Below are 456,096 nucleotides of genomic sequence, written 5' to 3' on the forward strand. Positions count from 1 at the left end.
AGGGACACGCGCTTGGCTGGGAGTCAGAATCGTGCAGAGGAAGATCATGAGGATGACCAGGCAGGCACAGTGAGACGTGCGCCGCCTTACATAGAAGAGTTGTAAGACTGCGTTCGTTACATACAACTCATTGCATGATGCAGTTGTGCACTAAAGCTGCCTGCTGGCACTGCCTACCCTGTGACGTCATCTCCACAGCACGTGGCAGCATGCAAAGCACACTGACAAGTCATTAACAGCTGAGTGCTCTCTGTGCAGGCAATTGATTGAATGTTAACCTATTTCTTACAAATGTGTGCTGAAATGATATTTCAAAATCATCGATCTCTGTCCTGGCTACAACATTTGCTGGTTTCGGGAAAGGAGTGCGTCTTTGCGTAATCACACTCGTGATTTTGTAGAAGTGCAATGCTGTGGGTTGATAAGGTGATTCCAAGAGCCGAACTACTCATAAAGACATATCAAATTTAGAAGTTCTTCCTTGCCGTGCTTTTAATTGTCTTGTTATGAATGCATGTCGTTCATCATCTGTCACAGTTCTCGACTGTTGTTTGCATGCGCACAGTACCGCCCTCGGACGCTAGATGACTTGATCATCCACCAGGATATTGGCGAAAGTCTTAAAAAGCTGGTATCCTCTCCTCCTATTCTGCCTTGCACAATGATGAAAGCTGCTGACGATGCTTCACTGTCCTCATCTTGTGGCTCATTGTGGTCGAAATTTGAGTGTCAAACCATCTTCTGCCTTGTGAATGCAGGTCACTACAGGCGATTGTCCCCATCTCCTTTTTTATGGACCACCTGGGGCTGGCAAGAAGACTCTGATCCTTGGCCTTTTGCGAGAAATATATGGAACAGCTGTCGAGAAGGTAGAGAGGCCCGGATCGAAATGCGTGGATAGGCAGTGCCCAACCAATGCAGCGACCGGATTCTTCCCCAACTACCACCTTGCATGTCTGATGTGTTTGCCATGCCAATGGTGCAGATCAAAGTTGAGACGAAGCCATGGAAGATTGAGCTGCCCAGCCGTAAGCTAGAGATAGAGCTGACCACGGTGCAAAGCAACTACCATGTGGAGCTGAACCCCAGTGATGTCGGCAACCAGGACCGCTATGTGGTGCAGGAAGTCATCAAAGTAGAACTCCACTGCCCATCTTCCTTTTCATGATACCAATGACTGACTGTCACGCTGATGCCCTTGTTCCTTTTGTCCTGCTGCGTGTCATAAGTAGCATATATCTAGGGGATATTGTACTCTGCACAATTGGATGTTTGGTCATGTGCATACCCAGCAAGTGTGAGGGTTGCATGCGCAGGACATGTGCAAGAACCGGCCGTTGGAGCTAAAGGGGCAGCGCGGCTACAAGGTGCTGCTGCTGAATGAGGTGGACAGGTTGTCGCGCGAGGCCCAGCACAGCCTCAGGCGCACCATGGAGAAGTACTCTGCCACTTGCAGGCTCATCTTCTCCTGCTCCAATGTGTCCAAGGTGTGACCTCATGCATGTCTCAAGGGTGTAATCTTCACAAATTGTTACTTCATGCCTGGCCCTGACCTTGGCCCTGCCTTGTCCTCCTGCAGAGGTCATTTGGCGCATGATGTGCACGTCACATGCATGGACTTAATTTGAATTCCAAGTAAATCGATTTGGTCCTGCTGCAGGTGATCGACCCCCTGCGCAGCAGATGCTTGTGTGTGAGAGTGCCAGGCCCGACAGGCTCGGAGATACAGCACGTCCTGCAGCATGTAGCGCAGAAGGAGAACGTGCAGCTGCCAGATGCACTCTGTCAACGCATTGTCCAGGTAAGAATCCCGGACTCTGGCAGAGGATGTGCTGGGGGCATGTCCCTTGCTGACATGCATGCGCTCGTAATTGTGACTTCTGTTCGGCTGTGCATGCTCAAGAGCACAGTCTTGATTCAGCCTGTGTGCATTGCAGATGTCTGACCGCAACCTCAGGAGGGCGTTGCTGACTCTTGAGACTTGCCGTGTGACTCAGTACCCCTTCACTGAGGCCCAGTCTGTGCAGCTGCCGGACTGGGAAATGTACATCCAGGTCTGCACTACTGGGCCTGACCCTGCTGTCCAGTAGTACACATCCCTTTGTGTTCTCCCATGTGGTGTTGCATCAGACAATGCCCACTATATCACTACTGCATGCAAGGCATTTTTTCCGTTCGCATGAATGGTTGAGTGAAGAAGCAGATTGTGGGTGCTCCGTGCAGGAGATAGCGGCATTCATTCTGCAGGAGCAATCGCCCAAGAGGCTGTACGAGGTCAGGGGGAAGCTGTATGAGCTGCTGGTGAACTGCCTCCCGGCTGAGCTCATCTTGCGCACTTTAGCTATGCAGCTCTCTCGCAAACTTGACGACGAACTGCGCCACAAAACCATCGAGCTCGCCGCCTTCTATGAGCATCGCTTGCAGGTAAAAATTTGCTCTTATAACCCCTTTTATGAGGTGTTCTCCTGTGCATGCATGAGTTGGCCCGCGATGTCTGCCACTGCATGCAGAATGCTTGGACACCAGCTGGTGCATTTATCAAGGTGTTGGAGGGTGGATGGTGAGGAACAGTATTTTCTGACTGCTGCATCGCCCATTAATGATTGCAGGAGGGCCAGAAGGCCATCTATCACTTGGAGGCGTTTGTTGCAAAGTTCATGAGCGAGTACAAGTCATGGAGCATTGCTGTGCTGGGCTAGACGCTGGCTCATTGGCATCTTTAATACTGATTTTTCCAGAATAAAATACGCTATTACATTCTTTGCGCGCGATTGCAAGCAGCAAACAGTAAGTTGTGATTGTTGCCACCATTCTGGGCACACTGAAATAGACATTATGAAACGGCCTATTTACAGAAGCAATTCTGCTTGTTCTCAAAGTCCAAATTAAAGCTTCACAATGTTGTCTTGGACCTGACAGTAGGCAAACCCATACCTTTGGGCCAGCATCAGCACCTAGACCAACATGGATCACACGTCCAAATCCAATAAACTTAGCTAATAGTCGGAGGCACCCTGAAGCGTGAAAAATTGGAGTCGAAGGATGAGCTGCGGCTGATGGAGGCCCTTTGGCTGCCAGGGAAGCTGCTGATGGGCATAAGCTTGCTGCTGCCCATGAACTGGGAGTGCAGGTTGTAGAAGACGCTGAGCAGGGACAGCAGCATGGGGCCCACAATGGCCCCCTGCAGCGGGTTGTCAAACGTGTACATGCCCCCAATGATGCCCAAGCCCGTCAGGTATGGGTGGGAACCTGCAAAATAAGTCCAGATCAAATATGCTGATGCAGAAATCAAATCTAACTAGTCAGGATCCCGTCAGACAGCTTATGCTCACGAGCGCAACACTGTCTTTACACTTTATGTAAAAATTTCTTAAAAAATGGTTACCTGGGATCTCTGAAAGGATGATTTCATCGGCCAGGAACCACGCCCCAAAGTGGGCACCAAGCAGCAGGACAGCAGCCAACACACGATCCTGCACAAAGGACACATTCCTTCCTCTTAATGAGACAAGCTCATTTCAAAGTCTCTGAGCATGGACGTCTCAAGATTGGGCCGACAGGAGTGTCATGCATTGCATGCAAAGAGATGAGCACCTGGATGACGAGCTGCAGAGCAGCAGGCACTGCCACGAGCCAGGATGGGATCAGAGGGAGCATTGCAGTCGCCGCTGCCGCCACTGTCGTGGCATACACGAAGTGCACGCGGAATATGCGCAATGTCAGCCAGGTGAAGCCGGCATGAAAGAGCGCCAGCTGCACAAACCAAGCAAGCAGTCAGCGCTCAAGCTTTCATATGTTCAGATAAAATCTTGACCCTTGTCACCTGACTCGGCAAACTTGGCAAATTTTTAGCAGGATCATGCAAATTTTTATAACTGAGAGAAAGGCCACAAATTCAACCATATGATTGTGTGGAGCTCCAAGTGATAAAGTGGCAGAAGGGCCTTGAGAGGAAGGCCACAATCTCTCCGATTTTGTGAAGTATCTAAAGATAGAGTGGCAGAAGGGCACCTTCAGCGCGCAGAGAAAAACGCCGCGCAGGGCATCAGAGAGCGCTGTAGCAGCCTGCTGGCGCCCGTTGTCCGACAGCGGCAGCAGCCGCACCGCGTACAGCAGCGGGTCCGCCTCGGCCGCGAGCAGGTAGTACAGCAGCGCAAAAAAAAGCGTGAACTGCACGCCCGCTTGCACCACCCCTGCACAACACATTTCCCTGCAGTCACTGAAGGCGGCCCCTGCCACAGCTACCCAGCAACAAGAGACAATGCAATGCATTCCCATTCAGGTCACATGCAACAAATATTGCTTCTTCTAGGAGTCAAGGTAGCCCTCTCTTCAGACAGAGCTGACCCATCATGATTCATCATAGGATGAGCATGATAAACACTCACAGGGGACTTGTGGAGGAGAAAAGCGTGTTGAAGGAAACACTTGCCTAGTGAGTACCACAAGGGGCAACACCCACCAGATGTCGGTGACATCCTTCTGACATCAACCAAAATTCCATGGCTCACAGAGCAAATGTGAGGGCGCACCAACGCCCAGGCGGAGAATGCCGAGGCCGCTCGTGAAAGCGACAGCAGTGGTGCTGCCGAGGCCGCTGAAGATCACCGCTCCGGCGGAGCGGCCGAGCGCCAGCAGCGGCTCCGAGGCGGCCGCCGCAATGCGCTGCAGCGCGTTCAGCTCCCCCGACGACGCCTGCCCCTTGCCCGACATCACCTCCCTTGCCAGTAATATCGCATCCCTCGCCACCGCCTGGTGCATCGCCCAGTCAGTCTCAGCAATGTCTTGTGAGAGGTGCTGCGATGAGCACAATTGTAGCCTAGTCGCGAGAACAAAACAGAATCTGAACAGCTGCCTCTCCACTGGCTCTCCCTTATATCCAACGCCTGCATGTGATCCGCCTGCCAGATTCCCTTGTGCCGTCAAATCACAAATTCCAAATGATCTGTCAAAATCACTGGTCTCTGCAATGGCTGTGCTTCAAATTTTGCAGAATAGAGGAACCTGAAGGAGCAGCACTGACCAGGAGCTCGTGGAGGCCCTCCCTCAGCTGCAGCTGCCACATGTCGGCGTAGGCTGCCTGAAGCCGCTGCATCAGCTGGCGCGCAGCTCCGCTCTGCACCTGCGCCGCTCCCGAGCTATCAACCCCAGAGCAGCGGCTCAGCAGCCGCTCTGCTGTCTCCAGCTCCTGCTGGGCCACCTCATCCTCCCTGTGCCATGACTAATGCCGGTAATTCAGACACTAATTGGAGAGCAGCACCAGGCAATGAAGCAGTGGGATACGGGTATAGGAACCTGTTCTGCAGTGGGCCAGCCTCAAGCAATCATGGACTGAGGTGCTTTGCTTAGAGCAGGATGGCTGGTTGGGGCGGGTGTTGCGCACCTGACAGCATCTGCAAGGGCTGCCTTTGCCATCTGCTGTTCTGCATCAGCTGCAGCGACTGCTTCCTCCATTTCCATGGTCCTTTCACTGCCTGCCTCCTTGTCTTTAGGTGTGATGGCTTCAGCAGATGAGTTGCTGGGTGGTCTGCTCATTGGTTGCTCATACACCTGCAAAGCTGCTGCTAAGCTCTCTTTCTTCCTTCTCACCTGCAAGCACCAAAGCACCAGTTTTTTGTCAGCATCCCTGGTTCATGGCCTAGTAAAACTACCTTTCGGAAGAGGCGATCTAAAGAAGGGAAAATATGTGGTACCTCCTCTGACAGGTACTGCAAGCGGGCATCTGTGCTGCGTGCATGCAGCTTGGCCTTCACCCTGGCCACCACCAGAGCTCGCCTCTCTCCTGCGCTGCAGGGCTTTGGCGACCGGAGTGTTGCAGAGACCACCTTCAAGTCCTGCATCACCTGTACCACAGCACACATCCCTGCTACAGCCCAGAAGAGCATGCATTATGCACTAGCTTTGCAGCAAGCTGGAATGTGAATCACGGAGTGAGTATTGAGCGTTCATTACCAAAAAGGTACTCACCTGAGTGAGGTTGTTTGCTCGCACAATCTCATCCACTTGGGCCTCAAGCCAGGAGTAGACAGATGGCACGTTGCGTTCTGTCGCTGTCATGAGAGTCCCTTGCCATTCTCGCAGCCACACTTGCCAGTGCCTGTGCCCCTGTAACCCACCATTTGTCGCTCTTGCAGGCCCACAAACTACTACACTCTCATGACAAACACACCCATTGCCTGCATTGTTGCACAGCGTCAAACACAGAGGTTGCACAGTGCTGCTACCTGTCGTGCCAGCGCCGTGTGCTGCTCACTGCTGCTGGACTTCAAGGACCATGTGGGCAGCGCCTCAGTGACAGCCAGCACGGCTGTCCTGCCCTCCTGCGCAATCTGCAGGCCCACAAAGGTGCCAGCTCCAACCGTCCCGACAAGCAGGCCCACAATGAGCCCCACCTGCCCATACCCCAGCAGCACGTGAGCCACTGGATATTTTAATCTGCAAATTCATTTGTTGCAGGCCTCATAATCTGTTTGATGGGAGACATTGTGTGTCTTTGCCGTTTATATGAGAGCACAGTGGCCACAAGGGCGTCACCGCTACCATGTCCTACATGACAGAGTTCCACTATTCTGGTGGCATATAAGCATGCATGGGAGGTGGTGGCTCTTCACCGTGACCAGGGTGTGCATGCTATTGTGAAGGCTGCGCCTCACAGCAGCATCCACAGCATAGTACATCCTTTTCAACGAGTCCCAGCCAGTCAACAGCAGAGTCTGTGCAAACAATAAAATGTCAGCTGCCAAACCTTTGAGAATAATGCAGGCACAAGCACCCTTGCAACTGCTGTCTGCACAGAAGGATGCATCAAAGGGCAAGTGTGCAAGGGCAAAGCCGGGGGGGGGGTCATTGCCTTTGAAGAGGAGCATCTCTGCTTCAGAGTGTTGCTCAAGCTGCTGCGTCTCCTATCTGGATGTAAGCTGACCTCTTCCTCTGCCCCTCTGGTCACATCCATCTGCTTTCTGCTTTCACTCGCCTCCTGCACGCTGTCCAACTCCTGAAAGGAAATGGACCTTCCTTGCTTCCCATCAGCTTTTGGCTCATCCGGCAGGCTTTCCTTGGGAGACTTCTCAGGCTGCTGAGATGGGGACTGCACCCCTCTGTTGCCGTCACTGGCCAAGGGCTTTCCCCGCTCGCCTCTGGAGCTCAGGCGCCTGATGAGGCTCCTGGGGGGGGAGTCCCATGTCTCAAGGGGCGAGCCCTGCATCAGGTACCAGTGGGCGACAAAGTACAGGAAAGGCACCAGCCCCAGTGCCATCAGCAGTGTGCCGCACACCAGCACCACCTGAAGCGCCGCCATCCAGGACCGCACAAACCTGTCCCAAGGCACACACTCCACATGAGATATGCTCCCATATCCCGATCCACAGACTACTACATTGTTTCCCAGCGGATCCCGCCAGGCTCAGCTGTCCGCATTTGCCAGCGAGGCACTTTCCGTGCATCTATATCTGCAAGAGGAGTGCAGATAGTGAACCGGAATATTGTTGTTCACTACCACAGTAGCTTTTTTTTTCAATTCCTCTATCGTTCACATACATCCTGCATGCGTTCTTATCCAGGCAGCATGGAGGCAGTGGCCTGCACATGGGGAGGGAATGGACCACACCAGCTGGACAGCTCATAGAGCAGGCAGGCGCGCAGAAGCCACCGGAAGAGGGCCTGAGCTCGCTGGTGCGCCCTGTCCCGCTGGCGCGTGGCCGGCAGTGGCTGAACACGCCGCGAACCCCGCCGCTCTGTGCTCCTGAGCGCCTTGAATCCCAACCTGGCGATGGCTGACAGCGCCCCCAACGCCTGCAGACAGACGATGTTACATTGCCAAATACGAGCACATCTAGGGAGAAACACGCTGTTGAAAGCACTAGAAGCATACGCTGTATATCAAGAGCACAGCATCGAGCACCTTGCAAGCGGTGATTCCAAGGGACAGTGAAACATTGCTGTGCTGCAAACAGACAGCTTGAGCTGTTCCATGAGCTTCGTTCTCAATGAGGTAAGCGCCAGTGTGCTTGGTCAGTATTGGATGGTACTGGAGGGCGAGCTGAAGGTCGTGCCTGGGCTGAGCTGGATGTCTGGGACGCAAGCTTGCGCCGGCTGCGGCCGCGCTTGGTTGAGGCTCGCCGCGGGTCTGGGCTGAGGCCCCCAAATGCGCTCCTCCTGTGCAGCCGCGGCTGCTCGCCGGCCTGGAGACCTGATGCGGGCTTTGTGTCCACGGTGGGAGACGCAGGGGGCTCATCGGAATCTTTGGCTGCTTGCCTTGCAGCTCGCGAGCTTTCAGCCTGCACGGAAAGGTCCTGTCAGGGCAAGACCTGCTAGGCCATTCAGCACAGTTGGCGACATGCTTGTGTAAAGCATGGCACCTTCTCTCGGCGGGAGTCTGCCTCAAACTCCAAGGCATATTGCTTCCACCTCTTCAGGATGTCCACAATGTCTGCGGCTGTATCAGTAATCACGCGCAAGGGTAGGAGCAGCAATCCGACGCTGAGAGTCAGCAGCGTCCTGTGAACAAGAAGGACATTCTGAGCGGGGTAAAGGTAATCTGACTAGCACCTTCTCCAATTGTGATGACATATTTGGTAGACATGTCTGAAGTTTCCCTTCCCTCATTAAGGGAAGGTAAAGGTTGTGAGAGGCAAGGTGGATGAAGGGCACCTCTCTTGCACCAGCCGCTCTTGCCAGAACTGCACAAGCCATCCCTTCAAGTCCCTCAGTGCCACACTGCAGAGAAGGGCCCAGAGCCCAGCATCCCTGAAGCCACTGAGGACTCCCCAAGCGCACACCAGTGTAGCTGAGAGTCCGTTTGCGAGACACACGCCCAGGGCGTACAGCAGCAGTTGCGTATACAATGTGTTCTGGGAGTCGTTTTCATCGTCGCTGGTCTCCCCAGCAGCCTCAGGTTCAGGTGTGCATGACCTCCTCATTTTGCGTTCGGCATGCCGGAGTATTGCTCATCATCACATGCTCTGATACACAAACAGAAGCGCATTGTGAATTGCTTGATGAAGAAAATAGTAGGCTGTAATCATAGCAGAGGCTGCACTTCAGCTTAAAGCGACGGTGATGCTTGCAAATGTGCCAAACAAGGACTTGTGCCCAGGTGCGGCAAAAGAACACCGTAGTCAAGCAGTGATTATGTCAATAAGCCAGGACGTGCTTGGATGAGCACCTCTCGCCTTCCTTGCTCCGCACAATTCCGAGAAGGAGCCTAATCAATGTCGCGGGAGAAGCTTCCTGACGTGGCAGGGAAGCTCCAAGAGGTCTCGATCTGTTCAACCTTGCATGCAAAGCAATGACGCCTCAAATCTGGTCTCGACGTAAAATCAATTTGCAAGAGAATTCTTGGTGCAGCCTGCATCAGGTGCAGGTGTGACGGCTCGGTGTCAGTGCTTCGATTTCACCGTTGGACATCGCATCACTGATGCTTGACGATGGACGCCGAGCCTGATGCAGAGACTGGGCTCCTGGTATCCAAAACAGAGCCAAAGAAGTCTGCTTTGTCCACCATCAGAGCCTTGCACCTTGTTTCCTTGAAGGACTTTGACCATGAAAGGGCGTGGGCGAGGTACTGCAATGCTATCTTTCGGGGTGCTGCCACCGGTTTCTGCCTTCGCGGTGGATTGCACCTCCTCAAATTCATTTTCTCCATCATCTTGAGTCGTAAGAAGAATGCCAGGACACAGCCAGTGTCGGACATGATCGCAGACACTCTGCGCTACACTGGCTTCTTGGGAGCATTTGCAGGCATCTTCGTGTCTGTGGACGAAGGCATAGCCGCTTTGTTCGGGAAGGAGCGGTGCGTGGATGTGTCTGTGGCTGTCAATGTATGTATATGAGTTATTAGAAGCCCTAGCAAAGGACTCCATCCTCTGAGGACGTTCACACTTGCTGGATCTTGTAACCGCTGCAATGTGCTGTAGAACTGCACGATGGAGAGCATTTCTCGCCGGAGCTCTGGCAGGACCATCACTTCTATTGACAGGGTAATTTTTCATGCAAGATGGCAACAATGGCCTCTCCCCGACCTCGAGGAGTCCATTTTGGCACCTTTCAGCTTGGGAATAGACTGACAAGACTGCATGCTTTAAACGTGCCTCATTATTCCTTCCCATTGGCCATACAGACCATGTTTGCTGTCACTGAACTGATGCTGCATGCAGGCCCAAGACGCGGCACAACAGCCTGGCCATCTACATCCTGCTGCGTGGCCTAACACTCCTAGTGCGCTGCGGCAACAAGCCGGACGCACCGAAGCCTGTGCAGCGGCTGCTCACCCCGACCCGGTGGCGCCACGGAGACACAGCGCTCATGTGCGCATGCACGAGCCAGATCGGCTACTCCTGGATCTGCAAGCCCCAGACGCTGCCAGCCACCTTTGTGCACTTCCTCAATCACCACGGCGGCAAGGAGCTCTGGTTCTACAAAGCTGCAAGGGTGCGCTGCCACTAGCAGCAGTTTACCAGCACCAACATGCATGATGTGACCTCATTCCAGCCCAGCCGATTATGTTTGGGAGCATTAGCAGTAGATTGACCGGTGTGCGCTTGCTCAGGAACTGTCGGAGCGCAACTGGCGAGGCATCCCGCCTGGCCCACTAGAATCACTGAAAGGCACAGGTGGGCACTTGGGTGCAAATTCTGATACCATTTCGCTGCTTGTCCGATTAGTATCTGCCTATCACTTGTTTGCAGTCACCAGTGCAAACACAAGTTCTTTTATGCAGAGCATGAGGGCACAGTCGCCACTCATCCTTGTGAGTGGGCCCATGAGGGCGAGACCTGCTCATACTCCGCCGCCAAATTCTTTCCTGGAGCGTATCTGCGAGCCCTGCCAGTCTACCTGCCGGTCTACGTTCTGCCAGCCATCCTTGTGCACAGGTGCTGCTCAGATCTCCCCCATTGCCACTCTCGTGTAACATGTGCCCATGCAGTCCAGCAGACTCAAGTGAAGTTATATCAAGAGCTCTAGATGAGCATGCTTGAATGATGTGGGGTTGCTTGACAGGAAAGCGCTGTTTGAGAAGGATGGGCTGGCAATATGGGCCAAGGTGTTCAAGGGCGCTCTGCGCAGCAGCGCCTTCCTGGGCCTGTACTGCACGCTGTGCTGGCGCGGCGCCTGCGTGGGCTTCCAGGCCACCCGATCCGCATCCCCTCCTGTCATCGCCGCCTCCTGCTGGACAGGTGGCTCTCTACCTGCTGACTTTTGCTGACAGCAGTAACTCCACGTGTCAATATCCATGATGCACTGTGTCTAGGAGTGCACAAGACCCTTTTGACCCAGAAAATGGGTGCAAGTGGCAATACGGTATATTGCAATTCTACTGAGCATGCACACAATGGCATCAGCACAGGTTGCCAGCATGCAAGGATCCAAGCCCATCCATCTTCTCGTCCGGTGATCAGTTGTCTAAGTTGCCTGCCTGTAAATGTGCCATGATTTTGGAAGTGAACATTGCCATGCATCATGATAGCGGCGTTCCCATGCGCAGGCGGGCTGGCGACACTGGTGGAGAAGAAGTCGCGGCGCATGGAGCTGGCGATCTACTGCGCGTCGCGAGCGCTGGAGTCGTTCGCGCTGTGCCTGGTGGAGTGGGGCCTGGCGCGCCGGCGTGACGTGCCCAAGCGCATCGATGTGCTCATGTTCTCCGCCGCGGCCGCCGCCATCATGCACTGCTACAGCGACGGCCGCGGCCGACACCGCGACGTCTTCCGCTCCAAGTACCTCAACGTCCTCGACTTTATCTTCGGCAACACCGGTGCGCGCGCGCGCGGCCCGGCCGCCCCTCATGACCCTGCAGCAAATTTTTTGGAGCCATGGGAGCAAGCACGATGTCATCTGGCTGAGTGACAAGGACCTGGTTTGTGGCAGTGAGAAGTTGGAGCCCAGTTCGCAGTGGCAAGGAAGCATTGCCTGTGACATGATGCTGTAGTGTGATCAGGCATGTGGGGCAGCTGATTGGTGTTGCCTGCCTTGTGATGTGTACATCAATTGAGATTTTGCAATGTCTTGCAGGTGTGGAAGAGGGCAGGATCTCACACCGGCCCTCCACCCAGGACCTGCTGGCTCAGGCACGCCTCCTCATCCTTGCTGCATCCCTGCCGTGCATCGAGCATTGACACCTTGATGCTCGTCAAGATTTTCAGCATGAGATCTTTCTGCTAATTTGGATTTATGCCGGGCAGGTGCCGATGGTGGATGCTGCGGCGTGGCGGCAGCGTGCGCACAGCATGGGCGGGTCCCTGGTCAGCAACCTGGAGGTCCTGGCCGGCAAGGACATCGGCAGCGCCGACTCCCCGCGCGCCGGCGACGGCGACCACGCCGGCTCCATGCTGCACTTTGTCTCCGGCTCGCTCGACCTCGAGGTATGCGGCTCGCTCCTGCCTTCATTTTCCTCTGTGATGCCCCTCCCCTGGGATGCCCGCACAGCAGTGCGGATATTGCCCCTCCCCCATCACTGTGGATACCTTGCTCAGGGCTGAGGCATGATGTATCAGCTCTTGCGGGCATGCGCATAAACAGGGTTCTTTTATTGGTGGCTTTTTCCGGGCATCTCTGGAGGGGAAGGGGTTGTGGAATTGTTCTGCCTGCCAAATGAAGCTGTGATTGCACAGCAATAGCTGAAGTGAGGACGTGGGCAATGCAGGTGGGCAGTCACTCAGGGGACGGTCACTGGCGCAGCTCGCTGGATGGGAAGGACTTCCGGGAATCAACACCGGGCCCCAGCGAGCGCTCAGAGGAGACCGACAACTCCTTCACCTTCAATCGCCTGCTGCAGGGGCCCATATCCATGCACCCGCCGCCGCTGCTGGAGGCGCAGAGCTCCGACTCCGATGCGACGCCAACGTTCGGCGGTGGCCGCACCTGGCAGCTGCGCGGCAGCTCCCGTCAGCCACAGCCGCGCACGGCGCAGGCATCCGACGGCGTGCACTCTCAGCGCATTGTGGAGGGGGATGAGACCCAGGACGATCCGCAGGAGTCGCCCTTTGCAAGCGCCAAACAGCAGGGCCCCTGAGATGGCTGGTCCTTCAGGAGAAGCTTTGCAGCAAAAGAAGACCCTGTCAAGTGGACTGGAGTGACAAAATCTTGAGAGAATGCAGCGGTGCGGGACTGGTGATAGTGAGGGCATTGTAATCTTGGCGGAAAGCAAAGTCATACAGCATAGTGGACAATGCAAAGGCATTTCTTCTCCATGCTGTTGGAAGTGCGGGAGTGAGAAGTGCTGCTCAGTTCTCTGAAATGTCTGCCAGAATTGGAAGCTTGCGTACTGCTTGAGCATGCCGGAAAAGCTTGCAAGAAGTCGTGTGTGAGAAGGACTGCGAACAGAAATTTCAGAGAATCCTGACTGCGCAGAGGGTCTTGAGCAATGTAGATATCTTGTACAATAGGGTCTTGCTTGAGACTGGTCCAATGAATGCATTTAGCGTGTCTTGCCTGGTGAAAAAGGCATTTGCAGCCAATCATATAAAGCCTGTGAAGTGCCAGTATTTGAATGTAAAAGTCGGATGCTGCTTGTAATGCAGGTATGGCAGATAGAACGCTTGCAAGATTTAAGTTTGCGCATCCATTACAACAGCATCACATAGTGCCTGCTGCAAATCCCTCAATCAGAGCTTTCTCTGTAGAAGGATTATACGACGCTGATCAGAAACCTAATTTAAAGAATCGAGACAGGAACGCAAGACATAGCTAGATACCTAGCTGATGACCTTCAGACCTACACGGCAAATAAGGCAACATCTACAAAGGAGACCCGGTCTGAATGTACAAGGGGTGAGCACTGATATATGCCCACAGTAGCCCAGATGGGAACAGGTACACTGACGCTTTTCAAGGTACAGTCCACAGACTGTCTCTAATAGGGTCTAAAATTACCCACCAGCGCTTCATGCCATTCCTGCCAGGTTTGTCTTCTCATCTTAGGTCCAAATCATGAATATTGTAAGATTCAATGCACCAACTGCGGTACATCTTATTGCTGCATCACTCTGGATAATCCCATGGCACCACCATGTCAAATCTCAATCTGCAGCCATCCTTCCACTCTCTTGCAAACATGTGACCAATATTGGTCAAGAATGGCAGCGAGCCTGCTTCACCCCACTAGAACAGTACTGAAACCCATAGAAGCAAGGTGCTAAGCTATACAGAGCACTTCACTCCAACAGGATCCTAGACTGCGTGGTGCTACACACAGAGCAAGCCTGCCTTGTAGTGCAAATCTGTCTGCATCAGAAGATCCTGTCTACCGTGGCCACTCGGCCATTTCTTGCAACCTTCAGTTGCTCCCACTGAAGGCGCGAGCCTCTACTTGGCATCAGGAATGATGCCCAACCCAAACCTCAAGCAACGCTCATCTCCCGGCAGCGATCACTGGCTTTGGCGAGAGGGCCCTTGCCAACAAGAGGAGTCCAACAACCGAATATAGCACCCAGCAGCAGCGTCAGCTTGCTCAAGACACAATCCAGGCACATGCGATGCCCACTGTCTCACAAGACAGCATACGCCAGCAAACCAGCATTGCCGCTCGACCCAACAGGGGGGCGGTGTCTGAGCCCACAGAAGATAGAACGAAACGCTACTTCAAATATTAATCCTGTGCGTCCTCAGATTCCTCCTCAGTCCCAGTTGTCCATCCACAAAGACTCAGGGAACACTCGGGTCGGTGACACCTTGATGCTGCTGGGCAGCTTCAGCTTCGACAGGTCAGTCCCCTGCACAACAAACACTCCTCTTCAGAATATGACACCAGAAAGGAAAGAGCGCTTTCATTGTAATCAAGAATAGCAGGGATCAATGTGCATGCAGTGAGCTCGCACGAGCAATAAAGCGGGTAGAGCTAGGCAGCAGAAATAGACAAAACTTATGGTTAACTTTACTGTGAGCCTCGAACTGCGTCGTGTCTGCAGGACAAAAATTGCCTTTTGGCAGGAAAAGCGTGTGGTAATAATAAAAATGAAAAAGTGTGCAGCCAAGGGTGACTGATCTGCTCACCATGGGCAGCTTCAGGGAGTCGGCAAACTCTGCAGCCCGCTCGTGCAGCGGCAGGCTCGTCTTGTAGATGCTGTCTACAAACTCGGCCGCGCGCTCGTGCAGCGGCTGCGGCAGATTGTCAGCGTACTGCTGGAACGAGTCCATGAACGAGGTGGGCTCGATGGTCGGCGCATGCGACAGCGTAGACAGAAACGCATTCCAGAAGATGCTCACCACATTGTTGTACAGGATGCGGTGCTGCACAGCAGAGAGCGCATATGTTAGACAGTGCACTTCAAAAATCTGTGGCCACCGTGACTCATTACAGACCACTTCGAGTGCTTCAAGCAGTCTGACACGCAGGTCATGAAGCCAAGGATGGCATTGATAGAGACAGGGGAGAAAAAGGATAGAGAGAGGGAAAGGGAGCAGCATACAAACCTGTGTTGGCACAAATTTAAAGTTGATGTAGTGTGCGGCAGGCCACAGCACATAGTTGGCCACCACAGTCTGGACTAGCTTTGCCTGTAATCAGAGCACACATTTGTCACAGAAGTATGGTATACGTTCAATGCCATGCAAGATAGATTCAAATCGTCACTGTGGACAAAGTCATAGATATTATATCTTTGCAGCATACCTGGATGGTGGATGTGATGAGCTCTGGATGGCCCTCGACAGTGCGCAGGAAAGCAAAGTAGACGCATGTCATGACGGGCGCCCACAGCAGCTGGTCGGCCGCTGTCTTCAGCAGCACTGCTGCATTGCACTGAGGGTCGTTGGGGTACACAAATTTGTCCAGCAGCTTGTACCACATGTGGCCGATCGGCCCGTCGACAGTCAGTCCGTAACTCCCAAGACGCAAACACCTGAGGCACAGATGTTTGCTCAAAAATTCTGAAAGAGCTCCAGGACTCAATATGTACAAAGAATCACTATTTTTCCAGCACAAGGTATATGACATGACTTCAGGGCGCATGTTAGGGCAGACAGCATGTCTTCACAGCGTGTAGGAAGTTGAAAAGCAGTCACACACCTGAGAGGGTTAAAGGGCCTGCCCTCCATCCTCTGCGCCAGGAAATCACCGAGCATGAACCCAAACAGGCTGGTCAAGGCCTTGGTGGGAACGGGGTCTGTCTCAACTTTGCGGGAGTAGTTCCTCCAGACCTCCCCAACCTGCATCAGCATGGCCACTTCAACGGCTGCACTGGAGAACATGAGCATTTCAGGACAGAAAGGGCATAGCAACACTGGCAAATAACAGGTAGATGACACTGTTGCATGTTGCTGATATTTAAACAGTGCATCGAGGGTATATGCGCCTGACCCACAACGGGCTAACAACCCATAGGACACCGCGGCAACACAATGCAGGCCTCGGCGCTGCATGCGCTATGTCAAGTGTGGACGAGAACGCACCGCATCTGTAGCAGCATGCAAGGAGATTCCTCTGTGGCCGTCAGGTTTTGCCCGAACAGCATCAGCGCTGGTACTTGCGCCCTGAACAAAGTGCGACGGTGCCATGGAGTGCTCCAGGCCTTGTCGTTCCGGTGACATGTGTCTGTGTCTGGAAGGGGCAGCCAGAGCCTGGACAGGACCCCTGGCGGCCAGGCGACTCGCGCGCGCAGGGCGCGCCTGGACCGAGCATTGCTTCTGGACACGGTCAGACGGCCCGCTCTGCAACAGACCGCTCCGTCCGAGAGCAGTCATGGTGCAATGCAGGGGAAGGACTAGGCTGGGACTGTGAAAGAAAAGTGGTAGCAGCCCAGATCGAAAATCAAGATATATGAGAAAGCGGACGCATTCGTTGCAGCTTCTTGGGGCCACAGAAGGCCTTTGTTGCCGAGGCGAAATATCTAAGGTCAGGGTCCATGTCATTCCACTGGCCACGCTCGAGTGGCCCAAAATTCCCGAAATGAATCTGATCCCCCTGTCCGGGATGTCCGTGAAAACGGCTGACCTGGCCATGTTTCATATGGTCCAAGTCCAGATGTGGGCAACGTTGCCTGAGATCATTGTTGAGGTCATGACTGCGGCGCTACACCGTGCACATGTGTACACCAAGCACCGCTGGCAGAGGCATGCAAGCGCGCATCTGACAGGTCATTACATGCACATGTGCACACTGTGGCAACCAACTGATGCATTCAATGTTGTATTGCAAGTTGCGCAATGTCAAACATGGGACCGACCCACCAAGGCCTCGCAATTCCTTACAACGGCCTCAGCCACAAGTTGTGTTCGCATATCAAGAACCTCTGGGACCTAATGCACAAGATTACGCTGGTCACCAGTACTGCTAAGTGCCACTGCATGTACATGTATACACCACTGCACTTTGCCAATTTGGCTCTACAAAACTTATGAAAAGCTGGCAGCTGCTCGCAGGTTGAAATATCAATAGTGGAACTACAACAAGCTTCCAGCAAACTTGAAGTGCGTCAGGATCCTGCTACTAATCTACAACTCAAAGCCATTGATGCCTGCGCACACTCTCTTTTGCGTGCACTAAATCAAACTGGTGGGATCCAAAAACACAGGGGTTTGCAAGGACGGCAGCAAGCTTTTTAAAGACACTTTTACCAGTCCGCCCTGTTTGGGAAACAATTATCACATTAGAGTTCCTTCTATTTCCTGCTCTAGTTATGCTGCGTCAACCAAGCTCAGGGCATGACCGTCCCCGTACATGATGTCCAAACAACCCCTGTCCAACATGCCCGCAAGGAACACATTCCTCAGCCTTCTGCAGCAAGGGCCTGATGGCCCGCGTGCACTTTTGCAATGCCACCTGCATCAGCCAACTACTTCTATCCCTGTGCATTGAGGCCCAGGTGTACAGCCCCCTCACAGCCATCCAAGCTGTCCGCTACGCCCGTCCGACACCCTCCCACTGCCACCTCTTGCCACAGCATTCCTCACTTCCACTTGCTCGCATTTCCGCCGCGGCCCTCACTTGGGCTTGCCTGCTGCGCTGCCGGCCGCATCATCGGGGCTGGACTGGGCTGCATTCGTCGGCGAGTACTGCGGCGAAGTGGGGCTGTACTGCGGGGAAGTTGGGCTGTACTGCGGCGATGTTGGCGAGTACTTGGGCGAGCTCGGGCTGTACTGGGGAGACGTAGGTGAGTACTGCGGGGACGTCGGCGAATACTGGGGGGACGTCGGGGAGTATTGTGGCGACGTGGGGCTGTACTGCGGCGATGTGGGCGAGTACTGGGGAGACGTGGGCGAGTACTGCGGAGAGGTTGGCGAGTACTGCGGCGATGTGGGGCTGTATGCCGGCGAGGTTGGGGAGTAACCTGTTGACAAAACAACACCACTCATTAGATCAATAAGTCACATCAGCAACATGAGTGACCTTCCGCGCTCCATAATGAATAGACCTAGCCGCTCAAAGCCAAGCTCGCACCCAAGAGAGGTGCAGAGGAAGGCCTGACTCTTCGACTAGCTGCCAAACACGCATGCTGTGGAGGGCAAGGCACAAAGGAGACAAGAGCAGGGACAGCACAGGGTGATCGGGGAGTTGGCTTACTTGGGCTGGTGGGCGAGTATTTGGGCGAGGTTGGGCTGTAAGCCGGGCTGGTGGGTGAGTACTTGGGAGACGTGGGGCTATAGGAGGGGCTGGTTGGGCTGTATGCCGGCGAGGTTGGCGAGTACGCCGGACTTGTGGGCGAGTAGGCCGGGCTCGTCGGTGAGTATGCCGGGCTCGTCGGAGAGTAGGCCGGGCTCGTCGGGGAGTAGGCGGGGCTTGTGGGTGAATATGCTGGGCTCGTGGGAGAGTAAGCCGGCGATGTGGGCGAGTAGGCCGGGCTTGTTGGCGAGTAGGCCGGAGACGTTGGGCTGTATGCCGGCGATGTGGGCGAATAGCCTGTGGCACACACATGCAATTCTCAGAGAAAACGCCCCACAACGACAACTAATAACACTACCATCTACAGCAGTCACCAGTGCAAGAGGAGCATTGTGTCACAAGTTATCAGCAGCATACACACCTGGGGAGGTTGGCGAGTAGGCGGGGCTGGTGGGGCTGTAGCCAGGGGAGGTCGGCGAGTAAGCAGGGGAGGTGGGCGAATAGCCCGGGGACGTGGGCGAATATCCCGGGCTGGTGGGCGAGTAGCCAGGCGACGCACTGGGGCCCGGGGAGAACATGTTATTGCCCATGGGCGAAAACAGCGCCGCGCCTGCCATCGGGGACATCGCATTGGGAGACATGAAACCTGCAAGCAGGCACAGATTGTTCAGTACCCCCAGAAGTAAAGGGAGCACATTAAGGAAGTGTAAATGTGCTCTGAGCAGAATGCATGCAAGGGGAGAAGGAGGAAAGAGACGCACTGGATGGCGACATGCGACTGGGGGTCATCCTGCCAGGTGTCATCATGCCGGGCGTGCGCCCCAGCGCGTCAAACTCCAGCTCCGGCGCATACTGGACCTGCAAACGGATTCAAAGTAACAGTGTCAGAGCTGTGTAAGAGCCCTGCCAAGCTGGCGTCCACAATGCAAGCCACGATGTGTTCCACTAGGATGATCAGCCCTGAAGCTTGGATGGTGGCAATCTTTTCGTGATCAGGCAGACTACTCAGGGGGTGAAAGGAAGTGCCCCTTTGAACCGAGCCAGGCCTGTCTTTCACAAATCCCTGCTATGCATGCTGTGATAGGGTGCCATCTAGAGGTCATCGGGTCACTAATGACCAGAGGAATACAAAAGGAAGGTTGTAAGGGGCGGCAGCACAGTGAAGTGCGGCTGATGGGCTCACCTCGATGGCGTCTGCCAGCTTGGACTCGTCCAGCATGAGGCCAAAGCTGCCCGTGCCCAGCGGCGCCAGCTGGCCCAGCATGATGTTCTCGCTCACCCCCGTCATGTGGTCCTTCTCAGAGAAGGCCGCCGCCCTGTGTGTACACCCAACTATATCAAACCTCCAGACTCCTGCCATTGTGAACTTCACCAGCCTGAACGTTCCTCGTTGTAAGGATCACCCCCACACGACTGAACTCCTGAAGAACGCAGGTGATTCTACCAGATGATGGGCCAACCTGCAGGCTTCATGCCCTGATGCACATGCACGCAAAGAGTGAGGGATGGCACCATACCGTCGGCCAACAATGCGGCCCATGCCCAGATGAGGTGAAGCATGGGATGAGATTGCTGAAACTTGTATGCTCCACTACTGCGTGCATGCATGCATGCACAGAGGTAGAGGATCTGAGAGTGGCGCCGTGCCTGAACAGGATGTCGACGGTCTCCTCGAAGGAGCACTGTGCGAGGGGCCCGTTCTCCTGTCGGTTGATGCCGTGGCGGGTGATGGCCATGAAGTGGCCGCGACTGGTCATGGAGTCCACGAGCGCTGCCAGGTGGCGGTAGTTGACGTAGGAGCCGTCAAACTCGATGACGCCGCGCATCTCCTTGAGCAGCGCATTGCGCGCGGCCTCAATGCCCAGCACCTCTATGATCTCCACCAGGTGGTTGCTGATCGTGCGCCGGTAGTCCACGTCCGGGTGGCACATCACCTGCGCACGCGCAGCAGCACCACAGCTCTCAGCACGACTGAGTTCTGTGGACCCCCACGAACGCAGCTGGACCTGGAAATATTGTACTTGACATGAAAGACAGGAGGGCTACCACCAGCCTGGCTTGGTACATTAGCCCACCATTAACAGTTCAGAGAAAAGTGCGACTGACTTGAAGTCTGTTCAGGCTGCCAGCAATGCTCTAAAACCGCTTTTCCGGCTCATGCAGCCCATGTGGGTGAAGCATCTTCACATCAGAGTTTATGGATAGCTGGAGAGCATAGGACAGCAGAGTGGAGTGGATGGCTCACCTCTGACAGGTTGACGCCCTCCGTGTCGAGCACCCACTCGCTATCGTTGGTGTAGCCGTCTGGGGCATCGGAGCTCGGCACGATGCGCTTGGACTCGCGCAGGGACACCTTGTGGATGTCCGGTATGCCTTGCAACGCAACCTGCATGGTGCGCACCATCATGACATTGAAAACAGAGATCAAACTTCTCTTAAATCTGTGAACTTTGACTTTGCAGTCACAGGGAACATTTTGGCCAAGGTATGCATAGTAGAGCTATTGCCAGGGACGTGTGTCTCAGGATGTGCCTAGTTGGGGAGCTGTAGCAGGCGCACCTGGGACAGCATCGTGGCCTCGATCTTCCTCAGGAACACATCGTCCGTCTCCGACTGCGCCTCTGCCTCCTTGCCGCCCTCATCGTTCAGCACGCGGATCTGCATCAACCCAAACACACTGCTGAAAACCCCTGTCCAAGACTGATCAGCTGTTTACAATGACACACTTGATCCTGCAATTGGGCAGGCCACAACCCAAAAACACCCAAGACAAGGGGACGTTCATGGACACAGACTGCGTGACTGCCATGAAGTGGACGATCAAGAGAGCAACTACGCACCCGCAGGATGAGCTTGGGGGCATTGTCGTCGTTGAAGATGCAGGTGAGCTCGTCTTCAAACTCGGAGTTGATGCGCTCGGCGATGTCAGACATGGACAGCTTCTTGTCCACCATCATGTCGCGGTTGAGCTCGATGCGCAGCAGCCAGGGCGACATGCGGTTCACGTCCATGTCCTCATCCGGCATCTCAAAGTAATTCTCCACAAACTCCCGGTCCTCGTCGATCACCGTCGTCTGCGCACACCACGCCCCTCGGCTCAGGCACACATCGCATGCATGCACGGCGCCTTGCTCACATGACGAGGCACATGCGCCATAGAGCACACTTGTTCTTTGATACTCTGAAAATTGCCGGCAGAACGGTCCTCGTCGAGGAGAAGTGCGCATTACGGCACGGGTGATGCAGGACTGCACTTTCCCAGGAAAAGGCTGAACTGCTAATATGCGTCACAAGATACAGGAGCAAAGTGGTAAGATGGCACACAGCCGCACGTACCGTAGGATCAGGATCATAGTAGATCTCTGTTGCACCAGTGACCTTGCGGAGCGTGGTGTACTCCAGGCTGCACTGCACCTGCTTGGCAGCCTGCATGGCATCGGAGACACAACAGCTCAGCATCGCCATTTCCCACAGCCCCTACCCAGCAACAATGAAACAGAGCAGCAGCATCGGCAGCTCTCAGACACACGCCAGGAGCAATGAAACAAACAGGTGAAGCAGATTGGAGCATCCACAACCCACAGAAAAGAGCAAGCCATGTGTGATGCTCATAGGAAGGCTGCATGCATGGGCAGGCTCCAACCTCACGGTCGCGCGAGGCCTCCCCGAGCAGGAACACGGTGAGCGAGGGCGTCTTGATGTTCTTGGCGATGTTGATGATCTCGGTCAGCCGCGGCACGCCCAGCGTGACGTTCTTGGCGGACACACCGGCAAAGTGGAACGTATTGAGCGTCATCTGCGTCGTGGGCTCGCCGATGGACTGCGCCGCCACCGTGCCGATCATCTCCCCCGGGTACGCAAGCGCCTGCACAGCCAATGCAGGCTCGGCCACTGGATAAGACGCCCCAGCATCTTGATGACAGCTGCATCGCAACCTCCTCAATGATATAATGAGGGCAGTGCCCTCACAAAGACTAGATATTGAGGCGTCCCTCCAGCGGTGGCGCAAAGCCTCAGGGCTCCATCAGCGCTGGCATCCAGCGCGTGGCAGGACACATAATTTGTCTGCAGTCTTGACGTCCTAGCATCCTTGTAACCGGCAAAAGAAAGCTCTATTATGATTCGTCCAAAGGCAGGGGTGACTGGCGTTAATTGCTCACTGCATGGAAGCGGGTCTCGATCTCGCCCAGGATCCAGTCAAAGGCCTCGCGATTGAACTTGTAGTCGCGGATGACGCGCTTGGAGGCGAAGGTGGCGCGCAGGAAGGAGAGGAACAGCAGCGTGGCGTTGCGCTGCGCCTCCTGCGATAGCTCGTCCGGGCCGTCCACCACTATCAGCTTCTGCTGAAGCTCCCGAACACGCATGACCACCTCCACCGGGTTCAGGCCTGCGCCAAGGTCAGCGCTGCGTCAGCTGGGGCTACAACAATTTATTTGAGAGTATGAGATAGGTACGGGACCAAGCCAGCAGCTTTCTGCAGAGCCTGTATGCCCGAATGCCAATTAGAGAAAGAACACAATGTGACGACTCTGTACTTCTCTGTGGAGTCAAAGACATCAGCACAGACCCAGAAGGTACAGAGATACTGTGGATAGTACGCCAAGGGTGCATTGTCTGGTGGTGCACCGCATTGATGCAAAGTGCAAAACTCCCAATGCCCAGGCAGAACATCCGCCAAGTAGTACACTAAGTCCCTCTGAAGCGAGCAACTGAATCAGCAGAGACATTGCAAGATTGTGGAGTTGCTCTGACCTGAGGATCCTGGGCGGTGCGGGTGGCAGTGGAACATCTGCTGCGCGTTCCAGATCAGGCGCTTGAAGTTGACAGGCAGCTGCACGCCGGCATCCCCCGTGCGCATGACCTCTGTGCGCAGCGTCTTCAGATCTGTCTCCAGCTGCACAAAGACACACACACACACACAAATGCGTAGGTATACAATCAAAATCAGTGCTGAGCTGCCAATACTTTCTTTGCATCCACAGCCTTGCACACGTCCGGAGAAAAGAGCGCAAGCTCGCAAAGCCACCAAGTCCCAGTGTTTTGGGTAAGCAAGCTTGATTGAAGAGATCTGGAGCACACCTGCTCATACTCTGCATCCAGAAGCTGCCTGGCCTCCACGCTATGGCGCAGCTGCTCAGCCGTCTCAGGGTCCAGCCAGTCGGGCGTGCCCCTGCCAGGAGACACGTCCAGGTAGAACTTGTTCTACACGCCCACACATAATGTCAAATTTGGAGCCCCACGTGTTCCCACAGAACATATCTTCAAGCACTACCTCTGGCAAGAGAGCCAGTGACACCCTTTCCAGCACGAGGGGCAATTACAATTGCAAGGCAATGCATACATGTGTGCAAATCTCAGAAGCATGTGTGCGCTGGGTGTCCGATGCCTTCAAGCCAAGCTCCAACTGAGCAGGGGTTGTGTCTCACCCTGAACTTCTCCTCGGTCATGCGCAGGTGTTCCAGCTTCTGGCTTTCGATGGCAGTGCCGTCCATGCCGTCCTCACCGTACAGGAACTGCACCACGCTCCCATTCGCTGTGCGCACCGTGCCATCATACCTGCACGCATCAGCATATTCTTTTATTAGCACCTCCCATCTTGAGCAGAACCCCGTTGCATTGGTTCCCTTTCCAAACCTGCCAACTTGCAATGGACAGCAAGATTGTGTCCGCATATGCCCACTTTCTAGTAGCAAGCCTACTTTTGCCAGCCCATTTGTGCCTATTCCATGGAGTGTTGGATGGCACAATGAAGGATCAAAGGTTTTTATGAGGTGGTGAGCGGGGCTCACTTGATCATAAGGTCCTCCATGGCCTTGACCAGGCGGCGCTGGATGTAGCCAGTTGAGGAGGTCTTGACAGCCGTGTCAATCAGCCCCTCGCGGCCGCCCATGGCATGGAAGAACAGCTCCTGCGGGGTCAGGCCGCGCAGGTAGGAGTTCTCCACAAAGCCGCGCGACTCAGGGCCCAGGTCGTCCTTCGTGAAGTGCGGCAGCGTGCGTCTCTGGAAGCCGAAGGGTATCCGTTTGCCCTCCACGTTCTGCTGCCCCACGCAGGCAATCATCTGCACAGCACACGCACTGTCAGCACCTCAAACAGAACATCCATGCTTACATCTCTCGCTGGCTACGCGAGGCAATGGAATAGAATAGCAGAAGTTACTCACAGCACCAAGGAAGGGCCTAGTGCCAAACAATTATATTCCTTACCAGGATTGTCAGACAATCTTGGCGCATCACAGTGTACAAATGTAAGGAGAGCTCACTGACTTCACCGGCGGCCGCATAGCAAACCTTCACCTTGAACAAGTTTACTCTGGCAATATGTATCACATGCTGATCATGCAGATGGGGCATGGCCATTCAAAGCTAAGAGGTCCAGTCAAGCACATGCCAAGGGGAGGGGCCCACCTGGGAGATGTTGATGAAGGAGCCCTTGGAGCCAGCGGTCACCATGCGCACGACGTTGTTGGTGTCATCCAGTGAGCTCTGCGCGAGCTTCCCGGCGTCGTCACGCGCAGTGTTGAGCACCTGGTTCACCTGCTGCTCAAAGGACTCCATCATGGTCATGCCCGGCCGCGCCTCCAGGTCCCGGTTCTGCAGCTTCTCCGTCAACAGCTTCACCTTCTCTTTTGCCTGCAAGTGAAATAAAAAAAATTATGCAATTATTACATGACATTACACAGTAACCAACCAGAAGAGCAGATGCAGCAACGCAAACCTAGGCAACCTCTGACCGGATTAAGATTTGCATGAAGCCATTCACAGGATCATCCGTCAGACGCTCTCCTACCCAGTCAGATGCGCTGCATGCAAGGCTGCATGAGCAAAAGAAGGCAAAATGCCATTTATTGCACGCCCACGATTTTAGCACGCTCTCGGTAAGAACAGGTTGCATTGCAAGGATGATGGTGCTTGCAAGAGCAGAAGAGGGCAGTGGAGAGAAGGGGAGCACCCCACCTCAGCGATGGTCTCGCTGATGATGTTCATGGTCTTGGCGTCGGCCACGGTGTCGCCGATGCCGATGGAGAAGCCGTGCTGCAGCAGCCAGTGGTTGGTGGTGTACTGGCTCTGCGACAGGAACGCACGCGCGGCCTCGGGGCCCTCCTCCATCCAGATGACATGGATCAGCGATCCAGCGCTCGCTCCCAGTGTCTTCTTGCACAGTGTCCCCGTCAGCAGCTCCCCGTTCTGAATCAGGACCTGCCGCCACAACGTATTAAGCTCAATGACTCAGCTCGTTGAATTGGCTCGTTGCATCAGTCCACCAGAAGAATCTACATATCGTTTCAGCACCTCCCGCCAGAACATATTAAGCTCAATGGAGCAGCTTGTTGAATCAGCCAACCAAAAGAATCTATGTATCGTGTTGTCCAAGCAACGTACGAGCTGCAGAGACTTAGTTGGCCGATGCGCAAGTGGTCGGCGATTAAACATGGTGGAGGCTGAAAGATGCGGGTGAGAGCAGGAGCTTACCTGGGAGTCTGAGGGAGAAAAGTCGAGGGGCTCATTGTCCTTGTACCAGGCTGATTGGCGGCGGATGTTCACCCGCGGCATGAACAGGTTGTACACCTGCAGATTTAGCCAGAACACCGCTCATAAATCAATCTTCACCCGCAAAAGCAAAAGTGAAGACCTAGCATTGCCCTTAACCCATGCGCTTCAAATTCTCCAATTGCAAGAGAGCCCGGCGAAAGTGTGGAGCAGGAGATTACCTGCTTGCCGGTCCAGAGGGGCTTGGGCTTGAGGATGGCTGGCATGGGGATCTTGCCGTCCCAATCCTCCAGCCACATCAGGATGTTCATGAAGAGGTCCTTTTCGATGAAGGTGTCGCGCTTAGTCATCAGCCGGCATCCCAGCAGCGTGTCTTGCACGATGCCAATGACCGGCTTGTTCGCCTGCAACGCCACACACCAGTCAGGCGCCATGCATAGAGGGCCAGAACATGCCCACCGGAGCCATGTATTTCACTTCAACGTGGAAGCAAAGGAATAATGCATGCGCAAGCATCAGCTGCCTCATAGAGCAAATCATGGCATTTTCGCATCAGCAGAGCAAGCATGAGAGGCCCCTAATTGCACGCGTTGGATTCCTTCAGCGCATGCTGGCGTCTTTAAATTAGCGGAAGGCTTGAAAGACAGCAGGAAAGATGGGGGCATACCTGAGGGGACACGATGTTGCGCGGCACCATCATGATCTCGCGGGTCTCAGTGCGCGTCTCGGGGGTCTGGGGCACGTGCATGTTCATCTCGTCCCCGTCAAAGTCGGCGTTGTAGGGCGACGTCACTGACAGATTCAGGCGGAACGTGGAGTACGGCAGGATCCTGACTTTGTGCCCCTGCATGATGAACAGCACACAGCAGCCATCAGAACATCGCCTTACCCTCACAAGTGCGCAGATGAGTCATCCTTCACATGCAACCCTTCCTGACCTCTTGCTCAGTGCAGGACGGCAAGATGAGGCGGCAAACACATTACTGCAATTGACGACAAGCTCATTGCAGGATGCCACAAGATCGCAGCAACTCAGGTCTCTGTATGAGTAATAAGCAGGTCTGGGGACCACTAAGTTGGTGGTGTACAGCAAGGTCCGCACCATCATGGACATCTTGTGCAGGCTGGGCTGGCGGTTGAATAGCACGTAATCGCCGTTGACCAGGTGGCGCTCCACCTTGTAGCCAAACTCCAGGTGGCGGTCAGAGTCCTTGCGCAGGAAGCGCAGGTCCAGCCGCTGGCCGTCCTCCCGGATGATGTACTTGGCGCCTGTCTGCCCCGCTGGCGGGTGCGGCCCGTTCTCCACCAGCTGCTGCAGCCTACACATGCAATCCAGCTCGTTTTGAGCACAGCCTTTGCGCAACTTTCGAATGGAGACTTAATTTCACAATGCTCCTCCTATGAGCAAAGCCTCTATGCAGCTTGATAGATCTGGCATTCAGGCTCTCGACGAAAGCCTTACAGGGGGTTTCCGCATCTCGGTCACACCACTCCTGCATATTGCTGATGTACATCAAGCCTCCATACGTAAGCCTTACAAACACTCTTCACAGACTCAAATCAGCACCCCCAGTAGGACTGATGTGACCCTGTAAGACCCACGTGCAGCAGAGCATTATGCCAAGCCACAGTGGAAATATGAAAGGTATTGAAGCGTGGGGCACACCACTTGTAGTTGTGGGGAGTGACCGTTTCGGGATAGGTGAGGTTGAGAGCGATGGACCAGGGGACGCCCAGCTCATCAATGGAGATGTTGGGGTCTCCTGAGATGACTGTGCGCGCTGAGAAGTCCACACGTTTGCCCATGAGATTCCCGCGCACTCTCCCCTCCTTGCCCTGCACACAATGACGCTCTCTTGAACACATTTCCGGCTAAATACATTTCTGCACTACTCCTCTATAACAGGATGTCAACGGCACTCAGGTGACTACGTTGTGACTTCTGGAGTTGCGATTATTCTCCCATTTCTTGTTTGTCAGAAAGACAGGCAAAGCAAGTCATGTATAAGATGAAAAGCAGCCCACCTTGAGCCGCTGGCTGATGGATTTGATGGCGCGGCCGCTGCGCTGCTGGGACACCGGGATGCCGGGCTTGGTGTTGTCGATGTAGGTGGCAACATCATGCTGCAGGACCTCCACGTACTGCCGGATGATGTGCTGCGGCGCCCCATTCTCCTCCGCCTTCCTCAGCGTGTTGTTGTGCCTGATGATCTCCGCCAGCTTGTGGGTCAAGTCATCCTCACATCTGCACAAAACAATGACAGCCATCGCAATTAGACCTTCTGTCTTTTCTCTACCAGCAAGAATTCCCTGCAGTTCTCTCGAGAGGCATGGACTTTGTGTCCTGCATGACCATGCCTCAGACTGATGGCGCTTCAACATCGGGGCGGTAGAGCTGTATGATCATTTTCTCGCATGGTGTGCCTGAGATCTCTGCCACTTGCTAGTGAATCCAGACTCTCTGGAACGCGAGGGACGGGGACCTGCCTGGCAGAGGAGTCCATCATGACGCTGGGCCGGACAGGGGGCGGGGGCACCGGAAACACGGTCATGACGAGCCAGTCCGGCCGCGCGTATTTGGGGTTGTAGCCCAGCGCGATGCAGTCCTCGTCGGAGATGCGCTTGAGGATCTCATGCGCCTTCTCTGCCGTTATCTCCTGCCGCCGCTCCACCTCTGCCCCCATGTCAATATCCTCGTCGTCCTCCTGATACATATCCGACAATGCCTTCAGCACCTGCCCCACTAGTTAGAAAGTAGAGCGCAGGAAGTACACAGTACAGCTGAGGAGAATATGCGCCTGCAAGAGATGTGGCCGTCAGCAATGCTCAGTCTGGGGATGTGCGGTGTCAAGGAGCGTGCCTTAGGCCGAGGGAACTCCGCCATGATGCGCAGCAGGCCCTCGAACTTGTAGGCCGGCTGCGGCGCCCCCGTCTCCTCGTCGAAGCGCTTGCTGCCGCACACTGCCACCAGGGCTCGGCTGCGCGCCTCTCCATTTTTGATGCGCATGACCTGCTTAAACTTGGGATCATCCTGGAATCCACAACACAATATTCTGTTATTGCAGCAGGTGGCAATATTGTTGAGTTGAGTGTCCGGTTGTCGCAGTCAATATCAAAGCCTCAACAGCGCCCATCGAGAGAACGTGCATCAAAGAAGCGTCAAGCACAATTATGCAGCCTAGAAGGTGCCTTGCCGCGCACCTTGTCCACCAAAAGCTTGGAGGAGTGGTAGCTGACGCAGCGCAGGACCCTCATCAGCTCTTTCGTCCAACCGATGTGGAACACTGGCTTGGCCAGCTCGATGTGGCCAAAGTATCCAGGCGAGTCCTGCTGGTTTGCGCCGTCTGTTGTGCACTTGATGGCCCTGTCCATCGTGCCCAGCCTGGGATCTGATAGGCCATTAAGCTTCGGCCTGCCCTGCTCATATGCTTGAGGCACATCGATCTTGGCCACCGAGTAACGTCTCTGCACCGCATAAGAAGAAATTGATGTCCACGCACAAGACGCAGCTCCTAAAGAAAAACACAGAAAACCAAAACTATGACTGCCGCTGGAATAGCCACAAAGGCTGGTGAAGCTAACAGAAGTGATTGTGAAAAGCTGTACAAAAATCGATTTCTCGTCAAGGCCACTTCAAAGCAATCGCATCAGGCGAGAGCGATCTGAGGACTGGAAGTGCCAACCAGTATTAGCAAGGCGCATGATGATGGGAGTGGCGCAGGAAGCAAGATGTATCGCACCAGGTAATCAGGATCAAGGATCCCAAATTGGATACCCTTCACTCGTCGCAGAGGTGCGGAGGAGTAGCTGAACCTGTCCATCTTTGCAGGTAACCTGCAACGAGACCCTCAGCCAAGGTTCTCACTTCATCTGCTTCAGACAAGCTCCGGATCCATCTCCTGAAACATGGCTCGTGCGTAGTCCTTCTGGTAGGACCAGCACGGGCTCGTGGAATTTCAATGAAGCTGCCTTGAGTAAATGCCTACAAACCCTCATCATGCCCCTGAAAGATGGGGGTCAAATGTGAAAATGCCCTACCGGAAGTTTCGGCACCAAAACAGGCTTACTTCGCTGCAAACTTCATAAAATGTTTCGGAGCGCGTATTTTGGCTGCGATTGCGTGTGTTGCACCCTTTATTGGGTGTTTCCACATTGTGCGCTTGCATTCAAGCTATTGTGGAACGTGAGTAGTATGATCGGGGGTGCGGGCCCGGGGTGTTCTGGTTGGGTTTGAGTCTCGCAAGCGTGCACAGGAACGACCGAAGGCAGCCCTTCCCTAGAAACTTGTTTTATCAGGAAATTTTCAGCTTCAAGTTGACGACTTAAAAATGATTGCTGGCAGTCCGCAACCTCAACGTCGACGGAGTTTCCGTTCCGATGGCTAGCAATGGCATTCATACTCTGACTGACACGATGCACATCTGAAGGAATGAATCAGGACGTCAGTAATCTTTTCGGGTTGGAACAATAATGGGAAAGCGTCATGAGCGAGCTCTGTCCTTTGACGCTGCTCGGAGTTTGGAATCCCAGAGCAGCTTCAGCACTGTCAATAGTTTGGACTCGCCTTCACAAGTGTCCAGCAAGCGGTCATCGCGAGATCTTCATATAAATTTACGGTACGTCGTTCCAAAGGTGTTCTCTTGTCGTTTACTGCATTCTGGTAAACTTAGGAGCTTGCTCGTACCAGCCCTTCTAGCTTGATTTCTCTGACTTGCATCACGTGGTCTGTTCAACCCTCCAGATCTGGGCCACGGCCGCCAAGGTCGGGTTTCGAGACAGCATCATCTCTGACTTATGGGCGGTTGGGTACTCTGCCCCTGTACTCGAGCAACAGCCTTCGCACAACCAACAGCTGCTCTGTGGATGACCTATGCCAATCACCCCCTCCAACACCAAAGGTACGCCTACATGCGGCAGAGAAGAATGGCCCAGAGGAGGCAGCTTTAGATGATAGGGGACCGTGCACAAAGGGAAGGCTGTGATCGCCTGCCTGATGGCAGGGCACTGCGGCTGTCAGGGGCATTTGTGTCCCAGCACAGGTCCTCGATTTACATGGCTGAGGGGTGAATGGGCCGGCAGGTAAAGGAGGGGCACAAGGAGAGTCTGAGTGCAGCGCAGCGCTTGAAGGTGCTCAGGTCGTGGCCTGTGCGGCACTGGCCAGCCCTTCTGCTGTGCCTGTTGCTCCTGCTCCTGCTGGGCACTGGCATGCTCAACCTCGTCCGGTCACCAAAGGGCAAAAGCTCATTTACATTCTCGCCGGTCATCCTATCCGGCAGGTGCAGCCTTGCGTACTCCCCCCCTCTGCAGCCCTTGTGCTTTCTTCATTGTTGGGGCCTCTCAGTTATTATCCCCAAGTCCGACGCTAGCACTATTACACCGACCTTTTTACCGCAGCGCCTGTGTCTTCTTGAGTGAATTGCTGTAAGCATGAGAGATATTCCTTGAAGATACTAGCTAGAGATCACCAGAAGAAGCACATAGCGCTCTGCGGTGCATGACTAACATACGCGGCATGCCTGGCATGCTTCAAGTCGAGTGCGAGCACGTGGGTGATTTTGAATGTGGCAGGAGGAGAATGCTGAGAGCAGTGAACGCAGGGCCCCTGTTGATTGACTGATATGGGGCATGCAGGGGCCCGTTTAAGGCGCAATTGGTGCCGCGGCCGATGCGGGAGGAGGCATCGAGGTGGCTGAAGGACCGGGGGATGTCGCTGCGGCCGCGGGGGGCGCCGCTGGGGGTCTGCATCATGACGGCCGACTTCTGGGGCCTGAAGACCGCTGGGGGGACCGCCACCGCCTACCACCTCCTTGCGCAGGTCCCCCCTCCCCCCTCTGCCTCACCATGCATTCTGCTTGACGCAGTGGAAAAGCCATCTTGGTGTCCTCATCATTGCCTTGCAAAGGTTTGTACAGCAGTGCTTCTGCAGATTAATCTCAGATCTCTGCAGAGCCAAAATTTTCTGCAGCAGATTTTCTGAAGTATTCACTGCTGGAGCGCACGTAGCAGTCTGCTGGTGGCCTTGCCTGCAAAGTTGTATGGGCCCACAGCACGCATGAGGTGGAGCCAGGATGACAAGGGTTGAACAATAGAATTTGGAATCTTGAGGTAAGGTATGAGTAGGCACATAGACCCAGCACCGATCTGGCACAGGCTCCTACCACCGCGTGTGTACCAGAGAGGTGCTGGGTCCAAGGATCCTTCACCATAAGATGATAATGCATGCATGTGCATGGTGCAGGCTCTGTCGGCGTTGCCGGGGCTCCAGGTGACGTTTCTGGCGGTCACGAGGCACCTGCAGGTGTGCCAGGAGGGGATGAGGGCGCAGATAGACTCCCAGTTGCGCGTGGACTACCGCTGCCTGGATCCTCAGCACCTGTCACCTCCGGAGGTGTAGCTCTTGGCCCATGTTTTGCACTCTTCCCATGTCAGTGAGGGGCCTTATGGCTTCCAAGTAAGCTTGTAGTGAGAAGTAGGCAATTCAGCTGAGCCGATCCCAGACCTGCATGACGGCCCAGTACTGAGCTGGTAACTGGGGACATTGAGTGAGTCTCGCGCATTGCCGCATCATATCTGCCTCGGCCCGACTTACAGTATCTTGAAATTCACCACCAGTACGCGGCAGGGGTAGTCCCTGGAACATCCTCAATGGCAGACTTGGATCCGATGCACAGAGCACAGGAGCTCTCAGGCGGCACCGTCTGCGTGGGCTGAAACATTGGGGTGACTGCATGCAGATAGTGGAGACGCATCCCTATGAGGCGCTGAGCCACGGAGTGCTGGCGTGGCTGGAAAAGAACTTGGACCGCTGCGATCTTGTGCATGTGCATGAGTGGGGCGGCGTGTTTGTGGACGTCATCACTGCTGCCGCTTACAGGCAGCTCAAGCCGGGTGCGCATGCTTTGCCCATTGCCCCTTCCTGAACCGACATTCTCAGTTCTCACATTGCAAACTGCAAAGTGTTTGCAGTCACTGTGAACAAGAGATTTCTCCAAGCATGCTTTAAAAAAGGCTCATGGCAAGCAAAGACTGGGCATCTGGTTGCCTGGCAAGCACAGGTTGTGCCGGTCGAGCACCCAGAGAGATCTGCATGTTCTACCATTTCAGTGCTGGCGGGAAGCATGCATGTGCTGGGTGCATACCAAGGAATCTGCAGGACACTGCCGTGATACCTCAATCAGTGGGTAGCAAGACCAAGTGGTGTGGCCTGTGGATGGGCTGAGTGGGCACTTTCACCTGTGTGATTACACATGCTTACACATGCGTACGGCGTGGCATGTACAGGGCTGCGGGTGGTTGTGGAGACGCACGGGGGCCACTTCTGGAGCACGCAGGGGTCGGTGCAGCGCCCGCTGGACATCACCAGCCTGCGCATCGACCAGGCTGAGCGCATGAGCCTGCAGCTGGCCGACGCGCTCATCTCACCCACCGCCTACATGACCGCCTTCCTCAAGCAGCGCGCCTGGCGCCTGCCCAAGACCTCCTTAGTCATCCCCAACGTCGTGCCCGCTGCAGAGGCCGACGCCAACGCCGCGCCGCAGGCACGCACCCTCCTTAGATCTGAGCACTGTCTACGTCCATTGCAGGTTATAAAAGAGGGTTGCAACAGCTACCCTCCTCAGATCTGGCAAACACTTTTCTCAAATGTGTTTCAAAGCAAAATGGTCATCTTGTGGACCTGAACATCACGGTGTATGGCGGCTGGAGGGTGTGCGATCCCAAGCAACTCACTGATAGACCAAGCCCCTCAACGTGTGGTGCCTTCAGAAGCCAATTGGCGCAAGCCAACAGTGCACCATGTGTGTCTGTGCTATGCGTCGGAACCTTGTCACTGCATCAGTGTCTGAAATTGAAGTCTGCAAGAAAAAGGGCAGAAAGACATTACACCAAAATTGCTACACAGGGTCATGCCTCACCCTTTGCATGCCTTCCCTGTGCTTGTCTGCAACCGGTTAAATAAGCTGACAGTAGACCATTACAACTGATGGAGGTTGTCCTACGGTCATGCTCCCCCTCAAATGATCTCTGTTTTGCAACAGGGACCCGTGGAGAAGCCGGTGTGGCGGCTGGCGTTCTTCAGCCGGCTGGAGGAGCGCAAAGGGCTGAAGCTATTCGTCACTGCAGTGGAGGCTCTGCAGGAGGCGGCGCTTCTGGCAGACGCGCGATTTGAGGTCTTTTTCATCGGCTCTGACGCGCGCATCGACATGCAGCCCAGCAGCCAGTGGCTGCGCGCAGTGACCGCCTCCTGGAAGTGAGGCTCCTTTCCCTCCTCATCGATATTTGCATCCCTGTGGACCGCAATGCCTCAAATATCCTCTTTTTGGAGGAATAATTTAGAATATTCTGAGCGACATGCAAAGCAGGGATGCTTGAAGACAGTCCTGGCTTGAGCAATACTTGTCGCACGCTGACCTGCGCGCAGGAAAGTCAAGCAACATGCACCCAGGGAACAATCTTAGCATAGCCATGCTGGTGATGCATTGATGATTCTCTGTGCAATGTCGAATTGCATGTACACGAGGTTGTGCGCAGTGCTATAATGGACTTCTCTAAGCTTCTCAGCTTCTCAGAGCTTCTCTGAGATGTGGGGCTGATTGTGGCAGGGCGCCGGTGCACATAATGGCAAATGTGCCGCGGTCGGAGGCGCTAAAGGTGCTGAATCAGGAGGGGCTGCTCCTGGTGCTGTGCTCACTTGTGGACAACATGCCCTACGTCCTTGCCGAAGCTGCGGTAAGCCTCTTTGTTGAAGAACATTGATGCATTTTTGGGCCAGAACAGTATTGGAATTGCCAAATATTTGACGGAATGCAAACACATCAGGAATTTGTGATGTGAAGACGGGCAGTGGAAGACTGCCCACAAGACCAATGAGCCTCAGGTCTCTCCCAACAGGTCTTGAATATATTAACAATATAATCCTATTTGATCTTTCCTCCTTGCCATGCACATGCCGTCCATGCATTGCTGCAGGGATGCATGCATGCGTGCAGCCAGAAGTTCAAGTGCAAATTGAAAGAAGCATTTGCTGTGGGGTGACCCATGCAGGTGAAGCAAATACCGCTAGTGGTATTCGATGTGGGAGGCATCTATGAGATGATGGACTTTGTATCAAACCCGGATGCCGTCGTGCTGGATCCCACCATAATTGGCTTGGCTGCAAAGCTCACAGGTCTGTGTTCCCTAAGCCTTTTGTCAGTCCATGACATGTGATTTGTCAAGTTGGAAGTGTGCTCATACATTTGACGTGGACGGATCAATGCTTGCCATGTCTTCAGTCTTCCTGCAGGCCCTTCAAGTGTCTCTTCCAGGAGAATAGCAGCAAATTTGTGATGTGGGCACAGATACACTGAAGAGGGGCAAGATCAGGACGGTGCAGCTGAGCAAGCACATGATGACTGGGCGGGACCAGTGGCTGAAGTGGCATGAGCGCTACTCCAACATCCTCTCCCCACAGCTGGAGCAGGTAAGACACATGTCACACTCTCCTTTACATCTAGTCATGCATGCTCCTTCTGGAAGCAGTACAGCTTAAATCACGTAATTGCAATAAACAGAGCGTGCCTTGTTGCAAGAAAATGGTAGTAGTGCATCACACGCCGCCGCAGATTGCTGAAGCTAAGACTGACTGCAAGATATTCAAGGCAGTGCGAGCGCCATGAAGGGAGAAAGGGCTGCCTTGCAATTTATATGCCATACATGCAACATGCAAGACGTCTCTGGTCCAGGAGCACGATCGACCTCACTGCATACTCTTCATACAGTCTGGCTTCGGGTGGGGCCAGGACCACCATTCAAGCATACGATGCCAGCATCAGAAGCTTGTGATGATGTGGCGGCCTGCTGATCTGGCAGGAGGACATCCAGATTCCCATTTACATGCTTGTGACGGTAGCTGCCCGCGATCTAGCCAGTCGACGCTACGGCGGACCCCAGGGGAAGCATGAGTCCTTGATCACGCCACGGGCTACTCAGGGGTTCAAATGTAATTTTTTTTTTGTTTTTTGCAGGAGGACCTGGCGGTGGTGGTGGCGGTGGAACGCGCGAACGGGCGCACAGTGCAGGTGGTCCGGCTGAAGGCGGCGCAGTCGTCGCTGGAGCTGCAGCAGGCGGTGTGCGGCGACGGGGACGCCCCAGCACGGCCGGCCGCCGATGACGCCAATCTTCCGCTGCTGCTGCTGCCGCCCGGATACGCGCTTATCGACGAGGAGCAGACTCCTGCGCTCCTCGCCGAGCTGCTGCTGGTAAACTTTGACTTCCCTCTTTTGTAAGTTTCTTTAGAGTTCTGCACAGCGTGTTGCATGCCAAGTGTTGCATGCCATTTTTCATGGAACCATGCTAATTTAGAAGTGCCGAGCCAGGATGGACACATATCACCAGACTTGACCATGTCCACATCATTTAGAAGGGTGTAGATATGCTGACCATGGAGGCAAATGAGCACCAGTGGAAGGACATCTGTATACGCAGCCAGTGGGATTTGCTCATTTTGAGTAAATGCAACACACCAGTGTGCTAGAAGTGGGACAGCGTGTGTAACAGGGTGTTGGCTGGCGCAGGTCGGGGCGGCGATGGACAATGGGGTGGGGGCGTTGACATTCGGGGTGGAACTGGCGGGTGGGCGGGTGACGTGGCCGTCGGGGCCGACGTGGCTGCTGTACAGCGGCGATGACTCGCACTGCATGGAGAGCGTGCCCGTGCTGCTGCGCAAGGGCACCTTCTGCTCCGCCTTTGCCGCGCAGGCGCGCGTGTTTCGCACCTACCACTCCTGGGTCCTCTCCCTGATGCTCCGCCGGGTAAGCCACGTGCATCTTAATCCCTGCTGTGGATGCTGTGATACGGTGTCCTCCATAGAGGTCAATTGGTTACTTGAGAGTATCTTTGCTGTGGGCCCCAAGGGGTAGAGAACATGTGGCCTGGGTCCCCTCCAAGATGCTACGCCGGGTAAGCGCAAGCATGTTTGCTCTGGTCCACTATATGTTGCCTGGTGTCATGTGCCTTCCATACTCTCAGACACCCACTCAGGAACACCACGTGACTCACAGCGCCACTCAATGACAAAGGGTTCCTTTCAGCACTTCCAGCGGGTTGCATTCATGGACTCCTCGTTCGTGGACTCCTCACTCCTCACTCCTCCCCAGTTCATATGCTTCCTGCCAGTAAGCCACCTAGCATTGGTGTTCACAGTTCCATTGCCAAGCAGGGCTTCTTGCTTGGGCAAATCATGGCGCTCGGAATTATGACATAAAGTGGTGTGGAAATAATAGGCGGGGCTGCGCATGCACACGTTCCCGCGGGCGTTGTTCCGCGCGAGCAATCTGACGGCGGGCGGCGCCAGCTGTAACCCGGACAAGGCGCCCGCAGAGCGCCACATCTCCTTCGGCTCCGCCTCCAACACCCTGGGAGACCCCGAAGAGGTGGGTTTCTCATGTCTAACTCACCCGCACCGCTCTGTTTCTGCGTTTGTATATGTGGCCTTTCCTAAAATAAAAGTAATGCTCGACGAGTGGGCAGTCAAGTGGGTCCAATTCTCATGGCTGTGTTGATACTGCGGCATGCACGAATTCATGGGCAGATCTCCTGCAGTCAAAGCAATACCAGATTTTTATATTACAATGGATGGTGGATAAGAGGTGCATGGAGGGTGTGAGAGGGGTTGCTGGCGCGGTGCAGGTGATGATGAATCTGCACCTGGCGCCGTTCCCGCGGCCGGTGTCTTCGCTGGTGGCTGACTACCCTCTGGAGCAGGGGCACAAGGGCTGGCAGGTGCGTTGTCATGCGCACACCAGCACATCTAAATCTGCTGCTCTGACTGCCGGGATCCTCTCAGTCACCCCATAACAAGCGCCGCGCACCTGCTTGGCTTAATTTGTTGAGCGGCATGCCATGAGCAGCAAAGCATTGCATGCGGCACTTTGCGGCAGTGGGAAAGATAGTATGCACAGTGGCCACTCTCTGAGGCTTGCTGACTTGTTTGTATGAGAATATCTGAGACCATCAAATGCGTCAGACAAATGCAATGTCAGTGTTCGATCAACCCCGGCTACGCTGTGTTTCTGGAGGTTAAAAAGTAGAAGAAAGGGATCTCAAATCCGTTGTGGCGGCTGCGGCAGGTGGGGTACAGGGCGGCGAACTCGAGCGAGTTCCGGCCCCTGGTGTGGCGGCCGAGCCAGGAGAGGGACGCGAAGCGAACGGACGGCTCCTGGGGTTGCCCGGACGCGTCAAACCCCTACCCGACCATGCTCCACTCGCTCATCCACCCCTGCGCATCCACCACGGGCCCCTCCTGCTGTGGCCTGCCCTACGCCGCCTTCAACCTGCGCTTCCAGTCCTTCGTCACCGCTCCCAAGGGCATGCTGCTCATGGCTTACGAGGTGGGACCCCTCTGTTACAAATCAGTGAATATATAGGTCAGACTAGTACAGATCGGTCATCGGATGATCCTTTTGGGATCAAAACCAGTCATCTTGACCGATCTGTAACACCCTGTATACCTCTGTCCTCCTAAACGCTCAAGAGAGGGCGTGAGCTGGCCTGGTCAGCTTCTGTCTTACATCACCTTCCCAGCTTGCTCATGCATGCTGCACAGCGACACCGGCCACGCGTAACCACAGGCACATGAGGCATTGCGTACAGGAGCTCTTGCAGCTGTGAATGGCACTTCCCACATAAGATGTAGTGCAACGGCAGCAACCTGGCAGTACATGACTTTAAGAGGCCAGCACTGGGTATCACGGCTGAGGGGATGACAATATGTGCCAGGTGTGGCCGATTTGTGGGGACGGCCTGGATCTGGAGATTCGGCAGACACCCAGCGGAGGCGGCCAGTCCACGCAGCTGATGTGGCGCGAAATCACCCCCAACGCGAAGGACAAGCCGCAGCGCCAAAAGGTGAGTAATTCCTGCTCAGCCACTGTATGACAGTGCCTTTGCTGTGCTGTGATTCCAGTATGTCGATATATTGCCCTGATCGCTCTAAAATGTGTTATTGTCATGCACAAATCCTCAGAGAAGGCAGTGAATTTCACTGGCCTGGCTGGCAGACACACCGTCTGTTGCTCAACCAGGCTTGGGGCAATGCACCACCATGCAAGCCCTAGAGTTGCACTGTAAGCAGCTTTGAATGTAGCACAGTGGCAATTCTAAAAGGGCCTGACTTGGCTGTGAGGCACGGTAGTGGAGTTTGCTTGTGCCTGTGCAGGTGGAGATGAAGCTGGCGCTGCATGCTGGGGACTTGGTGGACTTTATAGTCCATCCGCACGCCAACATGGACTGCGATGGCATCTACATCGTGGATGTGCAGATCTGGCAGGACTCCGGTGATGCGCGCACGTGGGAGACGCGCCGCCGAAGGCTCCTGTCTGCAGAGGGTAGCATGGGTGGAGGGTTTAAGCAATTAGGCTACAGGTAGAAGGGGCAGCAGCGGCAGAGTAGGGGCTCAATTAATTGCGGCAGCAGCAGGGGGTTTTGTGCAGGGAGCTGCAAGAATTGCGTTTCTGATCTTCCGGCAGTCCAAATGTCGGGAATGTGCTTTGGAGGGTTGTGTGGCCCTGCAGGGCGGCGAGGTAGCAAATGCTGGGTTTTTTACTTTGCAGAAAAGAGGGGCAGCCTGATTTGGCAGGGAGTGAGGACTGTAGCATGAGATGCCATGGACAATTTCGATCATGCGTAGGTAAGGGTATGGCATTGATGGGGGGTGCAGAGACCCATGATTGTGTCCCTGGGTTTGGCAATCCGCAGCAAACAACTGGGCATTTATTTGAAAGCGCGGAAAGGAGCATTTCAGCTTGGGTGAGCTGAGTGCACATTGAGGTGACAGGGCCTTTGCACGTGCATTGCCTGAGGCTGGCTGAGTTGTTGGGCCAGTTGCGACAACTACTGAGCCAGGCAATGCATGTGCAGAGGCCCCAGGGGCTTGGTGTGTGGGAAGTATCAATGGACAAAGTTGCCTCGGAAAGTGGGTCTTCTAAGTACGCCTCTTACGGTGTTCTGCTGCGCTGCTGCTGTTGTTGCCACGTACAGGCAGTTCCCACCATTAGTGTATGCATGCGCGCATGCAGACATCATGATGATCGGTCGATCGCACTTTGCCAAATAGAGATTGTCTCTAGGCTTCCTTGGCTGGTGTCTGCCGCAGTTGGCATGTCCTCACGTGCGTGAGCTCAAAGCATTATCACCAGTGTGTTGAGACTCTCGGAGTCTTTGTCTTATCGGTATCATGATGATCAGAGTCAATTACTTAACATGTGTGCTGTGCACTCAGTGGCTGTGGCATGATCGTCCATGCTGGTGCAGACACATGCGCTCGCTGAAGAGACACTGGCAATCACGATTGACACGTACCGAGTGACTAGGGATGTTGGACAAACAAGTGTATTGTAAGAATCACTTTGGACTCTGTGGAAAGGTCAGCTCCCTTGGTGAAAGGGATAAAGGACATAAAGTCGTACGGCCATCTGAATCAGATGATCTGATGGATCATTTCATACCTTCATTGATCAACGCGACGGCTCCATTGATACAGCACTAGCCTGTCGTTGAGATTGTGTGCATGGAGAAACGTGACATAATTTTAAATTGTATTCCGGGAAGAAACAAAAAGGACAAGTGAACATTCACTGTTGAATTGTGTTCACCTGCCCGTGAATATCTTCGACCTGCTGATTCAATTTACATCAAAGCTTCTGTATCACTGATCAGTGCCCAAAAATGCCTCTCCTGCCGGAAAAGCTGAGCAGTCGAGGGGAGGTCCGAGGAAGCATTGCATCTCAATTCTGGGATCAGCCTGCGCAGTCTGCCAAATCCTTGGACGGTCTGGTCCGTACACTTCCCTGCGAACCGCCCCCTCTTCTACAATGCAGCCCTTCGGGGCTGTCGAGGACACAGCAGCTCGTGGCAGCACAAGCGCTGGATGTCCCCTTCTTTCCATCCTACGTGGCCAGTGAAGGCGGGCTGGTGGGTGGAACGGCTACCTTTATGTTACAATTGTGGACCTGCTGTTACTTTCAGATCTTGAGTGCCCTAATATAGGCGGATTTGAATACTCTATATACTCCCATGCCAGTCGATCCTAGTCAGATGTACTTTGGTGCAGGTATTTGATCGCGCTTATGCTCGCATTGGAGGGAAGAGCTGGTGGACCACTGTTTCAGGCAGGGCTCGGCTACAGCGCATGCTCAAACACCATAGAGCAGGGGCTGGAGCGGTGAGGGTCATCAAACTGTGGGCTTCTCTGGCGACACTCTGTATGGCAGTGAGATCAAATGAATGTACCTATGCTCCATCAGGCTTATTCTTGGTGTCAAGATGCTCACGCCTGACCTTGGACAATTGCTTCGCAGAAAGAAATATTCAAGGACCTGAACAATTATGGGCTATGCGCGAGGACACACCACAGCCTGGGAAGGCAAGCTTCTTCTTCTGGATCCTGAACTTATGGAGTCCTTACCTTGCTCTCTCCAATTACTTGCATGTATGACGGTCACTGATTGGCTTGCGCATGTGAGCAGGAACACGGCATGGAATGCCATCGTGGAAATGCCAAATGTGGAGAATGCCCGCACACTCTTTCACCGATACGAGCCGCAGCAGCAAAGCACAGAGACAGAGCCAACAGCCACCACTGAGGCGGCTCACAGTGAGCGCATCACTGCAATGCTTACAGCAAGCTCGTCATCAGATAAATTAGCCAAATTGAACCTGCAGCCAGACACAAGCAGCAGCAGCACAGCTTTTCAAGGGGGCCAAGGAGAAAGAACCATCAACACAGGGACCTCATCTGGCTCCAGTGGGGACATCTCCAAGGCCAGGGCACCTTCTGAGGGAGTGGGGCCACAGCGGCGGGTGCATACAGGGGGACACGGTCGCCCCCCGGCAGAGCTGTGCCCATTTGGGCCCCCATTGAGGGGGAGGACCTGGCTGAAGCACCAGGTGGCGGGGCACGACATGCTGGCGTCCCTGGCCTGGAATGAGGAATACCTGGACAGCGCTGCTGCGTACTGCAGAGTGCCGCTGTCCAGCTCCCTGGATGTGGCCAGCCAGGATCGGCAGGACGGCATCCAGTACCGCGTGGGCGTCCACCATGTGAGTCCCCATTCCACCATTAAAATTACCACCTTGTGCGTGCGTTTTGCCATGGCCACACAGCAGAGTAACAATTACATTACTGAGGATTGACGCCAGCTGCATGTGAATGCATGAGGGGCTGGTTGAGCCACTGGCCACATTGAGACATTTGGAAGCAAACACTTTAGGATCGGCAGTGCTGTCACTGTACTGTCATACAGTTCACCTGAGCAGGCGACCCTGATTTCTGTGCAGGTGGCTACGCCGCAGACAGAGTCGGATGACAGCGGCGGCCCATGGCGCTCTTCCCTACACTTCCAGGTGCCATGAGTTCCTTGCAGATTGCGCTGTACTGTATTTTGTTATGGGCAGCTGTGCACGATCCACCTGGACCTGAGCATGTGTGTATGTCTCTTTTGTTGACAGGGAGCAGTAGCAGTGGAGGGTGAGGCGCTGGTGTGGAAGCCGGCAGTACAGCAGTCTCTGTGGGACTCCACGCGCCTGCCAGACCAGCTGGACACGCGGCGAGACCTCGACGACCCCTTGCCAAAACCCCCAGCCCCTCAACAGTCCTCGGCCTCCCCTGCCGAGCCAGAGGGCCAATCTGACGACTCTCTGCCCACCGCTGCCCTTAAGGCGGCGGCCGGCGCCGCCGCCGACACCACGAACGCGGCTGAGCAGCCGGCATCTATGCCCGAGAAGGCAAGTATGGGGCCGAGCGGCGGTGCAGGGGGCGCTGTGTCCATCCCTTACGACTGGGCGGTGTCGATCGGCCCGGACGGCGCTGCGAATCTTGACGGTGGGGCCGGCAGCCTGACGATTCCCGGGTCGGCTGCTGAGAAGCGGCCGGCGCCAGCGGGCGTGCAGGCGTCTGGAGCGAGCGGCGCAGGCCAGCCTCAGGCGCCTCCTGCATCCAGCAAAGGCGGCAGCAGCGGCGGTAACGGTGCGTTTCTCACATGTCTTCCCTTATCTGCAGCGTGCATATTCATATGGAAATCATCTCTGCTGTAATATTTCACAGCTTACAGGGAGACGTAGCATCTGTAAGGGAGTTTGCAGAGTTGTCTTGTCTATACTTGAGGGATCGCCTCAACACATGGACTTGTTTTTAGCATTTCAAGCATTGCTGAGTGATTGCTTTGCAAATGGGTGCAGGGCAGCTGCGCGGTGGGCGGACGAGCATGGATGCCAAGAATGCAGAGGTGCTGGCAGCCATCAGGCAGGCCAAGGACATGCTGGGGCAGGGGCCCATGCTGGCTGGCGTCCAAGCCAGCTCCATCAACTCAGGTAATCTCTTTCCCTATACAATCTCGTACAACTGAAGATGGCATGCTGCGTGGGATATTCTTGCTTTGTCTCACATTGCTCCTGTAAGTTAGTTTACTGCTGTGCCAGAGCCAGGGAGGCACTAGCAGCATTCGGGAAGTTGTACAGTTTCTTCAAATATGACCAGTGCGTTGCTCTTTGTGCAGGCTTGCAGAAGGCGTCAAAGCAGCTGAGCGGGGTGAGCAAGGGGATTGGGGCGCTGACGAGTGACCTGGCGCATGGCGGCCTGGTCAGGCGCTTGAACGGCAACGGCCCCTCGCGCGACAGCGCCCGCCGCACCCCCTACAGCCCCTGGCTTGCCCAGCCCTTCCTCAAGGTCTCCCCTGGCCACTTAATCAGACAGACATAATCAGCTGTAGTATATCAATGGCAGTCTGGAGCACTGAAGGCTCATGGGTGCTTATGTTCATGGGCCCTGTTGGGTGTCTGTCCCTTTTAGGCCGTCTGTCCAGGAGGTTCCAATCCACTGGTTGATCTGAAGAGGGTGCCATGCTGCAATTGCTGCTGGATGGCATGATCTATGAAGCTGAAACCTCTTCAATCAGATGCTGAGCTGGTGCCTCGCTGGCACAGGTGAATGCGGCAGTGGGGTGCCTGGCACGCATGCCGCTGCCGCACGGGGGCCTGCGGCCCACCCAGGCCACTCCCAGCACCCCGTCCCGCCCCAGGAGCGGCCGCGGCAACGCCCAACGCCAGAAGAACGCCATGCCTGCAAGTATGCTGTCCAACACGCCCGACTCCCCACCATCACTCTGTGGATGGGATGCCACACTCAATTATTCTGTGATCCGGTTGCCTAACTTTTTAATGCAGACCCTTGCGCCCTGATGCTTGGTCCACCCTGTGTGCCTGTAAATTTGTCCACCTCGGCCACTGAAGCGTGCTTTGTGCAGTGTCAAGCACGCTGATGCCGCAGGTTGGGAAGTTCGAACTTCACTTAGATTATGGAATATATAAATTTTGGTCGTGGGCGGCTCTGGATAAAATAGTCTGCTGACAGGGCGCTGTGCACTCGCAGGCGGCGGCAGGGGTCGGCTGGGGCCGGTGTCGGCGGGGCGCGGCCGAGCAGAGCGGCTGCGCAGCTTCGGCCGCGAGACGTGGGCGCCGTACCTGGCCGACACGCTGCTGCGCGTGTTTGCGTCCGCCAGCGTCTCCGGCCAGCTCGGCCGCTTCACGCGCCCCTTCCTCGACTACACCGCCGGATCGGTGCGCGCCTCCATCACTCTATATCCCCCTCCTTTGTTATATTTTTGGGACACGCACTGCAGGCTGGCAATAATTAGTGGGGATGTGAACTGTGGATGTTTAGCTGATCAGTAAAAGGTACGCTACATGGCCTTGTCTTTCTCATTGAGGGCATCACATGTACAGCTGGCATCCGAATGGCAAATATGGGTGGCGATTACACCAAGGAAGAGGTTTTCAAACTTTGATTGCCTGCTTAAAGCTAGTATACATGTGGTGTCCAGGATTTTGGGATCGGATGACTGAGGCACATCTTGCAGTCATGCGCTGATAAGGCAATGTCACTTACCATATGAGCTCATGCTCTGGGAGAGTAAGAATAAGGGGAAGCAGCATGTTGAAGCTCTTTGGAGGGTGCCGGCAGGTGCGGGTGGACTTGGGCCTGACCTCACCGCAGGCGCAGTGGCTCAGCCGCGGCGGCAGCAGCATGAGCGCTCAGGGCTCTGAAGCCGGCAGCGCAGACCCGGCAGGCCTCGGCCTCCTGGACAGCCCCTTCAAGCACAGGTCTGCATGCCACCCCATTTGAATGGATGCCACCCCATTGCAACCCTCCTCTGGCAAACTCCAATCTCAAGGCATCATTTCCACAATTTTCCCTCCTGTGATGTGTGTCTTGGCCAGCCTAGGCATCTGCTTGTGTCTGGCGTGGACTCTTTTGGGTGTGGCTGCTTGTGTCTGACCATCTTTCTCTGCCCATTACTACACTGGACGCAAATTTTACACATGGGAGCAAACCCATCAACCCCCATATGCTTGATTAGCTTACCCAGTGCTTGTGTAGTGGAATCAACCTGTAATTCTGGGGTAAAACTTAGGTTTGGATGTGTGGCAGGGCGTTTGCGCTGGAGGGGAGGGGTATTTGGCATGCGCTGTCGGTGTCGGCGGCGCAGCAGGTGTACGGCCCCGTGCGCGCGCGAGCCGACCTGCGATTCGCGCTCGAGTCGCCGCCGGCCGCGCCGTCTGAGGACCCCGGCCGCGCCACCCTGGAGGGCGCCTGGAAGGTGTGCTCCCCTTCCATCCCTGTCTCAAACTCCTCTTCTAAGGTTCCTGCACTTCCGGCAATTATTGAGAAGACCTGGAATAGGGATCTTTTAGACTAGATGAGAGGAGCAATTCTCCATGCCTCTGTAGAGCCAGCCTGGGTGTTCCTTGATGACCACCAAAGCTTGCTTGAGGTCCGCAGAAAATCTCCCATCTTGAACATTGCCCATCGAAAGACCTCTGCTTGTCCAAGTGGAGGCGCTTACTTGGCGTCGAAGGGGCACGATAGACTGGGTATCTGAACATTCTAAAATTGTGCACTGACATTGGAGACTTGTGCATGTGCAGGCCATCTGCACGCTGCGTGCCACGAAGCTGGAGTCTGTGTTTGGGCTGGACTGCGTGGTGCCCGGCAGCCAGGGGGCAGCACGCATCGCTGCCTGGTGGTCGCCCTTGCGCAGGGAAGCCATGATGGAACTGCGCCTGTTTTAGGGCCTAAAAGACATGTCCTATGTTTTCTTTGCCAACAACGTATTTATTTGCGACTTATGGAACACGGATTATGTATTTTGGAATTCTGACAACTTGAGATGTGTCTTATGCCCCGAGCGCTGCATTGACCCTGACTGCTAGATGATGCACATGGATGCATTGTGCACTGATTGTTCCGAAGCAGACTCGAAGAGGGCTTTTCCCTGTTGTCAACGGCGAAGACCATATTTCATGCCATGTGACGGATTCTTTGAAAAGAATGTTGTCCGCCTGACCTGTGTGTTGTCTTGAAAACAGGGAACTGTTTGCAAAAGATGCCCCAGTCATTGGCATTGTAAACACGATGAATACAGTCTTTCTAACATTCAATAGCCACTGTTGAATCACAGACACCTGCACTGCAGAACACCAATTTCCACCAAACCAGCAGAGGACAGTTTCTCTCAAGTCCCACAGCTGCACCTCACGCTTCCTAGATAAAATTCCTTGTCACAAACAGCACATTGGCTGGACAGACACAGTGCTGCAGTCAGGTGATGACGGTGGGCTTCTCGCGGCCGGTGAGCTCGCGCATCTTTGACAGGGTGAGCGCCACATTGACCAGGGGCTCCAGGGCCTTTGCTGCGTCCGCGTGCAGCTTCTCTGGGCCGGCATCTGGCGCCACATACTGCTCCACGTACATGCGGATGGTCGCCCCCGATGAGCCAGTGCCTGCGCGCATGATTTGCCCAGCTCAATCTCCTTTACATTTTCTTTGGTCCTTCACAACCTGTGCCTTGGATGTCAAGCATGGACCTGCCTCCTCCTGATTTTTCTGCCGTTAGAAAAACCTCCGCCTCCATGGGCAGACATGGCATTCACTCAGCCCTCCAAGCCTGCACGCATGGTATTATGCCCAGGTGAACATACAGAGTGCAGAGGAAGCACCACAAGTTAAGCCCTTGTGGTTTCCTAGGAGAATGCAAGGGGGGAGCGCACCGGAGAGGCGGAAGATGACGCGTGAGCCGTCGGAGAAGAGGAAGCGGATGCCCTGGTTGGCGCTCACGCTGCCATCCACCGGATCCGTGTAGCTGAACTCGTCCGATTTGTCAATCACGAAATTGCGCACCTGCAAGCGCCCCCACTCCTTGCCTCAGCACACGCAGAATACCGCATGTGCCACACATTAGCGACCATGCAAGCTGGGCAGAATGCACATTGGGAGCTCCTGGGTACTGCAAATCATGTCCTGCCTGCAGTTGGCAGACAGAGGAGCTGTTTCCCTGCAACTGCAGTGTTGAAACAAGGAGATTACATAATGGAACTCAAAAGCACCGTTGCTTGAAGTGCAGGCTAGAGGACTGATCACGGTCAATTCTAGCGCACCTGAGTGATCTCGCCGATCTTGGCCTTGAGAGTGCTGATGACCTTGTCGGCTTTGGCGCTGTCCACGTTTTCGTAGTCGTAGCGCGTGTAGAAGTTGCGCCCGTACTTGGCCCAGTGCTCCTTCACAATCTCCTCCACCGTCACCAGCGGCCCGCTGCTGCTGTGCCCCTTCCCGCCCGCATGGAGGCCTGTAATGCAAAATTCAATTCAAAGCCAACATGCTTCATGCTGCTGCATATGCCAAGCTGTTATGCCGGCTGTCAACATCTCTTGTGGCGATTCTGGGTCTGCGGACCCACAGTTCACAGATCTCTGCAGCCCAGACTGCATGAAAGAAATTGCTATCCTGATAATCACATGTTCTCAAGCCCCTCAGGACTAGGTACATCCATGAATGGAATCTCAATCACCAAATACAGAGAATGGCCCTATCAGCAGGTTGATAGTGACGTGGGGGGCTGCCAGGAAATACCTGGTGCGATCTTGGCCAGCTTGTCGCCGAGGTTCTCCTTCTTGGCGCCGTTGCGGTAGGCCAGGATGGAAAGCCACGCCAGCACCGCCCATAGCCCATCCTTCTCCCTGTTAGAATACAACAACCACCACAGCTTGAATTCACTGCCGTCCATGCAATATATGGCCCAAAAAGTCGCAGAAAGCACCTTCTGAAATTGCTGGCACACACCCTCGACAGCATTTCTGTGCAGCTCTTAGAGACATGGAAAAGAGATGACCAAGCGCAAAAGTTTCTTGATTGCACTCTCTGAACTTCAAATTGGTGTTATCAAGTTATCAGTAAGGAGCGCACCTGACGTGGTCTGAGCCGGTGCCGAAGCTCTCCTCGCCGCAGAGGGAGCAGCGTCCGTCGTCCATGAGGTTGCCAAAGAACTTCCAGCCCGTCGGCACCTCGTAGCACTTGATGCCCTTCGCCTCCGCCACCCTGCACAGACACACCTGTGGTGTTACGGCTTTGAACCACATGCAAATCTATGCTAGAGTGTCTCTTGAAACGCCTTGCTTTCAGCAATCAACTGCCAGCCAGAGCATGTTTGGCCAGGCCTGCATCAGGACAAGTTGCTCTTGCGAGGCTCTGCCTCAATGATATGGACAAGCTAGGTCACCGTTTTGGCAGTTCATGGGAGTTTCCACTATTCGACTCTGAAGGCAATGCTCGTAAGAAGGCAGCTATGGCCAAGGGAGGCGTAAGGCGGCACCTGTCGAGGGCGGCTGAGGTGGGCATGGAGCGCGCAACGCCCTTCAGCCCAGAGTGGAAGTAGGGCACAGCCTCCTTGGCGTTGGCCGCAATGATCGCAACGCTGTCGCTGGGCGTCACAAAGAACCGCGCTCCCAATATCATGTTGCGGTCCGCATCGCCGTCGCACGCCGCCCCGAACGCCGGCACCTCTGCACATGACAGAAGCGTCAACCCCTCTACTTGTCATGTGCTTGCATGCATGCAGCAGAAGGTCAAAATGACTATACTACGATGATATGTCTCTAGAGTACAAACCTCTAATAACTGTCTCTGCGAGGCGATTAAGCTTGAGGGCCAACTGCACAAGACAATATCCCCGGCTCCTGCGCACTTATATGGTTCCATTGAGCGCGCAGGAGCCGAAGTAGCTGCTCTGCACAATAGGTCTTCAAGCTCCTTTTACATACTTCAGTGTCAACAGTCTCTATGAGACATCTTGGGGGAGAGGTGCAAGTGCAGGCGCACCGGCAGCGGCGGAGGAGTGTTCGCCGAGGCCCATGGTGTCGACGAGGTGGTGGGCGTAGGTCAGGTTGGGGTCCGGGTGGCCCCCGCCAAAGTCCTCCTTGGGGTCGCAGTTCAGGCAGCTCGACTCCGGCGCTCCCAGCTCCTGCAGCATTTCACACGTTTCCCTTTCAGACAATAATTGTAGTACTGCAGGAAGCCTGTTAAGCGCCAACCCATTGGTGTGCTATTCTTTAGTGTGTCTACCAAGGACATGGCTGCAATGGACTCTTCACCTGCATGCTGTCTGTGATCCCTCTTTGGACACCTGCTTCAGGATACTCTTGAAGACATGCTGCCTGCTTGTGATGGGGTCGATGCTGAGATTCCCATTCTAAAAATGCAACAAAAATGCAGGAAGATGAGGTGAAGAGATGACCTGAACAAAGATGCGTTTGGCGTAGGGGCCGGCCACGCCGTGCATGCCATCAAAGGCAAACTTGAAGTCCGGGCGGCGCAGCAGCGCTGACAGCGCGTTGAAGTCATAGATCTTCCTCAGCAGCTTCAGGTAATCCTCCACTTCATCAATCACCTGCCACAGCAGCACAGCTCCCAACGTCACTTTTTCAGCCGATTTGACCTCACGCATGCAGCATCACTCGCAGAGTTCTTACAGTCTCAAGAATGACCTTGTTGTCTTACAAGCCAAGATCAGCGCCTGACCAAAAGAATGATTTGCATCAGACTAGCGTAAGAGTGATGGAACCACTGCAGGAGGGACTAAACTTCTGCAAGCTGCTTGCGACAGCTTGAGTCTGGAAGGGCTTACCTCGACAGTGAACTCTCCAAACTTGCCAGAGTCCTTGTGCTGGACCAGGAAGGTGGATCTGCCCAGCTTGTCAATGTCCACCTTCAGGGACTCATCCGCAATGTAGTACTCCGAGATCTTTGTGGTGTTCTGGTAGATCTGATTTGTCAGCTTCTCCGGTGCAGGGCCGCCGTTCTCACAGTTGTACCTGTGACACATTTGTCAACTTTAATCTAATTGGGCAATACGGTGCATTGTGAAATTAGCTACATTTGAGGCGAGCAAGAGGCAAGGATTTGTCATGGGGATGGAAGCTGGGGATGACTTGATGCCAAAGTCTTCCTTGGGTCCGCCAGGGTTGTGGCTGGCAGTCAGGATGAAGCCGCCATAGGCCTCTCCCCCGTGGCGGTTGCGGATCACCGCTGAGACTGCCGGGGTGGACATCAGGCCTCCTCTGCCCACCCACACCTGGGAATTACCAGGCACCCCTCCTCACTCGTCATGAATGCTCTGTTGGACTGAGAGATTGCATTCACAGAGTTGAAGCAATCGAAGGGGGTCTTACACACAGATGTGCAGCGTGACAAATGCAATGAGGGAACTGTGGATGCTGGTCAATAGTGGCTTGTGTGGCAGTGCTCAATGACGCAGAGTGATGCATTAAGAGGCACCTTTCCGACCCCATTTGCAGCGGCCATGCGTACAATTGTGGCAACAGAGGGCTTCGTCAGGTAACGCCCATCGCCAGACACCACAAGCGTGCTACCTGCCGTGCATAGGGTCGCAAGCAATCAGACACGAATAACGGCAGTTTTTATTCCTTTGGGGCGTTTCGTGTTCAACATGACTGAAACCAATTACAGACAGCGCTTGGTAGGCGAAAAATAGTGCGCAGAAGTCTTCACCAGATGACATTAGCATGTCAAGTGTCATCTTGACTCACCAGAGAGGCTTTCCGCTGGAAGGGCATCGAAGGTTGACTGCACGAAATTTTCCAGATAATGCTCCGACTGAAACACAGTTACCTGCGATGCAATCAGTAGCATCATCAACAATTTGCACTAGAACAGGTCAAGTCGCTTATTGCCAATATGAGCTCAGATTGAATGGCAGATCACTTCCCAGATATCTCCTTTTTGAGTCTGTACCAGAGTAAGTCAGGCAGGAATTAGAAGCAATACATTAGAGATAAGTTTTGCATCCCTGCACCTTCTTTCTGAGGCCACTTGTGCCTGGCTTCTGTCCATCAATTGGCTTCGTGGGTACAACTTTCACCGAGATACCAGACTTGTCCGACATGTTGTACACCTCTGCAAGTGAGAATATTACAGATCAACACAAATCAGACAGAAGGGTACAATTAACGCCAATATCCCCGGAATCTAGATTCTCGAACCTCGAACATTCCGGTCAGCTTCCCGACCCTCCCTTCCCTTTGCCCCTTCTCTATAGCGTTGACCTAGAATCCTGGCTTGACGTGCTACACATGAAGGTACACCCAGTGTTTGGCTGCGTCTGCATGCATATGGCAACTCCTGGATGGCCATGGTCTTGCATTGCCAGCTGCTCTCTGACCGCAGTAGCAGTGTGGCAGCGGCCGGGCAGGTGAAATGGGGCCCACCTGGGACCGTGTGCACTCAGTCACTGCACGGTGCTGGCCCAGGGGACCGAGGCCGGCACCGAGTGCAACTAGTTCTCGCAACATTGAATGCATGCATGAGGCTGTCACTGAGACAATATCGTGAAAATATTGAACTAGAGGCAGCAGTACCCACTTCTGCGATTTCATTTTCATAACTCATGGAGCCTCGTGAGATCATGGATTCCATGCACCATTGCCTTTAAGGTACCAAGCTTGCAACTCTCATATGATCATGATCATCATGCAATGACTGCGTTGCTATTGCCATGTGTGCCAGTGGCAGCCATGCCACGGGTCACAACTGAATGACCTTCTCCGGACCATATCAGCGTTTGAAAAAATCCATTACCACTGTTGCCTCCAACGCCATTTTGTGTCGGTGATTAATGCGCTGGCTGCTTGGTATCAACATCAACTGGAAGCCAGGTGCACTGCATTCAAAGTTGGCAATGAATACATTCGCCTTTCAGGTAGCACTAATGCCATTGGGCACTTCTTAATCAGCAAGCAAGAAAATTGTGTGCTCCGTCATTGCAATCATATGACATGCCCTGGCCAATCAATCTACAAAAATGTCCAACGCAGCACCCTCACAAGCTTCCTGGCCTGTCAACCTCTGGCTTGCGTGACACCTGGATGACCATCTGCTGACAAGGCCAGTCCCCCACAACCCTGTGCAATGCAACAAAATTATTAATCAACCAAGAAAGCGCACTTGCAGCGGGCATGCATGGCAGAAACATTCGCCTGCATTTAGGAAAATGGCGTGTGAATCAAGTGTCGAGCCGTACCCGGACCAGTGGCCGGGCGACTTCTTGGCTGGGCTGTTCTTGACATCATCCTGGAAGAGCACATCTCCCGGGCCCATGATCTTCACAGAACCATCTGTAGCTTTCACATACCACTTTCCTGCCACAGCATCCAGAGATTCACTTGGTGGCCAACGACAACTTTCAAGGATGATATTTGTCGATACTGCAAGTTAGTATTGCCAGCAGAAACAGCATACTTTGCTGGCCCCTTTTCAGCATGCGCCATGTCAACATAATGGTTCGTTGCTAAGCAAAGATAGTGTGTTCCCACCTGAGAGAGTCACAACAAATTGGACCTGCACCGGTACATTTTACATCAGCATCCTAAAGAGAGTGTAGATTCTGCTTAAGCTGTCAAATTAGAGTGTAATGTAACATGCATTGTGCAGAGACAAATGGCAGACACACACCTGAGGGCAGGGGTGGAAGTCCTGTTCGAGGCCAGCATTCAGCTGTGTGAACACTGTTTTGCTGGGAGAAGGCCCCTCTTTCACATACTGCGGATCCTCAGCGTACTTCTTCAGCTCAAACCCACTCATCTTGGCCTCAGTGATGTGGGTCTCCCCATCAGCACTCACCCACAGGTGGGTGTAAGGAAAGTCCGGGTCCTTTTCCCCTGCTTTGCTCATGTTAAAGAGGCCTGCAAGTAAATGAAGAAGGCTTACAGACACTCAACTGTACCAGGCTAGCCACTCTAGCCAGTGATTTAATTTCCGACAAGGTTGCACACTTTGATAGCACAACACATGGCTATTAAAAGCCAGGAGCATTGTGCACACCTATCCCAGAAAGACCAGCAACACTGCTGATGAGGTGTCTTCGCAGCAGGCAAAAACCGGGACGCGCTTTCAATTGACTTGAAAGGTGCTTGAGTCCGGGGGAAGGTCGAAAAGAAACCTGGCAGGGCTGAATGGCTAGGCACCGTGCACTGCGTGGCCCAGGAGTCATTCACCGTCTTGACAGAGCAATTTCGTTGCCCATAGTATGCCAGTACAATTATTACCAGCGTCAATGGCAAGGTGTACAGCCACATCGTGCTAATTGGGCGACCTTCACGGGGCATTGGTTTCTAATCACATCGCCCTTGAGGCAGGTCAGGAAATGCGAGTAAAACGTGATGCATGAGGCAATCTAGAGATCCCATGCAGTAACAACAAGCAGTACATATATAAATGGAGAGTTGCAGGTTTCAAAACTGGGTGTACTTCCTTGAAAAGCTAACATCGGCATTCACGCGTTCAGCAAGCAGCAGCGGGATACCTTACCTGGCCAGGTTGCTTGCTTTGATCGATAAGAGTTTCTATATGAGGATGAACAATAATTTCTCAAGTGAATGTTTTGCGATTAGTGCTTTGCGAAGTGACAGAGACAGAGGGCGAATTATCACCGGCATACGCAGCTTCCCGTTCCTCGCTTGTAGCTTCCATCGCTTCCTTCCTTCATGTTTCCTAGCCAGGAACTCAAGGTTGTACATGGGGGAGTAGAGGAAAGGAAGGAAGCCACGTATCATGATGGGACGCCAAAGTGCTTGACCTCTAAGCAAATATTACTCTCTTTGACTCAAAATTGGATTGAGCTAGCCTTAAGGTACCTCGGGGCTAGCTAAAAAAAGGTTAACATTTCTTAACATTAATGCTTGCTAAGTTCTTCCCCATGTTCCTCATTTGGAGATGCACATCATGAGATCCTTTACAGCGTCGACTGGATATTGCAGGACTAATTAGAGACAAGCAGATCTGCTGCATAATGTCACTAGTTGGAGACAGGGTCTGGCACGGATGACATGATGGGGATGTAATTTCTTTCTCTCTCCCAGGCCACCTGGGCCAGCATCGTTAGAGTGCTCTGCGCATCCCTCTCATCAGTCACCTCCCGAGCAAATGTCACACGGACGACCTGCACACCACATGCACTTTGCTCCATCAACATCTGATCCCTTTGCAGGTCAAAACTGTCACATCATTTTCTGTAGACAGTAACCAAGGTCGACACACCCGTGACACTTCAATCTACTGCAATACAGCATGACGCTTCTGCAAGCTAGAGGAAATAGCAGCTGCCTACACATATATCAGGGCTAGAAAGCTTGAGGTGCAGGACGCGAAGTTGAGATGATTAATAGCGCCAGGATGGGAATGAGACAGCATTTGGCCTGACACGGGCGCCCGCTTCTCACAAATTGAAGCTGAGCTCTCTCTGAAAGTTGCTTGATCAAACACAGTCTCTTGCAGGCGCAGGCAAATCAGCAGCCACAGCAGGAAGCAGTCGCTGGGGCTATATATGGCAGGTCTCCCCACCTGTGCGCCGGCGCCGCCGACAGTGGCAGCAAAGAGGTAGATGCCGAGGCGGTCCACCCACAGCAGCTGCGCGCCCTCCAGCTTCTCCAGGGGGACTCCCAGCGCAAAGCTGGCAATGCGCAGTACATCCTCTGTGCGCTCCTTGTTCTGGTAGTCCACCAGCGCTGATGCATGCTCCCTCAACGGATCCGCCTCTGCCGCCTGCGCGCAAGGAAAGCTCGCAGCATCAGCACAGCAGCGTTGTCATCTTACAGAAAGGGACGCACTGAGAGTTGATCAGTGAGATCCGGAGCATGATAATGTTTTCATCAGCAAGCACATGTGATCAGTGCAGTGGCGAGAAGGATTGGAGGGGCAATATGCTGCGCAGATTCAGTGTGCACTCGTTGCCAATCTTGGCAAATCAATTATAACAAGATGAACAGAGACGCCTGCTCACCTTGTATTCTTCGGCGCTGAGGTCCTCTGCTTTGCAGGCAGAGCCCATGCCGCCCACATAGAAGCAGCGCTCGATGACTAGTCGGTAGAACAAGTCAGTCGGCTGGGGTGCATCCACTCCCACGCCACCAAAGTGCAGCTGTGCATGCCTCCTGCATGCCTCCTCAGCAGCGGCCTCTTCGACCTTTTCAACCTGTTTCAAACACACCCCTGAGTATGTGCGTGCTGCACAGTGCGATGGCACAACAAAGCAAGTTTACACTTTATGGACAGGAGCAGTGAAGAGCATCCAGGATTGAGAGAAATAAATACAGGGAGAAGCTTTCATACCCGGCCGATGAGTGTCACTCTGGCTAAGAGCCTGGCAGGCATGTCCTCTGGCTGTACAAAGAGACTGCAGCGGGGATTCCTCAAGATGTTGGCAGTGTGCACAGCCTGCTCTCTCAAGCGCAGGATGGGCTGGCCATCTTGATCTAGCACATAGCTTGCGTAGGTTCCGAGTGGGATATTGTCCTCCCCCACTGTTGCAAGTGTGCCATGTGTCACAAGGTCCACGATGGTCCGAGCACTCTCTGTCGGAGCAGACAACTGCCTTAAATGACTCATCTTCATGAGTATAAATAGAACATCGTCAAGGATGTAGAGCTGACAGTGAGCATGGAATAACACCTGCGGATGTAGGAACCGCTTGTGCTGTAGACGTCTCGGCATCCAAAGTCGTCATAGCCCTAAGCGAAGACTCTAGAGGTCGCTGCATGCTTTTACTTATGTTGTTGGAGCTGAGAAATTCTGAGGTGGACGTCGATGTGGAAATACCGTTCCTGAGGCCCACTGTTGACAGTTTGTGTTGTTGCAATTTCTGGGATGAAATTTGCCTCTTTGGATGGCAATGATCTGCATCTTTCTTGAGGAAAGAAGACGGTTGCGAAAAAGCCTGACTTTGCATCTTTAGATCAGATATACTATACCCTTTTTACTGATTTAGCCAAGAACTGGACCAGAGCTTAGATTCTCGTGTAATTACTTTGGTTTATATTTGAATTTCGCATCAAAGAAATGATCGCAGAGACGACGCAAGATCAGCATGTTGAGCTGTATCTTATCTCGAATGTTGCCTAATCTGGCCAAACCCTTGCCTGCCATGTTCAGGCTCTTGAGGAGGAAGTTTGTTGCAGCTCTGCACGTATCGACACAGGATGGGCATTGCTTGAAGACTGATCAATCCACCATTTGCTGTCACTCATTGGCAATTACAATACTTTCCTCAACAATGCAGGAGGTGCGCGCATTTTCTTCCACCGGGGAGCTTTTGCAACCTTTTCCACAACTGAAAACACCGATCGTTAGCCACTCCCAGCTCAAGGGCGCAGTCAAGAACCCGGTGGCCCTGGAAGGCCCTGCGCAGCCATCCCTCAGCCACTCTGCAGCCTCATTCAGCATGTGCACGAGAGGCGCCATCAGCTGTGCCTCCAAGACGAGCTCCTGACCGCAAGAGCAGCTGCATTGTGCACCACAGACTGCTCAATGAGCAGTGCTCATGAGCTCGTCCCAGTGTGATCACGGTCAGACACTGAAGACCCTTTGGAATTGCAGACATATAGCAGTCCTCCGCCTGGGTGCATGGACGAGTGGAATGCACATCAAACCATGTGATCTAGAGCACTCCTGCAGTCCCGCACCGGTCAAGCTGCGGAGGCTGCTCCTTGGGCCACAGCAGCGAGCCGCCATGCGCGCATCTGATGCACTGGTCCGGCTGCCGCTGCATGCGCTTGACATATCTGTGGAACGCCAAGTCTGCGCTGGCTGCTGACGGCTTCTCATAAATCTCCCCACCCCAGCCAGCCCCTCCTTGCCCAGAGGACGATGGCTGCTCAACCTGTTCACATGTAATACGGTAATTGGCATGATTGCGTCATGTCACCTTAGTTGGTGGTGCTAGAGTGGGACTTGCAAGGATGTCATGGTTACCTCATCTTATCACGCTAGCATGAGAATCCAAAATTGAGTTGTGCTTCATCAGGGTGTGGAAGAGTACCTCTGGAGCGCCCTCCTCTCGCTGATACTGTGCAAGCAAGGCCTTGACGTGCTCCTGCTCTGAGCTCTTGAGCTGCCCATCAGCATCCGGCTCTGGCGCAAGCACCAGGTGGAACTCTGGCAGTGCGGGAACGTCGTTAAAAGCGCGAATGCATCCTTTGGTATCTCTTGATGCGGCATGGCGCTGTTTCTTTTGGGGCGCTTTTCTGGTTGTGATCGATGCCTGGTGAAAGGGCACAGCCGGGCAGTCAATTGCGACCGCAACAAGTAAGTACTGAAATGTGCTTGAAATGGAATGCTTGTGTACACGCAAGGAAAATCTGAGACTGTACTTTGCGCGTAGAGACACCCGTCAGTGTGATTTTCAGCACCTTGCTTGAAGAGGTTGTCAGTCCTTCCAATGCGGCGCTGAGTTCTTCAAGACTCATTGAAGCACCTTCCTTTGCTGGTGACGTCTCAAGCCTGCCCTGGCTCTGATCAAAACCCCAGTCGTCTGAGCTATCTGCTACCCAAGGCTGCCCCCTTGTGCTGTTCCCCTCCAAACTTTCTTTCTGGTCTGGTGCATCCCATTCCCAATGAGTGCCATCACCTTCCGCATTTGAAGCCCCCTCCTTTGGAGTTGCATCAGAGATCGCTTGGAGAGTGGATGATTCTGTGGTCTGGCCACGCATATGATGTGACAATGCGCGCCAGCTGCCCTCTTCCTGGCCACATCCCTCAAGGGTGCACCCAAAAACATATAAAATTCTGTCCCCATCTGCATGCTGTGCTTGAGGGCTCCGCTGTGGAATTTTTACCTGAAAATACATGCAGTAGTCACCGATCTTGGGCTGTTTCTTTTTGTATAGGAGATCACATGAGTATGCAGCCCTGGCAACAGTTTCTGGCTTCGAAGGATCAAATGACTGGCAAACCTGCACTACTAGTGAGAGCAGGCCTCTGCACACGCGACACACGAGATCAGAAGGCTGCAACGGCGGCACGCTGCCCGCAAAGATGGGGCATCCACCCGCTTTGTTGTGCTTCTGAGTCACCTTTTCACCGTCCACAATTAGGTCTCCAGCTAGACCCAGCATACACTTCATCTTGCCGCTAGATCCCATCAGGAAGGTAAGTTCAAGCTACAGATACGCTACTACTATTTATCTCCCGAGAATAACAGTGTCTGCTAAGATTGCCGCAGCCAACTCAGGATTTTTTTGACATTTCGCTGGCGATCCCCAGCTGATTACCACCTTAGTCATCGTATAGTATTCTAACGTGCACCCTATGTTGAGCAGTAGATTTCAAGGTCGGGCAGCAACAGTCAAAATTTGCCGTTCCGGAACACAGAGTGCCCAGTGGCAGCGACAACTGCCCAATCCTGGGCAGAATTTCCGACATCAGAATGTAGATTGGCACTGCAGCACCTTCAGCTTCTAAGCTGCAGCAAATATGTCCTACAATTGCCTTGCTGCCTTGAAAGATTCTACCAGCCTGTAAGTGCAATTACAGTCCGCTGAAAAGGACGTTGATCTAAGCACGTAATAATGGCCACAAAGCTTCTGCGCGTCTGCAACGCGCTAGGAAAGCCTTGGAATTATCCTTCTGCTCTAAAGTGCCAGGCAAGCTTTTATGTGAATGTGTTGCCTTCTGCGTTATGCCTATTACTCCGAAAAGGTGTCATGGGTGAGTACCTAATGCAGGAGCACCTGGCCTCCCTTGCTGCACAAGGAGACGCTGCAGACACACTTATAATCTTGGAGGTTCGGACAAACTTTTCGATCCTTTGTGCGACCCCAAGCGTGTGGTGTGAAAAGATCAAGCGCAGTCTCTTCTTCACCTGAGGTCACGCTGTTTGCCTCTTCACAGCATCCATCAACGTATACAGTGGGCAAGCGGGGCACTTTTGCTGACTTCAAAAAGAGCGAGGAGGAGCTTTCAAGGCTTGGTGCAGGAATAGAGCACATCAATCGAGGAGGAGAAACCACTTTTCATGGACCAGGCCAGGTGCAGTTCAATGACCATCATCAATCCCTGCCATTGCCCTGACTCAGGCAAATGGCAGTTCGCATTCCATAGCTTCTGAGTTGGCTGCTTTGACGAGACAGGTAGTCTTGTATCCCATCATCAATCTACGTAGACTAAAATGTGGAGCAAGGGCTTATGTGGAGGGATTAGAAGACTCCCTGATCGCCACCCTCTCTACTTACGGTGTGCAAGCAAGGGTGCGTATGAGCAGACACACATGCAGCGTGCATGCCCCTGTCCATGATTCTTTCTTCCCATGCACATGCAAAATCTGGAGCTTCTGCAAGTCTCACCTGTGCTATTTGCAGGGGAGAGTCCGATGTAGGACTGGTGTGTGGGTGGAGGACCGCAAAATAGCTGCCATTGGAGTGCAGATATCACATGGTGTCACGCGGCATGGCGCTGCCCTGAATGTGACAACGGATCTGTCCTATTTCTCGCACATTGTGCCCTGCGGCATTGCCGACAAGGAGATGACCACCCTCCAGAAGGAATTGGGAGTGCCACATGTCAGCACTGCTGAAGTGGCCTCCAGATTCACCACAGCATTTGCTGAGCAATTTGGATACCATGATTCTGTAGAGATCAGCAGGGAGAAGCTTGAAGAACAAGCAATGTGAAGTTTGGGTTGTAAGTCTGAGATATTGCAACTGATCATGATCTAGAGGCCCTAGAGCAGAAGCGGCTGCTGCGTCCGACTTGGAGGCTCCAGGCATACCTGGCAGCCTGAGGCACGGGGTCGGACAACTGGCCATGGTCCCTGACCAAATCTTTTGGGGACTATTGCAATTGTGATGCGCATGATGCTGATTGTAAGCTCGGCACTTGATGTTGATCTTGAAGTTTCTTGAAGAATCATCATGGCAGCCATAACCATCATTCCATGCATCAGTGATCACTCGTGCATGATTCCGATTGAGTCAAAATTTGACTGACAGTGTCAAGTGACTCATCCATGGCCAATCCTATCCAATCCATTGATCAAGTGTCCTGACAGCGCGGATAGGTTGGATCCATCTGCGCAGACCTTGCTTAAAGAAGGTATTAGTGCACTGTGCTGATAGAGGGGCAGCACGTAGCAATCTTTTTGCAAGAAACCTAGCATGCAACCCTGTGTACCCTTCCCTCTTGACATCGACCCCATCCCGGCATCTGACAGGTCTCTGTGTTGGAAACTGCCCCGATCTGACACCCAACGTCACATGTTTGATGCTTAGCCCGGGATTCTCGTTTGCAAAGTGAAGAATCAACATAGGATTGACCGAGCAAAGAGTGGAGGGCGTAAATCGCGTTTGACCCTGTCAAACAAATCGAGAGAGACATCTGCTCAAACCTTCCACGTGTCTTAAGACCTCCTCGCTGATCGAATCATATAACAGAGATGGCTGCACAGCGAAGAAGCCTCTAGTTGCAAAGAGGCAAACGAAGCTCGTGGACGAAAATGTATAGTAACTTCAAGGAGAAAGCCATAGGTGAAAGGACCTTCTTGCAGATTACTCTGCGTGCCAGCTGACATGTATCGCAAGATTAACTTGAAAAATAAAGAGGCCTCTTCATTTGCACGGAGGACCACGATCTTCATGGGAGAGTTTTGTACCCTGCTTGTTGTCTGATGCGGACTTTTCTTGCTAAGTGATTGCTGTTTTGATGTGATTGCAGAGTATGTCAAGGAAGCAGTTGCTGAGGACAATGCTGGAAACTACCAAAAGGCTTTTGACCTGTACAAAATAGCTTTGGAATATTTCAGCACTCACCTGAAATATGAGAAGAACCCACGCGCAAAAGAGGCCATCACTGCAAAGGTATGCACACACACCTCTTTTCTTCTTTTTCATGGATGTACAAAGGACACAGCATGTTTCTTGCCTGGACTGCAGATCCTTAGGTGACTCATATTACTCTGCGCTGTCTTGTTGGAATTCTCATGGTGATGTCTCCTGGGGAAGGCAATCTATAACCATTGAGTTTGGGATGGTTGTGGTGGAGTGCAGTTCAAAGAGTATCTTGATCGTGCCGAGTTCATCAAGGGTCTTCTGGATGGGCAGCAGACAGTAGAGCCATCAGCTGCAAATGGGACAGTGGGGCAGAAATCGCGGCCACCAGGGGGCGGCGGAGGCGAAAAGGATGTGAGTCACTGCAGTGCATCCAATTGACACCTTGGGCAGGCGCTTGCAGTGGAGAATTTTTCTGTAGGCCAGTGCCGAAGCAGACCATATAACATGCTGCAATGGTTGCAATCGCAGGAGTCTGAGAAGGACAAGCTCAGGTCATCCCTAGGCAATGCCATCATGGTGGAGCGACCAAATGTCAAGGTATGTGCAGGTGGAATTAATTGTCCGCCTTATTATTACCTACTTCACTCATGCCAGCTCAATGCGATGAGCGTTAAAATGCACAATCTTTAGCATTTCTTTGATAATGGTTTGTTGCATGCATGCAGTGGGATGACGTGGCGGGGCTGGAGGGTGCAAAAGACTCCCTGAAGGAAGCTGTCATCCTGCCTGTCAAATTCCCGCAATTCTTCACAGGTACATGCGCATGCACTCACAGCGATCTGTTCCTGCTAACCCTTGCTTCCTGCTGCATTGGCCTGTTTATGATGAGCACACCCATGACTGGGCTATGGCATTGACCCCGCATGTGTGAAGTGCAGGCAAGAGGAAGCCTTGGAGCGGCATTCTGCTGTACGGCCCGCCAGGAACGGGAAAGTCATATCTGGCAAAGGCGGTGGCCACAGAGGCGGAGTCCACCTTCTTCAATGTGTCCTCCTCCGATCTGGTCTCCAAGTGGCTGGGAGAGAGCGAGAAGCTTGTCAGCCAGCTGTTCTCACTTGCGCGCGAAAAGGCACCCTCCATCGTCTTCATCGACGAGGTGTGACCCTCTCACCCTGGTCACACCCTGTACGGCCACATCGGCCCTGCCACTCTCTAATTTGCACATGTCAAGCTGCTCGCCTAAATCGTGGCAGTCTGCGGCAATCAGGGTCCACCCTTGTGTCTCCAGTTCTTGCCATGTGGCTGCATTCCGCAAAGTGCTTTGTCCATCAGGGGATGTCCATTAATGTGTGGTGCTTAATTTGTTGTTGCTGATGCTTGCTGTATAAGGCGCTATAGGCAAAATCTAAGGATCATTTAGACCGCGGCCGGTGTGCGCATTCCACTGTCAACGGCAGGGGGCTGCTTTCCAGAGAGGATTTTGTGGCTGATGCGTGTGTGGCTGTCGGCGTGTGCAGATTGATGCGCTGTGCAGCACGAGGGGCGATGGGGAGAGCGAGGCTTCGCGGCGCATAAAGACGGAGTTCCTGGTGCAGATGCAGGGCGTCAACACCAACGACAGCCGCGTCCTCGTCCTGGGCGCCACCAACCTCCCCTACGCCCTCGACCAGGCCGTCCGCCGCAGATTCGACCGGGTGCGCTCCCTCACTGCAAGTGAATGCTTCTGTGCAATGTAATCTACTATTCCGAGGCCGTCTGCCGCCGCTTTGACCGGGTGCCCTTATTTGTTACAATGAAATGCTTGTGTGCAACACATTAATTGTGCTCCTGGCCCAGAGATGTCTTGTATGGCTGGATGCTGCCGCCAACCATGGCAATCATCTGCTCGATGTGCCATCATGACATGCATGCGCTTGCTGCATTCAGGCTCAGAGCATTCAGTCCTGATTAGGACAATCTTGATGTGCAGAATCTCCAAGCTTTTTGTGAGACAGTCTGCAATCTTATTTCATGGTGTGGACCAGTGAGTGTTGATAACACAGGCCTTGAATTGAAAGCTTGTTCTTGCCTGTGGTTGATAACGTAATTGATGAATCGGTCATGCGTGCTGTCCTCTGCACAGATGATGTGCCTTGCCTGTGTGGTGGATGCTGCTGAGTGTATCCCTGATGAACATTTGCATGCGCTGGTGCAGAGGGTGTACATTCCGCTGCCGGAGCTGGCGGCGCGCGCGCACATGTTCAAGGTGCACCTAGGGGACACGCCCAACGCGCTGACGCAGGCCGACTTTGAGGCGCTGGCCGCGCACACCGATGGCTTCTCCGGCTCGGATGTCAACGTCGTGGTCAAGGATGTGCTCATGGAGCCCGTGCGCAAGACCCAGGAGGCCACCCACTTCAGGTGTGTGTTCAGCTGCACTGCATGCTATTGGCACCCATGGCAGTATGCTCATGGCTGTCTGTTTGCAAGTTTGAATTTGAATTTTCTCTCCTTCGGTGTTGATTTCATGATGCTGCTTTCTCTGCTATGTGGAACAGCAAGACAGTGCATATAAACCCGAAGCTCAAACTGCAAATGGCTGACATGCGAGTTCTGTGTCGCTGTCTGCGACAGGGAGAAGAAGGGGCCTGATGGAAAGGCAATGTTTGAGCCGTGCTCACCAAGCGAGCCGGGTGCAATTGAGACCACCCTGACAGAGCTTGCAGAGAAGGGCCTTGCCCCACAGGTATGCGCGGTATTCTTGTCTGTTTGAAGACATATTGCCTGTGCCAATTTTCAAGCAATCGCCAGCTGAAGTGTGCTGATTCACTGAGCTGCCCGAGTCAAATGGCCAGCCAATGCATATCAATGTCCTGTAAGGTGTGAAGAATGGTAATTTTGCTGCGCAGGTGCACCCACCGCTGATTTCCATGCGTGACTTTGAGAAGGTGCTGCTCAGAGCGCGGCCGACCGTGTCGCAAAAGGATCTCAAGGTGTTTGAGGACTTCACCACTGAGTTTGGGGAGGAGGGTGAGCTCCGGGACTCCTTTCCCTTTCCTGCCTACTTTGTTGCAGGGAATATATGTATTCAGCCTTGTGCGCTCCTACACAGATCCCTTGCGGACATCTTTGGTCCCTCCCCGCCGCATGTCATTCTGCTCTTTTGTGCGTATCACATGCAAGTGGAGGTTTATTATTTTTATTTTGCCATCTGCATCTGCAAGCTGGCTTATGGCCACATTTGATCAAAGAAACCGTGCAAAGAGCAAGAGCTTCACATTATGCCAGTTTCCAAGCGAACGAAGGTAGACTCACGGGGTGGGCATGCGCGCAGGCTGAAAGCAAAGGGGAGAGTGTACGGGGTGCATCAGAGGGGCGAGAGGGCATGGAAGATTAGCAAGGGTTAGCTCTTGCAACTCAGAGTTGGGCTCAAACCAGCGATCCTCTGTTGTCTTCTGCTGCTGACTGCAGCATTCCTCGAGGGGTAGCATGTCTCTATTTGTGCCATGAGATCCATTTGACATATGCCATGTCTCCTCACTATGATTCTATGTAACGCTGAGGATTTTCGGACGACATTATTACACAGCACGGCATATCGTCAATAGAGACTAGTAATGGGATCTCTGGCGTCGTGGTGTAACAAATGCTGATCACTATCTTTCGCGCACACATTTGATCTGGGGCAGAATTTTTACTTTTGATGTATATCACGTTCTGTATTGTTACCAATTGTCTCCCCAAATGTAATCATCTTGTGATTTTTAAAACAAATTCCACCTCGCAGCAGTTTACTGTCCCTGCGACCATGCACGTGCCATCATTGCAGCGCATCTCATGCAATCTTGATGCTGGAGGCATGCTCAGTCGAGTAGAACTCCCTCGCAGTCGCCATGCGCCGGCCCTGCAGCCCACTGGCCATCTCCGGCGGCTTGCTCCAGCTAGGAGTGGATGCATAGCTCTTCAGACCGGCAGCCTGGACCGCTGCACCGGCCCTTGGGGGCGCCCAGGCATGCACCGGCCCGGTAGCATTGCTGAAGGTGGCTGCCGTCACAGTCCTGACAGGTCCTGTCTCCTGGCTATGGGAGATGCCTGTGCTGAGAGTCTTGCTGACCTGCGCCTGGAATGACTGCTGCTGCTGGGCTGTGACGGAGCGCGCTGAGTCGTACAGGCCGTCATTCCCGCCCGTTCCTGCATTCCAGGCATTGCAGAACATGAGCAGATCTGGTACTGTGCCAGAGATGGAGCTTGGGCATTCATGCAGGGTATTTTGGTTTGTATGCACACCCAACCTGCTGGACCCTAAAGCACCGGCTTGACCTTAAGCTGCACAGTCTAGTACTGGACAATTTAAAGCGGGGGCGCAGAGACTCGGCGTATGATGCTGAGCTTGCAGTGCAATAAGCGAGCACTGCTGCAGCTGCAACGCCATGAGTATTTTCCAATCATTCCGTGAGTGACAATGAGTACACACACCATGCTTGATGCTCACAGCACACAGCATCAACTAAAGTCAGGATTGAGGCTGAGGCTATACCATCCCAGTGCGTACCTGGGAAGCGGGCGGAGCCGTTTGAGAGATCGTGGCGGAGGCCGGACCCGCTCTCCTCCATGCGCAGCCGCGCAGTGCGCACGCCCTCATAGACCGGGTTTGGCTCATACTTGACCGGCGGCTGAGAAGCCACGGAGCTGTACGGGCGCAGGTCATGCGCATGTGAGCAAGTTGCTTGCTGACTCAAATTAGTATTAGATGGGAGACTCGCGCTTGTGATGGGCCTGCGAGAAACAGAGGCCTCCTGGGTATTGTAATTGCCTTCCTCTTGATGGTCGCCTCCCCATTCCCTGCCGTTTGCTGTGGGCCCCTCGGTGCCATCACCCCTGTCATGACAGTCAAGTCAGCCATTCAGTGCCTCCAAGCGCAATAAGTATGGCACTAGTCCTTAGACACACGGCATGTAAATGGGTATGCAATTCTGCCTCCCATTTACATATGCGAAGTTTGAAATGCATACCATCTACACATGCTAATCACTCTGAAACTTGACAAGATACTTACAAACTATGAAACTGGGATGGAAGTGGGTATGCAACACTACCTCCCACTTACATATGCAAGTTTCCAAATACACACTACTTACATAGGCTGATTACTTTGAAACTTGAAAATTTACTTACACACTGTGTAAGTGGTATGTAAGTGGGTGTGCAACTCTGCCTCCTACTTACATATGCACGACTCAACATATTCACCCCTTACAGAGGCTGTGTAACTCGCCTCGAAGCTTTGCAGTGGGGAGATCTCCCCTTTCAACTTGCTAATAATGGGCGGCTTCAAAAAGGAAAATGGATGGTAACGAAGAACTGTGACACGTGGACACTGTCTGTGATGGCGGGAGAATCCAGAAAGGAATAGGCACTCACCCGGGAATTTTGTACACGCGCACAGACACGTTTCGCAGGCGGCTGGTGGTCCTGGCAGCAGCATTCTTGGCGCTGTACTCGGATGTCTGTGATGCCAGGGCCTGTGCCAGGGCGGGGCTGGAGGCTCCCATTGGCGAGTATGCCGCCCCGTACCGCATGTCCTGTCAATAGCAAAGCGCCCAGCTCAGGTCAGTCCAACAAGCAATTTTAAATTTCTGGATGTCTTCGCTGCATGCATGCGCAGGCGAGAGAAAAAAACAATGAGTTGATCTCTGATGCACACTGAGAACGTCCATAGTCTTTTTAAGTCGAAATGCCTAGCCTCAGCTTTGGCATGGAGATGTGCAAATTGGCCGAGTGGCCAGCACCTGTTGTGACTTCTGGCGTTGGAGGAGCGACTGGAAGGAGGGCAGCTCTACCTCCGGTGCATCAGCCTCCCTCTCAACCTGCATCCTTGCCTCTTCCTCTTGTTCCTCCTCACCCACTGCCTCGTTGCCATAGTCTTCTGCACTCACTTTGGCGCCAGACCTCTGCCTTGCATCCTGGCTTGGCCCGTCCTCGAAGATTTCTTCCTCTTGTTCCTCGTCGTCGTAGTGCACCCGGCCCTGCCGGGGGGCGGACCGGCTGCGGCGCAGTTCGGCATCGCCGTCGTAAGGGCGCCCCTGCGGCATGCTCGAGGCCGCGCGGCGCACTCCGCCGCCGGCGCGCTTGCTGCCCCATTGTCGGCTCGTCTCCCGGGGCGCACCCTCCGCCAGAAACTCATCCGCTTCTGCCTCAAATCTCCCACTGGCCGCGCGCGCCGAGAAGGTTCGAGCCGCCTCCAGGCCTGCCTTGTAGCCCTCTGTGAAGGACTTCTCTGACCGCAGAACAAATTCTTTCTCAGCGCGGCTGCTCCCGCGCGGCAGCTGCTCGGCGTCGTCCTGGTACTCTTCCCGCTGCGTGCGCACCTCAACTGTTCTTGTCCGCTGCGGCCGGGGGTTATAGGAATAGTCTGTTGCCATACTGCTTCCGCGCAACGGCGGTGTATATCCGGCAGGCTCCGCTGCGTATCTGCCGCTGCCGCCGCCGCGGGCCGGCGCGTCGAAGAAATCGTCGGCCGGGCCCGCGGTGCGCGCGCGGGCCGGTGCGCGGTGATACGGGGGGGCGTCAGTTACGGCCATTACGGGCACGAAGGCGGCGGCGCCGGCAGTGCGGGCTCGCGGCAGGGGCATGTCATACTGCTCTAGCACGCTGCGCTGGCGGCTGAAGTCGCCGGGCGCACTGTCAAACTTTGCCAGTCGCGTCGGGGAGCGCCGCGTTACCGCCTCGGCGGACGACGGCCGCGCCGCCGCGCTGGCCGGCACCCACGACTCCCTTGGTGCTGCAATGCAAATCGCTATCCTCAACCGCTTATTTTGACAGCTCTGATATTTAAGATGCATATCACACCTATCTTCTACAGTTCAAAAATATAAATCACATGCCTGCAGTCACCAATGGCGTTGGCTGGCTGGGAGTGTTCAAAGCACTGAGAACTATGCCCACTGTTGACTGGTTATTGCTTGGAGTTGGAGTCCATCGAGACGTAAGATATGTGGCAGCCTTTTTATTCAGCTTGGTTGCATACGCATCTTGCCTCTGGCAGGAAAAGCATTGGACAAAATTGATAATAATCATCATCATCACTACATGTTGAGTGCAGAATGAGAATGTGCTGACCATCTTGGGCGCTCTTGAAGGTGTATGAGCCGGGTCGGATAGCGGAGCGCAGCGGCGAGTATGCTTCGCCAAAATTTCCTCTCAGGGGTGGCGGGGCGAGCGACTGCGACAGCGTGCGGCCAAAACGCGTGGTTCCCTCGTCATCGCTGTCATAGCCCCTCTCCCAGTAGCTGCTGCTGCCTTGCCGCACCGGGCTGCTGGATCGCGCGCGCCGGGCCGCGCCGGTGGACGCCCTCTGTTGCCTGTTCAGGCAGGCAACATGGGTATTTTGATTATTTGTTTCTACAAGATATCTCTCAAAATGTTCAAAGATGACATTTTACGATAACAATGCTAAGGTGCACCAAATATTATAATTTGCATAGTTGAATAGGCTTCACATGCATGCCTGGATCCAGCGTGTCAATCCGACTTCCAGAGGTTCATGAAGTAATTTCTTCTAGTCGTCTAGTCAGATGCAGGGATGATCATATGTTGTACGTAAGGTGGTGGAAGCTTATGGAAGCTGGGGCCATAAAGACGGTGAAAGCTGGTGGAAGCTGGTGCAAAAGTCAAGTTTCTGGCAAGTTCGGGCCGTGTGGGCAGTGTTAACAGTGTAATGCGATGGTGGAAATACTGAGCGCACCTGCCAGTCCAGGTGGCTTGAGGGTCGAGGCTGAGGCGCTGGGAGGCCCTGGTCTGGAGCGTGGCTGGCCCCACAGCACCATCCTCCCGCAGCTGCCCCTTCCTCCTGATCTTGCTGGCCACCTGCAAATGAACAAATCGACGCCACTGAGGTTCTGGTGTGCATCCTGCTCCTCTGCTCTGGCTGCACACTGCCTGATTTACCTGCTATCCGATAAATCAACCCCTTTGGTGCCCTTGTCCAAGTGTCCTGGTGTGAAAGGACTTTGGTGGTTTCTCAATTACACAATGTGCAAGGGGTATGCAACGTTGCCTTCTACTTACATATGCAAATCTCCACATATACACTACTTACACAGGTGATACTTTGACATGGACTTACACACCGTGCAAGGGGTATGTAACGCTGCCTCCTACTTACATATGCAAGTCTCCACATACACACCACTTACACAAATGATACTTTGAAATTGCCTTACACACCGTGCAAGGGGTATGTAACGCTGCCTCCTACTTACACATACGCAATACCACATACACACCACTTACACAGGCTCTGTAACTGCCATGATTGTGTCACCACCATCGAGGGGATTAATGTGACGCTCTTGCAATGCAAAGCTATCCTCCGCATTGCAAGCTGAGCCTCTCTGACCCCGAACAAAGCCTGGCTTGGTGTCTTCTGGTCAGAGGGGCAGCACTGCTGGCCCCTGTGCTATGAGGTTCTTCAGAAACACAGAGAACGTTTCAGAGAGTGGGGCTTACCCGGTGGATGTGCCAGAGGATGGTGGAGTGAAGGTGCGCGGCGCGTTCCCGGTGGCTGCGCGGCCGCGCAGCCAGCGCCTTGGACCGCCGGGCCTGCAGCTGCGCGGCAGCCGCCGTGTACGCCGCGTCGCTCAGCCGCCCGGATGCAGGATCGACGCCGAACGAGCGCAGACTCTTGTTCAATTCCTCCTCCATCTCTCCCTGGCCACAGTGGAACGCCCTCGTTAGCTGCAGACTATACCTGAGGAATTGTGCTGCCTTTTATGAAGCACACAGCTCATTCAGTTGTGCATGTCTGTTTCTTCTTATAAACGACTTGAGCGCTTCGTTGAACGGGCCCTCCATACTAAGGCATTGCACGTCAGCTTCAGTATAAGGGCAAAAGTTGGACAGGACCCATGCCCTGTATTTATGCAGGAAATAGGTGCGTCCAAGGCTCTGAGCTGCATTACAATTTACTCCTGCTACTGTAGGTAGATGCATGCATGACAAGGAGCGCAGAAAATGCATGGCAAAACACCGGCTCCTCACTGCAATCACACGGACCTCGAGCTGCGCGCGCGTGTGCTCAAAGGCGGGCAGCGGCTGCGGGAAGCGCGAGCGCACGCCGGGCCGCGCGGAGCCGGCCAGCTCATGCGCCATCTCCACGTTGAATCGCTCGAGGTCCTCCGGCGACGGCTGCGGCGGCGCGCCCTCCGAATCGAACTCGTATTCGAATGCGGGTGCCTGGTCAGGCTTGCGCGCGGCTGCGGCGGCTGCCGGCGCCGCAGAAGCCGAGCGGCGCATGGCGGGGATGTGACCTTTGTCCTGAATAGGCTCATTCCCTTGATTGCGGTCCATTGAGGCCGTCTTGCGCAGCCGCTCGCCCGGTCGCGCCGATGCCGCCCTCGCCAGACCCAGCTCCTGTGTAACGAGGCGAGAGTTCGCTCAAAAGTTTTGACAGGCTTAAAATATAGTTACTAGATTGCAAAGAGCCTGAGGGTGACCATCACAAAACTGTGTGGCTGCAGCCAAACCACTGACTAAGCGACTCTTGAAACGTATGGTACTGTATGTAGATTATTTTTTTGAATTGAAGTAACATGCTGCACTGGTTTGAAGTTCATCCATATCAATGCCCACGGGGATGTGCATGTGCTTGCACATGTTTGCACTGGTTCACTTCTCAAGTTGGCATGTGTGTGGTTGAGAGTGGGTGGGTGTCAGGGGCTGCGCACGTGTTCCAAGAAGTGGATGCTCTTGATGAGCTCCTCCTGCTGGGGCTGCTGGCTGACCAGCATGCTCTGCAGCCGCTTCACCTTGGCCTCCAGTAGTGTCCGCTGCTTCCTTGCCTCCTCCACCTGTAGCGTTTTTTGCTTTCAACGCTGCAGTACACCCTCTATTCGCTTCTCGACTTCCCAACATCTGTCTAGTACCCAAACCTTGTGAAAGCCATTGCATGCAATGAGGACGGGCCACACATGTGTCAGTGGTAGACAAGACCTGCCCATCTGTTCAGCAAAACGGCTTGCTCTCTGTTGATCTCGCTGTATCGCACCCAGAGACGAGGAAGGGCGTGAAAACCAACAAAGTTCTATGAGGCTTTGAATATGGCACAGACGCAGTATGAAGATGCAGCACAGAAAAGCACACTGCTGGCATGGTGAGATTTGCAATACCTCCTCTCTGAGCTGTTCATTTTCCTCCCAGGCCTCGTGGTCCCCCCGGTCCCCGGCTGGCGGCGCCTGATCTGGCGGCTGGGAGGACAGCTGGCGGCTGAGGGAGTGTATCTGCGTGCGCATCGCCTGCGCCTCCCGCTCCAGGTCCTGCCTGGTCTGCGCCAGGCGTTCCCTCTCCGCGAGCTCAGCCTCCAGCCGCGCCTTCAGCTGCTCCACCTGTGATGGAGACAGTAACAACTCGTCACCCCTGACTCCTAAAGGGCGATAATGCATCAATTTCCTGAAGCCTATACGTGTTGCATCATGCACATGTATGGACGATTGTGGGTCTCAACAGGATGAGTGCAAAACAAATTTGTCGCCAAGTGGCTGAGCGCATTGACAGGCATGCCTCAAATTGTTTGAGGCTAAGAAATTTACTGCATCCAAGCGTAGATGTCCCAAGAGGAAAGATGGTATCACCTCAGCAGTAGCCTCGCTTCTTTCATCCAGCTTGGCAGCCGCCTTCTGCTGCCGCAGCTGCTCCTAAAGATTTGGCCAAGCGAGTGACTCAGCATGTGACCCAATTGCGCAAAGATCCAGAATTTGCATCACACTGCTGTGTCATGGACGGGCGAGCAAGACAGGAATGCTGGTGCTGCCTCCTTGGCCACGATTTACAATGTGTATTGTTCTCTCTTCTTTGCTCTTTGATCTTTGCTGGGACCTGGCGACTATTCAAGGGGAAGGATATGTGGCAGCCTTCACATGCAGCTTGTCTGCAGACGCACCTTGCCTCCGGCAGGAAAGGCGTGTAATAATAATAATTGTTCCCTCACCTGGTCCCTGAGCACAGCCCTCAGCCGCGCAGCTTCGTCCTCAGCGCTGCGCAGCCGTTGGGCCAGGCGCTCCAATTCCTCCTTGTCCTCAGACGCCGCCACCACCGTTGTCCGGGACTCCCCCAGAATTGATGACAGCTTCTGCCGCGTCTCCAGCTCCTGCTGCCTGCGCATGAAGAGATGCCATGCTGATGAGCGCTGCGTCTCTTGTGATGTCTGCTTGATTCATGTGTCAGATTAAGCAAAGGAGAATATTCCCAAAATAGAGGTGCGAGTGTCAACAACGTAGGTGCAGGCCTTGGCCTATCCACGTTGCCTTGAAGAAGTGCTTGCCACTTGTGTCTATGCTGCCTGCCTTACATGAAAAAGAAAAGCAAAAAAGAATTTCCAACTAGGGGAATTTGTGCCAGCATATAAGTGCAGGGATGGGTGTGTATTTTGTGCTTTGGGTGTATTGGATGAAGCACCTGGTCAGAGAGTCGGCCAGCCGCTGACGCAGCGAGCGCATCTCGTCACTGGCTGCAGTGATCTGGGCATCGACGCTCCTGCACACACAGCCCAATCTGCCCACCTGTGTTCTCTTCTTATTTTTTACAGGCATGCATCTTGCATGTGGGTGAGATTCCATTGCTTGAGACAGGCATGCATCACACACACACACGAGGGCATGTCATCCCGCTACATGATGTCATGTGATTGTAAAAACCATGATAAATCGTGAATGACTTGGATTTATACCCTTGGGAGACTTGCAGGGCCTCCTCCTTGGCTGCGAGCACTCTCCTGTCCGCCTCAGCCTGCTCCCTTCGGCGTGCTGCATCCACTGCTGCCTCCAGCTCCTGCTGCCCTGTCGCCCCGCCAAACTCACAGGATCATCCTCACGCTCATACACCGCATCTTTGCACTCTAAAGAGTATGGTCCTTTGTGTCCCACCACATCTCCAGACAGGCTGCTGGCGTTCAATCACAGCTGTTTGCCTGAGCACATGCATGCAAACAAGAAGGATGTTCTATGGTACAAAGTGATTCTGCAATCCAACAGGAGTGCCAAACAGGGTTATCAACTTCAAGAGCTCTTGCATTTCTCTGCTATTTATGTGGTCCTGATGTAAGTATATGCTCATCCGCGATGTCACAGACCTGAAGAAAATCAGTGAGTTCCCTCCATGATTGCCATGCTTCAATGGGGGGCAGTACCTCTTTCCTTGGTCTTTTCCAGGGCGTCCTTCAGCAGGTCAATGTCCCTGAGAAGCCCTTCGCGTTCCTCCCTCAGCTCATCAGACTGCCGCTGCAGTCGCTCCAGCTGCCATTGCAGCTCTGCCTCCTGCTTGCCATCTGTATTGGCCGCCTTCGCCTCTGCATTCTCCCTCTCTGTCATCAGCGCCGCCTGACACCACCAAACCCAGAGTCTGCATATCGTCATGCGGACAATAAATACGAGCCCTCTCTTGCTGCAGACAATGCGGTGCAGTCACAACTCCCCTGAAGCAGCTTGCATCATATCAATGGACTGTTAATCTAATTCATAAGCAACACTGTATGCACTGCATCACAGGGACGCCAGTCACTCACTCAACACACACTTGCTTTGGACTTGATGCTGTACTACACTGAGCACAGGAAGTACAGCAGCTCAGGTGCCGCATGCGTACCTCGGCAGACTTGAGGATTTTCTTGGACCGCTTGGCCTCCAGCTTGGTGAGTGCCAGCTCCTCCTTGTGCTCCTTCACGCGCAGGTGCAAAGCTTCCACGTGCTTCGCCGACCTGGCTTTGTCCTCCTGCAGACACCACAGGGCCTAGAGTTGCATGCTCTAAAATGGACACACTCGGGCCGAATGCCGGCCATAGGATATGTGAGTTCACTCCTGTCAGTTTTTGTCCTCCTGCCAACAGCGCAAGGCATTGCAGTGGTGGGCAAAGTGGCATATATGTACAGGGTGAAGAGATCTACTGCAACATGTGCCGACAATACCTGGATCATAGATCTCTAGAGATTGAACACTTGAAACAACATTAACAACACAGCACCAGGCATACAATGCCAAACTTTTGGATGACCAAACTTGGGGCACAGTCATAAGAGACTGTGGCCTCCCTACAACCTTTGATCCATGACCCAGAGAACTGAATGGATGTCTACTGAGACTGTGAAGATTTAACTTTCAATTTCTTGATGGGGACAGGGCACCTTGAGGAGGCCATTTTCCCAGACGAGCCGGTCTTGGATGTGGAGCAGGTACTCCACAGTGAGCTGGGCCAGCCTGAACAGGCGCAGGAAGTTTGTCTCTGACAGGCTGCCTGATTCCTCTGCCTGCAAGTCGCCGTACGCCATCGCAGCACAGCACCTCTCCAGAGTGTCTATGTCCGTCTCCCGCACCTGCAGCAGCAAGCAGAGAGACTCACGCAGACATAGTAATAATGCACCTCAATGCTTGCCCATAGCAGCCAGCCCAAGGCAAGCAATTGCTGCAATTCAGTGGTTTCTTCTTAACAGCAGTCCAAGGGAGGAGCTACGGCACCCCCCCTGAACATGGCAATCGTGATGGCCACGAGACTCTCTGCTGTTTTCTCAGCCAGCAGGATGCAAGCAATCTTCTGGCAATTAAGGCGGTGAGGAGGTTTGTTGCGAATGATGGTTGGATCATTGTAAAGGGTCCTCACAAGTTTGTCAATGTCCACTCCGTGCAGAATCTGCCAGTTGATGCGTGTCTGGTGAGCGCTGAACCGGAAGGGCGCTGGCGCAGGGGACATGGCTGGCCCATAGAAGGCAGGAATGGTCGGCATCGGTGATTTCCTGCCTGAGTTGGTGTCCTGCAATTTTTCCTCTGCCAGAAGGCCCATAGTGCTTCCCTGTGGTTATTGCCCTGCGTGAGCAAGCACACATCCTGGGGATGTTTTCTGTAATAGCAACTAATTTTCGGAATCATACTCTCAGAAGGATACAAATCTGTTTGGAGATTGAGCAGGGTATTGGACGCACTTTCTATTGGCTGCTTTCGTTTGCAGCTCGTCACAATCATGTCGACGTGAGATGTTTCCAAGAATAGCCACAGGTCACCACCGTATTGAAGTGGTTACTGCTCGATGCTGTATAAACCAAATTGAATACTCGGTAAGTTCAGAGCTTAGTGCCCCAGAGTTCTGTTTCCGTTCTGTCAGGCCGAGCACCTACATCCGCTTTTGGTCACAAGGGCCGCCATGGTCAAATTCATCCATTCTGGAGCATGCTCTGACTCCAGAAGAGTTCCAATATGTATGGATCCTGTTGTAGCCCAGTTTCACAGACATGTAGTGACAGGAAAGTAGCTCGCAGTCGGTCAACAGAGTTCCAAGGTGTCGGTCTCGGAAAGTGTACCTCATTATCACCATTTCAATTCATTCAATGGTAGCCTCCCAACCTGTCAATTTGCTTTCTATGAAGGGACCTGGATGACTTACATGTAGGTATTTTGCTTCAAATGTGACAATACTGTTTCCTGCGCTGCAAGACAAGGACCTAGCGAGGGATGCTACTTTTGGGCTCCACCATTGGAACTCTCTAACGAGCATTTGCAGTGGAGTATGACATGACTGGGTTCTCCAATTTTCTTAGAAAAATTTGCTGTCTGCCTCCAAAGCAAGATCATTGGGAGGAGGCGAGAAAATCGAAGAATTCACTGCTGATACCAGCAAAGATCAAGGTCGCTGTCAGAAATGAAAGGCAAATAGGTGAGGGCTTGATCTCAAAATATATTTCAACCTCATAGCTTCCTGAATGGTGCCTTGATATTCAGCATGTATATAGGCGCGCAGCTGTACAGATGACTGGCTGACAGTTGATCTGTGCTGGGTGCAGAGTACAAAATCGATTACTTGGTGAGCCCCGGACTGGCCAAGCAGGTCTATGACGTCAGGCTGTACCTGTTCTTCTCATCAGAGCTGGATGCTGCCGAAGTCTCCTTCTTCAGATCCCTGTATGGGGCAGTGCGCCTGCATACGCCAAAGGTTGGGTAATTACTTCGATGTCCTGGTGTGTCCTGCACAACATATTTGCACGTTATCATCTGATGGTGCTGCATCTCGCAGGCGCATGTCCGGGATTTGGCAATTGAGGATGGAGCCGACTCCAGCATTGGGGCTTTGGCAGCAAGCTTCCAGGTGTGCTTGGCAAGCTTCTCTTCCCTGCTTGTCTACCAGTCTCAACTGTGAAGATGTGCTGTGAGTGCTGCATTGTATGACTGCAGGCGGTCAAGGGAAAGCTCGCAACAGGGCAGGACATAGACAGCGATGCTACACATCTAGTGTACCTGCTGCAGCTGTATGCTTGCACCTTCAGGCGAGCAATCCGCAGGACAGCCAAGGACATCCTGCAAAGGCTGGTGGGCTCTGGAGAGGGCCTGCCCTCACAGCCTGCCGAGTGCAGAGCGGCAGCGGCCATCTGTGAGCTGCTTGATGCTAGCGAGGCAGCCATTCATACCCTTAAGAAGGTACCCGCCTTTGACTCAGTATGCTCTTTACTTGCAGCCCTCTTTGGTTAGGGTTCTAAGCTTGCATGGCCCTTTCTTGATCATTGCAGAAAAATATCTGCGGTCACATCCCATGAGCTTCCGGATCAACAAATGCTACTGGGCACCACTCTCCTTCACCTAGTATTCGCTTGAACATCCTGTGAATCAGATTCTGGATGGTGCATCTCTGCAGGTGTGTGGGGAGTGCGAGGATGCAAAGATGCCGGATTGGCTGAGGGAGGCGTGGCATCTGGTGGAGGAGGTTGTGCTGCTGGAGGAGCACATCTCCCTGCTCAAGCTGGCAGTCAAGCTGGACGCCGTCTACCAGCCTCAACCTGAACCACAACTTGAGCACCCATCACAGGTCGCGCACAACATTTGTTTTGCTCATTACAGCCTTAACCCAGGTGTTGCACGACTTACCTAATCCTTCAGGACTTTAGTGAATGTCGCCAGCCTCTGTCCTGCCTTTTGCAAGTAGGTTTTGCTTAGCCATGCTTGCATCATTGTGCATCTGATCTGACCCTGCAGGGATCATGTGTGCAGGGTGGCCTCCCGGAAATTGAGGAGTACCAGAATTGCTCAGACTTTGGCGAGAGACGGAGGCTCTGCGAAGCACTCCGGGCACAGGCGCTTGAGTGCCTTGCACACTGCTCGAGTTGTGCAGGACTGGATGGGCCAGCCACTGCCCCGTCAGCCAGCAATGCACAGCAGCCATCAGCACTGCGCCAGCCAAGCTCTGTGCCAGCAGCACAGGAGCCCAGCAGCTTTGACATTGAGCAGGGGGCTCCTGTCTCCTCAGGCAGTGGGCAGCCGGATGAGTCAACCGCCGAGCACAGCGAGTGGCAGCTGTCGGCAGAGAGCAGGAGCAGCAGTGCGCGAGGGGCCAGCACCCTGGTCTTCGTCAACCCCAGAGCGCTCTTCAAAGCCCTGAATAAGTACAGCATGGCGGTGACTGATCGATTCACCGGCACAGCGCAGCACACCCACAGCAGTGACAGCCCTCATTGCATGCCGGGTTCTGCGCAGCGATCAATAGAGCAGGATGGAGGTTCTCAGGAAGAGGGAGGGAACGCGCAGCAGATGCGCAGGAGCACGCAGCTGCTGGCCTCTGCTCGGTGCCTGCTGCTGCAGCAGGTGCAGGCGCTTGAGGCGCTGGCGACGGAGCACGGCTACACTGAGAGCCTGCTGCATAGCGACAGCCTCACAGAGAACGAAGAGTACACCAACAGGCATGCTTCCCCTCGCCTTCCTGCAGGGCACTCTGAACATCTTGTGATGCCCATTGATGCCCCAACCAAAGGTGTCACTCGGAAAAGCATGCTATCAGCCTCATGATGGTTGTGACCTTTGTGTACAGACTCTTCATGTAATTGCAATTTTCTGCAGCCCTTAATGGAGCCACTGAGCGTCTGAACCCAACAGGAGTGTGAATCTCTGCAGCCTCCGCTGGAGCTTCGGTGACCAACAGGACTTATACTTTCAGGTTGTGAGGGTAGTGCTTGATTGATGTGCAGGCTGATAGGACATATTATTTTAGGTTTGAGTATTGTGCTTGAATGACAATGTGCAGGGTGAAGGTGCTGAAGCGGCATGCACAGCTGGCGATAACGCTGGCGCCGCGCATGCTGAGGCGTTCCATGCTGGTGGATGACATTGTGGGCATGACCATCGCGGGCCTGGCCATGGCATTCGCGCTGCTGACCATGTACTGGGCCTTCCGCTCCAGCGCCCAGTTCGGCATCCTCTACATTGCCATCTATATCATCGGCTACATGTTCAAGGTGTGCCAATAGGAGCTCTGCTCACTCTTCCGCTTGAAGGACAATTGCTCCTCGCTGGTGGCTTGTTGCCTGTGGTGAGAGCATTGCCTGTTGAAGCTGTGTGGTGGCAGCATGGCTCTATCCTTATTATTGGCTTTGCTGTTTCCCGTTGGCTTGCATGGTGGGTAACTTGCTGTAAGAAATTCCGTATCCTTATTTACTAATAATGCTGTTACCCGTAAGCTTGCATGGTGGAAACTTTGGTGTTTAAATAGGGCCGGCCTCAAAGAGAAGCTTGCATGAGATGGAAATTGATGTTTGCAGGACCGCATAAAGGAGTGGGGCAAGCGGTACCTGCAACCCATTGCAGAGTGGTTTGGCATCGAGTTTCCCGACAGAGTTCAGAAGGTGGGTGAAAGTTTAAACACTCATATCATCTGGGACCCTGCAAGGTGGGACACACCAAGATGTGGAAGGGGGGCTACGCAGGGGGTTTGAGACTGTGACCATGTGGTGCAGTTCAGGGACTACTTTGGGAAGGCAGTCGGGTCTTGCAGTGAGAGGGTGCGCATCAAAGATGGCTTGGATGTCCCTGCGCGTGTGCTGCGCCTGCGATATGCCGGCCACAAATCGGTGCGTGACCGCCAAACGTTATGGTTGACCACAATCTGGCCCTATTGATGCTGGTCTATTTTTTTAGACAAGCACAGCCACTTGGTAGGCTTGTGCTGGGCTCACGCTGACAGCGATCCTGAGGGCCATTCTGCATGTGAGGTTTGTGGTGATAATGACACACTGCATGGCACCAGATACAGCCTCACATCATGCATGCTAGGCACAAGTGCTGGACACACTCGAAGGCATTTCAAGCCTACAGGATTGACACTGATTAAGGGATGTGTTTAGTCCGCCAAATACTGGGGAGGTGCTCGCCATGGATGCCCAGTGGGTTGCAGCCTGCCCAAATTCAAATCGAAAGGGGTTGAACAATTCAGAGCACCAGCAAATTCAGACTCCAATAACTACAGATCCAAGTTGTGTCTGAACGTGCCACACCTCCATGAGTCGACCATCTCTCGGTTTGCGAGTGACGTGGTGCATGCTGCGCTGTGCAGGGGCCTCCCAGCAAGGGGCACATGGTGAAGCCGGAGCGGGTGCTGATCTACACCAAGAAGATGGAGGTGCGCTGGAGGGCTCTGGAGGAGGGCCTGCAGGGAGTGCGCAGCCTGGATGACATCATCCGCATCGATCTTGACTTCCTTTGCAGGCATGCTACTCCTCTTGCCCACTCATTCCCAGAGCTTCGAATGCAGATTTGTCTGATGCTGGGTCGCGCATGCTTCCTGTTCTGCATGCGTAACCCCCACTCAAAAGCCCCCCATGCCCACTGGTCCCAGATCTTAGAGAGCAAATTTGTCTGATGTGCAAATGTCCTGTGTGCTGTTTAAATAGCCTGACTCCAGACATGAGTTAACAGATTTGCAGGCCACCCTGTCCTCACAGCTGTGCCTGAATATCTGTTTGCTATTAGTTGTAGCCGTCCATTGTCTGCTGCTCTCAAGATACTTGGTCAAGGGCGAGTGCATGTATGCAATGTGATTATCAGTGCTCCTGGGCCGGCAGGTATTCTTTTGTTGATGCACTATGCTTGCACCGCTATTCAGCCCTGCCTCCCTTCTTGGCGCTTGCACCGCATTTTCTATTTTGCTTCCTGTCTTGGTTAGACATTGCTGGCTGTGCTGCAGAGCGATGCAGCCGCCACACGAGACCCACTACGCGCTGGCCAGGGACGGCTGCGGCCGGCTGGGGGTCAATGAAGCGCAGACTGCGCGCGTGTACCATGTCAACAGCATCCTGGAGCTGCGCACCCAGGCACGCCCCTGCTGACCAGATGTGTCTAGTGCAGATTCTACATCTGTAGTGCAGTGCAGCACAGATGCAGTGCAGACTCACATCTTTCTGTGTGTGGGTGAAGTGTTGTGGCTTCACTCTGTGGCACCTGGGTTCTCTGTCAGCTGTTAGACAACTACCCATGTGTGCTGTGGGCTCAATTTTTTGGCATGGCTACAAAACGCGCTTAGGGCTGCGGAACTCTAGGGGATTGCAGGCAGCCAGTGGGGCTTGCAAGGGATTAAATGGGTCGAACGGCATATGCAGGGGCCGAACCCTGAGAAGGCGATGCAGCTGGAGAAGATGCGAATTGTGATGGACCGCAGCGGCATCAAGCGCCTGGAGCCATGCGGCGACGATGCCCTCCTGGCAAAGACCAAGCGCTTGCCCGCGCCCTTTGCCCACCGCGGCCATCGCCGCTAGGCGGCATCAGGCGTTAGCAGCAGAGGAAATAGCATCCCGAAGGAGCATGCGCGAGGTTGAAGCAATCATGCGGCCCCAGGAACAGCATTACTAGAAGTATGTGGGCTGCAGTCGAGCAGCAGAAAGTGCTGATTTATCTGATTATTCGTCTTGACTGTCCAGAAGAAGTGCAGGTCATGACCTCCGGTGGCGGACGTTGATCACTGATGGCACCCGGTGGGCCAGTGCTGCATCATGATCATGATCTGTGCCGCACTGGCGTCTCGTTTAGAAATGTTTCAGCTGTTTGAGGAACCTTGTTCCAGTCTTAGCTAGATACTGTGCTGGAGGAAGTCTGACATTGGCGCAAATTAGATTGAAGGAAGGAAGGAAGGAAGATTACATCACTCCAGCCGCCTAGGGCTGATTGGATGAACTGGCAGCATCCAAATAATCAAAACAATCCATCACAAAATGTGCAACACCAACAATGTCCAACTGCCACATGAATTGCTGCATCGTCACAATGGCTGCACCAAACAGCCCAGGATATCTGTCCCGAACAGATTGCAAGGCAGGGCACTCAAACACAAGGTGGCGCTCATCCCCAATAACCTGCTGGGCACAACGCATGCACAAACGCTGGGGCCGGGGAATCCTTGCCCAGCGGCCCGAGACATTGGGCAGACTATGACAACCCATCCTGAACTTCAACAGTATACGCAAGCAACGGGCACTCAAAGGCTGCTGTAAGAGCTGGCAAGGGTGGCGCACACAAGCTGGCCTAGCAAACCATCTGTGATATGTACACAAGGTGGCATTGCTGGACGGGCAGGTCCTAGGGCAAATGTCAATGTCATCCCAAACCTGCAGTGCTTGCGCATCTAGCAGCTGCATCACAGCATCAACTTCCACAGGAACAAGGGTGTCAAACCGAATAACAAACTCATACCCAATCCGGCGCAAGCCCCGCATGAAGGCCCAAGCCCAATTCTTAACATTACGGGTTATGGCATCCCAACAATCATCAAGGGCCACTTGCCTGTGAAAATTATTTGCAGGCAAGGCAGCCAAATTGTTCCAGAACTTGATAATGCGCCGCCACCACACACAATCAAGGGTCTGCTGATTCAACTCCTTAAGCAAGATGGCACCATGCACAGAGGTGGGGACGCCAGCAATGTCTCTCAGAATTTTCAGGTGAGAGGAGGCCAAGGCAGCCCGGCCCCGCCGGCTGTCGCCACCAGGAAGGCTGCGCAGGCCCCACACCTCACAACCGTAGGAGGCAGTCGGCGGCACACATGCATCATATAGGCGCAACAACAGGCCAGCTGACATGCTGCAATGCAACTTCCCATATTGCTGCCTGAGCTGTGCCCACGCACCCCACATGTTCCTGTGAAGCTTGCCAAAGGTGAGATTAATGCCTTGGGCACCGTCAAAAAGGGCACCCAGGTACTCAAACTGCTGAACCCAATGTAAAGGCGCACCACCACAAAGCCATTGAAAAGGTCCTGGCAAACTTGAAGAGAACACCACAATCTTTGTTTTGTCAACACTGATGACCATTCCCGTTTGTTCACAAAACTCAGCAGCTGCATCAATCAAGCGTTGCAAATGAGCAGGTGTGGTGGCGAGCAAAGCAAAGTCATCGGCATAGCCTAGATCTGGTACACAACTGCCAGGACGCAACTGCGGGCCAACCCCAGGGCACCTCTGCAGCAAGTGCCTGTGCAGGCCATCTGCAAACAAGCCAAACAGCGTTGGGCTAAGGGGGCAACCCTGCTTCAATCCTGTCTCAGAGGGCAAACTAGGACCCTTCCTGCTCCCAATCTTAATGGCAACCGTAGAATTGGCATACAAAGACTGAATGGCAGAGAGCAGGCGGCCATCAATGCCCAGGCGACGCAGACTCTCCCAGAGCAACACCCGATTCACTCTGTCATAAGCACCCTTCAGATCAAGAAAGCAACAATACAAGGGCTGCTTAGCATGGTTTTGCCGGTCGATAAAATGCTGCAAGGTGAATAGCTGGTGGGCCGTAGACAGTTTTGGCCTAAAGCCAGCCTGTGTGGCTGCACGCAATCCAGCCCCCTCTGTGTACTTCAGAATACGAGAATTCAATATGCCAGCATACAAGCGCATGATGGGCTCAGTAACGGCAATGGGTCTATAATTGAGCATGTCAAGCTTGCTGCCTTTCTTGTGCACAGGGGTGATCAGGCTACCATTCACAGAGGGTGGCACTTGCCCAGCCACAAATGCAGAGTTCAGCACAGCCACCAAAGCAGGCGCCAGGACATTTTCCGGAGGAGGCATGCCTGGCGCCCGCTCATCTTTTGCATACCGAAACAGCTCAGCTGGTAAACCTTGCACTCCGGTGGCACGACCATTGTGTAAACTTTTGAGCCCAGCAAGCACCTCCCCAAGAGAGATGGGTGCATTGAGAGCATCAACATGGGCAACAGGAGCACTGGGCTGGACAGGGAAAGACAAGTGGGGCAGCTCAGCAATGAGTGGCAACTGCAAGTTTGCAACCCGCTTGAGATAGCCAGCCCACAATTGCACTGGCTTGAGCTGCTCAGGTATATCAGACTGCTGAGACTTGAGCCGCTTCCAGAAGGCTCGGGGGTCACTGTGCAAATCATCAAGCAGGCGGCGCAGTTGCGCGAGCCGGTGAGCGCGCCGTTTGTGGCGGACGGCGTTGTGGTAGGCACGCTCCAGCGCGCGCACTTCGGCTGGATCGCCCCCGCACCGCGCGCGGGCGCGGACGTCCCCTTTAAGCTGGCGGCACTCCGAATCGAAGAAGGGCGCGTCGGCACGCGCCTTGCGCTGATGGCGCCCGGTGCGGGCCGGCATGCTGTTTGCGGCTGCGGCCTCCCGGATCCCCGCCTCCAGGGTCTGAAAGGCTGCATCAAGTTCCCCAGCCACAGCATGGCCTGTGCAGGCGTCAAAACTTGCACTGGCAACATTGCGCAAAGCAGCAGCATACGCATTCCTAGCACTGGGCTGCCATTTCACTCGTGACAATGGCGCCCCAATACATGGTAAGGGAACACTGGCAGCCACATTCACTTGCAACGTCATCTCAATAGGATGATGATCAGAGTCTTTTCTACCAGTTTTCACAACAAGATGAGAAATCAAGGGGAGCGCATCAGCGGAAACGAGAACATGATCAGGTCTAGTTGCCTGAGTATGGGTTCTGGCCTTAAAGGTAGGCACTGCTTCAAGGTCTCCTAGCACTCTGCCAGAGCATATGAGCATGTCAGTTTCCTTGCAAAAATCTAACAGGCGCAGCCCATGAGCATTGACACCTTCATCAGTGCAGCCTCGAGTATTGCTGTCATCAGCGTCAGGCAAATTTGACACACGAGCATTGAAGTCTCCTGCCAGGATCACATTGCCCTGAGCACGAGCGGCAACAACTTCTGCACATAAGCCCGTAAATCGACTGGTCAGGTCCACAGTCTGCAATTGCCGGGAACCCGCTGGAGGCACATAGCTGGAGCCAATCAGCAGCGGTGTAGAGTCCCCCTCAAACTGCACTTTCACCCATAAGGCACTGTCAGTGTCTGACACCCAGTCTTGTGCGTGGTAATCACGGTGCTTCCGAACCGCAACAACAATGCCTTCACCCGCCTTGCCCTCTTCACTAGCAGCCGTGAAAGTCACAGAGTGGTGAGGCAAGATCGAGTCATCCCAGGTCAAGCAACGGGCCTCAGTCAGAAGTACAATATCGAACTGGTCAAGATAGGCTGCCGTGTCCCACAAGGATATTTTGCTAGCATGTAAGCCATTGACATTCCAGGACAATATACGCAGCGATAGGCGGCTGGAGACTTCCTAGCGGCGCACTGCTTCGGCGTAGGAGTCGGCGCGGCCGGGGGAGGAAGGCGCGGCCTGAGAGGGCCCGGCAGTGGCAGCACCCGGGGCGGCAGCGGCGCCCGGCGCGGCAGCCGGGGGAGGCCCAGGCACAGGCATGTGCTCACGCACGCGGTCGCCCTCCCGGACGAAGAGGCGCTCCTCGCGCCAGAAGGGCTGCTTGCCGGCTGTCTTCAGGGCGACATAGTGTGGGCGCATGCTGACGCGGATGCGCTGCTGCTGCGGGGTGAGGTCGGGATCCAGGAAAATCTGGCGCTGGCGCAGGGCTTTGCTGTGCTTGAGGGCAGCGTGCTTGGCTGCCACGCCGCTGAAGCTGATGAGCACGGGGCGCGGCTTGGTGCGCGTGGCGCTGGGGGCACCGAGGCGGCGAGCTTCGCTGACAACAGCAGGGGGGCCGCTGTTGCTGTCAAACAGCGCTGCCACGCGGGCTGAGACATTCTCTGTGTTGTCCTCTGCCAGACCATGGCAGATCAGGTTGGCACTCCTGGCTTGGCGGGCCTGAGACTCCACCACAGACTCCAGATGGTGCACTTTGTTCACCACTGCTTCATCGTTGGAGGCGGCTCTGGTCTGCGTGTCCTTGGCCAGCTCAGCGCGCAGGAGAGGCAGCAGCTCTGCCTTCAGCTCAGCCACCACCTCATCCTTCAGCTCGGTTTTCAGCTCTGCCTTGAGCTCTGCCTTCAGCTGAGGGAAGAGGGCCCCAAATTTCTCGTCCAGCTTACTGTCAAGCTTGCTTTCCAGGCCGTGGATCATAGACTCGACCTTTGCAAGAAGGAGATCGTGGAGGGGCGGCTCCATCTCCTCATCTGACTGCCCTGGGCTGCCCTGCGCTGGGCGCTTCGACTGACTTCTGGTTCCCTGACTCATCGCAGCAAGATCGCAGATCAAGATGCCTGCATGCCAGCCAGATGACAGAATTAGGGGTCAGCTTAGACAATTGATTGAAGATCAGCAGTTATGGCATGCAACATTGGGCTGAGCAGGGGTGAATCCAATGCTGGGTAGATAGCGTGGCACGAAGCCACGTGCTTAAAGGATGGAATTTGGATCTGGGAACAGCCAATGCGTCGAGGAGTAAATTTCGAAGCTGCTGAGACACCATGGCAGCTATGATCAATTCCAAAACCATTGCAAGTGGGTCGTCTTGTGCAAGGTTTGCGCAAATTCCGCTGCCTCACTCACTCAGACCCGTTCACCTCCCGAGCAGAGATTGCTTTGTCAGCAACCGTCCATGGCGTGCATCTTCTCCCAGGCTTGAGCGTCGGACTGTTATTACATCAGCAGCTGCTTCAGCGGGTGCAAAGTTCGTGGCTCCTGCAATCAAAGGAAGCACAACAGGGGAGGTCTTTCTGGCAGGTGATCACACCACTGTTGCAGTGAAAGATTTTAGAATTCGGCGCACATTCGATTCTTTAGTACATTCTTCTGCAAATTTAATCGCATTTTTTTTATTAACGAGACAGATCCCTTCACAAAACTGAATCTCGAGTTTTTCATGCCGAAATAGGATCTGGAGCCCTCAGTGCACGGATAGCCCAGGAGCTGCTACAAGCTGGCTTCAAGGTCACTGCAGGTATCATCATTCTCTTTTCAAATTGTAGTTATTCTGGCAGTGGCGGACAATCACTTTGGAATGCAGTCGTGCTGACCACCGCTTTTGGAGCAGGTGTTTCTGATTTGGAGGAAGCAGAGGCGCTCCTCGACTTTGCCAAGCGTTTTGAGATCATTCGAAAGGCCGAAATTTCGAGTCTAAGCCTCTCAGAGGTGGACTTTGCGGATGAGGAGTCAATTGCAGCTGGCCTCCCCAAGTAAGTACTTGATGCAGTGGATTCCTGCAATATCTGGTCAGCAGTCCAATGAAAGGCACCGTACATCTTGCACAGCAGTCAAAGACTTTGTGTCTGCCTCACAGGAGAGGAGCAAGAGTCGTGGTGGCTTTGGGAGACACTGTTGGAAGACAGCGTGTCGATGCCAGGGTGCGTGTATGCATGCATGCAATATCTCAAAATGCCAGCATTTCAGCTCATCCAGTACTTTGCATGCACACTCCAGGATCCACAATTGCATTGTGCTGCGCACCCCCCATAGCGCTCCCCAAATGACATCCCACATGCCGTCGTGCACAGGTGGCCCTACGGATCCTGGAAGCAGCCAAAGTGGTCGACGCTGCACAATTTGTGCTGGTGTCACCCTCTGGAGGCGGCGGCGGGGCCGGCTTCCTTGGTGGCCTCTTTGGCGGTGGTGCCCCAAACTCCTCCAAAGTCGAGCAGGCGAATCCTTCAACCTTTCCTGTTGACACACACACTTGTGGCCGTAGACCGTGCCCTCTCCGCACCAATAACAAGCAGGCATGCAAGCATTTGCGCGAGTTGCTGACGAAGGGTTGTTGCTTGGGGGCAGGATGTGGTGAACAGTGGGATCTCCTGCGTGGTCCTGAGGGTGGGCAAGACAGAAGGAGTGGATGAGATATTGGCCAGCGAGTCATCTGTGGTGGTTGGAGCTCAGCAGTCGCTCCCGCCTGGCTCCGTCATCACAAAGGGCCAGGCAACTTCAGTATCCTCAAGGCATGCATGCTATTTGCCCATAAAGAGAGCAGAAGGTTTGGGGGCCTTAATTGTTTTTTTGTGTTGTTTGCAGGTTGCCCAAGTTGTGGCCCAGGTGTTGAGGCAGGCTCAGGATGATGTGGCGGTGGAGGCATGGGCAGACAAGAATGCCGAGCCCAGGGATCTGGCATCTCTTGTTGCCGAGGTATCAAATCTCACGTGCTGCCAAACTTCCTTTCAACTGATTCTTACTTGTTGATCACCTCATCCAGTACCTCTGCCCTCTTTGAGTGGAAACGCATTGCAAAAGAATAAAGAATAAATAGTTTCCCGCCTTATCACTGTATACCAACGACACAATGTGGACAGGTCCTTTAGAGAAGGATCTGGATGTAAATCACTTAATGAATTGTATAAACGCTCTTGCATTGGCGTAAAATTTTGTTCGGTCGATGGCTGCCAGGTGCTTCCAAGTGCAATTATTCAGGACGCGGGAGGAGCTGCTGAGGAGCCAGAGGTAGCTCCTGCAGAAGAAGAGGAAGAGAGCGAAGATGCAGCGCCGTTCAAGCTGCCGTTCAGTTTTGGCGGCCAGGGCACGCAGCGGGTGAAGGCACAGGCCGCAGCAGCGCCCATCCGGCCGCCGGCACAGGGCACTGCGCGCATCAAAGCAGCCGTGCAGGTGGGCTCTCTTTCAAGAAGCTCGCAATTGGCGGTATCATGCAAATTCGTGCAATGCAGGGATTGGTCGTCCACCCCGTATGTCGGAGAAATCTGACTGTCTGAATCAGTCGATTGATGCACTTGATGCTGCTTGAAGGAACACTGTCTTGATTTGAAAAACAGGAATGGGTTGACTAATTTTCTTTATTCAGAGGCATGCAGCTGCTACTCAACCAGCTGCTTCTGTACACGGATATCGATCGGCCTTAAGAGTGTTGAAGGGGTGTCTTGGTATACAACATCAAGAGTTGGTGGGCTTGCTGGCCAGCTCATGTGCCCAGGTTATGCTATTTGCAGAAATGCCAAGTTCTTGGGGATGCTGTGCAGGAGGAGGCTCAGAAGGGGACTCGGAGAGTGGGCGGCTTCTTTGGCAGGGCTAAGGAGGCAGTGGAGGAGGCAGCTGAGGAGGAGCAGCCCCAGAAAAAGGCATCCCCATTTGCAAATCTGCTGGGTGGAGGCACCCAGAAGGTGGCAGCCAAGGCGGAGGCAGCTGCACAGAAGGCGGAGGCGGCTGCCGGGAAGCAGGCCAAGCAGACGGCGGCTGCGGTGAGCCGGGGCGGCAAGCGCGCGGCGGCCGCCGCCGAGGCCCCCGCAAAGCAGAGCAGGGGCCTGTTCGGTGGTGGCAAGGCTGCAGCTCCTGTTGGTGCGCATCATGTCCTTGCCAGTGCACAATTGCTACGCATACACCCAGTGTGTCTGCAGATGCACCTTACCTCTTAGCAGGAAAAGTGTTAAATACCAGAGACGTCAGTTTGTGTCAGGCAGCCTGACCGGCAGTGGACAGGATTGCACAGTCAAGCAAATGTCACTGTAGAGAAGTGAAATTTGCTTGACTAGCGAGCTAGACGACTGACAGAGTTGTATTTGGTTTGGGGCTGACAGAGCAAGAAGCAGAGGCCGACTCCAACCCATTTGCACGCCTGCTTGGAGGCGGCAAGAAGGCAGCACAGGAGGCGCAGCAGGCTGCAAGCAAGGCACCTGCCAAGGCCCAGCAGGGAGCCAGAAAGGCAGCCGGACGCGCCAAAGCCGCTGCGGCCAAGGCGGCTCCCTCAACTTCGGAGCAGCCTGCCTCAAAGAAGAAGGGCGGATTCTTGCAGTCCCTTGGCATTGGGCAGGAGACGTTCTACTCTGAGGACTGATTGCTACACAAGCTAGCATACCGTCTGCCATCCTGATGAAATTCCGCGTGATTTTACCCGAATGGTCTGCTGATACAACACAATAAGGTGCTGTGTCGACGTGTGCAGTAAGAGCCGGTCAGAGGCTTCAACAGAACCCAACCCCATATTTTACATCGACAAGCTTAATTGTCAGCTTTAACCGTTATGCAAGAACATTCAACTACATGATGATGTGATCCATTTGATCAACTGCTACAGAAAGTAAGTCAATTTGCAAGGTCAACTGAAGCCCATTTGATGCTCAAGTCTATAGCGGCTGAGCAGATCTTTTTGATGCCCTCAAACAACAGCAATGGCAACTTAAGGCAACAAAAATTGAATACTATACAAATGGATGAAAACACTGCGCGGTGTCTGCTATCCCCAGTGATGCTTGCAACTTGACCATGCGTTGATCCCCTGCTTTTTCAGCATATGGACCCTCCACAATAAGGCCGATTGTCCAAATTTGAGCAACAGCGCATTACCAGGTCGGCACTATACATCTGCAGCGGGCGGCGCGTGCCACTATCAATAGCTTTGGAGCTAGGCAATCTTACAGTACGTACTCAACAGCTTCACAATGCTTCTGCAGAGCAGTCCCTTCGTCAGTGTCTATGGTACAAACTGGTAAAGCTGAGCGCAGAGCGGCGTCACCAATTCCCTTCCTGCAATTCACACAAGTGTGCCTCTTGGAGATTTCCACATCCTGCAGGTACCATTCAAAATGGCAGACAAATTCATCAACATGCGCAGAGGTTGCCGCCCAGTACCTTCATCAGTTTGGCCTTCTCAAGGATGTACTTTCCTTCCTTGTATTTCTGGCTTTCCTCAAAAGCCCTCTCCTGCATTGTAGGGCTCTCATCAGCTGCATGGTTGATGGGTGCTGGTGATGAGACAGTGAGTCCTTGTCAGAAGCTCAGAGATAAGGTGACAGGGAAGTAAGGTGTCCGCACATATTTCCAGCCCAGGACAGTGTTGCAGCAGGTGCAGTAGATGTCAGCCACAGTGTGCAAGCCTGTCATGAGCAATCTCTCTTCCTTGGGCCCCAAAGTTATGTTCACCCTGCAAGACTCCCCGTTCCACAGCATCAGTATCCAAAGCACATATCAAGATTGTCAGAGCAGCAGGAGGATCACAAACGCAAGCTTTGCGGACTTACACATGGTTGAAGAGGAATGCGCGGCCGTGTCGCCCTTGAAATGACTGCACAGGCAAGACAGCATGCTGAATTCCCACCGGACTGTTCAGGCTCACAAGGACTTTCGCAAGGTCCCCCGGCCTCTGACGATCCAAAGGTACATCACAAACTACTTAGCTGAAGCTCTGATCCCCACATAGTGCAGAGGAATGAGGCATTTGCAAGTCAAAGACCCACGAAGTCCGCAAAGAATTGCAGGTGCGGATATTCACCTTGGATTCCACATCCTCCGCGTCAGCGCTGTGGCATTGGCAGGTGTTGCAGCTATAGATCCTAGTTCCTGAAAGAGTGCGAGAGGGTCTTGACGAGGGCTCTGCGCGATGTCCAGCTGGAGGAGTGTTACGTGACAAGAACCAGAACACAGGGCGTAGAAATTGGCTTACCGTTCAAATACTGTCTAAATGGCCGTCCCATAATATTCTAATCTCAATGTACTCCTCTACAATCGCCAATCGCTCAGAGCTGGGGAACTTGCCATTGAGTTCAAACGGAGCCAAACACCATCAAAGCTCGAACGAACGGGCTACTTTGCCTTCGCCTTCACCAAGCCAAGAATGGTTTAACGGTTCTTTACACGTTGCGCGCTCTTGACTGATCGCCTCCACCTCGCAGAATTGATCCTATTCTCGAGCTCGAAATGAAGAAGGCAATTCTCCCCATTTGTCGATTCACGAAAATTCAAAGGCGGGGCCGAGTGCTGTTGACCCAAGTCACATTTGTAAGTTCCACTAGCTTTCCTAAAAGGTGTGGAGCAGTACGTTCACATCAACATCACGGACTTGAAATTAGTTGGAAGTTTTCCTCTGGCAACGCTGTAGAAGAGCTCAACATTTAGCGGCCGCAGATCAGTCTGTCCATCAAGACAAAAGAGGAGAGTTGAGACGATTGCTTCTAGTTTTACTATTGTTCCTAACGGCAAGATTTAGTCTTTTGTGTGATTAGCACTACTGGTTCTTGCCTTTGCAGTGCCATATCAATCCGAATGGGTGAGAAAATACTCAAGACAGAACAGGCGATCATCAATAGGTTTCAAGAGCTCAGGCAGGAGTTGAGCGTGCTTTCTGGACGTGCAAATGAGCTGGCATCCGAATCCCATGAGCACGATCTTGTGCTGAAGGCTCTGGAGCCTATGGATGGGGACAGAAAGTGCTATCGTGTGGTGGGTTGCCCTGATCCTTGCCTGATAGCAAAGATCGCGCAAAATAGTCTCTCTCGTGTATATCAGCTGTGCGCAACTCAGGAAGAATGCATGGTAAAAGTTTCCTTATGTGCATGAGATCCGTGGACACATGAGATCAGCTATGGCTTGCTTTTGCAGGTAGGGGAAATTCTGGTCGAGCGGACAGTTGCAGAGGTCAAGCCAGCAGTGAAAGGCAACAAAGAACAGCTTGATGCGGTGAGTGCACGCCACAGCAGAATTGTGTGCTGCAGTGCTTCCCTTGCATGCAATGATGGCCCTGCCTGTCAGCTGCGAGAAGTGCTCAGCATCAGCTAGATTGGTCACAAATGGCATTTTTGTGCATCTCCAGGTTGTCGAGCGCTTGCTCAAGCAGCTGGAGGTAAAGAAGAAGGACCTCTCAGATTTTCAAGAGAGGTACAAGATCAGGATAAAGGTGAGCGCTAAGATCACGCGGCCACAGGAGGGCTGTTGAAAGTGGCAAACTCATATGGCAGTGCATGTGCATGCTGACACAATTATCATATCCTCTGGATGGTGCTCTTCAAGTCTGAGTTGTTTCCCTATGCAGGGGGAGGATGAGTTGCCGATGCAGCAGAAGGAGAAGAGCACAAGTCAAGGAATCCTTGCCTGATGTTACCCGCACGCATGATAGCAATCGGCACTTGTCATCAGCATCCAAATTGAAACAAATGCTGACCGACATGCCAAAAACATTGTCGTTGCTTTGCTGCAGCAGTATTCATGAGGAAGAGCTGGATGCAGCTGTGAGAAACATTATGTCCGGTGCAAACTCTGCCTTGCGTGCAATGCAAAGAGTAGGAAATGTCTCATTCAAAGTATGATCATCAAGGAATGCTTTTACAACAACAACCGTCATTTGTGTCACCGGTTGAAAAACATAGACATGCATTCATATGTACCTTTGTAAGCGACTTGCAATTACAGTTTCTATTGTACAGCAAACTTGAAGAGATCAAATACCAGATCTTCCAATCCATACCAAAAAATCCTTGTCAGCCTCCTTGTCAGCCTCCTCCATTGTTAGAGAATGATCCAGACCAATGACTGTTGCTTTCTCTATCAGTGACCAGGAACCAATCCAGTAAGCATTGCAGCAAACCAGTGAATCAGCAGCCAGTACTCTGAACCTACAGGCCGTTGATGATCTCTGCCAGGATGCTGACTGCAATGTCCACATCAGCCTCTGTAATGATGAGAGGTGGCACAAGCCTGACCACATCTCCCTTCCCAGCTGTGATCACTATGAGCCCCTGGTCCCTCGCCTTCTGCACCACATCTCCTGCCATCTGGAGCACAATGACATGCTCAGTTGATCATCCCAAGAGATGAGCACAAATAGAGCTGACACCAAGCATACAAATGCAAAAGTCAGGGCATGCCCCGATCCACCTCATTGTACCATGCACATTAGAAAGCATCAAAGCAAAGATATTGGGCTACGAAAATAACTTGAATGGAGCCTCGCCGTTCACAAGGCACAGGCACACCACTGGCATGTGATCGCGAGGCAGCCGTTTGGCACTCGCACAGCCAAATACGTCTCGCATTTATCTTTAATTGCCAATGATCGCAAAAATGAAAGCAGGCGCTCACCACGTCGAGCTGGATGCCGGTGATGAGACCGAGGCCGCGGACCTCCTTTACATGCGCGTTGCCGGCCAGCGCCTGCCGCAGCTGCGACCGCAGCCGCTCCCCCAGAGACAGCACGCGCTCCAGGAAGGCCGGCTGCGCAATGATGTCCAGAACGACGTCAGCAGCCGCGGTGACTAACGGGTTGCCGGCAAAGGTTGAGCCGTGGTCGCCCGGCGCCATCGCGTCCGCCACGCGCTGCTTCACCAGCGCCGCCCCTATCGGCAGCCCGCCTGGGGACACACACATCGATTTCATAAGAAGCAGCACCATGAGCGAGGAGCTTCTGGCGTTTCCTTGTTTGCAGACACACCAGATGGGTCACACGACAATATTGTTGTGAGGCCAGAGACGGACTGATCCCATTCTGGCCAAGGAGCAATCACTGGCAAGCCCCCCTGAATCCACACTGGGGGTTGCCATAACAGCAGGATTGTGGGTCAGCAGAGGCGGAAGGGCCCTCTTCTGGCAAGTGCACAACCCATTGGAAGACGGAAACAGTTCCCAACCATTTGTCTATGGGGATGACAGTCAAGACGCATGCCAAAGACAGTGAGAGCAACAGGGCAATGTCACGACCATGCACGAAATGTAAGGTCTTTCAGTGGAAGGAAGTCCCATGCATTTGCAGCAAGAGGCACAAAAGGCGCCAGATTGGGCAGATCGAACACATTCAGCATTGAACAGCGCCGGCGCACCTGCGAGGGGCTTGGCGAGGGTGAGGATGTCGGGCTCAACGCCAAAGTTCTGGTAGCCAAAGAGCTTGCCGGTGCGCCCCAGGCCGCACTGCACCTCGTCAAAGACCAGCAGCGCGCCGGCCTCGTCACACAGCTCGCGCAGGCCCCCCAGGAAGGCCGTGCTGGCCGGGAAGATCCCCCCCTCCCCCTGCACCGGCTCCACTATCACCCCCGCCGTCTTCCCCTGCACCCCACACCAGCCCCTGTCACCCTCGTTTGCTGCAACAGGTTTCTCATTGGGGATCTAGTGCCCCGTTGTGATTGCAGTCATAGCGGTGTTTGATGGTACTCTGAAATACTTCTCATGCATACTACACACATGCTCTCAATATCCTCAGTGCTGCAAGTACACGTGTTGCCCAACATCAACACAGGGCAGCCGCTTTGAGCTTGATCACGTCTTCATCACCGACATCCTTTTGTATCCTACCATACACCCTTGCTCAGAAGTTACGCAACCCACTGGAGCATCAAAGAATAAGGTAACCAAGCACCGCCCTGCTAATGTCCCACCACAGTGATCAGGAAAGCCAAGCTTTCACCAATGGGGGGTGTGCAACCCTCTCACGAAACAGGCTGAAGCAGTGACAGCGATAGCGCACCTTCTTGATGACGGCAGCGGCGGCGTCCAGGTCCATGTAGGGCACCATGAGGGCGCCGGGCATGATGGGAGAAAAGGGCGTCTTGTACTGGTCCTTGTAGGTGAGCGCCAGCGCGCCCAGCGTGCGCCCGTGGAAGCTGTTGCTGAAGCTGACCATCTCGTACGGCGCCTCCGCCGCCTTGTCATACGGGTCAATGCCGGCTGCACCCGCAGCAACAAGGATGTGAGCAGATTCTGTTTCTGTGAAACTTTTCATTTCAGCGCCCTCCACAGCACCAGTTCAGAAGCATTCTCTTTCACAGGACTCAACAATTGCTTGCCCATGAAAGTTCACAAGGGTTCCATGATTTGGTTGACCACCCTTACTGGCAGTGCTAGGCACGCATGGGCCGAGCAGGCTGACCTTGCACGCGCGCAAATTTCCGGCAGAACTTGATGGCGGCCTCGTTGGCCTCTGTGCCGGAGTTGGCATAGAAGACCTTGTCTGCAAAGGACAGCTCCACCAGCTTCTTTGCCAGCCTCACCTGTCCAACAGGCAGGACAGCAGCAGCTCAAATGCTGGTTGCTTCTGCTCTGCATGCCCAGCAGATGACGCTGCACAGCTTCACAAATAAATTGTTGACAAGATGGGAACCAGATTACTCTGATCCTGATTGGTTGGTTTGTGACAGAATTTCCTCACCTGTGGAACGCTGTGGAACAGGTTGGACGTGTGTGCCAGGGTCTCTGCCTGCTCGACAACCGCCTGGAGCCACTGGGGATGAGTGTGACCTGTACAGCCAATTCTCTGAATCAAGCTGTGTGAGCGCCTGGAAGGCATCAATGTGACAGCACTGCAGAACAGCCATGATGTGCCGATAATGATATATCCGAAAATAGGTAAATGTATAAGAGGAAGCACCAAGTGCGTTGACCGCGATTCCTGCTGCAAAGTCCAGGTACTCCTTCCCATGGGCATCATACAGGCGAGCTCCTTCACCGCGGGTGAACACTAGCTCTGGCCTCACATATGTCTGCATGATGTACCTGCAATGAGGTTCAGAATCTTTACAGGGCAGCTATGCTCGGGAGGGAGAGCCCTGAGCTCCCCAAAAGGATATTGCATTGCAACGTTCTTGATACCTCTGACCAAACCATATACATTTTACCAACATTTAGAACACTCCTGATGAGAGAAAGGCTCTGCAGTCCAGCTGGGTGAAGCTGTCTAGATGCACTAGGGCAGGGCTGCTCACTGTTTCTCATCGGCGATGATGTCGTTTGTGAACTGGGTTGCATTTGGAATTGATTCGACACTCGAGCGTGCTGGGGCCGCTGTGGCTGAAGGTCTTGGTGCCTGCTGCAAGAAAGCAAGTGCTGCGAACGTCACTTGTGGGCACGTTGTGGCAACGCTGGCTTACGATAATTCGGTGTTCAAAGCAAAATACAAGTGAAAGAAACTGCAAAAGCTGATTCTTTCTGCCAGACCTGTCTGTGCCGGCACCGCTGGCAGGGTGCGCTCGGGATGTGCAGTGCCGTGCCTTGCAAGAATCCTGCTGTGACTTGCATTGCGGCACTCCAGATAAGTCTCAAGCTTTATTTATGCTTCCGATCAGATTCTTCTTTCTTTTGGGATTGCAGAGATGGAAGTTTTCTTAGGACCTCGTTTCCACGTGAATTGTCCCGTGCGAGATTTGACTCCCGGGCGATATTAGTATCGTATTCGATTCGCCAGTGATAAATCCCAATTAAATTGCATGGCAATTAAAACCACAACAGGAAGGACACTTCCCTCCTCGTGTGTGATCAGCAAAGCAGAATACTTCACGCGCCCCGTCCCTTGGCCTTGATGCAGTCCACTAAATAGAGCTCACTCTGCTACTGATACATGCACTCCATCTGAATTTATGCAAACGAAGGGCACAGAGAAGACTGTCTTCTCACAGGGAGACAGTGCCGTCACCAAACTGACATATGTTCTCAAGAGTCGCCGCGCTCCAGCAGGTCATACTTGACTCCCGTCTCAAAACCCAGCAGGCCCGCCTCCATTTTGCGCCCCTTGTCCTTCTTCTTCTTGCCCTTGGCCGGCAGCTTCTGCCAGCCTGTAGCGGATGGCACGCCGCCGCCCGCGCCAGCCGCTGTCACTCCTGGATGCGCCTTGGGCGCTGCGGATGCCGCCTCACTTCCCTTCTTCACCTGCGAATTTTTTCAAATATTGGTCTTAAAAACCTGTCGAGCGCTTCGGCAATGCATCAACCTCCGAACCTTTTCCATTTGCTAGCCCCTAAAAGGCCCAGATGTCAGGTGTTCATAAACCTTGCATTTCCGTTTCATGCACTTGCAAGCAGCCCTTTCTACATCTCTGGCGCTCGCTTTGCCTTGATGTCTGCATTCCTTGTTCTCTAAGACTTGCCAATACTCAATGTGTACGAAGGTCAGACATGATGGGGCAGGAGACAGGTTCACGGACGGCTGCAGGGCGCACCTTCTTGCCGGCGGCCTCGGCGTACTTGCGGCGCAGGAACTCCGAGGTGAACTTGGAGACGTCGGCGGACTTGCCCAGGTAGGCAGTGATGTACTCGGCCACCTCGCCCGTGGATGAGCAGCTCAGCAGGAAGCGCACCAGCGTCAGGTCGTCCTGCCCCTGCAGCCTCACCATCTGCTCCTTGCACCAAGCCTGCAGCACAGCGGACCGCCAGCACAGGGGCACTTACATCTCCATAAAAGAATAAGAGTTACACCTCAGTATTTGCTCCTAACAAAACCCAAATTGATCTGTCTACTTGCATCTACGGCCCCCTGATAAGCAGACCTCCCACAGCGTCTATGGAGGGCCCCTGCTGATCTCACGCCAGAGACACTGCTTGCAACAGTCTGTATACTCTGCGCCCTAGGGAATGGAGTTCAAGAAGGTCTGAATGAGTGTTGGAGGATCACTGGCGCACCTCAAACTCCGGGCTCATGGGAGTGCCGGCAAAGGGCTCATCCTCGGCAGGCTTGCTCTGCTGGCGGCTGGCCGATGCCTGCTTCTCCTTGGCTGACCCTGAGCCGGAAGAGCCGCCTGCTGAGCCATTGCTCCTCTGACCTGCAGAGGCAGTGCTGCCATTCTGCTTGGCTGCGCTGCTGCCGCCAGCGGATGGGTTACCGTAGTCCCAGAACATGACTTCATCCTCGTCAGCCGCCTGCACTCAGCATTGCCTCCAATGTCAGGCTCAAATCATTGTTATTAATTAAACGCTCTCCTGCCAACAAGCAAGGTACATCCTGCAGACAAGCTGCAGTTGAAGGCTCATATACAGTAAGTAAAAAGGAGAGGGGGTGTCTCTGCTGTATGTGACCCAGTGACACTGGTCATAGCGAATGCTGGGACAAGATTGTGTGTAGCAGCACGCACCTGCTTCTTCTGCTGCGTTTGGGCGGCCGGCTTCTGCTGCGCTGAAGCCTTCCTCTGCTGCTCCAGCGCCTTTGCCTGAGCCTCCTGCACAAGTACAGGAGCACTCTTTGGGCGATTGACCAACTGACAAGATTTACTGCTCTATGCCTAAACAAGGGCCTCAAAGTGCCACCAAGATGCATATTTACAGCCTCTTCTTCTGTCCTTGATATAACTCAGTCTGCTTGAGACACACCTTGACTCCGGGCGCCTTGGGCAGCTTGGCAGCAGCATGGTTGGCCCAGCTGGCCTGCTTTGGCGCCAGCAGCCCCTTCTCCCTGAATGCATCCCTGCCACACACACATCTCGTTTGTCCCATGAACCCAATCCCCAACAGACTACTATATTATGCAGTGCTTTTCCTAGTTGTAATAACAGGACACAACTTTCATCCAGCATCCCACATGAGATGGTTGCAGGCACACATGCACGGCCCAGGGGAAGCAGGCAAATCACAGTCAGGAAGTCAAGGGCATGGGACGCACGCAAAAGTGCCGCCCTGCGGCTGGGCAGGATCGCCGTTGGCTCCCAGGGTGTCGCGCTGCGCCTGCTGCGCCTGCCTGCGCACGCGCTCCTCATGCTCCTGGATGTCCTTCAGCGAAGCCGCCATTGCCCGCTGCATTGCCACGTCCGTCCCATTGCCTGCACCCCGAACCCCAGCCGGTTAATTGCTCAGACCATGAACCCACTCGCCACCAGATTGCATCGCATGCCTGTTGTGCAGCAGGAGATCTGAGGGTCCCAGTGGATGCTAAAAGCCAGGAGTAGCAACACAGTGGCCAGAGCTTCATGACTGCATGCATGGGCATGGCGGCTCTCAAGCAGTGCACTATAACGGTTGAGAAGTACAGAATTAGTCAACAGATGTCGTTCTGTTGGGACACATGTCCACTACCAGGGCTCACCCTGGTATGTGGGGGGCACATTGGCGCCAGCCATCTTGGCCCAGCCGCCAGGAGCGGCTGTGAAGGTAGGGCCGCGGCTGGCAGCCGCCTCGGCAGCCTCCGCCGCCTGAGCAGCCGCCGCCGCAACTGCGCGCTCGGCCTCCTCACGCTGAATTTCCAGCAGATTTTTTGGTCCTGCACTCACCCCGAGAGTCAGTTGCGCATCTACCCCACACATATTCCCACCCATGGATTTTCAAAACAGCATACATTGCTGCACTGACGAGACACTGCGCCAGTACAGTTGCATGTTTACCTGGCTTTGCAGAGGGGGCAGCTTTGGCCCAGGGTGCCGGCTTGGTTTCCACATGGCGCGGTTCCTCCAGAGCGGCCGGCTGAGGCAGCGGCGGCGTGATGTGGCTGGGCTGCTGCTGCTCTGCAGGCCGCTCATAAGACTCGTACACCTGGGTCTTTGGCAAATCCTCCCCGATGGGCTTTGCCCTGCGCTGCTTGTGCTTCACCTGCATGATGCGTCACCACTGAATCATTCCCCAGCATGGCAAACACCCTCACCATCACATGCCATCCTGCACTCCCTTGAATACAAACACCATTCAGCGGTCGTCCAGGACTTCACCTTTTCGAAGGGCACTGGTGCAGTCTGCGGTTCCGGCTGAGCGTTGTGGGGGTCAGAGGCAGGGGCCTGGGACCAGGCAGCCAGCCGCGAGCCGGCAGCTTCTGCCTCGGACACTGGGCGCGATGAGGGTGCAGCGGCGCCCAGGAACACATCTGGCAGTGGCTGGGGAATAGCCTGCAAACATGGCGCAGGTAAAACAAAGTACGGTATTCATTGTGCAGCCGTGCACGGTTATGTAGCATGTTGGAGATGCAAGCAAGGGCATGCATTGGAAGAATTCTTGCTCTTGTGGAGAGATGCTGAATCACTGTAAGCCCGCCAGCAGGTGTGAAGTAGAGCAGCACACCTGCACAGACCTCTGGGGTTCCATAGAGGAAGCGGAGGAGCCCTGCAGAAATGGGAACAGATCTCCAACGTTCGGCACCTGACCCGACGATGCCTGCCCGCCACACACAATCGCCAACCGTCAGCAGTCGTTCATTGCTCAAATGCCAACCATTACCTCTGTCCTCTGTTCCAAAAATTATACATGTCGAAAACAGTTCTGTGAGGGCGGCCACCAAAGGCCTACCTGCTGCAGGTTGCTGCCTGCAGATCCGTGAGACTCTAGACCCTGGCCAATGGGCAGCAAGGAGCTAGAGGGCACGCGGGCGGGCGGCAGCAGGCTTGCAGGGTTGATGATGGGATCTGTGACAACCCTGTGCTGCTGCTGCTGCTGCTGCTGCTGCTGCTGCTGCTGCTGTGGGGGCTGCTGCTGGGACACAGGCTGCTGCATGTGGTGCTGGGTTGGCTGCTGTCCGTGCATGGGAGGCTGCCCAACCTGCGCCAGGAACTGATGCAGCTGGTGAGGCGGGGGCTGCTGCTGCTGCTGCTGATGCTGCTGCTGCAAGTCATGCTGCCAGGGGTTGAAGGGCGCCTCGTAGGAGCCCGGCTGCAGCAGTGGCTGGGGCATCTGGCGCTGCTGCTGCTGGGTGAGCAGCTGCTGCGGCAGATGCGGCTGCTGCTGCAGCCACAGGCCGTCTTGCGGCTGGGGAGCATAGGTGTGCGGCAGACCGTGTCCCGGCTGCGGGTTCAGCGCATTCATCAGCTGGCGGCCCTGCTGCAGGCCCTGCATAAAGAGGTGGTCCTGGACACATGCAGCACTCTCAATGAGACACTGTAACAACTCATTGCTTGGAAAGACACTATTTGAATAACGAGATTGAGTGTGTAGGACAACATAGAAGAGCTTCATTCACCTGGCCAGGGAAATGCTGCTGCTGTTGCTCGTGCATGGCTGGCTGCTGCTGTTGCTGCCCACCAAAGCCAACAATGCTCGGGAAGTCTTGCTGCTGGTGTTGAGGCACGCTGAAGATGTGTTCAGGCTGGCCCGGATAGCTGTTCTGCCCCGCAGCCCTCCCGTCCAGGCCCAATCCTTGCAGCTGTGCCAACAGCTGACGCCCCTGCTCGGGGAGAGGGACACCGGGCTGACCAATTCGTGCATTGCCAAACCTGTCATGCAAGGGTGCCAGCTGTGGCTGTCCCTGGAAGTCCTGCTGCCATGGCACTTGATGATCTGTAGGCGCCTTCTCTGGCTGACCCTGCTTCTCAATCACTTTGTGCCCCTGATCCAGCGCCGTCCCCTGTAGGAGCACACATTTTCAGCAGAGTGAGCTTATTCAATTTTCATATCAACCTACCCTAAAGATAACTACACAGGGTCAAGCGCGGAAGAAATGGCAGGCTCAGATACAATAAAGCTTAGCATGGCACCAACCTGTGATGTCTGGGAGGCTGCGCTCTCCGCAAAAACATGCTGGAATCTGCTGGTCTCAGGACGTGAAGGCTGCGGAGGCTGCTCAGGCTCAGTCAAGGCTGTTGGCTGCGGGGCCACGCCAGCAAGTGCCTGTGACTGTGGCTTTGCGGAAGAATCACTGGGAGCCTCTAGCTTTGTCTCCCTCTTGTCCGGCTGCAACACAATTCAATCCGATGAGCAACACATAAGCCGCAACAATACATGTACTATTGCTGTCTTGGCCCACAGATTTCAGGAAATTGATACAGCTTTTCAGAAAAGCACTAGAGATGGAACAAAATGCACATGGCTTGAGAGACACGTCAGCGCACCGTTGCAATGAAACCAGGTGGGCCAGTGGGCGCTCCACCCCAGATCTTGAGCATGGCAGAGAGCGGCCTGAAGGGAACAGTGGAGGGGTCCTTGGCTGAGCGGATGGGCAGGGTGGGCGGAAAGAAATTGCCCTCAAACCACTCCAGGATATCCGCTCGGGTGAAGGGGCCCTGCAACCCCAGAACAACAGCATTTGGTCAAGGAAGCTTGTTTTCCAGGAGCCATTCCAGACCTCAAGAATTGGCAGACTGACACAGCAAGCTTTCCTTCATTTTGCAAACACAAAGGACAGGATATGAAGTAGCACGTGTGCACGGTAAGTGTACGCGCCTGCGTGACACCCTGGGGGTCTTGGTAGACCCATTGGTCCTGGGGATCCGCGCCGGCTGGCTTGTCGTCCGGCTGGCTCTCTTTGTCACCAGGCTTGGCCTCGGCAGTCCCAGTACCCTGCGCCTCTCCCTGCTTGCCATCCGCCGCCGCTCCCTGCGCCTGTGCTTGAGCCCCCTCCACAGCTGCACGAGGCGGCAAACGCTTCACTTCTTGCTCCTTCCGCTTCAGACCCCATAACAATAAGTGACTTCCGAGGCAGGAACATCTCATCCCAATGGATTGCCAGGGTCCACTACATGGAGGTGTCAACATGAGGCAAGAGAAGCCGCACGCACCTGGGGCAGGAGCGGTCGCAGAAGGAGAAGGCTCGCCCCCGGTGCCGGGCTGGTGGATGCCCAGGAGCACCTCCAGGACGTCCGGCTGGCCGCTCTCAGCAAACAGCGAGGGGTCCTCCCGGTCGACCTGCGGGGGGAGCACGAGCGCTTTGGCAGCCGCCAGGCGCTTGTAGATGGCCACTGACTCCGCCTTCCTGTACGGGTGCTTGGCTGTGCGCGAGCCCAGCGCCTGCGTAGTGCCGGGCGCAGCGCTGACGTCGGCGGGTGGCGCGGGGCGGCCGATGCCCGGCGCGGCCGGCCCCCACTTGTCAGCTGGAGGGAACGCCCCCGGCGAGCCCATGACTCCCGGTCCTGACATTGCGAACACCGCAGAAGTCAGAATATGCTGCATGGAAGTGTGGTAATCACCCCAGCGGCCTGTTTCTTGGACTTGGAACTATCAGTGCGAGCGCCAGAGCACAAGAAAGGGCTACAAGGCTCGTACCAGGTCCAGTCTGCACCAGCAAGAGTTAGCAGGCCGAACGAGAGATGGCGCCAAAGGCAAACCTTTCGGGTGCAGACCACGCCCGCGGCCAGGTGCAAAGCCGCGGCCGCGCCCGGGCTCCATGGGATGATGCGGCGGCTCACCAAAGCCTGGGCCACCCCCAAAACCTGGTGCCCCTCTCCCCATCGGCGGACCTGGCCAGGCCCCAACCCCATAAGTGCCTAAGCAATGGCGTGCATTGAAGCTCAAGCTTTCTCATGCTGCCTGGGCATTATTTTACTATCCAGATTATGTCGTTTGCAAGGGCAATGTTGCTGTAGCTCACCATTGGGTCGGTGGCCCCAGCGGGGGTCATGATGCTCACCTGCATGACATGTGGTATTTAAGCGACCTTGAAAAGGAAAACAAGAACCAAATAAAGTGCCAGAGCAGAAGCCATGCCGTTGCAGGACAGCAATTTGTCTGTATGAGCATGCTTACCCTCGGCAGGTCCCCACTTGTCCCCTCTCGGGCGCACTGCATCAGCAGGGTTCACCCAGCGGTCAGGATAGCCCTCCTGTGGGCCATGCCTGACAGGTTCAGGGCCGCCCCGACCCCGGCCCTTCGGCTCCCATCGATCAGCACCTGTCAGCAACAGGCCATCTTCATTTGCTAGATGTCTCACATGCAGTGCCCAAGTCATCCCAAACGCTGTGAGCGAAGGGAAGCACTCATCACAAGCAAGTCATGTTTCATTATCATGCATTCAGAAAGCCCATGCATTGAGAGTGACAGATGGGTTCTGTGCACCCACCATAGTTGTCGGGCACTTGAGGGGCCATCAACCAGCGTGCATCGTCATTCGCTGCCCATCTGCAAGAAGGATTTGTATCAGGTCCCAGGAGCTGAGAGAGCAGGTGGGAACATGAGTACAAGAGATTTGCTGCTCTGCCTGGATGCTGAAAGCAGGGAAAGCAACTCCTCCTTCGATTCACCTAGAGGAATCGAAGTGATCAATAGACATCGAGGACCGTGCATGCAATGATGGATGGCAGTGCTGACCTGGGAACAGGTTCACGACGAGGTAGCACACGATCACCGTCCTCTCTCCACTTGCCACCCATCGGCGGCCCAACTGGAGGTCCACCGACATGATGATGATCATCGACAGCACCGAAAGGCTTGGCACGATCCACGTAGGGACCGCCGCCCGGCTTGTCCCAGCGATTCTCGTTTACACGGGGTTTCTCCTCCACCCAGCCAGGCTTGGCCGGCCTGAACTCATTGCCCCATCCTCCATTGATCTGATTGTTCTGATTGCGCTCGCCCTGCAAGAGTAATGCGCAGACGAATAATGAGGACAGCCTGCCCTTTCTGGGTAGTCGCAAGACAATCTCATGAAGTCTTTGCAAAAATTTTCAAACTAGCATTAGCGTCTATCCTCCTAAATTGAATTATTTCAATATGATTCAGCTTTTGCGGCACATGTCAGCACGCACCTGATTGTGAGCTGCTGGAGTAGGCTTGTCAACCTTGTCCTGGGCCATCCAGCCAGGGACAAAAGCTGGGGCATGATCGTCCAGTAGATCACTAGGGAGAGTAGCCAAGCGAGTTGTGCCTACAAGAAACACAAGCAAAGTCAGCTCAGGCTGTAACAGCAACAGAAGCTTGGGCAAAAGGGGCATGCAGGTGAGACGCCTACCTTTGTTTTCTGACCCTGCCATAGCGTTTGCAGCCGTTTGCTCTTCGACGCTTTGCTCTTAATGCAGATCAAAGTTGCATAGGCTTTATGATACACGAAAGGGTACACCTGAGAAGCTGCAGATATGATAAGTGCGCAAACCCACTTCCAGGCCTGCATTGGCCTTCATGTCCTGTATAGGCTCCTCATGTGATGCATCGTGCAACTGCACAACAGAGTCACAGGACTTCCATCTGGGTCTTGATCAAGCAGCATTGTACATGTCAAGATACCTCGAAGACATCACCTCGTCCTGTACATCTGTTGCTCGGATTTTGAAAACCTCCATCAAGCTGATCAGCAAGTATTCAGAAGATCTTCGTCCTTGGATACATTTCAAATCTGATCAGTCATTTTAGGTAATCAAATAACTGCTTCATTATTTCTTCGATCTTATCTGGCGTCTGATAGAGGCAGAGATCACCACATAAGGAGGCGCACAGAGCCATCTTGTTGACTAGAAAGTGATTGCAGAGCGGTGCAAGGCGATCGATGGCAGCCACTATGCTTACCCGTGCAGACATCCAGGCACTGAAGGACTATGTGGCTGGTCCTGGGAATTTTGGACAGAATCAGGCTGAAACCACAGTTCGCCTGCACGTTACCCACTCCAACCTGAAAGCGGAGTTCATAGAGCTGCGGATGGATTTGCATGTGCGCACTGCTTTCTCCATCATTTTGCACTCCTTGTCTACTGGTTGAGCACACACTGCTTGATACACTTGGTTTGCTTCACCTCCATTTCTCTCAGACTTTACAGGGTCTCAGGAAAGAATATCGCCATCATCACATTGTGAGTGGGTATCTCATCTGGATACAGCTAAACTTTTTGAGCCAATGCTAATCTTACTGAGTTCTTTGCAGATGACAACCGAGGCAGTCAAGTTCAAGTTGGCTTCGCACTGCGGCACACTGGCCTCTGAAATGATCCTGCACCTGAAAGACAGCTCAGGAAAGGTTGTGGCAGTCCTCGCAGAGCCACACAGAAAACTTGGCTACTATTCTCCTGAGGATGGGTGCGCGCTTCATCTGAAGCAACCTGCACGTAGTAGAAGCATGCATGTGGGATGCAGTCACGTTCTGCAGCAATTTTGTCAGACACTCGCTGGCAGGGTGCTCACCTGCTCTCCTGTGCAGGTGGGTGTTGCATGTCATCGACACCAACCCAAACTCGCTGTCAGCAAGGGGCTGGCTTGAGGATACTTCAAAGGTGCAGAAGTATGTCATGTCAGACGCGGACTACGATGCCAGGGAGAACACGTACCGGAGACACAAAGCACAGAAAGTCAAGGTGCTCACCAATCAAGCCCGAGTGATCCACAGGAGCATGCTATTTTTGCTGACGCTCTCAGGCACTTAAATACACCAGCAATGAGTTTTGCAGATTGTTCTTGGCAATGACACACGCCACTCTGGACAACTGTATGAAGGAGTCCTGTGGGGAGGGACAGAAAGAGGCACTCACATTGAGGGGCAATGGTGACTTCTGCAGGAAGATCCAGAATGGACCGCAGAGAAGGAGCTGTGCATGAGGCGGGGGATCCCTTATGTGACCCCCACTCAGAAGGAAGCAGTGGAGGATGAGGATTACCAGGCAGCAGAAGCCAGCAGGCTGACCGTGGGGTCCCGCTGCGAAGTGAACCCTGGTGGCAAGAGGGGTTGCATCAGGCATGCTCATCACTTGTCGAGTCCTTTCTGGGTGTTTCAATAATGGGCATGGCAATGGAAAGCCTGGTTCAACGAGAGTAGAAGACCAGTATTATTGCCAAACATGCTATCCTGCTCTGAGTACAGCATCTATAATGCTGGTACCTTTATACATAATGTTGTCCTGCAGGTATGTTGGCAAGTGCGCGGGTCTGCCACTAGGCTACTGGGCGGGCGTGCAGCTGGATGAGCCAGTTGGCAGGAATGATGGCAGCGTGAAGGGCAAGCGCTACTTTGAGTGCCCACTGGGCTATGGCAGCTTCCTGCGCCCTGACAAGGTCAATGCTGGGGATTTCCCGGAGATAGACGAGTTCCGATTTTCAGATGAGGACGAGATTTGACATACTTTTTTGAATCAGGAGATGCAGCGAGTAAGAGGCCGATATGAGACTGTGTTGCTCACATCAGACAAGTGAGGTCTGCAAGTGAACAATTGCGATCTTGTCTTGCAAAATGTGGATGACTGATGGGCAGCGGGCATACTTGCATGCGTGGTAAAGAAGAGCAGATGCATGAATGATTAATTTGGTTCTAAAACTTCACAAATATTACAACATGTTACCACGAAGTCTTCCGGCACAATACTGCCATACTGCACAAAATGGTCTGTCTCATGCTATGTATATATATACGCCTGTCTTCAAGAGTGTTGCTTGATTTACATCTCGCTTGGGCCCCTGTTGCCTTCTTCACCACACGCCTGAGGTCTCAGTACTGCTCTGTCAAGGGGAGTCCTGAGTCAGACGGCAGCTGGCTTTGTTGCACCACGTGACTGTTCGCCGTCCAATTCAAGCGTCTAACAATCTGCAGTGCACACGGCGTCATCCTGGAATTCAGCCCTTACTTTATTAAAGCACTGAGACTAAATGACTTCCTGCAAAACATTCTCTTGAAGCGACAGATTCAACCACTGGCATGGTCAGTGACTCTTTTTGTAACCATTTTATACAACAAGAACCAGCCAGTCAGGAATCCTTACGTTCAGGCAGTCAGGCTAACTTGCTGATAACCGCTCTGCGCATTGTCTCCCTCTTAAACGCGCCAATCCTGGTATAGAACGCCTGCACGTCCTTATACGCCACCAGGATCGCCCACTTGAGCCACGGATGCCTCGCCGCCAACACATTGCTGGAGATCTTGTCTTGCTTGTCGGAGAAGCTGCCATCTGACACAAAGATATACAGCAGTCGTTCGGCTGGCAGCAGCTGCTCGCTGGCGGCATCTGGATGCGGCGGACCAACGCTTCCTGACAGCTGCTGGCACGGCCCCGTGGGGAGGGGAGTATCTCGTCCCGACCGATGCCAGCTGGCCCATTCTGGCGTCAAGACGGGCAGCTGAAAAATGGCCTGCAGATCTGCCTCCAGGTTGCACAGGATCGTCTTTACTGTCACTGGCGTTGCGGCTGTAGTCTGCTTGCTCTGCATTACCACAGTCCATGCGCTCCCCTGCTCATCGACCAAGACGACCATGCTGTCGTTTGCGTAGTTTCCCACGCCGATGAAGCCGATGACAATATTGTCCTGCCAGTCCTTCGCAGCCGTGCTGTCTCTGCTCTGCACAATCGCCTTGCGGCAGCTCTCGACCTTCTCCCTGATCTGTGGGAGGCTGAGGCGGTGCGCTTGGCGCTGGCCATCCTGGGCAACTGTCAGGTGCCCGCGAGGCAGCAGGAATCGCTTTGTGGCATGCTCCGCGGGCACCTTCAGCCCTGTGAAGAGCTCCTGCAGGCTGACGGTGGCTGCGCCCTTGACCGCATGGGCTTCAAGCTTGATCGCAAGCATCTGCGCGTCCACCACCTCTTTGTCCATTGCCGATTCGCGGTCCGCAAGCAGGCTGAACACTGAGAGCTCCTTGTCTTGCATGAGGTTCAACTCGCGCATCATGTACTGCACAGCAATTGGCGACGCTGACAGCCGCACAATCTCAGAGCCAGGTGACGACGATGGTGAAGCACAGCTGACATCATCGTCAAGCAAAGCTGCTTTGCTGGGCGAGTCAGCCTTGCTAGGCTCCACCTCCACGGTGATTCCTGTCGCCCCTCTGCTGACCGTTTTTGTCATCTCTGCGAGCGACAGCATCCCCCCTGGTGTGGAGGGCTCACTGCTGGTGCCTGACGGTGCTTTGCTGGGAAGCGACGTTGGTGCAGAGGCCCTGCTGCTGTTGCCGCTGGGTGCGCTCTCAACGCTCATCCCAGCTCTCCTTTGGTTGCTGGTAGACTTTGATAGTAAATCCACCCCCTGCACATTCATCCAAGCAATAAGGCCTGGGCTCGAACACTCCTGGCAAGACCATGCAGCCTGTTATCGATGCACATGCATGAAAGAGCCACAACTGCACATCGGAACGCCTCCTGACATACCAGATGCAATGGAGATGGGGCTGCACCACAGAGCAAATGTTGCTGTCACTACAAGAGGAAATTATGAATAGATACATACCTGCACCTCACAATGCACCAGCCCCGTTGCCTCCATATCACCGACAGTTGGGCCAGCCAAGCTGGGTCCCATCAGGCGATGCTCGCGCCGCAATGGCGTGTCTGTCAGCATATGCGCCACAACCATCCGAAGAAGAGCCTTCTTGGAGGCTGGGTCGCCCTCGCCCAAGAAGCGTGACCAGAATACTTCCTGGTGAGCCCTGTTTCTGACTTTGATCAGGATTTGCGGCACATCTGCAGCTGTCACACCGGCGACCACCTGGTCAAAACCTGCGAACAGTAATATTGCCATAAGCACTTTGTGAATAATCTGCAAAATGAGGCAGCCATCCTGCGCAGCATTCTATTGACACCCAGCTTTGCTCAGTCAATGTGCACATGGGGCATTGTTGAGCTTATGTTGGCATGCAAGCTGGTCATTATAACAGCAGCCTAGGGTGGAATAAATAACACATACCTTTCTTCCAATCTAGTCCTCCAATCGTCTCCATAAGGAATGACACCAGCCGCGGAGATCCCCCGACCATGTCCAAAGCATCCTTCATGGGCTCTGAGAGGGCCTCTGGCTCCGGGCGCTCATTGAAAGCCGCGACCCGTGCAGCGAGAGTCTGCACCACGGATATGCGCTGCGTGGTGGACAGCACCGGCATAACTAACTGCACCGCCAGGGACTGGCCTGTGAGAGAGAACTGCCCGAGGCGCGTCATGTTCACTGTTGTGTAGTGGGTAGAAGCAGTCAGCGGCAGCACCAGTGCCGCAGGAACGCCTTCCTCACGCTTGTTCATCTCTTCAATGATTTCACTGATAAATTCTAACAACCAGGTGATCTGCAGAAGATACACAGCCTCAGCACATATTGCCATTGAACAGGACAGCGAAAATTCATGCAAACTGTACTGTGTATCCCAAGTCAAAGCTGCAAAACACAAAGCCGCCACTTTGCAAATGGTCATGGAGGATTGTCAGTCACCTCCGGGTTTGACCGCGGCTGAATTGTGCCTTCGGCAGCATTGCCCTCATCAATCATCGGCACGATGAGCAGAGGTACCTCTTTTGGCAAGGAAGATGCCTGCCTCACAAAGTCCAGCACATGCAGGACCATCAACTGCTGCCGCACATTGTCGTCCATGTCTGCCAAATACTGCTCATAGTTGAGACGAGCAGCGCTGGGGTTGAGCGGTGTTAGGGCCGCATACAGCAGCCGCAAAGCAGATGCGGTTGTGGAGTCCAGACCATACTCCCTCTCAAGCTTCGCTGTTTTCACGTCTGATACCCTGGCAAACAACACAAATTCTGTCGCCTTGACACCTTTCAGGATGCACTATGGTCGGGTTTTCAACAGTCACACAGAAGCAACACAAGTAGCTCTCCAACACCTCCCACGTCTTACCTGAGCAAAAAGAACAGATGGCATGAAGTGCCACAATTCCCTGATAAGGCCTTGAGAGCTAGAAGAAGCAGCTTGGGAACCTCCTGCTGCTGAGGAGAGAGGGCCACACTGACATACAGGGCATCCTGTAAAAATGACAGGCACTCTTCGTCCCCTCTCTCCAGCCATTGCCGCAGCAAGCTGGGCAGCATCAGTAGGAAGGTCGTCTTCCCTGTGGTTCAAAGGCCAGCCTCGATTTAGCCCTCCGCACACAGAAGCTCATTTGGAAAGAGCGCCGTCAGACATTAGGGCATGCAGCATATGACATCACCTGCCCCTGGAAAGCTGAGCAGCAAGAGCTGTGCAAGGCCTCTGCGGTATTCATCTGATTGCTGAACCCCTCGAAAGTACCACCTATTGAAGGTCACAGCTGACCAGTAGATGAACTGCTTCAGAGTTGCATCTCTGCCCTCGAGTGTCATAAATTCTGGTAGTCCAGCGCTGCCTTCGAGCGTAGCGCCAGGCTGCCTCTGAGCCCCGGGCACCGGGTCGGAGTGAACAGAGTGGAAGCGGGCGCCAAACTGGTCCATAAGACTCTGCACAATGTCTCCTGCCACAGCAACCAGGCAGTCATAATTTCTATCTTTCTATCCGCCACATCTTACAACAAGCCTGTAGGGTTGCACAAGCACATCACCAGTTGCCTTCATGCTAAAGGGTACAGCACCGGAATTTCAGATGAAAAATGATATATTATGCTGATTGCGGACTGGCACCATACATTTGAAGGAAGGTATAAGGAAGGAAGTTACGTGGCTTCATCCTCTTCCTTCCCCCCGCACCTCTACCAAACTCCTCTCCATCACGATCGCGTTTGCCTGCATTGTAGATTATCAAATGTACAGGTATCTCACATCTGCACCAAAAATTCAACAAAAATGCCAAAAGACTCTAAGCATGTTGATCCATTGCGCCCACAACTCCCTGAGCCCAAAAGGCATCAGCCGACTGACACACCCATCAATGTTGAATGCCACCCAGCACTGCCGGATTAGGCCAAAGATTTGTCTGATCTACGCTGTGCTACTGCCAAGCATTAATGACACCATACATATAATTGCTTAAAGTGGCAGGATGGTACATGCAAAAAAAGCCCTTCACCACATCAGCACATGTCTAGACACATGCAGTCAGAAGTCATTGAGCTCACCTCACAAAGTACACAATAGCTGCATGGCCACTCGTGCTGAAGTCCCATTAGGCTATACGACTCGGACAGATTTTGCCAGAATCTAAGCGTGTGGCGTGCCTCTTAAATTGATTGGGGGCAACAGCAGGTATCGCACCAATTGCACCGGCCAGTTTGGTGCGCAGGTCGCTAATCTGCTGCTGCAGGTCTGCCTCCTTTCCTGATGACATGCGCTCCTCTCCCTGATGGAGAATTCTTTCGCCTTCTCGGCCTCCTGTAGCACCCTGTGCTGGTTCCTCAGATCATCCACCGTTCGCTGCAGGTCTTGGCTCCCCAATACCTGCTGCCACCGTGCAAGCCCTTCGTTCACAGCAATGAATACAGTGTTGGTTCTGGTTCCAAAAATCAGCCACCTTTGGGATGTTAGCAAGTGTGCCTCAAAAGCCTCCTGGCTGTACAGGGAGGAAGCCAGGGCTGCTCAACCTGACGTGTCGTTGAAAGTGGAGAGTCAGGCGCGCTTTGACTTCGCAGGACAATGAGCAAGACACGCCTAGTCTTCGGAAAAGTGAAGCAGAGCACTGTGTATGTAGTTATGTGATCGAGGAATCTCAGGGATGTATTGGGGCACCAAAGCGGAGAGCTTTGTCCTCCAGTGCTTCTCAGTCTGCAAAAATTCAAGGACTTCGTTCGTATATCGCAGTCCAGCTTGCCAGGTCCAGCAGCTGCCAGCCAGATTCTCAGTGAGAATACCTCACCCACCCTTCATCCAAGTACCCTAGTGGGGTTCTGGGGTGTGATTGTATCGGAGGTCCCAAGCCTAAAGGATTTCCCTTTCGATATATCAATCGAAGGGACTCCACAGTAATGTTAACATTACACTTTTCTGTCGAGACGCTGGGGACTGCGTCCAAAGTTGTTGCTGCATCATGCATGATGTGTGCCTCATTATAAGCGCGACTTTGATTGTCCATGTGGCCCACCGTGGTAGCCCAGTGACTGGGCTATCGCTGCAGCTGGCATCCCATGGCAGCCTCCCGCCCGACAAGTTCAAGTTGAGGTCAATGCTGGGGACTTCCCAGGCCCAGAGCCTCCTGACTTCACATCTTCAGATGACTAATTAGAGGACATGACACGTCGGAGGACGAGAAATTGAACACATTCTAAAACGGCTGTGTGCCAAGAGCCGTGGTCTCCCATTCATGCACATGCATACATATTGCGACAGTATCATAGGCAACTCCCAGCTTCGCATGCTCAAAAGGACGCTACGGCATCCGAGCTTCATTATAGTTTTACAAGCAAGGCCACTACATGCATGTCGCAGTAATGCCCAAAGAAAAAGTGTGTGAGCATACAATAAAGAATAACATTGGTGGGAACATACAAAATACAAGCTGCTGCAGCTTCGTCTGCATCAGGATTATCGCAGTGGTCATCCTATTGATAATCACGTCAAATATTCAGCAACAGTGCAAAAATTAATACACCTCAATGGCAGAGAGATATTATACACAGCAAAACAGGTTTGAGACCTACCGCGTCCTTCATATGGCACAATCTCTTGATGCTGCAGCCTTTCTTCACTGCACCTTCACAGGCCATGAACGCTCTTTTGAGCACAGTCTCGGAATTGAAGCAGTGTCTTCAGAGCTCCTCGTCAGCATGTGCCTGCCAGCCCATCGTCTGACTGGCTCAAGCAGCGGGCGCAGCAGGGGTGCAAGCCGAGGCGGCGGCTGAGGCGAGGGTGTCGACAGGGATGCCGGCGTTGCACAGGTTGGAGAAGGTGCGGGTGTGCTGCATGCCATACTGGTCCAACTGGCCGCACTGCCCCTCCCACGCACCCACCATCGCCTGCCAGACAACACCCCGAATCAGCCTCACACTCCGACCTCTCCTCCTCCAACTCACAAGGGGTCCTCCAACAGCAGGACTGGTACCAATCGATAACAATGATGCCTGTATGCTCTGTTCCATGCATTACATGCATGCACATGCAGGAAAGAGTAGATAGCAGTTTCCATCCTGATCTGATCCAGGCAAAAAAATTCGCTGGTGGGAAGACACGAGCAGAAACATCAGGAATCCTTCTAAAACTCACGGACTGCCACTAAAGAAATTGAGTTGTGGGGCAGAGGGAACGCACGCGGAGGCAGTCCCAGTCGTCCACAAGGGCCAGGCCGGGCTCGCGCGGCAGAGGGGCGCTTACAAACTGCTCCACGATGAGCGCCTGCAGCTGCGCAGCATCGGCCGAGTTGCCGAGCAGCTGTTGAGTCGGCAGCAGCAGGTTCGCCGCCGCGTACTTGGTCTGCGGGCAGCCACATCAAGCTTCAGGACGTACAAACTGTACCCCACCTCAGGGCCAGGCAATTGTGTGATGTAGAAGCACCTTGTTACCAAACAAGCAAAGCACGAGTGCATGCCAAAACAGGACCATTCCTTCATCCAGCAATCATGGCAGGGGCGGGAGTCTCTAGCCCAAGTCAGGGTTTGAAGCGTCGATCCTAACGTGAATTGAAGAAGATCAGATATCAACGTCAGGATCCCAGCCTCCAGAACCACCGGCGACCGTGCATGCCCCGGGGCAGCACAGGCGCATGCCAGAAGTCTGACAGAAGTCTACCTGCAGCTGGGCGAGCACGGCAGGCTGCTGCAGGAGGCCCCAGACGGCAGATCGGACGCTGTCGTCCACCGCGCGGCGGCGGTCGATCTCCGCGTCGAGCACGGCGAGCGCGGCGGCCTTGTCGGCCGGCGTGGCTGCGCGCTGGTACGCGGTGTACAGGTGCAGCAGATCTGCGTCGCGCTGCGGCACTGATCCCATCCCTCCGTCAGCGAATAGCTCGTTGCTGGCCGAGAGACCTCCGCTGCCGTCGCCTGCAGCAGAGGGTCCCACTTAAGACTAGCCTCGACAACAACAATGGGAAAGCACAAGATCGAGATCAAGGTCTTGGATTGACACGCGGGTAGCTTGCGCCGAAGTGTCATTGCCAGGTGCAATCCTGACGGCAGAACTTCTAACACTTGGCTGACAAGAGCCTCACTTGTCTCCTGCAACACACTACAGATGCACTCAAGATGTCCTGCCAGTGAGCCAAGCAGCATTATGCAAATATCAGAAGGGTTGGCAGGGTGCTATGGTATTGAGGATGCGCGCCCGCACCGGTGTTGAGCTCGCCCAGGTAGTCGGCGACGGGCTCCTCATCGATGCTGAGGCTGCCAAACTGCAGGACGTGGCTGCCCATGTTGTAGGTGTAGTTGTTGCTCGTGCGCCGCTTCACGAGCTCGTACTGCTTCAGCAGCGTCTCCTCCGTCAGGTCGTTCTTGTCGCTGCAATATGCATCACCATGACATCACTGCACTGACCCCCACAACACCTCCATCTCTTGCATGCACAGAAAAGCATGCATAAAAAAAGCATGCTCTGATACAGAGACCTACGATTATGAGCTGGGCAGGTATGCTGAGCATAGCATTAGAGGCATGTGTCAGTCACTGGACGTAGCAGAGCATGCATCAATATGCTCTAATAAAGAAATCTACATTTTCATTTGGTTCATCCGGCATCCAGCAATGCAAACAGCACAGCTGAGTGATGCGCAATGTTTCTGGCTTGCACCATTTTCGCAATGCATGCAGCTTTATGGAGCTGCAGGCTGTGCAAGAGAGTCAGAGGGCCGCACCTGTTTTCGAGGAATGCAACGGAGTACAGGTCACCGAGGCAGGTGTTGAACTCGGGCGGCGGTGATGGCGCCATGCCTGGGCAGTAGGTGCCCCAGGAGGACTCCACAGCATTGGACGCTGTCGTGGCATAGATGTTGAGGGAGTCTGACAGTAGGCCCTGGAAGATGCTCCCCGACTCGCAAGCCTCCTGCAGCAGACCCAGGTGACAATTGTATTGGCAGGCAGCGCGTGCATGCATGCACTTGGAGCCGGAGTGGAGTACGGCTCCTGCTCAGACTCACACATTTTTATGTCAGGACCTGGAATGTGAAACACCTCATACATTATTAGCGCCATTTCATCTTACAACATGCGAGGTGGAGAACAAAAGCAAGGACGAGGGAATGTACCACATAGATGACGAGGTCCTTGAAGCCGCCCTGCTCGCTCTTGGCGGTCAGCACTGACAGAAGCTGATCCGCGTACAGGAAAGCGCCGTTGGGCATGCCCAAGATGCCTGTGTGATGCAGTGAAGCCCTTTGCACAAGAGGTCTGACTAGCTGCAAAGCTGGATTGTCATGCAGTAGCAAGCTAGATTATGTAAACAAAGAGAGGCTATCTTTACCTGGAGCGCCGTGGTCGGCATAGTATACAAAGACCCTGTCATTGGGGCCAGACTTCAGAATCTTCCCGGATGATCCAATCACCTTGGGCGCCTGCGCAATATGCCATTAACATTGAAAACAGCATGAACATCCCACATTTTGCATGCAAGCACTCCATCTGAGTGCTGCCTCAGCGCCTGAAAAGACAAGCATAAGCCTGGCCTGTCAAACTTGTGATCCTCACCTTCTTTCCGGCAAGAACCTGGAGGAAGTTCCTTGCGTTGACAGCATCGCCAGTGTAGTCCTGCAGCGCAGCATGAATCAATGCTGTAATTTCTCATTACCAGAAAATGTAAAGAGTTGATGGTTGTCTGATAATTATACAGGGATCATGAGGACACACCAGGGGGACTCCCTCGTACACATCCTGCCCATTGGGCTTGTTGTAGACCTTGCCAGGGTGGGGGTTCATGTAGTTGTGGGCAATGTCATCCTGCATCATGACGATGATGTTCTCCTCCTTCACACCGCCACGTTTCAACACCTGGTACGCCTGCAGCACATCCAAGACACTCAGGTGTGCGGTCGTGCAAATGGTACTGGCACTCAAGCGGCCACCTTCGGGTCAGGTCAGCTGAGCGACACAAGTTGCAGGCGCAGAAGGCCAGGAAAACTAAAAAAGTTACAGAGATGTTCATGGCATCATGGAGGCTTCCAGCATCAAGAAGAGGGCGCACGTGGAGGACATCTGCCTGATGACGATAGTTGCCCCATCCCGCAGATCCCGCAATCAGCAGAGCCCAGACATCTCCTGTGGTAACAGAAGTCTCATTTCCCGTAGAACCGAAGGCATCACAACCTCGACATATTGCTAAAGCACAGAAGATAACGTCAAGTCATACCTGAAAAGTCCTCTCCAAGTGGGGGTCCTGGCAACCTCAGAATGTCTGAGTTAATCGTCGATGGTATCCTAGCGCAATGCACGGTCAGGACAAGAAGCCCCAGGAGCAACACAGGAGCCCCAACACCTACTCCCATCATTGCGTTCGTACTGTGCTTCTCTGCGATGCTGACCCTCAAGTGCTGCAGCAAGATGTCACAGCTGCTGTCGCCGTTCACTCTATGTGTCTCTTCGCTTTGCAGGGCTCCTTTGTCCCAGGATCCCTGTCACGTAGGTGAAATGGTAGCACGTGCGACAGAGTCGTTGACACGTGCTCGGCGTGGAGCTTAAACAGTTCTCGCTCTGCAGCCTGCCTGGAATAGTGCATTATAGCATCTTCATCGTGATTTGTACTTCACTTGTAAGAAGATCTGGCCGAATCTGCCATCTATCTAAACTCAATGGCAAGAGTTGGGGTCTGTGATCTGCTGTTGTCTAGACCGCAGTGCACCGTTGCACATCCAAAGCCTTTTAAGACCTTCAATTGTCGCGTCAAAAGCCGCTCTCTGGCAGTACGGGTCGCTGCTGAGAAGTCCGGGGGAGCCTTCCCAGAGAACATCATCAATCAGATCTCAGTTGCTGTGACCAACTTCTCCCCAGCCAACGCTGTCAAGAAAGCTATTGCATCAGCACAGGCAGGTCAGTACGATGAGGCAGCAATCAGTGGAAAGGTGGATGCATATATCAGAGACAACCCGGTATGTCGCGGTCCACTGTTGCCTGGTCCCGCAGGCTTTCGGCCTTAATTGATATCCCTGGGAATAAATTTCAGTCACACAAGGAGTTCAATGCATTCAAGGTCCAAGTCCAGGAGTGCCTGAGCAGTGATCCCATTCCTTCAGGTTGTAGTGTTCAGCTGGACTCGCTGCCCCTTTTGTGTTAAAGCAAAAAGGGAACTTGACAGCATGAATGCAAAATACCTGGCTGTCGAGCTTGATACAATGGGCGATGGTAATGCAATCCGATCAGAGCTTGCAAAGGTGCGCATGGATGACTGTTGTCTCTTACATTTGTCTCAAGCTTACACTACTATATAGAGAAACTCTCCAGTGATGCATAAGCCTTGGTGATCATGTGATTGGCCTGAGCATGGCTGAAAGTGATAATCGTCCTGGATGTGCAGAGGACGAACAGGACATCCATGCCCAACATCTTCATTGGAGGGAAAGGTACAGGATTTGTATTCCTATTTCACGCTTGATAGAGGAGTGCACTGGTGCCGGGGACAATTTCCTTGTTTCCATGCATGCCTCAGATCTGCATGACGGAATTTGGATGTCGACCAGGTATTGGAGGTTGCAATGACGGCCCTGGACTTCTGACACTGCAGCGCAATGGCGAGCTAGAGCCCCTGCTGAAATCCGCAGGAGCGCTTTGAGTGGTTGACTTAGTTAGCTCTTGCAATATTTTTGAGTACTTTTGGCAATCGTCAAAGCCTTTTGGTGGTCATCTTTGAATGTTCATTCTGTCTGGTCTCTTTTTCAGACTGAAAGAGGACGGTGTGCGAAAAGAAGCCTTGCTTGGCCTTGCAGTGCATGCTTGGCTTCTCCAGAGAGTTTTGATAGGTTTGAAGGCAGAGGCTATGAGTTTATAAGGGTGTGACTGCCGAGGCTAGTTCAAGTGTTTGCATGGACTTGGCATTGGAAATACAAGCTGTACAGTTGTTGCAAAGCTTGAAGCAAGCAACTGATGTCAACACCCTTTGAAAATCTGCTGCTAAGCTCACAGCTCTTGAGTTTTCACTTCAGCCTTCCATTGGGACGCTGATACAATATTGCTGCACATTACTGTATGTACGATTGCATTGTGTTTGCAAACGTCTCACATTGCTGTTATGCATCTCCCCACCAATCGATCCATAGTCTAAATCCACACAGCTGCAGGGTGCAACAAACTCGAGTTGAGCTCAAAGGCTGATGTCTCAACAGGGTACATCACATTTGCATTGAGGCACACGCTCCACACTCACTGCATTCAGAGCACAATTCTACAAGAAGACATCCTCCTCGATTGTTCCGGTGGCAGCAGCATCAAAAGCTTGGGCCTGCAATGTCTCTGCTTCTGCCCTCAAAGCCTTCTCCTCTTCCTTCAGCGCCATGAGATCAGTGCGTGCTTGCCTGCTCACACACAGGGAATACCTCTCAGCCCTGTTGGCATCTCAGGACCTAATGATGCCAAGCATGTTGATCAGAGGAATCTCCTGGACCTGCTGAGAACTGCTTACACACAGCCCAGGAACAACTCTGGTGGCAGTAGCTCTCTTGCGCATCCCTTTTGTACAATCTTAAAAGGTCCTTCATGCGCTGGCCTGCTATTTAGGATATCCCATAACTGGTAATGGATACCAAATTGAAAGAGTAGGCCGTCAGCTCAATCTTGAGAGCAATCTACCCCCAAATAGCCCCTTGCGCACCCTTCTACCCCTTGTAAACATTCTACAGTAAATTGAAGCCGCAGACGCAGCAACGCACCTGTTCTTGGGTTCCAGCGCGAGGACTTGTTTGAAGTCTGCGCGCGCGCCATCCAGATCGTGCTTGCCTCGCCGAGCCGTGCCGCGCCGCAGCAGCGTCTTCACGCTGATCTCACGTTTCAATGCACGGTCGCAGTCAGCCTCCGCCTCTGCAAACTGCATGATCTGCACAACCACACAACAAACTCCTTGAGATTTTCATCCTTGTAAGCATCACAAGAATCTGCATGATCTGCACACATGCATTTCTACCCTCCCTTTGCTTTCTCGTGATGGATCAAGTTAGATTTTCAGCCAAACGGAACTCTAGCGCCTCAGTGTACGTAAGTGTGACATACGCATACCCCAGATCTGCAGGACAGCTTTAGCTGATAGGCAAACAATCCCATGAAAAGTCAAATAAGAGCGGATCACAGAACTGCAGCCAGCATTGAAGCTGTGACTCTACATGCACAGCTAAGAGCTGCCAGTACATATTCCTGACAGCAAAACTGAAGAAGCCCTACCTGCAGGTACGCCATGGCGCGGTTGGAGTAATACACTGGGCTGTCAGGGTTGAGCTCTATGGCGCTGCTGTACTCCTTCACAGCTTCTTCGAAGCTGCCAGCCTTGAACAGCTCGTTTCCTGCCGCCTTGTGCGTCTCCGCCTCTGCCGCGGAGGCCGCACTCCTCGCCGCCTTGCTCCCTGCGCCACAGGTGATATCTTTGTGAAGCTCCCCCACCCTCCAAACTAAAGTCAACTCTGTTCCCATGATGACAAACCACAACTGGATAATTTCAACACACAATTTCCTCCTACCCCACTGCAGAAACAAGACTGTGATAGTGGAAGGTGGTAAGTGGAGTGCGCGCACCAGCTGCTGCTTTCTTGGCTGTTCCATTGGCCGTCGGCCGCTTCGGAGAAGGCGCAGCCGTGGCCGAGCCGCCGTTGGTAGCAACAGCGGCATCGTGCTGCTGCGCAGCGGCCAGCTTCACCGCGGCATCCGTAACCAGCGGCCCCAGCTTCTCGGCAGCCGTCAGCAGCCGCATGTCCGACCTCTGCAGGCCCACCAATGCCACGCTGGCCGGCGGCTGCCCCGGCACTATCACTGGTATGCACACCTGCACCCATAGAACTCATTAAGTCAGGACTGTCCTCACTTTTAGTGTCTCAATTGTTGACCACCTTGATGGGCAAATTAAAATGCTTTCTTCATGAGAATCCGTCCCGTCTGCTGTCCCTTCTGGAGACTTGGGGCCTTTACTCCAGATTTGGGGGCACAATTCGCTAAAAGAAGCTGTGCAAGGGGTGCTTGAAATGACAAGCCAGAAGGGGCACGAACCTGTGGCAGGCCTGCCAAGGCGGCAATGGAGCACAGCTGCAGGGCGGCGCGCTCAAACGCGGCCAGCTCCTCCGGAGGAGCCGTCCTGTCCGGCGGCGCGCTCGGCAACACTGGCAGCATCAGTAAGTTGCCGTCCCGAAGGATCTCCTTCAGCTGATCTGCCGCCTGCTCCATCACGCGCCTGCCCTGTGCAACTGCCTCCTCCGACACCTGCGTGCTTTCTGAGCTCAGCCTGTCTTGCTTAAAGTCATCATTATTGCTGTCCTAAATGCCCAACACATCTCACTGCACCAGAGTACACCACCTTTGTTGCATTTCTAAGTTGAGAATGGGCATCCTGGACTGTCCAGGAAAGTTATGCAGGATGACAGTATTCATCGGTGAATGTAATCTTCATCAGTAGAAAGTTCACGAGTATTCATGACACTTCAGCCCACCTCTTGAGCCCTCTTCAGCTGGTCCAGGATTTCAGGTGATGCTGACTGGGGTTCCTGGGAGAGGTGGCCATATGCTTTTCTGAACTCAGCTGCCTGCACGGCGGCTGCTGCCGCCCTCAAGCCCTCCATGATGTTGTGCACATCCGCTCTGTCCTTCTCATCCTGCAAGATGCACAGCACGCCATCGGCCAGAGAATAAACTACATAATGCCCCTGGTTCCAACGATCTAAGCACCGAAGTTGGCTCACAAGTGGATTGCAAGGTCCTCAGAAACGGCTGAGAACTCGTGCCTGAATGAAGTAGTGGGCAGCGGGGCAGGCATCGAACAGGAAGTTCATCATGAGGCCCCTGGCCACCTCCTCGTGGCCTGCCCAAGCCCGGGCAGCCTTGTACGAGGCTCGCAGCAACAGATGGTGCGGATCCTGCACTACTGCTTTGAACAGGTCCTCTGCCACGATCACTTGCAGCAAATCCCCCTTTGAGACCACTGCGCGCCACACAAATGCATTCACAAAGGGTGATTAGATCTTCAGCAGCAAACATGATGCATGCATGCTGAGCCATTTGAGCCTCCGTTTTCATCAATAAAGGGCAGTGTGCAGGTGTCGCACCTCCAGGCAGCTGCAGGGCTATGCCCACTTTTGTGAGCAGGGCAGGGTCCTTGGTCATCCACCCCAAGGCGTCCAATGGTCCCGCAATGGTGCCAGCCCCGTCCTTGGGGCCTGCATTTGTGGACGCTCGGTAACCCCACAGGCCGTTGCAGGCTGCTTGGACCTGAAGGCATCCAGACCCAATTAAATTTACATCTTGAAACAAAAAATGTCTGCACCCATTAAAACCAGTATGTTTAAGAGTCAATTCATACAAATAAGTACCAAGCTGCAGCTTACCCTGACGCCAGACAAGTGGTCAATGCCAATGCCAATGGTGGCAGAATCTGCAGCCACAGCCAGCGCTGCACCACTTGCAGTGCCACTGGCAATGCTCTCGGGAGACTCAATATTCAGCGCAGCTCCCCCCCGCCCCAGCAGCCTGCAGTGCGACGTCAATGATGTTTTACAACATGCTGCAGAAGCATGAGGATGGAAGCATGGACATGAAGTGTCCTGGGAGGCGATGCCCACCCAAAATGAAGCTCTTCGGTCCTTGTGCGGCCTTTGACTGCAGCGCCAGCGTCCTGCAGCAGCCTCAATGCCTGCGCAGTCACTCTCGCAACCCCAGCCTCACCTGGGGTGGCCCTCGTGCGTGCAGCTTTGCCACCAATGGCAAACCTGCAAATGCACATCCAGAGCTGGTGTCACCACGACATCACACCTAGAGGCATTCATCTGGGCAAAATGAAACCTTCACGACAAATAGAGAGTCAGGAAGCTATGAAAGTCACGCACAGGTCTGAGGCCGCCACAGTGGCGCCTATCAAAGAAGTGCCAGCGCCCTCAGCTGGCCTGATGTCAAGCGGGTCTATGAAGGCCCTGAGGTTGGGCAGCTGCCTTCCCTTGCCTCTGCCACGCTTCCTGAAAGCCTTGTGGAGGAGGGCAGCACCAAGAGCCATGGCCACTGCCACCAGGGCTGCTGTGATCGGTGCGGTCAAGCTCCTACCCCTCTGCTCAGACACACAGCGGGAGAGAGTGAGGCCCAGACATAGTGCATGGATTCCAATGCAATCTTCGCTTACTTATTTTCCAGAATCTGACCCGTGTATGGTTGAACGCTCTCAGAGGGCCAGATGCAGAAAAAAGCAAGGGGGTGTTGTACTAGGAGGCTTGTTCTACCTCGGATCGTAGAGACAGCCGCTCTTCCGGCACATGAGAATGTTTTCTAATCACAATCGTCTTCGTTGCGCTCTCTTCGTCGTAATGGCCAGCACTGGTTTCATCGAAAGGCATGCTCTCTTCTTCCGAGGCATCAGCAACGTGGGCAACCTCATTCAATCTGGATCCAACATTTGATGGTGATGCATCAACATATTCATCGAGAGGAGCTGCATGCGCTGAGATTCCCATTGCAATTGGGAAGTATGGTTACAGAACGCCGACAGGCACACAACTCCCTCTTCGCGTCTGACAACCTCCCCAGTCCAACCTTGGTTCAAGAACAACTTCTTGATAATTAGACCACTTAAAAGTTTATAAAGGCCCAGGAGTCTTTGCTGCAACGGACGGATTGAGAAGTTTTGATTGACTATTATGAAGGACAGCGTCTCAAGGAGGGAACACCGTGGTATAGCATATATATACTGGTGCCGTCGACGAGGTTGGCCAATGAATGCCAATGTCAATTGATGAAGACAATGCATTGACCTGGGTAATTACAATTTGCATCTCATTCATAAAGGTAGCAATATTTATTCCAGGACATTTGTGCCACTGCTGTCCGATAATTCTTCTACCTGCAGTTCGGGATGTGTGCATCGAAAGCTTCTACAACTCTGATGGGAGTCATTCCACGTGCCGCTCTTGCTTAGAATGGAAGATCAGTCGTCTCAAATAGGGCGTGTGCTCAGTGCAGCGCTCGATGCAAATCCAGAAGTCCGTCAGAAAGGAGAAGCTCTCATCAAGTCGTTGTCACTGCACCCTGGTTTCGGCCATGCGCTTGTCCAAGCGTCCCTACGACAGGTGAAAAGGCGCACATCTATCAAAATTGATGCAGAATGTTCTCCCTCTGCCCAAACGGCACTCTTGAAACATATTAAGATGTGACCCATTGAGTGGTTATAATCGACTTGATTGTCATATCGATTCATCCTTTTACATCTACATATCCATTCGTGGAGTTGCAATTTATTTTGCAAGTTGCATGCCACCAAGATACGATGAAGTCTTCGAAATCAAGGTCACCTCCGTTCGTATCCGAACACCTGGATTATGCAAGTAACGGACCGATAGAAATTCAATGCACCGCAGGAATTTCCCATCGGTTTGCGCCAGATGGCAGCCGTGTTGCTGAAGCAATTCATCAAAGCTCACTGGACGCCAGAAGCCAAGCACTTTGAGGAGCCAGTGGTGGGGGATGAAGAGAAGGCAGCCATCAGGCGAGACCTGGTGGCAGGATTGGGGGACTCTGACAGCCGGATGAGGGCTGCAGTGGGCATGGCAGTAGCAGGCATCGCAAAGTGGGACGTTCCCGCAGCCTGGCCGCAGTTACTAGGTCAGCTGGTCACGGTGATCAGCGAGCGGAAGGACCAGCGCGCTGTGCATGGTGCTGTAAGGTGCCTGTCGATGTTTGTGGACGAGCTAGAAGACAAGCAGGTCCTGCAGGCGAGTACATCAGTCACTCCATTCAACCTGCATTCCAGGAGGGTCATCTGAATGTTGGCATCCATGTCTCACTCAGTCTGTCAACATTTCAATGAGCCTGCTAAGACTCGAGGATTTCATGTGTTGCATGCAGGTTGCGCAAGCGCTGTTCCCTGCCCTGCTTGCGATTGTTAATAGCCCGTCAGAGTATGGGGCCAGCGTGCGGAGGCGTGCCCTCCAGATAGTGCACAGCATGGCAGTCATGCTGGCGGGTGTGCAGAGTAGCGCTGACAAGGAGAGCAGCAAGGCAATCGGCGCCCTGCTGGACGCCTGGTTCCAACCCTTCTGCGTCATGCTCAGCCAGCCCACCACCGCGCATGTGAGCCCTAAGCTTCCACCTCAGCCATGAGCATAGCCATTTCCACCCCTGCACTGGTGGCGCAACACCACATGATCAGGCCGATTCATAATTTGAGAATCTAAGCACTGCACTGCATATGTTTCTCCTCCATGCCTCTTGGATGGAGCACTGGCAGGCCAACATCTGTGCGGTAAGGAGCAATGTGTTGTGCAGGATGTGGGCGGTTGGGGAGTGAAGCTGGAGGTTCTGCGGCTGCTGGTTGCGCTGACCACGAACTGGCGCAGGGTGGTGCAACCGCACATGCCCGCGCTGCTGCAGCACTGCTGGACTCTGATGCACAGCTGCTTCCCCATCTACCTCACTGCTGTTGTCCTGCACCAGGATGATATCGATGAAGGCCTGGTGAGGCACCTGAAGATATACCGCACTCTCTGCGTTCCAGAGATTGCCTTTGCAAGGAGCCCAGGAGATGATGCATTGCTTGCATGACCATGACCTGCAACTCTGTTGTCCTATGTAGTGAGCTATAAGTCAGGAACGTGCCTTCATGAGCTTGAGGAGGTCGTGCTGTGCGCAGGCAGACTCAGATGGGGATGTGGTGGAGTTTGAGGTGCTCATTTCACAGATGTTCGAATTCATACTCACGCTCGTGGGCAACAGCAAGTTCCTGCCGCTGCTGGAACCCGTGCTGCCAGAGCTGGCCTACATGACAATAGGTGCCGCACTGTCCCCTCCAAACAGCCATGCCATCCTGTGCCTCTTGCTGACTCATCTGCCATCCAATTCACTCCTTCTTCTTGCATATCCACGCGGGAAACGTGCATGAAACTCTCATCTTTAAGGGTCCGGCCTTTCAGCTGCGCGCTCTGCTGCGCACAATGTAGCCATTGAACACAGCCTCTCTACCCCAGATTGCATTGCTTTCCTCTTCAGCCTGCAATTTCAGTGGCGGTAGGGCATCTTTTCTATCGATGTAATGGGAAGTAGTCGCGGTGATTGGTGGCACGCAGGCTACATGCAGATGACGACGGACCAGGAGGAGAACTGGGCAGAGGACCCCAATGTCTACGTGGCGGACGAGGAAGATGACATCTTCAGCGTGCGCACCAGCGGCGAGCTTGTGTTGGAGGAGGTTCTGCGCCAGGCAGACGGGGCGGCTGGGACGCTCGCCGGTGCCGTGCGGCGGCGGCTGGACGAGGCCGCCGCGGCCCAGGTACACGACCACACTGCTGCTCCCTGCTCGCTCATGCCAAGATGCTGTGCTTGGTCAAGGAGACTTATCCGGCAGCTTCCTTCTTGGTGTGTACAATCTACATGCAGATCCAGGTGCCCACAATGACAGGGAAATTCTCTGACGACCTTGCAACCAATCAATGCACTGAGAACTGCAGCAGTGCCATGTGTCTTCCGAGGCCCCGGCTTCAAACGTAGGCAGCTTTCTGCTTCTTTAGGGAACACGCGTTGTGCCATCGAGTGGCATGCAATGCGTGGCAAGTGCGCGCCATGGTGTCCATAGGAAAGTAACAGGAGCGGATGGAGTGAACTGAACACCACACGCGCCATGCGTAGGCGGCGGGCGATGCCGGGTGGTGGCGGCTGCGAGAGGCGGCGCTGCTGGCGGTGGGGGCGGTGTCGGATGCGCTGCTGGAGGCCCCAGGAGCCAGCGACGCCGACTTTGACCTGGGCAGCTTCCTGCAGAACGTGCTCGCGCAGGACCTGCAGGCGCCCGACCCACCGCCCTTCCTCGTCGGCCGCGCCCTCTGGGTCGCCTCCCGGTGTGTATAATACTGTTGTAACAAACAATAATGTAGGGAGTTGTGGAAGAGAAAACGACAGGAAGGGGCTGGGGTTGGCTACAAGGTTCCACTTCGCGCCAAAACCTCCCCCACGTTGGGATAGTCCCGACAAGAAACGCAAGATTGAGATTCTAGATATTGCAAACGCTCGGTGAGCCCTGCGCATCCTGCCTTCCGGCCCCTGCCTTGATTTAGCTGCATAGAAAAGAAATGCTCTAATCTAAATTGTTAAGGAATGGGAATCCAATCGTGCTATTCAACCACCTCTGCCCGATCATGACACCCTTTTCCCTTGATTGGTTCTTTGTGAGCAAGTGACAGCAGGATGATGTGAGAAATCCAAGGCGCTTACTCTGTAGCAGGTTGCCTGCTGCCTGCCTGTCCATGCGTCTGCCAGAAAAACAGCCCAGGCGCCTAAAACAACAGCCTTGCTCGCCCTAAATTTCCAATAAGTCTCTGCAATGGCTGTTCCGTTGTATCATAGAAAGATAGTCTGCATGAGAATGAATGGGGGGTGATCATAAGGGCTGATGTGTAATTGCAGCCTGGCCCCAGCGCTTGGAGGGGAGCGGCTGGTGCAGTACCTGCAGGCGGCTGTGGACGTTCTGAAGAGCAGCAGCTTTGGAGCGGTGCAGGTCGGCGCATGTCGAGCCATCGTGTCACTGGTGCCCCGGGCGCCCGCGCCGGCGCTGCAGCCGCTGCTAGATCCCATTTATGAAGGCACGGCTCCTTCCTCTCCCTGCGTCCATTGCTGCAATCACGACTGCTTTCATGTTTATACTCATTTCAGAGGTCTTGCACTTCTGCTCATGCTCTTTGTCGGCGTGGGCAGAAGCTTTAGGCATTTGCAACTGTGCACTGTTTGCTTCTCCTGTGGAAATGAGCATAGCAAAGACAAGCAGTGCGAGACGCGGCTATGGATGTCTTTGACAGGACCCCAAGAAATGTCTCCGGATTTCATTTGTGACTGCTCAGCGGATGGGCGACCGTGCAGGGCTGGGGCGGCTACTGCAGTTCTTGATGTTTGACACGACCGGAGAGAACTCTCGACTTCAATAACAATGTGTGCCGGTGAGCGGGTGGCGAATGCGCAGGGCTGGGGCGGCTGCTGGGGGAATTCAGCGAGGAGACGCTGCACATGGTGCTGGAGGCGCTGGCGGCCGTGGTGGGCGCGGACGGGGGCGCGGGCGCGCGGTGGGAGCCGCGCCTGTCACCAGCCGTGCTGCAGCTGTGGGCGCAGCACGTCAAGGATCCCCTGCTGTCCATGGACGCCGTCGCCGTCATCGAGGGCCTTGCCTCCATCCCCGCCGCCCTCCCCAGCCTCCAGGTGCCTGCATTTCCTTTACTTGATCCCCATCAGTTGTTGAACTATCCCGCTTGTCAACAGAACACAATTCCAGGAAGAAATATTATGCCTTCCTGGACGACCTGTGCAAAGCTCATGCAGGATGGTACCACTCTCCAGCGGCTGCACCTCACAACATGCATAGAGCTGCTTTGTGCACCTGGCAGAAGGCATTCTGCACAGCTCCTGTATGTGGCTGTAATTGAGCGCCGGGCAATGACCAAAGCTCTGCGCGAGGCAGGCCTGTCCTGCCACCCCTGCTTTATTAAACTCGGGTGTCTCCGTGTCTAAGTGGTCAAGCTGGCACCTTGAAGTCCAGTGGACCACACATTTTGCAGGAGCGCGCGAGAAAAGGAAGGCCGCAATCGTTACTGAATGCCGGGCAATTTGCAGGAGCGGGCGCTGCCGCACCTGGTGGGCATTCTGGGCGCGCCGGAGGCGGGCAACCCGACGCTAACAGAGGGCGCGCTCGACGTCACCTGCGCGCTGCTACGGCCGGCCGCGCCCGAGCAGGCGGCGCGCGTGCACTCGGCCGCGTCCGGGACCGTCATGGCGCTCGTGCTGCGCGCAGACGACCCTGGCATTCTGCAGTCCGCCTCCGAGTACCTCAGGCACGCGCACACTACACTGACTCACTCATTGAGGAGATTTGTTGTTGCTGTTATGATTAACATCATTTGCATTGCGTGCTTTCCCTGTCAAGAGGCAAGGTGTGCCGGCAGAGCAAGGTGCACTCGATGCTTGCAATATAGCATTGTGAATGCAGTATGGAACTTGCCCTCTCTGATATGCGTGACTCCGACAAACAGCGCTGTGCCTCTCGGGGTGACAGCGCAAGCCCAGGCGCACTGCTGTTCACTTGGGTGACGCAGGTCACATGGGGCAGGGGCAGTCTGCAGTGGCCTGGCAATTTGGTGCAATCGATTGATGGTGATCTGCTGATGTGGCGCTGACGTATGTGTGCAGGATCTTGGTGCGTATCGGCGGTGAGGACCTGTTGAGCTGGGGCGGCGCGGATCCCGCGCAGACGCTGCACGCGCTGCTACAGGCCGTCGCGCGGCTGCTGCACCCGGACGTCGGCGACTCACCCTCCCTCGGTGTTGGAGAGGTGCGCCTTGTTCAGATGATTCTGGAAATTGCAGCGGTGCCAGCCACCTGGACTGGACTGGTGCTCGGGAAGACCGCCAAATTGCTTGCAAGCGGGATGTCCGGGTGCATGCTGATGGCGCGTCAGACGTCGCAGGCATCAATGTAGTCTGGCTGGCAGGCGGCCATTCTGTTTTCTGGAGGCTTTCTGCTGCTGGCAACCTTCGACAGGACCTGGTCCCTTTGTTTTCTCTAAGCACTGTGGATCATAACAAGGCTGCTTGGCCGCCTACAAGCTTGACAAGGCTGGCGAACTGTCACACAACAATCATGCTGGATCAATGCTTGTCTGATGTGCGCGGCGTGCTGCGGCAGGTGATAAGCACGATGCTGCGCAAGATGCCGGGGCGGCTGGCGGGCGCGATGCCGGAGGTGCTGGCGGCTGTCGTAGCCAAGCTGGCGGCCGCACAATCGTCGCCGCTCATCACCTCGCTGCTCATCGTCCTCGCGCAGCTCGCCCACGCCGACGCGCGCCAGCTCCTCGACTTCCTCGCCTCCCAGCCAGCTCCCGGTATATCTGTCGATTCTGAAACTAAATTTTCACAAACCGCACTAAGCTGCTTGTTACCCCTCTTGAGGGTTACTACACGCCTGTCTTATGCAAGGGACTTTTCACAGGTGGTGGGAGTTGATTGTGGCAATTGCTTCTTGTACGTACTTGCTCTCTGCACCAGTGACTGTTGCTGAGGCTACTTGTGCAAATGCAGCTTTGATAGTGCACATGATGATCGTCAATACATATCATGTAAGGAACAGGTAGCAACACTTTTGAGGGGTGGTGCGCAGGTGGGCAGGCAGGGAACGCGCTGGAGATGGTGATGCGCATTTGGACGGAGCGCCAGATAGAGCTGCGCGGCGTGTACGAGATCAACCTCACCTCCACCGCCCTGGCTGCCCTCCTCGCCTCAGGCCACCCTGCCCTGGCCGAAGCCAAGGCGCGCCGGACTCATCCTGGCACCAACCTTCATGTGGGCTTGTTAGGCGCTTCTGATTGGGTGTTGTTCATCAGCAGGGTAACGCCATCAAATGATTGCAACCCATTTCATTTTATTCAAGGAATAGTTTGGTGTTGCCAGAGGGGCAAGATTGTTGCTGGGCAAATGGTGTATGGTGTTTTGCATGCTTGTGAAGGCTGTGCATGGCAGTCGCAGCGCAGGTACTGACACATGTGTATCTTTTTAATTGCAGGTGAAGGGGCGGCGGCTGGACGTGGAGGGCGCCATCCGGACGCGGTCGCGCGCGGCGACGCAGGCGGAGCAGTGGCAGGTCGTCAGCGCGCGAGTCAAGATCTTCGCTCTGCTGGCCGACATGCTCATAGAAGCCCGGGAAGGTGCGCATGTCCGTCACAGCCTGCTTAACTTTGGTTTTGGCACAGCATGCCCCACAGTGCATCTCTTCCCAGCTGGCATTTTCATGGTACTTTACCCCTGCGAAGGCCCATGAACATGTACTTTGTCTCTAGCTTACAGATAGGCAGTTTATAATTCTATAGAAGAGATTCACCGGCCGTCAGGTCCAGCGATGTTCAAACAAGCAAATATTATGAGGGCATGACCTTTGGGGAACGCCAGTGTTCAGGATTGCAGAAGTGCAGGTAGCTGAGGCTTCAAAGTACTCGTAGTGGTCACTTTAAACCCCGCACCCCCGGCGGTGCGGGAAACATTTTAAGGCAACATTCAGGAATCTTCCTGGCATAATTTTCACCAGGAGCTTGCTCCACTGGATCTATCTTGTCAAGAGCTTTCCGAATATGGTCTCAAGATTGTCACACGGTTTTTGAGAGATAGATTGTTATATATCAACCCCTTTTGGCCAAAATCAGGGGGTACTGAAGACTACCAGGTACTACTAGGTACTGCTGGGTAGTTTTAGTAACCCCTGCAGAATAATTATTTTCTGCGGGGTTTGGAGTGACCAGTACGATATGTGCAAAAGGGGCGGGTGGCGGGGCGGGCGGGGACGACAGCAGCGACTGGGAGGAGGTGTCGGAGGAGGGGGAGGCGGACGATGGCGAGGAGGCGCTGTCGGTGCCGGGGCTGCTGGGCCAGGACCTGCTGGACATCACCGCCGCGCAGGCAGCCGCCGGCGACGACCTCGGAAACCTGCTGCGGGTGCGCACTGTGCCACGGGCCGTCCCTGCACGCTGGTGCCGTTTGAGCTGTGCAAGGTTGATGCAGACAGCGAATCAGCTTAGCTGCTGCCAGTCCCTGGCCTGCCTGCTCGCTTGCCAGGACAATGTAGATTTGTGGTGTTGACACGATGAAACCTTGAAAGGCTCTGCCATCATGGAGAATGCCCAGGCATGCTCTGTTGAGAAATGGTGATTTTTGTTGTGAAGGCATCCCACTTAGTCAGTCTGCTGTGCCTGACGGTGTCGTGCAAAGCCATTCTCCTGCCCATTGCCGTGGAAAACTCCCAGATCTGTGATGACTAGACATTCAGAAGGGTGCTGAGCGTGAGATGGGTCGATGTGCAGACGGACCCGGAGCTGAGGAATGACCCCATGGCCAAGCTGGACCTGGCAGCGTTTGTGGGAGAGCAGCTGAGGGCCCTAGCGCAGAGGGACAGCGCCTTCTTCAATGAGTGCTGCAGCCAAGTGGCTCCTGCGCAGCTGGCAGCCGTGAAGCAATGTTTCCAGTAGATTACTGTAGACGTACAGAGAAGGGAATTTGGCATCTGGCCCAAAACGATGACCAAATGTCTTGCTAACACATGAATTGCAAGGCATGGGCTCTCTCCACACTGATGTTGTCTGACTTGTCCTGCAAATGATCCAATGAACAATTTATTGCAGTGACTGCATCTGTCCGAACAAATGTGGGAGTGTTTAAAGAATATAGGACATGCTGCTGAGCTCCCCGTGAGGACCATTTATGCGTACTGTGCTCGAATGACACCTTGGAGGCCCTGAATGTGAAATTACCAATGGGGCTCATCTGCCAGTTGCAATGTGCAGATATTCCAGCATGTGCAGCTGTGCAACAAGCAATTTATGGTACTTTTACAGGGCACTTCTCATCAAATTTACTGGCCATTGCAACAGTAAAATAAGCAATCCACAGGACACATTGATGCCAATATGCACTCTCAATCGCACAACACCGAACAGCAGTGCACAAAAGAAAGCAGGAAGGCTTCTGAAGACTACAGTACCCACAATTAGCATTGCTGGAATGGTGTATGGCTTCAACAAATGTACAACAGTGCCATCAAAAGTAGGATCAAAAAGCTCACTCACACTCTAATCACAATTGCCAGACTTCCTTTGCCCTTCTTGGAAATGTGCATGCACCCAGTCTTGTTCCCAGCACAGATCAATATATTTGCAACCACGTACTTCTTTGCAATCAAGTCTAGGTTTTCTCATCTTCTCTAATCAAGTCTAGAGAGGCAAGACTTCCAGTGTGAGCCACCATGCAGGCGGCACCATCCAGTACTTGTGGCTGTCACAAATGCAACTAACTTCCTGAGACCCTCAATTCAATGCAGACGACAATCTGGGCAGACAGTGAAGGAACCTTGTGATGTATTGCTGAAAGGAGTACTGTCGCACGGCTTGTCACCGCGGATAGATGGCCCTAGAAATGGCAGCTCACTTTCAAACCCAAAAATCGCAGGACGCATTAGGACGTTGACATTGCCTGACATCTGTGCTCTGTGCCTACAAACCTTCCACTCCTGAAGTTCTGGGTTCTCCAAATATCTTCAACATTTCCAAGACGCTGGCAGTGCATCCACCCAACACACAGAAATAATTCCATAAGCCGCACTGCGCAGCGTGCGGACAAAACAGGTCATAGCCTTACTGTGAATGCACCCTCCTCGATGCCACTGAGCCAGATATATGTTGAGGCAGGGCTTCAAGGTTTCAATCCTGCTTGCTCACCGCTGCCTCGCCAGCAGGGGACCTGAGGAAAGTGCGGCGGGCGTGGACTTCGAATGCCCACAGGGCGGACATGGGCAGCAGGCACCCGACACAAACCAGTAGGAGAAGGCCCCAAGCAAAGCAGGTGCGGAACGGCTGCATGGCCCCGGGTGTGCTGCACACAAATGGCAGCGAGCGACCCACAGCCAAGAGTAAAAGCACCATGTGATTTAATGCCAGCCTCCAGGAGCGCACCTGCAACAGGGCCAAGCATGGCACTCAGTGTTGCATGGCACACGACAACACCCTTAAAGTGATTTTGTCTGCCATGCATGCACCGGAACCTCCCACTTCCAACCTCGCACACTTGATACTGGAGATGTAGTTAACATGGTGTGTGCCGAGACAAAGGAGAGACAGGCGCTCACCACGAACATGATGGGCATGACTGCCATGGCTTCGGCATAGATGAGGCGTGCAAACCAAATGGGGTCAGAAAGCTTTGAAGGGGGCAGCCTGACGGCCACGCAGGGGGTGAATGCTGCAGCTGACTGGACTGCCATTGCGATCAGCAGCGCGCTGATGTAAGCCTCTCGCCTGTACCGCCACCTGGCGGCATCACATCTGCATGTCATGCAAATACCCAGTGTTCCCACGCCGCCTTTCTTGCCACCGACAAGCCATACCTGACCATTTCGACAGGACTGCACTGGCCTTTCCGCACTTTTATTGTCAGCAGGGGCCAACAGAGATATGAATTTTCCATGCACTGCCTGGGTAGGTGTGCATGAGAGGGATCCTGTTGTGGGGCGCACCAGTGTGGCCGGAAGAGCATCACGTTGAGAATGCAGAAGAGGCTCAGAGTTGCAACAAATGGCCGCCCAGAGGCCATCACGCCTTTCTTCACCATTGGATCTTTCATGGCCGCCAGCTCCACAAAGAAAGCCAGGAAGCCTCCCACAAGATCACCCTGCAGATGTCAGAAACTGCTTTCCTAAATTTGAAGCTCCCCTGCTACCACCCCAAAGCCTCCAGACAGAGGATTTGATTCAAAGGAAATATTGGCGTATATGTCAGGCCCACCTTGGCCTGTTGGGTGGCCTGCCACCCAATGAATGCCTGCTCCAACCCACCGTGCTTGAAGGTGAGCCAGAAGGGGTGCTGCTTGGCAGCCCGCCCACCCCTGCCCTTGCCTTCTCCCTTGCCGCCCCCCTCCTGCTGCTCTGTGCCCCTGCCGCTGGAGCAGGGCTCATCAGGCGGTTTCTGGCGTGGCTCACTTGCAGTGCCAGGATCGGCCAAGCCCCCTGACGCCATTGCTCCACTGCCAAGAAGCCCCCCAGCTGTGGCATCACTGACCCCTGTAGCGCCTCCCTGCGCCGGCGCAGCGCTGCTGCCAGGCTCCTCACCAGCTGTCCGGTCTTCAGGTGCGGCTGGGGTGTCACTCGGCGTGACTGGCTCGCCAGGAGGCTGCACATGGCCTGCTCTCTGCCTGTGCACCTCTGCGTGTGGTGACAGGGGGTCGGGGAGCGAGTTTGGCTGTGCAGGCGGCCTGCCGGGCCGCTCATGGAAGGCTGTGGTGCCAGCTGCGCGCACAGGCTGCCCCTCTCCACAAGCATCTGCATCTGCGCTGCTGTCCGAGGAGCTGGCGTCTTCTGAGGAGTAGGAAGCTTCCCCGGCTGATCTGGCAGCTGCCGGCTCTTCGGCTTCCTCTGCTGGGTCGACAAGCAAGTAGTAGGCTCGCATGTGCGCGGCGACCTTTGAGAATGCAGAGGCAAACCGGCTCGACAGCACATAGGCGAGGGCCGTCAGATTGCCCGACACCGCCCTGCGCACATCCAGCAAGGGCATCAGATTTCCACAGCGAGGTCACAGCGCTACATGCCAAAAAAAATTGAACGTCTGATGAGGGTACGGTGGGAGAATCTCTGGCTTTACCGCAATTAGTACCTGCTCAGGGGTGCAGACTAGAGCAACAAGTCACACAGGGGTCAAAGCAGAGGTAAAGGACGTACGAGTTGTCGCCCCTCTTTATCCCCATCAGGACTGCCCCCAGGCACTGAGTATTCATCCCCCCAACCGTGTGCCCTGGTTTGGGGATTGCAATGCACAGCGCTGCAATGCTCTCCGGCTTGTCTTTCCATAGCTGCCTGAGATCGTGCTTTGCAGCGGATCCATAACTGTAGAAGCTGCACTGCCCGCTGGCATAAGCTTCCCCAGCTGCTGAATTCTCGCAGGGTATCAAGGAGAGCTCCAAGTCCAGAGACTTAGGAAATATGAGGGAGCTTGAAAGCACCAGTAGATCATCTGTGACGGGCCCTGCCACCCTGCATATCGATGACTGTCAGCAACGTTCTCGAGAAATGCAACCACTGCGGTCTAGCAAGGCCTTAGGAACTAAAAACACACCAGAGTAGAGCCTCCTTACCTGATGCAGGATGCTGATGGGAAGTAGGCGGCCAGCATACTGGACAGATCCACGTGAGCCTTGCCATCCACAAGAGCTTGCGCAATCAGTTTGCAAACAATCGAGAGGTCACTCTCCCTTGCCATGGCCTGGCCTACACCTGCGTGCTATCACGGGCAAGCTCACCATCAAATGGCAAGACTAAATCCTTCCCGTTAAGCACTATTTTAGCAATTTCTTTTCCTCGCCATCTTTTTGCTTCATCGTGAAACAGCGAGAAGAACCCCAACACGCCTTCCCATCATGAAACCTTGTCACAACCCCTGAATTAGAATCGCCTCCAGGATTCACGGATATCGAGAATGCATGACAAGCTCTCACGTCAGGCCGTGGGAAAGCTCGTGAATACCACACGCACTCAGGATTGGAGTCCAAGAGCGATCCATCCATGTGATGTTAGTGAAGACGGATGATGTTTATCCTGGAGACTGGTAGCAAGGGCCACCCTGTGCAGAGCCCTTTGACAAGTAGAGGTTCTAGTACTGCGCATTTTGTTCCTGCTGTTACAAGGCGACGAGGCCTTAATAAACCCCCGAAACACAATCTGCTAGACACTTCCCTTACTTCCGTTTGTACTAGAATCGCTAGAAAAACGGAAAGAGGAACTCGACAGGTAGAGCCTGACGAGAGCAACAGAGTGGTTTACATTGCCTCGCTTGCGATAACCTTTGCAAAGGTCATTATTTGTGATTCGAATACATTACATGGTTAGTGCTGTGACACAGGCGCCCCGGGCGAGCCTGAACGGGCGCAGTCAAGGAGGAGGCATTGCAGGTGAGTCTGAGCAGGCGATCATACTGATTACTAAACAAGTATCTTTTATATGATATTCGATGATTGATTGACGTACATGTGTGTCCATCAGATGAAGATCTCTCATTCCTGCTCCAAGCAGCAGCACAGGCGGACAAGTCAGCAGGTCTGTGACCTTCATCGTCTTCAACATGCAACTGCTTGAAACATCGTACACCAGACTTGCTGCATCTTTGACAGCCAAACTAGCAACATGCGGTGGCAATGGAAGGAATGCAATTGTATTTTTGTTTGACCTGCAGGTTTGACCCAGCCACATCCCAATGCTGGCTGCGTGCTAGTTGGACCTGATGGCCGCGTGCTTGCCGAGACGTTTCAGCGGGCGCAGGTGTGACTCACATAATTGCCCTGCCTACATTAGGCCACAAAATCATCAATCACTGTGCATGTGCTTGAGTTTGCGCCATACTTTTGCAGGGCACAGAGTCAGCGGAGGTGCAGGCATTGCAGCAGGCAGGCCCCTCAGCACGGAGGGCAACGGTGTACACCAACCTTGAGACGGGGGACTGCCACGGTGATGACACATCGGTGGCAGCCCTCATTCATGCTGGCGTCAGGCGAGTGGTGCTAGGAATCAGACACCCATTGGCGCACCTCCGGGGCAAGGCTGTGCGCGCGCTCAGGAGCAGCGGTGTCACAGTTGACATCCTGGAGGACGCCGGATCCTCTGCGGATCCTGACCGCCTCGAGGAGTGCCTGCGTGCCTGCCTGCAAGTCAATGAGGTCCCCCTTCAACATGGCCATGCCAAATGATCTAGCCTGTACTGTATTTGTGTCGATTGCTTTCCCCTTGCTGTAAGACATTGCTGCGCTAGGGCATGCCCTTGCAGATGCAGAGTGTGAGCAATGCTGTCTAGCACGCATGTAATTCGGACATATTAGAGTGCCGCAAAGATGGGGGATGAAGTGGTGATATTGCTGTGCGCAGGCGCTGCTGCATAGAGCGGTGACCGGGCGGCCCTTCTCAGTCCTGAAGTATGCCATGACGGCAGATGGGAAGATTGCCACGTCCATGGGGCACTCTGCGTGGGTGTCGTCCCCGGCGTCTAGGCAGCTGGTCTTTGAAGCCCGTGCGCGATCAGACGCCGTCATTGTCGGTGGCAACACGGTGCGCCGCAATCCAATATACCCCCCCCCAAGTATAGGGAGACTGAAGCCTACTAGGTAGGATTCAAAAAAGTTCATGGGAGGGTCGTGCACGATAAGGGTCACCTAAACTTCAGACCCACGTGATGTTATGGGAAACTGCTCATGTGCTGCGCTGTCAATGGTGCAGGTGCGGCGAGACAACCCTCGGCTGACCACTAGGCGAGAAGGGGGCCACGCACCTGTCAGGATTGTCATGTCCAGAACACTCGACCTGCCTCAGGTACGCACGCATGCATTGTTCTTCATCATTACTCACATTACATTGTCAAGCCGGGTATTGCATCCAAACTTGGCGCGCTGTCCTCACCAGGGCGCCCATTAGACAGGCAGCACACGACTCAATGATGATGCCAGATTGGAATTTGAAACATTAAGCTGACGTGTGGGCTGCAGGATGCTAACCTGTGGGATGTCTCGTCTGCGCCCACCATAGTCATGACACAGAGGGGCGCCCGGAAAGACTTCCAGGAAATGCTGCAGTCCAGGGGAGTGGAGGTGGTGCAGTTTGACTTCCTCACGCCCGAGGCAGTCGCTGCATACTGCCAGGAGCGTGGTTTCCTGCAGGTGAGGCTGCACTTTGTTGCGTATGTAGTATGAGACAGTTCGAAATCTGTCTCTATATTATCAGCTGTGCAATGTGTGGTGAGTTTGTAGTGTCTTGGAGACAAGAATTGCATGTCTGTGGCAGGTATTGTGGGAGTGCGGTGGTACGCTGGCAGCGCCAGCCATTGCAGCAGGGGTGGTTCACAAGGCACTGGCCTTCATTGCTCCCAAACTGGTGGGTACATTGCCCTGTGCTGTGTAGATTGCCACCTAATACAGCTTCAGCAGGAGCTTGCACATGTTGTCTTGTGCACTAGCGTGCTCATGTCTTTGTGTGGCTACAGATCGGTGGTGTGCGCGCGCCGTCTCCAGTGGGGGAGCTTGGCAATGTAGAAATGACCCAGGCGCTGACTCTTGCCGACACTCAGTGGCAGGCAGTCGGCCCAGACATGCTCCTCACAGGTGCCCTGCTGTGCTCTGCTCCCTATTGCCCATCCCAGTGGCTCCTGATTCATCCCTTTCAGTAGCAACTGGGTGCCTTTTCTTCGGCTTGCATGGCTGAAAGTAAAGTAAGAGAGGAGCTATATACTGTCAAGAGCTGTCGAACTGAGTAGTATTTGTGGCTGGCTGAATAGGGTATCTGCCGTCCTCGGGGGGTCTCGCTTCATTGGCGGCAAAGCTGAAGGCTGGCGGGCAGCTGTCGGGCACGCTGGACGCCGGCCGAGCTTCCAGCTCTGCAGGCGCGTCTACGCTCCCATCTGCTGCGCAGAACGGCGCCCACCTCGGCAGCGGCCCCTCCAACGGCGCCATCCACCGCCGGTGGCTCCGCTGCAGCGAGGGCAAGGTATGTTCCTTCTTGTGTATTCCAAATACCGCGAAAGTGCTCGCAGAGGCTTGCCGCCACTTGAGCCGCTGTAGCCCAGCAGTGCTCCACTGTTGTATATACCTTTCAAGAGCAGCCCGAGGTGCTAAAGAGGGATAGACATGCACACATGTGACGTTTGATCAGGGAAGACGCAAAGATTCTGTGCTGACAGCGGTGTTTGCTCATTCGTGGTTGCAGTGTGCGGAGTTCTACAAGTCTTGGGACCGGTACGGGTCGCTGTCGAACTTCTCGGCGCACCCCGTGAGCCTGCCCGATGGCCCTGTCAGCGCCAGTGGGTCCCTGCCTGACGAGCCTCTCAGGGAGTGGCCCAGCGTGGAGCACTTCTACCAGGCCCAGAAGTTTGCAGGTGCGCCCTCTGCACTCCTCCAGCCCCCCTGGTGACAATGTATGTCAGGATTTGTGGGATTGGCGCCCCGTATGGCGCCATGCAGCATGCAGGTCAACGTGGTCATTGACTTTTGATGACAGCGCACTTTGTCGTTTTGTACTGTATCTAACAGATGACACCGAGATACAGTACCCACCCACTTTGTCTCATTGAATTACATTGCAAGGGGCAGCAAGTGACAGTGTGCGTGCAAGTCTCAAGGGGTTGATCCTGACGGCGAGGCATGGGTCCCTGCAGGTGTGCAGCATGCGGAGGCGCTGGCAGTTGTGGAGCGGATAGCGGCGGCAGGGAGCCCGGAGGAGGCTGCGCGCATCGGCCGGGGCACCGAGCGCGGGGAGCCGACCCTGCTGCGCCCCGACTGGGTCACCGCCAAGCTGGCCGTCATGTACGCTGGCCTTCGCGCCAAGGTGACCAATGCTTACTCAGCAGTCCCTGCACTTCAATGGGCGCTGGCCCCTCGTCAAGCAGGCCGCCTGCGTGTCATCACCTTCCATAGCTTCCCTTTGGAAGGTTTTGTTTGTTTGAACTGTCCTTTTGGGGCATGCCCGTCCTGCTGGCAGAACACTGCATGCCATATGTGAAGACTTATTTGCTTTTGGCTTCTTAGAAGTTTGCAGGACAGAATATCCTATGTCAGTGTCTTATGCTGCAAGTGTCAGGTCACGTATGATGAAAATGCTTGTGTTGCTGTGGCGCGCAGTTTGTGGCGCATTCCGGTCCGCGCGCGCTGCTGCTGGAGACGGCCGAGGAGGGGTCGGCAGGGGGACCCCTGGATCTGGTGGAGGCATCGCCTCATGATTTCTTTTGGGGGCGCGGCGTCGACGGCTCCGGCGCAAATCACCTAGGCACTTTACTCATGAGCATCCGCGACGAGCTCATCGCAGCGCAGCGCGCAAAACATGCACAGCGTAACAGCGAGTTTGAGCACAGTGAGCCCACTGCAACCAGATGAGAAGAGGCCGCTCCCATGAAAGGAGCATGAGCTTCCCTGCAGGGCACCAGAGCTTTGCTGGCTCGATTCCTTGTGGGCTTCATATGCAGCATGCAAGCAGGTCTTGCCAGAATTGAAAAAACCTTCCCAAACAACGAGAATCAGGAAACAGACTGCTTGCAGCAGATTCTTGGACTCTTTGCATGCTGCTGTGGACAGCATACTTTCAACATTGTCATGTGAAGCGCTTGAACATGCAGCGTGGAGAAATAATTTAATTCCAAGGCATGCCAGCCCTGATCCAATGTGTGCTGTTATGCAATGTATGCGCCCTGCATCTGGATGAAGTCAATATTACATCAATGCCATAAAGCCTGCTTTGGCTAGTGCTCCGGCAGCTTTCTCTTCCAAAGGGTTCCAAGTTTCGGAATCAATATGACAAATTTTAATGCAGTTGCACTCTTATTAGTCAGTCATCCTCCTTAGATTCAGCATCCTCTGTGTTCAGTTTCCTCTGCACTGCACTGGCAGTGAAGACGCGCGAAGCACATACATGTACACTTCTCGACTGCATTTTTCAGAGAATTCTGCCTTCAAAGCTTCTTGTTGACATTAATAATTAAACCAAAGGGACCAGTCCCATATGGATGTGATTCTCTTCAAGTTGATTTCGTGAAACTGTTCGAAGTACTTCTAATTTCATCCCCAGGACTCCAACAATTTAAATGGTCTCTAGCGCACTTCACAGAGTCAGCAATCTTATGCCACAATATATGTTTCTCCACAAGTGAAAGGGAGCAGTGTTGCCAGCAAGACACGCATGTCTCGTGTACACTTTTCTGGTGCACCTCAGCACACAGGCCACAAGTGAGAGAATGACTGAGGTAAAGCTCTGAGCAAACAGCAACATCATTGATGTGAACAGTACATTATTTCCCAGCTTATTGAAGCGGGATATCTGAACAGCAAAATTGAAGACGGCGCAGTTTGTGTGCTGCCAAAATTCAATACCACAGACTGTATAAGTCATTCTGAGATTGATATTTGAATTCATTTGAACTCCGTTCATTTGTATCTCATCCCTGCTCTTCACAGCGATCAGGAGCTTCTGTACTGGCCAGTGATGTTGAACATCTGCGCGAGGCGCTCAGTCACATAGTTAGTCATGTCTGCTCCGGTCGCCTTGCATGCACTGGGCTCCAGGCTGATGGGGCTGCCATTCTGGGTAGAGCGCACGGAGCACGTGCCATTGGCGCCCGAGGGGATTATGGGGTTGCTGTTGCTGAAAAAGAGCACCGCGTCTGACTTGCTGGGATCAGCCTCGTTCAGCCAGTACTCGATGTGAGTTAGGAATCCCCAGATGCCTCCAGTGTACAGCAGCTGCGCGGTGCAGCCACAAAAAAATATCAATGGGTGCCCACATGATCATCTGTAGTGCACGGCTGCAATGCTCTCAAAGAATGATGCATGGACACATCAAAGGCCTGCGCCCCACTGTTGAGAAAAACAAAGCAATGCAAGCTCATGGTGGAAAGCCATGCCAGATTGGAGCAGTCTCTGGCAATGTGGAGACAAAAAGGCAGCAACGCACCTTCTTTCCCTTTCCTGGGGCAGGCTCCACAACAATGCCCTGAGCGAATGAGGCTTTTACCAGTAGGCCAGGGACGTTCACTGGCTCCAGCGGCTCTGTCAGGGCGGCCAGGGACTGCTTGGTCAGGCCCACAAGCTCTGGCTGGGTCAGAAACGTGTTGTACCACTTCAGAAGATCATACATATCGCTGCAAAAACACAGACCACTATGTAAGTCACACCCAATCATGACAGCTTACAGGTGTCCTTACAAGTATGAGTGACTGGACAAACGAGAGAGGTGCCGATGGTAGGTATCCTGGAGATATTCAAGTGCTGCACATGTTGTTAGTAGGCTAGCAATTGCTTGTACAAGATGCACAGCCGTTGGTGACAGCTGTCACAAAAGGCTGCTGCAAAAATGGTGACCGGGCAGGATGTAGGAGGGGCAGCGTACCTGAACATGGCTCCTGCACCCCCGGCAAATGCTGAGAGGTCCATTTCAAGCCAAGAGACCCTGCTTGCAAAATTGAAGGCCGGTGCACCTACAAGCAGCGCATCTCAATATTTGAGGGCGATTTCCTTGATGCGACTGGGTCTCAGATCATCCTCCAGGCTTCCCCTGCACTGGCCCATTTCCGAGATGCGATTATAGCAAGGGTGGCAACGTATGACTTTGAGATGCGAGGCATCAGATCACCTGAAGCACCCTGAAGCCCAAAGGTGGTGGTGTACCCAGGAATGGACACCACATTCTTGCGGATGCCCTGTGGCTCCATGCCCTGGCCTCCGATCCAGTAGTAGGTGTTGCTGAGGTTTGTTGGCTTCAAGATGAACTCGGTCAGGTAGTTGGTGAATGTCATGTTTGTCAGCTGCACAGAGAACACCTCGAATCAGCCAAGGAAATTGCTCATTGAGGCCAGAATACTCTCACAATGAGAGCTGTGCATTGATTCTGAGGAAAAATGGATCACCGCGGCATTGATTTTGCTGGACAGAACTGCATTAGAGAGCGTTTTGACCACTGCATCACGTTGTGAAATGGCCGGACTAGCGTCACTCACCCTCTCAACAACGTAGGCAGCAATGTTGAAATTGGTGTTGACATAGCAGTACTGGGCCCCAGGAGCATGAAGCATTGGGTGTGTCATGGACCCCTGAAACCTCAAAAGGTCAGCTGCACTGGCATTGCCAGTCAGCCAGTTGCCGGTGTCACCGCTGGCATCCCCGTATGTTGAGTTCACAGCAAAGAGCCTGCACCATGCCAACATATATCAGCATCCTTCAGCAGATGTCTAGGGCACTCTGTCCCAACTGCTGCGGAGTGTCTCCACTTGCACAGCACGCAGAGCTTTGGTGTGCCTTGCTAACATGCCTGTAAGGCCAGAACCAGTCGGAAGGCGTCCATGAGGTGTTGGGAGTGCCACAGCCCAAGTTGTCAGAGGGAAGCAGCCCAGAGGTCATCTGGAGCAGCTGCTTGAAGGTGGGCTCCTGGCATCCCAGCTGCTCCTGGCCATGGACCTTGGGGCACCAAGCTCCATCCAGTCCAAAATCTGCAGGATCTATGTACCCGTTCACCTGCGGAGAAGCAAAGAAGGATCAGGTGTCCGGATGTGTGTGAATTCCCAATACAGAGAGATGGATGAGGGGCGATTTGATGGAACTGCTCATCAGGGAGCCAAGCACGCTCGTAATTTACCGCATCAGAGACATTAAGGAGCCCCTTCTCTTGTAGCTGGTAAATGGCTACTGCAGTGAAGAACTTCGTGTTGGAGCCGATGGGGAAGATGTGGTTGTCTTGTAGGGGCACTCCAAGCTCCTGGAAGAGCAGAATGTATTGTCAGCTTGTTTCGTGGGCAATTTGCTGCTCTTTCCGCCTCAACCAAAGCAGAAGAGTTCTGCATAGCTTGCAACTTGACAACCCTCACGATATTCCCAGCACCGCAACTAGACACTTTGGGACAACGAGATGAACCGCGAGTCGACGGCATCATACATCTCAACTGAACGAACTGTACATTCACCTCGCTTGCGTAGCCAAATCCATTTGTCCAGACAAGCTGACCAGCCTTTTGCACGGCAACGGTGCCTCCTATCACTCGAGATTCTGCAAGCTCGGTCATGAATTGGAGTGCTGCATTCGCTTCGTTGCCATACTGGGCAGGAGTCGAAGCTGCGAGGGCAACCTTGACCAGCACAACAGCGACGAACAGCCGAACAATCTTAAGCATGTTTTCTCGCAAGTAATACCTCCGATCCCTGTCAAGCACAGACAATGAACGAATAACGTGGTTCACGCACTTCAAGATCGGGCTGTCGCACGCATAAATATAACCTTGGCACCAGTTTCCGCCAGATAGCTCTGGATGTGTCAGATCCGCGTTACAAATCTTGTGACATCAGGCTGTAATATTACTGATCGTCTGCGTCAGCAGCCAGCATGCAAGTACTGGAGCTGGAGCAAGTACTACTCTCGCAGCCGAGCTAAGGTAGCTGCATGCGTGAGATGACACCCCAGGCATGTCAGATGAGGTGCATGCACATGTCAGAATCTGGCAGAGCTTCAGCTGCAGCCAGCTGGCGCCGCCGGCGGCTGCCGCGCCGCGGCTGCACCGCCTCGGCCTGCCTCAGTGAAGCTCGAGCCAGGAGCTCCTGCCACTGAGTCCGCAGCTGCATCCATCTGCCGTCAAACAGATTTATGGAACGCATATGCCCATGCCCATGCATGCACATTTGCATGCGCATCCACAACGTGACATGAGAATTCTAGATCTAGATCTCGAGTAGATGTATTCAATAGAAGTTCCCTACGTGTTCCCTTGTCCTGGACATTGATGGGCCTTGTACTCCAAGCCCAGTAGATCTTTCTTTATAGCATTAGCTGGCAGTCAGCCGCTATATGCGGCATGTGTTACAGTTTGAACCTTGAAACTGCACTTTGGCTCGCAATAATAATTAATCCAGGAACCTTGCTTATTAAAGCCCAGTCATCAGGCCAGTGTTGCTCCGGCATGCGCATGCATAGCACACATGCTAACTATCTACTTGTCCGCGTATTTCCAACGCAGAATGAACTAAACTGTCCCAAACGCTGTTCCAACCACTCCAATGGAGTGGCAGCACTTGCATCTGGCAGCTGCAGGGGCAAACATGCAATATGCACTGTCTACCAAAATCCCCACTCAGCAATACTGACCAGTGATGAGCACAACTTGCTCCAGATGCACAGAGGGCCACAGACCAGAGTCAAAGACCACATGCTGGATAACTATATCATCCGGACAAACTCAAGTCAGAACGTTCTACTTTTTGCAGCCAACATTTGCGCAGGTCCTCTCTTGTTCTCTAGAGTGACCATTGGAGGCACCGCTCACGCTGCATGATCTTGATCTAGCATCATAAAGTTGTTGCTCCATCAATTTGTCAGATCCCCAATACTGGCAAGGCTCAACTTCCATATGGCAGGAGCATGTGCCGCAGGTCTGGCAAAATGGGCTTACGCTGACTGTATTCTATCGTGCGTCCAGATTCAAGCACTGTCAAACTCTGCACCGAGGTCTCGCTGTCTCAATCAAAAAAGTAAAAAGCCATGTCAGCATCCAAAGGCGTCTTCATTCACTTTTCAGTGGTTTAAAAAAATGGCAATGTTCAATTGTTGGTCAAGTTGCCACGCACTTCTGCATGGCCGGAAAAGGGATCTCTCCTTTGCGAGGGAGCCCTTTCCCACGCAGGTAATACCACATCTTCGTTGACTTCATCAGGAGATAAGAAAGAGTCAGCACTTCATGGGCTGCCGGTGTCATGATCACACGCGTATGAGTCAGCAATGAAATCTAATGAACAGGCACAGGTGCGCAGCAGCTACATCCTCTGGAGCGCCAGGCTGCATGCACCGACCACTTATTGACAGGTCATCGCATTTTAGGACCCCTTCAGGCGCTGACAAAACTGCCGTAGATGCTCCAGATTTTGGCGAGCTGATCCGTTATTATACTAGTCATGCCGGCGCCCATGTCGTTGCCACATGCGCGCGGATCAAGGTCTATCCGGCTGCCGTCTCGGGAAGAAAGCACAGAGCAGGAGCCGTCCGCGCCAAACGGGATGGCCGGGCTGAGGTTGCTGAAGAAAACAACTGCATCTGACTTGGTGGGGTCGTCGGGGTTCACCCACAGGGTGATCTGCGCCTCAAAGCCCCAGATCTCTCCTATGTATGTGAGCTGCAGGGCACAACACAGGTGCATGAATACATGTCTTTCATAGGAACAGACATTCCAGATATCAAGCTCCTGACTGCAGTAATGTGAAGTGAATCTTCACTGTTTTTGGCCAAGCCGTCTACACTGTAGTACACTACTCCAGCTCAGAACGCAGCTGGGAGTCTTTGTGGGTAGCTAGAAGGAGTGTACCTTCTTCTGTTTGCCGGGGCCATCAGAGACTGTAATGCCCTGTGCAAAGGATGCGTTCAAGCCGGGTATCGGCTGCAGCGGCTCTGTCAGATTCGCAACCGACTCCTTGGACAGCCCAATGACCTCCGGCTGTGTGATGATCAAGTTGTAGAACTTGAGCAGATCATGGGCATTGCTGCAATGCAGAACAACCCCGTCAGCAACATCGTGTTCCTGTGCTTAATAAGGTGTGGATACAGCTGTTGCACCAACCGCAATGAAAATTTTGAGACAAAAATATTGCTGAGCTCCAGAATATTGGAACAGTGCTGCGAGGGAGTATATTATTGCACCTGGACAAGGATCCTGCTGCCTGAGCCGCAGTAGAGGACTGCCCAGGAAACCATGGGTATCTGTTTATCTTCTTGTACGCAGCAGGGCCTACATATGTGCAAAGTCACCATCACATAGAGTGGCCCCTATACCTCAGAAATCAAGCTTATGGATCCAAGCTTTTTGCAAACATCTGCTGTGTCTGTGGACATTGACATAGCACCATGCGCCATTCAAGAACATAGGACATCAGCAGCATGCGAACAAGCAGACGTTGCTGATGCTTACCTTGGCCCCCCTCAAAAGTTGTCCGGTAGGCAGGCACAGTGATCACGCGCTTGTGCAGGCCTTCAGGCTCCCAACCCAATGCGCCCGTCCAGTAAAAAGTACTGCTCAGATTGGCTGGCTTGATCACATTCTCCGTCAAGTAGTCTCTGAAGGTCATGTTGGTGAGCTGCACCCACATGCCAGCTATTTCAGTGGGTGCTCTTGAGAAGCATACACTAGCATTTGAACTTGCAGCTGCATTTTGCAGCTGCTAGCAATGGGTGCAAGGCAGTGCATTGCTCAGGATGGAAGCTGCACACCTTCTCCACGATGTAGCCAGCAAGCTGAAAGTTTGAGTTGACATAGCAGTACTGCGAGCCTGGGGCATGGAGCAGCGGCTGATCAAAGAGCTTCTGGAACTTGAGCAAATCCGCATGCGTGGCATTGCCGGACAGCCAATTGCCGGTGTAGCCCATAGCTTCTCCCCACTTGAGGTCCCACTCAAAACTCCTGCAGGAAGTCTTGCTCTGTCAAGTGATCCAATTCTACTGTGAATCATAACATGCCTGAGATGGGTAAATTGGGAGAAGATACAATGCCTGATTCATGGCAGATGCATGCATGCTAGAATATTTCAAGTATGATTCTCGCAAGCCTAGTCAGGCACAGAGGAGATCGTTCAAGAACACACAGTCTGTGAGGATGTCTTGCCTGTACTCCCAGAACCAGTCTGAATCAGACCAAGTCGAGTTTGGAGTGCCGCAGCCGAGATTGTCAACGGGTAGCAATCCAGAGGACATCTCCAGCAACTGCTTGATGGTGGGCTCTTGGCAGCCAAGCTGCTCCTTGTCATGGATCTTGGGGCACCAAGGCAGCGCCAGGCCAAAGTCTGCAGGCTCAATATAGCTATTCACCTGCGTGCAGGGAAACCTCTTACTCTAAATTAATAGATACAGATTTCGGCATGCTGCTCGAGAGATTTCCAGTGATGCATTCGCTGTCGCGCACCGAATCGGTCACATTGAGAAGTCCCTTCTCTTGTAATTGGTAAATCGCGACAGCTGTGAAGAACCTGCGCATGCCAGTTGCATATTGAATATCATAGATTTACGAAAGGAAAAGCAGATGCACTTGAATGTATCACTTGCACATAAGAAGAGGTTAGCCGAATGAGGAGGTGGAAACGCACTTGGTATTGGAGCCGATGGGGAAAATAAAGTCATCCTGTAGCTTCACATCCAATTCCTGCAACGCAGTAATTATGTTATCACAGGCTGAAATTCTGACAACGTCCGTTCATCTGACTCAACACGGCAGACGATGCGCTATTTTTGACGTTTTGCACCCAGAACGTGCGCTTGAGGCCAGATCAATCGGTCACCGATAGTACAGACCAGGAGCGAGGACGACTCTGGTGCCGCTATTATTTCAGATGGGCTGTCATAGCAGCATGGTCAATGATATAGGACTCGCACCTCGCTTGCAGAGCCGTAGCCTTTGGCGAACGCGATCTTGCCGTCCTTTTGCACGACGACTGCGCCACCAATCACTCTGGATTCGGCCAAGCGGCCCAGAACATCATCTGTGTCCTTTCTAGCTCTATCGTTGCCTGTGTTGACAGAAACACTCTCTGCTCTGGTACTGTGCAACAGCAGGCCCACGACCACAAGCCCAAACCATCCAGACGCGGCGACAACAGAGGTCTTCATCGAGACAAAGTGATCTTTGAGACTTTATGCATTGAATCTTCGGCTCGAAGACCAGGACTGTTACCAGGACAAGGAGAAGAGCGCATCAGAGGCATCTTTGATCACGCTGCAATTGCAAATTTGGGTCACGGCATCGCTGAGTCATTGGGAGGGTTTTTGCTGGGAGCACGGGCACAGTTTGCAGAAGCTGAAGCAGTGACTCCTGCTCGGCTTTGGCGTTCTCTAGCAGTGAAATAGAAGGCAAAATGGCGGGCAGGACGAAGAGAACCCTTTTGAAAGTCATCATTCTGGGGGACTCAGGCGTTGGTAAAACATCACTGATGAACCAGTATGTCAACAAGAAGTTTTCCAGCCAGTACAAGGCTACCATCGGGGCCGACTTCCTTACTAAAGAGGTCCAGGTCGACGATCGGCTGGTGACCATGCAGGTGTGCTGCTTAGAACTCGTAGTGGAGGTTCTCCTAATGATCTAGCTCCCAAGCAGAGGATCGTTGCAAGCTTGCACTCTTAGTAAGCAGATCAGAGGACATGATCTGGCTTTCCGTTGTTTGCAGATATGGGATACGGCTGGACAGGAACGCTTCCAGAGCCTGGGTGTGGCATTCTACCGTGGAGCTGACTGCTGCGTGCTGGTGTACGATGTGAACTCGCAGAAGACCTTCGAGAACTTGGATAACTGGAGGGATGAGTTTCTGATACAGGTGCGCCCTGGGATACCAGCCAAGAGGAATTTTTTTATTAGGTTGTATGTCAGTGTCTGGCAATTTAAGCTATTGAGCAGAATTTACGGTGAATGTCATTAAGGCCATGTGGAATGTCGTTGACATTTGCTGGGTGACGTACGCAGGCGAGTCCATCCAACCCAGACAACTTCCCTTTTGTGGTCTTGGGCAACAAGGTGGACATGGATGAAGGTCGCAGTCGGGTGGTGCGTTGTCCCTGAGTCCTCTGTTGTCTCAATTGCTTTTGCAGGTAAACACATCGATGCATCATATGTGCTTGTGACTATACACAGTCATCTGAGAACAAGTGTCATGCAGGTGACAGAGAAGAAGGCCAAGCAGTGGTGCACAGCCAAGGGCGGCATTCCCTACTTTGAGACATCTGCAAAGGAGGACCTGAACGTGGACAGCGCGTTCCAGTGCATAGCCCGCAACGCCCTTAAAAACGAGACCGAGGAAGAGCTGTGCGTTCATATGCCCATGCCTTTGAGCTTCAGAGCATCACCCAGCTGAGCATGACATATAGTGATGACCTGGAGGGTGTGCGGGAGGTGTATTGTGTTGCTGATGCACATTGTTCCACCTGCGAGGCAGCCCTTTCTCCCTTCATGGGCGCTCGCTCTCTCTGCTTGTCTGCATCCTCTCCTGGCTTGACAGGCTCCTGTCCTTCTTTTCCCATCAGAAAATATGCCAGAGTACAGCAGGCTGATTTTTGTTGTTTCCTGCACAGGTACATGCCAGACACAGTCGACATGAATGCACAGGCCATCCCCAAGCGGAACAGCTCCTGCTGCTGAATGCTGTACTCAAAGTCTCAGCAGAAATTCCACACATTCTATTATTTGCTATCTGGTGCAGCAATCAGCCTCTTACTGTATCCTTGTAGAGATTAGCCTGCATGACCATGCATGTATTTGTAGCATATCTGTCTGGGTGGCCGCCTTAGTTGTGATTGAGATGTCATAGCAGGCATTGCTGCCCTGTTGAATGCTCTTGAAAGTACTCTGACGCCTGCCCCTGAATTTGTTGGGTGTCAGTTGGGTGCTTGTGGGAAACTGGCCTGGTTGTTTGTATTGGCCTAGGTTGTGCCTGCAATAGGCTGTACACTGCCACACAAGCTGCAGTCAACTGTGATGTCAACAAGATTGTGCCTGTCTGTTGGACAAAGGCAGCCCTCCAATGTGTACTTGGGAGGCTGATATCTCCCAAAAGTTTTTATGTAATCGGACCTGCCAGGAATGCAAATTCTTCAATGGTGACTTGATTGATCAGCGAGTCTTTTATATTAAAACGCATTCCCATATGGGAGGTGGAGCTTAGTAACGAGTTCAAGGTGCCAGATAAATCTGTTGACTTCCAGTCTTTGACCATCACGGATGCAAAATGCTCAAAAATTCTCTTACAGCTTGCTGTTGGTGTCTAATTACGGCCCTTTCTCTGGTTTCTTAATTGACAGTGCACGTGCTAAAACTCTCGTACCATACATGTGACATAGAATTCTGACCGGTCCTGTTTTGAAATTTAAATACTCTGACACAGTCACTCTCCCCACATCATGTTCTCGATGTGCCAGCTGGTGGGAGTGCTCTGCAGAGCACTTGTCCATCACGATCACAGAAAAAGAACCACTCTAATAATTCTCAAGGATTAAAGAAAGCCATCTCAAAGTATAGAACGGCAAAATTCATTTGAAGTTGAATATATCCCTCATACAAAGCCGCTTTTCTGTGACCTTACAAACATGTGGGAACCTAGGAGCCCTAGTATGGCTAAAAAAAACATGCAGCACGTGCTACTCAGGCTTCACTCCCCAACATTTGAAGCAACTCTGTGTATCCCTATAATGGTCTCAAAACAGTGGCTACAGCCTCTGCATGGTGGCAATTAAGCGCGCACAAAAACCACCCAAAAGGGATGAATGGATGAGAAGGGATTGGACACTGCTCTTTGTTACCAAATTCTCAAATGCTGAAAGCATGCACAACACCCACAAAATGGGTGATGCACTATATCATCAACACAGACAGTTCTCAATACCTGGTCTTTGTACACCTATGCAGCTCAGCTCTCTGGCTGAGCTAAATTTGATTGCAGTGACAAATTTCCACTCCCGCATGCGCCACCCATCAATATTTATTTGGTAAAGGTCTGCTCACATGGTGAGAACCAATGAGCAAATAGATCTCACATGCAGTAATGATGCACGCCATGTGAGCAAAGGAGACTCCTACAAACCACCTCTTCACGCGAAATCTCAGAATGTATTCTCTGCTCTTTCTTAAATCACCGAAACAATTCTGCTCTTCTCCAGGAACAAGTTCTCTCGCACCATTGTCACTCGTCTCTCACATATGGCCCAGCCACGCATGCCATTTGGCATGGTGATATACAGCTGTGGCACCTCTTAAACAAATACCTCGATAGCTCGGCTCTGCTGGGCTGCAAAGGCCAGGGCAGAGACTGCTAGTAGCAAATTCAGGTCGCGGGCTCGACATGCGTGAGAAAAGTGTCCTTCAGCCGCGACAGTGGTACTAAGAATGGAGTCTGTGAGCGCTGCCAAATAGCCTGGAAGGGTAGACTGAAGTGGGCTGCGCTCAAGATGACCAGACGTGAGGAGTGTCTGGCCTGGAGGGCACCACGCGCTCAAAGCAGGGCAGCTTGCTCAGAGGAGCATCAAGGTTCTCTATCCAGCAGGGACCCTCCCATGTTTGGCTCCCCTGCAGCACCACCATGTCCACTATCAACCAAAGCCCAGCACCGGGACTTACCAATGTCACATGGTGGCTCTGAATAAGGACTAAGCATCACATCAGCAATAGCCATATGGTTGCGCATCTCCAAGGCCACGGGACAAGGCTCGTTTGGAGGCGCAAGGTGCATCCAGCCTGCTGCTTATATTGGGTGAGGAAACTCGGAAGACAAGCACTTCCAAGGCGAGCAAGATTGAGTAGATAGGAATGCTGCACCTTGTCAAAAGCGTCGCGCCACAGGCCGGCAGTCAAGTAGACATTGCGAGTGACGGCGCCCTGCTCGACCACAGGGGCCACGATCATGTCCTGGCCGAGCGCAAACTGGTCGTGGATGGTGAATGTGGCCTCATCTGCGGGGTCCAGCCACCACATCGGCCGCGCAATCGGCGCCAGCGTTGCTGCCGCCTCGTCCGCCAGTGTGTGCAGCCGCTCTATCACCTGCAGACACGCATGACAGTCCATCACCACACAAATATTCGATGTATCCTTGCATTGCATGCACATTAGTTTGCTATGGAACATGACGTTGCCACACTTCGAACCACTGGAACCTTGGCTAACATGCACTGCAGACGGTTTTTGGGCATGACAAGGCAGAAGATTACCCAATGGCACAGGCTACAGAGAGGATGAAGGAGTGACAGAGGTGGCGCTTTAGGGAGAAGGAAATGAGAATGGCGAGCAGCGCACCTGCTTGCGCAGCTGCAGGGCGGCAGCGCAGAGACGGGCGGTCTCGGGGGAGAGGTCCCAGGGCGCGATGCTGAACTGCATGGCCGGCATCAGCGCGTTCACCTGGGTCCAGCGCACCATCAGCTCATGGCTCGGCCGCTGCCCAAAGTAGGCGTTGCCCCCGATCATCTGCACACAAACCTCTTGTCAGCAATGCTTGAATTTATAAACATAGACCCAAATTCAAATTCTAGTGGAAACTACTTTTCCTGATCGCCCAATGCGTGCATGCGCCCACCAAGCAATTTCACGCACCAGCACAGGACGCCAGCACGCAGTCATGATGCAAGACCCCCGTCACTTGCAAACTCTTCTTTACTTGGACTACGGGTCCCCTGCCCCTCACTAGACATGGGGTGTATGAATGGGGGCGGGCGGGAGCGCGCACGTCTGGGAGGCAGAAGGGGTATCCGAGGACGCCGGAGGTGAGGAGGGTGGGGATGATGGACTGGAGGCCGTTGGAGACGTCCCAGGTCGAGAAGCGGTCCCCCATGCGCGTGAACAACGCCACGCCCTGCGTCTTGTGCCCCGTCCGCACCTGCGCGCACATGCCTCCCGTCAGCTATTACAACTTGAAACAAAGGAACATGCATTTCTTTTTCAAAAACAGCTCTGTTGAGCCTGAGGATGCGCTGCAAGAGGGATGAAAAACAGGCAGGGGTTGGGCAAAGGGTGCCCGTACATTCCTCACGTCAGGAGGCATCAATTACCAAACATTACTTTAAAAGTGCCCCAACCTTCTGCCAGTGCTCTTGGCTGTCTCGATCACAGCCAGGGCTTCAAGGCCAGCCGCCAGACAACAAGTCACGCATCGATGACCACACCATGTTGGCCGACTTCATCAACACTGGCTCAACCAACACTGGTATCATGAACAAAACCACAGCGTAAGCCTGAACATCTCTGAGGAACAAAAGCAGCATCTGAAGGTGAGGGTTTAGAAGGGGTTGATCACCTCGCAGACGCCGCCTTGAAACTGGCCGGCAACCTCAGAGACCCACAGGCGCGTGTACTCTGTGGGGTTGCTGATGGGCCGCTGCGTGCGGAACTGCTGCGGCAAAAAGCATGGCTCCCCTGCGTATATAATTCACCCATCAGTCACCCTCAAATCCCCAACATCAACCAGAACTCCTGGCTCAGGGCAAGGAATCTGCATTTCAAGTCTGCGCAGACACCAGCCGCAACTCTTGGCTCCCGCGACAATAAATCTGCATCTCCAGTCAGCATGTACTTCTCTTGGCATGACATGCAGGGGCATGGGGCATATGTCTGGATTGCAGCGCTGCTGAAAAATGACAATGGATTTGTGGCCCCGTCAACAGCAGCGGTGGGCGAAAGGAAGCCTAAATACTGCATACAATGTTTACAAACCTAGAACCCAAAAGCACCCAAAGAACATGGACGCGCCCGTCAGACTTGAGGCAGGCTAAAGGAGGGAAAGACTTGAGGGAATGGACGCGCCTGCATCAAACTTGAAGCCGTCGATGCCGGTGGCGGCCTGCAGGGCGCGCAGGCGGTGTACAAACCAGGCGACGGCCTCGGGGTTAGTCAGATCAAGCGCAACGACCGGGGCGGTGTTCCACCAGCGGAAGAAGCCCTTCTTCATGAACAGGCCCGGCGCATCGCTGGTGATGAAGTACCCCTTCTCCACGCCATCCCTAGGAAAAGAACACGGGATATTGCTACTGGTTCATCAGCTTCTAGGGCAACTAAGTGACAACACCAGCAGGAGCACTGTCTGATGCATGGAGTCCTTCGATGCCAACATCTTGCCATTATAGATGTCAGCCAGTGCACTTCTAGAGCATACTGCAGAGCATGCTGCATGCATGCCATTTTCCTCTGGCTTTGCATTCGCCCATTCTGTAAAAAGTGCAGTAAACGCAGGGGCAACCAGGGGTGTTCTGTTCATTACCCCCTGGCAGTACAGAACTATTTGAAACGCCTCGGGCAGTAGGATACGGGGGCTACGAGGGCAGAGTTGTCACCTGTAGGCGGCGGAGTTCTCTTCGACGAAGGGCATGACCCATACGGTGACCTTGAAGCCCATGGCGTGCAGCTGGCGAACCATGCCGGGCGCGTCCGGGAACTTGAAAGTGTCGAACTCCAGGTCCCCGTACGCCGACTGCCACCTGTCGTCAATCTCCATCACTGACCTCTGCGCAGCCACACAAAGTATGTGACATTCCTGTCTCCACCAAAGCTGGAACGAGAGCCAAAACCTTTCAAACCCACCGCCGCCCTCCTGTGAGCGTCTTGAACCAACTCTCAGCAGCCAAGGCCGCTAAAGGTCAAACTCAATACAAAAGCCCTTGGTAGTAGAGTTGCACAGACAACGTGTTGCTGTGGAGCACCCGGATGACTTGCGAAAATTTTGCAATCATCACTTGATCAAGTGATGATTGCGAAATTGTGAAAAAAGCGTGCCGGATGCCCACTGCATCTGCAGGCGAGGTCCGCAACAGGTCATTGCTTGCTGGCAGAGGGTGGTGGCCTTCAAGCAGGCAAATTTGACACTGCACAATCAGGGAGAGTGACCTCGATCAGAGGTGGTAACTCGCCTGGAGGCCGCGGGAGACGATCTCGTGGGCGTATTTGAGAACCTTGGCCTGGGTCACGCGGGAGAAGTAGCGCGCCCATGTGGTCCAGATTGGCGCCTCCAGCAAGTCCTTGCTGGGCGACAGCCGCGGCGGCGTCAGGCTGCGGTGCGCCAGCTGGCATGCCGCGCGCGCGTCCGTCGTCGCGCACACCGCCACGCGCATCGCAACCCAGTCGCTCTCCGGCTCGGGCTCCGCGCTCACTGCCGACCACGTACCCACGTTCAGCAGCTTCCCAGAAGAAAAACCCACTTTGCTTGCTGGGCATACAAAAAATACAGATGACACGCAACATACAGATGTGCCCGTCAACCTATGAAATTGTCTGCGTCTCTGCAATTGGCATCACAGTCCTGCCATGCGAGATACAGTAAGAGAGGCATCGCTTGGGGGGCAGCATGCTTGAACTACATTTAAGATTTGTGTGGTACCTGGTGGAGGGAACGCTGTGGGCATCCAGTCGTGGAGCGGGTGCTGCATGAGGTGGCACTTGTAGTTGGACCTCGCCTGTGTCAGAGAAAGAGGGATCCTTATTAAAGCTGCATAGACTGCTATGTGAGTTCAACAACATCCTGCTCCCTTGCACGGCTTCACCGATGCGCTGGATCCAGCTCCAGGCTCACAGGCAAATCAATCACCAGCGGTGCCATGCAGCTGCATGAAGTGCGCACCTGCAGGCGGAGGAGGCCGTCGCCGGAGGCGCGGCGGGCGACGCTGCGGGGCAGGTACTCGCGCGCCATGTTCTGTACGCCCACACCCCAGCTGCGCTGGATCCAGCCCCCCTCGCGCTCCTCTCGCGGCGCGTTCATGCCCACGTGCAGGAACGGCGTGTCCGGGTCCGTCGTCACCAGCAGTCCCTGACTGCAGCCCCGGCACATGCACCCCTCAGCCGACAGTTACACCCTGAACTGACAACCCCCTCGAAATCCACAGCTACCACAAATATGCAGCCCCCGTCACAGGGATGAGTAACATCAGCTGCAGAACTTCTACTGCTAATGTCTGTCTAATCCACTGAACACTATAAGGTGCCAGGTTGACGTGCTAAACCTGAGAACACCTGACAGAAGAGCGCTGCTAAACCCCTGAATGGGAAACCGACAAATACACAGCTGCTCCGAGTTTGCAGCCCCATCACGAAGGAACCTCAGCTGCAGATGCCCCTTTCTGGTGTTATCCAGCCAACACAACAGAGGGTGCAAAGCCCTTTCAAGGATACCGTGCTCCTGGTCCTGCATGCTGTTCATAGTGAAGATGCAATGTGGCAGGCATGCAGGAAGGTCACCTGGTGAGCCACTGGGGTGCGACAAGGGTGTTGACGCCGTTGGGGCCATTGTCAAAGGGGTAGTACGGGCCTGTCTCCAGCGAGGCGCGGTTCAGTGGCCACAGCTGGCGCATGAGGTGGCCTGATGTACACATAGGGTCGTCATCAGATCCAATTGAAACAGTAAAACATCGCGGAACACAGCTACGAAAATCTCCAGGGCAAGAGAATGTGGCAAGTTACCTCCGCCAAACCAGTGCCCGGCTGATGCTATGTCCACCTTGATCTCCGCCAGCGATGCTGCCTCCTTCTTTACTTTGTACTCAAGCACGTATCCCAGGTCCAGGTTCTGCAGGAAAAGAGAATATCTGAGTTTTATAGCATTATCCAACACCTCAGTGCATTTTGCCATTATAATAAACATGACAAATACTAGGTCAGGTCCAACAAAGGCAAACTCCCGAGACAGATCTTGACCATTGCTGAGCTCGCTGACTGTCAATTCTCAGGCGTTCTAGGCTGTTGACGGAATCTAAATGCTTACGAACTTACCTTACACCAGGAAAAGTTTGACGCTGCCACAGAAGAGCACATGATTCTCAACCTTGCCAGAGGTTGGGAGGGTGGCCCCCATGTGACCTCTGCCTCCAACACTTTATCCCCGTCAAACAGCTGCCTGGTGATACAGAAGCTCTCATCTGATGCTCCAGTGGGAAGACCGACACTGCCATGACCAGCGATGTTCTCTCTGTTCCTGCTGCCAGACTTGCTCTTCAACAAGAAGAACTCTCCAGCAGCTGTCACAACACAGCTGACGTGCTCCCCAGCTAGGGTGAGCCGTGCCGCCTTCTTTGTTGTGCTGTCCGAAGCTGCTGAAGTGCTCGCTTGCTCCGCATCCTGACCAACATCTAGGAAGGAAGGTGGAAGGGGAAGCCTCAGTACAGCTGGGGCGTCTGCTCCAGGGGGCTCGAGGCGGTGCGATACTGGGCTGACGGGAGCATTTGGAGCATATGCACAGCAAATAAGTCTCCGATGTGACAGGCGGGATGCGCAAGGCGGTGCTGAGGTCAAACGCGTGCTGTATTGACTCAGCATCTGAAGGTGTTCTTTCAACTTTCACCTTTACCTGCCCTAAAACACACACAAGCAACTCTGACCAGCACACACACTAGAACAGCTCTCTCTGACTTCCCTAAACGCTCAAGAATCTAGCAGTTTCTAATTCTATTGAGACGACTGTCTCCCCCAACCTATCTTTCAGAGTCAGCATGAGTGAACACGTGGGTCTGTCCAAGAAGAGACCGACCGCACTTTTGCGGTCGGCGATCAATGAGCGCGCGTGATGCCCGATACCGAGCAAATTAATAGCAATCGTTGAGTGCGCATTGTATATTAGGAATTTATTCCTGCATTTAACTTTACTGGACACAGTCAGGTATCGGAAGTATTGTAAGATCCAAGATATATTGACCTTCAGCGGTGTATACTCATAAATATTTCTGTACCAAAGGAGTCTGGCGATGGATTTTCTGGGTCATAAGATGCAGAATAGGCTTCTGAATGGCAGTCACACAGTGGACAGAAGTCCGCATCGTCAGATCTCCCCCACGAACTCATACAGCAATGGGAAGGTTGCAAATGTCAAGCGCCCTCCTGCAGAGACAAGGATGCGTGAACTGATCCTTCCTGGGCAGCATGCGGCGACGCCTGATCCTGAACAGCCACGTGAGCACCTCTTCAGCTGCAGCATCCTTTCTTTCTGAAATTTGCTGGGCTGCGTGCTGACTGGATGCAGATGTGAGCCCGAAAGAGTACAGCTTTCTAATGAAATTGCCTTGCATCCAACAGGATTCGTAGATCTGGCAGTACAGTCAAAAGCTGAAAGAGCTCTCACCAACGGCACGGCCTCATCATCCAAAGCACTGGTTTTCGAGAATGGTGCAGATTGGAGGGTCAGCGCAGCGGCTCTGCAGAACGATGCTGCAGTGCTACAGCCTGGATTCTCTGATAACGATGCAGTCATGCAAGGTGTGCCTTGCTTTCTTCGTGCGCATGGAAACATCTCACAACCTTTAAATGTGCACCAATGAGAGACGTGCTGATGAGCTAATGATGTTCAAACTGCAGTGTCATTACCTACCTCAGCAGTGGAAGTGAGCGAATTTGCGTGGGCAAAGGATGACTACTCAGCCACATGGCGCACTATAGCCATCTGGGCATTCATCATTGAGCTCAGAACTCGGCTATTTTTCATCGACCAAGCCTGGAGCTACCCTGGTGGCATGACGCCTGAAAAGTGCGTCCACATCTTTGTCCCCCTCCGATGCAGTATGTCGAGGACTATTTGAGGAGACAATGATCAGAATTGTCCCTTGTCGCCTTGGCATGCAGGTTTATATATCACCTAACTCTGTTCAAGGCAGCTGAAGTGGTACGTGATTGCTGTGCAGGAAGAGTGCAGCACAACGGCGGTTAGCTGCGTGGACGAGGGAGAACCTTCTAGCCTTGGGCCCAACGTTCATCAAGCTGGGTCAGCTCTTTTCGACAAGATCGGACCTCTTTCCTGCAGAGGTCACTGAGGTGCGCTGAATCTCGTCTGCTCTGCCTGAGGAGCCTTTGAAGTGTTTTGGGAAGCATTCCAGTGGCGTCATCAAATAGACTTTTGCTGGAAGTTGCTCATTGCAGCATCATTGTGCAGGAGCTTTCCTTGCTGCAAGACCGTGTTCCAGCCTTCAGCCCAGAGAGGGCCGTCAGCACAATAGAGCAGGAGCTGGGCGCTCCTGTGACCCAATTGTTCCGCTCCTTTGACCGGGATCCCATCGCAGCCGCCAGCTTGGGACAGGTCAGCGACCAGACCTCCATAGATTTCTAGCTCAAGTGGTTGCTTCTGCAGCAAATGCAATGCATGCATGGAGGCTTACCTGTATTCATCATTCCCTATTATGCAACTGTAGCTTCACAGGGAAGATTTGATGCTCTATCTTGAGTGGATACATCGAACAGCCTCCCTTCTGAATTCCCTTCTGAAAGCCCACCTGCTTGCTGCTTTCCTGCAGGTGCACAGAGCAGTCTCGCACAGCGGGGAGCAGGTTGTGGTGAAGGTGCAGCGGCCGGGCCTGCAGCGCCTTTTTGACATCGATCTGGCGCAGCTGCGCACTGTGGCAACCCAGCTGGACGCGGGGGAGGACGGCCGGGACTTCTCTGGCATCTACGCGGAGTGCGAGACTATCCTGCGACAGGAGATCGACTACATTGCCGAGGGGCGCAACGCCAACAGGTGCATTTGTCTTATCATCCACAGATCACATTTAATGGTATGAAATCAATATGTTGGCATGCAAGGGGCGGGCTGCATATGCCAAAGGGCACAGGGCCTGGAACAGCTGCGTGCAATCAGATAATGGCAAGGGGTGATCAAGTTCGGCTGGTTGGCGGCTTCGTGCAGGTTCAGGCGCAACTTCCGGGGGTTGCCGTGGGTGAAGTCCCCCAAGATTTACTGGGGGCTCACCACAGCCAAGGTGCTGACGATGGAGTACCTGCCCGGCATCAAGATCTCGGCTGCCGCGGCGCTGCGCTCGGCCGGCATTGACACGGCGCTCGTAGCGCGGCGAGCGACGGAGTCCTATCTCATGCAAGTACTGCGTCACTCCTTCCTGCACAGCGATCCGCATCCTGGCAACGTCATGGTCGACACAGACGGTGAGACTCCAACTCATGCTCTCCCCTTAATGAGATGCACAGATATATTCCTCGTGCTTGTCAAAGCGGATGTGTCCCCATCGGATGGTCTGCATTGCTCGGCATGGAGCTGCCTCAGGTCTTCATGCTATTGAATGCATGAGGTGGCTTGACAGGATTGCTGTTCTATTGACGGCCAACAATCTGCAGTGAAGTGCACTACATTGCATGAGACTATCAGCCAAAATCCTGAGCGGCCGAGTCGTTTGGCAGGGAGTCTCATCTTTGTAGACTTTGGGATGATGAGCGAGATCAGCTCCGGGAGGAGGGAAAGTCTTGTGGAGCTGTTCTATGCCGTGTACCGAGCGGATGCAGACGGCGTGCTCGCTGCTCTGATAGACCTCAACATCATCGTGCCCACCGCGGACGCTCTGTCCCTGCGCCGCGCCATTGCCTTCGGCCTCGACAACCTCATGCGCAAGGTGATCTGTGCCCTCAAGCATAAGAGAGTTGCGAGGGTCTAGACGCAGGGAAATCCAGCCTGTCTTGTCATGATATTAGATGGTGTGACAAAAGACTGTGCTAGACTTATGGTGCAGGGCTGCATGCGTTGCAGGCCTCTCTTCCCCACATCCTGCTGTGCATGCTGTGATAGGTGGCCTACCTGCATACCATCTGGTTACTGACAGCCAGAGGAATACAGTAAAGATCTCTTTAGTTTGGAAGCCATGGCACCTGTCTATTCCCCGCACACCAGCTCACTTCCTGGTTGCACATGCGGCCAGGTGGATGAGAAGGAAGCAGTGGCGGGCATCGGGGAGGATCTGTTTGCTATTGCGCTGGATCAGCCGTTCAGGTTCCCGGCCTCGTTCACTTTTGTGCTGCGCGCATTCACCACCCTCGAGGGCTTCGGCCGCACTCTGGACCCCAACTACAAGTTTGCTGCTGTCGCGCAGCCCTATGCCCTGGAGCTGCTTCAGTTGCAGGTCTGTTGATTGCCCCTCATTTGAAGCCCCTGCCATCAAATGCATCACTTGCATTGCATAGAAAGTGGATCGTGGACAGGAGTGAGCTCCTGGCCCTAGTTGTGGGCCATGGGGTGATGCAACTTCCCCGAGCAGACAACCTCCTTGCTTTGAGGGCGGCAGAAATATCGCTGCAACACAGCCAACAGCCAACCTTCTTCTCAGACATGATCAATTCTAAGGAGGTGTTGCTGCATGGTGCTCTCATGGTGAAGCATGAGGTTGTCATTGAGTTTCTGCTTGTGGTGCATGCAGGATGCCCAGGCGCGGCAGGACTTTGTGCTGGACCAGATGCAAAGGGAGGCTGTCAAGGTCGGCAGTGCGGCAATGGCAATGCCAGGTGGGGGCCTGGATTGACTGCCATATGATGCTGCGTTGCTCTATTCGATTGGATGTGCGTCTGGAAAGTTTGTGGAGAGTATAGCAAAGAGCGGTACAATGAACGGTGTTGTGGCCCTGTAGGTCGCGTGGAAAAGATAGACGAGACCCTGCAGCAGCTCAGGGGCGGTGACTTGAAGCTGCGTGTCCGCGCCTTGGAGCTGGAGCGAGCTGCGCGCAGATCCAGCATCCTGCAGGTTCCTCTACACACCCGTCCTGTGCTATTCCTCTGCGAGCACAAGCTTGAACCGGGAATCGCTCATGCAGTCTTCGGCACAACACGAGCAGGGCGATGCATGTGGCCCCGCCAGCTAGACCCTCAGCTGTTCCTGGCAGCTGCCTTGGCTGTGCATGTATGGCCGTATGTAGTACCCTACGCTAAAATTGCTTGCTCTCTGTGTGCCAGCAGAGGTTGTCTGTGCTCGTCCGGCAAACTAGTTGCGCAAAGCATGTCACAGCTGATGTCGGGCTGTTTCTGTGCAGGGTGCCACTATGAGTGCCATCGCAGGGGGCACCCTGGTGAATCTTGGCTCCCAGCTGATCATCAGTGGGCAGTCAGGTGTGGGGGGGACCCTGTTGGCTGGATCGGCGGTCTTCGGGGCCCTCGTGTGGCGGGCATTCTGGCGAGTCAAGCGCATTGACAGATTTGAAAAGAATATTCGGGGATGACCAACAGGGGCTGCATCGCAAAGTGAAACAGTCATTTGCGGTAGTTGATTACTTAAATATTGAAAGTGCACTGAAATTCTTTATTTTCTTTGGACCAAATTGTTGTGCGCGTTGCTGTGGGTACTCTGACCCATTACAAGGAGACTACCTTGCAAGGAATGTCATCAAATGATTGCGAACCAAGACTTGTTTGATATGCATCCATCAGAATTGAAAGTAAGCTTGAAAGAGTTTGTCAGGACTCGTTCTGGCCACAAGCGGCAAGCGAGCACAAACAGGCAAAACAGAATATCCTCAGCATGCACATCCCCTATCAAGACTCATCCATTTCTGAAGCCTGCCCATTTGCCCCCGGATTATGTGCATCCTCTTCCACGCCTTCCCTAACGCCGAATGGGTCCTTGGGTGCACCCTCTTCCCTGCAAATACCCCATGCACGAACCGTCAACTCGCGTGCAATGCCGTCAATCCATGCGGAAGCAACGCATCATGCTTCCCGGCTCATCTGACAGGAAGACCTGTTATTGTGGATGAGCATAAACGAACTGGAGTCATGCAACACAACCTTGTATGTTGCACGCATTGCATATAACTTGCGAGGCAGCCCTATCTCCCTGTATGGTTCTCGCACTGCCTTGCATGTCTTTCGATCACTCTCAGCTCAGTATCCATGACAGGAAAGAGGCCATGGCAGGGGGGTTCATTGTCTTGCAATCACTCTTACAATTGAATCCACAAGAGTAAAGAGGACATGGCAAGGGGGTCAGGAGGGCGCGCACTGGGCAGGCAGCTGGGCTCTGAGGGAGGCAATCTCTGCCTCCAGCTCTCTGCAGGCCGCATCAATTTCGCGGTTCTTCGCCACCGTTGTGGCCCAGCGGCCCTCATAGTCCGTCATCTCCTCCTGCGCCTGCAGCTGCGACACCTTCCGCTCCCTGTTCACCGCCTCAACTGCCGCTCTGGTCTCTGCCAGCATGTCCTCCAGCCTGTGAGCCACAACCGTGCCCAGTTCAGCGCGACAAGTGAGCTTTTCTGTCCTTGAATCCAGGAAAGAGCACAAGACATACGAGGCAATGTGACTGCCAACTACGAAGGCAACTAGAACGTGTTGTGCGCGATGCAATGTGAGCATGGGAGCTGTTATTCATGTTCAAACAGTGCGAGGCTGCTCACCTCTTGTGGCCCACTTCGAGGTGCCTGATGTGGGCCTGCCATGCTTTTGGCCCGAATTGCAACAAGAGCTCCATATTCAGCAGTCTGCAGCAGTCCAAACATCATAAACGCCGATATGCCAAACAGATAAACGCACTGCTTGCCTACGCAGCAGGAACCACAGGCTGACTCCTCACCTGTTATACTGGTGCTCAAGTTGACTGTGCGCATTTTCCAAGGCTGCCTTCCAGGCGGCGACATCATTCCTTCTATTCAGCGGCGGCTCGTCTAATCTGTACCGCGTGGTGTCAAGCTGTGCCATAGGCTGCCCTGCCTTCACCCTCTCATACTCGGCTTTCAGGACTGGGTGCCCCTGTGAGGAATGTCACAACCTCTTCAAGCCTCCAGAACTAGAAATGAACGACCAGCATCGAGATCAACAGAGCATACAAGGAATCCTATGAGCTAGGATCATGTGGTGCCTACCTCCAGATTGAAGTCTGGCAGAGCAGGCATCTCCTTCAAGTAGTCTTGTGGTCTTTTTACGCTATTCTTCAGCTGCAAGACAACCAATTCTTTCTCAATTATGGCGGGTCAGAAGGCCGAGTGACAAAATTTAGATCGCTCACTACTCTTGCTTCACTTGCAACACTCACTCACTCACCTCTTCCATGATCAGTGCATCGACCTTTGTCTTTTCTTCCTGTGAAAGCGGATCAATGTATGCAAGAGCATCGATGAGGTGCTCGTCTTTGCGCCACCCAGTTGCCTCTCCATGCGGTGCAACATCCAGAGCCAAAGGCTGAACCATGACCACCTCTCAGGCTGTCTTGCTCAACAAATTGCTTCTGAGGGTGCCAGCCCCGATTTGACACTCACTTTTTGGACAAACTTTCACGTCTCTCAGTAATATAGAACGTTCTTCCTTCAGTCAGGATAGAAGACAACCCTTTCACTAGCCCGTGTCAAATTTAGAGAGACTGGATGTCTAGAGCATATGACAATCTTGCAAAAATTCACGCGATCATTCTAGAAATGAAGTAATCCCCATCTTGCCCTTGCACTCCGAGAGAAGGTAACGGGGGATCCCGACAAGGACCGCCGTTTGGCTTACTTAGGGCCGTTTGCCCCAGTTCCCAGTTGGGCAGTTGGAGGCCCTTGTCCGATGCATGCAGTGGCAATTCTCCTCGTAATGCATTGAGCTTGCCCCCTTTGTGGAAATGCAGCAGCTCTCTTGTTTTGCAAAACTGGGCGTGACGCATGAATTTATGGTGGCCTTGCACTGCATCGCCTCAAATCTTGCAATTGCTGCCGGCCGGCGCCAGATTTCCATTCATCATCATGAAAGCAGTTTTCTGAGCATTGCTCATTGAGCAGAGTACACCGTGTGAATGACATGTGCGCTGATACTGCTAGCAAGATGTGGCTGCTGTTGCAAACCTACAGAGTCTGGAAGAGCAATGAATCCTGAAACCGAAAGTCTACAGAACAAATGCCAGCTGCCCAGCAATGCTAAGGTCATACATGGGGCCTCTTCTAGATCTAACATTGATCTGCTCAAGCAAAACAAGTACACCCGGTGTGGGCCTCCTGTTCAGCTGCGGGCTGGAACAACTGGGCAGCACATAACATATACAGCTGACTGCGAGACAAATTCTGAATCAAAAACGGCACAGGATGGCACACTTAGAAGTCCTCCTCATCAGACGACATGTCTGACAGTTCCACCCTACACGCAATGTCACACCCATCAGTAGCGATACATCAGCCCCATCAAAGGTATATCTTGTTACTGTTCCCACCAACTTTCGTCAGGAATCGCTTGCATTGACATGGTGACCACCCAGCCCACCTGTTTGCCTGAGAAGCACCGCTGAAGGAAAAGCTGTCGGTCAGGCTGCGGCGAGTTCGCCGCCTGGGCTGCTTGCCCTGATATTTCTGCCCTGCACAAATCACCGCCTTTTCTTTCATGCTTCAATTTTTCTTTCCGATAAGCACCCTTCACCAGTTTACAAAATTGCGCTAAGTCTCACCAGCCAACTCAAATACTGCTTGCAGCCCAGCTGTGACCCTCCAGCAGGCAGGAGATGCGCACCTTGCCACAGAAGAGCACCGAGCAGTGCGATGGCAGGCAGCAGCCTGCCACGTCTCCCGTGGCCTTCCAGCAGCTGATCGGCGGCTGCCACGATTGCGCTCGCCAGCAGCAGCAGGCGGCCCCACAGGAACCTGCGCGGCCGCTCATCCCCCGACTCATCCCCCCCTCCGCCGCCCCCTCCAGATCCCCCGGTTCCCCCGCCCCCGGCACCACCGCTGCTTGTCAATCGTTGACTGCTTGAGGACGGCGGCGCAAAGTCCGGCCTGGCCAGTGTGGCCTTGCCGCCCCTGTTACATGACACGCCTAGGCATGGACTTAGAATGTATCCATTCACCCTGTGCCACCATCACTCGTACCATCAAATGAGCAGTGCAACCAGCCCCAGACGAAAATGGGAAGGAAGCGACCGAGAGTTAGATGGAGACGTTTGAAGTGCTCTCTGCTTGTTACTGGCTGAACACTAGCATTCAAGAGTATTGCTTCATAACGCATCTCTGCGTTTTCTGGTGCACGAGGCGGTTGAAGAACCAACCTTGCATAGCTCAGAGCGTGTGACACCGGCTTGTTGTCCTGTGACAATGCCTGCGCTGAGCTGGATGGGAAGGGTGTGCTGGCGGCCACGCTGGCGTATGCATTGCGGATGCGCTCGTTCCACGCCGCCTCAGCCGCTCTGGCTGCGGCCAGGGCCTCTGCAGCATAGACCTCTGTTTCCGACCGCCACCTCGAGCCTGCAGCTGCACTCTCATGCTCCTTCCTTGCTGTGCTCCCTGATGCGCTTGTATCTGCAGTGCTGGCTGTTGATGTGCTCAGCTCAACTTGGGCGCCCTCATCTGTACTGCAGCTCCCAGTGTCAGCTGCCTGGGACACCAGCATGTTGTATCCCTGAGGACTTTGCAAAGGAGCATGGAGCATCGCATTCATTGCAAGATTGGAGGATAACATATAAACTGCAGCATTAACATGCGATCCAGAATGCAAGCACAGTACCTGGGCGGTGCTTTTCCTTGCTGCCTCTGCTGCAGTGCGCCACAGACGCTGCACATCTGCAGAACCTGCAAGGGAAGCGCCCTCAGTCAAGGATACTATGTGAATGCAGTGAATTATCTCAGTAAGCGGCAATTTTTGAAAGAGACGGCAGAATGTCAAGAGACTCACCTGGCACGTAGGTCTCAGCCCATTGGCGCACATTTGCCTGTGCTTGGTGCACAGCCTGATTGTGGCTGTCGACTGCACCTCCAAGAGATTGCTGAAGAAGATCCGGCCATTCCTGAAATTTGAGATCAATTCCTTGGTCACAAGTATTGTATTATTGCCCCTCAATAACTGAATTTGCCATAGAGCATGTAGCAAAAGCGATGAAGCTGCAGGTGCAACCCGCACCTCCAGACTCTCCTGAGCAATGGCTGCCTGTTTTTCGCTTCGCTGCACCAGTCCGCTGAGCCACTGCTTTGCTCTGTCAGCAGAGGACTTCTGTTGTTCGTCCAAAGTAGAGGCAGCCTTACTGAGGACTTGCGCACCCTTCTGTCCCAATGTTGTCACCGCCTGGGAGTGAATAGGTATCCCATTTAGCGCTCCTGCTTTATAATGCAGGCTGGCATCTTGCGACATGCTGGTATATCAGATGTTACCTGGGTCACTGTGTTTGCTGCTCCGAGACTTAGGGCCAGGAAGAAAACCCCCACAGCGTAGTCTTCCCTTCTCATGCCCCCAACAAGCTTCAGTGTCGTCTCAGGGTCCTGCTTGACAGCCTCTTTTGCACTCCTGCACTTGTACACTACAAGCTTGAGAGAGATGGCATTTGGGACGCTTTTTGGCATCCAGTATGAACTGCGATATGACAGACATTCTGCAGCGAAGGTGAGCTTTCATGATGGGGATGTAAAGCCAAACTCCTTGATCACCTGACAATTGACCATTCGGAGACTTCGGCTTCGAATTGTGCGCTCCCAAATAGCTGTGGTGGCGAGGACGGATCGAGATCCGTTCGGATCATGAGCAGTGACGGTTCAGAGTCTGTGCTTTCCCGCCATTGGGGATTTCTTGGAGCTTCCAGGACTTCATCTTTCACCGTTGCCTTGGACAGCGCAAGAATTCTCCTTTTCACTCCTGCAGGCTTTATGAGCCCATAACGAAGCCCACAGAGCCAGAGGGGACGGTGCGACAAAGAATGCAAGGTTGATAGCGTGGGGACCGTAAGACGATGGGGCCGGCTTCTGATGATGCTGCTAAGCCTTGGCTTGGCAAAACAAGGCTGGGGAAATGTGATTGGTCTTCGTTGCATCATGCGCGGTCAGAATGCCTGGCTGAGCTCCTCAGATGGGCTTGGCCTGCCTGTGCAAAACAATATTGCCGCAAGGCCTATCAGATCTCACAGCAGAAGAACTGAGTTCTTAGAGACATTATAAGCAACCGAAACCGACCTGGATTATTGTAGTGTCTTCCTTTGCAAGATCAAGAGAGTCATGTGGCTGCATGTGTTTGGCATCTGGCCGGAGGCGTTCCATGGAAGTGTCCTAGCTATAGCCCTTCATTCACGAATCTCAGTGCATTTCACAGAGTGCGGAGTCTTATATTCTAGACAAGGGAATCACGTTGAAGAACTTCTATTCATGGACTGATCGTATCGATGAGCTATTTAGGCTCATCAACAAGATTGCCATTATGGCAATCCAATTTCTGTTGGACTTTCAACGGGCAGGAAACTCTTGAATAATATCATCAAATCTACGATGCTTTTTTTACCGGAGCTTTGAAAGTCTCTGTTTGGTTGTTAATTGTTACATTACATCTGCAATGTAAACGTGCAGTGCACAAAGGAAGCTCTGCTGGCATGCCTATGGCGCAGTCCGCCCTTAAGAACAACTAGCTAGTGTACTCTCAATATGCCGGAGTCGCCTTACAAACGGCCCAGGTTGGTGTCGCCCTATGGTGCTCCAAGTCCTGGTGTGAGTCCAGCAGGTATGCAGATCGTCTCTAGCGCGCCAGATAAAGGGCAAGATCTCATTGAATTCTTTGCCAGTCGGAGCGAGCGTGCAAGGAATCAGGATGAAAAGATCAAAGAGCTGAATAGCTCCATGGAGAGGCTTGAAACCTCACTCAAGAGAGCGCATGCAACCATCGACTCCCAGAAGGTGACTCATTGTCGGCAGTCATGCAGGCATTCGTTCTGCTTCAGGCTATGTCCTTGATGGCCCCTGAGCTGGTTTCCAAGAAGGAGCGCCAACAATTTTCATATTTGGGTGAGGCAGGCAGAGGTGGTGAGGGAGAGGGCGCAAAGGGAGGCTATGGAGAGCAGGATGAAGCAAGAAAAGGAGCTTTTGGAGGACGTCCTGCACAGGGAGATGAATAGAGCGTCGGCATTGCAGGCCGAGCTTTTGCAAGCACAGCAGGCAAAGGTGAGCAGCTGTCAGCAAAGATGCCTCTTATCACGCAGTCCAAGCGTATTGCAGACACCCCCTTCTGTGCCTGGCAAGCTTGAATAAAACGGTGCTTGTCATGCCTATTTGCTTCTGATGATATGCAGAGAGATGCGGACTTTGGTCGTGAGAGGGCAGAGGCAGACCAGGCAGAGGCAGCAGCCACCGCAAAGCGAGCAACACAGAGCCTGGAGAGAAAGATAACGGTGCTGGAGGGGCAATTGGCAAATGCAGCTTCTCAGGCTGAGGAGAGCTGCCAGAGCCTGGCTGCAGAACTCAGGCAGGCGCGGCTGCAAGCGGATCAGTCTGCCCGCTCACAGAGGTACAATCTTGCAGCTTTCTCAATTTATCTGGGTAGATATTGTAATAGTCAACTTTGAAAACCATATTGTTTGCAATGGGCATGTGCAAAATGCTGGTGCATCATTGCAACAATTAGACTGTCAAGAAATATATACATTTCTGGTGATGACATACCGTTCGTGACACTCACTCTGCAGGGAACTGGAGGTGCAGCTGGAGGAAGCTGTCACGCTAGCAGAGGAAGCCGCGCGCAAGCGCAGGGAAGCCGAGACGCAGCTGGCGGCAGCCGAAGCGCGCGCGGAAGCGGCCGTCGGACAGGGCGCGCCATCGCGCACCGGGGACGGCAGGGACGCGGAGCTGCGCAACCTGCGGGAGGAGCTGGCTGCACAGGAGGAAGCCGTCAGGGAAGCGCGCCGCCTGAAAGACCATGTCAGGTGGGTGGGTTCAGTGACTGCCCTTATGCATGCGTGACTCTGCTACCTTTGTTCTCATGGCAGATTGATGTGATTCTCCCACCTTGGCAAAATGGAATACTCCAGAATTTGATGTATGTCCTGTTGAGGAGCATCTGAGATTTCAGCTCCACCGCACTGCTTGACAGGGCGTGGAGTGAGCGAGGTCACAGACTCCGAGGCCTTGGTGATGGCCATGCAGGAAGTCAGGTATTCTAGCGGAGCAGCTGATGGCATCAGAGGGGAAGGTGCGACGCTTGGAGGCGGTGGCGGCCGCGCACAGCGAGCTGCAGGCCCAGGTGGAGCCGCAGCAGGCAGAGCTGCGCCTGTGGCGCTCCGCGCTGGCCGGCGCGGCCGGGGCCGGCAGCGCCGCCGGCCCCGAAGCTGTGCTGCAGCTTCTGGAGGACCTGCGCGGCCAGGTGCTGACGCTGAAGGAGCACACTGGCGAGAAGGAGGCCGAGGCCAGGCGCCTGCAAGGTCGGTTGTCGGCCACTGCACCTGTCGCATGCCTGCTATTGACTGTGGCTGGACGTGCTCTATTTTCTGTTTGTAGTGTAGTCTCAACAAAACAGGTCACTACCACAGGGACATGCATGGACGAGAAGCACTGCTGCTGCAGGTGTACATAGTGCTTCTTATTCTGCCAGAGGGAGGTTGTGAGCAACAGTTGCTGAATGTTGTGCAGAGGCGGTGAGGGCGGCGGAGGATGCAGCTAAGGAAGCGGATGCGAGGCTGCTCAGGACACAGGCGGCGCAGTCGGAGGCGGCTGGAGCGGTGGCACGACTGGAGCGCAAGGCTGCGCTCCTCGCCAAAGAGCGGGACGGCCTCAAAAGCATCCTGGCCTCGTACGACGAGGAAGAGGGCAGCGCAGGTGCGCGCTCCCTGTCCTGCATGCAGTGCTGTAGAAGGTGAACACGACATAGGGAGGTGCTGCTGTGCATCCGTGCAAGCTTTCACAGGCAGGCATCCAGAATAGTGGCCTCCTAATGTAAGGATCTGGCCACCGGTGACAGAAACCACAAGGAAATGCACCTCTAAAATGCAACCGCAGAACTGCAGTATGTCACGGAGTGCTGCTTGGCCGTGCAGGTACGGGTACCGGTGCTGCGCAGACCGAGCACGTGAGGGAGCTGGAGGCGACAAATGGGGCTCTGAAGGCCCAGCTGCAGGTGCTGGAGGAGGAGGCTGCGCAGGGCGTGGCGTCCCTGCGCGCGCAGACCGAGAAGCTGGCCGCTGCCACCGAGCGCGCCGACAAGGCGGAGTCGCTGGTGCAGCGGCTGGAGGCCGAGGCCGACGCACAGGGGCGCCAGATCGCACTGCTGGAGGTGTGCACATCGCGGCTGTGGCACACTACCCTTTGTTTTGCAATGCAAAATCTTCCAGGAGCCTCGTGCAGGCCGGTGCCTCTGCATGCAAGGCAGAGCAAGTATTGATGAGGCCAGAATGGCAGGTGAATTGAAGCTTGTCGTTGCCATGAATGAGCTTCTGGCAGCGCTCATCAAAGTAAGCCCTGGAAACAGACTTCAAGGGGAATGAGTGCAAGAAGTTACATCTAGCTCAACAAGCAGAGCGCAATCTTGAGGTATGAATGGGGAGTACAGGATTGTGGATAATTGCATGTTCTGAAGCCCCTGCTGACAAACGGTGGTGTGGGCAGGAGCGGCTGGGGCGTGGGGAGTTCAACCCGTCGACGACGCGCGTGCTGCATTTCGTGCACAACCCCGAGGCGGAGGCACGCCGGGAGGCGGAGGCCGCGCAGGTCTCGCAGCTGCAGGCGGAGGCGGCCGCTCTGCGCGCGCAGCTCGCTGTGCTTCAGAGCAGCGACGCCGGCGCCTCCGACTCATCCGCGCCCGCCGCAGCCGTTGCCGCCGCCGAGAGGACCCTGCTGGAGCGGAAGGTGTGCCTTGGCTCATTCCAGGCATATATGTGTTTTTTGTGTCAGCCCTCTAGCTTTGCATCGGCACTCAAGCGCGCCTTTTTAGCCCGACACAAGTCAATATACTGTGTTTCCAAAAGGATATCAGTCAGGCCTCGTTTGCGCTGTGGCAGGTGTCTGAGTTGGAGAAGAGGGAGTCGAGGCTCAAGGAGGTGTTCAAGACCCAGGTGTCCAACTTCAGGGAGGCCTGCTTCTGCCTCTTCGGCTATCGCGTCGACATGGCGTCTCAGGTGCTGACTCATGCAATGCAGCACATGCTTAGAAGGGATTTCAATGATTCTTATTGTCTGATGTCATGCCTTTGACCCATGCCATTGGGGCTGGACAGACAAACTCAGGTGATTACTTGGATATGTTGCAGGCTACTTCAAAAGGAGGCCCGCCTCCCACAACATTTGTGCTGAAGCCGCAGCATGCCGACGACCCCCATGCTCAGCTGCTGTTCAAAATGGATCCCAACGGAGGCATGGTCCTGCTGCCGAATGAGTTCACCACCAAGTACCTGCACCGCGAAGTGGAGACTTTCATCACACGGTGAGCACCAGCCACTGCTCTGACGGCCTTGAAATGTCCAATGGCACGCGCATGGGGTTCCTTTCTGATCGAGACGTGTCATGTGGATTGTGTTTTTGTTACGACATTTGTCTGCATCTGATTTGAAGAATTCGTGCTGTTGCAGCTTCAAGTCAATACCGGCATTCACTGCCAACCTGACCATGGAGATGTTCCAGAAGCAAACGCAGTGTTGATGTTGCCTGCATCAGAGTTGCATGAGCAGTGTTGTCGTGCGTGTGTTACACGCCTCCCCAGAGGGGCCAAGTTGTCAATCTTGAAGGTATTCTACATGTTGTGTGAAGCTGCGGTACCGGTGATCGGCTGAAGCTGTATGCATTGAATGTTTCATAGGCGAGGCTTGCATATATCTCAGATTCGACTTTGTGGTAGCCATTGGTGCACTGCAGCTCAAAATTTGAACATTAGAGGATATACTAGTGGACCCCTTCTATCATATGTGGGTGTCACCCATTCATTCATTTCAACCTGGTGTCTCAGTCCACCCACTTGTGCCAGCTGTGGCCTTAACACGTCATGCCTTCACGTGCTCCCACCTGCAGGCCTACCCCCAAACTTTCCCTTGGCTCTCAACAAATTCTCGCGAGAGATTGCTCAAAAGGCTTTGTCATCTTATACAGGAAGCGATCTCTTGTCTTCAGCTCAAGAGGATCATTACAGTTGAATGCTTGAGCTTCACCACCAGATCTGTTTCACTAGCGGAGCAGGATTGCGCAAGCCCTGTCACGGCTCAGCTAAGCGTTGCAGACATCAAACCAGATCGACAGAAATGTCACAAAGGTTGCATGAGGTATGAGTTACATAAAGGCGTTCTCCTTCTTTTGGTTCTCGGACACGTCTGCCTCAAGCACCGAGTGCAGCAACTTCATGCACATATCTGGATACAAGCTGCCCACTGCTGTTTGTGATGCCAAAATTTTAGGTGGCAGCCAGCGCATCTGATAACGGCGCCTTGGAATACCCAACTGTGGAGGACTTTGTGGGAAACACCCCTCTTGTTCGTCTGCAACGCTTGAGCAGTAACCCATCGAAGGTTATCCTTGCAAAGCTCGAGGGCAACAACCCTGCTGGAAGCGTAAAAGACAGGTGAGGTTTGACTTGGCTCATCTTCTCCTGGTGACTCTGGCGCCACACACAGACAAGCACCACTGAGTGGCAGAGCATCAAGATAGTAGTCGGAGTCAGTCAACTGCATGTGGAATCACAGGCCAGCGATAAGCATGATAGCTGAGGCAGAGCAGAAGGGTCTGATCAAGCCTGGTGACACTCTTGTGGAAGCAACCTCTGGCAACACAGGAATTGCTCTCGCAATGGCTGCAGCAATCCGAGGTACTTATCTCAAAGGCACTGCTGTGCACTTCTATCGTTATTGCACAGGGTACAGTACATCCAGCGATCGTAGCCCCAAACCAGGGTAATCTTGAGCCTGCTGGATGCTTGCACAGGGTACAAGCTGAAGCTAATCATGCCAGCAAACATGTCAGAAGAAAGGCGGGCAGCGATGGCAGCATATGGCGCAGAGCTTATCTCTGTGCCTGCTGGCAAGATGGAGCTGGCCAGGGACTTGGCGCACGAGCTGCAGGTAATGGAATACTTTTGCAAGTCAGCGCAGGTACTGTATTCACATTGATGCGTGTCAGCTGGATGGCCTTCTGATCAGTCCATGCCGCATGATGGGCAATCTCTGATATGTGAGCTGCTTGTAACAGGAAAGAGGGGTGGGTGTGGTTCTTGATCAGTTTGGCAATCTGGACAACCCGCTCAGCCATTACAAGACAACTGGGCCTGAGGTTTGGGAGCAGACTGGGGGCCGCATCACCCACTTTGTCTCCTCCATGGGCACAACAGGTGTGCTTTGAAACTTGACCATCAAGTTCGATGGTCGCTCATGATTATGATATATTGCATGCAATATGCGCATGAAGATCACTTGTGGGGACGGTGTGCAGGGACAATAATGGGAGTGAGCCGGTATCTGAAGGAGAAGAACCCTGACATCCAGATTGTGGGGTTGCAGCCTTCTGAGGGCGCCTCTATTGCCGGCATCCGGCGCTGGCCCAAGCAGTACCTGCCCAAGATCTTCCAGGTGGACACTCCTTGCCTTCATCCTACCCTGGCAGACTCCTAGTGCCATAAAACTGACATGGAATCTCTGCTGGAGGCATGGGGAGCTGACCCCTGCTTATGATGGCTGTGCAGGAAGAGCGAGTGGATCGTGTGATGGAGATTGGGCAGAGGGAAGCAGAGGAGACCATGAGAGCCCTTGCTAAGGTGGAGGGCATCTTTGCAGGTGGGGTCTAGTTCCATTTATGACGGGTTAAATGGAGTGTGGTTATCTGGGGCTTTTAGGCTGCTTTGGATTGAGTGGCATCACAACCAGGGGTTTCCCTTGTGTTAGGCACAATGCAGTGGCATACTTCCCAGTCGCGGACAGAGGAAAGGGGTTGCGCATGGCCAATATGACATATTGTTGTTCTGGTGCAGGAGTGAGCTCTGGTGGTGCGGTCTCTGCAGCGCTGCGCCTGTCAGCAGAGGTTGAGAACGCGACCATAGTGTGCATCATCTGCGACCGGGGGGACCGGTACCTGTCAACAGGTGACCCCCCATCCTGCATGCGGCTTGTGTTTAGCAGCTGCAGCGCTCAGCTCAGGCATTTTTACCCAAGGCAAGGGTCATGTCTGGCGGAGTGATTTACTGTGTTGTGAGAATTTAGGCGTCTTCTCTGAGGAGGCAGCTGCGAGCGATCCACAGCCCTGCAGCGCATCAGAATTTCCCTCTGCAGCAGCAAGGCTGATTGGGCTTCCAGAACCGCATTACATCCTCTTCACAGCAGATCCAGACCCCGAGACAGGTTGGGCTCACCTTGTTGGATATTCCATGATATGGGTGGGCTTGGCTTGCACACTCAAAATATCATTTTGTCTGATGTGAGTTTAGTTGCTGAGTCATTCATTGGCTGAAGGGGTGCTTAATTATGCAGGCGTGCCATGGTGCCCTGACTGCGCACGCCGCCTCGGTGCCGCTCGCGCGCGCGTTGCCGAGGTTGGCGGTACCTTGCTCGAGGTTCAGGTACGATTACGAACCAAATTAAATCTAGCATGCTAGCCATGGGCTGACCCTCTTGCATGCATGTGGGAGTCTGGCACTCCATTGTCACGTGCTTCCTGCCTGGTTCCAATTTTCTGGGGTCCAAGACATGGCATTGATTGGAGCGTAAAGAGCCTTTAAATCAGCGCAGGTGGGTCCACGGCCTGTTTGGAAGGATCCGCAGAACCCGCTACGGCATCACCCAGTGCTGCAACTGAAGGGCATCCCAACCATGATGCGGTGGCAGAATGGCGCGCCAGGCGCCAGGCTGGGGTCCACCCTGGAGGCAGCAGCCACGCCAGAGGAGGCAGACAGGCTCATCAAGGACTTTGTGAGCTCAGATCTGCGCGCGGCTGCAGCGCAGGACGGCGGCAGTGAGGTGGATGTGCAGGCATTGATACAGCAACTTGAGCAGGCCAGCGCCGCAAATGGTGCTGTTTCACGTTGAGTGCTGTTGATATAAGCCACTTTTGTCAATGTCATCTCCAAGCCATATATCAATATCTTTGATAGCCACCCCAGCAGGATTGCCATGAATTATATCTTGGATGTGTTCTTCTGTGGAATGATGCTCATGCATTCTGTGTATCATCAAAGTAAACTTTTGAGACGCTTGGGTTGTATGTGCCTGTGCACGGCATACAACGCAGCGCTAGCGCATGCCACAACTGTGAATGCAGCTGCCAGCTGAGCTGCAGAGACATAAGAGAAATTGGAACCAATCAGTGCATGTTGAAGCCAAGATGTCCTGTATCTGAACTGTCTTCAGCTCGCTCGGAGGAAGCTCAGGCAAGGCGATTACCTCTTGAGATCATGAGGTTCATGACATCAGCAGCTTCCTGCAATGCGGAAGGTGGTACTTCACGGCTGCTGTTCCTTGGATCTCTTCCCCTCAAAAGCATGATCGCTGCTAACGCGTCTGTAGATACTTTTGCTATGTTTACCAAACCGAGACACACGCACCCTACGAAGTATTTGTTTGTAGGCAACTGTGGCACTGCAGTTGGGCTCACTGAAGAGGCTGTCGAGGCTTTTTTAAATCATCTGGGTGCGGTGGATGTGATCTTTCCGCAAGAGAGAAAATCATTTTCGCACATTTTTGTTGTATTTGATGACGAAGGAGTGGCTGAAGGCGTCTTACATAGTCTCGACGGGAAGCCATGTCATGGGCTAGGCAACAGAGTCTTGGCAGCAAAGTATGCAGATCTCAAGGAGGAGAAGGTAGATTAGAAAGCATCCTATATTTTGCAGCTCTCTGGTATATCATTTGTCTCGCACCAGATCAGCATAGGCAATGCTGCTTTACAGGAGATGGAGCAGCTGCCAGTGCATACAGATGCCAAACAATGCGCCATACCTGGCCTGGAGTTGCACAAGGACTTCGTCTCAGAGGAGGAAGAAAAGGTCAGTCCAAGCCTCTCCCAGATCAAGCCACGCACCTATTGAAGCATGCTCTGCTTTTTTTCATCACCAGTACTTGCATTTCAACGCGGAACTTGGTGGGTGCAGGAGCTCCTTGCCGAGGTTGAGGACGGATGCTGGGAGACGCTGGCCAGGCGGCGAGTGCAGCACTTTGGTTACAAGTTTGAATACTGGGTGCGGCGACAATGTCTCATGCAGATACAGGTCCCCCCACTAATCCATGCCGCACAATATTAGGCATGCGCAGTCAGAAGCAATCAAAAAATTCAAAGGGGCAGCTTACTCAACGTGTCATGCAGGCGCGCAATGTGGACGTCAGTAAGCCGATCAGGCCGCTGCCGCCTGCAGCTCAGCGGCTGCTGCAGCGGCTGGAGCAGCTGCTGGGAGTGCAGTTTGACCAGCTCACTGTCAATGAGTACCAGCCGGGAGTGGGGCTGTCCTCACATGTCGACACCCACTCCGCCTTCAGGGGTGCATCTCCTTCCTCTGCTCCATGCTGTGTTTTTATATTCATGAAGGTTGTTGTTTCACATGACATCACTCTAATCACCAAGTGAGCCCTCCTGGGAGGCATCAACTTCTTGCACTTGCATTTCTTTGTCATTCTTTTGCCTCGGCTGGCCGCAAAAGCTGAAGACTGAAATAAAAAAAACATTCAAATACAGCTTGAATTTGCTTGGGTGCACGCAGGGCCGATATTGTCACTATCGCTGGCGGGGCCCTGTGTGATGGAGCTGCGGCGCGAGGGGGACCACCGCCCGCTGGCGCTGCCGCGGCGCTCACTGCTGGTGCTGGCAGGGGAGGCGCGGCTTGCGTGGCATCATTATATCCCCCACCGCCGCGCTGACACCATCGACGGCCGCCGCGTCCCGCGCGCATTCCGCCGCGTCTCTTTCACCTTCCGCAAGGCGAGCCCCCTCTACCCCATCACTGCCCCCACAATGGCTCCTGACGCCACCAACTGCTGCACCCATACACTGGCCGCAAGATCCTTCCCAGTACCTATCGAGAAAAGCTGATCTTGACAGTGCAGCCAATGGAGCCAACATAACGTCCAATGGGCCCAACAATGATGCTTTTATAATTTATCCTGGCGATCTGGGCCATTCTTTGACCCTGTAGTGCTGGTGGGGCCACAGGTGAGGTGCAGCCCGTGCGACTGCAGCTGGCCGGAGAGCTGTGACAGCCAGGGCGGCGGCATGCCTCCCACGCGCATGGCGCTGGCCGTACAGGCTGGCAGCGTACAGCCCCCCAGCGCAGCAGCCTCAGCGCCAGCGCAGGCAGCAGCGCTGCTGCAGGGCATGCAATCGAGGGACCCTCAGCCGTCTGAAGCGCAGCCAAGCAGTGGTGGGGGCAGCTGCAACGGGACCGCATCCTTGATGGGCCACTCAGGCAGTGGCTCTGATTATGGCGGCACCTCAATTGGCGCATCCAGCAAAGCGAAGAAATTTTCTGGACGCGGGGCTGAAGGACACGATGAGGGCGCTGCAGTCATGTCCCAGTCAGAGTGCCAGCAAGGGGCACCACAGGACAGACAGCGGAACACGGCAGGGATGCCGGGTGCAGCATCTGCACATGAGGCGGCAGCTGCTCCGCAGCAGTGCAGCAGCCTGGGGGATGAGGATGACACACAGTTGGAGCAGATGGAGGCTCGATATGTGCACAGCGTGTATGACATCATTGCCACCCACTTCAGCGCCACACGCTTTGCCATCTGGCCCAAGGTGCTCCTGTAGTACCCTCTGCGATATCTTCTTTCTTGGCAGGCTATGGCCAGTTCCACGCCACCATTCAGGTGGTCATTGCTGTGCAGGCCTGCTGTGGCATCATCTCCTATGTCACGTTGTGAACACTCCAAGTTGCAGGAGTGATGATTGTGTGGGTGCTGATGTGCAGGTGAAGGCATTCCTGCAGTCGCTGCCGTCTGGGGCTCTGCTGGCGGACGTGGGTTGTGGCAATGGCAAATACTTTGGCGTGCGCCCAGATGTGGCCGTGCTGGGCTCTGACCGCAGCCCCAACTTGGCAGAGACAGCTGCTCGAAGGTCCCAGCCCACGCCTTCCCCCCTGGCACTGAATGCCCTGTGGAAGCTCCCAGGCAAGAAAGAGGCTCCAAATGTGCCCACTGAACGGTCCAACTGTTCATGTAGGTTGCGGCCGATGGCGACGGCGGCTGTGCCCGGCCCCCTGACACGCTGCGATGTTGCAGTGGCGGACGGGCTACATCTGCCCTACAGATCAGGTGCATCCTCTCCTCCCAGCCGCCCAACATAGCTGCCTTGATCCATCTGTAGATGAATTGCTCCGGATTGCACCGATCAGGAGGCCAAGATGGGGTGCGGGACGAGCAGAGTTTTGTGGCTGGTTGCTAGTGCACCCTATTCAACACATGTGAGCCCTCTGGGCGCAGGAACCAGGTTGCAAAGCAGAATGTGGAGCAGATCAGGGGGATGTTCATGCCAAAATGTGTGCTCTGCAGGCGCTCTGGACGCGGTGGTATGCATAGCGGTGCTGCACCATATCAGCAGCGAGACGCGGCGGGTGCGGCTGCTGCGTGAGCTGGCACGCGTGCTGCGGCCGGGCGGCCGCGCGCTCGTCACCGTGTGGGCCTCCCAGCAGGAGGAGCCCGGCAAGCTGCAGAAGTGGGAGCCCATCCCCTCAGGTCAGTCCCTTGCCCATGGCCTCACTATCACCACAGCCCCAATGCCATTGCTCTGATCGCCCGCCCAATGGCAGCAGTACTCCCAAAGTTTCTTACGATGTTCAGGCCAGGAATCAGTAGATTCTGCAGTTGTAGTGTCTAGTACTGGGGCCCAGCAATAGCCCATTTTGCCTCAAGGTGGCAGGCAAGGTATGCAAGAAATTGATGTTCCTTGCTCCCCACAAGGCCCCAAAAAGGAGTGAGGAAAGATGTCGTCCATGCAGGGGACAAGGAGGGCATTCAGCGGGGGGATTACTTCGTGCCATGGCACATTCCGCTGCACAGAGTGGAAGCGGCAGCAGCTGCAGCCAAGACGCTGGCGGCTCCTCAAGCAGATTCTGCTGAGGGGCCTGGCACTCAGAAAGCCATAAATAGCAGAGGGCAGCATGTGGTGTCCAGTCCACCTCCAGAGAGCGGAAATGGCTTGGGCTGCAGTGTATCTGACGCTGGCAGCGGCATGGCAGGTGCTGCAGAGAGGCGCACCGGGGTGGGGAGAGCAGGGATATCAGCAGAGAGTGCACCGGATGGGCGGATAGACAGGGCCAAGGGAACAGTGGTGTTCAAGCGATACTACCACCTATTTGATGAGGGCGAGCTGAATTCTCTGGTGCTGCAAGTGCCTGGAGTGAGCATATCCGATTCCTTCTATGACAAGAGCAATTGGTGTGTGATCTTTGAAAGAACCGCATAATTTAAACAAGTGTAAGGCATAGTGGTCGTTATCGTGTCGATTTTACATCTCTTTTGACTGGCTCGCGATTGACTTTAAAGACTTCCCAATTCTCTTGAGAAAAGAAAAGAGCACAATGTCATGTGCCCTAGCTATTCTGTCCATTCTTGACCAGACAATACACTTTTGGTACAATGCTCCTGAACTCACCAGCAGGCAGAACAGACTGTATCACACCCTGTCACGGCAGCTGCTTACTATTTGGATCTGGTAGCCTCTGCAGCAACAATATGAGCGCCACTCCCATGACAGCTCCAGCCAAGTGTGCAATGTGGCCAACCTTTGAGGCTCCAATCATGGCTCCACCATTCTGGGCACTGACCACTTCCTGTCAACAAGATCAAGCAGAAATATCACTGACAGATATCACAAGCTTCCCAGACCACAAGCTTCTCAGAAAGAACCAGTTCTGGAGGATACGAGAAGCGTCCACTGGAGCAATTCCAGAAAACCAGAGAAACATACATAAAAAACATATTTTTTGTATGTATGAAGCACAGACAAAGCAAGATGACTTTGTCAACAGAGCTGCCTCACCTGGAGCACTTGCTTTACGACAAACTGTCCCAGGACCAGGCACTCAACCAGCTTCTGAAAGTTAAAGCGCAGCTTGAGCAGCACAGCCACTGCAAACAACCCAAACACAGCCCCCGAAGCTCCAAGTGAATACGTTGCAGCAGGATCCGCAAAGAAGGATGCCGCGCTGGCCCCTGCATTAAAGGCATCATATCTGCAATGAGACATAGCTGACACACCAAGCATGTGCAGAAGAGACTGCTGTATCAAAAGAAGAGAAGTGCTGTGCTGAAATTGATGAAAGATATGTGAGGAGCAAACCCACCCACAGAGCACACGATGTAGGTGAACCAGAGGGCTCCCGGGCCTTCCTCCTCCTCAACTATTTTGCCAAAGGTGTAGAGCATGAAGAGGTTGGAGCTGAGGTGGTCCCATGAAGCATGGCAGAAGGCTGCTGTCAGGAACTGCCACCAGTGAGGGGCGCGATGCCACAAGTACAGGCTGCTGACCCATGGGGCTTTGAAGACGTAGTCCGCCGCATACAGAACCAGATTGACGAGGAGGAGCCAGAACACGCCCACAGCTGACGAGCTGCTGGGCTTCATTGTACTGCTTGGCAGGTAGGCAGAAGACTGGCTATCTGGAGTAGGCGCTGCAGGACATTAAGACATAGGGGATAATTAGGCACTTCAGTGCAATACAACCAAAATAGTCGCTATTTTACTGTGGAAACATGCTAAAAAATCCCACCTGCTGCAACCACCAGCCTCCTGGCCAACGCATTTCCTCCTAAATGCCGTATGCGAGGAGACCTGGTACTATGAATGAATTCTAATGTATTTCTTGAGATGTACTGTTGTAGTGCAGAGGTGCTCTGTGTTCTGCAAGAACATCTTGATGTACTAGATACCCACTGGTGGCAGGCCTTGTGCTGCAAGTGGCTTGAGAACAGGGGCCTTGTAAACAACATCGACAAGGCCCTTTCTGCTGTCAGTTATTCACTCAATCTGTCCAAGAATGAAAGGACGGTTATGAGGAGGTCCAAGGTGGAAGACGAAAGAGAGGAGGAACGCCTTCGGAGAGGTTGACAAGCTGGATCACGAAAGGATTGATGGGCGATGGCAGCTGATGTCAAGGATGTTTTATTGATTTCACATTGCTGCATACCATTTTATAATATATTTTGATCCAAAGGGAGGCCATATCGCACCGTCAGATATAACAGCAGCAAAGCTCAGCTCTCAAAGATATTGTAAACGAAGCAGCGCACTATTGTTCTATCATAGAGTTCAAACGTTGAAATTTTTTAATACAAAGCTCGACGTTTCAGATGATTTGTCAAGGTGAGAAAGTTACAAGGAAGTCTTGGACAGTGCACAGGCTTGAGGTGATCCACATAAATATGTTTCTGAGTCTCTTTGTCGCAGGATCCTCTCTGGGTCTTCCTAAGCAGCATACATTCCGCCAGCCTGTTGCATTGAAGGCATGGAGATCAGCTACATGCAGGCCGCAAAGGCAGAGCTTGGCAGCAAGAAGGTCAGGACACACTGCCTCTTGTTGGAGCTTTCCTGACCAGTTCATGATATCTGTGGATCTCCGTATGTAGACTTTATACTGACATCATTCACTACATTCAAAGCAGGTCCGTTATGGTGAGAGCAGAGGCGCTAGACCCTGACAATGCCAGCATCCTTGTGGCCGGTGGTGGAGGTGTGGCTCTCTCAGTGACACGCCGCTTGAAGGACATGGGATCATGGGTGTGGATGCTGCAAAGGAGCGACTCCCGTAGGTCTGTGCACTCACAAAGTCATCCTTATTTAAAGTTGGGTTGCTCCTGGAGCTACTAGCGTAGTGCGTAGCACCAGATAAGAATGCAATGCACATAGCGCACCCGGTCAGCATTGCCGTTGAGCAATGGCATCAGTATCCTGGACATGTGTTGTATGGCGATGGCAATGATCCTTTCGAGTGGCATGCGCCTGGCTGACCGGGAGAATTATTTTATGCAGGCAGGAGATCGAGAAGATGATGGCCATTGTCGTGCGGGGGGATGCGCTCAATAAGGATGATATCCAGAAGGCATTTGATCAGATTGAGGAGGTGGATGCAGTGGTATCCACCCTTGGAGGCACCCCCGGCGACCCAACCGCCGATTCTCAGGTGAGTACAATCACCGTTTTTGGATTTGCCTGAGGAGGTTGGATGACTTCCTCTCCTGTGTCTGCAGTATAGTCTCATCTTTGTTTGCAGCCCTCGTGCATTGTTATATGACGCTGTTCCTGCCAGAGGCAAGGTGCTTCTGCACACAAAGCCGCTGGTAAAGGCTGCCATATAATCTACCCCTGAATGGACTCGCCAGATCCAAGCAATGTGTGTGTACTGAATGGTAAGTGGTTGCGCAGGGCAACATCAACTTGATAGAGGCGGCCTTGGCCAAGGGCGTCAAGAAGTTTGTGCTGGTGACGTCGATCGGGACAGGGGACAGCAAAGATGCACCGCCCTCCCAGGTCTACGACGTGCTCAAGCCGGTGCTCCTGGAGAAGGAGAAGGCTGAGGAACGGCTCAAGGTTTGTCCAATCCGAAGTTTAAAATTTCCTCTCCACTGCAAGCGGTGCTGTTGGGAATGCAATTTTCTAGTTTTAGACTTTGGTCTCCATAGCATTTCTTTGGTATCAGTAAGGCCTGGTGCTCGCTCTGCCTTGGTGCCTGCATTCCTCTTTTTCTGAAAAGGACATGGCCGATTTTGGAGTCAGGACATCATGACAGCGTGATGCTGGGCAGCTTTGATATATGAGGTTGCTTGTGCTTCTTGCTCGCAGGCTGCCGGCAGCCAATTGGATTGGACCATTATTAGGCCAGGCGGCCTGAAGAACGAGCCGCCAACCGGCAGCGGAGTGCTGACTCAGGACAAGAGCATCTGCGGCGCCATCAACCGCGAGGACGTGGCTGATCTAGTGGTCAAGGCCCTCTTCAGCAACAAGGCCAACGGCAAGGTAAATCCTGATGACACAGCCCTCTTTCCTTCTCATCAATCGTCTCCTGCAGTAATGCATGTCTTGCCTGCCACTGGCGCCGTGATTACAATTGTGGATTTTTGATACCCCATCCAGATTCTGCCTGGAACGTAAGAATGCATGGATATAATCTGCCCACTTTGCATGCAGGTCCTCTCAGCGGTGGACAAGAAACAGCTCTTTGGCGAGCCCAAGTTTGATGTCTTTGACTTGTAGCATGGTAGCATTGGAAAAGGTTCTAATGTGTTTACAGTTGCGGTCTCTGTTCCATCTAGATGATGCACTGTCAATAACACCTACAGTTTCAGAGCTGGGCAACAATGATCCCTGACCTTTGAAATTGGCACTGCCGTACTGGCATTCAGCAACGAACTCACAACTGCACAGGCATCCCAAGAACATGCGTCTGCTGCTTATGGTGACTATGCCTCATGCTCCCTAGACTCCAGTGCCTTTTCAAGATGCTGACCGAGGCGATCTGTTGTTATTCTTGGTGAGGGCCGCGGCACCTTCACCTGCATGCAGCATCCATGCAAAATGAGTGTCTGGGTGTCTCAACACCTTGTGATGAATGATTCCATGAAGAACTGTGGGAGTACACATTACTCACCTCATTGCTGCCATCAGCATCGGCAAAGGTCAAAACTGGAATGGTCAAAGAGTATGCATCCCACCACGCTGGTACCTTTGTGATATCCCGTATCTGAGCGTCCATTCCGCCTTTCAGTTGCAGACGATAATAAGGAACTTTTCAGATTTGGAGAGGAGCAACATCCCCGGGATTGGGCCAACAGAATTGGATTACCTCAAAATCAACATCGGTGAGAGGAGATGGCATGAATTGTGCTCGGTCCAGCAATGCTTGTATCTTCTCCTGCAGAACACAAGTTTACATGCGGCCAAAGAAGGCTCATCACATTTGCTAGCCTTACACGACGCCGTCATGACATAAGTGCAAAGAGGTACCTTGAGCCCATCACATAGGTGGCATCCCTCCTTGCTGTACAACAACAGCTTCCGTCGCTGCTGCGTTGTGGCACTGGCGGTCACGGTACCGAAGTTACACCTATGAGTAAACAAGTAGCAGTCAATAAATTGAGCCACAGGTAGTTAATGCAGCTGAGATTGTAATTGGGCAATACCATACCTGGGCGTCTTTTGAAGTCTGCATTGGGGGGTTGCTGCATGCAGACATTGAACAGACACAAAGGATCTGCTCTGATGTCCTCTTGCTTCATCCCAAAGAACTACATCTGCACACCTCCTAGCCAATGCCCACTTCGGCATTCTCAGGGCTGATGAGCCCAGCAAATGTGTGCACCTCACTAGCATCTCCAAAAGAATCTTGTGATACTCCTGATCATATAAATAGGTTGCTATCCCCTAGTCATGCCCTGACTTATGCGGAGTCTGCTCAGCAAATGTCGGTCATATACTTTGCACACCTCACAAAGCCATATGGCCCTCGGGATCTGGAACTGATGTTCAATAATCAATTCTTCCTCTCTGAAGCAGTGACGACATATATTCAGATGAGGCGAAATTTAGCTTGGATTACCGGGATCCATAGCTTCCAATATGCGGAAGCGGGCCCCCCAGCCACCTTCCTGGCAGCTCCGATGTCAAGTCATGAGATCTTTCTATCAGATCCAGGTGCAAAGCTTGTACTATAGCCTATTAGAACCACTGTAAAATTCCTTTCCACACATTGAAGTTGTCTGATGTGCAACTTACTCTACATCGGAGTTCATCCTGTCCATGTTTGCATTCCATCAACAGTCTCTGATTCATTCTAGCCCTTCGACGCAGTCCGTTCAATCACTGAAAGGAAGAAATATACTTTTCCGTTCGAACAGGCATGTCTGGAGCAGCCCAAAACACGTTCAAGTTGGTCCTAGGTGTGCATCATCAACGCTTACTGCGTCCACCGCTGGGCTCGTGAAGATATCTGAAATGTGACCTTGTCTATTTCAGGACATTGCGTGTAAGACAGCTGGCAATGACAGCAGACAAGGGCCAGCGCAGCAACTTTGGAAGCTCATGGCTGTTGGACCCAGACAAGCCTTGGTATCATGTCATGCCCCGCTCTGGCTGGCTGAATGATCCAAATGGCCCCATTTGGTACAAAGGACGATACCACATGTATGATATCGCCTCCAACCACCATTTATCATCAGAAGTGATCCACATAGCTTCCTGCCTTTTGGAGTTGCAGTGCTCAAATAGACTCGACCTGGATTCTTGGACGCAGATTTTACCAGCATGTGGTGGGCAGCAGCGAGTGGGACTGGGCCATGTGCTGGGGCCATGCCTCCAGCGCAGACTTGGTGCACTGGGCACACGAGCCCATAGCACTGGAACCGACCCCCAACAAATTCGATGCAGCAGGCTGCTGGTCGGGCTGCAGTACTTTGAATAGCGATGGCACGCCTGTCATCATGTATACAGCTGTCAGGTCAGCAAAGCGCTCATTTAGCCACATTTTGCATACATGCAGGCTCGCTTTGCCAAGAGATGGGCATTTATGACTGTGTATGTCCAGGTTGCGGGAGAACCCAGGCCTGCCCCTGCCCCCATCAGCGTCAGACTTGGGCCTGCAAATGATTGAGAGCCAGTGTGCTGCTGTCTGCAGTCCAGGTCAGCAAACAAGAGTGCTCCATACTTACGATCGAAGAAATGCCGATACATGCCCAATGTTGGGGTCCTTGAGGAAAGCAGTGATTTAATATCATGTGGTGTCTGCAGGTGATGATCACTTGGTCACTTGGACCAAACAGAGCAGGCCAGTGATCGAGCTGCCACCGCCAAATGAGGGCCTGGTGGGGTTCAGAGATCCTTACATCATTCAGCGTGGGGTTGATGGGAAGCACTGGAAGCTTCTGCTGGGCAGCGGAGTGAAGGGGAAGGGAGGAACCCTTCTTCTCTATACATCTGAGAACCTCCTTGATGGTGAAGATTGATCTGCTCCTCCCGACTTTTCTGCTGGCGCTGCCCTGATCTGGCGTGCTGTCTTCCAGCAAAAGTGACTGGAGCAATCATGTGGCAGCTGGAAATTACCAAATTCATTCGCCTACTTGATTCACAAGTGTCCCGCTCTTCAAGAGCATCAGAGGCCGACTCTGCTGCAGGCTGGAGTTGCTCTGGGCCCTTCATCAAGGGGAAGTCGAGACCTTGCGGTGAATGGGATCTGGGTGAAATGTGGGAGTGTCCATTCTTCGTCTGTCTGCCACACACTGCTGGTGAGGAGCCACTGCTTCGACTGCAAGAAGTTTTAATACCTTTGAAGATTTTTCTTGGTGATGTACAATTGCACGCTGCATAGTGGAAGATGTCAACTGAGCACCAAGCTTGTGTTGTTGCAGGAGAAGTGGCCAAAGGTATTGGGGCAGCAGGAAGTGCACATGTCATGTGCATCTCACCCTATCCGCACTATCGCAAAGATCGGCCGACCAACCCCTGCCTCTACTGGGTGGGCCAACATAGCAACGACAGCTTCAATGTGGAGATAGCATCAGGTTTGAATGTTGCATATCTCAAGCTCTGCCAAAATAGTAAAAGGGCAAAAGGGGAACCCCTTTTAAAGTGCTGGGATCAGGACTTGAACTCATGATTAGCCATCTACCATCCTCGAAACGTCTCCTTAATAGTGATCCCGGCAATTTCAGGACATGCATCCAACAACCAACATCAAGCACTTATGTACGGCTTGATACCATTTATGCGCTATAACAATTAGATTGGACCTCCTTGCAGACAAAATTTCTGTGTGTGATTTGTGACATGCTAACGGGATGAGTTTGAGTTTACTCCCCAGATCTGAGCGGTAAATCCAGCACAGAGGTTGAGAGGTGTTCTGCAATCGGTGCGCCAGGGCCGCACAGGTTGGACCTGGGAGACATCCTGTATGCACCCAATGCATTTGTGGACGGGCAGGGCCGCACGCTCATGCTGGCCTGGCTGCAGGAGCTGCGCAAGGGTGGCGGCTTTGACTACGCCGGCTGCCTTTCCCTGCCTCGACTCCTCACCCTGCGAGGTGACCCTTGCTCAACAGGGGCGTTAAAAAGGGAAACAGCTGTGAAAAAATGTCCTTTGTTTTGCGCCTGCCAGCGGCGTTAAGGGGCTAAGACCAAGTGCATCTCACCTGGCGTCTGCTGCACACCAGTCCTAAGGCCGCTACGTTCTGCGTGTGAAGCCATATTGAGCTTCACAAGTATAGCCAGCCAAGCCCTGATGAAATTTTTATGATTACCATAGATTTGTTATTCACACCTGAACAGCGACACTCCTGGATCAGGAGGGCGGCTGCACCAGGAGCCAGCCCCAGAGCTGGAGCAGCTACGGCAGGGGCAGGGAGTGCATCTGAGCAGCCTGAGCATTGAAGCCGGGGCAGCCGCCGCGCTGCCGCAGATCAGGGGCCCGTCTGTGGACGTCAGCTTCCGGCTGTCGCGCGGCGCTTCCTCTGCCGCCGGCATTGTGTTGCGCGCGTGGCTGCGCGCTGACGCCGAGTCCGACGAGCCGTGCGCAGCCGCTGCCGTCGTCGACTGGGAGGCGCGCACTCTGGAGGTGCGCCGGTCTGTTTAGGGCCATGCAGCAATTCTGTCCAGATGCTTGCTGATGATGTTGTTGATGTTGTCTTGCGCATGTAGGGAAAGAGACTGCATTGGGACTATCATTTCTTTCCGGGCACTGGCAGAGGTGAAGGCATGAAAATAAGAGGATGGTGCATGTGATGGACAGGTGATTTTCAGCACCCAATGGGACAGCAACACGCTATCTTTTGGGTGGGATGCAGTCAGCAAGCGAGTTGGAGGGCCCATCGAGATATGTGGAGATGCTGTTCAGCTGAGAGTGCTCGTTGACCACTCTGCCGTGGAGATCTTCACTGGCGCTGGCGAGACACTCACAACAAGGTATCGCATTTCGAAATTACTCACAAGAAAGCCCTTTTCCTCTTTGCATGGCTGTCTACATGCACATTTGTTGCCACATGCGTTGATTATTTAAGCCGTGCAGGATCTACCGAGGGGACATGGCAGCTGGCGACGATCCTGGAATGTTCTTCATTGCCAAGGATGGTGCAGTCTCAGTGACAGAACTGGCGGCGTACACTATGGGCAGCATCTGGGAGCAGGCCTCAGATCAGCCCGCCAAGACCCACGAATCTGCTGTTGAATAAGAATTCGGTTTGTGCATATGATTGTGCACACTTTCTGTGCTGACCTGCACAGATATATATCAAACTGCACATTGCAGTCTGCAATTTCTTACAAAGAAAGCTGCACTTATGAGGTGAAGTCTGGCTTTAAGTACACCCCCTTAAATCACTGGAAAGGAGACATTTGCCCGTTTTGGCAGCACAATTGCTGCAGAATCCCATCTTCAGAGATCTAGATAGGAAACAAAAGGCCTTCTGTATGCAGACGTTGGGATCCTAGAGAAGTCGCTTCTAAGACAGAACCCCGCTATGGCAATAAGTAGTCATTGTCAGTAATCTATGTAAGAATCTAGAAGGCCCTATGATACAAGACATGGAAATGCTACAAGCTAGCTCGGAAGGCATCACGAGAACTGAGTGACGGCTGTCCCCACTGCAAGCACTGCGGCTAGTACTGCGGGGGTGCCCAGTTGGGAGGCCATGCCAAACTTGGCAGACGCAACTGGGCCATGGCGCAGGGTGTGCAGCAATCCCAGTGCCAGTGTGAGCAGCGTGAGAGCGCCCGCCTGGTGCGCTGTGCCCAGACTGGGAGGCACATAGGTCAGCAGCGTCGTGATGCCCAGAGCCACCTGCACACATCCGATGCGTGAGCACTTTGAACGCTCCGGCGGCAAATTAGGAGAATTCAGATGCAGACATGAAGGAAGAGCCAGGGTCAGCTCGCTGCAGGGGCAACTGAAATCCATACCGAAGATATTCCCAATCCTCCCTCGCTTTCAACATCAAGATATCATTACGTATGGCAGTAGTCTGCAGGTCTGTTACACACCTCTGTCGTGACAAATGTATTAACAAAAAGTGCAGCAGAAGCATCAAGCTTGAGAGATACAAAAAGCGTTGAGCAGGAGGGTAAGAGGGAAAATTCACACACCTGCAGAGCAGCCATGCCCATCATGCCATGCACGAGCATCCGGGAGGACAGCGGCAGCGGCAAAGTACGCGCGCGCGCCCACAGAGCCGTTACGGCCCCCAGCGTGCATAGCGCGAGCGCGCGGTGGTGCAGCTGCACGGCGGCTGTGTTCTCAAACGCGTTGCGCCAGCCTGGCAGCGCCCAGTACTCCTCGGGGATTAGCTGCCCTCCCATGAGAGGGAACGTGTTGTACGCATGCCCCGCGTCCATGCCCGCCACAAACGCGCCTGCTTAGTTCACAACCCTCCTTTAGCGCTGCTATGTGCAACAATACACATCTGCTCTTGTCCCATGAGCATGATTGACAATCTTCAGCTATGCACAGGACGAGAGCTTATTCGTTCGCGCGTTGCTTCTCAGGCCTCTTCTGTTCGTGCAAAGCTTGCATGGTATATCAGGGGCAGGTCCTTCTGCAAGCTTCAACAGAGGCACCCAACAGGCGTTGGCAGACACATGCAAAGTAAAGGTGAAAGCAGCGCACCTGACAGCGCGGTGATGGCAATGAGGCCAGCGACGGGGTGCGCCCATCGTCGGAGGGCGTTCACTCCCGCGGTCATGGCGCTGTCTGCGGAGACGGCTGCGGCTGCAGAGGTCGGGTAGGCCAGGGACAGCGACGTCCACAGCAGCGTCCCATAGATGATGGCGGCTGATGTCAGGTGCGCAGCCAGGCGGTAGGGGCTCACCCTCGGCACATCCCACTCCGTCTTGGTGTCCTGCGCATTTCAACAGGCCGATTACACAATTCACACCTTTGCTTCAGCCCAGCCAGTTTTTTGCAATCCCTGCTATGCATGCTGTCATAGGGGTACCCCACCTTAAGGTCACCCGGCCACTAATGACCAGAGGAACACAATTCACTACCATTGGAGAGGGTCCATGCCATTAAGACAGAAGCCGCATGAGGCACAGCAAAGCCACATTCAGGCATGAGGCAGTAAGAAGAGGGTAAGAAGAAGAGTTCGGACCTGGAGGCCACTGCGCACCATCCACCAGCCCACAAAGCCCTGCGTGGCGCCCATGGCAAAGAGCAGGCCGAGCCGCCGCGCGAGTGGGCCGTTCACCCACCCGCGCGCGGCAAAGTAGACTGCCGGCACCGCAAACACGACGCCCAGCGCGCGACCCCACATCCGATGCGCGTACTCCATCCAATAAATGAACTTGAATTCCTCCAGGCTCATGCCTCTGAGCACATGAGGAACTGTATTAAGACGGTGCTATGTACTACCGTTGTACCTGACCAGAAGGCCATCAGATTCGAGAGAATAGGAGCGCACAGTAATCAAAAAAAGAGGTTTTGTATGAGCATGGAGCAGTCAGCACACCTGTTCACTTTTTGGTACTCGGGTGAGGCTTTGTATTTGCCAAACTGTGCCTCCCAATCCTCCTGCAGTTTCATCGCTGAGCTGTGAGCACCCTTATGCTTGATAGTCCCATCTGCTGGAAAAAGTTATAAGCCAGGCTAAGGAATGGGTGCATCTTGTGGGGCAGACCTGTGAGCTGGGAGCCCTCTCCCCAGTGAACTTCCACTCTGTCATGGACAGGCCGGAGCGCGTGAGCCTGGTCATGCCACCCAGAACCACCATGCTGAACACCCAGGCTGCACAGCCGCCCAGCCAGAGCGATATCGCCCTGCTGGCTCCGCTGCTCAGCCCCGCTCCAAGGGGATTGCTTGATGCGCTGGCCTGCAATCCCCCAGCACCTCCCTTCATGCCATGCTGGCTTATGCATGCAATTGTGCAGCAATAAAGGTGCCAATGCAAGGCATATACTTGTGCCAGCTGAATGGAAGCTAGCAGTATTGAAAAGCACCTGGGTGAGCCTCTGGGCACTGGCGCCCAGCATGCTGCTGGGCTCAGCAGCCATTGTCGCCTTGCACCTGAGCTGCTTCCTGGGCAGCAGGTGCTCCCACACACCGCCAGGCGGCCTCCATTGGTGCACCCCCCTCTGCGCAGGTGATCGGCTGCATACTGATGCTGCTTTAGGCAGCGTGTGGAGTCTCCGGCACTCCTGGCAATGCCACGATGCTTTCAGCTAGGTGTCACATATCTGAGAGCAGTTCTAGATGATGAATCTGAGGAATCCGTGCACGCTACAAAATCAGAAATGGGCCAGATACATTATTAAACCAGTGCTTTGTGCCTCACTTTGACATTCTTGGGATTGGCTGTCCCTTGTGTGAATCCCCGCTGCAACGACGATCTGGAATGCTGACACAACGGTAATTCCAGAAATGTTTTGACACATTTTGTAGGTCTAAATTGCCGTATTGATATAACGTGCTGAACGCCCTCTGGTATAAGCTGTGTCCCCTTTTTAAAGTTCGCAATTAATTTGACCAGATGGAAATTTTGCGCTGAACGTGATAGTCGCTGCATTGTGAGAAACAAATGCACTAGAATTACTTTCCTCCTTCATCAAAAGTTACACTTGTGAAATCTTGGAGATCAAGTCGCAAGCACAGTCGCAAGTTCTCACATGTTTGCATCTGCCACGTCATCCGTCGGCACGCCATAAGTTAGTCGTCCGCCGACGTCACTTTTGATTGATTTCCAGAGTGTTTGGCACAAATACAACAGGCGTCTTTCAACGACAGGGAAATCCCGCGATATTTTTGACGTGCTGAGGTCTCGAGCTCTCGGTCGCACTCGGGAAGGTACACTAGAATCTCGACCCAGAGCTGGGTTGTAACGCCTCGTGTGCACAGCGCCACTGCACAGCAACAGTACTGGTGATTGAATCAATCCTCCCATAAATTTCTAAAACCTGTGAACATAAAGCAAGTATTGGAATGCGGCAGCAAAATGCAAGGCCCACCTGTCATCCAGATTCAATCCTGGACTGTGAAGTGCACCGTGCAATTTCAGGACCCAATTCCTCACCCAAGCCTTAGGGCAATTTTTTCAGGATGATCATGACCTCTTTCAACTATCTTATGGGCAGGTGCTGCCACATATGGTGGCTCAACATCCTGAAACACAAGAACTACATTCTGCGCCCAGCATCTCTCGATAATTGTACGAGCCCCTTGGATGCCAATGTGTTGACAAGCCCTGCAGAAACTTCCTGTGGGCTCTGTCCTGTTGTTGTGTCAATAGAAATATAATTTTCGATGTCAGTGGTGCCATTCCACTTGTCGCATCCATTGTACCTGCATTGCACAGAAACACCTTGGAAGCCCTGCTGTACCAGGTGTGAGCTACAGCTCAAACTGATTGTTGGCACCAATTGCACCAGTCATCATCGAAATTTACGCACATGTCTCAGCGCATGCAGTCTCAACTTTGTATTGGGCTGACGTCCATACCGCTCAAGAAGGGCCTGGAGATCTGCCCAAGAATTTGGCTTATGCAGCTTGTTCGTGTCAGCCTCGATTGATGCCCGTGCCTCAAGTCGCGACTGCCACACTGCGACATCCGATGCAAGACACTCCACGACAATGAGAATAGCAGAAGCCTGCACAGGGGAATCAGCTTGCTCATATCTGAATTTCTCACATGACACTGAAATCGACTGTCATGCCATCATTTAAAGAGCAGCAAAAGACATCTGTGCCTGCCTGCTCAGCCATGCATTTGGCTTCTTCAAAGAGCTCTATCCTGGCCAGTGGGCAATCTATTATCACGCTGTTTCTGCACAGCAGCTGGGTTTGTGCATACCGCCACATGATTCCATAGGACAATGCATTCAAATTCACCTGTGAATTCAACAGTGGATTTAGTCATCATCAAAAGGGTAAATTCACAAATTTGTTGCTTTCTGCCAGCAGAGCATAAATATTTTATCTGCACTCTCAGTCTGTGGACTTCTAAAACTGTAAGTCTTGCGCACCCACCTAGGCCGTACTATGCCTTTTGGCGCACCTTCGTAGTGTCAGCAAAGCTCTGCAGAGATGTTAGGCAATCTCGGGCGTCATCCTTGTCAATTATACAGATACGTGTCAGCTCTGATAAGCAGCGAGCCACTGTTGACTTCCCAGAACCAGGGTGGCCTTTCATCAGAATCAGAACAGGCTTCCAGGACTCAGTCATCCCAACCTGATCCAAGCACTTTCAGAGGCTTCCTAATGAATTCGATATTTCAATAGCATTGCTGAAGAACTTGCTATTACGCCTATCTTTCTTTGCTTCGCTGCTTTGCTCTGGGGCATTGCATCCAACAACAGTGTGCTTTGGATAGGAAACTGATGCCTTTGGGCTTGATCTTGAAAGGAATGATCAAGCATGAACTATTTTCTGAAATACACCGACTCTCCTGCAAATATAAATGAGGAGCGAAGATTCTGGCAGTGGCTGAATGGACCTCATGACTGAAGGTGACTAGATAATCCTGCTTGCACCCATGAGCAGATTGTCGAATTCTCGGCATGACTCATGTACTAGTGACATCCTGTATTTCTAGATTGAATTGTAAGTAGTGCAATCGCAGCATCGCACATTTGTTATATCCAGATGGAGAACAACGGTCTGAAGGGGATTGCAGAGCGACTGACGGTCAGGGGCAAGGGTATATTAGCCAGCGACGAGTCGACTGGCACCATTGGAAAAAGGTTGGAAAAATCAGGGTTGGAAAACACCGAGGTCCGCCTTATTTCCCAGAATCTGCAAGAGTGATCTGGACCTTTGACTAGCGGATCTGCACTCCCAAGGCGTGCGCTTACGCAATAACAACCACATGAATTTGGAAGATACTGTGCAGAATGTCAGACGTGGATATCGGGAGAACTTCTACACTGCAGAAATCGGCAACAGCATATCTGGCGCAATTCTTTTCAAAGAGACTTTATACCAGAACTCTTCTGACAATACGCCGTTCTTTAAATGTCTATTAGACCGTGGAGTCTTGCCTGGCATTAAAGTGGACCAGGTCTTGTAACACCACCTCCTACTGGACCAGATTTTGGAGTGTATGACTTGCTGACAGGGCATCGTGTGGACAACCACTCCAGCATCATGCAGTGTTATTGAATAGGCATGCTGTCTCCAGGGCTTGGTGCCACTGCCCAACTCAAACAGTGAGACCAGCACCCGCGGGCTAGAGACCCTGGAAGCCGAATGCAAGCAGTACAGACAGCAAGGAGCGCGGTTTACAAAGTGGCGAGCAGCCCTGAAAGTGGCAGATGGCCTGCCCTCGGAAGCAGCCATCCAGAGGAATGCAGAGGACCTGGCGGAGTATGCTGCCATAGCTCAGGTGCCTACAATGCGGGCTAGAACTGTGTGCATTGCGTATGTGGAGAAAATTTAGAAACTGAGAGCAGGCGTGAAGCTTCTGATGAGGATGCAACTGCCCAGAAGCCGACCACAGATGCATGGCATCTGTGGCATGCGTGAGCACATCTGCATAGAGTCATTGTCCACTTATACTGCCAAGCCAGTCATTCAGAAAAGACGCAGGGTGTCTGCAGGCATGCGATCTTGTACCGATTGTGGAGCCAGAAATACTGATCGACGGCGATTACAGCTTGCAACGGTCGGCGGATGTGTCGCAGCGGGTGTTGCAGGCCTGTGTGGCGCAGCTGTGGCGGCGGCCGGTGGATCTTGAAGCCACGCTGCTGAAGCCAATGATGGTCATGCCAGGCGCGGACGCCCCTCACCGGGCTTCCAAGGAGGATGTTGCCATTGCAACCCTTGACACAATGCGCAGGTGAGCTTGTTATTGAGGGGCACAATGAAGGGATTACTGGTGCGTAGCCTTCATCAAGGCTGAGCCTCCTGGTTGAGATGGAAGTTGATGTTCAAGCAGACGACGTTAAATGCAATATCATGCTGGACAGGAGTGTGCCACCTGCCATTCCAGGCATCATGTTCCTCAGCGGAGGCTTGAGTGAAGAGGAGGCAACCCTGTACCTCAATGCAATAAACTTGCTGGCCGAGGAGCAGCAGGGCAACCCATGGGCTCTTTCCTTCTCCTTTGGCCGTGCTCTGCAGGTAGGTCTCGAGAATGTATGAAAGCATTTTGTCTATGCATTGATCCAGGCTTCACATGCAGGGCCCTGTGCAGAATTCATTGTTTGTGCCTGCAGGCCAGTGTCTTGAAACTCTGGACGGAAGAAAGGAACGGGCAGGTTCCACCAGGGGCAGCCAAGGGAATGGCAGAGGCCCTCGCCGCAGCAAATGCCAGTGCCACAAAAGGAGAATATCAGGGGCCTCACCCCAGCATCACGTCTGCAGCAGGCACACTGCGGGAAACGTTTAGAGGCTGGCGCACTGATGTACCTTGATGGGTCTAGAAATGTCGTTCATGGCTCACTTCAGACTACAGCGCTGCTAGCATTGTCCTGTTACCAGCAAAGTTCATGTCTTAGCTAGTAGTGTAAACTGCAATTCAGGTAACTGCCATGTCCGTGGTAAATGGGGCTGATCCACTCATTATCCCCTGTTTGTTGGAACCGGTGTATCAGGAACCCATCGGATGCTGCATTATAATTATTGTAATTACATACGCACGCTTGTCCGGCCACGCATCGCTCGAGCTGATTCATGCATCAGCTTACTCTGGAATAGGAAGATTTAGCTTGAGCTCACTGCAGACTGAGCTCAGCTGCCGCGTGCATCCGGCTGAGACATGCTGTGACGTCTTTTGTGCGGTCAGGTGCATCATGCATGATGTGTTCTGCATTGCAGGTAGGGCACCGCGACGTCGGCGCGATAGTAGGACTCCAACACATTTCATCTCTATGCCTGCCAACCTGCTTGCGCAACACCAGGCCCTTGAGATCTCTGAATTATAAGCATGTTGAAGAGAAGGAATGAAGATCATGGACCCATTCATGAATTCATGCATGAATCCAAACACAGTGGTGGCTGCATGAATAAGGATCCTATCTAGGACTCAGGGGAGCAGCCCTTCCAAGCTCTCCCACCCAGAATATATGCCTTAAAACGCTCAAGCGACTTGTCTTTCCAAGCTCGCTTCCCTCGTACCGGTTCGAAAGGGACGTTCAACGGAGAGCATCAGATCGCAAGTCCGTGCACTTCCTTGATCTCAGTCAGATTAAGCAATCCTAGGGTGAGAGCTGCGAGCCTCGTGGACTTTAAAAGACTTTTTGAGCTCGACGCAAAAACAAAATAATTGTTTCGACCAACAATGTCCGAGTACATTGGGAAAAAAGTGAGAAAACAATTTCCCGGTTACAGCGATCCTTTTGAAGGGACGGTGAGTCCACTGTCCAAATCCTTTCACTTTCATTGCAGGAAGACCATTCGATTCACTTCTGGCTTGCATCGGATATCGCTGACGTATATCATAGCACAAACTGCGCCCGGTCATACCGGTTCCCTGACGACTTGATTTGCAATCTAGGTGACTGAATACGACGCGGACGAGGTCTTGTGGAGGATATACTACGAAGACGGTGACAGTGAAGACTTGGAAGAGCATGAGTGAGTCCTTCCTCACGATTTATGCCCCTTCAGTTTGATGCCTTCATCTTGCGGTTTGAGCAGTGTTTGACACCTACACCGCAGGGTCAAGGGAATCCTCGTGGAGGAGGATGTTCCTGACGGAACGGGGAAAGCTGCAGCGAAGAAAGGAAAGAAGAAGAAGAAGAAGCAGCTGCTGCCCCAAAGGGCGAGGGGCGCAGCAAAGGCCCTAGGTGGTGCACCAGAGATGCCGCAGGGCAAGCGCGCTCTGCACAGCCCTGCGGGTGCAGCGCCGGACAGGCATGCAAAGAAGCAGAAGCAGGACAGCCAGAAAAGAGCAGTAGCCACAAGCGACCAGGATGCTGCAGCCGCGGCAACAGTTGCTGGCCGGCTGCAGAAGCGGATGAAAGGTGGAGGCGCGGTGGCTGCTGAAACGCTGACATGGATGTCCGGGAAGTCCGGCCAGGCACCCCAAGACACAGCCTTAAGCGGCGGCAAGCGTCAACCTGGACCAAAGGACGCTGCAGCTGCACTGACCAAAGCCACAAAGACCAGGTCCTTGCAGGAGCTGTCTGCTGTCTGTGCACCCAAGGATTCCAACATTCAATCGCAGCCCAGATCTCAGAAAGGCTCTCGTCCCGCTGGCAGGCCCAAAAAAGCCGACCCTCCCCAGCAGCAGGATGAGAGCGGATCACTGGAGAAGAAGCAGCAGGAGGCTCCGAGCGAAGAGGGGAATGCAGCGGAGGAGTTTTTCATTCCCCTGGAGGAGGATCAGCCTGGAGCAGAGGAGGGCAACGGCGATGGTGAGCCTGAGTCCATGCAAGAGGAGCGGAGCACTGTGGACGAGCACAAAAGGGGCAGGAAGGCAGGGAAGAGGGGAGTTGCATCAGGCTCTGCAGGAGAAGGAACAGCAGGCAAAAGGAGGGAATCAAGTGTGCGCTGAAGACCTTACATGCGATTTCTGAGTTGTGGCAGTTAGCAATCTCATAAGGTTCATTATCCTATTTCAAACCTGCATTCACTTAAAGCTGATCTACTTTTGCGATAAACACAGGCCAAGGCACCACAGGCTGCTGACAATGATGAGATGGATGGTGGTGCTGACTTCTGGAAGATTGTAGTGGGATTGCTCATTGGCGGGCTCATCAGCAGTGCCCAAAACTTATAAAACATATATTTCTGCTGAGGGGCACAGCTCATGGCGCATAAAGAGTGCACTGCATGCGAAGCGGCCTTTCTCGGAGGACACAGCAAGCTGTTGCTTTGGCCCTGTATCTTCTCTGATTCAATGTTATGTGGCTGTCATGCAGGTGGCAGGAATCAAGCGCGGCGCTCCCACAAGCGGCCCACTTGAAGGCCCAACGCGCTTCCACAATCATGTGATCTATGGAGGCACAGCCTACATTGCTGGCCAGACAGCAGCAGAACACTCTGTGCAGGACTACACGGCCCAGACAGAGCAGGTGGGAGCACCTGGATTGTAGTTGTGACAATCGTGCAATTTCACCCTGTCTCATGTCAGAGGGAGATTTGGTTGTGAGTGAAGTGACTCGCGATTGCTGGCTTTGTCAGGTGCTGCAGCAGCTTGATGAGCGGCTCAAAGCAATAGGGTCATCCAAAGACCACATCATGAAGGTCAGTGTCTCAGGTCATTCCTATGTCCTTTTGACCACCATCCCAAGCACCAATATTATCTAATCAACTGAGGAGGGAGAAGGACATGTTAATCTCCTTTCACTCTTGAAGTGTGACTGAGACTTCTGCATTGCAGGCCACTGTGCTGCTGAAAGACATCGGGCTAGGAGCGCAGGCCTTCAATGCAGTCTGGCAGGACTGGATCAACCCCCAGCATGCACCGGTGATTGTTTCTTTCATGCTGTCTTGCCAATGTGGTCGTACATGTAAACGCCTTCAAGGGGAATGTCTCTTGTAGACTGTGACTTCTGTACAATTGTCACGGATAGTAGGCAATTGAGGATGCATTGTTTGGCATGTGCAGGCTCGAACAACCTTTGAGGCATCCCTCATCCACCCAGATTTGCTTGTCGAGGTGGACGCAATAGCTGCTGTGCCTGCAAACCACGACCTGATGGAGTGAGTGAATGAGGAAGTGGTGATATCATTAAGATGTACTGAGATTGCTCACCAGCAGTGTACCTGGCCAGTGAGACCTGACAAACCCATCTTTGATCCGTCTGATATGGTCTCTGCTTCATCCTAATCCTCATGTCTTTTGTTCGCTTGACATACCAGCAAAGTAGCTGGATAAATTTGTGGCAAGATATTGTGACACATTCATCGGATGTGAGATTCTCTGGTGTGCTTGCTATCTACTTGCAGCAAAGTGAGCAAGAGCTTTTTTTCTGGTGAGAGTCAAGGAACATGTCCAGGACCATGTAGCAATGTATGTGTCTAGATTCACTAAGTGTTCTAGGCCTAGGGATTTCCTAGGGATTTCCATGTGTGGTGGAAGACCCTTCTAGACGTCATAAATTAGTCACTGCCCCAGGCGCCGTGATGGAAACTGGTGACTTTATCGAAAGTGGTCGTCAAAGGTTTGCGGTGCTTCTATTAAAGATTGCAAGGAGAGATAGGTTGCTTTAGAGTGCACCATTCTACCACATGCAGAAGAAAAGGCACAATGCTGCAGAGGCCAGCAAAGTTGAAGTCTACATTCAGTATATCATTTCCTGCTGCATGCATGCGCAGCAGCTGAGTTAATGTGACTGCGACTATCCATGCATTTACAGAATATAAATTCTCTTTGAGGCATTCTTGCGGTTCCTTGATTCAGCCTCAGGCTGGCAAAGCGATGGTGGGCAGCTGCCACCTTTTGGGCAGTCAAGCTCGGGCAACCTCGTCTTGGAGGAGCCAAATCCAACGACAAAACCTGGACATTCTCGAGCACGACTATCTGCACTTGTTTATTTTCGGCGTTGTCAATTGTCTGTGGGATAATGTATTACTCAACGTTTGTTTGCTGGTAATTCCGATCAGAAGTACCGCCACAGCAGATCTCGTCCTTGAAGAATTGTTGGATGAAGCCTGCGGGTGTTGGTGCTAAGCCGCTCACAGCCTAATGTATCAGCTACCTTGAAGATATTCTGAAAGCGCTAGATAATCTTTCAAACGGCGTCTTTGTCACCATTGCTCCGAATGGACTTCCACACCTGCGGTACTTCTCACGACGAGAATGCCACTGCAAGGGAACGGTGTTCATATTGTGCCGCAATTGCCGTCAGTCCTGAAATTCGTACTAATGCAATGAGGATGGTGATCGAGGGCGAGCATTTGCAAATGGAGATGCTTCAGTTGCTGAGCGCTATTCCAAATCTCGAGAGCATCGAAGGTGTAGGTGTAGGTGTAGGTGTGCTGAAGGTGTATTACTTACGATCAAACCAATTTTTTTTACCTCACAACCTGGCAAATCAAATTTCTTTGTCCTGCCGAGCGGTAGCAATTTTGACCAGCCAAATTTATTTATGTTTGCTCTCTGCACTTCTTCGTGAATCTCACAGAGCTGTGCCTCCTATATGAAACCAACTACCCAAGATTACACCATAATATCAAGGCCACCATCATCAGCGAGCCACTCAAGCCAGGAACAGTGACTGGTAGGCAATCAGGCGCATGTATTGCTCTCGTTTCGGCTCTGCGGGCTTGTTTTGGCACATTTACAGAGCTGTGGCGCCTAGTCTTTCCACCATCGGCGGCAAGGCATTGCAGTAGTGCAGGTGTCCTTATCTTCTACATTGCTTGTTGGTGTCTCAGGCTTTGTCTCATGTGGTGCAGCGTACGACTACTACTTACCCACGGACCCGAATGCAACTTTGGCGGGGGTTGTTGGGCAATATCAAGCCCACATGCAAGTGGACAATCCGTTGCCTCTCTTGGCAGCGGTGCCTGCTCTGTGGAGGTGCCTGGACAGGTGACTACCGTGCAGTCACTGTTTGGGCGGCGCTTGCCGTGAGAGCGCTTGATAAGCTGGACTCAAGAAGCTGCAACCGATGGGACACAGCGCCTGACTCACCATTATTAGATTAGGTGCATGCGCTGCATTGGCACAGTGGGCAAATTAAAGGCAATAAGTTGAACGACAATGTTGAAAACAATTATGACATCAACACAGCATGCATTGTCTTCACCTCCCCTGGTCGCAATTGCAAGTTTCCGATCTCTCGATATTAATAACATACATCATTGATGTTTGCTTTGAAGGTAAAGCCATCGATCACTTTCATAACAGAGCCATTGATCCAAGAATCTGTGCGTTCAGGTACGGATTGTCAGCTGACAAGGTGGAGATTGTCATATGCTATGGGCTCAATGTTGCCCTGTGGAAGAGAGTAGTGGAACCTGGCCAGTCGGCTGAGGAGAGGGAGATAAGGGTCCAGAGTGTGTACCACAACGTGTACCTGATGAAGGACTTCGACCCAGCGGCGACTTGGAGCAGTGTGAATGCTGCCTTCTTCCACTGGACCATCAATAGGAAGCCTGAGCGAGCCCTGCAGGTGCTTCTGTTTCAGCGCCCACTCACACTAGTGTACTGTCCACACTACTGTCCACCTAGTTGACAGTTGTGTGACGGGTGTAATTCTTCTGATTCTGGTTTGAATTGAAAACCCCAAAAGTCTGAAAAGATGCAGGCCGCCTCCTATAGGAGCTGCTCAGGCATCAAATGTGGGGAAAAAAATTCACAGTGCTGGATGCTCGCTAACCTGTTTTGGCAATCTGCAGGAACTCGAGAGATTTGGCCTGAAACGAGTTGGAAAGGAGAAATAATGATATCAAGGCCTGCCACATTTCCTGAATGTACTGCTTCCTCACCCTGCTGAGTGGCAGCCGGAAGGGCCACAGCATTGCAGTGTCTGCGTTCCTTGCACGCGTCAAAAAGGTAGCTTATGCAATCCGTCAGTAATCATTGCAACATGCTGAGATCCCATTGCTGAGATGTCCGATAATTTTATTGGGATGACTCATTTCAGATCAGTCCCATGCTCTTGGCATTTGAACCTGGGAACAGACAATGTTCAAGCCGGCTCTTGTTGGGTATGCAAAATAGACCGGAAGTCATTGGACCCCCTGGATCTTGAAATTGGATGCTTAAAGAAGGGAAGCTCTCCGATGATAAGGGTATACTGCTGAGCAGGCCAGGAAGGCAAAGGCGCGGCTGGACAGCTGAGGCGAGTTCAGGTGCAAAAATACTGGAGGCTGGACGCCGGTGCAGGACTATTCCTTGGCAGGAGACCCAAAAGCCTCTGGTGCAGCCCGGGGGCGGCTGCCCGCTTCAAAGCCACCATCAAGCAGGACCGTGTCTTTGCAGACACAGAGCTCCCAGCATCCACCATGGAGCAGCTCAAAGAAGAGGAAAATCATGTCAGGTAGGTTGCCTTTGCTATAGCGCGCAGAAATGCCCTCGCATGAAATGTGCTTTGCTGGCAACTCTTGGTTCCCTGCTGCCATCTCTTTCAGACAAGCTAGGGTGCAGACACAAGGACCTTTTCTCACATTAAATTTCCAGGAAGATATTTTGTGATGAGCCATCTGTTATCGATATCCTGCTTGTCTGTGAGCAGCCCCTGCGAGCGGCTCCGAGCTTTAGCTCAGTGCCATGAAGGGCTTGAAGGATGTGCATTTGTGCTCCATGCGCATTTCAAGATGTGAGTGTGATTGTATGTCGTGCAGGTGTGACCAGTGCCAGGAGCTGTATGAAAAGCTGCTGGCATGCATGGGATGTCAGCATGCCAAATACTGCTCAAAGCGCTGCCAGAAGAAGCATTGGGTGACCTTGGGTGCACAGCAAGCGCAACAACTACAGCAGAGCCCACAGAGAGGTAACAGGGGAGCCTTTGAGCTCTGAATAGGTTGCTGCAAACCAGGAGTGAAGTCTATCGATGGTTTGTGACCAGCCCCGGTGCTGGGCATATATGAAACATCACATGCAGGCTGTACACATGTGCTGAATTGTTGCTGCAGATCCGGTGCATTATGTACTGCTTGGAAGATACCTTGTATACTTTTTACAGTTTGAGGCTAGAATGTAAATGGCAATTGCCTCTCTTTCCCGGATCTGTGATCTGTCGCAGTACTTATATTGCTTCTTGTGCGACAGCAGATGCAATACTTAAGAATATTCCTCAGCATTAATCTGCAGGTTGCCACGCCCAGACACAGATTTCCCATGCCTAACAGACACAAGTCCTCCACAATACAGCCGTCTGGGGACCAGCAAGCCTCCGAAAATGGTGGCTCCAGGCATTTTCGCCTCAGAAGCCCAGTATCAGAGTTTCCCCTCACTCTCTGTCGACCTGCATTGCCACTGCATCTTGTCAGGTGCCTCCCTGCTGTATGTTGTATTGTCCACTACCATCTTAGTCAAGAGAATTGAGCTCATCCTTTGTCAAGTTTGTGCAAATCTACAAGTCGGTCAGAATGCCAGGCGCTCACCGTGGCATGCTTTCGCCCTTCTTCACAAGCTCTTCCAACTTCTTTGAGATGCTGGCCTTGTCCAGGCCCTCCACAGAGACTCCTTCCTCGACACCAAAGTCATATCTAGCGAGAAGCCTTGCCTCTGCATTGCTGCTCTCCCTCACCAATATTGGGAACTTAGGGTTGGCCTTCTTCAACTCCTGATATGCTGAGAGGACAAAATCTCGCGCACCCTGAAAGCAATTGAAAAGGTGTTGGATGGAGTTTTGCACAAATGGGTGCAAATGTAAGATGAGCATTCGAAGGTCCACACTTCATCCAGGTGCTACACAACTATTCGACAGCTTGATTAAACCATGATTTGTAGGCCATCAAATGTGATATGAAATTGATGAAAGCTACTTGGACCCTCAAATGCACTTGAATGCGATCATATTACCTGGCTCCCTGGTGAGGTTTGGGACAAAAGTATTCTCAGTTCCTGCATGTTCTTTGACAGAGCGCTGCGCCACGCCATAGCGTTCTATGTACCCAGTGTCCAAAGTTTTCTTATACCAGATAGTGGGCGTGTCACAGTGACTAGCTGAAGAAACAACTGCCCAATTGACTTGCAAGCTCTAGCGAATATTTGCGCGTGAGGCAAAAATGGATGAAGCGATCGCCCAATTGATGGTAACTTGACTTCAAATCAGTTGATTTTCAGTTTCCTGTGGAATCTTCCAATTCTTATGGATCAAGTGCTTCTTGCGTGCATGAGGTACCAAGGCTTGCCACCGACCCTTCATCAACCCTGGCAGGACAAGTTTCATTGGTAAGTTCCTTTGCTCGAAAGCAACCATTCTCATGTGATCTCTAACACAGTTGTGTTTTCATTCAGATGAGTGTTCGATGAACGCAAAGGACTAAGGACTTAGACCTTGTTCCAGTTTCGATCCTGAAAGAGAACATCCAAAAAGTGTACTCCTTCTTAATGCTATTGTTGGCAAAATGTTTTATATGGATTGTACATATGACATTTCAATGATCCAAATTGTCACCTGACCATCCTGGAGTGCTCGAAAGTATGCCTCTTGGAGGCAGCAAATGCCGATGGCTGAGGGCTCCCGCACAGCATTTGAGCTGTGGCCAGCTCTTGATCATAAGGGAAAGCAGTCAGTCATCTCGGCAATTGCTGTAGATGATGCGGCACGCTACATCTACCTGGGTACCAGTGATGGGCAGCTCTCAGAACACAGGATCCAGAGCACTTCATCAGGAGTGCGGGTGTCCCTTGGAGCACGGAAGCATGTTGGAAAGAAGGTGGGGACATTTATACCTATTAGGAAATGCTGCACTACCCATCCTTGTGCTTTGATAAAGATGACAAGTGATTGTTTGACACTGGATGCATGCATGCAGCCCGTCACGGCTATTTTGCACATCGCCATTGCCAAGAGGCTGGCAGTGGTGTGTGATGGCTCCCTGCTGCTGCTGGACTACGAGTCACTGGAGGAGTACACCATGCCCGGGCTCAAGGTGAGCTGCCCCTGCACTGTACACACCTTGTGCAGCTGATTGTGGCGCACCTACACCCCTGTCACTGCTTTTCTGCTTATTCAATGGCGGCAAGTACAATGCGCAGGGCGTGACGGCGATAGCGCTGGATACAGCGGCGGGGCTGCACTCTCGCCTGGCGGTTGCCGTGCGGACTAGCAAACGGAGTGTGCGAGTGTTGGTGTACGAGGTCGTCCCAGGAGTGGGCCTGGGGACCCAGATGCACTCCGAGCCCGCAGTCTGCTTGACCCAGGCCGAGCTGCCAGAGCCCCTCATCGTCAAGGTGCAACATGAAAAACACTTGACAGCCAACATTGAGATGGGCAGGCTTGGGGAATGAATGTGTCCCTGTGACAAGACAATCAAGAGTGGGTCATGTTTGGCCCATGCTGCTTGTCTGCAGGCGCACCTTGCCTCTGCTATGAACGGGCTATTATGACACTTGTAATAAGAATCTTTGGCACAGGCGATGGCGTGGCTTGGCAGGCATATAGTGCTGGTGACGAGCCTGCGCTACATGCTGTTCGACCCGATCACCACCGCCTACTCGGAGCTCTTCGCAGTGTCGCCGGAGGCGCCCCCGCCCACCATGGTGCAGGCTGTGCCCTCGGCCAACCAGGCCGTCCTCTTGATGGTGAGCAGCCACCTACTGCCCCGGCAACATCATCGTACAAATCTCAGCGAGCTGAGACTGGTTATCTCACACCTCTCATCAAGAAAGATTTCCTCGTTAGGCTGCCCAAGTAGCATCAGGAGCGGGAGATGGCAGGCTACTGTTCACAAGGAAGCTCCGATGAGGAGAGGAGTATTTTGAGCAGTTGAAGGGCTTTGCAGCATGATTTACTAATGGCATATAGAGGCGCAGTGTGCAGGCATGAGAGCTTCAGAGCTGTGCTGCAGGACCAGGTGGGCATAGTGACGGACGAGGCGGGGCAGCCGGCGCAGTCTGCGCTGACGTTCCCTTCCACGCCTGCAGCGCTGGCGGCCTCAGAGATCTACGTGCTGGCCGCATGCGCGGACGGCGTGCATGTCTATGACCGCACCACGGCCGCCTGGGTGCAGAGCCTGCCCTACCCTGACGGCCTGCGCACCGCCCCTGGGCAGCAGCTCTACACCGCGCACAACCCCAGCGGTTCCGTTGTGCTTGTGGCCGGCTACCGCAGGGTGAGTCCCCAGCTACCACGATGATGACGGCCTCCAGCTATGCACTAGGAAAGGTGTTACCGCACTGATAAATTATTGGTCGGAAGGGCCGAGTCGTGCCAACCACGGGCGAAGTTTATGCACCGTATCACCATACAATTTGAGCCGTCACAGACGGAGTCAGACATGATGTCACTGGAAGAGCAAGGAACCCACTGATGTAATATCTGATTCTGTTTTTGACGTCCCGGACTGAAACGTCAATGGCAAGCGCTTGAAAACTTCATTTCATTGGTTGCATTTGGTGTACGCGTGGTCAGGCAATGCTCGTCTTGTGATTGCTCTGGTGTTGTGTCATGGATTTGTTTGTTTGCTGATGGGGGATGGGCGTATCATTTCTGGGCATCTCACTTATGGAATTGTTGGTTTGCAGGTGTGGCTGCTGAAGCCGGTGGCGCTAGAGGATCAGGCGCGGGAGCTGCTGCGTGCATGCAACTACGATCAGGCCTTGCGCCTGGCCGAGCTCTGCGCGTCCGAGGGCGCTGCCTGGGCCGAAGTCGCCTCCGCTGAGGCTGCTTTCATGCTCATGCAAGGTCGGTGTCCCCTGCTTTCCATTTCTTATTTTGCCGGTGGCAAACAATAAATTGATATGCCAAAAAGAATAATATTAGTTTGCAGCGTTCCAGCACTGCATCACTCCACAGCAGTAAGCCATAGCTGCTGCTGGCATCACTGCAACAACAACTCCCTGATGAAAGCAGATTGGTGGACGGAGGGTGATGAAGAGAGTTCAGGGGATGACCGAATTCAGTTGTGTGTGTGCAGAGCTGAGGTTCAGGGAGGCGATGGATGCGCTGCAGCACTGCTCCACGCTGGTGGTGCAGCCGGCAGAGCTCTTTCCCCTCTTCCCGGACGAGACCCGGCCCTGGGCTCAGGCGGCCGGCCGCGCGCCGTCCCGGCCGCGCTGGGGGCTGCACCCGCCCCTCACCGACCTGCGCAGCCTCGTCAGGCAGCGCCTGGCGGCCGACGCCGCGGCCGAGCCGCTCCAAAACGGCGCCGGCGAGGACGCCGAGCGGCGGCTGGCCGCGGCCGCGCGGCAGTGCGTCGCTGAGTACTTGCTCGAGGTGCCGCATATTCTCATCTCCTGACCTCAATGAGAGAGTCGGCTCTGACTTCGGTCTTTAAAGCTTATATGGCACCGATGAATGGAGGCTAGTGGCACTGCAGCCGAGCTCCTGTAGCTCTATTGTGAGGTTTGCAAGGGCAATGACATCAGAGCTCGGACTTTGGGCTTTTCTTGCGCCACTGAGACAGGCAGCTGCCTGCACTGGGGCTGTGTTGGGAGTTCCACGCAAGCTGGGGCAGTCGTTGTTGAGGCAGGGGCATGTGCGGGGCAGGTGCGGCAGTGGGAGGGCGTGGAGCACTTGGACGGCGTGGACACGCTGCTGGTGCGGCTGCTGGCGGGCTCGCGCGCAGACTGGGCGCTGGAGGCGTTTGCGGCCGGCCCCAACGAAGCGCGGCTTGACCTGCTGCGCGAGCCGCTGGCCGATGCGCGCCAGTACCACGTGCTTGCGCTGCTGTCTAGCAATCACGCCGACGCGGCTGCCGCCCTGCGCCTCTGGCGGGTTCGTTTTATCCCCCCCCCAGCTCTGCCATGTGCTCCCTTTTCCACATGCGTTAATTAAGGATTCCCATGGGCAATGCCCGCTTGCAGACTGCGTCGTGGCAGACACGCAATTCCTGCATCCTGTGAAACACTTTCTGGAGCTTCTCTCCATGCCTGGATATTGCATGCAATGTTTGGGTCTACGCGTCGGACATGACAGCATGAGACTACTGTTCTGTGGGAGGGACCAAGAAAATTGAGGACATTGTGGGCTTTTATGTGTTGCAGGGCATAGCAGAGGGCAGTCTGGACGAAGCGGCCGGTGAGGACGGCGAGGCGGCGTTTGCTTGGGAGGGCGGGCCTGCAGCAGCAGCGATCCACAGAGCCACAGCCCTCATGCTGGACGAGAATCGGGTGTCAGAGAGCCTGGCCCTCGACTACCTGCCGTGGCTGCTCTCCTCCCTGCCAGAACAGAGCCTGGTAGTTCTCAAGGTAATCTTGCCTCACATCATGGCTCAAAGGCCATGGCATTGCGTACTCCATCTAACCCTCCTTTCAAGTATAGCCCAGGTATGCAAAACGCATCCTTTGGGCTGCCTCGCTAAATTTTAGCATGGCTCAAAGGCAGGCAAATTCAATGACATTGTATTGCACTGAAAGGAGGTTGGACATTGCAGGGGCGCGAACTGCCTGCAGAGGCGGTGCTGCCATTGCTGAGGGGTGTGTCCACGGAGCTGAGCTGCCAGTACCTGGAGTACCTGGTGGGCAGCAAGGGCAGCCAGGACCCTGCCCACCACACAGAGCTTGCTCTTGGGCTTGCCGACGCTGCTCTGCGGCTCATGCCGCCCGTCGACGCCAGGTGAACACCTGTGCAGACCTGCTTTTCTGGCACACATCGATCATGTCTCAGCCCCACGCCTGGGTCTGCTTTGCTTGCGCCATCTGTGCTTATCATTTCTTTCCTGGTGTAAGATCCATTTATACCGGTCTTGCTCGCACCATTGGATTCTGTCCAAAGGGAAAGTAGCCACAAAGTGATTCAATCTGATTGATGACAATTTGTTGTGAATTGGCTACATCTGCTGGGAGACTGACTCCTAAGGGTGGGTAGAAACTGATTTATCTGGTGGGGTGAAAGTGAAACACTGCATGCATGCGGCAGCGTGCCGGCGTGGGAGCGAGCGAGGACGGCGCGGGAGCGGATGGCAGAGGACAGCGCGGAAGCGCAGCGGTTGCGCGACACGCGCGACAAGTTGTGCGGGCTGCTCGAAGAGTCGGTGCTCTACGACGCGCACGCTGTGTTAAAGCGCTGCGCAGACACCGAGCTCTGGGACGAGCAGGTCGTCCTGCACAGCAAGGTGTGCATCTCATGGACTCTTCTGTGCCTCAGACGTATGAGCCTGTCTCTTGTCCTTCTGTATTCTGTCCACAACCCAGGTCCTTATGTACAGGACGCGTTTCTCATAGCACCATCCATCAGTGAGACTGGTCATGTACCACCCTCACCAACTCTTAGAAAAGAATTGTGCAGGCATGCTCAGAGAAGCAGCTGCCAGAGGGATGCTACATTTCAAGCGGCCTCTTATTTTGTACAGTCGCAAGCAGCACAGCGCAAAATAGATTGAAGGTGATCAACTGGGAATGAGGGCAAGGCAATATCTCACACAGGGAGAGGGAGTGACTATGGGGGGTGTGGGTGACTGCGTGCAGCTGGAGGATCACAGGGCAGCGCTGCGCATTCTGGCGCTGGTGCTGGGGGACATCCGGCTGGCGGAGGCCTACTGCGCGCGCTGGGCGGGGCAGCAGGGCTACCTCTCCCTCCTCGACATGCTGCTGCACCCGGGCCACGGCCGCGACCCCCTCTACGCCGAAGCCTGCCACCTCCTCGCCGCCCAAGGTTTGGTCATCCCCCCACCGATGCTTGGATCACCGCGCCAGTCACCCATACTAATGTCAAGTCCCCAGTAATTGGCCCGAACAATTGCCGGCATGAGAGCACGCTTTGTACGGTTTCCCCTCGGATTATGAGGCTACCGGAGCATGGGAATTTTATCTGGACCCTGAGCATGTCCTGGGTCAATCATTGGTATGGAGCTCAGCAGTTGGGACAGGTATGTCGGGCAGGAAGTGTGTCGTGATGAGTCAAGAAAGACAGGCCTGAGCATCTTCTGGTTCAAATGTTGATATCAAACCGGGCGGTCATGGGCAGGCCAGTTAGGTAGGATATGCAAATAATAGCACAGTGATGCATGGCCGTATTTGTGCCGGCAGGGGCAAACGTGGACGCCACAAAGGTGCTAGATGCGCTGTCAGAAGACATGCCGCTAGCGGTGGCGGTGGACGTGCTTGCGCGTATGCTGCGCACGGCCATCCACAACCGCCGCTCTGCCAGCATCACACGCAACCTCCACCGCTCCCTGCACCTTTCTGTCGCCGCAGAACGCGCCGAGGTCGGCCTCCTGTCCCATTGGGCTCCTTGAAATGGCTCTCGTATTCTAGCTTTACGCCTGTTCACTGTAATTTACTGTCCAGTAGGACCTGTCATTGAAGGCTGTTGTGACCTGCCCCTCTATCATCGTGAATGCACGCCTGAGCTATCCATGAGGATCAGGTATGTTGTAGCAGCATTTCCCCGACAGCCTTCCAACGTGTCCATGAGTTCCGTGGCAGGCTGGCTCTACAGTAAATTTCAGATTCCCTGAAAAGCTGATAAGTTTTCCTACAAGAATCTGCGCAGTACTGGAGTTTGAAGGTCATTTTAGCGGCTTGTCTTTGGAGGTCATTTTGGTGGCGTAGATATCGTAGAGGCCATGAGCGATTCAGTCAGCGGGTGAACAAGCCATTTGCTGCAAAGCAGTGGCGGCACAGTAAGCTGAAGAGTGTGTGCGGTGCATGCGCAGCTGATGCAGCGGAGCGTGGTGTCTACAGAGGAGCGCGCATGCCGGGCTTGCCACACACGCATCTCCACCAAAATGTTTGCTGTCTACCCCAACGGCGTCCTGGTCTGCTTCAAATGCTATCGCCAGCATGGGGAAGCCAGCATCTGCCCCCTCACTGGCCGTGACTTCAGGCTGCCCGAACCACCTAGCGCCAGCGCTGTGAGCTGAATTCCAGGTCTAAGGTGTACATCAATTGCTCAGAATTGCCGATCGTGATTTTCATTTGGCCCCTTTGTGAGGCTTGATTGGGCATGTGTTGCAGCACACATATGGAGTTTGTTGACTGGCATGGCACTGTACTAATTGAAAAGGCCACATCACTGTGCCACCGAGTGCAAAGGAACTGCAAAGACATCCAAAAGATTACATAAGGCACCATACCGATGGATCAGGATCAGTAGTCAATCTAGGAAGTGGATACTGAAGAAATAATAGATGCCCTCACGGTGATGAGCCTCAAAGAGGACTCAGTGCGACAAATAGGATCCGCTGGCACTTGCCGGCATATTAAAGGAAGCAACGCTGTAATGGTATTATCAGAAAAGTAGCCGGATGGCAGCCAATGGTCGACAGCAAGCTCTTGCACACTGCAGAGCTCCTTATGATAGTCTGCACTGTGTAGACAGAGTGCAGGAGATCTGAGCGTTTGTCATGTTACTCCTAGTCCACCTCGTCATAATCCACCTTGGCTTTTCTTGACTTGTCACCGCTCTTTGGCCGCGCGCCGTCGACCTTTTTCTGCTGCGCGGTGCCACCTCCTGCCTGCTTGCCATCCTCCTGCTTGGCCTTGCCTGAAGTGCCATTGGCCGCTGCCAAGGCACTGGACGGCTTCAGATACTTGCGCATGTCATACGCATCCTCCCCATCCGCATAGTAGTGCGGCTCCCTGTCATGTATCCTGTAGAGCAGCAATGTGTGCAAGTTCACACAGCATCCCAGCCATGCAGCAAGTGATAAGCCCATGCTGCATCTCATCACAGGCGCAGTGCATGCCATCAGGAAGCTTTGCTGCATTTCGCAAAGAATCGGGTGCATTCCACGATGAAATTGAGTGAGCAGGGAAGGAGGGGCTCACTGGTAGCCGAGCGTCTGTGTGTACAGGTGGAACGCCCCCTTGTTCATGACACGTACATGCAGCGATGCATACACTGAGCCAAAAACTTCCTCCATCGCCCTGTCTGCACAGAACCCCACAATCCAGGCCACTCAGGATGGCTTCTCACGCGCAAGACATGCTGCTCTGTAGGGATTTGAATTGACAGGGAAAGTATCAGGGCTGAGAGCCTTACGAGCTGCCTCCATCAGTTTTGTTGCCACTCCCAGCTTCCTGTGTGTCCGAGCGACAGCAAGAGATGTGATGTGGCCATGTGTCTCAGCAGCCTCTTCCTCCCTGCGAGGTATCAGGTAACAATTGCAGCAGCTCATGATATTTGCCAAAGACAACACGGCAATCAACTGCAAGAGTGAAGGGCCTCTCAGGATTTGGCAAAATGTAGTGGAAAATAGTCTGCTTACATCTTTGCAAGCACGTATCCCACGATCTTGCCGTTGCATTCCTCAGCAACAAAGAGCAGCTGCGGCCAAGAGAGTATGTGGTAGAAATAGTACTGCCAGACCACACCAGTTGTCAGATAGGCATGTCAATAAGAAATTCAAGCGTCGATGATCCATCGAAAACAAGCTGCAAAAACAAAGAAGGCAATCACCTTGAGCTGGTAATTCTCTGGCAAGCACAGCAAATTGCATCTCTGCATGGCCAACAGATCCTCCATGGTTGCTGATCGTATGCAGACCATTTTGCCAGTGATCTCAAGAGAAAGCGACAATCAGAATTAGTTGAAAGAGGTTCTATATCTCAACTAGCAGAATTCGATTGCAGTTTGCCTTGTGCCTTGTACAGCAATTGAAGATCTGGCTGCTGCATCAAGTGATCAGGCGATGATAAGCTTGCAGCTCATAGGTACAGAAGCTGTATACTATTTTATCAAATCTGATGAATACTGCAACGCCTGGGCTTCAAAATTTAACGCACCTCAAAGAGCAGCTTTTTCACTCTATCTCAGGAACGCCTTCGAATTGCGCGCACCAGATGGTTTTTCGACGGTTACAGACGTAGCTGCCTCTCCTCTTCGAAATGTTGATTAATCCCACTGCGACTCAGTGATTCAACAGTATGTCACCGTAGCAATTGATCCAACCTTCTCTGTCTTTCTGCTGAAGCTGTCGCACAGCACGGCAATCCAATGTAGGCCCCTCTTGTCAGACTCGCCAGGCATACATGAGGGTCAGTAACAAATCAAGATGAAATCCTATCCATCCCGCCCCGCCATGCCCTTCCGTCATGCCCTGTCGAGGGGCTTGCAACATTATGAACGCGCCCTCTCCCGAGCACCGATCCTTGTTCAATCTCTGACCTGTGGAACGCTCTGGTGCGCTGAACTACAGAATGCATCTGCAGTTCTTTGCCAAATTTAATTCCGTACATGTCGCACTGGCAGCCCTGTGATCTTCTTGAGTTTTGCTCGTGGTCCACCAGGGGGATTGGAGATGTGTTTGCACAGAAGATCGAGGGCAGAAAGGTAGATTTGGGGTTATCAACTTTAATTAACATCATCTGTATGGATTCCAGTAAATATGAATAAGCACTGTTCTCTCCCAAGATGGGACCCTTCCCTTTCGCAGGTGATCGACAGCAGACGCCTCGGGCTCACCACCTTGTATGGAGCAGCAATCATAAGTGGGCCCCCTGGCCAGCGCTGTGTGACACGATGCAGAGAATATGGCTTTGTCCGCACAGTACAGAAACTCAAATTTCGTTCTGATCTTTACGTGGGGTGTGTCAAAGTATACATAAAAGCCTGTTGGGATCCTTGAGATTTACAAACAACTTTAATTATACGGCCTGTGTGTGCAGCTCCCATCTGTCACTTCTGGTATAGAGGGCTGGATAGGTACCTGATCAGCCGCTGTCAGTGGCCTCCAGGCTCCAGAAAATTCGTTGCAGGCAAGGTGTGGTGAGCGCCTGAGCTGCTCTTGAACGATGGAGTATCGTTACCCGCTATCACACTGTCATTGACTTGGCTGTTGCTGCACAGGTCCTATTAGATACATTCTTGTTCACACCAGTCCACGTCATGGGCTTTTTTGCATGGATGAATGCCGTGGATGGCGGGTCCGTCAGGGTAATGCCTTGCGCCCACATGCTTGATACCATAAATTATCAGCAAACTGCATTACAGAGTCGCAGCCTGTTGTCATCATCAGAAAGATGACCTTATTGGAAGCCCCTCTGCTAAATATCTGACACAGGTCAGTCGTGCAGGATTGGCCACCAAGTGCAGGAAGGACTTTTGGCCAACCCTGGTGGTTGAGATGGTTGTTTGGCCGCCCTTCCAAGTGCTGAACTTTGCCAAGGCCCCCCTGCGGCATCAGCTGGTGGTCATGAATGGGGGCACCATCATGGACAGCGCATTCATCTGCTGGTAAGCCCCGCTGGCATTCATGCAGCAAGGGCAACATAGCTGTGAGATGCGCAACCTTTGTTCCCAGCTGACCCTTCCCCTACTCTCATCAAAGTTATTGCAAGTTTTGAGCACGTATAGCCAGGATTGGCAAGCATGCATTCGGCAGTGGCATCTCTAGACACCTCTGGATTGTGCCGTGCTCTGTATCTGTCAAAAAACAGTTTTCACACAACAAATGGCGACGGTTTGAATGGCTGTGTCCTTCTGTGATGATGCAAAAGTGATTTTGCAGGGCTCGCAGTCAGGTAGACTGGCAACCAGCCTGGACATCAGCATCCAGACAACAGTGAACGTTTTTTGCCCCCAGGAAGGCCAAAGCAACTATCTTGCAAACACCGTTGGACTGTCCATGTTCAAGTGGCAAATCCTATCAAAGCAGCTTGCATTGGGTGTGCACCAATTTCTTACTAAACATAATATAGAGATAGTGTGAAGGTGCTGCGCAAAGCAATTTGAGCGCATATCTACCTGCCGCGCAGCATGCAACTGGAGCCTGTGCTGTAATCTCACCAAATACAAAAAGCAGCTCGCTGTGTGCGGATGATCGGCTTGATCCAGGCCCTAGGACTTACCTTGGCGAAATACAAACCTGCAATTTTGGCTCATTTTGATAGAGTCAAAATACCAAGGTGTCACTCTTTGTGCTAATGAAAGATGCCAAACCGACGAGCTAAGCTCCAATTGAGAGATTGACCTCTGAGCTATAATAAATAGTCAACGAGTTTGCAGTTCGTGGACCAAAGCAGAACCAAGACAGAACAGGGCATTATTGTACATTCAGTACTCGAAACAGTGTGATCGAATTTGGCGCTAGGATCTGACTTCAGTGAAAGGATTGTCTTTGCCATGGCTATCTTGAACCGTTTGTCATCATGCATGCAACGGGGATTTTGTCCCGTATACGTAGATCAACAAAGCCCCGTAACCGGACTTCCCATTGTGAATGTCTTTCTTTCGTCCATCTCAAATTGCACGACATTGCAAAGCGCAATTTGCAATGCACGCTCTAGACGCACTTGGCATCACTTTCCTGACGTGACGGTACAGAATTTCTGGGAGTCTGTTCAGGCGAGCCCATACCGTCCTGTGACAGAATACCGCAATGCTGAAGCTCAAACCACTACTGTCCAGACTTGTGGCTGTGAGACAGACAGGCGCTCAACAAGGCGCTTCTATGCTCCATCTATCGCGTACTGCGACTCCCTTCTTTCTGCAACAAGGTACTCAGGTGCCGTTGGATGTGCCATGGGTTTCTTGTTGTTTCTGCCTTCGCTGTGCACCTGCACTCTTGTCCTTCCGCCGATTTGCACTCTGGTGCCCGTAGACGGGTTTTGTGGAGATATCTTCAGGGCCTCGTCCCAAGTTGTGAGGACTCATCTGTCTGTGCTCGCCCCTGAAAAAGCTGTATCCAGCACTGCATCTCGAGAAGTGAGGCACCCCAACAGCAGCTTCTACACATCAGACATGACAGAGGGGCAGATATGGGAGAAGACTGGATACTGTCCGGAATGGACCGGGCTCCCGATGGAAATCATGATAAGCAGTAAAGCAGGGTTTGACGAAGGAAGCCTCCCTTGCATCAGGGTCTGTGGCACCTACGAAGAAGGCTGCGCTTGGGGTATGTTGACCCATCTGTCTGCTTCCCTTGGCATAATCTTTGCTGGATATTCAGGGCTATCCTGACAGTGTGGGACCCGCAATTGCCCCTGCCTCCAAGACAAATCAATATGCCTACAGGAACTCCCTTCTTCCTTATCACAATGGAGGACAACCCAAGGGTGATCGGTGCCACAGGGGTGATCAGCCCTGAAGGAGTGCAGAAGGCAGTGCAATGGGTGCACATCAATAAGGCTCCCTTGCTGAATGTCTGGAGTCAGGATTGTTGTCATGATGATTGCCACTTTGTCAAGGTTTGAGGTCTGCAAGGCGGTAGCCTATCATGTTGAGTTGAGAGATCCAGCTCAGTAGCGCAATAAACGATCTCGCCTCAAATCCTACTCTTTGCTGTCCAGTCCTGCATGCAGACATCATCCCAGTGCTAATCACTGTTGTTGCGAAAACCTCAAACAGGCAGGCTGAACATGTCGGCAAATGCCTGAGGGATTATTTGGGATATGAGAGGGCTGTGTGTGACGAATTCGCGGAGTTGCGTACAAGGACATGCGAATGTCAAGGCAGATTTTCAAAACAGTATTCCTAAGAAGCTGGGTCAAAGATCGGTTGCTTTGCGGTCAGTCCAGCATCTTTAGTGCTTTGCTATCAGCCCAGTGTCTTGATTGAATCCCAAAGAAACAGCGTTGCCCAGCTCTGAGTTCTTTCCAGCCCATCCTTGCCTGTCAACACACCCAGCGTTCGCATGATGAAACAGCGGAATGGCCTCGCTGTTCACATTATCTAGATTGTATATATTCCTTACGTAAGGTCAAATATTTTGGTGTCTACCTTCTGTCCTGAGATGCGTGTTCAGAAACAGCTGGCCTGGAAGTGTTGAATTGCTTTTGATTCCCAACATGCATCTGCTTCGGTCAAAGGGCATGCGTGTGATGCCAGGATTTGTACTGCACCCAATTGTGCCACCCATCAATGCCCAGATTGCCGCAGGCTTGTGGGCATTCAGGCCACATCTGAAAGTTTGCATGTCAACCAAGCTCACCAGATGAGAGCCTCCATAGGTGTCCGGCTGATTCAAATGCATGTGATCACTATTGGTCATGACTAAGGATTGCTTGACTTCTGAAAATACAGGACACCTTAACAATGATCCACAAATTGAAAAGCATGCTAAGTCCTGTGCCGAGATCTAGCTAGACTACAGTGGAACTCCTTCTGAAGAGGAGTTTATCAGATAAACTTTAATTTCTCGACCATCCACAAGCTCTATCATGTTGTGTGACCTCACGACTTGAGCGCACAGCCTTTTTGTTGCAAAATGCCTTGTTTATTGTGAATGGCAGAGAGCCAGCGAACTTCGGTTGAATTTGTGCCGCACCGTGAGTGCGGTAGAAGGACTTCTCAGTGAGAAGTTCTCACCAACCTGCACCGTGAAGAAGGAAGGCAGACTTGCGGCCAGCATTGCATCTACAGTCTATCCTGTTGCAAGCAACTGCCATGATTGGAGTCCTGTGCAAATCTCTATATCGTGGGTGGGAGGAATTCAACCTGGAAGGATCTACATGGCAACGGTATGCAGGAGCCAGAATTGGCACCTGGCATTCAAATAGGAGCACGAGAACGTGCTGGCCCTTTGCGTCCTGCGGTCACAACAGACCCAGCAAGATTTCCGGCAAGATGCTGCAGGTAATGGAGCAAGCTCAGCAGCAGGAGATCACCCCAACGGAGAGCCTGGAACTGGTGAGACTGTTGACTGGTCCTTTTCGTTGTTCTTCACACGCACCTCTATAAAAACACGGTCTCAGCAAGGCTGAGGACACCCTCACACGTTTTATTGTGCACTTGCAGGTCCGATGCCTTCTACGGGTGGTGAGTCGCAAGCTGAAATTCGTACACTGGCTATTGTGTGTAAAGAGGCTGCTTTCAGTTTGAAAGGTTCGCTCTGTGCGCAGTCGGTGTTTCACACCTGTTACCTTCGAGGCATCTTCCCTGAATCCAGCTTCAAGGAGGTCTGCATGGCAGGCCTTGACGGTGCGCCTCTCCGTTGGGCTCCGTTTTTGACACCGACAGTGTGACAGCTCTGCTATAATTACTGACATAGCTTTGGCTTTGCATGCAGGCATGGCAATCAAGGTGTGCACTTCTGATCGCTGGGCAAGGAACGTTTGCTCTTCAATTCTTGAATTATCAGAGCAAGTCCTTGATTGCTTCTGTGAGCTTCCCAACTTCTGTGGCTCCATGCAGATGCTCATCCCTGGCAAGAACAAGGATGCACAGCGCCTTGTGGAGTGGGTGGAGTATGGTGAGACATCATCTGCACAGCTCCTTTCTCTCACAGCCTTCAAATGCAAGCAGCTACTGACAAGCATGTGCTTCTGCAGGGCTGCATGATGCGCTGGGCCGTCAGTATCTGGAAAGCATGACTTTTGGGGTTTCCCAGGATGCAGATCAGACGGAGCTCTTGGAGGAGTTCTCCTACAAGTTTGCCTATGACATGCAAGACGGTCTCACAATGACAGACAAACACGGCAACAGCATCCAGCTGCCCGCATCCCAGGCCTCACAGGTATCGCAACCTATGTGTTGTTCTGCATCTTTGTAATATCTGGGGCGCATGTCATGCATCTAACTAACCTTCTGTGTCGTGCAGACCAACATCAAGACTGTCAAGTACCAGATCGTGCGCCTCATGCGCACCCTCATCCAAGTGAGCATCCTGGCCTGAGCTTTTTTGTGCCATCCAGAGTGTCATTCATGATGCTTGATGACATGCATGCACAGATACTCCGCTAGGACGGCTTTGAGCCAGTTTAAATATCTCTGTGGGGACATGTGCAGGTCTGCACCACCTTGGAGGAGCTTCCACGCGAGCGCTATGTGTTCATGAAGCTCACCTACACTGATGACACCCCGCCGGACTATGAGCCACCATACTTCCGCAAGCTGGAGGACGCAGATGCCAGCCACTTCTCTTCTCGGCCATTTGCCATGTAACACAGCTCTGCTGTGACAGTAGTACTGTCACCCTCCATGCATGCAGCTTCCTTTATCAAATCTTTGCATCTGGATCTAAAGGAGCTGATCTGTCGTGCATGCATGCTATGCTGCAGGTCTGTTGGCGGAGTGCAGACAAACTACCATGGTGTCTCTGTGATGGTTCGGAGGTGCGTGCACATTTGCTGAGGTTCTCTTCTGCTCGACAGATGATGTATGCTGCATGGCAATTGCTCTGCATGACAGCATTGAGGCATGCATGTCTACCTGCAGCCTGTACGATCCCCTGGACGAGAACAGTGAGGTGCAAAAGGAGGGTCAGAACAGCACCTTTGCTGATATTCCTCTGCAAGACACACTGGCAGATTGTGCAGCTTCACAGGTAAGTGGAGTGCACTGTCTCCTTTCTTCAAACGGACCTTACAGCCTGTACACAGCTCTGCCTAACTGTATTATGTCTGTCTGCTTCAGGTTCCCATCAATGACACAGGTAGTCTTGGGTAGACCTGGCTATGTCTCCTAACACTTTGGACTGCTGTTCTACAAGGCAGAGGCCCACTTTGCTTGAAATGTACACCGATCAAATGGTTTTGATGCAGGAGCAGAGAAGAGCAACAAGGCCACACCTGCAACCCTTACCTCTGTGCTGCCCACTGTCATGTCCTTCTGCAAGGACGGGGATAAGTCCACCGTGGACTTTGCTGATGTGTTGGCAAGATTCACTGACACCGATGTTGGCACCCTGGAAAGGTACTGTGTCGTTTTACTGCTCTGAAGGCAGGAACTGGTAGTTCTGTGACTTGCATTGAAAAGTGCTGCCATGCATGGTACTGATGCCAGTATTTGGGCATGGCCTGCTAATGAAGGTGTTTCCAGCAGCTAGTCATGGATGGCACACTGAAGGCAACAGAGAGGAAGGATACGTTCAAGGCAAGCTTTACATCTGAGTGAAACTCTGTTTGAAGAATGCTGCACATGCCGTAGTAAGCGCTGCTCTGAATCATTGAAGCACAGGCAACAACTGTGGCTGCTCATGCAGGTTCTTAAAAGTGTGCAGCAGGAGTCTCAGATCCATCAGCAGAGCCATCAAGAGTTTGAGAATCTGATCGGCAAGTCACCCTGCCTCACGCCATTCTCCTGTATGGTGGCGAGTGATCTCTGCAATTGATTTGCGCTTGCTCCACCTACCAGAAAAATATCTTGGATGAAAATCGAGTAGGCAACATGCATGTTGGCAGGTACATCCCAGCAGCTGCCTCAGGAGATAGATGGCAGCCAGATTGCCCACATGCATGACACGCATGCAGGTATAGATGAATTCCCCTTTTCCTTGAATCTCAATTATTTGATGCATTATGGCAGAATTGTTAAGAGGGTGCTGCGACGCACTAGCCCTGTGGGCCGGAACAAGCGTGTTATAATTTTAGTATTGATCTTTGCAGGATTGCTCTACCTTTGCTGAGGTGCACATGGCATGCAGGTTCGGAGCGCACATTCTCCACAGTCCACAAGGCAGCTGACAGTGCGGCAGTGCTGGCACCCGAGGGAGCAGCAGGGCCGGATCAGCTGCATGCTGCCGAGAGCCCGCGCATGTCATTCGTGTACCAGGGCACGCAGCAGAGCAACCAGCGGGGGACCAAGCGCAAGGCTTCCTGTGCAGAGGACCCCATCCACCAGCGCCTGGAGCAGCCCAAGCAGTCGCGCCTGCGCCTGCAGAAATCCCAGCGCCGCCACTGACCCTGAGTTCTAGACTGCAATTTTGTCGGACTATCGAATAGTGGGTGCAAGCTGATCCAAACGTACAATTTCATCATGAAGTATCCAGCTTCCTGTTACAACCTGCCGTGGCACATTATAGACAGGCGCCACGTTGGCATGAGCTTAGGGAGAGGTGGGAGAGGTGGCTGAGAGCTAGAGTCCTCTGACAGCAGGGACGGCGAAACAAAAACTGCACTCTGCCAAGGCTGGCTGAATTTCCGATTACCTAACCGTCCCTTTAACCTCGAGGAACCTTGAATATTGATGCTGTGCGCTTTCCAAAGAGGACTGGCCAGTCCCCATGGGAGCTGTGAAGGAGCAGCCCCAGTATATTCTGCACGCGCTTTTATAACTACGCAAGCACAATTTGATCAAAATTTGATTTATGAAGCCTCTGTGGCAGCAGCTATGTGTTTACAGCCATGTACTGTATCGAGCCAGGTGAATATGTGTCTTTAGATTCTGGACAGTCCACCGCCACTTTTAGGGCAGCGCAGATCCGTTCTTAACGATCCGTTTCCAAACAGCACGCATCAGGGGTTTCTAAATCAACTTCAATCGCAACTCTTGTTTTAGAGTCGCCGCATGCAAGGTGAGCAAGGGGCTCATGAGACCTGCTGTAAGCGAGGGGCTCTAGTAGGGCTTGGTAGGGTATCACATGATGTCACGATTTTAGCAGACTGAGGCAAGATCCAAACCAAAACAGACAAGTGTCAAATAATGGCAGGTCTTCAAATCAGAAGCCCAGCAATACTCCAACAGAGAAACCAGAAGTTAAAGGGGTCGTTTGCACAAACATGCAAAAAATTGGACACACTGCACTAAGACAGATGACACCCAGACACACCAGTAGACCCACACAACACGATGAAATGTTTGCGGATCAAAACTGTCCTGTGAGCGGCGCTCAGCTACTTTGCGCACATCTGTCATTACTAAGCATAATCAACTGCACGAAACAGTTAAGACCCCAACCAAAGAAGTGGGCGCCAAACAGTGCTCATAGTTCTGTCGAAACCAAGCAGCACAGGCGGTCCAAAAGGTACAGAGCAAGACAAGCACATCATGCATGCAGTGCACATTCTTGCTTTATGTGCATGACATTGTCAACCACTGGACTTATCATGACTTAGGATGCTATTGCCAAGCCGTCGGGCAGGTCATGCGCATAGGTACGGCAGCACCCAAGCACAGTACCAAGTGCACCAATGCAGCTCCTGCCCTGACTTCAACACGATCAACACTTCCCAGCAGCATGAGACACTAACGCCATACAACCCACATCATCCCGCTCGATTGTCCCGGCCCGCGCAACAGCGGCTGCATCATGCCATGCATGGCGCGTCATGGTCCTCATCGGCATTGCGCGCGCTGCGCAAGCCCATCTGCACCTTCTTCGGCCGGCGGCGGCGGCGCGGCGCGGCGGAAGCCGCCTGCGCGGCCTCCACCTCGGCCAGGATCATGTCGTCGTTGGGGAAGAAAAGCCATCGCACGGCGCGCTCCAGGTAGCGCACTGAGAAGGTGACGATGTAGACCAGGATGAGCTCCATCCAGAAGCCCGGCGTCGAGAAGATCCGCACTGCCACGCCAATCTGCGCAGCGGGGCCATAAACTTCAATCACAATACATGTCATCCATACAGCAAGAAGATTGCGCAGCTGATCAGGGAAACATGAGGCAGCTAAGTCGATGAATGCTGTTATTGCCACACTGCACACCTTGATCAACCTGAAGCCTTGACAAATGCCCTGGGGAGCTCTCTGATATGCACGAAGCATGTGCATGTTTGCATGCAAATGCTGCACTAGCCATATCCTCTCTCGTTATCAGCAATGGTGCAGCCTTAGCGAGACTGCCCTCAACTCCCTGATCCAATTGTTGCATTATGGTATATTGCCCTGATGCAAAGAAAGGGAGATCGGAGGCCTAAGAGCGCACATGGGAGGAGTCATAGTAGCCGATGCGCTCGAAGAGGGCGCCCAGAGCAAGCAGGAAGGGGAAGGTGATGACGTAGGAGAGTGCCCAGACGAGGATGAAGAGCCACGTCCAGAAGCGGGAGATGAGGCCGATCTCCCAGGTCACCACGCCGATGATGCCGATGAACATGAGCTTGCCCATCGCGTACACGCTGTCGATCGGCTTCTCCGCGTTCGTGGTCAGCGACAGGTATGGGATGAAGAAGAGCACCTGCACATGCGTCGTGCTACTTGACGATCTGTGCGCAGCGCAATGATAGCAAATCAGGTGCTGTGCATCAAAGCCAGTTGTGGGAATGGTCAGAAGGCACTGGCAAGCCACAACAGCTCTGGGAAGTCCTTTGTCATCATGAACATGTCTCACTCAACATAATTGAAGTGAGACAAATGCGATCTCGCAAGTACCTGGCGCTTTGCAAGTTGCATTCTGGTAGCACAAACAAACAAAGGCATTTTACTTCGTAAGGAGAAGGCGCATGCTTAGGCTCACGGGCACGGCTCAGGTCACGAAAGGTCCGATCTGTGAGACAGGCCGTCGCCTTAAAGGTACGTTTGCCCTCTTTGGAGACACGACCTTTGCTTCCATGCCGCAGCCCGTCACACAGACCGCCTGTTAGACACTCTTCACCACAAAATCCAAATATCGGCCTCACCGCTGCATGGGTGATGGCTGTGAGTACGCCTGTCTTCCAGAAGGTGCGGGAGGTGAGGGGCCGCTTGCGGTTGTAGAGCTGCGGGTAGCGCATGAGCGTGTCCAGGTGCTTCACCGGCCGGTCAAACAGCGCAAAGCACAGCACCGGCCCCGCTGTGAAGAACGCGTTGTAGAACGCCGCCGTCACCCCATCTAGCCACGCCTGCGATCGCAAAAGGTGGCATTCAGCATACTTATTGTAAAAAATTGGGGAGGTGTTCCTCACACTGTTATAAAATTGCACTCGATTTTGATGGAGGCTGACTGGGCTGCTGCATTGCTTTCTCCAGGTCTATGAGTGAGGGAGTGCACTTTTGACCATCAAGTGAGGTAAACCTGAACAGCATGGTTGGGAAATAGGATTGGTGAAAGGGGAGTGCTGGACCGAGCTAGCAAAGCGGCAGTGCTACTATTTCCAGCGCTACACACAGTGAGCAAATCAGTCATCATGACATGATATTATCGAACCAGGCAAATATAAGCATAAGGAGACATGGGAGTGGTGTCAAGGGGATGCTGGCGGGAGCTGACCTGGCCGGAGACGCCGTTGAAGATCTGGTAGAAGAAGAACATGAAGGCAAAGGTGATGTTCTTGTAGAAGGAGTATTTGATCAGCCGCTGCAGCCGGTAGTCCGCCAGCGTCCCATGCACCAGCAGCAGCCGCGTTAAAAACCTGCACCAGCCAGCCCTTCATCATGCATGATTCTTGGGCGAAGCAATTTTGCCACAGCCCAGCAGCTCCTAAGAACCCACAGTGCTTCGTGGTCAATGTTTGTCAGGGCAGTCCAGGATGGCCATGCAACAGGAGGGATGTCAAAGTTACGACATGCCAGGTATCTTACTCAGCTGCACAGAACTTCAAATACATCGCCACATCGACGAGAAAGATGAGCATCGAAGACGGCACTACAGATAACGTAACTTCCATCCTCTGACAGATGTGTTTGCTTTTTGCTCGACTGTCTCGAGGTGTCTGGCATGAACGTCAAAGGCTCGTGTAAGCTTTGAAGCACTGGATGCGCACCGGAACTGGGAGAAGGCGAAGTCGGCGTTGTTGACGGCCTGCCGGCCCTCCTTGCCCATGACGCCAACGCCGATGTCGGCCGCCTGGATCATTGCCACGTCATTCGCGCCGTCTCCAATCGCCAGCATGCGCATGCTCACGCTCGCGTGCGCGCGCCTCTTCACAAAGCCCAGCCACCTCCTCCACCCCGCCTTGCCGCCGCCCTCGCCCTCCTGCACACAAAAATTGACGCTGTTTTCTATCCTAGAAATTTTGTGGTCATCCTTTGTGCCGGGTGGGCTCCTCCGACCCTGGTGGAGCTGATCAGAGCATCGCTACGTCAGCCATGCCTGCCTTTGGCGCAAGGTAGTTGAAGTGTCTGCCGGCCTCCGGGCAGGGCCAGGGCAGAAGCCATGCATTGGACAGTTTTGCGAGCTTTCAAGGCCCGGCGAGCAATGGTGAACAGAGGAGATGTTGATTGACCCTACAGCGGTGCACCCACGTGGGCCGTGAGGTCAAGTGATTCCCAGACTTCGCAGCATCAACCCCTGTTCTCTGTTTCGAGCTTTGTTATTCCAGCAGACTAAAGACGCAAAGACAATATTTTTGCTGTCAAAAGGAGGAAGTAGGGCCGCACGGCGGAGAGCTGCTGGGCCTGGAAGTGCTTCATCATGAGCACGATTGCGGCCTTCTGGGAGGGCGATGCGCGGCAGACGACCACGCCGCTGCAGCCGTGCGCCAGCTGCGCCAGAAGAGGCTCCGAGTTGGTGCCCAGGATGCGGCTCAGCGTGCGCCCGTCCACCACCATCTCCGCAGCTGGGCCGGCCTGCAGCACACTCCAGGATCACATAAAGCACCCATCCGGAGAAACTTACAGTGCATCGTAGACTTAAATTTCCTGTTCATGCATGCGGGAAGCGCAAGCTCCACCCTAAAATATGAGTAGCGGGTGGATACCCAGCAAAACCTTGTCAGGATTGTGGAATTTCGTTTGTACAGCTAGCTGTCAAAAGGATCAGCTCACAGGTGCAAACCTCTTAAAGTGATAAAGAAATCATGGTGCCCGACCTCCATGGCCAATGCCCCCAAGGCCAGATCTCACTCCTAAGCTCTTAGCAGTACTGCAAGAAGAACTCACCAAGGCTGCGCTAGCCTTGCCGTCAGCGCCGTGTGCGCCAGCCGAGCTACGGTCGCGGCACTGCAGCAGGGCTTCCTCCAGGCGCGCGCGTGCAGCCTCGTTGGAGTCTGCCGCATTGATGATTATGAGATTGTCCGGGTGGTGCACCAGCCTGCACGCGATGGCGATGTTGATGGCGGTCTCCTGCTTGTCGCCCGTGATCATCCACACCTGCACGCAGCCGCAACCCCGCTCAGTCTCCAGCGTCTCATGACAACCTGAATCACTTGCAAGCTCTTCGCTCGGCAACGGGATGTGCCGTAAGTTTTCCGAGAAGAGAAACACGCACGAAAGCAAGCAAGATTAAGGAAAGGGCCCGGACATGAGAGATTTGAAAACACATATCTACTTAAGACCATCATAAGCTCTGGCGCCCAGCATGAGCCACAGAGAATGCAGAAGTTCTCCTGCAAAGGGCACTAATGTGGTTGAGGCCAGCAGAGCAGAAGTCCCTGTGCGCCTCGGTATTAGACCAAGCAAGGGTAAAGTGCAGGCAGAAAACAAAGACTCGTGCTGTAAAAGGCTTATTCAAGACTTGCATAGCAGTGAGCCTTGCCTCTGCCTGCACCATGCACTCCCTCCAAGCCAACATACACTTTTCAACACCCTGCTACAGCACTACCCAGCAGGGATCAATGCAGTGGCCTCCACCAAGCCGAATTGCAATCGCAGCACCCTGTGATAGCACTATATAGTGGGGATCACTGACAGGGGATGGCGGTGAGTGCGCGCCTTGATGCCGGCGGTGACGAGGAGCTGGATGGCTTCTGGGACGCCGTCCTGCAGCTTGTCCTCGATGGCCGTGACGCCCACCAGCTGCAGATGGCGCTCCACCTTGGACGCCTCCGCTGCTATGCGCGCCTCTCGCCCGTCCAGGCTGGCGGCCGCCGCCTGATAGCCCTCGTTCCAGGCCGCCCACTCTGCCTCTGTCAGCACGCGCGTCGCCAGCACCAGAGTACGCAGACCCTGCGAAGCATCGTCACGACTAAGAGACCAGCCCAGGCACCCACAGCTTGCCGCAGAAGATTCCGTCTGTAGAGCAGCACCGTCTCTCTGCAATCGATTTGATGGACCTTTCACCAAGTTGAGAATTCCACGAGGCTGATCCAAGTGGAGTGGGATCCTCACCGCACACGGACAGCTGCATGCTGTTGTATGTGAGATTTGTGTCCCAGAATCAATGGGAAAGGCCACCAGTTATTATCAGTGTAGAGAAGAGTCTCTAACAAACTAATAAAGTATTATTAAATCTTCCTGGCTGGAAGAAGCGTCTCAAGATGTCACCACCCAGGAGATGTCAGCCGTGCAGGAAGACACCATTTATTCAATCATATACTTAGCTGCTGCCGTGCGTGCGCAATGAGCACATGCCGAAGGGATTCCGGCCTCAGCGTCAGCCAGCAGTCACCTTGACAGAGAAGTCGTGCAAGTTCTGATTGGTGCGCTTCAGCAGGCCCTTGTCGGTGTCCGCGCTGAGGCGAGGCAGCAGGGCCGCGTCCGAGCCCTTGCTGTGCAGGCGGATCGTCCCGTCCGGCGCGCGCACTATGATGCTCATGCACGCCCGGTCGCTCGTGAAGTCCAGCACGTTCAGCACCTGGTGCACGCTCTGCACAGCACAAGGTGCCCCGTCAATGCTGCCAACCAAATCAGCTAGCATCAGTTCAGCTGGTCCTGCATGCAAGCAACTATGTCGCTCACAACTTATTGCATATGTTGTGCGGAGACAGGTTCACGAACTGAATGTGAACAGAAGCAGGTGAAGTTCCGAGCACATGTTGGATCAAAGAAACATGTTGCAAGACAGATGGGCTGCAACAAGACATGAAGATCTTGCCTCGTGTCCTTGCATGCGGATGTTTAGCGATGCACGGTCTCGCCGGACAAACTCAAAGCCCAGCAGCCGGCCGCCCTCCACCAGCGCCACCTCATCAGGTGACGGACCCTGCCCACATGATAACTTTGTGGCGGCATTCAAGAAAGACAACATGAGCTCCACCAATTGCAAATGGGTAATGTGAACATGCAAAGGCTCACACGGAAGCTGCACAGTAGCTTGATGCGCTCATGCAACTACAATCAGGCCTGTTGGGGAGATGGAATGCAATGCACAACATCCTCTGGGCCAACAAAACAGCACCTACCTGGTACACAGTCGGCTGCCCCTTCTCAACATCCTCCACGATGAGTGTATGGCAGAGACACAGGTTCATCCAGAGGTCCAGAAGCTGGCAGCCCATCAGGATCTCATCCTCAGAAGAGGCTGCTGCGCCATTGACACCGTTTGACAATGTGTGTCGGTCATGCCCGGGGGCGGAGGCCGCCGTGAGAGGGTCGCCGTTTGACGGCTGCGCCAAGCTCTGAGCAGAGTCCTGGGCCTGCAACCCTGCTCCGCTCCTGGCAGAACCTGTCTGGCCCTGCTCCCCCGCATTCCCATTTGTGTCTGCCACAGCCACTCCACTTCCCTGCAACACCACCAGAGCATGTTCTTCATTGCTGCATGTATGACCTGTGCTGCATCACGAGGGGAACCACCAGCAGCACGCCGAACACATTCCTTAATCCGCATGATTGCGACATGAGTTACAAAGACTGAGAGCGCGCATGACTGACCTGGCGGATGCTGGATTCTGGCTGGGAGAGGACGTCGGCGCTGCTGCCGCCGCTCTCGAGTATGCGCTCCCACAGCCCAGCGTGCTGCACCGCGTCCACGGCTGAAGCCAGGCGCGCGTCAAACTCCACCACATTGTCCCTCTGCTTGTCCGTCGCCCTGTCCTCCAACCTGGCATCGCCAACCCACCCAGCTCTTAAGCCCTGCTGAGAACGATGCAGAGCTGTGGCAGCACAGCAGCGTCAGGTCTCATAAAAGCACAGACGCGTGCAATCCTTTCATTTATGCTGAAAGAAGACAGAGCTTACGGGAAGAATTGTCTCAAGACATGCCCCTTCAAGTTTGCGACCATGTCCACAACAGGGAATGATGGCTGCAGGGAGGTCATAATCTGCACTGCCCCCTTGACCGCACCTGAAGTCAGGGCGGCCGAAGGGTCGGCCCTTGACGGCGAGCATGCGCAGCTGCATCTCATTTGAAGTCAGCGTGCCGGTCTTGTCGCTGAACACGTACTCTACCATTCCCAGGTCCTCCACAATGTCGCTGTTGCGCGCTCTCGCCGGCTCCCCGTCCGGCCCCTCCCGCATGTGGGGGTCGAACACAATGAACACCGAGCACTGCAAGCAAGCATGCACACGCAGAATTTTACCCGAATGCCTTGAAACACATGCTGTCTTGCTATTTTACCAGCTTTGGCTAATCTGAGGAGCGATGTTTGGATTCAAGTAGTCATGGCCGGACATATTTGCCTCAGCCCATTAGCTTGCCAGGCACAAGGGCCCATGCTCAGTCAATCTAACCCCCCGCAAGGAGTGATGCATGCTTGCCCGGCTACAGCAGCATGATTGCAAGCATGCAAATAAGCTGCTAATTCATGCAGCTTCCAATGCCAACAATAGCCAAGGACAGGAGCGCACCAGCACAAATTTGACAATCTCAATGGAGACGAAGAGCGAGATGGGGACGAGGTAGGAGAAGAGGATCCAGAAGGTGATGAAGAGGATGATGATGTAGACAAAGGCGTTCTGGTAGTTGCCGCTCGTGTACACATCCATGGCCAGGTAGTATTGGTCATAGCCCTGCATGAAACGAACATACAATCCTGACCCGCAAAAGGTGAGTGATCTGGTCGAATTTCTGCATAATTGATTGATCATCTGACACGCAGGAAGGAGCACAAATATGTCATGTGATTGCAAGTGAAAACGCTGGACGTCTCTATGTTTGCAAGACATGGGCTGACCTGCGTCTGGCGCCACACCCAGGACGCTATGGCAAAGGCCAGGCAGATGGACAGCTGGAACACCAGCACCAGCAGAATCTGCACATTCAGGAAGCGATCGAATGCGCCTGCGCAAGCAGCCTCCGCTCAGACAACACATGGGCCAGTTACAACTGCCTTGGCGCCCTGATGAGATGACTAGGTACCAAGCCAACTAGGTACTAAGCAAACAGCTGATATGCATGCATGCCAGTATTTCTCGAGAGCAGCTGTCTCCCATCCACACATGGAGTAGTGGACAGGAGCCCACAACACGATGCGCAGATTGGAGAGTACAGCAGCCGAGTAAGAGCATCTGTCAATTATCATGGCAGTAAGGGAACAGGTGAGGACAATGCGCCTCACCGATTTTCCTGGGGGGTTCGGCTGCGTTCATCTGAATGCGGGACTCTGGGCCAGTGTACACCACCAGCCCATGCGTGCAGCCAGAATTCTTCAGCGTGCAACCGCGCAGAAGAATCTCATTGATCGTCACCGGCACCTTCTTCACCTCGTGCCCTGCTGCCCCAGAATCTTCCTTCAGCACTGCTGTAGGAAGGCATGCATGTCCTTTGTATTCAAAGAATGAGCTGCAGAGATTCAGCAGTACAGCAATGAAGGAACAGCAATGAAGAGGTCATGCAAGGTGCCAATATTTACCTGAAGCAGGTCTATAGCAGAAGTTGCCAATAAAGTTGTGCAGATCTGGGTTGGGGACCTCGCAGGAGAGCAGCCCCAACAGATGCTTGGCCTCGACAGCGCTCTTTGGCATGTCCCCTTTGATATCCACTGGTCGCCTGATCTTCAGGTTGCTCTCACCTGCACACCACAGCACCATTAAAGATTGTCACCTCCTGCTTTCGATTACATGACGGCATTCGATTACATGACGGTACAAGACTTGTCCAGTCATGTAGGCGCTGCTCATGACATTTTGTGAATAATTGAGATGCTACATGCAATGATTTCCTTGATATCATCCACTTATAAGTTGTGCAGCATCATCAAGCGGGTCAACTGGGAGCTCACCGTCAAGGTTCACAGTCTTTATGAAGCAGACGTTGTCGGCGTGCGTACAGTGCAGACACAGCAGGTCTGCCGGGATGTTCTCATTGTCGCGCACCTCCAGCACCATGCCCACATGCACCTCGTGCCACTTGATGTCTTTGACGCTACCTGCACCCGCCCCACCAGTCAACCATGCATGCACATTTATCCCCTCCAACATTGCTATGATTGTCAGGGCATTGGTATTGAGAAAGTTCTCCTACTAACTGGCGGACAAGTCCTGTCTGATTGGTAGCGCAAGGGTGCCAATTGGGGAATTGTGTGCCATTCTCGACACAGGACCTCTGTCATGTCTCATGGAGATACAACCGGGGCAGCTTCAAGCAGGATAGGGTGGCATCCATGGGTGGATGAGTGATCACCATCAGGGTTCACTAAGTGGGCGGTGCTGTTGTTAGTCAGGCGGTCCTCCTTGTGGCGCTTCTTGTCCTCGATGATAGCCTTGACCGCAGCAACCAGTAGCACAAATAGCAGAGCGATGGTCGGTCCAAAGGGAGAGAAGGGCGACACAGTGCTCCACCATGCTAAGGCCGCCTGAAATCCAATGCACCTAAATTTGATCCCATGCATGCATGTGCCTAGACAATTGCTTTTGAGACAGCCTAGCAGTGCTGGTGCATGCTAACCCATTTCACAGCAACATTTGACGCTGACTTGAGAAGTCCATGGAAGCCGATGCCTCTTCAATTTCTGGAGAGGCAAAATATGAGATTTTGAGGAGTGCGTGCCTGGAAGAAGAAGTACAGGTAGGCGACCCGTTTGATCATGGTCCAAAGGAACATGGGCAGGAAGGTGAGGATGTTGTATTTAGCGGTTCGAATGGAGTTGCCCACATAACCCTCGTTGACTGCCCCTGGGCCGAGCCTGATCCGCCGCGTATCCTGCCCGCCCACCTCAGTTGGTGCCCCCTCATCCAAGGCTGCCCATGGGTCTCCATGTGGCTGCAAAAAGGCACAGCCTTCAAAATATCACTATATCAAGAAGAAAGCGTCACAATACAAGATTATTCTTCAGAATGGCTGCAAGTCAGCGAATGTATGTCAAGCAAAACTCACAGGGCCGAGCTTCGCGCTGCTCCTGAGCCCAGGCCAGTAGGTAGGGGGATTTGTCATGCATGCACAGCGTCAGGCAGGAAAGCAAGTCCCTCCTAGAGGTCTTGCCTGGGATCCGCGGTGCAGCGCTGTGCTGATCCGGTGCCTCACAGCCTGCAGGGAGCCAGCCCGACCCCCAATTGACAGTTGGGTGAGGCGTGGTGTTCCCCCGGAGTCTCCTGAGTGCATGCTGAGCCTGGTGTCCAAGGACTGTGTTCTCCTGTGCTGCTTGGGCTGCTTGCTGGTCCCTGCAGCCCCCAATGCCTGTGGCTCCGCGAAGGCATCGTCTCTGGCTGGTGGGTTGTTGTAAGAGTAGGATCGGGGGAAGTATGTGCCTCCAGCGCCGTACTCCCGAGGCGATGGCTCCAAGCTGGATGCCTGACAGGTAGGAGCAGACAAATTCAATTTATACAAGCATGCACAACTCTTCGGCTGCAGGATTCATCACAGAAAGCTTTACAAAGGCCCAGCATTCAGTAAATTCTATCATGGATCATCAGAACAGTAGACATAAATACGCCGTTGGCAGGCATCCATGGTCCAGGGTGCACAGAGGTGGGGGATGTCAGATGCGCACTGGGTTGCTGACATGAGGGCTGTCGTCAGCAGAATACCCAGTCCTTCCAATTGGAATTGGAATTCTAGGAGATGGCTGCTGGATTTGCCGTCTGATGTTGTTGTCTGCCATGCTTACTGCCTACAGTTCGCCTATCGATTTGAAGACCAGGAGCAAGTTATTCTGTTGTCTCATAGTAACACTTCGTAGTCTCTGCTTAGATCAAATAGTAAGTACCACACGTTCAGAAGTAGCCCAAGTGTGGTACACACAAATCAGTTTGTATCGCAAGATCCCGAATAGGTAGTGAACCGTTGGTCTTCTACACCTTTAAAAGAGTCTTTGGTAATGTACGTAAACACCACAGTTGCGAGGGATAGCTAAGAATCAGCTCAGGTCTTGGGAGGAGCGCAAGGGAGCGGCTAGGATAGCGGTGATTAAGTAAAAACCAGAGAAATATTTCAGGATAGCAATGCTTCCATACTTGATGCAGGGATTGCTAATAAATTGCTTTACAAGAATTGCACAGCATGTCCTTTCATTACGAGAAACAAATTTGCATGAGAACGAGGACAATGAAATTTAGACGCGAGGGGATCTACAGGTAAATACGCCTGCATGCATTCAAAACAAAATTCCTTCTGACAATTAACGTGGTGAATCTTTTCCAATCAATTTGCATCCCTTAGTCAATATAGCCCACTTTCTGCCATCTCCCAGCTCAATAGCACGTCAGCATGCTTGTACGTGGAATGAGTCAGATCACACATAGCAACGGTTTGACACCCGGCATTTTTGCATGCCCACAGCAATTTGTCAAAGCCCAAGTCGTTTGAGATTATGCAAACAACATTCGTTGCAGGTGTACTTGGTCCATCGACTTTCTCAGTCCCTGAAACAACAGTGCTTGGACTGGACGCCTCCAGGCGCCTGTCCTCATCAAGGAAATGCTCCAAAGGCCACTTGTCTCCTTGACTGGACGATTCTGCCCCTCCTGTCATGGTGGTCCTCATCTGATCTCCATCAGTAGGGCCCTGGTCAGCTTGTTCAGCCTCGGTCTTTATGTGCCTCAGAAGCGCTCGGACATCGGCTTTGATAGCTTCATCTGCTGCTTCGGGTCTGTCAGGCACCTCTTTCACCTGCAAACAGCAATGCATGCCTTCAGGCTTATCACATGGTATCAAGAGCTCTTGAAACCACGCTTGGATTCCTTGCATACAATAGTTATTGGGAGCCCAGCATGAGGAGATAGCCGACATATTTATCAAGGGCAGGCCCTTCGTGATGACACTTACCAGTACTCCAGACTCCACCAGTACCCTCCTGAGGCCATATCCCTTCTTAGTAAAGTACAGGGCGTCTTGCATCTCGTTGTAGCGGTCCAATCTGGCTGGGTGAGCTCTTCTTAGCCTCCGATAGCTACGCTGATGCATGATTCGCTTGTTCATTTCCCTCTTGTGCAGCTTCCTGTATAGCACGACACAGGCCCCTTAAGAGTCCCAAGCCACTGTGCTGCAGACCTGGCTGATCAAAGATACCAAACACATAATTCTTGAACTTTTCATTTCTTGCTGATCAGAATGTGGTACACTTCTTCATTCTTGCTGATCAGAAAATGGACATTACCTGAAATGCTCTTCTAGCTTCGCTGGTGTTTGAGCTCTCGCACCGCAGACCGTGCAGCGCAACTCAATAGCAGCGCCACTCTCGCTTGTTGGCTCCTCATTCCAGCTGCAGCAGCACACGCTCACAGGCTTCAGAATCCCTCTCATGAGCCAAAATGCACCTGACACCATGCACCTGACAACGACCGGGGCAATGCAACTGAGAAGAATGCCTGACCTTTCCTTGATCTCCTTTCGCCTCGCCCGCTCCACTGGTGCCACCCAAGTGAACGTGTGCCTGTTGCCGTAGGCACAGATCCCAGCAATCTCTCCAAGGGGCAACAGTGCTGCATAAATATTCTCGACAAGGTCCTCTGGCCTTGTCCACTTTGCGCTCTTGTTGTCAATATCCCAGAAAACATGCACCTGGTCAGATCAATCACATGAGCACAAGTGGCAGAGATCAGCGTCTAAACCCAGTTATGACGCCAGCATGGGGGCCAATAAAAGAGACATAAAGTTCACCTTGTTGTTTGTTGCAGGCACGGCCATGACGCTCTCCTGCCTCTTTGAGGTAATCACGTTCCCCTTTTTGTTTTGCAAAGCCACTTGCTTGTCCCAGAACTCTGCCGTGCTGGCCAGACACCTCACAGACCTGTGAACTCTATACCTGTATGGGCCAATGTGCCCCAGGACTCGGGTTCCCACAAGAGAAAACATCGTTTGAATGAACCATCCGGCACGACATGATATGTACATGATATCGAGTCAATCACGTCGCACTGTACGTGCTTCCCTCGGGTAAAGGACTGTAGTGATCTGGGCGATTGATGTTCAATTGAAGCACAATCTCGTCATTTCCAACTTTCAACATCCACTGATTGACCCAAAAATTCAGCATCTACTTCTTTAATAAAGTATATGATATTGCAATAAGAAAGAATCCATATTCCAACAATTTGTGATTGCTTTGATCATGTGCTTTCACGTGCTGCCAAGGTGCTCTGTGAGGCCTTGGGGGCCAGGGAAACGCTTATTAATTCTTGCTGAGAGAAGACCAATGTTAGATTGACATGCATGAGTACACTTGATTGGCGGAGCGGTCCTGCTGAGGGCTGCGTTTCTACACGCATAACCCGCCAATTCTACATGCAAAACCGGCCGGTGCATGCACCACCGCAGCGCTCAAGCTGTAGCTCACACTTGGCAGCTGCTTTATGACATGACGAGCGATGTCTGAGGGTAAGAAATCACGTGGCATTGCTGCAATTACATAATTCGTAGATTCTCATGAGAAAACCTCAGTCTGCTGTTTTCCTACGTCTGCATGTATATATATACAAGTCTGGGAATGCTTCACCAGGCCAGGCACACAAATGCAATATTGCCGGCCGCCTTGGACAGCCCAGCTGCATTTAGCCTAAACCCAGTACTGCTAACCTACACCTCCTCACAGCAATATCGTAAGAGTTCATTCATGCAAAGGTCATGACATCACAGTGGGCAACAGCAGGCACAAGTGTCACAGATAAAATTCTCCGAGCCTTTTGGCAGCTGCAAGTTTTCAGTCCAGCCCACGCAGAATAGAGCCTCAGCTTTAAAGCTGCTCACATGCAGAGCATGCATGGCTGACTGGCGTGAGCTGTGTCTCAATACACAGTGTAGGACATGTTGATCGCTGCGGTGTTTGCTGCTAGCAGCTTGTGTGCTCGGTCAGAGTGCAGGGGCAGGTCCAAGTCTTTGGCCTGCAGATTGCCCTGCAACGTGCTGCTCAGAATGGTGCAGAAGAAATTGTCCACCACATCCAGTGCTGCCGCCGCATTCTGACGGCCGCGCCACGCCCCCTGCACCGCGCATCATGACCCTCTGTCACCGCATGCAGCAAATCTTGCACTGAGGACCAGCGCACCCCTCTGTCACCATATGCAACATGTCTCGAACGGTGGAGAATTCGTTCCCGCCCCTTTCCCCCCAAATCACCCAGTGCATGCTAAAACTTGTGGATTCTTCAGCGCGTACGATCGCAAGCTCTGCTTTCCTCCTCTTTGAGGAAAATTCTCAAGTCACGGGGAGTCGTGAACTGTAATCACAACAACAGTGATGACCTCAAAGCATTAAGGAAGGCACAGAAGCCGCAGAACATGCCGCATTAAAAAAACAAGTTGCTTTGCCTAGAATGGAGAAGGGAAGGCCAGGCGCACCTGGCTCTCCTTGCCCTCCTGCAGCGACTCCACGTAGTCGAAGATCTCCTTGGCGGTGAAGTCCCACAAACCGCGGCCCAGGGCCACGTAGACACGCCCGTCCAGTGTGCGAGTAAGCCCCAGAATCACCTCCTCCATCGCCTCCAACACCGGGCCCACCTGAGTAACATATTGTGGGTCAAACTGCAGGCATGCTCTCTCAAGCGCAAATTGAACCCGGTTCTGTGCAAGCAATCGATGAGTGCTGGTGCTCTTCAATCACACCTGCACACTTGCAGGAAATTATACGGAGGACAAGCACATCCACAATTCTTAGTGCATGAGGTACGCTGCTCTTGCATGGCATCCGCACGCTTGCGGGAACATGCAGAATGCGCAGCCGTGATGAGTGATCTGCAGCAATCACGCAGGAGAATTCCCAGCGGTCTTGCTGGCTCTGCAGGGATTTGTGGTTGGGAAAGAAATGGCTGCATGTGTGGAACGGGAGTTTGTTAGATGGTCTTATTTTGCATCCTGCCTTTCCTACCAGGTGATTTTCATGGTCAAGGTCCAGTGGATTACAAGTGGGGCAGTCTATGAAAAGCCAGTCCAAAAGCGAGAAACTTGAGAATAACAGGTGCATGTGTGGAATCGCGCACCTGCTGCTGCATGAGGGTGGGGGTGCCGGTGATGCCGTGGTGCTCCAGGATGCGCAGGATGGAGCGGCCGGACGGGCCAAAGACGCCCTGAGCGATGCGCGCGGCGCAGGCCGTCACCGCGCCGGCGTACTCGCTGCGCAGCTCCTTGACCAGCTGCGCAAACTGCGCGCCCAGCTCCGGCCCCTCGCTGCCGCTCGGCATCCTCTCTGTGCCCAGCCCAGTCATCTCGCGCGCGCCTGCCACAGCCATGATTTAATTGTGTCAGGACACCGCTTACTACAAAATTGACTCACGCCTGGAATGGAATGCGAGCGTTCCATCACAACATTATGGTCCCCCATGCTCAATTAAAGATGCATGCCTGAATCTGCAAGACCCAAAGCCAAGGCTACAAAGTGCAAATTTGAAATGCACCTTGCCTTTGTTCCTACTACAAAGTATGCTGGGCACTGGACTGCACGACCCACTTCAAGCTATCTCTATGAAATGCAACCTTACGTTTAGGAACACATGATCGGCAAACCCCAGGAGGTTATAGGGCAAGCACGCAGCGCATCCCCAGCCGCATCTGCAAGTGGTCCCAAAAAAAGCCAGGACCAGTCTCTTCTGGAGACACAGGCAAGTGCACATTTCTGGGCTGCGGTCGAAGGCGCACCTTGGCGCGGAGGGGAGGCGGGGTGGGTGGAGGAAGAAGGGGTGGAGGGCGCTGCTGTGGCGCCGCCGGCCCATTTGGCGATGGTGTACTCGGTCTGGGGCACCACGCTGAGCAGCTTGCGCAGGGAGTTGAGCAGCACCGCCTCATGCGGCAGCACTGTCAGCCGCGCGTGGCCCGCCGCCGCCACCGTCGCGTTCCACTTCCAGCGGTTTGGCGACCTGTGACAAGTCCGGTTACTAAGCATCATCCAATGTGTAGATTGCAACATAGCAGACACTTGAGCTCCAGCGATCAGAAACCAGTGGCATTTATTTACCACCTCATATGGGGATTCCAGCTATGATATATAGCCTGTGCAAGCCGCACCGTTGCAACTCTCAGGATAAGGGCATTAACACAGAGATGGGGGCATCGTCATAATGTTCTGGGAGGGCAAGAATCAAATGGAGCAATGTCACAGGTCTGCGCACCTGTCGTCATTGCCAAACTTGGATCCGTTGCGCGCATGCATCCCCGGCGGCGCGTGGCCGTTGTACCTCTGCTCATCCGCGCGCACCTGAAAGACAGACGCCGCAAGTCTATCACATGAAATGCAATAGCCATTGGAATGACCTGCCCTAGTTTTGCTCGTACATACTGACAGAAAAGTAATACGCACAATCTGTTTGCAAAGATGTGTCATCACCCCTCGTGATCACCCAAACGATCGTGTGTTCCTCTGCTCTGTGTCTAGCATCTGGTCCTCTAGGTTGGGCAGCATAGTAGAGCATGCATAGTACAGACATGCAAGTTTTTTGGAAAATGTGAAATGAAAGGGGCTCTTACCTGGGAGAGGCCACACTGGCGGGTGACGGCGCCGGTGGTCTCGCGCAGGGATGCGCAGACGGCGCCCTCCAGCAGCGGCCCAAACACATGCCAGTACGCGATCACGCGCTCGTAGCGGCCCACCTCCCCTCCGATGCGCTGCAGCATCTCCTCCACCAGTGGAGCCACGAATGACTTGCCTGCTCGCCCCCAATACACCCTCTCAATATTATTGAAGTTGGAAGCACCCTCTTATATAGTGCCCTTAAATGCTGCTCATCTGAGCTTCCTGCTTTGGTCCAATTTTTAGGAAATGTTCCCCTGGGGTGGGTGAGAGCAAAAAGTCTTACTTTTGACATGTGACAGACTCAGGGCGGTGCATGAAATGATTTAGATGCAATCAGACACAAGTGCAGGCGGCTATTCAGCATGAAGGGGTTATTGCATGCGCGCACCTTCTTCGGTGATGCGGTCTGGGTGCAGGGCAGAGGCCATGGTGGTGGCCTCGATCTGCCTGCACCGCGCGCACAGCCCGGCCTTGGACCCATTGATCCAGCGAGTCACGTGCGGACCGAACACCTGCACGCAACACCACACACAGACCAAACATAAGAAGAGCACCCCCTTGATCTCCGCCATAACGGTCCCACAGTGCGTTACCTATGAGAAACCCTTGTTCTCTCATACATCACCTTGCTTTTGCATTTCTTTGGACCCCAAGAGGCACAGATGACCCTTAGGTGGGGCACTCTAATGCATTCCATGCAAAGCAGGGATGCTCATAGACATTCCTGGCTCGATGTCTGGGGCACCAAGACACCTATGAGCTGGGCAGACCTTGAACAAGGTATGGATGCAGAAAGTCCTTCTGTGTTTGGGTTATTTGGTGCTTGGCAAATTTGGGGTCTGTGAAGGCACTCAAGACTTCTGCAGCGTGCATGCAGCTCCACCTTCAGATGCCGCTGATTGCCTTGAATTCATGCACAGAAAGCTCATTTTGTGTTTGGGTGAATTGGTGCTTGGCAAGTGCAGAAGTTCCCACCTGCAGCGCGTCCATCGCGCCAGGGTGGCCGGCAGGAGGCAGCAGGCCGTTGGCGTCCAGGTATTTCTGCTGCTGCCCCACGCTGACCAGCAGATCCACCGCCGGCTGCGATGGCTGCGGCGGAGGGTGCTGCTCCAGTGCCACCATCAGGTCCGCCACAAACAGCTGCAGGCACATTTCAAGCATCAGCACCGCGCCATCTAGATGGCTTTTACAAGTCATTCTGAATGGAATGTGTTGAGGCCGCCACACACAGCTGAGGCACAATTGATGCGTCAGCCGCCTGCCAGCTAGATAGCTTAGAACAGCAAGTCACTCCTGCATGCACTGGGACAGGTCTGCCAATTTCAAAGGGCTCCAGGCACAGCATGCATCAGCACCTCTGCCAGTGAGATCAGAAAAGCATCGCACGGCAAGTGATTCTGAAAACGATATACCCCATCAATGGGGAGCCTTTAAGCCAAGCTGGGATAGCTCAGCACTTATGCCTGATCAGTTCTATGAGCACCAAAGGTTATGCCATGTCATGTCATCAGCATGCCAAGCATGAAGCGCCACTCACCCTGCCGTACTCTGCAGCGGTGACCTGCGGCAGGATGACAAAGGTGGGCAGCTTGCGCGTCTCGTGGATGCGCAGATCGCTGTCAAGCTCCTGGCGCATCGCTGAGCAGATGGCCTGCAGGCGCTTGTATGACATCTCAGCCTCGCTGCCACCTGTCGCCTGTTATGCCCAATCCCATGAAGATGGTCAAAATCTTAAAATATTTTTATCACACGCTTTTGTGCGTTCCAGCAGCAATTATAGGTTCTTTTTTTTATTCCCTGTCATTGCAATTTCTCCCACAAAGATGGTCATACTGTACTTCAGAAAAAATTACCTACCGAATAGATACGATACACATTCTCTTTTCATCCTCAGGTGGCTGAGATTGGGTCCTGTGTGTAGCCACCACTGGCAAAGGTTGACAAGCATGGGGGGAGAGGAGAATTGGGCGTACAATTGGGTCGAACGCTGGCGCCGTTTGCTGCAGAGGGCCTGTTGTGCGGTTCAAGTTGCGTGCGCCGTCTGCAGTTTGCCTGTGAGCTCGGTGCCGCGCCTCAGCTGCAGAAGCATCCAGAATTCATTCACTTCTCTCTTCATGTGGTCCCAGCGACTACATGTCATGACATGCAGGTGAGAAGACTCTGTCAGGCAAAAGCAGGTGTCAAGGAGTTTGCAGAGGTACCTGAGTAGATCTGCTCTGTGCATGCGGCCTGCAGCCGGGCATAGCGCTTGACTGCTGCTATCTGGAAGCGCTCTGTGAACCAGCCCGCCTCTGAGGGCTGCAAGACATCGCTCACGGTCCCTGCGCATGCAACAAATTTGGATATTCTTGCTTGCGTGGCCCAAACATGGTAATATCCAGCAAATTTTTCACCGCAATATCTACTGCAGTATGCCCTGGCTGCAAATCATACTAACATGCCCTGTATATATGGCTGCAGAGGACCCTGCATGCATGCCCTATGGCCTCTGGCTTCGATTTGCCGATCCGGTAACCGTAAAAATCGCAATGTTGTGAGAGTAGGCAGAGGCACTCACTGCAGAGCAGCACGGCCTCCACAAGAGCGGGTGCAGGCTGCTCAGAGGTGTCCATGCCGTTCTCTGTAATGCCGCTGGGGGAGTTCTCAGAGAGGGAGTAGTAGTTCTCCATGCAGCGCGCCAGCAGGTCCTCGCATGCAATCTCGATGCGCCCCAGCAACGGCAGCTCCTGAAGAGGCAGAAGCCGCAAAAAATCAGCAATCAACATAATATCAAGATGAAGCATGCGAACAAACAGGGCTTAGATGCGCAGCGACTGCATTGAAGGACAGAATAGAGGAGAATTATGAGGTGGGTGTTTGTAGCGGATGCAGACAGACCTGGGGAAGGAGGCAGCCCTCAGCTTCGGCCTGCTTGAGGTCCACCAGCTTGCTGTTCAGCATGCTGAAGCAGTAGGCCGTCACAGTGGCATTCTCCTTTCTGCAGCCACACAGGGATCTCTCAAACTGCTGATCTCCATTGCCTGGTGCTCTGCTACAAAAGATGCTTGCAAATGCATGTTCTGCAAAGACTCGACATCTTGAAAATTGACGCCTTGCCGAGAGCCTTGTTGGTACCATGCGCGTTGGAACAAAAAGGTCCATCTTCCTGATCAGCACCATCAAATGGATGCTGCAAATGCATGTAATCTTTACCAATTTAACATGTCAAAACCAAATGTCTCATTGATAACATGTGCTTTAAAGATAGAGTGGTCCGCACATAGGCGCTTGCCTAAAATTCCTATTCTCTACTCTAAATCATGTGTGAGTGTGCTGTTGTTTCGAGCTCCCCAGCCCTGTTTTTGCATCTTTATTTACATTTGGGCAGGCCACAACGACGCTGTCCCGCTTTTCTCGAGTGCTCCTCTAGATTGGGCGGACTGTATAGGAGAGCCACGCGCCTGATCACCCAGAGCAGATGGGCCAGAGTGGTGTAGCTGCTGCGTATGCCGTAGGTGGCAGCAAACTCATCCAGCAGCCACTCCCACTCTCCCTTCACCTCCAGCCGCCGTGGCCCACATCCCTGTACTACCAGCGCTGCATGCAGCGACAGATCGTACACCTGCACACCCCTTCCAGCCTTAGCAAACATAATGCATTTTATACCACAGAAGGGGGATGCGTTCATCCGTATCCTTGTAGTTGCTAGATCAACTTTGCCTTTGGCATGCTTGATCTGTGTCTTGTTAATTGCACCTCAGACCCCTCAGGGCGTGTAATTTAATTTCTTTTGGTCTCGCATATATTTAGGTCAGACCAGGATCTGCTATGATCGCTGTTACTCCGCAGAGGCGTGATGTGTCAGGCATATAAGAGAGGAAGGTGCACCTCCCAGCCGGTGATCTGCTGGTAGCCCTTGGGCAGGGCACCCGAGTTCACCTCCTGCACTCTCCCCACCGTCTCGGGCGAGATCTCCGCGGCAGTGATGACCGTCTTCTCTGTGTTGCTGATCCAGGCTGACAGCAGCGCGTGCCCATACCTGCACATGCACATATTATTTGTCAGGCGGAAAGATCAACGCTATCATGCATGATGACCTCTCTTGTGCGCGATGGATGGCTCAATACTATCCAAAGGCTCCTGCTGATTAATATATCGAGATCTGCCTCCCTGCATGCCGAAGGGGTCATCCATTTGCAATATGAGGACGTTTGGCAGTTTCCCTGCTGCAGACATGAATGTTTGTGGCATCATACTTCGAAATGTTTAGCAGGCTCACCGGGTGTCAGTGACATCGAGGAGGGTGATCCACTTCTTGCCGAAGATGTCGCTCTGAGCACTGGGGGCAGACCGCCAGCATGGCAGGCACGCCCACCGCCTTCTCTCCACCGGCGGTGCCTGCTCCACGCTAAACTGGCTGCCTGCCGCCTGCAGGATACAAGCAATGGCGCTAGATTTCTTCTTCATCCATGCAACCGCGGGCATGCACCACGACTCCATTGCATTGCAACCCAGTATCACTCCTCATGAATACCATGTGGGCATGTATCGGGTGGTGTGACAGCCATATAGCAGCCATTGCCTCCAACCAATCCTGAGAACAATGGCGGCTGCAACATGGAGATCTTGGAAGGCTTGACAGCTCACCCCCCAGACATCTGCGACGGGGACAATGCCGTGCGCCACTCGCTCGCCGTTCTCTGTGGTCACCTCCACCAGCAGGTCATCGCTCAAGTCCTCCCGGCTCAGCTCCACGACATCATCAGATGCACCCTTCCCATCAGTCCCAACCCGAGTCCATGAACCGCCCTCTGCGCACATCACACATCCATCACTATAAGCTTCATCTACAATGCTCATCTCTTGCCTTGCCATCTCTTATAAATTGACAACTGACATTCGTGGACTCGATGCCGCGACCCACGGATGACTACCAACTGCAGGCCACAAGGACAAAATCACAGACTACCACATTGCATGCCCTCATTTGGGTATTTTGATGAAGTGAAGAGGTCAGGTTTATTGCATCACAGAAGGTGTACTCACGTTGCCACCGGCTGGGCCGCAGGGAGATGTAGAGCTCGGAGGCCCTGCCGCCGCGCACCGGCCGGTGCAGCGCGGAGCTCTGCAGGCGCTCAGCCATGCAGCGTACTGTCGCTTCCCTTGTTACTGTGGGGCCGAAACCCACCGTGGGCAGAACTGCTGCTTCTGAGTCATCCCTGCAGCGCAAGATGTGCACAGCATCTCACTCTGCCTGTTTGCTTGTCCTTTGTTAGAATTGACCATCATAGAGTGTTTTTGAGCATTTCTTACTCATGGGCAGCAACAAAAGTGGCCCCAATATATTGGGAAATGCTCAGAGGACGTCTTACTAGTTTCTGCTGTGGACGCATTGAGCTTCTGGTGACTAGATGCAATGGCACTTCAAGAGAGGGAAGAGAAACTGACCAGACGAGTGTGGCTCCGCAGGGGGCAGATCCTGGGTTGACAGGCTGCAGGAGCAGGCCCTCAAATGCGTACGCCCTCCGCAGCACTGCGCAGCCGCTCTCCAAGAAATGCTCCGCCACCCGGTTCTCCTCCCTGCTGGCCCTGAGGCAGATCTGCACGGCTGCCTGCATGCATGCATCATGAGCCCTGTCAGACAAGCTGGCCATACCAGACCTTCTCCAGAAGCTGCTTATGATTCATCTGCAACCTTCAAGCCAATATTTCTCACGAAGGTCTCGAGACTCTTGCTTCCCATGGGATTCCCTGTCTGCGCCGTATGTCGCCATGCTAGGCTTTCTGAGCCAGTCTGTCTGAGTGGCAGGCCATACACCATCAAGTCGGATTCCTAGCAAGTGCTGTATAGCTTGGACTGCACAGCTGTAGATAATGTGATCCCATCATATTGGAGAGCTTTCCAATATTGCAGGCGCCAAAGCATGCACCCAGTACTTCTGGCACAGGGAAATGTCCCATGCGGCAGCGCAGCGCACCTCATACGCGAGGAAGCGAGCCCAGGCCTCGTGCCGGCCCATCTTGACGGCCTCCCCTCCGCAGGGGTTGGGCGCTGCAGGGATGCTCCACCGCGCGCTCGGCCGCCCCTCATCCCTCTCGCTGTCATCCGTAAGCCCCGTCGGCAGCTTTGCAGCCAGTCCGCCCTGCATTGGCCGCCCGGCTGCTGGCGCCGCCGCATCTTCCTCCTTCATGTCCGCCTGCGCTGCCACTGTCATTACTCCGCCCGATCTAGAGGAACACCTGAAGACTTGGGTCCAAGAGATGTGGTCTGCCCAGCTCCAAATCGAGCTGCAAAACTCAGGGGCTGCTGGGGTGCTCGTACCAACAGCAACTTCACAAATAACTTATAGTAGAGACTAGGGATTGTTCAAGCAAGCGCCTACATGCGGACCACTCTGCTTCTCAGCGCGCTGTTTGGAGAAGGACAGCAGACTGGCCGACCAGTGACTCAGACGCCACTGTCATTGTCAGCCCTCAGATACAGGAAATCTTTAGGCAGAGAGGAGATCGGTACTTGGGGCGCAAGAGGTGCAGGGTTGGGTGGTGGCATGGCATGTTGAAGCAGAACAGGAGTTGACTAGTTACCGTACGTCTTAGCTGGGTGGAACAGAGAGGGGTGTGCGTGCCTGGGTAGATGATGTGCGCACGCCGTGTTCAAGGGGTGGTGTCATGCTCTGATCCACAGCAGCATAGCGTCCAGGGAATGCACGGGCTGTGGCTGCTGTGTGAGTGCCTCTGGGATCCCCTGCAGCCACAGCAGAGAGCTCATCTTGATGCACTCTTCGGCAGGCCAAAGGGCACAGCAGCGGCAGGATGACCTGAAGGCAGGATGAAGCCAGCTGCGGACCTGCGCCTCTGAAGCTGTTGCCTGATGGCGCAAGAAACCGTCTTGAGGCTGCGGCTGCATGGGGGGAGTTCAGATGCGTCCGTGTGGCTGGCTGACTGTAGCAGGAATCCTCTGTTGTGCGTCTGCTCACATCAGCCTCAAATTCCCCCCTCTCTCCACGCTGCATGAGGCGATACAAGCTTCACTTCCGCGCACACTGTGCAGGTCTTGTGTAAAATAAACTACCGGTCTCTGTGTAACTGCATGGAGCAGCTTGCAGATGGGATAACAGGTTTCTGCTTACCACGCTAGTGCGGAGAGGCTGAAACGCCTGGCTCTCGTTCATGCTAGACTGAAGCGATGGGCTCTGTGACCAAGACTCCGCCTGCAAGCAGTGATCACTCTGGATGTCAGACACTGGAGGACTTGCAAGCTCATGCTTTACCAAGTGATTAGCACCGAATATGGAAACTGACATTATTACTTTCTTACTGTCAGCCTTGAGGTACTCTCCAACGTGTCAAGACCAGTCTTTGCCGCAAGTGACAGGTCTAAGGATGAGCAACTTGTAACAGATTATCGAAGTCAAGCATGAAGGAAGTAGAAGCAGTTCCCCAATTACAGAGTATGGAGAGAAACGAGACATGACTTCATTCTCGTGTAACGAATCAATGAAAAGACTCACCCATCGAGGTTTCACAAAAGCAGGCTGGGCACCAGTGTCACGAAGTTGTTGTGTTGCTCCCTCCTCTCCAGGCAACTGCAGCAGCAGATAAACAATTCGTTAGATATGCAGACCGTTTGGAGATGCGAATGCATTTTGACAAGAGGAAGTCTTGCCTGAAAATATGGAGCACTCTGCCACATGAAACGATGGCTGGCCCTTGAGTAGGTGAGCACACGCTGCAACCGCCTTCAAATGAAGCAAAATCCCCCTCGAACTGCAAAGTGCCCTGGAATCCGCCTCCGACAGATTAAAATAGAGTTGACCTAGTCTCAGCGCTGTAATTCCTTAAAAGTGTTGTGTACAAGGCCGCAAATGGCCTAAACGAAGCGTCTCAAATTGCTTTCCAGCCAAGGCGGCATGCAGCAAAGAATTCCAGAGGATAGATAGGAGCAGCTGTGCATGTCGAATTTGCACTATCCCGACGATTGCAGTATCACCCCTACAACCCTCGGCTTCAAACCCCCCAACATCAACTGCGCACGCGCTGGGATCGTTCAGCCATGCATCACAGACTACGTGCAGGAGAGCTCAAGCGAAACATTGGCTGTGGCATGAGAATGTGATAGAACATGATCTGGTGACCATGGGGGCCAGCATGATTGTGCTTTCTTAAAGTGCGGTCTGGAGCGGCCTTACTCTAATTTGCAAAGCTGGAACGCTGACGGGCATCTCTCGTCGTCCTACGAGGCCTGAAAAAGGCCTGGATATTGAAGAGGCGCTAGATCTTCTTGACAATGTTGACCCTGGCGTGAAGTACCCTTCCTCATCAGTACTGATGAAGGAGAAAGCGCTATTACTCCGTGTATGCAGCCGTGAAGAGGCGTCCACAAAGTTGTCTTCTATATCTGAGCTCGACTGATGCTCAAAAGGGCTCCCGCTTGTCATCTAAAGGAAGAATAAAGAGGTCAGTGGTGGTACTCATGACCAGGTTTTATAAAGAGCTTGGCACGGCAATTTCAGAAACCTGAGCAGCTGTATGGCGTAAAAAATCCCGATTTGCTTTGGTAAGAGCTTGCTCACCGAGCACAGTGCCGCAGGTGTCGGTTGACCAAACCGACATCACAATAGCATCTCACGCGTCTACAGTGATATATCATACTTTTGAATGAGCCACGTGTCTTCACAGAAAATGCTTTAAAGAATGTTTAAGACGATGCAATGTGCCAGGTCAAGCAAGCCTTTTACTTTGCAAAAAGGTTATGATGCAGCTGTTGGCTGTTATTGTTGAAATCAATTTGCGGAGGGCGTTCCGTAAAACCGTAGATGTAAATGTTGGGACACAAAATGTGCCGAGAACAAGGAAAAACATCAAAGCTACCAAGAGTATGCATGAAATGCCATTCCTCACCGCTTCAGGTCGCAATTTGCACGTTGCAGCATTGTTGTGCCGAGAAACAGTCTTGTTCAATCCTGCCAAGATAAATTTGCGCGGCACTGTCCTTAACGTGAAGACAAAGTCTGGTCCCACGCATCATCATCGACAAAAGGTGATCGAACAATTTACTGATTGCAGCATTGAGGTCCCGATGTGTCTTGAACAGAATCAACATGATTGAGTGATCTGGGCAGATCACACTACACTGATACAGATCATTGAGCTTCGGAAATTTGGTGACTGCAGGATATTGCTTGCATTTCTAGAGCATTAGCATCCACATCAATGACAGCTAGCACCAGCAGGAGCCTTTGGGAAGATATTTCTGACGTATATGAGCGCGCCCGCGCCAGTGGTGCTGCCTACAAGACGGATACCAGTACAGAGATCCTCAGAGATCCTCATTACGATGTAGATTTTGTTCTCAGAGTTGCTGCTGCGCTCAGAGACAAGCCCAAGCCTCCAAAAGACAGGCAAGGTGCGCCTTTGAGAATGAGAGTGTAGTTGGTATTGATGAGCTTGTCAAACAGTACTCTTTTTTGCAAATTGGTGCTCTGCATTCGCCCTTCGGAGTTGAACAAATTTAATGCTGGCGTCTTTGTTGGAGCAGCGAGAAGAAGAAGGAGTGGGTCAATCCTTTTCTGCCTTATGAGAAACAGCTGTGGGTGAGGGACGTCTCCAACACCCACACGCTGCTTCTCAACAAATTCAATGTTGTCGCACACCATCTCATCTGCGTCACAAGGACCTTCAAGCGACAGACGGATCCGCTTGATGCAGCAGATTTAGCAGCCACATGGGAGGCAATGCAGGTACCACATTCCTGCAGGTCTTGCACAGATTGAGGTTTTAGACACGTTGAAAGTGGCTGAGTAATGTTAAGATTTGTCAGTTGCCGGACGCCGTTGCACAGCAACAATGTGACTGTCGGCCTAATACTACTTGGCATGTGCAACAGGCCTATCCCAATGGCGCCCTGGCCTACTTCAACTGTGGGCCAGAGTCAGGAGCAAGTCAGCCACACAAGCACACCCAGATTGTCCCCTTACCCCTGGCAGAGGACACAAAGGGCCTGGCGCTGCCATTTGAGGGTGTCATTCATGATGCCTCACGGCACCAAGGGGGCACGGACTCTGTGGTGGCGCTGCGGGAGCTGCCATTTCAAAGCTATGCCTCCTTGCTTCCAGGCAGGTAAGTTCCAGCCAGCTCACCTTTCTATTGCAAGTTGTACCTTCACAAACAGTAGCGAGGATCCTTACTGTATTTGTACTAGGACAGCCTATTCTAAGTCTGTTTGTGGGGGATTCAGGCCATCGGCAAGGGATTTGGAGCAGGTCTTCAACACATTGAAGGCGTCCTTTGGCTCTGCTGCGGTCCCTGAAGAAGGGTCCCCAGAGTCATACAACATGGTCCTCACCAGCAGCTACATGATGCTGGTGCCACGGTCAAGGGAGGTGTACGGCCTTGTTGCAGTCAATTCCATGGGCTTTGCTGGCTCTATGCTGGTGCGGTCAAAAGCAGAGCTTGACTTCATTCGCAGCGAGTCCCCTATGCGGATTCTGGCAGCCGTGGGCATACCCTGGCCTTAGTCTAAACGACTTATTTGCACAGAAGCTGGCGGCAATGGCGCGCATAGAGACACCTGCACATTGTGGGCGGGTCTGTGTTGACATCTGCTGGATGTGAGGAGCGCCGCAGAATTTAGTTGCATGCAGTGAATACAAGAATTGCCGTTAATTTCGAGGCTCATTGGCATTTTCAATGATTGCAGTTTTGGCTAGCTTGCCCGCTATGGTGAATCTGAGGACAGTCTTCAGTAAATGTATTTATTTGCTGTGATGCACCAGACTGCTGCTGAGTGCAGTTACCATGGCTCAGTATCTTGCAATTGCTCGGCAGGCCATGCTCAGCACTTTTGATGTGAATTATTGGCAAGAGTGTGGTGAAGCGAGAGCATGCAGCTGGCTTGCACTAAATTTTGTAAATTGTGTTGTTACAATACGGTATGACGTGTGTTCATCATGAAGACTTGGGACTCTGCGTCTCAGAGTTCACTTACGTAGTATACTGGCAGAGCGCGCATGGTCGCAAGGAGAGTTGCAACAGGAGATGAGCTGTCATCGCAAACTCTAGTGATCCTGTACAATGGCTCAAGCATACCCTGAATGAATAAGTGGGCTTGAGCGGTTTAGAAAGCATGCAAGATCTCAGGCACGTGGTACAATTACAGCATTATTACATGAGCCCTCCCTTCTTGGATAATTCACATGTCCAAGAAAGCGGAGTCAATTGTGAGGGCCAGAAGATGTCGATCTATGGTGTAGACAATGGAATCCAGACAATGGAAGAGTAGCATTGCTGCTTTTGTCCTAGCAGTACTGTCGCTGCTCTACATATTCGCACCACCAGGTCTTTTTATTGCGATCTTGATCGTTGTACCCTTGGTGACTATAAGTATAGTGGCGTGGAGTACCGACACATTTCACGAAAAGACCTGGTAGGAATACTTTGCACTCAGCAAAAGTAGCCATCTGGAATCTGCTGGATCTGGGAACCGCTTCTGATTCTCTGGATGTCAATGGAGTAGTCTAGATGTCATCATGGTGGCGAGAGAAAATTTGACAGAGTATATCTGGAATCCAAGGTTCACAAACAGGTATAATTTTCTTGCCATCGGTGCGGATCGTTTACCAGCTACTTTGCTGTCAAGTCTTCGTAAAAGCAGGATCAATTGCATTTGGTGGAATGCAGCATCAAGGAGGAGCATGGACAGCCGATTTACTGTGTGAGCTTCAATTTTTACAGGGAGGGTTGTCAGAATGTGTTCGCATCCTGTGGCAGCAATGGGGTAAGCGTGTCAATTATTTCTGAAGTTCGACCAGCAAAAAGTCCAGAAGTCAACACAAATCTGACGATTTTGTTTCGAATGGCGCAGGCAACCATTTACAGATGCCTTGAAGGGGGTGCAGTAGAAATCCTTCAAGCATACATCGACGAGGATGTAAGCATTTGTGGGTCTGTCTTGTGCCAGTGCTGCACAGTAAAACACGATCATGCAAAGTGCTGAGCAGTCTCTCTAGCTGTGCGCAGGTCCAGGAGGAATTCTTTGCATGCAAGTGGTCTGTCGATCCAGACACTGGGGACCCGTTGCTGTTGATAGCTGGCAAGAAAGGCTTGCTGAAGATCCTCAACTGCGCCACGCAGAAGTTGGAATGGGTGAGTCAGCAATGCCATCTCAATGCATCCGCACTTACACACCGTCACAGCTGACACCGCACTCGCAACAGACCAGACTGATCTGACAAATTGCAGTGAAATCACAAATTCATAGTGCACTGTGCTTTATTTCTCCTCAGCATTGATTGCAAAAGTGCAGGCGGCTGAAGGACACGGTGATGCTATCAATGACATCTCTATTCACCCAATGAGGCCCAGCCTGGTGCTTACAGCGAGCAGGGTAGGGCGGCCTCTAGCCCATGGGACCAATAGCAGATGACCATATTCAAAGGCGTGCCTCTATTGCTGTTTCTGCCAAAATCAGTGTTCTCATGTTTCACCCTGCGCAGGACTCATCACTGCGGCTGTGGAATACAAAAACGAAGGTCTGTGTGCTCATCATGAACGGCGATGGGGGGCACCGCAATGAGGTCCTCAGCATTGTGAGCCCCAAACCCACCTTGTCACTCCTTTTGAGTAATTGACATAGAACTCAGACGGTCACGCTGCCTAGTAAGCCAGTACCACGAGTACATCTCAGCGAGACTTTCCGTTAAAATTGGACAGTGCCATTCCTCAAGGCCGTGGCTCACATTGTGCTACGGTGGCTGCAGGACTTCAATCCTGTGGATGGCAATCAGTTTGTGTCATGCGGCATGGACAACACTGTGAAGATCTGGAACCTTGAAGGCAGGAGTCTGTCCTTTCCACATGCTTGAAAAGACGGTGTGCCCGTTGAATCTAAGCAACAGCATGCCCAGGGACATTCGGCGTTGAGCTCTGGAGGGACATGCAGGGATGCTGAAGCACGTTGAAAAGTCCTTTGACTATACCGGCGAGGATGGGATTGCTTTTGACACCAAGTTTCTGGCTTGCCCAAAGTTCTCCTCGCACAAGGTATGCGCATTCCCTTGTCACGCTGACATACCAGTAACTTCATACTTCATTGGCCATTCTGTAAGCCTCACTCCGTGCAATTCTCTACGTTACTGTTGTGCTGGTAAAGTGAGAGCTCATGTTGTGCAGGTGCACTACAATTATGTGGACTGTGTGCGATTTATTGGGGACCTGATACTGTCCAAGAGTGTGGATGAGCGCATCTACTTGTGGCGCCCGGATATCAGCTTGGATGAGCCCGTTGATGTCAAGGGCCACATCCACTACGTGCAGGCATGCCACTTTCATCCTGGATCAATGATATGCATCAGGCTGATGCACTGCACAAGGTTATTCCAGAGGTTGAAAGCGAGGCGGTCACCCCTTAGCTATGGAACAGGAAACACAAGAAAAGTATTACAGAAGGTTCTCCGTATGCATTAGCCCATGTAAATGCCCTATAGATAGTTGAATGGCTTTGCGGTCCCTGAGGGAGCCACTTGTCTTGAACAGCATTCTGGCAATGAACAGAAATTTGTTACACTTTGCTAGTTTGGGCCTCGCCTTGAGCAGGAAACCACCGGCACTGAAGATAACCCCCTGACTCACCAGCTGAAGAAAAGATCTTTGCGCTGAATTTCCAGGTAGTCTTTAGTAGCCCCTGAGGATGATGCCGTAGTGCAAGTTTGAGGACACACCCTTGTGCAGGAATTGGAGCTAGAGGACTGCGCGCATGTCTGGTTCGTGCGATTTGCGCTGGACAGGCAATGCAGGACGCTCGCATGCGGCACAACCACCGGCATGGTCCTGGTTTGGGACCCCCACACTCTGTCCCCCCGCCCCAAGGCCAGGCTCAAGCGCACCCCTGGCTCCAAGACTACGGTGGGGGCCCTATCAGCAGATGCTGGATGTAATGGGGTCAAAAACATGGTTGAGCGATAAATACTTATGACTGGGGTGTCTGTTGCTCTTGAGATTGGCATGATACGTCAGCAAGAAGCGGGGAATGCCCTGCCTCTGGCAAGGAACGTGGTGAAGATGCGTGCTCACAGCTGAAGTACCTTGCATGCATTGAAAATCAGATGCTGTGGCAAGATAAGGTCACTAAAGGTGTGGGATGGAAGTTCTGTGGAGGTGAACGTGGCATTGAGCTGTCAACATTGCGTGCTAAATTGCTACCTGCTGTGGCTGCAGGTTCGGCAGACTGCAATCTCTGCTGATGGAGACATAATTGTCAGCTGCTGTGATGATGGCACCATCTGGCGCTTTGACCTTGTTCCAAAGGAGAGCCTCAGCGCTGCAGCCAAATCCAAGCAAGCCAATGGTGTATCAAAGAAGTGACTGCAGCAATTCAAGAGAAACCCTACCTGTATATGTTTCTATGCGAACCACAAGCAGAAACTCACCTTTGCTCCTTTTCTGTATTTTTGGATCTCTAGTTATGCTAAATTCTTCTTCTGGAGCTATGTCATGCATGCTGAGCTTCTCCCGTGTTGCTGATGGGACTTCGACGTTGAGAACTGTGTAATTCCAGGCTGACTGTGATTCTTGGCCAGCCTTAGAAGCCGCAGATGCAAGACTACTTGCAATCTACCACGTTTGCATGATTGAAGATCGCGCACTTCTTGCAACAACATGTAAATTTACACCATGGCGGCGGCTGTTTGCTGAGAAATGCACTGGTGAACCATAGATAAGGTCAAAGCACAGGACAGCAGGCTCCCCAATGCTTTTCTTTGAGCAGCTGCTCCGGGCGAGCGATCTAGCGCGGGTCCCAGAATGTTGAGCAAAGCACCAGTGGCGCACAGCTGAGCCTGCAAGCACATGCTCGGCATGTTGGCACAATCCCTCTATGAACACCTTGCATTTAGAGAAAGACATGCCCTGCAGAATACTGAAAGTTTTTTGTTCTGCAAAGACAAGAGAGACATGCATCAGTCATGCAGCACGATAGGTCGAGCATGAGGAGCAGAACACCATGCGTGGCATATAAGACCCAATAGACAAAGAGAACTGTACTGCTAGAGAACTGTGGAGAACTCTGCTGCCCGGATCCCGAGACGACTGTGCGTCAAATATGTGTCCATGCATATTTGCGAAGCACGTGGAAGGGAATTTGCCTGTAGATCTGATGCCGACAGAAGAGCTGCCAGAAGAGGCAGAGCTCCTTGCTGCCTGATCAGCTGCCGGCTGGCTGCCTCCCGAGACAAGTTCTGCAGTGTTCCTGCCGCCGCTGCGGCTGTGGCCATGTCACTGGACCTGGCCACCAGACTCCCTCTTCACTAAAAGTCCCCAAAAAATTGTGTTCATCTCGGCGCACTGCAGGCGTTGTCATATGGACATTTCATCAAGGCGCTGAGGGACACACTCTCCAAGCTACCTAGCTACCCGGCTGGATATGCATGTCTTATTCGTCAATTGAGTCATTGCAGGCAAGCGATGAGGTCGCAGGCTGGCAAATGGAAAACTTATACTCAATCACCACTATATTCGCACGCATGCGCCTGACCATGACGCACTGTGTGCACCGCAAACTGGTGACACTTGGCAGAGTTTGCACTGTGGCGAGTGCTTCGCAGAGCATGACAGGGCGCACTTTAGGAGTGCCACGAGCGGGCCAATGCCGTTGCAGCGCCGCGTCATGCGCACCGACTGGGGGTCGCACGACAGATTGTGCAGCGCGCCCACCGCCCTCACGCGCACCTTGCCGTCCTCGCTGCGCAGCACTGCCAGCAACTCTGGAATCGCTGCGCAGTCTCTGGCCGCCTGCCTCCCCCTCCCCTGCAATATTGCAGTGCAATCCACCAAACATCATTTGACTCGAGGCCTTGTCAAGCGCTACTGACAGCACAGCACAGCATGGCTTGGCCTGCAAGCTTGCGCCAGATTCAACATTCTGCCAAAGATGTCAAAGGTGCTCAGGAGTATTTTGTGGAGGTCGGCATGTGCAGGACAAGCCGCTGCATGCATGAATGGTTGGGGTGAAGGGAAAGAGAGGAATGCGTCGATGCGGGTGGGAGGACTGACCAGATAGCAGATGCTCTGGATGACGCCGCATGCGCTGGCTTGAACATCAGCGTTTGAGCTTTTCAGCAAGGACACCAGGGGAGCGACGCCGTTGCACTTGAGCAGCCTGCTCACGTTGGCCCGCTCAAAGCAGAGGTTCAGGATGACATTCGCGCATTCGGCGGCCACCGCATGGCTGGCGCCGGTCAGATGCCTCACTACTGCGGCCACATCACCTTCTGTGGCCTTCTGTCGATTAGCCGGCTTTCTAGATAGTATTCTGAGCACCTGCACAAGCATGCATTGGTTTAGGCTTTAGGACATGTCTTATGCCACTGCAGAGCTGAACAATTGTTTTGAAGAGGACCTCCCAAGTTTGACTGCATTCGCGTTTCATTGCGTAATAGACGAAGGGTGGGTGATACCTTCAGAATCAGCAGCAGGAACTCTGTCTGCTCGGGCTCTGATTGCTCTGCGAGCAACGAGCTGATAGGCAAGATGTATGGGGACGTGATGCTTGCATAATTTGGTGTGAAAGGTTGATGGCGAAGAATGTCGACCAGCCAGGCAAAATCATCCCCGCTGCTTTCCGTAGCATCAGAACTTTCAGCAGCCGTTACATCGGCTCTAGCAACGATAAATGCTTGGAAAATTCCTATGATACCAGCCAAGGACGACAAATGCTGTTCATGAAGCAGTTCGATCAAGTCTTGGAGGTCCTGCGCAAATGCTCAACTTTTTGTGACAGCATCCGGATGAACCGGGATGCTTGACTTTGACAAGAATTATTTCAGTAACTGGGAACGAGTGGTGTTGGACGCACAATAAATGTTAGCTTGATGTTTCCCATTCTTTAATTAGTATCGCCAACATACATAATAATAGAGAGCAGCAATACGGTATGGAAGTGGGTGTTGCCAGCAGGAGAGAACCAGAACAGGTATTACACTTGAACTGTCTGCAGTCCAAGATGCATCTACATATGCCTGGCAGGTCATATCAAGTGGACAGGCAGATATTGTACTCATATAATTAAGTCCTGCCACATCTTCTCAGGTCATTTCTCACACACAATTGGAGACCAGCCATTCGATGGCTAGGTCCATGCTGTAATTGCACTCCTCCAAGGCCTCCTTTGCCTTGGCTTTGCTGAATCCCATGCCCTGCATAGTTACAATAGTACTTTGAATCAGCCAAGCATCCAAATCATCGCATCAAACGTCAAATGCACTGCCCAACTCCACCATCAAGGTCTCGAGATCAGGTCAGATTCACATTATTGTGGACAGGAACAGCACACACCTGCAGGGATGTGATGTCCGCCTGAACAGCAGTCTGCTCAGCATCAGCCAACACACCAGTGGCATCATCCACGTCCATGAAATCGCTATCTGGGTCATCAAAGACAACCTTGCCCCTGCCCCGGCTCCTCCTTTTGGTCCCTCTGCGCCGCATAGCACTGCTGAGTTGCAGCCTGCTACCTACTGAGCCTTTGCATTCTCCGTTTTTTATGAGTATTGCTATAACATTGCACGCTATTCCTGCCAAAGGCAAGGTGCGTCCTCAGACAAGCTGCAGGTACAGGCTGCCATGCATGCAACTAATTCTACCCCTTATTGGACTTGCCAGATCCGAAACTTCTCGGAGCACGGTGCTCAGTATTTATACCGCACCCTGCATTTGTAAATGCCACACAGAAATAGAGCCAACTGAGCTGTTGGTGATGGAGAAATGCCACACCTCTCCTCCGCGCTTTCCTGCTGCTTCTGCTCCTTTGGCATGCGCGCCCGGCGCTTGGTGCCTGCCTTTGCACTGCCCTTCTTATTTGCTGCTCCTCTGCCATTGCTGCCTGAGGCCACACCCTCGGCCTCCTGCAAACAAGAGATGCATTCCTTTAGAAAGGCATACACAAGCATCAGCTGTTGGGTGTGACACAAGCTGCACAGCATGCATCTCATGTAATGCATGTTTGCAAATCCTGTACTCTTGCAATGTCCTCACTCGCATGGCAGTGAGATTGGCTTACCTGGGGCCCAGCTGCATGCACAGTCTGCTCCTCTGTTGCGCCCTCGACTGACGTCCCCATGGATCTCCTGCGTTTCACAGGCGTGCCATGAACCTGCACAGCACATGTCCAGAATTTGTAACTATCCTGCATGTTAAATATTCTTACGAGTCCATGCTCCAAGACATTGCACATTGCAGTGCAATGTCTTTCCGAATGCTGTGGCTGCTACAAGTGGCGAACAAACAAGGAACTCTAAACTGATTTGAACTTCCCTGGGGGACCATTGCTGAGGGGTTGTGAGCTTGCTGACATGGTGGTCTGCTGACAGGGGCTGCAGCTGAGTGGTCACCTTGGTGATGGGGGCGCCGGCCTGCTTGGCAGTGAGCGCGGCCACCAGGCTGGCCAGCTTGCTGCGCAGCCGCTTCAGCAGCAGCACCTTCTGCTCCCGCGACAGCGCATCCAGCGGGGCCTCTGCGCACCCGCATGACATCATCAGATCACATGCAAGGTTCTTCAGCAAGCATGGAGCCTTCTGTGGCTGTCGTTTGAACTCAAACACACTTTATGATACATTGCATCTGCCGCTGAGAGATTTTGGGAAGCTTATACTGTCATGCCTCTGGGCAGAAAAAGCGTGCAAAATTTATGAGAGTAATGTCAAGAAGACTGGCTGAGAGTGTGCGGGGCGAAGGAAGCGAGTGTGAAGGCATGCATGCAAAGAGGAGTAGGTGTGTCTGCTGCTGCACACGGACGTCTCGTCCTAGCTCTTGCCATGCATGTAGCGCTCTTCGAAGTCAAAGATCCGGGGCTCTCAGGCCGATGAAACTTTCTGCTGGTGCTGTAAGGCTCACCCATGAGGTCGATAAGAGGCACGTGGCCGCTGGCCAGGCCGCTGCCCTTGGACCTGTCCACGCTGGCAACCAGCTCCTCAAGTTGCGCCTCTACCTCTGCCAGCTGGTCAGGAGATAGGCCGTACCTGGCCTTGGCCTCCGCCTGCCACTCGTCCTTCATCTTCTTCGTGGGGTTGGCTGCAAGTGCAAACACACATCATGCTGGCTTTAGCTATGCACTTGACGTTACTGGCACCACTGCAACTTACGTTGCGTCCGCACTCTGATGTACTGAGCACTCTGACTAAACTCTGATGTCAAGTACAAGGGAGTGCCCCCAACTGCCCGTTGGAAAGGATGGAGAAGCTGCTACTCACGTCCTGACCAGATGATGAGTCCGCACTTGCGCTCCACATCCTTCTTCTGCTCATTGTCCCCTCGGATGCGGTCCACGTCCACTTGCAGGCCCGTGTACGCTGCACAGGTGCACTCTCTCATAAATTCTCCTCACAAACGAAAAGGACTGGCAGAGAACATATAATTCCTCTTTGCAGATGCACAACGAAATGTATCGAAAACAGCAGGCAGGCAGAGGCAGACCTGAGAGGGACTGCTGCCCTATGAGGCGTTGAGTCTGCCCATTCAGCTGCTGAATGAGCTTGCCAGGGAACAGGCCAGTCTCCAGGATCTGCACCCAGCGGCCGATGCCGTACTTCATAAGGCAAAGCTTCAAGATGGCGGCCTCCTCCTTCGTCCATCCAGGCGATGGTGTGAAGTTCCATCTACAACAAGAGACCCAATTTTCTACCGACAATTATCGAAATAGACCCAACGCAGAAATTTCATTATGATTCTTTTATAAGAAGATATTCTTTGAGATGCCCTCAAGGAAGTCCATCTGACAATGAGGCTTGTGAAGACATACAGTGATGCAGCATCTCCCAATTTCGGACCCCGCTTCTCAGGCCTGTCAGCCAGCGGTGAGGTAGCCATTAAAATTACAGAACCCAGGTGCCACTGAATGATAGACGTATCCCCTCCGAGGAGTCAGCAGGTCACCAGGGATGGTATTGAGCAAGCCATCAAAGACCCCCTTCCGAAAGGAAATACAAAGGGGAGCAATTTTATCACGTGCACACCACGATCAATGAACCATCTGACTATGGTCAGCGTTCCGACTGAGAGGACTTTACACTGTCTACACCGTTTCTGGAACGCAACAGTTTGAATGTCTCAAGTCACGTGCGGCAGTTCACATGCAATGATTAACAGGTGTCTGCGAAACAAAAGTTGACGCGCCTCGACAAAACCGATGATTCGTTGGGACAGAAATTTTGAAGAACGTATGGCAGATGAGCGGAGACAGCAACGAGAGCCGCCCGAGTTGGGCTGCCCAGGATGGGCAGAGAGGCAAACGACATGCAAATCATTGGATGATCCTGCAAATGACACAGCCGGCTATTTAAGGGTAGAACATAAGCTTGCCAAGATTGGGGCCCGAGGGCGCTGGTTGCGCTGCTACAAGGTGCGGGCAAAGCGGGCAGATGGCACGGCCGGTTGAGGCCTCTAGGGCGAGCGCCAGAAGCCTCGCCTTTCAACCTGCCCTTGCCCCGGCGAATTGGGAAGAGTCTTGAAATTAAGCTGAGGGATTAAAACTGCAATGGCAATAAGCAATAGCACCTGCTATCCCAGTGGACTAACCTTGGACCGACAATGATGATCTGGCCGCAATTGTTGAAAGAAAATGCGTGCAGAAGAATTCTCTAAAATTTCTTTTGCGCTCGAGAAGTGATTCTGGAAAACGAACCTTGGTAGATAACGTTGCTTGACTCTGCATGCAGGCCCAATGGCCGCCCTTCGCATGTTATCTGCATAAGCGCGCGCGCGCCACGGAGCGCACATGAGCTCTCGAGACCAATGCTGACATAAGACCATATGGTTACCATGCATGGTTGGCCAATTCTGACAAAACAGACTCAGGCACATTTTGTGTCATGAATAATACAAGCTTGTGGCATGACGTTGATGCAAGCCTTGACTTGATCACCTTATATTGGAGGACGTTAGCACTAGAGTCAACTTGATGGATCACACAAGTGCATGCGCTTGCAGATCTGTTTTTGGGATATTTGATTTTCCAACAGCAGTAATTGATTGTCAATTGACCGTGGCTGCTTATTTGCGCCGTACTGCTAGTAGTACTATTACTAGAAGTACTTCATAATATCACAGTCAGGTCGCCATTGTGCACACTTAAGTTTGTCTAGGATGCCCTAGGGCCTGGGGCTCCCTTGCAAGGGCTGCTCATATTTAATAGTTGTTGTGGCTTATGAGATAAACTTTTTGTCACTTTCCCTACGGCTCGCAAACAGCATGTAATTTTCGGCGCGGGGAGGGCCTCATAAAGGGCGCCCGGCTCCGGAGCAGGCAAATGGCACGGCCGGTTGGGGGCGACCGTAGTTTAAGGGTAGAATATCCGCTTCCCAAGCGGATGGTCCGGGGGCGCGGCCTCATAAGGGGCGCCCGAAGCAGGCAAATGGCACGGCCGGTTGGGGGCGACCGTAGTTTAAGGGTAGAATATCCGCTTCCCAAGCGGATGATCCGGGGGCGCGCCCGCATAAAGGGCGCCCGGAGCAGGCAAATGGCACGGCCGGTTGGGGGCGACCGTAGTTTAAGGGTAGAATATCCGCTTCCCAAGCGGATGGTCCGGGGGCGCGCCCGCATAAAGGGCGCCCGGAGCAGGCAAATGGCACGGCCGGTTGGGGGCGACCGTAGTTTAAGGGTAGAATATCCGCTTCCCAAGCGGATGGTCCGGGGGCGCGCCCGCATAAAGGGCGCCCGGAGCAGGCAAATGGCACGGCCGGTTGGGGGCGACCGTAGTTTAAGGGTAGAATATCCGCTTCCCAAGCGGATGGTCCGGGGGCGCGCCCGCATAAAGGGCGCCCGGAGCAGGCAAATGGCACGGCCGGTTGGGGGCGACCGTAGTTTAAGGGTAGAATATCCGCTTCCCAAGCGGATGGTCCGGGGGCGCGGCCTCATAAGGGGCGCCCGAAGCAGGCAAATGGCACGGCCGGTTGGGGGCGACCGTAGTTTAAGGGTAGAATATCCGCTTCCCAAGCGGATGGTCCGGGGGCGCGGCCTCATAAGGGGCGCCCGAAGCAGGCAAATGGCACGGCCGGTTGGGGGCGACCGTAGTTTAAGGGTAGAATATCCGCTTCCCAAGCGGATGGTCCGGGGGCGCGGCCTCATAAGGGGCGCCCGAAGCAGGCAATTGGCACGGCCGGTTGGGGGCGACCGTAGTTTAAGGGTAGAATATCCGCTTCCCAAGCGGATGGTCCGGGTTCGATTCCCGGCGGTCGCAACTTCTCTTTTTCACTTTCTTTTTATTCGTTTTTTCATTTTGAGTGCCTTGTTGGTGTCAAACGGTACAAGTATGGAGTTACCATCGAAAGATTGCGTAATCTCTTTAGGCGCACCACTTCCAGACCCGCTCCCGTTTGTCCCCCTGCGCCGGCATCGATGATATCAGAGTTTTGAACCGCTGGACTGTCCGACAGGTTCTGCAATCACCACAAACCCCACTTATTCAACAATTAATCAGCAATTATGTCCTTTTTATTGAAAACCAATGGTCAGCATAGGTGAGCAAGACGAACCCTCTTATAGTCTATGCGAATATCAGGGTACCCTGACCGGTCGGCATGCAAGCCTTAAGGCTGCAGTGGAAATGAACATAGCAACCATAGCATCCAAAACTTGGTCCTGGAAGCACAATGCACAGTTACAGGAGTCGCGCAAGGGCTTGAAGAGTAGAAGTTCAAGGCAGCCACCAGAGCATCTCAGGGACAACTTTGCCGTCAGTGAACCAGGAAAAGCAACTTACTCACAGTTGGATAGCATGCATGTACAGAGAGAGGCAAGGTACAGCATGCACCGGCAGAATGTTGCGCACATGCTTGTCTGGCAGCCTGCTCATCAAAACTTATTGCAAGCCAGGCATGGCCCGCACAATCATGTCTTACTTCCCCATGTATCACGCCCAGTCCAGTCGTAGCCGTCACGGAAGATTGCCGAGGTTACCTTGAAGTTTGAAAATAGCAGCCGCCGCCGCGGCGGCGTCCGCAGCCGCCAGTGTGTCATCGCGCAGGTTCATATATTGCCTTGCGTCGCGTAGCACTTTGAAGGTGCAAAGGTAAGGACACTGTTTAGAACCAAAGAGCATGGCCATCTCCCAAACAAGTTGCGCAAAGTTACCGCGCAGAGCAAGCACGTTCACAACACCAAATATGGCACAAGACATCCTTCAATGCTGTGAATACGCACCACTCCATTAGTCTTGCCGTTGCCGCCAGTGGCGGAGGTGCTGTACGCTCGGCACCAGCACGACACAGCCTCTTGAACTCTAGATCTTGGCCACACCCCATAGCCCTCACTTGCAGAAGAACCTCGAGCAAATTGCATCTTGGTAGTCCACCACGAAAAGTGGTGTCAGGTCCCTTTCGCGATGACGCCATGCCTTGCTGTGAGCCCAGGGGAGCCCCTGCACACCAGTCTTCAGGTGTTAAACAAACAGCGATTGTTGTGGGCATGCCGAAGTGCCTTCACAATCTGCATTCTGGTAGCTGCTGAGACGAAAAGCACTGAGAAGGCTAGCAGCTCCTGCCTGTTCTAAAGTGCCCGGCATGCTCTCTGACAGAACCCTGCCTGCTGCTCCTCACGGTGATGTCAAAACCGATGCCACCCTTCAAGTGGAGACTCGGGAATGTAAGGAAGTCCTGCAGCAGCTACACATGTGTTCGCTCTTTGGCTTCAGGATTGCACCAGCAGGAATGACATCACCTGAGCAGCTTTATGAGATTGGGGGTTATGCCACTCATGTAACGCAAGGCAACAGGTCCATCACGGAACGAACGATGGTATACACTAGGAACTGTTGCGCTGCCACACCTGAACAGTTTGGAGGGAGGCTGTAGTAAAGTACTCAACTGCGGTGAAGTGGCTTCACCTGCGTTCAAGTTGACTTGAACTTGAACGCAGAAAGTCCAGACATTAATATTGTTTGAGCGCAGGAAGATGTGCCGTCACTTGATCTTTAGATGATCTAAATTAGGTCCTATGGAAGTTGCAGTCAGTCCAATGTTCCAATACCTCCATAGATTGACGTCATCGATATCAGCCAACTTCATGCTGTCATGGCGAAGATTCATGCATGGGGTTCACTTTTGCAGTACTCAGGAAACACACACCTTACATGCTGTGGATTTTAAACTTGCATTCGCAGATCCAGCTCCAGTCTGACGACATAGCTGGTAAACTTTCTCCTCCTCCACCTATTTCGCTCATCACCATTTAACAAAATTGTGCAAACTTGTCACTTGTCCAGTTGCATTGGGTGGAGTAGGGAGAACTCCCGTTCGAACACCGTTTTCTTGCTTACCTTGACTATCTTTATGACATTAGCGTCTCCCCTATTTTAAAAGCAGCACGGATCGGCTTCCTTTTCTGAAGACAGACGTATGAAGTGGCTTTACTGTGATCTGTAGGGAATCTCTTCTCACGTTTGACTTGTCAAAAGCATTGATCACGACCATCGAAGTCCACTGACTGCAAGTGTTGATGTATGCTCCTGTATGCTCAGAGGCGCACTGAACGAACATTGCTGTCTATGCTCCCTGAAATTCAGGACCAAGATGGCCTCACAGCCAATATTGCTGGTATGTCTGCAGGACAGCATGTCTTCAGGAGGACCGGACCTGATGCTGCCACAGGAGATCTGGGAACTAGTCTCTGGCCACTTGACGAAACAAGAATGGGCAAGAGTTTGTGGGACGTGCAGGACGATGTTCAACGCGCAGCTGGATCATACAACAGTCCAATTGTATCATATGTCTCCTGCAGGTACATGCCCCTAACCCCAGAGCTTGCTACTTTTACAGTCACGAACCTGGCTAATCTTGCAGAGTCATCCCAAGGCAAACCATGTTCTTGCTGGATTCAGACCATATCATCTTCCCAAGCATCATTCTCCGCAGGAATGGAATGGCTCTCAAGGAGATGGAGCAGCGTGCGAGATGTGGTTATTTCTGAGAGCAAAGCGCAAGAAATGGCAAAGTTGGTCAGCCATAGCATGCCGCTCCAGCTTGAAGACGTTGATCTGGACACCACAGGCCTGATGCTTTTGGGTCGAGAGCTCACACAGATGCAGCAGCTGCGATACCTTCATTTGAGCGCCTATGAGGGCATGTATGGAAGCGTCTATGAGACCGTAAGGATACCGCCACTGACACAGCTTCGGCATTTGGAACTCATGCTAAATGTCGCTCTGACAGACGCCATGATGGCAGATGTCTCACTGCTGAGAAACCTGCAGACGCTGTTACTGTCTCAGAAGGATTACGAAGAAGATCCTCCGCCAACTATAGCAGTGTTGGACCTGTAGCTCATGCCCCAGCTGCAACGCGCCTGTCTCATCAATTTTAACTGCAGGAAGGTCTGTGCATTAGAGCATTGCCGAATCCATGTTGTTCTGCAAGATACCGTCTCTTGGGAAGCGAGAATCATCCCCAATAATGATTGGTCAGGCGCTCTGGATTCAATTCAATCAGTACTGTGGGAACAAGTCAGGTCTCTGCCATTGCCCCTGCCAGCAATCCTGGCCCAAGCAATCAACTTGACTTCTGTGGCCCTGTATTTTGACACAGTTGGGACAAGTGGTGCTCCGCTGATATTGGAGGGCTCACTGGCACACCTCAGATTCCTTTTAATTTGTGCAGACACCATGTACGTGCACTTGCCTAGCACCCTGATGCTGGAAAAGCTTCATCTCGGAACAGGCGGGGAGCTCTGTGTCACTTGTGAGGATATTGGGGCATTCTTGGACGGCGTGCATGTGTTCATGATCAGCTGCAACAAGGCCATTGGCTCTTTCCACTCGGATCTGCGCGTAGCCATGTATATCCGACGCATGGAGGTGTGTGTCGAAAGTGACGCTCCTCATTCTTTCTGTATAGAGCGTGGGCCTGACGGAGAAGACTTTGAATGGGAATGTTCCTGCGGGTGTTGCCGCAGCTGCCTGTTTGAGGCTGGCCTGATACATTCGGATGCGCTCAAATTACAATCTTTTCTGTAGGGGCTTGGAGCACATCTGCCTGTGATGTCTATCGTACTTGCTGAAGTAGGAAATATATACGATTTGATTGCGCTTCAGTCATAGTGAGGATTCAGCATTCACTCCTCAGGAGTGACTCCTGATCACAGGCATGGGCATGATCTGCTGGGGTCCAGCAACAGTAATAGAAGTGCATCTTGAGTCTTTCAGGGTCATTTTGTGCGTACACCTGATTCAGATGATAGGGCCACATGATTGTAAAGGCATCGGTAGACTTGCATCTGTTATTGTTGGCATCGCAGCAGGAAGTAGACTGGCCCCTGTATACAGAAGAGCGCTAGCGACAGGATTTGACGTCGCATTTATTTAAAAATAAGCAAAGCAAGCTGTTCACACACTTCTGCTGGCTCTAATATGTTCCAAATCACTACAAGCGTTCTGATCATCTCTAATGTGCAGCACAGATCTCATTCCATAATTGCCGCTGGATATGCTTGCGGCTCCACATGTGGCAACCACATGGCATTAACAAACCTGGTGCAGCACATGCCATGCCAGTAGCGTTTGGGACCGTCTGGCTAGTTTGCGACAAAAGAAATTCAGTGATTACAGTAGATTCAACAATCTAGCTTGACAATTAGTGACCTGACGTGATAAAGGACTGACTCCAAGTTGCCATGTTACTGGCTTCCATTCTGTTTGCTGATCACTATGGAGATCTTGTCAGCCAACTCTGGCACCGTGTGATTCTTGCCATAGAATGACACAAACTGGCCCTTGGGATCCAGCAGGTACATGATGATGCTATGATCCACCAAATAGTCCTTTGGATCGTCATTGGTTTTGGTGTAATACACCCGGTATGCTTTGGCCGCTGCCTTGACCTGCATCAGCATCAGAAAAGTACATCCACACTTGCACCTTAAGACTTGCAGAACTGGGCACAAAATGCTGCTGCTAGGCGATTAATGGCATGGCATGGCACCAAAACTGATGGATGGATGGAAGGATGCTGACCTTGTCCTGAGGCCCAGTCAGCCCAATGAGCCGGGGGTGGAACTGCTTCACATATTCCCTGACCTTGGGCACGCTATCTCTCTCAGGATCCACTGTGATGAACACTGGCAGCACTTTCTGGCCCGTCTGCTTCTCTGTGCCATGAACAAAGGAGGCTGTCAGCTGTCAGCACCTTCATGCACAGCTGGGAAGGGCCAGAGCAGCGCTGCGCCCCCAAAAAAGTCCTGAATTTCTGCAGCACAGTGGCAAAGCAATTTACCTACGGCATCAATCGCTGTGGCCAGCTTCTCCAGCTCATCAGGGCAGATGTCTGGGCAGTTTGTGAAGCCAAAGTACAAGAGAGAATAGTTGCCAATAAGGTTCTCATGCGTGAACTTCTTCCCGTCCTGGTCAAGCAGATCAAAATGGCCTCCAATTGCTGCCACCCCCGCGGACTCCTGCTTGCCTCGTATCTCTGCATGATGCACAGAGTAAAAGAATGAATACTGGCAGGATGGCGCCAGCTGTTCTTGCATGCATGCATGCGCATGAGCATGAGCCCAAGAGACGCAAATTATCTTTACCTGCAAGCTTCCTTTCTCTTTCATGACTAAAATACCATAAGATTCCTGCTCCTGTGCCCAGGGTCAGCGCCAAGCTGGCATAGGACACCGGCTGCACCACATGACAGTCATTAATATGTACGTGACAGAGTACGTACAGTTGTTAGGGCAGCTCTGAGCGAGCATGATCCCTGGAAAAGCACGAAGCTCACCCCACCCATCCTGGAGGGACTTGACTGTCCGGCCTCCGCTGCAAAGCCCCTAGTACACTGCTGCACCCAGGAGGGTGCGCTCGTGGAACAACAGGCCTGTAAATTAAATGGCACCTCACTTTGTTGGGCATTGCAGCACATAGATTTCTAGCAACAATCTTGCATTCAAGATCGCGTCCTGCTTTTTTGAATGCAACCCGAAGGACTACTCATGCATTTGGGTGCAACTTGGAATGTGGGCACCTGATCTAGAAGGAGTTTGGATTCCTGAGACGATATCGATGTTCTACTGGCCAGCATGCTGCTATTTGCAATAGTAAGTGCTCTCTGAGCTAGGAGTCTATGTCTAGACATGTCGATGATTTCAAGAGCCTGCGTGTGAGTTACAGGAAAATTGACTTCCGCCTTGCTGAGTGCTTAATCACACTTCTTTGCAGTTTCAACTTCATCAAATAGTTTATGTCTCGCTGGAGATCGAACGTGGGCTCAGTGTTGGAAGTTGTGACGTGGCCATTAGTGATATGTGCATGCCTGACGTAAGCAAACCTTTGGTGAGTTTCACCCATCAACTTCGATGAGCTATGCGCAAATTCACACAATTTACTGTATTTGCATCTTCTCGTAACACATAGACCGACGCACTTAACCTTTATCTCCTCAGATCAGTTTAATAGATTTGGACTGTTGTGATTCTAGTAGACTTTTACCTTGCTGTATCCCATATCAGGAGGAAAGAGAATGGATCCGACAGAAGATCGACCAGAAAGGGACGCACAAGCTACAGCGGGACCATCGGGGACAGATGCTCAACCTACTGGTGGCTTCACAAAGCGCAAGAACCGTGGGAATTTGCGGAAACGACCTGCTGATGATCCTCAGGATAAAGAAGGTGAGAATTCTCGTTTCTTTATAGTGATGTGTGGGTCTAGCATTCAGTGGCTTTCCCAAATTCTCCCTGTGTAATAACAGTATTTTGCACTCCGCGGAATCTCAGAAATAGAATTGTATGTAGAGCACTGACAGAGAAGCAATGGCGCAGGTGATGAAGCCGTGGAAGGAGTGTCAGTTGTGAGGAAGGCAGCACGGGCGAGCAAGGATGCCCCCCTGGCCTTCTCCACGAAAGCTCAGAACGGAGACAAACTTGAGGTCTTCAAGTTTGAGAGCTCCAGACAGCTGCAACAGACCACCGATCAGGGCGCCACCCGGCTGAACGAGATGGAGACTGCGCATGACAGGGATTCCAGGCAAGCACTTTTACCTCCTCTGTTGCTACCCTGCCTCTTTCGGCTGAAGGCACTTCCGCAAGTGCATCATTCATATTTGTATTCTACTCGGCCTTACAATGAGATATGAGTAGAACAAGGCTGACACAAGGCTGTGCATGTCTCAGGGCAAGGAGAGAGGCGGTGCTGCGGCAGGCCACAGATGGCGAGCAAGATGACGGCACTTACAAGGGCATGAATGACTACGTGGACTACCGGAAGGGGTTCCGAAGGGAGCACACCATTGGCAATGAGAAGGGGACCGGCCTGCATGGGCCGCTGCGAGCCTCCGCCAACGTGCGCATGACTGTGCGCTTCGACTACCAGCCGGACATCTGCAAGGACTACAAGGAAACCGGCTTCTGCGGCTACGGCGACGCGTGCAAGTTTGTGCACGACCGGTCAGACTACAAGTCTGGGTGGGAACTGGACAAGGTGCGCAGCAGCCCTCGCAAACAGTGTGGTCCCATGCACTTGTAGAGGTCATCCTTTCTGTGCTGTGGGGACATGGGCAAGTGTTAGCATGTGCTGCTTTGACATGTGTGCTGCTTATGCGCTGAGCATCTGCGATGAGACATGCCTTCCAGCTGATCAGACAATGTGTGTTCTCGTGAATCTTGATCAAAGATTCTTTCCCTATGTGCAGGAATGGGATGCCAGGGAGAAGAGGCTGCAGGAGGCAAAGTGGGGGGACCAGGAGTCAGGGGATGAGGAGGAGGAGGATGATGGCCTGCCCTTTGCATGCTACATCTGCAGGGAGCCCTGGGAAAAGATTGCCAGCCCGGTGGTCACCAAGTGCAAGCACTACTTCTGCGAGAAGTGCGCGCTGGAACACAATGCAAAGAGCTCAAAATGCTTTGTCTGCGAGGCGCCCACGCAGGGTATCTTCAATGTTGCCAACGACATCAAACGGAAAGTCAAGCAGAAAGATCGCAAGGATGCTGCCTGACATGATCCGTTCTGCCCCTTGTCTCGAGGTTCATTTCAGACATCAGATGTGCGAGTGCGAGAAGAAAATGTGTGAGATCTCTAGAGGCACCTTTTCGTACACTTGCTTGTTTGATCAGAGAATTTGTATGCTGACATCAAATTAGCTGAGCAGAGAACATCAATCATAACAGCGCTAGCAGCAGTTCAGTGCGTTGGGAAAGTCACATCCTGAGTCTAAGTGATGATCACTTAGTGATCACATGAACATGACCATGAACGTAGAAAGGACATCACTATTATTCGCCAGTGGATCGCCTACTATGTTTAGCCTTCAAGGTGTCAGTTCAAGGTGTGGGAAAAGTGCCAATACCGTATAGTACCGAGTGGCTCCTGTGGTTTTAACACCCGGTGTACACCCGGGGCCCGGTGTCGCGGGTACATGTACGGCAAGCCGTCACACAGCAGCTCAGTACTACTACAGTGAGCTGCATGTTTATGATTTCTGGAGAAATCAGATTTACTTGCTGTTACTCGTGGCACAGAGCCGCAGGGCTAGCTAAACCGTAGCTTCACCCGCCCGCACTGGCATGCATGCCATGCAGTGCACAAGCGCTTAAGCCACATCATGATCAACTAGCACATTTGCAGAGCGGACCAGTCCAGATTCTTTCCTGAAAACACTTCTCAAAGAGACACAAACATGAGAGGAGCCTTTCCACTCTATAAGATCGAAATGCTACACTTTGAGCAGAAGAAGAATGCTGGCACCTGCCAAAGAAGTTGTCCAAGAACCTGCATCTGCTTGTGCCAGTTCAAGGTGGTCAAGTCCACGTAAGGCAGAAAGGACCGTAAGGCAGAAAGTCCAAGGAATATTGCAACGAAGAGACAGATCGGCAGGCACCTCCTAAATCTTGGTTGTCTGAGGTCACTCTTTCGGTTTCTACAGTTTCTGGCATATCTACGGAGGTAATAGACGGAAGTGCCGGCGATCGGGTGTTCGGTCTCTGGCTTGCTCCTTAGGCCTACATAGTCGCTGTAACGAATTTTAAACATCTCCAATTTCTAATCAGAAAGACCGGATAGGAGTTTTCTTTGGTGAGCACTGTTGGTGCGCGACGGATCAGTATCGATGCCTTCTAGAGAACTGAAGCCCTTTGCTGCTAGATTTTTTGGGGGCGCAGATTCTAGGCTCTGTTAAGCTTGAAATTACATTTCAGGTGATTGCGGCCGCGATCCTACGAAGATCTGCAAGGAATTTCTTGTTCAAGGAGGGTCCTCACTGATACTGCCAAGCGATCACCGAGTCGTGTGCGGGACCGCTGATGGCCGCCGTCAAGTCCATGACGGGGTGCATAGCACTGGCCGTGTTGCACTGCATATCCTTGTCAACTGCGGCTAATCCTGCGGCACAGGCACCTCTGGGCCCGGCCATCACTCACTATGACTTTGATGTCACCGTGGGCAAGCGGTCGCCAGACTGCTTCGGTAAAGACATTTTCAACTTGCTTGGCAAAATTGGAGCAAAGGAGTCTGGTGCCTCTTTTATTTTTGAAAACTCAACGCAGTCAATGGGAGCCTGTTTGTGACCTGCAGAGAAGGACGTGATACTGGTCAATGGCGAGTACCACAAGCAGATTGAGGTCACCCAAGGCAACATTCTAGAGGTATGATTGTGACTTTGACTCAGCAGGGATGTTGCACTGCATGTTGAGCAGTGATCTTGTGCTGCTCCCTGGGCCTCCATATAGCAAGGCATTCCACTGCGTCTTGTGCAGGTGACAGTGTACAACGACCTGCCATCGACATGGCCACTGGTGTCAGAGGGGATCAGCGTCCACTGGCACGGCTTCAGCATGAACGGGGCTGAGTGGTATGATGGTGTGGGCTACCTTGCCCAGTGCCCCATTCAGGCCGGCACCAACTTCACCTACAGGTTCCAGGTGATGCATGCCACCTGCAGTCCCTCGGAGTTCCCCTTGGGGTGTACCTTCATGGCATTTTCATGTGTAGGAGGCGATGCGAGTTATGCATGAAGCAGCATTACATATAAGCTGCTGCCCAATGTGCTGCGCATGCTATGCTGGTTTCTTCAATGCTTGCAGTTGTTCCTTGTGGCAGGTGAATGAGCAGCCAGGGACGTACTTCTGGCACGGGCATGCAGGGAATGAGAAGGTGGATGGCTTCACTGGGCCACTCATTGTGCGCCCTGCCGGCCCAGAGCCTTTCACCTACGATGAGGAGAGAATTCTGTTTCTGAGCGACAACTACCACACTTCAGCAACAGCGCTCACTTTCCCCCTGAACAGGTGCGCGGATGCTGTATTTGCGCAGGGCTCCTTGACACTCATGGCTGCCAGCAATGTGCCTTCCGTGCCTTCTGAGGTACACCTTGAACCTGTCATCGGATCATATTGTCATGAAGGGCATTTTATCAATGTGTTGTGTTTGTGATCAGGCCGTTTGATGCCAAGAAGCAGACAAACGAGACTGGCGGCTGGGATTGGGTGCGTCCTGACTTCTGCTCCTCCAAATGCTAAACCTTCAAGCTCCCCTAGCGTGTGGAATTATGGGTTTTCATGAGCTTGAAGACCACTGTCTGTGCAGGTGGCGGTGCCTCAGGCAATCACACTGAACAGCCATGGCTTCTATGGGGACTGTGAACTGTTACAAGGAACCAACACAGCCATTCCTCCCAAGTGCAATGTAACCACGCAATGGGTCCCTCCAGGGCGCTCCAAATTCCTGCCCTATGCTGCCGGGACCAACCCTGGTCAGTCACCCAGCAACTCTGTATATTTTCCAACTCTTTTATCTTTGCAATTCTGAATACTTGGCAATTCTTAGTAATGCTTATATGATTACTTGGTCACCTAGCCATCTTGAAGGTGTCACCTGACTCTGCTACACCTGCAGGCTGCAAGCGGGAGAATGTGACAGTGGAGGCTGGCAAGACATACCGCATCCGCATGATCAATGCCGGCTCGCTCGCATATCTGAGCGTCTGCTTTGCCGACCACAACGTGACCATTGTGGCGGCTGACGCCTACCCGACCAACCCCCTCACTGTGCCCTGCGTCGACATTAATCTTGGCCAGAGGTGCGCATGCATGCGTGACCTGCTTTAAGCCTCTCAGCATGTGGGTTCACATGAAAATTCTGACACCAAAACATCGTGGCATGTCCATGAGGCAAGCATGTCGCATACCCCTTGTAGTAGTCAACTACTAGGGTGCACGATTACTAGGACAATCCTGCACCCTAAGATCAACAGGATTGTATCCAGCAAGTTTGTCCTGCAGCCCCACATGTGGAAATCTTCTGATTTGAGTGACATTGCTTCAATATTTCCTCAAGCAAGGAATAATCGGTGTCTTGCCTGCAGGTATGATGTCCTGTTGAAGGCAGACAAGCCGGTGGGCAACTATTGGCTATCGGCGCTGGTGGTCAATGCCACAAGGACGGGGTCACCTGCCGGCTACGGCGTGCTGCGCTATGCGGGCGCCAATGCGAGCGCGCTGCCCTCGGACCCCATCCTGCAGCCGGAGAGCGTCCCTGCCTGGACCTTTGGCACCGTCTCCAAGGTGTTCCCTCTCACTTACCTGACAAAAAGAGTGTTAGTGGGTGAATGCTTTGTAATCGTGGCACCCCAAAACCCCAATCTGACACCCTTCATCAGCACGCGCTAATCACTCTGCCCAGAGTTCCGTTGCATTGCTATACTTTCTTGTCAATGACTTGGAACAGCTACATGTAATGGCATGGCCTGCATGCGGGTGTTGCATTGTTTTGAGGTGTGAAAAGGAAGGTATGAAGTGGGCTAATTTGTGAAGTAATCGTGGGCAGATTACTCTGCCAAAGGAGTACTTGGACGCCAGCACGCTGCCCAAGGGAACGGTGCTGCCCCTGAACCAGTCCTCGCTGGCGCCCCCCAACGCCACCAAGACACTGCTGGTCAACCTGACTCAGCCCCTGCTGCCCAATGGCCAGCTCAGGTGGGTGCATTTCTCATGCACGCCGCTTCATCTCGCTCTGCTTGCTCGCTTTCATGACGCTTCGGGAAGCACTCTGATCCTATTCATTTTACTGGAGGAGCAGCTTTTCAGAACTTTCTTGGACAACTGTGATGTTTGAAATAACAATTGAAACGTGTTATACAGCCTGTCAAATGCAAATGCAGCAACCTAGGATTGGCCGTCAGTGCCTGGAGAAGCTTTAAAGACAGGCAGACATGAAAGCAGTGGGAAGGGCTGACGTGCTGTTACGGAACGCCAGGTGGGCGCTGAACAACGTTGCCACTTTTGGCACGCCCTCCTGCCTGCCCACGCTGAACCTGCTGCGCAATGACCCCGGCCTCATGGCGCGCGACGCGCAGAGGACGCGCGTGGGCGACATGCCCGCCGACCTCGCCGCCAAACAGATGGGCAACGACCTCAACGTGCGCACACCCTCCCCTTCTTGGCAACATTCCCTTGCTTCCTGAAGTGAAAGCACAAGCGCCATGACCTGATTCAAGAGAGTTTACGCAAATTTGATAGATTCTCATCCGTACTGAGTTTGTCTGGTCCTTTGTGGACTCACATCCACATCTGATATGGAAGTACACGTGCATGTCTGTTGCGCCGATTGACCTCAATCTCTCTGCCATGCATACAGAAAGCGCAAGGCTGGGCAATTGAGATGCTGCAACTGGTTCATTGGGCCTGCCTGGTTGCAGGTGCCGATGTATTTGGAGGACGGCTCTCCCTCGCCGGCCATGCCTATGGCGGGCCAGGATTTCATGCCGCTGCAGAAGGGCGATGTTGTGGACGTCATCCTGCAGAACCTCCCCGCCAATGCCAACGGTGCACTCCCGTGACGCTTAATAATTCCTTTCAAGTCTGTGGCCATCCCCTATAAGATCTGGATTTTTTTGGGTGGGTGCTGTCTTTGCCCTGTCCATTCATCCTGTACAGATTCGCGTCCCTTGATCATCACATGGGGTCCTGATTGTTGCTCCTGACATGCAAGCGCAAGCACAGGAGCACCATAGAGTTGGGAAGTCAGGGCATGACACAGAAATGGGCATGTGTGCGCAGGCGGAGACTACAGGCCGGGCGTGGGCGCGAATCGGACGGCGCAGGAGCAGCATCCGTTCCACATGCACGGGCACCACTTCTGGGTGCTGGCCTACGGCCTGGGCACCTTCAACGAGGCCGCCAACACCTCCTCCTTCAACACGGCGAATCCCCCCTTCCGCGACTCCTTCACCATCTTCAAGAACGGCTGGACCGCCATCCGCTTCAAGGTGCGCCCACCCCTCGTGTCACTGTTGGCTGGGGGACTCTCAATCAATCTGAGAGAGACTAAAGCAAGCAGAGAATAGAGCTCTCTAGTTGCTTCGATAGTGCTGGTTAAGAATCCTCAGCATGAGATGATGCCAGAACAACGTGCAATTGTCTGTGCGTTGGACAGACCTGCACAGAGGTGACATGTTGGTGCCTGGTACAGACGTGCTAGGTGGTCTGTGCCTCTGAGGATTCAAAATGAAACGACAATGTTTTAATTTTTTTAGTGACGCCAGTACCTTGTCGATATGAGTGCGTGGGTAGCAATCCTGTCCATAAGTGTAAGCTGGTGGTGAGGAAGCATCTGCTTGGATGAGATGAGGCAGACGTCCTGAAGGAGGTTGCAATGCCACTGCAGGCTGACAACCCGGGGGTGTGGATCTTGCACTGCCACACCGACTGGCATCTATTCATGGGCCAGAAGATGTACTTTGCCACCTCGCCCGAGCTGGCGCAGCCGCCGCCGGCCGACCTGCCAACTTGCCCAAACACCTGCATGTACAATTTCGGCCCCTTCAGCCCCTCCTTTGTGCGGGCCAAGTGGGGCAGTACTGGCTACAGCACCTAATGCAGCGGTCCCAATCCCTCTTCTGGGAGGCTTATTCTTTCGCCTCTCTGCAGCTGGAACCGAGATCATTAGCTGGGGGTGAGGAATGAACAAAGAGAGAATGCAGACAGCAGAGTATTTCGGGTATTGTACAGCATGCTCTTCTGGCTGGGCACAGGGTTGCCGGCTGATCTCTCTTCTTGATCCCACCGGCACGCCATTGCGTAGCTTTGTGGCTGACTGAGAGGGGATCTTGCAGTGGGATTCTGTGCAATCACTAAGCATATGATGTGTTTTTCGAAGGATGCATCATTATATTTCGGCAGTGCTATACATAGCATCGCACATTGCGCAATTGCGGTCACTCTGGAGACCACCTCTAGAACTGTACAAAATTTTGGCAAGACCGATTGTGTCCCGCCCAGATGGAAGCGCAAAAATAAGTGTTGTGCGGCTTGGATGGCGGGAACTAGTCTCATGCTCACACTGATGGTTCTGTAGAATTGCAGTCCTTGAATTTATGTTACTGCAATTGGTTCTTGAGGGTGATGGCTTCAGAGAGATGGCTGCCAAAGCGTCAGCGGGCCTAGATAGGTGAGAGGCAGTCTCAACAGATAGTGCACTCAGTTGCTTTGGCTTTGAATGCCATATTGTCCAGGGATGCCATTCTATTACATATGATATCTGCTCACTACTATGTCTCTTACGCTAAGGTAGCACTGCCCATGCGTTACTAAACATGTGACATTGCAGTGCTGGGACTTTCCCCTTGGGCTAAAGTGGAACATCCTGGGGGTACTTCCAGCCAATCTAACCACACCCAAGAGCGTGGTGTCGATTTATGCTTTTGGATCTTAGTATGCATTTGTCTGGTTGAGAGGTGTAACGATGGTTAAGATTGTCTCTCACCTACCACTTGTGACAGAGATGTCATGCATGCCTTCAGGTGATCATCAGTGAGAACAGCTTGAATGTCTGCAGTGGCCCAAAAGGAAGTGATCGCATCAGGATATCAAACTGGATATCAGTTACAACAGCAACAGTGTGTGCACATCAAGTCATTCAAACACTCCTCAAGAAGAACACCAAGCTTGTGCAGACTTGGATGGCCGACTTGGACAGAACCCCCAATTTCGCCCCTTTATTATGAACACTTGGGTTCGCATGCACAGTGTCAAACCTGAAAGCCTGAACAGAGTTCGCATGAGTGCAGCAAAACACAATCTTGCCACGTACAGCAAGCCGAGGGAAGCCCAAAACGCAGCATCAGCCCAAACGGCCGGTCGCTTTGAGGGCTGGAAAACAAAAGTCTGCAAACATTGAGCACCCAGCACGCCAAGCGGACAGCACAGGCATGCCGGGTCTCAGCAACATCGAGTCTCAAGAACAAGACAGTCAATATTCAAGTGTCTCTACACTTGTCAAACCATGGAGGGTGCCGACATAAAACGCCTCAGCACCACGGCATGCTCTTGCACTGGGCTGCAAAAGCGACAAAGCGACAAAAATCGCTCTTGCAGCCCGCGTGCAGGCTTGCCCGGAAATCGCCTTGGCTCTGGGTCTCGCAGGACAGCAAGTGTTGTAAACACAGCAACAAGCATGGCTCTATAGGCGCAGCGCCTCAAGAGGTCTCTCTCAACGCAAAGCATGCGGCAGTCGGCGCTTCACAAGCAGAACGCTCAGCACCACTGCCGCACATGCATTACAACCAACCCAAACCTTTGTTTGCTGCGCCAGATGGCACTTCATGCGTGCAGCAGAAAGTTCCCGCTGCATTGCAATCTGCCCGCGCAGATTATTCCAGTACAGCCTGGAAGCAGCTGCTCCTACCATCAAGCGCGCGTCGCGCATGCGTCGCGTCACGCGCTTTATTAATCGGGCTCGGAATCTCCGACCAGTGGCTGGGGGGCCAACAAATCACAGTCTTGCTGCGCTGAGAGCCCCGTCCGCACAGAGCGGTCAGGGCCCTTCGCAGCGATGCTGCGCTTTGAGCCGGCCCACGCCAGCCACAGAAAGTCCCAACAAACGGCATGGCTGTTGTAGCATTCGGCAACGGGAATGCCACAACTGTTCTGGTGCTGCGTACGTATCAGGGCACTGTCTTGATCAAGTTCTTCACAGGAACAGGGGCTGGAAGAATCCACCCCTTTCTCGAATCAAGCTGTCTACTTTCTGTCGCAGGTGCGCTCACACGTCCTGCCACTACAACTTCTACACAGATGCACAGAGCTGCTGCTCACTTTCCGGATGTCTCGGCTCCTTTTAAAGTAGCGAAGCGTCATGTATCCGGGGTGGGGGCTGCTACTGCGCTACAGGCGCGTGGCGCTGACTCTAGCAGGGAACGCTGCGAGCCGGCCAGGCGATGGCTGGGAGGACTGGTGGGATAAGTCATTGGCCCATCTGCACGTAGAGCTGGTGCATCAGCACGGCGGCGTTGTCGAGGAGGGAGAAGTTGATGCCCTGCTCCTGCACCCACTCCACGATGCGCAGCCGCAGCTTCTCGTTGCTCTCCAGTGCTATCCAGCCCTGCAGCGGCTGCCCCAACACCGGGCACGTCCGCGCGCCTGCACCCATAGCAAGTCGCCCGTCAGTACACTTTCTTGCATTCTCTTTCTTGACTGCGTATCATACCAATCAGAGCAAGGGCGTGCTAGCAGGCATCCTCCAACCCAGGAGGCAGCAAAGCAGAGCACCTAAAGGAGCTGACAGAACTTTGCCAGAAGGGCACTGCCACAAGAGCAAAGAGAAAGTAGTACAGGGGAAGAGGGTGCACACCTGTCCGCATCCAGGCTTGGATGCTGGTGCGGTTGAAGGTGATGCCGGTGTTGAGCAGGGTCACCGGCTCGGTCATGAGGCAGTGGCTGATGGGGCAGAAGAACTCGGCCGGCGGCGGCGCGTTGCCGCTGTATGACATCCGTCGCCGCCTCGTGTCCACCGCTGTTTCTTCCTCGGCAGACTCCTGCTGCTGCCTGCAAGATTCACACTCCTCTGGGTCAGGGTAAGATATCACAGACAATTGTGCCCTGTCGAGTATATTATTCAGCGAGCATGACAACGAGGGAGTGGCCAGCACAGTGAGGAGAGTGGCTAAGGAAAACGTTCAGGGGACTCACATGGGTGGCGCAGAGGAGGCGCTCTTTGTGGGGTCGTGTGTGTATGCACCAGAAGCGATGCGCTCCTTCACGCTGTCAGCTAGGCTGCATTGGGCGCTAGCGTCCACTGGAGCCGAGTTGTGCCTCTGGGTGTCGAGCGGACAGTACTCCTCAGCTGCCAGAGACCCGTGTATGCTCCTGCAGACATGTTCAGCACATGCCAGTCAGATGGTGCAATCCTCCTTACAAGCACACTCGAAACGTGTTGCTCTGTGGGCACAGCCCTTGCATGCACTGCAGAAACGCCACAAGACAGGCTGGCACTGCGTCGGAATCAGATGTCGGCATCTCATCCACGAACAAGCGATTCAGTCCGAGGCGGTGGCACCGTCTGAAACTCACCCTGGTTTGCTGAGGGTCTTCCCGATCGCGCGAACAAGCTGCTCCTTCATGAGAGAGTGCAGCGCGTCGTCTAGTAGCGAAAAAGACGGCAAAGAGTCGCTCTTGGACCTGCGACCACAGCCAAATCCGTCATATGCGTCGCCTTGCAATTCCTCATCGTGAAGCGCTCGCAGCACCGTGCCCTAGGGGCCTCTTGTCGGTTCAGAGGAAACTGCTGGCTTGAAAAACGGCCTTGATCAACTGCGGGGGCTGCGCAGATATTTCGTGGGCCAGGATAGCCGACACATCCACAGGCGGGGCGCTGTGCTAGGACTCTTCCGACAGCAGGCGCCGAGGTCATAGCACGACTAGCACCCACCCTTCTGAAATGCACACCTCCAAGTTACATTCGAAAGATCGTGCACGAGCGCAAACCTGGGTTCCAGCGGGGAGACAGTGCAGCACGCCATTTGGTTGCTCCGTGGTGGGGCGTCAGCTGTAGTGAGGGACTGGAATTCTTAAGGCATCAAGCGTCCGGCTGCCCGATTGTAGATATGAATCTGTTCAGACTTCGATCTTGTATACAACCAAATCCTTGCGCGTAAATCTAAACAAAAATTATGACCATAAAAAGTGCAAGTGAATCCTTCTGAATCATCGAGTCTTCGATGTACTTTCATGGCAGGGTTTCTGGTTCTCAGGGAGATATAAAGATGAAAATACACTTTTAGAGGGATTTACACGAGGCGCGGCCGATCGCGCACCAAGTCGAGCGAAAGATACACACGCTTTGGTTTCGACCCTCTTCGCTTAACCCTGAAGGGACAGTCCATGCGGATTCATCAGTTGGTCATCCCGGACCGGCAAGATACGGCTTCGGGACGACTGCCGGGACACGGTCTAGCTGGCGCAACCTGCGGTGGATGAACAGCCAGTGACTCGAGTGACTAGACCCACGTGAATCTGATGGATCCTTCGTCATCCCCTGACTCGCCTAGGCTCACGACTGCCTCAGATCACCTCGCCTCTCCTAAACAGGGGTGACCACCGTTTAATGATATGTGATACAATACTGATGCACACTTGTGATGCTATGTACTCCCAGGTTTGGCTAGCAAACATCTAGAACATTAAGAAAGATGGTCACTATACGGTATCTCTAGATGTCCTGGTAGAAGCTCTCTGGTAGGAATGTCTTCCACAAGCCTGAGATCTACTTTAGACTACTCCCTACTAGGATTCAATTTTGAAGTGCTTGGCTGGGCCATGTGGTGGGTGCACGAAAAGCACTGCTGTGGCCGAATGGAATGACCTCAGGATCATGGCACAAACCGGTTCCACTGGAATCATTCATATGGTTACTCATCCTAGTACAGCATTACAACTGGACAGACATTTAGTCATGTGGCATTCATTTTTAGGCCAATCACACGTGCCAACTTGGCCTGCTATGCTCAAAGCAATGCTAGCCTAGCGCTGCCTGGGTGTGCGGGTAGCAAGTGCGTCAGGCACAGTGCAAGCGCACATTCCTACAGTGCTGGAAAGGACAATTAATAAAAGCATGCGTTTGTCTAATGTACATAAAAGTCTTCCATGCATAAAGTGCAGCCACCAAGCGTGGTACAGAAGTTGCAACCTTATAACAAAAGAGGGTTCCGGCCGGCGCTATGACAGACATTGGTCAGCTCAGCAACAAAGTCTGCAACCGTTACAACCACCGGCCCTTCAACTACATTCAAGCAACTTCTCCGACCGGTCGACAGGTACCTGAAGGTCTTTCCAGCACATCAACTGACCATTTGATACGCAGCGGTGCAGCACCTTAAGGTTACAGCATGTGCATCGTAGAAGAAATGCTCAGGCAGCTCAGCCCGAGAAGGGCACAGCTGAGGCGCCCCTTTGAGCTCCGGCGCCGCCTGATCCGCGCTGCAGCTCTGGGAAGAGCGGGCTGGCTCGCCTGTGCATGGTGGCCTGCTCGTACGCGTAGGCGACGCGCAGCAGCCTCGCCTCGTCAAACGGGCGCGCCAGCAGCTGCAGGCCCGCTGGAAGACGTGCACAATCACAATTACACATGTTCAGTTTCACCTAATTCCTGATCATAATTTAATGATATGACACAGACTGATCAGAGCTTCATGTACTCTACAAACTCTGCTTCTGTGCTGGTGGGATGATTTGGGTCAGAACCCTGGGTCCAGAAACAAGGCCCCCACCCAAACAGTTTGCCATAAACGCAGTGTCACTGCTCAGCTGTCAGCGCAAGCTTCTCCAACAATGCAGCTAGGCACCAGCTCATCCCCTTTGCATCAGAGCTACAAGGCAAAGAACATACAGATGGAAAGATGATGTGCTCAACCAGCATAGCCAGCATTGCCAAGGAGCACTCACTGTCACAGATGAGCTGCTGAACGGCAGGGTCAGAACCCAACAGCACCTGCTTTGTTGAAGCCCATGGGGACGGTGATGGCGGGCGCGCCGGTGTGGGGGGCGATGGTGGGGGAGTTGTTGCCGTCTGGGGAGACAGTGTCTCCAATCAGGCGTGGGGGGTTGCTCCATGTGGGGTATATCACCACGTCCACCACAGCATTGTCCATGGACTCCACCAGCCGCTGCCACACCGCCAGCACAGCCCATCAAGCCTTTTTCTGAAATTCTGGAGATATTTGGTTTGCCTGATGCACTCTGTTTAAATTGCGAAGCAGCCCTTCTCCTACTTTGGCGGTCTCAATGCCTTCATGCCTTGCATGCTCCCCCTCTTACTACAACCATGCATGCATGCATGCATGTTGCGCAGCATGCGATGACATGTTTGCAATCAAAGCAAACCCTTCAGCTCAGGTGGCAGTCACAGCAGAGCCCTGCCAAGGGAAAGAAGTGTCCTGTGTGCTGCACTGCATGCATGAGTCCAATCATGCATGCATGCAGCGCAGCAGAGTGCGCACCCGGCGAAATTCCATGCGGCAGGGGTCGGTGAAGAAATCGCAGCAGCCGCAGCGGAAGCCCTTTGCGTATAGGAAGGGTGGCGGGTAGGCGGAGGGCTCAAACCTCTGTGCGAGGGCGTCCCTCAAATCTGTTGCAATGCTGGGATGGAATGCCCCAGCAGTGTACAATTGCTGCGCGCAGACATTTTGAAACTCCTTGAGTACATGATGTGAGCTTGCCAGACGTATAAGCATGCATATTGGCAGAGAGATGCGTCAAAATTTGCAAAAGCAGGCAACATGACATGCAAATTTCAGTGCTATCAGGTGTAGCAGCTCACCAGTGTGATAGCAGAGTGATAAGAGAGCTTACTTGCAGGGACTTGAAGCGCTGGGTCCTGTTTGGTGCGCTGGCATATGCATCAAAATCGGTGGGGAAGGCAATCTGGCAGTTCCACAGGTCTTCCCAAGTGCCATTCACATTCCAGAATCCATACGCAATCCCCTTGCCGTTAAGGTACCCGTTCCTGCATGTGGCTGACAGCATATTCTGCATGCCTGAACATGAGATCACTTAGCACAAAGAAAGCAGGTTCAGGGTTTTTGACAGCGGCGTTAGAGTTTTCACCAGGAATTGCCCATGCTGTTGCCCACTATTGCAAAGTCGTCAACGATTGTTGCGCCTGCAGGGTTGCCATGCATGACAGGTACTTGAAAGAAATGAGGCCAATATGCAGAGTCATAAGAGCTGGTGCATTTCAACTTCAACAGGAAGCCAAGAGATTTACTAGAAGTCATTTGTGAGGGGGCATTCACTTGTGGTGCTCACCACTGACAGCCATGTCGTCAATAGCCTGATTGAAGAGAGCGAGGAACTCAGGATCTGTGGTGGGAGTGTCGCTCAGCTGTCTCAGGACACCCACTCGCGCCCCTTCAAGCCCATTCACATCCAGGGACTGACTGATGTTGAGGTGCAGGTCTTCCTGGTCATGCACCCATCAGTCACCTTGAATGTTTATGTCAGGTGTAGTAATTGTATAGCCTGCAGCAAAAGTTGGCAACATGCATAGTCAAGATCCAACAAGAATCCACAGAACTGGTCAGAAGAAAGCATGCGGGTCGATTACACCGTCACCTGCAGAAGGAGAGATGTGAGATTATCTTTGGGATCGTGCCCGACCACGACCTCAAACAGGCGCGCCACATCTGACACAGTGCGCGCTATTGGACCTGTAGTGTCTCTGTTGAGCCGGGCAGGCACTACTCCACTCCTGAACAGAGTGGATATTCAATGAACTCTTCAATAAAGCTACACCCAGAGTGCTCAGCATGCATGTCCTCGAATGCAAGCTGCATGCCGAGTGAAGACAACCACTCCAGTCCGGCAGAAGAATAGGAAAATGCGCACCTACTTGTTGCCCCAAGGGAGGGGCGCAGGCCAACAACACCGCAGTGAGCAGCTGGGCCTCGGATGGAGTTGCCTGTGTCTGTGCCCAATGCCAGCAGCGCCAGATTTGCAGCAAGAGCTGCCGCGCCTCCACCACTAGATCCTGTCCAAGCAAACCCCTTGATACTTTCAGAGCCCAAACATCACATATTGCAACCTGCAGCTTACATGCATAACATGGATCTTGTGCAAGCAATTCTGTGGTGTTTCCACATCTGGAGAACACATTTAGTGAGCAGCAGATGGCATGCATGACGTCAGCCGTGCCATTCCAGCATCAGTCATAGTTGATAGCCACAGTGGCAGGCCCATAAGGTGCATTACCAGCCGTGGTGTGGTCCAGATCGTAGGGGTTGCGGACAATGCCATAAACTGAGCCTGCTGACTCATCCGGCGAGAGTGCAAATTCGCCCATATTACACTTTCCCAGCAATACTGCTCCCTGGTCTATCACCTTCTGCACCTGCCAGCGCACCACAACAAGTTTCTGTCCTGCCCCTTCCAGAACTAGCAAGGCATTGCTCTCAAGTCACATTGCATATAGGGGTATGCTATAGTTACAGAGATTTCTTGGCCCCGGCTGGCGGGGGGCGATATAAATACTGAGCCCCGTGCCCACGAATGAATGGGTCTTGCTTGCATCTGGCGAGTCCATCAAGGGGTAGGATTTTGGCAGCCTTTACTGCAGCTTGTCTGCAGATGCACCTTGCTTCTGGCAGGAAAAGCGTGTTACGATAATATTACTTACAGAGATTTTTGGTGGTTCCAAGAAGGAGGAGCTCACCACAAAAGCATTCTCTGCGGCAAGGTTGTCCAGCAGGCCCACAGCACCGGCAGTTGCTGCCATGCCTAGCGTGTCAAAGTTGTCCTTGACAAGGACAGGGGCACAGAAGAGCGGTGGCAGCGTCTCATTCAGAGCCAGGAGTTCTTGTAGCTGCACAGGCGTCACATGGGGATCACTGCATGAAGGGATTCTGCACGCTGATTGTAGTTAAATAAAGCAGAAGGGAATGCAAAAGGCACATCACTCAAGAGGTCAAGAGGAACCTTGTGTCTCACCTGAATGTCCCTCTGCTTGGCTATCTCCATCGCAGCAGGGTTGATAATCCGGACGCTGTTGAGGCCTGTGATCTTATCAAAGGTTTGGATCCTCTGCAGAGCAACCATCGCATGTAATCAAGTCTTGGGAAAGCAGAGATTCAAACATGCATGCTCCTCAATCCTGCACACATGTTTTCCATGCATGGTTGGAGGGCCTGCCTGCCTGCATGTAAGCCTCCACCACCAGAGTGCAGGTCACATTCCTCTCCCTAAACATCTGATGCAGCCCGTCCAGGGTGGCTTCTGCCAGAGGCACAGCTGTCTGCTGGTTCATTTGGAGCCCGATGACAGTTGCCACAGAGATGGGCTCAGTCCGGTATGTGGATGACAGCTTGAACGTTTGGCAAGCCACTGTGCAAACAAAGGAAACCTCAGGTGGTCCATGGGGACTCGAGCTGCTCGGCCCCTGAGAGCTGCTAAAAGAAGAACACACAGGCAGCTGATGATCGACTGATAATCACCTGCAGTTGGTGTTTTGTTTCGAATATTGAGAGATTCTGTGACACCTTGCTTTGCACGATTTTCATGGGACAAGCCAATGAACACCTCGAAGAAGGATCCTTGGAGATGCAGCTATGCAGGACCAAGCATCACAGGTTTGATCACAGGGAAAGAGCTGTACTGACCTGTCGACACACGGAAGAAAGGCAGCAGACAGCCATGCAGCATGATCGCCATGACGCACAGGCTGGAGGCACGCTTGATCGCCATACTTCAGTTCCTTTCGCTTTCTGTTCCCAGACCGTGCATGTGTGCGATGAAAATGTGCAGGGTTCGTCAATACGGTAGCCCCTCCTAGTCGGCCTTGGGCAGAGCTTGAAGGGGCCCAGCATCCCCTCCTCTGCTCGGAATGATGAAGGTGAATTGGTTGTCATTCATATCACAGATGCGCTACACTGAGCAATCCCAGCCCGTGCAGTCCCTTCGTTGTGGACAGTACCCTTAGTCATCAAGGGCTTTGCCATGGAATGGACTGAGGATCCCTCATTGAGGGAAGACCTTTGGGTGATGACGAGGATTGCTCCTTCACGTGATGCTGCATGTAATGGCAGCAGAGCTGCCAACAGCGAAGACAGGAATAACGGGAGATCCCATTTTGCGATAGACTCCCACATTACAGAACCTATCATTCAATACAAGTTCAACAGGTTGTTATGATCCCAAGCAAACGGGTGTACTACAATTAGACCCTTACAAAATGCATGCATGGCGCAATAGCCAGCACTGCTTGGCAAGCTACATGTCAATTGTCAAAAGAATCAAGCATCTCCAACTGAAATACCATATGTAGCTCTTATAGTACACTGTGCTGGCAGCGCACAGGCCCTGGGGGACTGCATCAGGTCACTGCTGTTTGCAGATCAGTTCTGTGCTGGAGCCTGTGTCTTCTTTGTGCTGTCCAGCAGCTCATGGGGCTGGAAGCCGTCACCCATGACTGACCGCTTGGGGTCTCTCAGAAACTGATTCTCTCCGTCTTCGCTGTGGTACACGCAGGACACCTCTGGTGACCCATTGAGGTCTCCAACAAACCCAAATGTGTTCATGTTTTTGGTGCATGCGCCCACCTGCAAAGCCATGCCCATAATTAGCACCAGCCATTAGATACAGCACACCTGATCCACAGCGATTACAAGCGGTGAGCAAAAGATTATCGGTATCTGTGGCAGTCCTTTGGGCTTTCATGGGCATCACCTCGCGATCAGTGACAAGCTTCTTCTTTTCCAAGAGCCCTATGTTGGCGCGGCGAAGAACGCAGCCAGGCTTCACCTCAGGCTGAGTCACATAGACATTGAACCTGCCAGAGACAGAAATGCGCTCATAACTCTCATCAGCACATCACCATCAGAGCAATGGAGGAGTGACGTTATTAGGGACGTACGGATTGAAGGACACGAAGACTCGCTCATCAAAGACCATGGAGCTGTAGCCATTGGCCATGCAGACTTCGCTGTTGGGCGTGCGCCTGTCAATGACTTCTGTGGATGCCACGTTGCTTGGGTAAAATGTGGCTTCAGAGTTAAACCACACTCCGGTGCCCATGCCCATGATGAAAGCGCCTGCTATCAACGCTTTAGTGAAGTTGTCCATGCCGCCCCCTCCATTGTTTCCACCATTGCCTGTTCCACCACCGTTCCCGCCCCCATAGTTCTCCTCTGTAGGAGGTGGCCCTTGTCCAGAGCCCTCTCGTGATGGAGGATAGTCATATTGACCTCTATCTCTGTACCTGAAGCGATGACAACAGGCGTTCAATACAGGAAATCCAGGTTTCTACACTGTGTTACCTTGAGCACCTAGGCAGATGTTCCTGCCCTTTTGACAACGACATGTCACAAAAAATTGCGCACTGGCTCACCTCTCACCAGCGGGAGCGCGTCCATAGCCAGGCGAATTGCCTTGCCTGCTGTATTCAGCGTTTACATGCAAGCTCTTTCTTCTTCGAGACCCCAACAGGGTGGTCTTATGCAAAACATCCGAAGAAAATCTCAACGCTTGAGAGTCTCGTCCGAGCTCAAAAGAATTCTGCAGAACTGGGAATGTGCAGATCAACCTGCTTGAGCTCGCACCACCCATTGGAACTAGAAGAGATCGAGGGCACCGATTGGGTAGAATATTTGCAGTCTGCATCTTTGCAAGCATTTATGGTGTGTCTACAGTACGAATCGTCTGATACTGCGTGAATAGCTGCCTTCACATGCTGAATGGGACGCTTTGGACACGGTGGCAACCTTACTGCCTAGGTAGGCAACGCATGCTTTCATCAATGCATGTGCTGGGCAGTGCTCGCTCGAAGATCACAGACTTTGATAACGATTGCACAAGCGGATGGATAGCAAGGTCTACGCTTTGGGCCACGGTCTTTTCTGTGGCGCAGCTCGCAGCGCATGCCGCTGGCCATCTTGATGAGTAAGCACTGCTGATCATCATGATGCTTACTGCTGGCCGCCAGTAAGTTACTCGCATGATCATCCTGATGATGCCGCCCTAATCCATTACAAGCATTGTGCACAGTTCACATTAATATTTCGGTGTTCAAGCCCACTGGGTGGCACCTCATCAGTCAAGGCCTGCATGCATGCCAGTCGTCCAGATCTTGTCTCCAGGCTTCTGCGGAGAGCAATACCGTGTGACACTCAAATAACCTGCAAAGGTGATCAATCACCATAAGCACTCAGAAACATAGATGCAGTCAGGCATTTATGTCAAGCCCATTGGCTCATGTTGACATCATTTGGTGGTGAACGCCACGTTCAAGCCATGCCATTGGCAGGAGCAGAGAGCTTATCCAGGCGGGTCTCGAGGGCATCAGTGCGCTCATCGATGGCCGTCAGCGCCTGCAGCTGATTGTTCAGGATGCGCACAGCTTTTCCGAGCGGCGTCGATGTGTCGCCCATGGACGCAGCAGCTCCTGTATATCGACAACACCTCATCCTTCAATTCTACACTAACCATACTTACAAACATCCATGCCAATCAATGCAGCTACCTGAAACCATTTTCCTGGATTGCCACCAGGACAGGCTTTCTTATCAAATGCTGGATTGGGGACACCATGCTGGCCCAACTCAAGACACCAGCTGCCTGGGGGCCACCCAGCACCCAGTCTGGTTGCCTGGTGTTGAGGGAATTTGAGTGACAAGCTTGCGAGGAAAGTTGCTGATAAGGGGACTTGCCTGCGTTGACATCGGCGACCGCATCGCGCAGGGAGTCGCCGATGGCGGCCAGAGTGGAGGCAAGGCGTTCTGCGCGCTCGTACAGGGCGTCGCGCTGCCTCGCCTCATCGTCCGCCATGCCCTTCTCCTCCTGCAGGCCAACACCCGGCACGCCTCCTTCACTTCCCTGTGAAAGGTCTTTTTACGGACTCATACACCCCGCCGTGACTAGAACCTCCAAGCGGTGTCCCAAACTCTTTTCTCACTTATACGCAAGCTGCAAGAGCTGCAACCCTTCATCTTCACCGTGCAAGGTCTCCAATGCACTCATGTATCCCGCTGCAACTCCTAGAAGCCTCCAGAAGGAGTCCTGATGTGTCCGTGTGGAAGGCATTCATGGAGCCAGCAAACACTAGTGCCCTCTAAAGAAAGTCCCAACAGTTCATATACTCCCAACAAACACGCTTACCACTGCAACTACTGTGGTCTAATTCAAAAGAGGAGTCTGAGGTTGCAGCTGAGCAGCACCTGGTAGAGGCGGGCGGCCTCGTTCTCCATGGACAGCAGCGCGTCGTGGATCTCCTTCTGGTGCGTCTCCAGCATGCCCACCTTCTTCTCCAGCGCCTCCTGCCCAGCAGCCGCCTGCAACAGAACCCCAATTCAACTCACATATCTATCTCCCTGGCAACGCATGGCAGCGCAATGGTGGCCCTTGCAGCCTGATGAGGTCGCAGGACATCAGTGGAGCGGTGCTTCAGGAAGACCAAATTTTCCCACAACTCCAGGTCTTGGACCAGGTCTTGTCTGGACCTGGAGTTGAAGATTTAATCATCCCCGAGACACTGCCTGACAGGAAGCACATGGCTGCAACACAGGAATGGGGCAGGTGCACTGGGAACATGTAGCAGAGGCATGACCAGGTTATAAGCATGCAGCAGGTGCACGAGCAGTAGAAGCAGCAATTCTGGGTAGTAGTAAGCAGTAGTAGTACCTTGCGCAGCTGCTCCTCGACGGTGAGCAGGGAGTGGCGGTTGGCGAGGATGGCGCGGTCCCAGTCGGCCAGCGCGATGGCGTGGCCCATGAAAGCGCGCGACCGCTTCTCCAGCTCCATGTCCCACTGGCTTATTATGTCCTCCACCGTCTTGCCCTATGTTCACACCAATTGTTGTTGTTAATTACTATTACTGATCTTATTATTATAAAGCGCTCTGCCTGCCAGCTGTAAGGTGCGTCTGCAGACAAGCTGCAGGTAAAGGCTGCCACACATCCAACCCCTTGATGGACTCGCCAGATCCAAGCAAGACCCAATCAACCATCGGCACGGTGCTCAGTACTTATACCGTATTTATACCCTGCCAGCTGGGGCCAGTACCCATACCGCTCTGGAGAACCTGCCTACACAGCATTCTGGCGCCATAAACAACATTGGACCATCGATCCGCTCCAGGCGCCATCCACCAGCAACCTCCACAAAGCAAAGTACATACATGCACAAGCCCAGAAATGTGTCGATATTGCTCCGTGCAAAACTTACAAGCTATACCCTTTATGATGCAAGTAAATGCACAAGAGATCCTCTGGGCAAAGTGAGCAAGGGTGCTGTGCAGCTCATATTCAGAGTTCAGGCAGCAGCACCTTGATCTCAGAGGGGATCTGTGGGACCAGCGCCGTGGTGGCAGCGGGCGCAGAGGCCGGCGCAGCGGCCGGAGGGGCGCTTGCGGCGGGTGCTGCGCTGGAAGGGATGGCGACTGTGAGGGAGGAGGGTGGAGCGGAAGCAGCAGCGCTGCCAAACCCAAAGGATAGCGGCGCCGGAGTAGAGCTGGCTGCCACTGCTGGGGCTGAGCTGGCCGCAGGCAGGGCACCTGCAGTAATGCAACTCAGTCCTCAACTTTTGCAGCAGTACAATGATCAAAAGCGGAACGGACATCCTACAGAAAACAGAGCAGGTGCCAAGAGTAGGAAGAAAGCGTCCACTCAGCAGGCTAACAGAGTGCATTTCCATAAGGACCCTGTCACAGAGATGATTTACATTGTGCGTGGCAGCTGCTAATCAGGTGGGGCCTACCTGACACAGGTGGAGCAGCGGGCGCAGCGCCGGAGGCAGGAGTCGCAGCGGAGCCCGAGGCGAGTGTGAAAGAAAATGGCGCGGGCGAGGAGGACGCGCCCAGTGAGGTGCCGCCCAGGCCGAAGCTGGGCGCGGCAGCAGAGCTCGCCGGTGCTGGGTTGCTCAGAGAGAAGCCGCCACTGGTACCTCCAAACCCTGCAGTTATGATGTGCATTCAGCTTCTCATCCTTCCACCCTACCACCCTTCCAGAGCCACACAATACAATACCAGAAGGGTCGCAAAGGTCAGTCAAGGGGCATGTGTTGCAGGGCTGAGGTTGCTGACCACCGAAGGAGGGCGTGGCCGCAGCGGGGGCGCTTGCAGCAGGCGCGCCAAAGCTGGGCGCCGGGGCGCTGGCGGCAGCCGACGCAGCCGCGCTCGAAGGCCCAAAGGAGAACCCACCAAAGCCGCCGCCCGTGGAAGCAGGGGGCGCCGGTGCGGGGGCCGGTGCGGGCGAGGCCGCCGGCGCTGGGGTTGACCCAAATGACAAGCCGCCCAGTGCCGGCTGGGAAGCTGCGCCCCAGGACCAAACATGTGATTTCAGAGCTTTATGTCTCTGGTGGCAGCACATTAAAAGTACAGGAAGGGCAAAGTCAGTGCTGGCATGCAGAGGGAGAAGCTACAAACACTGATGAAAGCCAGTGATTCCATAATAATTGCTACAGACCGTGGGCTCACCTGGTGCATCAAAACTGGGAGCTGAAGATGTGTTGACAGGGGCCAAGGAGGTCTGTGTGGTCCCAAAGAGGCCTCCTGACGGGGCTGAGCTGGCAAACAAACCGCCTGTCGCCATCGCAACAGCAAGCTTCAGGCATCTACATGAATTTAATGCTGCATTTCCAGGCAAATGACAGACTCACTTGACCACACAGCTTTTCAATGGGAAAGGAGTTTGCGTGCCTGCAGAGGACGCTGCTGTGTTGCCAAAGAGGCCACCCGTTGCAGCCTGCGTGCCTCCAAACAAGCCCCCGGTGCCAAATGCAGGCGCGTTCGCTGCCGGCGCAGAAGCAGCACTTGCAGGAGCGCCGAACGTGGGAGCAGCAGCGCTCTGCTGGCCGCCAAACAGAGGCGCGGATGTGGGTGCTCCAAAGGCCGGCGCAGATGCGCCGAAGCTCGGAGCTGCCGAGGATGCACCAAAGCCCGGGGCCGGTGAGGGCGCGCCAAAGGCAGGTGCTGACGGCGCACCGAAACCTGGCGTCGCCGGGGACGCACCAAAGGCTGGCGCGGATCCTGCGCCGAACGCGGCCGTGGACGCACCGAAGCCGCCGAACGACGGCGCGGACGCCGCGCTAGAGGTGGGCGCCCCAAAGGCCGGGGTGGACGCCCCAAAGCCGCCCCCAAACGCCGGCGTGGAGGTGGGCGTCCCGAATGCTGACGCAGAAGACGCCGCGCTTCCGAAGCCTCCAAATCCTGGAGCTGATGCGCCAAAGGCGGGCGTTGACGGGGTGCCAAAAGCCGGCGCGGATGCGGCGCCGAAGCCGGGGGTCGATGCGGGGGCACCAAAGGCAGGGGTTGATGCTGCGCCAAAAGGGGCGGAAGATGCTCCAAAGGCAGGAGCGGAAGAGGCCCCAAAGGCCCCGCCGCTGCCGCCAAAGCCTGTGAAGCCAGTGGACGTCCCAAAGGCTGGGGTGGATGCCGCTGCCCCAAACGCTGGCGTCGATGCTGCTGCACCAAAGCCTCCAGAGCCTGCATGAAGATAATTTCGAATATTCAAGATGCACATGGACGCCTTGAAATCATGAGGAGGAGGCAAGATGATTTTGCAAGCCGCTGTATTTGTTTTCTCCTTTCACGCACCGAAAGCAGGTGTGGATGCTGAGCTGCCAAATGCAGGCGTCGAAGACGCGCCAAATGCGGGAGTTGACGAGCCTGTCGCAGTATATATGTCTGATGAGTATAAAATTGTCAGTCGTAATCAATCAGGTAATAGAGGCGACATGCTCGCGTGACGCTTATCCACACATGCAAATTGCCAAACATGGATAATCGCAGCAATCGTACCTCCAAAATTGAAGCCTCCTCCTCCACCAAAAGCCATGGGATCAAAGCAGTGTGTTGTCCACTACTGGCCTAGATTTTCTTGGTAACTGAAGGATACTTGCGTCATCATCTACTGCGATTGCACCCTTTTTAATATGATTTCTCCGTCTTCAATTTTGCAAACAAGGGATGGCAAGGCTTTGCCCTCCATCTGCATTGTGAAACCCTCCGCTGGACTTTGGGGAGATAGAAACCCTGATGAGCTGAGATACGAAAGCGAAGATGGATCGCAGATGAAACTGATGTTCCAGCTTATCAATTCCCATAAGGAACAGCTGGCAGTATTGTCACATCTTAAGTTACTTTGGCATGTACTGCAGCCTTCTTAACTGAACTCACTTGTTGAGCAAGTACGATCGAGCAAGGCAGGACTCTCATATAAATACAAGTACCTGCGAATTTGTAGGTATCAACCAAGCTCATTAGAGCGAAGAAGATTTTGACTCTTATGAGATATCTGCAGTCACGATCATGTACAAGAATTGGCGTCGAAAACAAACAGGCCTTTCCTCTTTTACAAGTTAGTCCACAGCAGAGGCTTTCCACTCAACGAAGATGTGTCGAAGGTGATAAACTAAGCTCCTATTTCTCACAAGCATGGCCAATTCCGAAAAAAGTGTCTCTATCTGACTTGCTTGCAGCTGCTACCTTGGACACCACGCAAAAGTGCCTGAAGGGAATCCATACCTTTTAGGTAGCAGATCAACCGAGGTGGAGAATGAAACCACCTCTGGCAGCAGCCAGAACGTCATCGTGAGGTCGCTGCGACCAGTCAGGCAGGCTGCACCGCCCCCAGAGCCTGTGCCCGTGGAGCACTCCCCTGCATACCTGTTGCGACACCGAAGCAGACCGGTGAGAAATGCTGTCCAGCATGTTTGGATGGGAACCTGCGAGAAGTGGTGTCAAGCAGATTTTGACGGGAACCTGTGAGGAGTTTTAGTTGGTCAGAGGAGTCTGTTAGCTGTCTTTATAGAGCATCCAAGCTTTGTGATTGAATCATGCAATGAGTGCTTCCGTGGATGTGATAGGAGCCCACAGAGCTGAGCTTGACCCGAAACAAGCAGGAGGAGCCCTTCACAGGTATCTTGCACCCCAGCACACCCCTGCCATGCAACCCTTCTCTGCATCAGATGCTTCCCTACTGCGTGTCATTTAGAAATCCATCTATGTCCTGAGCGGCTTCCCTGATAAATATAAAGAGTGGCATATTGTATGCTGCAGGGAACGCCGTGGAATGGGCTGTGCGACGGCTGGACGCCAGCCTGGACGAGGCAGAACTGGATCCCCCGCCCGGCGCAAAAGCCATCATTGACGTGGCGCGCGGCCCAGTCGGCACTGCCACAGTACAGGGAGTCACGGCAGCTGCACGTGTCACTGTGAAAGTGGGCACGACTGCTCTCAAGGCAAGCCATTTGTAACTTCCACCTGCTTCAAGTCTGCCAGATGCTTTCTGCGCAGCAGCTGGATTGCCAAGATTCCCTGAGGACGCCATAAACTCATGCTGCGGTTATCTATTGCAATGCCTGTGCTTCCTGTTACACAATGCTTCAGCAAAGACCAGACCAGGATGTCACCTGACTTACATGGTATTACCTAATTGCAGGCTGCCGCGCCAGTGGGCAAATGGGTGGTACAGCAGAGCTTCAAGGCAGCCCTGGGTGTGTTGAGCAACGACGGCGCAAAGAGGAGGCAGAACAAGTGAAGTGCAAGGCAGAATGACCTGGAAGGTTTCTTCCATGTGTACACGGATTGGAGAGAGGTAGAAGTAAAATGTACCGGTTCTTTGTTTCGTTATCTTCTCATGTGATGAGACTGGTTGGGGGTGCCTGGTGCAGGCGCTCTGACCTTCCTGTGTCATGGGGTTGTTGCAGTGATGATTTACAGGCTAATGCCAGTATGTAGAGAGTGTGAGGGGAATTTTGGCAAGTGGGTTAGTAGGAATTAAAATCTTCATCCTTTGTATTGCACGGAAATAGTGGGAGAGCCAGACAAAATTGCAGATGCCTGACAGACGTTTGACGTGAATATCTTTTTGCCCAATTGATGTGAGGCCATTGGCAGGGGCCTGATGTTGCTCATCCTTCAGCTTTACTAGTACTTGGTGGAGGAGCAGAGCGCAGTCACTGAGTGTGTTGGCTACTTTTACAGGACACATTTTTTTGTATCTCCACCATGTAGTAGATGAGCTTGAGCTGCATTTTTTGGGCAAACTTTGAAAGGAAATTTCTTGGACATGTAGCATGCACGTGAAAGCACTGTGGTCATGATTGCAGCAATGCTATGAAATATGCAAGTGTAAAATTAAAACTCATGGATACAAACGCTATTCAGGGGCATGCACGTATGCAGAATCTTCACAAAAGGCTTGCGCATACAAATTGTGCAAGACTCTTTGAAGCCAGAGAAAGTACAGCAGCATTTGTATCCCATAGGAATCTTATTGCAATTGTCAGCCATCCTGACAGCTTACAGATTGTGCATTACTGTGGAAAGAAGAGATCTGAAGCGTCCCAACAGACCCAGTGTACGCTGCTTGGTGATTAGACATCATGCCTTCCAGTACAATCTAGGAAATTGCCTCCATATGCTGGCACATCTACTCGTCCTCCTGGCTGCGCAGCTTTGCGTCACCGTTGGTGACATTGATGTTCAGCTGCGTGGCACAGACACACAGTCAGTCCCACAGATGCAGCACCATTTCTTCATGACCTCATAGCTGCAAGGGCGGCAATTGCCTGCACAGAGCACAAGATGCAGGGCAGGAATGGAGGCGGCAGATGTAGCAGGCAGACCCACCTCACGAGCGCGCTCCACAATGACCTTGCGCTTCTGCGCTGACACGTTATGTGCGATCTCTGCGGCATATCTCCTGTTGTGCATCATGAGGAGCTCCAGCTCCGTTGTGTTGTGCACGACAAACTTGTAGAAGCCTGCGCAGCAGCAAAAAGCTAAGGGACGCTGGACACTTACAGAGAGTTACAGACGCAACTGCTTGCACCTGTCAGTGCTCAAAGAGCTGCAAAGGACTGCCGCTTAAGGCAGCGGCCACTCACCGCTGGGGAGGACGTGGCGGGTCTTCTTGTTGCTGCCGAACCCAATGTTGGACATGACAATGCCGCATCCCTTGAATTTCCTCCTCACCCGTGAGTCAATACCCTTTGGCCTCCTCCATGATGGCTGCACAATGCAAGCACAGCGTCAGACCTGAGTGGGAATTGGGGCTGCTCCTTGGTCTCCCCAGTGCCTGCTCAGCCTCATATTGAAGTGGACATATCCAAGAGCTGCCTAAGGGTCAGAATGCCCGATCGAAAACCTCAAATAACGATTAGCCCAGATACTGTACTGTAAGCTATATTAGCCAGAGTATGCTCTGCAGATTGTTCACAGATTAATTGCTGTGATCGTAACTTGGAGAATTGGATGCAAAGCATGTAGACCCACTGAATCCTTTGGATAAAACGTGTAATCCCCGTACGTGTCTGCCCTTTCAAAGACCTTATAAACAGTTCAGATGGGCCCAGGTCACCAGGCGCACGAGCAGGATGTATTAATGATCACCTTCACTGCCATCTTGCGGTCATGCTGATGCCTGTTGAACTTCTTGTTCCCATACTTCTTGACCTTCTTGATCTTGGTCAGAGGCTGCACCATCTTGGGCAATCTTCCTGTTCACAGAAGCGACACGGGCTCAGACAAAGGCACAGGCGGCACAAAGAACTTACAGCAGTCAAGTACAGATCTATAATCGGACAACACAATGCAAGGGGCCAGATCCCTCACCTTTTCCACCAAAGCCGCCAAGCCCAGTTGCACTTGGGGAGAACAAGTGCGGTGGCGATCAGGCAAGCGGCGTGCCTGTACACATGTACATGTGGCAATGTTTATTAAATTCACTCCCTTGATCTCCGAAACGTCTTTCGGAGAGTCCAGCATCGTCTCAGATTGGACGAGCTGATCAATCTCATACTTAGTGGGGGTTCGTTGTTGATCATCGCAACATAATGATGGCAGCAGTGGCACCTTCGATCCTGGTGCGTGGCGGCGCGAAGTTTGGTGCCGGATTGAGACGCAGTGCACAGCAGGTTGCTGTTGTTAGATCGCAGAGGAGATCACTTCAGAGCAGTGTTTTAGCACAGAGTACGCTACGAAACACTAAAATTGAAGAAAAGCCCTGACGTGCTGTCTTCGACTTCTTTTGAACAGGACATTCCTGGTCAGACCTGACTCTAGAATACGATACTTCTAAATGAGAAGGATACTGTGGTTTTGCACAGGTCGAGAAGTCATAAGCACCGAAGGGGCCCCTGGCGCCGTTGGACCTTACTCACAGGCCATCAAGCATGGCAACACTCTCTACGTTTCAGGACAAGTGCCCCTCGTCCCAGGCGTGAGTATCCAACGATCATCACATGCAAGCATTACTGCAGATTTACAATCTTTTTACTCAGCAGGGAGGTCTCCTCATCGATGTGCAACTCTCTGCAGACCAAGAATCTCATAGGAGACGACATCGCAGATCAAACAGATCAGGCCCTCAAGAATCTTGGAGCGATCTTGGGTAAGCAGCTTCTTGCTGGGCATGGCAGTATGCTGTTTGCCTGCACATACCTGTATGCTCCCTTTTCACGAAATATTGCTCAACTCTGTTGTGAATTGTCCACAGAGGCTGCTGGATCGTCGTATGGCCAAGTGCTCAAAACAACAGTCTTGCTGATGGACATGAACGATTTTGCCACGGTTAATGAGGTTTATGGTGCGACCTCTGTTCCTCCGACAAGCTCCCAATTCTCAGGATGCCTTTTGTGTGGTAAAGTGCACTTCAACGGAATTAGAGCAAGACAGAATCCTAACTCATGCAATTTGCCTGGTGAGCAGGACGGTATTTCTCGGAGAACCCACCAGCACGAGCTTGCTTTGCAGTGAAGACGCTGCCTCTTGGCGCCAAGGTTGAGATTGAGGCTATTGCGGCAGTCTAGCTGCAGCGCTGTTCGTCTTTGCTCAATTCATCATCAGTTGCTGCAAGCTGCCAGTACCTGCAGCCTATACAGCTATGAACCATTGCAGTCTAGCAGCTTTTTACAGTGATGAAGCAAAGCAAACGTCCCAAAATGCCCTTTACAAAGCACAGCGTTCCATCGTTCATTATGAATTTGGGGCTGTAATGAATTTCATCAAGCGACTCGGAGTCACAAGCATAGATGGTAACATAGACCACCAGATTCTTAAAAGTCACATCGCATATGAAAGCCTACACATTGCAAAGAAGATTGCGCATATCAATGTTCACAAGCCTATGCTAACGAGGCATTGAAAACTAACAGAGGGAATAGACCCTTGAATGACGATCGATTTATTTACTAGAGCAAGCTGAGGACATCTTCTGCTGCCTTGGCCACCCTGCTGTCTCCTGATATGCTAAGCTGCTTTGCAAATCCGGGCACCCCCAGGTCTCTCGCCAGGCCCTTTGCATCCTCATTGCGCTGTATGAGCGTGCCAGCTGCCACCAGGGCCCTGCACGACAGATTCAGAAGTGCTTATTGAACATGGACATGCGAATGAATTCATCATCTCTTCTTTTTCTGGCTTGTGCAACTGGCCAATCACCAATCCCTCTGGACACTCTAGCTCCATGTGAGCCATGCATCCATACATAGGAGCATGTCATGCAGGCAGGGATAGATGCAGACCCAGCCTCTCTCAAAATTGGGGATACGAGCCATTGCAGGTTGTCTATAGAGTGGCAAGTGTCAGCTTGGTCAGGGATCGGGCCATGCCTGAACATCGTTTCGCTGTCGTCCTTGGGGCTCTTGTCAAGCAGCTCCCCAACTGCGGATGTGGCGATGAGGACGCCGTCACTCTCAGCCTGGTTCTCTGTGGTCAGCAGCAGTGATGCGTTGACCAGGAAGCTCGCCCAGGCGCTGCGCACATTCTTGTTGGTCGAGGATCCCACAGTCGCAAATGCGTCCAGCATCGCTCCATAGTTCGCCTGCACAGGCAGACACTGCCAATCAAACAAAACATCTCTGATTGGCGCTATCCTTGCTGCATCAAGTAAAATTCCTGGGCGACCAGGCATGGAAGAGTACTCTCCCATCAAAATTGAACAGATTCGGTCAAACTAAAGTCATGTTCAAAGTCCCATGCATCAAGGGTCCCCAGGGGTGACCGAAGGGAAAGGTCATCTCCATGCATGCACAGCATGCAAAGGCATGAAGAAGAGCGGTCTGCCAACCTGGATCCAGCTGCGCAGGCTGGTCTGCCGGAACATGTTGCAGGCCAGGCGCAGGCCCGTCAGCAAATTGCTGGGCAGCTGTGGCTCTACTGAAGCCGCTGCAAGCGCGGCACCTATGCCGCCTGCAGGGACGTCCCCAAATTTGTCCTCAGAATGCTTCAATCGGCGCATTTGTGCCATACATAGAATCAGAGGTACAGGCACAGGGGTGTATTGAACTTCAGCAAAGGGATATCAAGGGCTGACCTGAGGAAGAGGGGGTGAGGGTGCCAGCGGAGGAGGCAAGGTCCTGAGATGCAGGGCCGTTGAGCGCAAACAGGCGACAGATGTCCAGGGCAGGGAAGAGGCACACAGCAGGCCAGCGCAGCAACTTCCCAAGCACCTGCGCCTCCTCGGCACTCGGCGTGCCAGCCGCGCTGCTCGGATTCTTGGCAGCTTCCACAGCCCTGTCGCAGCACTCAGCACTTATAACCACCTGAGCAACCACTTCCCATGCAGCTATTGAGGCAGTTCTTTGCCCAATTAATCAACTTCTTGCTGTGTGTCCCGGCATGCACTCACACAACTATCCTTGGATCTAAATGCCGGGACACAGTTTCAGGGGATGAATGCAGAGATGAGCTTTTCAGGGGGTGATGAGGTCGTACTTTGCCAGCAGCATGTCCAGTGCGCCCCCAGGAGCCACCTCAGACTCGGTGAGAGACAGGCTGGCGGTGTCCGGCGAGGCGCTGAGGCCGCTGCTGAATTCGCGGACCTTGCCGCCGATGGCGTCCAGCTTCGGGGCGCTGTCAAAGATGTAGAAGACGCGCGCTGGTATGTGCGCAAGCACCGGCCGGCGCTGGTTTGCGCCGGTGAATGGGTCTGCTCCGCCGCCGGTGACACTGTTGGCCCCAGAGGAGGCAACGCCGCTTGACGCCGTGGGCTGGGCACCTGGCACATAGCCGCCGCTGCCTGCACCCAATAAAGGTTTGAATCAGCCTCTGTTGCACACAAAATTGGCATTTGGCCACGACACCATGGCATCAGCAACGGCTGCATGCTCACCTCCGGCATTGCCACGTGCACATTTTGTGTCTTTCGCTTTTTTACATGCAAGATTTTCTCAAAAGTATGGAGAGGGCCTCACTTGTGAAAGGGTCTCCAGAGGACAAGGAGCCCCCGGGGGCTGGGAAATTGGAAGCGCCTGGGACATAGGCACCGGTGCTGGTGAAGGGGTCAACATTTGTTGATTGGACGGGGGGCAGCGCTGAGCCCTGCCCCATCAAGTTGAGGACATAATCTACCACCTGCTGCCTGTACGTGATTGGCAGGCCCTCATTGACCAGGAACCTGCATCAACAACCAGGTGTCAGCTGCAGTGATCCAGTATTTCTCCATTTGAAGGCCAATCTTCTGAATACAATTTCAGCAGGTGATGCCTTGACAGCATAGAAGGGTGAGGATGGTCATCTGACCTCTCGGCCACATCATAGGGATTGTCATCGCGGTTGAATGCCAGCTTCTTGGGCGGAACACCGTCTTCAAAGTCCACATCCACCACGAAGTCATACTGACGTCCGTTGTGCCACTTGCTGGGCACCCCCATTGTGTCATCTGTGTCCTCTGGGCCCCCAACAACACTGCCCACCTTGTCCCATGCACCCCTGCACACCACACCACATGGCATCATGGCATATACAAACCATTGTCATTAGCGACAGCAAGAATGAAAGCGTCCCAAGCAAATTTGGAGATGGACAATGTTTGCTTCTTGGGGAAGTCACTATGGCAAAGCGAGAACAATGCAGCACACAAGCTGGCAAAGCACATTGATGTCACAGAACAACAATGCAGCAAACGACATGTGATGTGCAGGCAAAAATACTTTGCATGTGACTATGATTAATGGGTAATTAGAGGCTGCAGTCTTAAGCCGTGTCTGACTCACTTCTCAGCATCCCATGTGTACACCATGCCGCCGCCGCCTTCGCGCACCACCTTCATCTCCCCGGCCTTCTTGCCAGGGGCCAGCAGCGCCGACTCGTCCTCCAGCTTGAGCCCATCGGGTAACCCTGTGCCTTCCCTCCCGCTACCGCTGACCGCCTCCGCCGCAGCCGCCTTCCTCGCGGCAATGCCGGCATCGTACGCCTGCAAGAACGCAATTGCGCTATGGGTCAACCCCGAGAAGAAAAGCCGACGATAACAGGTCGCGCCGCTACAACTGCATGGGTAATTGCTGTTTCTAATATGCCAGCAATGGTGTGAGTAACATCAGGGTGATGAATTTGATTCTATCACCTCGATGGAGTCAGCTGGAGCAGCCCGATCAGGCGCCGCTGTCCAGATGCGGGCAGCATAGTCAGCACAGGCGGTGACCAGATCCCCATTTGGCAGGAAGGCAACATCCCAGACACACCCTGTTTGCCCACAGAAACATTTGGTCAGTGTGTGGAAAATCTTCAGATGCACGTATAAGTCTTGGCAAAGCTGCTTTTAGGCAGATCAGTGGCAAGCGAGGACCATAAGCGATTGGGCCCTACAGTAGCTTCAGCTCATTGAATGTGTCATGGCTCACCAGGATGCTCCATGCCCTGCAAGGCTGTGCCATCAGGCCGCCACAGCCGCGCAGTGTTGTCCTCTGACGCAGATGCAATGAGGGCGTCTGATGACGCCGCAGCACTGTAGATGATGGCAGCATGGCCCTGCAGGATGCTGACACACTCGCCATTGAGCGTCCACACCCGCAGCGTCTGGTCATGCGAAGCTGACACCACTCCCAGGCCTGGCAGCATCGTCAGGCCCCTGCACAACATTGACAATACCCTTTATAAAGCGCTTAAAGGTACTGAATAAGCAGCTCAAAGCCTTGCTAAATGCGAGTCGGAATTTGCTCCAAGATCTGCCATGCAACCATGTATTACAGCAAAGGGAATAGTAGTGCCTGTGTTCTTGAAGACAACCCGCATCTCAGCGATGGGGTGTGAATGTAGTACTCAGGGTACATTCAATGTACCCTCTCATTTGAAGTGATGCTGAATTACCTGACAGTGTCTGTGTGGCCACTCAGTACGTGGATGCACTCTCCGCCGCTCCAAACCCGGATGCTGTTGTCATTGGAGCCTGAGACAATCTCACCAGAAGGCAGATACAGCACGCATTGCACTGCACCAGTGTGGCCTTCCAGCACCGATATGCATTTGCCATCTTTCCAGACTCTCAGAGTGCTGCACCAAAAATATCTGCGATCAGAACAATTTCCCAAATAACTGCAGACAGCATGAGTATCAAGGAATAAGAAATGACATCCACTGCATGCAACTCACCTATCAAGAGAAGCCGAAGCAATCTCTCCACCTGGACCAACTGCCAGAGACGTGACCTACAACCCATGATTCTCTCAATGCAGGGCCCCCTCTGTGGCACCCAGGTGATCTAAGAACTTGCAGACATGCACAGTTCCATCACAGAAATCAAAATGAGATGGATCATGCCTGATACTTGTGACCTGACAACGTCTGGATGCACTCACACGTTGCTGGATCCCAGAGCTTCACTGTTGTGTCACGCGAGCCTGCAGTGAGCATAGACTGGAGAGGATGATTCCAACAGTTACATTGTTGCAATGAGGCACCAGCACTAGTCCTGTTCTTGTCAGTTTGTGTGAGAGGCACAGTCTATGTACCTGAGACTATGGCACCGTTTTGGAACCCTGGCAGCAAGCCTGGGGGAAGATAAGTCACTGCTGTGACGTATCCTTCGTGGCCCACCAATGTTGACTCCACTTCGAAGATGTCTCCAACCTCCTTCCACACCTTGATGGTCTCATCACGAGAAGCAGTGATCAGGCCTAGCTGACAAACGCAGAGAGCTCGCACCTGCACAGCTCAATAGCGAAAAGTTGTTGACACAGAAATGGTGTTATTTGCCTAACAGTTTTCACAGAATTCAGTGCCAAGATTGAGTAAAGTAACAGCTCATCAATAACTCACGTCTTCATCGTGACCTCTGAGCTCGGCACGCAGCTTGTAGGGGGCAAAATCTACCGACATAGTATTTAAATGCAGTTGTTTTCGTAACTATGAGGTCTCTGTACTTTAAAAAAATCTGCCTAGAAATCTAGATGGAGTTCTTTAGTGAAAGCACGTCCACTGTGTCCATGAGCTGACACGCTCGAAGGATGCATGCAAGGTAACAACTGACTTCCTGTATGTTTGCAAATTCTTGTGAGACTCCGATTGCCAGAGAGGTGCGTCTTGTCCAAGACGCTTCAGCTACGGACTCATAAACATTACGGGCCCGGGCCAGGCTCATTTCTTTGGCAGGGCGGTTGTGCAGGGGCTTCCTGACTCCTGGCCTGAAATCCTGGATGATGATACTGATATCAAAGCAAGCCATGGAGCGAGTCGGTGATCGAATAAAGTGCAGCGCCCACAGGGTGTGTTGAAGTAAAAGGAACACAAAGGCCTTTGCTTATTGTGGCAAGATTGAGGAACAGGCTATCTAAGCTGAAGGAAGGCTCACGATGGCAACGGCAGTAGATCTAACGGCAGTGCTACAGAACGCTCAATCTGCAGATGCCAATGCACGCCAGCAGGCAGAAGGGCAGCTGCAGCAATTCCAGCTGCAGAACTATGCTGCCTACCTTGTATCGCTTGCCACCGAGCTGAGCAAGGAGCAGGCTGATGCATCTACCAGGCAGATAGCTGGAGTGATCTTGAAGAATAGCTTTGACGCCCCGAGCGACGCAAGAAAGGTCTGATGGCCAGTGATCATCTCCTGGATGAGATACTTTGCAGACTCAGGAGGTGTGCCTGATACTGAAGTTTGATTCAACCTGCAGGCCGAGCTCGCTGCTCGTTGGGGAGAACAAGTTGATCCGGTCAAATCTCAAATCCGACAGCTCCTCCTTGGAACGCTGGGTTCAGAGGTGATGCCCTGGCAATGTGCAGCCTTTTCTGCCTGCGTGCCATCCAATCGCGAAAAATTCTCATTCGGTCTTTCTTATTACCAGGTACAAATAGCACGTCACACCGCAGCGCTAGTGATTGCAAAGGTGGCCGCCATTGAGCTTCCCAAGGGCCAGTGGCCCGACCTCATCCCGACTCTTCTGGCTAACATGGGAGCGCAGCCTCCGAAAACGGGCTTGAAGCAGTCGACGTTGGAGGCAATGGGTTACATCTGCGAGGAGCTGGGCAACTTGGACACAGATGTGCTCGACCAGGAACAGGTTAACAGCATCCTGACAGCAGTGGTGCAAGGCATGAGGAAGGAAGAGCCAGACGTGGGAGTCAAGCATGCAGCCACAGTGGCCTTGTACAACGCCATCGTCTTCGCCCAGACGAATTTTGAGAACCCAGAGGAGCGCAACTACCTGATGCAAGTCATCTGCGAGGGGACCATTGCAGCTGATGCCAAAGTCAGGGAAGCCTCCTTCGAGTGCCTGGTCAAGATCGCAGCCAACTACTACGAGAAACTGCCAGCCTACATGCAAGACATCTTCAGGCTCACACACCGCGCAGCCAAGGAGGATGAGGAGGAAGTGGCCAAGCAGGCCATTGAGTTCTGGTGCACAATCTGCGAGGAGGAGATTGACATTCAGCAGGTGCAGTGCTTATTTTATCTGGAACTGTCCCCTGATGAGATGCTGTCCGATTGTCTCCTGCTCATAGCCGCTCGCGCACAAATTATAGTCGAAGCCACTGTTAATGATCATCTAGCTCATCTGTGAGGTAGGGGCTCACGACTTTTGATGTATTGTGTGCAGGAGGAGGAGGAAGGGGACTCCAATGTGATCCACCACCACTTTGTGCAGCAAGCGTTGCAGCCGCTGGTGGACCTGCTACTTTTGCAGCTGTCAAAGCAGGAGGAAGGCCAGGACGAGGATGACGGTGCTTGGAACCTGTCAATGGCCGGTGGCACCTGCCTGGCCCTTGTATCAGCCGTCGTGGGCGATGACATCCTTGGGCTTGTGATGCCATATGTGCAGGCAAGTCAGCCGCACTCTTCCTTGCTCGGCCTTGTAACATTTTGCTCTTGCGATGTCCAAATGGTGATGTGCATCGATTGGCAGACTTCAAAGAGCTCATGGCCTGAAATAGCCGGTGTTGTGCAGACGAACATCGACAAGAAGGCCTCTCCAGAAGACTGGCGTTATCGAGAAGCAGCCACGTCAGCCTTTGGGGCCATTTTAGAGGGCCCCTCCACAGAGAGGCTGTCCACATATGTAGCAGCAGGCCTGGGCTTCCTCCTGAATGCCATGAAGGACCCCAACCAGCAAGTTCGGCACACCACTGCATGGGCCATAGGTGAGCTCGTCACTCAGATGTCAGTATTATCTCAATTGTTTTTCATCCACGTCTAAATTGAGGGCGTGAAATACAACACCTAACCCTTTTTTCTCATGCAGGCCGCATCTTTGAGTTTGTGCACAGTCCAGCGGTGGTGAATGAGCAGTCGCTCCCACAGATTGTGGGCGTATTGCTGGCGTCGATCCGCGACTCGCCGCTCATTGCGGAGAAGGTCTGCTACGCTCTGGCGCAGCTGGCGGCCGGCTTCAAGGACTCGGACCAGACCTCCCTACTCTCCCCCTACTTCAAGGACATCGTCGGTGCCCTACTCGATGCGGTGCGCCTGCCACTTCCTTGTGGACTTTTCTCCAATCGCACCATTTTCGCCCTTCTGGCATGCTCTTTCAAACAGCGATCTTTCTGCAGTCCCAGCGCATCTGCTGCTGAGAGATGCTTGCCCAGTGCGTCTGCTGCTCAGCGATGCATGCCTGGTGCAGCTGCACACAAGCGGCAATTCAAGGCTCTGTTTTGTGACATCTTATACTTGCCTTTTTGCGCATTTCAGCAAAAAATGTTCTGTGGGTGCATGCAGGCCCAGCGGCAGGGGGAGCCGCAGGAGGTGGCGCGGCTGCAGGCGCAGGCGTTTGAGGCCATCAACGACGCGGTGCGGTCGGCGTCGGCCGACACGCTGCCGCTGGTGGCGCAGCTCATCCCCCTCATGCTCAGCAAGCTCGGCTCCACCTTCCAGGCCCCCGCCAACTCCGCCGACGAGCGCGAGCGCCAGAGCGAGCTCCAGGTGCACCTTCAATGGGAGTTTTTCCTTTGGCGACCTTTTACATATGGGCGCTTGTTTTTCCGCTCACCAGTGGCAGGCGTTACCCTGGTCAACAGGTGGCCGGAGTGCTGCTCGGTTGAACATGGTCATTGCCTCCTCCATCTCTTCTCAGTGCATGGCAGACAGGAAACCAGGGAAGAATATCATTTCTCACACTGCGCAATGGCATGGAAAGTGCAATTGGTGATGCACTGCACTACATGCACATAAGACTTGGCTGATCAGTATAACAGTAACATGCATCATCAACCAGCAGACAGTAGGTTGTTTTGGTCGTAACCTCACATGTTCACCTTGGAACAAGCCCGTCTTACTCAGCCCTTTCTTTCCAACAAATGGGCAATTGTTGAGGGCTGGGTGGTGCATGCGCAGGGGCTGCTGAGCGGAGTGCTGCAGGTGATCATCCAGAAGCTGAGCGAGCAGGATGTGACCAAGGCGGGCGTGACGGCCTTTGCAGACACCATCATGGAGGCGCTGCTCAGCGTGTTTGCCTGCCACAGCAGCACCGTGCATGAGGAGGCCATGCTGGCTGTGGGCGCGCTCACCTACGCCTGCGGCACCCAGTTCAACAAGTACATGGAGCGCTTCTACCCCTACCTCGAGCTGGGCCTCAAAAACTACCAGGTGGGTTATGACACAACACATTCTTCTCCACGTTTCCCTCCTAACGCATTTTTCGCAATTTTTTTTTCGCTAATAATCCTAGCACTTTACCGCATCATATTTTTGAAAATGACCGCATGTGGTGACCCTGGGGCCATGTCATATCCTTGCTTCTGCACACCTTCTGCCAACAGTTGCCTAGAGAGGCGACGTGCCTGGGTCACCATGTAGCACAGTTATCTTCTAAGGTGGAAATGGACACTGTGGGGCATGTGGTGCAGGAGTGGCAGGTATGTCAGGTGACAGTGGGCGTGCTGGGCGATGTGTGCCGGGCGATAGAGGAGCAGATCGCGCCCTACACAGAGAACATCATGCGGATACTGCTGCGCAACCTGGAGTGTAGCGACGTGCAGCGCAACATCAAGCCCCAGATCCTGTCCGCCTTTGGGGACATGGCGCTCGCCATCGGCGACCGCTTCGAAGTCTGCCTGCCGTCGTGCTTGCACATGCTCCAAAGCGCGCAGGTCAGGCATCACAATTGCATGAGGGCTTTGCAGGGATGTTGCTTTCTCATCTGATGTTGCGCATGAGGCATTATTTTATACCATGTCTAGTGTTTGGGCCTCAATGTTGAGTGCTCTCTAAATCTGCGGATGTGCACATATGGTAGCTTGCTGAGCTGTCGTGCATGCGTGCTTGCAGAGCCTGTCGGTGATGCAGCAGCAGGCCGGCGACGAGGCGGCCTTTGAGTACAACAGCCTCTTGCGGCACGGCATCTTCGAGGCTTACAGCGGCATCCTCAACGGCATGAGCACCCCCAAATGCGACCAGTATATCAGGCCGTTCGCCCCGGTGCGCCAGCGGCCCAATATCGTCAACATCATCAGCCTGCCAGCCACTCTCACTGCCTCGAGAAACAGTGTTCCTCTCATGCACTTCATTGCAGCTGCTGCTTGGTCAGTGACTCTCTGTTGCTCTGTGCGCAGGCCATTCTGGAGTTTGGGGAGTACGTTTACAATGACAAGGAGAACCAGGACGACGCGGTGACTAAGAGCCTGGTGTCACTGCTGGGTGACCTGGCCTCCAACGTGACGGGCTGCGGCCCCGTCTTCGCGCAGAAGCCGTACGTGCAGAGCATCATCCAGGAGGCGCGCGCATCCGGTGAGGCCTCCACAGCAGAGGCCGCCGATTGGGCGCTGGGCGTCATTTCCAAGGCAGTCACCGCCCAGCAGTGAGGCGCCCACGCGTGCAGCAGAGCAGTTGCCTCTGTGCAGCGTGCGCCGCACAGAGGCGATGCGCGTGAATGTGTGCACAGCGGGGTTTGGTCCTCGTTGGGTTGCTTCAGCCCGAGATTCTGCTGGGCGAGGGCCTCTGCGGGCTGCCAGCGTCGCGTGTGGTGCTTGAACGGCCTGCCTGGGGCGTTCAAAGTTGCTGCCGGGTCTCTGGCTTGCTAGGGAGGAGTGGGGAGGGCGGGCGGGGCTGCTTTACAGCATGCAGGTTTTGCATTGCAAACACAGCGGTAGGCATCCCAAGTGCCCAGCAAACGCCCTTTGGAGCCGGAAGCTTGGAGCAGCAGGGCTGAGAGCCTGTGCTAGACAAGCAAAGGGGTGGTGGGTGGTCCTGTAAGAGTGAGATAGAGTGAGGAGGGTGGCCGCTGGCGAAGTGTGTGGGTGTTGTGGTAACTAGTGGGAACAGGAATATGGCTCCAGGATCAGCCGGGTCACTTCTGCATTTGGGTCTAGCGCAAGAGCATTGCAATCTCTAGAAACGCATCGCATGAAATTTTGGTGGTTCACTGTTGCGAACCCCTGCCTTAGGCTCCAATCCCCAATTGGCGGTGGGGCCAGAATGGGCTTAATTCATAGCTTTTTAGAAAATGCACCTGCATAGAACGATAAGAGCATGGCTGCAAGAGCCCTTTGGGTTGGTCCATCTGCATGTTTGCAGGTCATGAAGCGAATCAATCCGTCTGCAATGAAGGCATGCTGTTCATGAATATGATTGGCATCCTTGCAGAATTGAAGCATACAATGTAATCATAAATCCATAAACCAGGTTTTAAAAGCAAACTTTTGGTCTGCAAATATCAATAGCTGCAGGTCCGCACTTGCACCAGCCCGCGACCCCTAGGAAATAAATCATGCCCAGTACCAACAACGGAACCTCTTTACACTATTTGGCAAAGCATTCCTACAGGAAAGGAACACCAGACAGCTACAGTTGGCAATTGCCGGAGCAACAAACAATCATTCAGAACCCACAATTTCATTCAAGAAGTGGCCTTGAGTGCATTGGCATGGTGAGCTAAATGATCTGCCACAAAGGTGCTGATGAAGAAGTAGCTGTGATCATAGTCCTCCTGCGAAACGTTCTCATGCTTTCAGCCGAGTCACATGAACATCTTGTAAACTTTATCATGAGAGAAATATCTTGTGTAAATTGCATACGGAACAACAGCACCCATGCACTTCAGGCCCACCTGCATGCGTAGCTGCAGCTTGATGGAGGAACCTCCCTGTGAAGCAGCTGCCTTTGCAAAGCTCTCTGGCTTCAGCTGCTTCTCCAAGAAGTCATCCTTTGTACCTACATCAATCAGGATGGAGCGCGGCGGGCCGTTGTATGCCTTCACCTGCTCAACAAGAAAATGCATTCATTGCTACAGGGCATTCAAGCGCGGGCATTCACCCGCTATTGCTGCTAAAAATGCATTAAAGATGATATTGGGTCGTGACAAAGTCATGGGTAGTGGGGAAGGAGGCCACGCATGCGTCTGGCAAGGTACTGTATGTGTGGAGGCAAGAAAGACATACCAGCTCTGTGGCGTCATATTGCTTCCACTCCTCCTGATTGTCTCCCAGGTAGCCAGAGAAGGCCTTCTGGCCCCAGGGAACCTGGGTGGGGTTGCAGATGGGCGAGAAGGCACTGATGGACTTGTAGAGCTGCGGATTGCGCAGGCCCAGTGTCAGGGCGCCATGGCCCCCCATGGAGTGGCCCATGATGGCCGCCTGCCAAGCAGTCAACAGCGCGGTGTCAGGTACAATGATGCACAAGAGCAACCTAAAGGAGGAGTATTTCTGATGATCTGGACCATGGATATCACAGAGCAAGAGATGCTTGCAGGCAGGCATCTGAAGGATACCATTGACATGCTAGACAATGCAACAAGCTTGAATAGAAAGGGCTTTCGACAAAACATGAGGATATTTATTGCCTACAGAGAGGAAAAGACTTGAGGAGACTCACATTGCTGAGGTCCAGTTCCTCAAACTTTTCCAGCACTGACGGCAGCTCCTTGGTGATGTAGTCATACATGCGCCAGTTCTTCCAGGTGGGCTGCGTTGCATTCAGATAGAAACCAGCGCCCACACCAAAGTCCCACGAGTCTGACTCCCCAGGGCTGCAACACAACACACAAAATAAAAAGGTTAAGGTAAACTTTGTGCAAAGAGGGTGGTCAATGCTGCACCTCGACGCTTGCAGGGTGCATGCCAAGAGGTTGAGGGGCAAGAACACTGGCGCCAGCGCTAGCCATGCACTGCACTTGTTCTGCACGATGAGCTTCTTACATGTTGAGTCCTCGTGGGGATGTGTCAGGCGCAATGATTGCAACGCCTTCCTCAGCTGCCTTTCGCTGAATGCCGGATTTGGTCATGACATTCTCATCGGTACAGGTCAAGCCGCTAAGGAAGTAGACAACCTGAAGCAGTCCTTGTCCCTCAGACAGCACAATGGAGCTCGCGCCAAGTGCATTGCAAGCCATCCATCATCGAAATTTTTTGCCTTGCCAAGTGCACACTATAGGCTGATAAGGGGCAGTCATACCGGCACTTTCTGAGACTCTGCTGCTGGAGGAAAGAACACACTGAAGTTCATTGTGCAGCCCAGCTCCTCGCTCTTGTGGGCGTAACGACGATTCCACCCACCAAATACCTTTAGGCAGAGGCAATTGCGACATTATTAGCCAGCGCAGGTATGATCAGTAAATATCAGCTTGAGGCGTGGGTTGAGGTGAAATTGTTTGTTTATTATCTGAGGTGTCAAAAAGATGGAAAACATTGATATATGTACCTTGTTGGACTTCTGCAATTCCGCCATGGCAGCTGGGTTCCCAGGATCGGTTATCACGCAGATCAGATGCCGCAGAATTTTATGATATGCAGTGTTCTCAAAAGTATTGCCAAACTGCTTCTTGTGACTTGGACAGTACGATCTGAACAATGTACCGATTTTCTGCCTTCCCAGGAACATTCAGAATGAAATTCCCCCACTCTTGCTGCTTTTGGACCGTTTACGACATGCAGGCCTGATTTGGCTCCCATTTGGGCATGCAGTTTCTTGGCAAATTCAAGCTTTGTGCAGCGTCTATTGTCAAACTTTCTGACTTCTCGACATCGATGCACAGGGTTCTTGCCAATAAATGGCCGCTGGAACTGGCTCACTCCCCAGCAAGAAGCCAGCTTTCGGAAACTGCTGCTGAGTCACCATCAGTAATTTGTTTGCAGAATGGGATTTGGCGCACTTTCTGTTTGCTTCCACTTGAGAGATATTGGCAGATAGCCTTGCAGTGAGGGATAGCAACCATTGTTGAGAAGTGTCATCTGATCGGTTGCGTGGCGCATTAGAACAGGACGAGGCTTTTAAGACCGTGCTCGCTCACAGAAAGAATAGAGAAAGATGATGGATTACAAGCTCGAGAAAGGTGTGCACATGTGATGGACGCGACAAGTTGCAGCTTCTGTGATTCTAAAATAAAATTTACTGACCCTTCTTGCATATGCAGTGCGAGCTCTGGATTTCTTGAAGGAGTTCATAGATGCAGACACTGGCGAACAGAAATATATGAACCAATTGGTAGATCCCAAACTTCAGCGATATCTAAAGCTGCCACTCAGAGGAAATTTACAGGTCAAAAACATTGTGTGCCCAAGGTGTGTTGAAATTCGCCAAATGTGTTGCACACTGTGAACAGGAGGAGATTGCCAACAGAGAAAGGGCTGTCTTGGAAGTTGACTTGGACGATGTGGCATCGGTGAGGCATAGATGCGATCTCCATCACACTTCCTGTTCATCAGAGATGAGTGGCATGGTCGACACATCCAAGAGCATCTGCACTGTAGGCTTTTTCACTAAGCCTGTGAATGATGCAGTACCACGATGCCGACACTCTGCTCGATGGCTTCGAGAACAACACGAAGCGCTTCGTCAAGATCCTCTGCGAGGCTGCAGATGATGCGATGCCCATACCTGATAGGCAAGACATTGAGGAGGACATTTATGACATCCTCTACAACCAGGTCAGGATCCTACCTGATAAGCTTTCAGCAGCCTTTGAACAGACGTCTTCTAACTGGCTACTAAGTACACATGCTGTTGATGCGCAGAGAAGAGCACGGTTAGAGGCTCTTCAAGCCGAAGGCATCGAGGTGACTTGTTGTCTTAATTTCTTCTGCTCAGAGTATGCACATGCGCTGCCATAAGGGACGATTGAGACCCTCACGTGCCTCTTGCAGGTTGGCAATCCCAATGACAACATGCCCTCCGATCTCACAAGGAGGTATGAGGTGGTGATCAAGCCGCAGACCAAACAGAAAGCTCTCAAGCTGCGAGAAATCAACGCTGACCATATTGGCAGGCTTGTCACAGTTCAGGTTGGGCCCGCAGCACCTCTAGAATGCACAGCCTGAAATCTTGCTGGCGCACGCGTGGTTGCCTCTCAATGCGTGGGAAGGCCCAAGAATAAAGTCTGTATTGCTTGCAGGGCATCGTCACTCAAGTCACAGATGTCAAGCCACTCCTGACAGTGGCCACGTACCTCGACAAGAATGAGGCCACAGAGGCATACCAGGAGGTCTCAGGTATCATGCTCTCCATCGCTTTGTCACCGTTGCCAAATTCATTTGTCCCACTGAAAGGTGAACAGCTGCCTGAACAGAAGCCTGAAAGGTGAAAAGTGCTGCCGCCATGATTGACGGCGCCAAATTGCTGAGCGCAGGCAGGACATACACCCCGCTGGATGGGGCGCCGCAGAAGGACCGCGCAGGGCCCCAGCCGGAGCTGCGCATGCAGACGCGCGGCTCCAAGTTCGTGCGCTTCCAGGAGATGAAGCTGCAGGAACGTGCAATCGAGGTCAGCCTGCTCGTCCACCTGCTAGTCCTGCTTTTCTGCTGCCTACATTAGCACTTACCCCAACTCCTGATCTCAGAAGCAGGACAAACTGCAGTCGACAACCAAACGAACGGGCTGAAGAGCTGCGAGAAGCGCTGCAGAAATCAAGGCTTCCAACCTGAGCGCGCCTACTACAATCGATCAAGCAATAATTGCATTTTCCCTGAGCCTTTCTGGCATGCCTGGCGCAGGTGCCGCAGGGGGCGACGCCGCGCAGCCTGGTGATTCACCTGCGCAGCAGCCTGACGCGCACGGCCAAGCCGGGGGACGCGGTGATGGTGTCGGGCATCTTCCTGCCGCAGCCATACACGGGGTTCAAGGCGATGCGCGCGGGGCTGCTCACCACCACCTTCCTGGAGGCCATGCTGGTCACCCAGGAGAAGCGCTCCTACGCGCAGACCGCCGAAGACGCCACCCTGCGCGCCAAGATCGACGTGCGCGCCCCTCCCTCTCTTATCCGCAAAGGTGTCCAGAAAAATGGCCTCGTACTGATGCACTCTCAGCATGCGTGCCCAACATCAGCCTTCAAAAGCATCAAGCATGTCAAGTCTTTGGTTCAGGAGTACGGTGCGCAATGAAGAGCCCAAGTGTCGGCTCTTGCCCAAGCCCCAATAAGTCTTCAGATCTGCCATGCATTTCAGTATCTTTGCGTAGGAGTGCAGTGGGCTCTAGCTCTAGCCTAAATGCCGGCAGATCGATGTGCGCATTCCCTTTCTTCACACGCATTAATGTGAAGGAAAGGTGGCCTCAGTAGTGTTGCTGACACGCATTCTCAGACTGGCAGCCCCGCCGGATGCGTGCCCACATTACCCTCGAATACGCCATGCATGTCAAATTCTTGCTTCAGGAGCACTGTGCACTCTGGATTGCCCCCAATTGCCAGCATCTTACAATGCAAGAGCAAAGGCGAGGATGGGGATGGCCTGTTGAATGTCGCATGCATGTTGTTGCAGGAAATATCGCAGTCCAACGACGTGTACGACAGGCTGGCGGCCAGCCTGGCGCCGGAAATCTTTGGGCACGAGGACGTGAAGAAGGCGCTGCTGCTATGCATGGTGGGCGGCGTCACTCGCCAGCTGCCCGACGGCATGAAGATCCGCGGCGACATCCACGTCTGCCTCATGGGTGCGCCTCCGCCTGCCCTGCCAAAATCAAAATTTCAATTCAAATTGTGCCTGTGTCCATTTTGCTAGTGGCCCCTGATGCTGCTCCCTTACATCGCCTCCAGCACTGCAAAGCTTGCTATTAAATCATCCACCTTTCTGGCAAGTGACGAGGAATCATCTGAGTACTGCAAGAGCACCGTGTGTAAGGGCAATTTACATGTAATCTGTGCAGGCGACCCCGGAGTGGCAAAGAGTCAGCTGATCAAGCACATTGCCCACATCTCCCCGCGGGCGGTGTACACAACCGGCAAGGGGTCCTCCGGCGTGGGCCTCACTGCCGCGGTGCAGCGCGACCCAGTCACCGGAGAAATGGTGCCACACCTGCCCCCTGCTCTCGATGACCCATTGTGTCCTCCGTCATTTTCTATCCTCTGAATCCTGATCTGCTGTGCCCATAATGTAGATGGGCCTGATTGGTCCAGCTGCAACGCCTGCTGAATACTAGATGGAAACAGGTGTTGGAGGGCGGTGCGCTGGTGCTGGCCGACAAGGGCATCTGCTGCATCGACGAGTTTGACAAAATGGAGGAGAGCGACCGCACAGCCATCCACGAGGTACGAACCCTGCTCCTGGAAGCCAACCTGCCTGCAAGTATTCTTTCCTTGCCCCTGCCGCCAGGACTCACCGCAAGAAATGGTTGTCTATGTCAACTCGAGGATGGCCATGGTTGTGGCATGCTCTGCGCTGACTGCCCTATTCAGCCATTGCTCCGCCCGGAGCCCACACTGCCTCTGGCCGATCTCCTGCGCCGTGTTAGGCACTGAGCACCCATTCAAGGCAACAACTGTAAATCAAGAAACCACAGCCAGATGCATGCGCAATATCCATGGATGTCAGCAGCACTGTGTGGCCTGGACCATAAAGGCCCAGGAACACTGCCCAATTACATACACAGATACCACCTCAAGATTATCGTATGTTATGACGTCTCAGCACAGAGTTGCAGAGAATGTGTGGGGTTTTGACTGGGCTGCCTGGTGCACTCCTGCAGGTGATGGAGCAGCAGACGGTGAGCATAGCCAAGGCGGGCATCACCACGACTCTTAACACGCGCACCACGCTGCTGGCCGCCGCCAACCCGGCTTACGGCCGCTACGACCCCTCGCGATCCCCGGCCGACAACATCGCCCTGCCCGCCGCGCTGCTCTCCCGCTTTGACATCATGTGGCTCATCCTCGACAAGGCCGACGAAACCCAGGTGAATCTTAACACACGGATACTGCTTGCTTCTCAAGGACTTCTTCCAAATTATAATGCTTCCGGCCGCAATGCTGTGCTCTGGGGTCTCTCTGCTCGTTCATTGTCTGCCTGGAACAGTCTGCAACACAGATGGGAGCGATGTCTCTTCTTCTTGATTGGCTTGCCTTGAACATTCTGCAGATCCAATGGAGGCAGGACAACTTCTCAATTGCAGCTTGCTGAAAGGCTTTTCTGTCTGAGCGCAGGATCGGCGGCTGGCAACGCACGTGCTGTCGGTGCACAAGATGGGCTGCGCGCCAAAGCCCACGGACGGCCCCGAGCCTCTGGCGCCCGAGCTGCTGCGCGCCTACATCGCTGCCGCCAAGACCTACGACCCCCACTTTCCCCGCGAGCTCACCGGTACAATCTCCCCTCACATCTACTGTGCTGTATTTTCTCAACCCATAAGCATGCAAATTCAACTGGTGATGTCAGGGCCCCTGCTGTGACGACAAATCTATGCGGTAGGCTGAGCTTCCGGCAGCACAGTATGAGCTGCCAGGGGTGATATATCGCGTCCATCAGCATGCACTTGAGTTTCTGATGACCACGTTGGCCTCTCTGCCACCTCTAAAGCCTGCATGCCGGTGCCGAGAAGAGGCAACGCTATGACGCACGTGTCCTTGTGTGCAGAGTACGTAGCGGCGGTGTATGCGGAGATGCGGCAGGAGGAGGCGCAGGCGCAGGTGCCGCACAGCTACACGACCGCGCGCACGCTGCTCTCCATCCTGCGCCTCTCCCAGGCCCTCGCCCGCCTCCGCTTCTCCCAATTCGTCGCCCAGGCAAGCACCAACCCGCTACCGTTGACACCCTTCTCCCAGGGGAAAACCTCCACCGACGTCTGTCTCCTGGGAAGCCATCTGTGGTGTACATCACCTAGTAGAACCACCATATTCTCTGCCACAAGGGGGGTGAAGAAAATCCACGCAGGGAGTGGTCTGTAGGACTCCCTCCTCCATCCACCACACATGCTGATCTCTTTTCTGCCCAACAATTAAATGAGCTTACTGTGATGCTGGATCATTTTGGGACCTGTACAAGACCACAGGTCCCCGGCTTCACAAGAGAAACAGTCTGCACCTTCTGAGATATCGCATTGACAGATGATTAATGCATTGCTGGGGTGTGGGTATGAGAGCGGGTGGATCCATGGTGGTGCAGGCGGACGTGGACGAGGCGCTGCGGCTGATGCGGATGAGCAAGGTGTCGCTGCTGGAGAGCGGCGGCCGCGCGGAGCAGCGCGACCCGGTCTCCCTCGTCTACGAGGCCCTGCGTGACGACGCCCAGCGCAGCGGCAAGCAGACCTACACCTGGGCCGACCTCAACACACTCCTCGGCCACAAATTCACCGTGCGCCCCGTCTGCTCTGTCTGGAAAAAAGGCGGCTGTCTAATGACCGCCAGTGCAACAATACCTGCAAATCAAGAGAACAGAGAATCACCAAGTCTTGGTGACCAAGAGTCCCAGTGTGCCCACATGCGTGTTGCATAGCCTTGTATGAGACCTGTGATAATCAGCTGAAGCAGGGAGGGCATATTTAATGCGTTCTGCTGCTTTCATACTTTCTGGTGCAGCATTGTCCGTGGGGTGGGTTGGGGTATTAGGGAGCCTTGGGAAAATTGCACTGTCGTTCCTCTCTGGCCCAAGATCTGGCCGACGAAGATTTTACAGTGCAGACAGCGACTGGCCTGGCACATGCCTCCTGCATCAGCTCTGTGCATGTGGGGCACCGCTGGGCCGACATCCATACCCATCTCAACGTCCAGTCATAGAATGCAGGACAGATTATGTGAGCCTGACACTGGGATTTGCATGGTATTGTGCAGGCTGAGCAGATACGGGCGGCTGTGGAGGAGTATGCCGAGTACAATGTGTTCACACTGGACCACCCACAGCCTGGCCAGCCCACAGTCCACATCGGCGGCGATGACATTGCAGAGCAATGAACAGAATTGTCATGCCCTTGATCATGAACCCCTTCAGATGCAAGCACTTCTGCTATGTCAGACCAAGTATGGCATATTTTTCGTCAAGTGTGTATATTTGCGCTAACAACCTTGCGCCAATAAAACAGTAATGGATGTTTAAGCATATGTTGTCAAGAACATTTCAGCCAAGCATCGTTGACATTGATGTGATATCACAAACCAGTTGCACGCCGCTCCATTTGATACAATAAATAGTAAAAGACTGCAGTCTATTAAGAGTGCAAATCGCTCACGTGGCAGGAGTCTCTTGTAAGTCAAGACAACCTTCAGATAATATGACAACACTCAAAGACATAAATCGATGCGCATGGCTTGCCAGGACGAGAAAAAATGATACTGCCTCTTCACTGTCTTGACCACTGCTGCTGCCCACTACTCTCGTTGAAAGCTCAAGCAATTCCTATCAGCTAGCAAGGATCAGGCGAGATGCTTGTGCACAGACAGACCGCTGCTCTACTCCTCATCTCAATCTATCGAGGATGCCGGGAAGCACTGATGTCCAGCTTTGCGACAGGCCAGCCCCTTTGTCATCATGACCAACTTTCTGAGCTATATCCATTATGTTCTGGCCTACAATGAGCACCAGCAGCGCTGTTCCTACTATCAACAGCACTGAGACACCTGCACAGGCAAACCAAAATTTTATGCATCACTTCAAAGCACAGGCAACGCCATAAGATGAACAGAAGCTCATGAGACGCTTCCGACTTGCAAACAGGAAGCAGACTGCAGCACACACCTGTTCTTTGCAGCCTCCCCAGCTCCTTCCAGAAGAGGATCAAGAAGAAGAGCGAGGGCATCAGCAGGGAGCAGCTGATCGATGCAAAGCCCCCCACCAAGCTCATCACATTCCCCAAGATCGCATAAGCCTGCACGAGCTTGCGTGTCATTGACAGGTTTGTTGCCAATAATGATGAAATGCCCACAGGAACTGAACAGCAGGAGGAAATGCAGGGCTCACCGCAAATGCAATACATGTCCCCGCAGCAAAGAGGAACAGCCTCACAGCCGTGGCTACCATCCTGCGAGGCTGCCTTGTGCCGCCACCGTTCTCTAAAAACAGCAGCACACTCCACAGCATGTCCTGCACCAGACACAGGTCTCTGGGCATGGAATGAGTTCAAAAAGATAGCTGTGAAGCCATAAGCACAAGTGGCGTGACTGAAAAAGGAGCTCCCAGCAAAGCAGAGGAAGATTGCAAAACAGCCATTATGGTAGGAAAGCTCACCTGGATGACTAGGATCAGACACGGATAGGTTGTGTAAGCGTTCACCAGGATACAAAGCGCTACCAATTTGTCCACTGTGAAACCCGGGATCAGAATCTGCGCACATGCTCCTCTGTCACTTACCTGGCATGCCTCGAACACAGGAATGCTCCAGGAATAGCAAGTGCAAGTGGTCTAAAGGTTGATGCGATTGCTCACCGAATGGCCAGTGAATGGTGAGTTTCTGGCCAGATCATCAGTGATCAGGGTAGATGCTGCATCGCCAAAGTAGTAGTATCCCAGGCCAGCCACGATTGCATAGATGATCAGCATCGCCGTGAAGGCAAAGTTGATCACCTTGTCAAAAGCCTGCAGCATGACCAACCCTCAACGTGGGTGATTGGTCATAGAGTACCATTCACAAAAACCCGCCTGTAGAATTTGGCGCTCTCTGCTGGATAATATTAATGATATATATTAGGCACCCACCTGAGGCTGCTTCATGCTATTCCTGAGCACCGGCAGACTGGAGTGGCCGGAGACAGAGACTGCAAAGATGCCCATGCTCTCAAAGATGCCCCAGCGCGCCACAGAGTGACCAGCGGGTGGCTGCATGACATCACTACCCCTATTAATTTACCATGGGCGCCACGTGATCACAAGGCAGATCAAACAGCATCTTCAGAGCACTATGTGCATAGCCTGTGCACTATCATGCGCGCAAAATGATCACAGGGCAGATCACATTGTGTCATGAGCGAGTAATTTGCATAGCCTGTGCACTACCATGCATGACATATGATCAAAGGGCAGATCACACGGCAAAAATGATCGCATTCTGTGCATAAAATGCTGACTTTGAGGGAATGGGTTCAGCACCTGTATGGGCTGCTTTTCCCTGAAGGGGTCCATGCCCACGGCAGCCAGCACTGTGATGGTGACGAGGACAGTGGAGATGCAGCCCAGCATGGACAGCCACGACAGCTTCTTGAAGGAGGGTATGAACATCAGCGGCGCTGTCGCCACTGTGCATGCCACCACCGAGAAATAGAACGGAGTCATGCCCAGTATCACACCTGCGCCAGTGTAAATACCAAAATCAGTCTCTCTGCCACCTGACTGTATCCTATCTGAATCTCCCCAGGAGTTACTGGCCCTCAATTACTTGCTTTGAAAGAAAAGACTCTCCTGAAGCTGTCATGCAAGGTATGGTCTCGATTGATGATGGGGCCTCGTCAGGGACTGTGGAGACTGTCTGGACAAGGGGAGGTCGAGCAGGGGGGACTGATGACATGGGAAGGGCCAGGAATCTATCAGGTGGTCACCATGGGGATGCACAAGGCCCAGGAACTCGCGCCATATCACCACCAGCATGATGCAGGAGCCGCCAAAAAACTCGGTGAGTGCCAAAAAGCCCACCAGAAACCTGCCTGGCGGCCCCAATGCTAGCTCCCCTGAGCACACACAGGCAGAGCTTGAGATGAGTCATCGGGCTCGTACCCCTATCAGGAAGGACTGCCATCAGCTCCTGCCACATCACTATGAGGACAATAAGGCTGTCGCCAAAGAACTCTGCAAATGCCAATGAGCCCACAGTGTAGAAGCCTGCCTTCCCCATGGCTAGGCGGCCTGCAAATGCACATGGTTTCGTGGCTGCATGCAGCAGTAAGCTGACATGACAAGGCCAACAAGGCACATGCTGGTACTGGTGTTTGAAGGGCAGCTTCCTCAGGAGGTGAGCAAGAGACACACCTAAAGCAGGGTACGTATGTGATGTGTTGGGTGGCATCTTGTCAAAATTGCGCACTATGAGCTTCCCCGACAGACAGAAGACAGCTGTCGCAGCAGCTAGGGCCCCCATGCCCACCCAGCCTCCTTGTTTCATGGCAAAGGGCATGGAAAGCAATCCGATGCCCATGAAGATATTGACCTGGCACACACTGTGTGATCAGCACACCCTAGATTGTGATCTTGACCAAGACATACAGCAGATGATTAATGCAAGTGGGACAGGCGTTTGTACCATGTTGAAGGTGGCCTGGAACACTGTTGCGCCATCCTGTGGTGGTGGACCCCAACCTGGGCCAGATGCATCCTCGACCACGATGATGGCAGCACCGGACTCCCTAAAACAAGAAGAGTAGAGGGTGTCAAGCTCCACAGCACAGAGCTGAAAACTGTTTTAAATTGCCGTGAAAGAAGGATGTGAATCACTCTGGCATGTAGATTTCCTCACCCAAGCAAAGGAACGTCTACACTAGTTTCGTCCATTCCCTGTGCCTCGGTTGTTGGAATGAGCCTTGCAGGAGACTAGTCGATATGATCAGGACAAGGATACACATAGCCATCTTTCATTAGTTGTTGAATGAATGTTTTCATCGGATCCAGGCCCTGTTGAGGGGGGCATGTTCTAGCCCTTCACTTGGTGAGGCGGAATTGTGTATGACCTAGTCGACATTTGGCTGTACTATTGCACACACAAAAGTCTTATACATTATTTATTCTCTACTGTATTGTCAGACAGATTGTAGTTCACTTTTCACCAGAGAACGATTGCTGAGAAAGTCAAGCTGCGAGTTCACGTGACATGACACGTCGGCAACCTGACTGAACTTGCATGCATACCATGCCTATTGATGTTCGTCGGCCGAACGGGAGCCTGATTTCAAAACGACTGGATCGGTGACACGGAAGCACGAGTCATTCACCTGGAGGAGTACAGCAAGCTGTTGTTGGGGATTCAGAGTCAATAGTGGGCCCTCAAATATAGGCAGCCGTTAGCGCTCTCCTAGAACGGTGCACGCTTGCGCGCCTGTCGTGAGTACCAGCAGGTGCTGTGGCACCTTTGTGGTAGCTATTCAAGTTCCTTGAAGGTCTTACTGTATTCCGCGTGACGTATCATGTTTGCTTAAATTCTGATAGGGAAGGACTATTTCGCGTGACGCAGAAAGTGATTGTTTGGACAGCAATGATGGCGGACATGGAAAGCTTTGCAACTACCATCGCTACTCTGGAAGAAGAGCTCGCTCGTCTTGATGAGAAACTGCGACAGGAAGAGATGAACAAGAATATGTTAAAGACCGCCATATCGGAGTCTCTTCTGCAGCAGGAGGCCCACCAGACTGAAATCGATGAGCTCATCAAAGAGATTGCAGAACTGGAGTGTCAAGCTGAGGACGCTTCCTGCATGAGAGCTGCCACCGGGGAAGGTCCATCAAAGGCTGTCCAATATCAGGTGCTCCACGATTGCCTGCACTTTTCTTCTGCACTTTTCTTCTACAAGGTTCCCAGCAAATGTGGTGTTTTGGCCTGGCACATTTGCATGCGTTAAAATTCCTTCCTAATACCCCGATGCTTTCAAACAGGAAGAAGATGATGCTGTACGCCTGCAAATGCATGAGGACTGTAGTGCTTTCCTCCAAGGAAGTGCCAGATTTCGTGACACTCATGCAGCACAGCAGCAGCAAGCAGAAGCAGGAGCCCTGGAAATGCAAGGGAGGATTAAGAATGTCCAATCAGCAAATGCCAATGCTGAGACGGAGCTTGCAGCCTTGAAAGGAAGACTGCAGGAGACTGAGAAGAAGCATGCCGCATCATATGCAACCTGCAATGGTATCATATGCAATGCCAAAATAATGCATACCAGACTCATCATGATCAGCACAGGTCTCCTCAAATGCTCATGTGCAAGCAGGACTCCAGCAAACTGTGGCAGCTGAGAAGCAGAAGATGCGTGAACTGGAAGCACAATGCAAACAGCTGGAGGCCGAATGCCATAGGGCCAAGCAAGAAAGGGAGCTGTGGCTGTGTTCCTTGGCACTTACTGGAGAAGCCATCTCTGAGAGTACAGCATGGTATGCTTCCTCTCCAGTATGTTTATTTCTGCAAACCCCAGTATGCCTTGCATCAAACCTGCGTAAGTAAATCCTCTGTGGCATGCAGTATCGGTGCGCTGAATGAAGGTCTGCAGAATGCGGCAAGGGAGAAGATGCAGCTGCTGAAGACAATTTCTGAGCAGGTGCACAAAGCATCAACTTTTGCTCTTTATGATCAATGCAACTGTATCACACCGCATGCATGATGTTTGACCATGTGATCCGCATGCATGCACAGGAAAAAGAGCTGGAGCACCTGACAAAGTCGCTTGCAGCGCTCTCTGGAGAGCCATGCAGCACAGACAGGGGGCAGTCACGGCCTCATACCAGCAGCCAAGTCAGGCGCGGGCAAGCTCCTCAGCCGCGACAGGGTCCCTGGCAGGCTGCTCAGGGCCCTGAGCGCTCCCACCCTCAGACAAGCAGCAGGGTGCAGGACCTCTGGCCCGATGATTATGCTCTCCCGGACAACTTTGACAGTGCAGTTCAGCAGCAGAGAGGCGCACAGAATAGTAAAGCTGCTTCTGGAAGGCAAGCACGCAAGGACCAGCCGAGCACAATGTCTGATCAGAGGAGGCACAGCAGCCTGCCTCAAACTGCGCTGCCCAACGAGCTGCACCTGGAATCAAGCTCCTCTCAGCAGAGGCCAGCACCCAATCCCAGCGGTGACAGGCCTCAGACTCCACAGCACCAGCCATACACTGTTACAGAGCCTGACAGTCCCAGAAGCCTTTCCACAATTCCACAAGCTGGTGGTCAGCGCAGCGCCTATGCACAGCCCATCGTCATCACAGAAACCACAGTGACAAGGTCTGGGCCTCCCGTTTAAAGCTGTACGTGCACATGAAGGATTAGCAGTACTCCTTGATGCATGCAATCTATGTTTCCTGCCTGACTGTTCAAAGGTGCCTGCAGGACACTCACGCCAACAAAGGGCACCTTTGGCAGACAGAGCTCTTGGACAGTGCAGGAGGTGCGGCAAGTCCCCACTGGTGCTTCACACGAGCAGCCATTCTATGCAGGTATGTGCATGCCAATTTGCACCTGCCATCATGAGGTCTCCTCATAGCACCTGCCAATTCGCATGCACATTTGCATGGCTCCAAGGCCATTTGTTTATGCACTGGTGGCTGAAGTACAAATTGCTGTATGCGTGCAGCCAGAGCAACAGCCACCTTCCAGACCACGCCAGCAGCTGGCAGCAGCCACGCAAGGGCCCAGCAGATTGTCTGGCCAAGCCGTCCAAGGCCCAGTGTGACAGTATCAGCGCCAGATGCAGAGCGTGATGATGTTATCAGCAGGCAGGGCAGAGGAGGCCGTGAACCAGCCTTGACCAGAGCAGCGCGAGGTGCGAGCATCCATTTGATGGAAATTTGGTGCATGCCTGGATGTCCAATCAGGATACATCTCTGCTGGGCCTTAGCTGACCCTTAAGCATTCATATACAGTATGTGGCATCACTGTGAGGGTGCAACACTAGTGAGGCTTGTGGACACTGAGCCAGTCTTGGTCTGGATGCTCTTGTCATGCTTATTACCTAGCTTGGTAACATGGAAGTGCTCAGGTGACGCGCCAAGAGGAAGGGGACGTGGGCGAGCTCCCTGCAAGCCGCGACGAGCTCTGAAGAGGATCTACAAGGAGGATTCAGACGAGGAGCCGTATGGAAAGAAGGCGGCACCCAAGCCATGGGAACAAGAAGACCCTGAAGAAGATGTGCTGCTGTCAAGCATCTGGTCCTGATCAGCCAACTGATGTTACAGAAAGAGGCACCTTGCTCAGAAGACTACTAGTATTTGGATGTACTTTAAATGTGCAGCCCTGGGAATGAGCGCAATCCCTTCTACAAGTTTTCATCAATTACAAACAAAATTCAGGCGAAAAAGTTTGTGGGATCCCTCATGATGTGAGAATAACAAAGAACTGACCTCGGGCACACCCGTAAGTGTCGGCATGGAACCAACTGGTAGCTGGCTGTGCGATTGAATTGTCCTGGCAAGCGCAAACACAATTCTGATAGCGCAAGACTGGTACCATTGTAAAAGAGATATGGCTCCCAGTGTGCGGTCATGAAGAAAGAAGGCAATACCCAGCGCCTTTCAGTCACTGACTGCTGCCATACGGACAGCATGAATGTTTAATAGTACTCCTGAGGAGAACCCAGAAGGAAAGAATCTGTGAATGCCAGCTGTGCTGAATGGCTATAGCTAGCAGCAAGACCCTGCCATCTTTGCTGTAACTGTCTCTTCAGTCTCGGGAGCAGGCTTTCCAAACGCCCCAAAATGCGTGGACCTGTCGCCAATGATCTGCGCAACACATGCCTACAATAAGGATATGCTTTTAGAGGCTCAATTCCGTCACCAGAACATCACTTCCAGGTGCACTTGGGCAAAGCCGCGATCACACACATCAGATCTTCCAAACGCACTCATGAGCACACTGCAGTGACAAAAAATTGCTTGCCTGGAAATGCGAAGCAAGGTGTGAAATGCCATCTTCTCCCAGCATGGCAGCTGTGTTTCCACACACCAAAACCGGCCTCCCCTTCTCGAACTTGTGCTGGTCGTCAAGGGTATAAGAGTGCTCATTCCCCTCAATAGTGCCCTGCAAACGGTCACATTCCTACTCTCAGACCAAAGAGCTGATTCCAGGACCATACGGCATGCATCAAATTGATTGCGAACTTTCCCGGGTAGATTACAATCACATAGGGCAGACCTTGTAAATGGCAATCTGGCCATAGTCCTCACAGGCAGACTCAAGCTGCCCTGGCAGTTTGAAGAGCCTGTAGGTGATGCTGCAGAAGTGGGCATTGCCGAGCAGAGCGCGCATGTCAGAGTCATTGATCTCTATGGGAGCCTTCTGCAGCACAACAGGATAGTCGAAGCCTGCAGCCCTTGCCAGCCTCTCAAAATCCTGCACATAAAGAGCCCCAGAGACACACTCTCCCCACATCACCTGCAGCACAAGCAGAGCTTGTCGGCCCTCATTTGACAGGAGCCGACAGGTCATGGCTCTCAGTAGGGGTGTCATGCACAGCAGGTCCTGAAGATCATGCACAAGTGATGGGCGTCAGTGGCTCGTTGCATCTACATTCAAATGAGGACCCTTGACTGCACCTCATCCTTCTGCACCTCTGCTGGGAGCCGCCGGTCGCAATAAACATCGCTAAAATACATTTCGCCGCCAGGAGCAAGCACTCTGTATGCCTGCATTGGCATCAGCCGTCTTCAGTCCCCGGACAATGGCAGTCGGGTGTGCAAATGGGAGTTCTATTCCAGAAGAAGAGCATGCAGAGTTTGGTGTCAAGCATGCCGTGAGGAGCACAGACCTGCTCTAGCACACGGGGCTTATCAGGGCTGAGGTTGACAACGCAATTACTAATGACGATGTCAACTGACTCGTCCTGGATGCCTGCGCGGTCCAGCAGCTCTATGTGCCCTTCCACAAAGTGCATGTTTGCTGTCTTGTAGCCCAGCGTTCCCTGGCAGTATTCGCTGGCATGCCGCCTCGCCACCTGAACAGCCACAATCACCGCGTCCTCTCACCAGCCAAAATCCAGACCACAATGTAAATCATCACCTGAGGCTGGCGGTCTGAGGAAGGGGACTGCAACCTACAGATCACCTGTGGCTCAAAGCTCAGGAGGTGTCCGGGAGCACTTCTGCATGGAATAAGAGGGAGACACTGAAACAACTCCTGCTTTCTATTACCATCAGATCTCAAGAGTACTAAAAGCAGTGTCTTCCAGCACAGACGCATCACCAGTATAGTGATAAGAGGCATGCGCTATGGACTGTCTTTCCAGTAGATCAAGAGGGTAAGCGACGCGCCTCCAGCTGCTCGGCCGTCATGTCGACCCCAGTGACAGAGCCGGCCTCGCCAACGAGCGCAGCAGCCAGGTAGCAGTCACGGCCGGAGCCACTGCCCAGGTCCAGCACGCGCAGGCCCTCGATGCCCAGCGGCACAGGCGCGCCGCAGCCGTAGAACTTGTCAAGAACCTCTGCTGGCAGCCTGCCCATCAGCCGCACCAGCAGCGGGTGCGGCCGGCCAGTCGCCGTGCATGCGGACGTCTTTAGGTCCTTGCTGCTCTTCAGCACTTTGCCGTAGTACTCCTGCGGGGCCGCAGGGATTGGGAGAGTCAGATACACAAAAAATTGCTGGAGGTCAGCAGGGCAGGCCAAGCAGTGCGTCTATAGCAGTGATCTGGATCTCTGAGGCTTTCGTATATGTGTGATGTCGTGTATGGAATGATCGTCTGGGCTGATGTAGATGGCGACAATTAGTTCTGTCAGCTTGTAAATGCACAAGTGCAACAAATGCAAAGCTAGCGAAAAGTTCTAAGTTTCGATGCTTGACTGGGACCAGGAGATCGTTGCACAGCACCTGTACGGATGCATGCACGCCATCCTGGGTTTCCTGCTCTTTTGCCTTTCCGTTTGGTAAGGAGGACTTTGGGCCGCAGCACGACATTGCAGTGCAGCAATTGTTGTGCGTTTCTTGTGCTGATCAAAACAATACAAACTCCCACACTTCCAAGATGGTCTACCTACAATGGGAATAGTGAGAACAATTGAAAGAGAGAGCAATGATGTGGAGTTTCAGGCAAGCGATCAAGTCAATTCGATGACTTCTCGAGTGACGTCAGGCATGCCGAAGTGGAGCACTGCACCGGGAGAGATTCCATTCAATACGTTCCATTCGAGGGTTCGTGAAAATTTGTGATCTTTGCTTTCGAATATATGGAAGGATAAGAGCAGCTGTGCTTGCATTTTCCCTCATTAGAATCCGGCTGAGAATCCCCTCTGTCTAGATGGCTTTTGACCCACGCAATAAGCATCGTGACCCAAACAAGGGCAGTGCGAAACACACTAAGAAAGATGTACAATCAGCGAAGGGAGGCGTGAAGAAGAAGCCGGTCTCTCTGAAGAATCAGATACGAGGAATCGAGAGGCTGCTGAGGAAGGCACGGTTCCTCTGCAGCAGTCTTTGGAGCACCTAATCAGGGCACCATGCATACAAAATAAATCGACAGTCCTATGTAATAAACTTGCATAATGGTGACCACACAGGAAGGCTTGGACGCAAGGGTTCGCAAGAAGGAGGAAGCCAAGCTGCAGGAACTGAGACTTGCTATAGATGACCACAAACGCGCGGAGAAAGAGCGTGTCTATGCTGTGCGCTACCACAAGGTACTGAGCCAGAGATGCATTGCAGTCCTCTCTAACGTAGACCCTGCAGGTGCCTCTGACCTTGATCGAACCCCTGCTGCAGGTTCGTTTCTTTGAACGCATCAAGCTGGAGCGGAGGATCAAGAAGGTCGAGAAGCAGCTTGCAGAGGCCAAGGAAAAGGGAGCGGAGCCTCCGGCTGCCCTGTTGGAGTGCCTTGCATGCCTTCAAGACGACTTGCAGGTTTGCCGATGCCTTCAGAAGTTCAATCCCTTTCTTCCCTGAAACACTTCAAAACATGCCAAACTACTATGCCCCCCTTTGTCTCAGAGCCACTAATATACTCACGTGCTTCACCTTTGACTGCCCACTCAGTGTTGGGTTTCTGTTGCAGTACGTGGTGCACTTCCCCAAGGGGGAGAAGTATGTGTCCATCCTGAGGGACGCGGAGGAGCCCGCGGCGCAGGCGGCGCTCATAGCAGAGCGCGATCGGCTGAGGGCGCTGGTGCACAAGCAACAGGCGGAGATTGCCATGGTGACGGAGGCGGACGAGGGCGCTGCTCTGCTGGCGCGGCAGCGGCGGCCGGTGCAGCAGCCGATAACCGCGCATGAGGCACCTGCAGATGTGCGCGCACCAAATCCTTGACTGCACCTTGGTCATATGAGCTGCAGGCAACAACCTTTGTCCGTACATTTTGGGGCAACTTTTACGCACTCCTGTACATCCTCTTCTTTGATCTTGGACTACCGGAGTAAACACCCTAAATCCCGCACCCCCGCACGTCGGAAAAATGTTATTTTTTGATCCCGCATCTTCATAATTATTTTGTGCGGGGTTTAGAGTGATTGCGACGGTATTGTGTTCGGAGCCTGAAATGATTATCGCCTGCAGGTCCCCGAGGGGGCGGCTGGAGAAGCATCAGGGGAGGAGGAGGATGACTTCTTCACTCCGGACGACTCAGACAGGTCTGCCAGCGAGGGGGAGCATTTTCACAGCGTGCCTAGGCGCAGCAAGCAAGATGCTACCAAGCAAGGGCTTGCACAGGGGGCCGGCAGAGCAGCAGCAATAGAACATGGCGGTGCTCCAGCAGACAGACCCAGCTCTGGGGCAGCAGGCGGTGCCTCTGCAGCGCCAGTTGCCGGGCAGCAAAGGGAGGAGAGGGCGCCTGTCCCTGTTGCAGCCGCAGCGGACGGGGAGGGGGACATCGCGGACGACGATGACTTCTTCCTGCAGTCTGGCGCCTCAGAGCCTGACAGCGACAGCGACGGAAGCAGTCAGCAGGGCGCTAATGTGGCACCAGGCGCGCCCCCGGTGCGGCCTGGGGCGGATTCCCAGGCAGGCGCTCCGCCCAGAACACAACCTGCAGGCGTTGCGCAGCAGACACATGCTCAGAGACACACAGGCGCAGAGCAGCAAAGAAAAGGGGCGCCGGACAGCCAGGGGCACACGAGGCAGAAGAAGTTCAGGAAGGCTGGATCAGGCGGGCCAGCCGCAAAGCAGGTCCCTAGAGCGCAAAGGGCAGCTGGAGGCGCACAGCGGCCCAAGGTAGCAGCAGCAGGCAAGCAGCGGGCCTCGTTTACGGCTAAGCCAAAGGCGGCTGGAGCTGCTGGCGCCAAACGGAAGGCTGATGCAGCTCCGAGTGCTGCCACGCAGCCGGTGCGCACGCGAGCAGAGGGCGGGCGGAAACGGCGCAAGGCCAAATAAAGGACCCTGCGCATATGCGTTGAATTAAGAGCAAAGGAATATATGCAAGAATGGGAGCACCAGAAAAACAGCAGAAGTCTTGATTGCACCGGGAGCCTGCCAGGGTTTTGGTGAACCTGTGGCACATCCTCTCGTAATAGTTCTATGTAATAGTGTAACAGTAGAAGCTGACAATCAAAGAACACCATCATGCAATATTCGTCGAATGATGCCATGCATTTCAGAGAAATTGCATAATCCACCTGCAAGTTGCCCAGCAAAAACAGTTACAATAACGTTGTAGTGTTCATGGATTCAATGGCATCGAAAAGAAAGACTCAGTCACAGCTGAAGCTCATGGCTGCATGACGCTCAGTGAAGCATGACGGTGCAAATTCTGCTGTACTACAGCACAGGTCACACCAGCATCCATACCATTTGCCAAGATCCTTGCATCTATGGTTGGTATCATCATGTCGATCTCAATCAAACACAGCTGTCTCTCAATTGTGATCATCGCTCTCATTCAGGATTAGCTTGTTCCCAAGCAATCGTTCTTGAACAGAAAGATTGCCATCGTCAGTCTGTCTGCATTGTCCTGCCAGGTCACTTGTCTGGCACATCGTCAAACTAAGTCTTGAAACATTCTGTGATGCTGCTTGCACCCCACCTAATGAATGATCAATAGTATGCCTGCTACTCTACCACACCACCGACGCTGCTGAAAAAAATTGCGCCAGAAACCTGGCAGACAACTTCATCTTAACCATATTCACAATCCTAATTCCTGCTCTCCAATGCTCACAACCGCTGCAACCATCCTGCAGCTCCTTATTGAGGAGCAAATGAAGGCGGCCAGCACGTTAATTATTCATCCGCACCACACGCAGCATCTTCAAGACAAAAAAAGTATATCCGAACAGTAGGTGCCCATGAGGGCGCGAGCATGCAGCGTACACCAGCATGCCTGACAGTGCACGCAGATCACAGGGGACCGATTGTCTGAGCCGAGCCTGAGGACGAGGTGCTGCTGCATTTGACGGCCGGGGCCGGGCAGGGGCATGCGATGAGCTGCAGTGCGCGCGTCCATTCGTCCCTGTACTCTTCATAGCCGTGGTGCTCATGGTGCTTCCTCCACAGGGATCGAACGTGCTCTGCCGAGGAGCTGGCTTGCACCTGCAGTGACCACTGTTTGTCAGCAAATTTGAGCAGGCCACCCTGAGAGGGGCTTCCAGAGGAATTTTAAGTTCAGAGACCATGCATTGGCCTGAAAAAAGGGCGCTATCCTGAGGTGCATTTGAGAACATGTTGCTTTTCTGCCAGTGGAATGCTTTGTTGCAGGGTGCATGCTGAGATGCAAAAATGACATAAGGAAGGAAGGAAGGAAATTACACATCAACTCCAGCCGCCCAGGGCTGATTGAATGTACTGACAGCATCCAAGTGATCAAAACAATCCATGACAAAGTGTGCAACACTGACAATATCAAACTGCCACATGAACTGTTGCATGGTCTGAATGGCGGCACCAAACAAAGCAGGATATTGGTCCCGAATGGACTGCACAGCAGAGCACTCAAAAACCAGATGGCGCTCATCCCCAAGCACGTGCTGGTCACAATGTAAGCAATATCTCTGGGCCCGAGCAACCCTTGCCCAGCGGCCCGAGACATTGGGCAGCCATAAAATACTTCAAAAAGCAACCAAGAGGGTGTGGGTCGTCTACCTTACTCCTGACTGAAGTCAAGCTTGACAGGGGACAAATTAGAAATGACCTGCAATGAAATTGATAAGAAAGCTTGCAGAAGGCCCAAAAGCGTTGAAGAAGATCAAAAGAGAACAAGAATCGAGTGAGCAAGAGAAAACAAATGGTTATAAAAGGAGCTTCTGGCATTTGAGCAGGGACAGTGCTGGAAAATCAATGCAGGCAACTGACCTGGTTCAATTTTGAGCGGGTGGTGTCCAGGTCCGCAGGTAGATATGCAGAGTAGTGCTGCATGGTGCATGGCCAGCTTTCCTTTCCAAACAATTCCATGGAGTTGGCCAGGGCAGCCGCTGCCAGAAGGGAGGCTGGCAACAGGGACAGGTCCAAGTCCAGGAGTGCCAACTGGAGGAAGAAGCTGCACCAGTGAACGTGGCACTTGTAAGATATACAAGAGTGTTGGTGAACAGAACGTTATGAAATGGGTATCGCATGAGGGTGGTATTCGGTTACAGGACTGCCCACACTGCCTGGTGCATGCATCATGGCGTGATTATGGTAAAACACTCGGGACCACAAATAAGAGAAGAAGGACACGAATACGTTCGATGATGATGTATATATATTATGCCTTGTTTAGCATGGCAATGGTCAAGCGCAATACACCCAGAACGCGTGTTTGGACTTTACCTGGCCAGCGTGTATATGTGCATCTCTTCCTTTGAAATGGCTCCACCCTGCACCGACCGATACCAGAAGCTCCGCAAGAACATTTTTGCATTGGGACACGTGCGTAGGTCGTCGCAGGTGCTCTTCTGCACGACGGCAGTCATCTCCTGCACCTGAGCCGCGGTGTAAGTCCGGTCCGAGATATAAGCGAAGCGAGCTGGATCCATCGATTTCTTCTCCTCCTCTACCTCCGTCTGCGCAGCTCGTTGCTGCACATCCCCCATTGCCACTCTGAGGCAGGCGATGCCCACAAGCTGAAATCTGCATACACCAAGATGCTGTCAAAGCCTTGCTTAGCCAATGGGCGATGGCTGTGGTCATACAGATGGCAATGCATTCGGTAGATATAGCAGTCAGGATTGGGCGGCAGCCTCGGCAGCAATTCCTCGTCCCGTAGGGTTCACTTGCGAGCCCGCCAATTGCATTCAGAAGGATGCTTACCCTGCTAGCTCCGGTACGTTGTGGTTCATCAGGTAGTGGTCGAGGTATGCCGCCGCCTTAAAAACAATCGTGGACTCCAGCTGCCAATCCCATGACACCTGGAAAGAAGCGCGAAGGACTGGTCATAACGGGCAGGAGTTATACGATCTCTTCTAAAAAAGCCAGCACCGATGGTACCCTAATCAATCTCAAATATACCATCAGGTCATTACGCACCTCAGCAAGCCATTCCGTCAGAACCGCGCGGTTCTGAGCGTTCACCACCGTCTGTTTCTTCTGGATGCCAGCCAGGTTGGGGAGGACCAGAAGCTCGCGTTCCCGGAGGCTCAGCATTTCGTATTGGCGTCGCCAGGGTAATTCGGAGCCTCGGGCAACGGCATGCCAGGTGGGCCATCGTTTGGCGCACGCCTCACGCCATACCGCCTCCTTGCATGCAAAGAAACGTCTACCGACGCACAAGGCCACCCCGAGGTCCCTGTCCTTGAGGTGAGCCAGGATCTCCATGAGCAATTCATCGGGAAGCTGCTCGAATGCCAAACGGGCCAGTTGCTTTGACTGGTTGCGGGTGCCGACCATGATGGAGAGGCGTTCATGCGAGGTAATTTCTGATGGGCGAAGACATCGGGGCGTATATGGCGATGGGCTTGGCGGGAAACGGATTATGGCCTTCCAGACATCAACCAAATCGACCCCCTATGACGTCATCGACATGACGGGTGGATAGAGATTCATGCAATGAGAGAGAGTGATCTTCTTGGTTTGCACGACGTCCACCATTCTGAGGGGAGGCTATTTTGTGCAGTCATCAGGTACCGGGTGCAAAGGGCCGGCCCCTAGGCCTCAGGCTTTCTGGCAACTTGCAGCTTGAAGCACCGCCTTTGTGGCTCTTGAGGCCTCAAGATCCTAGAATACATGCAGTCACCGTGTATTATTATTAAGATCACATGTTAGCTAAGCCTAGCGATGATAAAACTTGTCAATGACACATTCCATCATAGTGCATGATGCATGCATGGCTGATACCGTACAGGTGAGATGCAAGATCTTGCAACTCAAGTAGTAAGGCAATGTCTAGACATTACAACTATCGTGTCAGCACGATAAGTATGGTCAACATGAGTGCCATCAGCTTGCCACCACTGCAGCACATTAATATTAGTGATGTTCCTAGAGTCAAAGCAGTATTGTTATTCTTGTTGAACCCATTCGGATTCACACTCATGGTGAAACAAAGCACGCAAGTATGCTGCAGCCTATCATCACAACCAGTGATTGGTAATGATGCCCAAAACTGCCCTTCTCGTGCTTGACAGAGATGTGCATGCAGATAAAAATCGCATGATGCCTTGAAAAGTCTTGGACGCCTGCCTAAAGGAACATCACCAACCAGCCCCTACACAATCATCTACCATGAAGGGACTGCAATTGAATAATCCTAATCTAGCATCTATTCTAATTGTACCCAGGCTCCCCCCACTGGCAGGTGGTTGCTGAGTGCCTCCTATAAGTCCTACAAAGTGGCATGTACAAATTCAAATTTCTCCCAGTTTCCAGACAGCCTGTGGTGCATGGACAATTCTCCAGAGCGAACTCAGATTGTAACTGACCAATCTCCCCTTCTCACAGCGCAGCAGGCTGGACACACTACATGTACACAGAGCGGTATGCACACTGCATGCAAATTGTCAGAACTTAAAAGGAACACATCTTGTTGAGTGCAACAACATCTACAGCTTTGAGCAGCAATCAGCGTCTCAACTTCACTCGAGGCATGGTGATGCAAAGCAAACGTTCAAAAAGGCCCTCCCACTCCACCCACTCAGGGTGCACCTCAGCGTAGCTCAGGCACTTGTCCCTCGAGCAACTACTACTCGTGAGGGTGATGTCTGCGGTCGATGCTTGACAAAAAAAGGTATGAAAAGGCACTCCATTGCCGTCCGGGCCCTACAGGCAAGCCCCCAGGGGGCTGCCGCCTCTGTGCGCCAATGCATCTGTTCTCCGGCTGTCGGATCTCTGCGTCCAAGTGCTCGGGTTGTCGGATCACTGTTCTCGGTGTCATTTTATTCCCCAGTGTTGCTTTATTTCCCATGGTGTATCAGGGGGTGCGGCATGTCGGCGGGATGGAGCTCTTATTTCCCACGGTATATAAGGGGTGCAGCGTGTCTGCATGGAGCGTCAAGCTCCTTTTTCCCCCACCCCCGGAATACAAGGGGGGCAGCATGTGGGCAAGGGGCGCGGCGCGCTCATGGCTGCTGCAGGCGCTGCCCTTTGTGCACCGGTGCGTGTGCACCGTGCGGCCGCAGCTGGCACCCTCTCACCAGCGCTCGCAATTGGCCGTCAGCTCGCCGGAGAGGGCCTCCTCCAGCTGCAGCACGGAGGTGGGCGTGGGGTTGCTGGCACCGCCCTTCTCAAACAGCTCGTCCCTGTACGGCGAGCTGGGCGAAGACTCCCTGTCCCCTATGAAGTCCTCTGCCAGCGCCTCCTGGCACTCCCCCACCTGCCACGTGCCAATGGCAGCCAAATTTAGCTTGCTGCACTTTAAACCTTGCAGCAAGCCAGCTGCACATTGACTTGAACAACAGGAGGTCATCCCATTCAAGACAGGATTGTTCAGCCGTCAGACTAGGTGTGTGTGACGCAGATGATCCCCCGGATTGGAGGTGATGAAAGAGATTTCATTGATCATAGCCTTGCACACGGAGCCTTGCATCTAGAGAAGTCATTGCAATGGTGACTTCTTGCGCGAGAAAGGATGTGCTAAGGGAGGGGTCCCACCTGGGCGATGAGGGTGGCGAAGTAGGACTCGGCGGTGTGCAGGGCCTGGTCGGTGCAGTACATCCGCATGGCCACCAGGATGGACGCAGCCGCCACTGTGGACGGCCGGAAGTCCAAGTAGCGCTCCTCTGCTCCCACACACAGCCGCAGAGTCTTAGTTCTGACTCTACTACTAAGAACTAAGAAAGGATTTTTAACATTGCTGCACTTTCTCTAGCAAAAGCAGCGCAACGAGGTGAAGGTGGATGCATAGGCAACCAACTCAAAGCTACCCTTCAAGCACGCCTGCAGAATCTTTAGGACAGTTTGGGTGCAAGTAATATCCTTTTATGATGACAATGCTGAAGTCTGCGAGGCTCACAGTAGGGAGATTGATTGTGCAGGTGAGGCTGGTGCGCGCACCGGGCAGTGTCCTGGCAAGGAGGCCCATGGATTTGGTGCGCGCGGCGTGGAGCGCGGAGGGGTCGTCCAGGGTGGCGGCGTCAAAGGCGCCCAGCAGCAATCGGTCCAGGAAGCTGGCAGCAGTCACGGCCGCCACTCGCCACTCCAGTGTAGCCAGCACAACGAGCTCCATGCTCTTTATGTGCCGCGCCTCAAACGGCTGCTCCCATGGAATTGCCACCTGAAGGCAGATCCCCAAAGGTCCAACAAGTTCCTTTTTAAAACTCCCAACTTTCTATTACTATTATAATCACCCCCAGTAGTCAAGGTTGTAGTAGTCATGTCTGTAAGAACCACAAGCAGTCATACCGATTTTTTGCCTTGGGCAATCTGCAGGAGTCATAAGTGAACGTGAAGGGCAGAATGCTTTGCCTTGGCGGAAGTGGGCGGAAAGAATTTTGTAACTATCACAGACTGAGCATTGAGCAGGCATGTATACCTGGAACAGGGCAATGTTGTCAGGGAAGACGCCTTCCTCCATCTTTGCTGCGATCGACAGGCATGCGACAGCAGCCAGTTGAAGCGTCCAGAGCTCACCGTCCTGCATACACCAAGCCAGCTTGAGTCCCCCAAAAGGCTCCCATCGGTCAGGCCATATCTAGCAGTCAAGTCTGATCTCTAGCCCTTTTCCAAAAGCAATGTACTAAAATACAACAGTGTTTCCTTTTTTCTGGGAATGGCAGAGCTAGCCAGGACAAGAGAGTAGGAACGCACGGAAGCGCGATGTGCGGCCATGAAGCGATCCAATAGGTTGACGGCAAGGGTGCAGGTGAACGCCCCAAAGTTGTGGCACGCAGCTGCCTATTGATCAACAACATTTTGGGTCACAAGCATGCAAACACAAATTTTAGTGACGCAGGTTTTGCTTTACATCTTGAGAGCAAAGCTTCCATGCATATGAGAGTCTCTTTTGCATGCCAGCTGAGACAAGCTGCCCAGGAGCCATCATTTCACAGAGTCATCTATGTGCAGAAGTTCTAGAGCGTACAAGGGAAGGGAAAGTGTACCGTCATCATCCATGAGACCAGGAAGTGGCGATGTTCCGGGCCAACGCCTGTGTCACCATCCATGTAGTCAGAGGTCACATGGTACTGCTCCTCATCCACCAGCAGCGCCGAAAGAATCTGCATGTTGTCCTCTCCAAGTATGGTCATGATATCCTGCATCCGCACATGAAGCATCAGGGCGGTGCTGTTGGTGTGTGATCCATGATCTTTCAATGGTGGGGCACAGGATGCCTCTGAAGAGTGCCTTGCTGGGCAAGCCAGGGACCAGCTTCTCACCTCCATGGCAATAGGTGGGCTGTAAGCCCTCGTGCAAATTCTATTGGTGTCCCTATCTGCGAACTGCCAGCAGGGGCTGTCAAAGCTGTTTGACAGATCCTCGCCGCTCTCTGAGCAGCTCAGGTCCATCTGGATCGTGGCCTGCTGGGAAGTGGATTTCGTTGTGCATGCTTGTTGGAGCATCCTAAAGAATATACTGCATGCACAGACATTGTTCATCAGCGTGTCGCTGTGTGTGATGCTCAGGTTGTTGGGGCAGTCTTCTATGCAGAGTAAGGGTACAGGAAAGGAGCAACCATGCCAGGTACATATAAAAGGAACATATCAATTGCTTTGGGAGAGTTGCTGATTCTGGGGTGACCGCAACTTTTGAAGAGACACAAGTGTAAGGGCTGCCAAGACTTCAAGATGACGAAGGTTTCAGAGACGTTGCAGCATCGCGACGACTTTTACCCCGTTCCGATGAAAAGAGAGGAGCGAAATGTACATGCCTCTACTGGCTTTTAGGCATCCGGCTTATCTAGGGCGAATCGCTGCTGTGCCGCACCTCAGAGGGGGCAATGACGAGGGGTGCCCCTGTGCTCGGCAGACGGGAATCCGTTGCTACGAAAAGGGCGAGACTGTCCGCTTGCACTTCTATCGCACATCTCAGACGCAGCCGGTGCTCCCAAAGGCTTTCAAGCACTGAACCTGCAAACCCCAGTCCCAGCATCATCATGACTTCAAATATCCACCGACAGCGCAATGAACGGACCCTCGTTCCAATGCGTGCCATACCAGCAAGTATATCTATTGAGAGATGCTGGCAGCTGTAATATCACAGAATGTAAGGGGCGCGCAGAAAAAGCCCAATGCAGCTCAAGATACAGGGGTGTCAAAAGCCAGCAGGGGTCTGTAGAGTGGACTCAGGCGCTCCCGGCAGCAACAGGCCATTCTGGGATGTTATTGGGAGGACCCAATATCATTTGATGGCATTGCAACTTGACTCATTTTCACAAACAAGGTGTTCCGCCGGGACGCTTTGTTCCAATCAAGTCGGCGAGGCAGTGCCAAAGACGGCCAGAATGACCTGAAATGCTTAATCACAAGCATGTTAATCGACCGTTTCGTTTGGATCACTTTGGAAAGCTGGAGCTCACCTGATCATTGACGGGTCAATCAAAGGCAAGTCAATGGTGGTGCAGCAGTGCCCGCTTCATTGGCTGCACATCCCCATCGGAGGCGCTGTATTTACAAAATACGTCACTCAGATTAAAACGGGCGCCGACAGCGATTGATACCGGCGTGTTGTGAGCGCATTCGCAATGAGTCTCCCTTCTTGCGCCCAGGACAGGGGGGCCGTAAAAGGGCGTTCAAGGAATAGAGAGATCTACGGATCACCGATGTGAGGAGGAGGTCCACACACCGCACAGCGAAGTGTCACCGAGAAGTCCTGAATCGGATGTGAGAATTCGAATCCCTCCTGTGTGCCACATCAAGCACATGCTGAATCATCCTTAGTGCTATCAGGCAAGTGCGCTCAAGACAGAATGTATTGCTTCAAGGAAGTTCTCTTGCGGTGCCGCTGTGGGACGTCCCCGGGAGTCGGGCCGACAGTCGACTGCGGCGGCAAAGGCCGGATGCAGCTAGCTGGTTTCTGCATCGATATAGTACTCGCCATTCAAGTCGGGCATACCCTGGGCTGGGCTGTATGCCAACACAGCCGAGCAGCAATTGTTGCATGCATGATCATCGTCAGACGATCACGGCGCCGTGATCACCGGTACCGGCCTGGATTGTTTATAGTTTCAAAGTTAGAAAGTCCACCGCTGATAGGCGGGCAGTGCCAGGCCGTCTGGCAGGCGGCCCTCGGTGTGTCGCAGGAACTGCATGGCATATGGGCACAATGCCACATCCAGATCCAGGGTGTAAACATGTAGACAAGGGTGCATTTGCGAGTTGACAAGGCTGCAAGCCTGTGCATATCGGCCCCAGGTTTCGGTTGCAGACAGACCTGTGTATGCCCTATGGCCCTCTGGGCTCTGAGTTCGCCATCAATAAAAAATTGTTATCATTATGATCCAGATCCAGGGGGCCTGTAAGGCATGCATGCGCTTGGACTTCTTATTTAATGCTGGCTCCGCTTGCAATATGGAAGTGCCGTCAAGTTCATGACACAATTCCTGAACCCATGCATCGGCTGAGTCAGCTGCAGCTGCAGCCTGAGGGAAGGAGAACACAAAAGGCTGCAGGATCCTCTTCCTCTGCGCCTGAGGCTGCTGCTCAATGTCTGACATGTGTCAATTATTGGCACGAAGGCAAAGATGACAAATCCCTCATTCCTGATCAGACCTAGATTCCTCATTGTTGATACACTTCAATTGAATATAATGGTGGGCTACATTGCCAGATATATCAGACATCGTTTCAATTGCCGCTGGCAATGTGTGGTGTACAATCATCATTAAGAGCTCTGCAACTGGTACTGGCCTCTCGACGGCTGAGAAATCTCATCCGTTGCTGGAGGCCCTTGGCTATACTTTCAAGGAAACCTACGGCAGGCGCACAATCCCATGGTGAAGGCCTTGTGAATCATGATCAAATTTCAACACCAAATGTGCCGGGGTCAGTCGCATGAGCGACAAGGAGCCCGCCGTGCCACCCGTGCACTTCTCCTCTGAAATGATGTCAAAGTTCGTCTTTGGAGGCTGTGGTGCCCAAATCGCGGACAACAGGCTGTCCAGGAGTGCCGTAGGGGAAGTTTGATGCAACGCTGGCGGCGTCGAGTGCATCCAGGCCCTCAAACAGGGGGCCCCTCACAGGGAGCTTGACAAAGCGGCCGGCGCCCTCCTGAATGTTCAGCTTGCCGTTCTCCCACACCACCTTGCCCTGGCTTATGGTGACTACCACCTGCACCGTGCACAGCTCTTCCATCAGAAGCCCCGGTGCTGCTCACTCCAACTACTGCACACCCTTCTAAATGGCTCAACTGATGCACAATGCGCCATGAATACTCTGACAGGTCCGCACTCCTCGGGTTGCATGCATGGCATGCATCTTACAGACATGATTACAAGGTGCAAACCAAGTTCTTCTGGTGACAATTTGGCGGCATGAGCTGGATGCATCTCCGCTCGATGCCGTCAGCATTGCATGCCAAGGGCCCTTACCAGATCATCTCAAAGGACGGCTTGGGCAGCCTGTGCTTTTCATGCCAGGCAGCACTAATTTCACATCATGGCAGCAGAGCTCAAAGAAACTTTAGCAGGGGAAAAGGTGGTCACCTGGCCCTTGACCTCCCGGCCCTCATAGATGTTGGTGTCCATCCTGGAGTGGTGTGTGCTGGCGCTGATGGTGTGGCTGACCTCAGGGTCAAACACTATGATGTCAGCGTCTGAGCCCGGCGCTATGAGCCCCTTGCGGGGGTAGACATTGTATGTCTGGGCCACCGCCGTGCTCATCAACCGCACAAAATCCGACGGCGTGATCAGGCCTGCACCCCACAGCGATCAGAGCACTGAAGTGAGAACTGAAGCATGCCCACACTCCACTTATTCACCCAGATTCAGCAGGCAATCATGCTTGACATACAGTAATCAGGCTTTGATGTTACCCCTTCCCCTGAAAGACCCCCCTAATGCGATGCGCGGTGTCAGGTTGCTGCCTGGGAGAGAAAAGAGCAGGCAGGACGACAGGACGGCAACTTCAGAGATAAAAGCCACCACCTACATTAACCAGAGGCTAGTGTGCCCTTTAGATACAATCACAGCATGACTCAGATGACTGCTGTGTTTCACTGCAGCACTTTGACAGCCCAACCTGGGTTGAGAGATTAATGCACCATCTTAATTCAAACCGCTGCATCACTACAAATGAATAGAGCATTGTCTGGAGCGCATCAAGCTTCGGCAGCGCCCCACCTGGGTTCACCAGCTCGTCCCAGGCGACGTGCAGGCGCTCTTCGATGCCATTGACGCCATTGGGGATCTTGCGGAAGTCGTGCAGTCCGGCGCGCTTGGCCGTGGAGTTGAAGGGCGCGTGGTCTGTTGCGACTATGGACAGCACGCCGCCCGCCAGGCCGGCCTTAATTTGGCGCTGGTGCTCCTTGTTGCGGATGGGCGGGCTCATCACATATTGGGCCGCCACCTGCACGAAGACACAGCAGCAACAGCGGCGCAGTCAGCCCCTGTCCCTTGTGTTGAGATCGGCGCTTGACTGCCAGTCCGTTGCAAGGTTGCGTGGACTTGAACTAGATCAGGTAGAGGTGATTCTGAGAAAGGAGAGAGGTATTACAGGGAGAGAAACAGCCATAGGCTGAGGATTGCAACGAATTGGACGATGTCAACGGCGTGCACAATCAAGATCGTTGCAGCAGGGATGAGCTGCCAGCTTGATGGCCAGTTCCCGGTGCAGCTTCGGCAGTGCCTTCTTTCAATGTGGTAGATGCTTCTGTCAGGCGGCACAAGGCAAGTGGGTAACATGGCCCTCTCAGCGGCCGTCTTCTCAGCTGGCCATGAGAGGCAAAGGTAGAGCAGATTTCTCCACTGTGACAACTCCTGATACCACTCAAGCAGGTGAGTCACCTTGAAATCGGGGTCCCAGATCTTGGCCTCGTCAGCACCGAAGCCAGAGGCCACCGCCTCCCCAACGACGCGCTGACCCCGGGTCTTGGCGGCCGCGATCTCTGCCACAGCGCCGCCGCTCATCACGTGCACGATGTACACCGGCACATTGACATACTGCGCCAGGCGCAAGGCTCGCGCCGTTCCCTCATCCTGCACAGCAGAACGCAGCACCAAGCTAGAAAAGCGCACCAAAGTGAGTGTTTTTGTCTTTATTGTCATTGACATTTCGTGCCAGAGGGAAGGTGCGCATGCACCCAAGCTGCGCTAAAAGGCTGCCAAAATCCTACCCCTTGTTGGACTGGCCCGATCCAAGCAAGTCCAAACCAACCGTGGGCACGGTGCTCAGCGTTAAGACCGGCCCCCACCAGCTGGGCCATTTGACTGTGTAGTGAGTGATCTTTAGGCAACCTTCTGTGGCTGTTGATGCAGAGAAAGGCAAGGAAGTAGCGGGTAGCAGGCGAGTGGCAGCAGCGCACCTCAAACACGGCTGGTCGGGAGATGTAGTGGCCCTCAGGGCCGGTGAAACCACTATCAAAGGTCCTCTGCTGCGCATCCAACAGGGCTGCAGCGTTCTCGCAGTGGACCTGTAGCGCCACAGTAAGTAAGGAGACTTGAATGCAGCATGATCAGCTAAGTAAAGCAAGGATACAGGGAAGGAGGAGCTGAGCTGGCAACTCACAATTGGCAGGGCCCCTAGCTCCTTGCTTCTTCTGAAGCCATGGATGAGCTGGGCATCGTCAACAGCAAGTGATCCGCTGTATGCTAGGAAGAACTTGAAGCTGTTTATGCCTTCCTTTGTCAGCTTGCCCATGTCAGAAGCCACCTGTGGTGCAAGATGTCCTTGTCACATCTGCTGAGCATGCCGTTATATTTTTCACTACCAAGAGCCTTGATGCTTAAAGCAATGAAGGCTCTCATGCAATGCTGATCCATCTGATTGTGTGAGAAGTTTAGGAAAGCGAGTGGCTGACACTATAGCAGCAGCCTGACCTTGTCGTTCCAAGTCGTGACAGCCATATGGAATCCGTAGTCCATAACGCTCTTTTTAGCAACCTTTTTGTACCGCTCAAAGCCCGCTGCCAGGTCTCCTTTTATGGGCAGGGCAAAGTCAATATGCATGGTGGTGCCACCAGCAAGAGCTGCTGCCTGCCCACTGCAGGCACAGGGTTTCATGTCTTAGACCTCTCAAAGGCCAGCCAGGTGAGCAAGGATACCTTCAGTACTTCCCGTAGTACCTGTAGAAGTCGTCTGTCGAGATGATCTCCGCCTTGGACCCCCAGCCCATCTCTGCGTCGAGATGAGTGTGAGGATCGATGCCTCCGGGCATCACATACTTTCCCGTCGCATCCACGACTATTGATTGTTTAGGCGCCTGATTTTCAAGCAAATCTGTGAGTTAGGAGACTCCAGGCCGGCACAGCCTTGCTTATGGCATACTCTTACGACATTAGTGCATGTCGCAAAAAATTCTATGGGTGATCGACGTAAAACCGTACCTTTAGATTCTTTCCCACACTTTCGACGAGGCCATCCTTAACGATTACATCCGCCACAAATTGATTTTCAGCATTGACGACGGTACCACCCTGCGGCATTGGCCCGTTGCAGCATCAACACTCGTCGAGACAGCGCCACTGATCATGCCTGTCAACAGATAGTCTCGATTGTCTCACCTTGATGAGAAGTGTCTCCGCCCAAGCAACGTTGAGGACTGGCAGAATGCACAGCAACAGTATGAGCACCATCACTAGAGGGTTTAATCCTCTACTGACAAGCTATGTTATTGATGCTCGCTTCAGAGTGGGAGCACGCGCTGACATTCCTGTACATGTCACAGAACGGATCAGAAGAACTAGGAAAGGCTCAGGAAAGGCTCGATGCAATAATTCTACTGTCATGTCGGAGAAAGGCAGAATACGTAGTCCCGTAGAGTGCACGTGGTGGGGTGCCATCACTTGAGGCAAGATGGCATGTTGCAGGGGACGAGAGGAAGCGTGCCTCTGCGCAAATTTGCAGACAATGGTGGTTTCCGAAAGTCTCAGCAGTCAGGGTCCTTTGCATGCGAACGCAGCAGGCCACAAGGTAGCAAGAGCGCTGGTTGTGACCCCTTAGACTGGCCAGCCACATCAATTGGTCCCACGTAAACGGGGACGGTCAGGTGGTCATGCAGGAGAGAGAGCTGAACGATGCTCTCAGTCGCATGCGGCTGCAGCTGTTGAAGGATGGGCATTTCTCTCAGCTTTCCGGGCAGCAGCGCGATTTGGCAATCTCCCAGGGCCTAGGGCTCCCACAGCAGATGCCTCATTCCTGGGGCCCTTCGCTGCAATCTGCCAGCAGCAGCCCGTACTCCTGGTTGCCAGACGTGAACGGGTTGTCGCACCTTCCGGGCAATCAGGGGACAGCAGGCACCCAGCCGATGCTCCCCGCCGGTGCTGGCAGCACGGATGGGGGTGCTTCCTCGGCTGACCCTCAACTCGGGCCTGCGGACTTGCATGATCAAGGGAATGGGCTCTGGGGCGGCGGTCTGTACGCCAACGATCCACACAACATATGGTCGGCAGGTGAGGCTGCGCCGTAAACGGGGTGTCTCTGCAGATATGCAATGCCTTCCGTCTTACCTATTGCTGCTCGATTTTGAGAGAGGATGCTGCATTTCATATGATTCAAGGTGCCTGTCGTGTGCGCAATTGGAGTTTTTTTTGTTCGGTATGAGATACTGGGTGCCAGTTTCTATCAGCTGCTGTTCTGCTTATCCTGCAGATGCAGTCGAGTCCCTTGTGCTGATGCACCGTGGGATGCATTGTGCAGGTGTGTCAAGCTCACCACAGCAAGGGGGCAGTCTCACTGCCCCTAGCGTTGGGGCAGGCTTGCTGCTGGGACAGGAGAGCGGCCAGCAAACGCAGCCTCTCAGCCATAGCCAGCAGCTGCAGCTGCTAGCCGCCAACGGGATGGGCAACATGGGGAACAGGGTGTACAGCGGCAACCTGGGAACGGATAACTACGCAGACAACGGCCAATATAGCGACTACGGAGGCGGGCTGCATGGCGCGGGGGGCCTCTCGCCCTCCAACCTGGGCGGCCTCGCTGCTCTGGGCAACACATACGGCGGCGGCAAGCTCCAGCAAGGCCTCCCCACCAACGGGCTGCCCAACAACGGCTACGGCGGCAATCAGCCGAGCCAGGATTACAGCGGCCTCCACATGAACGGCGGAGCAGCAGGCGGCCTCCACAATGGCCTCGGCAATGCCGCGCTGGCTCACAAGCTGGCAGGCCTCCCAAACGGCGGCGGCGCTGGCTACTCCAACGGCCACCACCTTGGGAACGGCTCCCTGGCCGGATTGGGCCCTGGGAGCGGGATGACAGGGTCCAACGGGCACCTCAGCGGCCTCCATCCCGGCGGCATGGCAGGCGGCTATGGCCTCCAGCAGCAGCAGCAGCAGCACCAGCAGCAGCAACAACAGCAGATGCTGAACGAGCAGCTCCAAGCGCTGGGGCCGGCAGGCATCGCGCAGCTGCCGCCGCAGCTGCAGGCGTACGCGCGCGAGCTGCTGCTGCGCCAGCACCGGGCGGCGCTGATGGGCGCACATCAGATGCAGCAGCCGCCGCCGCCGCCGTTCGGCATGCCGGGCGCTGGTGGCATGCTGCCCGGCGCGCAGCGGCTGGACATGGCCGGCTTCCGCCGCGACCTCCAGCGCAACGACATGCCCCTCGGCCGCCAGGGCTCCCGCCCGCTGCCCCCCAAGGTCAGCCCAGCTTCTGCCCAACAGGCCATGTGCATTTCACGTTCTTCTGGCATGCATGAGACAGCTATGAGCCTTACGGCTGTTGCATACAGATATAGATCTGCGGAATTATGACGTACATTTTACTCATCTTCTTGGAACCTGCCTGCATTGTGACAAGTGAAATTAAATGGTTGATGAGTCATTCTGAATGTGGTTGTGGGTCTGCCGCGCAGGGGTTGGATGACAGCTTTCTGATGGGGTCGTCGGAGCTGCTGAACGGGCTGCCGGGGCAGCATGTGCCTCCGCCGCCGCCGCCGCGCGCCATGAACGGCCGCATGCAGCCGCCGCCGCCGCCCCCGTCCTCGCAGGCGGGCACCTTCCAGGCGCGCATGCAGCAGAAGAAGGTCATTGCGTCCCTGCTCCAGCGTGGGCCCTGGTCAGTTCTAGTCCCCACCTCATCTCTTGTTCTCTCATCCTCAAGAGCCAAATATTAGATCCTGAGATTTCAGACCACCCTCTCGTCTCCACATACTTGCCGCGCTTGCAAGTGACCGGGGACACCATGAAGCTCTGTTGCCTGGGAGTGGAAATGCAGTATGCAATTTTCTCATCTCTGGTATAATGATCTTTGAAATTGCATGCTATCGTGCACAAGGTGTGGTGCGGACCTCTTGAACTTGTGTGCTTCTGCCGTGCAGCCGGGACAAGGCGTATGTGCCGGGGGCGCAGCCCAAGGCTGACATGGCGCAGCTGAACCAGGAGCTCACGGAGCTGGTGGACTCCTTGCGGCCCAAGCCCGATGAGTGCCAGCGGCAGAGGTGCACACCGCCACCCAGCTTCCCAGCTCTGTAGGACTGTGACCCGCCTTGTGTCTTGCTATTTGGGAGAATGCAAAGGGGGCAATTGTGTAGTGGGTGTTAAATGGCCGCATCTCAAACCTTTGCTGTCTTACATGATGCCCCAACGGCCACAGCAATTTATTCCTCAACTACTGGACCCTCAAGTTGGTTATTAGAGGTCCCGTCTGGCATGCATGGCATGCAGGACAATTATTTCAGGCAATGTGTCACCTGTCAGCATTTGAGCGCTGTCTGAGATGTCTGGGTGTGCTACTCTAGTGAGGCGTTGGAGGCGCTGCGTGTGGCGCTGACAAAGCGCTGGCCGGACTGCAAGGTGCACCTGTTTGGCAGCACGGCCAACCAGCTGTCCATCTGCAACAACAATGACATCGACGTCTGCCTAGAGCTGCCCGACCTGGCCAGCGACACGGTGCGCTGCCTTGCCACTTCCCGGTGCTCTGGAGGCCAACTTCATGTCTCTGACCCTGGCAACCAGCTGCCTGTTGTCTTCATCCCTGCTGAGCTCACAAAGGACAATTTCAGCCGCGCCACTGTATGGCATTGCTGTCTCATCCTTGGGTCTCATTCACTCTGCTGTGCATGTCCCGGACATTTGACCCTGGGCAATAGTTGTGTGGGTTTCGGGCTGAGTGCGAGCGGGTGTGACTTTCAACTGCAGAACACCAAGGGTGAGGTGGTGGAGGAGCTGGGGCAGCTGCTGACGGAGGCGGGCATGCAGAACGTGCTGCCGCTGCCCAAGGCGCGCGTGCCCGTCGTCAAATTTGTCGTCGGTGACAACGGCACCAAGGTGCGCGTCCCGACCCACTGTCCTCTTGTGCGGTTTTATATAGCAGTCTCTGATTGCATGGATCATTGCAGCGATGCCGTTGGGAGTGGCTCGCAAGGATGACGTCACTTAAGACTGGTGGAGGCCCGGCTTGCACCTCAGGCCTGGTGCAAGCCTGCTCAGGCAGTCAGTAATTATCGCAGAGGAACAGTCAGTCATGCACTGTTTACTTGGTACAAGTAAACAATGTGACATTGAGGCATGGGGCTGCTGAGCCCCTAGAGCGGTGAACTTCATTGCTTGGAACTACAGGTGGACATCACGGTGAACAACATCCTGGCCATCGTCAACACCAAGCTGCTGGCCGATTACGTGAGCATCGACGACCGCCTGCTGCAGCTCTGCTACGTCATCAAGCACTGGGCCAAGCGCCGCCAGGTAAACATTGCGAAGACATTTTGCCATCTCTGGCTGTGTACATTCCTCCTGCAAGAAAGCAATGAGGTGCGCACTCTTCGGTTTTCCCTAGTAGAGGTGATTGTTGCATGTTGAGGAGAATGGAATATTTCTGATCATTTTTGGCTTTGCTGACGGCAGAGAGTGTTGCGCAGGTGAATGACTCCTACAGGGGCACGCTGAGCAGCTACTGCTACGTCCTCATGTGCATCCACCTACTGCAGCAGCGCCAGCCGCCCATCCTGCCCTGCTTGCAAGCCATCAAGCCCCCGACCCATTTCAGGCATGCCCTAGACCCCATCCTCTCAATGTTTTAATCAGCACACAAGAGACATCCACCCTACCATCCAAAATGCTTGCTGTGGAGTGCCCTTGCGCATTCCTTGGGTGATAGATATATGGGTCTGTTATGTTTATAGAATAGAAATTTTGTCTATACTGCAAGATAAACAAAGAGCACAACATGCTCCAGAGTCTGAAGTGGAGTTTGCACTCTTACTGCAGGACGGTAGGGCAGTGGGTGTGCGATTACTACGATGACCTGGAGGCACTCAAGGGGTTTGGCGAGGGGAACAAGGAGACCCTGGCGGACCTGGTGTGGGCCTTCTTCGAGTACTGGGCCTGGAAGCACGACTACAACAACGCCGTCATCAGCGTGCGCACGGGCGGCTTCCTCACCAAGTCCCAGAAGGAGTGGACGCGCCGTGTTGGCAATGAACGCCACCTCGTCTGCATCGAGGTGCGCGCTGCCCCCTTACCCCTTCCTGATGCCCTCGCTCTCTCTCCTGGGCAACGTTGCGCATTGTCTTGTGTGAGATGCTCCTTGTTCACACGATGTTCCTGCAATCGCCTGCATATTCATGCCTTTCCCAGAGGATGATGTGCAAGGGTCGGGAGGTGGGTGCGTGGCTCAAGCAAGAGCCTGCTTGACTGCAAAAGGGCAGCGTGAGCATGTATGACAGCCCAAGATGAAGCTGGCAATGACTGAGAACACAATGCCCCCGTATACTGCCTGCCCATACGCCACTATCTGTGGACGTGTAGCTTCCTTTGACTGACTCATGCAGTGCTCAAATGCTGCTGATCTTGGACTGTGAGGCTTTTGCGCCGCTTGCGATACAATGCATATGGTGGACAGCAAATCTCAGGGGATTGGAGAGCGCGGGCTGGTGGCATACATGCCAAGTTTAGCATCATTTTGCTGGTGCACTGACATGGCAAGCTATTACGTGTGCGCAGGATCCGTTCGAGCTGACGCACGACCTGGGGCGCACGGTGGACCGGCAGACGAACGGCGTGCTGCACAAGGAGTTTGAGCGCGCCGCCTGCGTCCTGCGCGACCACGAGAACCCCCTCGAGAAGCTCCTGGAGCCCTACCGCGCCGGCAAGACCGAGTGAGCATCCATCATGCGGCGTCCCCTCCTCCGGTCCTCCAAGACCGGTGCGCTTTTTACGCTGCCTTCGCCGGCAGCCGGGCCGATGCACCGGCGGGGGAGACGCGCGCATGATTCAGCGGGCCAGCGCCCCCAACGGAGCTGAGCCGCGCTTCTTATTTATCGTTTGATTGCAAGCGGCGTTCGAAGGGAGCGCCCTGTGCTCTTTGGGCAGCAGTATGATTCATCCCGGTAGCGGCTGCTGCGGGGGCCGCCACCTGCATGCAAGCTGGGACCCAAAACCCGTTCTTGCACCTTCTTTTTTCTCTGGGCGTTTGCAAGAGGGAGGGGGTGCAACAGCTATAAGGCCGGGAAGAGATGTGCGGGTGAGGACAGCGCAAATACGGCAGTGAAAGTGAGGCCTGGCCGCGGGGCTGCCGATGGGCGCTTGTTGAGCATATGGCATTGGCCAAAAGATTTGCATGTTAGTGGATTTCAGACCATGATTTTTAGTTTGAGCCTCTGCTGGGGGGCCGCCTGCCGGCGCCCAGCATGTGAATGATGCACGTCGCGCTTCTGCTTTTGGTTGTCATGTTTTCGGGCATGGTCAGGATGATTCCACAGCACAACACACATCCCTAGCGTGGGAGGCACCAACAAAGGCCTCTCGCGCGCTCAGATAAGAGAGTGAGAGGTCCAGAGGTTTGAGGGCCTGCGCCGGAACAAAAGGACTGACATTGCTTTGGTGCCGGGGGGGCGGTGTTGGGTTTGCTGCCTGCCGGTGTCGCTCGCGGCAGCAACCCTTGGGTGCTCTTTATGTTTTGTGTGAGGCATTTAGCTGGCGCGTGGGAGTCCAGGAGGCCTGCCCCAGCCACGCACTCGCAGTGCTCCACCCCAGAGTGCAGAGCAAGCCAACACCCTGCTGATGGGGGTTCGGGACCATCATCAAAGAGGGCTGGGGTGGCACTCGGGTGCAGGCATAGAAGTCAAGGCACTGGCCAGGGACGGTTCACAGTGTTGTTGCGCTCTAAATTAGTTCTAGTTACAAGGAAAGGTTGCGTTGGAACCAGCTCAGCAGACAGAGTGAGTGATAGCTACTGGGGGGTGCGCGAGCGTCCTCGTTTGCATGAACGGCTCCTCGGCGGCCCTGCGGCTGGCTGGGTGTTTTGCAAGTCGTGATCACGGGGGGAGGGGTGGAGGGGGGGGCCCTGCTGCACCCCCCAGCCTTTGTAGCTCATGCTCCCACTGGTCAGCCTGCCCATTCGGGGCGCTGCCAGCAGAGGGTCATTCTCCTGCCCAGTTTACTGTATGGGCGGGCCTGGTTCCACCCCCACTCTTAAGCGGGGCACCGGCGTTGTTTGTCAGATATACATATATATGTAGGACGATCCCCGCAATCCAGATGGGTGTGTGTGTGCGTGTGTGTGCGTTTCCCATGAAGTGGACGTCTGATTTGTGTGCCTCAAGACCGCTCGCGCGCAGAACTTATGTAGGCTGATTTGCAAGGACGGCGTGTTGATTAGATGCAGAGGGATTGGTGCATGGCACGAGGCTTCCGGGGGTACATGGTGTTGAAGTGCAGCGAGTGGCGTGGCTGTAGCGCCCGCTCCCTCGACGCCATGACATGCCCCTGCCTGGGGCCCTTTATTTTGATTTTGAGCTGGGAAGCGGACAAGCTGGGAAGGGGTGGTCAAGGCGGGGTTGACTGACTGGCAAGCTGGGCTGACATGGGGACAGATCTGCACAGATATGAGCCCAGCCGAGGAATGGTTTTCTGTCTCTCTGCATGCAACTGGCTGGACAAGTCAATTCAATTCGTAGTGCTTCCGGTACCCCTGCTATCAGGGGAGCCAGCGGTCGCGCAACCGGTCACATTTGCATTGAGCTGTATTATCTTTGGGCAACCCCAGGGTGGGCCATGCGTGCCTTGGGGGCGAGTATTATTTTCTGGCGGCTGTGAACTTTCTTTTCCGCTTGTAGTGGTGAGAGCCCGTATGTGAATGCTGTGCTTTTCGATAGCTCTGGACATGCCATAGCCCGCGATGTTGAATGATTCTGCGCTTCTGAGATTGCACCTGGAAAGTTTTGTACGATATGCTGATAGACAGGTGAAGGAAATGTTGCAGCTGGCGTTAAAGCCACATGGTCCGAATTAGAGGCTCGTGGATTTCTGTTGAGTAGTCCGGCTGTCTCATGGGTGTGGATGCCTTCTCAGCAGGGTCTGCAATCCATCAAACTCCCTGTTGTTGCAGACTGCAAAGTGCTGCATTACGAGCTCAACTGTGAGATTGGACAAGACGTGTGGGGTTTTATGCAAATGCGTGCTGGCATTGGTGTCTTCTTTATGAGTTGTGCAAGTAGGATTTCATCCGGCAGTCCAACAGCTAAGTAAAGGAATGTGTTGCATCTCGATGCATATTTTGAGCGTCAGAAAGTGTGTTGACTTGAAAGCCACATCTGGTAAGATTCGAATTGAGAAGCGTCGTTGATATTAGACTTGTGTGCGTCACGCGGTACATGAAACACATATGATGAATTGCCAAATTTGCACATGCTCCAGCAATGGTATCATGGTTCTTTCATGCTGAATCATGATATCATGCAAGGTCATACATTATATGGCATTGCGCTTCCAGCTGTTGCAGGGCAACTCTTTCACTGAAACACCCAATTGGTTGCAACTGATATCTTGAGATCGATCTCAAGAGCAATATATGCATGATCTCAATGTCATCACGAGTGCATCTTTGTGTGTAGATTGAACCTCTTTCAAGGACCTGCCACTGGTCTCATGCAACCATGGTCATCGGTATCGTGAGCCTGCTTAAAAGCTGTTACCCATATACAGATGGTCGGATGCATTTTTCCATCCGAAAAATGGAGGAAAATGGTCCGATTTACAATGCAACAGAAGATTGATCAGTATGATGCAGGTCACATGGGCAGGTCGGTATTTCGATTGTCTTCTCAATGGATCTACACCCCGTCCATAAAAAGAGACAGGGAACAGTTCGCTCGCAATGTTCAAACTCCCGCTCTCTGCTCTAAAGCCCCGTCCCAGCTCTCGCTGAGCATGCGCTTCACTTCTTCTTGGCGGCAGCGTTGTTGAGCTGGTTCAGGGCAGGGCCGCCGATGTTGAACAGCACCCAGCCGATCACCGGCAGGAAGAGGGTGGCGATGATTCCAAAGCGGTTGTCACCTGCACACCAGCGATGGAGCTTCAGCGTAGAGCGAGCCTGTCTGGTGCTCCCAACAGCCTTTTCTCACAACCACACTGAGGGTCCCAATGGACACCATTTCTCCCCAGCATGTCCTTGACCAAAGCACTTCAACTTTTGTGAAAGACCTTCAGGGCGAAAAGCACACTGCCACAGCAGAGCACGCCATGCAGGGCCAGCACTGCAGAGAGTGAGCAGAGGCTAGACACCAGAGAAGAATGCCCAGGCGTCGCTGTGCCCCTGGCAATGCGCGTCGGAAAACACTCCTGATGACAAACAGAGCCCAGAAATGACATGCAGAACAATGAGGCGCGCACCTGCGGCGAGCTGCATGACCTCGTTGGCGGCGTCGGCCTGGGGCACGGCCAGCAGGGAGGCGGCTGAGAGTCCGACGATGGCGCCGGTGACAGCGCGCCTCTTGTTGATCTTGGAGGCCACCTTCTTGACAACGCCGCTCTTGTTCTTGTTGGCGGCGTTGTTCAGCTGGTTGAGCGCGGGGCCGCCGATGTTGAACAGCACCCAGCCGATCACCGGCAGGAAGAGCGTCGCGATGATGGCGAAGCGGCTGTCCCCGGCCGCCAGCTGCGCGACCTCCTGCGCCGCGTCCGCCTTCTGCGATGCCAGCAGCAGCGCAGCCCCCAGGCCCACTCCCACCGCTGCGCCGCGCGTCCTGTTCGCCACAGGCATTTCAATCATCTACCCACACTTGACTGCATGTAATGCAATGGGATGATGTGTACTCCTGGGCCAGAGGTGTCCTGTATGTTCCACATTTTCCACGTACACTGCGAGGCAGCCCTTCCTCCTTACTTTTGGCGCTCCCTCTGCTGATGTCACCATACCACTTTCCTACAAACATCTGGCAGAGTGCGCAGAGTCGCACGCTGTGGGCTATCGCGTTCCACAGGTGGCCATGAAAGATTGCCAATCAAGCTGGCAGATATTGCGTATTTGAGCAAAGCAATTTGCAGCAGCAGGCCAGGTGGCATAGGTACAGACGGATCAGGCTGCAGTGGGGCGATGCAGTGATGTCTGGTGGATACAAGATGTGAGGTATGAAAGAAGTCTGAGCATGCCACTCACTTTGTCTTCATGTTGTTGAGCTGGTTCAGGGCGGGGCCGCCAATGTTGAACGCCACCCAGCCAAGAGCGGGCAGAGCCAGGAGTGTGAGCGTGCCGAACCGGTTGTCCCCAGCTGCGAGGGTGGCCAACTCATTCGCGGCCTGTGCATTTCCAGCTGCCAGGAGAGTGGCAGCTGCTGTGCTCCACGCTGCTGCTCTCGTGATCTGTTCCTGTGCAACACAGATGGTATGTCTGTCGATGTATTGCCGTCCAGTAAAGCCTGTGGACTATGATTGGCCTATTCACCAGCAGATCTGCTGAATGGAATTTCTATGCGCTCGCCAAATGCTTGGGCACGGGCACATCCCCTCCAATGTAGGTCAATTCAAGCTGAAATATTTAAGTACAATCCAGATCCTCTGAAAGAAGGTCTCCCAAAGAAATTCACTGGTGCATCCTCAAACACAGAGGTTGACCCCGGGACTTGGCCGAGCATCGACACTGGCACCGTGCCAGCTTACCTGCAATTTCAGGCTCTCAACAGAGTGCTGCGCCTGAGCTGAGCATCTGATGGAAGGCAAGCGGAGGGGCAGAGGCGAAACACCGAACACCCTGGACGGGCTCGCCACGGGCCGCAGAGCACGGGCGCTCTGGGCAAGTGCAGAGCGACCGGCCACTTGGGAGGTGGACACAGCAGCCATCCTTTCAGCAGGAGGTTTCGATGGAGGGATGGTCTATTGCACGAACCTTTCAGCGCCCGAGCTCTTCTGAAGGTAAGGTTAAGATCGCGTAGCTGGGGTGGGATAATGCGGTAACTTTGGATTCGCCAGTTTTAGGGGTTTAGCCATGTTTTCTCACTGGATTCTGAATCTGGATCGCACATGCCGGCCTGTGCGAGCATGTGCCCTCACCTGCGATTAGGGCTGAAGAGAAACACTTTTGCATGTCCTCCACTTTTGCATGCTGGCATGATGTAATGTTTCTCTCTCTCTCTCCTCCCCACACACCATCTGGACCTTCTGGTAGGGATGGAACCATGCATCTAGTACAATACTACAGCATGCAGAGTTTGAGCTTCGTAACAAGCTCAGGTTAGGCTAATTAGGCACATGTCCCTCGTGACGTCATGACCAGCGCTGCTAGCAAACCAATGATTACATGCCTCCTGCTATGATACAACCGGCTTCTTTGAAACACTGTTTTTTTGTCACAAAAAAAAGATCAAGATAAACTCGAGGCATGCATGCTGTCCGCACACACAGGCCTGTATTGGTCCTAGGACAGTATTGATCCTCATAATATGATATCCTCTGTGACATAATGTCATATTAGAAGCCTATTACCTAAGATCACAAGGGTTCCGGAGGCTAAATGTGTTTGATGCGCTGCCTGCTGTCCTCGCCATCTTGCACTCAGCAGCTTGCCAATTAAGAGCCTACTGCCAGTAGTAAATTGCTGCCGCTGCCATTGATCAGGATTGCGCCACCAATCTGCCTTTCAGACAGTACTCCATTGTATGTGAACAGGTGCAGCCCCCTACTGGAAATACCCGCGGCCTTCTTGAAGCTCGATGGTGTTGGTGCGCTCGTTGGGGTAGGCACCAAAGTCCTGCTCCAGCGACTCCCTCTGCCAGCCACCCACCTTCTTGGAGCGGCGACCCAAGCAGAAGGCCAGGGCTGTGGCAATCCCCACCACTCCAACCACCACGGCAATGGCAATGCCTGCCTTTGCCCCGCTGCTGAGCCCACTGCCGCTCTGGGCAGACCTGAGCAATGTGCAGGCAAGCGTTTAAAAGAGTGCAGGTGCTGCTGTTGCAGAGACGCTATTGATAAGAACATGTGAAATCTGTGAAGGTCAGAGTGTTCACACACGGTAAAGAGTAGGACTAAAAGCCGTACACGTCTCACCCAGGCCTGACATGCCAGTCCACATCAATGGACATTTGGCTCGTGCAAAGCTGAGCGAGCTGAGAAGGGGCAGTGAGATCCGGGGACTCACTCCTGTGAAGTGTTGCTCTCCACGCTGGTGGTTCCCGTCTGGAGGGAGCTGGGACTGGGGGCATTGCCCATATTTTCCACAGTGCTGGGCTGAACAGGTGCTATTGCTGCCCTATCCACGCATGTGAGGTTCAAGTATTCCATTCCTTGTGGAATCGGGCAGCTGAAGTTGTTCCCCTGCAATAAAACAATTTTTTAAGATGTCCTGGCAAGCACGAACAGCTGGTCCCTGGGTCGTACACGGTTGCAGATCAAGGGAGCAATTAAGAGGCTAAAGATGCTGACCTGTAGTTCAATGGAGAACGTAAAAATCTGGGGGAGGGTGGATGCGCTGAGGTAGGCCGGCAGAGTTCCAGTCAGCTCATTATCAGCAACTCCAAAGTACCGGATTGATGCCCCCAACAGGCTGGTGGCATTCACCTGCACCACACGGCAAATCAAGTGCCGCTGGCATCTCTGACCTTGGAAAAATCATTTCAGCAGGAACCCAGCTGCACTAGAAAAAAAGCATGTCACATTGGCAATTGTCATGCAGGAGACGCACCGCTTGGAAGAAGTTGATCTGACCAAAAGCCTCAGGCAGGGGCCCAGTCAGCTGGTTGTGACTCGCATTGAAGACTCGCAGGGATGGGAAGAATGCCTGATTGGCACTGGGGTTTGGGAATGGCCCACTGCACACATAAGTTTGTCAGTGTGCCCGCAAAGACACACAAATTGCGGAAACCATGGACAGGCCAAGCGTCTAATGGACGAAGAATTGAACATGCTTTCAACTCCAATAGTGAAGAGCAATCACCTGAAGGCATTGTCATCCATGTAGAAAATGGTCAGATTTGGCGCTGTGGAGAATGCGGCGGGAAAGGGCCCCTACAGGATCCAATCAGAATTCAGGCGGTGCTCTTTGCTCATTGCTTGGCTAAGGTGTGCACACGTCATCAGGAGGTAAGGTCGTCACTGGCAGTTGGAGAAGCAGGGCAGTCACACCTTGAACGAGTTCCCATTGATGGCGGCGTATGTCAAGGAACTGGAGGACAGGCCAGGACTACTGCTCCACCAAACATCTGGCAGCAGGCTCAGATGATTCAGGCTGACATCCAGCTCTGTCAATGTGGTAACACCTGCCAATGTGGACGGCAAGGCTCTGCACCCGCAAAGCAGCAAAGTGAGGACCAACTTAGGCATGCATATTTTCACCCCACATGATATTCTGTATAGTACTCTCAAGCGATCTGCAGCCAGACATCCGCTCAAAGGGCAGGGCGCTTGCATTGGAGGACATGGTAGATTACTGCAATTTGAGCATCCTGGGAATCCTTCCATTACGTGATGGCATGATACAACCACAAGGACTGGTTGGTGTTTGCATGCAATGGGAGCAGAGCAGCACCCTGTGAGGCTGTTGTTTGACAGGCGCAGTGAGGTCAGCAGTGGCAGGCTGCCCAGCGACTCAGGGATTGTCCCACTGAGATAATTGTTCTGTGCTGCGAAAGTGGTCAGGTACGTTGCATTTGACAGCGACGCCGGGATAGGGCCTGCAGTGCACGTACCACATCCATTCAGCTTGTACCACATCCGTTCACTGCCATTACTCAAGCCAGGCTTGCCTCTTACGCATCCCTGCTATGCATGCTGTGATAGGATGCACCATCTACAGCTCATGTGCTTACAAATGACCACAGGACTACATTCACTGCTGTCTCATAATTGCAGCTTTTTTCTGCTTCAGGCAAAGTTTCTAAAGCACTGCTTTATTACCGTCAAGGTGGTTTCCGCTGAAGGCCAAAGACTCCAGTTGGCTCGATTTGGGGATGGTGGGAATGGTTCCGGTGAGCCCATTTGAGTTGGCCAGCAGAGCCTTCAATGAGCTTCCTGCAGGCGCACACAACCAATAACAGAGCATTAGATGCCTTCAGTGAGACAGGTTCTAGGACATTCTGTCTCCTGAAGTATCCTCGCTTTATGAAAAACCAATGAAACGCCTTGGCACGCACCTGCGGCGAAGAGACAATTGGGGATCTCCCCGGTGATATTGTTGATCTGGAAGTTCAAGAACACCAAAGCCCCGTCAGCCAAATAACAGAAAGGGCTGAAGGACTGTGTTTGGGGATCTGAAGTACTGGCGTCCTGCAGCTGGCCTGAGAATTGGCCTGTCAGGAAGTTGTCTGACAGGTCCAGTGTGGTCAGGTTTGCTGCCAGGTGGACAAGAGCACTGCCAATCTGAGATATGTCTCCCTGCAGGCATCACATCCTGATCACCCATCTCACACCTAGCAAGAGCGGAGCCTTCAAGACTCCAAGTTGCGCCTGCAAGATGCACCTGCCGGGCTGCATGCAATGTCATGTAGGATTTGACATGGAGGCAATCAAAGAGGCTCACTGTGACGCTGTTGGACTGGAAGCTGATCTCTGTCAGGTACTGGAATTCCTGTATCTCCTGCAAGGGGAAGTCACAGAAGAGGCCAAACTGTGTGAAGTCCAGGCGCACCAGATGTCCTGCAGCATTGCAGCCATTTCACAGCGGCCCTCAATATCCAGAAATTTGGATATGTTTATAGAGCCCTACAATAAGCTGAACGGTCATCTGGTCATCTTGTAGCACCTGCGTCATTGCAGGTGCTCAGCCCATAGTTGCAGAAGTCTGTGTATGGACTGTCGCCACTCTGCGTGTTCACAGCATCCCAGTAGCGACAAGTCCCTGTTCCGGTGCTGGTGACATTGCTGCAGCACCTGGCCACACATGCATGCAGCCCTCTCAGAACTCGCCCAAATGCCACTAAAGGTGAAATCCAGCGTAGTTGTTTGCGCTGGAGGAACAGCGTACTTGGTATAAATAGACTTGAGAGCTGCTTGCTCAGTCTGATCGAGCTCAGCGCTGGATGCATCAACATTGACAGTCAAGGAATACAAGGATCCGTGATCTGCAGAACCATACACCTGCAACAGGCACACAGCTTCAGTCACCTATGCTGCACGGATTCCCTATTCTCATTGCCCAATGGGATTACTAGTACAACGGCAGCGGCCACTCGGGTTGCACACCGCACAGACAAATTCTGCGACGCCACTGGCATTGATAGCATTCCGGTAAGCAGTGTCATTTGTAGAGATAAAGACGTAGTCCGCGCCAAGCGGTTGTGCTGCAGGCACATGGAAAACGTTGGTTTATGCACGAGCAGGCATAGTACATGTGACATTCTGAAGGCTTGAAATGCACAGGCATCTGGAAGAGTCACCAGAGCCCCAGGCAGCATTTGTCGGAGAAGGAGGTCCATAGTTTACAAAGATTCCGGGATATGGAATGCAGTAGAGATCAGGATCACTGCCAGCCCCAAAAGGAGTGAGAGTTACGAAATAATCTGCGGTAGATGGTCCAGAAAATTTGTACAGATCAGCATAGCCCTGCCAGCAGCATCACCTGTCAGAGCCTTGCTGATAGATACTTGTAAAAATGCTCCAATCAGCTTACAATCAGGTCCAAGCGAATTGATGGGACCTGTGACGCTCCAGCGAGCAGATGCGGACACTTCAAGGCACTGGAACAATCGTGTTTTCATCTCGGCGAATACAGCTTTCCTCGACATCACTTCAAGAAATATAAGCAGTGAGGATTGGCGTACCAGGGTCACTCTGTTCTCCGCTGTCTGCCCCAGCTGCAGGACTGGGATTGAAGATGCAGCTGCAGCAGCACCAGCTGGAGAGTCTACTGTCTCACTTGCTAAAGATGTCGCCAGACTTGGAGGCTCTGCAAGTGTAACGATCTCGTCCCCTGTGTCGACTGTGAGATTCTGAGCTCTGCCTGTAGACCTCAAAAGCAGAAGAGCTGCCACTACTAAAAGAACCGGCGCCAACCTTTGCACCATTGTATTGTAGTCTAGATAAACCAGCACTTAACACAGCATGTTAAAATGTGGTTTTGGGCAGAATCTGACCATGAAGGCAACAACAAGAGAGGCGAAATGTGGCGTGCCACCATCGTTTCGTCCAAGAATCCCTGATGGGTCCACGTGGCAAATATTACTTAATCAAGTTGATCCAAAACAAGATTGAGAGCACGATCCTCCCTGAAATGATGACCTTGTCGCAGTATTTCCTGCTCAGTACGTCAGCATGCCTATGTGGACATCCGTGCAACAATTCTGTACAGGCTTGTGCCACACTGTGTGGCCTACCGCTGGCAGCGCTCTGGCGCCATTAAATAAGCCGTATTTTCATAGCTTTACAACAGCACTGTTAAATTCAGAGGATTGGTGGGGTGTGGGCAAACAACGACCCTTATGCATGCCAGTAGCTGTACACATGTGCTAAGATCCAGACAGACTCCCAGCTAGACATTTGAATTCTCTCAGTTCCACAAGTTCAAAATTACTCCCTTCTCAGCCTCGCTGCTACTTCCAGCTGCGTTTCCAGCCGCGCCTGCTGTCCTCCTGGCTGGAGTCTGATGCACCACCCAGCACGCTGGCATGGGCACCAGCTGGCTCATCATCGATGCGCGCCCCCTCCCCGGCCCTATGCAGCCTTTGAAACATCTCATCCAAGCTGCTAGCGCCCCCTGAACACACACAGCAATGCTCTGCTCACGCCAATAACATAACTGAGCATATCTGCAGGCTTTCACATGCCAGGATTGCAAAATCTTAAAGGCCAAGCATTGCAATAAATTGTGCATTTTAAAACGCCCCAGTTCTTCTGACAGGCTCCAGGTGAATCCAAAAATGTCAGCCCAGGTTCAGACTGAAAAATGATCCTGTTAACTTACCTCCATCTGAGGCTGTGGAGTCTGCGCTGCCGGCATACTTGTTCCGCAGCAGGGAGCGGTTCAGCGGCGGAGATGCGCTGGGAACAGCGGCCGGCGGCGTCAGGTTCTTTAGGCTGCCTTTGGATGAGCTGGCCCCTAAGCTGCCCGCGCCTGCGCCCCTGCTTGTCCATGGCGGCCATGCCTGAGAGGCACCTGGCGGGCCGGTGTCCATTGCCTGAGACATCTCCGTCGTCCTGAACCTGCACACAGGCATCATCGCATTATTAGCAGAGGTGTAATAGGGGACAGAAAGAGGGTGTCCTGAGGTTATTTCGGGTGTACTCAATCTGCATGGTACAAGAGGAATGTTAGCCATCGTGACCTACAAGCCACCTAAAGCGGCAGGACTCAACCAAGACAGCATACGCTACATGAAGGCGTTGCAAATGCCAGAGTAGGAAGAAGGGCTTTGAATATGAGGGATATGAAGATTCCATCCGGCAGTTTCCAGGGAAAACATGCACAGGCGGCGCACCCAGCGCTCTGGCCGCGCTGATTGCTCCCAATGCTGCTGTCCAGGCCGCGCGCTGTGAGGGTGCGCGCACGAGCTGCATCGTTCAGCAGCCCTGCCTCCGTGTCCCCCCACAGGCCCAGCCCAGCCCCCCACGGCAGCCCCCGCCCGTGAGCCTCCTGCAGGTGTGTTACCAGTAGGTGTGAACACCACTCACACTCTGATGCGATTCTTGACAGCAGCAGACGATGGAATGTTGAATCACCTGCTCCTGCCGCAGCAGCAACCTGCCCCGCTCTGTGTTCTCATCGCTGCCAGCATCCTCATCAAACCGGTACCGCTTTGGTATACACAGGCGGGCCAGAGAGTCCCAAACATTCAGGAAGCTGCAGAACAGAAGGCAGCTGAAAGAAACTTGATGTCCAGCCTTCTTGCAGATCTTATACAGTCATCATGTATGAGAGTGCAAATGAGGGCCTGACAGCCTCAAGCAGCATCCTTACATGAATTTTTATCTTCTGAGAGGCAGAGGAGAAAAGCGACTTACAGTAGAGTACAGTATACTACAACAACCAGAGGGAACCAAGTGTTGAAGTTAGTCCCGAACACTGGGACGTCCCTAATGGCTGTGCCCATTTCCTGGGCAAATACAGTGGCCTGCGTGCACACGATCAGTCACTCATCGGCTACATATTACATTTGTGATCGTAAAGAAGTTTCCCACCCGCCCTATTCTGCATTCAGCGAGGCACCAGGGTTCCCATGGTACAGCGCGCACCTTGTCAGGCCCAAGGTACTCGTGCATGCGAATGACATGAAGGTAATTGTAGGCCAAGGGCGCTGCAAATCTGGTGACCTGAAGCACATTCACAATGCTGTGAAAACAGCTGTTTGCTGGGTAGCCACTTTACGTGAGTCATGTGGAATTCCACAGCAGAGTACTTAGTTGATTGCAGAAGAAACAGGTCAACATTTTCATGCAGACTTGGAGGCAAATTTAAGCCGACCGATCAAGAAATAGAGTTGCTTACCTGGGCAGCATTCATGAGGAGCGAGTGCGCATTGGTGGCATGGGGCACAACATGATAGAAGGAGAACATGCCCAGCTTGAACAGGGAGTAGTAGCAGCATGTTGCCATGTAGGCCAGCGGCAGGCTTGTCAGCAGCTGAGTCATCGCCTCGCTCTGTGCACCCCCATTGACCATCTGCATACATACAGATGTGAATTTATATGAAAATCCCCAAGAACTGCCACTTCTGCAGCATATTGAGGGCAACTCATGACCGAAGGTCAAGCTCTTTTGACCTTTTCCAATTTGGCATTCAGGTGCCAGATGATGCTTCAGAAAAAGGGGAGCGCTCACGTGTGAGAAGGGCGAGAGATCAGGATTGGTCCCTGATGCGATGGTGGCCTCGCTCCACACGATCAGGAATGACACGGCTCCCAGCACGCACGCCAGCACCCTTGTCACCCATGGCTTTGCTGTGCAGCTGCGTACACATAAATCGCCTCTGGCATGACTCCCTTATATTAAGGTTGCCACCAATGCAACATAACCGTTGCAAACAGGCTTGAACTCAACAACACAGTGCTCTTCATGATATACCCAGGTTGGCAGGTAAAGTTAAAGCTTTTCAAGAGCTTTCAGACGCATTTGCATTCAAAAGCTCCAGGAAGATAAATCTGCATCCCATCAATGGCCCATCCAAATGCATTGGCAGCAAACTCAAAAAAATATCATGTGCGTGGGTACAGTACCTGTACATGCGCCAGGTTTTGGTGAAGCCGCTGACAGGGGTGGCACTGTCTGTGGAGCTTGCAAGGGAGTAGTCGCCAGCAGTCTTGCACTTGATGATGATGTCGAGCTCCATGGCGAGCTTCACTGCATCCACATACTCTGCAAGCAATCCTGTACACACAGAAACAGATGCAATTTGACAACCATAGGGGGTAATGTATGCTAGAAAGGCATGCTGCTGCGGAATTGACACGTGGCCACGTGGCCTGCTTCAAGTACGAAACTGACATGGGATGATCACCATCATAGGTGTTGATGGCTCGCTTGAGGCGTCTGCGCAAGGATGCCAGGCTCTTCTCGTCACAGCCGTAGTCCAAGTCAGTGTCTGTGAGATCATCCAGGTTCACACGTCCACGCTCATCCCGCAAAGCCTGCCCCGGTTTTATGGGTGAGCCTTCCTCTGCCTGTCGTTACAGGAAATCAAATTTCATGAATTACATCGAATGAGTGGACTTTCTCCAATGCATTGCCCATGAAGTACTGCTCTGAAATTGAAGAGCATAATTCTTGCATGGCTTTGTTGCTGTGCCGACCTCTCGATAGATGATGTCCATGTACTTGCGCAGGGGATCCCGCCGTGGCATTGGCTGCGAGGTTGCCTCAACCACCGTCGCCACCCTTGTCATCTCAACCACTGCATCCTCCAGCTTCTCTCCCGCCCTCCCCACCCTGTCATCATTGCCCGCCTCAGCAGAGGATTAATGCATGTAGATGGGTTGCACTCAGTCATGGTACATCCATGTTGTGTTCAATAGACCAATGCAAGGAAGAGGCCAGGTCCATACTTGTAGAATGCATACTGAAGCCTTGTCGCAGGGTCTGCCTCACGCAACATAGTGCGAGGAATGTGGACCAAGCCAAACCCGAGCAGCAGCATGACAGCCACCAGACCTGTTGATCAAACATCAATCTTGCCATCAGTGCACTGCATGTTCAGCATGGGATCTTGGAAACTGTAAGTACATTTGTACAGACAAGGCTGTTTGCGTCCCAGCCCAGGTTGGTCTCCAGCTCACCGTAAGTGTTGGACAGCAGCATTGCCAGAGGAAGGAGGTCTCCAGCATGCAGGCTCCCAGAGATGAGCAGCAGGCCAATGCCAACCAGGCCAGCAACCGCTATGCTCAAGTAGTACGTCAAGTTCTGCTTGAGACTTGACACCAGCCTGTAACAAGACATGGCATATGCTCAAAGCATGGCCCATTACATGATTTACGAACCACTTGCATAAGAGAAAAATTTGCATGATCACCTTCCTAAGACGGTGAAGTCTCCGGCGTCGCTGAACCCCTGACTCATGGGGATGAGGAACCAGGTCAAGAGCTGCGTTGCCCTGCAGCATGCAGGATCTCACTGAGCACTATTGGAGGGCCTTCGTCTGTCTGGTTGGCAATTCTGTTGGTGTGGGCAATAATGGATACTTGACTTACCAATAGCAGATGGCCCACATGATGAACACAGACTTATTGTTGCCACCATTCAACGTAACCCACACATCGATGGGCACGATGGCGATGATGGATATTGAAGTCATCCACCCCACAGCAGCAATAAGGCGCACGAGGAGTGGCACCCGTGGCGACGCGTATCTCCTCAACCTGCAGTATAGCAGCCAGTCATTCATCAATATCATATCATGTGCATGGCAGGAATGTGACCTTTCCTGGGCGTCTTGATGGTGGAACTGCAAGGCAGGTAAGTCTGCATGAGAGAAGCGTTGTCACGTAACGCATGTATTGAAAGGATGCTTGCACTATAAGATGTTTATCTATCTGTAAATATGCGATGCGTGCGCGGTATAAGTCATGGGGAGTTGCACTTACAGAAACACCACAGCCACCAGGAACAGGACCAAGGCCGGAATATAGAAGGCCCACATTATCTCGTTGGATTTTTAAAATCAGTATGAACCTCCTTCTGGGCAATTATTGCCCAACAAGAGGCCTACACAGACCAAGACATTGTCCAAGGTACGGGGCAATCAAGTGAGCAGACCGGAGCGTTTTAGGGCCCTTGGTACCTTCACTGCAGCAGAGATCTGATCAAGAGGCCTTCTTTTCAACGACTATTCGGATAGGGTGCAGAGGTTCGGACTCAAGAGGTCTTCTTCTGACTTCCTTTGGTCAAACAGCACGTCACCGGTGACTGATGATATTGCGAGCTGCCCAGAACTCGCCTGGTGACTCTTTTGTCGAGTCTTGCACACTGCAATGCACAGATGCATTCTTGTTTAACCTTGGATCACGCATCTGATCCAACGTGAGCGTCAGGCATAATCCGAGTGCGCTGGAATAAAAGGTTTTGCAAATCTCGGGATTCTTGTTGGACATTTGGGAAGCAGCGAAGCAGGTGCACTATCCAGAACATTTAATGCTGATATCCAAAATATCAATATTAATAAATTTATACTGCAAGTGCTCAGCAAATGTCCACACCATTGCAGGAGGACACTGTCACAGAAACATAGGGAGACATTGGCCATGAGGAAAGCGAGGAAGAAGGATAAGCGCATTGTGCGGCCTTGCTATGAAGAGCGAGATTCGTAGCATTGAAGATCTTCTGCGAACGAATGGACTTGCAAGGTCACCAAGTGAGCATCTAGGATCCCCCACTGAGGGCCACACAAGCAGAAATGACGTGCAAGACTTCAGAAGGCCAGCTTCAGCTTCCAGAGGCTGGATAGCTTTCCCACGGCGAGTTCTATCAGGTGCGTCTTGCTTGGCTGAGCCATTCAACCAGTGGTGCATTTGTGGGGGCATGCTCCTTTCAATTGAAGGAGACAAGGTGTGTGCTGGCACAGTGATGAAGGCTGCTGTCCTGCTGGGCACAAGTCTTGTCTGCGCAAGCATCTCTGCCAGCGGCTTTGCCATCCTTTGTTTCCTGCTGTTGACTCGTTCCCTCGCTCCACCGACTGCGTACTTCCAGAAGGAGCTGTTTTTCGACTACACAAAGCCCGCAGCAGTAGCTAGCGCAAGTTTCTGTCAGACTCCTGTGCCTGTGAAGGTGCGCCGCACCACTTGGAGTTCTGTCCATGTCCATCAGGAATTACTGCATGTGGGCCTTCGATGTGCATCCTTTGTAAGAAGCTGGTGCAAAAACCCCTTCCCTGACAGCGCAATATGCGGCTTGAGCCTTTGATGCACCGCTGCAGGCGTCTGCGGCAAATGCGAGGTTTGTGCAGCCAGGGCAGAGCATGAATGTCTGGCTGGAGCTGGTGACCCCAGAAAGCCATGGTACCTCCAATTCAGATGTATTTCAAGTGGCAGCCGAGGTGGTGGCTGCTGACGGCCGTGTGGCGGCCTCTGCCAGCCGCCCCTGCCTGGTCACATACAGATCCCCACTCATTCGCTACATCAGGTTCGTATGTACCCCTTTTCCCATCCTCTGCAGTTTGTCTGAGGCGTGGCCCTGCATTGCATGCAGAGTTTCAGAGTCTGGATTCCATGGAATGCTTGGAAACTTTTGCAGCATGCATGTGACATGTATGGCAAGGTTTAGCCATAATGCACCCAGGGATAATACTTTGCTGATGGGTGCAGGATGCTTGCCAGGCTGCCCCTTGTGCTGGTGGGGTGGTATGAGGAGAAGCAGCGGCTGAAGGTGGTACTCTTCCAAGGATATAAGGAGAAGGCGGACGTTCCCTTCTGTGTCTTCAGAGTGGCACTCATGGTGTGCACTGGCTTTGGTCATGCGCACTCCATGTCAGCTCTAGTATTCTTTCTCACGCAGATGTGTGAGTTATCTGTGACTCTATGTCAGCACCTGTTACCGTGTGATGTTGTGCTCCAGGCTCGTGCCAATGGAGGGGAGCTACCTGGCATATACGCTGCTTCTGTGCATGTTGACTTGAATCTGGGGTTGATTGGCCGCGCTCTGTATAAGGTATGCTCAGAAGTGACTTCTCTCTGCCCTCAACTTTTCATGCTTAGCCTGTGGGGTCAAGTTTTTAGAAGTCTTCACTGGCATTACAATCCACAATTCCACAATCAATGTGCCCAATGCTGTTCCAAATGAACATACACCCCCTCTGTTGCTGAAGGGTGCTTTTGCTGCACAGATCCGGCCAGGCACCATAGTAACGTACGCGCTGAGCACTGTGGGTCTGGTTGCATTTTGCGGTGGTGGCTTGGCCAGCCTGTGCCTGCTGGCGATCTGGGGCATTTCCAAGCCCCGTGCGGACCAGGCACAGAGCAGCAAGGCCCGCCAGTATGACGAGGTGTCGAGTGAAACAGGCTGGTCGGAAGTATCCACAGGTATGATCTCAGCAAATTCTTTCAGCATGCCACTCTTTTGAGCTGTACCTTGAGCAAATTAAGTATCTGCATGGTCATTGTCATTATGCATGTTTGTTTTTGAAGTCTGCTGCGAAACTGCAGAACTAGCTTTGGGACTTTTGAGACTGGCAGTGCAAGATCTGTATGTATACAGATCAGGCACTAAGAAGTAATGGGAATGGGTACTTCTGCTAAACAGCAACATTGAACATCTTTCTGACAGGTGAGCTGGACTCAGAGAGTGAGAGGGATGTGGGGATGCTGGAGCCGATGGCCTCTGTGTCAGACAGGGGTGAGTCATCCCTGGTGACGCCACTCAGCGCTCAGGCGCTGCGCAGATGGGACGCCAGATCAGCCTCCCAGCTGAGTGTCAGCACTGATGGCACGCATCTGGATGAAGCCGTCAGCCGCACCAACCACAAGAAGCACAGATGAAGCTGCTGGCATTTGGGTGTGAGAGTCTGAAATTTCTGATTGGTGTCATCTTTTTGTGTTTGCTGAAGTCTGTGTGCAGGCTGCACTTGTGTGGTCTGCCTCTGTAATTCCCTGGACCAGATGCAGTCATTGCTGGCCGGACTTGAGCAACTCCTGTCGGCGTGAATATGTTATAGACATGGAAAGAGCTGTGCGCTCAGCACGAGGATGCTGTTAGAATGCTGGCTTGCGCGGGTTCTGCTGCTGCAACTTAGCCAACAAGTAAGGTGTTCCAGCTGGATGCCATTATAGTTGCCCCACCTTGAGCGTATCTGTCGTGATGAGTGTTTGTGCTTTCGTGCGTCCTTCCTTGCTCTGCATGTCAACTTCAACACATTTTTCAGACATTGCTTTCTGGGAGCAAGCCATATACACACCATCTTCGACCAGGCTTTGGTAGATTCTTCGCTTGCAGATCTGCATGTTCATTGATCTGATCTTTTTCAGCATGTTACACTTAATCGGCTTGAGAGTTTATTGCAGAGCCAGATAGGTGTCATGGGTGGTCCTTTGAAGAGGGCCATTGTAAATTATATGTAGAACTGAAAAGCATGATGCTATATTTGTGGGGCATTGCCATCACCACTGACTGTGGCCATGGCAAATATTTAGTCCTACTGCTCTTGGATCAGGGAAGGCGTTGGCACTCCTCCTCATTCAGCACGAAGTTACTCAGGATTTTCATGCAAGATTGGGAATCAGTTGGAAACAATCATTCCCATTGTCGAGAACATCTACCTCGTTTGTTACAACAGATTGCTCTGCGGAGCGCTGGATCTGGACTCTTTGGGCGGAGCGATGTTGTAAGCGAATGACACTGCAGCAGACACAGGAAAATTGTATGTATTCTCAACAACAGCCACACATGGTGGCAGGCGCAGAAAGGCCTGCATCTGCCTCTTCGTCTCAAACCTTGTGAGCATTGCATGCGTCCCGCCAGCAATATTACCGTTGCTTTGCCTGCAATGGACAATTTCATGAGGACATGCCTTCTGCAAATTTTGGTAAATTCAAACGAAGTCAAGCCGCTTGCATCGTGTATTGTGGGGGGTAAAGTCGGACAGTGTAGATCGCACCATATCTTTCCATGAGTACATTGCAATGCTCCAGCAAGAGAGCTCTCAGCCAGTGCTGCCAGCTGGACGAGGTATTCCTCTATCTGTTCAGGAGATGCCGTGGGAGCTGCCTGCGCATGCAAACATCTGTCTGGATTACATAGCTTGCTTCTGAGGAACAGGAGTTAGGTTGTGAACAATCGCAATGTCTGCCTTAGGAAGCCAAATGCTACCTTGAATATGAAGGCATGCTCAGCCCCGCTGTCCCACTCTGACCCTCGACAGAAGATCGCTTCCAGATCTGATGCGACTCGCCCCTCAAAGAGCACTACAGAATCTCTGGGAATTGCATTGGCAGATGCATGATCCACCACTCCTTGCACCGCCGCGTTGGAAAGGAATTGATCCGCAGCCTGCAAAGGAAGGCCGTCATCAAGAATCTCAAGTGGCGCAATTAGCATGCCTGTCTGGCTGGACAATGCTACGTGAGTGACCTAGGGCCGCGCACCGTCTGGCTGCCAAATCTGAAGCGCACTGCATGCGTGAAAGGTGGACAGCCCTCTGAGGATGCCAACTGAGCGCCACCGAATGCACACAGGGTTCCTGGAGCCATGTACTGGGCAGACCACAGCTTCCCTACGCTTTCCTCTGCTTCCTGCGGTGATAGATCTTGTGCAACCTGGCAGCATGTGAGGAGCACGTTCAGATCAATCATTCTTGTACATCAAGCCCAGAGGACCAGTGACACCCACAACAGAACATGGCTGGAAACACCCCAAAGAAAATGGAACGCTAGTTCCTACCTGTATAAACACAAGGCATTCACATATGGTTGCGCAGTCCGATTTTTGCTTCGATGATGAGGAGTCTGGGTCCTGTGAGCAACTGGGCGATGCGGCATGCCTCAGCTTTCTAGTACATTTTGGCTTGTGCTGAAATATGCGAAGCTTCTGAAAGCTTTCAGGCTTAATTGGAATTGCAGTACACCGCAAAAATGGTTCATGGTCCCTTAAGTCTGCAGAGAGGCTCCGAAAATGAACCAGTCCTGTGGCCATGCCCATCTCAGAAGGAATCCCACGACGCCAATCTCGAAAACAAAATTCAGATCTAACGTAACCGTTGTCAGCAATCTAGAATTAATACAATGCAATGATCGCAGAGGTGCGGTTGATAGGCTAGTGTGTGTGGCCTGTGGATGTGGATGTGAGCCACTTTCAGGGGTGGCAAATGATTCAGATCATCTGGGAGTCAAAGGTACCCCCTGCATGCATCTCCTTGTGCCAGCCCCACAACACTGTGGCAGTTGGATATTGTCAGTATTGCACATTTTGTCATGGATTGTTTTGATCACTTGGATGCTGTCAGTACATCCAATCAGCCCTGGGCGGCTATTACTGGAGTTGATGTGTAATTTCCTTCCTTCCTTCCACTGTTGGACTTTAAAATGTCTTTCTTCATCGTTGGCATAGAATTAGATGACAGCCACGTGTGCAAAGACACTCAGCTATAGCTAGCTGATAATTAAAACCCACAACAATGCGCCACGCATGCATGGGCTTGTACCACCGTGGTGACCACCGCGATGTCAGATATAAGAAGATACATAGAAGCTTACACCATCCAGAACGTATTTCACACGATTCCACACAGTCCCTCAGTTCCGGTATGCAGTGATCAACTTATTAGCTGGCGGCCAACCCGTGCCACGCAGCGCTCCATGACCAGGCATGGTCATGCAACACTGGTGCACATGTGGCACACAAGGGAAGATTCACAGCAGAATCAGCACGATTATGAAGGCACGACTGCCAATGCTATGTATGAGCTACTGCAACAGCCCACTCCACCCCGAAAACTAAAGCATTCATGGTACATGTCAAGTCTACTACCCTACAAAGTATGGCCAAAGCAATCGATAAAACGCAATAAGTGTACCAAACCCTCGTTGCACAGAGCCAATGAATCCTCCTCGACAAAGAGACAGAATCAAATGCAAGCATGTCGAAACACAATTAAACAAGAGACGGCGAGATCCATGCAAATTCACATCTGCGTGAAACACAACACCCTCCCAGCACTCTCCATGAAAGACCTGTTGCTTTGTGCAGGAAACCAGCCCTCCTTCGGCCCACCAGACAATATGCATCATGCCACCATCCTCTGCACTGTCTTAGCTATACCACTCTCAAACTGCACTGCCACAGTTGGGAGCTGCAAAGACCGTAAAGCACAGGTGTCATTTGAACCATTCGCCATGAACACTGTCACCCACAGGCCCGACGCAAGAGTCCACCCCTCAGCTGCAATACACCACTCACGGGAATAACCATGACATGCTGTCATAGACTAAGACGCAATAGGGAGCGACTCCATAAAGAAGGGGCGCCGGGGCAGATTGCACGGCACTTAGGCAGAATCGAAATCAGGGGCATGATCTCGTCTATAGATTCCTCCCCTGCTAAAGAGTACCCTGCAAGACTGAGGGGCGTTTTTAAAGTGTCAGAAACAAGGCAGGCATTAGTGATGGTGCATCAGCGGGCGGCTCCGTTAGAGGAGGGCGCTGGGGCGAGGGTGCGCCAGGCCTTGGCGGTGTCGGATGCAAGCGAGGCCTGCGCGACCGCGAACGAGCGCAGCACGCCGGCCATCTCTGTGGCGCGCTCCGTCTGGAAGCGCGCCAGCTCCTGCCGATAAACAAGTGTTAATTACTGTGAAGTGCTCACACGGTGGAGAGAACATGAGGACAGGGGACAAGAGATCTGAACAGGGGCTACTGATAGCCTTGATAAGGCTACAAAGCGTAGAATACCAAAAGTTTAAATATTGCTCACACGGGGTTGCTAGTAAGTGCTGTGTAAGGCACAGACAACATGAGTGAGGCTCACAGGCTCTGCCCAGAGGGAAACCTAATCAGGCAAAGACGCCATCATCGCATTTGTCACAGTAAGTGGATGATTTGTCGCACCTGGCTCATGCGGCGCACGATGAGCTCATAGGTGTCCTTGGCTGCCTCCACGCGGTGCTGCGCATCGTTCAGCTCCCGCTCCACCTCAGACCGCTTCTCTTCCTGCCAACGCAGCATGCTTCATGTGAATGCAGTTCCCTTCAGTTGTGAACAGAGGGAAGCGCAATTTCCCAGTCTCCTTGATTTCCTGCTGCAACCTCACCAGCGTAAAACTTACGCACAAGCTGCCGCACCATTTCCAGGTGCTCAACGAGCACCATCTTGTGGCGTGTAAAAACCTTGTCCTCCGCACAGGAGAACTCAACAGATGTGCAGGGTATCAAAAGTACCCGTTGGGAAGAGCCAACATCCTGAAGGCAGTCACTCTATGAAGCTTTTTAAGCCTGCTGCACGACAATCCACAAGTACCAACGGGGGGGTCTGCAGAAATTGGCGGGTGGGGCAGGCCAACGACAACTTCTGAGCCACTGAAGCAGTCCAATCAAGGATAGTGGAGCTGAAAAGGGAAGGCCCACCTTTATGCCGGGGGTGCCTCGCAGCTTGGCGAGCTTGGTGCGCTTGGCGTCCACGTCGGCGCGTGCCTGCTGCAGAGCGCCCAGCGCGAGGCTGCGATCGGCCATGACTGCCTTGGCGCTCCGCACCATGCGCACATACTCCTTCAGCGGCGCCTCAAACGTCACCCCCAGCGACCCGGCCTGCTCCTGCAAAGGCAACGAGCAAGCACATGATTAGATGTCTCTCTGTTGAGATGCACGCTGACGTTTCAAAACAGCTCTTGGGGCGGACCTCTCCTCAACAAAGCAATTATCTTTGCAGCCCCATGTGGATATTTTGCAGACAATCATTGAGATTGCCTTCAAAACTCATATGCAGGATTCCACGACAGGTTGTCGCAGCATCTGTAATAAATCTTTGACAAGAAGTTTGTCTGTCCAGAGTCGCTCCGTGAGACCAAGGGCAAAGACAGCCATTGCATGCTTAGGTGTGCTGCAGCGCGCACTTGTGAGGAGCGCGCCAGGCTCTCAGCCTTCTCGCCCAAGTTGATGAAGTCGTCCGCCAGGCGGCCCTGCTCAAACTTGCCCAGGCTGATGACAGAGGTGCCGAACTCCGCCAGGGAGGCGCCCAGCAGCCCCTGCTGCTTGATCAGTCGCTGCGCTTGCCGATGCGCCTCCGTCAGATGCGCCTCCAGCTGGAACATGTACTCGCGCACCTGCACCATGACAGAGGTTTGTAATGTCACTATAAGAGCACTGATTTGACACCCTCAACTTTAGCGCAAGTGACTTTCTGTTGTCACATTCCCTGCAACTCAGCCATCCTAGATTCAGGTGCTGGCAACCGATCTACAATCACAACTCGAATGATGCAACTGTCTTGGTAGGCAGCAGGTGCAGAATGACACCACTGGTTTCGCTGGCATGGGTTCGACAGTACGTCTAATTTTCAATTACTCAAGCAGCATGGAGGGAGGGAGACAGTGTGCATGCCTTGAGGTACTCGGGGTCCTCCTCCTCGTCAGTGTGCTTGCCAGAGACTAGGTTCTGCGTCTGCTGGCCCAGGTCCTTCAGCTTCTGCAGCGTGCTCGAAAGCGTCTTCTTGGCCGCGTTGGCTCCGCCGGCGCTCTCGTGGTTGGCGCGCGCCACCTCAATTGCAAAGTCCTCCTCGCTCGCCTCCAGGAAGTTCTGCAGGTCCTTGCTCTGCGCCAGGGCCGGGTGCGCTGCCTGCACCACATGCGGCCACCATGTCAGCAACATAGCCAGTACTGCTGTCTCAGCAATTGCCAGAAATCAGATGGAGAGGTGCAAATGGGTATGAAAACTTCAGGCATTCTCTGTGCAAACAACATGGGAGCTTGATTGGGGAGATGAAAGCGACGGTGGCGCACCACTCTGTTGAGGAACACGCTCAGAGCCATCCGCCGGGTCTCAATGAACTCTGTGGTCATCTGGTACTTCTGGACGACGTTCTTCTCTGGAAGGGGGGGTATTATGATTCCTGCATCGATGCATTTCTTTATCAGAGGCCAAAGGCTCTACAATGACTAATGGGTGACAACTGACAAAAATACAACGCTGCCGTGCTGTCTGGATGTAGGGCGTACCTCGGTTCTGCTCTTGCAACCGTGTGCGCAGCCAGGCAAAATCCCGAAACCGCCTGATGACCTCTGGCTGCTTAATCTTGTACTGGGGGAGACTTGTGTTTGTACATACTTTGTAGGACACGTAAGCCTGTAAACGCCGCCACTGGCACAGTACGTCAAACTGTCACATTCTCGACAATGGAGCCGACTGAATTGACGAGATGGGACATGTGGGAGAGCAATTTGAAGCTTCCCAGGTAGCTTCTGATGTGCTGCCATCACATGTTCCTGGACATATAAAGCTGAGAAGTGTAAATTAGAGGTACTCACCGACATCGAGTTGTCACCATGCTTGACGGGATCTCTGACCACTATCTCAAAGTGGGACCTTGAGGCGTTTGAGACCTGTTGCTGAAAAACACCGTCAGATGTCACTTAGCAAGGCAGCACAGCCGTCCTGTCGGGATCTTGAGAATATGAGGATCCTAAAATACAACATACCATTGCAGTGTAGTGTGATCTCGAGGAGCGACAACATTGAGAGATTTGCACGGGTCCACATGCCAACGTGCCCGAGGACAGACCCACCGTAGTGTCACCGCGTGTTCCGTCATGCATGATCACAGATTCGTATGGTGGGGGAGGCCCGTCCTGGGCTCCTTGTCCTTGGCCCGAGAACGGGTTGGAATCCCCAAAGGCTGTTGTATCAACTTCCAAAAGCTGATCTTTTCCCTGTAACAAGTTCTCTTCGTGAGACACTGCAGGCATCCAGCAGCAGGGCTAAAAGTGGTTACAAATAAAAAGCTCACTTATAATTATTATCAAATGGCATGAATTTGCGTTGCAAAATAGGGTGATTGCCACCTGTGTGGGAGTCATGAACGGGTGGGAGTCAGACATTCTGTTTGCTCGCTCTGTCCGCAATGCAACAGGCTTCACCAGCACTTACAGATAGCTGAGACTGCGTTTGTTGCAATTAACATCTTGAAATTTTGTGAAGAAAGGAAATCCTGTGTCACGAATATCGATAGCAATTCCCCCTTCTCATAAACCCTTTGGTGCTTTCAGGGTCCAAGCCCTAGCTTTTCCAATGCTGTTTCATTCCAATATGTGCGCTTCATTCGATCTTTTTTACACCAGGATGATCTGCTTCAGCTCTGCGAAGGTACTATGTAGTAAATGCACAACGTCAGCCTTGCTTTGTACAGAAAGCTTGTGAGGTCAGCAAGTCAATTTCCCGTGAAACCGGTTGGTAGAAAAGTCCTGTACAACATCCGTGAGGTTTTCGAGATATATAGGAAAGAAGCACAGCAAGAAAAGATCATACACTTGCAAGGCAGAGGAGAAGCTGCCCTAAGAGTCCTTGCCTTTCTGAGGCATTTGCCAGAGGTGCGACTTGAGGACAAAAGGGCCTCGACATCAGCAAATCCAGATCGTGTTGAGAGCAAGGATCCTGTCATGAAGTTAATCTCTTGTATTTAGTCCAAGAGGACTGCTCTACAACCATTCTTCTAATCTACTTCATCTAGATCGCGCACATTGGACAGTACTCTGCTCTGGCGCATCAGTTTGCCAAATGTCTTCTTGATGTCTCTAGAACCGCATGAAATGTACAGGTTTTCACATTCGCTTTCTATGAAGGCATGTGAGTAGACTGTTGTGCTCACATGTCAAGTGTTGCAGGATGACTTCAATATGATATTTCGACAGCATTTCAGGGAGAAGCAGATTAAAAAGTGAGCAATTTGAGCCCTGGTGCCCATGGCTCAGACAGCGGCCCAGCTTGTGGGGCCTTGTTTAGAGAAGATCTGCGAAGTTGCAAGCGGCAGAAAATACACACAGCTCAGGCATGAAGCTAAGGTGGGTACCCTCTCCCATACCTGTCAGATAGGGATCCAACAGTCGGGCAGTGTCACATGTTTTCCAATACGTATAGCGTGAATGCCACATGCAATTCAAACATGGTCAGTTGTTTCTCAGGCCTCATGTATTGTGCAGGAGCTGCTGAGCAATTTGGAGGCAGAGCTGCGCCCAGTCTCAAGGCAGTCTATCCCAGGTGTAGCACCAGAGCCTGCCAAGCACACCGCTACAGAGCAACCACAGGCAGAAACAGCCAGCACAGCTCAGCAATCATTGGCACCAGCCCCAGAGGCAGAGAATGGCGATGATGTAACCCTTGAAGCTAGGCCCGCTGCAGGCACAGAGGACTCTGAGGCATCAGAAACAGCTGCAGCTGCGTCAGAGAGCCCTGCAGATGATGGCGCAGCAGAGCCTGGGTCAACAGAGCCCGACCCAGTTGCCACATCACAGGCCGCAGAAGCGAAGGCTGAGGAGGTTGCGGAAGCACAGAAAGGAACAGGCACAGAAAAAGCAGCGTATGTTTCTGCTGAAAGAGCTTCGTACAAGGGCACCATCCCTCTGGACGCTGCTCACCGTACGCACTTGCCGCATCCTCGTGTCTTATCTCCATGTGATCTCTACCTCCGTGTGATCTGACCCGTACACTAAGGACACTCTGGCTCTTGCATATATAGGGAGTTGATTTTAACAGAGAAAGGGCTGCTGGCAGGTCTGCTGGGAATACTGCGCATGGCGGTCGAGACCAGGAGAACAGCCCTTGTGGACCTCTCGCTGGACCTCATCCAGAAGCTCATCGCCCACCAGCACCTGGCTGGCCCTGTGCACTCCATCTCCCACAAGCGAGACCCTGCCGCCGCTCGCTCTGGACGCAAGGTCAGCCCTGCTCACACATCAGCTTTATGACTCTGCTCCTCTGGGAATATATACGGTGACTTGCTTGTGAGCGCACTGCCGCAGCATCGCCATGAAAGATCTCTTGTTTTTTTAATTTTCCTACCTACCTTCAGGTAGTTGAGGAGCCTAGTGGCTCTCACGAGGGGGTGAAGCATACCTCTCCATAGCATCTAGCAACTTGGCTGGTATAACGTCGTTTTTCATCTGTTCAATCACTAACAATGTCCATGCAGAGGCCGTCGGAGGAGGATGACCTGGGCGAACATGCGGATCATGGGGACGGGGATGACATGCCGCCGCAGTCCCAGGCAATCGAGCTGCTCTGCCGCTGCGATGACATTCCTGATGACGGCGTGGAGCTGCGCGTGCTCAAGGGCCTGCTCACTGCCGCCACCTCCTCCACCATCCATCTCCATGGACAGGTGCGCTGCCGTAATCAGAATACCTTCATGACACATGTTGCAAATGACCAGAGCCTAGGCCTTCAGGACTGGAAGATGTATTTAAAATGAGGAGTACAGATCGCATGCTTTTCCTCTTCCGTGCATGAACAAGCAACATCTGCAGGGATTTGGCAAGAATATCAGCAATCTGGTGCCCCTCCAGCATAGGCAGAGAATCAAGCACATGAACAGCCTAATGCGCTGGTCGGACAAATCCTTTGTTGCTGCTTGTGACTGTAGCGCTCATGGGAACCTTTGCATGTGTGCGCAGGCGCTGCTGCTGACCGTGAGGACGTGCTACAACATCTTCCTGATGAGCCGCTCCACGGTGAACCAGACGACCGCCAAGGCCAGCCTGACACAGATGCTTAATTGCGTCTTCCAGCGCATGGAGCTCAACAGCGAAGTGGTGCACGTGCAGCCCATCGCTGTGGTGGACATGCTGGGCCTGCCCTCCACAGAGACAGACACAACCTTTGTGCAGAATTTTCTCCATGAGGTGAATTTTGTCCCCCTCAGGCTCCCCTGAGTGTTTAGGCTGTTACAAAGCTGCATGGTGCTGCTCTTGCTTATATGGAGGATGCATGCATGAGCATGTCTATTTGGAGATTATCAAAGGGACACATGGAGTGGTCTTGTGCATGTGCTCCTGTCCTGACTGGAATTGTGCTGTGTCATGGCAGGTGGTCACAGCAGTGGACCCATTTGGGTACTATGCCGAGGGCATCCAACAGGGTCTGGATGATGCATTCAAGACCAGGCTCACAGCTGCCAGTCCCTATGGATACCACACACCCCCAGAGGGATCTCCATCTGTCGGGCCTCGCCCTGTCTCTGCGCCGAGGCCCTCCATCAGGAGCTCTGTGGACATCCAGCCCTTGATAGACCGGCCGGTGTCAGCACCTCCTGTTTCAGAAGCTGCCGTGGAAGAGTCAGGTGTGCATTTCATTTTTTGCTCATGGTTTCCTGATAAACCATCTCATCCCAAGCATGCATGGCAATCACTGTCAATCACCGTCCTTGAATTCCAGTCCCTCTGTATCACACCTTACAGTGTTACATGATTGCAGGGGTCAGAAATGTACCTGACTCTAATGGCGGATCAGCTACTCCTCCGGAAACCGCGGCTGTAGCAGCTGAGACTGGACCTGCAGAGGAGGCGCCAGCATCTGAAGAGCAGCAGGCAGGGCCCAGTGTTCCTGTGACGCCTGAGGATGCTGAAGAACCAGCACAAGCAGATGGAGACATGCCTCAGCCTGCCCCTGTGGCACTCCATCGGCCTGCCACTGCTCAGCAGGTGTGATTGTCATTCACTTTAAGGCATCACATTCTTGATTAGCTTGAGGTGTGTTTTATTGCAGAGTTCAGGAGGAAGCTTGGATTTTACCTTACCAGGAAACTTTCCTCTTTCAGATCTAGCTGGAGCACCTTTCTTTGTGGGCTGCAGGATCCGGAAATGTCCATTGTGCTGGCCAAGGACGCCTTCCTGGTCTTCCGCGCTCTCTGCAAGCTGTCAATCCGCAGCTCTGAGTCCTCAACTGGCACTGACCCCACAGCTGTCCGCGGCAAGGTTCGTTTCCTGACCACCTCTCTTTCTAAATACATGAGCCCACCCATTTGGTACCTTGGCTGCATGCAACAACTTCCTCCCTGCGCCAGCCCTCTGATCTTGCCCCTATTGAGCTCACCCACATCTCATCATGGTCCTCAATCTCTATATTTCTGACTTTTCAGTGCATGGTGCTCTTTGCCTTCAACAAGTCAGCAGCCTGCATGTGTCCGGAGACTGATAAATCGAGTGCCCTTTGTTGTGGGTTGCAAAACATGTGGTAATCCTGTCCTTTCCCCATGTGCAGGTGCTGGCGTTGGAGCTGCTGAAGGTACTGCTGGAGAACAGCGGCAAGGTGTTCCAGGCGTCGGAGAAGTTCACGGGCGCCATCAAGCAGTACCTGTGCCTGTCGCTGCTCAAGAACGCGAGCAGCCCCATCCCGGCCGCGCAGGCGCTCACCTGCTCCATCTTCTACACGCTGCTGGCCAAGTTCCGCCACGCGCTCAAGGCCGAAGTCGGCGTCTTCTTCCCCATGATCCTCCTGCGCGCCATCGAGCCGCCGCCCCAATCCTCCACCCCAGGACCCTCTGGTGAGCCCTTCATACCCTCCATCTAGTTTGGAGGATTGAACAGTACTAACAAGTTAGTAACAACAACAAATGTCCATGGGGGTCAATTTCTATGCAGAGTGGAACTTGGAAAAACCTCCATTTTTGAGGGATTTCCCTTTGTGAGCATTCTCAAGCGGACCCCAGCATTCACCTTGGAGACAGCCAACACCACATTGCAGTTTGCTTCATCAGCCATTTGTACAGGAAAGTGTGGTGCCAACAAACATCGACACGTGGGACATAACTCTAGGAAAGAGTAGTGGGACACTACTGCTTCCCAGAGTAATGTTCCACATGAGAGAACCACGTATTGCTGGGAATATCTGTAGGCATTCGAGGCAAATTGTTGATCATGCAGATGTTCTACATGCGATGCTGACGTGTCTGTTCCCTTGTTTGACATATCAGGTCAGGGTAGCACCGGGGCGGCCGGCGAGGCGGGGCAGCGAGCGGTGGCGCTGCGGTGCCTGGCGGGCGCGTGCGAGAGCGGCCAGTTGCTGGTGGACATCTTCGTCAACTACGACTGCGACCTGGAGGGCGCCAACCTCTTCGAGCGCCTCGTGCTGGCCCTCGTGCGCACTGCGCAGGCCGCCCCCTCCGCCTCTGACACCCCCGCGGCCGCTGCCGAAGAAGCCCACCTCCGCCTCCTGGTGAGAGCCCCTGGAGTAATGGGCAGAACATGCGCCAATCAAATATAACATGCCATGCTGTCTTGCGTGACTTATGCAGAAGGGGTGAAGAAAGCATACGTGGCGCGGCTGCAACGTGCTGCTGAAATTTGCAGAGAAATCTTGGGGGCAACTGCTGGCATACATATGTTTGTTTTTCAAGTGGCGTTTGTAGTGTGTTTAAGGCTCAGCGTTAGTCAGTGCTCGATGTGGCGTAACAGTCGTCTCTAAGAAGACCCGATTTATTTTGTCCCAAGTATGCGATGTATAGAGCGAAAGTGTTTGCACTGCAGGCTCTCCAGTGTCTTGTCAGCATCCTGCGCTCGCTTGTGGAGTGGTACACAGTGTCCACGCCAGTGGTGGCCGTCAACGACAGCGCACCCGCGTACGACCAGAGCATGCGCTCAGACTGGGGCACCCTGACCTCACTGACAGGGCAGGACCCCTCCTCTGAGGCGGCCGATGGCGAAGCTGCGGCGGACGCTGAAGTGCCTGTCCCTGGTGAGTGCTACAATTCTCCATGGGGTAATTTGCGCACGTTACTTGCATTAACCCTTGCGCGATACAGGTGTAGCAGATTCTGTATGAATCTTACTGAAGGACTTTCAATTTGGAATGCAGAGAGCCCAACTGCCATGCGGAGGGAGAGCGCCTTGGCTGCTTTCAGGAGTGCTGGAGCAAACGAGCGCCTCATGTCCATCTCCAACATGGTAGCCCCCAATGACCGGGAGCTATCTCAGTCATACAGACTGCATAAATCCCTGATTATGCATGTCCCCACTATTTAATTTCTAAGCCTACAACTTACGAGCAACTATTCACCTGTCTTGCCGCCATGCAGGATCCTGAGCTGCAGGCGGCCCTGGCCAATGCTGACAGTGCTCCAGAAGCGCAATTGCTGGAGTCTTGGAAGGCATACAAAAAGGGCTTCCAGCAGGGCATTGCCCTCTTCAACGCCAAGCCGAAGAAGGGCATTGCTTTCCTGCAGGTAACTCTCTTCAATGAATATCACTCTTTCAGATGATTCATGGGATGATTATTATTATCTTATACCTCAGACAGTCTGTGTCTGCTGGAATGTCGTGGTCTCATCTGTGGCGTGCTATTGACGACACCAGGAGCAAGGCATGCTGGGGCGTACGCCGGAGGAAGTGGCAAAGTTCCTGGCGAAGACAACCGGGCTGAACAAGACCATGATTGGGGAGTACCTGGGAGAGCGAGAGGAGACCTGCCTGCGAGTCATGCACTCCTATGTTGATGCCATGGACTTTGCTGGCTCGGAGTTTGACACTGCAATTAGGTACATCTGTCTGGCTCTCTTAATTGCACGTAATGCCACTCTAAAACGTTCCTGCTCCACGATTATATCTTCTAGAGGGGGACTGAAATGAATATGTTCATTGCCACAGGACGTTCTTGTCAGGCTTCAGGCTCCCAGGAGAGGCGCAGAAGATTGACAGGCTGATGGAGAAGTTTGCAGAGCGCTTTGTCAGCTGCAACTCGGAGGCCTTCAAGAGCGCCGATGTGGCCTATGTGCTGGCCTACTCCGTCATCTTGCTCAACACAGACGCCCACAACCCTCAAGTCAAGAACAAAATGTCCAAGCAGGTGAGACTGATGAAGAAATGCAGATTATTCCAAGCTCAGCGTCATCGGCTGTCACAGTCTGTGAGCTGTGTTGAACTTGCTTGAGCTGTTGCATTGATGCAAATACAGGGCTTCTTGAAGAACAATCGAGGGATCAACGATGGAGCGGACCTGCCAGAGGACTACATGTCGGAGCTGTATGACCGCATCATCAACAATGAGATCAAGATGAAGGTGCACACACATCCCATGCATCCAGAAACATTGTTACCATTTCCTTTTGCTCTACTTTTCTTCAGCCGCGGCTGTGGTGCTGATGTGCGGAGATGCTGCACAGGATGCGGATGCTGTGGGCCTGATGGCCGCCACTGCAGCCAAGGGAGGCGGCTGGATGGACACCATCTTGAACCTCATCCCAGGCCGGCGGGCTGCAGCCTCCAATGAGCCCAGCGAAGAGGCCATCAGGCGCACTCACGAGAACCTCAGGTCAGCTCCATGGCTAATATTTATGCACTGAACATTCTGCAGGCGGTTGCTAAGTACTTCCGCTGCAGGACTGCGTGTCTGATTATACACCTTTTTATGCAAGCAGGGAGAAAGCCAAGGGAGCAACCTTCTTTGAGGCGACAGAGGGAGAGACCGTGCGCCCGATGCTGGATGTGGCGTGGGCCCCGATGCTGGGCGCTTTCTCGGTGCTCTTTGAGGAGTTCACAGAAGGTACATGCCGCTGATAGTTCTCCCTTCCCAAACTTGCATTTTTCAAGGAGTTCTTATACGGTGGATGACACTCACAATTGCTCATTAGTACTTGCCTGCGCCATCATGCCATTCGCTGACTCTATCCAGCTGCCATCCAAAGGCAAGCGCGCTCTAGAAACGCCGATGTGTCAGGCCCCGCATGCCGAAAAATTTGAGGTGGATCTGGGGCACTTAGACATGCTTAGCGGAAGGGGAATTCTCTTGTGCTGGCGGTGCAGGGACGACGGTGAACTTGTGCCTGGCGGGGCTGGTGGCGGCGGTGAGGGTGACGAGCCTGCTGAGCATGGACATGCTGCGCAACACCTTTGTCACGACCGTCGCGCGCTTCACGCAGCTGCACTCGCCCGCCTCCATGGCGCTCAAGAACGCCCAGGCCTTCCGCGCCCTCCTCGTCATTGCAGACGAGAACGGCAACCACCTCGGGGTGCGTCCAGCACTCAGCACCCTTTGAATGCCCAGACAATTTTGTCCCCTCTTTGCTTGAGTTGCTCCTGAAACGCATGCTCTCATGGTCATGCATGCTTCTGATCTGCTGCATGTGCCTAATTGCTGAACATATGCTTTGGAAGAGTTGCATGTTTCATTGTTATGCAGTCTATTGAGAAAGGTTGATGCTGACGAGTGTGTGTCTTTGGCATGTGCAGAACGTGTGGCAGGAGGTGTTGCGCTGCGTGTCGCGTTGGGAGCTGCTGCAGCAGATTGCGTCCGGGGGCCCCTCGGACGCCCTCCTCTTTGCAGCCCCTGCCGAGCCGGTGGCCGCGGTCAAGAAGCGCAACTTCTTCTCTCGCGCACCCAAGGATGCCGGTGCGCCAACTGCAATTGCATGCCATGAATTCTGACAATCTTATTACAAATTGTGGGCCACGCGTTCAGGAGTGTCAGCGTCTGTGGCTGCCTGCATCCTCCATGCACGCCCTGAAAGGTTCTCAATGCCAGGTCCAAGTCCCGCATCATTGGGGAGTGTTGAAGTAAGAGTTGCAGCTGAAAATTGGGGGAGTGTGCCAGGGGCCAATGGCAAGGTGCTAGACAGCTTCACCAGCATACACGACGCGCCGCTGCACTGGTCAGGCCGCGGGTACGGCAAGGACGGCGGCAACGAGAGCGGCCTGCCGCCGGAGAATGTCGTGCAGGAGATCGATGCCCAAGAGCTCAACCGCATGTTTGTGCGGAGGTGCGCTCCTGCCTGAATGGCCTTTTTCCTTGGTGCTGTTTGTTGTCAAAAGCCGATGAAACGTACAGAGACAGCAGCACGACTTAGCTGATTTGGCGGAGCACACGGCAGCTATCCTGGCAACAGAGAGCGCATGGTCTGGGGAGGTCAACCCAGAAGCTGATTTGAGGTTCTTTTGTGTCTGCGCAGTGGGCTGTTGGACAGCGAGGCAATTGTGGAGTTTGTGCGCGCGCTGTGCCACGTGGCGCAGGAGGAGCTGCGACCCACCGCTGCCCCGCGTGTCTACTCCCTCACCAAGATCATCGAGATCTCCCACTTCAACATGTCCCGCATCAGGTGCTCCCTCCTGTCCTCACTCCATGCTTTCATCAGCAGGCAGCCTTTATTTGCTAACGCAAAAAAAGAAAAGTCTGTGACGCTTTTCCTGCTCTACAAGAGCATAGGGCAAATGCATCACCATATCGACAGATTATGGGTTGTGGGCAGTCTTATCTTACCCTGACAAGTATGCATTGGCTGATCTGATTTTTTTGTGCACACAGGCTGGTGTGGAATCGCATCTGGGCGGTGCTGTCGGACTTCTTTGTGGAGGTGGGCTGCCACAAGAACCTGCAGGTGGCCATGTACTCTGTGGACAGCCTGCGCCAGCTGGCCACCAAGTTCCTGGAGCGCGATGAGCTGGCCAACTACTCCTTCCAGAACGACTTCCTCAAGCCCTTTGTCATCGTCATGCGCCTCTCCAAGGCACTGGAGATCCGGGAGCTCATCATCCGGTGCGCTTTTGTGCAGAATATTCATCCATTTTGGGGCTGGGGCTGAGGCTTCAGACTGTGATATTCTCACTGTCAGCATTGTTAGTCATATGTAGTCATGACGCATTAGTCATGAAGCAGACTTGTGCATAGGCAGCATATGACATGCTGTGCTGTCTTGCAGGTGTGTGTCCCAGATGGTGTTGGCCAGGGTCTCCAATGTGAAGTCAGGCTGGAAGTCCATGTTCATGGTGTTCACAACAGCGGCAAACGATGAGTCACCCATGATCGTGCGGCTTGCCTTTGACACCGTTGAGAAGATCGTGCGTGAGCACTTTGACTACATCACAGAGACAGAGGTGCGTGCATTATGCCCCTCCATGTGAGCAATTTGAATCTTGCATGGCCACACGTGCTGTATGGGGGAACGATGCATAAGGATGAAAATATGTGAATGCACTGTTGCAGGTCACCACTTTCACAGATTGCGTAAATTGCCTTATCGCCTTCACAAACAACCCCCACAGCCTGGACGTCAGCCTCAATGCAATCGCCTTCCTGCGTTTCTGCGCCATGAAGCTTGCAGAGGGCGCCATAGGTAGGCAGAGTCACCCAAATAATATTCCAGCTGCTAATGGTGAACGTGACATGCGCATGAATTTTACTCACAGCTTACACTTTAAGAAAGCGCCATTTTGCGCTGTGACCACCTTCATTGGTGCACCATGAACTACCACAAAAAAGCTGGCCACAAGTACCGCTTGAGCCCCCAATCATTTGGCACTGTTCTTGCCTCCTTTTGGCAAAGCTTTATGCAATCTTTGCACTCTTGTGATCAGGTGATGTGGAGGTGCTGCCAGAGGGTTCCCACAGCCTGTTGCCAGACCTGAATCAGCACCGCATCCGGCCGAGCAAGAATGAGCCGGACGCCTACAGCACGCCGTCAACCTCCAGGAGAGTCACCTTCGAGGGGCTGCAGGCGCCTGCTGCCGATGAGGAAGTGGCTGCCAGAGGTAGGACGCCATATATCTCCATAGTGCTGTGCATACCTCTTTCTCTGCTCTCCATGACACTCCTGTCCATCCTTCAATTTGGCCCTGTTCTCAGCCTGGTGAGGCGCCTCTTCTCTACCTGGCAGAAGCATTGCACACCATTGCTCACATGTTTCTTGAGCGGGCGCCAGATGGCCCAGTGTCTGGCTGACGCTCTTCCACTCATAGATTGCTCTCAGCCTGTGAGGCGCCCCTTCTCCTAGTGAAAAGAGGAAAAAGCAAACACCTGCTGACCTGTGGCTGATCGTATCTTGGGTGCTGCTAGGGGGACCAGCACTTGGGCAGGAGGTGCAAGGAGAGGAGGCAGCGCAGGCGGTTGCTATTCTGGAGGACGCCTCCAAGGGCAAGGGGCTGCAGTTCAGCGACAAGGACGAGCACATGTACTTCTGGTTCCCCCTGCTGGCAGGCCTCAGCGAGCTCACCTTCGACCCCCGCCCAGACATCCGCTACTCTGCCCTCGAGGTGATGCTCTTGCCCATCTTCAAAATAAGCACCCTGCATATTGTTTCAAGGGGCAAGACCACTCCTTGTGTTGCTCTTTCCAGCTGAGATGAGACAAATCTGTGAGTGCATGGTAAATGCATGTGGTAGTGTAAATGCTTATTGCTGGGCTGCATATGTGTGCAGGTGCTCTTTGACACCTTGAAGTACCACGGCGCCTCCTTCACTGCGCCATTCTGGGCGCGCGTCTTCGACTCTGTGCTGCTGCCGATCTTTGACCATGTCAGAGCGGAGGTGCACTCCCTCTCCAAACCTCCCTGTCCCCTTGATGGCTACCTTTTCCACATTAGCATGTCATCCTGCTGCCTTTGTTTCTTGAGCGTCTACAGTGCTGCGCATGCTGCCGCCATGAATTAATCATGATCCCAATAAGTGGACCTGTGACATGCGTGCCCGGCTATGGCCAGGTCACGGACACCACCACGTTCACAGCGGAGGAGCGCAGGGCGGAGGTGGATGCATGGCTGTATGAGACGTGCACGCAGTGCCTGCAGCACATGGTGGACATCATTGCCCTCTTCTACACCCCCGTCGCCCCCATCCTCCCCCGCATCTTCGACCTCCTCTCCAACTTCGTCAGGTGCGCGATCTGCAGGCTTTGTCCTTCCTCCTGCCAGGAGGTTCATTGTTCCATGATAGACCTTCTCCATCCATACCGGGAGTCAAACATAAGGCCCTCAGTTGTGACCCAGCGTCAAAGATGTGTGAACAGCAGATTATATGTACCAGGAGCACAACTTACCCCAATTGAACATCTTGAAGGAGTCCAGCATCAACTGGATCCGGCAAGTCCAACAAGAAGAAGGACTGCCACAGTGCTACAGGGCTACAGGGCTGAGTGTGTGGATGAGCACCTCGTGTTTCTTGGCAGGGACCAGCGTTTAATGATGATAACAATAATATTGAAGAACTCAATGTACTTCACAGGAGGCCGCACCAGTCGCTGGCTGCGGTGGGAGTTGCGGCACTGGTGCGCCTGATAGTGGCGGCCGGCGACCGCATGAGCGCGGCCGTCTGGGTAGAGGCCGTCGGCACGCTGGCGGCATGCGCCACCGACACGCGCCCGGCGGTGCGCGAACTGATCGCCTCCGTGCGCGCGTCGGCCGATGGCGGCAACATCGCCCCGGCTAGCCCCTCCCCGGCCACGCCGACGGCCGCGCTTGCCCCAGAGGACAGCCCCTGGGACGCCAAGAGCCCTGGGGACAGCCCCCGCGGTGGCGTCCCCGACCGCAGCGACAGCATCTCCGGGGAGCGACGACAGGTGCGGACGCCCCTCTCCTTTTCTCTGCCTCTCTGACTGACACAATTGTGTTCTTATGGGAATGTTTTGTACTCGACCATGGTTGCTTGTGAGTTCTGTACATCATGTGAGCCTTAGCCTTTCTTTTGACTCAGGCTCAAAGAGTGTCACTAATCTTGCTTCACAACCGGTGTTTGAATACACGGTATTTAAGGAATCATGATCTTCTCCACAGATTGGTTTATCAAATCACCTTTTCCTCGAGTAAGTAGTGGAAAACTGGCACTGCTGCATCATAGAGATCTTCCAGGAGATTTTTAACGTTTATTTTATGGTGAGGGTTCTCGTCGGACACTGCAACGCATCATTGTAACATGGACATTGACTTGCAGGTGTCACTGTCAAGCGGGTCGGGGGCGCGGAGGCTGGCGGAGGCGCGATGCCGGGCGGCCATACAGCTGCTGCTGGTGCAGGCGTGCGGCGAGGTGTACGCCTCGCACGCGCCGCGCCTGCCGCAGGCTGCCGCCATCCTCATGCTGGACGCGCTGGCGGCTGTGGCCGAGCATGCGCGCGACGTGGATGCTGACCTGGACATTCGCAGAGATCTGGCTGCCGCCCAAACCGCCGGCAAGGTGTGCTCTCACCTCCCTTGCAGCCCTCCTGTCTCCCGGCAGAGTGGCCTCTGCGGTGATGGTCTGCTGCTCTGAAGCTATGGACCTCTGGGGTAGTAGCGTATGCACTGCTGTTATGCTGCCAAATGACATGATTGCTAGAGATTTACGCAACAGAACCAAGGACTACGGGAGTGGATTGCATGCTCCATTACATTTGATGCTAAGTTTCTGGTGTGGGTTTCTTGAGGTTCGGTGCTCCCGTAATGAATGCTACTTATGCTGTTCACAGGTGCCAGAGGGGAAGCTTCTGTCGGATCCGCCGCTGCTGCGGTTGGAGGGCGAGGCTTGCCACGCCTACTTGTCTATGCTTCTGCATCTCAACTCGGCCGGCTCGGAACCCCTGCGCCAGGCGGCCGGCGTGGAGCAGCGCCTGCTCGCCCTGTGCATCGCCAACCTCGAGTGCTTCGAGGTGTGTGCAGCCTCACAACGTAATTTGCTATTTGTCCAGCTGCCTGATTCCTGTGACACTGGTTCAGGCTGCTGCTGACACCACATTTGGGCGTCTTGGCTCCTCAGTGAGTCATCTTGGCATTTTTTCACACAATTGTGTGACCTCATTGGCTTCCTGCAATGTAGCTGGGTCATATGCTGAGGCGTGAATAGGAAAATGTGTCACAGATCGGCACCAAGGCTGTGGTTTCAGACCCAAAAGGACGGAAATGTGCGATCTAGAATGTGTACCTTCCTGATTGCGACAACCTGTCTAGGAGACGGAGGGCGATGCCGGGAGGGAGAGCGGCAGCGGCAGCGGGGGCCTGGTGGGGGCCCGGGAGGAGGCCGGTGCGCGCGCACCACTGGTGGTGGCCACGCTCAAGGCGCTGGGCGCGCTGAGCGATGACTCATTCCGCCGCCACCTGGTCGCCATATTCCCCCGGCTGACGCGGCTCATCGGATGCATACGCGCGCCCCCCGAGATCCAACGGGCCCTCTCCGACCTCTTCGCTCGCCGCATTGGGCCGCTGCTCACGCTGGGCTGAGGCCGCTGGACTTGGTTGGGCATAGGAGAGGGTCACGAGTGTGTGTCGTGGTCGGGCAGCGTCTTGGTTGGGGAGTGTGTTGGTTGTAATCAAAGCCCTGTGCGCAGACTGGAGTGTGGTCTGCCTCTTTACTAGTAGCAGTGCAAGCTTTCTCTTGGGTCTTGTGTCAGATTTGCATGTAGAGGGAAAAGGCATGAGGCCTGTCAGATAGCGTCGTTCTCAATGCCGGCCAGGTGGGACGAAGCTGAGCTCAACACTGAGAGATTCACGCTGCAGCTGCCAGCATTGATATGTTTAGGGTTCTGCTGGCTAGGACGATCTTTTGCGCTATCCGCAGCATTACAAGGATAGAATAGCTCTTGAACCTGGGCTTTTCAGGAGGGCATGTAGTGAGTGGGGAGAATGTTCTCTACAAAGGAGTGCTGCTGTTGAAAGTGAGTCATTAGCACGTGTGTGCACGTCCATGCTGCACAGTCATCTTGCTCATCCTTCTCGACACACGGCCTTTCTACCTGAAGTGTCTTTCGAGATTGACACCAGGAGAGCGCCTCAGATCATTCTTCCGCGATGGGGTCAAAGTGGGACAGAATAGACTGCAGAATAAGTTTTGCTAATCCTGCCTTTGGCATCGACAAAGGCAAACGCGCTTTGATGCTTGTGAAATAGTCTCAAACAACCTCAGACCGGACAATAGCTCTGATAATCAGTATGCCCTCGATCACGAATGTTGGGGGCTCCCTGACAAGTGCGATAGCCCTGACGTTACTGGCATGGGCTGTCCGGTTCTTCAGAGCTGCAGCGCAGCAGAGGAAGCATGGTCTGCGAGCTCCAGAGGATGCAAAGCAATCTGAAAAGCTAGGGCGCTACTTCTGCTCTCTATCATCGGCTGCTCTCCGAATGCTGGTGACCATCGGCTCAGATCAAGCATAAACCATCAAGCACTGTTCCTTCCGAAGCTTATGACCTGTACAAAATGCTCTTCAAGGAGGCATACCTCTTTGGACCAACGTGAGTTGCTATGGAACTAGGTGGAAACGGATCCCATCCCTCATATCATAGTAGATGTGCGCAAGCCGGAGGATGTGAGCTACAGCCCCTTGCCAGAGGACCTCAAAGCAGCAGTAAACATCCCAGGTGAGCCTTTGACATCAGCTTGATGCAATATTATTGCCAGAACACCTGGCAGTGGTGGCCAGACAGCAGAGCACTTGTGCCCTGCTCCTCAACCTTGAAGTCCAGGTGATGATTGCACCCTTCATTATGACACACAGCGGAGGAGGTGGAACAGGCCCTCAGCCGGAATGCGGCTGGGTGGCACGCTCGGGCTCCGAACACACCCGTGCCAATGCGGGACTGGCTGCTCGTATTTGTCGGGGACAATGCAGATGACATGCACGCTGCCGCGGCGGGTGCGGCAATTGCTGGCTTCGAGCGGGGAGCTGTTCTGCAGGATGGCCTGCAGGCTTTTGGGCAAGCTGCACTGCAGCAGGTGCGCAGTGGCCCTGTTCTAGGCAGCTCCTATGCCTCCCTGCAGCAATAAAAGCTGAAAAGAGTCTGGATCGTGAGTACTTAGGTTGGTGCATGTGCAGGCGAATCTGAGGTATATTGGGAGGGACGGGCTCGCGGCAGTGCTGGGGGTGCTGGGGGAGCGGTCCACGCGGGCAGAGGGCGTGCGCGTGCTGGACATCAGGCGGCACGACGAAAGGGCGCTGTATGGCAGCATCCCCGGTGAGGGCCCCTCTGCCACCGTCTCTGCATCAGTGCATGCCGGGTTTGCAATCTCTCCCGATTCATCGAGACCTCAAGAGGCTGCAATTCCTCAAGAGGCTGCAATTCCTCTGCAGCCAGATCCACCAGTTGCCAGGGTTACCCATTGTATGCAACCCCAGTAGATGTGAGCCGAAAGTCATGCTAAAGCACGACATGTGGCTGGGCGGCGCAGGGACGGTGCATGTGCCGACGGATCAGCTGCCGGCAGCACTGAGCATGGCGCCGAGGGAGTGGGAGGCGGCCTACCGCTGCCCCAAGCCAGGCTTTGAGGACTGGGTCGTCATGCAGTGCCGCACCAACCGTCGTGCCGCTTGGGCCGCGCAGGTCGCCCAGGATGCTGGCTGGCCCCGTGTGCTGGTCTACCGCCAGGTCCGTGCATGGACCGTGAATGAAGCCTTTTGCTTCATGCAAAGTCTCCTACGGCCTTGGAGACCTCCCAGAGAAGCAGCCACTGTCGGCTAAGTTAACCTCAACTGCAAGATTTGTATGGGAAGTCTCCTGGATGCCACTTCAGCCTTTTGGTGAAGCAGAAGTGAAGTGGGACATGCATGGCAATGCTGTTTGTTTGTGAATTAAGCCTGCTGACAGCCGCATGGGTGCATGCAGGGCGTGTATGGCTGGCGGGTACATCCCACGGTGAAGGCGTATCAAAGCTACGAGCGCGGGGAGCCTCCGCCAGAGCCCGAGCCGTTCCAGCCAGAGCCGCTGGACGCAGCGCGCGCCAAGGCTGAGCTGGGCCAGCTGGGCATACGCGTGCAGTGAGCGGCATGCGTTGACCGCATATGTTCGTTGACCGTTATGACAGCGTGCCGGCACCCTGCCGGCATCTTGTGGGATGTGCCATGGATCACTTGAGGATGACCAGCGGCTTGTGTATGACAAAGCCTGCTAGGCCTATCCAGGCCATATATGCCAAAACTGGGAATTTGAATTGGAAATCCAAGCCGGGCGGGCTCATAAGCTAATTAGCCGGTAGCCTAGAGCCCGCACCTCTGATCACTTATGATGTACTCATGCATGCAGATGCACACGTCCTTTGACCGCGGTCATCAATGGAAAGTACTCACCTACAAGCTTTTGATGTACCCTAGATCTCAGAAGATGTAAATTAAACTGAAGGGGAACCTCTCAGGTATACTGTGAAGCATCATGCCATGCACCCATGATCGAAGACCGTCACGGACGGTCCTGAAGTGCACGGCACCGGTGATCATTGCATGTGACTCTGATGCCTGGCATGCTCTTGCATGCCCACCCCAAGCTTGCAATTGTGCGGGGCCCATTCCAAATGTAGTGAGAGGCCTCCCGCTAATTAGCCATAGAATAGTAATATACCGTACGGTATATGCTTAAGCAGCCGGATTCTGGCTGCAGACGGACCTGTGTATGCCCTATGGCCCTCTGGGCTCTGGATTCGCCACTCATAAAGTTTATTTTTATTATTATTATACCGTAAGTGACTTAGCTAGGACTCCTTCAGAAGCTGCAGCCGCCGCCGCACCTGCCATACATAGGAGCTGGCAGATCCACAGGTCAGGAGTTCAGGGTTCATCTCTCTGACTAGGCTGATTTGCAGTAGATATGCCAACTGGATTGACATGTGGAACAGTGAGAGTTTGCTGTGAAATCTCGTCCTTCCTTACCAGCTTCGGGAGTGGGCCCCCCGCTGGGGCCCCCCACTTTACACGTCACCGATCCGCTGGTCATGCTCGATCATTTGTGCTGCCTTCCTACAAGAAGAGCCAGTGGGTGGCACCGAGACCCTCCACGATCCTGGTCTAGCTGCACAAGTGCCCCTCTTCAGCCGCTAATAAGCCTGCTCTGGTGAGTGTCCAGGGTCCTCAGGACCAGACGCACTGGTCCTGCAATGTTGTGCCCTTATCTTTGTCACTGCTCCCTGTCTCCACCAAGTCCCTGCTGGAAATGTCCCTGCACCAGGAAGTGTTATGTGTGCTGTTTCAGCTGCTCCCATGCTGCAAAGGTCATTCTGCAGAGGATAGCAGAGGTCTTGGAGGCGGGCAAAAGGGTGAAATTGGAGGAGGCCCGGGTGGAAGTTTGGCAGAGGCTGAAGATGACCTGGAAGCAGCTCTTTCCGGTCTGACATGCGTGCGTGGTGCATTGAATGCAGGCCGTGAACTCAAGAGTATTACGGACGATAACGCACGGGATATTTCTTCTTTGCGAGGTGAGCATCCGTGATGCCAAGCTCCTCCGGTCTGGATTGTTACCCGCATTGGTGTCAAGCTGTGGCACATGAAAACATCATGCCTGGATGAGGGGGTTATGCCCACGGGCGTGTGTGTAGCCCGTCTCTCCTCCGAATTGGCCGTGACAAGATGGTCTCTGTGGTGTCTTTGGCTTCCAATACGCAGCCTTCCAATAGCCCCGAAGAAGCGGTGCTCTTTCCAAAACTTCAAAAGATGCTCCACTCCAGTAACACTGATGTGTCCCCCTGCAGCGTTTCGTGTAGCCAAGGTGGACGGGCCTGTGGGATCAGTTGGACTAGGAGGCAGATACTATGCCACGCAAAGCTCAGCAAATTGACACTCAACCAGGTCTGTCGGTGCTGTTCTAAAGATTTTTCGGTGGCAGGGCCCAAGTCTTTGAAAGGCAACAACTGACAACCCTCTCAAGACAGTGGACAGTGTTGTTCCCTGGGTTTATTGAGGTTGCTGTCTATAGGCCTTACAAGGCAGGTAAGGCTTGCCAGGAATTGCAAAATTGCAAGAGGGGTGTCCATTGTAGCCCAAATGCTGAGCTATTGCAAACCATCTTTTCAAGGCAGTTATGGTGCAATGCACAATCAAGGAAAGCGCTGACACCACCTATGTTCGCAGGTGAGACTATGGGGAAGTCGAGGAAGCGCAGCAGGCACTGCAACACTGGCTACCCCTACAATCCCATCCGCGTTGCGCACATACATGTCGTTAGGCCTAAAGTGAGGCATAGCTCGGACAGCAGCCTGTTCATAGGTAATCTCCCAACACAAGACCGGTGTCCTCAGTCTGATCAGGCCATGTTCAGGGTTTGCCAAGAATTGCAATTCTTGTGCCAACCTTCACCGCTTAATGATGGCCTGGACCTTTCCACTACAACATTTACTATTGTGCTCCTCACCAGGCAGGTGCTGGGTGCTAATGAGTAATGCCAATAGCGCACTGCAAATCCACGGCGTGACCGCTGTGTGCCTGTGACCAGGCTTGTTTGTGGAGACAGTGCACCCAGTTTTCGGCAGTGCCTCCATGGAGGGCCGGCGTGCGCGCCGCAGCTTGAAGCGGCTGGACTTTGTGCGCGCGTACAGCGAGTACTACTGGTCTAAGGCCAACAACCTCGTGGCCGCCGTGTACAGCAACTCGCGCGCACTGGTGCCGTCCGCGCTAAACTCCAGCATCCGCGCCGTCGAGGACAAGGTCACCGAGCTTGGCACGCCGCTGCTGGCCGCCGTTCAGTCGCGCAGCGAGCAAGTCCTCACCTCCCTCGACCGCAAGGTGCTCCCCCCCTGTCGCATCAGCACCATTTGCCCGCATGTTGCCTGTATGATGACATGCACCACCCCTGCTTCTCGTGTCATGCATCACAGGTCCGAGAGTCGTTTGGCTTCTAAGCTGAGATGCTGCTGGGGCGTCCGCATGTGTGAAGCCGTCATAGTAGACTGGGCCTGATGGATGGGTTTGTTGACGGTAGGTGGACAGCGCCCTGTGCGCCGCGCAGAGCGTGCTGTACCCCAAGGGCCTCGACAACGTGGTCGCTGCCAGCCGTGCGCAGCACGCCGCCACTGTCGAAGCTGCCCACGAAGCTCGCGATGCCTACCTGAAGAAGGTGCGCTTGAAAAATGACAACTCAACCTTCTCATCCCTATTTTTTGAGGTCTGTGTTTGCGGGACAATCGTAATACTTTGTTCTTGACAGGCCTAGAGATTGGTATGGATTATGAAGGAGGCAACTGATGTGTCTCACAGGTGGAGGAGGCGTTGGAGTTTCTGCGGGCAGCGGGCATCTCCGGCGCGGCCAAGTACGCGGCTGGCACGGTGTGCTGCTGCGTGGACGAGGCCCAGAAGATCCCGCCTGCCCTGGAGCGCGAGGCCGAGGCTGTGCTGCTCAAGGTCAGCGAGGCCTGGACCAAGCTCGTCTCCCTGCCGCCAGGTCCGCCTCTGTCCCCACCTCAGAAATATTTCCGCACTGCTTGTTCTGCATGCTTCATGTTGTACAAAGGCGTTTCCTTCATGTCTTGGCAGAATTACATGGGCATTGTGACTCTCCTGTTACAACGGAGATGTGTTTTCCCATTTGTTTTTATTTGGGTGTTTGGGGTCACAATGTTGCAGCAATGCTGACTCCTGCTGCTCTCCTGTGCAGTGAACAAGCTGCTGGACACTGCCCAGCCGTCGGTGGAGTTCACTCGGCGCAAGTATGTGGAGGCCCACGGCGCCATCGTGGCATCTGCCGCCTACACGCGCACCCTGGAGACCGCCGCCCAGGTCCTGCACAAGGTGGGCGCCATCTCTTCCTTCCTCTGTCTGGCCCTCACCTGCGTCTGTTTCAACGACTCCTGCAAAGATTCACATGCACAGCTGCAGGTTGGAGGGGGGCTCCCATGAACAAAACAAAAGTTAGCCATGCATCGACACATACTCCAGGAGTTATAATCATTCTGTTCAGTAGAAAAGGACAGCCTCAGAAACAAGTTGGAAAAACTTTTCCTTGATGCACAGGTGACGGAGTCGGTGGTGTACCGCTTCTCGGCAAGCAAGCTGTACCCGGTGATCTCTTCGTATGCGGACCCGGCGCTGGACCGCATCACGCACTCGCCCTACTACTCGGCCGTCGTGGACCACCTCAAGCCCACCTGCGCCAATTCACAGCTCTCCAAGTCTGCCTCCCTGGACAGCCTCCCCTGCATCCAGTGCTGAGGCCTGCCAGCTGCCCTGCAGCTCGGCGCACCCGCTGCACAGGACTGTCTGAACGGCTTGCATGCCTGCATGCGCACATGCCCACCGTGTACCGGAGAGAGGGGTCACTGGAGGGTGCTTGCGTGCTCAGCTGCCATCTGGCAAGTGGCTCTGACGGTACCACAGCAGCTCGTGGAGGAGGGTTTTTTTTTCACGGCAGGCTCAGCCCCAAGCATGAGTGTGAGAGATGAGCGTGCAGAGCAGCCACAGCTTTGCCATCTCCGCAGAGCATCGCATGTTCAGTCAGCAAAGGTCAGGGAAGGTGTTAGGCTGTGCATGCCCTCGTATGCAAGAGGCCCAAGCTGCATTGCAATACCCAGCGTCAGTGGCGCTGGCAACCCTGCAGTGGTCCACCCAGCTTTTGGGTGGCGATCTGCGCGAGCAGGATTTGTTTTGGAAGTACGCGGAGCATCAAGATGGTTTTGCGTGGAGATTTGACAGCACTTTGTTGTGGAAGCATCGGCGCTAAAGTGTACATTGCCGAGAGACTGGCAGCGTTAAGCAGGACTGCGAAGACTAGTCAGCATGTCACATCGGACAAGGAAGTCACGCAGGATTGGTTGGGAGCTCCAGAGGTGGGATGCTGTTCAACGAGCCTTCCTGAACGTGGGCGCTCCCTGCAGCTCAGCCCTCACCGCTGACAGGTGTTGAGGGGCTTGCTCCTTCTCCACCTGTGCGCAACCGAGGGGCCGAGCTAGGAGGAGATGAGCTGGGAATGCAGACAGGAAATGGTGGTTAACTTCTTTTCATGTTTTGAGGGTGTCTGGGGAGTGGAGGCTTGCACTTCGCCAGCAGTTGAGAGAGCGAGAGTGTGACCGAGCGGTAATTACTTTGTACACATGCCAGAACGCGGCCGGAGCCCGGTCTTTTCCGGTGCCTGGTCATATTGACTTTCGAGACAGAGCGGTGCTGCTGTGATTACAAGGATGAATGTAAAACAGCAAGGAGCAGTGCGGGACACACCCCGCAGTTTTGCAGCGATATTAGGTATCAAGAAATGCCTACACCAGAGCTAAAGAATGATACTGGCGCTGCGCGTGCTGCAGCATCAGGGGATGCTACCATTTGGGGCAAGAAAACGAAGGACGATCAGGTCAGCAAAGAGAAAGTGTGCTCCTGAAGAGCCGCATTCTCTGTGATACGCGACCTCATGCGGGGAGTTTTTGGGGCACTTTTTCGTTTCATGATTACAAGAGACCGTTCGCTGTGTGGGTGTGAGACTATCTCGTGTGGCCATCTCGAGCAATGCAAGGGGTGCAACTCATACTGCATGCTTGTGACTGTGTGGGGAATATGCATCCTGCAGCATGGCGATGTCTGTTCAAAAGTCTTTGTGTGGACGATGGGGTGATGAGTGTTGGCACAATGCATGGAAGTGTGATTAGAGGACTGCATTGAGCAGGAGTGCCACGCCAAACCTGGAATGTGCTAATTGACTGAAGTTCATGAGCACGGTGACATGTGTCGCCCCCCCTTTTTCCGTTTGTATTTCGCATGTGCATCTTGATGGTATTGTCCAGAAGGGCTGCCTGTAACTATGGAATCTTTATGCACATCCGTGAACTTTGAATATGGCAAGGGATGGAAGCCAGACGGTGTCTTTGGCAAAGACAAAGTGACATCTGTACAGGTGCCATATACCCAACTTATTCACCAATGGTAAACTACCGTTGTCACCGTTACATCGATCATTCATTTGAGCGTACTACACAGAAAGATGATAGGGAAATGGCAAATCCTCCTGATCTCCACTGAACTTTCAATTGAGGCTGACATGGCAAGAATTTCCTCCTCAAAAGTATGTAAGAACCCACAGCCTTTTTGTGCATGGCACTGCCATCAGTTCTCACGTATTTGCTTCACAAAGCATAACTTCTGTTCTGACCCTTTCAATTCGCCGCCCATGTTCCATCATATTCTGTACCCCAAAGCTTTTATTGCAATGCTGCGCAGCGCCCCATGGCCATTGCTCAAGACAACTACCACAAGTGCATCATTGGAAGTATTTCTGATTTTGTCCAGATAATGACTGCCCCAACAGTGAGGTAAACACTGACTGAACCTCCTCTGCTTCTGCTCAGCACAGTGAAACGCACACCAATACATACCTTATTCAAGCTGGCTTCTGACGGCAGACACCATTTGTACTCTGTTATCATTAAGCTACATAATGCAAAAGCCGTATTGTACGGAAAGCGGCACGTGCCAAAAAAAGAAATACAGCCAGAGCGGAGGCTCAAATGCTGTGCGCTCTATGCTAAGCACAGAGGTTCATGACTACGCTGATGCTACATCTGGAACAAAGGGAATAGTCAAAAGTAGGCCACTATCTTACATCTCCCCCAAAACTTCCCTTTGCCGGTAGGTGGGCGTCAGAATGTTTCTGCTGCCTCACAGGAAGTAACCTGCAGCACACAGCCGTCATTGAATCCCTGCATTGGAAATGACATCGCTGTAATTGCAGGTGACTCAGGAAAACACGCAGTGATCACAAGAACAGACGGCAGTACATGTGCTCATCATTGGCATGCGCACCTTCTTGGGCCATCCACATTTGGGAGTGGGAGTCTGGTGTGCTCATGTCCAGAGGCAGAGGTATGTGGGATCTTCCTGTAGGAGACATGCTGTATGATGCCCCTGGCCTGAAGTCCCCTGCAGAAACACCGCCCATCTCTTTTCCACAGGCTGACTGACAGATTGTGCAATTGTTTTGTGTTTTTGGAGCATTACTACCCCATCTCACCCAACCGCTCTAACAGTACTCCAAAAGTACTCCATTATGTCACTCCTATCAAAAATGCAGAATTTTGAGCGGGAGCACGGATGCCGCCAGTAGTGCAAACCTGTGGGAGAAGAGTAGTGCTGCACTTTCATAGGCTGCGCCGGTCTCTGCTGGTGGTAGCGAGGGTGGTTGAAGAGCAGAGTCTGCTCGCTGCGGTCCTCTGTCAGGCAGCTGCCGGTCGCATTCAGATCGTATGAGAACAGATCCTGCACGCCACCAACACGGCTTACTAAGATCTGCAGGTCCATCAGGTGTACAGCATTCTCTGTCATCATCCAGATGCTTCCCGTCGCTTCACAGGCGCATGCATGCTTGGTGGACACGCCGACAACAAGGGTGCCACACATCAATGGCACGCTGCAGGCACACACAAGCTTGTGTGCAGTCCTGCGCTTTCCAACATGCACTAATTTTGTTCAAAAAGTGCTTGACGGCAGTCCTGTGCTTTGTAAAGTTGCTTTCCAAAAAGTGCTCATCCAAAAAGAGTGCTTTACAGAGGAAAAGCAGGCACATAGAAGTGCACCTTGCGTGAGCTGTGGGGGTCGTTGATGGATGCGAGGAAGGCAGGGTCGAGCGGGTCCAAATCAGCATCGGATGGCATCGCCATCTGAGACTGGTAGTGCATCGGCAGCGACTGCGGCAGCCGGCACAGCTCCTGCGCGCCCGGCTGCTCCGACAGAGCACTCATGCTCCGCCAAGGGACCGGCCGCGCCCTCTCCTGCTGCTGCTGCTGCTGCTGCCGCTGCTGCACGCTGCTGCTGTGCATCTGGTACAGGCTCTGCTGCTCCCTGACACCCTGCACCATGGCCTACAGATGTCAACACCTGCATTTGCTCTTCCCCACTCCAAGGTGATTAAACCAGGAGAGAATGCATACACGAAAGTCAGTGCGAGCGAAAACTAGAGAGGAACGGCTGCCTCGCTATGTGAACAGGAGTGTATTAGAATACAAACATGTCCCAAAGGTATACAAAGTATAAAAAGTACGAGGCGACAAAAAGCAACCGCTGGGCTGCAAACACTCAGCATGGCCACAGGTGCTTACCGAGAAGTCCACCGCCCTGGGCTCGAGGCTCTCCTGCCAGGAGCGTTTCCTCTGCAACTTTGTGTGCGACTCACCAGACACTGCCACCTGCCATCAAAGAGCAATGCTTTGACCATGGAGCACTTTTGCATTGCACGCTGCTGCAAGGCTCCACCGAGCACATCATTCTCAGTCTAGGTGACAGGGACAGGCGGAAGAGTGGCTCTAAGCACAAGGATATGCTCCTTATGCGTCTGTCATAAGGCCAGAGCAAGCCACAAGGATTTGTGGTGTGAGAAAAGTCCCTGCAGCTCCTGAAACAGCATAAGCTTGGACCCACCTTGGCCTCAGGAATCAGGTTCTGGGACTTGCTCCTGCTTCGCGGCAGCAGCTGCACCCCGGGCTCAGATTTTGCCTTGGTACCGTCGGTCCCCGACCGTGCGATCTTTGCCTTCTTCTGCTCTCGATGCAGGCGCACCCCACATGCATTGCACAGCGTCTTCTGCCCGTCTGTGTTTGTGCGCCACATTGGTGTCTTCCTCGTGCCACAGGTCACGCACACCTGCACAGGCAGCTTGTAAGCCACAGATGGACCCCACATTATACTGTATGTTGCTTAGAAGAACCGCAGAGCAGAAGCACAGCGGGAAGCTATGGTAGAGCCCACCTTATTCCCTGGAGACCCAGTGTCAGTACTTCGGCTCTCACTGCTGCATGCTGACATTGTTGCACTCTGCATTCTGACAAGATCCACAGCAGGTAGTGGGCTATTGTCTCCTGGTGCACTGCAGTCCTGTGAGTTTTGGCGAACTGCATTCATGCTGTGCCTGCTGTTGATGTGGGCTCCTGAGTTTCTGCGTCCACTGCAGGGTGCCTCAGCTTCTGCTTGCAGTGGCGGCAGAATCCTGTGCACAAAAGCAAAGTCTCCAACTGAAAGCTTCCATCATGCCGCGCCTTTGTACGGCAAGATCAGCTCGATGGACACCAGGACCATAGAGATAGCGAGAGAAGTTAAAGACGAACATCAAAGCTACTCTACCCCTTTGCGCATCCATGTCGTTCCTTAACCGAAGGGAAGTCGGGCACAGGCTGACGTCATATTGTGCTTGGCCGTTCCCCAAATCGGAGCTTCCGAAAGCATCATCTCTCAAATCAGGAGCAAAATATGATCTTCAGGAACATACCTGTGGGGGACAGCTCAAGATGGGACAGTCACGGCTTAGGTTGACGAGTACCGCCTCCAGGTGCTACTACACCTCCCGAACTGTGCACGCCGGCCGTTTTCGATACTGAAGCGCAACAATCAACACTCCTTCCCTCCTCGATGCCTACTCCGGACCTGAAGTAACGTTCTTGCGGTGTTATCGCGTTGTAGAAGCTACCTTTCCGCACTCGCAGAAATATCAAGTCGTTGGGCGTGGCGTTCTATTTCATGCAGCTCCCCTCCGGCTCAACGTATCGAGGGATTTTTGAAGGTTTGAAACTAGGTTTTGAACCTTAGGTGGCGAGCAGCTTCCCAGCCACTCTCCAGTCCCGATTCAACACAATTGGGCAGAGAGGGCCAACGTCTCCCAATTCTTAGAAACTTAGCGAACGTACCATCGCTACTGTGGGCGGCAGCTAAGTTTCCAGCGCGAGCACCAAACGAGTTGTCAGCAAAGCCGGGATCAAGGTAGGTGAGGCTCTTTCGATCGTCTGATCTGCGTGTAAACCTGTGATTTTGGTAATATTCAATTAAAGCGCCCAAAGAATGGAGTGTTTCAAGCCTCCAGATGCCGTTCACGTATCTTTCGATTTTGACTTTATTCGGCCTCAGGAACAGCAAACGACTGTTATTATATGTTGCTCGCATCGATACAGGCTCATGGTGTAAGGATTTGCAGACTAGAGAAGCGCTCCTGGTGCAAATTGCAGGTGGCATAGCAAGGCAAGGGTAGGCATGTCAACAACTGTGACGGAGACGCCGACGTCCGTTTCACCCTTGAAAGTTAAAATACAGCCTACATCCACGGATGAATCGCCGCAGAGCACATTAGGAGGACATGGCGTGGTGCATATCACCTCCCAGAATGCCACGCCTTTCCAGAACGCAGACCTGCCACCTGGAGTGGCCATGGACCCTGAACTCGCCAGGAAGAGCGAGGAAAAGTTCGACAACGTGCCTTTCTCACGTCCATTCTCGCCAAAGCAGCCAATCGCAGAAGATGCTGCCGAATCCTCAGCTAGGACCGGTGGGCTGCACACACCCACGCAGCTGCCTGAGAGTGCCACTTCTGCAGTGCTGGAGCCATCTGAGGCTGGCCATGCGCGCCGCTGGATAAAAGTGCCGAAGGGCTGGTACGCCAAAAAGGGTGCAGAGGTCATGGACGGACTGCGCGTGGGAGACGCTCTGGGGAAGGGATGCCAGGTGCATTGCCACACTTCCACCATTCCTCTTTGGCACCCAGCAGCAGGATGCACAGAGCATGGAGACGTCATGAGATCATGCAAGGAACATGCTGTCTCCTGAGACTGCTGCATCATGCAGGGTATCAGTGATGGTCTGCAAGCATGTCCTCATGTGGCAGGGGTAGACTGCACGTCGAGCACAACTGTGAAGTGATATCCAGGGTTGTGGTGGCACAGGGCGGCGTATACAAGCTGGTGGACAAGGATGGCAATGTGGACCCCACTCGGGTGCTCAAGGCAAAGCACCGCTATGCGCTCCTCGTGAAGGTGAAGCGTGAGTGGGAGATTGGGCGCTGCATTGCCAACCTGTACGAGCCGGACTCCTCGCTGCCGGGCTACATGGCGACTGGGGAGGGCGTCGTCACTGAGAACGGCAACTTCATAGGTGCGCACCAGCATGCCTGGCACATCTCCACATTGAGTGGAGATTTTCTTCAGTGAGGGTTTCTCAGGAGGCATGAGAGGTCACATCGTCGATCGTATTCCTGCTGCAGTACTGCCATAGACCTTGAGCAATGAACTGTTCATGCGTGTTGATGGTGTGGCTAAATTGCGCACAGGCATGATCCTGGAGAAGATCGATGGCAAGCAGCCCAGCAAGCGCCTGAATGAGTCATCCTTCAATGACATCCACTATGTGGAGGAGCTGCTCTTCTGCGTCTTCAATGCGCTGGACATCGGCCAAAAGTCCCTGGGCTTCCATCACGCTGGTGAGGCATTATCGAGAACTTTGCATTTTCCTTTTTGCTTGTCTTTTTTTGGTTCTTGTGATCAAGAAGATGTTGCTTCCCTTTCTGGTTTGCAAAGTCAGGGCAAAAATGATGATGGAAGGATCGGTATTTGAGGGACTGAGATCTCTGTCATGATTGGAATTACCATGCATGGAATGATTGGCCCTGCGAAGTTGTCTGTGGCATGACCTGTCTTGGGATTGACACTGCAGATCTGCGCGTGTCAAACGTGATGGAGGTCAAGACGACGTCAACACAGGGAGCGCCCCAGCTGGAGGAGACGGACGTGGCTGGCCGCGCTGCAGCCCTCAGCTTCAACGGAGAGAATGTCGGCAAGAACGCCGCGAAGAGGTCAGCCCACTTCACCACCATGTGTTGTGTATCATGTCCATGTCAAAGTGCGCATTTGATCACCAGGGTCCATTGCTGAGGCCACATGCAAGCACTACCTCTGGCTGTGACCCAGTGCCGCAGGGCTTCGCATGTGCTCCGTTATAAGGTTTCAATTTATCCATTTTGTTGAACACAATCTGAGTCATTTATTTCGTGGCCAGTAAGTCCTGAAGTCTGAAAGCTTAAATGGTGCACGTAGGCTGAACCAGTTCAAGATCATCGACTATGGGCTGGCGGACTTCACAGAGCACTACCCCTCAGGCAATGTGCATGTGGGCGGCCCCACGCATGCTGTCCCCAAGACGGGCCCCCTGCACTTCTCCATCGGCCAGCTGCAGATGTCGCTGCCTGTGCCCCTCAGCCTGGAGCAGCTCAAGGGCCTCCCGAAGGTCTAGTGCCTCCCTTTTCGCTTGCTATGCATGTGTTTTCAGCATGGGCAAACACCTTCAATGCTGTTCCGCCGAGACAGGCCACTTTGTCAGCTTTCTGTGTGTGGACTGTCACACACACACCAAGTTCAACAGGCCTGTTTCGGCGTAACTTTGTTTGCCAGGGGACGGCAGGAGTTGTGACTGGGCCTTCTTTGTATGAAATGACCCTGTGCTGATGCTTGGAATGTTGTTGCAGATCAACCCGCTTGAGAGGATGTACCGCCACTTCTGGAGGAACAAGGGAGACATCTACCACGTGTGCTGGGATCTCACCAGGTGCCTGCCTTGATCTTTGCTGCTCTCATCCGATGAATAAGATGTACAAGTCTAAAAGTACCTGGCAAAGAGGCGTGCGCAGAGAGATGCCTTCAAGAGCCCTGGTTCATGCTTGCAGGTACCTGGACGGACGGGTGTGGCCCAAAGAGGACGAGAAGCAAGTCAAGCTGCTCTTTGCCTTCATCCACCACTGCACAGGTCAGCAGATGTGTCTGCAGTGTCGTGCATGTGAGATTCTGCTGCCAAGCTGCCGATGTTTGGATTCCCTGAGTGTATACTGAGACTTGGGTGTGGGTGACTTCAGGAGTGCGTCTGAAAGCCTGGTTTGCACCAAAGTCCACTGCTGACAAGGACGGCAAGCTGAAGTGCGCGGCCGTGTAAACCCTTTCTCATGCTCACTATACTTGCTACACAGCACCTGTGTTCAGCACAAATTGTTGTCAGGGACCGCTTGATCAACTCTCGCAGCAGTAGCTAATTGTTCGTGCATGGCGCAGGATCCCGAGACGCTATGGAAACTTTGCCTTTGTCCAGCACTACGATGGCTTCCTGCACGTCCTGCGCATCCGGTCTATCAGGTATGAGACTTAGCCTCAGTGTGTTTTGTGGTTGTGTGTCCTTGTCTCCTTCAAGGGCTCTCGGCTATCATGACTCTGCTTCCAGAGGGCGGAAATTGCTGTATCTACCAACAAAGCGTGTTCTCAATCCTTCAGTGCTCTCTGCTGTGTGCAGGCTGCAGGCATGGTTCCGCCCTCACAACCCTGGGATCACTGCGGCTGAGGCCCTGTGTGCCCCCTTCTTTGAGGCCTGCCTCCACAAGGGCGAGGACGCAGTCTAAAGGAGTCTGCAAGCGACGTGCTCATAGTGCAATTGTGCTTGATTGAAGGCGCTTGCATCCCGCGTGTAGAACATCTCTTGAGGAATGCTTCGGGGTTTTGAGAGACTAAGAACTGTCCTACTGAGCAGCTAGCTGATTTTGGTCGCATATTTTGCACTTTTCCATCTCCCAACTGCACTGGCAATATCTGGCAAGGTGACTGCTGTACCGAGCTGCGTGCACCGCTGACTCCGGTTTCTTCCTGGCAGTGAGGCCAACTTGCACCAGCTGGTGTCCCTGCCAGACATGTTTTGCAGTGCATATTGGACCCTCAGGATTCTTAGTGATCAGCAAAGCGAACTTATGGGGTTTAGCAGCTGCTGAGAGTGTGCAAGTGGGAGACCTTCTTGCGCATTGATGAATTATCTGTGCTTGCATGTATCTCCCATCAGATATTATGTGTGGTGACTCAGGAGTTTCTGGCAGCTCATTTGCTTTGCCGAGCGCCTTTGCATTCAAGAGATTGTGGTTTTGACTAGTTCTGCGGCCTTTGCATTTATGGGGCACGTATGGGGGGACCAGAACCATGCAGAAGCTTTGAATGTCAAGATCAAGCTCAGTGTCCATAAAAGGCGCCATAACAGGTGTTGCGAGTCTTGACTTTTTTAGCTGGGAGTTGTGTTAGGTGCAAGGGTCGCAATGGCCATTGGAAAATTGTGATACGTGCTGACATGCTTTCGAAGTGCCATCGCAAGTATGGTTGAGTTTTGAGGTATCGGACGATCTGAGATATATCGATATGCTTTACATTCACAACTTCTCCTGCTGTGTCAAATTATGGATGAAAAGTTTTATAATGTAAGGTGAAGGAAAGTCTGATAACGAGACATCCATTTCTGTTCTTATCCCTTCACAAATCCACGATGCATCCATGTGGGTGCCACATGCAGTGGCTGCTCACTGGCTGTGAACGTACTCAATAATGGGTGAATTGTGAGAGATGTAGAAACAGAGGGATGCTAGTATCTTATGCATGGCATGTGGCATGTCAAGCTTTCTACCTTCTGTGACCACATTCTGTCATGTGCCTCCAGATGTCTGGTGCGGTAATGACAAGTATCACTGTCTCCATTCCCTAGAAGCATTCAATCATCATCGCTGAGCACGCGCTGCGCTTGCACCCGGCGGGGGCCGGCCTTGACGACCGGCGCCACATCGTGCGAATCCATCGAGTCCTCCAGATGGCACCACTCCGCCCCATCCCTCTCCTTCTGCTGCAGCCCGCCTCTGGCACCCATACCACTTTGCCCTCCCATCGTCATCTGCTGACCGGTGCCATCCACACTCGGCTTCTGGGTGGCGCTCGTGGCGACAGCAGCGCTGCTGACGGCCTCACCCGGATCGGCGGCGGCTGTGCTTGCGGCGCCGGAGTTCTGCGTGCGCACGGGGTTGCCGCTGCCGATGAGCTGCGCATGGATGCGGCGGGGCGTGGGCGGCCGCACTCCGGAGGTTGCCTGGCCCATGCTGGCGGCGGGCGACTCCAGACCGATGCGGCGCATCTCTGCGCGCTGTGCCTTGCGCACTGTTGACGTGGATGTCACGGATGCTGAGGTCGCCGGCTGCGCTCGCCCTGCACCCCATCATGAGTGGTCTCATCATCACATGCCCGTCCTCTAACACCATAGAGAGGGGACGATAATCAGAACGGGCTCCGTTAGGTGAAATTTATCTTAGCGGCAGCGTAAGGGACACACATGTCAAATTTTTAGGTGTCCTCGGACATCTTCTACTGGAGGTCCTTAGGCTTGCGTGCCATTGATTAGGTTGACTGGGATTTGAATGCACTGTAATCGGATGCTTGGGGATTCCAGATGAGCAGATTTGGTGGGTGCATGCCTGGCGCCGGCTGTTGCATGGGAGCGAGGTCGGCGCCGGCTGAGGAGGGCCGGCCGGAGGTGCTGGCGAGCGCGAGGCGCTGCTGCAAGCTGGGGCCAGCGCCGCCGGTGCGCGGCTGCAGGAAGGGGTGGATCGGCCGCGCCGCCGCCTGCTTGGGCGGCACCGGGGGCTTTGATGCGCTCAGGGGAGCTGGCGCCGAGGGCTGCGGCGCTGCAGTCGCTGGGCCTCCATCCTCCACCTTGCCTGCAATGCATCCTTTTTCTCAAGGAAGCACGCACTCTTTTCAAGCATTGCAGCCCCCGCATGATGCATTACAGACAAGCAATAAATAGACAGTTGGTTGAGAGATGCAGGCTCCACGTACCTGGGGTTGCCTCTCGCACGGCAACGACGGCTGTGGGCATGATGCGTCGCTGCTTCTTCACAGCGCTGCCCTTGGGCACCTCCCCTGCAGGAGCAGTGCCTTGGGCTGGGACAGCTGCTTCAAGGGCCCTCTTTGGCGCTGGTGTGGGCTCCGGCGTCTGCCTCTGTGGAGCAGAGGGCGCTGCGGCCACTGCAGCTGGAGCAACCTCTGGAGCAATTGCTGCTGGAGGGGGCGTCGGTGCTCCTGGAGGTGTAGCAATTGGTGTCTTGGCCAGTGGCTGTCGCTCGGCTGCACGAGCCTGCACATGAAGCACTAAAAACCGTTGATAATCAAATACATGAGCATTGCTCTTAGGTGACAAGGGCTCACCGGGTATTGTGGGTAATTGATTTATGGCAAGGTGTGGTTGTCTAAATCATACAAATTTTGATGGCACACCTCTGGTGCTGGAGTTTTTGCGACTGGCGTGGCTGCGGGTGCCGCTTTAGGAACAGCCGGCACCATCGCCTTTGCCGAGACTTTCAGGAGCGCCGCGATGTGGGGAGGCGTCCTGTCCGCATGCAGGGGGGTCCCCAAGTCCCCCTCTGCAAACTCGGCGACGCTGCAGAACCCTGTAGGAATGCTCAACAAACATGAACCACCAACTCAACTCAAAGAAAGCTCCTCAGAAAGGTAGGAAGCTGGTTGCTACCAAGAGGACTATCCATGACATCATCACAATACACAAATAGGGTGCCGCTTGTTCACAGCACAGGCTGCAGGAACGTGAACCTGCCATGAGAAGGCGAGAAGACGGAAGCAATTGCAATGTCCACAATGAAAAACTCACCACAGGCAGCAGAACAAAGAGTCAAAGTGACTATGACAAGGCAAGGGATGCAGTCAGGGGCGCGCACCGTCGATGGATGAGGTGGCGAGGAAGCGGCCGTCACAGGACCAGGCAATGTCAGTGATGGGCGCCCTATCCGGATGCAGCGAGCCCAGCACGGCGAACGGCGCCTGGCCGCTGGTGTCGCACAGCATGATGCTGTCCAGGGTGGCCACCGCCAGAACCATCTTGTAGGGCAGCTCAAAGGGGCCCCCTTCTCCCTCCGGGCCATCCTCCGCCTCAAACACCAGTGGGCAAAATCGCACCGCCACCACCGGCTGCATCATGAAAACGAGTTTCTTTCCAGCTCTGCTTGGCATAACCAATTTTTTTATTTTTTGCTGAGTTTTTGAAATTCCGAGCAATTTATTTGTGCGCCCAATACTGAGGAAATGCTCGCCAATGTATGCTCCACCAAGAAATGACAAATTTAACTGAGTGACAGGAGAGCTCACAGTAGACTCACAGATAGATGAAGATCAGAGGCTCACACGTGTTCAAGCAAGTACCTCTGTGCGGACCATCTCCAAGTATGTTGTATTCTCCTATGACAGTAAGCATCATGGTCACTTCATAGCAGAAGGGTGATGGAACGGGACCTTTGTGGCTGGGAAGATGAGCACAGGTGCATTCCACTTTCCACGAGCGTAGACATACGCGGCATCGACGCCGTCGTCGTCAGCTGATGCCTTGTGGAGGCCACCAGGAAGCACAAGCATGGAACCTGCAGTGTGCGCAGCTTATCAGATTGAATTGCACAAACAGGCACTGTTCTGAAAATCACATATATAAAGAGAATGAGACAGGACGAGAAGGAAAATACTGCTTGTGTACAAAGCGTACCTTCTGGAGACCATGCAAGGCGCCTGAAGAAACCCATGTTCTCATCGTGGAACATGGGGACCTTGTCGGGCTTCCCCTCACTCACGCCACCTGCACAAGACATTTGTGTACCCTTCACACCACGTCACCCAAATTCTCAGCTTCTTGATCTCCGCGCATGCAAAGCACAGGGGTTGGGGCGCCTGACTTACTGGGCAGCTTGCGTTTGCTGATGATGCTCTGGCACAGGTAGTCCTTGGCAAGAGCCAGGCTGCTCTGCGCGCCTTTTCCCTTCTTCCCGAGCGCAGCAACTCTCGGCCCATACACCCTGTGAGCAGTGCAGGACAGACCTCCTGACGCACAATTTTGCACGCAAAGCTGCAGAATTAAGTGGACCGTTCGAGTCACACATGCAACAAGAGTCACCCAATGAAGAGAACTTGCCTGCAGGTGCGATCTGCGGATTGGGACACCAAATAGGTGCGAGCAGGGTCCCAAGCAACGCCCTGGACATAGTGACAGTGCTCTGTCAGGCGCCCCTGTCCCTTGCCCTTCTCCACATCCCACACAACGCACACGTTCTCGATCGAGCCAGAGAGCAGGGCCGAAGAGTCCGGTGCCCAGGCCAGATCGAGGACATCGTCTGCATGGCCTCCCCTGCGTCAATCAACACACATTTTCATTTTCACTGCCTCCCCAGTGACGCGCATTGCTCCCTGTGCACGCACATTTGCACGGTCTGCAGCCTGTTCTGAATGCAATTGGCGCACCTCAGAGATACTGAGAGCTTCCAGCCAGGGTCAGCTGCGCCGGGGTCAGCGCCGAAGGCTGCATGACCCCCTGCTGAAGGCTTCCAAAGGAAGACCTCGCCACCGTCGCCCGCCGTTGCTAGGAGACCCCCTGCGGCACAAATCCCAATCAATAAGAGATCGTATATTTCAAGGATGATGACCTTGTTGAGATAGCACCTGTTTTAATTATGGAATTGTAGGACATATAACCTGTTGGCGAGAACCGGACACAGTTGACCATCTTGGCATGCCCGCCAAGGCTGCCTTCATGTGTCACGGTGAGGTCACCTGCTTCGTCTTGTCCCAGCTGCAGCCACGCAGATTGAGTTCAGCAGTTATAAGCTCCAATTAGTCTAAAATAAGTGAAAGGAGGTTAGAAACGTCAGGGGAGAAGGGGCATTGAGCTCATCACCTGCCAGAGCTGATGATTGATGGCACGTTATTGCGGGGCAGCCACACAATTGTCAGTTTCAAAGCCCTATCCTGGTGAATTGAAGGTAATACTATCTGCAAGCAGCAAAACAGAGAGTTCGGAAAGCCACACCTTAACTTCCTTGTCACCGCCTCCTGTAGCAAGAAGCCCAGATGGGTGAAAATCTAGGCTGTAAACTGGTTCTTTGCTGTGCCAAACGACCTGCAACAATTTTGCCCTCATCGTGTAGTGTAAATTTTTCAAACTTGCTCATCCAGCGGGGTGCCTACATAAATTTGGCTCGTGGTCCCCTGATACGATGGATCATGCAGACAAGCGACTGCAGGCAACGAAGTGTGTGAGATTGCTGCAGACTAGCTCTCCTATCGCACCCAGGATCAACAAACCATCGCGTGCTCTGCATGCTCTGCCAGCTGGCTTCCTCTCACGTGCGATTCATGTCAGTAAGTGAATGCTTGATCGATGATGGCGCTTTCAAGCGAGATTGACGCTTTACCCTGGTGGATGCAGTACATACGGTGATCTCAGTGCTCATCTGATCTACACTGAGTGTCCCAGGAGTTTTTCCAGCATGGCTTGTAGGTCATTACACAATTCTGAATAGCCCTGGTGCGATTGTCTGTGATCTTAACCAAAAATTACTTAGATACAAGGAACATGGCAATCCAGGACGTCAGGGGTGAGTTGCTTCTTTCTATTTACGCCAAATCTGTCTTCACTGCGTTGGCTTCGGGACATGCTTCTTCTTTCGCAGGCCTTGTTTTCTTGCTGATGATTTGCTGACGTTTTTTGTGCTCTGCGTCTGTGACGTGGATCCTATTCTGCAATTTAGTGTAAGCTTCCAATCTCTCTGAACAGGAACCTTGTGCCTGGATACATTCTTGAGCGTGCAATCCATTACAGCTTGCCACTCTCTTGTACTTGCCATTGAAAAATGAAAAACCTTTTCTGAGTTCACCCGTTTCTCCTTTTACATGCAGTTTGGCAGCCTTGGCGATTTCCTTCTCCATTGGGGTGACTCTTCAGATCCTGGTGGGTTCTCGACCTCATATCCCATTGCATCAACCCAGAATCCACATCAAGTATGGCTCATGAGATGGAGTGTGTGGCAGGGATGTGCGCTTTGGCACAACTGGTGGCCCCTCTTGACTGCCTTCATGTATGTGCTGGTGCCCATGCCGTACCTCTTCTTTGGTGCGAGCTCGGAGTCATCTTCAGCATATGGGGACAGCAGTCTGGCGAGCGGGTGAGTACAGTGTGCTGCTGAATGTGTTGTGTATGGTACACGTCCACACTATTTACAAAAAAAATGTTGATCATTGTGTCAATGACAGGAGAGCACAATCAAATCGCCTCGGTGCACCCAATGACCCAAGGACACGTGTTCATCCCATGTGTGCTGAATGTGCAGGTGGATTGATGCGGGCAAATTCTTGACTGGCTTCTCTGCAGTGGGCTCTGTAGCGATTCCTGCAATCCTTTTCCATGCAGAGAAGATCACTGGTGGCGCTCTGGCCACAGAGCTTGCTGCAGTTCTTGTACTGGCAGGGACAGCCTTTGCATTCGACTACCTCAGCAATGAGGATGCCAGCTACTACTGATTTAAAAGCAATTGGCAGCAAGCTGCCTGCTCTCACCCAGATAAGTTTTGTGATGGGTGTTGATGCCACCATTGGCCAGCAAAATTCCCGGTGCAATGGACAGTGTGTATGCATGTCTTTCAGGGCATGATGCAGGAAGGAATTTGTGCAATCTCGATACAAGAATCGATTCTTGTGTACCTGAATCTGCTTGCGTAAGCAATTGTGTTGTTCAAAATCGAATGACATGCTGGGCATTTTTGGCACAGCCATCCACAACGAAAACTCTCAATGACATATCCAAGCAGAGGAACTCGTGATGGCTCTTTTCCATTACAAAGGAGAATGTAGATAAGATAAACTACCGGTCTAGATCTGTGGTTGGTGGGTATTTAACGTAGCCACAATTGGCGCAATGGTCAGCCTATTTTATCTGCGCAATCGCACAAGTTCTTGCTCCTTCAAGCTCCCATAGCGCTACCATTGAAAGGATTGTTGTGTGCGTGCAACATGCACAGAGATTCTAAGAGTTAATGAAGATTGGCTGCTGCTGCAAGTGCAGCACTAGCATCAGCACATGCATGCGGTGCTGCCAGACAGAAGTCCAAATATATCAGAATTTGCGCGCTTGCGCATGCTTTGCTTTCTTGCCCGTCATGATGGACTGCATCTGCAGGGCGGCCGCGTCCTTTTCTGTCTCAGCAGAGCTGCCAGCCTTGCGGTGCATCTTGTTGTGGAGCATGCCGAACAGGTTGGATGGCCCCTCTGCGCTGCTGCCCTTGCTGGGCCTCATGCCTGCAGCTGAGCTCCCCCCCACATGGATCCCTGCAAATGATGTGGGACCCGCAGCCTTTGGCGCCTGCGAGCCAGCTCCCTGCGTAGCAGTTAATCATGCCAAGCTCAACAGAGTGCTCGGCATGCTTGTTCTTGTTCAGCTGCTGCTTTTGGACAATAAGCACGTTTTAGTCACCTTCGAGGTCAGATATAAGAGTGAAAGGGCCATGCACCTGGGATTGGCTGTCTGCTGCTACTGTGCCCGAGTTGGAGTTTTCACAGCCAAAGATAAAGGAGCGGGTGTTGCCCATCTGGGAGCCACTCTTGGCCAGCAGGGCCATCTGATTGCTGGAAGACCCCCGCTTCAGGAATGACCCCTGCGCCAACACATCCACATTCACTGCCCGGCGTTTTTGGAGTATTCACACCTCTTACTTCCCGCAACATTGCAGAGATCCTGCCCAGAGTCACAGCAATGTTCCCCAAAACCGGCCACCCACCACATCCCACCAGCCAGTGCAGGGCGCTGATACCAAATCAAGCAAGCAAGAGGACATTGAGCACTTGTGAGTCTGCCAAATACTGGGGAGGTGCTCGCCAATGTAAGGGCGCCAGGATATGGCGTGCCCAAATCGACATTGAGAAATAAAAATCGAGGCTGGGAGGCTCAGAAAACATGGAAGTTCACAAGGCTATGAATGAAAGTGACTCTGATATGTATGTTAACATGATACAAGATCCATGTGCGGACCATCTCTAGTTGCGGCGTGGGTGTGGCATACCTTGGCAGGGCGGTTGGTGAGGTCGGACTGGTAGCTGGGGCGCAGGGGGAGCACAGGAGGAGGCGCCACTGTAGAGGAAGAGCCGCGCTGCAGCAGGCCCAGCACCGCCCTCGACTCATCGTCCAGCAGAGTCACAATGTTGTCCTCCTCCTTCTGCAGGCCCCATGACATGCACAGAGTCAGTGTTTACAACTACTCATTCCGCCTGGTGAGCATGCAGGGTGCCGAAAGGATTTCGTGAAGCCGTCTGTTGCATTCGGAAAGCAAATATGTCTTTGAGGCTTGCATTCTGGTCCTCTTCAGCAGCGAAAGGCACGCAGCATCAAAATGGTGCATTGAGAAGGCTCAGCATAAAATCAGCAGAAGCTTTATTGAATTGCCAGAAATTATGTCCTTGCGACCCTGAAAACCCGCCAAAGTAATCAGCGTTGTCCACAAGCAAGATATCATAGCTCTGCGCCACACGCATGCATGCATGTGACAGGAATTGCGCATAGCGGTCAACAGTGCTGCTCTACCGGAGGGGACACATCTCCCTGGACCCTGAGGCCTCAGATGACCTCTCAGTGGGGCATCCTATCACAAGACATCCAAAAGCAGGGCTGCTTTGAGATTGAGATAGTCCTGGCTCGGTCTACGTAGGTAATGTTTAATGAAACGCTTTTCCTGCCCAAGCGGTACGTCCTGCAGACAAGCTGCAGGATGCTGCCACAATCCTACTTCTTGTTGGACTTGCCAGATCCAAGCAAGACCCAACCAACCATGGGTACTCAGTATTTATACCGCCCCCTGCCAGCCGGGGCCTATATAATATATGTAATGTATAGATAGTACTTAATAGGCCACGCCCAATGAGTCACCTGGGACTCCTCCATCAGTCGGCGCTGCTGGGCCTCGCGCAGCTCCTCCTTGGCCTCCTCGTCCGACAGAGCGTCGATGTTCTCAAAGGGATCCGCTGCCTCGCTGCCGGCCTCCTCGCTCCCGGAGCCGCCCTCGTCCGACCCCGCCTCGTCGTCCGAGTTCATCAGCGCCGCGCGCCGCAGGGCCGCCTCGTAGTTGGTGCCCCCCTGCGCCACAGCCGCCCATCACACACACTTACCCTGATCGTCACCCGCTCTTCCTGTGCAAAATCGCTCATCCCCAAAGTGTCCGGAAGCAATCCGCTCCCGCCAACAGGAAATCTCTTATTATTATCATAAGCACCTCCTCCCCTGTTTGACATTTGAGATACACCGGCCTATAAGGTATCAAACGCCTTTTCTGCACCATAAAAGGTGCATTTCTGAACCCAAATGAGCGAAAAGCTATTGCCTTCCGTGGCAGCCCTGTGCAGAAGATCACTGCGCGGCATTAAGGTCTCTCGAAATATATTATGAAACTTCAAGAATCTTTTTGGTGTGTGAGGACTCATTAACGGTGTGACAATTCTGCAGACCTCGTCGTCGAGGGCGTTGCGTTTGCGGCGGAAGCCGTTCTTGACCCCGTGCATGAGCTGCTCAACGGCGGCCGCGTCCTGCCGCTCCAGCCACGCCGTGTGCAGCGCCGCCCGCCGCTTCTCATCGTGCCGCCCGTCCTTCTCCAGCCCTATCAGGTCCTCCTGTCACCCGCCAACGCCCGACTTTGCGCACTGAATCGTGACAAATTAAGCACCTCCCCAAACTCCATAGCATTTGAACTAAACCACAAGTCTTGGTATTATACAATGCCCCTTATTACTGTTGCCAACGTGGATCAAAATCATCAGCATGTGGACCTCCAACTGTGCCACTGCCATGGACCTGAGATTAGCCTGTGATGGATGCAATGGGGGCCATGCGGGTTCTGAAAGGGCTGGGATCATGATGTGTCAGAGGTGACTCACCAGGACGCCGTCCTGATCATCGTTGTCACCGTCGCTGTCTCCATCATCGCTGTGACCTCCATCCTCACTCATTTCAGCCTGCATATTCAATTTAATGTAATTCAATTAAGACTCTGAACCATTGTAGCCTTGCTGTCTAAATCCAGGCATGCATGCATACCCCGCAAGAGCTCCACCGAAGCGCTCACTAAACTCTTTTTCAACCAGTGTAGTCTAAAGGTGCTGGTTAAGCATGCATGCAAGACCTGCGAGCCCTGCAGACAAGCGCCTGAACAGAGACTGGATATTACAAACAGTGGCGTGCCTCGTCCTCAAAGAAGGCGCTCTTGTTCTTCTTGCGCGGCTCGTCGCGCAGCAGCGCTCGGGCTTCCTCCAGGGCGCGCTGCTTAGTGGCGCTGTCCAGCGGCTGGCCTGCTTCAGCCTCATCTTCCTCGTCGCTGCTGCTGTCATCGCTGCTCAGGAACTCCTCTTCTTCCTCCTCGTCCCCTGAGCCCCCTGTCATACGCAAGATCACCTTGTTAAATTCATCGCCTACAAAGCCTTGCAATCTTATGCAACAGAGATCTGCAGATTTGTATAGAAGGAAGGCAAGAGCCTGCATGCAGGCCCACCTTCATCATCAGCATGGCCTTCTTCGTCATCTGACGCTGATCTCTCCTCATCTCCTTCTGCCTCTTCATGTTCCTCCTCCCCATCCATCTCTTTGGCCTCCATCTCATCCTTGGTTTCCAGCTTCTGTAAGCTTGGCTCAGCCTCAGCATCCTACGTTGCACATTCCTTTTTAACGTCTAATCATACAGACACAGGAAAGGGCTTGAAAAATGCCATGTGGCTTGTGTTTGGGGTCAGCCTGGGCAGCGCACCTGCATGAATGTATCTGGCTGTACAGGCTGCTCTGCCTGAGTATCCATGCCCAGACAAAGATTCAGCTCCGGGCCCTGTGTGTCTTCCTCCATGGGAAGAGCAGCAGCATCCGCCACTGAGGCTGGCGACTGCACCTTGAGTGCCACAGGCTCGCTTCCAAACAGGTCCTGCATGCAAAATATCAATCAGCAAGGCACAAAGCTTGCTATGAGATGTCTTTGAGACCAAACGGAAGTCTCTTGCATCAGGGATGTCTGCAGAAAATTCACCTGGGTGTCCAGTAGAGGGCCACGCTGCATGAAGGACATGAGCCCAGTGCGCGGCTTCGCCCGTGTCTGCGAGCAGCAGAGAAATACTTTGTCTGATACGTCTCACCACAAAATTAAACGCATGCGTCCATGCATCCTCAGACTATTGCAGGTTTGAGACAGGTGTCCAGCAGGGGAAGGCGGTTTAGCATGCCTGGGCAGGGGTGGTGGACTTTGCCAGGATCGTTTGATCTGGCAGGCTCTGCGACTCCAGGCCAAAGAGCTGCGACTCCTCCTGGGCCAGCGCCCGCTTTGCTGCAGCCTTATTGGCCTCCTTATCGTCATCAGAGTCCACCAGCAGAAGGTCGCCGTCATCCTCCTCCCAAGGAGACACTGAGACTGCCGGCTTGGGATGTTTCTGCACCCTCTGCTCTGGTGTCTTGGCAGCACTCGGTCTGCCCACAGTCCTGGCAGCTCTGCAAAATCACACACAAGGATGTCTTGAGCAACATGCCTATAGGTACAGAAAGGGTGCGAGAATATTACCGTCCTAGGGCTTGTACTAGGCAATGAGGCAGAAGCCTTGCCTGGAGATGGCTTCTTCCTTGCGCTGCATGATTTTGGCCAGCACTCCGCTGAGTGGCTGCACCTGTGGGGCTGCTCCCTTGCCTATCCTGTCGCTCCTAGCAGCATCTGCAGCCACACCCTCATCAGACCTTGACCATTACTCGCCATCCACGAAAAGATTCTTTCAGTACTTCCTGCTTTAAAAACAAGAGTGGTCCGAACGTAGGCTTTCCTTGAGGAATTCTCAATCTCTACTTTTCACCTATCTGTGAATCTGCTGTTGTTTTGAGCTCTCCAACCCCTGTTTTGTAGCTCGATTTGCATTTGGGCAGGCAATAACAATGTTGGCACAGGTGCTCCTGTAGATTGGGCGGGCTAACTAGCTCACCGCGCAAGATGCGCTGTGTCTCTGCAGCCAGCTCCTTGTTGTCCAGAGCGCCATCATCTGAGTCTGCATCATCCTCTCCCCCGCCCTTGCCGCTGTGACCAGATTCTGCGCACACAATACCACCGCTGGTCAGAAACATAACATCACCTGTCAGTATGTCAATCTGCCATCCCTCACTGCATGTTCAGATGCACCATTTTTGATGTGCGCCCTCATCAATGCCAGTTGGGAGGTGTAAAATGTATTCATAATACCGGTATACAAGTCCCACCTTCACTGCCGCTATCGCTGCCGCTGCCCTCTGCATTGTCATCTTTGATCTGGCCCAGATCTCGGCGCATGACATAATCCTCCAGCTCATCCTCTTCATCCCAGTAGTCATCCCCGGCGCCACCTTCTGACCCCTGTTGCCTTTCAGCCGAAGCGCTTTTGGCAGCAGCGGGGCTAACCTCATTTGCCTCTCCTAAGTCACTCCTCCTGAAAGCTGAAGGAGCGGGAGAGCTCTCTGATGCACCACACCAGAGTCCATGTGTCAGCCAACAAAATCAGGAATTGGAACTTGCAGGTTCTCAACAGCCACAAGTGACTCATTTGCCACAATATAGGCATACCACGACTGGCTGATGCTGCAAGGCGTGCGGGTGATGCTGCCACTCCTTCCACCTCACACCGTTTGCTGGCAGGCACTTCTGCCACCGAGTCAGATGCCCTCGCTCGCTTGAGTCTGGTCAGCTTTGGCCTGCACGAAAGCACTCGTCATAACAGTATATATCAAGATGCCAATTGAAAGCTTCAACAGCCAAGGTGCATTCTGAACTCACTTTGATGATACGGGCTCCTGTACGCCAGCAAGCAACTGATCGATGTCATCTTCGTCCTCTTCAGATTGCATTCGGATTTCCTGCTCTCCTGATGGGGAGTCTGACATCCTTGTACAAGGGCAGATTTATTCAAAGAGCTGTTCGCTGTCAGTCGATTCGAGCTCTGAAATTCTCACAGTCCGAGCCCACCATTCCTACAGTGTCCACACGATATGTAAGTCCTTGTCTTGACAGTTTTAGCATGGCTGTCTGCCAGGTTTGGGGCCCAGGCAATTTCCATGATGCCACGTTGAACGAATGTTGCAAAGTTCTGCGAATAATGCTCCAGATGATCTCTCATATGTGCATTATCTACTAAAAGTCTGCACGTATGGTTACCTTCGTGACATCTTGATATATGATGACTTCAAAAGTGACTTTTCAAGATTCAAGATCTGTTACTTGCTCCCACCCGATTCTCGTGAACTCCAGTCTTTACCATCAGAAAGCTTTGAACTCTTCTATGCCAGGCATCCTGGTGGTAACAACGAGATCAACAGCTACTTTAAATCCGGCAGGGGAGAAAGTTGGAAAGTGCTGTCTCGGATTCTTGGCTACACACATCCCATTTCACAGAAACCTTACCAGTCACTAAAGTGACATAGACTGTGACAGTCATTTCACAGCTTGGTCTGACCAAAAAGCATCACGCGACTTGTTGCTGTTGAGAATACCTCGGTCAACTATCAAATCAATTCTGTGCACACACTAGAATAAAATCAGATCTCTGTCCTCGGTTCAAGAAGACTCAATGGATGGGAGACCAACAGTGGACCTTCACAAAAATTTGCAGGCAACACAGCAACAACTTCAGCAAGCACCACCAGCTGGAACTGCTGACCTGGCTGTTTTTGTGAGTCCCCACCTCAGAGAGCAACATTTGTGCACCATGCTGATCTGTTGAAGAAAATGACTGTTTCAAGCAGGTCCAATTTTAATGTAGAGACTTGACTTTGATCCCCTGCTTTGCAGGTACAGAACCTTCTCCAACAGATGGTGAGACATCCTCCTTCTCTGTCTGCTAGCATTGACCGCTCTTCAGGCCCACAAAATATTCATCTTCAAATGAAAATGCACTGAACAGTGAGCATTCCCAATATTTATTGGAGTGGTGTGCTGCTATGCAGACTGAGCGCTTCACAACCATGTCCACAAACATACTCGGGCGCATTGACGAGCTGGGCGCGCGTATCGATGACCTTGAGAAGCAGATTGAGGACATGGTTCAAGGCAGTGGTGAGGATGATGATCTGATCAGGAAGGACACGCTGCAATGAGAGATGCACCATGATCGGGTATGTGGCAAAAACTACAAGCAAGAATGGCCCGTGGACTCTGAGGATCAGCAGCAGACCGTACACTGGAAACTTCAATTTGTATGAGCACTTTTGCCATGGTGTGTGGGAGATTGGCACTGAAAATGAATCTCAATATTGCAAATGATCATATTCCATGCTCATCCAGTTGTGCCATTGTTGTGGTACTGCCATTAGTGCTGATGACACTCTAAGAATAGTCAAGAGCGGCTGTATCAATATGGAAACAAATGGTTCCAATCAACCGTACAACTGTCATGACACAGGCAGTGATCACTGCATGATCATGAATGGGAAGGCTGCAATTTGGTCCGGTTTAACCCGGGGATTGCTTACAACACGTTCCTTGTCTGCATTCACGACGATGTGCGGGCATGTGCCAACATTCAGATCATTGATCACAATATTGAAGCCTTAGGCTTTGGGACCGGTGACCATGGTGGTGCACCGGTCACGTGAGAGCGCACATGTGCATTGATGCATGCATGGCACATGCAACAATTATGCAGCCATCTCCTGGCCATCCTAGAATTAGAAGCAATTGTGAAGATCAGGGCAATGACTGTGGGACGTGCAGAGACTCTGGCTTGAGTGACAGTTCGAATCAATGTTGGTTTGCCTATGCGGGCAGCTACCCCTGCCCAGGCAGCTGCCCACCGATCGCTGTTCACGGCAGCCAGTTTGGGCTCTTGCATCGCAGATTAACAGGAAACTTAGCCTCACAAAATGGTATAGAAAAGGTGTAACCAACAGCAATCATCTAAGTTCTACCAGTATACTGACTTAATCAACCAGGATCGTTTGAGAGCGTAGATCGTGTTGACCAGACCTCGAGGTTTGAGCAGAGTGAGCAGGCTGACAATTACATCCAAATAAACAAAATATTGTTATTTTCCGAGAGAGGCAATCAACTTTAGGAATTTGACATCACACCAGCGCAGCCACCATAAACTGGGAACAGATGGGAAAGGTAGATAGGAGGCCCACTGGATCAACAGCTCGACAAGCAGAGCAGGTAGATCGCACTCATCGATAAATATTCTGCATGTAACGTTCATGTAAGCTGGGTTGCTGAATAATAGTATTCCTTGTACTCCAGGGTGTGAAGCATCCCCGCAAGCGCCTGTACCGTGCCCGCGCCCATAGCAATCCGCTGAACGACGCGAACTTCGATGTGCCTGCTCACCCGGATCAATATGACTGGCAAGTGACCCACCCCAAAGGAGCACACAGGTTTACTGGCGCATGAAGCGCCCTCAACCATGCACACTGTGTGGGAATTGCCATGACTTGGGTCCCATGTGTGGGCAGGTCCACGCATTACCCTTCCCACTTTCCGGCCAGTGGAGCTGAGCAGCCAGAAGAGAATGCAGTCACAGCTTCATCATCAGATGAATCACCTGCCGTGAGGTTTGCAGATGTGGGCTGCGGCTTTGGCGGTCTGCTGGTGAAACTGGCTCCGGTCTACGCAGACACCCTCATGTTGGGCATGGAGCTGCGTGACAAGGTGTGCACTACTTTCTGGACAATGCAACGCACCGCACGTGGTTCTACGAAGCTCCTTGCATCCTTGACCATTAGCAATGGGAGCACTCTGATACTGTCAGAGCACAGCCATTTGGTGCAACTCGAAGCAACACATTGCCATGCAATTCAGAAGTTGAATGGGGGATTCTTATCCAGGTGTCAGAGTATGTGAAGGAGAGGGTGCTTGCCCTCCGAAGAGAGAACCCAGGGCAGTACAGCAACATATCCTGCCTGCGGACCAACGCTCAGAAATACCTGGTGCATTACTTCAGAAAGGGTCAGCTCACCAAGCTGTTCTTCCTCTTCCCGGTACGCCCTTGTACTTTGTTTCAAGATCTCGCCTGAAAGACTGCAAATTTCACATGACAGAGCATTGAGTGTTTCGAGCACATTCAAGACGTGGCGTCTCGTGAGTTTGTACAATTCATTGCAGGATCCGCATTTCAAGGCGTCCACGCACCGGAGGCGCATCATCAGCACAGCGCAGCTGGCGGACTATGCGTTCCTGCTGGCACCCGGGGGCATGCTCTACACCATCACTGATGTGCCCGAACTGGGCGCCTGGATGCGCGAAAAGGTGCTGCCCCATTCCAGACCTTCAAATTGGTTTCTTCAGGGTCTTCAGCAAGAACTTGTCCTCTCTTAGCTAGAGAAAGAGGAATGCACACGTCAAGGCACCTAAATATGCACAATCCATGTATTTGGGCAGGACGTTACACAGGGTCAATCTGATTGTGTGTTGTGGAGCAGGGGGATGCGCATCCACTGTTTGAGCGTGTGAGCGACAAGGAGCTGGAGTCAGATCCGGCGGCATGCCTGCTTGCTTCTGCGACTGAGGAGGGCCAGAAGGTTGCGCGCAACTCTGGACAGGTACGCACGATCGGTTGTGTTGTGCGACTTATCCTGCCTGAACGTTCGGTCATGCAGCTTCCAAATTGCTGAGGTGTCGTTGGATGATATCGGTTGAAGATGATAATCTATTGAAGATGAGGGCGCTGACCGGTGTGTGTGCGCGCAGACGTGGAGGTCCGTTTACAGAAGACTAGGGACACCGACAGGTTGATGCATGCAGTCGATTCATGATGTTGACGTTATCCTAAAGAAGTCAACAGGTGGTTTTGATCCTGCTCACACCTTTGACTAGAAGGTGGCAGGTGCCATCACGTGATGTCACCTAATGAACAAACTGACTTCTGCAGTTCTTTTGACGTTCATCGATGACGTTATCCTGGATCAAAAGCTTTCCTTACAAGTCAGATGGAAAGCTAGACTGGCTTGCAAGGCTGCCCACTGAAGGGATTTTGTGACGATTGTACTCTAGCAGAACCCATGGTGGCCTTGAACTTCTTGCTATGAGTCGATCTGCCAATCATTAAGGACCATGAAAATACTTGCCTTGAATCCGAAGCAATCGGTGTGCAGCTTCCGGCATGCTATCGCAGTTCAGAGGGTGCACTTGCTGAGTAAGCAACGAAGGATTTCCGTCCCGCAAAGGCGATTGCAGAAACGCGAAAGCACCATTTCTTTGGCCTTTTCCACGCCTGTGTATGAGCTTGCTGAGTCTGGGAATTTATTGAGCACTCTCTTCGCGGGCAGCGTGAGCCTAGCCATTGCAGTGAACATTGCGATCTCCAGCTTGCCACTTCTGACGGGCGCATCGAAACCCCGTTCTGCGAAGGAAGACGATGTTGAAGATCAGGATGACGTGAAATGGGGTGTGATGAGCGTCATCAGCTTCATACCTCTGCTCAACTGGCTGGTGTGACCTGGGCTCTTGTTGGACACTCGCAAGTCATGATATGGACCAATCCTTGTTTGGGGTACTGAGCATGCAAGCTGATGCAGGCATGGGTGTTTGCTGCTTTTGATGATGAGGAGCGAGCTCCGATCTACTACACCAATGCCCTTGTGTACCTGCTGCCATGGCTGAGCCGTGGGTTCGAGTTTGACAGCTTCTCCATTGCATGCCTCCTGGTTGGCATTGCACATGTGCAGGTGCTGCTTCCTCACCTCCTGCACCTTCTATGGGTCATTTGGAGATGTATCATATTGAAAGACCATTGTCACAAATTCTGACTAACAAAACATGTTTGCTGGTGCACTCGTAACAGGTGGAGCGCATTGCCCAGACAGAACCTGAGACTCTGCAGCTTCCTTCACCAGACATTATCCGCAAGCCGCTGGAAAAGGCGTCTTCTCTTGTGGGGGTAGGCCTGCTGCCAGACAGGCCTGTGTACTTGAGGGGTACTGTTCAGTAAGTGCAGACTTGGTACAAATCTTATGCAGTACAGATAGGCCATCTCTTGTGTGTCACGGCTGGGTGCTCTCGCTCTTGTTGCAGGACACAACACGGACATATGGGGAGGTCATTGAGGAGAATGTGGAGAGCTCGAGGGAGAATGCCTCTCAGGCTGAGTTGGAAGCCTTGCAGGACATGAGGCAGAAGCAGCTGAAGGAGTGGGATGCCAAACTGGAGCAGAGGCAAAAAGATGCCGAGAAGTCTTGATATTTGCTTTTTGAGCCTTTCAGATAGACAGTTAAGTGGCATACTGAGCAGCGCATTGAGGGTTGTCTTTGCCTCAAGCACGTGCACAGAATTCAGAATTCGGTGCGCCCATGCTGGACAACGAACCTTGAGCATGTGCTGGCCATAAGTACATGCATGATGAGAACGAGATTTTCCACCAACTGCCCTCAACTGGCCACCAAGTGCATTGAGTTGGTGGGTGACAGGTAGGCGGTTGGTGGGCACCAGCTGTCCACCAATGTGGCCTTAAGTAACCTGCTATGGACAAAACCTGGTTTTAAGGGGTGTTTGATAGACAATTGGTATCCAATGTTGGCAGATGAAGTTGGTGGAGCTCTTAATTGTGGGATGGTGGTGCCAATGGTAGGCATTTTATATACACTTCGCAGAGAGTTGGTACATTGTTGATGCAGTGATGGTGGAAGCTTCATAGGCATTTAGTATGTGAATGATGGCCCTGAAGGTGTCTTGTTAGTGGCATGTTAATGCATCTCTTGGGGATTTTTTTGGGGGTTGTTTGAGAGCAGGTTAGGGCTACTCTGAATGAGATTATTGGGAGGCTCCTGGTGGGGTATTGGTGGGTTATTGGTGGGCAAGTTATTACAAGAATGGCAGTCTAGCCCAAGACATCCTGTAATGGAATGATTGTAATGACACAACAAATTGTATGCATGCAAGACTGCATCTCTAGCTGAAACATAATGCTGCCACATCACAACCCATTTTGCTACCCTTATGGGTCTGCAACACCACCCCTTCCACCTGGGCGGCTACACCTATCACACAATCTCTGATGTTTCAGTCGCTTCTCCATCAGTGCCTTAATCATCAGCAATGCTGGACTCGGCAGCTGCCTGTGAGGATGTGTTGGCTCGCGTGGCCCGTGCCTGCATGACAGCTGCTGCTTCAAGACCTTGACATGCACATCACCTTCTATTGCAATAAGCTGACATTATCTGCAGGGCATGCTGTTGCCAAGCCTGGGCTTTCAAAAGATCCACGGCACATTATCCTTGTGGCATGGAAACAAGACTGTCATTTTGCAAACCTGTTCTGAGCGTACCTGTCCATTCAACTCCTTTGCTTTCACCAGACGGCGCTTCTTACTTGCCGGCTGGGCCTTGGGGCCTTCAGCCTTGGCAGGCTCCATCTGCATTGCGCGTGCAAAGTTTAAGTTTGGCACTATTCTCATGCATGCCTCCTCGATAAAACCCCCCTTTACTCTGTGTAGGCAGCTCTGGTGCCTTTGCCTACAAGTCTCACACCTTCATTTGCAATTGATGCATTATTGTGCATCATGCATGAGTCCTGATTAAGACTCTGTGTGCCCTGGTGAGCCTTGGTGTGCGCACACCTCTGCATCTGCGTCTGCGTTGGCCGCGGCGGCGGCGGCCGCGGTCTTTGCCTTTTTCTCCTTGCGGGGCTTTGTAGCAAGATCTGGTTCAGCCATTGCCGCCAGCATCACCTGGACAAAGACCAGCTGGGCCCTCAATGACATCTACAAATTGAAGACTTTGTAAATCATTTGTGAATCAACGCATGATATCAGCGTTAGACTTGCATAGCACAATTTGCTAGCTACAAGTTTGCCAACCATTGTTACTGACCTGCTGCTGTGCCGAGCCGGTGATGCCCGGTCTCTGTTGGTGAGGTGTCTGGAGCACGTTGTCGGCCGGCTCAGGTGTGAGGTCTGAGTCCTCGCCCTCCTCGTCGTCGAGCCCTGGCAGGGAGAGGTCGATGACATCATCTTGCTCCACCTGTGAAGCTTCAGCAGGCACCTTGCCTTTTGCCATGAGCTTCTGCACAGCTTTGCTGACCCCTGCATGTGAACACCAGTCCTTGCAAAGTCACTTGAATAATGCACTGAACAGTTTGTAGGCTAGCAACGGTGTGCGTGCAAGTAGATTCAAAGGCTGGACGCATGGGGACGTACTCTGCCAGTACTCTGGCTCCTCTTCTCTGTCGTACGCATCCCTGAATTTGCTGTTGTACAGCGCAAGAGTTGAGTCCAATATGGCCTGGTGGGCCTTGTTTAAGTCCTGCTTGCTTGTGGACTTCTGGATGAACCTGCAAGTCAAGCACACCCCATCAGCACTTCAACGTGACTAAATCACTACTAAGGATTCGCATCTGTCAATATTCACAAGCAAGTTTTCACAGCTAATAACATGATGTGCTGAACACCTGGTAGCAAAGTCATGGATCTCGGCACGTTTGACAAGCAATCCTTTGCTCTTTTCGTTCAACATGACCTGGCAGAAGTCTATGGTCGCTTGCACCAGATTGCGCTTCATAGACTTTGGCCAAAGAATGTCGCTTGTGAGGAGCAATCTGTCGTTTCCGTCGCGAGGCCAGATCATGCAAACAGCCTGCGCCAAACATCACAGGATCCCGGCACTCGCAAAGGGCAACTGGCGCTACAGCGGTGCATACTGTTGCCTTTCGTACAGAGCAAGACAGGCGTCCTTCTTGGCAAAGAAGTATCCAATTCTGAGAGAAAACAGAGGATCCTTACTTTTTTTATCTCTGGATTCACATCGGGTGGAGTCGCTTTGAGGTTCTTGTGAGCTCCCTTGTACCGTATCGTTGCCTCTGGCGGACTGTATGAAGTGTTCTCGACGGAGGGTGTGGCTGCCGTCACGGTCTTCTTCTCGCCTGAACGACATAGCCAGTGTCACCACAGATGAATGAGGCAAAGATCATAAGTTAACCCCTGAAAGTTTCGGGAGTCGTTCACATGTTTGTACCGCAGCCACTCTTGACTCAAATTGAACTGGAGAGCTGTACCTTGAGGAAGTATGAAATCGACCTTCACCGTCACTTTTGCCTCAACACCCTCGCGAGTGTAGTCTGCGAGCCTCCTCTGATCCAGTGCACGCTGGTGTTCTTTCTGGAGAGCGCCAACGATCCAACCCAGGTCTTTACTGCACCACATCTCGGAGCCGGCCAAGCGCACACTGAAATACATCGTTCCGTCACTGGGATGAACCCACTTCCTCAGCGTACCCCTGATCGCTTTATCGCACTGTGCTGCATTCTCGTCTGGGTCTACATCCTGCCACAGTGGCGGCTTGTCTTTTAAGTATCTGCTGCTGCTGGCACCCAGGAGTCCTTCAGGCTCAAGAACTAATGAAAATCTATTGGGATTAGCCATCATTCAGCTAACTTGTCCCGCATCACTTGTTGATGTTTCGGCTGTCGAATTTTTCAGCTGTCGATTTATATCAAACCGCCGTCTGAGTGTCGTGGACAGCGGGAGGACCTCTTCTCCTTTGTAGTTTGCTGGAGAGAAAATGCGATCGACCTCAAACGACTTCTTACATCAGCTGCCGAGTGTGCTCTGACCTGAGTGCACGCATGTATGTTCCAAAGTCTCAGCCTGACGTTGTGCAAAAAATCGATTGCCAGATCAGTATGGTAGCTGCGTCTCTAGTGCAGCCAGGAGCACTCTGGCGAATCTCAGCCACGATCAAAGCAGATATTAGCTGGCAACTCAAGCATGAGCAGCTGCCTGCAATGCATCAAGGTAACACTGAATACCACTGCTCGTGATCTAAGCCATCTGGTCGCTTGTTCAATCGTATCATTGCTCCTGAGATTCTGCTCTCCACCCTTTCATGTTCTTATTTTAGGATCCCTTGATGATGCTCTGAATGATACAGCAACTGCATTTTCGCCTCGGGGAGTCTGGGCATGCTTGCTCACAGAAAGTGCGCCACCCTGCTTTGCCTTGCAAGCGGCTGACATGGCGTATGCTGCAGCAGGGACATTGTCAGCTCAGACCACCGCTGCAGCTGCGGTGACAATTGCAGCGGCGGCGACAGCGCCTTCCACCGTTACTGCCGAGCCGGCTGCCGCGCATGCAAAGGTGCAGCCGCCGAATACAGCATATATGGCTGCCGCAAGTCCTGTGCGTACCGGCGTCCTGGCCATGCCCCCTGCCGCTGAAACTCCTACAATAGAGCATCCCGCAGCTGTGCAGCAAGCTCCACCCCCAGTCGTGCAGCCGGCCGCGCCCGCCTTCAAGGCTCCGTTGCTGGCATCCGCGGCTCACAAAATTGACTCAGGCACGTATGCGTGGCCAAGAATATGGAATAATACACCTTTTGGAGCTCATATGAGCTTCTGATCAGGTGGATTGTCAATTTATGGGTCGTCGTGGACCTAGTACAAAAAAGAGCATTTTTTTGCTGTTTTTTGTACCACCATCCTAAACACTTCTAGCTCAGCACACTGTGCAAACAACACACTGTCCATTTCAGTGTTTTTTAAGACATAAGAGGAAAAACACAAGATCAGCTCTTGCCACCATCAGGGGACATGCGTGAAACTTCAAACAGATGCCTTACATCTTTTCTGTGCAGGGAACAAGGGCACAAAGCGAATGGCAGTGTGTGCCGACACATGGGCTGTTGAAGACAGCCGCAAGCAAACAGATGTACAGATTGGCCGGGGCAGAGCTCAGGACACACCCGTCACGACTGCGTATGCTCCTAGGCCAGAGCCTACTGTCGACTCCAACCCCTCTAAGCGCCCACGCACTGCCGCCGCCGCACCAGCAATTCCGAATGGTGCTAAGTCCCTTGTGTGTGATTATCATTTCTGACTTTGTGTGCTTTGCCTGCCGCGCGCCGCACAACCCTCCTGCTCTTCTGTCTGTGACGGTGCTCTTCTGTCTGTGACTGCCTCTTGGATTGCTGTGTATAATCTCGCCGTGGTCACATGCCTTTGGACTGACTAAGAATGACTGCTTCTAAATATGCAGGTGGCCACAATGGTGTGGAGCTACCGGACAACGGCACTGGAGCTGATGGCAGCGATACTCCACATGGAGGAAGTGCCGGGGAAGAACCAACACAAGTGTACATTTCTGATTGGACGCCAACATCAGACCAGATTGGTAGATGGTGTCGGGAGATGCTCTGGAGCAACTCTGAATCTGACAGCGAGGAACAGCTATGAGGTCCCTCTTCTATGGGTGTGTAGAGTGTACATTGCTATAGATCGGCACCCAGGCCTGTGCCGCATGGCGCACATTTGATTCCCTATTCTTTCGGTTGTACATTCTGCATCTGTGTTTCTGCAAGTTTCTGGCAATAGAGTGTGCATTGTATAGTCCAAGATGTGCAGAGTGTCCTCCTGTGACTTTCAACTGTATAGATACATATATGTCGATGGCCATTGGACACATTATTACATAGATATTGCCTTCCTAAGTTGTACATAATGTTGCTGTACGTGGAAGATTCTGGAGATATTGAATGTAAGCTCGTGAAGTCACAAAGGCCCAGGGGACACCGGCCCGGCCGGGGCCATCGCTGCGGCCGCAGCTGCGGAAACCCTCAAGATCTTGCACATGAGCTGCACCAATGAGACTCCAAAGTTTGTAGTGTACATTTCTGCGTTTGTTGGAAGGATTATTATAATTATTATGCACCAGGGGCTAAATTGAAGGCTTATTAAGCATTTACTACCCCCAGGTTACATCGTTGGAGAGGGGTTAAATGGATTGATGCAAGGGTTTCAATGGAGTCCAGCTCGTCTTGGAATAGACACACTTGATCCCTTATACTGTGTTTAGATTGCATATTGTCTGTAATTTTCACGATGAAAAGGAAATTTTCCGATTTTGCTGAGCCCGTACAGGGAATTGGCGAAGGATATGCACGGTTCACCTGCAGATTATGTCCTCCAGGTTCCGACAAAATCTATGCACGCAACACTCTGTACAATCATGTACATCTTTGCCACGGTAATGATGAACCGGGAGGCCAACATGCAGATTTTGCTAGCGACAGCAGTGACCTTCTGGGCGACATCCTCGGGCAAATTCCTGCAGCTTCAGATCCTGTGCCAGTCGAATGCCAAAACGACGCTCTGTCCGATCTCTTAAATGGTGTGCTCTCCATGGCACCTGCCAGGTCAGAAGGGTGCCCTGGCACCTCGACTGGGCAGCCATCACATGATTGTGATCAGGATCTTCTGGCCCAGATGGCCGGAGGAGGAGACAGCGACGATGAAGAGGACACAGATTCAGAAGACCCTGACGGTCTGATTGCAGCATTCGAAGCCCTGGCCGAAGCGCAGAAGGTAGATTTCGCCATAGTATTCGTTCGCTGCCATATGCTTTATCAACTCGAATGCTTGACGATCCCTAAAGATTCCATACAAGCTTCGACCAGTTGTAGCTTATGCAAATGCAACTGCAAACGACAGTCAGTTTTTGCTGTGCACCTGCCTTGAAATACTGACTGGTCAGCCTTGCCAGGACAAGAGTGCTGCTGGGCATGAGAGCGCAACGCACCTTCCTGTTGCTACAGGGCCAACAGGACCTCGATGAGCTCGCAGATTGCGAGGATGAGCTGGATGCCACGGCGGAGGGCGCGACCTGGTACCACAGGTGCGACCCAGCCACGAGCAAAGGGGCTCATCATCGGGAGCGACCTTCGTCAGAGTGCTCTGCTTTTTCATGCAATTGCATGCACAGTGTGATGTGCATGGCTGTTGGAGAGGGGTCGCCCAGCACACTTTGCAGAATTCGTGGCACAGGAGACGTGTAAAGCAGATGATCGCCTTGTATGTGCAGATTGGCGGATGTGGAAGACATGATGGCGACCGACAATGAAGAGCAGGCTGCCGCGGAGGAAGCTGATGGCGCAACAATGGGAGGCAGGAGGACCTTGGATTGGTGGCGTGCCCGGCGGAACAAGCCTCTTTGGAGGGTGGGAGAGGAGAAGTCGATCATGACAGTGCAGCAGCTCGTCTATGCATTGTGCAAGGAGAAGAGGGATGGCAAGATCAGGAACAACGTCTTTGACAGGTGCCTTATTCTTCCACCCTTGCCATTCATTCCTGCCACCTCAGCTTCTTCTCTGTACATTACCCATGCATTGCCGTCACAGACTTTGATGACAGAGCGCAGCTAATTAAGATGCTAGATGGTCATGGAGGTGTGTCACAATCTGCCAAGGTCAACCAAGTGCATCCTTCCAGGCAAAGTTGGGGACAAGACTCCGCTGAAGGCTGACATGTGTCACCGGTCCGCAGGGTCTGCCGCTTGATGAGCGCAGCCATGCCGCGCGGCAACCTCTTTCCACCCAGCCTGCATGTGATGCGGGGGCTGCTAGAGTGTGAAGAGCCACAGAAATATGAGCAACATGTGTGCCCAAACGACTGCATGCGCTTTCAGTATGCCTCCAAGTGTGACTGGGAGGAGCATCAAGATGACAGCTGCCCAGAGTGCACAGAGAGGCGCTTCAATGTGAAGGAGGGGGCTGATGGCAACACGATCCTGACCCCACAGAAGGTAGGCAGAGGCCGGCATCGTGACATCATTGCTTCCAATTTGTTGCTGCTGTTCTAAAGATTCTTATCCATCCTGTGCCCGACATCAGGTTGTCTTGCAGGCCTTTTGGTCCTTTCCAATCACGGAGGTCATTCAGAGCAGATTCTTCACCAACCCGAAGTGGACAGCATTGCGCCGGTGTGACATAGACAAAGCAGCTCAGGACTCATGCAGCTACTTTGGATCAGCAGACGCCGAACGCTTGAATGAAGACTTCAATGGCAAGCTGATGGACCCCGATGCTGGCTGCTATGAGTTGGGATTTGACTACGGGCAGGTTTTCAACATTGCTACCCATTCAGTGGGCATCATTTGCCTCAGGTGAAGCCTGTGCCCCATGTGTTCTCACTAGTGTCTGGGATGTGCCCACAGTGACCCTGGCATCTCTTCTGGACTCTTCTTTCCTGACCATTCTTAAGGGAAATGAGTCGCAAAAATATAGAAGCCTGTCCTGCCTGCCAATGAGGTCACGTGTCTGAGAACCGCTCTAATTGGCTGTCTTCACACAGAATTCAATTTGATCTTGCAGGTCAGCAGACATACCACAAGAGCACAAGGGCATCAAAGATTTCAGCAGCATCTTGGTCGTGATACCGGGCCCGAAGGAACCTAAGAATATCGACATCTACCTGGAGCCCCTGCTAGACGACCTGAAGAACTATGGCCCTCTAGGTGCTCAGTTATATCCTATTGCAATATCTCTCTCCAAAGAGATGTGTGGCATCACGTGCGCCTATTCAAGGGTTCATTGACATGATTATTTTATTCCTGCCTTGGGGAGGCATGTCGGCAGTGCACACAGAGACGCTAAATCAATGCAACGCTTGTGTGAGTCGCGCCAACATAGCTTGATGGTGCGCAGGGGATGGAGTGGAAATGAGGGAGCACAAGGAGTCGCCTGAGGGCATCAGTATTCGACGCTTTATGCATACCTTATTTCTCGTAGCTTTCCATGCGGACACACCAGCAAGGAAGGCTCTGCTGAAGTCTAGCGCTGTGGCAGCCTACATGGGATGCTGCTGGTGCCTCTTCCAGTCCACAAGGTGCTGTTCCTGCTTAGGCCCTCATGAATTGTGACCAGCATGCAACAAGGCACTGAATGAAAGCTTTTTTGTCACATTAATCGTACATTTGTGGATAATGAGCAGACGTGTTGCCTTGCTCCCCTGCGTGAGTCTGCGTGTGCTACAGGGTCAATCGGGGCATGTATCCTCTGGGATACTCCACTCCAGAGGAGCAGACGCTGCTGCACAAGGCAATGGATCCGCCTGTACCGCCACCGCGCAAGTACATGTTCGACAACAGCTTGAAGCTCTCTCATGACCAGCAGATGTTCATTTGCAAGGAGGTGGCAGAAGGCCGCTTTTCAGTGAAGAAAGCTGGCCGCAGCGGCACTTGCAGCATTCTAGAGAAGCTCTCATACCTGGACTACAACAACATCTTCCTGATGCCCGTTGCGCATGGCCTCTTGAATGGGCTTGTGAAGGATTTCTTCAACACCGTCTTGCAGAAGGTGCGGTGCACCTCTCAAACGTGAAGAGTCAGAATTTGTTGGGGCGGCCTACCTTGGCTGCTGTCACTAAAGCAAGCATATCTTCTAAGAAGCAGCATTTGCCTTCGGCCAGTCCTTTGACATCATGCATGCCTTGCTTAAATGTCAATAAAGCACTAACATTGCTTAAATGTCAAAAAGGCAGTAACAGTCTCTTTTAAGAGCATCTTGCACATGTGCATGTGACCTTGCACAGGTGCTTGAACATGGGTGGGTTGTCAATGTGACAGGGAAAGAAGACTGAGGAAGCCCATTGGTACATGGTGAGCGACGAAGCAAAGGCGATCCTGGCGCAGAGGGGCCGCGAGATTCAGGTCACTTCTGAGTTTGGGCGGGCATACAAGTGTGTCGTCACTCAGCGTGGCAACTATACTATGGAAGATTACTTGGTTTTCACAGAGACCTTCAGCCCCATTCTGTTGAGGCACGACGACATCCTTCATCCACAGGTGATTGTCTCAGCTCATAAGCCGATTTCATTGTGCATCTGTTTTGCAGCTTTTGCCAGTCCATGACTAACATGTGCCTAATAATGCGGTGGCGATTCCTACTTCCGGCTGTGGTGTCATGTCATGCATTCAGCAGCTGATGCCCAGCAACTAACCGCTAGGTCGTCCCCAGGTGGCAGAGATGTGGGAGCTGCTGCGGAGTGCGGTGCTGCACTACATGCGCGCGGACACTCCGGAGGCCTTCACGCTGGAGAAGCGCCATCAAGCCCGTGACAATTTGCTGGCGTACGCGAGGCTCCTACAAGGACCGCCGCCGACAGAAGTGGAGGCCGATGCGGATGGAGAAGCCGCCTCACCGGTGCTGGTGAGACATGGCCCTCTTGGTTTTGAAAGGCATTCTTGCATGCTGATGGGACAGGGACGAGGAATCAAGAAGCTGGGTGAAGATTCGACTTTTGAGGTGACATGCGGTACACTGGATGGAGCCTGCTATGACACTCACCGTATCGATGCAAAGTGTGTATGCATGGAAGAAGAAGGACACATTATTTTATTCCCACAAAAAAGCTGCCCTCATCATGCAAGCTGTTTTTCGCAGAGGATGCCAGCGAGCATGTGTACCCCCAACCTGCACATGCTACTGTGCCGCCTGTTCGAGCAAGAGACCGCGCACGGCTGCGTGGCGCGCAACCTGGAGCTCTGGGTGGAGCGCAACATTCAGTACCTGAAGGCCAACCTGAAGTTCCGCATCACCAGCTGTCCCGAGCGGCTCTTCGTGAGTGACTACCTCATGGACCTGGCATTGGACAAATGGGCACGCGACCCTGAGATGCTCTCCTTCGACGACTGGTGCCCCTCGTACAGGTGAGGGTGCACATGAAGGTCTCATACAACATTCATAAGTTGCAGTCGCCGGTGCATGCCCTGTGGGATCTGCAGGAGTTTTGCTCAATGGCCAATTTGTTTGCAGACTTTCCTTCGCTGCCACCGGTGCATGCAAGGAGCCAGTGGGATCTGCAGGGTCTTTCCCAATGCTCACCTGTTTGCAGATTTTTCTGCGCTGTCACCGGTGCATGCAGAGAGCCAGTGGGATCTGCAGGGTCTTTCCCAATGCTCACCTGTTTGCAGTATTTTTCTGCGCTGTCACCGGTGCATGCAGAGAGCCCGTGGGATCTGCAGAAGTATTTCCCAATGCTCAATTACTCCCAGGATTTTATGCACTGTGACCGGTGCATGCAGACAGCCGTTGGGATCTACAGGGTCTTTCCCAATGCTCACCTGTTTGCAGTATTTTTCTGCGCTGTCACCGGTGCATGCAGAGAGCCCGTGGGATCTGCAGAAGTATTTCCCAATGCTCAATTACTCCCAGGATTTTATGCACTGTGACCGGTGCATGCAGACAGCCGTTGGGATCTACAGGAGTCTATCCCACTGCTCACTAGTTTGCAAAATTTTTGCACAGCCACCGGTGCATGCAGAGAGCGAATGGGATCTGCAAGTGTGTCTTTCAATGCTCAGGTACTTACAGAAATTTCTGCACTGCCACCGGTGCATGTAGAGGGCCTGTGGGATCCGCAAGAGTCTTTTCCAATGGCCATGTGTTCGCAGACTTGTGCTCCGGGGCTGGTGTCCAATGGTGTCCAGAAAAAATGTTCATTTGCCTGAGCAAGCTCTCTGCGCTCAATGTACAGGAGTCTTCCGTTGAGGGGCAATGAGGAGGACATTGACAACGAGGGGGATGAGGACAATCGGCAACTGATCGGCGTGGGGAAGAAAATTCAGCGGCACCGGCAAGCAGCCATGTATGATGTGGCACGCAGCTTTGTGAGGAGACTCCACCCGGAGGGATGGAGCGTGGCCGCCATCAGCCCCACTTGCGACAATCTGCGCACTTACTTCCAGGCTGACATTCCTGGTGTGGGCTCGGTGAACTCTGTGGGCTACTCACGTGCGAGGAGCAGGATCTCCTACTATGTGCTGTACAGCATTGTCACAGGCAGGGGAGCCGATGAGAGGGCAGAACTGCACGTGGCAAAAGTGAAGAGCTTCTTGAGGCTCAAGCCCACAGAAGACCAGCCAGGCGCGGGCACACTGCGCTTGGCTGTTTGCGATGTGTTCCGACCTCTGCAGTCCTTGAAGGACGGGTCTGTGTGGGTCATCAGCAAGGCGGGGGCTCTCATGCATGAAAATTATGCTCTGAGGTTGAGTGGGATTGCTGCCCTGCTTGTCACTGCAGAGCCAAAGAGGCCGCGCGCCACCCCGGGCAGGCCCACCAAGCGGTATTACTGCCCGGAGGACGAGGGCAGGGTGTTTTTGACTACCTTCGGAAACGTGTCCAAGCTGAAGTAGGGTGACCTTTGGGTACGAGTGGCCGTTGACTGCCTCATGCTGGTTGGGCCCTGGCAGCGCACAGCTAGTGGGACATGTTGCACAAGCATGCCTGCCTGCATGGTGTAGCTGCACGTACGCTAGTGCGACTGTGACAGATCATTGCCATCAATTTTATTTTGTTGCACTGGTATCACTGCTCTGTGTATGTGTTGATTGCTTTCTGGCCGTGTGAAGGGTGTCTGTGATTGTAATGATTATACACACACTTTGAGACTCTGTCTGCTTTATTCTTGCACAAGTCCAAGATCCAGAATGAGGTCCATATTGCTGATCTGGGGCAGCAAAGTTCTGGGCACTTCTCATCTTCCAATAGGCCACCAGCAACAATCACCAGAAAGCATACCAAAACAACATACCATGACACCCCTCAAGATGCCAGCAATACTTCCACCAAAAGTCTCCACCAACTGTTTCACCCAACCTGCCCCCAAGAACATCCGAACAGCACCCACCAACGCACCCCTCAATCAACTCCCAGAGTTGGTGGGTGTCCAGGCAGTTGGTGGGCACTTGAGGGCAGCTGGGCCCAGTTGGTGGGAAATCTCGTTCTCAGAGTGAATCTTGAAAGGGTTCTGTCACAGAACTTCTGTAGGGTCCAAAGTCATAAACCTCATGCTAGTCTTAAATTTAGCAATACTCTTGAGCAATCAGACCCCAACATATATCGGTGCCAAGCGCCAGGATCTCATTGCACTGTGGACATTTTACAAGACGCTCTTCTGACCGCTCCCTTCTGAGGACATCGCCTCTGTCAACATGAGCTTCCCATGCAACCGCATGCAGCAATCAGTCAGCAAGCAAGGCTATCACTGTTCATCGAATCAAATTTTGCAAGGCTCTTGTCAGTAGGATGCAGAAATTGCAGCTCACAGCCAGTCACGTTCCTTCAGGTTCCTCTGCTGTTGATTGCCTAGCGCCAGAACTGGCTCAGTCGGCCTTGACAGCAGAGAAGATCTTGTAGGTGAAGAGCAGAGACGCGAAGAAGCCGACAGTGCCCATGGCCAGGTAGATGCCCCACATGACGAGGGCCATGTAGGACAGGTACAGCAGCACGGAAACCAGGCCGGACAGCGAGTGCAGTGTGTTGACCAGGAAACCAATGGAGTAGATGCCAATGTACACTGCCACGCTGCCTCCCCGGTGGAAAGAGCGCCACCTGTGCAGCGCAGTCATCACTCTCAACTACAGCTTGCAAGTTCTCTGCGCCAACTCACCTAACATCATCTCACTGGACCAATTTGTGAAGCTATTCTTACGAGAGATTGAAAATAATAGGACTAGCTTGCAGACTGCCCAAGGAAGTTGAGAGCTGCAGGAGAGCGTAGTTCAGGGGTGCAGAAAGCCAGTCACACCACAAAACCCTCCAACCAGGTTGGAGAGCAAGAGAGATGGAGGTGTACAAAATGTGGAGCAGCCATGACAGGATCCGACGCTGCGCACCACCAGAGGTAGTCCTCAGCGCAGAGCTGGACGTAGGTGCAGACGATAGCCACCTCGATGGTGATCAGCACGGTCAGCATGCCCACCACAAAGCAGAAGCCAAAGATGTAGTAGAAGTACCCCTGCAAACACAGCGCCACACATCAGAACAAATCGGACACAGAGGACACTACAAGCGTCAATTTACATGTCATCAGAATGCCTTCAAACGGCAGAACTTGACAAATTCTTAGGCTGCATCTCAATGGGTTTTCAACAGTGGGTTGGCAGTGTGGAAGGTGAACTCACCTGCCAGATGGAGGTCATGGCAAAGTAGAGCTCAACAAAGATGGTGCCAAAGGGCAGCAGGCCGGCGGCCAGGAAGAGGACGACCGGGTGCGAGGCCCAGTGCGGCGGGGGGATGTGGCGGGGAATCTGGTTGGTGCGTGTCGGGTACGCCTTGATCTCCTGCTTGGTCGCTATAATGCCGCCTGCCGCACACAGAAAAACTTGTCAAGCCGCCGTGATGCAAAGGTACTCCTTGCTCTCATGCTCAAGGCGCCTCAGGACCAGTCCAACCATGTACAGCACACTCTATTGCCTTGGCCCCTGCTGGGTTCATGCACATACTACGCACACACAACCAGCATGACCAGCACAAAGGCAGCAACGGGGCCAGCAATGGGGTTGCATGTCATTGAAGCCCTGATGGGCACAGAGAGAAGTGGGGGCCGCACCGGAGAAGCAGAGGGGGATGGAGATGATGAACCAGAGGGAGATGAGCGAGAAGAAGGCGGTGAGGGGGATTGCGCCGGAGGAGCCGGTGTGCACGAGGAGCACGTTGAGGCAGGACAGCGTGGCGAGCGTGATGCCGGGGAAGTAGGAGGCCACGCGCCAGGCGACCCCTGACCAGCCGTCGTAGGAGCGCTGGATGAGGCCCCACAGCCACACGCTGGCAAAGCCCGCGCCCAGCGCCAGCAGCAGGTACATCACCAGCATCGCAGTCAGCAGTGCACCGCGCGACGCAGGCGACAGGAAGCCTGCACATCGCGATAGACCGCGCCTCAGTAATTGTGTAAAGGTTGCAGTTTGGGTCCACCTTCTCATATTTCTCTCTGATTTTTGGACACTGAGCAAAGGGAGTAAGCTATGATTTATGATTTTCTGGATCCCAAGTCCTCAGATGACCTCTAAGAGGGGCACAGTTGTACACGACATTCAACGCTAGTATTGAATAGCAACAACTTCAGAAGGATGATGAACGTCCTAAACTTTCCGATATGTAGGGTGTTAGGAAATCGCTTTGGACGCTGCAAAGCTCCAGATGTGGCATGCATGAGGATCCCTCTCTCTCTTTTTCCAAGGGCTGCATCACGGTGCAGGGGTGCAGATGGGCAGTGCGCACCGAGGGCGGCGAAGAAGAGGGTGATGAAGGATGAGAGGATGATCTGGACGCCGGAGCCCAGTTGCACGCAGAGCAACATGGCGCTCTTGGGCGACCGGAACACGTCCCCGCTCACCATCTTCCACCCACTCTCCTCCACGTCATCCTTTGCGCCTGCAGCCACACTCACCATCCTCACATCAGCATCGACACACATGATAGCCTCTGTCCATGATACCCACATTGGCGAACTTCCAAGGAAAATGGCATGGGCAGTAGATGGGCATGGCATTATTCAGATCTAAAGTTCATCTCCAGCAATGTTGAAAATTGAAGCTTTGAGCTCAAGACCAGAGTGCCCCCACTGACCCCTTCCGCTTGATGTGCAGTAAAGAATGGCAAGAATAGGGCCAATTGATATTCCTCATCAAGATAAGGCTGGTTGGCAAGTACTCCTGTCACGAAGCATGGCGGCAGTAAGCAGGTCATTCATCTGCTTGTGTCTGAATTATAAAACCTGTACCCAAGCTTGCCTGCAGCTGCAGCGGCATGACAGGTTTGAAGCCCTGACAAGTCTGGGCGGTAAGGAGCACACCGAACAACATGCAGAGTGCCGATCAGGCTGTTTCACATCGTGCTGGTACATGTGAGACATGTGAGACGCCCCGGCGGGGGTGACTTTGTGGCAAATGGCGACACGCACTTTGCCTCGCATGTGGAAATGTGACATGTGGCTGTTCAAGGGGCCGCAGCTGATTCATCAAGTGCTGCTGCATCCAAGCATGCTTGCAGCTGCTGGGGCACGACAGTGGAAGCAAGGGGACGACAGTGGAAGCGAAGGGGCCGCACTGGTGTCGCCGAGGAGGTTCTCGTAGCGCTGTAGGTCGCGGCGGATGGTGCGCATCATGATCATGGCGACGATGGAGGACATGACGACGACGACCATGAGCGAGTTGAGGATGGAGAACCAGTGCACGCGCCCGCCCGGCATGCGCAGGTAGGCGTCCCAACGCGATGCCCAGCTTATGTCGCTCAGCTCCCAGTACACGTCGTACGTGTACACCAGCTTCGCGTCTGCACCCACCGTTTCCATAATTATTATTAGCATTATTATACGCATTTCCTACAAAGAGGCAAGGTGCATCCTGCAGACAAGCTGCTTTTAAAGCTGCCACAATCCTCCCCCTTGTTAGACTTGCCAGATCCAAGCAAGACCCAATCAACCGTGGGCACGGTGCTCAGTTTTTATACCGCCCCCGCCATGATGCATGTCATAAACAGCAAACAAGCCGATAAGCAAAGGAGGCTGTTGTGCGAATACCCCTGTGGCTGTTCAAGCACCACATGCAAGCCCAGAAGGACCCCGTGTGGTGAAGGCGTTTAAAAAGCAGGGAGAGCAGGGAGAATGCATGGCTTGCATTGAAGCTCAGGACAGCATGAGCTTACTCAGAAAAATGATGCCAACAGCGATAGCACAAGGCAAGGATGATGTGACCAGCAATCTGCGCAAGGGAAGGGTAGAAGTCAGGCAGCACAGATTGGTTTCTGGCGGTGGGGCGGTCACCGCTACGCCCCATACCCTTGGTGATCTCCTGCGGCGCAGGCGGCTTGCCCTCCAGCGTGTCAATGCAGGAGATGTCCTTGGGCTTCTGGCCCGCCACGCGCGCGATGCTGCACGCCATCACCTCAAAGCCCACCACCATGTACATTGGCTCATCCGACTCGCCGCCCACCGCCGACCCGGCCAGGTCCCCCAGAGTTGTAGCCACCGTGGAGTGCTCGGTAGCTGCCCCCAGCAGCGCTCGTGGTGCCAGCAGCTGCCTCCTCCGAGACCCGCCCTGCAAAGCAGGCCTTAAGCACCATGCTACAGCTGCCAGAACGCAGTCTATTGCACAAACATCAAAGGCAAGGGAAGTACATGGAGATGATGGAGTACATGCAATGATGGACAGCGCGCCATACAGCACAGGGAGGCCTGCTTTTGCAGCTCAAAATGACACGAAGCTGAGAAGTGAAGACCCAGGTACCCAGATGAAACCGGCCAGTGGCGGTGAATGGTGCGCACCTCGACAACGGCGGCTGCCTCCAGCTCGGCCATGTTCTTGCGGGCGCGCGTGTACTGGCCGTTGGTCTTGTGCACCAGGATCTTGAACATGAGGTGGTTGTTCAAGTAGTACTTGCCGTCCACGGAGATGCCGATCTCGTACCCCGGACGGATGCTCTCCGGGTTCTCCTCCAGATCATACGTGGTGATCGGGAGGTTGTCCAGGATCAACCGCACGCGGTAGTGCTGGTCAATCTTCTCCCTCAAGTCCTGCACATGCACGGATGTGGCGACTTAAACATGCAGTAAGCAGACCACAGAAATATGCATGCATTTCACAAACAAAGAAGGGAACAGAGCAGGGGTTGGTTTGATGAACGCACCACCACTTCCCGCTCTGTGAGAGGGCCGTAGAAGCCCTCTGGCTGGCAAGCCAGCTTTGTCTTCTCCTCCACCTGCAAGATGCGTGATGACACCTCGAGGAAAGATACGCTGGAACAAGAAGTGCACCGGGTGATGCTTCACAGAAACAGGACAAGTGGAAACCGCACCAGCATTGAGAAGTTGTAAGGCGAGTTCTCAATACGAGTCCCCATCAATATGGTGCCAGGGTTGATCGTGTTGATGGACTTCTTCACTCCCTCAGGAGGCTTGCAGAAAGGCAGAGAGTAATAGTTGTATGGCAGCTCTGTCTCTGAAGAAGTCAAGGAATTGACCTCCGCTGCAGGTAGAAAGACGGATGTTAAAGAATAAGCAACGCATATTTACACAAGCTGTGTCGCGGACAGGTCGCTGATCATTGTGTGAAACCAGAACGTCATCGTGATCGCTGTCCTAATTACCAAAACGCTCTTTCAACCGTAGCTAAACAAGGTACAAGAAAATGCCATTCCGAAGAATCATTTCTTCTTCTGATGCATAAGAACTGATGTGGACGCATGTATCCTCCAAACCCACAGCACCGTACCTTGCAAAGTCTGTCCTAGGAAGAACTCTTGGGGGTATGTGCCCGGCAAGTAGTACGCGAAACTACAACTGAAGAATGACAGCACAACTGCTGCCCTCATCAGACCCGCGCCCATGCTTGCGATCTTAAATCGGTATATTAAATATGGAGTGATGCTACAGGACGTGCAGGCTGAAGCACTTCATTGCAACATCCATGTCAACCAAGGATCATCACAGCCACCGGCAGCTCAAATTTGCAGTCGATAGTGCATCGATCTACCATGAACGAGACGAGAAGGCAGATAGCAAGAAGGCAGAGGCAAGGAGCAATTGCCGCGTCCTGACACCAACTGCATATTCACCCTTGAAGCTAGCACGTGGTCATCACGTGGCCAGTTTCTGACAATTTCGATGCCAGAACAAATCTGAACCGCCACCTCAATTGTGCAGGACAACTTTGACATTAGCAAGTACCGAGCAGGCCGTGTACTTGGTACCTGCAGCGTGGCGTCAAAGGAAAGAGTGACTCGCTGGGGCCTTCCCATTATTCAAAGACATTTCTAGTAGTGAAGCCTACACAGAGTCACAAAAGGCTCTGTCTTTACCTGCAAGCAGGTGAATGCTACTATGACAAAGCATTTGGGGGGAGGTTGGGGCATAATACGGGTTTTGCCTGTTTACTTGCAGCAGTCCTTGTAGATGTTTGCCTTTCAGCAGGATAATTTCTCACGAGAAGCTAGCTCTGATTGCTTTTGGCGACGAACTAACGTATCCAGACTTTCAAAGCTATTCATCAGAAGACTTACTTCAATTATTTATTGGGAACACATTTCCACCTGAGAGTCTGAGTGTGAGAGGAAAGCTAGTGTCTGTGTGGTACGGTAGTGTCGCAACGTTGAATCTTTCAAAAAACCATTTCTGATCATCTCAGGTTTGCACGCTAGGTGCAAAGGCTCGTGGGCAGGCCCTGTCGTCTTCCGAGGGGCCAAGATCTTGCTATATACATGGGGACTGAAGAGAGCCAGAGAGCTTCCAGCTCGAATTCCGCGTCTTCGAACCGCAGTCGTAGCTCGAGCCTCGCTACAAGCTATGTGCCACCGCAGTCCATGTTTAAAAACGCAAGGTGCGGCACCTATGTGGTCACCACTGGCTGGATCCTTACCTTCTGCACCTTATGCTTGGGGAAGCGCTTTATGCATGTTCACAGGCATCGACTGTACCTTACCCTGCAGGATTATAAACTTTCAAAGCTGGTTGCACAGTCATACATAAAAAACAACGCAGCATTCAGCAATAAGGGGCCGCAAGGCTCAAAGGGGTCTGTAGAGTAGGTTGGTGTATGACAGGATGCACGGTGCACAGGGGATTGGACAGGATTCTGGCATCAGCCAGTCAGCAGAGGCTGAGGCAGCTGCGCAAGGTGCACCAGATGCGGCGGCAGGCAGAGAAACACCTGGCGCTGCACAGAGCACAGGAGGAGAAGGAGGAGAAGGATCGCTTGCGCCAGGTCGCCCAAGACGCCCTCTGCAGGAAGGCCAGAGCAGAAAGGCAACTGCAGGAGGCTCTTGTGGAGGTGCGCTTCCTCTATTGATGTTCATATAACAGTTCAACCTTCTGCCAAAGGAAATTTACTGCTCATTTGCTAGAGAGGGTCCTCGCCAATGAGGGACTGTGTTTGGTGCGCAGCAACGTCGGAGGGATGCTGCAGCAAAAGCAGAGACGCTGGCAGAGGAGCAGAGGCTGCGACTGCTGGAGAAGGAGAAGCTAGCAGAAGCCAACAGAATAGAGGTGGCCTGCCGGCCTCCCCACTGCTACTCCATATTCTTGCTGGCAGTCTTGCCTATGCTTATTCAGACTACCATGCACATGCGCAAATAAATTACCGTACGCTAAATTTCTGAGAAATACCCAGGAATATCCTTTTAGCATCTTTTAATATCCTGGCAGGCGGAGGAGAAGCGGCAGGCTGCAGAGATGCAGCGGAAGCTGGAGGAGATTGAGAGGGAGGAGGAGCGCCAGGAGGCACGCCGGAGGGCCGAGGCAGATATCCGCCTCAAAGTGGACTACTATGAGGTGCAATCCTCTACAATCTTTTTTCTCCAGTACCGTATCTTAGACCATGACGTGAACCCTTGTAGCTGCTCCCATGCCATCAATTTGTTGCATTCGAGTGTCCTCATCTGGTCGTGAGACGTCATGTTGAGCAGAGATGCAGGGGTTACTACATGATTGTAGTATTTGGTACCCCCTGACAGAGTTAAAGAAACGGTGGATCAATTTGAAACAGTGTACAATGCTGCAGAGGAAGGCGGAGGTCAGCGAGGCAGTCCTGAGGCACAGGCAGCTGGAGGCAGAGCTGCACAGGAAGGCACAGATTGAGGAAGCACGAGAGCGCGCTGAGATCGCCAAACAGCGGCTGCTGATGAAGGTACCCGCCGGATACACCCTGCCTCATCTCCTTATTTCTCTGCATCCACAGTATTCTTGACCAGAGCAACACCGAGAGGACACCCATTTCGTCTTATATCTGCGCATGCGCGGCATGCAGCATTGCATTACATTTTCTGCAAAATTCCACCTTTGGAGCAGTCCAAAACAGGATGTGCATGCATGCGCGCAGATGAGGCGGGACGAGGAGCACATGGCGGAGCTGGAGCGGCGGGTGATGGAGAAGATGGCACGCGCTGACATCATCGAGGCGCAGCGGCAGTCCATCGACAAGGAGATGCAGCGCGCTCGCAAGGACATTGCCACCCAGGAAGCCTGGCTCAAGGCGCGCATCTTCCCCTCCCCGTCTTCAGAACCTCCAAGTTCTGTTATTGTCCCCTCCCCGTCTTAAGAACCTCCAGTTATGTCATCTTCCCCTCCCCGTCTTCAGTACCTCCACTGATGTCCAGCAGATATCAACAAGTACAGTGTCGTCTGGACCCTGGAATGCAGATGGAACTGAAGGTCGTCACTACACCGCTCGTTTGCAGCTCCTAGCAATGCCCAATTAATTATGAACTATTGCCATTCTCGGAGCCTGGAATGCGGTGAGCCATATCTCCTGCAAGAGAGTTTATCAAGACAGGGATGTTGGCAGTCATATCCTGCAGCAGAGAAGAAGAGGGGTGTGCTGGCGTGTAGGAATGGGGACTGATCCTGAGTAATTGACTAATTGCAGGCTGGACTTGAGCGCTTGGAGCGGACAGGCAAGGTGGAGATGACACCAGAGCTGACAGAGCTTGAGCGGGACGGCCTCCTCAAAGCCACCTCCTTTGACAGCACCCGGCTGCTGCTGCAATTTCCTTCCCCGCTCTCCGTGGGCGCCCACAGGTACTGACACTACTGTCTCGTCATGCATTTCCACCCCGTGAAATACATGTGCACTGCAGATTGAATCAATAAAGACGTTCTTGCTGCAGGACGCCACGGTCAAAGGAACCCAAGGGGCATTCTTCAGCCCCTGTCAAAAGCCAGCAAGCTCTCTTTAGAACACCCAGAAATGCACCTGATACTGGTGAGCCCTTCTTGATATCTAGTCGCATTGTGACTTTTTTGACGTGCACAGCAGCATAGTGACATGGGCTGCTGCTTCCAGGCCTTGCGAACTCAAAGCGCATTCCTTCCATCAGCAAAAGTGGGGGGTCCTACGCGAGGAACGCCACCCAACGGCAGCAGATCCAGGTTTGATTTTGAACACTCCGCACACAAAACATATATCTGTCAAGGTTTCATTCTGGAAGCTCCACGCACAAATCATTGTATCTGTCACTGCTCTGCAAAGGTTGACATGCTGTGAATGCATGTTGCATGCATGTCATTGCATCAGGGAGTCTTACAAAACTGTCCTTCTGCAGGTGTAAGCAGCCTGCAGCGCATCTGCGGGCGTGCATGCGAGGTCTTTGCACAGAACAAAATGTAGAATAGAGGGAAAAAATGGTCCATGCTTGCTCTGCCACTCCTTCTGCAGCACTGCCATAACTTGGGTTTTTTTTATCAATGCCTGTCCTGACTGCTGCGCTTCGCTAGTGTCAGGCATTGCCTGGCTGCATCTGCGTCTGCAATTTCCACACTCACATCTACATTGACTTTCTGAAGATATGCAACAGCCACATGCCTATTAAGCTCAGGTTGACATATGACTTTCCGGTGTGAATATTGCAGAGCACATGTTTGTGTGTTCTGGTTCAGTTGTATCAAGTTTAATATGTAAATCTGGCTGCAACCCTTTTAGTGAACGGGCAATGCTGCCACCTGACGTCATGCCTTTTACTTCCAACTACTTGCTGCAGCTACACGTGGACATTCCAGAACATGAATAGTGCAACCATGCATGTCATCACCGACATTAAGGGTTGCGCAAGGGCCTGCAACGCGTCTTTCCAGGGAGACCATATTCGCATCAGCAGCGCTTCGCGTCCTGAGAGATGGTCTGGGTTGCTGCTGATGTGTACATGTGTTCCTGGCGATGCTCTCATGATCATGATTGTGATGCCGCGACGCGCCGGCCAGCTGCAGCCACGGCCTCGGGGCAAGCCAGTGCGTGGGAATGCGCACGACATAACTTCTGACAGATTCTTCCTCCTGCGTGCATTGGTTCATCTTGAAGGAATGTTGACTGTTTATTTCCATCCTTTGGCATCCAGGCATGCAGCCACCTCCATGCACTCCGTGGGGGCAACTCTGGGTCCCCCCGTTACCCCCATTTATGAACTTTCAGAGAACAGCGGGCTGAGTGGGCCTCTGAATGCCGAAGGAAATAGCAAAACCTAGCTTTCGCGAACGGTCTCTGACGTAGAGCTTTCATATCAATCAAAATTTACGCAGCTACTGAACCATTCGTGAGGAGATAAGAGCACGGCTGCAACGACTAGGTGCGCATTCCCCCCGAGCACACAGCTTACGGACGTGGCTCCCTGTTGCTAGGGCTCTGCTTGATGTTTTTAAACAGTCCATATTTTGGGCATATCACTAGGAGACCGTAGTGAACTTTGCAGGGAATCTGCAAAAAAAAAATCCTGCTGACATAAGGGGTCAACACTGACAGTACTTCAGGGATAAAAGCCAGCAGTATCTGAGCAAGATTCTTCAATACTTCGAGTGTCTATAAAAATTCATTGGAATTTGTAATGACGAGCTCTTGGATTTTTACTAATCCTGAGGAACCCCACTGAACACAGCAAGTGGCCGTTCATGTAGGTCAAGAGCATAGAGGAGCCTGGCGCCAGCTCTCGAGATTGCAGTTGCTGGGAATCTTCGCAAAGAGGTAAGAGCGATCAGCAGTAATCTGCAATCCCAGGAGAACATGGATTTCCCGCAGACATCTACAGAACAAGATGCCCTTCCAGAACCTCGATCCAGCCGTACTCCAAGGGATTGCAAGCCAGAGTCTTCAAAGAAGTCGACCAAAAGTGTCAATGAAGCTGTCACGAGCACGCCCACATCGATCAGACGGAGGGACGATGCTTTTTCTCAGCTGTCGCCTTGCTCCAGCTTGGCCAGCTGCAGTGATATATCCCCAAGCAACATTGGGTGAGCACCTCCACGATATCATTTGATATGAGAGTTCCTGCAAGCATTCCCTAAAGTGTCGTATTCCAACGAGCTTAGTTTGAAGGGCGTCCCTGTCTCACAGGATGTTTGGCAAGATGCTAGCGGCCGCAGAGCAGCAGAGGCTGCGCCCTCTGAAGAGATTGCAGCTCCTGCGGCGGCAGGGTGAGCAGCATGACCTGGCAGCCAGGGCGCAGGCGCAAAGGGAGGCTCAGCAATCCCTGCGCGCCAAGGCATGTACTCTGTTTGGCTGCACACTGTCCAGATGTCCTGCGTGCCCACCTGACATCCGCTGCAATAGTGATACCGAGCGGGCGCGCACAGCTAAGTGTTGGAGGCGTGATGTCGGAGATTGAGTTTTAAGCATGCGCTGTGCGCGCAGGTGCATGCAGAAGAGTTGGAGCGGCAGAAGCTTGACAGGGCCAAGCAGGACGCCGCCAGAGAGGTATGCGTGCATCGTGCCCTCTCCCTGTCAAATCAAGGGATGTGAAAGCATGGAGACAACCGAAAAAATCACCTTCTTGTACATCCAATGCAGCACGAGATAAATCAAAGGTCTAAAATTGGCATTTGATCACTGATTTCATATGTTCAAGACGACCTCCCGCCAATGGCATCGCTTGTAAGGGCAGCAGTACTAGCACTGGGGGTGGGGGGAGCATGCAGCCCATGCTTAGCCCATTGAGGAGTACAGCTGAGAACCGAGATTCCAGCCTGCAACGCAGCGCCCGGTCAAAGAGGCTCGGCAAGCAGAGAGCAACTCAGAGGGACCGAGCATATCCGGGTGCATATGGAAAAAATACACCTCCGGTGACACTGGGATGGTGCTCAATGCAGCTGAGGCGGCGCGAAGTGGCGGAGGCGGCAGAGGCAAGGCAGGAGGAGCTGCGGATCGCAGCCGAGCAGAAAATGGCGCGCCACGACGCTCAGGCGGCCGTGCTGTCGGCCAGCAAAGCCGCGCTGCAGGCCAAGCTGCGCAGCCGCCACGTGACACTGGAGCAGCAGCGCAAGCAGGCCGCTGAGCGCAGGTGACTGAGTCTCTTCTCCTCCTCTGGAGTGGATTGGATGCTTGTCCACTTGTTGAAAGATCCAGGACTTTGGACAGTCCAGGATCATGGAGAACATAAAATGGTGGAACAAGTCTCACATTCTGGCGCAAGTCACTTTCTTCTTCATCATGTGGTGCTTCTGAGGTTAAAGTAGTCCCTCTCACCGAGCCAGGGCTATCTTTGAATATCAAGTAATGCTTTGCTCCACTTCGGGATCAGAGTGGCCTAGGGGCCCAGTGGATTATAAGTCTCAGATGAGCGGTGACATGCTGGAACGAAGCAGCTTCTGGGCACATGTGCACAGGCGAGAGCAGCAGGAGGAGCAAGAGAGGAAGCTGGCGGAGAAGCTGCGCGCAGCTGAGGAGGCGCAGCGGCGCAGGCATGAGGAGAGGAGCGAGGCCGAAGAGAGGAGGAGGACCGAGGAGGCCGAGCGAGAGGCTGAGCGGCAGGCCACCATCCGGCGCGCCGAGCTGCAGAACAGCAACCGGGCCCGAGAGCTAGAGGTAATTTTGCCCGTGGAATTGCTCTGAAGATCTTTATCCATTCTCTTGTGTATAACAACCCTTCATCGATCCTGAAGCATGCCATATTCCATCATAGCATTCCCAGTGACTAGCTTATTGCTGTAAGTACTTCTCCACTGGACCCTTCACCCATGGCATGCCGATGCTTCCATTCCCTTCTGCCCTACCTCATGGCGCAATCCCAATTATCCTTCATCCCGATGTATTTGATTGACCCAACTTGTTCTAGCGGTGTGCTCTGTTCTGGGAGAGTGAGCTGCTCTGGATTTCAAGAGTGCGTGTCATGGCTAATACCCCAATCCCTGATGTGTTTTGGTGAAGTAGGCATGTTGCAGCAGTGTTGCGCTGGTCTGAGAGGCTTAAGCTTTGATGTAGATGAAGAGTGTGGCAAAGGAAATTGCGCGGCAGAGGCAGCTGCAGGCAGAGGCGGAGTCACGAGCTGCGCGCAGCAGTGAGGCGCTGCAGCAGGAGGCTGCTGTCAGGCAGCGCATGCAGCTCAAGGTGGACGACTCTGGCTTTAGTGTCCTGTGCATGACCGTAATTTCCCTTACGGTGGCGACCTCCATGTGTGGATAGCACAGACTCCCTCATGGCTGTGACACATCTAATACAGATGTGAGATTGGCAGGGCAAGGTCGCCGGCTGCTTTGTGGTTTGACATTCTGTCCTGATGTTCCTGCCCTACCGATATGGTAAATTGCATAAGAAAACCATCTCAGGTTCTGGGACTCACAGAGCAAGGTTACCAGCTGCGTTGTGGTTTGACCTGCTTCTTCCTGGTGGAACTTGCCATAATGGTAGCTTGCATGAAAAATGGACCGAAGATCTGATACTTACTGAGCAAGATTGCCGGCAGCCTTGTGATGGGGTCTTCCTGTATTGGGTGGAACATGCGGATGTGACTTTTGGCAGCAGAATGAAGGAGAAAGGTGCATTGCATTACCAGGTACAGCAGGAGGAAGAGGCAGCCCGTCAGCTGGCTGACCGGTACGAGGAGAAAATGGCACGCAGCCGCCAGATCGCGCATCAGCGCCAGACCCTGACCAGCCAGCTGCAGAAGGTCCGCCTGAGCATCGCAGAGCAGGAGAGACTGCTCAAGGTGAGCAATTCACATGGAGTGTCCAGCATACTATTTTACTCTCAAAATGGCAATGTTTATTGCATAATTATTGCATCAATGAGTTCCAGAAATTATTGCATTTGGTGACCCCGGTGAGCACGCAATTCCTGCACTATCAGGGCTCCCCAAAGTCATCACATTTTGGTGACCCACAAGGGGGCATGCTGTCTGCATGCGGGTGTCTGGCTTAAAAATTGTGTCTGAATATTGGCATGCTGATGGGTCAAGTTTCGTGTGCTGCGCAGGAGTCGTATGCAAGGTTTGAGAAGACGGGGAAGCTGGAGTTGTCGCCGCAGCTTCTGCAACTCGAGAAGCTGGCCATCTGCAGCCCTCTGCCAGACTCCCCAGCCTCTGATCTCATTGGAGCCTACACTGGCTTCAGCACTCCCAGATCTTCGGCCTCTGTGCCGCGCACCAGAAGCAGCAATCTCAGACCCTCCCAAGCTGCCCGAGGTCCTCTGGTAAGCCACTCATGTCCCACTTAAGGTTAGTAAGATTTGTGTTGGGTTTGTGCAGTGCCTTTCGTGTCTCGTCGATTACCACTGCTCCACCTTCCTTTGCAAGAGAAGCTGGAATTCTGCTTCTCCTTAGGCAGGTCAGCTTGATGGTAGTACAGGCTCGTGAAGTACTCATAAGTGGTGAACATGTTGATCCTGAGTTCCATGCAATTTTGCTGATAATGGACCTTTCAGAGCTGGCTTGATCTAAAACATGATTGCTAATGCAGACTGGCAACAAGCGCCAACAGTCATGCGCTGGGTCAAAGGAGGGGTCCTGTGCGCTACAAGATCTTGGCCAACCTCCCTTAACGCCATGCCTTGGTGGGAGCCAAGAGATTGAGGTGCGATGGCATGCTCTGGCAGCAGGCAAACTGGTTGACAACCTGAATCCCCCAAAACGTCCCATGCAATTAGTGTTACAGAAACCGTCAATCTGATGTAGGAATAAGGGAAGGTGTCAGGATCGATGCACATCAGGTTGTGAGATGAGGTGAGTGGATGTGCAGGCATGGAGTGAAGAGGGCGATGGGACACTGGTGGGCAATTTGGGATATGGGAAGGTGTTGGAGTCCCCAGCCGTTGCATACTGTGATCTGCAGGCTGAGTTGCTGGCCTATGCACAAGAGCTCGCACCTGACACTGCAGCACAGCAGGTGAACAGTTGCCTGCATCAATCTCACAGCACTGTCCCTGCTCAAATCGAAGAAGCTCCTTTTTTACTTTTTCCCCTTCTCTTGCTCAATTTATGTTTTCTTTTTACCTTCTTCTGCGCTTTCTGCCTTTGCAAGCTTTCTTATCAATTTCATTGCAGGTCATTTCTAATTTGTCCCCTGTCAAGCTTGACTTCGGTCAGGAGTAAGGTAGACAACCCACACCCTCTTGGATGCTTTTATTATCATATCAGGTCATTCTTCTCTAATTTTCTGAGAGTTTCAAGTGCTGTTTCAACAATTAATCGGCTGAAGGTGAGATCCTCTTGCGATGCAGGCTTCCTGAACTTGCAAAGCGTGAGAAGATTGGCCATCCGTTCACTACAAAGCGATGATAGAACTGGAAGATAGAATGGCATTACTGCATGTTAACACAGTCCATTAACTTGCGTGCTTGTTGCTTGAAAGGTCCACAGATGGTTTGCGATAGAGAGTGGCACAAAACATCATTTGTTGGATCTTTGACCAAAGGTTGCCATTGGGCCATTTCAGTCAATTCTGCATTGGTCAAACAGTAGTATTTTCAATTTGGTTCGGCAGTCATTACGCCATGCACTTGCATCATTGTTGTGTTTGCCACGAATGTGAATGAAATTGACTTGGCAAGAAGTCGATGTCTGGTTGGATACTCCAATCAAGTGCACAGCGCGCATGCTCAAGGCCAGCTCAAAGAGCTTGAACTTCTTTCACAATTTACAAGACCCCGTGTCTTTTTGGTGCACTGATTACCTTCTGTGAGCCAGAATTGTCTTGCTGCATCAGTGTCACACAGATCCCCCTTGATTTCTACTCCCTAGAAAAAAAATGCCAAGCAGTCCTTCACAATCAATTGATTCACTCTAGAGAGAGGCCAGATCTGGCCAAATTTGGCTGGCTGGCTGGCTCACTGTTCTACACACTGGACACCTGCTTCTTCAGGATGACTGCTGGAGGCTGGTAAGTTTTGGCTGTGACGCGGCTGTTCAGCTGCCGAATCTGGCTGACATGCAAGCTGTGCAGGAACTGGGTCAGTGTCAGCGTCTTGCCGCTGTTGAGATCGGACGTCCCAAAGATCTCCTCCAGCTGTGCATCCAGCAGCTGGCGCCCATATCTCAGGTACATGATCTGCATGGTCTCCTCCAGAGACACAGTCCCCTTGCCCTCCTTGTCGTTCATCAGGAATTGCACGACATTGAACAGGCGATGAGGCTCGTACCCTGTGAGGTCACCAACCATAGAGATCCATGATAATGCCAACCTACAAATCAATAAGCAATCCGAGCACAGGAAGCTATGCAGCCACAGTGAGCTATGCCCCCCTGGAGAAGAAACGAGCTGACCTGTCTGATCATTTCTGCATCTGTGGTACATATCCTGGAACTCTTTCCAGGTGAGGCATTGATCGCAGTCTTCATCCACTTCCCATATCATGCCTTCAATTTCTGACTGCACATAGCGCAATCTCGCCCACTCAGTACAATTCAGTTCCTTTAGCATGTGGCATTTGACAGATGCACTGTTGATTAGATTTATCCATCCTGCCTTTTTCTCTTTATGCCTAAGCTTCTGAAAGACGAGGCCTAGCTCGACTGCGTCCACTTTCCCATCTCCTTTAGTGTCCAGAAGCGTGAATGCGCGTCGAAGATCAGCTGCCTCTGACTTCCTTGAGAGTCGTTCCTGTATCATATGAACCAGATAAATCAGCAGACCTTAAGGTCGATGTCCCTCTTTACATTTAAATTTCAAGTAGGCCTTACCCGTGCCTCTGCAGTTGCCATGCTCGTTGTGGGCACGAAAACGAAGTGTGGTTGGTACTTCGCATTCGATTGGTCTTCCTCAAATTATCTTTATCTTGTCGCTCAGAGAAAAATTTACTGTTGGAAGTGCAGTGCCAAGGTTGCTTCTAAATTTGGACACCCAAGCCAAGTCAGGCTCACGATGGAATGCATGCAATCCAAGTGCGATTGCTGACCAACATTTGTTTATTTGATCAGCATTCTGGGTGTTGGACTTCTCCTTACAGAAGCTCCGTTGACTAATATCTGGCGCTGCGCGATGAAATTCTGGCAGCCAGCCTTGTGAATCCTCGTCTCGTCAGCATCGAGTTTTTACACCTAGATCGATCAGCCCCTCTGCCAGATCGTCAATAGCGATGGGAGAGAGTATAGAAACACCTTTGCTGCGGGTGCGCCTGCGTTGCCTGAAAGTCGCACTCTGTTCTGGGCTCAGAAAGGCCCCTTGTGGATCCGAGCTATATAGTCATTTTGTGTCTTCCTTTAGATTTGGACAAGCCATTGTGTATTTGAAAAATTACTTTGTATCCTCCGTTGTACAGGGATGTAATGGCCGGCACCTGAAATCTCCTTTACATCCATTGCCTCCAGGTTCCCTTCGAGTCCCTGAGGAGAACAACGCGAGATCGCAAGTACCTCATAGATGAGGTCCACGAGGTGTTGGATGCGCTGAAAAAGAATGGACTAGAGATGCAGAGCTCAGAAGACCGGAAAGCATTCGTGAAGGGACTCATAGCTCGTCTGGATGGCCTGAAACGCAAGGTATGTCCAATCCATCCATAATTTGGTAGGTTCTGCTTCACATGCTTCAAGCAAAGGGTGCTCTGGACCAAGTAAGCTGTGCCGGGTCAGAGAAAGAATCTCATCTTGTGTATTTCTTGCAGCTAAACGAAATTGCTGAGGTGGAGGAGCGGGAGGCTCGGAGGTGCAAGGCGCGGTTGGAGCACCTGAAAGAGATCGGGCAGCCGCAGAAGAACCATGCCCTGGAGTGGAACCAGGCCAGGATGGACCGCATCCTCGCTGACCACATGCTCAGATGTGGCTTCCTGGACTCCGCCTCTGAGCTGGCAGCTAGCGCTAACATTGAGGTGATCTCGAGGTCATGGATCGTGCTTGTCAGAATCTTTGTGCGATGCCAAATTTATCCCGTGGCTGCAAAGCTGGTTTGTCCTCAAACAGGCTTTTGGTTGCCTCTGTTTGGCCCGGCAAGGCAGCGTCCGGACTGACTTGCGAACTGAAGGTGTCCTTTATTTGGCTACAGGATCTGGTAGACAGCCACATCTTCCTCCAGGCACGCAGCGTGCTGGAGGGGCTGGGACGCCATGACTGTACTGCAGCCCTGGCCTGGTGCGAGGAGCACCGAGCCCGCCTGAAGCGGCTCAAGAGCAAGCTGGAGTTCAAGCTGCGCGTCCAGGTCAGCCCCCTACATTTCCCCATAGACATCCATTACAGAGTTGGGCTGTTCACTCGTCCATCCGTTCAGCCTTGGAGAGGAATTCTAGAAAATTCCAGAGCAGCCAGGAGTGCCAAAAAGTGACGGCGGAGAGCAAATTCCAAGGCTCACTTGAGGGACCTCCACATGAGTTTGTATCTAGCAACCCCACGATTATCTGGATCCCAGGGTGCACAGGGTACTATGGAGTCATGTTGAGGGGCCGGGCATGTGCAGGAGTTTGTGGAGCTGGTGAGGCAGGAGCGGATGCTGGACGCGATAGCCTACTCGCGCAAGCACCTGGCGCCCTGGGCCGGCCAGTACCAGGCCGAGCTGCAGCGCGCGCTCACAGCCCTCGCCTTCAATGCCGGCACGTCCTGCGCACCTTACGCCTCGCTGTTTGCAGAGAGCGCCTGGCACGCGTGCTCCGACCTGTTCTGCCAAGATCTGTACCGGCTGCACAGCATGCCACCAGAGTCCCAGCTGAAGGTCCACTTGCAGGTGTGCCCCTTGCACTGCTGGTATCCCTGGTGTTGAGAAGCAATGGTGCATATTTACTTTGCCCAATGCCACAGAGAAGCTCGCCAATTTGCGTTCTTGAATTTGTAGCCTGCCCAAGATCGAGATTGAAGTGCGGAACATCTGGCTTGGGATTTTAGAGCAAGAGCAAGCTCAGGAATCAATATGCAAGAGATAAAACGTGACACAAAACCAATGTGCGTACCGGTCTAGACGCAGAGTCTGAAGGGCGCTGTTAAGAGAGTTTGGTGACAGCAAGTCTGAGGATGGAATGTGCGCAGGCCGGCTTGTCAGCTCTGCGGACGCCTCAGAGCTATGCGGTAAAGAGCAGCAAGGAGGACCCCTTGAGCATGGAGGTGAGCATTTTGGCTGTACATTGCCTGACCAGAGGTTTGCTTGAATGTTGTACACTGGGTAGACTTCTTCAAGCGGCTGCTCCTCCTTTCAAATAATTGCCAAGGTTCTGCATGTCGTCAGAGAGTGCCTTACTTGTGCATGCAGAAGTTCCAGAAGCTTGCCGATGGGATGCCCTGGTCGAAGCATGTGCACAGCAAGCTGGTGTGCGCGATCACACGGGAGATCATGAATGAGCACAACCCGCCCATGGTGCTGCCAAATGGCGCAGTGTACAGCGAGAAGGCCGTGCAGCAAGTGGCCTCCAGAAACCACAACATCTTCACCTGCCCAAAGACTGGTACGCACATCCGGTCATGCCACCGCAGTAACTGGCCATATGTGTGCATATTTTTACTGAGCACATGACGTCAGGTATGAGTCTCTGAAGGTGCACTGGAATTTCTGCAGGAGTCTCTTGCGATGTCAGCGACCTGAGGAGGGCCTACATCTCATGATATATCTCTGTATAGAAACGAAGCACCTTGCTTGTTGGCAGAGAAAGAGTGTAATAATAATACTAGGCAAAGGCAGGACACCTCCGGCGTTCCCTCGAGTGAAACACTTGGGAGGATTGCCTTGTATCTACAATGTATGGGTCTTGTGTGTAAAACAGTTTGTGGGAATGTGAAGTACCTCGTACGCATGCGAATGGAACGATTCATCACTCTCAGGAGCATGCAAGTGCATGCGATTTTCCTATTGCAACTGGGAGCTTTACAAGACCATTACTCAACAGCAGGGCGGGAGGTCAACAGCGGAAATTGTTTGAGAATTATTACTTGTCCTTGCAAGCATACATGCACGTCCATGCACATGCAGTGCGGTGAGCATCCAGAGGGTTGCGCTGCAGCTGAGCTCTTGGGGGTGTGGGATGCGAAGACATTACACCGACATCGAGCAGTGTGACATTATCCGTGGGGCCAACTTCAGCCAAGAATCAGCGCGCTTAGATTTGTCTACCTCAGGTCAGGAATCCTGCATCTGTTTGGTGGCATTGCTACTTCCTTTGCCCGTTCCCTTAGCCATGTTCACCAGCAGCAACAGCAAGTGGCGCGCCTATGTCATTTTTTCCCGTTCTCTCCACCTGAAGCCTTTGCAGCAGCTTTTGCTGCTTGCTTGGCTTGCAGAGCAAGCGCGTCCCTGCACATCACCAGTACAACGCCCTGTCAAGATCTACATGAAAAGTTCTCTGGCAATCCACTGCAGTGCACCTTGCTCTTTGCGTGTCACCAGGACCTTCCAACTTGGAAGTAGCAAGAAAGACACAGTATGCACGAGCCTGGTTAAGCATTGCACTTTGACCACCATGCTCTGTTTGTCTCCAACACCAGCATTCCGTACCTCTCCTTGCGCTGTGCAGCGGTCAGTCCATCTTTGTCCTTCAAAGTTCCTGAACCTGCGTTGCGTTTGGCTGCACGAGCCCTGTCAATTTCGCGCTGGTTTCCACGGGTCATCTCTGCAACGCACAGATTTCTTCTCAACTGAAAATGCTGGATTGAGGACCTTCAGGGGTGGACTTCTTCACCACACAAAAAGGAATCTGACCGAGGTGTCACACCATATATTCGCAAGGCACAGCTAAATGCACAGAAATGACTTACCACGATAAAAATCCTCGAGATTATTTCTGCGTTGCCCAAGGCCCGATGGCTGTGGACTGTAACGTTTTCACGCCCAAGGGAGGTTGGTCGAGCTGATGAATAAATAAAACCGCCTGAGGTGTGGACAGCCTCCTTCGAGTTGATGACGATGCACTCAAACTGTGACCGTGAGCAGTAATTGATCTATTGTGTTGCAGAAGAAGAAGAAGAAGAAAGAAACGCACAAACCTGCACTGGCAAGTCCAAGGCCTTGGATGCTGCCAGGTAGGCAGGTGGCGCGCACGTGGGTGTGCTGCCCTTCAGGTCTTCACATGAAGAGCCATGTTACATTATGTATTGACAGCAATCACGGAGAGCAGTTGTAAGTTAGTGTCAAGACATCCGATCGCGCCTGAGGAGCGAAATTAACACAATAAAAAAAAAAGAGGAATTCGGCGATCAGCGAGGTGGCTTAAGCTTTCGATTGGCATTTGCGCGTACCTGGTAGCACAGGAAAAGATTCATGCAATTGTGATTGACAGCGAGCCGGACGTGACGGTGGTTGCCGCTGGGATGGCCGAGCCTCTTGCAAATGGGAGTCAATCTGCACAGAAGGACGACGATGATGCGCTTGCAAGGGCAGAACTAGCCAAAAATTCAGCGAATGCAGACTTCAAAGGTAAGGCGGAGTTTAGGAAGGTGCTTAAGAGCACCAATTTAGGAAAATAAAATTGGAGTTACAGCACCGCCACCTTCAAGGGCAACATTTAAACAGAACGCCTGGTGTTGCCTGATGTAAAATGCTATGACGTGCAGTCGATTGAGACAATGTGTACTTTCAATTTCAGAGTCGCACTACCAGGCAGCTTTGGAAGGCTACACAATGGCGATTGGGCTGGACCCCACCAAAGCAGTCTACTATGCTAACAGAGCTGCAGCGCACATCAGGCTCGAAAGCTTTGGAAGCGCCTTGGCAGATGCCACCAAGGCTATTGATCTCGACCCCAAATACATCAAGGTGCTTGCTCACATCCTGACTTGGCTCTCTTGTGCCCCAAGCTGCACTATTTACTGACTGCAGCCGTCTGTGCATGAAATAAATTCAGCTGGACGCTAGACACCACTTCTGCTGGGACATGCAGGGGTACTATCGCAGAGCTGATGCAAGCCTGGGCATGGGAAAAATGAAGAAGGCGCTGTCGGACTTCAAGCGCGCTGCATCTGTCGCGCCGCGGGACCCAGACCTGCGGAAAAAGCTGCTGCAATGCGAGCGCGAAGTCAAGCGCATCCGCTTTGAGGAAGCCCTAGCTGCTCCGGTGAGCTGTGACTGCAACATCTGGAGCCTGCTGTGCATGTCTGCCGGCAACGCATCAATGGCTGGCCCTGCTCTTTGGTTGGAGGAGTGAGCTCGAGGATGCCTTGGATGTGCTGGACTGCTTATCTAGTCCTGTCATGATCCAATGCAGGAGGAGAAGCCAGTAGCTGAGGAGATCGACCTGTCCAGCATGCCAGTGGATGACAGCTACGATGGCCCCATGATGGAGGGTGAGCCAATTAGCACATCTTACATGACAGCAAAGTCTTGAGCTGAGCTGGATCAACAATGCCATGTTTAACTGAATGGCAAAAAGGCTCATTTTAATTCCTCTTGCAGGCAGCGAGGAGGGTGGATACACACTGACGCGGGATTTTGTCCTTGCCATGCTGGAGCACTTCAAGGCTCAGAAGACCATCCACAGGCGATTTGCCTTCCAGATCATCATGAAGGTAGGCATGCATGCCTTCAGCACCTGCCGAAGCCTGTAGGGGCAACATCTGACATGAGCTCATCCTTGGGAGCTGCCGTACATGTGGGTGCATGCATGCATGGGTGAAAAGGCTAGTGAGTGGGAAATTGTGACCTGTGTCTGTGCCACAGGCGAGAGAGATTTTCAGAGCAGCACCTTCTCTGGTGGATGTCAGCATCGCGCAGGATGCTCACGTCACAACCTGCGGCGACGTGCACGGCCAGTTCTATGACTTGCTCAACATCTTTGAGCTCAATGGGCTGCCATCTGAGGACAATCCATACATCTTCAATGGTGCGCAATGTTCTTGAAACCTTTCTCTTCACTTCTCTCCCTCAGATTCAAGCCAATGGGCAGCGCTCTGAGTGCTGCGTGCAATGGAGGGTGTGTGTTGGGTGTGTCTGGGGCAGGCATTGGCTGATTTGGCTTAACCGGAAGCGTGATGCATCGTGCAGGGGATTTTGTGGACAGGGGGTCATTCTCAGTGGAGGTGATCCTCTCGCTGATGGCATTCAAGGTACTGTACCCGGAACACATGCACCTGGCGCGCGGCAACCATGAGTCCCAGGGCATGAACAAGCTGTATGGCTTTGAGGGAGAGGTGCGCCTACTTTCCTCTGTGAAAGCCAGCAGTGTCTTGTACTGTTGGCTTTTGCAGGATACTTATTTTATGGAGCATGAGGTAATGTTGCTGCATGCAGCTTCCACGACCGTTTGCAGATTGAAGACAAACGAGCATGGGGAGTTTACAGCTGTCTCTGTTGTGCAGGTGAAGGCGAAGTACAACGTGATGATGGCCAATATGTTCCGGGAGACCTTCTGCTGGCTGCCACTGGCGCACGTCCTAAACGGGCGCGTGCTGGTCGTGCACGGCGGCCTCTTCTCAAAGGACGGCGTCACTCTCGATGACATCCGCAGAATCGACCGCTACAGGTGCCCACCGCCCCTTTCACCCTCCCTATAGTGCCTGTGCAATTCATTGGGAACCGGCTCCCTGCGAACCGGTTCCCCAATTGTCATGCCGCCACTTCCTGCTGTGCTGAATTGGGCCCTGTGCGTGTGGGCGCATGCACGGGACACAGGGCCCTCTCTTGATGTGGGGGTGTTCTGACTGAGTTGGGCTAATCAGGTCGATATCATGATCCCTGGATATTGGAGCTTCCTGTTTAAATAACCTTACAGCCGCGGCAGGTGTGTAACTCGTGAGATGTGAGGGGCCTGATTGACCGGGGCGTGCTGTGTGTCTGCAGGGAACCACCGGAGGAGGGGCTCATGTGCGAGCTGCTGTGGAGCGACCCGCAGCCGGGGGTGGGCCGCGCCCCCAGCAAGCGCGGCGTGGGCGTCGCCTTTGGCGCCGACGTCACTCGTGCGTTCCTGGAGCTGAATGGCCTGGACCTGCTAGTGCGCTCCCACGAGGTGAGGACCCTAATGTCATGGTTGATATCCTTATGAGCCTCCTATTTCTGCGTGCATAATGCTGATTCTTTGTTGCCTGCGTATATTACTGCCCTCTCAGTCGTCAGTCAGAACTCTGCAGAGCTAATGGTGGCAAGAGGAGCAGGGACTGCTACTGGGACACGAGCCTATAAGCAGAGATCCCAACAAATAGGACTGCATGAGATTGCACGGTATCTCACATTAATGGCTTTTGGCATCAGGTGAAGGACAAGGGGTATGAGGTGGACCACGACGGCTACTGCATCACGGTGTTCTCGGCGCCCAACTACTGCGACCAGATGGGCAACAAGGGCGCCTTCATCCGCTTCAACGGCGCCACCATGACCCCCCAGTTCACCACCTTTGACTCGGTCCCCCACCCGCCCGTGCGCGCCATGGCCTACGCCAGCAACATCTTTGGCAGCATGTTTGGCTTGTGAGCCCCGCCGCTGCAGCGCGCTGCGGTGCCGCATCACAAAGGCTGTTCGAAGCCGCCCCATGTGATAGCGAGCCAGGCTCAAAGCTGCATGTTGCAGAAATGGTGGCGATGGTTTGGCGAGGTGAACCTGACTCCTACACTCTCTGTGAAGCCTTAGGGGGGCTCTTGGATTGCAGACTTCTTTGACAGTGCTCACTAACGTTTTGATGGGTGCATTCCCTCGGGCGAGGTTTAGGTTCGTTGTGTGACAAGCCTGTCATGTGCATCCAAACCTTTAAGCCTTACGGTGAGGGGTGTGTTCTGATCATGTGAGCTTTGCTGCTGGTGCTGCGTTTTTCTGCTTCTGCAGCATTCTGCTTTTGGCGCTCAGACCTGGTGTAAGCAATGCATCAATGCGGAACTGGGTGTTTGCTGATCTGTGATTATATTATTACGTGGAGCCAGCAGCATCAATCAAAGCAAGACGAGCCACCACATCTCTTGGGATATCTTACTGGCAACGCATGATTTAATGCAGTGAGCTGGTGTAGGGGACTCGCAGCAGAATAAGTACCTATTGGTTGGTATTCCTGGACGGTGTGGTGTGATGACTAGCCTTCAAGGCTGTAACATTAACACCTGTTGCACTTCCTGTCGTTGCAATGGGCTCTGTCATTCAAGGAACGTCAGACTTCTTGGATTGATGGGGAGGCAGAGGCAGGCTTGTGTGCAGAGATAAATACATGAGAAGTGTTAGGGTGCGCTGCATGTTCAGATACCTTGATTTGCAGGTCAGTCATACGGGTTTTGAAGTGCTAGCCAATAAAAGATCTGTGCGACATGTCACATAAGTGCTTACCTAGTTTAATATTTGTTGCAGAAATAGCAGCGGCCTGTGGGTCACCATACACATCAATGATGCATGCTGAGGTCATAGGTGTAAGGGAGCGAGTCTCTGCAGCCAGAACGTATCTGTAGGCATTCTGGAATGACTGCAGTGGAAATTAGGATGCACAAGGGGCTACTGTCTCTGGATCCATGCAGACATCACCTGCGGCGCACACATTGCATTGTTGTGCGGGCTTGAAGGCGTGTCTGCTGGTCACTTGAGCTGGCAGCCTAGAAAGTACATGGGGTGTTAGGTGGTTTTCATCCTGAGTGATGAGGAATCCTCATTGAGGATGTGACCACTCTGTGTGCGGCTGTTGGATATGTGAATACTGGCCAAGTGCTGTGGCTGTTTAACCAAGCGAACCTCCACCGCCCTGGACACAGTTGCCGCAGTTGCATATGCCTGAAGGTGCATGCACCTACATGCTGCTTGTGTAAAGTTTGAGGGTCTGTGGGTGATCACGTAAAAAGGTGTGGCATCTAAATCCCATGAAGTATGATACTGTAGCTTCTTTTCCTGAGTATCGCACATGTCAGCACATGAGTGATACTCTTCCTTCCTGGGGTTTGAACTAACGTAGTCCCCCTGCAGGTTCAATCAGCCACGCCATGCTGCAGCCAATGTCAGTCATGAAAGTGCCATGTACATGCTACAAGAATGAGGAGGTGCCTCAGCAAATTGTTTCTGCTGATAAACCAGCAGTATATTAATGCAAGCCTGATTATGTGGGTTTCATCATGCCTACATAATGGGATGGTAGGGATTATCATCAATAATTACTACGTAGACCTACACATTGGTCTATCAACAATTCTGTTAGGACGTGCGCTTCC

The 456,096-nt window shown here is 53.2% G+C and overlaps 104 protein-coding genes and 1 non-coding gene across 105 annotated transcripts; 50 read left to right on the forward strand and 55 right to left on the reverse strand.

The window, feature by feature from the left end:
* Positions 1 to 408: 408 nt before the first annotated feature.
* COCSUDRAFT_11028 (P-loop containing nucleoside triphosphate hydrolase protein) lies at positions 409 to 2,699 on the forward strand (the record flags this gene model as incomplete). Its single annotated transcript, XM_005651709.1, has 9 exons — positions 409 to 426; positions 566 to 631; positions 759 to 869; positions 986 to 1,135; positions 1,317 to 1,487; positions 1,661 to 1,801; positions 1,938 to 2,054; positions 2,224 to 2,424; positions 2,610 to 2,699. 9 exons carry the CDS (start codon positions 409 to 411, stop codon positions 2,697 to 2,699), a joined length of 1,065 nt encoding a protein of 354 aa, XP_005651766.1.
* Positions 2,700 to 2,992: 293 nt separating this feature from the next.
* On the reverse strand, positions 2,993 to 7,297 carry COCSUDRAFT_38953 (hypothetical protein; the record flags this gene model as incomplete). Its single annotated transcript, XM_005651710.1, has 11 exons — positions 2,993 to 3,249; positions 3,386 to 3,473; positions 3,595 to 3,753; positions 4,012 to 4,193; positions 4,533 to 4,752; positions 5,024 to 5,210; positions 5,384 to 5,589; positions 5,652 to 5,843; positions 5,968 to 6,105; positions 6,225 to 6,392; positions 6,923 to 7,297. The coding sequence occupies 11 exons, from the start codon at positions 7,295 to 7,297 to the stop codon at positions 2,993 to 2,995; spliced, it is 2,172 nt and encodes a 723-aa protein (XP_005651767.1).
* Positions 7,298 to 9,309: 2,012 nt separating this feature from the next.
* On the forward strand, positions 9,310 to 11,841 carry COCSUDRAFT_26596 (hypothetical protein; the record flags this gene model as incomplete). The annotated part of the gene is made up of 7 exons (XM_005651711.1): positions 9,310 to 9,790; positions 9,915 to 9,977; positions 10,155 to 10,428; positions 10,547 to 10,610; positions 10,718 to 10,871; positions 10,999 to 11,174; positions 11,483 to 11,841. The coding sequence occupies exons 1-7, from the start codon at positions 9,426 to 9,428 to the stop codon at positions 11,839 to 11,841; spliced, it is 1,455 nt and encodes a 484-aa protein (XP_005651768.1). The 5' UTR covers positions 9,310 to 9,425.
* Positions 11,842 to 12,182: 341 nt separating this feature from the next.
* On the forward strand, positions 12,183 to 13,006 carry COCSUDRAFT_55246 (hypothetical protein; the record flags this gene model as incomplete). The annotated part of the gene is made up of 2 exons (XM_005651712.1): positions 12,183 to 12,356; positions 12,638 to 13,006. The coding sequence occupies 2 exons, from the start codon at positions 12,183 to 12,185 to the stop codon at positions 13,004 to 13,006; spliced, it is 543 nt and encodes a 180-aa protein (XP_005651769.1).
* Positions 13,007 to 14,609: 1,603 nt separating this feature from the next.
* COCSUDRAFT_55247 (hypothetical protein) lies at positions 14,610 to 16,612 on the reverse strand (the record flags this gene model as incomplete). Its single annotated transcript, XM_005651713.1, has 6 exons — positions 14,610 to 14,705; positions 14,986 to 15,222; positions 15,406 to 15,489; positions 15,605 to 15,833; positions 16,001 to 16,140; positions 16,520 to 16,612. 6 exons carry the CDS (start codon positions 16,610 to 16,612, stop codon positions 14,610 to 14,612), a joined length of 879 nt encoding a protein of 292 aa, XP_005651770.1.
* A 444-nt stretch (positions 16,613 to 17,056) lies between these two features.
* COCSUDRAFT_31953 (hypothetical protein) lies at positions 17,057 to 17,855 on the forward strand. The gene has a single exon (XM_005651714.1). The coding sequence runs from the start codon at positions 17,146 to 17,148 to the stop codon at positions 17,329 to 17,331; it is 186 nt and encodes a 61-aa protein (XP_005651771.1). The 5' UTR covers positions 17,057 to 17,145; the 3' UTR covers positions 17,332 to 17,855.
* Positions 17,856 to 18,570: 715 nt separating this feature from the next.
* COCSUDRAFT_26599 (beta and beta-prime subunits of DNA dependent RNA-polymerase) lies at positions 18,571 to 29,490 on the reverse strand (the record flags this gene model as incomplete). The annotated part of the gene is made up of 27 exons (XM_005651715.1): positions 29,224 to 29,490; positions 28,899 to 29,053; positions 28,802 to 28,820; positions 28,500 to 28,724; positions 28,048 to 28,260; positions 27,689 to 27,858; positions 27,125 to 27,341; positions 26,690 to 26,866; positions 26,244 to 26,426; positions 26,005 to 26,100; positions 25,489 to 25,731; positions 24,940 to 25,164; positions 24,322 to 24,593; positions 23,959 to 24,088; positions 23,612 to 23,734; positions 23,285 to 23,426; positions 22,693 to 22,919; positions 22,176 to 22,397; positions 21,869 to 21,958; positions 21,373 to 21,606; positions 21,092 to 21,190; positions 20,778 to 20,918; positions 20,180 to 20,466; positions 19,716 to 19,848; positions 19,305 to 19,372; positions 18,932 to 19,090; positions 18,571 to 18,850 (listed from the first exon to the last, which is right to left on the reverse strand). The coding sequence occupies exons 1-27, from the start codon at positions 29,392 to 29,394 to the stop codon at positions 18,571 to 18,573; spliced, it is 4,701 nt and encodes a 1,566-aa protein (XP_005651772.1). The 5' UTR covers positions 29,395 to 29,490.
* Positions 29,491 to 31,089: 1,599 nt separating this feature from the next.
* COCSUDRAFT_38956 (hypothetical protein) lies at positions 31,090 to 46,125 on the forward strand (the record flags this gene model as incomplete). The annotated part of the gene is made up of 28 exons (XM_005651716.1): positions 31,090 to 31,298; positions 31,654 to 31,837; positions 32,261 to 32,410; positions 32,757 to 32,910; positions 33,304 to 33,605; positions 34,059 to 34,270; positions 34,623 to 34,749; positions 35,065 to 35,188; positions 35,361 to 35,482; positions 36,027 to 36,260; positions 36,576 to 36,812; positions 37,284 to 37,433; positions 37,690 to 37,782; positions 38,130 to 38,390; positions 38,779 to 38,907; positions 39,218 to 39,423; positions 41,111 to 41,221; positions 41,526 to 41,653; positions 41,870 to 42,099; positions 42,337 to 42,402; positions 42,508 to 43,024; positions 43,237 to 43,368; positions 43,554 to 43,723; positions 43,981 to 44,122; positions 44,426 to 44,613; positions 45,017 to 45,156; positions 45,485 to 45,653; positions 45,982 to 46,125. 28 exons carry the CDS (start codon positions 31,090 to 31,092, stop codon positions 46,123 to 46,125), a joined length of 5,031 nt encoding a protein of 1,676 aa, XP_005651773.1.
* A 529-nt stretch (positions 46,126 to 46,654) lies between these two features.
* COCSUDRAFT_34730 (putative Phosphoglucomutase, cytoplasmic 2) lies at positions 46,655 to 51,290 on the reverse strand (the record flags this gene model as incomplete). Its single annotated transcript, XM_005651717.1, has 13 exons — positions 46,655 to 46,836; positions 47,104 to 47,233; positions 47,491 to 47,644; positions 47,983 to 48,069; positions 48,296 to 48,427; positions 48,702 to 48,891; positions 49,208 to 49,349; positions 49,623 to 49,775; positions 50,013 to 50,199; positions 50,317 to 50,459; positions 50,663 to 50,757; positions 50,935 to 51,016; positions 51,201 to 51,290. The coding sequence occupies 13 exons, from the start codon at positions 51,288 to 51,290 to the stop codon at positions 46,655 to 46,657; spliced, it is 1,767 nt and encodes a 588-aa protein (XP_005651774.1).
* Positions 51,291 to 52,223: 933 nt separating this feature from the next.
* COCSUDRAFT_55252 (hypothetical protein) lies at positions 52,224 to 53,074 on the reverse strand (the record flags this gene model as incomplete). Its single annotated transcript, XM_005651718.1, has 4 exons — positions 52,224 to 52,305; positions 52,425 to 52,542; positions 52,717 to 52,741; positions 52,856 to 53,074. 4 exons carry the CDS (start codon positions 53,072 to 53,074, stop codon positions 52,224 to 52,226), a joined length of 444 nt encoding a protein of 147 aa, XP_005651775.1.
* Positions 53,075 to 54,197: 1,123 nt separating this feature from the next.
* COCSUDRAFT_55253 (hypothetical protein) lies at positions 54,198 to 57,885 on the reverse strand (the record flags this gene model as incomplete). The annotated part of the gene is made up of 8 exons (XM_005651719.1): positions 54,198 to 54,341; positions 54,743 to 54,943; positions 55,182 to 55,373; positions 55,511 to 55,752; positions 56,518 to 56,678; positions 56,860 to 57,056; positions 57,216 to 57,331; positions 57,804 to 57,885. 8 exons carry the CDS (start codon positions 57,883 to 57,885, stop codon positions 54,198 to 54,200), a joined length of 1,335 nt encoding a protein of 444 aa, XP_005651776.1.
* A 1,008-nt stretch (positions 57,886 to 58,893) lies between these two features.
* COCSUDRAFT_10998 (LIPOYLtransferase 2) lies at positions 58,894 to 59,844 on the forward strand (the record flags this gene model as incomplete). The annotated part of the gene is made up of 4 exons (XM_005651720.1): positions 58,894 to 58,959; positions 59,066 to 59,203; positions 59,305 to 59,421; positions 59,533 to 59,844. 4 exons carry the CDS (start codon positions 58,894 to 58,896, stop codon positions 59,842 to 59,844), a joined length of 633 nt encoding a protein of 210 aa, XP_005651777.1.
* A 624-nt stretch (positions 59,845 to 60,468) lies between these two features.
* On the forward strand, positions 60,469 to 64,257 carry COCSUDRAFT_45782 (AAA-ATPase of VPS4/SKD1 family; the record flags this gene model as incomplete). Its single annotated transcript, XM_005651721.1, has 11 exons — positions 60,469 to 60,696; positions 60,884 to 61,026; positions 61,216 to 61,350; positions 61,468 to 61,536; positions 61,665 to 61,752; positions 61,878 to 62,095; positions 62,457 to 62,633; positions 63,134 to 63,339; positions 63,553 to 63,664; positions 63,828 to 63,948; positions 64,253 to 64,257. Exons 1-11 carry the CDS (start codon positions 60,666 to 60,668, stop codon positions 64,255 to 64,257), a joined length of 1,305 nt encoding a protein of 434 aa, XP_005651778.1. The 5' UTR covers positions 60,469 to 60,665.
* A 496-nt stretch (positions 64,258 to 64,753) lies between these two features.
* Positions 64,754 to 74,743, reverse strand: COCSUDRAFT_38960 (hypothetical protein; the record flags this gene model as incomplete). The annotated part of the gene is made up of 17 exons (XM_005651722.1): positions 64,754 to 65,109; positions 65,471 to 65,694; positions 66,340 to 66,500; positions 66,708 to 67,699; positions 68,038 to 68,279; positions 68,663 to 68,784; positions 69,427 to 69,627; positions 69,973 to 70,329; positions 70,644 to 70,766; positions 71,085 to 71,300; positions 71,903 to 72,068; positions 72,370 to 72,447; positions 72,641 to 72,749; positions 73,100 to 73,289; positions 73,555 to 73,680; positions 74,091 to 74,279; positions 74,564 to 74,743. The coding sequence occupies 17 exons, from the start codon at positions 74,741 to 74,743 to the stop codon at positions 64,754 to 64,756; spliced, it is 4,032 nt and encodes a 1,343-aa protein (XP_005651779.1).
* COCSUDRAFT_55256 (hypothetical protein) lies at positions 74,676 to 80,465 on the forward strand (the record flags this gene model as incomplete). The annotated part of the gene is made up of 13 exons (XM_005651723.1): positions 74,676 to 74,688; positions 75,738 to 75,865; positions 75,968 to 76,039; positions 76,126 to 76,368; positions 76,583 to 76,753; positions 76,936 to 77,609; positions 77,963 to 78,173; positions 78,477 to 78,560; positions 78,672 to 78,785; positions 79,268 to 79,369; positions 79,759 to 79,775; positions 79,898 to 79,994; positions 80,310 to 80,465. The coding sequence occupies 13 exons, from the start codon at positions 74,676 to 74,678 to the stop codon at positions 80,463 to 80,465; spliced, it is 2,082 nt and encodes a 693-aa protein (XP_005651780.1).
* Positions 80,466 to 83,241: 2,776 nt separating this feature from the next.
* On the forward strand, positions 83,242 to 83,993 carry COCSUDRAFT_31954 (hypothetical protein). The gene has a single exon (XM_005651724.1). It carries the CDS (start codon positions 83,280 to 83,282, stop codon positions 83,469 to 83,471), a length of 192 nt encoding a protein of 63 aa, XP_005651781.1. The 5' UTR covers positions 83,242 to 83,279; the 3' UTR covers positions 83,472 to 83,993.
* Positions 83,994 to 84,290: 297 nt separating this feature from the next.
* COCSUDRAFT_38962 (hypothetical protein) lies at positions 84,291 to 85,196 on the reverse strand (the record flags this gene model as incomplete). The annotated part of the gene is made up of 1 exon (XM_005651725.1): positions 84,291 to 85,196. The coding sequence occupies one exon, from the start codon at positions 85,194 to 85,196 to the stop codon at positions 84,291 to 84,293; it is 906 nt and encodes a 301-aa protein (XP_005651782.1).
* Positions 85,197 to 85,429: 233 nt separating this feature from the next.
* On the forward strand, positions 85,430 to 88,731 carry COCSUDRAFT_55258 (hypothetical protein; the record flags this gene model as incomplete). Its single annotated transcript, XM_005651726.1, has 9 exons — positions 85,430 to 85,463; positions 85,969 to 86,137; positions 86,242 to 86,305; positions 86,456 to 86,590; positions 86,730 to 86,882; positions 86,967 to 87,077; positions 87,336 to 87,551; positions 87,920 to 88,235; positions 88,475 to 88,731. 9 exons carry the CDS (start codon positions 85,430 to 85,432, stop codon positions 88,729 to 88,731), a joined length of 1,455 nt encoding a protein of 484 aa, XP_005651783.1.
* A 133-nt stretch (positions 88,732 to 88,864) lies between these two features.
* On the reverse strand, positions 88,865 to 90,572 carry COCSUDRAFT_52104 (yippee-like protein). Its single transcript, XM_005651727.1, has 6 exons — positions 90,337 to 90,572; positions 90,166 to 90,233; positions 89,915 to 89,958; positions 89,709 to 89,817; positions 89,526 to 89,597; positions 88,865 to 89,420 (listed from the first exon to the last, which is right to left on the reverse strand). The coding sequence occupies exons 1-6, from the start codon at positions 90,365 to 90,367 to the stop codon at positions 89,406 to 89,408; spliced, it is 339 nt and encodes a 112-aa protein (XP_005651784.1). The 5' UTR covers positions 90,368 to 90,572; the 3' UTR covers positions 88,865 to 89,405.
* Positions 90,573 to 90,935: 363 nt separating this feature from the next.
* Positions 90,936 to 91,764, forward strand: COCSUDRAFT_83446 (hypothetical protein; the record flags this gene model as incomplete). The annotated part of the gene is made up of 4 exons (XM_005652313.1): positions 90,936 to 91,112; positions 91,272 to 91,349; positions 91,483 to 91,566; positions 91,702 to 91,764. 4 exons carry the CDS (start codon positions 90,936 to 90,938, stop codon positions 91,762 to 91,764), a joined length of 402 nt encoding a protein of 133 aa, XP_005652370.1.
* On the reverse strand, positions 90,943 to 95,721 carry COCSUDRAFT_45784 (acetylornithine aminotransferase). Its single transcript, XM_005651728.1, has 12 exons — positions 95,589 to 95,721; positions 95,357 to 95,457; positions 95,023 to 95,147; positions 94,804 to 94,892; positions 94,525 to 94,645; positions 94,123 to 94,322; positions 93,482 to 93,704; positions 92,748 to 93,016; positions 91,702 to 92,440; positions 91,483 to 91,566; positions 91,272 to 91,349; positions 90,943 to 91,112 (listed from the first exon to the last, which is right to left on the reverse strand). The coding sequence occupies exons 1-9, from the start codon at positions 95,667 to 95,669 to the stop codon at positions 92,282 to 92,284; spliced, it is 1,368 nt and encodes a 455-aa protein (XP_005651785.1). The 5' UTR covers positions 95,670 to 95,721; the 3' UTR covers positions 90,943 to 91,112; positions 91,272 to 91,349; positions 91,483 to 91,566; positions 91,702 to 92,281.
* A 115-nt stretch (positions 95,722 to 95,836) lies between these two features.
* Positions 95,837 to 97,084, reverse strand: COCSUDRAFT_52106 (hypothetical protein). Its single transcript, XM_005651729.1, has 3 exons — positions 97,046 to 97,084; positions 96,586 to 96,777; positions 95,837 to 96,296 (listed from the first exon to the last, which is right to left on the reverse strand). Exons 1-3 carry the CDS (start codon positions 97,061 to 97,063, stop codon positions 96,081 to 96,083), a joined length of 426 nt encoding a protein of 141 aa, XP_005651786.1. The 5' UTR covers positions 97,064 to 97,084; the 3' UTR covers positions 95,837 to 96,080.
* Positions 97,085 to 104,500: 7,416 nt separating this feature from the next.
* Positions 104,501 to 106,256, forward strand: COCSUDRAFT_52107 (tubulin folding cofactor B). Its single transcript, XM_005651730.1, has 5 exons — positions 104,501 to 104,684; positions 104,895 to 105,046; positions 105,168 to 105,321; positions 105,523 to 105,698; positions 105,868 to 106,256. The coding sequence occupies exons 1-5, from the start codon at positions 104,523 to 104,525 to the stop codon at positions 106,076 to 106,078; spliced, it is 855 nt and encodes a 284-aa protein (XP_005651787.1). The 5' UTR covers positions 104,501 to 104,522; the 3' UTR covers positions 106,079 to 106,256.
* Positions 106,257 to 106,726: 470 nt separating this feature from the next.
* Positions 106,727 to 110,959, reverse strand: COCSUDRAFT_55263 (hypothetical protein; the record flags this gene model as incomplete). The annotated part of the gene is made up of 6 exons (XM_005651731.1): positions 106,727 to 107,971; positions 108,173 to 108,441; positions 108,629 to 108,998; positions 109,142 to 109,445; positions 109,976 to 110,150; positions 110,887 to 110,959. The coding sequence occupies 6 exons, from the start codon at positions 110,957 to 110,959 to the stop codon at positions 106,727 to 106,729; spliced, it is 2,436 nt and encodes an 811-aa protein (XP_005651788.1).
* A 1,046-nt stretch (positions 110,960 to 112,005) lies between these two features.
* On the reverse strand, positions 112,006 to 116,120 carry COCSUDRAFT_64138 (hypothetical protein). The gene is made up of 11 exons (XM_005651732.1): positions 115,894 to 116,120; positions 115,729 to 115,802; positions 115,395 to 115,544; positions 115,236 to 115,295; positions 115,012 to 115,102; positions 114,797 to 114,903; positions 114,407 to 114,594; positions 113,887 to 114,053; positions 113,350 to 113,600; positions 112,873 to 113,034; positions 112,006 to 112,580 (listed from the first exon to the last, which is right to left on the reverse strand). Exons 1-11 carry the CDS (start codon positions 116,030 to 116,032, stop codon positions 112,422 to 112,424), a joined length of 1,548 nt encoding a protein of 515 aa, XP_005651789.1. The 5' UTR covers positions 116,033 to 116,120; the 3' UTR covers positions 112,006 to 112,421.
* Positions 116,121 to 117,918: 1,798 nt separating this feature from the next.
* COCSUDRAFT_38970 (hypothetical protein) lies at positions 117,919 to 121,713 on the reverse strand (the record flags this gene model as incomplete). Its single annotated transcript, XM_005651733.1, has 11 exons — positions 117,919 to 118,048; positions 118,403 to 118,566; positions 118,908 to 119,086; positions 119,256 to 119,502; positions 119,724 to 119,933; positions 120,161 to 120,322; positions 120,446 to 120,648; positions 120,773 to 120,935; positions 121,052 to 121,098; positions 121,389 to 121,432; positions 121,550 to 121,713. 11 exons carry the CDS (start codon positions 121,711 to 121,713, stop codon positions 117,919 to 117,921), a joined length of 1,713 nt encoding a protein of 570 aa, XP_005651790.1.
* A 913-nt stretch (positions 121,714 to 122,626) lies between these two features.
* On the forward strand, positions 122,627 to 129,488 carry COCSUDRAFT_11034 (ARM repeat-containing protein; the record flags this gene model as incomplete). The annotated part of the gene is made up of 14 exons (XM_005651734.1): positions 122,627 to 122,776; positions 123,065 to 123,422; positions 123,562 to 123,776; positions 123,972 to 124,160; positions 124,336 to 124,474; positions 124,769 to 124,971; positions 125,328 to 125,533; positions 126,099 to 126,297; positions 126,681 to 126,881; positions 127,293 to 127,501; positions 127,866 to 128,007; positions 128,361 to 128,564; positions 128,840 to 129,013; positions 129,261 to 129,488. 14 exons carry the CDS (start codon positions 122,627 to 122,629, stop codon positions 129,486 to 129,488), a joined length of 2,817 nt encoding a protein of 938 aa, XP_005651791.1.
* A 2,425-nt stretch (positions 129,489 to 131,913) lies between these two features.
* On the reverse strand, positions 131,914 to 134,373 carry COCSUDRAFT_55267 (hypothetical protein; the record flags this gene model as incomplete). Its single annotated transcript, XM_005651735.1, has 6 exons — positions 131,914 to 132,165; positions 132,339 to 132,519; positions 132,726 to 132,880; positions 132,994 to 133,735; positions 133,923 to 134,234; positions 134,336 to 134,373. The coding sequence occupies 6 exons, from the start codon at positions 134,371 to 134,373 to the stop codon at positions 131,914 to 131,916; spliced, it is 1,680 nt and encodes a 559-aa protein (XP_005651792.1).
* Positions 134,374 to 135,425: 1,052 nt separating this feature from the next.
* Positions 135,426 to 139,105, forward strand: COCSUDRAFT_11696 (riboflavin biosynthesis p; the record flags this gene model as incomplete). Its single annotated transcript, XM_005651736.1, has 10 exons — positions 135,426 to 135,515; positions 135,605 to 135,910; positions 136,116 to 136,295; positions 136,464 to 136,556; positions 136,730 to 136,900; positions 137,025 to 137,114; positions 137,224 to 137,378; positions 137,894 to 138,111; positions 138,391 to 138,560; positions 138,854 to 139,105. Coding segments are annotated over 10 exons (1,725 nt in total), but the record flags the coding sequence as incomplete, so codon positions are not given.
* A 1,077-nt stretch (positions 139,106 to 140,182) lies between these two features.
* On the reverse strand, positions 140,183 to 142,964 carry COCSUDRAFT_45789 (beta-lactamase/transpeptidase-like protein; the record flags this gene model as incomplete). The annotated part of the gene is made up of 8 exons (XM_005651737.1): positions 142,678 to 142,964; positions 142,353 to 142,472; positions 142,029 to 142,231; positions 141,718 to 141,907; positions 141,354 to 141,525; positions 141,111 to 141,198; positions 140,676 to 140,862; positions 140,183 to 140,464 (listed from the first exon to the last, which is right to left on the reverse strand). Exons 1-8 carry the CDS (start codon positions 142,882 to 142,884, stop codon positions 140,183 to 140,185), a joined length of 1,449 nt encoding a protein of 482 aa, XP_005651794.1. The 5' UTR covers positions 142,885 to 142,964.
* A 2,951-nt stretch (positions 142,965 to 145,915) lies between these two features.
* Positions 145,916 to 149,306, forward strand: COCSUDRAFT_52108 (Rab7/RabG-family small GTPase; the record flags this gene model as incomplete). The annotated part of the gene is made up of 6 exons (XM_005651738.1): positions 145,916 to 145,929; positions 147,604 to 147,775; positions 147,902 to 148,048; positions 148,195 to 148,275; positions 148,388 to 148,533; positions 148,800 to 149,306. The coding sequence occupies 6 exons, from the start codon at positions 145,916 to 145,918 to the stop codon at positions 148,864 to 148,866; spliced, it is 627 nt and encodes a 208-aa protein (XP_005651795.1). The 3' UTR covers positions 148,867 to 149,306.
* A 1,357-nt stretch (positions 149,307 to 150,663) lies between these two features.
* COCSUDRAFT_64142 (hypothetical protein) lies at positions 150,664 to 156,620 on the reverse strand (the record flags this gene model as incomplete). The annotated part of the gene is made up of 13 exons (XM_005651739.1): positions 155,962 to 156,620; positions 155,653 to 155,758; positions 155,431 to 155,551; positions 154,817 to 155,006; positions 154,577 to 154,652; positions 154,152 to 154,348; positions 153,537 to 153,706; positions 152,992 to 153,206; positions 152,504 to 152,622; positions 151,937 to 152,086; positions 151,510 to 151,677; positions 151,036 to 151,257; positions 150,664 to 150,786 (listed from the first exon to the last, which is right to left on the reverse strand). The coding sequence occupies exons 1-13, from the start codon at positions 156,502 to 156,504 to the stop codon at positions 150,664 to 150,666; spliced, it is 2,400 nt and encodes a 799-aa protein (XP_005651796.1). The 5' UTR covers positions 156,505 to 156,620.
* A 724-nt stretch (positions 156,621 to 157,344) lies between these two features.
* Positions 157,345 to 161,370, forward strand: COCSUDRAFT_64143 (ABC1-domain-containing protein; the record flags this gene model as incomplete). The annotated part of the gene is made up of 11 exons (XM_005651740.1): positions 157,345 to 157,437; positions 157,587 to 157,705; positions 157,860 to 157,989; positions 158,108 to 158,251; positions 158,466 to 158,686; positions 158,855 to 159,108; positions 159,361 to 159,569; positions 159,873 to 160,073; positions 160,368 to 160,452; positions 160,575 to 160,687; positions 160,974 to 161,370. 11 exons carry the CDS (start codon positions 157,345 to 157,347, stop codon positions 161,157 to 161,159), a joined length of 1,755 nt encoding a protein of 584 aa, XP_005651797.1. The 3' UTR covers positions 161,160 to 161,370.
* On the reverse strand, positions 161,278 to 163,328 carry COCSUDRAFT_52111 (breast carcinoma amplified sequence 2). The gene is made up of 6 exons (XM_005651741.1): positions 162,973 to 163,328; positions 162,795 to 162,866; positions 162,506 to 162,681; positions 162,330 to 162,413; positions 161,939 to 162,142; positions 161,278 to 161,578 (listed from the first exon to the last, which is right to left on the reverse strand). The coding sequence occupies exons 1-6, from the start codon at positions 163,117 to 163,119 to the stop codon at positions 161,473 to 161,475; spliced, it is 789 nt and encodes a 262-aa protein (XP_005651798.1). The 5' UTR covers positions 163,120 to 163,328; the 3' UTR covers positions 161,278 to 161,472.
* A 666-nt stretch (positions 163,329 to 163,994) lies between these two features.
* On the reverse strand, positions 163,995 to 166,106 carry COCSUDRAFT_55275 (hypothetical protein; the record flags this gene model as incomplete). Its single annotated transcript, XM_005651742.1, has 8 exons — positions 163,995 to 164,037; positions 164,161 to 164,251; positions 164,404 to 164,690; positions 164,936 to 165,261; positions 165,391 to 165,455; positions 165,559 to 165,595; positions 165,784 to 165,924; positions 166,032 to 166,106. 8 exons carry the CDS (start codon positions 166,104 to 166,106, stop codon positions 163,995 to 163,997), a joined length of 1,065 nt encoding a protein of 354 aa, XP_005651799.1.
* A 1,593-nt stretch (positions 166,107 to 167,699) lies between these two features.
* COCSUDRAFT_83447 (hypothetical protein) lies at positions 167,700 to 171,048 on the forward strand (the record flags this gene model as incomplete). The annotated part of the gene is made up of 9 exons (XM_005652314.1): positions 167,700 to 167,798; positions 167,927 to 168,123; positions 168,320 to 168,556; positions 168,777 to 169,051; positions 169,260 to 169,445; positions 169,664 to 169,899; positions 170,232 to 170,471; positions 170,624 to 170,740; positions 170,947 to 171,048. 9 exons carry the CDS (start codon positions 167,700 to 167,702, stop codon positions 171,046 to 171,048), a joined length of 1,689 nt encoding a protein of 562 aa, XP_005652371.1.
* A 731-nt stretch (positions 171,049 to 171,779) lies between these two features.
* On the forward strand, positions 171,780 to 173,211 carry COCSUDRAFT_26621 (tryptophan synthase beta subunit-like PLP-dependent enzyme; the record flags this gene model as incomplete). Its single annotated transcript, XM_005651743.1, has 6 exons — positions 171,780 to 171,873; positions 172,006 to 172,169; positions 172,291 to 172,412; positions 172,529 to 172,665; positions 172,793 to 172,931; positions 173,033 to 173,211. Exons 1-6 carry the CDS (start codon positions 171,853 to 171,855, stop codon positions 173,209 to 173,211), a joined length of 762 nt encoding a protein of 253 aa, XP_005651800.1. The 5' UTR covers positions 171,780 to 171,852.
* A 668-nt stretch (positions 173,212 to 173,879) lies between these two features.
* Positions 173,880 to 174,768, forward strand: COCSUDRAFT_52112 (hypothetical protein). Its single transcript, XM_005651744.1, has 3 exons — positions 173,880 to 173,934; positions 174,064 to 174,152; positions 174,322 to 174,768. The coding sequence occupies exon 3, from the start codon at positions 174,403 to 174,405 to the stop codon at positions 174,616 to 174,618; it is 216 nt and encodes a 71-aa protein (XP_005651801.1). The 5' UTR covers positions 173,880 to 173,934; positions 174,064 to 174,152; positions 174,322 to 174,402; the 3' UTR covers positions 174,619 to 174,768.
* A 2,377-nt stretch (positions 174,769 to 177,145) lies between these two features.
* Positions 177,146 to 178,981, forward strand: COCSUDRAFT_83448 (hypothetical protein; the record flags this gene model as incomplete). The annotated part of the gene is made up of 5 exons (XM_005652315.1): positions 177,146 to 177,316; positions 177,489 to 177,634; positions 177,740 to 177,831; positions 178,069 to 178,251; positions 178,800 to 178,981. The coding sequence occupies 5 exons, from the start codon at positions 177,146 to 177,148 to the stop codon at positions 178,979 to 178,981; spliced, it is 774 nt and encodes a 257-aa protein (XP_005652372.1).
* A 31-nt stretch (positions 178,982 to 179,012) lies between these two features.
* Positions 179,013 to 180,538, reverse strand: COCSUDRAFT_31962 (rhomboid-domain-containing protein). Its single transcript, XM_005651745.1, has 4 exons — positions 180,287 to 180,538; positions 179,862 to 180,188; positions 179,558 to 179,730; positions 179,013 to 179,348 (listed from the first exon to the last, which is right to left on the reverse strand). Exons 2-4 carry the CDS (start codon positions 180,139 to 180,141, stop codon positions 179,202 to 179,204), a joined length of 600 nt encoding a protein of 199 aa, XP_005651802.1. The 5' UTR covers positions 180,142 to 180,188; positions 180,287 to 180,538; the 3' UTR covers positions 179,013 to 179,201.
* Positions 180,539 to 181,185: 647 nt separating this feature from the next.
* COCSUDRAFT_11144 (NAD(P)-binding protein) lies at positions 181,186 to 182,766 on the forward strand (the record flags this gene model as incomplete). The annotated part of the gene is made up of 5 exons (XM_005651746.1): positions 181,186 to 181,329; positions 181,550 to 181,696; positions 181,939 to 182,103; positions 182,356 to 182,529; positions 182,701 to 182,766. The coding sequence occupies 5 exons, from the start codon at positions 181,186 to 181,188 to the stop codon at positions 182,764 to 182,766; spliced, it is 696 nt and encodes a 231-aa protein (XP_005651803.1).
* A 1,783-nt stretch (positions 182,767 to 184,549) lies between these two features.
* Positions 184,550 to 185,510, forward strand: COCSUDRAFT_11333 (Arabinanase/levansucrase/invertase; the record flags this gene model as incomplete). The annotated part of the gene is made up of 4 exons (XM_005651747.1): positions 184,550 to 184,692; positions 184,802 to 185,005; positions 185,093 to 185,187; positions 185,296 to 185,510. 4 exons carry the CDS (start codon positions 184,550 to 184,552, stop codon positions 185,508 to 185,510), a joined length of 657 nt encoding a protein of 218 aa, XP_005651804.1.
* Positions 185,511 to 187,799: 2,289 nt separating this feature from the next.
* Positions 187,800 to 190,384, reverse strand: COCSUDRAFT_26626 (cytochrome oxidase assembly; the record flags this gene model as incomplete). The annotated part of the gene is made up of 6 exons (XM_005651748.1): positions 187,800 to 188,334; positions 188,637 to 188,905; positions 189,157 to 189,388; positions 189,641 to 189,857; positions 189,998 to 190,059; positions 190,166 to 190,384. The coding sequence occupies 6 exons, from the start codon at positions 190,382 to 190,384 to the stop codon at positions 188,110 to 188,112; spliced, it is 1,224 nt and encodes a 407-aa protein (XP_005651805.1). The 3' UTR covers positions 187,800 to 188,109.
* A 757-nt stretch (positions 190,385 to 191,141) lies between these two features.
* COCSUDRAFT_52114 (hypothetical protein) lies at positions 191,142 to 192,918 on the reverse strand. The gene is made up of 5 exons (XM_005651749.1): positions 192,536 to 192,918; positions 192,232 to 192,369; positions 191,980 to 192,128; positions 191,490 to 191,823; positions 191,142 to 191,384 (listed from the first exon to the last, which is right to left on the reverse strand). Exons 1-4 carry the CDS (start codon positions 192,701 to 192,703, stop codon positions 191,658 to 191,660), a joined length of 621 nt encoding a protein of 206 aa, XP_005651806.1. The 5' UTR covers positions 192,704 to 192,918; the 3' UTR covers positions 191,142 to 191,384; positions 191,490 to 191,657.
* A 205-nt stretch (positions 192,919 to 193,123) lies between these two features.
* COCSUDRAFT_11707 (fructose-1,6-bisphosphate aldolase) lies at positions 193,124 to 194,892 on the forward strand (the record flags this gene model as incomplete). Its single annotated transcript, XM_005651750.1, has 6 exons — positions 193,124 to 193,252; positions 193,371 to 193,538; positions 193,659 to 193,862; positions 194,077 to 194,315; positions 194,446 to 194,599; positions 194,695 to 194,892. 6 exons carry the CDS (start codon positions 193,124 to 193,126, stop codon positions 194,890 to 194,892), a joined length of 1,092 nt encoding a protein of 363 aa, XP_005651807.1.
* A 7,144-nt stretch (positions 194,893 to 202,036) lies between these two features.
* Positions 202,037 to 203,178, reverse strand: COCSUDRAFT_52115 (NADH:ubiquinone oxidoreductase 11 kDa subunit). The gene is made up of 3 exons (XM_005651751.1): positions 202,902 to 203,178; positions 202,481 to 202,695; positions 202,037 to 202,341 (listed from the first exon to the last, which is right to left on the reverse strand). The coding sequence occupies exons 1-3, from the start codon at positions 202,977 to 202,979 to the stop codon at positions 202,314 to 202,316; spliced, it is 321 nt and encodes a 106-aa protein (XP_005651808.1). The 5' UTR covers positions 202,980 to 203,178; the 3' UTR covers positions 202,037 to 202,313.
* Positions 203,179 to 209,050: 5,872 nt separating this feature from the next.
* COCSUDRAFT_21298 (acyl-CoA N-acyltransferase) lies at positions 209,051 to 211,678 on the reverse strand. Its single transcript, XM_005651752.1, has 6 exons — positions 211,390 to 211,678; positions 211,199 to 211,290; positions 210,973 to 211,073; positions 210,759 to 210,861; positions 209,645 to 210,581; positions 209,051 to 209,194 (listed from the first exon to the last, which is right to left on the reverse strand). Exons 1-5 carry the CDS (start codon positions 211,477 to 211,479, stop codon positions 210,344 to 210,346), a joined length of 624 nt encoding a protein of 207 aa, XP_005651809.1. The 5' UTR covers positions 211,480 to 211,678; the 3' UTR covers positions 209,051 to 209,194; positions 209,645 to 210,343.
* Positions 211,679 to 212,835: 1,157 nt separating this feature from the next.
* COCSUDRAFT_83449 (hypothetical protein) lies at positions 212,836 to 213,169 on the forward strand (the record flags this gene model as incomplete). The annotated part of the gene is made up of 2 exons (XM_005652316.1): positions 212,836 to 212,855; positions 213,025 to 213,169. 2 exons carry the CDS (start codon positions 212,836 to 212,838, stop codon positions 213,167 to 213,169), a joined length of 165 nt encoding a protein of 54 aa, XP_005652373.1.
* A 3,664-nt stretch (positions 213,170 to 216,833) lies between these two features.
* COCSUDRAFT_38988 (hypothetical protein) lies at positions 216,834 to 219,549 on the forward strand (the record flags this gene model as incomplete). Its single annotated transcript, XM_005651753.1, has 11 exons — positions 216,834 to 216,849; positions 216,938 to 216,951; positions 217,063 to 217,120; positions 217,200 to 217,384; positions 217,469 to 217,525; positions 217,657 to 217,808; positions 217,929 to 217,982; positions 218,086 to 218,194; positions 218,284 to 218,302; positions 218,412 to 218,562; positions 219,255 to 219,549. 11 exons carry the CDS (start codon positions 216,834 to 216,836, stop codon positions 219,547 to 219,549), a joined length of 1,110 nt encoding a protein of 369 aa, XP_005651810.1.
* A 1,346-nt stretch (positions 219,550 to 220,895) lies between these two features.
* On the reverse strand, positions 220,896 to 232,368 carry COCSUDRAFT_55286 (phospholipid-translocating P-type ATPase; the record flags this gene model as incomplete). The annotated part of the gene is made up of 22 exons (XM_005651754.1): positions 220,896 to 221,162; positions 221,509 to 221,757; positions 222,200 to 222,400; positions 222,769 to 222,910; positions 223,262 to 223,473; positions 223,878 to 224,066; positions 224,379 to 224,588; positions 225,123 to 225,383; positions 225,826 to 226,023; positions 226,300 to 226,359; positions 226,559 to 226,879; positions 227,028 to 227,196; positions 227,440 to 227,642; positions 227,943 to 228,104; positions 228,269 to 228,375; positions 228,653 to 228,805; positions 228,947 to 229,105; positions 229,316 to 229,462; positions 229,717 to 229,888; positions 230,110 to 230,295; positions 230,557 to 230,823; positions 232,297 to 232,368. 22 exons carry the CDS (start codon positions 232,366 to 232,368, stop codon positions 220,896 to 220,898), a joined length of 4,107 nt encoding a protein of 1,368 aa, XP_005651811.1.
* Positions 232,369 to 234,254: 1,886 nt separating this feature from the next.
* Positions 234,255 to 243,164, reverse strand: COCSUDRAFT_55287 (hypothetical protein; the record flags this gene model as incomplete). The annotated part of the gene is made up of 20 exons (XM_005651755.1): positions 234,255 to 234,449; positions 234,807 to 234,965; positions 235,445 to 235,680; positions 236,100 to 236,317; positions 236,570 to 236,655; positions 236,925 to 237,103; positions 237,359 to 237,482; positions 237,946 to 238,110; positions 238,508 to 238,666; positions 238,944 to 239,047; positions 239,172 to 239,291; positions 239,528 to 239,696; positions 239,848 to 239,943; positions 240,419 to 240,571; positions 240,838 to 240,988; positions 241,229 to 241,377; positions 241,597 to 241,760; positions 241,996 to 242,168; positions 242,398 to 242,561; positions 242,928 to 243,164. 20 exons carry the CDS (start codon positions 243,162 to 243,164, stop codon positions 234,255 to 234,257), a joined length of 3,201 nt encoding a protein of 1,066 aa, XP_005651812.1.
* Positions 243,165 to 246,497: 3,333 nt separating this feature from the next.
* On the forward strand, positions 246,498 to 247,466 carry COCSUDRAFT_83450 (hypothetical protein; the record flags this gene model as incomplete). The annotated part of the gene is made up of 3 exons (XM_005652317.1): positions 246,498 to 246,689; positions 246,836 to 246,970; positions 247,128 to 247,466. Coding segments are annotated over 3 exons (666 nt in total), but the record flags the coding sequence as incomplete, so codon positions are not given.
* A 1,169-nt stretch (positions 247,467 to 248,635) lies between these two features.
* Positions 248,636 to 251,310, forward strand: COCSUDRAFT_11511 (fertilization-independent endosperm protein 2; the record flags this gene model as incomplete). Its single annotated transcript, XM_005651756.1, has 10 exons — positions 248,636 to 248,725; positions 248,813 to 248,878; positions 248,968 to 249,093; positions 249,254 to 249,334; positions 249,444 to 249,536; positions 249,708 to 249,789; positions 249,890 to 249,974; positions 250,104 to 250,257; positions 250,678 to 250,851; positions 251,164 to 251,310. Coding segments are annotated over 10 exons (1,098 nt in total), but the record flags the coding sequence as incomplete, so codon positions are not given.
* Positions 251,311 to 251,731: 421 nt separating this feature from the next.
* On the reverse strand, positions 251,732 to 256,531 carry COCSUDRAFT_38992 (ARM repeat-containing protein; the record flags this gene model as incomplete). Its single annotated transcript, XM_005651757.1, has 11 exons — positions 251,732 to 251,783; positions 252,566 to 252,750; positions 252,997 to 253,263; positions 254,058 to 254,138; positions 254,278 to 254,419; positions 254,716 to 254,846; positions 255,002 to 255,094; positions 255,333 to 255,454; positions 255,835 to 256,011; positions 256,191 to 256,289; positions 256,414 to 256,531. 11 exons carry the CDS (start codon positions 256,529 to 256,531, stop codon positions 251,732 to 251,734), a joined length of 1,467 nt encoding a protein of 488 aa, XP_005651814.1.
* A 1,637-nt stretch (positions 256,532 to 258,168) lies between these two features.
* Positions 258,169 to 259,062, reverse strand: COCSUDRAFT_55290 (hypothetical protein; the record flags this gene model as incomplete). The annotated part of the gene is made up of 1 exon (XM_005651758.1): positions 258,169 to 259,062. One exon carries the CDS (start codon positions 259,060 to 259,062, stop codon positions 258,169 to 258,171), a length of 894 nt encoding a protein of 297 aa, XP_005651815.1.
* Positions 259,063 to 259,103: 41 nt separating this feature from the next.
* COCSUDRAFT_t2 lies at positions 259,104 to 259,174 on the forward strand. Its single transcript has one exon. It is a non-coding gene; the product is annotated as a tRNA-Gly (tRNA).
* A 4,427-nt stretch (positions 259,175 to 263,601) lies between these two features.
* On the reverse strand, positions 263,602 to 264,453 carry COCSUDRAFT_11190 (SCO1-SenC-domain-containing protein; the record flags this gene model as incomplete). Its single annotated transcript, XM_005651759.1, has 3 exons — positions 263,602 to 263,805; positions 263,939 to 264,072; positions 264,198 to 264,453. 3 exons carry the CDS (start codon positions 264,451 to 264,453, stop codon positions 263,602 to 263,604), a joined length of 594 nt encoding a protein of 197 aa, XP_005651816.1.
* A 977-nt stretch (positions 264,454 to 265,430) lies between these two features.
* Positions 265,431 to 267,390, forward strand: COCSUDRAFT_52117 (nucleic acid binding protein; the record flags this gene model as incomplete). Its single annotated transcript, XM_005651760.1, has 4 exons — positions 265,431 to 265,581; positions 265,732 to 265,957; positions 266,083 to 266,389; positions 266,601 to 267,390. The coding sequence occupies 4 exons, from the start codon at positions 265,431 to 265,433 to the stop codon at positions 266,901 to 266,903; spliced, it is 987 nt and encodes a 328-aa protein (XP_005651817.1). The 3' UTR covers positions 266,904 to 267,390.
* An 816-nt stretch (positions 267,391 to 268,206) lies between these two features.
* COCSUDRAFT_64152 (hypothetical protein) lies at positions 268,207 to 273,658 on the forward strand (the record flags this gene model as incomplete). Its single annotated transcript, XM_005651761.1, has 13 exons — positions 268,207 to 268,369; positions 268,478 to 268,548; positions 268,660 to 268,824; positions 269,003 to 269,190; positions 269,340 to 269,388; positions 269,489 to 269,654; positions 269,798 to 269,981; positions 270,267 to 270,465; positions 270,728 to 270,876; positions 271,157 to 271,319; positions 271,599 to 271,725; positions 271,960 to 272,168; positions 272,567 to 273,658. 13 exons carry the CDS (start codon positions 268,207 to 268,209, stop codon positions 272,774 to 272,776), a joined length of 2,043 nt encoding a protein of 680 aa, XP_005651818.1. The 3' UTR covers positions 272,777 to 273,658.
* A 1,485-nt stretch (positions 273,659 to 275,143) lies between these two features.
* COCSUDRAFT_55295 (hypothetical protein) lies at positions 275,144 to 276,698 on the reverse strand (the record flags this gene model as incomplete). The annotated part of the gene is made up of 5 exons (XM_005651762.1): positions 275,144 to 275,319; positions 275,531 to 275,724; positions 275,869 to 276,045; positions 276,250 to 276,357; positions 276,664 to 276,698. The coding sequence occupies 5 exons, from the start codon at positions 276,696 to 276,698 to the stop codon at positions 275,144 to 275,146; spliced, it is 690 nt and encodes a 229-aa protein (XP_005651819.1).
* A 1,396-nt stretch (positions 276,699 to 278,094) lies between these two features.
* Positions 278,095 to 282,408, reverse strand: COCSUDRAFT_55296 (amidase signature enzyme; the record flags this gene model as incomplete). The annotated part of the gene is made up of 12 exons (XM_005651763.1): positions 278,095 to 278,270; positions 278,663 to 278,837; positions 279,171 to 279,341; positions 279,523 to 279,707; positions 279,979 to 280,132; positions 280,285 to 280,420; positions 280,558 to 280,699; positions 280,921 to 281,059; positions 281,381 to 281,530; positions 281,656 to 281,748; positions 281,897 to 282,048; positions 282,324 to 282,408. The coding sequence occupies 12 exons, from the start codon at positions 282,406 to 282,408 to the stop codon at positions 278,095 to 278,097; spliced, it is 1,758 nt and encodes a 585-aa protein (XP_005651820.1).
* A 387-nt stretch (positions 282,409 to 282,795) lies between these two features.
* Positions 282,796 to 284,351, reverse strand: COCSUDRAFT_31967 (hypothetical protein). The gene is made up of 4 exons (XM_005651764.1): positions 284,051 to 284,351; positions 283,577 to 283,921; positions 283,390 to 283,492; positions 282,796 to 283,262 (listed from the first exon to the last, which is right to left on the reverse strand). Exons 2-4 carry the CDS (start codon positions 283,783 to 283,785, stop codon positions 283,059 to 283,061), a joined length of 516 nt encoding a protein of 171 aa, XP_005651821.1. The 5' UTR covers positions 283,786 to 283,921; positions 284,051 to 284,351; the 3' UTR covers positions 282,796 to 283,058.
* A 594-nt stretch (positions 284,352 to 284,945) lies between these two features.
* COCSUDRAFT_38998 (hypothetical protein) lies at positions 284,946 to 289,490 on the reverse strand (the record flags this gene model as incomplete). The annotated part of the gene is made up of 11 exons (XM_005651765.1): positions 284,946 to 285,120; positions 285,365 to 285,498; positions 285,876 to 285,989; positions 286,339 to 286,494; positions 286,983 to 287,209; positions 287,413 to 287,607; positions 287,738 to 287,965; positions 288,131 to 288,235; positions 288,638 to 289,138; positions 289,250 to 289,321; positions 289,454 to 289,490. 11 exons carry the CDS (start codon positions 289,488 to 289,490, stop codon positions 284,946 to 284,948), a joined length of 1,944 nt encoding a protein of 647 aa, XP_005651822.1.
* A 557-nt stretch (positions 289,491 to 290,047) lies between these two features.
* COCSUDRAFT_55299 (hypothetical protein) lies at positions 290,048 to 291,194 on the forward strand (the record flags this gene model as incomplete). The annotated part of the gene is made up of 5 exons (XM_005651766.1): positions 290,048 to 290,058; positions 290,230 to 290,344; positions 290,521 to 290,572; positions 290,714 to 290,874; positions 291,096 to 291,194. 5 exons carry the CDS (start codon positions 290,048 to 290,050, stop codon positions 291,192 to 291,194), a joined length of 438 nt encoding a protein of 145 aa, XP_005651823.1.
* A 581-nt stretch (positions 291,195 to 291,775) lies between these two features.
* On the reverse strand, positions 291,776 to 293,163 carry COCSUDRAFT_45801 (ribosomal protein L32e). The gene is made up of 4 exons (XM_005651767.1): positions 293,051 to 293,163; positions 292,546 to 292,669; positions 292,289 to 292,422; positions 291,776 to 292,145 (listed from the first exon to the last, which is right to left on the reverse strand). Exons 1-4 carry the CDS (start codon positions 293,141 to 293,143, stop codon positions 292,089 to 292,091), a joined length of 408 nt encoding a protein of 135 aa, XP_005651824.1. The 5' UTR covers positions 293,144 to 293,163; the 3' UTR covers positions 291,776 to 292,088.
* Positions 293,164 to 293,738: 575 nt separating this feature from the next.
* COCSUDRAFT_11703 (translational inhibitor protein) lies at positions 293,739 to 294,468 on the forward strand (the record flags this gene model as incomplete). Its single annotated transcript, XM_005651768.1, has 4 exons — positions 293,739 to 293,879; positions 293,978 to 294,050; positions 294,156 to 294,245; positions 294,365 to 294,468. The coding sequence occupies 4 exons, from the start codon at positions 293,739 to 293,741 to the stop codon at positions 294,466 to 294,468; spliced, it is 408 nt and encodes a 135-aa protein (XP_005651825.1).
* A 381-nt stretch (positions 294,469 to 294,849) lies between these two features.
* On the reverse strand, positions 294,850 to 299,752 carry COCSUDRAFT_39000 (hypothetical protein; the record flags this gene model as incomplete). The annotated part of the gene is made up of 13 exons (XM_005651769.1): positions 294,850 to 295,003; positions 295,273 to 295,478; positions 295,725 to 295,846; positions 295,971 to 296,170; positions 296,372 to 296,675; positions 296,851 to 297,053; positions 297,179 to 297,367; positions 297,652 to 297,851; positions 298,002 to 298,120; positions 298,279 to 298,505; positions 298,745 to 298,865; positions 299,386 to 299,578; positions 299,693 to 299,752. 13 exons carry the CDS (start codon positions 299,750 to 299,752, stop codon positions 294,850 to 294,852), a joined length of 2,298 nt encoding a protein of 765 aa, XP_005651826.1.
* A 473-nt stretch (positions 299,753 to 300,225) lies between these two features.
* Positions 300,226 to 304,663, forward strand: COCSUDRAFT_11191 (ARM repeat-containing protein; the record flags this gene model as incomplete). Its single annotated transcript, XM_005651770.1, has 11 exons — positions 300,226 to 300,456; positions 300,544 to 300,630; positions 300,715 to 301,305; positions 301,468 to 301,683; positions 301,816 to 302,008; positions 302,110 to 302,327; positions 302,589 to 302,786; positions 303,198 to 303,449; positions 303,710 to 303,952; positions 304,131 to 304,280; positions 304,415 to 304,663. The coding sequence occupies 11 exons, from the start codon at positions 300,226 to 300,228 to the stop codon at positions 304,661 to 304,663; spliced, it is 2,628 nt and encodes an 875-aa protein (XP_005651827.1).
* Positions 304,664 to 305,421: 758 nt separating this feature from the next.
* On the reverse strand, positions 305,422 to 307,659 carry COCSUDRAFT_52121 (S-formylglutathione hydrol). Its single transcript, XM_005651771.1, has 7 exons — positions 307,497 to 307,659; positions 307,251 to 307,358; positions 306,995 to 307,125; positions 306,672 to 306,825; positions 306,239 to 306,433; positions 305,908 to 306,057; positions 305,422 to 305,787 (listed from the first exon to the last, which is right to left on the reverse strand). The coding sequence occupies exons 1-7, from the start codon at positions 307,521 to 307,523 to the stop codon at positions 305,698 to 305,700; spliced, it is 855 nt and encodes a 284-aa protein (XP_005651828.1). The 5' UTR covers positions 307,524 to 307,659; the 3' UTR covers positions 305,422 to 305,697.
* Positions 307,660 to 308,569: 910 nt separating this feature from the next.
* On the forward strand, positions 308,570 to 313,944 carry COCSUDRAFT_39003 (MCM-domain-containing protein; the record flags this gene model as incomplete). Its single annotated transcript, XM_005651772.1, has 13 exons — positions 308,570 to 308,722; positions 308,939 to 309,076; positions 309,187 to 309,283; positions 309,421 to 309,554; positions 309,785 to 310,027; positions 310,547 to 310,718; positions 310,932 to 311,071; positions 311,215 to 311,313; positions 311,751 to 311,957; positions 312,205 to 312,358; positions 312,632 to 312,837; positions 313,160 to 313,348; positions 313,825 to 313,944. The coding sequence occupies 13 exons, from the start codon at positions 308,570 to 308,572 to the stop codon at positions 313,942 to 313,944; spliced, it is 2,052 nt and encodes a 683-aa protein (XP_005651829.1).
* A 502-nt stretch (positions 313,945 to 314,446) lies between these two features.
* Positions 314,447 to 317,304, reverse strand: COCSUDRAFT_45803 (hypothetical protein; the record flags this gene model as incomplete). Its single annotated transcript, XM_005651773.1, has 11 exons — positions 317,217 to 317,304; positions 316,946 to 317,123; positions 316,694 to 316,822; positions 316,519 to 316,647; positions 316,073 to 316,269; positions 315,683 to 315,802; positions 315,413 to 315,562; positions 315,215 to 315,310; positions 314,948 to 315,070; positions 314,726 to 314,855; positions 314,447 to 314,607 (listed from the first exon to the last, which is right to left on the reverse strand). The coding sequence occupies exons 1-11, from the start codon at positions 317,217 to 317,219 to the stop codon at positions 314,447 to 314,449; spliced, it is 1,416 nt and encodes a 471-aa protein (XP_005651830.1). The 5' UTR covers positions 317,220 to 317,304.
* A 1,877-nt stretch (positions 317,305 to 319,181) lies between these two features.
* COCSUDRAFT_55306 (hypothetical protein) lies at positions 319,182 to 320,689 on the forward strand (the record flags this gene model as incomplete). Its single annotated transcript, XM_005651774.1, has 5 exons — positions 319,182 to 319,211; positions 319,344 to 319,495; positions 319,981 to 320,087; positions 320,225 to 320,292; positions 320,630 to 320,689. The coding sequence occupies 5 exons, from the start codon at positions 319,182 to 319,184 to the stop codon at positions 320,687 to 320,689; spliced, it is 417 nt and encodes a 138-aa protein (XP_005651831.1).
* Positions 320,690 to 320,891: 202 nt separating this feature from the next.
* On the reverse strand, positions 320,892 to 323,535 carry COCSUDRAFT_64157 (S-adenosyl-L-methionine-dependent methyltransferase; the record flags this gene model as incomplete). The annotated part of the gene is made up of 6 exons (XM_005651775.1): positions 320,892 to 321,368; positions 321,781 to 321,978; positions 322,182 to 322,271; positions 322,394 to 322,579; positions 322,923 to 323,177; positions 323,449 to 323,535. 6 exons carry the CDS (start codon positions 323,533 to 323,535, stop codon positions 321,270 to 321,272), a joined length of 915 nt encoding a protein of 304 aa, XP_005651832.1. The 3' UTR covers positions 320,892 to 321,269.
* A 584-nt stretch (positions 323,536 to 324,119) lies between these two features.
* On the forward strand, positions 324,120 to 326,108 carry COCSUDRAFT_45805 (hypothetical protein; the record flags this gene model as incomplete). The annotated part of the gene is made up of 4 exons (XM_005651776.1): positions 324,120 to 324,254; positions 324,337 to 324,474; positions 324,626 to 324,856; positions 325,124 to 326,108. The coding sequence occupies 4 exons, from the start codon at positions 324,120 to 324,122 to the stop codon at positions 325,934 to 325,936; spliced, it is 1,317 nt and encodes a 438-aa protein (XP_005651833.1). The 3' UTR covers positions 325,937 to 326,108.
* A 791-nt stretch (positions 326,109 to 326,899) lies between these two features.
* Positions 326,900 to 329,362, reverse strand: COCSUDRAFT_55309 (cyclin-like protein; the record flags this gene model as incomplete). Its single annotated transcript, XM_005651777.1, has 5 exons — positions 326,900 to 327,091; positions 327,851 to 328,034; positions 328,307 to 328,606; positions 328,787 to 328,866; positions 329,003 to 329,362. 5 exons carry the CDS (start codon positions 329,360 to 329,362, stop codon positions 326,900 to 326,902), a joined length of 1,116 nt encoding a protein of 371 aa, XP_005651834.1.
* Positions 329,363 to 331,100: 1,738 nt separating this feature from the next.
* Positions 331,101 to 333,156, reverse strand: COCSUDRAFT_39008 (cyclin-like protein; the record flags this gene model as incomplete). The annotated part of the gene is made up of 6 exons (XM_005651778.1): positions 331,101 to 331,283; positions 331,562 to 331,689; positions 331,964 to 332,183; positions 332,442 to 332,543; positions 332,717 to 332,803; positions 333,010 to 333,156. 6 exons carry the CDS (start codon positions 333,154 to 333,156, stop codon positions 331,101 to 331,103), a joined length of 867 nt encoding a protein of 288 aa, XP_005651835.1.
* A 2,796-nt stretch (positions 333,157 to 335,952) lies between these two features.
* On the reverse strand, positions 335,953 to 339,484 carry COCSUDRAFT_11195 (D-hydantoinase; the record flags this gene model as incomplete). Its single annotated transcript, XM_005651779.1, has 9 exons — positions 335,953 to 336,174; positions 336,549 to 336,757; positions 337,185 to 337,410; positions 337,848 to 338,039; positions 338,366 to 338,473; positions 338,569 to 338,712; positions 338,880 to 339,042; positions 339,125 to 339,261; positions 339,386 to 339,484. The coding sequence occupies 9 exons, from the start codon at positions 339,482 to 339,484 to the stop codon at positions 335,953 to 335,955; spliced, it is 1,500 nt and encodes a 499-aa protein (XP_005651836.1).
* Positions 339,485 to 344,159: 4,675 nt separating this feature from the next.
* Positions 344,160 to 345,094, forward strand: COCSUDRAFT_11390 (hypothetical protein; the record flags this gene model as incomplete). Its single annotated transcript, XM_005651780.1, has 2 exons — positions 344,160 to 344,435; positions 344,936 to 345,094. The coding sequence occupies 2 exons, from the start codon at positions 344,160 to 344,162 to the stop codon at positions 345,092 to 345,094; spliced, it is 435 nt and encodes a 144-aa protein (XP_005651837.1).
* A 2,797-nt stretch (positions 345,095 to 347,891) lies between these two features.
* COCSUDRAFT_52123 (hypothetical protein) lies at positions 347,892 to 350,089 on the reverse strand. The gene is made up of 4 exons (XM_005651781.1): positions 349,871 to 350,089; positions 349,371 to 349,579; positions 348,605 to 348,957; positions 347,892 to 348,268 (listed from the first exon to the last, which is right to left on the reverse strand). The coding sequence occupies exons 1-4, from the start codon at positions 350,048 to 350,050 to the stop codon at positions 348,150 to 348,152; spliced, it is 861 nt and encodes a 286-aa protein (XP_005651838.1). The 5' UTR covers positions 350,051 to 350,089; the 3' UTR covers positions 347,892 to 348,149.
* Positions 350,090 to 350,885: 796 nt separating this feature from the next.
* Positions 350,886 to 354,417, reverse strand: COCSUDRAFT_55314 (RNI-like protein; the record flags this gene model as incomplete). The annotated part of the gene is made up of 12 exons (XM_005651782.1): positions 350,886 to 351,114; positions 351,348 to 351,523; positions 351,632 to 351,766; positions 351,891 to 352,017; positions 352,143 to 352,213; positions 352,331 to 352,487; positions 352,734 to 352,878; positions 353,102 to 353,215; positions 353,338 to 353,578; positions 353,724 to 353,839; positions 353,946 to 354,006; positions 354,391 to 354,417. 12 exons carry the CDS (start codon positions 354,415 to 354,417, stop codon positions 350,886 to 350,888), a joined length of 1,599 nt encoding a protein of 532 aa, XP_005651839.1.
* A 1,127-nt stretch (positions 354,418 to 355,544) lies between these two features.
* COCSUDRAFT_64161 (hypothetical protein) lies at positions 355,545 to 359,922 on the reverse strand (the record flags this gene model as incomplete). The annotated part of the gene is made up of 14 exons (XM_005651783.1): positions 355,545 to 355,895; positions 356,103 to 356,341; positions 356,617 to 356,771; positions 356,858 to 356,978; positions 357,176 to 357,249; positions 357,371 to 357,448; positions 357,624 to 357,797; positions 357,957 to 358,083; positions 358,352 to 358,502; positions 358,633 to 358,795; positions 358,925 to 359,077; positions 359,367 to 359,553; positions 359,641 to 359,721; positions 359,819 to 359,922. The coding sequence occupies 14 exons, from the start codon at positions 359,920 to 359,922 to the stop codon at positions 355,732 to 355,734; spliced, it is 1,971 nt and encodes a 656-aa protein (XP_005651840.1). The 3' UTR covers positions 355,545 to 355,731.
* Positions 359,923 to 360,611: 689 nt separating this feature from the next.
* COCSUDRAFT_45808 (hypothetical protein) lies at positions 360,612 to 363,679 on the forward strand. The gene is made up of 8 exons (XM_005651784.1): positions 360,612 to 360,737; positions 360,832 to 361,095; positions 361,189 to 361,391; positions 361,540 to 361,745; positions 361,928 to 362,057; positions 362,178 to 362,270; positions 362,446 to 362,641; positions 362,886 to 363,679. The coding sequence occupies exons 2-8, from the start codon at positions 360,915 to 360,917 to the stop codon at positions 363,095 to 363,097; spliced, it is 1,221 nt and encodes a 406-aa protein (XP_005651841.1). The 5' UTR covers positions 360,612 to 360,737; positions 360,832 to 360,914; the 3' UTR covers positions 363,098 to 363,679.
* Positions 363,680 to 365,784: 2,105 nt separating this feature from the next.
* On the forward strand, positions 365,785 to 366,532 carry COCSUDRAFT_31974 (hypothetical protein). The gene has a single exon (XM_005651785.1). It carries the CDS (start codon positions 365,942 to 365,944, stop codon positions 366,515 to 366,517), a length of 576 nt encoding a protein of 191 aa, XP_005651842.1. The 5' UTR covers positions 365,785 to 365,941; the 3' UTR covers positions 366,518 to 366,532.
* A 190-nt stretch (positions 366,533 to 366,722) lies between these two features.
* On the reverse strand, positions 366,723 to 370,001 carry COCSUDRAFT_11161 (Vps5-domain-containing protein; the record flags this gene model as incomplete). Its single annotated transcript, XM_005651786.1, has 9 exons — positions 366,723 to 366,872; positions 367,154 to 367,255; positions 367,669 to 367,854; positions 368,154 to 368,403; positions 368,651 to 368,874; positions 369,039 to 369,148; positions 369,255 to 369,381; positions 369,564 to 369,621; positions 369,814 to 370,001. 9 exons carry the CDS (start codon positions 369,999 to 370,001, stop codon positions 366,723 to 366,725), a joined length of 1,395 nt encoding a protein of 464 aa, XP_005651843.1.
* Positions 370,002 to 371,822: 1,821 nt separating this feature from the next.
* On the forward strand, positions 371,823 to 384,418 carry COCSUDRAFT_26655 (Sec7-domain-containing protein; the record flags this gene model as incomplete). The annotated part of the gene is made up of 28 exons (XM_005651787.1): positions 371,823 to 371,966; positions 372,305 to 372,409; positions 372,702 to 372,938; positions 373,153 to 373,368; positions 373,878 to 374,000; positions 374,287 to 374,569; positions 375,041 to 375,240; positions 375,552 to 375,746; positions 376,163 to 376,246; positions 376,377 to 376,558; positions 376,668 to 376,866; positions 376,975 to 377,079; positions 377,183 to 377,331; positions 377,438 to 377,562; positions 377,823 to 378,028; positions 378,249 to 378,408; positions 378,610 to 378,775; positions 378,965 to 379,111; positions 379,318 to 379,548; positions 379,712 to 379,886; positions 379,996 to 380,125; positions 380,887 to 381,041; positions 381,207 to 381,314; positions 381,488 to 381,660; positions 382,008 to 382,299; positions 382,755 to 382,952; positions 383,239 to 383,403; positions 383,705 to 384,418. 28 exons carry the CDS (start codon positions 371,823 to 371,825, stop codon positions 383,969 to 383,971), a joined length of 4,920 nt encoding a protein of 1,639 aa, XP_005651844.1. The 3' UTR covers positions 383,972 to 384,418.
* A 261-nt stretch (positions 384,419 to 384,679) lies between these two features.
* Positions 384,680 to 386,503, forward strand: COCSUDRAFT_55320 (hypothetical protein; the record flags this gene model as incomplete). Its single annotated transcript, XM_005651788.1, has 6 exons — positions 384,680 to 384,874; positions 385,000 to 385,105; positions 385,243 to 385,460; positions 385,561 to 385,699; positions 385,914 to 386,110; positions 386,348 to 386,503. 6 exons carry the CDS (start codon positions 384,680 to 384,682, stop codon positions 386,501 to 386,503), a joined length of 1,011 nt encoding a protein of 336 aa, XP_005651845.1.
* A 2,480-nt stretch (positions 386,504 to 388,983) lies between these two features.
* COCSUDRAFT_52125 (hypothetical protein) lies at positions 388,984 to 391,258 on the forward strand (the record flags this gene model as incomplete). The annotated part of the gene is made up of 5 exons (XM_005651789.1): positions 388,984 to 389,229; positions 389,426 to 389,560; positions 389,701 to 389,884; positions 390,098 to 390,219; positions 390,454 to 391,258. 5 exons carry the CDS (start codon positions 388,984 to 388,986, stop codon positions 390,649 to 390,651), a joined length of 885 nt encoding a protein of 294 aa, XP_005651846.1. The 3' UTR covers positions 390,652 to 391,258.
* Positions 391,259 to 393,081: 1,823 nt separating this feature from the next.
* COCSUDRAFT_64167 (hypothetical protein) lies at positions 393,082 to 395,859 on the reverse strand (the record flags this gene model as incomplete). Its single annotated transcript, XM_005651790.1, has 8 exons — positions 395,681 to 395,859; positions 395,164 to 395,401; positions 394,837 to 395,058; positions 394,518 to 394,604; positions 393,996 to 394,268; positions 393,534 to 393,678; positions 393,226 to 393,342; positions 393,082 to 393,095 (listed from the first exon to the last, which is right to left on the reverse strand). The coding sequence occupies exons 2-8, from the start codon at positions 395,314 to 395,316 to the stop codon at positions 393,082 to 393,084; spliced, it is 1,011 nt and encodes a 336-aa protein (XP_005651847.1). The 5' UTR covers positions 395,317 to 395,401; positions 395,681 to 395,859.
* Positions 395,860 to 396,435: 576 nt separating this feature from the next.
* On the forward strand, positions 396,436 to 399,613 carry COCSUDRAFT_39018 (hypothetical protein; the record flags this gene model as incomplete). Its single annotated transcript, XM_005651791.1, has 10 exons — positions 396,436 to 396,903; positions 397,122 to 397,329; positions 397,505 to 397,654; positions 397,888 to 398,026; positions 398,268 to 398,457; positions 398,696 to 398,775; positions 398,894 to 398,973; positions 399,080 to 399,140; positions 399,273 to 399,353; positions 399,508 to 399,613. The coding sequence occupies 10 exons, from the start codon at positions 396,436 to 396,438 to the stop codon at positions 399,611 to 399,613; spliced, it is 1,563 nt and encodes a 520-aa protein (XP_005651848.1).
* Positions 399,614 to 400,737: 1,124 nt separating this feature from the next.
* On the reverse strand, positions 400,738 to 404,574 carry COCSUDRAFT_64168 (WD40 repeat-like protein; the record flags this gene model as incomplete). Its single annotated transcript, XM_005651792.1, has 11 exons — positions 400,738 to 401,222; positions 401,438 to 401,731; positions 401,853 to 402,150; positions 402,291 to 402,463; positions 402,749 to 402,998; positions 403,320 to 403,444; positions 403,564 to 403,653; positions 403,755 to 403,870; positions 403,969 to 404,199; positions 404,313 to 404,442; positions 404,544 to 404,574. The coding sequence occupies 11 exons, from the start codon at positions 404,572 to 404,574 to the stop codon at positions 400,738 to 400,740; spliced, it is 2,223 nt and encodes a 740-aa protein (XP_005651849.1).
* A 1,283-nt stretch (positions 404,575 to 405,857) lies between these two features.
* COCSUDRAFT_39020 (vacuolar trafficking protein) lies at positions 405,858 to 406,367 on the forward strand (the record flags this gene model as incomplete). Its single annotated transcript, XM_005651793.1, has 2 exons — positions 405,858 to 406,012; positions 406,178 to 406,367. The coding sequence occupies 2 exons, from the start codon at positions 405,858 to 405,860 to the stop codon at positions 406,365 to 406,367; spliced, it is 345 nt and encodes a 114-aa protein (XP_005651850.1).
* A 592-nt stretch (positions 406,368 to 406,959) lies between these two features.
* Positions 406,960 to 409,835, reverse strand: COCSUDRAFT_55326 (hypothetical protein; the record flags this gene model as incomplete). Its single annotated transcript, XM_005651794.1, has 6 exons — positions 406,960 to 407,220; positions 407,354 to 407,497; positions 407,903 to 408,055; positions 408,763 to 408,969; positions 409,338 to 409,499; positions 409,764 to 409,835. The coding sequence occupies 6 exons, from the start codon at positions 409,833 to 409,835 to the stop codon at positions 406,960 to 406,962; spliced, it is 999 nt and encodes a 332-aa protein (XP_005651851.1).
* A 214-nt stretch (positions 409,836 to 410,049) lies between these two features.
* COCSUDRAFT_55327 (hypothetical protein) lies at positions 410,050 to 410,935 on the reverse strand (the record flags this gene model as incomplete). Its single annotated transcript, XM_005651795.1, has 4 exons — positions 410,050 to 410,258; positions 410,375 to 410,525; positions 410,627 to 410,794; positions 410,897 to 410,935. 4 exons carry the CDS (start codon positions 410,933 to 410,935, stop codon positions 410,050 to 410,052), a joined length of 567 nt encoding a protein of 188 aa, XP_005651852.1.
* Positions 410,936 to 411,080: 145 nt separating this feature from the next.
* COCSUDRAFT_55328 (hypothetical protein) lies at positions 411,081 to 412,722 on the reverse strand (the record flags this gene model as incomplete). Its single annotated transcript, XM_005651796.1, has 6 exons — positions 411,081 to 411,324; positions 411,439 to 411,568; positions 411,831 to 411,935; positions 412,102 to 412,335; positions 412,442 to 412,569; positions 412,652 to 412,722. The coding sequence occupies 6 exons, from the start codon at positions 412,720 to 412,722 to the stop codon at positions 411,081 to 411,083; spliced, it is 912 nt and encodes a 303-aa protein (XP_005651853.1).
* An 877-nt stretch (positions 412,723 to 413,599) lies between these two features.
* Positions 413,600 to 413,967, forward strand: COCSUDRAFT_55329 (hypothetical protein; the record flags this gene model as incomplete). Its single annotated transcript, XM_005651797.1, has 2 exons — positions 413,600 to 413,605; positions 413,818 to 413,967. 2 exons carry the CDS (start codon positions 413,600 to 413,602, stop codon positions 413,965 to 413,967), a joined length of 156 nt encoding a protein of 51 aa, XP_005651854.1.
* A 1,141-nt stretch (positions 413,968 to 415,108) lies between these two features.
* COCSUDRAFT_11263 (guanine-7-methyltransferase) lies at positions 415,109 to 416,596 on the forward strand (the record flags this gene model as incomplete). Its single annotated transcript, XM_005651798.1, has 6 exons — positions 415,109 to 415,213; positions 415,364 to 415,513; positions 415,690 to 415,842; positions 415,967 to 416,110; positions 416,284 to 416,403; positions 416,552 to 416,596. Coding segments are annotated over 6 exons (717 nt in total), but the record flags the coding sequence as incomplete, so codon positions are not given.
* Positions 416,597 to 418,881: 2,285 nt separating this feature from the next.
* Positions 418,882 to 421,028, reverse strand: COCSUDRAFT_55331 (hypothetical protein; the record flags this gene model as incomplete). The annotated part of the gene is made up of 7 exons (XM_005651799.1): positions 418,882 to 418,947; positions 419,124 to 419,210; positions 419,415 to 419,525; positions 419,668 to 419,879; positions 419,994 to 420,127; positions 420,640 to 420,715; positions 420,848 to 421,028. The coding sequence occupies 7 exons, from the start codon at positions 421,026 to 421,028 to the stop codon at positions 418,882 to 418,884; spliced, it is 867 nt and encodes a 288-aa protein (XP_005651856.1).
* Positions 421,029 to 423,005: 1,977 nt separating this feature from the next.
* On the reverse strand, positions 423,006 to 423,339 carry COCSUDRAFT_31975 (hypothetical protein). Its single transcript, XM_005651800.1, has one exon. The coding sequence runs from the start codon at positions 423,240 to 423,242 to the stop codon at positions 423,033 to 423,035; it is 210 nt and encodes a 69-aa protein (XP_005651857.1). The 5' UTR covers positions 423,243 to 423,339; the 3' UTR covers positions 423,006 to 423,032.
* A 712-nt stretch (positions 423,340 to 424,051) lies between these two features.
* On the forward strand, positions 424,052 to 430,022 carry COCSUDRAFT_45814 (hypothetical protein; the record flags this gene model as incomplete). The annotated part of the gene is made up of 12 exons (XM_005651801.1): positions 424,052 to 424,150; positions 424,381 to 424,460; positions 424,647 to 424,880; positions 425,108 to 425,366; positions 425,467 to 425,726; positions 425,935 to 426,077; positions 426,268 to 426,448; positions 426,597 to 426,918; positions 427,188 to 427,406; positions 427,579 to 427,770; positions 428,005 to 428,270; positions 429,098 to 430,022. The coding sequence occupies 12 exons, from the start codon at positions 424,052 to 424,054 to the stop codon at positions 429,753 to 429,755; spliced, it is 2,913 nt and encodes a 970-aa protein (XP_005651858.1). The 3' UTR covers positions 429,756 to 430,022.
* COCSUDRAFT_52126 (EMP/nonaspanin domain family protein) lies at positions 429,981 to 435,726 on the reverse strand (the record flags this gene model as incomplete). The annotated part of the gene is made up of 11 exons (XM_005651802.1): positions 429,981 to 430,953; positions 431,238 to 431,359; positions 431,526 to 431,707; positions 431,954 to 432,256; positions 432,622 to 432,774; positions 433,450 to 433,674; positions 434,180 to 434,386; positions 434,650 to 434,914; positions 435,028 to 435,099; positions 435,196 to 435,365; positions 435,612 to 435,726. The coding sequence occupies 11 exons, from the start codon at positions 435,724 to 435,726 to the stop codon at positions 430,725 to 430,727; spliced, it is 2,043 nt and encodes a 680-aa protein (XP_005651859.1). The 3' UTR covers positions 429,981 to 430,724.
* A 325-nt stretch (positions 435,727 to 436,051) lies between these two features.
* COCSUDRAFT_64171 (hypothetical protein) lies at positions 436,052 to 439,804 on the forward strand. Its single transcript, XM_005651803.1, has 11 exons — positions 436,052 to 436,207; positions 436,537 to 436,715; positions 436,955 to 437,165; positions 437,279 to 437,380; positions 437,540 to 437,665; positions 437,895 to 438,020; positions 438,213 to 438,413; positions 438,759 to 438,910; positions 439,000 to 439,094; positions 439,176 to 439,261; positions 439,435 to 439,804. Exons 2-11 carry the CDS (start codon positions 436,597 to 436,599, stop codon positions 439,438 to 439,440), a joined length of 1,224 nt encoding a protein of 407 aa, XP_005651860.1. The 5' UTR covers positions 436,052 to 436,207; positions 436,537 to 436,596; the 3' UTR covers positions 439,441 to 439,804.
* A 1,435-nt stretch (positions 439,805 to 441,239) lies between these two features.
* On the forward strand, positions 441,240 to 445,507 carry COCSUDRAFT_64172 (hypothetical protein). The gene is made up of 10 exons (XM_005651804.1): positions 441,240 to 441,360; positions 441,510 to 441,572; positions 441,965 to 442,155; positions 442,481 to 442,679; positions 443,076 to 443,201; positions 443,647 to 443,799; positions 444,066 to 444,281; positions 444,548 to 444,661; positions 444,827 to 444,973; positions 445,308 to 445,507. The coding sequence occupies exons 3-10, from the start codon at positions 442,037 to 442,039 to the stop codon at positions 445,314 to 445,316; spliced, it is 1,083 nt and encodes a 360-aa protein (XP_005651861.1). The 5' UTR covers positions 441,240 to 441,360; positions 441,510 to 441,572; positions 441,965 to 442,036; the 3' UTR covers positions 445,317 to 445,507.
* A 414-nt stretch (positions 445,508 to 445,921) lies between these two features.
* On the reverse strand, positions 445,922 to 446,695 carry COCSUDRAFT_34764 (outer dynein arm-docking complex subunit 3; the record flags this gene model as incomplete). Its single annotated transcript, XM_005651805.1, has 3 exons — positions 445,922 to 446,226; positions 446,350 to 446,455; positions 446,552 to 446,695. 3 exons carry the CDS (start codon positions 446,693 to 446,695, stop codon positions 445,922 to 445,924), a joined length of 555 nt encoding a protein of 184 aa, XP_005651862.1.
* Positions 446,696 to 447,161: 466 nt separating this feature from the next.
* On the forward strand, positions 447,162 to 449,604 carry COCSUDRAFT_34765 (hypothetical protein; the record flags this gene model as incomplete). The annotated part of the gene is made up of 8 exons (XM_005651806.1): positions 447,162 to 447,194; positions 447,394 to 447,564; positions 447,687 to 447,890; positions 448,064 to 448,216; positions 448,472 to 448,735; positions 449,035 to 449,109; positions 449,255 to 449,447; positions 449,558 to 449,604. 8 exons carry the CDS (start codon positions 447,162 to 447,164, stop codon positions 449,602 to 449,604), a joined length of 1,140 nt encoding a protein of 379 aa, XP_005651863.1.
* Positions 449,605 to 450,018: 414 nt separating this feature from the next.
* COCSUDRAFT_52127 (hypothetical protein) lies at positions 450,019 to 450,959 on the reverse strand. Its single transcript, XM_005651807.1, has 3 exons — positions 450,751 to 450,959; positions 450,491 to 450,605; positions 450,019 to 450,289 (listed from the first exon to the last, which is right to left on the reverse strand). The coding sequence occupies exons 2-3, from the start codon at positions 450,601 to 450,603 to the stop codon at positions 450,211 to 450,213; spliced, it is 192 nt and encodes a 63-aa protein (XP_005651864.1). The 5' UTR covers positions 450,604 to 450,605; positions 450,751 to 450,959; the 3' UTR covers positions 450,019 to 450,210.
* Positions 450,960 to 456,096: the final 5,137 nt, after the last annotated feature.

Source organism: Coccomyxa subellipsoidea (assembly GCF_000258705.1).
Source record: "Coccomyxa subellipsoidea C-169, whole genome shotgun sequence".
Classification (NCBI taxonomy): Eukaryota; Viridiplantae; Chlorophyta; class Trebouxiophyceae; family Coccomyxaceae; genus Coccomyxa; species Coccomyxa subellipsoidea.

Coding starts and splice junctions, on each gene's coding strand:
- COCSUDRAFT_52114 (XM_005651749.1), bottom strand. CDS start 192,703: ATGACTGAGTCCTGGAAGCCTGTTCTGATTCTGATGAAAGGCCACCCT. Junction 192,370..192,535: donor GCTTTGCTGACACTACGAAG/GTGCGCCAAAAG, acceptor TTGAATTCACAG/GTGAATTTGAATGCATTGTC. Junction 191,824..191,979: donor CTCCAGGCCCTTCTTGAGCG/GTATGGACGTCA, acceptor TGTGCAATGCAG/GTACAATGGATGCGACAAGT.
- COCSUDRAFT_52112 (XM_005651744.1), top strand. CDS start 174,403: ATGATGCGGTGGCAGAATGGCGCGCCAGGCGCCAGGCTGGGGTCCACC.
- COCSUDRAFT_64172 (XM_005651804.1), top strand. CDS start 442,037: ATGGCGCGCCACGACGCTCAGGCGGCCGTGCTGTCGGCCAGCAAAGCC. Junction 442,156..442,480: donor AAGCAGGCCGCTGAGCGCAG/GTGACTGAGTCT, acceptor ACATGTGCACAG/GCGAGAGCAGCAGGAGGAGC. Junction 443,202..443,646: donor GGCAGCGCATGCAGCTCAAG/GTGGACGACTCT, acceptor TTGCATTACCAG/GTACAGCAGGAGGAAGAGGC.
- COCSUDRAFT_31953 (XM_005651714.1), top strand. CDS start 17,146: ATGGGACCGACCCACCAAGGCCTCGCAATTCCTTACAACGGCCTCAGC.
- COCSUDRAFT_45784 (XM_005651728.1), bottom strand. CDS start 95,669: ATGCAAGTCACAGCAGGATTCTTGCAAGGCACGGCACTGCACATCCCG. Junction 93,705..94,122: donor CCGCTGCCGTCATCAAGAAG/GTGCGCTATCGC, acceptor TGTGGGGTGCAG/GGGAAGACGGCGGGGGTGAT. Junction 93,017..93,481: donor CCTCGCCAAGCCCCTCGCAG/GTGCGCCGGCGC, acceptor GTGTGTCCCCAG/GCGGGCTGCCGATAGGGGCG.
- COCSUDRAFT_52115 (XM_005651751.1), bottom strand. CDS start 202,979: ATGGCGTGGCGCAGCGCTCTGTCAAAGAACATGCAGGAACTGAGAATA. Junction 202,696..202,901: donor AAACCTCACCAGGGAGCCAG/GTAATATGATCG, acceptor AATTGCTTTCAG/GGTGCGCGAGATTTTGTCCT. Junction 202,342..202,480: donor AAGGGCGAAAGCATGCCACG/GTGAGCGCCTGG, acceptor GTGGCAATGCAG/GTCGACAGAGAGTGAGGGGA.
- COCSUDRAFT_52104 (XM_005651727.1), bottom strand. CDS start 90,367: ATGGGACGGCCATTTAGACAGTATTTGAACG. Junction 90,234..90,336: donor ATTTAGACAGTATTTGAACG/GTAAGCCAATTT, acceptor GCACTCTTTCAG/GAACTAGGATCTATAGCTGC. Junction 89,818..89,914: donor GCATTCCTCTTCAACCATGT/GTAAGTCCGCAA, acceptor GGAGTCTTGCAG/GGTGAACATAACTTTGGGGC.
- COCSUDRAFT_31962 (XM_005651745.1), bottom strand. CDS start 180,141: ATGAAGCCCAGCAGCTCGTCAGCTGTGGGCGTGTTCTGGCTCCTCCTC. Junction 179,731..179,861: donor CTACATCGTGTGCTCTGTGG/GTGGGTTTGCTC, acceptor CCTTTAATGCAG/GGGCCAGCGCGGCATCCTTC. Junction 179,349..179,557: donor TCGTAAAGCAAGTGCTCCAG/GTGAGGCAGCTC, acceptor TCTTGTTGACAG/GAAGTGGTCAGTGCCCAGAA.
- COCSUDRAFT_52106 (XM_005651729.1), bottom strand. Junction 96,297..96,585: donor CCGAGGCCGCCGGCAAGAAG/GTGCGCCCTGCA, acceptor AAAAATTCGCAG/GTGAAGAAGGGAAGTGAGGC.
- COCSUDRAFT_21298 (XM_005651752.1), bottom strand. CDS start 211,479: ATGGTCTGCATACGATCAGCAACCATGGAGGATCTGTTGGCCATGCAG. Junction 211,074..211,198: donor GGATACGTGCTTGCAAAGAT/GTAAGCAGACTA, acceptor GATACCTCGCAG/GGAGGAAGAGGCTGCTGAGA. Junction 210,862..210,972: donor AAAACTGATGGAGGCAGCTC/GTAAGGCTCTCA, acceptor GGTTCTGTGCAG/ACAGGGCGATGGAGGAAGTT.
- COCSUDRAFT_52127 (XM_005651807.1), bottom strand. CDS start 450,603: ATGACCCGTGGAAACCAGCGCGAAATTGACAGGGCTCGTGCAGCCAAA. Junction 450,290..450,490: donor GCTGCACAGCGCAAGGAGAG/GTACGGAATGCT, acceptor GGTGATGTGCAG/GGACGCGCTTGCTCTGCAAG.
- COCSUDRAFT_45801 (XM_005651767.1), bottom strand. CDS start 293,143: ATGGTGCAGCCTCTGACCAAGATCAAGAAGGTCAAGAAGTATGGGAAC. Junction 292,423..292,545: donor CCGCCACGTCCTCCCCAGCG/GTGAGTGGCCGC, acceptor GCTGCTGCGCAG/GCTTCTACAAGTTTGTCGTG. Junction 292,146..292,288: donor TTGTGGAGCGCGCTCGTGAG/GTGGGTCTGCCT, acceptor TGTGCCACGCAG/CTGAACATCAATGTCACCAA.
- COCSUDRAFT_45808 (XM_005651784.1), top strand. CDS start 360,915: ATGAAGAGCGAGATTCGTAGCATTGAAGATCTTCTGCGAACGAATGGA. Junction 361,096..361,188: donor CCCACGGCGAGTTCTATCAG/GTGCGTCTTGCT, acceptor GTGCTGGCACAG/TGATGAAGGCTGCTGTCCTG. Junction 362,271..362,445: donor TTGGCCGCGCTCTGTATAAG/GTATGCTCAGAA, acceptor TTTGCTGCACAG/ATCCGGCCAGGCACCATAGT.
- COCSUDRAFT_52121 (XM_005651771.1), bottom strand. CDS start 307,523: ATGGCGGAATTGCAGAAGTCCAACAAG. Junction 307,359..307,496: donor AATTGCAGAAGTCCAACAAG/GTACATATATCA, acceptor CTCTGCCTAAAG/GTATTTGGTGGGTGGAATCG. Junction 305,788..305,907: donor AGCTGCAGCTACGCATGCAG/GTGGGCCTGAAG, acceptor AACGTTTCGCAG/GAGGACTATGATCACAGCTA.
- COCSUDRAFT_31967 (XM_005651764.1), bottom strand. CDS start 283,785: ATGGACAACTTCACTAAAGCGTTGATAGCAGGCGCTTTCATCATGGGC. Junction 283,493..283,576: donor GTCTTCGTGTCCTTCAATCC/GTACGTCCCTAA, acceptor TGTCTCTGGCAG/GTTCAATGTCTATGTGACTC. Junction 283,263..283,389: donor AGCTTGTCACTGATCGCGAG/GTGATGCCCATG, acceptor ATGGCTTTGCAG/GTGGGCGCATGCACCAAAAA.
- COCSUDRAFT_52123 (XM_005651781.1), bottom strand. CDS start 350,050: ATGGCTGCTGTGTCCACCTCCCAAGTGGCCGGTCGCTCTGCACTTGCC. Junction 349,580..349,870: donor TTGAGAGCCTGAAATTGCAG/GTAAGCTGGCAC, acceptor TGTGTTGCACAG/GAACAGATCACGAGAGCAGC. Junction 348,958..349,370: donor CTCAACAACATGAAGACAAA/GTGAGTGGCATG, acceptor TGTGGCGAACAG/GACGCGCGGCGCAGCGGTGG.
- COCSUDRAFT_52107 (XM_005651730.1), top strand. CDS start 104,523: ATGGCAGCCACTATGCTTACCCGTGCAGACATCCAGGCACTGAAGGAC. Junction 105,047..105,167: donor TACTATTCTCCTGAGGATGG/GTGCGCGCTTCA, acceptor TCTCCTGTGCAG/GTGGGTGTTGCATGTCATCG. Junction 105,322..105,522: donor ACAAAGCACAGAAAGTCAAG/GTGCTCACCAAT, acceptor TGACTTCTGCAG/GAAGATCCAGAATGGACCGC.
- COCSUDRAFT_64138 (XM_005651732.1), bottom strand. CDS start 116,032: ATGATGGGAGTAGGTGTTGGGGCTCCTGTGTTGCTCCTGGGGCTTCTT. Junction 115,803..115,893: donor ACTTGGAGAGGACTTTTCAG/GTATGACTTGAC, acceptor CTGTTACCACAG/GAGATGTCTGGGCTCTGCTG. Junction 115,103..115,235: donor AGGTTCTTGCCGGAAAGAAG/GTGAGGATCACA, acceptor CATATTGCGCAG/GCGCCCAAGGTGATTGGATC.
- COCSUDRAFT_52111 (XM_005651741.1), bottom strand. CDS start 163,119: ATGGTTCAGCCTTTGGCTCTGGATGTTGCACCGCATGGAGAGGCAACT. Junction 162,414..162,505: donor CTTGAGCACCAGTATAACAG/GTGAGGAGTCAG, acceptor GGACTGCTGCAG/ACTGCTGAATATGGAGCTCT. Junction 162,143..162,329: donor CTCGAAGTGGGCCACAAGAG/GTGAGCAGCCTC, acceptor TGTGGCTCACAG/GCTGGAGGACATGCTGGCAG.
- COCSUDRAFT_31975 (XM_005651800.1), bottom strand. CDS start 423,242: ATGGCCATCGACATATATGTATCTATACAGTTGAAAGTCACAGGAGGA.
- COCSUDRAFT_64171 (XM_005651803.1), top strand. CDS start 436,597: ATGGGGACTGAAGAGAGCCAGAGAGCTTCCAGCTCGAATTCCGCGTCT. Junction 437,666..437,894: donor TCAAAGTGGACTACTATGAG/GTGCAATCCTCT, acceptor ACAATGCTGCAG/AGGAAGGCGGAGGTCAGCGA. Junction 439,095..439,175: donor CAGAAATGCACCTGATACTG/GTGAGCCCTTCT, acceptor TGCTGCTTCCAG/GCCTTGCGAACTCAAAGCGC.
- COCSUDRAFT_31974 (XM_005651785.1), top strand. CDS start 365,942: ATGTGGCACACAAGGGAAGATTCACAGCAGAATCAGCACGATTATGAA.
- COCSUDRAFT_31954 (XM_005651724.1), top strand. CDS start 83,280: ATGGCGCCCGGTGCGGGCCGGCATGCTGTTTGCGGCTGCGGCCTCCCG.